The sequence below is a fragment of the Lepidochelys kempii genome, chromosome 10, assembly GCF_965140265.1.
Source record: "Lepidochelys kempii isolate rLepKem1 chromosome 10, rLepKem1.hap2, whole genome shotgun sequence".
In the NCBI taxonomy this organism is placed as follows: domain Eukaryota; kingdom Metazoa; phylum Chordata; order Testudines; family Cheloniidae; genus Lepidochelys; species Lepidochelys kempii.
In genome coordinates this window covers 52,208,736-52,777,871 of record NC_133265.1, presented here as the reverse complement: position 1 = coordinate 52,777,871, position 569,136 = coordinate 52,208,736, and the positions used below count along the sequence as shown (strand labels likewise).

The 569,136-nt window shown below is 42.5% G+C and overlaps 2 protein-coding genes and 1 long non-coding RNA gene across 5 annotated transcripts; 1 reads left to right on the top strand and 2 right to left on the bottom strand.

The window, feature by feature from the left end:
• Positions 1 to 37,133: 37,133 nt before the first annotated feature.
• LOC140917941 (C2 calcium-dependent domain-containing protein 4C-like) lies at positions 37,134 to 38,984 on the bottom strand. The gene is made up of 2 exons (XM_073361469.1): positions 38,881 to 38,984; positions 37,134 to 38,551 (listed from the first exon to the last, which is right to left on the bottom strand). The coding sequence occupies exon 2, from the start codon at positions 38,495 to 38,497 to the stop codon at positions 37,196 to 37,198; it is 1,302 nt and encodes a 433-aa protein (XP_073217570.1). The 5' UTR covers positions 38,498 to 38,551; positions 38,881 to 38,984; the 3' UTR covers positions 37,134 to 37,195.
• Positions 38,985 to 107,747: 68,763 nt separating this feature from the next.
• Positions 107,748 to 453,917, top strand: TLN2 (talin 2). 3 transcript variants are annotated; one of them, XM_073303617.1, is made up of 59 exons: positions 107,748 to 107,847; positions 166,881 to 166,979; positions 230,950 to 231,037; positions 273,080 to 273,251; positions 278,016 to 278,113; positions 279,082 to 279,211; positions 280,737 to 280,889; positions 282,555 to 282,697; positions 285,486 to 285,613; positions 290,413 to 290,476; positions 292,934 to 293,038; positions 296,254 to 296,409; positions 297,879 to 297,980; positions 305,951 to 306,027; positions 313,191 to 313,371; positions 315,692 to 315,805; positions 316,737 to 316,845; positions 317,535 to 317,743; positions 319,107 to 319,205; positions 320,344 to 320,511; positions 322,712 to 323,006; positions 327,839 to 328,005; positions 328,894 to 329,022; positions 331,851 to 331,964; positions 335,071 to 335,184; positions 337,186 to 337,320; positions 337,735 to 337,863; positions 338,826 to 338,928; positions 341,779 to 341,987; positions 343,154 to 343,273; positions 344,773 to 344,970; positions 347,051 to 347,190; positions 350,825 to 350,918; positions 355,985 to 356,074; positions 357,118 to 357,240; positions 358,827 to 358,970; positions 359,180 to 359,341; positions 361,663 to 361,803; positions 363,669 to 363,850; positions 365,614 to 365,746; positions 369,808 to 369,909; positions 377,013 to 377,183; positions 385,510 to 385,656; positions 389,324 to 389,425; positions 391,597 to 391,716; positions 394,851 to 394,997; positions 396,587 to 396,753; positions 401,595 to 401,778; positions 404,047 to 404,172; positions 406,564 to 406,680; positions 413,674 to 413,859; positions 421,340 to 421,447; positions 425,359 to 425,464; positions 428,624 to 428,748; positions 437,736 to 437,861; positions 441,439 to 441,501; positions 441,583 to 441,765; positions 446,050 to 446,175; positions 448,673 to 453,917. In XM_073303617.1, the coding sequence occupies exons 4-59, from the start codon at positions 273,116 to 273,118 to the stop codon at positions 448,799 to 448,801; spliced, it is 7,629 nt and encodes a 2,542-aa protein (XP_073159718.1). In that variant the 5' UTR covers positions 107,748 to 107,847; positions 166,881 to 166,979; positions 230,950 to 231,037; positions 273,080 to 273,115; the 3' UTR covers positions 448,802 to 453,917. The 3 variants fall into 3 exon arrangements, with proteins under 3 accessions (XP_073159718.1, XP_073159719.1, XP_073159720.1); XM_073303618.1 differs by lacking the exon at positions 230,950 to 231,037; XM_073303619.1 differs by lacking the exon at positions 391,597 to 391,716.
• A 79,281-nt stretch (positions 453,918 to 533,198) lies between these two features.
• Positions 533,199 to 553,136, bottom strand: LOC140917940 (uncharacterized). The gene is made up of 3 exons (XR_012161042.1): positions 552,886 to 553,136; positions 552,211 to 552,316; positions 533,199 to 533,335 (listed from the first exon to the last, which is right to left on the bottom strand). It is a non-coding gene; the product is annotated as an uncharacterized lncRNA (long non-coding RNA).
• Positions 553,137 to 569,136: the final 16,000 nt, after the last annotated feature.

Genomic DNA, 569,136 nt, shown 5'->3' with positions numbered 1-569,136 from the left:
TCAGCCGTCACCATTGCAGTAAACATGCTAGCGGCATATAGAATGGAGAGGCTTCAAGATGCCAGTAGCAGCTGTCCCTTTGTTACTGTAGTGAGGCAGAGTGGCCTCCCTCTGGACTCAAGAGCGAGGGATCACAACACTCACCCTGACGGGCAGAGCCACACCCACACCATCCCCCCGGCCAGAAGTACCGGGGCGGGGCAGGAAGTATAAAGGGAGGGCTTTGCAGCTCATCTTTCACCACTCTCAAGCTACTTGTTTAGCTTCTGTTCAAATCCTGAGCTCTGAACTAAGACAACAATCAGCCTATCATCAGCTGTTTAACCTGGAGCTCTTAGCAGTACGAACACTTTGGGCCAGGTTTCTAAATCCAGATATATAGAGCCAGCACCACTTACTTTAAGATGCATAACTTTTCATGCATAGGCATTTTTTTCTTTGTTTCTATGTTGCATGGGACCATGCGCCATTTGGCTCGAGCTGTCCAGGAAACCAAATTTTAGTTCCACAGATATTTAGTTTTCAAAAACATTTTTCATCCCAAATCAGGACAAACCCCAAAACCTCAAGATTCTTTGCAGAATTGAAACCCCACAGTATTCTGTTTTAGAAACTCCAAGACAAGGGCTGGAGGAGGAATTAAGAAGCCCTGGGAGTGCTGGCTCCAGGACGCTTGGCTCAGTCAGGTTTCCTGGCTCCCTTTCAGCCCACTGGGTGAGCTGAAGGGGAGCCAATCCTGGGGTCTTTTGGGGTAGCAGTAACACCACCATAGTTTGCAGCAAGCCTTTGATATTTAACAGCGGGAAACCCCCCTAGCTATAAAAGTGCTTATGCTCTTTTTCCCATGAAATGCCTTTGCGATTTAACCTCGTGATAAAGGGTTGAAACCTAACTATTTCCCCTCTCAATTGGGTTGCTCAGAAAATTTTTGGCAGCCTGCCAAAATCACTGAATATTATGAAGAGCCCCTTCCATGCTTCCACCAAAGCAACAACGGCGGCCGCTCTGGGAATACCTAGGAGAAGCCACAGTAGCTGTAACTGGAGGGGGCGAGGAGAAAAATCTTTTGTGTTTCCCTTTGACAACCCCTGCACCTGAACTAGCACAAGGCCTCAGCATCCCATATTCCCCCCCCACACACACGCTGGGACATGACATGGGGCAAGAGCACATCCCATTGCTGGAAGGGAGAGCGAGCACTGGGCTCCCCACAGCCATCCCCAGGCCCCAGCACAGAGTGGCAGTAGTCCCAACTCCCTCCTGCTGCCAGGTAACGTCATTAGTATTTTAGCTCAAATGGTAGACATTTGTGCTCCTGAAGGCTCAGCATTCAAACCCTGTGAATGATACATGATGGGGAGATTTCTGGAACATTTTTACAGAATAGCTTATTTTTGTCCTTCAGAATCCTAGGAAATGATATACATAAGCCATGTTTAAAGGCAGGCACTCAACAGTTAGGAAATGCCAGACCTGCTGTTGCTGGAACCATCTTAATTTCACCTCCTTGTGATTTCTAATTACATGATCACATACTTCCTTTCCCTGCCCCCTTCTGTCTACAGGTTGGATGCACAAGGGAGCCGAATGAAGGTGGCATGGCCAACTGTAAATCTGGCATTTCCTACCTTTTCAGTGCTTGACTTGAGAATGTTAGTTAGCTTACTTACAATTTTTCCTGTGTAATTTCTAAATATTACTAAGTTAAGCTAATAGTGACAATGTCTGGGCACCTAATGTTGATTCAATAGTAAGTGACATGAATTGTTAATAGGATGGCCAAGGACCCAGTGGGTGTTTGCTTACCGCTCTGCTGTATGTTTCCACTCACGTGCGCTAAGGAGATTTTTGTGTTGTTTATCAAGATCTAATATGCAGGATGACATTTACTGATGCTTGTAAACAAGAAGGTTCAGCAATTGTGGAAAACACCATATGCTTCATTAAGTCCGGGTTACCAACTCAGGAAGTAAGTCACATTTCCTCACCCACTAGTTTAGGTTGCGGCGATGAGACCGTCTCTTTATTAGAGCCTATCTAGCACTCTCTTGGATTCGCGTGCAGTATTTGTGCCATGGACAGACTCTACCTCTTATTTTCTAAGCCTTGTTAGTAAGCTTGTTTGTTCCAGAAAGGTACCATATCTCTAATGAGGAAATCAAAAACAGGGAGCCATGGGTTATTTTTAAAACGCAGCTGCTATGACAGAGAACGACAAGCTGGAAAGTGAGACACAGGGTTTAGGATGTTTTACAGTTTTGTGTGACCAAAAGCTTCACATCTTTTGGGTGGGAGAAGGTTTAGGGCAGATATTGGCAAGTCTAAAGGGTCAGTGCTGCCCTCAGAAGGGGTGGGCGTCTGGGCAGCAATTCCAACACTCAGAGGGTGATGCCAGATGGAAGGTCTGTCCTCTGAGAGCGCGCCTGGGGAATTCCTGAGATTGGAGCAGGGGCTGGACTCTCTCCAGATTCCAGGAGTCTGAACTCACCCCTGTCCCAGAACTCCACCCCAACAGGTGTGAAGCTTCTGGTTTACAGTTTAACTCTCTCAGGGGCATGCAGCAGGTTGTGAAGCAGTCCACACCCCTTGCACAGTCTAACATCATTATGCTTTTTTGTATATTTAATCATGTAAAGCACAACAGTACAGATGATACAGAACAATAAAACTCAAAAACAACGTCCCTCACTTCCTAGCTCACCATTTTCTTGAGTCCTGGGTAAACCATCTGGTCCACCTCATGCAGGCTGTTCCATGCTAACTGGTCTCCCACCCTCCACATAAACTGGAGAAAATGACCCTCTCAAAACCTTCAGCCCATCTGTGTCAGGTGACACCTTGCCAACTTCCTCACATGATCACAAATCCCAGCTGGGTGGTTTTGTTGCCAAGGTGACTTCCCCTGCTAAATCAGTTCTTCCGGACAGGGACCAGTCTTTTGTCCAGACTAATTAGATTTCCAGTGATTCGCTACTGAAGAGTCATCTACCCTCTATTGTTATTCTTTTGCCACCAGCCTTTAGAATAGACAATAGAAAAGGGAAAAGGGTACATATTCGGAATGGAGTTTGCAGCCTAACACAGACATGTAGGGTTCATAATCTTGCACATAATTCACATGTCATACAGACATATTCCCAGTTCGTCATACCAAGTGATAATTCAGTGGTTTCCATGTATTCTGACACACTTAGCATTAACACTGATGAATCCTGGCTCTTCCATTAAGAGATTTCTCTTGTTAGAAAAGAGTCTTTTCCAGCTAGTGACAAGTCACTGGCTGATTTATAATCTTGTTTCCAAGCATTTTATCTCCTCCCACCCCCTTTGTAATCCCATCTACACCTAAGAAGTTAAAGCCTCCTATTAAAGGTGATTGTTTATGGTATTTGAACGATTTCACAGTCTACTTCTTCCTGGTCAGGAGGCCTAGTTTAGTTTAATTCTGAGACTTCAGCTGTCTCATCCATGAGAACTTTTCCTCGTTAACATTATCTCAGATGTCTCATCATTGGGCTAACTCCTTGGATGGAATAATTACTCCCCTCACCCCACCCTCATTAACTCAACTGGGAGCATTGACTTAAGTAAATATGTATCTTACAAGGGTGGTCCTACAAGTCAATTCAAGACTAGTGCAGTTCTAGGCCTGTTTAGCTCATTTGTCAGCTCTCAATGATATATTTCCCAATTTTTCTTCTGTAGTCTCAGTGCATGGCAAGAGTCACTTTCCAGTCTTCACTTGTGCTACATGGTAGTACAGACGTATATACAGGAAGCTGTTTTCCACTGAGGTTTCTCAGAATCTCCTTTGTATACAAGTTTTTGAGATACTCTTAATCTCCTTTTGAACGGCTATCATTTTGGGTTTTGCAGTGGAATAGTTGAAGGCAGGAGCTGAGTCCGGCCAAGTGCTGAAGAAAAGCAAACCTTTTCCCTCTCTCCTCCTGGGACTTAATTACAGCCATCTCAAAAATTGTAGCCACTTGACAGGTTTTACTCCAGGTCCAAGAGAAACTCTAGATCAAAAGGAGATTGTTTTTGAAGCGTCATTTCTCCAGGCATTACTTCAGATTCTAAGTGACAGGCAGGTGCATAAACAGAACCATCAGCACAAAGAAACTTGCCACCCTAATGCAACAGCAATCAAGAAGGTAAACAAGAGAAAATGAAAACAAGGACATGCAGTACAATTTTAGTCATTGTTTTAACCATTGTTCCAGTCAGTTAAAAAAATAAAATATTTCCTGTTATGCACACGTCAGCATTTTATATCCTCTCTTGTTAGGACACCCATTATATCCTGTTTAGACAGTAAAGGTTACTAAGTGCAGACACTACATGAATTATTTATTGATGCATCCTGCCTTAATAGAGAAATGTTTTTATCAGACACTGTAGCTCTTTTGCTGGTCTTTGAACCCTGCAGATTCAGGCGGACAGAGCTATTACTGTTCATCTAAACCTGGTGAACGAAGCTAAACCCCACATTATGCACAGCTAGTTAAACATTATGTCAAGAAATGATGTGAACAGCTTATATTTAAGTTTCTTGCCTCTCCAAAATATTTTGCTTATCATACCTTGACTGGCGAGATTCAGATATTCAAAGCAGCAGTGTCAACATGAGAGAAAGCTGTTAACAGACAGCTGTGTGAATCCTAGGAAAGGGATTGCAAGCAGATATAGAAAAAGCAGTTTTGATAAAAAAATCATATTACTTCATCTGCATATGAAGCTATTTCCTGATGTGTTCCTGCAAGTTTTATCCCTGTGATAGATTTATTGTTCCTATCCTCCCTGCACAAGGCTCCATGGCAAATGCAAAAAGTGAATGAGACAACGGACATCCCTGTCTAGCCCCTCTGGGTAATTCAAACAGAGGGCACTTAATTCCATTAACTAACACACTTGCTTTTGGACTGGTGCAGAGAACAGTTACCCGTTTAAGGAACTGGGCTCAAGTGATGGGGACTATCAGGCCTTCTCTGTCCCCTGCAGGAGGTTTCAGCACCCTGACTCCCCTCTGCTCAAGGACAAACCACTCAGTCCAGGCTACCAGCAAGACTTAGTCTGTCAGAGGTCTAGAAGACACTGACCAATCAAAAGCCAGCAGATCTGGTTAAGAAGGCTTGCCCTCTTCTTATGGGCAGTGTGGGGTGAGTCTGGGACAGAGGAGGAGCTCCTTAGTGCTAGACCAGAAACCCAAGGTCAGGTCAGGGTCTTGCCCTCAAGCACTGCAACTAAGCTCTTGCCTGTGAGCTTTATTTGTTTAAAGGTGCAGACAGCCAAATTCTGAGTTTTGTTATCCTTAGTTAGCTGCTTAGAGGCTGATGTTGCCAAACTTACAGCATGGACCACTCTGCTCTGAGTCAGCAGCCACATCTTGTGTCCAAGGGCAGGGAGTGCTTTCAGCACCATGCTTGGCCCTGGAGAGAGTGCTGGAGAGCAGGCCAACCTGTGAAAGGGCCACTGCCCATATGGGACAGGACATGAAATGGAAAGTTCCACTCTAGTCTATCAAAACCTCTCTCTGCACCAAGGGAAAACAAGAAATTGACGGGTTTTTTTGATCTGGCATTTTGGATGATTCCAACTAGACTTCAAATATTATCTGACCTTTGTCTATCCTTAATTAATCCAGTTTGAGTAACATTGAGATCATGGACTCCAATCAGCTAGCTAGTATTTGTGCTAAAATATTCATGTCACGATTCAGAGATATGGGCATAGACCTTACCTTATGCAGCTTTTCTTCTCCACTCTCCCATGGTACTAGTACTTTCAATTTAGGCCGTATGTTTCCCAGCTTTCTAGAAAAGCTGTTTTATACAGATAGCTAATGGTAATAGAAGTGACAGCATCTGGTCAATTAGGAACAAAAAATAACTAGTTTATAAAATTCTTTGCAGACAACTTTCCTAACAAAAGAATGTCCATATATGATCTGCTAGGAACAAGACCTAGATAGACCTCAGAGGAATGGGGTTTGATCAGGAAAAGAGGACCAATGGCCTTGGTCGGTAGCACAATAAAAGACAATTTCTTTAAGATACTATTTCAGTGGTACCTGACACGAGTCAGGTTAAAAATATAGGGCGATTGAATGGGGGTAAATGTTAGAAAACCTGTGATGACAGAAGATTTTAGGTCCATATGGTAGACATGTCCAGTCACTCAAGAGTATTGGGATGCAATTTGTAACCAAGTATCACAAGTTATTGGATATTACCAAATGTTGCTTTCAAAATCCACCTGGGGCTTCCTAACTGAAACAATCACACAAAAGGAAAAGAAGAATTAAACTCTTCTTATCTACTAAGCTACTGATAGCCTCGTTGGAAAAAATATATCGTCCAAGTCTAGAGGAATGGATCAGAAATTATGGGAGGTGGTTGTTAAGGAAAAATTAACCCACCAATTATGTACCCACAAAATAGAAAGAGGACAGAGATATTTAGACATTTAGCAACCATTTATTCAATATGCAGACAAAGTACCATCCCCTGCAAAAAACAGTACACCTGTCCAATTTTTTCCCCCCAACGTTAACTTTAGTAGACACATGGTTTTTCAAATGAAATATATCACTAATAAAATCACTAGAAATGACATATGGGTAGCGTAAACATGCTCATTCTGTAACATCCTAATCCTGTTAAATAGACAGATCTGATTATTATATTACTACATAATAGTTCTCTAAACAAAAGCTCAGTTGCATGGATTGTTTTGTATTGTCTCTGATACTGACAGGATTTGTAAGCCTGTTAGAATTAACTTCCTAAATAAAGACAGTTTAAAAAAAAAAGAAAAAGAAAATGCAGTTTCAAGAACAGAAGGTAAAGTCAGCTGCAGGTAGACACAAACTGAAGCTTTCTCTAGTGTATGATGTGATTATGAGAAGTCATTTCTCTTTTAAGTATCATGAAGCATGAATTAAAGAGCTTAGATATTTTGTACAGGTGACTGAAAGGCTATTAGCAAAGGACTTCAGCATTTAGATTGGCTGGGGGAAAGCTAAGTTTCAAAACTGAGCAGGTTCTCCAGAGTTTCCAAAGCAGTATGCAGGGATTTTGCCTGCAACTACCATTAACACCAGTAGGTAACTCAAGCCAGACTACACAATGCTTTCAAATTTAGGTTTATGAATTGAGTACAGTGTGGGTTGCCAGTGTCCGGCATAAAAAAAGCCTTACAATGTTTAAACACTAAAATGGCTAAAAAGTCATTCAAATGACTAAGTTATTTCCCTAACTTGGCCAAACATCCCATTTATTATGTTCACCACAACCTCCAGATTGAGTTCCTTGTATGACCGAGCTCCATATCAGACAAATACTACCTTTAATGACAATTAAGGTTCTAACAGAACATATCCCATCTCCCCAAAAAACTTGGAAGAAGGGAAATATGAGCTTAAGGGGAAAGACTTGTGTTTCGTTTTATACCTTCATATTGTCTTCAACACTGTCAATAACTCACTCCAACACTATGAAGCTTTTACTTCCATCTCTGACCGATGTCCAAAAGCAGCGTGTACCCCAGCTTGCACTCATGCACCTCAGTGACCTCATACTCATATCAATTGTATTAAAAGCTAATCACACTTCACTATTACACATTCCATGCATTTGGGAAGTTACTTTACCTTAAACACTGCTGAGGTCTCTTAAGATTTTTTAGTACAAATGTCATCTTCAGTTTCATAGATCACAAGATGTGTAGGGCAATATCAAAAGCTTTGACTAAGTTAACCTTGTCCAAGTACTCATTTAAAATAAACATGAGCTGATAATTAATTCAGCTGTTCCTCCCTCACCTCCACACTTTCCCTTTAAATGTGATCAGCTCTTCTTATTTTATAGAAACAGTGTATAATTTACACATCTGAAAGCATTTTTGCCAATGTTTAAGATTTGATCAAAACACTCAAATGTTCTCGTCAGTGAATGGAAGAGATTTTAGCTTTGATGATGGAAACGTTTTTATGACCCTTTCCCTTGCATGTTCTGTTTCTGTAGTGAGTGATCCATCCAATAATTAATTATAGAAACCCTTGTTCCCCTTTCAAAGCCATCTCCTCGGTAAGAATTATATGGTATCCAAGAAAATAAAACAGAAGCTAGAGTTAACTGGCACCTCATTTTATGGACCAACATTGCCCATCATCTTGTTAATTTAGATGTAAATAAAGCAGCAGGTTGGATGCTAGGTATCCAAACTTATTATTCACTGTTTAAGTACTTTGAGTAAAACTTTAAAAGCACCCATTATTAGATGGGATGGCCTCCTAGAAAGCTCGGTAGAGATTTGTCACCACTGCTCTGTGCTGCAGTACCTAAACTGCACAACACCAATTACTCTATATATTTCAGAATAATCTTAACAACTCACTGGCATGCCACATGAGCACATACTCTAAAACGGCTTCATATCATCGGTCCAGGAAGTAGAATGTTTGCAAACATGTTGCTAGCCCTACTTGAACACCCACCAATCATTTGATATTGTCATGTTATACTACACTCTAATGATCATTCTCCAACAGCAGTATTTCAGGCCAAAACCCAACAATGAGAACCTGCTGATAACCTTAAATGAGAAAAGCAAACCGACAGCTTTTTAATTTATCTTTTAGACACTTACTGGCTTAATTCATACCAAAAAGTTAGTGGTGCAGGCAGAGATGAAAGTAAGCCGTTACGGTCTGGTCCGGTGTACTGGCAAGAGCCAGTATGCCGTGCCGGACCAGACCGGCTTCCCCAGGCTGGTGCTTTAAAGGGCCCAGGGCTCCCCGCAGTGGCTGAACCCCCGGGCCCTTTAAAGCGCCGCCAGAGCCCTGCCTCCACTACCTCAGGGGCTCCAGCAGCAGGCCCTTTAAAGATCTGCCCGAGCCCCGCTGCTGGCTTTCCACAGCAGCTGGAGCCCTGGGCCCTTTAAAACACCCCTGAGCCCCGCTGCCGGAGCCCAGGGTAGTGGTGGCTGTGCTCTGGTTTCTAAAGGGCCCAGAGCTCCATGCGGTAGTGGTGGCCGGAGCCCTGGGGCCTTTAAATCTTGATTTAAAGGGCCCAGGTATTTAAAGGTCACGCCCCCCCTGCTCAGGACTCCAGAGTACCAGTAAGTTCTTTAAGTTACTTTCACCCCTGAGTGCGGGCTAACTTTGCTGGGGTGTGAAGTGGTGTCTCTGCCCTTTCCCCTTTTCTTTAACAACAGAGGATGTAGCCTCAATACCTAATGCCTTCTTTCCTAGGTGCCAAAACCAGAATCACCTACCATCACCAAAAACGTAACTGTCCATTACCCAGCTTCCTCAGACAACTTTTAGAATCCCAGTCAGTTCAAACAGTATGCTGAACTTCCAAAATTAAGGGTCAGATTCAAACAAATTCAACTGCATGTCAAAAAAGCAATCCTAGAAGATGCTGGACTGACTGACCTGGGCATGGTAGACACCAATATCTGGCATGTGAGGTGTAGTTATTAGCACTAAATTTTATGTGCTACACCAAACTGCATGCTCACTTGTTTTAACATATAACAGCATAAAGCCCTGTGTAGTCACTGATCAAGTGCCACAGGGTTCACTCATGATTGATATAATAGGCAACACAGAAACTTGGTGGAATGAGGATAATCAATGGGACACAGTAATATGTCAGAAGGACAGAACAGGTTGTGCTGGTGCGGGAGTGGTACTATATGTGAAAGAAAGTGTAGAATCAAATGAAGTAAAAATCTTAAATGAACCAAACTGTACCATAGAATCTCCATGGATAGTAATTCAATGCTTGAATAATAAGAATATAGCAGTAGGGATATATTATCTGACCAGGATGGATATAGTGACTGAAATGCTCAGGGAGATTAGAGAGGTTACTAAAATAAAAAACTCAGTAATAAAGGGGGATTTCAACTATCCCCATATTGACTGGATACATGTCACCTCAGGAAGGGATGCAGAGGAAGTTTCTTGACACCTTAAATGACTGCTTCTTCGAGCAGCTAGTCCTGGAATCCACAAGAGGAGAGGCAACTCCTGATTTAGTCCTAAGTAAAGCACAGAATCAGGTCCAAGAGCTGAATACAGCTGGACCGCTTGGTAGTAGTGACCATAATATAATTAAATTTAACATCCCTGTGGCAAGGAAAACACCATAGCGGCCCAACACTGTAGCATTTAATTTCAGAAGGGGAACTACACAAAAATGAGGAGGTTAATTAAACAGAAATTAAAAAGTACAGTACCAAAAGTAAAATCCCCACAAGCTACATGGAAACTTTTTAAAGACACCATAATAGAGGCTCAACTTAAATGTACACCCCAAATTAAAAAACATAGCAAAAGAACCAAAAAAGAGCCACCGTGGCTAAATAACAAAGTAAAAGAAGCAGTAACAGGCAAAAAGGCATCCTCTAAAAAGTGGAAGTTAAATCCTAACGAGGAAAATAGAAAGGAGCATAAACTCTGGCAAATGAAGTGTAAAAATATAATTAGGAAGGCCAAAAAAGAATGTGAAGAACAGCTAGCCAAAGACTCAAAAAGTAATAGCAATTTTTTTAAAAAAAATATAAGAAACAGGAAGCCTGCTGAACAGCCAGTGGGTGCTAAAGGAGCAGTCAAGGACGGTAAGACCATTGTGGAGAAACTAAATGAATGCTTTCTATCAGTGTTCACAGCGAGGATGTGAGGGAGATTTGTAAACCTGAGCCATTCTTTTTAGGTAACAAATCTGAGGAACTGTCCCAGATTGAGGTATCATTAGAGGAGGTTTTGGAACAAATTGAGAAACTAAACAGTAATAAGTCACCACGACCAGATGGTATTCACCCAAGAGTTCTGAAGGAAATAAAATGTGAAACTGCAGGACTACTAACTGTTGTCTGTAACCTATCATTTAAATCAGCTTCTGTACCAAATGACTGGAGGATAGCTAATGTGATGCCATTTTTTTAAAAAAGCTCCAGAGAAGATCCTGGCAATTACAGGCTGGTAAATCTGACTTCAGTACTGGGCAAACTGGTTGAAACTATAGTAAGGAACAAAATTGTCAGACACATAGATGAACATAATTTGTTGGGGAATAGTCAACATGTTTTTTGTAAAGGGAAATCATGCCTCACCAATCTACTAGAATTCTTTGAGTGGGTCAAAAAGCATGTGGACAAGGAGGATTCAGTGAATAGAGTGTATTTAGATTTTCAGAAAGCCTTTGACAAGTCCCTCACCAAAGGCTCTTAAGCAAAGTAAGCAGTCATGGGATAAGAGGAAAGATTCTCTCATGGATTGGTAACTGGTTACAAGATAGGAAACAAAGGGTAGGAATAAATGGTCAGTTTTCAGAATGGAGAGAGGTAAATAGTGGTTTTCCCCAGGGGTCTGTACTGGGCCCAGTCCCATTTAACACATTCATAAATGATCTGGAAAAAGGGGTAAACAGTGAGGCGGCAAAATTTGCAGAGGATACAAAACTACTCAAGATAATTAAGTCCTAGGCAGACTGCAAAGAGCTACAAAAGGATGTCTCAAAACTGGGTGACTGGGCAACAAAATGGCAGATTAAATTCAAAGTTGATAAATGCAAAGTAATGCACATTGGAAAACATAATCCCAACTATACATATAAAATGATGGGGCCTAAATTAGCTGTTACCACTCAAGAAAGATCTTGGAGTCATTGTGGATAGCTCTCTGAAAACATCCACTCAATGTGCAGCGGCAGTCAAAAAAGCAAACAGAATGTTGGGAATCATTAAGAAAGGGACAGATAATAAGACAGAAAATATCCTATTGCCTCTATATAAATCCATGGTACACCACATGTTGAATACTGCATGCACATCGTGAATACTGCACGCAGATGTGGCCGCCCCATCTCAAAAAAAAGATATATTGGACTTGGAAAAGGTTCAGAAAAGGGCAACAAAAATTATTACGGGTATTGAACGGCTGCTGTATGAGGACAGATTAATAAGACTGGGAAGACTTTTCAGCTTGGAAAAGAGACAACTAAGGGGGGGGATATGATTGAGGTCTATAAAATGATGACTCGTGTGGAGAAAGTAAATAAGGAAGTGTTATTTACTCCTTCTCACTGTAGTAAGCTGAGGCCCTGAAACTTAAACCCTTGGTATTAGAGGCCTGGTATGAGGCCTGAACCAAAGGAATGGTCAAGACTTTGCTAACATAAAAGCAAAGTTAAGCTGTGAGCCAGAGGCAGGCCCTGCTCACAAAGCTTGGCAAGAAGACTGCTAATTGGATGTATACACATATCTAAAGGGTATCAAGCACTAATACAATAAACATGGGCCAGGATGACACCAGAACAGTCCGGTACAAACACATTCTACAGAGATAATGAGGAATGGGCTGACACATCCTAAAAGACATGGTCAAAAGGATAATATGATGGATAGACTTGTTCGTTCGCACCAACATGTACCAGGAGAGATGCAGCACCCCAACACACAGAGGGGTTGTACCTCGATACTTCAGGAGTGATGTGTAACTTGTTTGAAGTTGGGTATAAGAATACATCCCTGACTGGATGTCTTTGTCCAGCCTAGGGGGCAGTGGAGACTGAGCTGCATCTGACTGAGCTGCATCCATTGTCAGAGGGCACATATTCGTAGTATGTCCTATAGAGTCTGCTGGAAACTATTACTGTGCTTTGTTTGACAATAAACCTGGCCAGATGCCTTCATACCTTATCAGAGCCTGTGGTCATTGGGGGTTCTCTCGGGGCCTGCTGTGTCAGCGATCTGCAGAGCCGGGGCAGCACACAGAGGGAACGCACTCAGCCGACTTATCATCATTGAACAGAGCACCACACCGGTGTCATCTGACGACATTGGTGACCCCGACCGCTGATGACATCTGACAACACTAATAACACAAGAACTAGGGGTCACCAAATGAAATTGAGAGGCAGCAGGTTTAAAACAAACAAAAGAAAGTATTTTTCACAATGCACAGTCAACCTGTGGAACTCTTTGCCAGAGGATGTTGTGAAGGCCAAGACTATCACAGGGTTCAAAAAAGAACTTGATAAATTCATGGAGGATAGGTCCATCAATGGCTATTGGCCAGGATGGGCAGGGATGGTGTCCCTAGCCTCTGTTTGCCAGAAGCAGGGAATGGGCAACAGGGAATGGATCACTTGATTACCTGTTCTGTTCATTTCCTCTGGGGCACCTGGCAATCATCATATTCTGTCTTCTGAAAGTATACTGGGCTAGATGGACTTTTAGTCTGACCCATTATGGCTTTTCTTATGTTGGTGCCTCCTCCTGGATACTCTGGGGATTAGCTCCTTGCAGGTCCAACATCCCATTCCCTCATTCCACACACTTCCTCTTCATGGCTTAGCCTTCCGTCCGGGTCACTATGTGTTTTCCTCTTTCACAATATCAAAGTCCCCCAGGATAAACAATCCCAGGCGTTCTTCAGACCTACTACCCTGACTGTGCCACCTCCCCAGCAGCTGGTGGGAGAATCCAGGCCCACCCTCAACTCTGGGTTCTAGCCCAGGGACTGTTTAATCAGTGATCCAAGCTTTGCAACATTCCACCTTTCTGCCATTTTCCTGAGCCTTTTCCTAGACTGTATTTCTCAGGCTTCTGCTCCACCACGCCTTTTGATAAACCCTTCCTTCTGGACCTGAATCCCCAGACTTTCTGCTTTCTCTCTCTAATGTCCAGAGAGTGATTGTAGGTTTCTTTTTCAGCTGCAAATATCCTGACTTTATACCATCCCCCATGTGTCTTCTCAGCTGGACTCCATCATCAACTAGGGAACGCCTATCAAGCCTAACTCTCCCTCAGGTGTGGCTTATCAGGTTACTTAACATGGCTCAGAGAGGGGTTAATACTTTCCAGGCTGGTGTGGGCTTAACACCCCATCACATCAAAGCAGAACATGTAATTCCAAAGCAAATGTTTGTCCATCGTTCATTAGTTTTCTCTGCCTCTTTCAGACAACTTCCTGTCCTTTAAGGCTAACTCTCCTGTCTGCTTGCCTTCTTGTCACTGGCTTGCAGTAACAGAGTGCCTGCAAGCTTAAGGTATTCACAAAACAATGTGAATTTCAGCAGGTCAACTATTGAAAGTCAAGGTGTCACATAAGAACAAGAAGCGAACCTATTTCAGAAACTAACCCATTTCCAGGGGCAAGGAGATATGTACTTATTACCAAGAAACTGAAGCTCATAAGAACAAGTCAGATTTAAGGATAGGCTATACCAACCATAACTCTTTTTGTACAATATACTGGAACTGAATCTCAGCCCTCACTACAGACCTTTTATGCTGCTCCACAATGTCAAGGGAATGTAAAGTTGTCTTGCCAGGGTAACAGGAAGTTTCCCTTAACTGGAGAAATACTCAGGTGGGTGTAAAGTTAGCGTAATGAGTTGAACTCAAAATTAAAGCAGTAAAATCAGAATTGTCAGGGAGAGGGGACATTTGGAAGTGCCCAGCACTTGCAGTTAGGTGGTTAGTGATATGGCTAAGACTTTTGCTTTACTTAGATACTGTCATTAAAGGCACTGTTATTAACCACAGAAACATACCTTTGCTGCTCCCTTAAAACAAACAGGTGTTCTGGTTGCTTCAAGATCTTCAACTTTAAAGTAGTCCCTTGAAAGGCATTATGTCTGTATGTGAGCTCTAAAGCAATTTTGGTTTTAATCCCAAGGCAACCTTTAATATCAAATTTTGCACTGGCTTACATCCTTCACAGTCTTCTGGAAATCAGGATTGACATTACCCTTGAATTATTTTCTGTTCTACTTCAATAGTTTCTGGTTATTTTAAAGGAAGTAATTTAATTCATTCATTAATCCAGTGCAAGCAAGCCTGCCCATTAACACTTCAATAAGCATTTGCACCTGAGTTTGTCAAATTACATTGTGAAGAAGGAGGACAATTGCCACTGTCTGACCTATTGCCTGAATTATGTAACTAACGTACTCACCTCACTTTCTTCCAAGGTTCAGCACCCTGGCTAGCAGTCCCTTAGTAAATCTCATGAAGAGCTCAGAAAGCTCTTAGGAAGAGACTGCTTCATTTATCCTTGTTTTCTGCTCACAGCTACTCTGAACAGACACTTCAAATTTGATCACAGGAGTTTACGAGATTGTTATTTGAACACATTTCAGCCTTTAGATTGCCCACAAACTCTTTGCAGTGAGTATTCCTTCATATTTGTGCTCACATTTCTGAATTTGAACTGAGATTGGACGTATGTTTGTGGTCAGGTTTCCAGTGCTAATATATTATGGGTTCCAGATTCACTAGCCATGAAAACCACATCATCAATTTGTGTCCTCCCACCTCATCAACTCACATGTCACTGGCTTTATGGGCTAAAATAACCAGGACAATTAATAAATTCCCATCAATTAATTTATAGTCTCAACCATTAGGAGGAAGTTTTGTTATATTAGCCTACATCATTCAGTGACAGATTAGCATCATTAATCAGAATTGCAAGAGGCAGATTGAAGTTCATCTGTCAATATTTCAGCATTTTGCAGTGGTGCAGAGTGAAATGTACTAAAATAAATCAGCGGGCACTGCTGGAAAAGAAGGGAACTGTCAAGTGGATGGTGAAACAAGCAGTCAAAAATCCGAAAGGATGTCTTAAAATGGAATAGCCTTCTCATAACTAAAAGTTATATGTAAGTCATGCTTGATAGTTCTCAAACACTGCCAGAATACTGAGTGCTATAAAAACCACTTGGGTTGTGTAGGGGGTTGGTCACCCTGCTCCGGCCCTGATGGGTTAAAACAGTCCTGAGAGAGGGCTGCCCTGGGGAGCCAATAGTAAAAGCAGCCCTGGAGAGGGCTGTGGCTGGGAAAAGGAGTAAAAGCACCTGAGTAGCTGACCACAGGTGTGACCAGCTCAGTTAGGGCTCAGCTGGCCCTGATAAGAGGGCTCGGGCTAGAAGCTGTAGGAGTCTCACTCTAGTCCTAGAGTGGGAAGGTCTAGCTGCCTGGGAGCAAGGTACCTGAAGCAGAGCAGAGCAGAGCAGAGCAGAGGAGCTCCAGCTTGGTAAACCCCCAGGCTGCAGGCCTTGTTGAAGGCCTACAAAAGGTACTGGGGTTGCAGAGGGGCAGCCCATAGATAGGCAAAGGCAGCAGGTCCTAACCTGTTGCCAATGATGAGTGGCTATTACAGACTGCAGTCTGCCCTCGTGAGCAGGGACTAGATGATGACTGGCAGTAGTCACTGAGGCAAGGTTGGTTTATAGGGTGGGGGGGTTCCCCTGGGAAGAGAGACCCAGATCATGGGGGTACTGCTGGGGCAAAACCCTGAGGTAAAGGACACTGGGGTCTGGGAGGGACACGGAGCTAGCAGTAGGCAAGCTACTGACCTGCAGAGGGTGCTCTGGAGCTTGTGAAGAGCTAATTCCCAAGATGACCAGCAGGAGGTGCTGCACCGGTGAGTCATTGCCTTGCTACAGGTTGAGAAAAGGCTTGTTGATTGGATATACTGACATCTAGTTTAGACTGAGGAGGAAATATGAAGGGATTAAAGGTATATAAACATAGGTGTTGTAGTTACTTTATTTTAAGGGTGGCTACTCCTTTCTCACTAGCTAGAGAATAGGGAAATCTAAGAAGCAGGGAGGAAGAAAGACAGACTTTACACATATTTTAGTAGGCCGCTATGAAGGCTCCATTTGACACCCTAACAACATCTTGGTCTAAAAGTACCATCTAATTACCATCTTACTGTATTATACGGGTGATCAGAAGGAGGGGGTTGATTTCATAATTTGCAGACATGCCGGATTAATGACACCAACTCACCTATTTTAAAGGCATCAGGATTTGAGAAGGTAGAACTAGCTCATGTCTTGTTATTCCTCCTCTTAATTTCAGATTCAGCCTTTGGTACCTTGCTCATGAGGTGGACACTTGCCCATCTGTATCTAGATTGCACACTGTCCAAATATTTACCACTAGCATCTGACGCGAGTGATTTACAGAGTAAGGTATGCGCTATCGTTTAGGAAGAATTCATTATTTAATGCCTGGTGTTTGAAGTCCTTCAACAAGCAAAATAGAATACTTGAATATAGCTGAAAGAGTACTTCACCTGCCTGCATCTGCTTTGAATCTGTTGAGGAATTTTGTTTTTCATTTACTTGCTCTTAGCAGTGGAGGTTGGCAATGTCTGATAGCAGCTAGTACAAGTAGAGATATGGGCAAAGGTGCCCTCAGGTTTACAGGAGCAGGGGTAGAGCACGATTATTTGATACCAGACACTTACCTTAGAATAACCTCCACTGTTGAAACTCTTTGCATGCTCTGAGTTTTGAAATAAAGCTCAGTGCTATATTGGCTCACTTGTGTTCATCATGTCTACCATCTGTATGAAATATGGAACATGTTTTCAAGTTATTCAAAAATGCATTTCAACGTAAAGTTTTAACTGTCAGGGGAATGCCCTATTATCTTTGACTAAAACCATGATTCTGTTTGGGGCCTCATGTTGGGATGTGATCTAATTTACCTATAAGTGTATTACAAAGATTTCATGCAGCACTATCACCAACATGACCGTTTCCTGGGGCTGCCCCAGAATAAAGCATTTTGTGCAGATGCCCCTTCTGTTTGATTTTTGGGAATGTGCCAAGACTGAGGAGAATCGTTGTACCACACTTTGTATTTTAACAATGGCTTAATAACCAGTGACACCATTTGTTTACCTTGAATCAGATTATATCCTTTTGTCTGTGTCTAACTGGGAGCTAATTGAGGGACAAATGTCTGCAGGCTACAGCACTGGAGCAAAACACACACATAAATTTCTTCAAGTGCTTCTGCATCAGGTGATTATATGCAATGTAGATGCTATTTGCTCAAATGATTCCCCTTAATTTAAGTTCTCTGCATGCCAGTTTTATCTGATTTTTATTACAGGCACTGCCAAAAGTAGGCCACCTACCTTATATTGTTAGTATCCACTTCCCCTGTTGCTAGACACACATTAGGCTCCTGGTTGCACAACATTTGTATTGGTGCCTAAAACAGGTTCTATGTTCTCGTATCTGTAGAAAGACCACTCCATGCAGTGTGTGTCTCTGTCTGTCTCTCTCAAGCAACAAACTTTTTTCCTCTACAATCTAAAAGAAAATTGGAGACACATCCTGTTCTCTTGTGAACGCTGGCAAGATTTGGCCTGAACTATGACCTGTCTTAAGCTCACTGCACAACAGTGTAAGAAGTTTTTCCCATGAAAGCTCTGATTTGCTTCCAATACAAGAAGGTTGGTCCACTATGTTAAACTTTATAATCATCGCTGATAGCAAGCATAGGCTGAATTATTGCTATTGGTTTAAGAATCTACATCCCGCCCTCAATCCTCAACTACTTGAACCTTTTATTGGTCGTGGGAAACTGCTTTTGAAGCCTTCTAAAGAATCCAATCGTTTCTGTACACCCGCTGGAAATGTAATAGGTTATGACAACTTGCATAGATATGCTGAAGCCTGGGAATTTCTTTTAATGAAACCTTTGTGTCGAATAGGCATTTTAGTTAGGTTTTTTTTTTTTGCATTATTTTATCCTGTGCCCTGAGTTTGGTAGGCATATTTTAAAATACTCATCTCTGCACAAACCACTTTCAGTTCTACTAGGCCAAATCTTTGCTGCTAATTTTCCTGTTTGACATGCAGTCAATTCAGAGTGTTTATGAATGTAGTTTAATATGTTTATACTTTGTCATCTCTAGACCATAGCACACAGACGTACTTTTTCTGTAGTGTAATACCTCCAGACATCGGCCTCTGTATTCTTTCTGCTCTTAGTCAAAATGAGGCAATTTCATTACAATCTTATTAGACAAACCATTTTTAATCTTCAGTTTCAGTTGTAAAAAATCAAAAGCTGCAGTATTGGTGCACCAACTACACAGGAGCAAGTTACCAAATTTCCCTGGCTTAATAAGATTAGGAGAAATATTGACTGAGATTTAAGTGGGTAGGGAAATTTATATTTTTTTTCCAAATATTAACTGCCTCATGTTTGCACTTAGCAATATATCATGTGCTTGAATATACAATTAAATTTCTACTTAACAGTTCTGACCTTATTCTTCTTAGACTGCAATTACATTTAAACAGGAGGAGGATCAGATCCTAAATATACTTGTAGCAATTTTTAGGAAGCCAAGAGTGTTTTACCATAATTACAATCAGACTTCCTCAAAATATTGTAGGCAACGTGTTTTGTGAGCAAAACACCCCCCAGAGTCCTTTTCTGTGTTTGGAAGGTGAAAATTAATAAAAGGAAACAAGATAAGTAGATGAAAATCAATAGTAAAGGAAAATAGCTGTTACATGCTACAATTTAACCTGCTAATAGCATTTGGCTCGAATACTCTCATCAAGGGCAATGAGTACTAAACTCACCTGAAGCATGTGTTGAGTAGTAGTCGGTCTTAAAATAATATTTGTTTATAATATGAACATTGAGCGGAAATATCAATAACTTAATCAGATTAGCCATGGCTGATGCCCTTAATTCTCCATTATTCGTTTTCTCCTTTCTCAGCTTTGACCTTCTTTGGACTACGTTCCTTAGAATGATTAGTGTTTAGTTTTTTGTTTTTATTTTGATAAAAATATCTAGAACAAGTCTTAGCTTCATTTTGTAGTCAACTTTTCAGACAGCCTCATGTAATGGCCAAGGCTCTGAGTAGGACAGAAACAGCTTTTTCCTTTTCATTAAATGTTTTTATGGTATTCCTCCAGATACCGGCTGGTCATGTACACATAGAAAAATAGCATCCTAGCCATAGAACTGATCTAATACTTAGTAGTGTTCTGTCCAAATCATGATTACCTTGGGAACTTGAAATGTAACTCTGCAGATCCATTTAGTGACTGAAGTTCTCAGCAAGAGTCAAGGGAGATCCTGATAATTCCCCCTTTAACTGGGAGATCAAACTTATTTCCCTGCGCCTGATGGATTTTGCCCCCTCTCACAGTACTGCTAAGGTATCCCTGCCAGAGAGGGCTTCTCCAGACTCCATAAAAGTATCTCTCAATCACCAAGTTGTACCTACTTGAGACAGTCCCAAGTACAGAAGTCCCTGTACCCTACAAGCCCACCACATTAAAAGCTAAACTGTTAGACACTGCTGTACAAGGTGCAGCATTCTTTTCAGGAATTAAATGTGAATGTGGCCAATGAATGCACTTCACTTAACCAAGGAAGGACTCACCCCATTTCACTTACTTAAGTTAAGTACTTTGCTTTCTCATTTGAACAAAGGATTATCCACTGCCTCACTACTTTTCTAAGTACACAGAGCCCGGTTACCACAAGCTAAGGAGGGAGCATGAGGAAGGAGTTAGAGAGGTTTACCAGGATGTGGCCACGGAATCAGGAGGCATGATCTGCAATTCTTTGTACATGGCCCCTCTCCCAGTAGTTTCCCACTGCATAGCTCCTCAACAGTTAATTTCATCTTCTCAATGAGCTTTCCCCTACAGAAAGCAAATTTTGGCCCATTATTTCATTGGGTTCAGAAACTCAAGATTCTTTAGTTCATATACAGTTACAGCAAGGTGTACCACTTTTATATGTACGTTCAACACGGAAGTTAGGCAAACTTACTGCATCAGTCTGTTATAGGTACTTTAGATGAAAATCATATTTAGCTTTAACCTTGACTTTCCTAGAACAAGTTAGATAGTTCTTATACTGGAAATAACACGTAGTGCCAACACCCGTGGTCCTGGAAAAAAGCCAGCTGCCAATGCTGCATTCCCCAGGCAGCTGGGGAAGGAAGGCGCCTTCCTCTCCCTATGATGGGGTAAGCCATGTGATGGATGGTTTTACAGATATCCCCAAACTCTAGACTCAAGAAAAATTGGGTGCCAGCCACTTGCAGCCCCAAAATAAGCCATCACTCACAGAAGTATGCTGATATTCATCCTACAGTAGTTTCCTTTCTTATATGCTTTGATCAGCTGTGAGGTATTTAACATTGATTTGTAGAATCCAATCACTGGAGATTTGAGTTTACACCCAACTGAGATGAATGGGCACTTTACACCTCAGAGTTAATTTCATGTTTTCTGCACGTTCAGTCACAGCATGCCTGTATCAGTGACTCTGCTCGCTTTGAGGGCTAGCAACTCACTTAAAAGAAGCGGAGATCTGAGAACAAGACAACAGCCTCAAAGTAAGAGCTGAGTCATTGACCTGGCTTAATTCGAACCCTGTTTAGTGATTGAGTCTTTTTAAATATTTGAATTGTAGTTTTGTTTTGAAAGTTAATATGTGCTTCCTTTTTGTTTTTTTTCTGAGTCCTACGACTTACCTATGTCCTGCTTGTGAGTTCAACATAGCAGCAGCATTGCGTGTTGCACCTCATATGAGACAAAGTGTTTTGCATGTGTATTTTGTCCTTAACCAAGCTGAAGAATATCTGAAGAAATCCAAATATGCTTTGGTGCAATTTTTCAAATTAAAGTGTTCTGTAGAGGTTTGACTCATGCCCACTGACACCAAACTAATTGACCTGAATTCTGCATATCTTAATTTAATTGTCAGTTTGGATCACCTTCAAACTTGTTGAATGAAGCAAGTTTAATCTTTAGTCAGGTCAGAGGCATCATATAAGTAAATGATCGGAGCCATGCTTTGCCACAATCACTCTTTCAACAAGTAGTGTTAAGAAAGCATCCCTTAAACATCAGTGGCTTTCATTTTGCTAATGTTGAAAGTGAACTAGAGTTGGCCTGAGGTTGGGTTTGTATTTTTGTGTGTGTGGGAAGGGAGGAGGGTTGGTTTTTTTAAAGAGGCTTCACCATGCTTGGGCTTCACAGTGCCCCATGTGCTGAAGTCAGCTGCTCAATCTTGTTTTTGGTTTGGTACACTAACTTGTGTATGTTGTACAATATTTTAGCATTTTATCTGCCTGTAACTGAAAGGCTTGATGACTAGAGCTGTATAAAATTCATCTGGGAGGAACATAGATTTAGCAAAATATAGCATTTCATAAATGTGTGCAAGTTTCACTGAATTGTTTCAGCCAAAAAGCCCTGTAAGAATTCTGAAAAATGTGATGTGTGTTGTTTGACATTGTTGAAACATTTCATTTAGTTTTTGTTTTGTTTGTGTTTTTTTTCCTTTGGTTCCAAACAACTTTTTCCTTCAAAGTTTCCTTTAATAAAATTAAAGGATCAAAAACTAAAAATGGTCAAAATCAAAATGAAACATGTTATCTAATCTAAGTGTTTCATTCTACCCCAAAACAAAGTTCTCTTGGCTATTTGATTCACCAAAAATTTGGAAACTTCTTTTTTTGGTTCAAAATTTCTGCTCCACACACTTCAGAATTGCCAGTGAACCAAAAAAATCCATTACTTGCACAGCTCAATTTGTGACATCCTAATGGTGATTCATCTGGTAAGATTGTGTTGAAATTTAGTTAGCTAAAACTGCTAGCAGCTAGGCAGAGGCCATCTGCATTTTAAAACAGCTATACATTTTGGCGGGACTAGTAATCTCTGAAGTAGCCTTGCAGTGGAATACAACGTGCAGCAAGGTAGGACTGATTGGGTATTTTGAGCCAGTGCTAAAACAGTGAAATTTATTTTAAGCTTAAGTCAACTAGAATTGGGGGAAGAGGGGAAATGTGTTCAGTATAATACCTGCAGCTTCTTCAAGTTCACATTACATGAAATACCTGGATAGGCTACTCCCCACCACTTCCAGGTGACACATAGTGTGTGACTCTTCACATCACTGCGGTTACCATAGTTCATTATACTATGGATAATATGAATGGCCTTAAAATAAGCTAATAACCTTCCTGACTGTTGTACATTAGCACCAATGTAACTCTCCTCCCTTATCAAAAGGTCGTGCCTGGCTCCTGGTCAGCACCATAATGTTGTACCTTTCTATGATTTCATTACAGTAAGTGGAAACAAAGAATTACATTTGATGATCTGACTCATTTCCTGTTATACAATTTGTATACAACACACATGCATGAGCTACAGATTTTTCTATCCACGGCTGTCCTCTGTGCAATTCTCCTTTTGTTTAGACTATTTATTTAATGACTCCCTTCATATTTAATATAAAACTTATCAATTGACAGACAAATGCTTCACTTCCTCTTATAGCAACCTGGGTATTGATCCAGCTGACAAGAAAATGGGTCTCCATGGCTAGCTGAGGTCCCTTTGCACACATGCTAGGTACTTGCCTGACTTGACACATAGCCAGGAAGGAGCACCGAGCAGGTGCCACTGGGACACAGTATTTTCCCCTCAGCATGCCATAGGTTTGGTCTGGCAAGACAGCTGACATAAGTAGCTGGCTCAGCCCTTCCCTCCTATCCCCACCAGATTTTAAGGTGCTTGGAAGGAAAGGACCAACATCTCTGGCCATGCGTCTGAATGCATGATGTCAGCTAGATGTTGGGGTGAGCCAAAGTTGAAGGCTGGGACTGCAACTCTGTCATGATGGCAACGACCTTGGAGGCAGCAGATGTGACCTGACAAGCTTTGATTGCCCAGGAAGCCACAGAGGCTCAGGAGAGGAAGCAGCACTTCAGGAAGCAGGAAGGACTGATGATCTATGGCATGAGGCCTGCTGCTAGGGCAAGAGGCAGCTGGAGGGCAGACGTTTGAGTTACTCTCCCAGGCAGCCTAGCCTGGCTGAAAGTCATAGCAGTAGAGGATGGACACAAAGTACTTGTTGACCTAGTAGTGTCCACCTAGTGGGCCCATCCACACTCTCCCCTCCCCCAAGCATCTGTGATTCCATTCAGCTGAGGGGAGGCTTTCTCTGCACCAGTGGGCGTTTGTCCTTTCTGTGGATCTGTTGGAGAAGCAGCCCTGCAACAGCAGCAGAAAGTGCCAGGCTGGGGTGATTAGTGGGTACCCTGGGAAGAAGCATCCATCACCCAAGAGTGAAGCAGAATCAGGATCTTTAGCCAGCTGCAAGTGGATAGGAGCACAGATGCCTAGCAGCACCCGTGCATACTGCTATAGCCTCCATCCCTGGATTAGGGACTGACAGAGTGACCCCCAAAGGGGTGAGACTGACATCCAGGGGATGGGTGGTGGTGTGGATAGGAGACATCTGTATGTTGGGTTCTCTCATCCTGTCTGTGTCTATTTATTAAAAAGCACCAGGGAAAAGTCTGGAAAGGAGACAGTTCATTGTTTCAGGAGAAATACAGAGTAAGGCTAAGGAAAGGGATAAATCCTAGAAGCCCATGATCTTTAATCACTTGACAACTAGAGTGATGATTTTCTCATAGGCACGTGGGAGTAGCACCAAATGTTGTTTTCCTGTTTGATTATCTGCCTATTGTTTGTACACAGAAACCACATTGGTGTGGGGACAGGGTTTAGCTTCAACCAAGAATGCCAGTTTAGGGCTGCTGAAAAACTGATTACATTCTGGGATTGGACCTTAGAGTGCAACGCATCATCCTACACCAGCTACTCTGACTAGAGCACATAGCCAGTGGGAACAGCCAATGCCCAAGGCGTGAGGCCCAAGTGCAGATCTGCTTTGTGTGTAAGAAGGGCAGCTGTGAACTCAACTACAAACAAATGCGCACACACCTGCCCAGGAAGCAAGGTCAAAGCCAGACCCAATGACAGTAGTCTCCCTCCTGTAACTTCAGTCCCATGGCAGGCACTAGAGAAAGCTGCCTCACAACTGAGGTAGAAGGTCTGAATACTTTGTTACCGATTCTCCTAATACAGTCGAAAGGATGTATCAGTGGGTAAGTTTATCATTAGTATTTCTTATTCCTTGGCAGCATAAAAGCAGGTATTTGTGGGCAGTAACCTTACACCGATTGTTTGTTGAGAGCAAATGCCACAACTTTTCTGGAGCTGCTGTTACCACATTGACAGTGTAGCCACTGGGCATAGCGCCAAAAGGAATGCAGGCTGAGAGCAAGCAGGAGCCTGGTGAAACTGTCAGGGCATATGCGTATGACCTCCAGGAGAGAATGAGCGAAGTGGAGCAGGGAGACCCTTGACGTGTTCCAGACCCAGATACAGTTCTGAAAGAGCAGTTGGCTGGGACTCCAGGATGATTCCCTCCACTGTGAAATGAAAAGGAGGTTTAAGGAAGAGCCTGGTAAGAAGTTTCATAAATGCATGCAGGCTGTCATTATGTGCTCAGAAGAAGAGGAGGTTCCTGTGGAAGAGATGACCAAGCCTAACCCCCATACATGAAGTGGGGGCCTAATGAATGCAACTGCTGGGGAAAAGACCCTGCCTCAAACACACTTAACACTGGAAAGTTTAAGTGAGGCTGTCCGAAAACCGGTGCTCCAACAGGAGCAGATGCTGAAAGTGATGACTGAGCTGATGAAAGAAAAAAATCCCATTAGTATGCCAAAGTATCCAAGGGCACAGGATCCCAAAGATCCCTTCTGAAGGATGAGCTGGGAAGGTACATTTGTTACACATGTGAAAGGCCAGGGCATACTAGCTGAGAATGTCCACTGAGAAGAACAGAGTCCCAGACACGGGAAACCAATGGGGCACCAGGAGAGAGTGGTCCATCTACTGTAGAAGGCCAAGCAGTGGCTGAAGGATTCTTAGGCCTCTCCTTGCGGAAAATCATTCTGCATACCATGTGGAAAGGAACGTTGTCAGTGTCAGCATATCTAGCGACTTCTGCAAGCGAGCATTTGAAGATTGTCTAACTGCTGAAGTATGTATAGCAGGGGTGAAGACCAGATGTTTGTTAGATACTGGCTCAGAAGCCACCACCATTACTAAGTCACATTTTCAAAAATATTTGAAAGACAAGGAGCTGACCATGCACAGCACACTGTTTGTTTGTACGTCTAACAGCAGTAATGGACTGGCAATCCCCGTAGTGGGATGCCTTGAAGCAGACACAGACTACGTGGGTCAGACACTGCCAGGGAAATGCATCTTCATCCTGAAAGACACAGTCTCTGAAAGGAGACATATGGGAGACGGAGTCCCAAGGATTCTAGGGATGACCATCAATAGTGAGCTGAAAGGAGCTACTATTGCCAGCAGAAGGAACCAGGGGGATGAACCATCATGGGCGCTCTAAGAAGAATGCTGTTCTGAATAGAGTACTGGCTCGGGTGGAGAGACCAATCCATTCACTGGGCCCTGCAGGGCATACTGGAAATGTTTAAGTAGGTAGAAACAGAAGACTGTTGTTCCTCCTTGGAGAGGGAAGATTCTTGATGAACACTGCTGGGTACCAGGAAATACCAATAGATATCGAGCTCCTGTAGAGCCTACACCTGGGGTAAATCTACCTAATGGGCTCCAGCCAGCCAATGTACCAACTCATGCCATCATCAACAGCTGAGAAATGAGCCAGAACATCTCCTTTGCTACTTGTCTCTCCAGCACCCATGCTGCTCAGCAAGGCCAAGTTTTCATCTCTTCATGTGGAAGAGCTAGCTTTGAAGTGTTTACATTTATGCTCCTGATAACAAAGGACTCATATCACTGGCCAGAGTCATCTGTAGTGGAGGCATGTGTTACCCTCCACCAAGCTCTGACACCCAGGTTTCATTCCTGACCTGCCGTTCCTCTGCTCTTCATCTCTTGGACTCTAGGTAGTAGTCACAGTTCAGGGCAACTGCACCTGTATTCCCCTCCATGGTCCAGCAAGCATACCTTTTCTAGGCTCCTCAGCTGTCACCTCTCTTGTGTGGAGACGTGCATCTCTTACCCTCCTGGCCAAGGTTTTTTCAGGCTGCACAGATCCCTGCCTACATTGTGAATTTCTGAGCAAAGTACAGCTGGCTGCCTAAGGAGGCCTGCTTTAATTTTGCCCTCAAACAGAAAGCATAATGACCACAGTTAAGTTACCACATAGTTCTTGCTAAGCAATCCCCTATTAGAAACAATACAAGAACCTACACAAATGCTAACAAGCTTGTGGGCTCTGCCTTGTGAACAGTCCTTCAAACCCTACCCAGAGGTTTTCCTGTGGCTACAAATTCATAATCTCCTTTTGCTCAGAAGAAGCATACTCTTGAATCAGTGAGTTACTCTTTTTTTTTTTTTATGCCAATTGGGCCTCTTGATCCTGGGAATAGATAACTCCTCCCCAGTATTAGTAGGTTTGCCATTAAATTCTAACAATTCATCTTAGCCCATTGTTTTAAAAAACTCCTTTTGACGTTCATAATCCTTCCCAAGGTTTACATTAGTCATGTCTCCTAGACAAATATCATCACACAATGAAACAAACATTTGCACTTTAATACAATGAGCTCCTAAACTAAACCTTCTTGAATTACGTATCTTAACTCAGTGATGTTTGTCCAGGACATTGCAATACCCATCACACTGGTATTCCAGTGGCATAGTCTAGTGCCCCAATTCCCCAATTTGTAAGGGTTTGTTGAGGTATGTGTTCAGATGACCAGAGACTTGTGAGGATATGGATGGAATTTTACTTCAGTCTTTATATAGAAGAGCCTTCTTACTCACTGGCCATTAGGGCTGTACTGCAATTCAGCTCCTATCAGATAAGTGGTTCCTGATTTATGTTTGTGATTATGTATACATGGGCCAAAGTTTTTCATCTGCTCAGTCTGGATATCCTCTAGGCCTGCTGCTTTCCCTGTTTGCAGGGCGTTGATGCTTGCATCCAATTCCTACATGGAGAAAGGCACTGTAAAATCTAGGTTTCAGAGTAACAGCCGTTTTAGTCTGTATTCGCAAAAAGAAAATGAGTACTTGTGGCACCTTAGAGCCTAACCAATTTATCTGAGCATAAGCTTTCGTGAGCTACAGCTCACTTCAGCGGTCCACTGAAGTGAGCTGTAGCTCACGAAAGCTTATGCTCAGATAAATTGGTTAGGCTCTAAGGTGCCACAAGTACTCATTTTCTTTTTGTAAAATCTAGATTGCTGGATGCATCTGGGGCTATTTGCTAAAATAATGACTAGTTGGCAGTGGTCCACTTAACCATCCCACTGAATAGCACTTGGTGGCAAATGGTGCCAATGGTGAAAACAGAAGAATGGCCTCCCACAACGTAGTGTCTTAGCACCTATATTTATTCAATATCAACATAAACAACCAGCCAAGCTATGCTGGCATAGGGTAATTTAAGCATACAATCGGGGTGTAGCCCAAGGTCCATTGGGCTTCAGCAGCAGCTGTGGGAACTGCAGGTTGTGGACTACACACTGCTTGTGCATTGGGAAAACTTCCTAGTTCCTGCCAGGAAGTACCCTCCGTCTTCCCCACCCACCCAGCAGGAACTTTCAGCCCTGACTGGGAGCAGGATGCAAGCAAGCAGAGAGGAGGCTGCTGGACTGTAATCCTGTTCTCTGTTTCCTTACAGAATAAAACTTTGTTCCTGGTCGCTTGTCTCATTGAGTCTGTTCTGAGGTGAATACACACTGGCAGACAATGCAGAGTACATGCGGCCTGAGGTTCATCGCTTGGCACAAAAAGCCACAAGACAGATTTACTTTATCTTTCACAACCTCATAGTGAGACAGCAAACAGGAGGGGAGTTACATGTGCGTCACCACACAGCACAAACACTCTGGCATATTAGGGACTCTGTTGAATGCACTTAACAACCTAGACAAGTACTGCTCAGCCAACCAGCTACATGCAAACCCAGAAAAGATAAATCTGTGTGCTCCACCTCAAAAACCAAGAGCCCCAATGTCAGCTCACTATCAGCTGGCATAGGACAAAACTTACTCAATCCATAAATCCCATATACCTCAGCATTATTCTCAACTGCACATGCTCCTTTAGAGCCCATATCGAAAAACCTAAAGCCAAGGTTAGCATATGAAATAACATTCTCAGCAAGCTCGTTGCATCAAAGTGGGGTGCAGTCCACTCTGCAATCACCAGCGCTGGCCCTTTGCTACTCTCTGCTGAATTGGCCTGGGCCGTGTGAGCATGATCCTCCCACGCAAAGAAGCTAGCTCCTCCACTCAACATCACCTGCTGCTGTATTACAGGATGCTTTAAGCCTACCCCGGGCAGCAGCCTTTACATCCCCACAAGCATTGCTCCTCCTGATATAAACCAGGAAGGTGCTAGTACTGTAGAGCACACAAGGCAATTCACAGATCCAAGACATCTACTGTACCAGGGGTCTCAAACACACGGCCCGCAGGGTTATTGTCTGTGGCCCGTCAGCTCCCTGCATTTACCTAGAATGGCTCCAGCCCGGCACGCACCAGGGACCGGGCAGGCTCCCTGGCTGCCTGCCTTGCCCCCAGGCCGCTCTGGGAAGCAGCCAGGACCTGGTAGAGGGGGGGGCACAGGAGTCTGTGTGTTGCCCTGGCCGCGCCTCCAGGTACCTCCCCCGAAGCTCCCATTGGCCGCGGTTCCCCATTCCCAGCCCATGGGAGATGCAGGGGGTTGTGCCTAGAGGTGCAGCCAAGGCAACACACAGACCCCTGTGCCCGCCTCCCCTCCCCACCCGTCCCCCAAGTCCCGGCTGCTTCCCGGAGCAGCTCGGGAGTAGGGCAGGCAGGTGGAGAGCCTGCCCTGCCCCTGGTACGTGCCAGGCTGGACCTGCCCCCAAACCCTTCTGCAGCCGAACCCCCTGCCCTGAGCCCCCTGCGGCACCCCACACCCTGACCTCCTGCCCTGAGCCCCCAGCCACACCCTGCACCTCTCCTGCACCCCAACCCCCTGCCCTGAGGCCCCTGCTGCATCCTGCACCCTCTAGGGGCAGGGAGGGGGCAGAGTTGGGGTGAAGATTTCAGGGAAGGGGTTGGAATGGGGGCAGGAAAGGGGTGGGAAGAGGTGGGGCAGGGATGGGACCTCATAAAAGGGGTGGAGTGGGGGCAGGGCCGGGGCAGCGGGGAGGGGGTCAGTGATGATTGGCCCTTGGGCCAATGTACTAGTCCTCATGTGGCCCTCATGGTCATTTGAGTTTGAGACCCCTGTACTATACAATACCAATGCTGAGTCAACTGAAGTCGGGCCAGATTTTTCTTGTCACCATTAAACCCCTAACATTGTCACCAAACAGACAAGGATCCAGTTATGGCAAACAAGAGTAGAAAATGTCCCTGTAGCCTATACACTCTGGCTCCTGCTAGTTGAGTGGCTACCACCCAGAGCAGATCAATGCTGGACTATATGGTGTTGCCTTAAATCGACTCTGCACTGGAGCTGGTTGGTGTAAAGACATGATGATCACATGGGGCTACACCATTGGCCCCCCAATTCCTGTGACTGCCGCAGAAAAGCCTCAAAATATGAAGCATTTCCTGTGATGCCAACTGCATGAATGCTCTTTCAAAGACTTGGTGGAGTGCAATGTTTGGGCAATCGCATGTGCACGCATCTGGCAGGAAGCAGTTTGAGGATACAAGAACACAGCCAGATTTCTCATAAATAGCTTCAGATCACTCATTTCTCCAAATAGCTACTCAAAGTTTGCATTAAGAGGCGCTGCTCCCTCCTTACATCATCTGTGGATGACTGGCTCTGCGCCCTGTTGTGGCCAGTTCTGCCAGTGACCCAGTATGGCACGTAGGTAAGGGGCTTTGTGGACTCACACCTTGTCACTTCCTGTAACACCAGACCCCTTCCCCCACTTTGTTACAGATACTCCATCTTACTGTTGGTTCCCATCCTCTTCAGTTGGACAAGTGAACCAAGGAGATTTACACTGTGGGACCCTATACCACTTCTAGCAGATTAAAGGGGAGGTAAATTTGGATACCGGGGATTTACCTTTGTGTATAAGGTTTTCCTGGGTTGTGTAAAGCTAACAAAACAGCTTTGCATAAGCTCCTACCAACCACACAACATCCCCACTGAGGCGGGATGGGAGGAAGATGGGTGTTCTCTTCTGCCTCAGTGCACTCCAGGAAGATATTATAGCCAAGTCTACATCAGCCTCTCAGCTCTTCTAGTCCTGCACTGGTCCCAAGCCAGGCCCATAATTTGAGGGCCATGAAGGAGCTATACAGCAACCTGCCCCCTCCTTCTGACCTCTGCAGAGCTTGGAATTGCAGGCACAGGGTCTAGAGCAGCTATTATCCCATACCTATAATCAGATCTATATTTTACAGCACCTTGCCACTGCCCAGTTTACTTTAAAAGGCTCTCTACTTGACCAGCATGTAGAGTTCCTTTCCGTAACTTCGATATGTGAGCAGAATGTTCAGCTCAGCTTATTAGTCATTATATGAAATGTTTCAGAGTCTATTTCAATCAGATGGTTATTAATTTGGGGGTTGTACTGAAACCTTAACACAGTTGTTTAATTCTACAGATGCATTTTGTGTGCAATGTTTTGTTCATAATGCGTGGTAATAGGAAGTAAATAATATCTAATTATGAAGCTCATTTCAGGAACACAAGACCACTGTTATTTGTTTTAATCAAACATCCTGCTGCAATAAACCACCAGAAAATGTGACTCACTGCTCTAGCTATTATTTGGCTTTAGGCAGACACCATTCTTTGTTATTTAGCCAGCTATTATAGTTACAACATTTTGGCCTGAACGTCAGGAAAGCTGAGCAATTATAAACCCTACTGCAATCTGTGGATGCTGTGGGGGCTCAGCATGTCTGAAGATCAGGCCCTTGGCACACACCTAGTTCTACATGGTGTACATTGTTCTTCTGCATAATTAGTATAATTAGCATTGAAAATGACAAGTGTAGACATGAGTTTTCATCTTTGCATCCTGTTTTCTGTGCCTCCCGCAAGGTTTTGCTAACTCAGATATTATCCTAGCAACCGCCCAGATTGACTTTTACACAGGAGCATGCATTTGACTACTTGTCCTTTCCTAGTTATTTAGGAAGGGTAACAAGAGTTCAGCACTGCAGCGAGTAACAGCAAGAATGAGAAACAAGTTTTCTACTTCTCGGTACATTCACTTACTTGTTCTACAAGAAACAGGAAAAGCTAGGAGAAGAGGGAGAAAAAAAAATCGGTCTTTCCAATGAACAGTCCATCCTATCACAACATGCATTTTAAGACTGAGTAATTCAAAAGCCAACAGCTGCTTGCATCATGCCCTTTTCAGCATGGGAGCTTTTGGACAGTTGCTTTTGAAAACAAAGCTAGCTTAATGAAAACAAGTGACATACTGAACTGAGCTTGAGATTGTCTTCAGGTCCACCATCACTACGGAAGCAGCCGTTTGGTTCCACATACCAATCTCAGCTATGTTAAGTTGATTTTCTTCACCTGTGAAAGTCAACTTTGGGCTGGTGTGCACCAATGAAATGCTTCATACTCAGCACTTCTGGAGTATCTTTTCCAAAGCACTTGAAAATTTAATGCACTGATAGTCTCAACAGTGCTTTAAGTTACACAGTTTTCAGTGCTCTCTTAGGGATAGGAAATTGAGCCAGAATTAGCAATGTGCCTATCAACACTGCGAAAATCAGTATTAGAGTCAGGATTAGAACAGACGTGTTCCTGGCTCCCAGTTTCACACTCATACCACACCTCTCAAAGCCGTGATTGTGAATTACTGGGACCCATTCCTACAATATGGCATCTGAACTCTGGCCTGCTAGAGACTTTGCATTCAGAGATTCTAACCTAAGGGAAATGCGGCAGGGATATCATGCCCACCCTCCTGTTTTCAGATGAGACGGCATCCGTGAGGCTGAAAAGCTTTAGTGTACTGTTGTAACACCACATCCTGGTTGCCAAGGAGCTGGATGGGCAAGCTGGCAGGAAAGCAGGCAACGTTCGAACATCATCAAAGTCTCTGTGGACTATATAGATTTTCACAAATTAGCAAATTTCAATGAAATAGTATTTCATCTGAGTTTTTCTGACCAGCTCTAGCACTCATCTGCAGCAAAAAATTATGGAATGCAGTTGGATAGTAAAGCAGCCCATTACTGGTGGGTTGACACAGGCAATGGAGCCAAAATAGGAACTGACTTTAATTACAGACATGAGGAATTTATGCACCTGGTTCACATGTGAACCCAGTCATTGTGTCACATTTAGAGTTAGAAAGTACAAGTACATTGGACATACGGTAGTGTCACCCTTCCTTCCTACCTCCAACTTCCCATCGCCTAGGGATAGACTCCCATTTGTACTCTCTATATTTCTGTCCAGTCTGCTCCATCCTCAGAATTTGCATCCCTGTCTCTCCAGTGTTCTGGCAGCTGCCTTTCTCATGAGTCCTGACATCCAAGTCCCACTCAACCTTGTCTTCCCATCCTCATTTCTTTCTCTCCAGCTCTCCTTTGTTCATCCTCCTCCACAACTGCTTCCATTTCCTTTTACTGCTGCTTTCCACCCTATTCTGTCCTACTTCAGTCCACTCCCTTTTTCCTTTCTTCAACCATATCATTCTGGAACTAGCTCATTGCTCCCCTGGCAGCTCAGACTGGAGTCTATGTTGAAAGAACATGGACAGCCTATGAACCCATCTAGAACACTCAGTTTATTGCCCTGTAAGGAACAGAAGCTCAATCTGTTTCTTTTATATCTGGACAGGTCCATAGCATACGAAGGCCAGATTTCTTTTGCACAACCACTGTAAGTAGCTGTTGGTCTCAAATTGAGCAGTCTCTGTTTGCCTGGGAACAGATCATGCTCTTTTTGTGTAGCAGAAGTTTTGTATTTGCCTCTCGAATCAGTTTAACTGTTGATCTGTGCCCCAGGGATCTCTGCTTACGTCTAGGGGCGCCTGCTCCTGGCAGTTCTGGGGATTAGGTCTGTCAGCCGGACTCCCTCGCCTTGCAGGGCCCCAGCCCCGAGTCTCACTCTCTTGCCCCTCAGGAGCTGTAGCACCTCATTTTCTGGACTTAACCCTCTAGCTAAGTCACAAGAGGCCTCCCCTTCTGGTATGCGATTACAGTCTTCCACGCCTCCCAGGCCAGCCTGGGACCCCACTGTCCTGACTGAGCTACTCCCTCAGGGGCTAGAGCAAATGGGCCTGGACAGTCTTCACGTTCACTACCCAGATGGTGCCTCTCATTCAGTGAGTGGTAGGGGGACCCAGGCCTACCCTCTACTCTGCATTCCAGTCCTGGGTCTTACCTCCAGCAGCAAAGGTCTGGGCAACCATAAACCTTTCTGCCATGCCTTTAGACTACTTCCAACCTTGTCTAGCCCAGGCTCCCATTTTCCACCCTTTTAACCAAAACCCCTTTGCTCTGGGTCTGCTCGACAAATCCCTCCTTTTGGGTCCAAATCCCTTTCTGTCCCTTGCTCTAGGAAAAAGGGACTGCAGCCCTTTTTCTACAACCAGCTCCCTGGCTTTATAGAGGCCTCAACTATTTCTGCACCTCTGAGCTTCCCCTTATTAAGGCTTTCCTCTCAGCCTGAATGTCCCCAAGTTTGCAGCCTAATTGGCCCATAGGACCTCTGTTAATCCCTTCAGGGTCAGTATGGTGGGGTCACACCCAATGTTCCCTCTAATTTTTGACAGGCCATGTGCACAAAAAATTTCTTCTGTGCAAATTGTTGTGCTTCTGTGCAATGTGTGTGCACATGGTTTAGGATCTGTGTGCGCCTGCACAGCTTAGAGGGAAGTGGTCACACCCCCTCACAATCAGTCATGGCCGATCTTTGTATTCCCATGCATACTTGATTTATAAGCAAACCCCCTCAAATTCAAAAAAGTTGCATACATTGAGCCTGAAGAGGGCGCTTTGAGCTTTTCTTTGGGAAAACTCTTCAGGGTGAAGAGGTAGTGTAACAAAGCTATGATGGGTTTCAGAGTTAACAGCCGTCTTAGTCTGTATTCGCAAAAAGAAAAGGAGTACTTATGGCACCTTAGAGACTAACCAATTTATTTGAGCATAAGCTTTCGTGAGCTACAGCTCACTTCATCGGATGCATACTGTGGAAACTGCAGAAGACATTATATACACAGAGACCGTGAAACAATACCTCCTCCCACCCCACTCTCCTGCTGGTAATAGCTTATCTAAAGTGATCACTCTCTTTACAATGTGTATGATAATCAAGGTGGGCCATTTCCAGCACAAATCCAGGTTTTCTCACACACCCCCCCTTTTCCAAAAACTACACACACAAGAAACAGCTAGTTTGTAAGCAAAATTGATTATGCAGGCAACATTACAGAAATTACTTCTTTTCTTCACACCTAGCCTGCATCTTTTTCATTCTGTTTTGTCCACTCCTCCCTGGTAGTGTTTTCCCCTCTACTTTTTGTTAATATGACAAAAGTTTCTTTGCCTCAGCTCTGGTAAGCCCTAGTTTGTTTAAACACAAAGGGATCATGATTATGTTTAATCTGCTTCTGTGCATGAACTCAGCATTTTCTCTCCTCAAGCTTCTTTCCTACCCAATCCATTTTCACCAGGGCCCCGTGTTTTGGATCATAGCAGTATCCATGTGAATGACAGACCTTCTGTTACACCAGTCAGTTTTAGCTTTCATCAATAGCCCATGCAAGTGAGAAAGGTGCAGTTAAGACCGTTTGGGCGGCATAAAGATCTAGCAACATAGTTTCATTGGAAGAACCAGCCCTTCTCTAGCCCCACCCTCAAATAGGACTGCAAATTGCAGTCAGTTGTAGTTCTCAAATGTGAGAATGTTGCTAGACTCAACTTCAGAGGGCGAGGAAGGGGAAAAGCTGCTTCTGTTAGAAGTCTGACACCTTTTTGAAAGACTTCAGGCAATATTCTACACAAACAGCAATCTACATCTCTACATCTGCAATCCTGATTTTATTGTGTTCACAGTACATAGGAAAAGGCCCTCATTTTTCAGTCCCTGCATCACTGTTCACTGTTTTCCTCCCTCATGCATTACAAGTATGAAATCTTATCTATATTTTACAGACTGAGCATCTGACTGAACCAAGGTCATATAGCAAGTCAGCAGCAGACCTGGGAGTCCAATGCCTAGTTCCTGGACCCACTCCCATGCTCCGTTCACAAAGCTCTGTTTTCAGATAAACCAACTGTACTAACTGGTCACTGCCATCTGCTCCCCTCAGTTCAATGAGCATAGGGTAGCAATTGGCCAGCAACTGGTGCTGCCTCCTGTCACTTTACTGAGCATCTCAGGAACACTGACTGAATTTATACTCTACTCCACTGTGTGGTAGGGAAGTATTAGCCCCATTTCACAGTTAGGTAACTGAAACAGATGCACTGTTTCATTCAAGGTCACAAGTCAACAGCAGAACCAGGAATTCAGCCCACATGTTGTGACCTAACCCCAGATCCTGAACCCATTCGTCTCATGCTTTGCCCCTCAGACACCACTATTAAAGGCTGGTGGGGGGGGGGGAACAGGCTGCAATAGTTGCATCTTTCCAGTATCAATAACTGTGAGCCCCCTTGGTTATTTCCTCGCACGATAATGATTACCAGCCAGCACTGCTGCTTGCAACATCTCCTTGTGTGCTGCCCAACCCAACCCAGGCCAACCCCTTGCAGTATGTGTATGGAAGAGCAACATGCAGTCATCATTAGTGGTCCCAGGGTGTAGCAGAGACAGGCCCCAAGGTCAGGGTCTTGGGTCTTCATTGAAGCCCCTTTCCCTGAAGGTCTGAAGGGCTTCCCCCACTGAAGGTCTGGTAGCCCTTAGCCCTGCCTGCTCCAAAAGGAGCTAAATTTATTACCCTCTCAAGTTTAGTATGTTAAGTTCCTAGCCTCTGCTTTGTGTTTTACTCTTTCCCTCCCATTCCTGAATAAGGAACCAGCTGGCCTCATAGCAAAGTAGAATTGGTTGTCAAGCATGTCATGTCAAGGGCCCCCAGCACAAGCTAACTGGCAGTGTTTTCCTTCTGTAGATCAGAACAGTGTAAATGTTATTACCTTTCAAAAGCAGTGTTCTGTTTTTATTTATTTTACTGTAGCATTTGTAAGCCCCAACCCAGATCAGGAAACCGTTGTGCTAGACATTTCACACCTACCCTTGGTTTTAAAAACAATACTCTCCTTTAGAAAGGAAATCTCTGCAGAATGTTTTTATCTCCATAAGCCAGTAAGAAAGGATGTAACTACCCACTAGTATCCCATGTAGCCATGGAAATTACCACCACCACACAAACGTAAAGTTTTGCTCTACGAATGATCAACTTACAATTGACGTTGTCAGTGGAAGAGCAGGTGACTTACCAGACAAAACCAAATGAAGGCTTTTTAAAAAGTGTGTGTTAAATCATTTATTTAAAAAACACTTTAAAAATACAAAAATAAATATCCACTTGCTTGCCTGGCATTTTAGAGGGATAAAATATTCACTAAACTCTGTTCACTTTCCCCTAACACACTGTCTCTTTTCAAGCTACACCCTTTATTCGTAGCTTTCATCCTCACGGAAAAGCTGTACAAATCCTCTTCTGCAATGCCATCAAAGAAAAAATCCTCATTAAAGATGGGGTTTCTGCTCTGTTTTATAACCGTGCTTCTCTGCTTCTGAACTTTCCCTGGCACAAGGGAGAAGGTGATGCAGCAGTTTATGCTTTTAGGCTCCACAGACGCATCATATAAACCCTCTGCACTGATCAGACGGAGTCTCAGCCTTCTGGTTTCTGAACAATACTCAGCTGACAGTCTCAACAACCCTCCTCTGCCCAGTAGCACTGTGCTCTCCCCAACAAGCCTCTCTCGGCCACAGGTAAGGTCCAGGGGGAAAATAGCGGAATGTGACAGGTTAAAGCTCCGTGTACGGAAGGACTCAACTAGCCCCTCTGAAGACCTCCTGGTGGCATTGGGGCTGTTATCATTGGAGCTGCTTTCATCTGTCGATAAGGAGTTGTTCCTTATCGTGCTGGACTTGTTCCTTGCTCTCAGTGCCCTGCCAAGCAGCCCCTCTTGGCTCCGAGCTTTGAACAATGGGCAGGATCTGGGAGGAGATCTACTCAGCAGTGGGGAGCTGAAAGGAGTCGAGTCAGTGGAAGAGGTAGTATCACTGTCCACTGCAGCTTGCCTGTGCAGGAGTGGATGCTTAGAAGGCACTCTGGCAGAGACAGAGCTAATGGCAATGGGGCTGGAAGCTGCCCCTGTGCCACCACAGGTATTGGCTCTGGATCTAGGCACCATCAAGCTGGATAGAGAGCTGCTGTGTGAGTCATTGTGGAAGATGGACTCCTTCCTCCTGGTGTGGGGACTCTCCAGCAAGGTGCAAAAGCCATAGGAGGTCTGGGCTTTGGGGAAGTGGGGCAGGGACAGTGCTGCCTGGGACTGCGGGTCCAAGTTGGAGCAGTCCTCCTCCAGGGCTGGAATCTCCTCAACACTTTCTATCTGGATGAGATGTGGCAAGAATGGGCTGGGGCCAAAATCAGCAATGCCAGGAGGATGCAGACTGGCCTCTGCCAGGCAGCGGTCATGCGGAGAGGAAATGGTCAGTCTGGGTGGGATGCAGAACTCTGGGATCCTGTCTGGGGTTAAAACGTTGGGAAAACCAGCTGCCCCTACTCGGGCTTTCTCTGACACCATCTGACCAGGCTGCAGCCCCAGGAAGGAAGGACTCCGTAGGTTGCTGTTTCCAGGTGATGCTTTCATCTTCTCCATGAACCACATCACTGCAGCTGGATACAGAGAGGGAAAGGTCCCTGCAGCGGAGCTCAAGTTCACCTGCAAACAGAAGCAGAAGCACATGAACATCTTCCGACCGGCAGCAGCCGAGCAAAGCCCCGCCTGCACGCAGAGTCCCTTTCTGGCCTGCTACACCACTAACAACCTAGTAGGATAAGATAAAGTTCACTTCTCATAGCAACATCTCCCACCCAGCCTCTTATGGCAAAGGATAAAATGAACAGGTTACAACAGAATTTGAACAGTGTCCTAAAGAAGTTAATCTAAGAACTGATAGCATTTAACTAAGATTCAAATCCGTGCTCTATAGAAGTTTTCCTCTCCATTACATTCCATAAGGCTTCTCCATAAATCAAGCTCACCCATACCTTTGCACGTTTAAGCCACTTGTTATTTCAGACAATTCGCTAACAGCCTGTTCATCAGTGTCCGTTTAGCCCAGCCTCTTCTTCCTGCTACTGCTGCTCTGGAGGGCTCACTTCAATAGTGGGTAGAAAAAGAGCCAGGCTCCGCTTTTATAAGCAAGCCCGGCAGCCTCATGTCCAATCATACACTGAAGGGAGGTGGGGGGAGAAGGGGAGATGCAACCAGCTCCTCCCTTTGGCTAATTTCCAAGCTGCTAAGAGGCTCCACGCAGTCCAAGCTGAGCTCCCAGCAGCCAGCAACGCTCATGCTGTCTTCCGGCTCATTTTCCCTGGTTCTCAAGTGCCAACAGCTGCTGCTGGGGGCGGGTGCACCTGAATCAAAGAAAAGGAAGGAGACATCCTACACTCCTCACCCCCCAGATTGCCAGGGCTGGTGGAAAAACTGGTACACACACACTTTTCAAATTCACTCAGAAACCAGATACTCTCTGCACCAAGTACACAGATCTAATGCATGATGCAGGAGGCATGTGCATTCAGGAGAAGGGGCCAAATTCATCCCTGGGGTAAAAAACATCCATTGGCATCAGTGATGTGGTTTGTTGTACCACAGGGGAAGACAGCTGTGTGTGAGATGGTTCTTACCAGCTGGGAAGAGCTGAACTTTCGTCACATTTTAGTGCATCAAGCTATGTCAATCCCAGTAGGTTCCCTTCACCCCGGGCATCACGCAGCCATTGTCCTGGGTTGGGTCCATTCATACTATTTCACAGCGAAGGGAGTTTGAATTCACCTAAATGCTCAGAACAAAGCTTAACCCAGAACCCCTGCATTTTGCAGCTGAATCCATAAGCTGCATAAACCTATATTCCTCCCCATTATCCCCCTGCTCCAATTACCACTTGTTTTATTGTAATGTCTATTTACACCATAAGCTGTTTCCAAATAAAGTATCCAAAACCAAACAGAAACAAGTCACCTCCATGCTTCTGTTTATCTAGAAACTTTGGCACCTTTCCTGGATTTGAGCAGCAGAGAACATGGATGTTTATTTCCTTGTCACTGATAATTTAGAGTAACTTCAGATGGTTAACCCTTGCATTTCTGTATAAGTCAATGCATATACTTATATATTACCACTACCCCTCTTATCTTTATCTACAGAGAAAGACAGATGCGCGTGTATTCTAGAGAAAGATATAAGCAGAAAGTGTTGGTATCAGACCTGTACTATGGATGCAAGTGAATACAGGTACAGGGATACAAAGCAAGTGAAATCTTAGAGGAAGTGATTTTTATTCAGATTCTGGGTTTGTGACGCTTAGGAAGAGGTTAGGCCAGGGACAGACACCACATGGGCTAACCCTGACCTAGCCCCAACTGGTCTTCAAGTACAGACCCAGGTTAACCTCTTACCTTTGGTTAGCAGGTAGAGTTCACTGCTTAACTCCCTGCTAGGGTGAGCCTCAGTCAGCTTAATTCAGGTGAAAACAGCTCACCTGGGCCTTTGCTGGGAAGACTCTGGGGTTAACTAACGCCAACCTTTTTTCTTAGATCTACTCTTTTTTTTAAAATAAATAAATAAATAAATAGATAAATAAAGGATTCAGCAGCCCGGAACTAAAGAAGTCGGGGCTGCAAAAAGTCCTTAACACCCTTTCGTTCCAGAAGACGACACTTGACATTCCTGATACAGCTTAGGGAAAATGAGTTTTAAGGGAGGGAGTGGGAGGCAGTTCTCATGATTTTTAAACACATCATAAAACAGCAAGATATCATTAAATTAATTCATTCTGTTTTGGTAGTAAGCTTTAAACAAGACACGTTCTGTGACCCTTAAAGCATCTGGATAGATGACCCTTTTCAGACACTGTATTGAGTTACGTGGCACTATGATAGCCACATGCATTCCTGCAAGATTTCCTATAGCAATATCTCTTGTGATGAAAGACAATAGAAACTGGGGAGGTTGCCAGGAAACTAGCCAAATACTTGATTAAATCTGTAAGCCACCAATTAGAGGGATATAAGAAAATAGCTGGTCTTACATTTTGTTTTATCCTCTGACAAACAAACTTCCTCTTCGCTTAGGCCCAGATCCACAAAACTTATTTCAGCTCCAAACTTTCATAAGTGAAATAAATGGATCTAATCCCTGTATCTAGATTAGAGCTTAACATGCTTAGAGAAACAAGTCAAATCAGTGCCCATGGGAAAAAATATTTTCAACCTAATGAGAGGTTCAGCCACAGATGCCCCAAAACACACAAATACTGAGAGTGATGCTCCACCATTTATGCCTGTTTTTACACTAGTTTACCTTTATGTCTTAAATGGAGTTATACAGGAATTACCACGGAGAAAGCAAGAGGAAAATGAGGCCTGGTTGAGCACAGCATTTCAGTTATTTGTGGTTGAGGGGGATGCTAATGCAAGCATCCACAGAAAGATTTTGATTAAGGCATGTCCTTGACAAGTCTTGGCTTATGGACATTCATTTTAGAATCCCTGAAAAGGGACCACCACAAGTTGGGAGCACCCCTTTATCTCAGCTCCAAGACAAAGAGGATAAGGTTTGAGTTGCCTTTTTCCTGGGACAAAAAAACACTTCCTTTTCCTAATCTAAAAGGAGAGGAAAAAAAACTTTTGTTCTTTAATTTTTTTTTAACTTCTTATTGTTTCTTCTTGGCCAGAAAAAAAAAAAAAGGGTGAAGTCCCACAGACACTGATTGGTGCTAGTTAACTGTTAAGAACTAATTTAAGACAAGTTCCTTCAGACTGGGTAGGTGTACCAAAAGAATGAGATTGTATAGCTTTTAATTGAGATAGCCCTGTGGAAAGAAATATAGGAGGACAAAACAGTGCAAAACATGCCAAAACTTTCTGAAAATCAGTTGTTTTTCTTTTGGCAAACTCACCTGCTTGACCCTGACCTACTACTTGAGAAAGCTGAAATTAAAAATGGACCCTTAGAAAAAGGTGTAGTTTGACTCTTCCCTTATAAAGAGACACAATCAACACAGGTGGGGCAGATTTGCTCAAAGCCTGTAAGACACTTTAAGAATTCAGAGCTGCTTAGGATACCCTGCTAGACTATTCACACAGGTTTGTCATTTTTAGCTAGGGATGGGGAAGAATTTAGTTAAAATTGTACAGCTGAGAGGTTAGATTAGTATCATAGACAAGAACAATGACCCCACAGCTGCTCTTTAGGGCTTGTGCTCCTGATAATCAACACCCTTATGCACATTTCTCTAATGTTTTGTCTAAGCAACGTTCTTAGTAGCCTTTCAGAACTACCATTTTAAAAACACTTAATTCCATTCTGTCGTCACAGATAAAGAAAATGCTCCTTATTCTGCAGACAGATGCAGGTAGACCTCTGCCCACAGTTAGCCCCACTGATAGTAGTGCCTGTACACAGCTCTTTGCAGGATCCGGTGCTTAACATGCAAATCCTATACAGTCCTCCATCAAGAAACCATAATGTTGTTTAGACTTGACTTTTCATGCTTGTTGCCAATTCATTTTATTTGTGTCATACAGTTGTGACTTCATTTAGCATTTAACATTTCATGTTATCTCACATTAAAAGCACCTAGCTCAGTCTCATTTTCAGCTTCTCACTGAAATTTCCTGGTAGAGGATACCTAAAGTTATGCCTGAATTCATTACCATAAATTGACAAAGGGCACCACCTATTGGAAACTGTTTGAAGATCATCACGAATTATCACATCTGTTCCATGTTGCTCATCCCTTTCCATTTTTTTATACAACTACTTGTAGAAAGAATGACTTTCCCCCCACATAAAGTATTTCAACTTAACAGTTAAATACTAGACAAAATATATTAAAGCATACTAATGCAATTACAGTGTGGATATTAAAACATATAGACACTGTCTTAATATTTTCAAAATAAAATTAGCTGTATTTTTCCAAAAACTATCTGGTTGATTTGTGTACTTTTTTGGATTTGGATATATGAAAATTTTCCATTCTTGTGCAGCTGAACTGGTTTATCTTTTAAGATTTGACTTTTGCTATGCAAGCAACTTCATGTCTCCTGCAAAACATATTTTGAGCTTCTCTATCACAAAAGTTGTATGGCATTAACTAGACCAGTAAAGGTAAAGTGGTACAACCCCACCATGCCCTGTTTGGATTCAGTTATATTGGTGTCAATTTGCTTAAACTAGTATCGCTTGTTCCTGTAAGGGAGGGGGGAAAACTATGCCAAAATAAACCACCTAATATAACGGCATCCATCTAGAGGTTGTACTAGTATAACTATTTTGGTTAAAAAAAATCATACCCCCAACCAAAATAGTTATACTGGTACCAAAACTGGGTGTAGACCAGGCCTTTATCCAGGGTACTGGTTGGCTCAAGGGACACTGTGGCCAAAAGAGCTAATGTGATCTTTAAATGCATAAAAAGGAGAATCTTGAGTAGGAGTAAACAGGTTGTTTTGCCCCTGTATTTAGCACTGCTGCAATTGTGTGTCCAGTTTTGGTGTCCACAACTCAAGAAGGACGTTGATAGATTGGAGAGGGATCAGAGAAGAGCCACAAGAATGATTAAAGAATTAGAAAATATGCCTTAGGCTACATCTACACTACAGCTGGGATCCACGCTCTGATCGATCCACTGGCTAGGGGTCAAGTGAAGCCCCCATCAAATCGACAGCAAATCGCTCTACAGTCGACCCCTGTACTCTACCGCCCGACAAGAAGAGTAAAGTAGTCAACAGGAGAGTTTCTCCCGTCGACCCCCCACAGTGTAGACACCGTGGTAACTCAGCCTAAGGTACGTCGACTCCAGCTACGTTATTCACGCAGCTGTAGTTGTGTAGCGTAGGTCAACTTACCACGGTAGTGTAGACATCACCTTATAGAGATAGACTTAAGGAGCGCAGTCTATTTAGCTTAACAAAGAGATGGTTAAGGGGTGACTTTATCACTATAAGTACCTACATGGGGGACAAATATTTAATAATGGGCTCTTCAATCTAGCTGAGAAAGGTATAACATGATTCAATGGCTGGAAGGTGAAGCTAGATAAATTCAGACTGGAAATAAGGTGTAAATGTTTAAGAGAAAAGGTAATTAATCACTGGAACAATTTATCAAGGATTGTGGTGGATTCTCCATCACTGGCAATTTTAAAATTAAGATTGGATATTTTTCGAAAGAATATGCGCTAAGAATTATTTTGTAGAAGTTTTATGACCCGTGTTATAAAGTGGGTCAGATGAGATGATCACAATGGTCCCTTCTGGCAGGGTCTATCTGAACCAATTAATACGTAGTGTTAGTGCACCTCTTGTGTGTATTGTTGCTCCACGTGGATAAGCCTTAAGTATGTCATTGTTACAGTGGCAAAAATGGTTTACTGCATAAAGCTTTTTGCTAATAATATGTATATAATTTAATTCCCACAGAATCTATAATAAAAAAAATAACCCCAGCAGTTTGATTTTTGATGATGGGACAACAGCGAGCCAATTGTGGTATCAGAAGTTTTTAAAAAAATTTTACTAGCCAAAACCTTAGCACACTGAATTAGTGATGACTTTGAGAAAGGCACCCATATTTAGTTAAAAGAAAAGGAGGACTTGTGGCACCTTAGAGACTAACAAATTTATTTGAGCATAAGCTTTTGTGAGCTACAGCTCACTTCATCGGATGCATTCAGCCACTGTAGCTCACGAAAGCTTATGCTCAAATAAATTTGTTAGTCTCTAAGGTGCCACAAGTACTCCTTTTCTTTTTGCGAATACAGACTAACACGGCTGCTACTCTGAAACCTGTCGTATTTAGTTAGTGATTCTCTGCTAGGGTGACCAGATGTCCCAATTTTATAGGGACAGTCCTGAGATTTGGGGCTTTTTCTTATATGGGCGCCTATTACCCCCTACCCCCGTCTTGATTTTTCACACTTTCTATCTGGTCACCCTATTCTCTGCTGACCAATTACAGCCCAAAACTGATCATTCTGACCTGCCCAAGCAGTACAAAGTGGCCGGATGTACCAGAGAATAAATCTCAACTATACATATAAAGTGATGGGGTCTAAAGTAGCTGTTACCATTCAAGAAATAGATCTTGAAGTGTCTCTGAAAACATTTGCTCAATGTTGCTGTCAAAAAAGCTAACAGAATATTAGGACTCATTAGGAAAGGGATAGGTAATAAGCCAGTAAATATCACAGTGCCACCACATACATCTATGGTAACCCACACCTTGAATATTGTGTGCAGTTCTGGTCACCCCATGGCAAAAAAGATATATTAGAAATGGAAAAGGTACAGAAAAGGGCAACAGAAATGATGAGGGGTATGGAACAGCTTCCATATGAGGGGAGATTAAAAAGACTGAGACTGTTCAGCTTGGGAAAGAGACGACTAAAGGGGGATATGACAGAGGTCTATAAAATCGTGACTGGTGTGGAGAAAGTTAATGAAATAGTGTTATTTACTCCTTCACATAACACAGGAATCAGGGATCACCTAATGAAATTAATAGGCAGTGGGTTTAAAACAAACAAAAAGAAGTACTTCTTCACACAACACACAGTCAACCTGTGGAACTTGTTGCCAGGGGCTGTCGTGAAGGCCAAAAGTATAACTGCGTTCAAAAAAAGAATTAGATAAGTTTATGGAGGATAGATCCATCAATAGCTATTAGCCAAGATGGTCAGTGATTCAACCCCATGCTCTGGGTTTCCTTAAGCCTCTGACTGCCAGAAGCTGGGAATGGACCACTGGGAATGGATCACTCAATAATTGCCCTGTTCTGTTCATTCCCTTTGTAGCATCTGCCATTGGCCACTGTCAGAAGACAAGATACTGGGCAAGATAGACCATTGGTTTGACCCATTATGGCCATTCTTATGTTCAAAAAATTCAATACAGACTTCTGTCATTTCATATTCTGCATTATAGTTGATTTTATATCTTACCAATTCAAAGTATGCCAGGAATTTCTTGTAGCTTTACTGGAAGACTTCATGCTAGGGTTAATGAGTGAGTGAATGCTGTCACGTGGTTAGAGCACTGCAGTGAGAGCTGAAACTCTTGGGTTCTGTTTTTAGCATTGCCTTTAGCTCATTATAGGACTTTCAGCAAATTACCTAACCTCCCTGTAACGGGGTCAGCTGCCTCTCAAGCATCCCCTTGTGGCCAGGGGTGGTTCTGTGGTGCCCTGCCTCAGTTCCCCCTCCTCAGCGTTCTTTGATAAACTCCACACACAGGCTTCTCTCTGTTCCAACCCCCCTCTTAGGGCCTAGGTTTATTAACATCGAAGTTCAGAACAAAACTTCAAGCCCCAAAAGGAAGTCTGCAAAGTTTGATTCAATTCCTGCTTTTAGTACACATTCCCTGAGCTTCCCAGCTGGAATGTCTTTCTTTGAGTCTGGTCTTGCTGGCCCTCAACCTTCTGGCTCTGTTTTCTGGGCCTGACCTCTTCTCCCAGTTAAGGGTCTCCAACAGTAGTGCCAGCTGGGGGCAGAGGTGGCGGGCCACACTGCAACCACTTTTAAGCAGTCATCCCATACTAGACCATTAAATCTTCACACAGATGGAGGGGCAGCCAGGTCAAATTTCAGAGTGACATTGCAACCTGGCATAAGGGGTCACAACAACACTCAAATTTGGCCCAGATGCTCCTTCATCCTACGGGAAGGGCAGGTGCACCAAATGGTGTTGCAGCCTGGTGCATGGGAAGCCAGTTCCTGTTTGGCAGTGTGCAGGGAAGTCCACCGAGAATTCAACTCCTAGTAGCACCAGCTCACGCACTGTGCAGGTAAGAGAGAGCAAAGACTTCCCACTCAAGGTAGACCCAGGTCCCTGCAGGAGGCGACAAGCTGGAACCAGAATAGGGTCCTGCTGGGCAGAGTGGATCTGAATTTGCCCCCACCACTAGTCTCCTGCAGGAGTACTCTGCTCTCTACAGCTCTTCTGCAGCCACTGCCATTGTTTCCTCTCTCTGTTTATAGGGATCAGCTCTTCACAGAGACCAATCACCCTCTACCAGGCCCCATTGTGAGGCCAATTTCCTCTGAAAGAGCCCAGTCCTCCCTGTGACATTCCCCATGCCTCAATTTCCCCATCTGTAAAATTTACCTATCTGGAAGGGAATTGATGAGGATTAATGTTTGTAGTGCACCTCAAGGTTCTTTAATGAGAGGCTGTGTAGAAATGTTGTTTCTTGTACAAATAGGCTCATGCTGATGTTTGTCATGTAAAATGTAGAATGGTTACGTTGGTCCTAATCCTCCGCGCATTGAAGTCAGTGGGAAAATGTGCACTGGCTTCCGTGGACTGGGTTTTTTGAGAGGCATCAACTAGATCTTGTTTCAAATGTTATCTTTATAGCTTAAAAATGTACACAGATCTTTAATGTTTATTTTAAACTTTAAAATACAACTGCATATTTTTGTATTTTATGTTGTATATTCTCAGTGTATCTATAATACTCTGCAGAGTTTAGGACCCTGTAAAGCAAGTTCCAGATTCTTGCTCGCCAGCTGCTTCTGATGGAGTTCTGAGTCCTCTGCCAAACGATCTCGGATGTTACTCATGGAGAAGCCAGGCTGTACTCAAAGTCTGGCATTTTAGCTGATAAAAAAACAAGTTTTGTCTTGAATATCAAAAATCTTCAAAATTTGGTTCTGATCCAAAGAAAAAAGATCACTTTTCCTGAAATAGGAGCTTTTCCATATTGCCTGGGTTCTCCCCAACTCAAAGTCTTTTCAAACCAGCATCTGGCAAAGGGGCTGATCCAAAACCCATGAAAGCCAATGCAAAGACTCCCATTTACTTCCATAGGCTTTGGATCAAGCTTGTAATATACACAGCTCATTTTGACGTGGCTGGTATGTTGCAAGCAGCTATGTGGTGCTAGACATTTTTAAGGGGAACTCACATGGGATACGAGCTGTTCTTTAATGAGCTCCCCTTGGATTATAAAGAGATTTAAGACCTTTAATGCCTCATTCTCATCACCATATGAGCTGCAGTATTAGGGCCAGATTCTAATTTACACTAAAGCCACTTTACACTTATCTAGCAAAGTAAAGGAGTCTTAAAGGAGGTCAAAACACAAGTAAAGTGGAGGGCAGTGAAGAGTGGCTTTGATGTCAATAAGAATCAGGCCTTTATTATATTTTCTATGTTTAGGTAAGCACCAGCAATCAGAAATGTCTTGTCTAAAAATCACGGGTCTTTTTTATCTTAAACAGCATCAAGTGGGGAATTGTTTGTCCATTGCTCCAGAGTCACAGAATTGCCACTTCCAGCATGCACATGTATACATTTAGACAGCTGTCAGCTAATGAGATAGATTCCTAATTAAGCTAACTCTTGCTTTCCTGTCCATGCCAGCTGTATAATTATGTTACCACGAGCACATGTTGAGAAAACATAGTATTGATTTCATAAAAGATAAATGAAAAGCAAAAACAAAACAAACCCCAAGGTCTGCATATTTCAGTTGCTGACAGTTATGATTCTAGATGTTTATCAGAAATGTTTTGTCCAGATACCTTTTTTACATGGGAAACAAATGTCTTGGTATGGAAGTCACCCGATGAAACAAGGGACTCCAGACATATAATAAGTCTACCAAGAGAAGAAGGCTGGAATAAAGAAAAAGAGCAGACTGCCAATTTTAATCACATTTACTGAATACCCAAAGGGAAGTTACCTGAATAAAAAATCAGACTCTTACCTAACTCATTAGGAAAGATTTACAATCACACATCTAATTTAATATAATGTCAACAGTTAAAATGAAAGCCTCTGTAGCCCACAAAACACTGGGTAAGAGTTTTAAGGGTAAGTAGATTTGAATACGTTGAATATCTACAAATCCAGGCTCTGCCAGAACAATGGCAAAAGCAAATTCCAGTCATGAGTCCTCCATTGAGTATGCCCTGCTATCAGACATGTAAATCTTGCAATTCTCAGGTCTAGTATCTCAGCTGATCTTAGGTTTGGATAGAAAGAGAGAGGTGATCTCTGGAATATACAGGACCTAACCCACAAAGGGTTTTATAGATATAAACTGTCCTTGTGAACTTCACTTAGGGAACCCAGAGCCATCTGTGAAAAACTCAATAATGTGTAATGGAATAATGTGCTCATGATTACACCGGAATATGAGACCTTGCCATAAGTCTTCTGCCAACGAAACTAAAGATTGTTATGTACTAGGTAAAGTTGTGTGAAATGTTCCCAGTGAAAGCTGGAACCATCCTAATTTCCAATGGAAAATGGACACTCAGGCCAGGTTCACAAACATGGCAGACCAAAAACCAGAGACTTTCCCACAGCCTGAGACATTTTGGGATTTGGAACTACAGACATGGATACCAATGGGCTCTATATAATGTCCTGGGTCCAGATTAATCTTTGTTGTTCAGTTGCTTGAGTTGTAAGTGTATTGATTTATTAAAGAATAAGAGAGGTATGCCTTGTGACAGACTGACAATTGTCTGAAATATCCTGAATGAACTTTATTGAATTAAGTTAAACCTTATTAAGTTAGTTTTAACCGCATTGTACAAGTGTGTATTGTGGAATTGTTTGTATTTCCAAGGGAAGGGTAAATAGACGAACAGCAGGGGGTGATTAGGCAAATTTACTCAGATCGAAGCATCTCCAGACAGGCCACCCCCCTGGAAAGGTGTGTGCATATACTAGTTTCAACTAAATTCTCCAGGGACTGACAACCAAAGAAAGGGTTTTTGGATACGTAGCCTGGTTTAAAACCAGCTCATGACCGCCTTCTTGATCCAGCAAACAGACAGGACCCCTGGTCCACAAAGGGCTCCAGTCTTTAGTGTAGATTTGGAAGGACTGGGCCTGCCAGAATCCATAGGGATGGGGTTAAATCTGGTCAATTTAGTAGCATATGTGTAGGTTCTTTTATTGTTTAAAGATGTTTTCTCTGCCATGCTTGTTACCTTAAGAATAGGCTTGTTTAGGCAATGCAACCTATAACTGTTGACAGTCATTCTGTTATCAGTCTCTGAAGAGAAAGCAAGCAGTATCCATAGGCAATCTGACTGTGCTGAGAAATACACGGTGAAGGCAGGGAACCATGCAGCCTGGATTACCCCAGTCAGAAGGGAGAGAGACACAGGTCTTCACCCAAAAGGCAATGGCTGGGGAGCTGGAAGCCAAGAGTGAGTGCCCATGCTGAACCACTGAGAGTAAATAAAGATGCAGTTGCCCTGAACTGTGACATGTCTAATATATTATTTGTTTTATTATTATCATATCTAGTTACATTTTTTCCAAGAGCCTTTCTTTTCTTCCTGGATTTTATTGATGTTCACAGTTCAGCCTTCATTATCATGTTCTATGTTTTACATGTTTACTGATAAGCTGCCACTTATACAGCAGGGCCTAGAGTACTAACATTACTAAACATGCACTAAAATGATCACTGTGGACCTTAATAGGAAAACTGCTGCATCTTTCCTGAAGGGGGTCACAAAAGAAATTCAAGTCTGTCAATAACCTTGTCAGGAAGACTCATAACACTGTGCGGGGGGCGGGGGGGGTACCCTGGGAAGAACACTTTAAAAGCTGTCAGAATCATGGAATTATATCACAAAACAGATAGCTCACCATCTGCACCTCTCAAATATACAGAGTAACTAGGTTCTTAATTCAGCTAAATCATCTTAATATCAATCATCTTGATATCAAGATGAGCAGGAAAGCAAATCAATACAACTGGGCCCAATGCTTATTACACTACACTACTGACATATTATCATGCACATTGTGTAGTGTATTACTGTTGTCATTCCATTTAGGAGTTAAAGGTGTTTTGAACTGAAAGGGTATTTCACAAACCTCTTTCCTATCTGTCTGCAGACTCAGTCAGACAACCCTACATCAGGTCACCGTCAGGTTAGCTTTGCAACCAATGGGACTAGAAATTCAATTTCTTTTAAATGAAAGCTTTACACCCCACAGATTACATTTCAAATACCTTTAATCTGCATTATAGCCCTGGAATATGTAGCATGTATTTCCACAGGCCCTTCCCTTCCCCTACATTGTGTCTTTATTCTCCCAAGTTATTCTGGCAAGACAAAAATCTTCTCTGGGAGGGCTAGGGTAAAAATAAAATTAAAATAAAACATGCACATATTTCATATGTATAGAGGGACCTTCCAGGCCAGGACCTCAAAGTGTTTCCACGCAGTAATTCAGCCTCACAACAGCCCAGTGGGGAATGTACCATATACTATCTGTTTTATGCTGAAAATATACTACAGGGTTTTTTTTATTGACAACTGCAAAGTCGTAAAGTACAGGTCAAATAATCGGTTGCTGCTATCTGTTGCTTTAAATTAATTGTGCTAAATTGCCTTGCATACACCAGATTTAAAAAAACAAAGTATCTTAAATGCTCCTCCTGTGATGCAGCCTTTAAAATGCATGAAATAGACTTTGCGGGAGAAACAAATAAGGCAGCAGTCTTTGTGATGTACAATATTAATAGCAAACTGCTACAGAACTGGAAAAGGAGATGATGGTGGTCTGACAACAACCAAAAGTACTTGTGAAAGTGACCACTTCTCTTTGGCCAGTTTTGAGCGCCTTGCCTGGCTGTGGTTTGGAAGGCAGGCACAATGTGTATATCCTCATTGATATAGGCACTGGAATGCAGGTGTTGAAGAGGAAAGGAGGTAGTGTACACGATTCATGGCATTGAAGGTTTCCTTACATGGGCTGGCTGATATACCAGTTTGGGGAATGCTATGGTTAGCACTGAGGACTTTGACAAAAATCCTTCCAAACCTTCAAGAGATTTGGAACCAGACCTAGATATTTTTCAGTGCTTCACAGTCAAACTACACAAAAAGCCACCAGTATCAGTTGCAGCACATTGGCAACAGGCATGAACACTGAACTTTTAGCTCCCAAGCTCAAAAAACAGACACCACAAAGACACTGGGACCTGAGAGAACACATTCCATATTAGCCATATTTTGCCTTGGAAATGGAAAAAAATTCAAATCAGCTGTAATATTTTTAAAAATAAATTATTTTCCCCAAAATACAACATTTCCAGCTAGAATTAGAGGACAAGTATATCTGAAGGGTGGAAGAATATCTCGTTAAAATTTGGCTACAAAATGTCTGGAATACAAATTCAAGGGGGCTGTTATACAAACTTTCCATGACAGTGTGGAAATGTTGCGTGCACATTTCATAGGCAGAGTAAAGAACATGGCCAAATCCCTGACAACTCCCAAGGATTCTCATCACTGTTATAGCCAGTGGGCATCGACCTGAAAAGGGATCCAATCAGAACCATCTGGACAGCATGAAAGTGCTCTGGGGCAGTGGTATTAACCAATGGAGGAAATGTAACGAAAGTAGATGCTGCTCCCATTGGAGTGAATGGCAGAAAACTTCATTGACTTAAGTGACAAACGGATTGATGTTCCCCCCCCCCCCACACACACACAATGGACTCTATGAAACAACAGCTTGAATCGCAGCACTATTGAATCCTTTATACAAGATGGGTGTCATGCAGTTTACTACATGGATTTTGGGGGGAAAGGGGGACTCCACTGCATTCTTTATAAGAGTAGGAATTTTCCTCCATTGACTTTAGCCAAAGTGACCATGCTCAGTGCTGTTGCACACTGTGATGTGGACTGCTAACCTTCACCCCTAAAATGGCTGGATTGCAGTGATGCTGCATGTCTATGCCATAGCTGTGAAGTGATCTGAAAGACTAGGAAATCAACAGCAATAACAATAAGTAATAATGATCCTGTCTAAAAATCTACCATTGCAGAGCTGACGCAAAGAACATTAAATTTGGAATCAGCAAGTGGAATAAAGTGGTCATGATAGGGTTAACTAGATTATCCAGAGTATTATGAGATGGAGCCAGTCTCCACCCCTCCCTTACTTTCTTGCTTTGTAAATGGGAATTCACTCTTTCCCTCCCCTACCCCACCAACACACAGGCTGTGGTGTGACACAGTTGAATAAAGCAGCAATATCCCAGCCTGCAGTCCTGTGAGCAGAGAGTTTGGTTTTGCTGAACTGAATGGTCCCTTTATAAAACAAGGCTTTGCATGTGATAAAGGATGATCCTAAAATAATGTGGACAATGCATCAGATTTCATACTGATATCATTATTGAGAGGGAAGTTCAAGATAATCCTCAGTATTTGCTTGTCAGCTCTGAGAGGTTAATAATTAGAGCCTGAATAGTCTGTTTATTTGTTTACTGACACCTGTATGTTACATGGCTGCACTAAATAATAAAACTAATATTATGCTAAACAAGTACCATAGTAAGTAAAGTAGGGATCAACTTATAGAGAAGTCACTTGGCTTGTTAACTCTTTGGCAATGAAATGTAGGAGGCTGTGCGGGAAGTAGTCAATAGGAGAAAGGTGGCGAGGAGCAGCCAATCAGGGCCCAACTGGCTCACATAAAAATGGCTGCATGGCCAGACGTAATCAGTCACTGCCTGGGGCTCAAGGAGGGAGGACTGGATTCCTAGCAGGTGAATAGAAGTTAGCACCATGGACAGAGCAGTTGCTGGCAGGAACTGGGGAAATGAGAAAGAGTTCCTGGCTGGCTGCTAGGCCTCACATGCTGAGGCCTTGAGATAAGGGTAAAGAAGATGCTGGAACTGCAGGGAAATGGTCTAGAGAAATGTACTGAGAAGTTGGAGGGGATGCAGCATGTGGTGGCCATCTATGGGGTCCCTGAGCTGGGACCCTGCAGCAGTGGGTGGGCCTGGGTTCCCCCACACTTGCCCCTGGGGAAGTGGTTGGGCAGTTGGAAGGCTGTACTAGACCCCCGGAAGGGGGGAACATAGATGGCGACATGGCCAGAGGACTGTGTCACGAAGGGAACGCTGCAGTCCCTGGAGTGACATGGGTCAGAGAGCAGATGTGACAGTGGATGAGGCACCATTGAGGGAGGGTGTACTGACGTTGGGTTGCTAATCCCCAAGGGGGCTAACAGGAAGCACCAGCATGGTGAGTGGAGCCTCATCAAAGGGGTTAATCAAGGCCAACCCTTTTCAAAATATCTGTTTCTTGTGAGTGCTTCACTTTTTGGTGCCCAGTTATGGGTCTGACTTTGGAGATGAATAGCAGCAATAGCTCCCATAACTTCACTTGGTGCTGTAGGTACAAAACCCATGCACCACTACAGGCTGGGGACTGACTGCCTAAACAGCTGTTCTGCAGAAAAGGACCTGGGGATTACAGTGGACGAGAAGCTGGATATGAGTCAGCGGTGTGCCCTGGTTGCCAAGAAGGCCAATAGTATGTTGGGCTGTATTAGTAGGAGCATTGCCAGCAGATCGAGGGAAGTGATTATTCCCCTCTATTTGGCACTGGTAAGGCCACACCTGTAGTACTGCGTCCAGTTTTGGTTCCCCCCACTACAGAAGGGATGTAGACAAATTGCAGATAGTCCAGCAGAGGGCAACGAAAATTATTAATTGGGTTCAGTCACATGACTTATGAGGAGAGGCTGAGGGAACTGGGGTTATTTAGTCTGCAGAAGAGAAGAGTGAGGAGGGATTTGATAGCAGTCTTCAGTTACCTGAAGGGGGCTTCCAAAGAGGCTGGAGCTAGGCTGTTCTCAGTGGTGGCAGATGACAGAACAAGAAGCAATGGTCTCAAGTTGCAGTGGGGGAAGACTAGGCTGGATATTTGGAAACACTATTTCACTAGGAGGGTGGTGAAGCACTGGAATGGGTTACCTAGGGAGGTGGTGGAATCTCCATCCTTATAGGTTTTTTAAGGCCCGGCTTGACAAAGCCTTGGCCGGGATGATTTAGATGGTGTTGGTCCCGCTTTGAGCAGCGGATTGGACTTGATGACCTCCTGAGGTCTCTTCCAAACCTAATATTCTATGATTCTATGAAAACACTATGGAAAACCAGGCTCAGGCTGCCTTGAGGTAGACCCCCCAAAAACAGTGGGCATTTTTGAAACTGCAGTGACTTGCTCAAGATCACTTAGGAAGTTAAGAAAAAAACCAGGAGTGCTGACTCCTACTTCTGTGTTCTAACTACTTGGATACAATCCATCTGCAAGAAAGAAAAAAACTGAATGCCCAGACTCCCACCACTACAAAAATATTTTGAACAAAATGCACCTGGAATATGACAGCTAATGTTCAAGCTCTGTTTCCTCTCATACCTGCATCCTTCAAAAACAGCTAAATTCCAGCCCATGACTCAGCTGAGGGATTCAAGTCCTGGGTAATGAAATTTAAAAGTAAATTATTTTAAAGTCTTAGTAATAAAGTAAATGATCAGACCACTAATTTGGAAACTGATATTTGGGGGGTTATAGTACTGTGAGGATTAGTATAGCAGTTCCCTTCTGGCAGCAGCTCCCAACCGTATTTGGTTGGAGCCTTCCTTGTGCTATTACTGGCACCTCTGCTGTGTCTTTAGTTTTTTCTCTCCTTTTCTTTTCTGGTTATTTCTCCCCCCTTTGTTTTTTCACTCCTTTTTACTTTCTGCCTTGATTGATTTGTATTTGAGTGTCCGGCACCCCTCTCCTAGTTGTTTTCTTGCTGAAGCCCTCATGCACCGGAGACTACTTGTTCTTCAGAGTGAGGGGCTTCCAGGAGAGGCTCTGTGGAGCCGGACAAACATTGGACACTTCCACAACAGGAAGGTGAGTTTCAAGGAGCTGGCCACTGCTTCATCCAGTGAGCAACCTTTGGGGTGGGGAGTCACAGTGGATTCAGGATCAAGGAGGTTCCTCCTTGCCCCGGGCCCCACAGTGCTCCTTTCTCTGCCCTGCATCCCTGCAAGCAGTCTGGCTTCCACCCCAGGGGCCTTACCCTCCAGAATTGGAAGCATTGCTTTACGGGTGATGTTTGAAGGGTCTAGAACTGGATTATTACCAAACTGTATAATAGATCTCCATGGCTTCCCTTCAGCAGATGTATACGGGGGCTCTCCTGTGTTGTGGAAGGCTATGAATTTCATCTCTCCTATGGCTGGACTTTCTAGCGGCAAAAATCAACGAGGCTGCATTAATGAGAAATGAAAGTTTCATGAGTCTCAGGCACAGAAAGTGGAGAAGGGAGGGAGAGCTCATATTAATGAGATGTTGGTCTCCATTCTACCACCAATCAGGGCATTTTGCCAGACTCCTTAGGAAACCATCCCATTACCAGATGGGCATCTACAAATTCTGTAGGAGAATTTTCCTGACTGAAGCGAAGGTTCCCTGCCTTGCATAACCAATTACTTTAATTTTGGTTGCATGCCCATCTTCCTCTGCTCTCACAGGATATATGGGCTGTGGTCATATCTAGCCTGGTCTCCTTGTGCTGTCTCCCTTCATTTGACTAGTTAAATTACTCTAATCTAAGAATTTCCTATTTAAAATCCTCTCCAACCGATTGGCACGCCTTGTGTAGGAAATCAGGCATGGAGAGCAGTAATTGCTATAGTCCTTCACATGGCTCAGCATAGCTACTACACTCTGGCTTATAGCAATATGTGCCATAGTTAATGAAATTTGAAAGTTACATCTTGTGTTTTCCTCTAGGGTGGAAAAAAAATAGGGCAGCACAACTTTATCTACAAAGAATTGTTCATTTCTGCTTCAGTGTCTAAGGAGTGAAGCACACACCATGTATGCATATTATGCAAGCATCGTGGTCCCACTAGCATCAATGAAAGAGCATTTTCTGAACCTGAGTCCCTAGCTGTATTAAGAAGTATATTTCATAGTAACTTGTTGTGTGTCCTATTATAAGAAAGCCTTCACATACAAGGGGTATGCTTACACATGTAAAGTAAATCAGACGTGTATACTTATTAGACAACATATTCCCACCCTCTATATACCAATCATTCTATGTGCAAATGCCTCCTAATGGTATATTGTATTATAAACAACAAATTTAAAGGACCAAATTAAACCAAAATGTAGACTAAGTCTGCAAATAAGTTTCCACAAAACCGAAGACCAATAGAGATCTTATTTTTCAATAAGACTTGGAAAAAAAATCTAAAGGAAGCAGTTTTATGATGAATAAGCATAATCTAAACATTGAGGCATTGTGCTTGCACACGAGAGCCTGAAAGTGAGAAGGAGTGAAAACTGCTTGGAGAATACATTGGACATCTATTTGAAAGAAAGAGAAGTATTGCAGTAAATTGACATTGTTTGCAAGTCCTCAAAGGGTATGTGACTTATATGGTAATTTATTCTAATGTTATTAATTCTGTTCCATTAAAAGGGGTGTGACAGGGTCCAGAAGATCTTGTTGGTTTTCCAGCAAGTAAGGAATTAACTCCCTTATTAATTAATCTAGGCAGCTGTGAACCACAGAACTGGTCTGTCTCTGGAGAATATACTCTTGCTTTTATAATTTCTTTTTCTTCATTTAGAATACCATGCTGAAACTAACTGGTCCAATAAAATCCACAGCCACATCAAGCCTTGCAACAATAGTTGTTTTAATAAGAAGCGTTTCCCCCCAGGACCTTCAATTATAGAACGAAGATGTGCTGCACTACAAAACAAGCACAAAACCTACACCAGGGGATCTTTGATTCCCCACAGATCAGAGCTGGTTGGATTATTCATGGCAAAACTTCTAGCCAACAAATGATGGCGTTTTCCATCAAATAAATTAGTTGTCAATAATTTTTGTCTTTGTTTGACCAGCTTTCCCACAAAGAGAGCAGATCGGAAACAGCCTTAAACTAAAAATAGAGTGAAGGTTAGCTCTCTGAGAACACGTGCTTCAGCTACCTTAGCGTTTCTAGTCCTGATGCATAATGTCCTGCTGGTACAGGATGTATGAAGCATAAAAACATAGAAAAGTGCTCTCTGTCTCAAAGCCAACCTGCTCGTACCAATACACAAGCCTCATTAGAATGAACGAAGCATCAAGCCAAGGACATCTGACAAGAGAAAGTTTACTTGTAATAAAAATAACATTTTAAATCAAAGCTTAATATGTTTTAACTCTTTATTAGCACATCTGCTTGCAGTTAGAACCTTGGTTTATTAGCTATGTCACCAGGTAAAAAGAGTGAGAGCTCACTGTAACTGGGGATGGAAAAATGTCAGCAAGTTCCTAGGTTCATTTCTAATTATCATCTCAAAGTAGTTACCTGGAGGGCTGGTCTAACTTACACATCTGCAATGGCTCCTAAGGAGCCATTGATCAGCCTTTTTTCAGTTGGCAGTGCAGAGGTGCTTGGCCACTCTCCCCCTTCCCTGGCCACACCATCAAAATGTTCCTACCTTGCCACCTACCAAATGGGGTGGCAAAGAACTGTTCCTCCACTTTTATCTGAGGATTCCTGGTTATGGAAGTTACATATCAGAAACACTGGTATGTAGATATGTATTACAAAGAGAGCCATAATGGGCACATAAGAACATGTAACATTCGTAAGTTTGTAGGACCAATCAAGTTACTGTTGTGCACTGCAAAAGACTTCTGTGTGACACAGTTGAATTAATTATCAGAGAAGTAGCCGTCTTAGTCTGGATCTGTAAAAGTGGCAAAGAGTCCTGTGGCACCTTATCGACTAACAGACGTATAGGAGCATAAGCTTTCGTGGGTGAAAGCATTTGAAGAAGTGGGTATTCACCCACGAAAGCTTGTGCTCCTATACATCTGTTAGTCTATAAGGTGCCACAGGACTCTTTGCTGCTTTTACAGTTGTTAATAAATCCCATTGCATCAGCGAGTATATCTCGGTAGCCAGCTCAGCCAAGATAAAGAGAGAATCAGTGCTGTTTAGGGCTATTGTTTTGCCTGTCAAATAAGATATGTTACAAGCTGCAGCAGACTCCCTTCACTTCAGAGTTGCGTATTTGGGCCTGATTCTCTTTGCACTTGTACCAGTTTTATACCAAAGTACTACTGACTTCAGTTGACATTCCCTTCAGTGCGAGAGGAGACTCCGTCCCTTTGAGAATATAACAGCTTGGAGATTTTCACCTAGACCAGCATAACATATATAAAAATGTAATTAATCACCGAACAGTGCCCTTCACATTGGTAAAGGCTTGTTTGGTAGTTCTTTCTATATAAAGAACACAGCACAGCTATGGAAATGGCCTGAATATCTTGATGGGGAGGAAATGTAATCAGGAGAGTGACATCTTGAAATGGAATAAATTTCGAAGTGGTATCACTAATCAGCAGTGTCTAATTAAGATAAACAGATGTTGCTTTTGATAAGCTGTAACAGTTTACTTTAGAAACCATTTTTAAAGAAGGCAACCATCTGTAGCTTAGGAAAATGCTATGCTACCAAGATTTCTTTTTTTTTTTCTTTTAATAATTCCAAGCCCGATTGACCTCTCCCATGGGAAAATCTGTAGGGGTGGTATGGGGGAGGTTAACTTTTGAGATGTTCTTTAGGGCATGTCTACATGGGAAGTTAGTACAAAGTAAGCTAGGGTGTGAATTACAGCATGCTAGCTACTCCACAGTAACTCCTTATGTGGATATTCTTAATGCTCACTAAAAGTGCCTTTGTGTATGTTAGCTTTATACACTTTAAAGTATACTCAGCTAAACCACCTGAAGGCACTTTGAGTGCACATTGACCTTGGCACCAAAAGTAGGAGTGTGCTAGTGAAATTTGCTGATGATACCAAATTGGGAGGCATCATCCATACAAAGGAGGATCGGAATATTATACAGGCAGAACTGGATGACCTTGAAGACTAGAGTTACAGAAATGCGATGAAATTTTATAGTACTAAGTGCAAGGTCAGGCACTGTGGATCTAGTAAGAATTTATGCTATAAGCTGGAGGCTCAACAGTTGGAAATGACAGGAGGAGAGAGACTGGTGTGTGTTGGTCAATCACTGGATGACTATGAGCCACCAATGTGATGTGGTTTGAAAAAGGCAAATGTGATCCTAGGGTGTATCAGGTGAGGCATTTCCAGGAGAGACAGAAGTATTGATGGCATTGTACAAGGCACTGGTAATACCTTGTACAATTTGGGTCACCCATGCTCAAGAAAGATGAGTTCAAACTAGAACTGGTTCAGACGAGCTATGAGGATGATCAGGGCAATGGAGGGCCTATCTTATGAGAGGAGACTGGAAGAGCTTGGCTTGTTTAGTCTAGCAAAATGAAGGCTGGGAGGGAATATGATTACTCTCTATACATACATCAGGAGGATAAACACCAGGAGAGTGAAGAACTATTTGACCTAAAGGACAATGTAGCCATGGAGTGGGGCAGATTGGCTGCCCACAGACCCAGGGGGGAGGAGCCACTCCCCCCATCAGACTACCAGCCACAAAAACAAATAGATATAAACTGTCCAGGAACACATTCAGGCTGGAAATTAGAAGGTTTCTAATCAACAGAGGGCTGAAACTGTTTCCCAACTGGAATTGTGGAGGGAAACTACCTCATTAGTTTTAAGAGAGATGGACAGATTCATGGGAAGGATAATATGCTTGTGATGATTGCCAAGCCCTGCCCTCTCCCTGAGGTGCCATTCTGTTTTTTGTCTGATGTTCCAAAAATCTTGTGTGTTAGGCATCAGGAATAGATTTCCTCTCCCACCCTTGAAATGGCCAGTCAGCCTCACCTCAGTCCCTGGAAAAATCATGGAGCAGGTCCTCAAAGAATCAATCCTGAAGCCCTTGCATGAGAGGAAAGTGATCAGGAACAGCCAGCATGGATTCACCAAGGGAAGGTCATGCCTGACTAATCTAATCGCCTTTTATGATGAGATTACTGGTTCTGTGGATGAAGGGAAAGCAGTGGATGTATTGTTTCTTGACTTTAGCAAAGCTTTTGACATGGTCTCCCACAGTATTCTTGTCAGCAAGTTAAGGAAGTATGGGCTGGATGAATGCACTATAAGGTGGGTAGAAAGCTGGCTAGATTGTCGGGCTCAACGGGTAGTGATCAATGGCTCCATGTCTAGTTGGCAGCCGGTGTCAAGTGGAGTGCCCCAGGGGTCGGTCCTGAGGCCGGTTTTGTTCAATATCTTCATAAATGATCTGGAGGATGGTGTGGATTGCACTCTCAGCAAATTTGCGGATGATACTAAACTGGGAGGAGTGGTAGATACACTGGAGGGGAGGGATAGGATACAGAAGGACCTAGACAAATTGGAGGATTGGGCCAAAAGAAATCTGATGAGGTTCAATAAGGATAAGTGCAGGGTCCTGCACTTAGGACGGAAGAATCCAATGCACCGCTACAGACTAGGGGCCGAATGGCTAGGCAGCAGTTCTGCGGAAAAGGACCTAGGGGTGACAGTGGATGAGAAGCTGGATATGAGTCAGCAGTGTGCCCTTGTTGCCAAGAAGGCCAATGGCATTTTGGGATGTATAAGTAGGGGTATAGCGAGCAGATCGAGGGACGTGATCGTTCCCCTCTATTCGACATTGGTGAGGCCTCATCTGGAGTACTGTGTCCAGTTTTGGGCCCCACACTACAAGAAGGATGTGGAAAAATTGGAGAGAGTCCAGCGAAGGGCAACAAAAATGATTAGGGGTCTAGAACACATGAGTTATGAGGAGAGGCTGAGGGAGCTGGGATTGTTTAGCCTGCAGAAGAGAAGAATGAGGGGGGATTTGATAGCTGCTTTCAACTACCTGAAAGGGGGTTCCAAAGAGGATGGCTCTAGACTGTTCTCAATGGTAGCAGATGACAGAACAAGGAGTAATGGTCTCAAGTTGCAGGGGGGGAGGTTTAGATTGGATATTAGGAAAAACTTTTTCACTATGAGGGTGGTGAAACACTGGAATGCGTTACCTAGGGAGGTGGTAGAATCTCCTTCCTTAGAGGTTTTTAAGGTCAGGCTTGACAAAGCCCTGGCTGGGATGATTTAACTGGGAATTGGTCCTGCTTCGAGCAGGGGGTTGGACTAGATGACCTTCTGGGGTCCCTTCCAACCCTGATATTCTACGATTCTATGATTCTATGAAATGTATTGTGTTTTTTGTCTCCTTGTGAATCATCAGAGATAGAGATGGACGTGGTGGGCCTGGGCTCTGAGGTGGCCTTGAGCGTTGTCTCTCCTTGGTGTCAGAGTAGCAGCCATGTTAATCTGTATTCACAAAAAGAAAAGGAGTACTTGTGGCACCTTAGAGACTAACACATTTATTTGAGCATAAGCTTTCGTGAGCTACAGCTCGCTTCATCGAATGCATCCAATGAAGTGAGCTGTAGCTCACGAAAGCTTATGCTCAAATAAATTTGTTAGTCTCTAAGGTGCCACAAGTATTCCTTTTCTTTCTCCTAGATATGTGGCTGACTGGTTCTTGCTCACATGCCAAGGGTCTAACTGATCACCATATTGAGAGTGGATAAGGTCAGATTGGCAGAGAACTTGGGGAGAGGGAGTCACCTTCTTCTGCAGTGTGTGGGAGTGGGTCACATGCCAGGATTATCTCGGTCTATCTCATTTAATCGTTTCCATGACATTGCAGAGGCCTTGGGCACTGGGGCACATTAGTCCCTCTTATACTCTGCCTGGGGCATATAATAGTTTAGTCTCGAGGGCTGTAATACCTTCGTGTAACTTCAGTTGTTTAGTTTAGTGTGCTGGTGCTGGGTGCTGTTGGTGGCCTGTGATATGCAGGAAGTCAGAGATGATCTGGTGATCCCTTCTAGCCTTAAACTGTATGACTCGATTAAGAGTGTTCACACAGGGAGTTAGTGCAGAATAGCTAGTGTGCTGTAAATTCACACTCTAGCTTACACTAACTTCCCATATGGACAAGCCGTAAGGAGAATTCTTTCCAAATGGGTTGACAACTCTGTGGAACAAGTGGTATGGCCAGCTCCTAAAACCTATAGATCCCCAGGGATCAGAGGGAGGCCAGAGCCATCCATGTGTTGACTCCATTTTTCCATGCTAGCTCTGTGTCCAAAGCAGTCCCCTGCTTGATGGCAGCATGGTTGTCCCGAAGATCTTGTCCCCCTCCCTAAAGGGGGATCTCAAGCACAGAGGGGGAGCAGAAAGGTAACACAGCCTTGTATTATCTTTCCATGACCATGAGGAACTACCTGGGTTTGGTGCAGGGACAACAATAAACCTGATCAGAAGTAATTTTACTGGTGATGGTGTCTGTGACATTCTATACCTTGGGGGAGTGTACTGTAACCGCCATATTCCTCATTTTCATATAATTGTGGTCTCACATATAAAGCATGCCTTGTAAGGTATCAGGGGAAAGGTTATGATCTGCTGAAAGTCATTTCTCTATCCATATATGTGTATCATTATTGTGACAAAGTTCCTCCTCTACCTTGATGGGTCTTGTGCTTATTGGCGAATTTGCTCGCCTTGGAGCATCACAGCAGCCCTCAGTTTGGCCGTTTTTATGAACCCACAGTCCAGGTCAACTCCTCCTGTGTCTGACCAGGAGTTGGGAGGTTTGGGGGAAACCCAGGCCCACGCTCTACTCCTCTACTCCTGGGTTCCAGCCCAGGGCCCTGTGGAATGCAGCTGTCTAGAGTGCCTCCTAGAACAGCTGTGCAACAACTACAACTCCTTGGGCTACTTCCCCATGGCCTCCTCCCAACACCTTTGTTATCCTCACCATAGGACCTTCCTCCTGGTGTCTGATAATGCTTGTACTCCTCAGTTCTCCAATAGTATGCATTCTCACTCCTAGCACCTCTTGCTCCCAGCTCCTTACACGCACACCACAAACTGAAGTGAGATCCTTTTTAAACCCAGGTGCCCCGATTAGCCTGCCTTAATTGATTCTAGCAGCTTCTTGATTCACTGCATGTTCTAATCAGCCTGTCTTAATTGTCTCCAGAAGGTTCCTGATTGTTCTGGAACCTTCTCTGTTACCTTACCCAGGGAAAAGGGACTTACTTAACCTGGGGCTAACATATCTGCCTTCTATTACTCTCCTGTAGCCATCTGGTCTGACCCTGTCACAATATGAAGTTATGAGAAATACATGATGTCCAGATAACACCAGAGGGGAATGACACAGTGTTATGTTGCAAAAAATCGTTTGTCCCTGCTGCAGAACAAACCTAAAATGCTGGGGAAGAGGGGATGTAAACAAATGTAATTTTTTTTTAAATAATCTGTCACATGCCTAGAAATGTGGTTTCTCTCTCTCACACACACACTCTCTCTCTCGGTGCAGCATTCAGCGTGGGGAGTCAAAAATGGCTGTGTGATGTTGCAATCCATAATGTTTTATGGAAATTTGCTTATGAGTGAATATAATGTAACTGGAATATGCTTTACGCAAAAGGTCTCTTGTAAAGTATCATTACAAAGCTTATAAACTACTGAGTGTGTTCATCCTATTTGTATGAATGTATCATTCTTGTATCTGAAAGCTAGGAATATGAAGTATAACTCTGAGGTACTACTGTAAGTATGCAAAGTGTGGGCCATTAATGGTGGTTTGGAAGCTTGATGGCTCCAATTGACTAGGACAATTGATTGTAAATGGTCTGGCTACTTGCAAACCTAACTGAGTTGGTGCAGGTCAGCCCTGGAAGAATGGAGGCTGGGGTCTCACAGGACATGTGAACATGTCACCTGATACTGGAATCCATCTTAAACCTGGTGCTTCTCCATTTAGAAGGAAGGATGGGGACCCAGAGAGACAAAAGATTCCCGCCTTGTGCCAAAGCTACAAAAGGGGGTGGAAGAGAACAAAGGAGGTGGCCAGTCAGGAGAAAACCCCTAGTTTCCACCTAAGATGTCTGCTGAAACTAACAAGGACTGTACCGGGAAAAGTGTTGGGGCCCAGACTAGAAAGGAGTCTAGTTTGTGAAAGAAGCTTATTGGAACATCTCTGAGCCCTGGTCTACACTACGAGTTTAGGTCGAATTTAGCAGCGTTAGGTTGATTTAACCCTGCACCCGTCCACATGACGAAGCTATTTTTGTCGACTTAAAGGGCTCTTAAAATCGATTTTGGTACTCCTCCCCAACAAGGGGATTAGCACTAAAATCGACTTCACTGGGTCGAATTTGGGGTAGTGTGGACACAATTCAACTGTATTGGCCTCCGGGAGCTATCCCAGAGTGCTCCATTGTGACCACTCTGGACAGCACTTTCAACTCAGATGCACTAGTCAGGTACGCAGGAGCTTTTGAATTTCATTTCCTGTTTGGCCAGCATGGCGAGCTCATCAGCACAGGTGATCATGCAGTCCCCCGAAAGCGGGGGGAACTGGATCTGATCGCTATATGGGGAGATGAATCCGTGCTACCAGAATTCCATTCCAAAAGATGTAATGCCAATATATATGCCAAAATCTCCAAGAGCAAATGTGAGGTGTTTACAATGCTCACAACTGCAGCGGTGAGTGGAGCGGGCTCCCACTTGCAGTGCTATGGCTTATGCGTGGGCAATCCAGGAAAAAGGGCGAGAAATGATTATCTGCCATTGCTTTCACGGAGGGAGGGAGCGACGGAATGGTCACTGATGACACGTACCCAAAACCACTGGCGGTTTCCTTGTCTGTTATCTCAATTTTTTTTAATTAATAAAGAATGCATGGTTTCAAAACAATAGTTACTTGATTTTGAAGGGGGGAGGGTGTTTGGCTTACAGGGAATTAAAATCAACAAAGGGGGCAGGTTTCCATCAAGGAAAAACACGCACAACTGTCACACCGTAGTCTGGCCAGTCATGAAACTAGTTTTCAAAGTCTCTTGTGATATGCAGCGTGCCTTGCTGTGCTCTTCTAATCAGTGTCTGGCTGCTCAAAATCGGGTGCCAGGCAATTTGCCTCAACCTCCCACCCCGCCATAAATGTCCCCCCCTTACTCTCACAGATATTATGGAGCACACAGCAAGCAGCTATAACAATGGGAATGTTGGTTGCGCTGGGGTCTGACCAACAACGCCAGCGAGCTTTTAAATGTCCAAAGGCACATTCTACCACCATTCTGCACTTGCTCAGCCTATAGCTGAACTGCTCCTTACTACTGTCCAGGCTTCATGAGCCATGGGAGCAAGGGGTAGGCTGGGGTAAGTGAAACTGCATGGTGCTGCCGGCTGGGAGAGCAGCCTGAGGCAGAAGCCTCTAGCTCGCAGGAGATCAGGATAACAGAGTTGCAGCGGAAGTGGTGGAGCGAGCAAAACACCATTGATGAGGACAGTTAGCAGTCCTACTGCACCATCTGCTGCAGAGTTGCAGCGGAAGCAGTGGAGCCATTCACCATTGATGCAAAGATACCCAGGAGCTGCTGCTGTGTGGCCAAAACAAAAGAGCAGGAGCCCTGGAGCTGTTTCATGTGGGATGTGCGCCTGCAAGACTTCTTCACCAGTGACAAAGGACAGGAATATGATGCAACTAAAATCTAAAAAGGCCTGCACATTTCCCAGAGTCACTACCCTTGATAACAGAATGTCAATGATTGCATTGGCTACTTGGATCACAGCAGCCCTCACAGTATACTTGCCCACAACAGCAGTGGTGACGGTGAGCTGAGTGGGCTCCCACTTGCAGTGCTATGGCGTCTGTGCGGTTAACCCAGGAAAAAAGATGCGAAACGATTGTCTGCCATTGCTTTCATGAAGGGAGGGAGAGAGAGAGGGGCGACTGACAACATGTACCCAAAACCACCCGCGACAATGTTTTTGCCCCATCAGGCATTGGCAGCCCAACCCAGAATCCAATGGGCAATGGAGACTGCAGGAACTGTGAGATAGGTACCCACAGTGCACCACTCCGAAAGTCTACACTAGCCACGGTACTGTGGATGTACTCCACCAACTTAATGCACTTAGTGGGGACGCACGCAATTGACTGTATAAAACCGCTTCCAAAAAATCGACTTCTATAAAATCGACCTAATTTCATAGTGTAGACATACCCTTAGGGTGAGATTTTACCTGTAATCAGTTTCTTAATGTATTAGGCTTAAACTTGCATGTTTTTGCTTTATTTTGCTTGGCGACTTACTTTGTTCTGTCTGTTATTACTTGAACTTAAATCCTACTTTTTATTCTTAATAAAATCACTTTTGTTTCTTATTGAACCCAGAGTAAGTGATTAATACCTGGGGAAGCAAACAGCTGTGCATATCTCTCTATCAGTGATAGAGAGGGTGAACAATTTATGAGTTTAACTGTGTAGCAGGGTGGTCACCCGCTCCTGGCCCAAAGGGGTTAAAAGCCAGCCCTTGGAGAGGGCCGGGGCTGGGAGCTTCAGGCTGGGCTGATTGGGAGGCAGCCTCAGCTGTGGCCATGCCCCAAGCAGACTCAGCTGACCCTATAAAGGGGCTGCTGGACTAAAGCTCAAGAGATTCTCTCTAGCTTCTGAGAGGGAGGGACCTCGCTGCAGGGACCTAAGCAGGGCACCTAGATTGGAGCAGGGCTGGGGAAGGGCCTGAGGAGCTGGGGGAGCTCCAGCCAGGAAAGCCCCAGGCTGTGGCCTAGTATTAGGCCCAACAGGTACTGGGGTTGCAGGGGACAGCCCAAGGTTAGACAGAGGCAGCAGGTCCAAACCCAACCTTGCCTGTGATGAGTGGCTTATACTGCAGTCTGCCCCAGAGCATGGGGGCTAGCTGGTGACTGGTAGTAGCCTATGACTGAGGGGAGGTAGGGATAGATGGTGTGGGTTCCCTGGGGAGGGGAGACGCTGCAAGTGAGGGATTACTGCCAGGGGGCAGCACCCTGGTGTACAAGGGCACCAGGTCCAGGAGGGACATGGGGGCCCGGCGTAAGTGGGACACCGGCCTGCAGAGGGTGCTCCAAGGCTGGAAGTAGAGCTAATTCCCAGGACACCAGCAGAAGGCACCACAGGGGTGAGTCCCACACGCTTACACCCTGTATAAGCTTTATACAGAGTAAAATGGATTTATTTGGGTTTTGGATCCCTTTGGGAGCTGGGTGTCTAGGTGCTGGAGATAGGTGACCTGCTGAGCAGTTTTTGGTTAAAGTCTGCAGCTTTGGGGACATGGACCAGACCTGGGACTGTATTGCAGCAGGCTAGCATGTCTGGCTCAACAAGGCAGGATTCTGGGAGTCCCAAGCTGGCAGGGAAAAGGGGCTCAGAGGTAACTTCATCATGTCAGGTGACCGTCCCAAGGGGGTCTCTGTGACCGAACCCATCACAGGCTGTATGCCAGGACTTGAGCCCTCCCCACCACTACCTTTTCTCCATGGCACTGCACAAGTTAGAACTGCAGCTGTGCTCTTACTGCCTCTTGGCGCTCTCTGCGCCCCAGTCATGCCCAACTGGCAGGAGTATTCCCTAACTGGAGCAGCACAAAGCCCGCAGAATAGAGGACAGGATCTGGCCCTGTATGTTCTTAGCTGAGAATGAGGAGTGAAAATGAACACAAAGCAGATATGATCCTTTTGCGCTCTAGCAGCACAAGTCTCCTTCCACCAGGGAAATAATCCCTTTTGTACAACGCAGCTCTCACTTTTTTTGCAAGGAAAATTATTTTGAAAGTCCTTATTAGTAAGAAGCCTACCATCTAAATCATTTAAGCATTTGCCCCACAGGTGTACATTAAATATGCTCAAAATGTTGTACCTTAGATGAGTAAAGGTCTGGAAAGCAATCAAGCCATAAGTACTTATATCAGCAAGCAGCTGCCAAAAGTGACAAGGTATTTAATCAACTTTAAAAGTGTTAAGAATTTTTCAGTAGGTTTTTGACATGTACTTAAGGGCCTCTTCAAAGATCTCTTGCTTTCCTGGGGTTTGCATATGATCAAAATGAAAAGCAGGAATTCAAGTTGCATTTGTGTTTTATTTTTAAAGTGACCAGTTGAAGCTGGTAAGGTTAAACATTTGATCTGCCTTTCCCCTCTGTTCACATTGTTCTGCTGAGCCAGTGTATTTATGCCAAGGTGCTTTTTAAAGAGCAATGATTTGGCGGGCAGAGGTCGTTTGCGGTGGGGGGGGAATTCTAGTAAAACATCAGTGCTAACTGCAGCGAAACATGGCTGGGTCCTTCAGACACTTTCACGTAGCTGTAACTTTGCAGAAGTCCCCCTGAGTTCAACTGAACTACGCATGTGTATAAGGGTATGCCTACACGGCCACGTGACTCCAGGGTTAGTAGAACTCAAGTTAGCAGATCCTGAATTTGTTAACCTCGGGCTTGAGTATCTGAACAAAGTTGTACCCCCAGGTTAAGAATTGTTGAACCCTGGCTCCCAATCTGGGGGTTCAGTGTCTATGCTTCAGGCCAGAGTCCAACCACCCACATCCCAGACTTTCTAGCACCCTCCCAAAATGTGGCCACTCTAGCCCTTTGTTCGTGGTACAATGTGGAGAAAACCTGAGTGTCCAAACTTGACTGTCTAGAGGAGAAAGAAAGTCTGCCTGTGGAATTGTGGAATACTTTTGGTGGACTTCCAGAGCACAAGTCCAGTGGGACTGCATCTATGATGCAAAGCAATAGGGCTTGAACCCTGCGTCCTGGCTTGACTCAGGTTCATACTCTCCACCCCATGGGATGCTGGGACCCTCTGTCCAAGACCTGGATTAGTGCGATTTGTGTGTAGACAGAGGGTAGCTTAGATTTGAGCCCGAGCTTGAACCCTGGGCTCACATTGTAGTGTAGACATGCCCCAAGTGTTTGCAGATTCAAGGCTAATGTGTATGTGGGTGATGGAGAAAGACAATTCAGTAAGGGAACACATTTCATCTGCCAAAGGGTTGACTCGAATCCCATTTAATGCAACACAAAGACTCCTATTGACCTTGATGGGATTTGGATTAGGCCTGAAGTCCTCTGGGGCAAGGACACACCACCAGGACTGTGGCAAGCTGTTTGTCATGGCAAAAAATGGGAGAGCACAATGGCTTTGTCATAAAAACAAACAAACGAATCACTACAAGGGTCATGATTTTAGTTCAAAAGGAAAAGTCACAGCACACAATGCTGTAATGATTATTCATGTTCTTTTCTCCAAGAGTTAAATAGTTGCCACTAATGATTTATAAGCATAAAATATAGCAAAAAAGCCAAATGTATGAATGTGTATAGAAAAGCCTTGCTCAGTAGTGAGCAGGGAGGGTGTGAGAATGGCCACAACTTTTTATGCAAAACTCTTAAGTTAGTTGGTTAGGGAAACCAAAGCCACGATCAACATACAGCCTCACCATGAGAGCTGAGTAGAGAGAGTTTAAACATTATGCTAAATAAGAATAACAATGTGAAATGTACCCTCTTACTGCCATCACACACAAATACCCACTGGGAAAAGAGCATATAAGCTCACATGACCATAATGTATGCACCCTGGCACTTTTTAAAAGCTGTCATGAGGTGTTCAAGTAATTGAACATGCCTATGAAAAACTTCATTTGCCAGCTAGCAGTTGTAGCTCATGTTTTCCTTAAGTTGGTTTCGTGCTTAAATCTACTTTTCCCTCACAGCATGGAACGTGAAATGGGGAACACATGGTCCCGTGTGCTGAGAATCTTCTCTGCCAAAAGATAAAGTAAAAACAGGCTGCACTTTGCTTGCGTTTCCCTTGAGGCCACTCACTATCCAAAAGCGTGGTAGAACCAAACATTTCAGCTGTCTGAACCTATCCTCTGGCCTTGTACACATGGGGAGCTAGAGCAAAAGATGCTTCCCTCAGCAAGAGACTGAGAACTTGCCAAGAAGGCATGCTTGTTCTTGTTCCCTTTGGTTTACTTTTGAGATACTCACGCTATGGCCAATACTTTGGGGTTATATGATACTGTTTTCATTCCCCCCACCCTTAATTAAAACAGCCGGAGCTGGAAGGTGATAGTCACATCTCAACCACTGGAAAGAGCTGGTTGGAGATAATGTGCTGGTCAAGGATTATTGGTGCCATTGGGTACTTTTTACCCAACAGAGACCATCATGGAGGAGCATCCCTCTCCTGTTACCACCAGCTGCTTTTTCTTCAGAGGTAGGTAGGCTTGGCAAATTTAATGTTAAAAATAAGCATCAATATTTGTGTGGGGGAGGAATTTTTTTCAATTTGTATTGATATAAATTTTCAGTTGCATGAAATTATAAAGGTTCAGACAAATCTACTTAATGACAGTAAATGCTGAGATTCAAAAAGTTAAAGCTTTATAACCATTGAAACACAAACTGTCAACATCACATGCCAAAATATACAAAATAAATAGCCTTAAATCAAACTCCAAGTTCTCAAGCAGCATTTTTCTTTATCTGCAAGTTTCTGTTATTGATGGAAATAGTTTTTGTCGATTTGTGTGTACATGGTGAAATCGACGTTTGTCAGCACTTACAGATAAACTTCTCATCCCTTCCAAGACTAGAGACACGGGGAAATAAATGTGTGGCTCAACAGGCTTCTTGCTTTCCATCCCCAACCTTGCCCTAACCAACAGAAACAAAACTGTCTGCTAGGAAGATTCTTCTATCTCTAGTCGATATGACCCCTGGCTGATTTAATACTCAGACCCACTGTCAACCTAGGACAGTACCCAGTTCACATTAGGACACTGGGAACATATTGAGGTCAATTAGTTGGACACCCTGATTGCCAGACTACAGCCCATGACCCTTCAGAGAAATAGCCCCTATTGAGCGGTTGTTTCTGAGCAAACTGATTAAGCTCTTTCTCCTCCAGGCTGGAAAAGCGGGGAGGGAGAGAGACGTTTTGTTTTATTTTTTTAGTACTTTTTGAGAAGTGTTCTCATACTCTGGTGATGAGAGTGATAGCTAAATAGAAGGGAGAGGAACATTGTTGGATCAGTGCACACCCCAGGAAAGCTGTGGAATATCAAAGGGTCAGTTCCCCCAGAGGTTCACTACAGCTGGATAGACCCAGGAAGCAGGGATTTCAACTCTCCATATTTCTCGCTTTACTCTTGGGCGGTAGCTACTGTCACTTGCCACAGAGAAAAATCCCATGTCAGGCCTCAAGGGCAGCCATTATTTTTCATTTCTGTGAAAGATGAATATACTTGCATGATCAGCACTTTTTTAGAACAGTGCAATCAAGATCAGAAAGTCATTGACTTGTTCCTGCTGCTTTTAATTAAAAAGAATATATCAGTGCAGAAGGTTAAACCAATGGCACAGACACTAATGAGCTTGACACTATAACAGCCCTAGCTTATGATATTTCTAATATCAGCTTACACAGTAATAAAATCTCCACTTATCCATGTAACCTACTAAAAGAAATTATTAAGCATGGTTAGTTGAAGATATGGCAATTTCTTGCAATATCCTTGAAAAACCTTATTGAATTAAGTCTAAGTATCTTTGGAGTCTATTGTATTAAATGCAAAGGTTTTCTGTTATTGTGGGCCAGGATTGTAGATAAATGCTTTAGGGGGGAGATGTGATGTGAACCCTGGGAAGTGTAATGAACATCAAAGGACTGTATTGAACAATGTGACAGACAAGAATGCACTTTTGGGACAAACAGTGTCAAGTCGTTTGCTTGGGGAATCAGTAGGGGGAGGTGAATGCAAATTTCCCATCTCTAGTTATGCAAAAACACCTTGCCTTGTTAAGCTATACCCTGAGGAGAGGACCACTGTCTGCTGATTATCTGTTCCTGGAGTCTCAAGATCAAAGGCCCAAGCTGAGTAAAAGAGAGACTAATCCTATTAATGAGGGCGCTAGTTAGGCACCAGAACTGTTATGAACTGGGGTGGGGGTGGGGTGGGGTGGGGGAGGATCAGACCTTTTTTTGTGGGGTTTCAAGGCCTGACTCCTACCAGAGCCCTGAGGATTTCAAGTGGGGAGGTGATTTCTTGTAAGCTTCTGAGCATGCATGTAGGTTCTTCTATTGTGTTTGAAACATTTTCTCTTTCATGAAGAATAATAAGAATAACTAAGATTGCTTATAAAGAGCTGGGTGGTAACTCATAACAACTGGCCATTACTTGTTTATAGCCTTTGAAGAGAAAGCAAAGCTCAGGAATTAGTCTTTTTGGCCATATGGCTTGCTGGGAATATCAGTGTAGGCAGGAAACTGCAGTCTGGAAAAACCCTGCTCCGGCGAGAGAGGCACAGGTGTCTACCCAAGAGGGTGATGGCTGAGGAGCCGGGAGCCTAGAGTGGGTGCCCTTGCTGGGCCATGAGAGGGAAATACAGGTGCAGTTACCTTTACACCATCAATTTTAAGAAAGTATAATAGCTGACTGCTGCAAAATCCTACATCAACGCCTCAAAGTGGCACAGCAGTGACCCTGGCTTGTCTGACAGCGAGGATAGCGGAGTGTATTCTTCAGTAGGTTCAACCATGCTATTAAGGTGTCAGACTACCAACCCGCAGGGAGGACAGCTGTCCTCCTTCTGGAGGTTGGGTGCTAGCTAAGTTGAGGAGGTAAACGCGCCACTGACAGCACAGCCAGTGGGTGGATGAAGAAATGGCTAAAACAACACAGATAAACGGGCCCTAACTCCTTGTGCGCTCCTCAGTCTGTTCTATGATGGTGGTGGGGAGTTGAGTTGACGAGAGGCTATTAAGAATCTCAGGGGCCAGAAAAAGGACTGCCCTTCTAATGTGTATCTATAACTGCAGGACAATGATGAGAGACAATTCAATCAACCATCTAATGGAGGAGAAGGCAAAGATGGCCTGCGACATCCTTGATCTCTGCGAAACACGCCGAAGAAAGGACATGGAAGTGAAGTGTAGAGACCAAAGTACCATCATGTTGGGAAAAGGAGAAGGCGCGAGAACTGTTGGAGGAATCAGTTTCATCATCAACAAGGAATGGTCTTCAAAAATCATCTCCTGCAAGTTTCAGTCATCGTGCATCAGGAGCGCTACACCTCCAACTGAACAAGAACAGCACCCTCAAGATCATTCAGAACTATACTCCCACAAGCACAAGCAAAGATGACAATGTGGAAGAATTCTATCAGGAGCTTGAGGAAACCCTCACTAAAAAAATCCACATATACGATCGTGATGTGAGATTTCAATGCTAAGATTGGAAGAGGGAAAGAAGGTGAAAAGTTCATTGGTAGGTATGTCATCAGTGAACGCAATCCACGAGGAGAGCAATTTGCAACTCTCACAGAGATGAAAGAAATATTCATTGGTAACACCTGGTTTAAGAAGAAGGCCAAGAGGAGGTGGACACGCATCATGCTCAATGTGAAGAACACGAACAAGATTGACTATATTCTGATTGATAAGTGGAGCATTGTACAAGACAACTCAGTAGTACCATCATTTAACACCGGTAGTGACCATCACTTGCTCAGAGCACAGCTCAACTTCCACAAAAAGGTGAAGAAGAAAGCGCTACAGATGGTAAATCAGAGACAGTGGCCAAAAATATTTGACAAGGCAATCTTGAAAGTGAACATATCCAAGGAAGACTGGAGTCCTATAGATAACTGCAATGAAGATAATAAGAACTTCACCGATAAGTTGAAGCAATGTGTGAAATTAGCTGAGAAAGAAAGACCAAAAAGAGTGAAGGGAAGAATCTTGGAGGAAACGTGGAACTTGCTAGAGAAGCAGAGGAATATGAAGCAAAATGAGGGTGACAAACTTGAGTACTCCCTCCTCTGCAAGTTGATAAGAAGAAGACTAAAGGAGGACTTCGAGAAGTACTGAAATAAAAGACTCTTAAAGATGGCTGAAGATCGCAGAAGCCTCAAAAAATGCAAAAGGGAATTGACACTGTACATGTCAACAATAATGGCGCTGAAGAACAGGGATGGAAAACCAGTAATTGACAGAACAGGGATGGAAGCAGTCTGCAAAGATTTCTACACCAACTCGTTCGCGTCTCAGATAAATTTCCCAGTACCAACACTTCAACAGACCAACGAGCATGTATTCCCAGTCCTTGTCAGCGAAGTTCAACATGCAGTTCACCAAATGAAGGAAGGAAAAGCCCCAGGTAAAGATGGACTGACAATCGAAATGATAAGAGCTGGAGGTCAAGACCTCTGGTAAACCCTTGCTCAGAGGTTTAGCCGTTACTTGGAAATGTGGAAGATACCATCTATCTGGAGGAAGTCCAATATCATTCTGCTGTACAATAAGGGCGATCATGAAAATCTAAGTAACTAGTGTCCAATTGCTTGCTCTCACATGTCTACAAGCTGTTCACCAAAATAATAACAAACCGACTCTCATAGAGTCTGGACGAGCAGCAGCCAAGAGAGCAGGCAGGCTTTTGAAGGAATTTCTGGACAATGGACCATATTTTCACTATAAACCAGCTATTGGAACGCTCTAGGAAATACAAATTCCTTTTATATATTGCCTTTGTTGACTATGAAAAAGCGTTCCACGGTGTAGAGATCAATGCAGTGTTGAAAGCTCTTGTAAAGCAGGGCATTGACACAAACTATATCAAACTATTAAAGGAAGCAAATTCTGACTGCACTACAGATATAACTTTATTTGATACTCCCCTTCACATCCCAGTTAAGAAAGGTGTGAAACAAGGAGACACGGTTTCACCAAAACTCTTCACAGCCTGCCTCAAAATGGTAATGAGGCGGATGAATTGGAAGGGTGGAATCAATATCAATGGAGAGCAGTTAAACCATTTCAGATTCACGGACGATATTGTGTTGCTCGCCAAAAATTCTATCAAACTACAGAAAATGCAGCAAGAACTCAACACAAAAAGCAACAAAGTGAGACTGAAAAATTAATGGTTCCAAAACAAAATGTATGTGGTCTGATACCTTACCAAAAGTCCAAATAACAGTCAAGGGAGAACAAATAGAAGAAGTTGAGCAAAATGTCTATTTGGGCCAAGAAATTAAAATGCGATTAGGAAGGTGAACTCTTGCAAAGAAAGAGAGCAGGTTGGTGCACCTTCAATTCTATCAAGGATGTCCTCCAAGGAAAAATCAACAAGGCAACATGTGCTAGCCTTTTCAACTCAACAGTTCTGCTAGCAATGTTGTACGGCAGCAAAACATGGGCGCTGACAAAGATAGGGGAGCAGGAAATGTCTGTCATGGAGAGGAGGATGGAAAGAAGTATTCTGGGAATTTCAGTCCGTGGCCAAGTCCTCAGTGAAGTGATCAGACAGCAGAGTGGAGTGCAGGAGTTGTTGAGAGCGGGCATAGTAAAATGCGATGGGCCAGGCATATAGTGAGGCTCACTGACAATTGATGGACTGCAGCTGTCGCCGAGCGGTACTCACGGGAACTGAAACAACCACTCAGCTGACCTCCAAAGAGATAGGAAGATTTTATAGTGAAAACACATGGCCACACATGGAAAAGGAAGGCCAGGATATGAGAAAAATGGAAGAAGTGTTGCGTTCAGTGCAATCTATACGAGGGCTGAAGGACTGATTGATTCAAGTGATGATAATAGCTAAATTCACAGTTTTCTCTGTCAGCATCAACTCGCCACTTTCCTAAAATGTCTTAAGATATTCCAGGATAAATCACAAATAATATAATAACAGTAATAGTCTCAGACTTCTCTCCCAGATACTTGACCCATGTCTTCATTCAGAGATCACATATCTGATGCAGTCTGAAACCATTAATGGCTGCCCCAGTCTAGTCGACAAGGGTTCAAATTTTTTGATTTGTCACAAATTTAATAGGCTTAGGTTCTTGTTAGGCGCTGGGACAGTGATTCAAATCCTCCTCTATTTTCTAAGGCAGGCCGTGGAATCAGTGGCAAGACTCCACACTGACATCAACTGGTTTCGGATTAGTCTTCGAAAGGAGACCTACAAATCTATAGGTCACCATCTCCTGCCTGTTTGATTATCACATTAAAATAGCCAAAGCTGAACTCCTTGGGCCAGACCCATTGATTTCCATGGAGGTATACAGGCATAAAACTGGTGCAACAGAGAATTTTTTAAAAAATTCATTAATCCTCAAAATAGGGCTTATGTGGGATTTGAATGGCACAGAAATCTTGCACAGACTATCTAAACAGAGGTGAATTCCATCCAATATTAATATGGTGGGGAAGGGGAGACAGTGATGAAATCAGGATAGGTTGTGCTGTCGGAATGAATGCTACCCTATGTTATAAATAGTTTTGAAAAGTGTCTGACTTTAGTATGCTGCCTAGTAAAACTATGAAAAATGGTTTCATAAATCAATTTAAATGAACGAGTCATATCCTCCAGGCATACAAATGTTAGTTTGGGTCATTTATGTGATAAGGCTCTATTTAAAAAAAATTAACTGAGAACTGGTGTCACTGAGTGATTGAAAATAAGATGAAAGACAGATTTGATCAGCAGAAGAAATGCAAACAAATTGTCACTGACCTCCTAAACTATAATCTAGGCAGAAACTGACAGTTTATTTGATTAAAATGAATTGCTATCAGAACCTTGAGACTGTGAGCGGATTTAAGGGTATGTCTACATTGCAATAAAACAACTCAGCTGACTCAGGTTTGCTGGGTTTGAGCTCTGGGGCTATAAACCTGCAGTGTAGCTATCCCAGGCTCTGGGACCCTGCACAGGGGGAGAGCCCCAAAGTGTGGGCTCCAGCCTGAGCCCAAAAATGTACATGGCAATTTTATAGCCCCATAGCCTGAGCCCCAGTCAGCTGACAGGGGCCAGCCACAGGTGTTTGATTGCAGTATAGACATACCCTAACAGCCTGCTTTTCCTCTTACTCCTGTTACCTGTATCCTAGTGTTATTCCATTTACTTCAGTGGAATTACTTCTGATTTGCATCAAGTGAGAGGAAGATCGGGCCATTAACGTATGTGACGTTCTAGATCTGATGAAAATTCACAACCATATATCAAGTGTAGAGATACTTGTATTAAATAACCTAGATGCATCATTCCTTTACTTGTCATGGGTGTGTTTGAGTTTATGGTCAATGAATGAAATCTTAAAGAAAGGGGTTCCTCCATGCCAGCATATAAGAGGGCAGCCCATCGTTTTTTTTCAAAGAAACATTAAAGTACATTAAATTGTCATCCAGCAGGCAGACTCATCCACTGGGAAAGTAAAGTCCCAAACTATAGTTCAGATCAAGTCCCGTTCCTCAGGGGTAGCTTTATTAACACAAAGATTAGAACAACAGGACTAAAGCAACTTGGAACACTTAGTAGCAGCCACTTGTCTTGCCATCTTTCAGCAGCCTGGAAGGAGAGAGCACACACCCTTCCCCCTAGGTAGCTATCACTGCAGGAATTTCTTGGCTCTCCCAGAGCCACACCCCGATCAATCCCTGTGATAGGCAAGAACGCTGGGCATCCGATGAAGTGAGCTGTAGCTCACGAAAGCTTATGCTCAAATATATTTGTTCGTCTCTAAGGTGCCACAAGTACTCCTTTTCTTTTTGCGAAAACAGACTAACACGGCTGCTACTCTGAAACCTGTCATTATGCAAGGCACTGAATTTAGCCGTATGGAGTGGAAATCTATCAACTTCATGAAAAAACTCATACAGATACGGACAGACAACATTCCTTTCCAAATGCAAACAAATGGACATCATACCAAAAGGACTGAAGGTAAAAAATCCATTACAATCTACATACCACACAGACTATGCTGACAGCTTGTGCCACACGCTCTCAAAGAAACTGCGGAATCATCCTCTACAGCAAACAGGGAAAGATTAAGAATGAGCTCTAAAACTGGATACTCTTATAAAAAATCCAACCTTCCACACAAACTTCCTCGTGGCTGGACTTTACAAAAACTAGACAAGCCATTTACAACACACACTTTGCTTCTCTACAAAAGAAAAAGGACACTAAACTATCTAAACTACTACATGCCACAAGAGGCCACAACAGTGGTTCCCTTAACCCACCCAGCAATATTGTTATCTATCCAACTCTGCTCTTAGCCCAGCAGAAGAATCTGTCCTATCTCAGGGCCTCTCCTTCTGCCCCTCCACCCCCACGGACACGATACAGTTCTGTGGTGACCTAGAATCCTATTTTCGACGTCTCCGACTAAGGAATATTTCCAACACACCTCTGAACAACATACTAACCCACAGAGACCTTCCTACCAATACTACAAAAAGAAAGATTCTGGGTGGACTCCTCCTGAAGGTTGAAACAACAGACTGGACTTCTACATAGAGTGCTTCCGCTGACATGCACAGGCTGAAATTGTGGAAAAGCAGCATCACTTGCCCCATAACCTCAGTCGTGCAGAACACAATGCCATCCACAGCCTCAGAAACAACTGACATCATAATCAAAAAGGCTGACAAAGGAGGTGCTGTCGTCATCGTGAATAGGTCAGAATATAAACAAGAGGCTGCTAGGCAGCTCTCCAACACCACCTTCTACAAGTCATTACCCTCTGATCCCACTGAGAGTTACCGAAAGAAACTACACCATTTGCTCAAGAAACTCCCTGAAAAAGCACAAGAACAAATCCACACAGACACACCCCTGGAACCCCGACCTGGGGTATTCGGTCTGCTACCCAAGATCCAAAAACCTGGAATCCTGGACGCCCCATCATCTCAGGCACTGGCACCCTGACAGCAGGATTGTCTGGCTATGTAGACTCCCTCCTCGGGCCCTACGCTACCAGCACTACCAGCTATCTTCGAGACACCACTTACTTCCTGAAGAAACTACAATCCATCGGTGATCTTCCTGAAAACACCATCCTGGCCACTATGGATGTAGAAGCCCTCTACATCAACATTCCACACAAAGATAGACTACAAGCTGTCAGGAACAGTATCCCCGATAATGTCACGGCAAACCTGGTGTCTGAACTTTGTGACTTTGTCCTCACCCATAACTATTTCACATTTGGGGACAATGTATACCTTCAAATCAGCGGCACTGCTATGGGTATCCCCATGGCCCCACAGTATGCCAACATTTTTATGGCTGACTTAGAACAATGTTTCCTCAGCTCTCGTCCCCAAATGCCCCTACTCTACTTGCGCTACATTGATGACATCTTCATCATCTAGACCCATGGAAAAGAAGCCCTTGAGGAATTCCACCATGATTTCAACAATTTCCATCCCACCTATCAACCTCAGCCTGGACCAGTCCACACAAGAGATCCACTTCCTGGACACTATGATGCTAATAAGCAATGGTCACATAAACACTACCCTATACCGGAAACCTACTGGCGGCTATACTTACCAACGTGCCTCCAGCTTTCATCCAGACCACATCACACGATCCATTGTCTACAGCCAAGCTCTGAGATACAACTGCATTTGCTCCAATCCCTCAGACAGAGACAAAAACCTACAAGATCTCTATCAAGCGTTCTTACAACTACAATACCCATCTGCCGAAGTGAAGAAACAGATTGACAGAGCCAGAAGAGTACCCAGAAGTCACCTACTACAGGACAGGCCCAACAAAGAAAATGACAGAACGCTACTAGCCGTCACCTTCAGCCCCCAACTAAAACCTCTCCAACACATCATCAAGGATCTACAACCTATCCTGAAGGACGACCCATCACTCTCACAGATCTTGGGAGACAGGCCAATCCTTGCTTACATACAGCCCCCAAACCTGAAGCAAATACTCACCAGCAACCACACAACAGAACCACTAACCCAGGAACCTATCCTTGCAACAAAGCCCGTTGCCAACTGTGTCCTCATATCTATTCAGGGGACACCATCACAGGGCCTAATCACATCAGCCACACTATCAGAGGCTTGTTCACCTGCACATCTACCAATGTGATATATGCCATCATGTGCCAGCAATGCCCCTCTGCCATGTACATTGGTCAAACTGGACAGTCTCTACATAAAAGAATAAATGGACACAAATCAGACGTCAAGAATTATAACATTCAAAAACCAGTCGGAGAACACTTCAATCTCTCTGGTCACTCGATTACAGACCTAAAAGTGGCAATTCTTCAACAAAAAAACTTCAAAAACAGACTCCATTGAGAGACTACTGAATTGGAATTAATTTGCAAACTGGATACAATTAACTTAGGGTATGTCTACACTACGGAATAAGGTCGAATTTATAGAAGTCGGTTTTTTAGAAATCGCTTTTATATATTCAAGTGTGTGTGTCCCCACAGAAAATGCTCTAAGTGCATTAAGTGCATTAACTCGGCGGAGTGCTTCCACAGTACCGAGGCAAGCGTCGACTTCCGGAGTGTTGCACTGTGGGTAGCTATCCCACAGTTCCTGCAGTCTCCGCTGCCCATTGGAATTCTGGGTTGAGATCCCAATGCCTGATGGGGCTAAAACATTGTCGCGGGTGGTTCTGGGTACATATCCCCGTTCCCTCCCTCCCTCCGTGAAAGCAAGGGAAGACAATCGTTTTGCGCCTTTTTTCTTGAGTTACCTGTGTAGATGCCATACCACTGCAAGCATGGAGCCCGCTCAGGTAACCGTCACCGTATGTCTCCTGGGTGCTGGCAGACGCGGTACTGCATTGCTACACAGTAGCAGCAACCCATTGCCTTCTGGCAGCAGACGGTGCAATATGACTGGTAGCCGTCATCGTCATGTCCGAGGTGCTCCTAGCCACATCGGCCAGGAGTGCCTGGGCAGACATGGGCGCAGGGACTAAATTTGGAGTGACTTGACCAGGTCATTCTCTTTAGTCCTGCAGTCAGTCCTATTGAACCATCTTATAGTGAGCAGGCAGGCAATATGGATTGCTAGCAGTCGTACTGTACCATCTTCTGCCGGGCAGGCAAGAGATGAGGATGGCTAGCAGTCGTATTGCAAAGCGATACCGGGCGAGGAGGCGACGTCAGCGCGGTCACGTGAGTGATCAGGACATGGACACAGATTTCTCTGAAAGCATGGGCCCTGCCAATGCATGCATCATGGTGCTAATGGGGCAGGTTCATGCTGTGGAACGCCGATTCTGGGCTCGGGAAACAAGCACAGACTGGTGGGACCGCATAGTGTTGCAGGTCTGGGACGATTCCCAGTGGCTGCGAAACTTTCGCATGCGTAAGGGCACTTTCATGGAACTTTGTGACTTGCTTTCCCCTGCCCTGAAGCGCATGAATACCAAGATGAGAGCAGCCCTCACAGTTGAGAAGCGAGTGGCGATAGCCCTGTGGAAGCTTGCAACGCCAGACAGCTACCGGTCAGTTGGGAATCAATTTGGAGTGGGCAAATCTACTGTTGGGGCTGCTGTGATGCAAGTAGCCCACGCAATCAAAGATCTGCTGATATCAAGGGTAGTGACCCTGGGAAATGTGCAGGTCATAGTGGATGGCTTTGCTGCAATGGGATTCCCTAACTGTGGTGGGGCCATAGACGGAACCCATATCCCTATCTTGGCACCGGAGCACCAAGCCGGCGAGTACGTAAACCGCAAGGGGTACTTTTCAATAGTGCTGCAAGCTCTGGTGGATCACAAGGGACGTTTCACCAACATCAACGTGGGATGGCCGGGAAAAGTACATAACGCTCGCATCTTCAGGAACTCTGGTCTGTTTCAAAAGCTGCAGGAAGGGACTTTATTCCCAGACCAGAAAACAACTGTTGGGGACATTGAAATGCCTCTATGTATCCTTGGGGACCCAGCCTACCCCTAATGCCATGGCTCATGAAGCCGTACACAGGCAGCCTGGACAGTAGCCAGGAGCTGTTCAACTACAGGCTGAGCAAGTGCAGAATGGTGGTAGAATGTGCATTTGGACGTTTAAAGGTGCGCTGGCGCAGTTTACTGACTCGCTTAGACCTCAGCGAAACCAATATTCCCACTGTTATTACTGCTTGCTGTGTGCTCCACAATATCTGTGAGAGTAAGGGGGAGACGTTTATGGCGGGGTGGGAGGTTGAGGCAAATCACCTGGCTGCTGGTTACGTGCAGCCAGACACCAGGGCGGTTAGAAGAGCACAGGAGGGCGCGGTACGCATCAGAGAAGCTTTGAAAACCAGTTTCATGACTGGCCAGGCTACGGTGTGAAAGTTCTGTTCGTTTCTCCTTGATGAAACCCCCCGCCCCTTGGTTCACTCTACTTCCCTGCAAGCTAACCACCCTCCCCTTCTCCCTTTAATCATTGCTTGCAGAGGCAATAAAGTCATTGTTGCTTCACATTCATGCATTCTTTATTCATTCATCACACAAATAGGGGGATGACTACCAAGGTAGCCCAGGAGGGGTGGTGGAGGAGGGAAGGAAAATGCCACACAGCACTTTAAAAGTTTACAACTTTAAAATTTATTGAATGCCAGCCTTCTTTTTTTTGGGCGATCCTCTGTGGCAGAGTGGCTGGTTGGCCGGTGCCCCCCCCCCACCGCGTTCTTGGGCGTCTGGGTGTGGAGGCTATGGAACTTGGGGAGGAGGGCGGTTGGTTACACAGGGGCTGTAGTGGCAGTCTGTGCTCCAGCTGCCTTTGCTGCAGCTCAGCCATACACTGGGGCATACTGGTTTGGTCCTCCAGCAGCCTCAGCATTGAATCCTGCCTCCTCTCATCACGCTGCCGCCACATTTGAGCTTCAGCCCTGTCTTCAGCCCGCCACTTACTCTCTTCAGCCCGCCACCTCTCCTCCCGGTCATTTTGTACTTTCCTGCACTCTGACATTATTTGCCTCCACGTATTCGTCTGAACTCTGTCAGTGTGGGAGGACAGCATGAGCTCAGAACATTTCATCACGAGTGCGTTTTTTTTTTCTTTCTAATCTTCACTAGCCTCTGGGAAGGAGAAGATCCTGTGATCATTGAAACACATGCAGCTGGTGGAGAAAAAAAAAGGGACAGCGGTATTTAAAAAGACACATTTTATAAAACAGTGGCTACAGTCTTTCAGGGTAAACCTTGCTGTTAACATTAGATACATAGCACATGTGCTTTCGTTACAAGGTCGCATTTTGCCTCCCCCCACCGCGTGGCTACCCCCTCAACCCTCCCCATGGCTAACAGTGGGGAACATTTCTGTTCAGCCGCAGGCAAACAGCCCAGCAGGAACGGGCTCCTCTGAATATCCCCTGAAGAAAAGCACCCTATTTCAACCAGGAGACCATGAATGATATCTTTCTCTCCTGAGGATAACAGAGAGATAAAGAACGGATGTTGTTTGAACGCCAGCAAACATACACTGCAATGCTTTGTTGTACAATGATTCCCGAGTACGTGTTACTGGCCTGGAGTGGTAAAGTGTCCTACCATGAAGGATGCAATAAGGCTGCCCTCCCCAGAAACCTTTTGCAAAGGCTTTGGGAGTACATCCAGGAGAGCCGCAAATGCCAGGGCAAATTAATCCTTTCACATGCTTGCTTTTAAACCATGTATAGTATTTTAAAAGGTACACTCACCGGAGGTCCCTTCTCCGCCTGCCGGGTCCAGGAGGCAGCCTTGGATGGGTTCAAGGGGTACTGGCTCCAGGTCCAGGGTGAGAAACAGTTCCTGGCTGTTGGGAAAACCGGTTTCTCCGCTTGCTTGCTGTGAGCTATCTACAACCTCATCATCATCTTCTTCGTCCCCAAAACCTGCTTCCGTGTTGCCTCCATCTCCATTGAAGGAGTCAAACAACACGGCTGGGGTAGTGGTGGCTGAACCCCCTAAAATGGCATGCAGCTTATCCTAGAAGCGGCATGTTTGGGGCTCTGACCCGGAGCGGCTGTTCGCCCCTCTGGTTTTCTGGTAGGCTTGCCTCAGCTCCTTAAGTTTCACGTGATACTGCTTCGGATCCCTGTTACGGCCTCTGTCCTTCATGCCCTGGGAGATTTTGACAAAGGTTTTGGCATTTCGAAAACTGGAACAGAGTTCTGATAGCATGGATTCCTCTCCCCATACAGCGATCAGATCCCGTACCTCCCGTTCAGTCCATGCTGGAGCTCTTTTGTGATTCTGGGACTCCATCATGGTCACCTGTGCTGATGAGCTCTGCATGGTAACCTGCAGCTTGCCACGCTGGCCAAACAGGAAATGAGATTCAAAAGTTTGCAGTTTTTCCTGTCTACCTGGCCAGTGCATCTGAGTTGAGAGAGCTGTCCAGAGCGGTCACAATGGAGCACTCTGGGATAGCTCCCGGAGGCCAATACCATCGAATTGTGTCCACAGTACCCCAAATTCGAGCCGGCAAGGCCGATTTAAGCGCTAATCCACTTGTCAGGGGTGGAGTACGGAAATCGATTTTAAGAGCCCTTTAAGTCGAAATAAAGGGCTTCATCGTGTGGACGGGTGCAGGTTTACATCGATTTAACGCTGCTAAATTCGACCTAAAGTCCTAGTGTAGACCAGGGCTTAGGCTTGAATAGAGACTGGGAGTGGATGGGTCATTACACAAAGTAAAACTATTTCCCCATGTTTATTTTCCCCCCCCCCCACTGTTCCTCAGACGTTCTTGTCAACTGCTGGAAATGGCCCACCTTGATTATCACTACAAAAGGTTTTCTTCCCCCTCCTCCCCCTCCTGCTGGTAATAGCTCATCTTAAGTGATCACTCTCATTACAGTGTGTATGGTAACACCCATTGTTTCATGTTCTCTATGTATATAAATCTCCCCACTGTATTTTCCACTGAATGCATCCGATGAAATGAGCTGTAGCTCACCCGAGCTTATGCTCAAATAAATTTTAGTCTCTAAGGTGCCACATGTACTCCTTTTCTTTTTGGGCTCTCTATGTAATTCCTTACTGGCTGTGATTTGTACTCTTCCATCCGTGTTTACAAGCGTGAGTGAAGGTAATGAAGCCTTCCTCTAACTGCCCTGCTCTTCCTGAGCACGTTTGTGTTAGGGAAGACAAGCCTGGTGGGTCCCTTCTGTTCTTTGGTTGAACGCTGGGGAAGTGGCTCAGGGTGGCTGAGCCAAAATTGTACTTTAGTGTTTTTTGATAAATGTTTGGCTGCATGTGGGTTCTCTTTGCCAGACAGAAAAGCTGAGTTTTCTCAAATGGCCTCTAATGCTGGGTGCCTGGGGCCTGACTTTCAGAGATGCTGAGGAGTCCCAACTGGCTTCAGATGAAGTTGTGAGTCCTGCAAAATCAGTGCCCCAAGATGAATGGGCACTTCTGAAAATTTAGGCTAAAGTCTGTGGCAGGGACAGAAGCAAAATCCAGTTGTTGTGGTTTAAGAGGGATTATCTTGTAAGAAGGGAAGCAAATCCCGTGAGTCTGTGGGGTGAAAAGCTTCATGAAAGTGATGCCTTGTGAGTACTCCTTTCAGCCTCGCTGTAAAAAGAGATCCAGGGAATAGAGCCGTAATGAGTTTTATCAGGCAGATCACCTCCTTGCTGGTCCCCAGATGTGACTTCTGTAATATTCTAAAGCTCTGAATTTTTACAAATTTCAATTATGTTGCTTATTTGGAAAGTGAGAAAAGATGTTGATGCAATCAAGGTTCACTGAAAAGGATCAGGGACAAGTTAAAGGAGTATGTGGCCTCAGGCCTAAAGAACATTTGCAGCTCTGAAATATAGAACAGTGTCTGATATTTGACTGGCTGCTACTCCTGGAAGCCTGTGGGAGCCTGAGACCTTTTCAGGAGCAGTGGTGCCCCCTGCTCCTGAAGAACAGCCAAAGGTTCAGAGAAGTTTTATCAAAACATCAGCGAAAGTCTGCTGTAATTGCCTCCTTCCCTCCTCCCTAATTGGCAAAGACCAAGACCAACAGCTGTTCCAGAGCGAACAAGAAATAAAGAACACGCAGGAGGTGGTACCTCTAATTCCAGCCCCACAATCTGCTATCCAGTTACAGAAGGGTGGAGAATGTGATTGTGAATCAGTCAGGGGAGTGGGAATGTGAAAGCAGCAGGGTTGGCTCAAGAAATTAGCCATATTAGAGAGGTGGATTATTTTTATTCTTACTTGTGGCATTAGGACAGACTGTTCTTTCCCTCTTTATCCTCCCCTTCTCCTGAGCGATTCCATCTTCTCAAAAACCTGGCTGTGAGCTAGCTATCTGCCATGTACGACATTCAAATGGCTGTGTAAGATAGGGTCAGTTACATTGTGCCCTTACTGATCTAACTGATGAACATGCTGCATTCGTGGCAAGGTGGCTTTTTTGGGGACCGAGCCTCCTCACACTGGTGTAAAACAACTGTGAGTGAAAGACCATTCACTTAATGGAGTCTCCCCTGATTTATACTAGTCTATATGAGAGGAAAATCAATTCACTGGAGTACTTAGTGTGATAGGGACTCTACAGTATGGACACAATTCACTGGGTCTTGCTTTGAGCAGAGACAGGGAAAGCTACAACTTAGTCACCATTGGTGATGCTGCTTTGTGGTGGTTTTCATAATGGTGTTGAAGTCAGCGAATGGCTATGTTAGTTAGTCATACTGACTCAACATCGTAGGGTCTTGTCAGGAGCCAGGACATCGGGCAACCATGATTATACTGTTGCTGTCTCAGACTCCATTCAGAGACAGTGTGGGTTTAAGGGTGAACTTCACTGCACTGCATACCACACTTGCTGTCTTTGGGTGGGATGGAAATACTCTGGGGGTTGGTGGGGGGGGAAGTCCACAGCACAGTTAAGAAGCCTTTGTTTACTCAGTTCTTCTCTTAATCTCTCCTCCTGTTTATCATCTGGTGACTTCCCCCTCACCCTGTCTTTCTTCCCATTTTGAAAGGGGGCACAGAGCTGACAGGATATTGCTCTCAGCACAGGCTGTCATTTTGGGGTAATAAATGTGGATCCATCCCTGAAACTGAACACACAATAGTTGCCACAACTCTTGTGTTAATCACCAATAGCCAAGTATGAATTTAATATTCACTCATCTCTAGTTCAGAGGGAATATCACTGTGGTACAGCCTTATTTGTAGACACTTTAGTTGCTGGCCTCGACTTGAGGGGACCACCAGTGCTTAACAGACATGGCTAGGTTACATTACTTGCATATGCAAATAAGATGTACATTTTAAAAATGTTTTAAACATACTGTGTGTGTGTGTGTGTGTGAGTGGCATGGCTGCAGAGTGGCCTCAGATAAGACATCTGGACCCAGCTGAGAAAATATATCGCAACAGCAGCACACGTTCAAGGTTTGTGTGTGACAAGAGAAGTGACTAGGGATCTTTGCATCAGCCATAGAAAACCAAAGCTAGATTCTTCTGGAGGAAGTGGTTCAATAGTCAGAATGGGATTGAGAGCCCTGCGTAGAGACATAAGAACGAATTGGATAAATCAGGAGAAGCTGAATTTGGAAGCGGCAGCGATGTGACAGGCACTTCACTCCTAAGAGTGAAAGAAAATGGAATCATAGACTCACTAGAATATAATCTACAGAGATGAAGTAAAGGACAAGAAAAACGAAATTAGATTTGGCATCAGGCAATGACGTGTGCTGAATTGTTTAGTAACGTTTTATGAAATGAAGGGTCTAACTCTAGCAGATTCAATTTTCTTTGCTCAACATTTAATATTGTTTCAGTTGCCTTGGAATAGGAACTTCAAGAACTCTGATACATGTTGTGGTACATTTGTTTACTTGACAAGTTAAAATGCTGTGTCTGAGTTGCCCCACCCCATGCGAATGGTCAGCATTTCCAGGATCGTTCTCTTCCTGCCCTCATTTCTCTGTGTCCAATATCTTTGCCATTTCTGAACAGTATCCATTTTATTCCTAGCACTTCTGTGTCTGTGCTGACCTATGGGTGGGCAAGTAGGGAGGTCATGACAGTACCATTTCCATTGTGCTTCTTTTAAAAGTGTGATCTAAGTGAGCTAGATCAAATTCTACTCCAAGTAGTACATATGGAACTACCCTGACTCCAGTGGGGTTGCCTGGTTGTAACTGAGGGCACAGTTTCTGAGGCCCAGACAAACTAAAGGCTGAGCAGGATATTTGTTGTTATGGTGACTTGCTTGGATTTATGCTAATTACCTTGTTGAAAACTGCTTACTAATAATTGTTTATTTCTGTTGAGTCATCAGACCATCTTACCCAAATGTATTGATGAGTAAACTGAATGCAAAGAAGTGAAGCTTCTTAGGCCAAGTTTACATAGATACGTAGGTGCCTAAAAATGCAGATGGGTGGCTAGAAAGAACCACAAATGCGTCTAAGCAACTTGGGCACCTAACTCCCCTGAGTTAAGTGTAGTAATAAATCCTACTAAGTGCCCATATGCATCTTTAGGCACCTAAATACCTTTATAAACCTGGCCCCTTACTCCTATACCACCTGATCTGGCTCCCACTAAAATCAGTAACAAAATATTCATTGAATTCATTGATATATCAGGCTCACTGAATCAGTTGCACAGTTCCCCCAGAACCTTGACTCCCTGTCCCTTCCTCCAACCCCAAGGCCATGATGTACCTCAAGCAAATGTAATATTCTCTGTGCAATTATTAATACTGTTATTAACACTTTCTTTTTCAGTTACAAAAAGTTACTTTCAGTTATTTGGATATTTAAGCAATAACAGGTGTATTCTTTTTTGGAAGAAATAAATATATATTTCCATACTTATTTTATCTAACTCTAGATATCGATATGTATTTAATAACATGAATAGTAGCAGCACAGTTGACAACAGTGGGGAGAGTCTTTTATTTTTTTTTCTTCAAAGAAGGCTTGTTTAGTAAGTGTCATTAAAAGTTAAAAAGCAAGCCAAGTGGGAAGACTGTACACACTGTTCCTTACTGTATACAAATTACATAGAATGTTCGGTCATACCATCGATTTTATTCGTTGATGATGAGTTTGATAAAAAGAGTCCATCCATATTTCAAGGTTTGAACACAGAGGGCAGCTTTTCCTGATTTTTTTTTTTGAGTGGTTGGTTTCTCAATGTTTATATATGGTTACCACACTAGAATTTTAAATAAATCAAACAGATTGTACAAAACACTGTTTTTTTTTTAATTTTGTTCCTTTAATATAAACTGGATCCTATAATGCTTTACAGAGTTAAAAAATGCCATCACTGAATTAAAAAATAAAGACTAGCAAAGCAATTGAGAAGTTACACAGTGCCACCAAAGGAGAAAACCTCCATATTGGTCAGACATTTGAGAACAGATGGAGAACTGATGAGCTGGAAGAATGCAGGAAGGCTGTTGCAGATGTCAGCAGCTGCAGAGGAGAAGCCACTCACATCAGCTGTGGGGAGACTGTGTGAAGGGACCTATAAAAGACCAACTCAGGATGGGGAGGAAGGCAGATATGAAGAAAAGCTATGAATAATCCCATTGATAAAGGATTGCTTTTCTTTTTCCACAGTATAGTCCAGAAAGGGTTGTTACAATGCGTCCAATTGTTGTAGAATCTGATTAAGTTTTTCCTGTGGCATGCATCCAGCCAAATCTTACTGCTGGGCTTTAAGTGATAGAATGCTCTTCCCTTGGCCACAGAAGCGTGATCTTTTTTTTCGACCACCAAATTAGCAATAGATCTGAATTTCTGCACAGGAATCCAGACTGCAGATTCTTCCAGGTGTCTACGTCACAATAGACCATCACACATCCATTTTATTTGCACAGTTTTATATGCAATTGCCTCTGAGACTAATATTGATGGATATGTCTGGAATATTGCTATGGGAGGGGGAGGGGGGAATGAAGCCTTCTTCGCTCCTGCATTTTAATGTATGAAACCGAAATCCCTTCGTATGATAGCATTTTTTTCTGGCTATTGGGAACTAAGCCATGCGATTAAATTTATAGTGAATTGATTGACATGTTTCATTGGTAAAACATATATTTTACAAACAGTAAAACATTAACTGTATTCTTCCCCAAGGTTCATTTTCTATCAGCATCCTCAGCTCCTTGTCCCATTTGTCACATATTCTGCATAGCTTCCTTCAAACACTCAGCCTAAGCACTGTACACATCAGCAAATCTTTTCTTACATCCAGATCTACCCTTGAACATCAATTCCAAAGTTGGCAATTTAGGTTAGGCATAATCGGGATTGAAGTCCTTATGAATGACTCTAGCATCATAATGAAAAAAATTAGATTTAGGCAGGCTTAGGTTTTGAAGTTGTTTCTTGCCCAAGGCCCCAATTCAGCAAAGCACTTAGGGCTAGATTTGTAATGGTATATAAGTGCCTAAAGAGACAAATGGTGCCACCCAATATTATCATATAAATTACGCACAGATCTTGGTCATGTTGTTTTTTTCCTAAATGTGAATTCAAATTATATGGATTTATCCAGCCTGCCTAATTGGAGTTTGCAAAATTATTATTTTATACTTGTGCCGTTAAAACTGCTGAATGTTTTTGTATTTAACTGGGAGAAGCCAATGAAGACTGTTCTTCCCCTTTAGCCTGAAGATTCACCTAAGGCTTTGTCACAACCCTTAGTAGATGGTCCAGGAGCTTTATCTAACATATGCTTTCCAACTGCAGCAGCAGCACCTGCCTTCACAAGCTGGAGTGAAAGCTGTGAGAACATGTGAATTTTTTCTTAATATATGCAACTTTATATTGTCATGTGTGATGTGGACTATTGTTGGAGGGGAGCAGCTAGGTATTTTCCCACAGGCATTTAGGGTTCCTTATTGGGGCTGCTGGTTTACTGCACGTGTTTTACTGTGGTTTTGAATCCTGTATAGCCTTAGTGGAGTTGTGACTTCATTATTATTTACTCTCCCTCATGAGTATCGGAGTTGGGGGGAGAGCACTTACTATTGGCATCCATTATAGGATTTAGGATCTTCAGAAGTAGTTGCTTTGATGTCATACAGTATGGATTGATTACAATTATGCTATATGGTATGGTTTGATACAACACACACACTGTAGATTTAACAACACAGGCTTAACTTATAAGGAAGAGGGATGATTATGATTTTGCATTTAAGCTCCTTTTTCTCTGGGTTTGGTGGGGCTATTATTGACTGGAGAGGATTTGCCAAGTAAGGCCAGTAGAGTTCCTTATTAACCCTTTGATATTTGATCTACTGACCAGTCACAGAAGCAGGAGGAACAAGGTGATTTGACAATTTCGCTTTTTAGTCTACAATTCAGCAAGGTAGTTAAGGATATGTTTATCTTTAAGCACATGAGTAGACCCTCAGAACTCAATATTTACAATATGAAATCATTTCATACCTCACGTTTACAGCTGTCCTTTCTTCACATGCACTGCACTTCTGCAATGCTGATTTTTATTTGCTCAGTTGAACGCTGTCTGAAGCTGACATGCCAAACAGTTGTGAAATGACCTCTAAGTATCACAGACATGATAACTTAACTAATAAGGGAAAAGTTAAGACACACTGCTAATCTGTGACACAAAAGACAGAGCATGCTGCATTGTCACAGTGCCATTGTGTCTAGGCACTGCTGCCTGTATGGGGCATGACTTCATACCACTGGAAGCAATTTTGCTGTTGGCTTCATTGGGAGCAGGATTGGGCACATGGTCCTGAGCAACCCCTGGAATATCAGCACTTCAAAGTGACAGAAACTATCTGTTCTGTGGGGCTACATCTGACATACTACACCTCTTGGGAGCAAGCAAGAACCATTCCACCTGCCTGCCATTGTAAAGGTGGGTGGCTAGCCTCACCATGGCCACCTTAAAGGCCATCTGGCCATTCTCTCAGTGTTTATGAAGTTGGGCTGACCATCAACCCTCTTATGAAGGCTTATTTTCCAATCATCATATAGAAATAGATGAAGCCTGACCTTTGCAATTGAAGAACCCAAGGCTGACTGTCTTTTTAAAGTACCTGGCCATTGTTTGTCCAAAGAGAAGAAAATGCCTGTCAGTAATAAATGAAAAAAGGAAGACAATCGCAAAGGGGAAAATAAGGAAGGAGAGTTCTGAAATGAGCTGCAGGTACCTGAAGAGAATCAGGATTCCTTTGAATCTCAAAGAGAAATCATGTGCTATTATCTGGACTAATATTAATGGGGAAATTGGATGCAGTTTTGTTGCGCACCATTATAATTAATCCAAATTGAAATGATAAACATAAATCATGTAGATTTGATCAATAGGATAATTTGTTGTTCCACCCAAAAGTTCAATTTTAGCTCTCAACTGGGTGATGATCCATGTTAATAATTGGTTTTCCCTGCTGGATTTCAAAAGCATAACTCATAATTTCAGTGGCAGAGCTGTTGCTTTCACAAAGTCGCTCACTCTTAATATCTCCCCTGACCTCACTGTGCTGTATGCATCCAAACTCACATCTTTTCCACGAGCACTTGAAAACCAATAAAAGGTCTGGGGAGACAAGGAAGAAAAGTAGTATTTGTTGTGGGGTGTGGTGGTAATGAGATACATCCTTAGCTCACTGGATGGAAGGTCTCAGGTCAGCAGGGACTAAAAGCTGCCCAGTGGTATCTCTTGGTGGTCTTCCTCTACTTCCTTAAGGATTGACAGCAACATCACAAAGATCAGAGAGCTGGATGATGCCCTCATGGAGTTTCCTGTGATACACCTGGGTATTACCACACAGGCAAGTGCTATGGTCTACAAATGCAACAGACACCAAGCAGTGACTGCAAAAGAAAACTGAAGCATTCTGTTAGTCCCTAAGTAGTACAGCCTCAGCAACTTACTGACAGGATAATGCGGGAAAGATTCGCCTACCACATGTGAAGGGATGCTGTCTCTATGGCTGTTAGTGTGAAGACAGTGTCAGACTAGAGCTATGGAGGAAGACTGTCTCTAGGGCTCTCAGGCGCCACAGGTTTCAAACCTGACTTGTGGGCTTACTGAGGGAACACCTCATCAGCTATGCCACCATACCCCAAAGTCAGATGAGGGAACTGCAAACAGGAACCGTACTCATTGATGCAGTGGGAACAGCTGTATGCTAGCAGCACTGCTGATTGGGCCCCTCTTACCATAAAGCTCCCTGTTCCTGCCACACACCCTGGCTTTGAGCAAACTCTCAGGGCCCATAACATGGGCAGTGTGACCTAGTGGCTGGAGCCCAGATTAGCATCAGAGTCAAGAGCCATTCCAATGGTCAGAGGCAGAAGCCATGCCAAGGACTAAACCAGAGTCACAAGCCACACCAAGGGTTAAAACGGAGTTTGAGACAGAAACCATGCCAAGGTTTGAACTGGAGCTGGAAGTCACACCAAGGCTCAAAGCCAGAGTCCGGAACTGGAGTTAGGGCAAGGAAGCAGTGGCCAGGAACAAGGAACAGAGAGCAGTAACAGGAAAAAGGAGCAGGAACCAGGCAGAGAGCTCTCAAGGGTCTGGTCAGCAGCAGCCCTAGTGACTGACCCTTGGTTCCTGCTCCTTGTTTCTGTTACCGTGCCCTGGCCCTGGTCCCTGCTTCCTCTCCCTAGCTCCAGTTACTGACTCCAGCTTGCCCCTGGGCAGGATTTCTAATTCTGGCTGCGAATTCTTGGCATGGCTTCTGACCCCAATGTTACTCCAGGCTCCGACCACTCGGTCAGATCACTCACATTATAGGCCCTGACAAGGAACATGTAAAACAAAAAATGTTAAAGACTGATCTAGATACCACAGAACACAGAATGGTGCCTAAGGGCCTGATCCTAACCTCCCCTCATAGGCATAGACCCCACTGAAATCCACGTCCCAGTGAAGCTCAGGATCTTGCTCCACGGGTCAGATTCACTTCATTGTAAAGGCCTTGCACTCCACTTAAGTCCCACAGTTAGAACTTAAGGGGAGGTTGAGTGAAGTCTAATATTTTATGCTTATCCTCTTCCCTGGGGTGTGTTTCACCCCAAGTGAGTAAACATCAAATGAATGATTCATATGCATAAGGAACAGATTCCTGGAAGGACATGAACCAGCGCTTTCTCCATACTAAGGTATCAGGGTTACCACTGGTGCTATGCTGGTATTCCCCGTTCTGCAAGATGCATTAAGCTCCATTATGAGGAGGAGTATATAATAAATGGAGACCTACCAGCTCTGCTAGTGAGGTAAAACTTCTAATTTTACTCTTGGGGTGAAGAAGAAAGTGTTTCCTTTGCTGAAATTCATGGCAGTTGTGGAAAAACTAGGAATCACAGGTCTCTTCTCAACAACGGAAACAAGTCAGGTCCAGGTTTATGAAGTGCCTGTTCAGCTCTGGCAGAGGAGGTGTAGCTTGGCAGAAATAGTAAAGCTGATTAAGGAACAAAGAGAGAGTGCCAAATCCACGAAGTCCTGATTACAATTAATAGGTTTAATAGACTCTGCTGGTATGAGAGCTTTGAAAACCTAGTCTTAGCCCACCAGACCCCAAATACATCAGGCTCGGTTCTCTGTGGAAAATTGATTCCTTCACTTTGTGCTGCTGGCATAAAGGGAGCAGAAGCAGCCCCTCCAAAGAATACCCCTACATAAGGGGGTCCCCTAGATGACAGAGTGGCTCTGTGCTGTTTCCCATTTGCCCTTCCCCTGGACTTGGGGCCACGTTCGAAGCTGGGAGAGGGAACAAGGCCAGAGTACAGTGTGTACCAACTATTTGTCCCATGGCCCCACAGGAAACCAGAGTCAAAGTTAGAGGAGCCCTAAGATCTAACTTACATGATGGCCCTGGCTGCCCTGAAAATATGGGAAGCACAGAGGTGGCTTAAAGCTAAGCACTATGGTATGTCTACACTGCAAAAAACAAACAAAAAAAAAACAACAACCCTGCAGCAGCAAGTCTCAGAGCCCGTGTGTGGCGTTATCTGATTACGATATAACCATATAGATCATTCTTGCAACCACTGTTATATATTTCCAGCAAATATTGTACAAAGGTTGTCGAGTGAGGGGTCTATGAAAAGGTTATGATTTGATGGTTATGATTATGCTATCTGTACACATGTATCATTTTTGTATGTGAAGTTATAAGTATTGGCTCTATACTTGGATTTCAAATGTTTGCTCCTGGGGTAATGCTCACAAGGTAACACCCAGGACATCTTGGAGGGACTGTTCAAATTAAGTGGCTCCTCAAGAAATCCTTGGTTGACAATGGACCATGGGAGACGTCCATCTACACTGGGTGGACTGTCATGTAAATGTGCTGTCTGGAGTGTAGGTAATGGCTTTCTGCCATGACTGAGGGATATTGGGCATGAACATGTGACTTGCCCATGTGACTCCAAACTCCATCTTGTTGCTGTGGGATGCCCTCCACATGGAAAAAGCTATAAAATGCTGGAAACACCTCCATTTTGTCTTCAATTCTGCTTCTTACCTCTGGAGGTACTTTGCTACAAACTGAAGCTCTGAACAATCGACTGAATGACCCATCCAAGCTGTGGATGTACTCCAGAGACTTGACTTAGGCCAGCAGTTTATTCATCACTGCTACAAGCCTGAACCAAGAACTTTGCCATTACTGTATGTGATGGATTCCTTTTAACCAATTTTAACTCTCACCTTTCTTTTGTTTTATGAATAAACCTTTAGAATTTAGATACTAAAGGATTGGCATCAGTGTGATTTTTGGGTAAGATCTAAGTTCTATATTGACCTGGGTGTGTGGCTGGTCCTTTGGGATCAGAAGAACCTATTATTTGATGAGACTGGGTGTAAAGCACCACTCATCTCTGAATCCAGTATTTTTGGAGGTGATATAAGAACTGGAATGCCTGAGGAAACTGCCTTTACGTTTTCTTGTTAGCCAATATGGTGAAACAGGAGTTTACTTCTGTGGCTTGTTTGGTATATCTTATAAAAGAATAACCACCAGTTTGCCCTATTTCTCAGCAATCTGTCTTGAATTTGGCATCCTCAGTTGTGACCTACTAAGGCACAGTTACACTGGGGCTAAAAATAGCAATGTAGATGTTAAGGATTGGGCTGGACAGAGCCCGGCGTCTGATACCTAGCAAGTGGGGTGGCTCTCAGAACAGGAGACCGAGCCCAAAAGGCTATGCTGCTATTTTTAGCCCTGTAGCATGAGCCCCAACGAGCCCAAGTCAGTTGGCCCAGGCTCTGAAACTTGCTGCAGCACCTGCCGGTCTTTTTTTGCAGCGCAGACATATCCAGAGCCAGGGGTACATACTGCCTTTCTCTACTAATCCAGACTTCCGGCATCCAACCCTAATTACAGATCTGTTACATAAAAAAACCCTATTAACATATTTCCTTATCTCAGTGATGATTTCACAGGATAACACAGCAGATCTATGAGATTACAGAAAACACAGCTTAAATCTGAAGATGCAGCATAAGGAAAAGAGCCATGAGAAGGTTTTAAAAATCCTTTTTTCCAAAATTATTCAAATTTGATTTATCTGTCCATAAAAATCGTGTGCTGTAAATCACATCTGAAGAGTGTGATTTTTTTCATTTTGCTGTGGGTAGATTTAGTTAGTTATCCCCATTGGTGATAAACTGAAGAGTATAAATCTGATGTTCAGCAAAAAATATGAGGCTTGAGAACGTGGCTGGGGATATATAAGCAAGCAGGAGGAGGTGCTCAGCTGGGGGCTGGAGGAGAGACAGTCAGCAGAAAGGGCTGCACCACCACAACTCTGTATAATGAACAACTCAGAAGATCTGAATGTCTTCTAAAAAGTTAAGTATGGTACCTATATTGGCCTGGGCCATTCTGGTTTCCATGCCCAACATGCGTGCAGAGGACCACCTAAGCTGCTCCCTTGGCAATGTTAGAGAATGAATCATCTTGCACGATTACCCTTCTCTTACACAATTTTTGAGAAATCATCCATAAATATGCTGTGGCTGTTTTATTTTCCCTCCTGTACTATTCTTATGAAAATAGGTCTATTATAGACAATATTCATAATAGCGCTTTCTTCACCAATTCGAGGAGGGTTGGATTAGCTGACTTCAGACATCATTGCAGGAATTAGACTAGATGGATCACTGATTTTTCTAGTAAAATGACTCCTTTGTTCCTTTAAGTAACTGATTAGTCTTCTTCTATGCAATTGCTTTGTTTATGGAGTGAAACTGAGCATCCACAGCTTGCATTTCTCAGATAGTTCCTCGGTGTATTCAGTCTTGGCACTATCAATGGGGAATAACTTTCTTAACTTCTGAGCCCACTGGTTTTACCAATACTGGATAAATACTGTTTGTCAACAAGAGAAGAATCAGTAGAAGATGATCCTGGTGAGAGAGTTCTCTGGTAAAAACAACAACAAAATTCCTATATTTTTCTGGAGCACTGTGCAGTGATGAAAGATATCCCTCCATCCACAGAACTTAATACCTTTTTTATAGAGTGTCTTTTATCTTCAAAGTGATTTATTAACTGATTTTTAAATATTATGTATTTGTTGCAGTAGCTTTCCTCAGAGGAGTGTTGTGAGAATTAGATTGTAATAGAATATTATTGTAGAGATGGCGAAACAGATGCAAACCAGTTAAGGTCACAGTCACAAAGAGCTATGGGTGTTCAGCATGTGTGGAGGCTGTTTGGGGACTCCCAGAAATGGAGGCATCCAAAGTTAATAAAATCTTTTGATAACATAGAGAGGAAGTATTAATGCTGGAAGCACATGGTGTGCAGCATGGGGCTCAAACCACAAGGCTAGACCTCCGTAGTATTGTTTATTCTGTGGCTGGGAGCAAGACTTCCAGCATGGGCAGAGAGACATGCGCTACTGGGTGTCAAGCTAATACACTAAAAACAGCAGTATGGACATTGTGGCTCGGGCTCTCAAGCCCACCCGTCCCCCTAACCTTGAGAACCTGAGCTGCAGGGTCCACACTTCTATTTTTAGCATGCTAGCTTGAGCCCTACTTATGTGAGTCTCCCTGCCTGGGCTGGGAGGCTTGCTCCCAGCTGCGGTGTAGACATAACTTGTAACTCCATGTGTGTGCAAACAGATTGCCTAGGGTGCTGCCTGAATCTGAGGCTTCTCCTCCCTGTGAGGGGGCAGGCCTTTTTTTCATGAGCTCTAGGATTTTAAATCAGGGCTGTCCTCCCCTTTTTTTTTTGGTCATTCAAAGGAGACCAAAGGAGACTGAGCTGCACATTGGCTCAAGATCCGTTTTGGCAAATTCTGGCTGGGTGTTGGGAATTCAGTGTTGCAGTGTGGGATTGCTTCCTCCTGAAGAGTGTACAGAAAACAAATGTACCCAAAAGAAAAATGGTGAGAGCCAAAGTCCTAAGATGTATTTATGGATTGATTTATGTAAAATGGAACATGGTAGCCAATTTGAAATCCTAGAGCTCAGAGGGGAGACCATGGGGGAGGAAGGAAAGGCCTGCCCCATCAAAGGGAGGAGGGGCTACAGAGTCAGGAAGCAACTGATCAAGAGGAACAACAAATGATAACAAAGAAAGGGGAACGCAGGTCATCAGTTGAGAACAAAGGGAACAGATGGGGACACAGAGCAGAGAACCTTGGACTGCAGCCACTGCTCTGCGATGGAGTTGGTGGGTGCTGCCCAGAGGAACTTTGTCTAAGTATGTGAAACAAGCAGGGACCGAAAGTAGGCCCCACAGTTGTAGAGAACTCCCCACCGAGCTTCCTCCTCCTGGACAAATCTATAGTCATTTTACCCAGTGCCACAAGGAGGTTGACAGGGTGGTGCCATGGCTTTGCTGGGTAGTGGACAAGGAGTGCATAAAGGAAAAGATGAAGGGAAAAGTGCAGCCAGAATCCAAGCAGGAGGAGGAGCTAGAAGAGGGGTTGCAGCCTAGTGATCTGGAGGTAAAGGCAACAGAAGGAGCTGGCATCGGGGACATCCGTGAACCACACCGGCCATATGTCCATGCTCACAGCTCCATGCAGGAGCCACCCATGAATACCCCCAGCAGGCCAAGGGATCAGAGTTTTGAAGGCAGCAGCCTGAGAGCCATGAAACTCAAATCTTCTGTCGTGCAGGACAGGCAGGAGCTATATGTGCCTCCCACACACCAACCAGCCATTCACACTTACCCCACAGGGACTGACCATTCCTATAAGCAGCTTCCCTGCCCAGTGATTATTTGGCTCCCCGGTCATTTACAGATCTGATTATTGTCATGCACAGACCCAATCACTAGGATGCTGAACTGAGACCACCAGCTAATTTCACAGAGGCCAGAGGCCAGCCACGGGATGGCAGTTACGGCCAGGAGGGAGCCCAGGAGGAGGGAATCTCTGAGAGGATCCCTTTTGGGAGTTCCTTCCCAATCTTTCCACTGAGAGAAGGGGTTCACCTTCCATGGAAGAAGTCATGGGGATATCTGGTATATCCCAGTGGATCCTTGGAAGCCAGGACCATACCAGCTCTGAGCCTCAGCATGGAACAGCATGAAACCCCAGCCCCCTTCCACAAGGGAAATCTGTGAGCAGAGAGTCCTCTCTGTGCACAGATCTTGAGTTGTAGGGGGTGATAATCTTTGGTAATTACCAGCCTGGACAGGATTCAAGGTGTGACCTAGAGGTGAAAGGCTTCATATCCCATTACTAACTCCCTGAGCCATCCAGATCCTCAGAGGCATAACACCGTCCTTCAACGAAGCTCTCAGCATATATAGGAGGCTTGATCTGATCTCAGATATTTGCAGTTAATGAACACACCCTTAGAATGGCTTGTACTACTGATTTTAAAGCTACTGTATATGCTCAATGTACACCACTATCATACTGAGGGTGAAATTCACCTCCATGCATGTGTAACTTAGGGTTTAAGTGAGACTGAAGTGCTTTGTACTACATAAAAGAAGGTTTGTTTTCGCGTCTGAGTGCAAAAGTGTGCAAATATTGCTTTTGAAGGAAATTATATAGTTTATGCACAAACAGCTTACAGCATGGACTTAGTCTTGCTAATATCATAAGCAGATGTTGGTGCTTTGTTAAACTTACAAATAAGATGAGAATCACAATAATGAGCATTACTAGTGTAGCCAATTTTTCTTTGGCAGACCTCCAGCAGGAAATATTCTTGTGTCAACTTCAATTCTTTCCTTTGGTATTACACAGACTCAGACAATGCATTTGTTTGATTCATTTACATATGCCCAAATCTCTATTTCATTGTTTCAGAGCATAAAACAATTGTTCTGTTATAAATCATAACAAACAATCTATAAATCTGAACAGTAAAACGGATGTAGCTAAGTACTGAAGGAGACTGTAACACAGAAAGGAAACTGAGTTATGTATAATATAGAGCTTATTATTCAAATGATTTGTATGAAGACGAGGTGCTAACAATGCCTCGTATTTTAAAAGTGAAGAGTTTTCTATCACACTGAATTGATGTAATTTAAAAAAAAAAAAGCAAACATTTTCCTTTATAACGGCAACAAAGCTAATGTGTGGTAACATAGCGGGGCACTAAGGGCCAGGAAAACAACAATTTTATTTCCTAAAAGGAATGGCATTGTTCCAATACTTTATCAGCATCCTTGGGAGGAGTGGCAACTGAAAAACTCTGCTGCTGTAGCACAACATGGATTTCACCATTCAGGTGGTAAGGTTGACACTGTTTCCCAGATAAAATTTTCCAAATCGCTTAAGTGACTTTGGAGCCTACATCCCCTTTTCAAAAGTGCAATATTTTAAGTGGATTTTTTGTGCATACTGTTTTTGAAAATGGGCAAGATATTCGATTAAAAGACTCTATAACTTACTGTTCATCTTGTGAGTCACCACTTTGTTACATACAAGTGATGTGGAGAGCATCCCTCCTGTGTATTCTGTGAGTCCTGTCACATGTTTCAAAACCCTGCAAAATGTTTTGTGGCTCAGGTCCAAACACTAATTTTAAGGTATGTTTGGAAACCACAATTGGAAACCCAACCCATATTGGATATTATGACAGTCTGAATCCAAGCCTTTAACTCAGACATTTTCATTAACCTTGTTTTTCATAATCAACTTAAGCAAAATAAGTTTCCTTCTGAGTAACATGGTAATGCCATGGGAAACTCTGCTTTTTAGATATTAAAATGTTTTGATGTTGCTAATACTGAGTATGAGGAGAGCTGGAATAAGCAATTGTGAAATCAACCTATGGCCCTAACTGCTATTATTACTATTAGGTGTTGTGCCTCTAAAAGTGACCTGTGGTTCTTAGTCTCCAGGCCTTATACATTACTGAATCTGTGTCCCAAATATGACCCACAATCCTATTCTTCCACCCTCTGAAATCACCATTTCCCTTTAAATTAGGCATTGGTTCACATGCGCCTGAGTTTCTGCCCTCCAGAGGTACTTGTGTCTCTTTGTTTGTGTTTTTTTACCTAGCATATTAATTCTGTAAAGTCATTCTGTAGTTAATTTAAAATTGGTTGAGTGACTTTCTGCAGATGCAGCAACTATCATATAAGGGAAAATATAATTTCTCTACAAGGCTATATTTAGACTGTAATGTAACTATGGAGCTAAGAGAAGTTGATAAGATCAGCTGCTCCTGCATAGACACAAATCATTCAATACTCTGGAACTCTGTTTTTTGTCACTCGTGACTACAGACTTCAGAGTTGGGGAAGGAGAAGTGGTGAGGTCACAGGATGATTACCACAGTTCCAATCTTGATTTTAAACAGTAAAATGCTGATAATGTAATAGGGAGGGAGGGAGGAAAGGGAAGGTGACCCCTTAGGCAATTTCATTTTACTATTAAAGGATTTAAGTCCTTAAAAAGACATTTTTCTAATGGATGAATCTCTTCCAGAAACTCCCATGCAAAGCTAAGTAGTAAGAGTCAATGGTGCCACAACCCTTTTTGGAATAACTTCTATTGTGTCCAGCAAGAGGTAATCACATTAAGTGGGACTGAAAATAATTTTACAGCAAGAATTGGGGGCTTCCATTATTATCAGAATGAACAATCTGAGTCACAATGAAGAAACTGATGTAACAGAGTAACACAGACAGGTGAGATTTTCTTTGTGTATTGTTCTTTGTAGTGCTGGGGTGTGGAAGAGACAAAGGAAGGCAACTGAGCAGAAACACAGCAGTGGTGCTTTGATAAGACTATGCAAAAAGTAAACAATATGAAGACTTAGGCCTGGTCTACACTGGGGGCGGGGGCGGGGAATTGATCTAAGTTACACAACTTCAGCTACGTGAATAATGTAGCTGAAGCTGATGTACTTAGACCTGCTCACCATGGTGTCTTCACTACCGTGCGTCGACGGCTGCTGCTCCCCCATTGACTCTGCCTGCAGCTCTTGCGGTGCTGGAGTACAGGAGTCGATGGGAGAGCGCTCAGAGCTTGATTTATTGTGTCTAGACTAGACGTGATAAATTGACCCCCCGCTGGATCGATTGCTGCCCGCCGATCTGGCCGGTAATGTAGACATACCCTTAGGCCCAAATTTGACCTTCCGTTACACAAACGTGATCCTTCCTTGCATTCAGAGAGAGAAAAATATGGCTTTTAATGTCTGAGAGACAGTGTGTGACTGAAATGGGTGTGAGTAATGAGGAAGTGTGCCCAAAGAGCCTTCCCCTTACACATAATGCCAGGGCTACTCACAATTGGAGCCCCAGTGCTCAAGGAAGTGTTGGGACATCACCCCAGAAGGGCAGAGAGTGTGGGGTTGGGGGGTGATATGGCTGATAAAGCCTAACAGCTCTGTATCCACAGGCTACTTTCAGAGGTTGGACTATCAGGGACAGCAGGCTGTACCAAACTATGTTAATGTTCCAAGGTACTTAGGAGCCCTAATTAAATACAAAATTAGGAACTAGAATTTTTTTAATTATTCTGAGTGGTGACTTTTTAATTCAGTGTTACTTCACCACCTGTTCTTTTGTTCAACAATTGCTAAATCAGAATCTAACACCACATCTGGTTGCTTTAAGCTACTTAACCAACTATTTTCTTAACTATACTTTCCAAAAACAGGGTATATATGCCAGAGGAAGATGGTCTAGTGGTCAGAGCACAAGACCATGAGCTAGATACTCTGGGCTTATTCCTAGCTTTGTGACTGTCACAGATTCACTGTGTATTCTGTGCAAGTCACATAACCTCTCTAGTTTTGACCCACTAGGGCTCCTGCGTTTGACTTTTCCAAACCTTCTTACATAGGGTATAAAAATAATCTGTCACATTTTAGCCAAAACATGTTCCTCTACTAGCTTTTAATAAGTCCATTTACCTTGCTGGAGTCATGTTTCCTGAGCTTTGTAAGTGTTCTCCTTCCCATCCAAAGCCTTTGCAGGATCTTAGTAACTGGCATTGCATTCCTGTTTTAATGTATAAGGTGGTAGAAGATTATTATTTTCTCACTTGTCAGTTTTCTAAAGATGCCCAATCCTAATGGAATATCTATATGCACTTATTTTTACTATCTCATTTGCATACCTAGATTTGATTTATGCTGCATTTAAATGGACCCATTCTGAGCCATTGATTTTTTTTTTCTTGATTTAAAGTGCATTTGCACTGTCGGATTAGAAAACTGTTTATAGCATGTACCTGACCTGACATCTGACACTGTAAGCAAAAATGTGAGAAGGGTTTCGCTAGAAATGCTGTCACCTGAAGGTGTGCACCCATGATATGGTTTAGGTATCGAAGTTCTGTTATTTTCAATACAAAGATTAACCCAGAGCCATGAACAAGTGGGACAGCATTTATGGGCAGTTTGTGTCGAAGTTTTATTATTCTGTGGGCATCTCCTGACATTTGCCTCTCAAGTTTAAAAAAGGAGGTCCCCATCTCTACTAACACACCTGGTGAGCAACTGAAAACTGGTCTCCCATTCCTGATGGTATATGTCAGCTCCACTTTGTTTCATGGAAACGTATGATCGTTGTACTTCTTGATCTGCCAAAGTGCATTTGCTTTTGAGCCTCTGAAGGTCTGGTAATGAGGAAGATGCAGAGAGATGAGGTAAAACTGCTGGGATGGAGGGAAAGTAAAGCCAGATGCCTGAAATAGAATGTCTCAATTTTTAAGCTTTGTCTGGATGGAAACAAAGCCTAGAAATGTGATTTTCTTCCAAGCAGTCATAATTTTTCCCCTCGTTCATAACGAACCATAAACGTGTCAGCTCACTTGTCACAGCTGGTAATTGTGGCTAGAGTCTGATTTGATTGTGAGAGATTATTATGTCATGCAGGTCGTCAGACAAATCTCAAACTCAGCAGTTACTACTACTAACTAAACCAGTTTAATGATACTCCAAGAGACAAGTGAGAGACTAATAGGAAAGAGGTGAAGGGCCAAAGTTGTCTTCACAATGAAACGGAAGGGAAAGTTGGATAATTTCAGAACTGTGATGTAAGCAACTTTTTGGTTCATCTCAATTATTCTGAGTCTTTTTTCATCAGAAATATTTCCATCTGCAAATGTTAATAAAGTGAACTAATGTAAATTCATCACTAGACAGAATGTTCCAGCTGTTGTAGAGGACCAACAACAGGCTACTCACAAAACTAGCCTCTAAGATGGAAAAGATTTCTGATTATCCTTGTCTCTGTGGAATCAGGAGATTTATCTGAGTAGACTGGAATCAGAATTGGGAAAAAGTAGAGTACGACTTGCTGATTCCTGCAGGCTGTGAAGCTTACGTGAAACCCAAAAGTGTCTCACTTTTACACATTGACATTATCTAGGAAATATCATCTCAGTTTGGAATAAAGCTTTGGATTTTGTTACCTCATTATTTATGTATCCTTGCTGAGTTGTGTATAAAACTTGAACTGTAAGCTCTTTGAGGCAGGGACTCTGTCTTTTATTTACCTGTACAGCACCTAGCATGCATAAGTAAACACGATGAAAAATAAATAATTCCCATTTTTGGAAAGCTCAGACTCACCATTATGCCATCAACATCTAATGTTTTGGGCTTAAGTTATCAGCTCTGCTGCACAGGCCTTGGAGGTGGGTGGAGAAAGTTGATTTTGTTACCTTTTCACAGTCCTGTTTTGGCACTAGTCAGCCTTCTTGGGCCTGGCAAAATTTAAAGCATCCTCTGGGCTCCTCTAAATTACAGTTGGCTGCTTATGGTCTTTCCGATAGTTGAGAATAGGTGAAATGCAGTCAATCTGTGGCCATGCCCTTACTTATCCCTGGCTATCCCCCAAGGTGTCTCCTGTACTGGGAGCTGTGAAGGCATGTGAACAAGGCCTCAGAACTTTTATTTAGGTATGTATATCTTTAAACCTATAAAAAAGCAAATACACCTCCAAACAAAGTATTCTAATGCAATAAAGCAAATTAAGCACACCTTCTAGTGCGATTTGCAAGATGCTTTTTGTCCAAACTGCAAGTGGTCTAAGTAGCTCAGAATGACTGTTACAGTTGTTAATACTGAGATGCCTTAATCATGCAGCTTAGGTGTACAAGGTAACTGCTGTTGGGTATAGTAACTTTGAGACCATCTTCAACAAGCTCACCAGGGAATGAATTGCTGTAGAAATCCTGAATGGGTTTCAGGACTTCCTTGTTCTACAGTCCAATTGCATGTTGGCCTAGTGGCTTAATGCTCACTTGACTGCTCAAAATTACTGTTGACTGGGAGAATCGCTGAAGGATGACGCAACTGAGAAAACTTTCTCCTGTTTACAAACAATGCTGAAGAACAGTTGATCATTTAGGCCCCTACAATTTTTGTACTGGCAAAATTATTTTGATTCTGGCTATAATTTGTTTACTAGAAGAGTTATAGTGATATAAACTGTACAGAGAATGCAAGGGGTTCAAGCCAGTGTAAGGGGTTCAAACCAGTGTAGCTTATTCTCCACCCTGTATGGGTATCACTATACTGATATAAAGTACCTTTATATTGGTACAACTCTGCCTGCACGAACGGGCCTATACCTGTAGAGTTAATGCAGAACAAACCCTTAGTTTTGCTTGTTACAACAAGTTTCCAGATAGTACTACGTGTAAAAGCTTAATATGACCAAATATAAATGGCTGTTTTGCCTTGAATGAGTTGATATTTTTAGTCACGTTGAAATAATCCAGTGCACAGAATTTTGTTTGGCCCATAAGCTCCTGTCTAAGATGGTGATGAATAAACAGGAGGCGTGACCTACCTCCAGTGTAGGTACAGGGGTGCCTAAGTTGGCATTTTTTAGATTTTTGATGAACAAAATGTAAATTAAACCAATGTAGGGTGCAGGTCAACGAGGCTCTGTAAGGGAGAGAATCTGCCCTTGTGGGTCTCTTTGCAAAATTCAAGATTAGGTTCACTTGCTCTTTAGCCCTTTGGGTTGGTTTCAGAATAAAATATAGTTACCTCAGTGCCAGGGCAGGGAAGGAAGTTTAAAGGGACCTATTAATTTAATTCAGCTCTGTAGAAACATTGCCTCAATTTTTGAGAATTCCTGCAACCTCTGTCTTGGGTCTCCCACATGCCTGTTGCTCTCGTATCTAAGTATGTAGCACAATCTCAGCCATTTAACCCCACTTTGTAAGAGTTTGCAGTGTTAGAAAAGTAATTTAACTTAGACTAAAAGTCTGGTACTCACTACCTGGGTTTACATACAGTATTGTTGTATAGATACAAGTAAAGGTGAGGGCAAGTGTCTAGCCAACATGGAGAACCCTGCATTTTCTCTAACAGTAAATGAAATTGCTCCACAAATCGATTTCCCTACTTAAAGAATACTTTATTTTCCCCTGCTTTCCGCATCCCTGAAACGAAGCCATGCCCTGACCTACTTCCCTCCTGAAAACTATCCCAGGGCCACTGGCAGCTGTGACTGAAGAGGGGCACATCTTCAACGGGGGCAGAGCTCCTAGTGCCAGCTGCCCTGCCCAGAGGAGGGACAGAGGGCAGCCTGTTCTTAGGGGGAGAGAGGTTCATACTGCAGCTGGGAGCACGGACCTCCCCCTTCCCACCACCCAGCAGGATCAATGGCTTTTTTTCGTCTGGGTCCCCTTTGCTCACCTCTCAGCTGGGTGGAGTGGGATGGGGGGGGGGGTCGCTGTAGCAGCTGCCCCCATATCCTCACTCGCAGATAAGAGAGGGCGATAGGGGACCTTGCTGCCTAAATCCACTGAACGAGGGGGGGGGGAGAGGTGATGTCTCTGTGGCAGCTGCCCGTGCAGGAGAAGCTGCTGCTGCGCTCGGGAGGTGCCAGGGTGGGGTGCGGGTGTGTGCGTGTGCGGGGGGTCCCTGCTCCAGCTAGGGGGAGGAGGAGGCGGCAGCATGGTCGGGAGGAGGAAGGCAGACCAGTCCCAGAGTGATGACGCGTTTCCTGCTCTCCCTGGGTAGGGGGCTCCGAGCCTGGAGTGAGCAGCAGCTGCAAGCGGCTGAGGAGGAGCAGAGCGCAGGAGCAGGCGGCACTGGCAGGCAAGGAAGCGGGGAAGGAAGCGAACTGCAGGGGTTAGGCGCTTTGCAATGCAACAGTAACGCCTGTCCCGGTAGGAGCCTCTGAGGAACCTTTCCCCTCTCCTGCTATTGCACGTTGCATGGAATTTCTCGTGTTTCTTTTTTTAACCAAGGGGATAATCCTTGTACGCACGGGCTGAGTAGTGGGAATGCAGAAAGCCAGTGCGAAGCCTGGCGGTGCAAAGGGAGCGCTGGATCTGCAGGGGAATGAACCTCCACCTGTCTTTTGCGTGTAGCTATTGCATTGCACTCAGCCTCGCAAGGAGACGGGTGAATTTTCTTGAACCTGGTAGAGGAATCTTGTCTGGAAGCTCAAGGCTGGCTCGGCTCAGCTTTCGCCCCTGATCCCTTTTCCGGTGATTGGGCTTTTGCAAAAGACAGACCAGATGCATGGAGTGACCCTTCCAGATCCCAGCTGCTGGAACTGGAGCGTGTTAACGCTTGTTGATAGCTAGCTTCATTCCAGCACAATCTAATCCACACCGAAACGCTGCCCTGCTCACTGGAGCCTAGCTGCAGAATGGAGGAGACCCAGGGAGCTGTAATAAAAGCAGTTTTATACCTGGAGTAAGGCTCTTTCCCTGCCCCGCTTACATTTCCCCACCACACCCCCCTACACCGGAGCAGGCTGCTGTACGCGAAAGCAGTGCAGACCAGCACGAGAGGAGACTGGGGAAAAGATGCAAGAGGGGCTGCTGTGCTTATTTACCTCCTGCATCAGCCGGAGCGAGCTTGGCATGGAGCAATCCTCTGCGTCTCGTAATTTAAATCGGGGGCCCCGGGTCTGGTTGGAGGGCTGGGGGCTGGGAGCCGGTGGAACAGGCTGAGGGGAGGCATCGGGGAGGGAGCCATATTTTTGTGACTCTGAGATTTGATTAGACCAGCCCACGTTGCATGCATTGAGCAGCAGTAAAGGGGGTGGTGGGCGGGGGAGAGGCGACCACTATACCTCGCCTCCGGTTCGTGTGTCCAGAAGGGCCAACTTCGGATGTATGGGGGAGGTGAGGGGACTGGGAGGCGGGCGGTGGCTGATGCAGGATTTGCCTGGCTTGGCTGATGTGCAGAGAGGGTGAGAGATTGCACTGAAGATCAGAGCTGTCCATGCCCGTTACAAGGCAGCGAGCGCCGACCTCTCAAGGACAATCATTTCTCTCTCCCTCCTTTTATTGCTGAGATGGGCTGGGGTTCGGCAGCGGGGCTAGTTTGCAGGTTGTGGGATAGACGCAGGCTCGGCCCGCAGGGCGAGGGATGGACCGTGCGCTCGGGTGGGGAGAGCTGCGGGCTCTCCCAACTCTCTTCCTCTGGCAGGAAGGCAGGGCAGCTTCAAGGGGAAGGGGGCGTGGGAGGCTGGCGGAGCCTGGGGGATGGGCTGGCAGCGTGTGAAAAGACGAGCGGCTTTTTCCATCGGGCTCGCGGAAAGGCTGCTGGTGGCTCCGGGGACTGTTCTGCCCCAGGGGGCGAGCATCTGTCTGCACAAGGTGTGAAGAACTAGGTCTCCCAGCGTGGGTCGAGTGCATCGATTGTACTTGTGTTGCTGCTGAGGTGGGATTATTTACACCTTCCGTGGGGCTAGGGTTTCCCGTGCCTTTCTTTCCTTTGAAATGATCCTAAAAGGTGCATCTGTTGGCTTGCTGCATATTCATGCCTATGTTGTGATTGCAAGACGCCAGTAGTAAGTACAACGTAGGGTAGTTTCGTAGCAGCAAATTGACCCCTGCAAGCAGTTGGTGTAAAAGGATATTTGCAATTTTAACAATAAACACTGGTGATTGTTTTTATTATCTTATGGAAAATCTCATTTTCCGGTTTTTTTTTTGCTCTTCGTTAACTCTAGACGAGTCACATTCATTTGTTTATTGCCTCTTTCGCTTAGGGTATGTCTACTCTACGAAATTAGGTCGAATTTATAGAAATCGTTTTTTTAGAAATCTGTTTTATAAATTCGAGTGTGTGTCCCCCCCATAGAAAATCAGCCTATCAGAGGCTTGTTCACCTGCACATCTACCAATGTGATATATGCCATCATGTGCAAGCAATGCCCCTCTGCCATGTACATTGGCCAAACCGGACAGTCTCTATGTAAAAGAATAAATGGACACAAATCAGACGTCAAGAATTATAACATTCAAAAACCAGTCGGAGAACACTTCAATCTCTCTGGTCACTCGATTACAGGCCTAAAAGTGGCAATTCTTCAACAAAAAAACTTCAAAAACAGACTCCATCGAGAGATTACTGAATTGGAATTAATTTGCAAACTGGATACAATTAACTTAGGGTGTGTCTACACTACAGAATAAGGTCGAATTTATAGAAGTCGTTTTTTTAGAAATCGGTTTTATATATTCGAGTGTGTGTGTCCCCACAGAAAATGCTCTAAGTGCATTAAGTGCATTAACTCGGCGGAGTGCTTCCACAGTACCGAGGCAAGCGTCGACTTCCGGAGTGTTGCACTGTGGGTAGCTATCCCACAGTTCCCGCAGTCTCCGCCGCCCGTTGGACTTCTGGGTTGAGATCCCAATGCCTGATGGGGCTAAAACATAGTCGCGGGTGGTTCTGGGTACATGTCGTCAGGCCCCCCCTTCCCTCTCTCCGTGAAAGAAATGGCAGACAATTGTTTTGCGCCTTTTTTCCTGAGTTACCCGTGCAGACGCCATACCACGGCAAGCATGGAGCCCGCTCCGCTCACCGTCACCGTATGTCTCCTGGGTTCTGGCAGACGTGGTACTGCATTGCTACACAGCAGCAGCAACCCATTGCCTTATGGCAGCAGATGGTACAGTAGGACTGGTAGCCGTCATCATCATGTACGGGGTGCTCCTGGTCGCCTCTGTCAGTTCGATCAGGAGCGCCTGGACAGACATGGGCGCAGGGACTAAATTTGGAGTGACTTGACCAGGTCATTCTCTTTAGTCCTGCAGTCAGTCCTATTGAACCATCTTATGGTGAGCAGGCAAGCGATACGGATTGCTAGCAGTCCTCTTGTACCATCTTCTGCCGTGCAGGCAAGAGATGAGGATGGCTAGCAGTCCTATTGTACCGTCTTCTGCCGGACAGCCATGAGATGTGGATGGCATGCAGTCCTTCTGCATCATCTGCTGCCAGCGAAAGATATAAAAGATAGATGGAGTGTATCAAAACAAGAAATAGACCAGATTTGTTTTGTACTCATTTGCAACCCCCCCCCCACCCCCGTCTAGGGGACTCATTCCTCTAGGTCACACTGCAGTCACTCACAGAGAAGGTGCAAGGTAAATCTACAGCCAGGTACAGCAAGGTAAATCTAGCCATGTATCAATCAGAGGCCAGACCAACCTGCTTGTTCCAATAAGAACAATAACTTAGGTGCACCATTTCTTATTGGAACCCTCCGTGAAGTCCTGCCTGAAATACTCCTTGATGTACAGGCACACCCTTTGTTGATTTTAACTCCCTGTAAGCCAACCCTGTAAGCCATGTCGTCAGTCGCCCCTCCCTGCGTTAGAGCAACGGCAGACAATCGTGCATCTGAGTTGAGAGTGCTGTCCAGAGCAGTCACAATGGAGCACTCTGGGATAGTTCCCGGAGGCCAATACCATCGAATTGTGTCCACAGTACCCCAAATTTGACCCGGCAAGGCCGATTTAAGCGCTAATCCACTTGTCAGGGGTGGAGTAAGGAAATCGATTTTAAGAGCCCTTTAAGTCGAAATAAAGGGCTTCATCGTGTGGACGGGTGCAGGTTTACATCGATTTAACGCTGCTAAATTCGACCTAAAGTCCTAGTGTAGACTAGGGCAAAGTCTTTCCCATTAAACCAATTCTGCAATGCATGTCTTTAAATAACAAGATAACCGTTCACTGATTTAAAAAAAATCCAATAAATTAAACAATTGCTCACTTCCTTTCCAAGTCTTATAAAACTGTACTTTGTCAAACTTACTTTGGGAGCCAAGTTTCATCCATGTTCCTTTCATGCCAGAGACTGTGGTCTAAGTTTGAACGTATGCTTCTAACAAACATTAGTCCATGCTGTGTAAGAGGTTCTGCATGAGCAGGGAAAGAAAACCTTAGTGTGCATGGTGGGACTCTTCCAAAAACTTTCTCATACTGGGGAAAAAAAATCTCAGCTTGTTTGCAGGTACAATGTGAAATGCCACATCTCCTGCATGCTAATTTATTCTCATTTGTAGGGAAGTGTATTGTATGCCAACACTGATGAAAACTGCCAGTATTAGTCATAATATCGTATCTAAATCTAGTACATGGAAAATTTCCACATATTGATTCTGTCTGATATAACAAATAACTGCTGTGTAGACTCATTTATGCTAACTAACTTTTAACTCCAGCAAATGAAAGTTAAGTATAGACAAGTTGGTTTGTTTAAAAAACAAATTAGATAAACTGTATGAAAATAGCTGGATAAATATTATTACTCCTGTGATCTACATCCTACATGAATTCAGTGCTGTGATATTTTTGACATTTTACACACTAGTTGCTGCAAAGCTACAGGATTAAGTTGGGTTCTCTTGTTGCCTCTGCATCAGCAGCAGAATTGTGGAATTTAAATCAGATTATAATATATTTGTATCCTGGATCCAAATTGAATGCTGTTTGACTTCTACTCCCTGGGCTGAGTTTGCAGGGTTGGCAGAGACAAACTAGCTCAGTTTACAAGTTTTGTATCTCAAACTTTACAACAAATATGGAACCTCACAATAGCACTTCTAGTGACTTTACAGTATTAACTGTAAGTTTGCATATTGCTGAATAGCAGACCTGCATACTGTTAAAATAACATCATCTGTTACATGATATCATTTAACAGAATGTGGTAAACTCTAACTTGAATCTATTTGAAATGTTTCCATAACACCGTAATAGTGACTAAAGATTTTTTGCAGTGGTGGTTAAACTAGAGGGGATCATAAGATAATAGAGGTGGGGGTAGAAATGAATTTACCTTCTGGAGTGATCACTGTAAGCTGCCAAGGATTAAGTAGTTAAACTCTGAGCTCATTTGTTATGCAGTTTGATTTCTTTTATCAGTTGCCAGCTAATCAAACTGCTGAATTCTACTTAAATTAGAAAAATCACCTGCAGTTAAAATACAGCTGTGATAGCACATCTCTGCTTATATTCTATACAAGTCTCAAGGTTTTTATGGCTTGAAAGATCTCCAGCTATTGTTGAAATCGTGTGATGTAGCTTGAACAGGATAAGCTTTATGGTGACTTAAAAACTCTGCTTGTGAAAGCTCTTTCCTCCCCTGTTAGGTACCAAGTCTGGAGGGGTCCTGACACATGGAAGCAAGGGCGGTCATGGCTTTCAGAACTGGATTTATATAATGTATGTTTTTTTGTTTTTTTTTTACTGTACAAATGTGAGGGCTGGGCCTGGGCAGGTTCCAAAGCTGCCGGTGGTGAATTAGTCGTTAGAGCTAGACAGCAGTGTCGGCATCCAGCTCCATTCATTTCCATGGCATTCTGCTACTAGTGCATTATTCCAACCTGTATTGTCAGCATTATATAACTTAATGCAGTATCCAAAGTAATGCCTACATATTAGTGATAGGCCATCCTCAGAAATTTCAATTAAACATCCAGGTTTTTTGGCATCTTGAGTTTGTAAAACTGGCCTAGGTATCTGGCTAGAAAAGGCTTTGGCTTTCAGATGCTGCTGCTCCACCTAGTCATAACTAGGAAAGGTAGAGACAAGAAAGTGTGTGTAAACACTATACCCAACTTGAGAACATCAAAGGCTTGCTTCAGGTCACTGTCAGAGGTTTGGTTTGCATATTTACTAGTAAGTCCTTCCTTACTATTTGCAGACAATTGGATGCTGATAACGTAGAAAATAGCAAACAATGGATGAGTGGTTATGAAGGTCCTGGGAGTTGCCTGTAATACTTTGTGCATATTACATCTTCAAACTGTTTGATTTTTGTGGTGGCATTTGCTGTAGAATTACAAAGGGTTAAATCAAGTAGGCGTTACCTGCACACAGCAGGAAAAGGAACAATAGCATCAGATAGCCCCATTGACCCATAATTAAAGGACAATGCAGGTGTCACTGGGCGGTTGAAGATTTACTTCTGACTGTGCTGATTTCAACAGTCTGGCTTGTAAACATTGGAGTAGGAATCCATGTGAAGAAAAGAACCAAGAATTTAGGAGTGTATAAAACGTCCCTGGAGATGACGGGGAAGAGGGAAGCAGACACTATGGGGAAGTCCGCAAAAGTTGGGGTGTCTGGGGTGAGCTAAGCCTATGTAAACCTTTATGTAAGATTGACATACGTAGGTTTTTTTATTGTATTTAAATCCCCTTTCTCTCATGCTTTGTTCCCACTGTTGATATTAAATAAAACTATGTTTTTATTTGTGAAAAGGGCAGGTCACTGAATAAACCACTAATCACAGCTCCTGAAGGGAAGACTTGCAGGTAGCTTAACCCAGTCAGATCTGCTGGGTTAGCATGGTTGATACATATGTTAAAATGACCCTGGGCCCAGACTAAATGTCGGGAATTGTGAGACGCCACCCCAGGACAGGTGAAGGAAACAAGCCTATCATCTGAGGAGGTGGATTCAGAGACCAGAAGAGTGGACCGGGTTGCAGCTAGCTCTAAACCGTGACTGGTAACCCACAATACTTGATGCTGAAGTGTGACTATTGAATTTTTAGTTTTCAGAGTATTCAGTAAAGCTGTGCCATGCTGGGAATCTTGCTCCATGATGGTGTCAGGAAACCATTTTCCTGGGCTTGGTGTACACATGCTTATTTTAGAATTGATCTTGAATTAATCTGAGTACTCAAGGGAAAGCTGGTAAATTCTCATTGTTTTCCAGCCAAACCCATAAATTGGGATTCCATCTCTAGAGATCCACCCCCTCAGTTCTCAAAATTTTACCAAAGCATCCTGATAAAACTAAAAAAATCGAGTGCCTGAATTTGCTGCGTGATGGTTAATGTACAATATAGTCATCTTAAAATACATTTGCAATACCGTGGTGCAACAGCCTTGTTTCTGCCGAGCTGAGGTCACGTTGGTACTTGAAATTAAACAACCTACACTCTCTTTTGTATTTAAAGCCATTATCTTTCTGTACATGTGCACTGGGAAAGAAGTGTCAGAACTTAGGACACAAGGACAAAGAGTATCGTGCTTTAATATCTGATAGCTTTTGCATGGATGACACTTGCTCTTTCTTTTAAAAAGATGACTTTTCACCTTTGGGAAAAGGGGGAAGAAAAATCTTCATGCTACTAAATCATCTTGAATAACAATTAAAGAAATAAACGATGAGTGGTACTATCTGGGCACTTCACTTCTTGGCCAATGCAAGGATAACTTATATCGTTGTCAGTTGTGGAGTAGGCACTAGTTCCAACTGTATATTGTTAGCATTTAGTGATTTGTTAACAGGGCTGGAGTAATGGGATTAGCACTTTACATGGTAGAATTGTCTCCCACTGCAAAAAGGCCTCACTGATACTTCTACTTGAAAATTGCTTACATGACACCTTTATAAAATATATAAAAATAAATCTTTTCTTCCCCCCCCCCCCATTTCCCTTGGCTCTTAGTTTGGCCTGGCTATATTTATTGTGCATATCTTATATAAAGATGGTTATAAAAGCCTGCTGTTTCTCAAAACAGTCGGTCTTTCTGGACTCAAAGGCATTTCACTATTCTGGAATTTAACTGTCTCACATAACATTTGAGTGTTGTGTGAGCATAAAATAAATTTGAAAACTTAAGCCTTTTTTAGCATCAATCTGTATGGATGAGAACTTTAACTAGTCTTCAGGTTATTGATGGCAGGACTGGCTACTGGAAATTCTGTTCTAACTGACCTAATGCATCGATGAAGTGAGTTGTAGCTCACGAAAGCTTATGCTCAAATAAATGTGTTAGTCTCTAATTGCCACAAGTACTCCTTTTCTTTTTAATAAATAGTTAGTTTAGTTATAGGAATAGTTGACCTAGCATGGTATCAGTGGACGTAAGAAATGAGTCTGCATCAGAGTTGATCCTGGGGTGAGGAAAAAGAAAAAAAATAAAATAAAATAAAGCGTGATACAGTCTAGTTGGTGAGTGAAAGGGCAAGACAAATAAGACTTTTTGCAGGAATAATAAATGAAATGCTGGAAGACCTATTCAACATGTTGCACTATTGTGATCCCAGACAGAATCAACCTGCAGCTAAGCAGGTGTTTTTATATAAATCCAAGAAGCAGAAGGAAGAAAATCAATTTAAGTTACTGCCCTGAAGTGTGGCACACATGTAATTTTTGGAATAAGACTTCCCAGTCAGCCAGGATTGTTTGTGAGATACATTCGAACCTAAGGAAATAATAGCCTTGATTTTTTCCGGGGCAGAGAAATGTCTCCCTTACAAACTGGAGACTTGAACTGCTCAAGGAAAGGATCAAAAGAAGCAGCCGCTAGGGACGAACAAGAACATGGGATCAGGTTAAAGGAATCTATCAGGAAGGACAGATCAACAGAAAATGCTGACATCCTGACCCACTGTGTATTGTGGAAAGCCAACACTAAAGGCAGGAGGAAAATGCACAACCCATGCATAAAGGTGTGGGAAATGATTGCTTCGTATCCATGCTGAAGCTACCCCAAGAGAGAGAATACATACAATGGCAAAGGATGTGGTAACCTCAGAAGACAAGCTAAGAACTCTCAACATACATATAGCCGATTTAACTGCTGTATTTGCAACTTCATTTATAAGGCCAAAAACCAACTTGATTCCAGCTGGATTGCACAGCCAACTGCAAAGTAATCCAGCAAGGTTTAAAACCAGCAGTAGTGAACTGGAGAAATAGAACCAAGTGCTGGCTAAGTACAATAAAATCACTCACGCTAGTGGCCCAGTGCAAGTGGACTAAAACCCATGCAAAGAGGTAACTGTTTGGACTTTGGTGCCCAGTTGGTGAGACAGGGCAATGTTCTTCTTTGTTAGACAGGACAAATTATGGCTTTCATTACCCTACAGTACCAAGAGAGCAAACAAGTTGGAGTGCGCAACATGGGCTTTGTCCAGTATTGCCACAGAATACAGTGGAAGTACATACTTGAGAACAGACACCTAGAGGGCAAGCTCAGGTTAGAGATGATCACAAGGTATTGCCCATGAGAGGTTCAAATGTTGAGTTTTGTCTGTCCTGGTGGAGCCGCTGATGCAAGTAACAAGCTTGATGAGTGGTGGGTTTCTTACAGATGTGAGAATTACAAGTGGTGAGTGGGTCAGCTGTCAAGCTAGCCGTCAGTTAATATACACTGGTGCAAAAATGCTGAATGGAACACCGAAAAGAAGTTGAGGACATGCTACCTGAGATACCAGCGCACAAGCGTTCACTCTTAAATGTTAATGGGTTCTGGAAGAACAAAGTAGGGGAATTTTGTCATCCCTTCTGACAAATGATGTTGGGTATGTGGGCCTGTGGAAACTGACTTAGGCTGAAGTGTTTAAAGATAAACTGAATCAGATGCAAGAGGCATTTTCAGGCATCAAGATTGTGGCCAGCAAGGACATGATTGCAAGAGAAGGGGGATGTTTTGTGATCAGGACCATGATTGCAAGCTGCATCTCCTGGACTGGAATAGAAGGCTGGATGTAGAAGAGCTAAAGGCATAGTTTTAGCAACTGTTGGCCCTAACAAATAATCAAACATACTCAGTTTTTGGATAAAATGTAGCAACCTGTGTGGAACTTGGAGGGACGAGCACTGGTTGCAGCATCTGGAAGAGGCCATAGATAGTCTCTATCTATGGAGAGCAAGGACTGGCTAGCTGCAGTCAAAGCCTGTCTGTAAATTAGTAGAGGAAAAACTACTTTTTGTAGTGACCCAGCCACTCCCAGTCTTTATTCAGGCCTAATTTGAAGGTGTCAAGTTTGCAAATTAATTCTGCAATTTCTCCTTGAAGTCTGTGTTTTTGAAGGTTTTTTTTTTTTTTGTTGAAGAATGGCCACTTTTGTAATTTTCCCTCTGATATTCACACCTTCTTGTCAACTGTTGGGAATGGGCCACATCCACTCTGATTGAATTGGCCTCGTTAGCACTGATCCCCCCCTCACTTGGTAAGGCAAGTCCCATCTTTTCATGTGCTCTATATTTATACCTGCCTACTGTATTTTTCAGTTCATGCATCTGATGAAGTGGGTTATAACCCGTGAAAGCTTATGCCCAAATCAATTTGTTAGTCTCTGAAGTGCCACAAGGACTCCTCGTTGTTTTTGTCTTTCTTTGTGTCACTGACTTCTGGATGTACTCCTTTAGCCAGACTTAAATAGGCAGGTCCACTACTATCTTCTGCTGTGGAAGAGAGGATAAACTAAAGAAGTAAACATACTTATGCTGAAACCACTACAAGTCATCATCAAACATGTATAGTCTACTGAGGACTGGTTGCACCAGTCCGAGTGTCCACAGTTAAAGGCATCACACCAGGCATTGTGTAGTGATGTTCCCAGATCTGGCTCAGTCCTGCAAATTCATGAATTGTTAGTGTGACCCTGCAGGCGGTGCCAGGTAGGGTCAGGCTGTGCACTGCTTTGCTTGTTGATGGAGAGCGTGGCGTGCTGAGGTATCTTTTGTCCATCCTGGTGACATGACTGAAAAAGGTACAATGCCACTTGTTAAGATAATGAGCAATTAAAGGAAGACCAGGTCTTTGAGGTTATGATTTTTCTCACAAAGTCAAACTGGTCAAACAATGGAGCTGACTCAATAAAGGCTGCAAATATCTATACAGGAAAAATGCATTCCGACTTAATGCTGCTGTTGGTTCCCTTCTGAAATGGAGAATCAGAGTTCAAGTGGCTGAAGATGCCATCCAAATATGAGAGGGAGCTCTGGCACTTGAGGCTGATAACAAGAATAAAATGAAAGATGCAATCAAAACTAATTTCTCACATACAGGTGTCCAGCACGCTTTCTACAATCCTAAATCATGCTATAGAAGTTACAATTTCTCAGAAAACCATAACCCTCATGATCAGCTGAAGAGGGAGAATGGCTGCCCCAGCTTAACAGTGATATACTGTGCCACTCCTGAAGACTGTCTTCTATATGAGTCCAGTTACCATAATAGTTGAAATGCTGCCTGAACACGAAGTTGACTTCGTTCTCAAAATGGTTCTCATATTGTACAGCTGGGGACTTTGTAGAGTGATGCTAAATGGAAAAAGGTGTTTAAGGAAGTTTCAGAGACTTCATAGGCTACAGGTTTGATACCGTTAGAGTAAAAAGGAAACTTGACTAGCTAGAACTAGAATGGCACAAGATCAGTAAAAATTAGAAGCTATGGAACCTTTCAGTGAAACAGCCAACATGACTTAACACAATTACAAGGATGATTGAGTTCAAAAGATGAAAACGCAACCTTAAATTCCATTCTTCCTTTCCACCATTCAACACTGAAGACCTGGATTTCTGTGTCATTTGTGTTGGTGAAATAGGCTGTTGGCTTATTGAATCAAAATCATGGAGAACAAAGTGGGGGAAAAAGACAAGACAGTGGAATTGAGAATTATTTACCCTTTTAAAAGACCTGCGTTGTTATGAAACCAACTCGGTACTAACTGGATATTTGGCTCACATAGATAGGCTGAGTGTTTACAGCAAAAAAATTTGGTGGGACCTGTTTCAGGAGACAGGTAAGAGAGGTTCGTGTGGATGTAGTGATTATTTTGTCTTAACTAAGCAATGCAAATTCTTCACTTTAGACAGTACATGTCTCTTTCTGTGTTTTGAGGATTGACTCTACTTAGTGTCTTGCTACATTTAATTGAACTTCATGGTTCAGTTTGCTTTTTCCCAGACTAGTATTTCAGTTCAGGTGGCGCCAGTAACAAGAAAAAAGGTCAGGTTTCTGCCTCTTGATGAAATCTAATCATCTCATTTGAATTTCACCTGATAAGACTATGCTACATACTGAGGTATTCAGAACTGTGCATTCGGTAAGTGGGTTCTCCATAGCAAGCATAGCTCTAGTGAAAAAATGGAGTGCTACCTGACACAGTACTTGGTTTGCATACAGTGAGAGGTTATCTTCAAATTGCTTGCTGACTAATCCATCCTATGTCTGTGAGGCAGTAAATAAGTATGGCCTTTTGTTGAAGCTAACTCCAGTTAGAAACTTTTCAACTCTGGCTTTTAAGAGCTCTTTTACATAGAAGAGTGCATGCTTGAAATGTCAGCTGGGAACGTACTACTCAGGATGTTAAGTGCAGCTGTGTAGTGTATGTACTAGGGTGTAGCTTTTAAGGTCTGGCAGTATTGCATTCTTGTTTAAGGCTTCTAGTAAACTGCTTTCTAGGACCCTGAGAAGGTAACTGGTTCCAAATTCTTCTCTGCACTAGAGTGCTTAAATATTGCAGCTTTGAGTGTCCTTCCGCAGTTCTAGTACTCACAAGAGCTTGTCGTGGTGCACAAGCATTCCGATCTGTCGTAGGCTCCCCTGTCCTTTCCCATCACTATCTGACAAGCACTAGTGCAGCAGCTGTACGACTGCTTTTGGTCTTTCCAGTGCAATACCAAGTGTTCCTCGCCACCGTTAACTAACAGACCTGTCTTCTCAGATGATGGACCCGCTGCCCAAATCACTTGCAGACAGTTGGTAGGCAGGCTTGACCATCCAGGCAATACTTTTCTGGTCTTGGCTTCACAGTTTGGCAGTGACTCGGAAAAAGACATGGGGTTGCGGTGGATAACCAGCTGAACGTGCACTTCCAGTGCAGTGCTGTGGCCAGAAGGGCTGATGTGATCCTTGGATGCATAAACAGAGGAATCTTCAGTAAGAGTAGAGAATTACTTCAGTAAGAGTAGAGAATTTACCTCTGTATTTGGCACTAGTGCATCTGCTGCTGGAATGTGGTGTCTGAGTCTGGTGTCCACAATTCAAGGATAATGAAAAATAGGAGAGGGTTCACAGGAGAGCCACAAGAATGGTTAATGGATTGGAAAACGTGCATTATGATGATAGACTCAAGGACCTCAATCTATCTATTTTAACAAAGAGAAGACTAAGCAGTGACTTGATTACAGTCTGTAAGTACCTACCTAGGGAACAAATATTGGATAATGGGCTCTTCGGACCAGTAGAGAAAGGTATAACATGATCCAATGGCTGGAAGTTGAAACTAGATAAATTCAGACTGTGAACAATGTGTAAATGTTTAAGAGTGAGGGTAATTAACCACTGGAGCAATTTACCAAGGGTGGTGGTAGATTCTCCATCACTTACAATTTATAAATCAAGATGGGATTTTTTTTCTAAAGGTTATGCTGTAAGGATTTTTTTGGGGAAGTTCTATGGCCTGGGTTATACTGGAGTTTAGACTAGATCAGGGGTCTCAAACACGCAGCCCTTTTATGAAGATACTTTAAAAAGTTATAGGGGTGTCACCTGAATAACAGAAAATTCAGCAACTGTTGCATGCCTGGGCACACAGGTTAATGTGATTATTTGCTCAAGTCCGTTCATTGCCAAAGTAGCATCTCCTTCTCACACTGGGGTATGTTTCACTGCACCCCATAGTGTTGGATGCGTGAAGGGGGACAAAGGAATATTGTCTTGCTTTTAGAGCTGGACCCCCAGATCACTCTGATCTTACACCTAGAGAGAGGTGTGCCAAGAGAGTGAACTGTTAGAGCCGCTACAAAACAGCAAAAACAACCAAATAAAGCTCCTTACCTCCTTTTATCACTGCCACCAGAATGAGTGTTGGTCTTTGTAGTATATGCTCTGTTTCTAGGCCCAGGGTAGATTTGCTAGCAGGCACTGTTGACGCTTTGCTTTAACGTGTGCAAGTAAATGATGGCATAACTCTGCCTTTTTCACATCATGTGGCTGGATCTATCAACACGGTGAATGCAGTCAAAACAGCACAATTATTGTGGATGCCTTGCGTTACACTGTTGTTGCACTGGTGTAAGTTGCACTAATACAGTTGTTTTACAGAGTAAGATGGTAGGATTCCTTTCTCCCACATTAAAGGCTCAGATCCTGAATGGTAGGCTATACTTGCTGCCAATATGGTGAAGTTAGGGATGGCTTTAACTTGATGTCTTTTTGTCTTCGCATCTGTCATGAACCTACTTTGCTTCTCCTCACTACTAGTCCCTTCTTCAGAAGCAAAATAGTTTTTGTAGTTTAGGTTAATCAAAGGCAGCTTTCAAATACACAGCATAAAGTGGATGATGGGTTCTTTCAGCACAAGGCATAGCTTACGTGAGCATTTAGGGTAAAGTAGCATAGTCCTGTGGTCTCAGACTGGTGAGACCTAGTTTCTATTTCTGGCTCTGCAGAGTAAAAAAAATCACTTGACTTGTTCCCCTCCCATCCTTAGTCTGTTTTTTGTCTATTCAGACAGCTTGCAAAATTCTTTCTAACCCCAGCAAAAGGAACTCTTTCTGTGTTTGTACAGCCCCTGGCACAATAGGATCCTGATCTTGGTTAGTTCTTTTGTTATCTTGGTGACTGCTGAGTCCGGAAAAGGAAAGTTAAGCTTGTTTCCATTCCTTGTTCCAGATAAATGAATTGGTGACTAAAAATTAAACTCTTGGGACAGTGAGTGAAATAGAAACAGTGGCTGAGAACTATAGATGGGCAGATCTCAGGTCATCTGTATAAAGGTACAGTATTCAGAGTAACAGCCGTGTTAGTCTGTATTCGCAAAAAGAAAAGGAGTACTTGTGGCACCTTAGAGACTAACCAATTTATTTGAGCATGAGCTTTCGTGAGCTACAGCATCCGATGAAGTGAGCTGTAGCTCACGAAAGCTCATGCTCAAATAAATTGGTTAGTCTCTAAGGTGCCACAAGTACTCCTTTTCTTTTTGCGAATGGTACAGTAGTTTATTTGCAAGTAAACGTGAAGGTTGGCTCTGAAGTCTAAAGCACACAGTGCAGCATGTTGAATGGAGGAGTGCCATACTTAAACACTGGAATTTAAAGGTGAACTAAAAGGCCTTTGTTTGCTCATAGCTGAGAGTTCAAGATCCTAGCTATTGACGTAACACCACTGCAACCTAGACAAATGCTAAGTGAGCTGTGGTCTTGTGAGGTAACTAATGCTTAACTTAAGTGTAAGGTCACATTCAAGTAAAGGTCAAAAATCTGTCATCGAGTCTGTACGTATGGCTGTTTTTTTAAGACTTACCTAGAAGTTCTTAACGATTACCTCTTTCGGCAAAATCACCAATACAGTGGATCGTAAGTGATTTGTTTCATATTCCCTCTGTTTGCACCTTGCCTGCCACTCCCGTGCTTCAGGACATTGTATTTAGTTACATAACACCTGTACATCCTGACAGCATGCTGATTTTAATGAGCATGTCTGACAAAGTGTGGCCCTAGGTCTTGGATGTTGAAGCTCTAAAGATAAGCTTTCTTAAATGATTTAAGATTGTTGTCTGTGACTCCTAAGGGAAAGCAACCATTGTCATTCAGTTTGTAGGGCAGCCAGCACAACGCAGCCCTGGTTTTGATTGAGGCCGCGAGCTACCATCTTAAAACAGATACAGTCCTTGGACTGGTATATGAAACATGTACCTGCTACACAGGTGCCGCAGGGCACTTATTGTGTCCTGCTACCTGCCTGCTGAGGGACCAGCCATCCTTTCTTGTGCTGCTCAGCTTTCTGTAGCTCCCATTCATGAGCCATGAGTAGTAAAGTAAACCTCCAGCCTGCTAGGCGGAGGGAGGAACATGGAGGACTGCAGACAGCACAGGGTGGAAAGTTACTCCAAGCTGTTCGGGAGAGTTTCCCCAAACCAAAGAGGAGAGAGACGTGGATCAAAGGGCAAGTGACAAAATCTCATGCAGTGGTGACACCCAACCCCACCCCCCCGAACTCTAGCAAAGGCCTTACAGCTTTGTAAAACTGAAGATCTGCAGTATTGCTACTTGATGGACTTCAGTTTTTTTAAACCTACATACTAGTCTAAAATTCAGAAATTACAAGAAGGCTGGATCACTGGTTAAGGTACTAACTCAAGCCTTGAAACACCCAGGTTCAAATCTCTGATCAGACACACTTCCTCTGTGACCTTGGATACGTGCTTTGTTTCTCAGTTCCCCGTCATTAAAATGGGGATAATAGTAGTTCACTAGCTCACAGTGGTGTTGTAAGGCTAAATACATTAAAGATTTAGGTGCTCAAATACTCAGTAATAATGGCCAGATAAGTAGCATAGCTAGAAGTTGAATGCTACTACAAACTCAGATAAAAGTAAAACTAATTGGAAAGTAAAATCAAGGCAAGCTTGTTAAGAGTTGGCCTTCAGTTTTTTGTATTTGATTTGGCATCAAATAATAATTAAGTGGACTCCAAACTTAACTTAAGGCTCCTGTCAACCGCTATCTTGCCACTGTTCAAGAACCTAACAATGTTCAGAAAGCTTAGTGAGATACCACTTGGAGATTTACCTAAAATGTAATTGATTCAGTTGATATAATACATGGTAATGCTCAGGGACCAGTGTCCTGCTGCATTAGTGGAGCCCTCTTACTGGTAGAGTTAAAGCTTTAAAAAATCAAAATAAGGTAACTTTTGGGACACTGGTATTTAGATAGTTCTGCATTTGTTCTGTGGGAACTAAGGGTATGTCTACACTACAGCTTATGTCGGCATAACTTAAGTTGCTCAGGGGTGGGAATAAATCACCCCACTCGGTGACATAAGTTACACTGACATAAGCACCAGTGTGGACAGCACTATGTTTGCAGGAGAGCTCCTGCCACTCTCTGGGGCTGGAGTAGTTAAACCAAGGGAAGAGCTCTCTCCCATCTGCTTAGACTGGCTACGTTAGAGAGCTTACAGCTGGAACTGTGCCCAAAGTGACTTTTAGAAGGGATATGAATAGCAGGAAGTTGACAGTGGATGTTACTTTACATGACAGAAGAAAACAAGGATATTTGAGATTGCTGTGCAAGTGAGGGGTTTGTTTGGTTTTTTTTGCTGGTTCAAGAGAGGACAGTAAATTAGTTGGGTCTTCCTTGTGAATTAGCAGATGTTAACAGTCTTTTGAGCTTGTGATAATTGATTAGCTCAAGTACACTTATATGCAACTGAATTTCAAAATTATGATTCATATTTCAGACTTAACAAAGTAACTTCTAAACAGTAAAAATAGTAACTTCATTTGCTGATCAACAGCAATGTTGAGGAAAACAGTATGAATGAAATTTCTTTATAAATACTTGAGAGACAAGGTGGGTGAGGCACACAGCACTTCTTCAGGTGATCTAAGTAAGCTCGAAAGTTTGTATCTTTCACCAACAGAAGTTGGTCCAATAAAAGATATTACCTCACCCACCTTGTCTCTCTAGTACCCTGGGTCCAACGCGGCTATAATACTGCAAATTATAAATACCGGTCTATGAAGAATGAGATTATTTGCTTAGCTGCCTGCTGTATAGTAACACACTAATGGAATTCTGTATCAGTTGGCTTTTGGCGAAAGAGCTGATATTTTGGTCTAGATTGGAGTGGACATATCAATTGCCACTAGATAGTGAAGTACACTTGATGACTGCCTAGGAGCGAATAGCATGGAGGCTATTTGCTTTCATCGTTAAAATTATTCCTTGAAGTTCTGGGTTATGGAGTGCCAACGGCATGTGTGGGCATGTTTGTACTGGATGCTCTCAATAAAGGAGGTAATTCTTGAGAGTGTTCAGTGATGCTTAAATGGTGCCAGATTAAAGTAGTCTTACAAGTGTTAACTGAGGTTAATGCTTTAAAAATGTTGACATTCAAAACTGGTTTGGATTTAAAAAAACAGGTGAATGTGGGTTACTGTTAGTCATGACGAACAGTAAATAAATTAAGTAGGTCATTTGGAGCAGAACTTTGAAGGGAAAACAATGTGCACTTCCAGAAGTGTCTTTTGTTAAATAGCCAGCCTTGCAGTGAAATCCAGTTATTGCTCAAGACACCAGCCACAATTGCTGAATTTAAGAGCCTACTTTTTTTTTATCATGGCCATACTGACTGGATTAACGAGTAACTGGTTCCTATTCAGATTAGTCATGTTAAGGGAGAACATCAGACTGGCCGTAGGTTGCAAATAGGTTACATTTCATGAAAATAACTAGAACTAGCTTTTTGTACTATGTAAAGCCTTAACTACTTATTCAGTGTTTGAACTGGCAGACTGTGACTGTAGCTGCCTGCTGCACTGAACGGTAATTTACGGTGCGTAAACCTGATAATCTGATTCATTTAAGTATTAAATGTTGGGGAAACTTTGGTGTTAAATTCCTTACCATTGTCAGCTCTCTTCCTGGATGCTATATTAAAATGTACATTGAGGCAATGCCATCTCTCCTTTGCAGAGTGGTGGTAGAAATAAAAAAAAATTAAACCAATTAAAACAAATGCCTGTTTCAAAAGTTAAGGAATCTACTTCTGAACTGGAAAAACAAGTACCTGATGAATGTCAGATCCTGTTTCTGCTGTAGTCCTCAAAATGAGGATTCATGGTACATAAAGTGCTGTACTAGAACCTATCCTATTGTGCACTAAACAACACTGAAAGTCTGGGTCAGACTGTCAGCTAGTGTTTTTTCCAGGCCTCTGTTCTTGACTTGTTTTGTGGCAACTCTTGTTACAATCAGAGTGAGTCTCAGGTTATAAGTGAGTGAAGTAACAAAAGCGAAGAATTTTAATGTCAGGAAGACATGAAAATAACTGCATCACAATGCCCACCAGCTGCTGTACAGCAGAAGTTTCTCTGCTATGTGGCTTTGAATTGCCTGGATTAGGAGAAGTCTCTTTGGCTTCCTTTGCTCCCTCTTTGTGAAGTACGCAAGTGAAAATAACATTACCTTAGTCCTGCCTAAAATAAACTGCAGTCAGGAGCAAGTTTGACCCTTTCTGTAAGTCTGTTTGAGCCGTGTGTGAATGTTGACATTTTGAAGTATCCTCATTGACTTCTCAGTTAACCACAGAAGTGAATGGGGCGGTTAGCTGTCTTCAGAGCTATTGGTTCAGGTTCTTGGCCTACTCATGTTGACATAGCTGCTTTAGTGACAATTACTTAATATTTTTCGAATGCTTCCTTCACAAACAGATCAGCTAGAGATTCATTTAAATGAAGATTGAGACTCTGTATCACTACTCAGAGGTCTGTTAGTGCCTCCCAACTGAAAGACATCAATGAGAGCTATTCGGGTGCTCACAACTGAGGAAAAATATGGCTGGCTTCTTAGGGATCTCGGTGTGTTTTGAGGACTCTAGCTTTAGGCGCACTGCTTTCAAAAATTGCATCCTCATTTTATCTGGTGTATGAAATACACTACCTGGCTTGAAATGGACTACCATAATTACAATGGAAGTGAAGAGACAAACTTTGAAGTAAAGAAGGGGTGTATAGGGGGGATATGAGGGAGACTGGTCCTGCCTTACAAGTGGATTTAAAATCATTTTGCCCACAAAACTTAAACCCATCCCAGCAAGGTGTCAAAAGCTTAAGTACCACAACTGGTACACTTTAGGGCCAATTCACAAGTGAGCATCTAAAAGTGTAGCTTGAGAGGTCTGTCTTCTAAAGTCTTACCCTTTTCATGATGTATGCTTGATACCTCCTAGTTAAATGAACACAAATAATCTCTAACAAGAAGGGGCTAGATTGAGAGACCTTAAAGTAGAGGAGGAATTTTTTTTATTAAAAAACAAATACCAAAAAACCAAACAAACTGCCACTTGGTTCTGCCTGGTAGCTGAGGGACAGATATGTTTGGGTGGCTAGAAGGAATTGACTGCTTATGTTACCATTTTCTGTAAGTTATTTAGAATCTTGCTACACAATTTATTAATTAAATTAACATCAATACTCAGGGGAACTAAACTGTGCACATTTTTAAGACTACACATAAGTCTAATGTTAAGATTCACTTGACTCCTTGAGAGTTGAGGATAAACAGAAGTGCTCATGAATAAAATGAGTAGTGGGCTGTATGTAAGGATGATGTTTACTGTGAGTTAGAGACGAGTTATTGTTTCCATTAAAGCTGCCCAAGTATCTCCCATTAATCGTATGCTAAAATTATTCTTTTGCATTAAATTCTCATGCAAACTGTTAATTTTGTCACACACACACACCCCTTTTTTTTTTAACCAGCATCCTTTCTCCATTGCCACCAGGAAAACATATGCGGGCCTGGAAGTTGAATGCCATGTTCTCTTGTCATTTGATACTGTTTTCTCTTCACACAGCATGTAGCCAGGCTATGGAATTCACCACTTCAGGAGGTCAGACATGCTAAAGCTGGGTATATTTATGAGCAGGATTGAGGTAGTTATGCATGCTATAATAAGGTCTTTAACTGCTTGCATCAAACTTTGAGAGCCTTAGGAGACAGTTTTTTCTGCCCATAGCATATGGTACAATTGGCTGAGTGCACGATCACGATTTTAATCTTCCTCTGAAGCTACGGACACAGATTGGCGCTGTAAAAGGCAGGACAGGAGGCTGGAATAAAAAAGTAACAATTGTCATAACAAATGGATTACCTGAGTCCAAACATCAAGTTTGGATTTGAGCAATTCACTTTTCAGGCATGTTTGTATCTGTGGTGTGAGCTTGAAGCTTTATTCAGCTCATACCCCCCAAAACTAACATACCAAATAAGTGGAAGTAGGACTTAACATGAAGAAAACAACACATCAGAAGTGCTGGCTGATCTGTCTACGTAACTGAGACATACAAGGCAGTTTCTATACATCAGCATAAGTAGCGGAAGAGAATTTGCTCTGAATTTGCAAATGCTTGGTCTGAATCAAGAAACCAATATATTTAAATAAAACTTTCCCAAGAGGAATGGCCACTTGGAACATGGTGGTGGCAATCCCCAGATACTCTGCCTGAAGAGCATACTGTAATTATAAGGCATTCTACAAATGGCATTCTAATTTGAATAGGGATTTTGATTCTTGTACTACAATCTTAAACCCAGCTATTGTAATATGTACATGACTTCAGTGAACTGCCTTAAAAATACTATTTACCCAGAATACTGCTGTAGCACTATTTGATCTTTTAAGATATTATCAGTTGCATATAGGAAAACTTAATAAACAGTGCTTTTTTACAAGACAGTTGCATTGACTCCTGGTGTTTTAGTGACAGAACATATTGTGTAATGTGTCCATGTGCTGTAGAAGTGGATGCCGAAAAGTTGGGTCAGAGTAATAGGCTGGAGAGAACTTACGACTCAACTTTTAGTTTTTATATGTTTTACTGAAACATGAGTATTGTGTTAAGCGCAGGTGGTGGAGTGAATTGCTCGTGGTGCTAACTGCTCTGATCCTTGATGAGTGAGCTGACACAAATGTTCGGCAACAAAACGTTGTGATCCACTACAGTTGGGACAGTTAAACAGTAGACCCAGTTTTGGGACTTCAGGCATATTATCCCAACACAACTGTGAATTTAGGAAAGATTAAAACCGTCTTTGGTCCCTTTCCCTAGCCCCAGTGAGAAAAATTGGGACTTCTCCTTTAGTACATGATATAACTGGCCCTGCCTTGTATCTCTGTGTAGTTTCCTATAGTTATTGCCCTAAACAGTCCTCACTACCCCACCCCAAAGACTTTATTTGTAAAAAACAATGTCTTTTTGAAGTACCTGTACTCCAGCTTAATGAGGGCAAAGAGTATTCAGGGAAGATTTCGCATCTGTCTTGCTTTCCATTGGTACTCCATTTATGATTATCTGTGTGCCAAACTTAATTACCACATAAAGTAAGATAGACGCTTTAGGATGTGCTTCTGCGTTTGTTCTAATTTCAACGTAAAGCTATGGGGGTTATAGCTTTATAATCTGTCTTGCAGTTAAAAACAGTGGAGCCCATCAGTCTATTTAACAGTTTAATGGTAAGTTTGTAGACTAAGTAGCTGAACAACTCTTCAGTTAACTACTTCAGTAGATACATAGGGTTATGGCTTTCACATGTTTTTCAGAATGTTTCTTGTAAAATGTCTAGTGGTGCCTTCCTATATGAAGGAAATTCTGACCAGTGAAATGACAGAGATTGGTAAACACTGAAGTGAGCTGTGCTGGTGTTCAGGGATTGTACAGGCGAAAGTCTGTCAGTGACATATTAGAAGGATAAAATTGGAATTAACAATCTCTCACCCTGACTGATGATACAAGCAGGCTTGCAGATTCTCCAGGCGCAAACTGCATTTGCTTTGTAGCTTGGGTTTCTCCGGTTTCTATACACAGGCTAGAAGTCCCTTTAGTCTGGGACCAGCGCTTCGCCCAGTTCAGTCTTTGTTCCTCAGGTGTTTCTGGGAGCTCTCTCGTGTGGGGAGTGAAGAACAACCGATGATGTCATTCCCTGCCTTATATAGCTTCGGCATCCCCTTTGTTTCAAACTTGGTTCCCAGACCAGTTTGTGGAAAAAATACAGACACCCTAAATTGGAGTCCAGAATCATGTGGCCTGGTCACGTGCTCGTGCAGAGTCATAGGAGCCATTACTTATAGGCTGGACAAAATGTCCACAGGAAGGTTAAGCTATTTCACAGCCGGTTGTCTTCGTTGATGAAGCATTAGCACTGTTTGGCTTCTTCTTCTTTGTACCTGAAAGGCTGGCTGCTGGGGTTTTCCAGAGTAAGCCCATTTGAAATACAGATCCATAGTCAATATTTATAACTTCTGATACAAAAATGATAAATATATACAAATAGGATAAATCATATTCAGCAAATCGTAACTTTTTCCATGATTTTTCCAAGGGTCCTCACATGACTCTTCTTGTACAAAATGTATCATAATTATGTCATAATCATATCATCATAATATCACTATGAAGAATATGGAGTGTAGTGTCACATGTGTATTCCACATAACATAAACCTGAGGATGAGTGTATGCTACAGGGACTGTACAAGCATAGCTACTGCACTGTAGCCATGCTGGCATAACTCTGTACCATAGATGCAGACTACAGTGACGGAAGGGGTTTTTCCATTGATAGGTTCTCCACCTCCCTGAGTGACAGTAACTAGTCTGCAGAAGCATTCTTTGTCATCCTAGCTGTGACTACACGAGGGGTTAGGTCAACATAGTTATGGCACTCGCGGGTGTAGATTTTTCATGCCCCTGACTGCCGTAACTGTGTCAATGAAAGTTTTAGGTAGAGACCAGGTCTTAGTCTGTTAAGTTTGGTTTTTGTTGCACAACAGCTACTCTCTTTTTATTATTAACTAGTGCATCATGCTTGTGAGCAGTCCTGTTCAAGCATTTAACTGGCATTTTATTTCATTGTCTATCTAATTGAAGTTGTTCGGTCACATAGGACCTTTGATAGATTTTTTTTTGTTTTAAATAATTGTATATCTCAGTGCAACCTTAGAAGGAATGTGTATCCAGAAATTGATGATCTGGACCTAAATAATACAGTTGTCAAATATCAGACTTCATTACACAGTGTAGCCAAAAAGGGTTTTAGAATATAAATGCAATCTGCATGGCTGTAGGTAGTGTAGAAAACTTCAAAATGAAACACCTTCCAGAAAACTTGATACTGGGAAAGAGTGTGGTAGTTCAACAGAGCTTGGTTACAAAGAGGTAAAAATAGAAACATAGAAATGTAGGGCTTGAAGAGATGTTGGGAGGTCATCTCGTCCAGCCCCTGTGCTGAGGCAGGACCAAGTAAACCTAGGCCATCCCTGACAAGTGTTTGTCCAACCTGGTCTTAAAAGCCTCCAGTGATGGGGATTCCGCTGCCTCCGTTGGAGGCGTGTTCCAGAGTTTAACTAGCCTTTCGTGTTTAGAATGTTATTCCGAATATCTCAGCTAAATCTCCCTTTCTCCAGAGGTAGCCAGTTAGTTTTTGTCCTTCCTTCAGTGGACAGGGAGAACAATTGATTGCCATCCATTTTGTAATAGCTCTTAACATATTTGAAGACTGTTATCAGGTCCCTCTCCCTCAGTCTTCTTTTCTCAAGACTAAGCATGCCCATTATTTTAATCTTTCCTCATCGGTCACATTTTTTTACCCTTTTATCATTTTTGTTGCTCTCCTCTGGATTCTGTCCAATTTATCTACATCCTTCTGAAAGCCTGGTGTCCTGATTTGGACATGGTATGCAAACTGAGGCCTAACTCATGCCAAGTGGAGCAGGACAGATACCCCCTCTGTCTTACATACAAGACTCCTGTTTATACATCCAGAATATTAGCCTTTTTTTTTCAACTGAATCACATGGTTGACTCATATTCAATTTGTGATCCACCACAACCTGAGATCCTTTTCAGCAGTGCTACCACCTAGCTAATTATTTCCCATTTTGTAGTTGTGCATTTGATTTTGCCTTCCTAAGTGTAGTACTTTGAACTTGTTTTTACTGAATTTCATCTTGTTGATTTCAAACTAATTCTCCATTTTTTCAAGGTCACTTTGAATTCTAATCCTGTTCTCCAAAGTGCTTGAAACCTTCCCAGCTTGGTTTCATCTGCATGTTATATACATACTCTCCACTCCATTATCCAAGTCACTAATGAAAATATTGAATAGGGGTGGACTCAGGACAGATCCCTGAAGGACTGCACTAGACATGCATTCCCAGTTTGACAGAGAACCAGTGATAACTACTCTTTGAGTATGGTCTTTCAACCAGTTGTGTACCCACCATATAGTAATTCCATCTAGACCACATTTCCCTAGTTTGCTTATGAGACTCGTGTGGGACTGCATCCAGAGCCTTGCTAAAGTCAAGATCTATCCCATCTGCTGCTTCTGCACTATCCACTAGGCCAGTAACCCTGTCAAAGAAGAAAATTAGGTTGGTTTAGCACCATTTGTTCTTGAAAAATCCATGCTGGGTATTCCTTATAATCCTATTTTCCACCAGGTGCTTACAAATTGATTGTTTAGTAATTTGTTCCAATATCTTTCCAGGTATTGAAGTTAGGCTGACTGGTCTAAAACTCCCTGGATCCTGTTTGTTTTCTTTCTTAAAGATAGGTACCTCTCCAGTCCTCTGGAACCTCACTCATCCTTCATGAGTTCTCAAAGATATTGTTAATGGTTCTGAGATTGCTTCAGCTAGTTTCTATGTACTTAGGACGAATTTCATCAGGCCATGCATAAATATATCTGATTTATCTAAATATTATTTAATCTGTTCTTTCCCTATTGTGGCTTATGTTCCTTCCCCTTTGTTGGTAATGTTAATGGTTTTAAGTATCTGGTCACAATTTCCTGTTTAGTGAAGACTGGAACAAAATAGGCCGTAAACACCTCAGCCTTCTTCATGTTGTCCATTATTAGCTCCTTCCCCTCTGAGTAGACTTATATTCAATCCATACTGTGTTGCCTTGTCTATTACCACTGTCACCAGTGCAGCTTCACTGTGATGCAGAAGTGCTGAGAAGTCTTAGTGTTCAGGGTTGGCATCTTTGGAGTAAGCAAAGAGTACCTGGCTTTCTCTGTTCCCTGCCTCGCCTGCCTCCTGAGGCCATTTGTACACTGAAGTGACGAGGTGCATGAGCTGAGCTAATATGTTAACTAATCTTGTAAAATGCACCTTTTTTCTGAGCGAAGACATGGTCTTAGAGCCTCCAACCAAGGTAGGAGGTGGTTGTGGCTGGTGTTCTTTAACTTCATAAATCTTGGTTCTGAATTGCACTCCCTGGGAACTGGGTGCTTTTTGGTTAGCCAAAGGTAGTTTCCCCCATCCTGTGCAAGGAGTCAAATATGTACCCCTCTGTTAACCCATACTGTCTTCACAGACACATAGGGATTATTATTATTTTTTTACCGAAAGATAACTGAAGTGCGTTTGTTCTCACTGTAAAATTCTAGTTGAGACAAGGCACCTGTACATTTTACTTAGGGACCTAGGCGAGGTCAGTTGTGTACTCCCCAGCTTGTCGTTTACCTAGCAGTAAAATGTCGGTGCCTTGTCTCCACTGTGTGATAGTGAATGTGTATTATCTTGTGGAAAAACACACTTTTTTGTCAGAGAAGATGTAGTCTAAAATGTTCATGACTCTCAGCCTTGCCACAGAGGGTAGTGGCTTAGCGTGCTGAGCCATTGTGTCTGCGTTAAGAGAAGTTTTAATCTTTGAGTTCAAATAGAGGTTTTCAAACGGAATGCTTTGAGAATACCTTGATAGAAACAAGATAACATGTCAGTGTGCACTGCCAAGTTTTACTCTAGCCTTGTTGCAGATTTGACTGGCTCAAGTCTACTAATATCTGGCTTTGTCTAAACCAGGATTTAAAGAGGTAGCATGTGTTGAGTGACTTTTTTTGAATGTGCTGGTGGAAAGATGTTGGTGTATATGGGGCAGTGGATATGTTTAGAACAGGGGTTCTCAAAACTTTTTTTGCTGGGACCCCCTTTGAAAATATTTAAGGCGATGACCACCTTGGCTCCTTATTTCTGCGCTTCTGCTGGCGGCAGTGCTGCCTTCAGAGCTGGGTGCTCGGACAACAGCTGCCGCTCTCTGGCCACCCAGCTCTGAAGAAAGTGCAGAAGTAAGGGTGGCAACACCATGACCCCCCCACAACAGGCTTTGATCCTTTTTGCATCAGGACCCCCAGTTTGAGAAACGCTCTTCTAGACTGTTAACTTACAGTTTCTAATGCAGAACCCTAGTCTAAACAAAGCCTCTGGTTACCCATACGTAACACTGAGCATCTATCTCACAGACTAGCTGAAATGTAATTACTGAAGTACTTTGAAATCCTCATGCACAGGTGCTGACCAGATGCTAAGTATTGATTAAAAATCTGTGATCTGTTGTCCAAAACTTCTTAATGGAGTCACTTGAGAGAGCTGCCTCTTCCAAGTGAAAGAGTGGATGGGATTGGGCTCATCTGAAATTTTAACTCTCTCAGAATGTCCGAGTTCAAAAGCAGTTGACAAGCAGGATTCTGGCACTAAGAACTGTAAAAAATGTACAGAAGACACGAACAGGAAAATTTGACTTTCCTGTGACAATCCTTCAACAATACTAAGAAGTTAGGTGCAGAAATTGCTTGTTATCATCTCTGCCTATCTGTTTAAAACTGGTTTAAACTCTGTTAAATGTGAAATTGTCCAAGTTGTAATGCAGCGCACTGTGCATGCAGTACAATTATTCTTATAATGATCTAAACGCTGTTGCAGCCTGTCGGTGACCTTTTCTCTTCCTCTCCTTCCTTTATGTCTGCCAGCCTTCCGACTGACACATGGCCTACCACAGACTTTTGTAGATGCATTAGTGTGCAGCCCTAGCTGCTGTAGGAACTGATATTGCTGACAGGTATAAGGTATTGCCTGTAACTTCGTTTACTATAATATAAGCTTTCATTAAACAATGCTCCTGCATGGAGTCTTCCTAAGGGGGAGTATCTTGCATGTTTAAAACATAAATCAGTATCTTTCAGTGGGGTTCATTAACCTGTTTAAATATTGGGAGCCTGATCCAACAAGTAAGCTAAGATGTGCTGTAAAGTTGGGAAATTAAACCCAATTTTAGGGTCTGTGTGTTTTGCTAAATGATCTTTCCTTTTTTTTTTTTTTTTTTTATCTGGGTGAATTTACTTTGTTCCACTTCTCTTCACTACTAGCTCCCGAACGGCTCTACTGCTTTTTCTAAGCAGGGCTGGTGTTATTGTGAGGTTGCCTAATAATTAAATGAAAGAGTCCAGCTATAGCTGCTTATAATGTGGCCCAACTTTCAACTATTTGATGTGAATTTCCTTGCCAGTTGTCTCCTTCTAGCTGAATTACCTTGCTAACTTTTGGCTAAAAGAGTCTATCGGTTTCAGAGAACAAGTTTAGGAAAATGGCTACATCTTTTTCATTAAGAAGCTCTAGTGTATCTATGGTTTGAAGTAGAGGCATCATTGGGCAGAAGGGGTTGTGATTTAGAGCTGATGGGGAATTTTTAGACAAAACGGCTTTTGTTGGAAAACGATGATTTACCAGAACTGAAACATGACTAAAACTGTAAACTTCTGCTGAAACACAGGCAGGCTTTTGTTGGAAACCTGCTTGTTTTTTTGCAAGTTTGCCGAGAGGGCTGCTAGAGACCCCGAGCCATCCAGGTCCATAGCTCGATGGCAGCCCTGCCTTGCAGACTGTCCTGGGGTGGGGACTCCAGGGCTTCCATGGTCCCTGCTATGCAACTGGGAGCCTGGAAGCCCCATGTTGAGCCATGTGTCTCATGGGTTGAGGTTTCCCGCTTTGTGGTGGGGGAGCTTCTTTGGGCTGTTCCATTTTGGAAAAATAAAATGAGAACATTTTTGGGGTTTCCTTTCCATGGGAAAGTTTGAAATTTCAAACTTTTGTACCCATTTGGAGCAAACACAGTTTAGAAACATTGGAATTTCCTGTGGTATATAAATTCTGAATTTCTACAAGTCTAGTTGCCAGTCTGTCCCTTAGTTCCCATTAGTAAAATGGAGAGAGCACCACCTTACCTCCGTTTGTGAAGACAAATTCATTGTGCTGTGAAGCACGAAGATAACTGTAGAGAAGTCCCTGAGGAAATTAGTAACCATGGTCTGAATGTGGTAATTGAGGCGTGGACAATGAGGATGAAGATATTGAGTTGTTATGCACATAGTGAACGCCGTCTCTCCTGTGTACTGAATGAAAACCAGTGGCAAAGATGGTATTGAAATCTGAAGCAAAATATGTTGCTGATTCACTGGACACAAGCTTTAGAGTCTCATTTGGCTATTTCCGACTTTGCTTCTTAAAAGTCGAATTAGCTCAAGTGGGAGCCTCAGAAAAGGGCATTTCCGTTCACTTACTTGTACTGATATGATTGAAACGTCGTACTACTGCAACTCTGAATTGTGACTGAGGGGTCAGTGGGAGAGAACAGTGTTCTAAAAAAAAATAAAATAACTGCTTAGGAGTGATGCATATTGTTTAGAGAGGTCCTCTGTCAAGGAGTAGAGGCCCAAAACACACCCTTCATTCACGGCAGGGGGCCAGTGAGAACGGAGGTGGGCCCCTGGAATTTTGGCCAAGTAGCTGCTAGTTGACCAAGCACATTGGAACAGCATATCCTGAACAGAAGAACTTCAAGGCGACTGTCCTGGTAGCAGCAAAGAGGCAGTGAGGTATCTTCTCACCTACCCCAGGCACCAGCTCTTCCCTTCCTAAGAAGAAGCTTTGTTCATGAGTATTGCCAGTTCTCTAGGCCTTAATCAGCCTATATGAAACAAGGCCATGAGAGCCCAAACTATTCCTGGACTTTTGGAACAAAACCCATTGAATACGCCCAAAGAATACCACTGAGCCTTGTAGTAGGATTTCTGTAACGCACACATTCCAAGCTCTCCTCTCGAAAGGAGAGTTGATGGTTAAATGAAAGGGATGGTACTTCAGCATGTCCTCTTTGGTCCTTCCCCGAACCACCACCTTCTTAAAGGGGGGTGGGGGTGGGGGTTGTAGGTATCCCAGGTGTCAGGACTTATACCACAGATGCTGCTGTATGCTAGATGGCAGCACACATCAGGTAAACCTTGTAGGAAATGCATGCCATTAGCAGGAGTTCCCTCAGCAGAGATGTACACCATGTGGATGCAAGTGGTCGTTGTTGCTGCTGTCCTTCAGGGTCTAACCAGCTGCTGCATAAGCAAAGGATCTCATGAACTGATTGAGGTGCCTGTGCACATCTCTTCACTGATTTGCCAGTCTCTTAACCCTTCCTGACTTGTAACTGTAGGATAATCTAAATTAGCTTTCGCTGTGGATAGCATGGTCCTTGTGATAAATATAATTGTAATAGTTTCTCAGCTTCCTAGTAGAAATGTAGCTATTTCTCTGCACCTCATTATGGCTCACTTTTATAGAGGCAAGATGTGGGGAAAAGATGATATCTGTAAATACACTGCTTACAAAAAACTTACGCTTAAAATACGCTGACCCTGAAATACCAACTCCTGTGTTCGCATTGGTGCTTAAAGGGGTGTATATCATTGTGATCCCATGGTACGAATACATTTTTTTTTCTGTAACAGATAAAACAAATTCTGGTTGTTCTACTAAAGGTAATCAACCCATCCATATTCAGTACGCCATGTAAATCATTGCCCACCTGTGGAATTCCCATGTCTGTTTTAGCATTGAACCTTGAAGAAAATCATTGTTTATTATTTCACTTATGTTAATAGTTGTGATTTAGACATACAAACATCCTGTGTTATAATGTTAGAGTTGCAGAGTAACAAGTGAGGAATAGAATGGAAGTTAACATTGCTATAGAATCTTAAGTTTGTATGCATTAACTTAATCCAGATGGTGAAAACACACCAGCTACCCAGAATACAGAATTATAAATGACTGTCTTAGTTCTCATATATATTACCTTGCAACTTTTTGAAAAACTGATGACTCAGCAAGCTAAGCAAAGCGAAGGATATTGACACAATTAGTGTAATTCTTCACGGTGATGTGAACCTAAAACATAAATTCTATTTGTAAAAAATACCGTGTTTTGAAACTAATCCTACAGATACATTGCACAGCTGCAAAGGCACTTTTCTCTAAAGGGCCACTTTTTTCATGTCTTCTCCCCAACTCGGGGTAAAACACCGTAATTTTCTGTTAAGGGGTGATCGTACCACTTGTAGGTGCTGCTGGCAGGAAAACAAGAAAGTTTCCGTATGAAACTCTGAATAGCAGAATTTTATCTTGTATTTTGTACCACACAGATTGGTAAACATGATGCTAGAGCACATCTCCATTTTATTCTCCAAATGAACAAGGATAATGCATTGTGTCTGTAAGACACTCTGCTGATTATTATGGACATGAATAATTCATGGCCCATCCAACAGTGCAACAAATGGATTTACAGTCTCTTGAGCTCAGGAGGATCTGCAACTAGCTCCCTAATATGATTAGCTACGGTACTGGCTGCCATTCAACATTTTTTCTAAAGAAGTAGTCGCATAACTGGAATCTAGAGAAACGCTTCCCGGTGCAGATACGGTAGCAACATATTTGAACAATGAGTCACCAGTAAGTTTAGTGTCCTTCCAGTATGCTTAACCGGTGGGATTGTGGCTTTTTTCCCCCAAGACAAAAGCATGTGGTGGGAATTCTTGTCCCTTCAAGTGTAGGCATTTTAAGGTAGGAACGGTCCGTTTTGTCTGTACGGTGCTTGTCAAGCTGGTTGGAGTGCCTCATGACTGTGAATGCCAACCTCAGAGCAAGCTGTTATAGACCAGGACAAAAACTGGTTGTGAGTTCTGTAATTAGATTTCTCCCTCTACATATCAAGTATGAACTCCTCAAGCACTATATCCTTGTTAATATGGAGTCCCAGACAGTCTCTTGGGGCACTCCGGTCTATCTTGCCATCCAAGTAAGCGTGTCTTTGTGATAGATGGTCCCATACACCAAAAATCACAATAATATTCAGGTTACTCACCGTCCCAAAGGACCAGTCACTTACTTCAGGTTACCCTAGGTCTCTCACTAAACGCAACGCTTGTAGCCAGTCCTGTAATAAACTGACAAAATGTCTATTAACTAGGAAGAAGAAATAAGAATTATTTACAAGGTTAAAGCAGGTAAACCTATATACATACAAATGAGTTTTACAGTCTTAGTTTTCAAAAGGTGAAAGACGTTGCTGTGATATGCACGCTTCCTATGCCCTTTAGGGGTAACCCAAACTAATCAGCTTGGGGATCCCTTGCTTATGCTTAGAAATGTTGCCCTCTCCAAATTCCAAGCAGTATAGTGATCATTTCTACTTAACAAATATTTTTATTCCCCTCCTCCAGCCCCCATCTAGCTGTCACAGGACACAGGCTTATGCACGTATCCTTTTCATTGGTGTCAGGAAAGCAGTCAAGTCTTTTGTCCACTGATGTTCCATAATGGTTTGTCTGGAGTCGCTAGACCTATTTTGTTGGAGAGAATATGACCCCTCTTGTGGTAAACTACTATTTCACACTTGTTAAAGCTTTTTTCCTGACTGGAGGAGGGAGAGTTTACAGTCTTAGCAAACATTTTTATAGTTACAGAGCAAACACATATTTCCTTATAACCTGGGATATAGATATTATAAGATTAATACATGCAGCATTCTACAAGAATTTCCTAAAGTCTTAACACATTCTTATAACTGTAATATCTATTTTAATACTAACACACAGGTGAGCCAGATTGGTTCCCAGCTGTGATCTGTCAGTGTTCAATGAGGACTGGGGACCTTGGTATGAGCTGGCACCTCGTCTGGCAGCATCATAGTGCCATAATTCGGGCTCCCAGGTGGCACTGTCATACAACGAAGACTATTCCATTAGCTCCTAGCAATGGGAGCCTCAAAATTCCAGGTCTTAAAAGATTTGGGTGTGTTTTTTAAAGTGGCATGTGTAATGAGCAAAATGTTAGTTACAAGTAAGCCAAAGCAATAAAATAGCCACCCTGTTTGTTGTAGCATAAACTGATGATAAACTTGGTTGTTGTGTTCCGTGCCAAATACTTTAAGGTTTGCTGTCTTTTGTACACTTCTTCTTGCTTGTCTGTGAAGCCTTCCACTTGTCGGCTCAGAGGTTTTGTATGAAATACTGGAGTCTTCATTCCTTTTCCCCTTCCTAAAGGAAATGTTGCCTTAAGAATTGAGTCTTCCCTTCAAAGTGACCTTACTTGCCTCAAGCTATAAATCAAGAGAAGGAGGGAGGGGAATTCCCCTGATTACCCATGCCCATTTCATGGTTTTCTATTTCTGGTAGTCCTGTATGCAGTAGTATCCACTGACTTCCATCCTTGCATGGATTTTGTTGCTACTCAACATGCTGTGACAGTTAAATTGTTGCTCATTGGTTAAGTTGGGACAGTTAAACGATCAGCTTATGCATAGGTCAGGTAACTGTGGTGCAAGACAGTTACTTAGTCTAGCGATGCTAGAGGTGGCATGAGACCTTGTTAAAACCAGTTCCATTTGGTGTTCACGGCAGCACGCTTGGAAAGGAAAGCATCAGTCTTGGCAGTTGGACTGTTCTGTAAATGGAGATAGTTATGTGAGCTATAAAACTGTCATGCAACATAGTTCTAAAATACACTTGTATACAAAACTGAGAGTCTTCCACAGTGGGGAAGAACAGTACGTTTTCCCCTCACATGTTGTGGATGGCCTGCTTCTACATTCTACTCAAACACTTCTTGTATTCTAGTTATTTTGGGACTGCTACTTCCAAAGTGGGCTAAACTAAATAAGAACAAGGCACTCCTTATTCTGGAATAAGAGGGTCCATTCATGGAGTGTATCAGCAAGAACCCTATGTAGACAAGCCCTAACGAATAAAATTTTCAGTGGTGCCAAAGACACTTATGTGCTTTTGAAAATATTAGCCAGTGATTGCTTAGCTTCAGCTGGGGGAGAGGGCAGTGATGGCGTGGTTAGTATAGAAGTTGAGTTTGGCCTCTAGACGTCTTGACTTTGCCTTCAAAGCCCTCCACAATTTAGTCCTATCCTACTATCATTAAGTCAACTTTTGCATTGCCAGTGATGCTAGCCTGTACCTCCAACTGGTTTGCTTCTCCCCGAAGTACATTGGTGGTCACTTTGCACACTGTCCCCTACTTGTGGGAGGGACAACATCCAGTCAAACCTCATGCAGTCGTTGCCTTTATCCTCTGTTTCTGTTTCTGTCCCTTCTCCCCCCACTAGTGTGTCGTCGACCTGTTTCTTTGCCTTTTTAGATGGTAAGCTCTTTAAGGCAGGGACTGTCATACACATTTGGGCAGTGTCTAATGCAGTGCAGCCCTAAAGGGTTTGAGGTTTCTGAAGGCTGCTACAATATATATGCTCATGAGGTAACAGCATAAGAATCTTAGCTTTTTATCTTTCTGCGCTAATTAATGAGCAGACAGTTACCCTGATGATCAGGTGACCTCCTATTAACTTGGCTATTGGTTGAGTTCCATCTTCTGAGTGGAAAGCCTATGAATGTGCATGGAAAAGCTAACTGTCCTGGTGTGTTGTTTCCTGGTAACTTTTCCAACCAAGTATCTTTTGGGGAGTTAGGTGGAGAGCTTCACTGCAAGCTCTGCTGTGCTGGTAAATGTTAAGTTAGCGAAACTAGATATGTGGGGAGAGGCATCTTAATGGAGTAGTTGTGAATAGCAAGAGACTGAATTTTCCATAGCCCAGGTTTTTGGACTTTACTCCAAACATATGCTGTGCTTGTTAATTACTCTTGTCTCACGTAAGCAGCTCTTTGACCAATAGTGATGCGCCTTAAAAGACTGAAGGATGAACGAAAGCTTGCAACATGTTGTTGCTTTAAAGAGGAGGAAGTTGCAGCCTGCTTGGCCACTAATGGAAGCATTTGGACTACACTTTTTGAGTGTGGACCTGAGTAAGATGGTGTCTCCATTTAGGACCTGAACAGACTTGTCCATAGCCCATGCAAAGCTTTAAGTTTAGGAGATTCCTCTGGAGGCACTGTTATAATCTATCAGACTTTGCACCATTCAGTCCCTTAGCTGATATGACTGACTTGCTATCATTTTTACTTTGGGAGGGATCTGTTGTTAAGAAGTCTTGCTGTCACCTGTGGTTGCCTAATGGATAAACACCAAGGTCTGGCTTGTATTTAAATGAGGATCTGTAGACCCAGTTGTGTGGTTGCAGTCTAAGATCTATGAATTTACCCCCATCATTCACCAGCTGAGCTGTACAGCAGAGAACTGAATCTGTGCTGGTGGCAAGCTGGTGGGTTTTCACTCTAGAAGGGGGGCAGGGACAATATTGTTAGAAACACAATTAAGCCCTTGGTCTACTGTTGGGCCAATTGAACTGGCGCTGCCGCTGAGCACAGGGCTTGTGGTAGAAGCCCAATCCACAGTTTGGAGCTTTGACCTCTCAGTAGTTTTGATTTCAGGTATCGAGAGCCATCTCCCAAGAAATAGATTCTGCCCTTTGGTCATTACATACTCTGCCGTCCAACTGGTTGTACCTCTCTGTGACAGCTCGCTGCAGACTGCCTGCTTGTTCCTTAGACTTTTGCCATCTCTCACAGTACTTCTCTTTCTGTCCCTGCTGTATGTTGACCTAAACCTCTCATCTCGTGACTCCTCTTGGTTTCTCCCTCCCCACATTTGTCACTGCTTTCTCCCACATTGCTCTCTAAACCTCTTCCCTTCCCACTTGGGCTACCCCCTTGAATCTTGATTCTCAGTTTGCTGTCACCACTGACACCTACTTTGACTCCTAATCTTTGCCTAAGGTAGCACCATAAACTTACATGGTACTTGAGTCACAGTATGTTAACTTAGTCTAAAGAGCCAGTTTCATTTAAATCTTGGATTCCACAGCTGTTGAGGATATGCAGAGCATTAGTTGCAGAGCATTATATCAACTATCCTGACATCATCTTGGGAGTCTGAGAATGCAGAGAGATAGAAACCAGGGGAAAGAGCAGGTGGATTGTTTGTGAAACTAACCTTATTCTTTCACAGGAGTTGACTAGATCATTTACTTGGCCAAGGTCTTAGTATTAATGTACAGCCTTCAAGTTTAGTGTAACAGCAATCACTAGCCATTCTTTCTAGAGATCAACTAGGCGGGAGGTGAAGGGGCCTGGGAGCACATCATTCTTGGACTTTCAGGCGTGCAGAGATTGGCAGCCTGAACTTTTAAATAAACAACTTGAAGTTGCTGTAGAGGCCCATATCCTGAAGGGAAAGATGATCCTCAAACCAGTGGTATTCCAGCCAGTGGGGCTAGCCACCTTAACCTCAGCGTTGCCACCAGCCTCAATTTTAAGAGAATTTAGAAAGTATTTTCCCCCTTTCATGCCTCACCACCCGTACTGAACCAAATGCACTATTCTCTTATGGTTATCGTGGCCACCATACAGACAAGCTTGTCAGTACTTGCTACCCACTCAGGTGCACAGGACGGGGAGTTGGGCCTTGCAGAGACTGCTGTCCCCACTAGGCTGAAACATGTATCACATGTTTCAGTCTGAGCTGGGGAAACTACATGGTACTAAGGAACAAAGGCTGGAGCTAGTCTTAAGTTAGACAGCATACACCATCTGCTCCCACTCTGATGAGCAGGAGTTGCATTAGTCACTTTAGGTTCCCCTCTCTGAGGATTTTTGCCACCATGGGGGTAAACATAAAATGAAATTGCTTTAAAAGGTAGGTGGAGAAGTGATGGAGTCATGTTGCCCTAGCCTGGGATGCAAATGCTAATGAACAAGTAGATTGTTGCCTTGGTCATCAGCTTACTCTATACCCTTTCTGGTCTCTTTGGCTTTCAACCTGCTTATGCTAGCTTTTTCCTCCCCCTTGGAAGGAAGGACTAGTCTTTCATAAACAGAATATGGATGCAGTAGGTCTTGAGTCAAAACTTTGATGTCCTAAACTGTTTGGGTGAAAAAAAATGGGTAATGGGCATTGACCTGTCTGTAGTTAAAAACATTATTTGGTTGTATCAAAGAGATTTAAGCTTACTCCTTTCAGAAAGCAATCGGTATTCCTGATTACTGTCCTGTAATGGTGAGTCCTCAGTATTGCACTTAAGAGTGCATTCTTGATATCTAATGGATGGAGCTGGTGTCATTTGGAAAGAACGCTACCTAGCACTCTGGCACTGAAGTTTACCCTTCAGGAGGACCTGCTTGGCTCTGAGATGGAGACCTGATGATATTTCAGAGTGCTTAAATCTATGCTCCTCAGAGAGGAACAAGTTTTATATTAGTTGTATATGCAATTTTGAAACAGCTAGAGGAACTAAGCTACACAAACCTGTAAATCTCCAGGTGCATCTGGAGTTACAATGAGGAACAGATGAACATACAGCTTTTGAGTACTCAAGAACTTGCATTGAGATGTAAATGCATTGAGACCAGGTCATGAATAATTACTGACCACTGGGACAAAGAAACCCAACTGAGATGTGCCACTGGAACCAAAGTTTGATGGTATTCATGCACTTTGCTAAGGCAGATGTTTGCTGAGGTGCTAGCCATGGTCTGATGGTAGCTCACTTTGAAAAGCTCTTTGTAAAAGCTCAGTTCATGCTGAAAGAGGGTGTAAGCTACTAATACATGATGATCTTCATTCTTTTGCGTTCCAGTTAGCTTGCACAAGTGTGTGTGGGATTGGCTTTCCCTGCTCAAAATTTGTAATGTTAAATTAATCAACAAAGCCTCTATTTGTTTCGAATGAATGCCGGCTAAATAAAGTAGGCTGTAATTATTGGGTGCGTGGCATTTATTAGGAGCAAAGGCTTACAAGAAAAATGGAGTGAGGACAAAGCTCCCTATCATTCCAGTGCAAGTGTAACTTGCAAAACCCCTTCCTAGTTAAATAGTGGGCTAGGTGGTGTCCCTGCTCTTGCATAAACCTGTGTTGCATAACATTAATGGGCGTGCTGCAAATGTGACTGTGACAAAGAATTTGAAAGTGACTAACAACTGCATTAGTGAAAATCCTGTGTGCATATTGTCGAAGAACTTGCAGAAGCACTTTCAAAGCTCCTTACGCTTTGGAAAAGCATCTTTTTTGGTTTTTTTTAAACGGAAACATTAAATTTAGTTTATAACAAAACCTGATTTCTGTAAAATGGCTAATATCAGACAGCCTTCTGTAAATTGTAAACCCTTGCTTAGAGTTAAACCTTCAATGGTTGCTGAGTAAAGGCAGTTTCCAGCCTTCTTTTCTAACAGCAGCTTTACAAACTACCAAGAAGGAAAATGTTTTTTCTGGTCTGCTGTTCGTAGCTAAGGAATAAGCACCAGTTTCCCAGAGCTATTAAAATTCCTGTTGTATTAAGATGCAAGCATGAAAGTACAGCTGATTGACTTCACCTTATTATTAATAAAGCACCCACCTTTGATACCACACATGTCTGCTTGCACTGCAGTGCGATTTCTGACTATTGCATAAACCAAGAGCTTCATGTTAAAAATTTCAGACAGATATATAGGGAAATGGCTTATTCTGTGGAAAAGGTGAAACCAAGGAAACTGATTTTTAAAAGTTGAGGGGATGTTGGAGGCAACCAAGCATTAGAATGTCTTACTGTTTTGGAAATGGTGCCATCTCCCATCACTGAACTCCCTGTCTGTGCTATCCTTAACCTGAAATGTGCATGTAAGATTTGTCTGGAATTTTTTAGCAGTTAAATGTTTTTTAACCATGGATGTCCTGCTCATAAACTCGTTGTTGATGAATCTCCTTTACGGGGGTGGTTTGTGCAATTCTTTGCCTAGTGAAAATTTGTTCCTGTTGAGCTTAAGAGTGGTGAGGTTTTCTCACGTATGAGAAAGAGGAGGCACGGGAGAGTTGGCCTTTTTGGAATGCAGTGGGGAAAAAGCAGAAGGACTGTCCAACTTTGAACTCTTTAGTTGGTGGCATGTTTGAGCAATTACTGGAACTGACAGTGATCCATTTTAAGCAATTGGTGTTGCTGCAGGAGCTTCTGCAGGTGGTTATTTCCCCCCTAGTAATAGGATATAAAAAGACTAAGTTAACAGTTCTGGGCTTCAGGAGTACCTTTACCCTTAAACTTGAAATTATTTTACCCCCTCCCCCAGCAACTAAAACTGAAGGGAATTCAGCTCTTTGATTCCTAAAAATTTGCTTCAGACTTTTAAAAACAAAAAACAAAAAAACAAAACGGAAGCGACAGAACTTCGAGGGGTGAAATGACAGGTGCATTTGCTTGGTTGGTGCAGATAGGATGAAATGCAAAACATTCCTCTAGTTTTTGTGATAAATGTAAGCTGTTTAAAAGTACTGTTTTGATTAATGCATCCTCATGACGCACTGGTCAGTGTTGACCCCTAAACTAATCCTTAGAATAGAATTAGTTCCTGATGGACAGCAACTTCTTTGATCATACTGACATTGTGATTCACAACTACTTGCTTTTCCTTGATCGCACTCAGTTCCATTGTACAGGAAATGGTTGAGGAGTGTGCAGTATGATTACATTGCCCTGATGCTACTGCTTATTTCAGTCTTTCAGCTGTCCTCAAATGAGGTTTTCTTTGACAGTACTTCAAAACTAAAATCTGTTTATGCATGTGGATTTTGGAGTACTCAAAAATATCTGCTCTTAAACCAGAAGCATTGCTCCCTGAGCAGAACTTCCTAAAGGGGTCCTTGCTGCATGCTGCTAGAGAGCAACAAACGTCCACAAAACATACTCTCAGAAAGCTGCCAAAAACTTCCATTACATGGGTGCTGCTCTGGTTCAGTGGCCACCGCATGTCACATTGAGCCACCCATTTACTGTGACTAAAGACTAAGACCACCTGCAAAAAATCTGGTTTGCTAATAGAGCCCCCGTCCTGCTGCAGATGCATAAATGACTCTCTCTGGCTCATCAGGTTGACTCAAGTCATGTTGTAGACTAACTTTGTATGCTGAGTAACTTCAGAAGTGTTGCTTCCCCAGAGGGATGCTGGACCTTAGCAGAGATCCACCCTGAGTGGGTGGTAACTATTTGGGGAGAGTTAGAGCCGTAATCTGAGGCCCTGACTTAAAAATTCAATCAACAATTTTATGATCTTTTTTTTTTTTGAGGGGGAAAAGGCTGCATCTCAAAAACTCTTTGCTCAGACAATGTTAAATGTGGACTACTAACCCTGTTCTGGATCCCCACGAGTCTCAGCTATTTTTATGATAATGAGAGTAAGTGGTGTAAAGCACTTAGAAACTTTAAAACACTTGGCATGTAGAAAAACCAGCTGTTAAATTGTAAGCCGGTCTCAACTACAGTGGAACGACTCCCTCCCACTACAAGACATGAATCTAAGCCCTGTTAGGGACTTATTCCTTCACCTGCTTATTTCCCTGGTCCTTCTCGCATGAACAGAGAGCAACGATACTCTAAATCCAAAGGTGCAAACGATTCAATGTTTATTGGGGTGAACTTCCAGCAAGCATGATTCCAGTTTCCTTCCTTAGTGTTTCCCTTCTCAGCTCTGACACCACAGAGCCTTACCTGTGTCCCTATTCCCATTCTCCCCCCTTCGCAAAACATGATTCCAATTTCCCCACCTCCATTCCCTGTTCCCATTCTCCCCCTCCCTTACTTCCTGAGTGACTGCAGACTATATAGGTTTCAGAGTAGCAGCCGTGTTAGTCTATATTCACAAACAGAAAAGGAGTACTAGTGGCACCTTAGAGACTGACCAATTTATTTGAGCATAAGCTTTCGTGAGCTATAGCTCACTCTCAGTAAAACTTGAGTTCTGCTTAGCTATACCTTAACCAATCATTTTCCTGAAATTTAACTAACCAATCCTAACATATTGTAACGTGATTATGTAGCCAATTATATCCCACCACCTTAATTAGTTTACACCCAGCAAAATTAATTATAGCGCAGACAGAAACAATGACAGAACCAGACAGAGATTATACAACAAAACAATAGGGAAATGGGGACTACAATGACAGAACAAACACAGAAATGAGGATTTTACATCCCAGCTATTGATAAGTGAGTTCTTTCCAGACAGGATGCTATCCAACTAAGTTTCCTTTTACATTTGCTAGGCACTTCCCTTTCTCTGGAGGTGATTGGCACTATCAGGACAGGATTGTATTCCTAACAGCCCAATAGCACCTTATTTCAATGTGACTAGCATTTGCTTCCCAGCTTATGGCTGCCTCTGCTGTTTAGCCAAAGGCCTTAGCCTAAGAACTGGGCCTCAGACTGTCACAGTGAGAAAAGGCCTTATACAGTCAGACAGTGATTTTGATTCTCTCTTTTGTACCTCTATAACTAGCTAAGTGATAAGAATACACCTAAATTCTTAGAGTATAGGCCTTAACAGACAGGCCTGAATATCTATATCCTAACAAGCCCTGTCAGAGAGACCTGAGGAAGAGCTCTCTGTAGTTAGAAAGCTTGTCTCTCTCACCAAAAGAAGTTGGTCCAATGAAAGATATTATCTCCCCCACTTTGTCTCTCTCATATCCTGGGACAGACATGGCTACAACAACACTACATAAGCCCTATTAGTCTCTCTTAGGTAATGGACTTGCCAGTTAGCACATTGTTTCTTTATCATAGTAATCATCTTGATTAAACAGTCTTCTAGCCAGGCAGAAATAATTTAGGGATTGAATTGTTGTTGTAAGTAATGTATGCAGAAGACATTCCTGCACAAGGATTCCAGTTTGTTTGGAGAACTGGTGTAGGTATTAACCCTCACAGTGCCTTTTTTGTTGCCATCCGTAGCGAATAACAGTTCCCTTGTGCTTTAATGTTGTGTGCCGAACATTGTGTGCCTTTTAGGGAGTACTAACTGCTCTTTGAATCAGATGATTGCTGCTTGAGCTGAATTTAACACCTGCCAAACAGTGGACGCTTCTGGGGCCAATATTGAGACCCAAGGAAGGCCTTGGCCTTGCTATCCTTTCAGGTAGGAGGAGGGGGAGGAGTTGTGGAGAAATCCATGCAGATGGGTTTTGTGAAATTTGTCTACATGCTAAAAGTTCCCCTCTCAATGGCTAATGTGCTGTGTCAGATGAAGCTCTTCTCTCTTCCAGAAAATGATCTGGGGGCTCATCTACATTTGAAATGCTACAGTGGCACAGGTGGAACTGCTCCACTATAGTGCTTAAGTGTAGACACTCCCTAGGCCAACAGCAGGGATTTTCTGTAGTTCTCTGTACTCCAAGAGGCGGTAGCTAGGTCGATAGAAGAATTCTTTTCACATCCCCTGAGCGAAGTAGTTACGCTGACCTAATTTTCTAGTGTAGACCAGGCCAGGGTCTTCATTTGGTAACACCTGGTTTGAAGAAGTAATGACACTTTCTGGCATATGTATGAACATAATTGTGCTATTAACCTGGTTGTGTCAGTAGAAACTCGGCAGTTGACTCAAAGACAGCAGCACTGACCTCTCTTGTGCATCATCTTACACCTGTCAAGTCCATCAACAAGATTTGCCAGGTCTGCCAGAAAGGCTGGAAGAACAAAGGAAGTAATGAGAACTGGTCTAAAAGTTATGATTTAACCCTCCTCTCTTCCTGTTAGTTTTCTCTTCTAGTCTTTTTCTTTTTTACCCTTATGCAGGTGCTTGTTCTCTGCCTGCTTTGCATTCTCCCTTGGAAGGAAAAAGCTTCCAGTTCTTACACCTACACGCCAGATCAGCCTTCTGTGCTCTGCCCCTTCTCTGTTTCCTTGGTTGCTTACCCCCACTATTTCCAGCAATTATTCCCCATGCCTCCTGAGCTACTTTTATGCTCTGATGACTACAGTACCAAAGAACAGAAACAAGGGCGAGCGGCAGAACAGGGCGGATGGCAAGAGTTCAGGAGAACAAGGGGCAGAACGGTTAGGAAAATGTAGTTGTCATCTAATAGGGATGAGACCTATAGGAGCCGGAAATCTATAAACTTGTACGGTAACGGTTAATAACAGAATAACTAACAATGTTCTATTGAAGTCTACAGAACTAGCCCCTAAAGGCAGCAAGGAACAATGTATCAGTAGCAACAGTATCTTTAAATTTGGGAACAGTGTCTGAAGCTGAGTGTTCAGTGAATTTACACTTTGGACAAAGGCTACCTGCTCTAAAAGTACTTGTTTTAGGGCACTTTATTGATGGAGATTATGAGCCCTGAAACATATGGTGGCTTTGACATGCTGAATAGCTTCCCTGTTCTCTGACCTTAGGTTTGTAGTGTATAACCTGAAGTACTGTCACTGGTAGCTGGCAAAGATGCCAATTGATTGTTTACATTTAGTCTTGGGTGACTCATGTAGATGCACAAGGCTGTGTTGAGTTGTAAAGCTTATCAGAACTTTGGCCTCTGCTTTGGGCTGCGGTGAAAGTGATGGTTTCAGGAAAAACAATGAGGTTTCAATACCAGTTAAATAGTCTGATATCTTTGCATTTAGGCAAGTCAACAGTTGATACCGAGTATATCACTAACTGATAGTGCATATTTTTGCAATTGGCAGCATGCATCACAATTTCAGAATGGCTGATAATTTGTCAATGCAATTGAAGTTCCAGACAATTAGCACTTATTACTGAGGCCAGAAATTGTTTTGAGGTTTGTTACGGGAAATGGAGTTCATTTTTGGGAATGGTTTTCTACCTAATTTAACCTTCAAGTAGCATGTTTTCCTAAGAGCCAGTTAGGTGTTTAATAACTTGATTAGCTGTAATTAGTGTGCAGCATATTTCAATACACCAGGGTATGCAAATAGAGATTAATTTTTGTTCTGTTCAGATTGCTTGGAAAAAGGCAGTGTACTAATTAACTTTTCTCAATTTGGTTTCACTAAGCATTGTTTTCTGCATTTCAGCTTTCCGACCTTGGGTATGAGTTCATGGAATGGTTTGCTTTGACATTATCCTTTTTTTATTTTATACAACAATGTAGCCTTTTAGGGCATCATCAAAAAACAGATAATTAGATATCGATCATTGTAAGGATCCCTCACTAACTACTTCAGCACACCTGGTCCACCTACAGTAGGGGAGGAAAAAAAGCCCATACTCAAATCCTCTCAAGGTAGCTCAAGTAGAACTGTCTGAGTGCCCCTTCTTGGAGTAATTGTTAATGGTCCTCCATCTATTGACTTACTGCTTGTCAAGGGCAGCCCACTGGTGTGCAAACGAGTCATTTAGGGCTGTAAAATGTGACACATCTCTTTTTTCTGAGATGTTGTGCATCCAGCTGAGCTGTGGGGAGCGATGTAAGCATTTTGGTGCAGTTGTACCTTCTGGCTTTTAGAATTGGCTGTGACTGCCTGCCCAGCAGGCGTTTCCTTCCCCTGCTGGATCAGGGAGAAAAATAAGTCAGTGGGCTAGGGCTGCAGCAGAAGGTGAGGAGCCCTGTACTAGTCTGTCTTGCTGCCTGCCCCAGGTCTACCCCTGCCACTAATTGCATATAAAATATCACATTGAGCAAGACAAAAATGAGAGATTAGGGCATTTGCATCAGTAGCGCAGCTACACGTCGTCATTTAGAGGTGCAGCCCTTCCCTCTCCTTTCCTGCACCTTAGAACTGAAGGCATAAATATGGAGGCAAGCACAGCTCTGGTGCCTTATGCTCCTGTCCTCCTCTGTGACAAGGAGAGGGAGAGACTAGGGTCATCTAGGGTACATCTACACTGCAGCTGTGAGGGAGCCTTCCAGCCTGGGTAGATAGACTTGCACGAGTGGGATTCGAGCGAGCAAGCCAAACAATATCTATGTGGGTGTTGCGGCACTGGTGGAGGCTCGGGCTAGCAGCCTGAGCCCAGCCCTGGGGGCTGGAGGGGTCTAAACTCAGGTGCCTAAGCTGAGTCTCTGCTGGGGCAGCAGTGTCCACACTGCTGCTTTTAGTGCGTTAACTCATAAGAACGTAAGAACGGCCATATTGGGTCCGACCAAAGGTCCGTCTACCCCAGTATCCTGTTTTCCGACAGTGGCCAATGCCAGGTGCCCCAGAGGGAATGAACAGAACAGGTAATCGTCAAGTGATCCATCCACTGTCGCCTGTGTTCAGCTTCTGGCAAACAGAGGCTAGGGACACCATCCCTGCCCATCTTGGCTAATAGCCATTGATGGACCTATTCTCCATGAATTTATCTAGTTCTTTCTTGAACCCTGTTATAATCTTGGCCTTCACAACATCCTGTGGCAAGGAGTTCCACAAGTTGCATCAAGCCTCCCTTGTGCAAGTCTGTGTACCTGGGCTGGGAGGCTCACTCCCAGCTGCAGTGTAGACATGCCCTTACGGGCCTGGTCCTGTGGCTTGATAGTGGAGATTTCCAGCAACCGTCCTGCCCCCCAAGGTCCTAAGGAAAAGGTCTTTCACCTCTCGTCTCAACCACATGAAACAGACGGTAGGCTGAGAACTGTAAGGGCCAGACCAGGCATGGAGTAAAAGAGGTAAGGAAGAGTAGCCTTAAGCCATTTCAGCCCAACAGATGTGCCCAGGACATGTGAAGCATTAGTACTTTGTTCAGGGAGAAATTGGAGCATCTCACCTACTTGAGTTGCAGGCATGTCATCTTCCTACTCCCTAATGACTAGGTTAGGACCAGAAGGTTCAGCTCTTCAGATGTTGAATGGGCAGGATGGTGCTGCTAAGTCACATCCACCTATGGAAATTGGAATCCATCTGTCAATATTGTGTGCCCTTTGGGGTAGAGCCCATTGTTATGTTTGTACAGGGCCTTGAACAATGCAGCCCTGGTGCAAGGCAAAGGCTTCTAGGTGCTGTGTTAACACAGATAACTAATAGCATTCTCTTCCCTGTCACATCTTCCAGAGGCTTGTTTGGCATAACTGTCACAATGCCTAGGGAAAGGCATGATTCTGCTGTGTCAGATTGATCACTGGAGGCCTCCAGATGAATGACAATTCAAAAGGAAAAAAGTAGGTGAAAGATGAATAGCTTGTTCGGAAAGACAGTATTTGTTCAAAGGAGTGAATAATTAGTCTGCCAATTTACTGGCCTAGCATTATGACCTCAGTGGGCGTATATACTAGTAAACACTTTTAGGATTCCATTACCTCACTGAATGGCTTACAGCCCTGAAAATGAGCCACTGAAATACTAGTTAAACTGTCTTTGTATGCTCAGGCTGCTGGCTGAGCTTTAGATTCTGGGTCGGATGGAACAGGGATGATCTAGCGCTTCACAAGCAGTACATCCATTCTTAACAACTGAAATGTAAAGATCTTGATGGTTTCCATGGTAGCAGGAATGAATCTGACTTTGAGGTGAAGTAAGGGGAATAAAAGAAAACCAGGAAGAACTGCCTTGATTTGTCATAAGCCTCCCTCTTAAATACTCCAAACCAGAGCCTCCTAGCGTGACCCGGGACCATGTCCAGCCCAGTATATTCCTTGGTCGTCAGCCATTCCATGTCCATGGTTCTGTGCAGCCTATTACGTGGCACAGCCATTGATGCTTTCATGAGAGCTTTCGCCTCCATGACAATCTGGTTGTCTTCTGTAAAGAGTTCTGGAACCCTGCAGGGACCTCCAGCCTGAACTCAAATGTCTAAACAGCCATTTTAGCCCCTCGGCCTGAGCCCTTTGAGCCCAAGTCAGCTGATTCAGGCCAGTTGTGGGTTTTTTTTATCCCTGTGTGCACATACCCATTGTGTTTTCAACTGTCATGAGTCACTGACCAACCTCCGAGACACATTAAGCAAACCTGTTAAGTGATCTGCTTGTTGCCAAAATGGTCTCTGTGCAACAGGAATCCTAGGCTATTGCTCCACTGAATATTGTGGCCAAGTACTTGTCTGCATTGTGCTCAAGGGCAAGTTGAAATGCTGAGCTGGGTGGGTTACACTGAACAAGGCACGCAAGTGAAACACTTCAGGGAATGGCTTGCATGAGGTTGCTAAATTATAGAGCCCTCACTAAGGTATCTTTAATGGTATCTCCAGAACTCAGACTTAATTATGATTAATCTGAGTTCATTGAGTTGTAGAGGCACCAATGGGCAGAGGCTGCTATAACTTGTGTAATGGTTTTATTATCTGACAAGGTGCTGTTAATTTGAAATGTAGCAGACCACCAAAATATTCTCTACTCTTATTAATCTTAACAGATTGTGAAATGTGACTAAAGTCATATTGCTCCTTTTGGACAGGCTCAGTTAAGGATATAACTATTTGTATATAACCATCAGCAATTTGACTCGATGTTTTCAAGCAATAAGTCATCCATGTTCTGTTCATGGGCAATTTTTCTCACTCTAACTATAAAACATTACTTTTCAAAAGCTGCCTAGGGTGATTGATTGCCAGTTTTTGTTTAAAACTACTGGCAGTTGGTCATCCACACCCTAAAGCATCGTTGAAAATCTCAGTCCAACTGTCCTAAATGGGAAAGCTTAAACTGTGCTTGAGATTTAACCATTTACAAAAGTGCTAATTCTTTGATACAAAAGAACAATTGTCCACTTCCAAACCTTCCCCTACCCTCAAATGTGCATTATGGATCCAGTGGTAAACCTCCCAGATCTATGTACACTTTCATACTCAATGCCCATAGTATAATCTTACAGGGGGTACAACTTTCTGTTTTGGAGAACAGTGAGGAAAGCAGCCCAAGAAAGCTGGTGATTTATATGAATGCTGCTAATGGGCACCTGTCTAGCATTAGAGCAGTAAATAGTAGTAACTTCTGCATAGGAAGGTCCACAGATCCTAAACAGTGAATCACTGGTGATTCCCTGCTGCTTGTGAGGTGAATCAGACCTCAGTCCTATACAGCAGTGGGACGCCACGTTCTCGTTGCACGGGCAGGTCAATTACATTTGGCAGAGTGACTCATAAAGTATTGACAAAACAATGTGGTGGTGTTTCTACGAACACAACTTCTAAGGCAACTGTCTCACTTGGGTTGAAATTTAAGTTCAGTTTGGCTAATCAGCTCTTCAGTGCTATAGTGATCTCCCTGTAATGCTAGCTCATGGAAATGACACACCATTTCCAAAGGCTCCCAGGCAGAAAACGATGGTGGACCAATAAGCTTCAGAGTTGGTCTGACTAGGTCTTTGCAGCTTTGGAAGTTCTTGCTGGTGAGCTCATCAGGAAGTGAAAGGCGCCTGTCTGTTTTGAATTTGCATGTCTGAGCTGCAGAGGGGAGGCAGAAAAACCCCTGTTTGTGTCTCTATACTAAGTAGATTCTTTTCTGGTAGAAGTGCCAGTAGGCTGAGCTTCTCAACGTGCATTATAACACATGAATTTGTCTGCACTGTAGGTCAGATAAACATGAAGTCATGTGATTTATGCTAGTCCTGGTATATAAAAGAAGCTTATTTTCCAGGCTTGAAATAACCCTGTCCTTCATGACATAGAAGATGACAAGTTTTTGTAGGGTTAATGAGTATCTGGTCTCTCTAAAAGTGCAGCAAAAAGTTGCGTGTAACAAGCTTACTTCGCTGCCCTGTTAAGTGCATAGTCCCTCGTTAAATCACACTTAAATTAAAATGTTCACCTGCCTTGAAATTCAAATGTTAGCTAGAAAGACCATCTAAATATAGAACAGATGCAGAAATGCATTTGAGCATGAATTAATTATGTGCATGAATGAATGTGTAGGCAGCTGTGACAAAGTGATGACAAAACTCAGAGAATGTGAGAGTGGGTAGTTTTTGGGTTTTTTTCGTTGGCGTGGGGGAGGAACATAAATAGATGTGTGGAACTGGCATAACAGTATATAACTTCATGTCCACGCTGACAAAGCATCAGGGCAGGAAAATGTGGTAGGTAGACGGTGGAAATATTAAACCTAACATTTGTATTTTTCTCTGCTCTTGTCAGTGGGTTAGCCTAGTTATTGAGGTACTTTGTAAAACATCTAACTTCACAGAAAACTAGATGACAGTGCAGCATGAAAACAATTATATAATGAATCCATCACTCTGGGCATATTTGATCAGCTTAACTTCACAGCCCAAGCTGGTGCTCACACTTAGCAATAATATAACAACCCAAGAGATTTTTCTGAGGTCAGTTGAGACAAGAGCTGTCGAAGGCCAATTTTTCCATCATTGCAGATTGTGGCCGTGACCTTAGACTCAGTGCTGTGAACTCAATTGAATAGGCATGATCTCATAAATCAGCTACCCATGGCATTAAACAATATGCCTGGTCATGCCCACAGTAAGGGTCCTTAATTTGGCCCCAAATGCGCTGCTTTATTTAGTGTTTCCAAAAGGAAACTGGCTGAGGCTTCAGTAGTGTTTGCCCCAGGTGTTGTGGGATTGACAGTATCAGGTAAAGGGTCCAAGACTTCTATTTTGACTATGGGTACTTAATATAAAATACATTGTCATCTGTTTGCCAAGGAAATAGGATAAAAGTGGATGGTGCTGAAAGTGGAGGAGCTGGGGTTTCTTAAATCGTAAAGAAAAGATAAATCTCAGGTTCTGATGGTACTCAAACCAGATGTGCTCCTGCTACATCAGACTAAGGAAAAACTGACTTTAGTACAGTTAATCCCGGTGTCTGACTAAAAGTATGTACTATATAGAAATGAATTTTCAGATTGAAATGGAAGGCAGTTGCTTAAATTGAGTCCCCTCTATATTGGGATTTCCAGTTCATATTGGAGGAGTCAGTGTTGCTTTATCTGTCTGGCACACCTGCAAAAAGAGGATAATTGTAAATAAAACCAGTCTTAAATCAACCTCTGTCAGACATTGGGCAGTGTTAATTGTAACATTTACTTCATAGATGGAGGTTTCTGATGTGCCATAACAGAGGTAATCTGTCTTCGTGGAAGCTGGGCTGTCTCTCTTTCCAATTGTCCAGGAAATACTTTCAGTATTTGTTTGAAGCAAGCTTCTAAAAGTTTTGAGTAGGATCAGCTGCTGTCGTAGTGGACTATAAGCATTTTAGCAGGAGAGGAGCACTTTCTGTACTGATGCTGGCTCATGAGAACAATCCCATGACAAAAGAAGCCATTAACTTTCTAATGGCATCTGCGTGTAATATTCAAGAACAAAGTCTGACTTAACTTAATATTTTGTAAACTTGCTATGTGTAACCTGATTTCTCTCATTGATTAGTTTTATCAAAATGGTGCCTTATCTAATTGACAGTGAGCTGCGAGGAACATTTCTTCACCCTGGTACCCATTTCTCCCAGTGCTACTTGAAAGTTCGAGGCATTGGCCAACTTGTAGTGAACTGTGACAAACTCAACCTTGGCCAAAGCAGTGTCCCATTTAACTTGGTGGGAGTTTCCTTCATTTAAATTAGAGCTGAATTTCACTTTTAGGCCATGGACACTTGAATGGATCACAGGGTGTTATTAAATGACTGTGCACTTGAGCTGGCATTACATGCCAAAAACAACCAAACTAACGTTGCAGATAATTATTAGTGTTCTTGACATTTAACCTATTACATGTTCTAAAAATGTAGTTTTGCTTTTCCCTGCACTCCTAATCTTTTATGTCACTGCCTTGCAATGAAGCCCTGAGCAGAAACAATTCACAGCCATAACATAGCACAAATCCAGAACATCAAATATGTTTCTGTTTAGACAGGAGTATCTGACTAGTCAGATTTCTATGGCAGTGGTCCTTCATGTCAGGCTAGTAATGATACTGGTAACTGAATCCTACAGAGAGTCATCTGTGATTGTGACAATCTGCACCACTCACTAGGCTTTGCTCAAAGATTCATTACATGCCTAATTATACACTTGTACATTTAGAATTCAGTGAATGGGAGGAGTAGACCCTACACTGGTACAATTCTGGTGAAAGCTTCAATTACTCATAAGCTATAAATGAACGTAATTTTGAGTAACATTTTAGAACACTTTAAAATTGTAATTACATATTGGTCTTATCTCAAATATAAACTAGCATTATAAGAGGAAACCCTATGGTGTTTTTTATAATTTAAAAAACTTGGTTTCTGGCCTTAACTAATCTACAGAGTTTACTAAGTCCAGCCACTAAAAATCTACCGAGGCCAGGGCTATAACGTACTTTCCTAACAAGGTTCTAACACAGCTTGATCCCATTCACTCAGGCAAGAGTGAACCTTTTTTTAATAAAGAATAAATATTCTTGAGTAGATGGGGCCCTTGGCTGTTTGACTTTTATCATAAAGTATTGTAGTAGTACGTGGAAGCAATGTAGTCCATTGAAATGAGTTACTAGTGTTGGAAGACTTTAAAACCATACATATTTCTGGTTCGCGCTTGACACTAATGGGATTGATAATCTATTAAAAAGTTTTACTGTTCCAACCATTTTTCAGGCAAGTTCTGTAAGTAGCCTCACTTCTAGTCTGCATTGGCAACGGATTCTAAAATCAGTTCTTGTTCACCTTGATTTAACAAGTAAGTTTTCTCTTAGGAACAGACTTCTGTACTTTCAAGTGATCATGACCATAATTTTAGAAACAGTTACATTCTGCACCGACTATGACTGCTGGAAACCAGTTTCATGTACCAGTCCATGCTGACTTAGATGTTGGACTGCAGAACCACACCACTTGAAATTATAGAAACTACAGATAGAAAGTGCCAACTGGGTTGCCTCTTACCTTCTACTGGTAGAGCATAACAGTGGACTTAATTACACTTCCTAGTGCATTGATGAGCCTCATCTCAAATGTTCTGACCGATGCTACTTCCATTACTTAAATTAGGAGGCTTAGGTTGTGCAATACAACTCACCACAAGTTTTCCCTAATAGTTGGCCTAAAACTTCCTCTTTTAATGCTACTCCACCATTCTAACCAAACTCCTCTCACGTATGTGGGGCCAGAGGGTGTATTGCTTCTCAGGTATGTGATGTATCTTGGGATAATGAAGCTTGACATCACATTGTCCTCCTATGCTGCTAAGTTGCTAAATCCATTAGCACAGCTGAATAATAGTAATAATAATGCCGGGCTCTTACATAGCGCTTTTCATCCATAGATTCCAAAACACTTGACAAAGAGGTTAGTACCATCCCCCTTTAATGTAAGGGGAAACTGAGGCAAAGGGAGGGAAGCCACTTTCCCAAGGTCTGCGAGTAAGGTGTCGGTAGAGCCAGGAATAGAGTTCAGATCTCCTTTTTTTGGTTTTAGTCACTTATTTCCGTACTGACTTTTGGGTGACCGGTTTGTGCTTCGGCAACAGTAGTCTCGTTTGGGCTATTATGGGGCTTTGAAGGAAACTGATTTTTTAATTTTTTTTTAATTGTATTAGTGCCCAATTGTGATTGAGGCCCGCTGTGAGAAGCACTGCTTACAAATACCGAACTCACTGGTAATAATGCCGCATGCTGACCAGATGACTTCTCCAAATTTACTTTCCAGCTAGTTTCTGAAAACCTGGGCATTGCTGTGGTCTGTGAACCCATTGCTGAAAGCTGGGTAACACAAAAAGGTAACAGTTACAAGTTTCCCTGTTCTAGCCGTTGCTTATTGATGGGAAGAAGTAAATTCAGGGTGGCTCCTCTCCCTGTTTGGGCTTTGAGGCATGTGGCCATCTAAGGCTATTTTTTGCATAACCTGGGTGCCTTTTGATTGAATTTTCAGAGTAACAGCCGTGTTAGTCTGTATTCGCAAAAAGAAAAGGAGTACTTGTGGCACCTTAGAGACTAACCAATTTATTTGAACATGAGCTTTCGTGAGCTACAGCTCACTTCATCGGATGCATGCCGTGGAAACTGCAGCAGACTTTATTTATACACAGAGAATATGAAAAAATACCTCCTCCCACCCCACTGTCCTGCTGGTAATAGCTTATCTAAAGTGATCATCAGGTGGGCCATTTCCAGCACAAATCCAGGTTTTCTCACCCTCCACCCCCCCACACAAATTCACTCTCCTGCTGGTGATAGCCCATCCAAAGTGACAATTCTTTACACAATGTGCATGATAATAAAGTTGGGCCATTTCCTGCACAAATCCAGGTTCTCTCACCCCCTCACCCCCCTCCCAAAAACCACACACACAAACTCTCTATCCTGCTGGTAATAGCTCATCCAAAGTGACCATTCTCCCTACAATGTGCATAATTAAGGTGGGCCATTTCCAGCACAAATCCAGGTTTTCTCACATCCCCCCCACCCCCATACACACACAAACTTACTCTCCTGCTGGTAATAGCTCATCCAAACTGACCACTCTCCAAGTTTAAATCCAAGCCCAGATGTTCTGGTTTAACTTGGATTTAAACTTGGAGAGTGGTCAGTTTGGATGAGCTATTACCAGCAGGAGAGTAAGTTTGTGTGTGTATGGGGGTGGGGGGGATGTGAGAAAACCTGGATTTGTGCTGGAAATGGCCCAACTTTATTATCGTGCACATTGTGTAAAGAATTGTCACTTTGGATGGGCTATCACCAGCAGGAGAGTGAATTTGTGTGGGGGGGTGGAGGGTGAGAAAACCTGGATTTGTGCTGGAAATGGCCCATCTGATGATCACTTTAGATAAGCTATTACCAGCAGGACAGTGGGGTGGGAGGAGGTATTTTTTCATATTCTCTGTGTATAAATAAAGTCTGCTGCAGTTTCCACGGCATGCATCCGATGAAGTGAGCTGTAGCTCACGAAAGCTCATGTTCAAATAAATTGGTTAGTCTCTAAGGTGCCACAAGTACTCCTTTTCTTTTTGATTGAATTTGTTACCCAGCAATTGACTTGACACTAAGTTCCCTAGCCAAGGTTTTCCAAATGTGTCTAGTGATGGAAGGCCTCAATTTTTGGACGCCCAGCATGAGATGCTTTAAAGAGATCTGACTCATCAACATGTTGATCGCCTGCACTCAGAAAATCGGGTTCTGTAAAATGTCAAATATCCAAAGACTGAATGGTCACTAGTCACGTTAGGGAAATTTTGGTTTCCTATGTGAAAGGTCTCCATTGTGGAAGGCATCATGTAGTTTCAAGAGTTCAGTTCTGGAAATCTTCATTCCAGCTTGTTAGTGACAGATGCTCGCAGTAGCTTTTGACTCTATCCAAGCACTTGGGCTGGCTGAAAAAATATTTGACTAAGCCTGCTTCACTGGCTTCACTTAAATAGCAAGTCAGGTGCATAAGTGCAAGCAACAACTTATACTAGACATAATTTCAATGTTTGGCTTGTACAGATCCTATTAAATCCTGAAATCATCATACACCATCCATCGGGTGGTGAAACAAATTTTATAGTGGGGGTGCTGAGAGCCATTGAATCAAACTATAAACCCTGTATATAATGGAACCCACTTCAAGCCAGGGGGTGCGGCAGCACCCCCCCCCCACCTCTTGTTCCAGCATCTAGCCATCTGTTGTTCACTTGGGTGACATTTCACCTGTGAAACATCTGTTTTAGGGCAACACCCTCCTTTAGTTCAGTGTTACACTTCTTATTACAAAATGTATTTTCTGTCTCCTGCGTTGTGCTGGTTATTTCTGTAATGTCAGCACTCACCTCATAAAGCATTTCGTAGTTATGTTGTTTCTTCTTTGAGTGGTGTCTCTATGAGTGTTCCACTGTAGGTGTGCTTGCGTCTCTGTGCTGCTGATTGGAGAATTTCAGTAGCAGTGTCTGTTAGGCCTGCACATGCGTTCTCTCCCCGTGCTGTGTCACAAGGCAAGTCAGTGAACATGGGCTAACAGCACTGCCCCACCGCCCCCCGCTGTTCCTTCTCAACCGCCCCGGCTAGAGACGGAGCTATTAGTAGTCTGTTAATGACTATTACCTTACTTTTGTAACGTAGAGCTTAGTTTTTAGTAGTAGTTATTGTAGTGTCTCTTATCTTCTCCCCCCCAAAAAAAAGAAAAAAAAAAGATTTTATTTGTTTTTTGTTCCCTCCCTTTCTTGTTGGGGGCAATAGGAGAAATAGCGGTTCTGTGGGCACATTTCTCCCCCCGCCCCCTGGATATTCTTTTGGGACAAGGTTATGTTCAGACGACATCCAAAATTGATTCCGAAGATAATCACCACATTTCATATGAACTAATTGATTCATTGTTTTTTCTATCCCAAGCCACAGGGAGGTTCTATTACACTTTCTAGATGTAAGGAGAGCTGGAGCCTTCTATCTGGGCAGGATGAACACCTTCAGGAAGGCCCCAGGCTTTTCCATTGCAGAAAGATCCAAGGGCTCAGCAATGTCAGCCCGAAGATTTTTCTAAGGGTGTCTTGAATTGTATCAGACATTGTTACCAAGTTCACTATATGACTTCTCCAGATACTATTAGTACATACTCCACAAGGTTGATCTCCTCATCCGTTGCCGCCTTCAAGAAGGCTACTATCTCAGATCTGTAGAGTGATGACATGGGTGTCAGTCCACACCTTTGCAGAACATAATGTGATCACTGGGGACTCCGCCTCCGATGCCACCTTTGCCTGCCCAGTGCTGTCATCTGTAACTGATCCGACTCCAAAGCCCTAGCCCTCCAATAGGGGTACTGCTCGGGAGTCACCTACGTTGGCGCACCTATAGGGACACTACTCAAAGAAGTTAGTTACCTTGTGCAATAACAATGGTTCTTAGAGATGTGTCCCTCTATGGGTCCACAACCCATCCTCCTCCCCTCTACTTTGGAGTTCTTGTCAATGACTCTATGGTAGAGAAGGAACTGAGTGGGGTTGGCACACTGATTGGCACACAATCAGTGCACACTGATTGGCCTAGTGGTGCATCATGAGGAGGGACAGCGCATGTGTGGGCCTAATGGGTTTATGAGGCATGTTAATGTTGCCTTTTTACACATGGCACAGAATTTCAGTCACTTGCCCAAGTTCACGAACTAAGTGGCAGATGGCTTGTACCTTGATCTTAGTGGGGACAACTCTTGGCAGCACAACAGCAGATGTGACAACTGTTTAGCCCAAATCCATAGGGCAACCAACGTCTGGCTGTTGCTCTGCAGCTACTATAGGACTGATATTACAACTTGTGACTACTGAGCAAAAAAAAGTGCTGTCATTTGCAACTTAGCTAGAGTAATCTGCTCATTGGATTTCCGGACACGGTTACTTTTGTGAGACCATTTAAAAACAATGATTTTAGTGTCTTGGAATGGAAAAGAGAATGGGCCATTGTTAGTGTTTTCATAAAATATGTGTTACACAAGTTGGGTCTCTTCTGTTGGCATATCATAGATTGCTAGTGATAAAATGAATGGCATTGCTTGTAAGGAAAGACTACTTCTTCTAGCAATGAGAAATTGAGGTGGTATGGCAGGAAGGAAAGATATAGAGCACAAACTGAATATTTGTATTACGCTGAATCCAGTTGCATCCAAGAATCCAGACTGTCTTAATCATGAATGCTGGAAAGGGTACAGAACATCTCTTTGATAACGAGCAAGCGAACATCTGATATTGTAGGAATTGATGGAAACTTGAGCTCAAGCTGATCCTTTTATGGCAGGTCACTGTGTATTGCCTTGGTTTATAATTGCAAACATTTGTTCAGTGTCTTGATAAATCATGTTTCAGGATTGATGATGGGTTACTTTTACTTGGCCGTCTGGCTCAAGCTTTCAGTCTCTTTCATGGTCTTAAATATAAAAGGATAGTACAAGGGAGCAACTTAGAGGGGAGGAAGGAGCAGCATCCGCCCTGAGTTGTGGGGCTCTTTGGTTACCCCTTCCCTCCTTGAGAATGGTGTCTGCTAAGGCAGAGAGCTTTACCTGCTTCCTACAGAAACCATGAAAGGCTGCTCTTTCCCAGGAGAGGGCAGTCAGAGAGAGTTCCCTCAGGCAGTGCTGAAATTTACAAGAGAGCTAGTGCTTCTTGTGTCGTCATGGGATGACTCTAACTCTGGCCAAACTTTCAAGACTCACAATAAAACTGCAAGTTGACAACACTGTAATTCCCTCCACCTGGTCTGAATGTGATACCTAAACTTATACAGGCTTAAAACCGAAGGTTAAACTATTAACGCTGTTCCTTGTTCTAAAAGCAATGGAAAACAAATGAACATAACAAACGTAAATCACTGTCTTAGTTTTGTGAACTGCTCTGATGTTGGATTAGCTTTGCAATACTAGGCCAAGTTATTTTACTGTGTCAGAGGGCAAGCATTCATGATGTGAATGATTGCACATCTAATCAAACAGCAGCCTTACTACACAGATGAGCTACAGTGCTAAAAATGAACAATAATGGTGGCTGCTATAGTTTCACAACAAATAAATGACTTCATGTCATATATATAATTTTTTTTTTTGGTGAAATTTTGTAAAACAGACTCAAAACAGAATATTGTACAAGTGTGTTCATTGTAGCTATTGGGAGGAAAATCAATCAGCAGTGAGCAGAAGAAGAAACACTATATATACCCCTGCAGACCATATCAGAAATTGGAATACTAGGCTGGTTTTGCTGCTTCAGTCAGGCATTCCAAGTTAGTTTGTTTATTTTTGGGAATCTTGCTTTGAAGACTGGCTGCTGTGTACATCAATTCTTTGTGTGGTTTTACTACCCTGTATCCTCGCTATGCTGTGCTTTGTAAAGACTTCCTGTTAATCAGCATGGTTCTTTATGGTTTCCTCTCTCCTCCCGCTTCCTACTCTGCAGTTTAAGCTCATATTTGTCCCCGCACCAAGGCCCTCATTTAACAGCATGAGATGTCCCCTCTGTGCTTCCTTCAGTAACTGTAATTCCTTCTACACAGCAAGCAATCCTAAGTTGTCTTAAAGTTGCGATGACTCCTAGATATATCACACAACACATTTCAGGTTCCAGAAGTAAAACGTGCTAGAGCTGGACTTTAACAGTTTGAGACCATGAAGTTTAATGTTATAGGGCTAACAGAAATGTGATGGAATAGTAGTTATGACTGGAATACAGGTATTGAGGGTATGGGCTGGATAGGAAAGCCAGAAGTAAAGATAAAGGTGATGGAATAGCATTCATAGAATCAAAGACTTTAAGGTCAGAAGGGACCATTATGATCATCTAGTCTGACCTCCTGCACAACGCAGGCCACAGAATCTCACTCACCCACTCCTGTAACAAACCTCTAACCTATGTCTGAGCTATTGAAGTCCTCAAATTGTGGTTTAAATACTTCGAGGTGCAGAGGCTCCTCCATTGTATATTACTGATGAGGTAGAATGTAAGGAAATTAGAAGTGATGGAATGGATAAAACAGAATCTGTTTGGGTCAAAATCACTTTGGGGAAGAAAGATAACAGAGGTTCCACTGGAATAGTGCTTGAAGTCTGATACAGACTCCCAGGATCTAAGTTGGATATGGATAGACATCTCGTTAATATTTTTAATGAAATAAATACTTCTGGGAATTTTGTGATTATGGGAGACTTCAATTTCCCAGATATAGTTTGGAGGACAAGTGGTAGGGCCCAAATATTCTTGGATGTGATATCTGTCAGATTTCTTCACCAAATAGTCACCGAACAAGAGGTGATGCTATTTCAGCTAAGTGTTGATAAGTAACGAGGACTTCATAGAACAACTGGTTGTAGAGGGCAACCTTGGATTGAATGATTATGAGCTAATTCAGTTTAAACTAAATGGAAGGATAAACAAAAATAGGTCAGCAACTAGGATCCTTGATTTCAAGAGTGATCAGGTAAGGTGAGCTATAATCAAGTGGGCCATTTCCAGCAGTTGACAAGAACGTGTGAGGAACATTGGGTGGGGGGGGGGAATAAACATGGGGAAATAGTTTTACTTTGTGTAATGACACATCCACTCCCAGTCTTTATTCAAGCCTAAGTGAATTGTATCCAGTTTGCAAATTAATTCCAATTCAGCAGTCTCTCCTTAGAGTCTGTTTTTGAAGTTTTTTTGTTGAAGAATCGCCACTTTTAGGTCTGTAATCGAGTGACCAAAGAGATTAAAGTGTTCTCCGACTGGTTTCTGAATGTTATAATTCTTGACATCTGATTTGTGTCCATTTATTCTTTTACGTAGAGACTGTCCAGTTTGGCCAATGTACATGGCAGGGGGCATTGCTGGCACATAATGGCATATATCACATTGGTGGATGTGCAGGTGAACGAGCCTCTGATAGTGTGGCTGATGTTATTAGGCCCTGTGATGGTGTCTCCTGAATAGATATATTTGGGCACAGCTGGCAATGGGCTTTGTTGCAAGGATAGGTTCCTGGGTTAGTGGTTCTGTTGTGTGTTGTGTGGTTGCTGGTGAGTATTTGCTTCAGGTTGGGGGGCTTAATTTGCAAACTGGATACAGTTAACTTAGGCTTGAATAAAGACGGGGAGTGGATGGGTCATTACAGAAAGTAAAACTATTTCCCCATGTTTATTCTGCCCCCCTCCCCTCCTCAAATATTCTTGTCAGCTGCTGGAAATGGCCCACCTTGATTATCATTACAAAAGGTTCCCCGCCCCCCCACTTTCCTGCTGGTAATAGCTCACCTTACCTGATCTCTCTTGTTACAGTGTGTATGGTAACACCCATTGTTTCATGTTCTCTGTGTATGTAAATCTCCCCACTGTATTTTCCACTGAATGCATCTGATGAAATGAGTGAGCTCACGAAAGCTTATGCTCAAATAAATTTGTTAGTCTCTAAGGTGCCACAAGTACTCCTTTTCTTTTTGCGGATACAGACTAACACAGTTGCTACTCTGAAACCAGTTACTAAACTGTGTGTCTTTAAATGGAATCCTTACTGTGTTTTTATTTCACCAGTGCTCTGCTGTGGGATAACATCCAGATCTTGTTTGCCCCTGGACTGCATTGCTGGTCTGTTCCACTCCATTAAATGCCCAGATCAGTTTGAAGGAATCCGTAAGTACAATGGTATATCTCTTGAAGTGTATGCATAATTATCTTCAAAGGCGAATGTGTAGGTCTTAAAGGCTAAAGAAGGAGCTAGTTAGATGTGGTGATGTGCTTCTAGTGAGTGGGTATGAGAGCAAATGATATAACACAAGCCATAGGTGACAGAATGAGTTACTTACACTGCTTAGTGCTTACACAACAGTGGTGTACTTGAGCTTTAAGAATGCTGATAGCATAAATTATATTAACTCTTCAAATTGCATTTTATTATATCTTCATGGCTTAAAGAAATAAGTTAACAGAAAACTCTACCACTTAACATTTAAAATCTGGATATTTCTCATACTGTAATCTCCTTTTGCTAAATGATCTTGACTTGAAAAAGAACTTGACTTCCTAACCCATTAAAATTTGTAGTAGAAGGGGAATATAGCATGATAATAGATAAGTTAATTTTAGAATTACTAGTATGATACAACTGAGTCTGATAATCCAGAGTTCGTTACTGGGTATCTCCATCACTGACTGGAAGTGTTCCTTAATAAATGTATATGTTATGGTATTGGTGCTTTTAATACAGAAAATGTCCAGGCTTCGGAGCTACATACGTGTAGTCAGGTGGCTTTGCTGTCAACAAATACAAAACAAAATGTGATCTGTAAATGCCAGATGGTTTGAAATTCTTAAGTGCTTTAAATTTCTGACAGCTAATTGACTCTGCAGTGTTCCAAATTGCTTGAATGATTGTGTCTTTTCTAGGTTAGCATAGTATGTTTGTCCCTAACTTGATTCCTGGAAACTCCGTGTGTAAACCAACTGCAGCATTCATTAGTACATCAGAACATTACAACATTCTGAAGTTATGATTTTAAGTAGAATCTATTCTGCGTCTGAAAACGATTGCTACGCAGATTGTGTAAACATGCCTAGTTGCGGACTGTGGGTGGCTAACTCCAAAGTCTATGGGTTTTATAAACTGAGTCAGTCATGGCTTTATAGTCACCACAAGCCATGATTGGGGCAGATAAACTGTTGGTTTTGGTTACACTAGATATGACACTTGGATAATAGTGTCCTGGACTATCTTAGCTCTGCTCATTCCACTACTAACTGTTCATCAGTTCCATTGACAGCTATTGCTTCCCCATGCTGTCAGTTACTCCCCACTATTTCCTCTTTGTGGGTATCTTTAAATTGTTTCCCTTACCCATCTCCAGTCCACTTTCTTTCATGGAGATGGTTGAATTGGTGGACCTCAGTTTTAAAGCATGGCGGATTAAATAGTCCTGTTGCTCTAATAGCCTATCTACTCTGCAGTATACTGATTGAAAAACAGGCTGAATTTTTCTCTTTTGTCCATTGTGTTGAGAAATTGGTATGGTACCAGTAGCTTGTAAAAAGATCCCATATCATTGTTCTTTTAACTGAATCCCTTTCCGACTAGTCTGTCTCCCAGTTGGGTGTTTTTTGTTTTGTTTTGTTTTTTGCCTTGATAGCAATTTTTGTAACAGGCTGAGCTGCACCTTTGTTACCCGAAGTAACTTATAATACAGGCATTTGCTGAACAATTGCTCAGGGATGCACTTGGGCTTCATTCTGCAATCTGTGTTGTGTTGCTGTAGAATAGTTGGAAAGAGTAGGCATGCTACATGGGAATGAATACTCCTTGGAGAAGTGGCAGCAGGTACAGAAAAAAGGAGTGGTATGAAACCGATGTTTCAAACAAATACTTAAATTAAAAAAAAAAAAAAGACTGTAGGACTGTCTCCAAAGAGCAGTCAATCAAATGGCAGTTGTGGTGTATGTGATACTTAGGATTTACCTGCTTGGGATATTCACAGGGAAATTAGTGCAGAATAGCTAGGTTGTGAATTTAAAGTGGAATAGCTATTTTTGCACAAGCTCTCTGTATGGACACTCTTACTCTGCAGATTAAGACAATATTATGTCAAAGACATGATGTCCAAACTGTGGCTCAAGTGATTGGGAGCTGAGATGTCGGGTTGTATTATTGGCACTTCCAAAGTGTCATGTCGCCTTGGGAAAGTTATCAATGTTTCTGTGCCAGTTTGCCTTACTTGAAACTGGGATTACTTTCCTACTTCATTGGATTTGGATTTTTTTTTAAGCTTTAATGTGAGCTGCACAGATACAGACATTTCTGGCATTAAATGCATTAAGTGATTTTTTTTTTTTTTTTTTGGCCTGGTTTGTTTGAGACTATCTATGGAGATAAGAATTATCAGGTAGCCATAAAATCAGCATGGTTTCAGTTACTAACTCTTCTGCAGCACCTATTGCTGTGGCTTTCCTGCAGGGTGGATTTGATTTAAACCATGATTTAAATCACTAGTCAGGAAGACTCGATTTAATCATGGTTTTCTACATAAAATCATGGTTTTCTTGTTGGTTTTCAATCATGGTTTTCTTGTTGGTTGTTACAACCTTAATACATGTTCTTCACCACTCAGAGATAGATGTAGGTTTCATTTTTAGAAGGTACACACTATACATTTTTAAACAGTGATTTATTTTGACAACTTTTCAGATTAGTTTTACAGCTATATCAGAAAATGAATGATTGGTTATTTCATTTACCAAAGGTAATTGAAGCAGATATTTATGAAGTCATTGGGAGGTGAACTATCTCCAATTCAACAGGTTAATCATTAATATTTGGAGGATTTTGTTGCCATGCTGTATTAGGAGGAGAACATCACCAGACAGACATTTAAATTGTTTTATTTAACTAAAACAACAATGTTAAGTATTCTGGATTTTTTTTCTTCAACAGCAAACATAATATTTTAACAAAACAAGCATATGCCCCTCGCTTCTCACATTTATCTCCAGACTTCTTCTCCTTGTCCAGATAGATTCTGCCCCCAATGATCTTCTATTCATTGAACTTTTTGAAACTTTGCGCTTTTAGAAAGAGGTAAGGGATTGACTCTGTGTACACAGATTTGCAGAGGGACAAATAGGTTTGTGGTCTGTTATTTTTCACCTCTACATATTGTTTATGTATTTAAAAACATTTTTGCTGTTAACAAGCATGTTACCTCTGGAGACACAAATCCACAGTTTGAGAACTGCAAAACTAAGCATCTCTGATAGTGCTCAGTCTAGAAGATACCGAGTCTCATTGGGTAGATAGAAAGATTAACCTAAATAAACTATACAGAAGCCTGTGGAACCCCGTAAGATTGGGTCCCTAATCCATGAACTATTGGAACTCATTTACAAAACTTTTTTTAGAAAACATTACATGGATATAGTGTCTCATACTATAGAATTAGAATTTATAATCCCTATTCCATGATGAGATATCTTTGAGCTATAATGTATCTTAATTAAAATGATCTTTGGATAAGTTGTTTTTTCCTCAAAAAGCATTTTATCCTGCCCCCCCAAAAATCCTATTTAAATTAAAAAATCAGATTTAAAAAAAAAAATTTAAAAAATCATTGATTTTTATCCACCCTGCTTTCCTGCATCACTTCAGAATTTGGTGCTTGAAGACTGGTGATTTGAAACATGAACACCCAAAAACTCACCTGGGTAAAAAATTTCCTTAAGACTACTTTTCTTGAGCCAGGGTTAAGTATTCCTTGCCATACTGGTATTTTATGTTCTCAGCATGACCGTTTATATTGACTTTACCTGCCAGTGCCAAGGAAAAAAATTAACAAATTTCAGGTTGTCTTTTTTCAATTTTTTTTCTTCAGTTTTGTGGTATAAGGAAGGACAGTTCCAGCATCTTTCTGCTGACGTCACATGGAAATCAAGTATTTGTTTGAAACGCTGATTAAATTGTATAGTAAAAGAGATTACATGAATACCCTAAGTCTTGGCTGTGGATTTCACTTGTGGATAGAATCCATAGTTGCCATGCTATCCGCTATCTCCAGTGAGTACAGGAAGACACCTCTTGTAACTGATCTAGGAGTCTTTCATTTGGGATCTGTAGACCTGCAATTGTATGCCTGGAATCTCCATAGCAACATGAGTACAGATTTAATGAATCATTGATTTGATTCAGACTACTCATGAATTCAGTTGGGAACTGGACATTATATTGTATACAGTTATCCTTACTTGCTGTGTGAATAGGAAGCAACTTATACATCCTGAACCTTAAAATAAGTTTCTTGTGTATCATAGTTTAAACCATAAACTAAAGACTGAGACTTAAGGGAACTCTGGAAATTTCCCAGTCTGAAAAGACAACCTTCACTTCAGGAAAGTGAAAAATCAGACCAGTTTTGAATTTGCCAGCATAGAAGTTGACTTTTTTTCTCTTCCGAGTGCATACATAGATTAAACTAAAACCAGGTGTCTAAAAGAGTTCCTTAAATAGAATCTACTTGGCTTCAAGAATTGTTTAACCTTTCCCTTGAGTTAAGTTTGCTATTAATATAATGAATAAAAATTTAAGAGAGAGGAGGGTAGTATCAAACAAACAAACAAAAAACCAAACCAAACCCCACACATATCTATACTGAATTGGTGAAGGAAACTTACCTTGAATACTCCACCCAAATTGGCTACAGACTAACGTTTAATGTCCAACAGTGCCCTTGTGTTACTTGGCTTTTTGGCTTCCAGGGGCACACTCTGGACTAACTTTGAGATTGTACATAAAATTTTCATTGTCCTGTTGAAGCTTTTGCTATATCACTAATTCCCCAAGGGTGACTAACTGACCTTGATTTCTGTTTAAATGGAGTTCTAGGAAGCTTGCCAGTAGAATGGAGTCTTGCTTCTTGAAAGATGCACGGCAGTCTGGGGTTGTGTGTTTGTGAACTGCTAGCAAGTACTATTCTTTGCTGTAAGTTTAGTATGGCAATTGACTGCATGTTTAAAGCTGACTAAAAATACTTAACCCTGGAGTTAGTAATAATACCTTGTGTCGAATATCCTAGAAATTAAAATAACCCCGGTTTAAAAAAAGGCTCACTAGGTGTTTATAACCCCAAAAGGGTGAAACATTTAAGACGCTTTGTCAGGCCTTCTGATATAGTTGAGTCCCTGGCCACCCCGAGCATGCTCAGTAATCCGGTGGGGCTCATGGTGACATCAGGATAGTGCATGCTGGGACAGCCCTTGGAGGAGATGGGACTAAAAAAGTGCTTTTACTGAACTATACTGTAAAAACTTGTTTATCAAAAGAAAAACTTCAGTAGTATTACAGTAATATGCAGTGCTACTAATTTATATGCAAACAAGTTTCTATTCCCCCAAACTGCTTAACTTTCTACAGTTCCAAGAAAGAGGACCTAAAACTTCTCTCATAGCTGTCCAATTCTAAATAGAGTGCTTATTGTTACCTATCACTACTTCCTTTCTTCTCCTTTTTATTTTTTAAACTGGCTTTTTCTAGACAGTTGATGGTCAATTTCCTTTCACTTGACTATGTAGGGAACATAGACCAGAATTGAGTTTGGGCCTGGGTAATTTTATTTGGTCAAATGCTCAATGAAGTGTAGTATTAATCAGGAATGCTAAAGCAGCTTGGGTTTTAGGTGAAAGGACACTGAAATAGGCGCACAGCCTGCGCTGCTTCCCACAGCTCCCATTGGCCGGGAACGGTGAACCGCGGCCACTGGGAGCTGTGGGATGGGGGCTGTGCCTACAGATGGTCAATGTAAACAAAATGTCTCGCAGCCTGCCAGTGGATTAACCTAATGGACCGTGTGCCAAAGGTTGCCAAGTCCTGGTCTAGGTATACTTGGTCTTGCCTCAGTGCTGGGGGGGATGGACTAGCTGACCTCTTCAGGTCCATTCCAGCCATACATTTCTCTGGCTCTGTGATTCTCTTTTGTTACACTGCCGCATACATACTTCTTGAGCTGCTCAAAGACTACTCAGAGTTGGAAGTGCTACTGAACATGTTTGGAAATCACTTATAAGTTAGGTAACAGTGGAAGTCAAAGCCCAGTCAGTAGCTGGACTCCCTGTTGCTCATCTGAAATACTCTTCATATCTTAGTCAAGACAGTAGACCACAAGCGATGAAGAAAAATGTGCATCAAATGAGAGCAGTGCTCTGCCAAAATATCATCCCTCCAGCTATGTTAATGAAAAGCTTTCAAATAGATGTTGATACGTTAGCTGGTGTTCATTCTCATGGAAAAACTTGGTGACAAGCAATAGGGCAGGTAAGGGTTGTGCAAGCCTTTCGACGTTGGTCAGCCAGGCAGTTACATCCTGACCTGCATCAAATCCTTACTACTTACCTGGCTCTCTGGTGCCAGATTATTAATATTAGATATAAATGGAATTAGATAGGTAACTACTAAACTCTGGACGAGAGAGAGACAGACAGACAGACCAGCCTCTCAGAATAAAACCACCAGTTATTGTTATGTACATAACATTCCTCTCTGTTGCACCCATTCCCAAACCCTGAGCAGAAGCAGCTCTTGATGACAGTTGTTACTTTATAGGTAATCATCTTCTACCCTTCAGCTCATTTGTCCTTCCATTGCATTGCCAGGCCAGGCCTGCTGCTCATGTTTTAGGGAGACAAAGCTTCTTTTTCTTTGACCTTTATTTTTACCAGAAGGTCAAGGGAGTCCTTCACTTGAGCAGAAAAGCCAATAACATTTCTGTTGTAGCTATAAACACCATAGAGCTCTTTCAGGGCTAAGTACTGAAGGCCTTGTTCAGCTCTTACTTGAACAAAACTTCCATTGATGTGGATGGAGTCTGCTTGCACAAGGGGAGTGAAGACACACACATCACGAGTTGGCCTAATGCATTCTTCCAACAGATTGATGCTCAATTAAGAGATACTTTGTCATTTGAATGACAAGGAGAGAGGTTGAAGTAGACACAGTCTTACTTTCTGAGCTACTTAAGCCAGTTTGGTAGTACTCTATGAACTTGGCTGTTACGTTTTAACCTTCTGTATTTTTCCGATCTCAGTACACTCAACTCATCCATCTCTTGTATTCTGTCAAATTTAACTTCTTTGACAATCTGACTTGACTTCCTGACACTCTACCCATAGATATAAGGATCTCTGAGGAACAATTTCTTAGAAGCTTAGTTTGCTTCCTGCTGTTACTGCTCTGTGCTCCTTGTTGTTAACCCAAAATACTTGTTTGCTTCTCTTTTCCTTTCTATAGTCTCTCAAGCTTCTTTTCTAAGGCTCAAAGTATGTTTGCTGATTGAGATGTAGGGCCTGATAATGTTCCTTGTAGATGGTATTGGTTGAACATGTTCATGTTCTTACTGTGCATGTGTATCCGTTCCAGTATCCACTGGGTACACCTGCAACTAGAATTTGCTAATACTGTTAACTTGGTATTAGTCTGTGTACTTAAATTAGGGAATGCTTCTCCCCCTACACACTGAAATAAACTTAGTTCAGCCCAGAGTTTGATTTTTCAAAGCTCTGGGCCAGAACTCCACTCAGTGTAGTGGGTTGGCTTCATGCAAGGCAGCTATTTCAGTAGCCATGGACAGTGCTTTCTTAAGTAGTGTAGTGGCTTGTTTAAACTGTTGGGTTACTGTCCACAAGCAGCCAGGATGGTGCTACCATGCTCTTGAATGGCTTGAGTGCTGGAGACTGTACGCCTTAAAGAGATATTGTGAAAAAGGTGCTCCTGGCTTTTCCCCCTTCAGGCTGCTATTTACTAGCTCCACTGTGTGGCCCTCAGGCTAAGTGTTCCTTTGTGGCCATCTGAAGGGCTGAATATTTAGTAAGGCTTTTAATTAATGGAAAGGCTATCACTTATGACATTCCCTGCCCACAAGACAGGTACGACAGACATTTTCTAGAGTTACCAGTAATTATTTTGGTGCCCCACTGAAGGTGAATTAGAGGGGCTAATTTTCAGAGTGAGTGCTCAGCATTTTTATACATCAGGCCATGTGAGGTTTTTCAGGTTAGGCGTCCAGAATCGTTACTCAGTTCCGATATTGTTGTTCGTATGCTCTGTATTGACTTTCTGTCCTTTAATGGTCAAGGGCCTTAAATGAAAACTGAGATGAGTCTATTTGTTGAGATTCTGGCATAATTTCATCTACTTCAGTGGTCCCCAAATGTGGGGCACGTCCCCCAATGGGGAAGCAGAGCAACATTTCGGGGCATGCGGTGGCCTGGACAAGCCCCCATAGGGGGCGGGGAGGGAGCACCACCCAGCTCCAGTCTGCCCCCAGGTTTGCTCCCGTCCTGCTCCCAGCTGCAGTCCCGGCCTCGGCCCCTGACCAAGCTCCCAGTCCTGGCCTTGGCCTTAGGCTCCCGGCCCCAGCTGTGGCTCTGCTCTTGGATCCGGCTCCTGACTGCCGTCTAGCCCCACTCCTGGCTGTCACTCTGAGAGTGATGGGGGGGGGGGGGCGTGGACAGGTTCCATTACAGGAAAAAGTTGGGGGACCACTGATCTGCCTAGTCCAGTTCCAAAAAGGCTGTATCCCCACGACAAGAGAATGGGATCTAGATCTTTTAGTAGGTGTAACCTTCTGATCTTAATGAACATTTATGTAACATATGTATTGACCTTTTGCCATTAAAGGAGACCATATAAGATATTGGAGTGCTCTCACACCAGTGTCTAAGTTATATAGTGGCCATGGATTAATTTAGGCCATGTGACCTTTACCTAAGAACTTGCATGTTTAATATAACTGCTTTCATTAACACATGTATTGCTTTTTGGACATAAATAGTAGTGCAACCTGAGAAGAGGGCTGTGGTACAGCAGCTAAATTGATCCCTGTAGCACAGCAGACAAGCCAGCATTGAGAACCTAATTTTGCAAAGCGAGTGGAAAGTCATTGAGACAGGATATTAATCTTTCTACAAATATACCAAGAAAGCAGGAAGTTTGTTTTTTGGCAGTGGGTTCGTTTTATTAGCATGATTGGCTGAGTCACTATTAGATTTACTGGTGTCAAATTTTAAGTGAATAGTTTTTAGTAGACAACAGGATTAGCATCAGGCTGAATGTGAATTAAGTCAACACAGGCGAAGTGATGTTGCTCAATTTGGGGACGAGATTAAACTGCTTATTCAAGAATGTGCCAAAGTGAATTTAGTTACCTGATAGATGGTTGAAATATTTTTAAAGTGATGCCTCCAAATACAATGGATTTTCCCATAGTAGAAATGCCTGGAAAGTTCTCTTGGAGTTGCACTAGTGGGATGTGTTAATTGAATGTTAATTTGGAATTAACATGGTCAATGTGAACTACTGGATAATTGCTGCTTTAAGTGTTAGATGCTAATTAAGCAATTGAGTTCCTTCTAGCTGCTGTGTGCACAAGAATGTAGCACAATAAACTAATCAATCTTTTAAGAAAGCTCCCGTTGGCTCCCGTTGTTCTGATGGCATTTCATAGGGTTTTATAGGAGAATGCCATAAAGAGGCTTTTCAGTCCTAGAGTCGACTGAAATCTAAACTTTCTCTTCTATGCAAGTGGTGAGCTGGTGTCACATTCCAGCATAAAGGTGAAATCCATTCTACTTTCCAATGTCCAGAATTGTGTTTTTTTTGGTTTTGTTTTTAAGAAGGTGCGTTTGTATTGAGTAACTTGTTGCTGTAGACATGCATGCTATATGGTGCACTGAGATGCAGTGCAGTATAAGTACTGTTCGGTGCAGAATTGCAAACCTGTGGATTTTGCATGTGAAACCAGAAGTAGTATAAAGAACAGGAGTACTTGTGAAACCTCAGAGACTCACAAATTTATTAGAGCATAAGCTTTTGTGGGCTACACACACATGCATGAGCGCGCACACACACACACAGAGAAGGTGGAAGTTTCCATACAAACTGTAAGAGGCTAATTAATTAAGATGAGCTATTATCAGCAGGAGAAAAAAACTTCTGTAGTGATGATCAAGATGGCCCATTTAGACAGTTGACAAGAAGGTGTGAGGATACTTAACTTAGGGAAATAGATTCAATATGTGTAATGACCCAGCCACTTCCAGTCTCTATTCAAACCCAAGTTAACGGTATCTAGTTTGCATATTAATTCAAGCTCAGCAGTTTCTCGCTAGAGTCTGTTTTTGAAGCTTTTCTGTTGCAAAATTGCCACCTTTAAGTCTGTTACTGAGTGGCCAGAGAGGTTGAAGTGTTCTCCTACCGGTTTTTGAACGTTATGATTCCTGATGTCAGATTTGTGTCCATGTATTCTTTTGCGTAGAGACTGTCTGGTTTGGCCAATGTACATGGCAGAGGGGCATTGCTGGCACATGATGGCATATATCACATTAGTAGATGTGCAGGTGAACGAGCCCCTGATGGCGTGGCTAATGTGATTTGGTCCTATGATGGTGTCACTTGAATAAATATGTGGACATATTATTAGCTTATTAGCCACGCCATCAGGGGCTCGTTCACAGTTTGTATGGCAACTTCCACCTTCTCTGTATGTGTGTGTGTGTGTGTATATATATATATATATATATATATCTTCTTACTATATGTTCCATTCTATGCATCCGATGAAGTGGGCTGTAGCCCACGAAAGCTTAGTCTCTAAGGTGCCACAAGCACTCCTGTTCTTTTTGCGGATACAGACTAGCACGGCTGGTACTCAGAAGTAGTATGTCACTACTATGAATGTGCATGCAAACAACCTTTTAGATGGTTGGGCTAGCCATTTGTACAGTTTATTGCATTTGTGTGCTCAACTGCATATATGCATTTGTGTGTCGATCCCAAGCCTCGTTGTCCACAAAGCTGGCCTGAATATCAGCCCTTATTTTACAGAACTGTAGCCAAGTTGATGCTGATTATGTTAGTTAGTGGTTCAGTGTGAGGCTGTCTATAGAGGATTACGTTATCTCTTTGAAGAACTGCACAGATGGAGAATACATAACCAGCTTCCTGAATCTCTGCTTATGTAAGCTGTCTTACACCCCTCCAGTTAGGAAAGAATATATAAAACCATTTTCAGTTGGAGTTAAGCAAGGCATGTGGTTATCTGATGGCTGTCAAATTACTCTCAGTGACACAGAGTAATTATAGCTGATCGTTATTTTAATGAGTCTTTATGCAATTTGATGAGCAAATCCTCTCCTTCCTTGAAGTTAGTTTATAAGGGAGCTCTTGGCATCTACCAGGGAAATGATCCATGATAGAGGAAAAAGAGATCCTTCCTGATGTCTTGTAACAACACTGTCTCGCTTCTCCAGGTTTCCATTAGCAAGTTACTGTTGGTGGCGGTCTGAGCCAGGCTCTGGAAACACGACACCTTTTGCTTCATTATCTCCTTCTACTGTCGATGGTGAGGGTGAAAGTTATGACGGTTACAGTGTGATCTTGTGAACTGTCAGTTTCTTGTGCATCTAGTGGCTGAAGCTTTTCCAGGAACCGCAATGGGTAGAACCATTTTCCAGGAGTAGGGTGCTAATGTTTGTTCTCAGTCTGGTCCAAATATAAGAATTTTTCAGCAGTCTCCTCCTACTTATACATCTGCTGTGCAACTAACTTTATTTAGCCGCACACCAAAAGTTTTTCCTCCCATTGCCTGGAAGCCACTGTACGTCTCTCTGGTATTAATGCTACACACTAATAAAGCACAGGAGTGTGTGGGAGGATCGGGGGCGGAGTTGGGGAACCAGCTACAATATGGCCAGACTGAGCACTATTTGTGTTTTTATGCCAGTTAGTTTACCAAAAAAAATCCCTCAAACAAGTCCCAGTCTCCTGTTGCGGAACCGAGCCTTGTCTAAATACTAAGTGGCATCATGCTAACTAAACCTAGAAGGAAGCCTGGTCTCTAATTCAGCCAGGTTAGCACATATTCAATAACAAGTGCTTTGTCTTTGCTGGAGTTTTGCATTTTAGATGAGTTAGTTAAACTACGCTAGCAACTGGATCACACTTGTTAAATCCTAGTCTAGACAAAGCTGTAGTTAGACTAGTACAGCTTTGTGTATGGATATTCTTCAACTGGTTTGAGTGCCCATGCTTGAGGGGGGCTGTTAAATCAATGCACAGACTGTACAGATAAAGTTGAAGTAAAGATTGGGTGATAAAGTTGCACTGGTAATACCAGTATATTTTGATCTGACTCTTGAATTGTCCCTGATATACTTCCATTGGCTCAAACTCTGCTTACCTGTTAAAGTCTGCCTTCCCTTGCTGGACTCCGTGGTCTCCGCTTATCACTTTTCTTGGTAGGGTTTTGGTTCCTTCTTGTATAAGTTAGAAGGAGAGAAACCAAAGATGAAGGTGTTCTTCTAACCACAGTGAAGTTCCCAGTCTAGCACCTGGTACCTGGACTAATTGTTCATTTGGGCTTGATCTACTTGGTGTCACAGCAACATGCTTCACAGCCACCATGGTAAACTAGAAAGTGGACGTAGTGACTGGTGTGATCTAACTTCCAATTTGTGTCTCCGTGAAGGAGAGCTGGCTGTATTTTAAAGAATCCTTATTGAGGTTACAGGGACAAACCATCCCAATGTGTAGAAAGAATAGTAAATATGGCAGGCGACCAGCTTAGCTTAACAGTGAAATCCTTGCTGCTCTTAAATACAAAAAAGAAGCTTACAAGAAGTGGAAGATTGGACAAATGACCAGGGATGAGTATAAAAATATTGCTCGGGCTTGCAGGAGTGAAATCAGGAAGGCCAAATCACACCTGGAGTTGCAGCTAACGAGATGTTAAGAGTAAAAAGAAGAGTTTCTTCAGGTATGTTAGCAACAAGAAGAAAGTCAAGGAAAGTGTGGGCCCCTTACTGAATGAGGGAGGCAACCTAGTGACAGAGGATGTGGAAAAAGCTAATGTACTCGATGCTTTTTTTTGCGTCTGTCTTCACGAACAAGGTCAGCTCCCAGACTACTGCACTGGGCAGAACAGCATGAGGAGGAGGTGACCAGCCCTCTGTGGAGAAAGAAGTAGTTCGGGACTATTTAGAAAAGCTGGACGAGCACAAGTCCATGGGGCCGGATGCGTTGCATCCAAGAGTGCTAAAGGAGTTGGCGGATGTGATTGCAGAGCCATTGGCCATTATCTTTGAAAACTCATGGCGATCGGGGGAGGTCCCAGATGACTGGAAAAAGGCTAATGTAGTGCCCATCTTTAAAAAAGGGAAGAAGGAGGATCCTGGGAACTACAGGCCAGTCAGCCTCACCTCAGTCCCTGGAAAAATCATGGAGCAGGTCCTCAAGGAATCAATTCTGAAGCACTTAGAGGAGAGGAAAGTGATCAGGAACAGTCAGCATGGATTCACCAAGGGCAAGTCATGCTTGACTAATCTAATTGCCTTCTATGATAACTGGCTCTGTGGATGAGGGGAAAGCAGTGGACGTGTTGTTCCTTGACTTTAGCAAAGATTTTGACACGTTCTCCCACAGTATTCTTGTCAGCAAGTTAAAGAAGTATGGGCTGGATGAATGGACTATAAGGTGGATAGAAAGTTGGCTAGATTGTCGGGCTCAACGGGTAGTGATCAATGGCTCCATGTCTAGTTGGCAGCCGGTATCAAGTGGAGTGCCCCAGGGGTCGGTCCTGGGGCCGGTTTTGTTCAATATCTTCATAAATGATCTGGAGGATGGTGTGGATTGCACCCTCAGCAAGTTTGCAGATGACACTAAACTGGGAGGAGTGGTAGATACGCTGGAGGGTAGGGATAGGATACAGAGGGACCTAGACAAATTGGAGGATTGGGCCAAAAGAAATCTGATGAGGTTCAACAAGGACAAGTGCAGAGTCCCGCACTTAGGACGGAAGAATCCCATGCACCGCTACAGACTAGGGACTGAATGGCTCGGCAGCAGTTCTGCAGAAAAGGACCTAGGGGTTACAGTGGACGAGAAGTTGGATATGAGTCAACAGTGTGCCCTTGTTGCCAAGAAGGCCAATGGCATTTTGGGATGTATAAGTAGGGGCACTGTTAGCAGATGGAGGGACGTGATCGTTCCCCTCTATTCGACATTAGTGAGGCCTCATCTGGAGTACTGTGTCCAGTTGTGGGCTCCACACTACAAGAAGGATGTGGAAAAATTGGAAAGAGTCCAGTGGAGGGCAACAAAAATGATTAGGGGACTGGAACACATGACTTATGAGGAGAGGCTGAGGGAACTGGGAATGTTTAGTCTTCAGAAGAGAAGAATGAGGGGGGATTTGATAGCTGCTTTCAACTACCTGAAAGAGGGTTCCAAAGAGGCTGGATCTAGACTGTTCTCAGTGGTAGCAGATGACAGAACAAGGAGTAATGGTCTCAATTTGCAGTGGGGGAGGTTTAGGTTGGATATTAGGAAAAACTTTTTCATTATGAGGGTGGTGAAACACTGGAATGCGTTACCAAGGGTGGTGGTGGAATCTCCTTCCCTAGAAGTTCTTAAGGTCAGGCTTGACAAAGCCCTGGCTGGGATGATTTAACTGGGAATTGGTCCTGCTTTGAGCAGGGGGTTGGACTAGATGACCTCCTCAGGTCCCTGATATTCTATGATTCTATGAATGCAAAACAATTCTTGGGCTTGCTTCAAGGATGGCTTCTCTGTGAAAATGTGTGGTTAGGTGGAAGTGATTTTAACTTGCCTGCGGCCAAACCTGGATCAGATCTTAGCTATTCTGACTCAGACCCTTCTGCTCTTCCCACTAGACAGGTTTCCTGTCTAGCCATTACTCTGCTCCATCCAAGCCTTCTTTTAGGTTAAAGCTAGAAGAGACCATAGTAATGATCTAATCTGACTTCCTGCTTGATGCAAGCCATAGAATTTATCTTGCAATTTGTGCATTACATAGTTTGAATCTTATGATATGTAAAACAGTGGTACCTGACTTTGATTAAATACAAAAACTTTCTAGAGTATAGAGGATTTATTTAAATCCTTGTTTTTGAAGGTCAAGTTAAAAACTAACAGAATAATGGTGCACCCAGAAAACAAGTACATAGCACAGAAAATGGAGAAATGATACTATCCTTTGCAGAGCTGGTCAGAAGAAGACTTTTTATTTTTCCCTACAGAAAACTTTCAACTTTTCAGCCCCAAACTTTCCATTGAAAGCAGTAACCTTCATTTAGAAAATACTGTCAAGGTACCTCATGGGAGTTGTAATTTGAGTGCCTCATGCTCCCAGTGTTCTCTATGGGCCAGGCTTCCTAGCTGGATTATAAATGCCTGTGAGACACTGCAGTAGGCATTTCTGAAACTAAGGGTTACGTCTACTCTGCACAGTAAACCTGTGTCCATGTGGCCTATGACTGCAGACCTGATCTTTCCTAGCTCAGGTTCAAGCATCCGTGCTGAGTGCTATGCAAGCCTCATACCCCTGTCAGTGCATCCATATTGTGCTCTGCAGACACAAGTCAGACATTATGGCTTCTGAGGATGTATTTCAGGGTTCTTAGTATCCTCACTAGCTGTAGATAGTCTGGGGCTTAGTTCATGTGTATTGTGGGAGAAGTTGTCTATCCATCCCATGGCACTTCACCAGAAATGCCCTTAGCCCATGAACACATCCTTCTGAGTCATTTTACACATTCCCTGGAACCGGAGCCAGCAATATGGAGCCAGCACTGGTGGAAGAACTTCTCTTGCTCATACTTTCACTCCTATTTTGGGAGAGCATCTCTGAGCTGCTGCTGGACATTTCAGCACTGATATATGTCTTATTGAAGGCAACTCTCATAGGGGTACAGACATGGTAGCTGCAGCCCGGCTGAGGCTGCTCATGCCTGTTGCAATGACCGCAGATTCCCTATATGTAGACTGCTGTTTCTGGAGCCAAGCCATGAGCACAGACCAGTGGCATTATGTGGACCGGGAATCACCTGCAGTGACTCTGGAACTTTTGCATGGAAAAAAACAGACATATTGTAGTTATCACATGCTTAAATTGTGCCACAATCTTCCTACAATTTCTGGGACTGGGGTAGCTCAGGAATGTTATTTAATTAAATGTTTGGCATTTTTAGGAACTAGTTGTGTACTTCAACCCCAGCTTATGGAATACCGTAATGAAGTTCCATGGTAATAAATTGAATAAATCCCACTTACGTAGTTGTGTCTGCAAATTGAACACTTTATTGTAAAGCATGCATGTAAAGAATGTAAAAACCTGGTAGGCAGATTGGATGCCATCAAGTAAAGAACAGTACCCAATACCAGGATAAATTAGGAAATCAAGTGAACAAAAGTGCAATACAGTCAAACTACGTACGCTGTCGCCATACCAGTTTCAGTGTTTCTGGAACAGTCTCTTTCCCTTGTTCTGTTTGGCCCTTCTGGTGCGTTTTGCATACATGGGCCACGATTGAACCAGGTGTGGAGGAATGTGTGACACTGCACCCCATATTCTTCATAGTGTTATAATTATATATGATATGATAGACATGATTAAGCTGCATCTGGTACAAAATGTGTCTGGTGAGGTGTCTGTGGAAAAGTTATGATTTGCTGAATATGATTATCCTATTTTGTGTGCCAGTATCATTTTTGTATCTGAAGTTATGAATACTGACTATCTGTATTTCAATTGTGCTTACTCTGGGCGGCACCCATAAGTAGCTTTCAGATACTACAGTGAAGAAGCTAAAGCTAGACTGTGTTGATGGCCCATTGGCAAAGACAGTAGAACATGGAAGAGCTTAGCCTTCCAGTGAACCTTTCAGCCAGCCCATGACTAATGGCTGCTGTGACCAGACCACATGACACTGAACTCCATTTGGTACCTTTACTTTTCCACAAACTGAACTGGGAACTTAGCTTGGAACAGAGGGTTCTTGCCATATGGAAAAGCTATATAAGGTGGGGTATGACATCATTTCTTGGCCTCACTCTGCCTACAAAAGAACTTCTGGAAACATCTGAGGAACAGACTGAACTGGGAGGAAGTGCCAGTCCCAGGCTAAAAGGGATTTCTAGCCTTTGTATGGAAACTTGGTAGATTGCTTGTATCATCAGTCAGGATTTGAATTAACAATTTCTCACCCTATCTATCTAGTATGTTCGGCTTAGTTTGCAATTTTTTGGTCTATTTGCTAGGTAATCTGCTTTGATCTGTTTGCTATAACTTACAATCACTTAAAATCTATCTTTCTGTAGTTAATAAACTTGTTTTATGTTTTATCTAAACCCCAGTGTGCCTTTAAGTGAAGTGTCTGTGGAAAATCTTAGCTCTGTGAGCAAAGGCTGTTGCATATCTTTCCCACATCGAGGGGAAGGTGAACTTTATTAATGAGCTTATGTTGTACAAATCTGTGCAATGCAAGACTGTATAATTTTAGGTTTATACTCCAGCAAGATGCACATACCAAAAGCAACGAAAATCATTTATAAATCCCCCACAGTATTTTCATGGGGGTGGAGGGGTTCTTAAGAAAAGGATTCCTTTCACTAGCAATGGTTTTATAATCCTTTCAGGCAGGGAAAGCTCTGGAGGACCTTGTGCTGCTGGAGGTGTCTGAGTGGAAGTGTGCTTATCTCTTCCAGGCCAACAGAGGAGAGACATCCATCTGTACTAAAGAGATTTTTCCACATCTGGTGACTGGCCATCACACCTGCGAATGGAGGAGGCTCGTGAGCTATAGAGGCTGCCCTAATCACTATGCCTTGCCCTAGAATTGAACTAACCTTCTTGAGTTCCTATTCCATGAGAAGTTTGCATGCGTCACCATCAAGCAATGGGTGAAATTTATGGCACAGTCAATAAGGTGCTGATTTTTAGGATGGAAACACATTATGGCCTTCTTTAAAGCATCCTACATTCGTGCACAAACCTGACGGGCAGCCCTAGACTAAATACATCCCCCGCTACCGTTTGGACTGACAGTACAAGCAACCCAAGACACTTCAGCTGTGGGTAGTCTGAGTGGCTCATTTCTAAGCTGTGCTGTACTTGCAGGAAGGAGACTGTAAGGTTCATACGTCTAATACCCCAATTCATCTTTCTAACAATAAGTTGTAAAAAAATCTAATGCTTTTGAACTGTGTGTTTTTTCCCCCCCATTTCTCAATATCCATTTTGTATCCCATGTGGTGGCAGAGGTGCTAGGGAAGTGCCGTGGCTTCCGCCCTCAACAGATGTGCACTACGACCTCCTGTTTGGAATAATAATTTAATTGGCTATAACCCAGAAACCCTTCCCATTCTTATTAACAGCAAAAAATTATAGGGGCCAAAACATACAAGGCTCTGGCTGTGGTGCTGCTTCTGCTGCCTCTTCAGCTCTGGGCTGCTCCCCTGCATCATCCCCAAAGAGGTCCTCTGAGTATGGACCGTAGTGCCAGCACCTGGGTTATTTTGAGTGCTAGATCTGGCAGCTGCAAGCTCTTCTCAGAAGGTGCCTCTGATTGTAGGGTTATAAGTGTGCCACCCCTGGATACAGCATTGTGGGCTCTGTTTTTGGTACAGTTCCCAGCACCTGATTGAATTCCTCCTGTAATAGACAGGGAGTTCGCTGAGGTGCAGTTCTCATTCCTGGTTTTGTCGTAGTGGGTCTTGAGATGGTTAATGAGCTCCTGGAATTGGTCAATGGTCTGGCAATGCCACCAGCCTCTCCCTGGTACTTTTGTACACATGCTCAAAGGATTTCTTGTGCTTTTGCTGAAGTCATGGGTCTTGTTCTCCTTATACCATAGTTTTACTAGAATTCAGCTGTGTTCCTCTAGCCAGCTAGCCACACTTGCTGTAGGGCTTCTTCTTAGTGCTGGCCATAGCTAATGCATGATAAATTAACTGGTTTACAGGTGAACAATATATGTGGAAAGGCATGGTTAAATGCTGAGCAGCTGTATTTGAAGCAGGAGATTGCTTCTGGTTCCTGGGAATAGAGTGGGAAGTTTGGGATAGAAGGGTTAGGACACACAGGCCTACAGGACTGTGGAGTAGCATTAGCTGATTCTTCAAACATGAGCACAAGCCCAGGTTTCTGCTATGTCCACACTGCAAAATGAGTGGGCTTGGACCCATGCTATGGTGGGAATTGGGCTGAGACTCATACCTCTTGGGCAAGGCTGCAGGACCAAGTCTTTAAGAGTTTCTGGCATGCATCAGAAGGTTTCGTGTGTGCATGGCAGAAGGTTTGGGCTTAAACCTGTGTGAACCCAATGTGCAGTGCAGACGTACTCTAAGTTTTTCAGTTGTCAGTAAAAAGTTACTCAACAAAAAGTAGACGCTATTGGGGGCGGGGGAGTTTCACTTTTAATCAAAATGAAACCTGTAGAAAGATTTGGTGGAAAACTTTTGATCACCCCAAGTCTTCACTTTACGTAGTGGAAGCCTGGATTCCCAGGCTTGAGTATGGAGAGTCTGCTAATAATATATCACAGTCCCCTAGGCCTGTGTGTTCCTAAATAAAATGAAATCAAGGACCACAGACTTATAATTAACATGAAATATTCTTCGTGAAGTTAGCAAAAATGCAAGGAACCAAGGTAAGTAAAAGGAAACAGACATACTGCTACCTTAATAGAGATCAAATGACGTACTTAAATAGTTAACCAAATACAATGACTAAATTTTATATCATTTTTTTATTATTAAAAGTTGAATTTAATTTACTTGCTTAAGTCCATACTGACCCTGAGCACTTATTGTAACTACAGAAATTCAGGAATAGCAGACAAAAACTATGCAGAGAAACAGTAAGATTTAACTTTTGTGTGGGAGGATTTCCTTTTGGAACTGGTCATGTAGCTGTTAAAAAGCTTCATTATGGTTCATTATAAAAGAATTCATCTCTTCATCCTACACAGTATTGTGTTTGGCACAAGAAATTCTGAAAACAGTTTGATTCTAGAGTTAGTGTCCACTGAAGTCTGGTTTTTTTCTGTACATGTGGGCCAAATTCAGCCTTTGTGTAAGCACATGCAACTCACACCGAACTTGGAGTTAGCTCAGTTTATCTAGTTGAAATGTGTCCCATGTTAATCTGTTCTCAGCTAGTCTGTCTTGAGGGCTTTGGATTATCTTGATTTCCAAAAGGGTAAGATCAGTTAAATTAGCAATGCTTTAATTTCACCATAGTTGCAGGGAATAGTTTAACTGTAAGAGACCTTTCTGGAAAATTTTTTACTGGTGTCACTTCATTACTCTCTAGAATCCATGCTCAACCTGAAGTTCATAAATTTCATTGCCAGAAGGGACCATAGTCATCATCTGGTCTGACCTCCTGTATAACAGGTTATAGAACTTCTCCAAAATGATTCATAGAGCATACATTTAAAAAAAAAATAGCCATCTTGATTTTAAAATGACCAGTGAGGAGAATCTACCAGAAAACATGGCAAATTGTTCCTTGGTTAATTACCCTCACTGTTAAAAGTTTACACTTTATCTCTGGCCTGAATTTACCTACCTTCAACTTCTAGCCATTGGGTCATGTTATACCTTTGTCTGCTAAGCTGAGGAACCCGTTATCAAATACTTGTTCCCCATGTAGTTATTTATGGTGGTGGTCAGTGATCTTTCAGTGTTCGAGGATGATTGTCTTTCATAAAATGAATAACCATTTATCGCTGGTAGATCTTCAGATGGTTAATGAGATGGTTCTGGGACCCACAGATCTTGTCAGAGTTGGGGCAGACATTTCCCAGTGGAAGGGGTGGATCTGGATTGTTGAGTCAAGCTGCAATGCTTTTTTTCCCTGTTTTTCCATTTCCTATTGTTTCCATTAGATCTCAAAATATTAGGATCCTTGCCACAAGGTCTTTTTCCATTTTGATTGGTTGAGGGTTTGGGTTTCCCGTGAATTTGACTGTCCCATGAATGGATGTCCTTGAAATGCTTTTTTTTTTTGCCTGCCCCTTGTCTATTGGCCATGGCTTAGTTGTGAGAACATGATCTGCTTTGGGAGTTGATTGAATATGGAAGATGTCTGTGTGTAAATTCTTTTAATGTGGAGACAACATTGCATACCGATATCCACACGGTGCTTGACAGCATGAGGATCATAATTCAATGGCAAGGAGACAAAAACGATTTGGAGATCTTTATACTGCTGCAGCTTTCACCTGCCTGATATGTCGTTGAGGACTTTGATGGGAGGGGGGATTGGATTGCTGTTCCTCTGGAACCTCACCTTCGACATTGCTGCCTTGGGTGACCTTGCCAGGAGTGCGAGACTCTCAGGATCATGGGGGCACTCAAGCCGCTCCACCACTTCAGGGTCATAGTCCACTGGGGTGGAGTTACTTATAGACTGTGATTAAGTCATGCCTTAACCTTCTCTTTGTTAAGCTAAGTAGATTGAGCTCCTTAAGTCTATCGCTATATGGTATGTTTTCTAATCCTTTAATCGTTCTTGTGGCTCCTCTGTGAACCCTTATCAACGTCCTTTTTGATCCTGTTCTCGCAGAATATTGTGACCTTTCTAAGGGCTGACCTGTGCCAACAGATCCCTTGTGCAAGGGCTGACTATCTAGTAACTGTAGTTCCTAAGGGGTGATGTGACTGCTGGCTGGAAGCAGTACCTGCTAGGGAAAAGGGACCAGGCTACCAAAACAGTGCTCTATGACTCAGAACAGTGAGAAAGCTGAGTGTGCCTGCAAGTCTCTGTGGAGAGCCAAGGAGCAGCCTGAGATGGGCTGTCTGAAAGGAGGCTGGGAGAAGAAAAGTAGAGCTTTAGAATGGAGTGGAGGCCACTTGTACAGTATGGGCCTCTGGGCTGGATTTGAGAGATAAGGGAGGTTTCAGAGTAGCAGCCGTGTTAGCCTGTATCCATAAAAAGAAAAGGAGTACTTGTGGCACCTTAGAGACTAACAAATTTATTAGAGCATAAGCTTTCATCATGCATCCGATGAAGTGAGCTATAGCTCACGAAAGCTTATGCTCTAATAAATTTGCTCATCACTAAGGTGCCACAAGTACTCCTTTTCTTTTTTTAGAGATGAGGGAGAGTCTGTGCTTTATCGCGCTCATTAGAAGTATGAAATGCATACACCCAGGGGGCCGGACATAGATCAGTAGTCAGAGCAGGATGAAAGGGCAGTTGGAGCTGTTGAGAAGCAGCCTGTGCACCAAGTGGGAAGGATTTAGCAGTCTCATTACCTCAAGGACAGTAACTGAAGCAGTGGAAGGGTAGTAGCTTCTTTGACTTAAAATGGGGTTGTCTAAACTACAAAATATATTTGACCTAATGTCAGCATACAGCCACCACAGCAGTTACATCGCTTGTGCGTGTGTACACTTTGCTTCTTGTGTCGGTGATGCCTGACCTCACCAGAGGTGCTTCCACCAGTAGAACTGTCCATGTGGGGCACTGTGGGATGGCTTCTGAAAGCCAGCAACAGTACATGTAAGCAACTGCATTGACCTGCATTGACACTGCATTGACTTAACTACACTGACATTGACTCTACGCCTCTTGTGGAGGTGGAGTTATTAAGTCGGTGTAGCGGGTGAATTATGTCGGCGGGAGTGAAATTCTAGTGTAGACACTTACAGAGTTAGGACGGCGTAAGTTGCTTTTTTCTTTGTAGTATAGACCTGGGCAATGAAAGAGCCTTACATCTTTAGAGTCATTTTTTTCTCTCTCCTGACGCTTTTGCAGGCCAGTCTATCACAGGCCAGACTTGCCTCCATCCAGGAGACTGTTGAAATAGTTCCCTGCTGTTGTGAACGCTGAGGCTGACAACAATGAGAGCTGTAGAGTAGCAGCTGGCTGGCATCGTGTCACCTAACTCTACTGGCAGCTGAATCTGTGGTGAAAGGCATTGGCAGCTGCTGACCCATCAACAACTAAAGCTGTCACTGTTCCTGACACTAGTTCAACTGAACTGATGTTACCAGTGGTGTAAAACACTTCAGAACCATCCCCAGCACAGATTCAGCCATTAATTTTAGGTGTAGTAAATCATTCTACCTTGCCTCACCTGACTTAAAACCCTAGTCATAATTGTGGAACAGAAGCAACACTGTAGTGTAGGATGTACAGAGCTGTTCCCTATAACTTCATGGTTTATTTAATGTGTCTGTGTTATATTGACACAATGATCACAGGCATCTTCAGTCTGCTGTATTGTCTATGTCCCAAATACATTAGCATTGTGTCTATTGCTCTGCATGGCTTCGTTAGTTTCTTCTGCCACATTCTTATAAGTTTTCATTGTATGTAATTCCTTTCTGGATTGTTTGGTCCATGTGTGCTGCCCTAGTGACTGTGCTAGGCATGGTAACTGGCTTGGCTGGAGGCTTGAAGCTGACGCTAGCTGTCTACTTTTAAAGGTGTCTGGTTTATATTATTCATTAATATTTATTCTGCTCAGTGTTAATCCTGGACAGGAACGGATTTGTCAAATTAATGGAGATTAAGACCTTTCATAAAAGCTTTTGTTAATTTCAGCAAACAGTACAATTCAAAAGGAGTCGTTGAAAGCAACTGAAATACTCTCGTTCACTCTAACGCTACACAAGTCAGTGCTGTTTTACTTGTTTCTGCTCCATCTCCCTGCCCTCATTTTGTGTGACCTCTTTGATGCCTCTTATGTTTCCTTTGTTACCCTTTTGTTTTCACCCTCCAAAAATCCTGCCCCTGAGCTTACAGCTGAGTTGAGTTTTTATCATGGCCCAAACTAACACTGGGCATTTCCTCTCTGTGCAGAGCAAGAGCAAAGTAGTATAGACTCTATTCATATTAGTTTTGCTTTGGTGCTGCTGTTACATAGACAAGAAAAAGTTATACATCAGCAACCCTGTGTAAAACATAAAGCCCTATCATAACAAAGAATATTGTGCCATACAGTGTTAGCAACAGTCAGTTATTCATAGAACTACAGACTCAGGATCCAGAGGCGAGCAACGAAGATGGAATGCAAGCCATATGAGCAAAGGCTGAAGGAACTGGGTATGTTTAGTTTGAGGAAAAAAGGAGATTAAGAGGGAACATGATAGCGGTCTTCAAATACTTGAAAGGCTGCCATAAAAAAGATGGAGAAAAATTATTCTCTCTTGCCACAGAAGGCAGGAAGAGAGGCAGTGAGTGCAAACTACTGCATAGCAGATTTTGATTAAATCTCAGGACAAGCTTCCTAACTGTAAGAACAGTAGACCAATGGAACAAACTGCCTAGGGAAGTCATGGCATCTCCTTCACTGGAAGTTTTCAAAAAGAGGCTGGATAGCCATCTATTTTGGGTGGTTTAGACAACAAAGTCTGCACCTTGGCAGGGGGTTAGATTAGATGACCTTTGTGGTCTGTTCTAACTTTATGGTTCTATGATCGTAGAGATGTATGTCTGGAAGGGATTTCAAGAGGTCGTCTAGTCCATCCCCGTGCTGAGAGAGGAGCCAGTATACCTAGCCATCTCTAACAGGTGTTTTGTCAAACCTATTCTTAAAAACTTAAAATGATGGGGATCCCACAACCTCCCTTGAAAGCCTGTTCCAGAACTTAACTGTCCTTGTGTTTGAAAGTCCTGTGTCCCGTCCCCCCCAATATCTAACCTAAATCTTCCTTTCTGCAGATTACATCCATTACGTCTTATCCTACCGTCAGTGGACATGGAGAACCAAATTGATCACCATCCTATTTCGAATAGCCCTCAACTTATTTGAAGACAGCTATCAGGCCCTTCCCCATTTTCTTTTCTCAAGACTAAACATGCCCAGTTTTTTAACCTTGCTTCATAGGACGTATCTTCTAAACTGTTTCACATTTGAGGCCCCCCCCCGGAATCTCCAGTTTGTCCACATCTCAAAATGCAACACCCAAAACTGGACACAGTACTGTAGCTGAGGCTTTATCAGTGCTAAGTAGAGCGGAACAATTACTCATGTGTCTTACATGGAACATTTCTTTTATTACATTGCAGAATATTTGCCTTTGTTGCAATTCCATCACATTGTTCGCATATATTCAGTTTGTGATCCCCTATGACCTCTAGATCCTATCACACGTTAGAACGAAGGCTACAACAGCCACATGGCACAGACAGCAGTTTGTCCAGAAGGTTCAGTTAGGCTGGCTCAGTTGCAGTTGAAAGTTGTCAAAACTCTAAAGGTAACAGGACTTGATTTTGGCTTTTCATCATTCAGATAGAGGTACTTGTAGCTTCAATCAGAATTAAGACGTAAAAAGTAAACAACTGGATTTGACTGCTTAGTGCCAGAGATCTAGATTTCCTTGTGGGTCTACCCTTCTGCAAAATGCATCAGTATTTAAAGCAGAAACTCGAGAATGGCTTGGCATACAGGAATGAACTGAAAATAAATGGCATAAGGCAGGTGGTGCATCCTGTCGTCGCTTGTAGAATAATTTTAAAAGGCTGTGTTAAAGCTGAAATGGACTTCTTAAGTGTTCTTGTTGACTATTCTGTAGGATTTAGTTGGAGCAGGGGATTAAGGTCAGAAAATGCATGATAAAAAGCCATAGTGAAACTGTGATATATGTGTAATAGCAATTGGACAACAAAATTCCCCTGGTAGATCACTTCAGACCACTTCCGAGGTCTGACTTGGTTATCAAAAGGATAATTATTTTTGATATGGTATAATCACTCTGGAAATGGTTTTTTGTTTTATGAAAATTATATTCACATCCAAGACATTGTAGATGTTACGTAGACTTGAATTATATCTGGAGAGTGTAAAATTGGACATGTTTCCTAACTTTGTTAGATTCAGAGGAGGGGGTGTAATTATCTTTGCTGATTGTGTGCGTGTGTAAATTTCTGTCATAATTAACTAGCTTAAATTGTTTCAGGTCAGATGTAATTTCCCATTTAACAGTATGCTTAAAAAGAGTTTGTTTTAAAGGCATTACCCCCAATTATTACAGAATGACCGTCCAGAATAATGAGTTAGCATCACAGAGCTAAACTGGATTAAACCCTTCGGATGATGGTGCTGTTTTTTGTGGGGGTCAGATGCAGGCCTTTCACAAAGCCCCTAACATCTTTTCAGTTGGTTGCTTTGGGTGAGTTGTGAGCACTCTGTCATGCAGTCCTATGCTTTTAAACCTGAAAAACTAAAGAAGTGGCTATTTTTTCTCCAGCAGACTATTGTGAGCAATGGTTTGCTCCTGTAGCCTGAAGTGCTGTTAAATACTTGATATTAGGGAAACTCAAAACAAAAAGTACATGGCATCAACATTTGCTAAATCAGAAATAACGGTTAAAGTATTTTTATGTGATTGATAACCCAATATAGCGTCCAGTTTATTTTCTTTGACTAGATTGATAGCGTATGCTCCTGGTGGGAGATGGACAGTGTTTTGTGTGTCTTCGGAATCAAGTGCATAGGAGGGTTCTGACTGACGGCATATCCCCCTCCTCAGTGAGAGTCGCAGTTATAGGGTTAGCTGCACGTCTGTGGGTCCTCCCTTCCTCTTCTCCCCCACGTTAGGCCTCTACACCCATACTTGTCTCTGGGTGGAATTTCTCCATGCTTCCACTGTTAGACCATACACTACCCATGTGTATCAACCACTTATTACCGTGCAAGCCTGTCTGTGTTTGGGCCCCTGCTTCATCCTCCCTTGGAAACCTCTGACCAGTGATATTGACGAACAGCAGCTTTCTTAAAACCAAGTGTTTTTAGTTAGATTTTGGAGCAAAGCATTAGAGAAAACGGAAAACAGCCGAACAACATTTAGTCTCCACAGCAACCTACCCATCTTTAGGGTGGCCAGAGGTCCCGTTTTTAAAGGGACAGTCCCGGATTTAAGCTCTCCCACAGGTGTCCCAATTTTTTTTTTAAAGGGGCAAATTGTCCCTTATTTTCTCTCTCCTTCCCATCAATACTGGCAGGTCCTGCTTCAGGCCGGATCCCTGCTCGCCAGCTGCCTTCCCACCAGTGGTGAGTGATGGTGGTGGGTCCAGTGACCAATGATAGGGGTGGGTGTGCAATGCTGATGCAGGGTGAAGCTGCAGCGCACGGGGCCAGCTGCTTCCCCTGCTGGTCCATCAGCGCAGTCCGTGCTGCATGCCGGCTCTCGGCCAGGAGGGCCCTGCTCCCTGTCCCGTTTCTGGCCCCCACTGGCTGCGCGCTGTGAGCTGCAGTGATTGATGAGTGCAGGCAGGCGCCAGGCAACAGCCGGTTATGTGTCGCCTCTGCTCCCACCCATCAGCCCTTTATGTGCTTCTCCTCTTGCTGTCCCCTCCCTGCTTTGCCCCTTCGCCCCACAGCCCCTCTGCTCCTCTATATCCCCCATGGCAGGGCGCATCCTGCTCCCAGACCTGGGTGGAGAAGCAGTCTCTGGTCAGAGCACTGAGCTTACCAATACCCTGGCTGGCAGGCTCCTTCCTTCCCTTCATTGCCTCTGGCTGAGCTGGTACCCTGGGAAAGCCCAAGACCCTCCGGCCGAGGTGCTGGCTAGGAGGAGCCGAGCCCTGCATATCGCTGGCATGGGGAAGCTGCTAAGCTCTGGACTGGGGTGGGAAGCGATTTCCAGCCTATTCCCATCCCGAACTTGCAGGATCCACTCCCCGCCACCCCCCACAGGGGGCTTAGCACCCTCTTTGCCCTCCTCTCCCCCTGCTCTGGGCCCAGCCCCCAGGGAGCATGGGGCTGCTCTGTCCCCTGGGTACCCTCCCCTGCCGAGCTGCCCCTCTGGCCAGGTTTGTGGAAGCCTCTGCACTTAGGTTTCCTGTGCCCTGGTGCACAATGAGTCCTTAAAGCGTAACCCCTTCCTGTCTGTGCTGTAGCTGGGGAGTGGGACAGGAGGTGGCTGGGTTATGCCAGCAGCAGCCTGGAGGTGTTAGCTGCCTTTCGACACTGTGCAGGCAGGAAGGGACAAGCTGCTTCCAGCCACGGAGGACTCGGGTGGAGGGAAGAGACGAGCTCTGCAAAGACAAGGGCCAGGTCATCCCTTCCCCCCACGCAGAAATCTGGGGCGGGACATGTGACCCTGCATGCCCCCCCAGTCACATGTTGCCTTGGGAAGATGCGGCGGCAGCTACCAGGAGAGACTGGCAGGGAGCGGGTCGGGTCGGTCAGTTGGTCCCCCCCTCGCTCCTCCATGTGAGAGAGGTATATGGGAGTGTTTGTGTCACCTCTCCCCGTGTGTGTGTGGGGGGGGGGTCGGGGGTATGTGTCACCCCTCCCTTTGTGAACCCAAAAGACTTAAAGATGAGAAGATAAATAAAAATAATCCAACTATGCAGTATTGCTTTTTTACGGAGCTCAGTCAACTTGATGTTAGTTTGAACATTTGTACTGCATAGTTCTGATTGCTATTGAACTCACCTGAATATGAGTAATTTTACCAGGTGTCCTGTATTCAGCATAGGGAAATATGATCACCCTACCCATATTTCATCTCCACTAATCTAACACTACAGTAAAATGTAAGTTAGATGTACAGGCTTTCCTCTTAGATTACAAGAAAGCAACTGAGACAGCTCATACTTTCTTAAAAACCAGAGGTGGTCCTGTGATCCATCCTGGTCTTAGTTGGCAGCTCACCTATTCTTTTAGCTCACTTGCATTGGCTATCTTGTATATGAGTCTCCCTTGTGGAAGAGACCCTGGTCTTGCATCTTGCAGAGGGAATTTGTTTGTTTGTTTCAGGGCCCATGTGTGTTGTTTCCCAGTGCCACAGGAGGGTTTCTCCTGGCAGACCCTGCTGGCTGCATGGGTCATCAGAGGATGATACCTTGATGCTTGCTCCATTTGACTGGCTGGATCAATGTGGTCTTAGTGCCAGGCAGCCAGCCAGTAATTTCAGTCCATTGTCTCCTCGTAGATGGGGGGTTATCTGTCAAGGAAGGGTGGGACTTGTCAGTCTAGCACAGTCTTAAGAATGAAGCACATAAATAGCATTTTGGATACAGATAAAAAATGTTATGAATAGAGATACATGTTATGTATTGTCACAATGAATATTCTCATTTGTCCTTTTCTCTTCTATTCTTCTGTCTCCTTCCCTGAAGCAGGCACTCTGTATCACAACAATGTAGCATTCCTGGCCCTTCTCAGGTGCAAGGGGAGATAAGCAAAGCAGACACCAGTCCAGGACAGTAGCTGTCATAAGGTAATAGTGTAGCTAAGCTGCCTGTAGGCTCAGCACTGCAGCCAGTCAGTGTTTGACTGCTTGTTAAATTAGATGTTGTGTGACGAGGAAAGCTGGCCTGAGGAGTTGAGACAGCATGCAGGTCATGAGAAATTGTTGTAGGACGTGGGAGGAGGTGTCCACATGTGACAGGCCTAATGGAGCGTGGTCCTTCAGATGCAGATGTGCTTAGGCAATCCACTGTCAATTTTACTGGCTTAGTTGGCTATAACCTGCTTCAGGTGACCCAAGTCTGTGGAGCTTAAAAAAATATATATATACTCAGTTTTGTACAATGGACAGGAACAGACCTTGATCAAGGGGACATGTTTTTCAAGAAGACATGATTCATATGTTTATCTTGATTTTTATCAGTGACCCTCAGCTTAAAGGAAGAGTTTTACGATTAACATCTGAGTTCACATTGCTGCGGCTGATCAAGAACTCCCCAGTTAGGGCCCAGTTTTCCTTCCCTTTACACTGAACAGTCCATTACTTGGTGAGTAGTTGCACTGAAATCCGTGGGGCTAATTAAGCAAGCTGACATTAAACGTCATTAGGGTGGCAGAAACAAACCTTGAAGATGGAGCATAGGAGCAAGTACCTCCTTGTCTTCCTGGCTCAAAGACTTGACAGTCTATCATGTTGATGTAGTTTTAGTGCTTTGGGATCCACTAAAGGAGCTAAACAAATGGGAAGTTAGTTATTACTATTGCGGTTTTTTCCTTTCACCTTTTGAAGTGTACTCAGAGTAACAGACTTTGTGCACAGCAGCGTAACATTTCAAGGAAAAATGTTCATTAGTAGGTAATCCATTTATGTCCTTCTACCATTTTGTATAGGACTTGATTTTTGACCTGTGAAGCACCAGCATACTTATATCTGTACAGAAGTATCGCACTGAAGAGAATAAGGTTTATAGAGCTTAATTATTTAAGATTTTACTTTTGAAGCATTCAAGTGGGTTATTCCTTGTTAGGGTCCAATGTACTGCCACTGTGTTTTCTTAATGCTATCGCCATCTAATGCTATTCTTTTAACTAACTTTGTAGAAGCTGTTAGCTTTGAGGAGCTAAACCAGCAGGGACTTACAATAATTCCTCAGATATGGGCCACTGAATCTTTTAACAAAGACGTAAATATTTTAACTGCCGAAATGCCATGTTGTGGAATGAAATGTAATGGTCTGTTTTGTATTGTATTGTTAGCTCTTTAATTGAATCACAAAATGTTCAGATTTGTTCAGTGTTCTTTTTGTGTTAACTATGGCTGCACTGCAGAGCTTACAGCGGGGCAGCTGTACCATTGCTCCTGTAGCGTGCTCTAAGCCAATAGGGGAGAGAGCTCTCCCGTTGACTTAATTACTCCAGCCTCTGCGGGCAGCAGTAGTTGTGTCGGCGGGAGAAGCTCTCCTGACAACATAGCATTGTCCACACTAGCAGTGTGGGTGTAACTTACTCCTCTCAGGGGAATGGCTTATTCACACCCCCGAGCAACGTAACTTATACAGATGTAAGCTGTAGTGTGTACATAGCCTTAGAAGCAGGGGAAACAGACAAAAAGTGTAGTGATGGAAACCTGAATTGGTTTACTGCACTTTGCACGTGGTGGCTCTAATTTGAAATATACACCTAGCCTCGAGTAAGCTGCTTACAGGACAATGTGTGGGAAAAGCTCACTGGAATTTGAGTTGCTGGCTTCCTGCTATGGATATTAGGTGTGAGCAAATGCAGTACCATGACATTTTTGACTGTACTGGCTTTTGGAAATGAGAGTTCAACTAGAAGGGCAGAACCTATGATGATGGTGATAAAGTAATTGTTGGTAGTTTCTGGATTTTGGTATCTTAAAGTAGTGCATCTCTACGCTTTCTGCAAGAGGCATCAAAAGAACAGATTACTTGTGATGTATCACTCTGATAAAAACAAGTGGATATTCTTATGGAGTCTGCTAGTGTTCGGCCTGTAGTTCAATCACTTTCCTGTTTTAGAAGTCAAAAATGCCCCTTCTCGGGGACTAAGTCTATGAAGATAAAATAAACTTCAAAATTCCACAACAAAATCCATTCCTAACTTCATACAACACCAGGTTTCTCTTCCTCCTTCCTTGCCTGGAGAGCTTTGCAGTCTCTCCCCTTTTTGGTCAGGGTCTCTCCCTGGCTGCGACTGCTTACCTGGTCTCATGGTCTTCCCTGCAGGTGCCTTTCCTCTGCATGCTCTGCCAAAGCTTTCTGAGCTTCCCCCCTTCACTGCAGTCACCTGCCCTTACAGGAAACCATCTGATAAAACTCAGGTATACCTCATTCTGTATGCAGGGTTGGATAGGCCCAGCCTTGAAGGGGAAAGCCACCCTGTTACATTGTTCTGTGTGTGTCTTGTAGGGCTGTGTTAGACTAAGGCAAGAAACTAGTGATGTAGAGTAGAATCTTCGGTGGACTATTATAATAAATTGTCTATAGCTATGGGACTATTGATTGAATATGGAAAAGAGTATCTCAAAGGGGAGGGTCATTTTTTGGCTCCAAAATGTATTAAAGCGCCCAGTGTAAGCTTACCTGCAAGAATCCCTATAAGTTCCACTGTGTGTTTGTAGCACCGTGTTACTAAAGATGCCTCTAGCTGTGAAGCTAACCAGTTACTGCCAACAGTGTGTTTTATCATGCCTGTTTCTGTATGTGCCGTATGTTAGTTCCCCAAGCATTCCTTTGGTTCTTGAAACTTGCTGCATCCAATTTACACAGCATCAGTTTCAAGCCAATACTGGGTTCATTGGTATTCTGTAATCCCCCTGCATGCTCAAATGCTTTGATGCATTAGCTAAAACAAGTGCAGTTTCATGGTTTGAATTTATGGTGAGAATCAAGACAGCTGCTTAAATGAGACCGTTGTATTGACAAATTTTAAATGGCCCTTCATTCCTTTTGATCAATTTCTAGTACTAAAAAAGCAGTGCACTGTTAACTTACTGGAAACCTCGAGCCTCTACACAGATGTTAAAATAATCTTAAAGCCTTACTGTAATACCTATAATTCAGGTGACTCTTTGCTTCACTCATGGTAAGGGTTAAATATAATGGACAGTGTACATTTATCAATTGAAATGTGAAGTAAAGGAGCCAGTGTCCTGAGACTTCAGTTCCTTCTCTTTCTACTACAGAAGACCGAGAAAATTTTAATCCAGTTTGAATTGGAGGTGGTGAATTGTTCCCTGTGAGAAAGTTCAGGTGTAGTTTCAAGAATACGAAACCCAGTTTTATAGGTGCAGACTGTGAGTTTTCTTCTGCCCACTGTAATAAGTCTTGGGATTTGTTATGCAATATTGGTGGGATGAGTAGAGAATTGGCTTAATTTGTTGACTGCTGAATACAGAGTTGCTACACTTAAAGCCATTGTGAATAATCTTTTTATCCTTGCAATATTTTTAATCTATAAGAAATCCTATGTCTGCAAGGACAGTGCATCCTATTTCTTCGAATACAGTGCTACTGCAACAAGTTCAAGTGAATCAGGGTTCTCTCCTATAATCTGAGAGTTCGGACCTCAGCAATGTTTGAAGGAAAAGGCTACAAGGCTTTGGGCAGGGCACACAAATAGGGGAGTAATAAATTGAATTAGTTGGGAACAGTGGAGGAAGAGGTAGATATAACACTGAAACAAACCTGCACATACCCTGGATTGGCAGTGGTTATCAGTGAAGGGGAAAGCTCTGCTCATCTAACCACTTACATACATGTTGTTGTGTCCAGTGACGTTCAGAGTGGAATATGGGTGCAGGAACCAAGTAATCTTGGCACTGGGGTTCCTGAAGTGGCCTTACTATATATGAGTTTCTACCATTAGTCACTCATTAGTGAAATGTGTAACTTGGCATTCTTGATGGAGATTTTTGACCTTGTTAAAACTGCTTGGTATCTTGGTTCTGTGTCTGCTCTACCTTCATTTTAAATGCACTCAGCAACAAAGTGTCATCGTTCCTTTTCAGAGAAATGGGTATGTTTTGTCCTACCATATTTAATACCCTGTGAACATAGTTAACAGCTTGATTTTTGTAGTAGGTTGTGACTAATTTCATTCACTACCTAAAAAGGTGTAAGTCAGCTACTGTAGAATTATCTTTCTGTTCAGTCATTTCTTTCTTAGCTGGCTTTGTTTGGCTGCATCTGCTCTACCATTATTTGGGCCTTAATTTAATTGCCCAAGTGTAGGGTGAGAATGTGATACACATGCCTGGTACGTGGCCTTCTATTTGGTACACAATGTTGCAATCTCAGCAGTTGTCTGCTGTAAGCTAGCAACTGTGGCCCAAGGTAAAAATTCAGCTATGTTCATGCTCTTTCCGAGCAGATAGAATTGAAGCAAAATACCCATGAAAAACTGGTTGCTAAAGAGCTCCTGAACCACCGTGTCCATATGCTCTGTGCTGATAACGAGCTTTCAGGATGTGTCTGTAAATCTCCCATGTGAAACAATTTACTGGCAGCCTGACTACTTGGAATATCCATATTCTAGAATCTGGACTCTTCCCCCAGCCCCAGGTTGTTCTGAGCCATGGAAGGATCATTCAGAGGCTTGAGTACCTGCATCCAGTAATATGCAGCAACTTTGAGGGGAACATAGCTTATGAAACAGTTCTCGGACCATGTCCTCTTCAGAAAGTGGACTTTTAACTATGTGTGGTGTATGATATCGGGGTACTCTTTAAGCCTCTGTCTTATAGGAATAAGATCTGTTTTCTAAACTACCCACTGAATGGTTTTATTTACCACCTATGGTGATAGTTCTTCCTGCACCTGTAAATGCCACATCTTTAAAAAAAAAAAAAAAAAAAAAGGCAAAATCAGACACCTTCAGTAAAAAGTCTTGGTAGTGGTGCTGCAATCTGATCATAAGAAGCAGATTCTATTTTATTTTAGTTTAATTAACTGGAAGAAAAATGGAATGTGGACGAAAAGCAAATTCTATTAACTGGGGAGGGGAAAAGACCTTGGCGGTGCATAATTTCTGCTGTCTATATGGAAAAAAAAGTAGTCCCTAACTGCCATAGCACAGTTCCATCTAATCAAGACTTCTGTGTTCATTCACTGTACCTTATTTAAATAACTGTACAAGCAAAACTTGGTTGTGTGCTTACCTGAATAACTGCCTCACTAACTAAGTTTTCAAATATGTCAATGTTGCTGACCCTGAAAAATGTGTTTCTAAACAATAGAGGTAGCAGAGGAAGTGGATCGAAGTAATTACTAAAAATATGCAGTATTTCTATTCACCAGGAAATGAATGACATATTAAATGGGTTTAAAATACTTCAGCTGAAGGAGCAAATCTCATAAACTTTTGATGTATTACACTTCCTCGTCCAGCTTCCCTGAGAAAAAGAACTCTGAGACACTTCAAATTTGCAGTTGAGTTAAAGCATACAAGTTTTCCTGCTTCCCCTTCAATGCAAATTCAAGTTACTTATGGTATTAAATATGTTCCAGCTGAAGTTCTGCACAGCTGTACATCACTGAATATGCTTTAAGTGCGATGTTTAGCCTTAACTAACAGTTAAGCTGGGGAGGGGAGAGGAAGGATAATACTGAACATTTCTTCTCTTTTGCAAATTCTGCCACCCTAGAGAGAGCATGGTATTTATCACTAACTTAGTGGTTCAAGTCCAGACTAAAAATTACTCAAAGTATTCACTGTGTAACATACTCTATCTGAAACTACTATAATCCATTTTGCCTTCATTGGAAGTCATATAGCAACATCTAATGAGTCATTAACCCATGCTTCTGTACAAGGGATTGATGTATTTTTTCCAGTTCATCACAGTTACCTTTTGCAGCACTCAAAAGCCAACGTGTCAGGCCAGACAAAGAAATAGTATTATCCCAAAGAAGGACATACAGATGTTTCCATAGAATTGGAGCAACGATGGCCTTTCTTATATCTGCATGGTGACATCCAATATCGAGTGGTATGGAGAAAAATAAAGGGCAAGCTCTCACAGTATATATAACAGTAACTTTATACTCCCCTACATCCCAGTGTTTGGCATGTGATGTCGCAGGAATTTGATGCAGTCAAATGGGGTTTTGTAAACTGAACTAATTTCTGCTAGGTTGTCCTCATCCCATAATCCATGGAACCTTTCCGTAAATCATAGTAGGTAGTGGCAAGCCAACTTGCATGCTTGTAATAAATTATAGCCAGCTCCATTGAAAAAGGGACCACGTGACCTGTACCTCTTCATGTGAATTAGATTTAAATGGTCTATTTAGAAGAATGGACTCTATTCTGACTGGCTGTTTGCAATATTTCACAACAGATTTGAATCTCCATTGATGTTTCCTTGGAAACCTCCTGCAAAGACTTAGTTCATTTGGAGGAAGACAGGAGAGGGAAGGATATGCCTGTTAAGTATGTTCTTGTTAAAAGACTAATGAAATGGATCCTGAGAGGTGCATGAACAAGGTCAGTTTAGTTTTTACAGTAGAGTAGTTCTCCTGAATAATCACTGTAGTGTTACCTGAGGCCTTTTGTTAGAAGAAGTAAAAGCCCTTTACAAGTATTTTAGGGCTCCTGTGAAGTTTCCACTCTTACTTTTCCCTGTCTGCACGAGCTGAAGCTTATTTGGCACCTGCTAGCCTGAGGATTAAGCTTACTAGCCAGGGCAAATAAAACTGGTGCTACTGGTCATGTCCCAGCAATTTAAAGGAACAAAACAGTTGTGCGCTGGTTTTCATTGTGACTTAGTCAGCTTCTGTTGAATTACTATTACTGAAAGCTGGCTGAACAGAAATTTGTGCTCTGTGTATTTGACAAAAGCCTTTGGTATTCATGGTTGCTGAAGACTGATTAGCTGTAGAATTGGTAGAACACCACAAATATTAATACAGAGTTAGATGAATGCAGGCAAAATTAGTTAAATAAACTAATTGTTTAGTGTTGCCACTAACACTACTTACTATAATCCTGGCTTTTGTTATTTTCTTTCCCTTCCTGTCTTCCTCCTCCTCGTACTACTTCCCCCTCAGACTGCAACTTCTTGATTATACATCATTGCTGTAACCAATTTCATCAAGTGCTTCCAGTCAACCGTGCACACCTGCAAAACTTAAAACGTCTTTTCTACCCTCTTCTTAGCCTTCTGGCTGCTCTAAGGGAAGAGTTTTTGGCTTCTCTAATTATTTTAACCTTTTTATTTATTTATTTATTTTTAAATCATTTACCCGGTGCCTGGCTCAGCAACAGAATGAAACCATTCTGTCGCCTCCTAGTTTTGCTGTTATCCACTGAACCAGTGTGTGCTGAGTAGTGGTCAGCTTTCACTCTGCGTCAGCTTATGGACGTTTCTGAGCAGCAGCAGCAGCAGCACTGGAGCGCTCTGCAAATTTAAAATTTTGGCATCTATTTGGCATCTGGATTCAACAAGAAAATCGAAAAACTCCTACATATTTCAAAGGAAGTTGAAATTCTAAAGATGCTTCCACTCACCTGAAAAAGCTTTGGTTTCCCTCATGAGCCCGTTGTATTTCATTGAGCTACACTGAAGTCATATTCCATTTAGTCTCAAGTTTAATCGCCCAGATGCGTCTCAGAAATCTAAGATTTGATTTGGGCTGTGCTCTCAAGCTGACTGTGATCTTCCTCCTGTCCTTTGTCACTTAGAAGTTCAGTTGCTTCCCTTAAATATTTGCAGTTTTATTTAGGTACAACCTCAGGGAAATTTGCCAAGATAAAAATGTGCTTGCCAGAAATATGGTTTTCCCCACTTATGCCAGTGCAGGAATGTTTGGCCTGATGTTCTGGGCCTGAATGGTTTTAAATGGTTATGGACTATCTGCAAAGCCAGTTGTCATCCCTATAGCAACTAACACACGCTTGCATGAGGACTTGCATGTCATTCATTCATGAAAGTAGTTGGGATATAAGTCACTCCAGTAGGTAGGTCTGAATTAACTCTAACCATTTGGTCATAAGACCATTTTGAACTTACCCATTTCTGGAGTCTGGGCTGACCAACAGCTGATTTTTGGGAACATTTCCACGTGTCTCAGCTAAGGTTAGTTAATTGTGGATAATGTACAAGTTGTTTTTAGTGGTAGTCTTGTTCTTTTGGGGTAGTGCGCAAGGATTGGCTACCTAATACTGGCACAGTAAGTGGTGGTGGGAGAATGGGTTAAACTGTGTAAAAATCTATTAAATTTCCCTACGTATGCTGACCAAGAAAAGATAACTGGGAAATAGGATGAATTGTTGGTTTGGATGTGCCATGTTTTTGATAAATAAAATTGAATGAGGTGACGACTCAAGAGTGCAAGTCTGCTGGGAACACGTCTGTAGGCCATTAAGTACCATTTAAATAGATTGGTAGAACTTGCATTCCAGCTGTGGCCTGGTGTACACTACGAATGCTTTGCTGGTGTAGCTATTCTGGCAGAGCCCCCTAGTGTAAGTGCAGCTGATGCTGACAGATTTCTTTCAGTGAAGTAATGCCACCTTCCCGAATGACATTAGCTGTGTTGACAGAAGCACTCATCTGGGGCAGGGGTTGCTACCACAGCCATGTCGGCAAGGGGTATGGTTTTTTCACGCCCTTGATTGACATAGCTATGCCAACAAAACTTTGTAGTGTAGATCAAGTCTCACTGAATACCTAGAATAAACTCTCCAATGTGCATGTAATGCACAATTGTTAGATAACACATTTCTCACTTGCACGCACACAGCCTAGGTTCTGCTGCTTTGGGAGCTCTTCAGTGCACAAGACATCAGTTCACCAGTGCAGACTTGGACAGTGTTACTCGGCTAGTTAACCTTGGCCATCTCCTGTTGGGTAAACCCTGTCTAACCAAGTACTACTACTTAACAAGTGGCCAATTTTCATAGGTAGATCCATTCTCTGTCTTCCTCTGTCAGTCTACAACAGGCTTCACACAGCCTATGACAGTGTAATCAGTCAGTTAATTTTGGTTTTTCAGTTTCTGTGCTCTCTGATCCAAGTTCATGACCATAAACGGATTTGTAGACCCACCACACAAGCAAATTAGTCTGATTTTCTTCATCGACTTTTACATTTGGAGAGTGAGCTGTAAGATCAGTAATATTAAGAAGCTTCTGTGGGCACTAAGTGGTGGGACAAGTGTTTGTCTCAGATTTTGGACTTTGCTCACAATCAGTTGTTAATAGTGTCCCTTCTGCAGGTGTTTAAATGCAAATTCCTTTTCCTAGCAATTCTGATAGTAGAGACATTGTTTCTAGAATTGATAATCCAAACATCTTCATTTATCATCTACTTGGTAAAATTGATTTGTAATTCTTTCCTGCAATCTCAGTATTTGTTCTTGCACCTGGGAGAAGGATGTCAGTTTTGTCTCTGTACGCTAAATAGGTCCTGTGAAACTGTCCAGTGGCAGTATCAGATTTAAGTCCTGTGGGTCAAATTTAGTTTTTACTGCAGATTCACAATATGCTACTTGTGTTTCACTGGCAGGAGGATTTTATCTTACAGAGATTTTTGGATGTGGTTTTCTTAAGAGTTTCAAACAGGAGGAAATATGAATAGTCCCTCTTCTGCAGTAATCTTCACGATTAGAGAGGATTTTGCCTAAAACTTAAGTATGAGCTTTTCAAAAGAGCTGGCTGAAGATGTAGGAAAAGTGTTCACAGTGAGGGCTAGTCTACACAGGCAACACTAAAGCAGTGTCGCGGCAGCGCTTTGACATGCCTTGGGTGGTCGTGGCGCAGCGCTGGGAAAGAGCTCCCCCAGCGCTCTAAAAAACCCACCCCCCCGAGGGGCGTAGCTCCCAGCATTGAGAGCGCAGCTACGCTGGTGCACTGTTTACACTGGCGCTTCACAGCACCGAAACTTGCTGCGCTGGGGGGGGCGGGGGGGCGTGTTTTTTCACCCTCCTGAGCAAGAAAGTTGCAGTGCTGTAAATTGCCAGCGTAGGCAAGCCCTGAGACTGGGCTAAAACCAGCGAGGCTTTAGCAGAAGTATTAAAACAACCAGGCTGAGTCTTGACAGCCGTTTCTCCTTTGAAAGTTCGGAAGGTGGCAAATGTGTCAAATTATGGTCTGTAACGTAGTGGGAATTGCAGGCCAATCGTTCCAGCCTCAGGTTTGTGTGAAATCTTAGGAGTTAATTTCAGGGATCAACTGAACAATTCCTGGAAATAACAGCTTTCCTAGGCCATCTGATTTTGGTAAAGGAAGTAATGATTCATTTCAGAGACACTCTCAAGAGTTTCTGCTATATGGATACAATGGTGTCATACTGGTCTATTTACAAAAAGATGGGATGAGTAGGAAAAATGCCTCTTTATTTAGATCAAGAGCTAGCTCAGAGGATGGAAAGTCAATATATTATATTTTTTGCAGAATCTTTGATTCCTAACGTTTCTAGAATTTTCACAAGCCAAACAAATTACAACATACAACCACTGCATCGCTTACTGCTGAAATGTTGCGCTCCCTGGTGTGGAATACATTAGCTATACCAGGGGGTATAGCGATACTACGGTTTTCTACAGGAAGCGAAGAATAAAACACCTAGTTGCAGTGGAACGGGGACTTCATCTTTCCTACTGCGTAGTGTCACCACGCTGCTGCAGCCAGTCCTTCAAAGTGACTGAGATCCAGTGAGCTGTAGCTCACGAAAGCTTATGCTCAAATAAATTGGTTAGTCTCTAAGGTGCCACAAGTACTCCTTTTCTTTTTGAGATCCCTGAGTAGATCTGCACATCTTTAAAGGGAAAGACACAAACTGAGCCTTTTGTTGTGCCTCCTGGATGGTGTCTTGATATGGTAGGAGGAGGAGAGTTGTCACCATCCTTTCTCAGAATGGAGCAGTAGCTGGGGCTGGCATGGAGGAGGAACCTGCTACCGGTGCTGACTTGAAATACTGGCTATTATTAGGCAGGAGCTGTGAGGAAGGGAGGCTGAAACAGCCACTTTTACAGAGAGCACAGGAGAGCCTGAAAGAGTAGGAGCTGGTGTTGAAGTGCTTTTCCTGGGAGTGTGGGGCTGGAGAACAGATTCAGCCTAGGTTGTAAGCGACGGGCCAGTAGGCCCCAGAGGTGGTCAGGTGACAAGAAAGAGTGCTAACAGCCTGTGCAGGTGAAGGAATTACTTGAGTCCCGTGCTCCCTTATCTTTCTGAACAAAGAGAGGTGGCATGTAAGAACATAAGTCTGAGGCCCCCTATTTAGGGGAAGGTGGGAGTGAGGAGGTCATAACAGGGGCTGTCAAAACTATATGGGGACAGGCTCTGAGTCAGACCAGAAACCACAGCCACATTAGGAAGCTCAGACAGGTATCAGAGGGCACTTCTTCTCGAGTCCTTCCACTGAAGAAAATGCTTCTGGTTGGTTAATCTTGAACTACATTGAAGAGTGTAAGCAGAATTTTAGTTGCCTTTGTTTTTGTATATTTTTTTTGCTATTAAATAAAGTTATTCCAGACACTGCTCTCTCCTGGGACGGCATGAGTGCTTTTCAACATACAGATGAATGCTGAACAACATCATCTTTGTTCTTTGGGGCCATGAAGTAAAGCAATTACAATGACAGCGAAGTGTCTGGGCCTGAAAGATTAATGTCCATAGGAAGACATAATGGAATTAAAAACATGTTCTAATTGGAAAGGTTTGATATGGAAGTCATGTGATTACAGTGACAGATTTGTAAATGCAGCAGTTTCTTCTCTGACAAGTTCTTTTAAAATGTCATTTGAGTTGAGAAACTCAGTTAGAGGTTGAAAATTCCCCCCCCCTCCAACTCCCCAAAAGAAAAATGAACTTTTGGAGGTAGTTTTATGTTCAAAAAGTAGCAAACTAGGTGCAGGAAACTGAGAAGCAATGATAACCATTAAATTAATCTACACTTGCGTATCCCTTTGAAAGTGAAGATCTCAGAGTACAAGAAACCACCACATCTTAGAAGCTTGCACAATATAAAATCTTCTGTACATCTATCTTATTTCTTCCTTTCTAAACATCTATTCCCAGAGAGGCACCAAGCTTTTACTAATTTTCACCATTGGGACAGCAGGTCCAGAAATACACCTTGGCAAGACTAGGAAGGTACATTGACACAATTTTCAATTGGGAAACAATTCATAATTTAGGCTACTGACAACTTAGTAACCAGTATTTCAACTTTGTAACCTGTTACTTATTAGAGCTTCTTAGTAAATTAGCATCCAGTAGTTCTACAAAATGAACTTGCTAATTTTTCCCTGTGCATTATGATGAATACACATCAAGTTAATTTTCTCTGTCAAGAATGTCTGTTTGACAATAAGTTAAAACATCAGTAAAACCTACCTATCTTCATGTCCCAGCAAACCTTTATTTGAAAAAGTCTTGGCAGCCTTCATAGTGCAAATGGCTGGGATTGTTTAAGATGTAGCAATTTACTTACTTTCTATTAAAAACTCTGTTTTGGCACCCTGTATCTCCAGACTGCCTCATGCTCCATGTGTGGTCTGCCAGGAGATAATTTTTATTTGTACTGCTGAAGGGCCAATTGCATAAACATTTTGGATATAGCTTGACAAATGAGAATAAATATCAAACTTTTTTTTTGGATACTTTGTCAAGCCATTTAATCAGGAGACTAAACCAGTTTGTGTTCATTTATTTTCTCCAAGGAATAGTTTCTTTGAATAGCTATATGGAGATTGAGAATTGGGTGGAGGATATATCAATTATGGTATTCCTGATGGAATACTTGAACATTTATGGAGCTTTATAAACAACTTACCAAAACTTGGGAAGTGATACATTTAAACAATGCACACCCAAATCCAGAGCTGGTGAACCCTTTAACTGCACATACTTTCCTTATTCACCACTGTGTTCTGTAGCTTAGATACCATTTTTCTGCATTTACAGATGCTTTTTCTGAAATTTAAGCAGAAGCTGTAGCATAAGGTACCAATTGTACATATCCATACACAGTATTAATGTGTGAATATTAGGTATTACAGATGTATTTTTGTGGAACCTTAACATTGAATTTTCTGGACTTGAAATGTTTAAGTACAGTATTCTAATGAGGAAGAGCTAAAGCTGTAAATTATGTATTTGTGTTCCATATCACCTAGATACCCCAGCGAAGATCACAGTCCCATTGTGCCAGACACTGTACAAAAGCATAGTAAAATGGTCAGTGCCCTTAAATCTGTCTTGTCTGTTTATATTGTGAGCTGGGAGAAGTTAGAAGTGCAGAAAGGTGAAGGAATTTGCATATGGTCACTTGGCAGCTCAGTGGCCAAGATAATTTTTCAGCTTTAGATTAATGTAAAATACCAAAATGGAACAATTAATCTATTGCAGTACTTAAACAGAAGAACTAAATTATTTTGTACCAGTGGATCAAAATTTTAATGCAGCTGTGTGGCTCGCTTTTGAAAAGTTAAAAATTTTGATGAACATCACATGCACTGGGAAAGCCAAAGTATTGCATGAAAACTAATCAGTTAAACTTGCTAGCATTTCAAAAATACAAAAAGGTGAAAAGGCATATCAGGAGCAGCAAGCGGAGTTGCACAGTTAGGTGCTGGATGAAAAGGGCTGCTAAAAATTGCTGGCTAAATGTACCTATATAAACTTGGTAGTTATCTGAAATAGATTTAATCATAATACTTTTAAAAATGAGACTTGTAAATATAAGCTTAGCTTGTTACAAAGGCTCCTGCTTTCCAGCCTATCAAAAAGTCCTTGACTTTAAAACAATTCAGCTGTGCAGTTGCTGGCCTATGTCATAGCATTTCACTGGTCCACTCTCGCCCACCCCTTCTTCAGGACAGATAAACCCCACTTAGTGTCTTGACTTGAGTCAGACTGTTAGCTCTTCAGGATATGAACTGTGTATTTCGAGCAGCACCTAACACCGTGGCGCCCAGATTCTTACTCGGGTCTGTAGCTGCCACTGTAATATAGAAATAAAAGTAAAATATTCCATTAAATATCTGTTTTAGACACGTTTCAATGGTTTTACCTTTATTTATCCAAAATTATATGGAATTTTTATCATTCTCGAGCAAGAGTCAGAAGTACTCTTCCCTTTCAAGTATATGTAAGAAATACATAGGGACTACTGGAAAATTTTAACTAAGTGACTTAGGCACTCAAGTGTCCAAAGGACATAGACTTTTAGCATCTGGAGTCACTTGACATTCACTGTGGCTTAGGATTCTAGGTCACTTAGGCACTGTTGAAGATCTTATTCTAGTGCTTGGAAAAGTGAAGTGTTGAGAACGGAGCTGAGTGTGTGGCTTCAGGTGGAAAATATGCAAACCTGTAGGCTCTTGTATTCAGCTTCCAAATAACAGAGGGTTTGGCCAATCTCTTAGATTTTTGGGTTAAGGTAAATAACCTTGAATGTAAGCAGAGAACTAGAAGGAAACACAAGTTGCTTGGTGTGTTCTGGATAGTTTAGCCTCTTGAGAGATGGAGATAAGAATGAGTAAGTGGTTTTACTAGCAGCATGATCATTTGAATTGAATGAGTCTAACCCAGCATATGACATAACTGCCCCCCCACCCCCCCAAGCCACATCTGGCTTTAGATACTCCACTGTGAGCAAGAAGTATGGTTTCTGCTAGCATTATGCACTCTTCTCCCATTAGTAGAGTACTTGTATATCAAGGTGGGACTCTATGGGAAACATACCTAGAGCCTATTTTTTTTTTTAATTTTGTTGTTGTTGTTGTTCATTACATTTTCCTTGCCCTTCATGGAAGACTATTTTAGCAGTCTTTAGTTCCTTCTAACTGCTGACTGGTCTGAACAAAGAGGCTTACTTCAGTCACAGTGAAATTGGAGCTGTTGGAAATCTGCAGGCTTTCCCGTGTAGAAAATATCCTTACATTGTTATATCTGAAAGGAATTGCATAAGGGTTAGAGTTCTGTTTTTTTAGGTAAGTTCCAGTTAAAATATTTGCCAAATTGATGTATTAATTTTTAAAAAAAGTTTTCTAACAACACAATTTGAGCTGCAGTTTACTTTGGTGTTGGGAAGAAAATTAGCTACATTCTCAATTTGTAAAAATACTATTTCATGTGATCTACAGCTTGATTTTTTTTCTTTACTAAACTTACTTCGGGGAGAGGGCTAGTAGCAGTCTTGGTACTGTAACTTATATTCTCACTTGGTTGCTGGTACAAGCACTTCTCAGTCCTGAAGCATTTTTATTGTATCTGGTATGGTGAGTTGCCATTATATTGAACAGCTGTTTAGAATCTGTGGCTAAATTTTTGATACTTCAGCATCTGAAACAGCTACCCTAATAGTGTTTACTGCTAGGTAATAGGGAATCAAAAATTTGAGTAAGGGTTATGGTCCAGAACTCAACCTCTTCCCTTACCTACGAGGTTTGTGACCTTTATAACGATCCTATGATTGAAGATAAAACTCATGTGGGTTCCGTAGGACCTCTTTCATAAAGAGCTTGACGTTCCAGTTCAGGTCCATCTCTACTGAACAACGTGGGCAGTATATCAATATTGTGGGTTGAAGAGGCAAACTTCTAAATTAGGCTGACCAGTTTCAAACATGTTGTTTTAGATTTCCTTAAACATTAGACTTACCATATGAAAAGTCTAGAACCTGTGCCAAATGTTTAAAAGTCTCCTTTCTGCATGTAGAACTGTGCAAAGATTCTTTAATGAAACCAGATGACTCTGAATCAGGTTTGCCAATATGTTAGTGAAGACTATGACATAAGCTTGGGCAGAGCTTTTGTGTGTATCTGTGCCAATATGCTCTGGGTGGAAACCAAGCTATTTTTTAACCCAAACAGGATAAAGTTAATAGTTTCATGATGATCTGTGCAATGAATATTTAGGTTACCAGTGTATCGTGTCTTATGAGTATTTTTCTTACCATCGTATTGATCAGTATATTTAATACATTAAATACTCAACCGTTAGATCTGAAAATTATCAAACTATATAAACCACTATCCCCAAGGGAGAAACCCCTGAATCAAATATTTATATTGAAAACTTAAACCAAAAGTCAGTCTATCTCCAAGGTGGATGGCTGGCATTGTATATGATTTGTTTGCTTGAAGCACTGCTATACTAGCCCCCTAGATACCTATGTAATAGCAGCCTCGCTTTCGAAGAACATGTTTGGAAAGCTGGCAGACCTCCACTTTGTCATGCCAAAAAGAAAATTGTATGTTTCCTCCCTAACAGTATAAATGGACTGTGGCTCTGTAAGGGGGCAAACTTAGCAGGCATATTTTATGTTAAGTTTAGGCAGTTTGAGAGCAGTTAAACTCACCAGGTAGTTATAATTGTAAGTAATATTCTTCAATAACATACTGGGAAGAAAAATATAGAGGGAAAACTGTCTGCTTTATCTGTTTTCCTGTTTAGCTAACTGTTGCAAATTTAGACCTCCCTATTTTCTCCCCACCTGTTCTGCTTCAACCTCACAAATTAATTCCCTCTTCTTCAAACAGGTTCGTATACTGCAAGTAAGATTCTTACTTTGTTGTCGGCCAAGTTTTCATATGAGGGATTCCAGCTGCAATTGCTATTGGGCATGAGTGTTCTGACTTCATCTTAGCTGTACAGTGTTCATTGTACAGTGTTTGGTCTATGGACAACCTCACTGCTTAATTCTAATCTCATAACATCTCTTTGCAAAGCACAATAATTGCTTACATGACAGTAATATTAGGAAAGCAATAGATTTCCATGTGTCCTCATCTTTTTTGCGGGGGGGAGCAGGTTAAATGGGAATATTGTAGGTTGGACAAATGTATGTGATAGGCTAGACTTGTCACTAGCTTCCTATTTGTCCAACTGGTATCACTGCATTTAGCATTAATGCAAAATTTAGGCCCATAATATTGAAGGATCAAAGTATAATGGATCTTATAACACTTAGATAGGCTTCTCAATGTTGCCTTTCTCAAAGAGAAACTTGTTTCATGTGCTCTGTATAATGTAGGTTCCTGGACGATGGTGAAAAGAACTAAATAGGTAGTCGGAGGACATGAGTAAATGACACTCACTGTGGCTGCCGTTAAGTTGTTGTACGTACTCCGCAAGGGGTGGCCAACCTGAGCCTGAGAAGGAGCCAGAATTTACCAATGTACATTGCCAAAGAGCCACAGTAATACGTCATCAGCCCCCCCATCAGTTTCCACCCTGCTCCCAGCAGCTCCCACCCACCGGCAGCCCTGCCGATCAGTGCCTCCCTCTCTCTCCCCCACCTCCCGATCAGCTGTTTCATGGCATGCAGGGGCCTTGGGGGTGGGAGGAGGAGCGCGAGCACGGCAAACTCAGGGAAGGGGGCAGGAAGTGGTGGAGTGGGGGCAGGGCCTGTGACAGAGCCAGGGGTTGAGCAGTGAGCACGCCCCCTGGCACATTGGAAAGTTGACACCTGTAGCCCCAGCCCCAGAGTCAGTGCCTATACAAGGAGCCGCATGTGGCTCCGGAGCCACAGGTTGGCCACCCCATTCTCCGCTATTACACAGCAATGCTTACTTAACGGACACTTGCTTGTAAGGGTTGTAATCTTCCTCTGGTAGAAATTTGAGATTCAATGGAAGACTAAAAATACTCTTAATCTCCCTTGTTGAAAGTGTTCAGGTTAAGGTTTCAGTGCAAGAGCTTGTTAACTGTCTTAATTTAAGTTTGTTACAAAGTAACAAAGGTAGGAAATGAGATCCAAAGTTGAAAATAACTCATGTTAACTTACTGTAGTGTGAATCTATAAGCCATGATATTCAATGGAGCATATACTAGAGTACTGTATAAATAGTATTATTTCTGCTTAATATTACTGTTTTTTCAATTAATCAAATCAAAATATCATTTAAAGTCTATTTCTGTAGAAGTCTTCAAATACATTTGATATAGGTGACAAGTGAAAATGAATTCAAGCCAAATTTTTGCAACTTAACCCCTAAGAGGACTTTTTTATGTGTTTAATTTTAAGGCACCTAAATTTGAATGTTGGCTTAAGTGAGATCAGCACGGTCAGTAGCTGTTAGACTTTCCCAATATTTACTTTACTTTTTGCCACAAATTAACTTAATTCAGCAGATGATCAGTACTGGCCTATCCAGGGGCACTGATTGATAATTGCTGAGACCGGTCCATTAACTAGTTCATCTTATGGCACTGAAGAGTACTGTGAAAAACCTAACATTCTGTTCTTGTATTTTTACCAGGGAATAATTTAACATGTGAAAGCATTTGGCACAGTAAAGAACAAAACAAGACATCTCCTTCAGTCATTTTTATTGGAGGTTGCTACATGTTTTCCCTTAATACATTATGGAGGCAGGTCTGTTGCAGTTAAATGTGTCTTGGGGATTTTTAGTATTGCCTTTTTCATGCAGGTAGAAATAAGACTGACTTGAGAAATGAATGTGTTAGCAGTAGGGTCACACCGGAGACCTTATAAAATGGGTCAATAACTGTTGCTGGCTGCATACTCGGTTCCTGAGTCTTCACAGAGTTTCTGTAATTTGACATGGTTGCTCTGCATCGGATGTTTAACTCATGCAATATATACATAAGCCTTGATAAGTAGTCAATGGGGAGTCTTATTAGCAGAGGAAATGTATTTGTTAAGCTGTGGAAGAAACAAAATAGTAGCACTGAGTGTTTCTGATGCTTCTGCTTCTCTTAAGTATGTTGCAGAGCAGAGTGAGAATGTTCAAGTGTACGGAGACTCATTCTCAATTAATTTTAAGCAAACAAAAAGCAAGGACAATGCATTGCAAAATACGGTGTTCATTTGACTAGTGTACAGTAGTTGACTTTAAATTATTTATACTTTATAGAACCATATCAATGCTTTGTATTTAAATTAGCTCAGTTGGTCTTGTTAGGGCTTTGGCGTAGCTTCAGTTGACACTGGGATTGCAAGGGTGAAGCCAAATCAACCTCTGGGTTTGGTTTTCAGGTTCCCTGACTAAAAGTCTGAGGTATTTTATGCCTGAACACTTGCTTCTTCTATATGTGATAGCCTAAATTAATTAATAATGATTCAGTGTCAGCAGTGCTTTCTTAAATGTTTGTTCTTGTCTAAGTGTAGTCCTAAAGCTAAACTGATATTACTGTGGTCTGTTTTTTGTTTCTGGGGCTTCTAATTTCATTTTAAGAACTATCATTAAAACTCTAATTGTGTTCATATTGATTGTGGAATCTTATCAACTTTGGACAGGTGAAAATGTCTTTAAATATGACCCACAAAAATGTTCCCTGCAGTTTTAAAAGGTCACTTGAGTCCCACTCTGTTTTAAGCGTCTTTAAAGTGCATGCACACTCATAGAAAATATAACCTGTGCTGAATAAGCTGAGGACCAAGGAAGGAAGTTTATGGCACTACCTTAATCATTTTTAATGCTTGGAATTTGTGGAGGCTGACAAAATATAAAATGAAAAACAGCTCTAGTTTGTATTAACTGGAATAATAAGAATAATAAAAAAAACCTGCCACACAGGAAAACACACCCAGGATTTTACTAACTTTTGTTCAGATGAAAATCCCAATAGTGTTGTTCAGTACTTCTTCCTTCTTATTTTTTTCTGGCTGTACAATAAATCAAGTGAACTTGTGCAACTAAAACTTACCTTGTTATGGTGTAATACCAACTTACTACTTGTTTTGATTGACTAACTTTGTTCAGTGGAAAAGGTGAATGTGAACTGTTGGAAGGTATCATGGAAAAGAGTGGAATGTTACAAACTGTCAAGAAGTGTTTGAATCAAGTGATGATGGCTAGAGATTTATAGATAACTTTCACACCTTGAGATATCATGTTAGTTTAATAACAAATAAACTGCTCCTTTCTCAACATGCAGCTCAATGAAACATACTTCACAATGGTTGGGAATAAAGCAAACGTGCTGTGAAGAGATAATGCCATTTGCTTTTATGCCCAGTACAGCTATGTAGCCAGTACAAATCATGTTTATTACACGGTCCAGGGGTAGTTACAAGTAGCTGGTATCCAGTAACACAGCTCGTCCAGATACGTTCACTCTACAGATTACTAGAGATAGAAGCATGTGTGCCTGTGTCCGTGGCTGCTAACATTACTACATATTGTTTGTAGTTGGGAGGAGATGGTTAGTGGTACAGTGATAGCTTTTCTTTGTTGGAAAAAGTAGCTCACTCAGTGAGAGCATGAAATGTAATAAACTGGAACTGAAGAAACTCCTCAAAACTCTGTCTTGCCTTTCAGCACTGAACCTCAAAATTAGAAGGGCTCTAGGACTCTAAGTCTGTCCTCTAAGTTTGTCTTACTGGCCTGTGAATTGACCCGTCCAATAACAGGTGTGAGTAACTGGCCTGTGAGTTGACCCGTCCAATAATCCCCAGAAATCTGCAGACCAAGAAACAGAGTGCTAGTGTGCAGAACAAGTAGGTAAAGCTTTTCAGAATCCATGTGTTAGAATTAAGATGAATCCAGTTTGACAATGCAGTGCTTGACAGCAAGCAGTGTAACAGTGTCTGAAACTAGACTAACCGAGTAGCCCTGATTCCCATGCTACTTAATTGTGAAAGAGAAGTTCTACTCTGACGGCTGTTCTGCTTCGAGTTTTATAACCACTGAGTTTATGTGTACCATATTATGCATGTGCAGTGTCAGACCTTTAACAGGGCTTCACCTTTTGATTTAGCCAAAAACTTAAGGGAAAGTATTTCAGTGTTGCTTGTCCCACCATTAATCCTTGTTCTCTTAACTGGTTACCACTGGTGGTGATCGTAGCATCTTGGACGCTTGGTTAGTCTTCCATGTTATTATGAAATAAGCCTGCAATACTAACTGTAAAGCTCTATAGAGTAAGGATATTAATGTATTCAATTTTTCTGCCAGCTTGAGTCCAGTAAATGCTCGTTCTAGTTCCTAAACTCAAGCATCTTGGAAGGTATTTCTCAAATTACATGGATTTATATGAACATCGGGGATGAAACGCCTCCAGCAAGTGTTCAAATGTATAAGCTTTCAAATGACTACATAATCTGAATTGGCTAAAGTCAGCATACAAGAATAGTGCATGGATTGACATGAGTTTTGATGTGTACAGTGCTTTTTTCAGCAGTTTTTATCTAGCCACAGAAAGGTGGCAATAGTTTAAAGCGTTTACTCTTCAGAACATAAACATTGCTAGGCTTTTGCTTGGAAACATGACAACTATTACTTGAATGCTAAACTCAGTTGCAGAAGTAATTTGTGCTCTCGATCTCCTTCTGTATGTTTCAATGCTTTCCTGCCACTAGAATCATGGAAAGAAACAATCTTGCCATGTAAACTCCCTCAGCACTGTGTAAAGCCATAAATTCTCACACAGTGGTACTGTTTCCAAACTTATTCAAACATAGTTCCATGTAGATCTAAGTGAACTACTAGTTTGAAACCACTTATCCAGTGAATCTATTTCTGGTTAGAATTGTCTGCAAACACTTCGATATTTAATGATTTGTTTTCTAGAAATCTGACAGTAATTCATGAAGACGTATTTCATCCTATGGGTTGTTTATAAATATGTGACTGACATTACTTTGTATATTTGTGCTGTTATTGCTCACTGACGTGCATGTGCATATTTATCAAACCTGGAAACAACTTTCAAGATAGCTTCAAGCAGGAATACGCCTGAAAATACAAATTTATCAGTGTGTTTGTGGTACTGTCCTCCTGGCAAACAGTCCCACAAACAACTTTCCTAACCTAACTTCATACTCTGCCTTTTGAATTCTGACCAAAAATCCTGGTGTGTTTTAGTATACCAGATGTTGGTCTGGTGAGAGCTTAATTTCTATCTGGAGCTGAGTCAACCATGCTATTAGTCAAACAGTTTGGTTTGTTTTGGTCATAGTAAATTTTGTTCCTTGCAGATTAAGGAAAGATATGGGATATACCTTTAGGGTATATATCTTAAGGAAAGGTATGGGATAGCCAGAAAGCTGGCTAGATTGTCGGGCTCAACGGGTAGTGATCAATGGCTCCATGTCTAGTTGGCAGCCGGTATCAAGTGGAGTACCCCAAGGGTCGGTCCTGGGGCCGGTTTTGTTCAATATCTTCATAAATGATCTGGAGGATGGTGTGGATTGCACTCTCAGCAAATTTGCGGATGATACTAAACTGGGAGGAGTGGTAGATACGCTGGAGGAGAGGGATAGGATACAGAAGGATCTAGACAAATTGGAGGATTGGGCCAAAAGAAATCTGATGAGGTTCAACAAGGATAAGTGCAGGGTCCTGCACTTAGGACGGAAGAACCCAATGCACAGCTACAGACTAGGGACCGAATGGCTAGGCAGCAGTTCTGCGGAAAGGGACCTAGGGGTGACAGTGGACGAGAAGCTGGATATGAGTCAGCAGTGTGCCCTTGTTGCCAAGAAGGCCAATGGCATTTTGGGATGTATAAGTAGGGGAATAGCGAGCAGATGGAGGGACGTGATCGTTCCCCTCTATTCGACATTGGTGAGGCCTCATCTGGAGTACTGTGTCCAGTTTTGGGCCCCACACTTCAAGAAGGATGTGGATAAATTGGAGAGAGTCCAGCGAAGGGCAACAAAAATGATTAGGGGTCTAGAACACATGACTTATGAGGAGAGGCTGAGGGAGCTGGGATTGTTTAGCCTGCAGAAGAGAAGAATAAGGGGGGATTTGATAGCTGCTTTCAACTACCTGAAAGGGGGTTCCAAAGAGGATGGCTCTAGACTGTTCTCAATGGTAGCAGATGACAGAACAAGGAGTAATGGTCTCAAGTTGCAGTGGGGGAGGTTTAGATTGGATATTAGGAAAAACTTTTTCACTAAGAGGGTGGTGAAACACTGGAATGCGTTACCTAGGGAGGTGGTAGAATCTCCTTCCTTAGAGGTTTTTAAGGTCAGGCTTGACAAAGCCCTGGCTGGGATGATTTAACTGGGAATTGGTCCTGCTTCGAGCAGAGGGTTGGACTAGATGACCTTCTGGGGTCCCTTCCAACCCTGATATTCTATGATTCTATATGACAACCACTAATTGTGTGGTATTGCAGTAGTTGTAATTGTCTAGGGTGCCCGAGGGAGCAGCCCACTCAAGTTAACGAAGTCTTCCATGACTATAGCAATTGATTTTCCTTTGGCCAAAAAGAGCTCAGGTACTGACCTTTAGGGCACACAAAGGTGAACTTGTTCTCTGGCTTTCCTTGAGGGAATTGATTGAATGGGATATGGGAATAAGGGACAGTTTTATCTGTGGTAGATGTGGATACTCTTTTTCAGATACTAACACACATCCTTTTAAAAAGGATTAAGTGTCTACATTGCTGGGGGCTCAATGAACCTCAAGGTTTATGTAGCTTCCTTATTACAGCTACGCACTATTTGGGTAGGATGTTCAGGGCAGGGGGGAGAAGCTCATCGCTGTTAATAGTAATGAGAAGATAGAAGCTCCTGTATTTAACTTATTGACTACACTGGCGCAAGATATCTGCATTAAACAGAACCTTGTAGAGAAAGAGGGAGTTCTTTGTAGTATTTCATATAAATACCTTTCCCCTCAGGTTAGCTGTTTGATATTAACCTGCCTGAAAGCCAGGAGTTTAAATAAAAAAAAATGGAAAATAGCAAAGATAAGGCTCCTTGATGTAGTGGTGTGAGGGGAGCTATCAGCTGGGTAATACCCCCTGTCTAGGTCCATCTAGGTTAGAATGGCGTACTCTTCCCAAAACTGAGCCTGGGATCAAAGCAGATACTGAACCTCAAAGATGCTTGAAAGAGGAGGGAGGGTTTGAGTGTGGGGCCAGAGGCTACCAAGCGTGTCAATGAAAGCTGACTGACTGAGACAGGGAGCCTTCTGCAGCAGGACAAGCAGCTTCTCCCTGCCAGAGATGGAGTTCGCTGGGCTGAGGAGAATTTATAAATTCTGTCAAGGATAATTTGAGGTGTCAGGCAGACCCTTGGACCAGTGGACTTTCTGTTGGTTATCCTCTACTCTACGTGCTTTGCATTTTGGCGGAATGAATAAATAATGCTTTGTTTTGAAGATGCTTATACTGTCACAAGCTCCTGAGGGGAGCCTGTTACAATTACCAAAATCAAGTCTTGTGTTAGTAACATGGTTGGGAATCTAGGCGGCGTTTGTGTCTGGAACACACAGTTCTATCCAGAGTGAGGTGCAGGAAGCCGGATCTGTCACCTAACAGATGCACTTGAAAACTAAAGAGGTCTGTGTTGCCCTTTGTCCGGTGGCCATGACAGTATTCAAAGTATGACTTGCAGGCCTATGACTGTAAGTGCTGGGAGCCACCTTTTGGGTCATGTTGGAAATCAGACTTCACTCACAGTTTTAAGGACTGTAGTAGTCAAGAGAGCAATAGTCAATGCAGTGCTTAGTGAAAAATCTCAAGGTATGTTTAGAGCTGTTAAGATCTTGCTATACCTCCGTGTGTTTTGTTTCCTTTAATATTGCTTTGGAAATGCTCCAAGCTGACGCAAGCAGGCACTGTAAACTTAAAAACTGAGCCTAATTTACTCTCTAAAGACCTTGCTGAGACTGGGTGTTCTGCATAGAATCCAGGGCTGGGTCATCCATCCCTTAAGCATATTCGGGAAAAGTTACCAGCTAGCTGATTGGCTCCATATCATATGTCATCATAAAGGGTTAATGAACCTGATTAATCTTGACACAAGTCTGACTACTTGCTTGAGTCTGTGGTGCTGTTGAGTTGCAAGGGATTTGACTTGAGAGTGGGAGATCAGTTCTTTGCAGCACAAGTGTCCTGCTTAGTGTTTAGGGGTTATGCCTTCAGTAGAGAAGTACTGAAACTATTCAAAGGAAAGTTCCTCTGCCCTTCCACTCCCAGGAAAACTATGTTCAATACCTTATTTGTGTTTTTTTAAACTGCTTCCAGATAGTTTCCAAATCAGGCGCAGACAGATTATTGTTTATGCATATGGCACTCTGATATGGAAACTGTGTTATTTCACTCCAGTGTTACCTGGCTTTTGTTGTACTACCATGCATGTTAGTGAAAATTACGCTTTTAAAACCAAAATATAAATATATATGTCCTGTGCTTAAATTTAGAGCCACTATACATTCATTAAATGAAGAACAATTGATGATGATTGGACTGTAGTTAACTCCTTGTATTAGAGATGGCAAGTCCAACACAGTTAACGATGGCTAGTACTTTGCCCTCGCTGGATTCTTTCTATCTGTAGCAGTCTTCAGAGAGTCCATAGCATTCGCATAGTGACAGAGCAGTAGATGGATTTGACACTTGGCACTTCCCAGTGCCTGCCTGGCTTATCAGAAGGGCAGTAAAGCATGACTACATTCTACTTCAGATCACTCCTTTGAATCCGTCAGACTTACTTTGTGTCATCAAAGGAAAGGCATTCATTTTGATGCCAAAATGACATACCGTTCAGGACAAATGTGTTTCAAAGAACTTGCCAGGAGAGACTGTACAGGAATATTTGCAGCAACCACAGCCTTAATAAATTATTTAAAATAAGGCTGGCTGAAATTCTAGTAAATCTTTTTTTTTTTTTAATTGACTGAACTCTACATGAAACATGATTCTGTATTTCTTCCGGACAAAACCAGAACCAGTTTTCAATATGTCCATGTACTGTGCAGTTTGAAGTTAATATGGGAGTCCTGATGGGAGTTAGAAAGCCAACCTCTGCTTTATTCAGAAACTTAATTCCAGTACTTGAGCAGTCCAAGAGCGGGAGAATATTTGTGTTCTAGGATTCCCCCATAAAAGTTTCTCCAGAATAAATTATGAAAAAATGGAAAGACAAGACAGACACTTAATATCAAAGTAAATTCAATACTTAACAAGTGATCTTAAGGTCAGCATATCTCTTGTACTGACTAGGGAGGGCTGATTAAGACTAATGTAGGTATCAAATCACACACATTCCTTTGAAAATATAGTGGAATGAGCAGTTCTAGTGTCCTTGTTGATTCTATACTGTGAAATACATATCACTTTCTCACATCTTTGGAGTGCAGATGTGGAAATTTCAGACTCAACCTATTGACATACAGCCTCTTGGAGAATATTTTACTCTTTCCTTGTGAAATTCCTGTCGTATGGTTTTAAAAATACATTAATTTATGTCAGTTATTGCATTATTTCCTTCCCTGGGGACTGCATCTTGGCACAGTGGGAAGGCTTATGTGCTCCAATGACCCTCAAAGCTGTGCCCAGGGGAGTTTTAGCTTCTGGTAGGGCTGCCCAGGCCAAAGGGTAGGTACTAGACGAAAAGTAGCACACTGGTCCCCCCAGGTTGGGGCTTGAGCGATAGGCCAACAACCTATTGATTTCAAAACATGTAAGTTATAGAAACAGAACAAGGTAGCCATTCTGCCGAAAGGATAGTAGAGCCTTGTTTGGGCCTGAGTGGTGTCTGAAGTCATGGGAAGGCTTCAGATTTGGAGAGTTGCATTTTTTGGAGCAAGGGACTGAATAAAAGCTACAAAACTTGGTCTAGTTGCTGTTGCTATGAAGAAACCAGGCCAGTTAAACACACTGGCACGGTCACGTGGACCAGATGCGGCTGTTGGTTTTTTGCTTGCTTTGGCCATATTTTGTAGCTGGACATACTGCTCTTAAGCAGAGAAGCGGAGGTGAAGCCACTCTTGTTCCTGCTCGGAGAATAGATAGGCTCCATTTTCGGCTCCTGTCTCATCACAAGATGCAGTTTGGAATGGGTGGGGTTGTCCCAGAGCGAAGGCAGAAAATATGGAGTAATTAAAATTGAAAGTGGACCGAGGGTGATTGATGTGTGCTAGGGGAGGCACCACTGTGCATGCATTGAGAGTGAAAGACTAAAATAGGGCTGGGGGGGTAGTGTTCCCTGTTTACGGGAAGCCCAGGGAATTCTTAAGAGGACAGACCACCACATGGCCTGCATGTCAGACCTTTTAATGTACTGTGGCAAACAGTTGACTTGGGAAAGGTTGATCTGGCAACTAGGTCCTAATTTAAAATATGTCCAAAAACCTGGAAAATAAGGCTTTAGTGCTCAGAAGGAAGATCCAAACAGACTTGCAGAGCATTCATTCCATCTGATTGGTCCTCCTTTCATAAGCAACAAATAATAGAGGTAGCTATGGAAATTCATAAAGCAGCCACCTAGGTACCCATGCTCAACTTCATCAAATTCTGTTATGCCCATCAAAGGTTGTTGCCAACTCGAAGGATTCTACCACTGAACTCATACTTGGTATTTTCCTTAAAGCGTCAGCTCCTGCAGTCATGTGAATACATGAAAATATTCATTTTCATTTATACTTTTTTTAATCGTCTTCATGGTTGTGGAGAAAAGCTTGAAATTGTGACATGAATATATCTGTAAGGTTCCAAGAACCAGAAGGCAAATAAAAAACCCAAAATGTGATTTATTTTTTTAGGGGTGGGGAGGGGAACGGTTCATGCTCTTTAAACACTTTGGGATTGGTAATACTGCAGGTATCACTGCATGCATTGACTCTCAGATGCTGCAGCTAGTTGTTGGACACTAAGCCCTGGTCTACACTGGGGGGCGGGATCGATCTAAGTTACGCAGCTTCAGCTACGTGACTAATGTAGCTGAATTCGATGTACTTAGATCTACTTACCGTGGTGTCTTCACCGCGGTGAGTTGACTGCTGCTGCTCCCCTGTCGACTCCATCTGCACCTCTCACGGTGGAGTACAGGAGTTGCTCAGGGATCGATTTATTGTGTCTAGACTACACGCGATAAATCGATCCCCACTGGATCCATTGCTGCCAGGTGATCCAGCGGGTAGTGTAGACATACCCTTTAGTTCCAAAATGCTGGATTTTTAGAGCATTGGGAGTTCATAAGCATTTGGACTGAGAAGAAACTGAAGAGGGAAGTTGTTGATTTCTCTTGAGGTCTTCTATACCTTTCCAGACCACTTCCCTGAAATGGTTGGTGCAATGTCCTTGAGCAATGGCTCATTTGGTTTTGTAGATATTAAAGCTTGCTTTCGCTATTACTGATCTTGAAATTCCAGATTTCTTTGAGCTGTGAACTCTTCATCCCTTACATGTGCCATTGAGACAAAAAGATTGTCTTCATCTGCTGATAGAAAAAGGAAGATGAAGAAAAGAAAATAATTAAGAAAACATCCCCCTCCCCGCCTTCTGTAATGAAAGCAACTGAAAAATTATACGTTGCAATATGAATGACTAATCTAAGATCAGGCTAAATATGCAAATCTTATAATCTTGTTCACAGATTGAACCTCACTGTTCACCCAAGAAAATGTATCTCTCAGTAACAGTTTAATGCCCAGTTCATGGTCTAATATTGTTCAGGATGTGCAACAGAACTGGGTAGCAGGTTGTCCAAGGTCTTTGGGGGAATCTAAATTGAAATGATAAAAGCAGCTTCCTCATAGCACAAGTAAAGGTAGTAGATGGGACAAGGGGAAGCAGGTGGTAGGCCCATGTACAGTCAGTCACTGATACACAGTGTTGCTGATTCGTTCTGTTTTCTGAACTGGATTTTGCTCAATGAAATGAGCTTTCTGCTCATGCATAGCAGACAAGCCCTACAATACCTTGCAGAGTGGCATTTCAAATGAATTCAAGGTGATTAAGGAAGCACTAAGCTTTAGTTTTCAAAGGAACATATGCATCATTTCAACTTGGTTGCAAGAAGATGAATTGCGTTTAGCATCTATGGATTGTCCGATATTTGGGAGAAAATCTTCCTTCTCTCTCCCTGTCCATACATCCCACAACATCCTTCCTGGACGATATAGTAAGAAAAATGCTATTTTGGTCCCAAACAAGCAAAATGCCAAAACATTTGGGTCTTGGGGTGCTGCATGTGACAGAGTTAAATTAGAATTTGCCATTTTTGTTTTTTTCACAGTATTATTTTATTCAACTCCTGTAACTAGAACATCTTACTGGTTTCAGAGCACAGTACAACACCTAATACTGCTCTTCCTCCCCCCCCCCCCAATCACTGTAATTGAAATGTAGCTTCAGGCATAAATGAGGTTGGACTCTCATAACTTAATCAGTGTTTTGCCTATTAAGCAAGAGTAGTGCAGTAAGTGTTTTGGTGTGATTGCTTGATGTTTCATGCTAAGTGTTGTTATAGCACCTTAGAGGAACATTTATATAAAATATTTAAAGCTTTATCTTAATGGCTTTTGGCAACGAACCGTTATCCAAATGAAAACCATTTGGAAACTCTTAGGATTTAAGTCTCTTCAAGATAGTGGCATGCTAAGGTTTGTGACAACTATTTGTGAGATGTGAACAATTCTGGTTTCTGAATAAGTCTATATAAGTGTCTTTTCTCATCCAGATGTGAGTGCTGAAGTTCTGGAATGTTCTTCTGGTAAGGAGTTGATGTCGATGTCAGGAGAGCTGCATCATTACATGCCACTGACTCCCAGCTATGCCAGTGTAATGTACACTGGTTTAGCAGATTTGCTCTGAAGGAAGGGAGAAGCAATTAGATGTATTTGCAGTGCTCCTTCACTTACACACCAGTGCAAATCAGAAGTTAACTCAGAAGTAAACAGTGTGGATTTACACTGGTGTGAGTAAAATCAGAATCTGGCCCAAGTTTCAAAGCTGATAGCTCTAGTTTATCCTCTTATACAAGGAGGCATACCTGCTGGTTTGGGAAGCCATTTTTATCCAACTCTGTTATAGAGACAAGTCATTATTTTAATTAGAGTATTGGTTCTGAGGGAGTTCCATATGATAAATACTAGTGAATTTTTGCTGTATGAAAAGTTCATATTTTGATCCCCTTACAGAAAAAGGCTACTCAAATCATTTTATTTACTTCTGTGTTTAATAAGTAAAAGTTTGCATGTCTTTCGCGATGTGTGCATACTTCCAGTAACCATTCAGGTTTTTTTGTTTCCTTTTGTTTTAAAAAGCACTCAACTAAGGGACAGCTAGCTGCAGCTTGCACACATTCTCTTTCGCCATTTTCTGACACACTATTTCTTCATTTGTTTTACTTGCCGCTTCGTGGTGGTGTGACCCGCTAACAAGTCCCATCTGCATTTTCAGATAACCATCTCAACTAACTTAAGTTTCTAATAAAATAGTATTTCTTTATATGGAACATGTTATCAAAGGGTCTCAAATGCTTAACAAACCTTAAATTACCTCCCTCCCTTCTATAAAAATGGGAGAACTGAGGTAGAGGCTAAGTAATTTGCTCAGTTTTAAAATATTTTTCTGTGATTCATTTGTACATCTTTATCTAAACTTCTGTTGAGATGGAATTTCCTTCTTTCCTGACACAGATATAAAGCACTAAACCAAAAAGGAAATTTCTTATGTGGTAGTTAGATTTTAACAGTTACCGTTGTCTATACTCATGCTGCTCTTAATTGCTTTCAGTACCGGCTTGCTCCATGGCTATTGCTTCCATGCAATTGCTGTTTAGAAAGGTCAGTAGCTCCTTTTCTTGGTTATATGTAGATGCTTATTGTCACCACTTTGCCTGCCGTTCAACCTGTTGCATGCTTGGCCACACTGGTAGGTACGGTTCTTAATTATGGGTGATATCATTCCTCTTGCCTTGCAAAGCTGGTAAGATCATTAATGGCCCATTGTACATCAGACCTAAATATGTGTTAAGCCTCCCCACACCAATTGATGCAGAAGAATGTAATGGAATTACAGTACATCATTGCTGTAATAAACCCCTGGGAATCTAAGCTATTTGTTTGTTATAGTCGGGTTCATTATAATGAACGAGCCCTGAACGGGGCAGGGGAAGCGGCTGACACCTCAAGCCCTGCAGTGCGAGCTGACAGCTTCCCCAGCTCCTCCGCACCCAGGGCGGACAGCTCTTCTGTCCCTGGGGCTGGGGGAGCTCTAGGGCCCCTCTACACCAACAGGGCTTGAGGTGGGATCCAGGGACCGGGTTTTCTATAGCCCAAGGTTCATAATTGTGAAGGGCTTTTTAACTAGGGTGTTGTTTATGCAGTGTTCTGAGAACGTTGTATGATCAAAAGCATCAAATATAAATAATCAAATGAAATGAGGGGGCAGGGGCATTGTGGAAAGAGATGAACTGTCTTAGAGCAGGAGGAGCCTGGTGCATTATGTAGCTACCACCTAAGTCCAAAGCCATAAAGGGACATGGTTCCTTTGTTGCAGGGCTAAGGAGCTGAGCAGTTGGGAAAAATCCCAAACGCGATGAAAGTGGAGCTCTGCTCTTGCATTTAGTACACCCTTGGGCTTGGCAGCCACTTTCTCCAGCATCCCAAGATTTGCGTGTGGGCCACTTGTGACCCTCATGCTGCTGCATGCCCTGAATTCCCTCACACATAGTTAGTTACGTAGCCTACTCTCCTGCAGTGCTTTTCAAGAGGCAGGCTGAGGCGCAAACAGTCATCTCAGTTTGTATGACATCTTGTTGACCATTAATACAGCCATTTGAGTGGCTGCAGAGCCTTATGTACATAGCCCTGTTGCTAAGGAAACTAAACAATTCTGAAGTCCTGATAGCTAACTAAACTTCACAGTACTCTGTGTAAGTGGGGAAGTATTATTCCCATTTCATAGCGTGGGAAAGCTGAGATACAGATTTAGTGACATAGGTAAGACCATACGGCAAACTGGTGGCACAGGCAGGACTAAAATTTAGGAACATCTGAATTGCAGTTCATGTTTGGTTAGCTAGACCATCCTGCTTTTCCACAGCATCATATAAATAGGAAAAATGTCCATGAACTCAAGGGAAATAGTTTGGCAGAATAATCTTCCAAAATTCAAAAACATAGTGTAAGTGAGAGAGAGAATCTGTCCATGTAATCTCAGTAAACCTGCAGTCATAATTTCCTTGAGACTATTACAGTTAGCCACCTTGCTTTTGAGACTCATGATGTGAAATCACTGGGAAATGGTTTTGTAACCACAGATGAGTCATCCACCTGGAGTGTACAATATGTCTTGTATAGACTTCTGCAAGGGTATTGACCCAGGAATATCAGATAACTTAACTTTTTACTGCAGAGGGTGTTTCTCTTTTCATTGGACTCAGATCACCAATACTCAGATTAATAATTTTGTACGATCAGATATTGCAGTGATCAAACTACAGTTTAGCTAAAAATAAGTGTCGGTGTAAAAGTCAGTCAGAAGGTCCTGTTACACGTTGTAGGTGAATCTGGATTTATGTAGTGTGTGCTCATTTTTTTTCCAATAAAAAGAGGTTAGACTTTACGTAGGTTCACATTGTAGACCGTTCAAGGATTCAGAGCAGATAATTTGCTGAGCAAGCTTTAGGCAGTTCAGTTTCCTCTTCTGGCTGCGTTTCAGGAAATGAGGACAAAAGAATGAACAAACAATAATTATACATTTTTAGACTCTAGTTAGCTCTAATTATCACTTTGAGAAGAAGTGAAAAGTAAATGCTATCACAGTGGCAACAAATCTTGTCGAAAAATAAACACACAAAGGTCTTTCCACAGCTGCCTAATATTCAGATGAATATTAAAATATAACATTGGTGAAAGCCATTAAAATATAACATTGGTGAAAGCAAAAGAAAACCCCCAAAACCCAAACACAAAACTTGTACAGTGTGTACTAAATCTCAGTTTCCTAGACTGTAAATGTTCTATGTTACCTAATACAAGTTCAAGTAATTCCTAGTTTCAGCAGCATGTAGCTGCTTAAGACAGGCTTAAAATAAATCCCAAATTGTTTTCTGCAATGCTCTTTACTAATTTCTTCATATTTAGCATGTGCAACAAATACATCCTCACATTGTGAAAGGAACAACAAACTTTCCCATATGTCTGGATAAAGTTTGTCTGAGTAGATAAGCCTCTCAAAGTGATCTGAAGGCCAACACGCTGGCTTTGTCAGAGGAAGTTTAAGTTAGGAACTTCTCACTGAACATTACGCCACCATGTTCTCACTAGTTACATCAGGATTTTTAGATAGTGCCAGAGTTGCCTTTGCTTGAGCATCACGGACATTGAGGGGTTATCTCCAAGGTGACCAGTTTCCAAACCACTTGGGTCAAAACCAGCATCTTACACTGAACTAGGAAAATGCTTGGTGGATATGGATATCCAGTGTCATAGACTACTAGCAAGAAGCAACACCGGGTGGGGGGCTGCCACCCTGTGCAGTAGCTGAGGTTTCAGTGGTCTCCAAATATAATTCACTCTTCATGCAAGTAGTTTTCTATGTAGATGTGGCAAAGACCGGGCTTACAGTAACTAAGTCGCCAACTTAAGGTGAAAACACTCTTGATTATTGCATGATAATCTAAGAAGTTGGAGATCCAACAGGGCCCAAAGACTATGCCCCTTACTAACAAAGAATTTAAAATGATGGTATCAGTGAACATGAAATAGTGTTGGTGTAGTGAGATGCAGGTGACCGTAAAACTGTAACTGGACACTAATATTTAAAGTCAAGTAACTGACACCTTTTAGAAATTTTCAGTTTTGTACAAATTGTAACACTTAATGCTACCTCAGATAGCTGATCAGTTATATCTAAAATAGAAGATTTGTGACATTTGAATGCAGTTTGATGCAGTTGGGAGCGCTAACACCTTTACTCTTGAATAGTATCAGTTAACTTCTACAAATATAATTGTAAAAAGTCGACGGTGAGCTCTTGAAAGTAGGGACGTAGCACAGTCGGGCCCTATACTGACTGGGCTTTTGGGTGGTGTTGTAATATGAATACATGTTTAGAATAACACCTATGCAATTTCTGTGTCCAACTAAATTCTTTGTACGCAAACCTCCTAAGGGAATGTATTATGTATACAAAATTATGCGTGTTAAAGATGACTTTATCTTTAGAAAGAAATTGAATTTAAGCGAGCAGTCCATAGGGCACAGGATGGCTGCTTTTATTTGACTCTGTTTAGTTGAATATTCTAGTTGCTTTACCATAGGCCTGATCTGCACTTGAAAGTTGCACTGGTCTAATTATGTTCGTTAGGAATGGGATTTTTTTTTTACTGATACAGTTAAATTTATACTGGTACTGTCCTTAATGTGGGTGCAGTTAGGCTGGCATAAAGGTGTCTTATACTGTTATAGTTTATTTCCCTTCCCATACAGGAAGAGCTATACTGGTACTGATCACTTTCTTAACCAACATAAATTAGTTCAATCCCCCTAAAATAAATGCAGTTAGCTTTACTAGTATGACAAAAGGGGTACAACTTTCTAGTGTAGACAAGGCCATAAACGTCATTCTCTTTCTAAAAAGAAATGTAGACCAAACTGAAACGTAGATGGTCAAAATATGGAACAGAGTGCAGTAACGTGACTTTGTATATATTTCAGTTGCTGTAAAGTGCCAAGAACTTGGGATGGATACTAAAGAAAAAGATCAAGAAACATACATATTTTAAAAAATACACTCCGCCCACATTGAATGTCTGAGGAATGTATGCAGCAGTACAATTCAGGCTTGCTTCTGCTTGTCCTTTCATATTGCTATGCTTGGAGAGGTTACCACAGCAAAGAACACCAAGCTGTAATTTTTGCTAGTGTTCAAAGAAAAAGTACTGCTCTTCTCACGGCTCTTCAAAGAAAAGATATTTAAGTTTAAACTTATAACTCACGCTTAGGCTCAGTGACGTATTTTTTGTCCTGTGCAAATGAGATTGAAATCTGTATGTTATGGGGGTTTTTTTGTTAAAATTAGAAACAGAGGTTATTCAATTCACTTTTTCAGTCTTTTTTAAAGGCTTTGTCTTATGTTTCAAACCATTATATTAATATTGTATTAATATTAAAAAACAATATTGTTTGAAACCAATATTAATAAGTTGTAGCAAGGTACTGAGCTGCACTCGGGTCATGTCTCTTTGAACACCAGCTTTTAAATGTCAGTCTGAATGTGTGATGTAGAGACCTACATTTAATTTCATTCTCTTAAAATTGTATCTGAGCAACTCTATCCTTATTGGCACTGCAAATTTCTGACTCTCATGGAGAAAAAGGAAACTCATACTTTCCTGAGTTATTTCCTTCCCAGTGTGCTGCAATGAGGCACTGGAAGACTAGATGTGAATGGATAGTGAATAAGAAAGTAATTTGTTTATTTCCTGATGTTACAGATCTGGTGACTGGAAATGTTCCCTATGGTCAAGCAACACTTTCAGCCAACCTTGGTTTTTTTTTAATTAAATGAACTTAAATTTTGAGGTAAGATTTCTCTTTACTTTTACTTGTAAATTTGAATGGCTAATGGTGGTTTAACTTCAGTGGGCGCTCTAGTGATATAAAACTTACTTTAATACTTCTAAAGAATCTTTTCTATTTATCTTCGGCCCAGATGCTTTAATCACCATAGTACTTTCTTTAGAAAAGCGTATGAACTGCTCAACGTTCCGGATATGTTGTAAAAGAAAAATCAAGCTGAAGAGCAAGTGTAGTGTCTGAGCTTTGAGGGCTTCAAATAAACATTAAGTGAATAGAAGCCAGAGGAGTCTAATTAGTGAAGGCTACACTGGCCATGCAAGTCCCTCGCTATTTTTAACTGTCTCCAAAAGGAGCATTCGGGTATAAACATCCAGCAAATAGTTTCTCCAAGCAGTGGGATGAAGGACCAGATCTTTACTTGCATGGGAACAAATGTGTTTAATGTTTACTCGCTTAACGTGTAGTTATGTTCCTGAAAAATGCTACTTTAAGTGAAACGATTTTAAGTGAATCCAATTTCCCTGTAAGAATTAATGTAAATGCGGGGGGTTAGGTTCCAGGAAAAATTTTTTCACCAGACAAAAGACTATACCTACACACACAGAGTATAAGTTTTAAACAAACAATTTGGTACTGTACACAGCAATGATGATTGTGAAGCTTCGTTGAGGTGGTGGAGTCAGAGGGTGGGATATTTCCCAGGGAACGTGTTACTACCAAATGATTAACTAGCACTCGGCTAAGCCCTCAAGGGTTAACACGTTGTTAATGGAACCTCACACTCTACAAGGCAGCACAAATGAAGGGAGGAGACACAGCATGGCAGTGGCTGCAAGCATTCCCTGTGGAAACAGAACGTGATGATGAACCCATGCTATCCCACTGGAGCGCACCACTCCTTCCACTTTCCAAAGTGCCCGGGGCGGGGGAGGGGGGTGCGTGTGTGTGAGCCAGACACACACACCATGTGTGAGTGAGAGAGACAGAGTGTGTGTGTGTGAGAGAGAGAGAGAGAGAGAGAGAGAGAGAGAGAGAGGACGCGCATTGCTCCTTTAAGTATGTTGACTCCACTCTAAGTACACTGCCTTTTTAAGTAGATCAGCAAGTTGAGACAGCAGCTGCTGCCAGCAAGCTCCCTCCCTCCTGAGCCCTTCCCCCCCCGCCCCGACCCCCGCTCTGTGAAGATAGGGTACAGGAGCGAGGGGGAGGGGGACACCCTGATATTAGCAACCCTCTTTCCCCCACCCTGCACAGCAAGCAGGAGGCTCCCGGGAGCAGCTCCAAGGCAGAGGGCAGGAGCAGCACAGGGCGGTGTGGGGAGGGACAGCTGAGCTGCTGGGCGGCTGCTGCACAGGGAACTTAGGGGAGCTGATGCGGGCTGCCAGCCCACCCTGGTTCCAAGCCCCCCACCAGCTAGCTCCAGTGGGCTGCTCTTCCTGCAAGCAGTGGACGAAGCAGGCGGCTGCCAAACAATGTTATAAGGGAGCATTGCGCAACTTTTAACGAGCATGTACTGTAACTGATCAGCAACGTAACAACGTTAACTGGGACACGTTAAGTGAGGAGTTACTGTAAGTCCGAAGGTGACTAGGTGGGGTCCATATTAGTAGACTTTGGAAGAAAAGTGACAAAAGGACTAGGGAAAATCATGAGCAGACAAACTTCATCTGGTGGAAAAGGCTGTTTGAATCCAGAGACTTTTGAGGCCTGGTGTACACTCGTGACTCTCTCACTTTGGCCTGCTCAAAACAATCTTTCTGTTTTTTTAATGGCAGCCATGTGTGTAAAATGACATGTTCCTACGCGTAAAGGACACAAATGACTACAGCTGTACTTGTCACTTCAGTTCACTTTGTCATTCTCTGAAGTGGTCAGGCAACTTGGGAGTTGAAACAACTTTAAGATTTTTGCTGGGAGGTGAGAGGGCTGGGTGCACATCCTGCTTTGAATCCACAGTTTACGTGCTAATCATGTGTGCTTTGGATTCTTGTGTATTCAGGAATAAGATGAGACTTTGGATCACTAAATGAAGACAGCACCACCACATGATCTTACTCTGTCCTTCCTTGGCACCTTTCAATTGTTTGCTTCTTCCCACATATATGATACTTAGATTCTAAACTGTAAGCTCCTCAGGGCTGTCTTGGGCTGCTTGTTTTGTGAAGTTCCTGATACACATTTGGTATAAAACATTCCTTTTATGAATTGTACAATTTTTGAAGCTTTCTAAAAACAAGTGTTGATCCTCAATTAAAAATATGTACATGGTAGAGGAGGGTCTGTAGCTATGGAGCCCATGAGTCTAAAGGTATACCACAAAGTTATGTGGCCAACTGAAGTCTTCAATTGACAAAAATACTTGTATATGTTCATATTGCGTGATGCCTTGAATGGTAGCCATATACTGATTAGGAAATGTAAATGCATCCAAGCTCATAAAATTCTCTCTAAAAGGTCCCTTAATTGAGCGTACACTGCCATGCTTGGAGCCATTGCTCCTCATAGTCTAATACAGACTGGGGGGGTTGTGAGGTTATTACATGGGGGGGGGGGTCGCAAGCGGTCAGCCTCCACCCCCGAACCCTGCTTCGCCTCCAGCATTTATAATGGTGTTAAATATATATATTCAAAAAGTGTTTTTAATATATGGGGGGGGGGTCACACTCATAGGCTTGCTGTATGAAAGGGGTCACCAATACAAAAGTTTGAGAACCACTGGTCTCGTCTGTTAACAATCTTTGTTTTTCCCTGCCATCCATCACTGTAGTATCTGAGCACCTTTTCTGTAAAATTGATAGCCGTGGCCAAGTTTCTGGTGGATGTCATGAAGTCTCAGGGACTTCTCCCAGAGTGGGATAAAAGCGGGAGCTTTTTAAAATTGTAGTAACTTTATTTAATATTGATTTTGTTTGAGGATTGTTTGGTTGGTGCTTTTGCCAGTGGAAAGGGAGCATAGTCTAGTGAAAGTCTTTGTGAAAAGGCCTGCTGGAAATGCAAGATTTTGCAGTATTTCCAGCAGACTTTCAGTCTCTGCATTTCACCTAATGTGTTGCCTTATTTTCAGTGCTACATATTTCTACCCCTTTCCTTTATTTACAACACTTGCTCTTGCTTTTTCTGATGCACACTGCCGAACAGAACAGATGAGCCTGACAAGGTTTGGCAGAATAAGAATGCAAGTTACTTGTTAAATCAAGCAGAATAGGGGTACTAAAGTTGCTAGTGCTTATTATTGACAGCAGAAAAGGTCCCCTAAAGTGGAATTACAGATGAGGTACTCAAATGTTGAGTTGAGACTCAGGTCTCTCATGAACGTAGGAGCAGCTGTGTCAATATCTGTACACCTCCAGCCATTATTTAATTTATTGTTGGTAACTGATATTTCCACTGGCTTGTGAAAAAAAGGTAGAAATGTGAGTATGTAACTCAGATGAATATAAAGCTAACACTATCTGTTCTAGAGCATCCTTATTATCTGTGCTAAGCCTGCTAGAAAATAGCCTTATAATAATTCTTAAATAGTTGAGGACCATTTTCTGGTCCCATTATTCTATGGATCCTTTAACTTAAAAATATCAAATAACATGGTTAAAAATCTAGTCCATTTTCATTTTAGAAGTTGATGAAATCATCTCTTAATTTAGATGTATTTAGTCTGGCTATACAACTGGCTGAGCTGGATTGGTAACTACTGTAGCAATCAGTCAGAACAGGTGCTGTTACGGGAGTATTCTTGGCTTAACCATAAGAAAATCCTCCAGGAAATATTTGTAGTTTGTTCTTGTTTATCTGATTTATAAGTGAATCACTCAAAGTACACACAGATTTCTCTTTTCTGACCGTAACAGCTAGAGCTGCTGGCTGTATGTATAAGTGAACTGTAGAGTAAGTAGAAAAGGAGTACTTGTGGCACCTTAGAGACTAACACATTTATTTGTAAATTTGTTCATCTCTAGGGTGCCACAAGTACTCCTTTTCTTTTTGCGAATACAGACTAACATGGCTGCTACTCTGAAACCTGTAGAGTAAGTGATACTCAGAATAAAATCAGTGGAGTATTTTGATTTCCTGTTTTGCTCTTCTAGTTTAGGAAAAAATGGATCCAAGAGGACCAGGAAAACGGTTGCATTTTAAGCTTAGGCTCCACATCCCAAACTTGTTTTTCAATGTTCAGGTGTATTCTATGATGTAGAGCAGGGCTTCTCAACCTTTTTCTTTTTGAGGCTCTCCCAGCATGCTATAAAAACGGAAAGGCCCAGTGGGGGCCTAGATGCTCACCTTCCTCCCCTGCTCCCCAAATTGGATGTATGCAATATTGAAGCATTTGCGTAAATAATGTTACATTTGATGGCTGAAGCCATATTCATCTAGTCATTTATTCAAGTCATCCATCTGAACTGTCAGAAGAGAGATGGAATAAGGTTAATCTTTTTTTTTTTTTTCCCTTCTGTGGGTGGAAGCAGGAAGTACTGCGTTAGGAAGGATGGTAATTTATCACTTGAGTGATGCTGCATAAGATATGAATAAAATGATGACTTCAGGTAGAAACTTGGTTCGCTGACCATTCCCAGCATTAAGTTTGAATGTAATGATTGGTCTGGTGTGTGAAATAAAATACGTTTTTTAAAGCTCCAGTTGGAGGGCTGATCACGGCAGATATTAGTCTGAATAGGGGACTTTTTTGAATTATTTTTGCTTCCAGATATATGGATGCTGTTAAACTGAAAGAATAAACTTTATCAAAAAATGAGCCTGAATGGTTCTATCGGTGCAATGAGATAACAGTATGTGCTAGTAATAGCAGAGAAATCACCATTATGTCCCATTTGAAGTAATAGATGGAGATTAGAGATTTCTTCCTGAGTTCCATTGAGTGAAACCATGATCACTGAAAACTATTCATGTGTTGTAGAAAGGTAAATCTCGAAGCCCTTCGGTTGCACAGGCAGTCTGCAAGGAAAGCGGAATCTGAAACTGCGAAGAATTCAGCTGGTTTGGTTGAAAGTAAATAAGAATTCTACAAATGGATCACACAACGTAGTCATTCTGAGTATTAGTGTCACCAGGGTTCGTGCTGGAAGTGCTGTTACAAATATGGCCAAGCAAACTGCTCCATGCCTTCCCACCAGTACCCAGTCACCTTTCTCTGTCATCCCTGGATTGGTAACTACAGTAGCAATCAGACAGAACAGGTGCTGTTGTGGGAGTGTTCTTAACTTAACCATAAGAAACTCCCCCGTCTCCATTCAAGGGATGAAGACAGGCAGTGTGTGGGTCATTATATAGTTTACGTATACCATCATAGGTCCTTTGTGGTGTCAGAAATAATTCAGCTGTCGGACTGAAAGGCTGTCTTTGGAAGTAACAAGCCTTGCTGAACTCAAAAGCTGATTTGTCATCTTGTCTTTTAAGGGTTGGACTGTCTGTCAGTGGAATGACTATCTTTAAAATAAAGTTCCTGAAAACTCATGAACTTAGCTACCAGTCAAGAGAGTATCACTTTGGGAATCATACAACAGAACAGGAAACACACTTAGTACTGATACGAGCAAGGCAGTACCTGAAAAAGAAGGGGGATTAGGTTGTTAAATTTAAAATATCACCATTCTTGGGTCGTAATCAACATGCCTAAATGGCTTAAATCTGGAGGTGTCCCTTCATTTATCCATTCCACATCACAAAGCATCAGTTCGAAGGACAAATGAGTTCTTTAAAAAGATTAACCCATTAAAATATGACCTATTTTTTAAAATGAAGCCTTTAAATGCAATCACATTTTACTAATTTGGGTCCAAATCTGAGCCATTACATCTGTCATTTGTAAGCTTTGTTTAATCAATGAATGTCCTCCTCCTAGTGGAAACGATATTCTGTGTGGTGATAAGAAAAGGAGTACTTGTGGCACCTTACAGGTACTCCTTTTCTTTTTGCGAATACAGACTAACACGGCTGCTACTCTGAAACATGTGTGGTGATAGTTTCATTACAGAACCAGTACCTGTGCTGTCATGCCTGAAATTTTTATGCATAGTTCCCCTGAGTTTACTTCAAAAGCAAATACTGTGCTCAAACATGAAATCCTTTTTCAGCTGCCACTATTACACTCAGGTGGAGTTTTGCATCAGTAAAGAGTTAAGAACTGGCACTTTTATTTCACAGAATCCTGATGTTGCTTCCTTATTTTTTGTTTCTACATTCAACCTCCCTCAAAAGTTCAAGTAGGATATTTTATTTTTATTTTTTTTGGTCATTGACTCATACCGATCTTTGTACAACTAAGTTCTTTTCCCTAATGACTAATGGTTTTAAAGCCTTGCTTGCTTGCTGAATGGATAAGAGGCAGTACCGTGTATTGCAAGTGTTGAACCTGCAGTGGGGTCACTTCAAGATGGATAACTTTATCTTGCCTGTTTATTTTCTATTCCCTGGAATGAAACCCTCAGATGGGAGGCAAGTATAAAAATCTGCTGACGTGTACTATTGTACTGAAAGAGACAGGAGGGCAAAACAGGGAAGTAGGGAGGTGGCTGTTGAATGGTTGCTTTCTGAATTGCTAAATCAGCTTTGGAAGAAGCTGTTCAGGTGAGAGGCTAATGAATGGGTTTTCCCTTAAGATAGATGACTCTGAAATATGCCCTGGTTTGCTTCAGGGTAATATACACCAGCCTGTTGGGACAGCTTGACATGCCCCCTGTTCAGGGGAAATAAATAAACTGGTAAAATAATATTTTCCAGATCATTTGAGAGGCAACTATAAAATCTCGTCGATATCCCTGACTTGTCTTCTGTACCACTGTTAACAGCACAACTGAATTTTCATGAGACTTTTCCATCCAAGAGTTCTACTCTTTGAATAAGTTACCATTTTTTACATTTTTGGGATGCAGCAAAATGCAGCCCGATGGTTGTGTGATTTTTTTGGCATTATTAATTTAATACAGTAGTGCCTAGACACACTCAACAGAGATGAGGGGCTCCCTGTGAAAAGCAGTGTACAAATGCACAGAGATGGTCAGCTCTGGGGGGAATAGGGCTATCTAAATAGACAAATCAGGCAGAGGGTGGGATGGGAAACTGAGTCTGAGAGGTGAATTGTCTAACCCATGGTCGCACAGCGGATCCGTGGCATAACACATGTCTCTTGAGTCTCAGTTCGGTATCCTATCCTAGACGTCTGTGTGGGCCTAATTTTTAGGTCCGTGGGGTCAACAGGACAGCTGTGTGCACTTGCACGCCTGAACTGCTTCTTCCAGCCGTTGCTCCCTGCTGTGCGGTGTGTGCACTGCGGCATGAGGGGCTGAACTCCTCCGCACATTCGCTACGCAGCACGCACAGCAAAGCAAGGTGGCGGCATCTGGCAGGAGCGGGACATGCAGCCACACTGACCCCACGGACAGGGAGAGAGGATAACTGGCCCAAGCCTGAGACGTCCAGTTGTTTTCTCCTCCTGGATCCGACACTTGTCATCAGGTCATGAGCATACTTCCCTCTCAGGCCTCCTAGTCTCTACTGACTTAGGGAGTAAGAAATTGGACCTGAGAATAAAACCTCTCCCATGACATCAGTGAGCACTAACTAGAAGGGCCCCCGAGTGGCCTGCTACATTTTTTGTAAACCTCAGATAATCCAGAACTGGTGCAAATAACAAAGATTTTTTTAAAACAGCGGTTCTCAAACTGTGGGTCCGAGTTTCTTTAAACGGGGTTGCCAGGGCTGATATTAGACTCCTTGCTGCCGGGGGCAGAAGCAGAAGCTGAAGCCCAAGCCCTGCTGCTCAGGGCTGAAGCCAACACATGAGCAACTTAGCTTCACTCAGCCCCCTGTGGAATGGGGCCACGGGTGATTGCGCGGCTTACCGCCCCCTAACGCCAGCCCTGATTCTAGACTCTAGAATCTAGAGTAGTACGGGACATTGGGGTCATGTTGTGATTTTCGTTGTCAGAAGTGGGTCGCAGTGCAATGAAGTTTGAGAACCCCTGTTTTAAAAGATACTTCAAAATGTGTATGAATTGATACAGGAGCCACTAATGTGGAGACTAAAGCCCTTGTGGTTACATCTGTGTACTATGCAGGTCTTGTCAGGTTGAGTTGGGTTGGGTTGCAGGGCCCTAGCCTCTCTGTTGTACCCACTGTATTAAGTCCAGAGATACAACTTCCAACCTTGGTTAACATCTCACGACTGATAGTTGCAGCAGCTGCTATGACTTGAAATAAGACCCTGAAAGTGACACATCTCATAACAAGTGGGGAACCAGAATGAATCGAGATTTCTGCTAGCAGTGGACACTTTATCATTTGTAACAGCTTGTTTGTTCTTTCTGTGCTGCCTGGTTTTAATTTTTTTAATCTCATTTTCGAGTCAAGTGCATATCCTACATCATTAAGGTGTGATGTCAATTCATTTTGAAACCCTGAGGACGTCTACTTGGCATTTTTTAGAGTAAAATACGAATGAGTAGGATATAGTGGTTATTAGCTAGACTTAAGAGGGATAAAAAGTTATAAGAAAACATAATTTGACTTTCTTTTGGCCTTGAGCAGTGGCTATAAGGTAAATCTTTGGGAAATGATGAGAGTTTGTATAAGCAAATAAAGCAAAATGGCATAAGAGAAAATGCATTTTTCATATGATGGAATGTTTTTGTAGGAACTTCTAAATGTCATTGCAGATTATTGTGGACAGGGACACAAAAGTCTTTAAAAAGTGGGTCAAGTGATCTCATATTTATGTATAAGAATTCTAGCATCAGCTTAGGTTGTGTAATGTCAAATGAATACAGTTCTTCAATATTCATATGCCTAGGATTGCATTTAGCACAATATTTAATAATAAATTAAATAAATACACTCCTTTTATTAATTGCATTAGTAAAAGGTAGAGGGAGATTTTTGCAATATCACCAGTTGTAATTAATTTTTGTCCACGGGTAAGGTTAAGATTTTGTCCCTGTTATTTTTAGTAAAAGTCACAGACGGGTTGCGGGCAATAAACAAAAATTCATGGAAACCTGTGACCTGTCTGTGACGTCTACTAAAAATAACCGGTGGCAGGGAGACTAATCTTGGGGTGGGGGGTGGGGGGCTGAAGCCTGAGCAGGGGGGACTGACAGCCTGATCCCCACTGTTGGAAGGGCTGACAGCTCCAGCCCTTGCTATCTCCGAGTAGAGACCCAGAAAGTGCTGCAGCTGCTTTGGTGGCAAAGCCTCCTTGGGAACCAGTGTGAGCACAGGTCACTTTGTCTGCCTGTTCCGGCACTTGCTGGCTCCCCTCTATTCCTGTCCTGGATTCAGGGGTGGAAGGTCGCTCTCCTGGCTCACCAGGCTGTCATGAAGTGCTGTTGGCTCTGTGCTCAGCGCAGTACTCAGCTCCCAGTCAAACTCCTCATAAAACGGGCAGGAAGATGGCGAGTACCCAGATGTGCAGGTCTCATCCCTGGCTTTCCAGTAGTCGATCCTGAGCCTCCTAATCCACTCCCTGCACTGGTTACCGGTCCGGTGAATCCCTGGCACTGCCAGCTTCTTTGCTATTAGCTGGTATGCCTGGTCGTTCCTGGAACTCTTGCTCAAGTTGAATCGTTTGCTCACCTTGCACCAGAAATTAACTAAAATCAGGGTGTGCTCCTTTGACTAACTCATGGAGAACTTGGCCAAGGACTTCATGTTGGTGGCCATTACAAATGCAGGAGAAAGTTCGTTCTGCTTGCAGTCCAGTGATCAAGACAGAATGGAAGGGTTAAATGCCGAGGAGCTCTACATGATCTAAGAGGTTTCTTCCATTTCCTGGAAGTTGATTGGCCATTCTTGGGATAGAAAGGTCAAAGGATGATGTCCCATGGCACTGAGAAATAGTGTTGGCAGACTCTCAGAGCCCAAGTGTTGGGGGGCTGGGGTCCAAGCATCCACGGGATTCAGGCTTGAACCCTCCACTCCTGAGGGGTCCCTGGAGACAGGGCCCTGGCCTACGTTAGAACTTTTCTATAGACATATAGGGGTTTGATCTTGAGTCTGAGTCTGGGCTTACCTCCTGCCCCTGTGTAGGTTCCTTGGGCCCAGCACACTATAGGGGTCACTCTCAAGGGACTGGAGCATAGACCAGACCCTGTGGATCTGTGACGCATGGAAATGAGCTTTGCTAAGGAAAAGAAATGGACCCAGGCATCAACAGAAGGGTGGGTTAATGTTTGCTGAAGCTTCTCAGGACTGTTGCTGCTGGAGTCTCCCTGTGAGCGCATTCGATGAAGTGATAGATTTGACCTCCTGTTAGCAGGCAGGAAGTGTCAATGCACTAGATTAATTATCTAATTGAACTGTAGCACAACAAAACAAGTGTGTGTAATTAACACTTCTCTCTTTACCATAATGGTAGCAGTCCCTATTTAACATCCATTGTGGTTTCTGCAGTGCTGTTGAATCCGGTTTTCAACCTGTGTTTAGTGAAACCCCACTCCCAAACAGACTTCATGGGGACCACAACCATCTGACTTGTGCTATCTCTGGTTTTTCTCCTGGTCTTTCTAGCTGCAAGTCCTCTTGTTCTTTATTATCTCTTGCAATCTTCTGCAAGTCATCCTATATCCTCCTGGGCTCTGAACTCTGGGTATCTCCATTGGCTCTTCCCTTCTTCTTCCAGGACTAGCCACTCTTCTCTTCTTCCTTGCCCTCCCTCATTCAGTTACAGCCTGGTGTGCCCCTTCTTCATTTTCCAACTTAACACACCTGTTCCTGAGCTGAGCTCTTTCTCCTTCACTAGCTGGTCTTTTCCTCTGCCTGGATTTTGTAGTCACATGCTTCCACTGGGCATTTTCCTCACCTAGCTGTCTCCCTTACGAGTTCTTTAGTCCAGCTTGCATCTGCAAGTCTTGACTTTTCCCTTCATCTTCAAGAGAGCCTCTTGCATGCCAAAGTGTGTTGGCTTGCTCATGGCCAAATTCTGAATCGAGTGCTTGAGCTCAGAAGAGGCAGTGGTTTTCCTTGTGATGCTGCCTTTGCAGAGTGCCTCCCCCAACGGCACGGTTTTGCTCTGCATGCTTCTCTCCAGAGGCGGAATACGTTCTGGGTCAGAATATGACACGAGGGGTTGATTTGGGGACTGCAAACTCATGTTGGTTTTAACCACCCTGCTCTTCTCATAATTCTAAATGGGAGGAGATGGAGGAGATTTTGGGGGCAGTCCCAGTATTGAAGAGGTTGAGAACCACTCCTCTAAATACTTCACTTTTGTATTGTACTGATGGAGTCTCCATTTAATGGGCATGATCACTTGCAAAGATGCTCAGCCTTTGTGAAATATAAAATTACTAAATCCAGAGTCTAACTTTTGTGTACCATGTGTAGTTCTTGCATTTGACAATTAAAATTTGTATGTTATATAAATACGTGATAGAAGTTGATTAGCATAACACCCTTAATTAAGGTCTTATAAAGTTATTAACCCCAAGTGTTTGTGGTGTGTTGGTTTTGGGTTTTTTTGTTTTTTTTGTAGGAGGCCTTTTATTGTTGCTGTGTACTAAAGAGAGGAGCTCTTGACACATCCTGTGAAGCTATTTAAATCTGCACAAGGGGGAGTGTTCTCGTCTCTGCATTTGCCACTCTAATGGAAGTACTTGTATCTTAAATGATGTATGTGGAAGGGTTGTATTTATTTAAAATTTGGAAGAACTGTAACACCCAACACAACTAATTCATCCTCCATAAACTGCACTGAAAAGTTGACTCAACTGTGCACCCAGTGACTGATCTACACAGTCATCCAGCTGCTGAAGTTTCCTACTTCCCTCGGTACCCTAACTGTTGCCAATTACTGAACACTCCAGCATCCACAAGTGCCCCTTCACCCCATGAAGTTTCCCAGTCTGAATTTTTCGCCAGTTCATGAATCTGCAGCCCCACCTTCCTCATCCCATCCTCATAATCCTAGCTAACAATTTCCTACTATCCCCTTTCCAAACACGGATTTCTTTAGAGAAGCTAAATATTCTTTAAAAAAGAACAGGAGTACTTGTGGCACCTTAGAGACTAACAAATTTATTTGAGCATAAAATAAATGTGTTGGTCTCTAAGGTGCCACAAGTACTCCTGTTCTTTTTGCGGATACAGACTAACACGGTTGCTTTCTGAAACCTAAATATTCCTAGTAATTAGAATGCACATACTGTTTCATGGCTGGGAATGGAGAATCCTGAGAATTAAAATCATGACAATACCTTCCATTTAGTCTCTAAATTCCTGTTTGAGAGTGTATTAAATGGTTAAAGAATATAATCCCCCATGCAGCTGCTAACATGGTTATGTGAAAGGAGCATACATTGAACTTGATTAAGCTTGCTGCAGCACCATGTGAAAATCTATTGGCATTCTAGGTATTGCATGCAGTGATCAGCAGCTGCATTCATGGTACATCTTAAACAGCTGGTACTGCTTTCAGACAGAAAAACATTTTTTTGGCAACTATTCAAATTTGCATTGTGTTTTTGTGTGATCTTTTCCCATTAGAGACTAATGAGGACACTTTTGTGAATGCATATTTTAGTCAGCTGCTGTTTGTTACCTACTGGGAGCCATGGTTGAATACATTGTTGTGTATATTACTATTTTGCCTGCCACAACAGAAGAAGAGCTCTGTGTAGCTCGCAAGCTTGTCTCTTTCACCAACAGAAGTTAGTCCAATAAAATATTATTTCCCCCAACTTGTGTCTCTCTAATATCCTGGGAACAACATGGCTACAACAACACAATACAAACATCTTAGAGCTCCCTGAACACCTTGTAGACAAGGGGTGCATGTTGTAGGTCTAGATTATAACTTGAGTCTGAATCACCAAAGATATTTGGGGTAGGTTTATTATTGTGGTCTCCATGAACATGCAAGTACTTCCTCAGGTGTGTTATGTTGTTCCTAAAGTTAATACAGTGATATGGGAACTACTACAGAAGGTGTGTGTGTGTGAGAGAGAGAGAGAGAGAGAGAGAGAGAGAGAGAGATGGGTTTCACTATTTACTGCTAGGGTCGTTGCCTGCTGATTGCTCTGGGATTAGCCCTTTCAGCCTGACATCCTCTTCTTGCAGTTCCTCTGCCCATCATCTTGCTTTGTGGCCCCTCTCTTGCACCTCGAAGCTGCAGTGCCTCGTCTTCCTGACTTAACCCTCTGGCCGAATCACAATAGTTCTCCTCCGCGGTTCTATCAAAGTCCTCCACAGCAAATGGGCAGGCTTTAAGTCCACTGCCCTGGGTTAGTCACTCCCTAACCCAGAACGGTCCCAGACATACTTCAGGGTCACTCCACAGCTTGTGCCACTCATTCAGTGGCTGGTAGGGGAACCCAGGCCTGCCCTCTACTCTGGGTTCCAGTCCAGGAGCCAGTCAAAGTCTGGCAGCCAAAGTTTGTACTACCCCAAACCTTCCTGCCTTTCGCCAGGACTATTTCCGACCTTACTTATCCCAGGCTAGCATCCTCCACCTTATCTAAACCCCTGTCTCCTGAGTCTGCTAGACAAACCCTTCCTCTTTGGTCCCTTTCTCTCCCTTATTCTAGGGGGAGTGATGGCAGCTCTCCTCCCTGCAGCCCCCTTTCTGCTCCCAGCTCCCTGGTTTTATAGAAGCCCCTCCTGTTTCTCCACTGGTGAGCTTCCGTTAATTAGGGATCTCCTCTCAGTGTAAATATCCCCCAGCCTGCAGCCTAATAGGTTAATTGGCCCATCTGACCTAAGTTAATTCCTACATGGTAAGTGTGGGGAAGCACACCTGGCACAGTGTGTTATGTATTGTAGTGGTAATTTGGGTCGAGACTAGAGCATTCCAGAGGTAGAGCAGAAGCGGGGGGGGGGGGGGGGATGGAAGTATGAATGAAATAATTATAAGTTTGGCTAAAGAGGGAACTGGTTGCATTTGAAGCTATATTCTCACTAAAGAATTAAAATGGTTTAGTACACTTCAGTTGTGTAAGTTACACCCCTAAACCATCCCCAAACAAGTTGTCTTCTTTTTCTCCCTTTCAAGAATGAATCTAGGTGTTTCTTTACCATTCACATCTTCTGAACAAAGGCCTGTGTAGACATAGCTATTAGAATCCTCCTATAGCAATCATTTTAGGGACCACTGTTTTCCCTCTGAGAGAGATCCTATTTATCCTTTTCCCAAAAAGTCTTCTCTCTTGAGTCTACTTCTGCTTGGGAAGTCTGTAGTGGTCATGTTTTTAATAGGTCTAAAATATATGCCTTTACAAATTCAGTATTGAATGCAGTATGCTCAGCTCTGTGTAGGGTAAACATAAAGGGTTTATCCAACAGCAGAAAGGTATTGTGGCAGGATCGGGCCAGATGGCTACAGGAGAGTGATAGAAGGCAGATATATTAGCCCCAGGTTAAGCAGGTCCCTTTTCCCTGGGTAAGGTAACAGGGACAGTTCCAGAACAATCAGGAACTTGCTGGAACCAATTAAGGCAGACAGGCTAATTAGGACACCTGGAGCCAATTAAGAACTTTCTAGAATCAATTATGGCAGGCAGGCTAATCAGGGCAGCTGGTTTAAAAAGGACCTCACTTCACTCAGTGAGGGGCACGCAAGGAGTTGAGAGTGAGAGGGTGTGCTGCTGGAGGACTGAGGAGTACAAACACTATCTGGCATTAGGAGGAAGGTCCTGTGGTGAGGATACAGAAGGTGTTGGGAGGAGGCCATGGGGAAGTAGCCCAGGGAGTTGTAGCTGTCACACAGGTGTTACATGAAACACTGTAGACAGCTGTGATCCACAGGGCCCTGGGCTGGAACCCAGAGTACAGGGCGGGCCCGGGTTCCCCCACAATCCCCCAACTCCCTATTGGATACAGGAGGAGTTGACCTGGACTGTGGGTCCCACCAGAGGGAATGTCCCTGTCCTGTCCCCTGACCCATTAGGTGGACCAGCAGAGATTGCGGGGATTGTTCTCCTTCCTTTTCCCCATGCTGGCCAGTGATGAGGTTAGCTGAGTGAACAGCAGGTTTGAGCCACTAGCAAAAGTGGCCAAACTGAGGGCTGCTGTGAATCTCTGAGGTGAGCAAATCCTCCAATAAGCACAGGACCCACCAAGGCAGAGGAGGAACTGTGTCACAGTATGTTAACACAGAGGTAAGATTAGTTGGTGGTATATCATTGCCTTGCAGAATGATTATTTGAGCAGAACTCAAACTTCTGAAAACTAGAAATGCACAGTTAAGGATGCCCAGGCAACTTTAACTTACCCTTGTTCAGCAGTGCCCCAGTATAGCCCATCAACACACATCTTTACTCTGCCAGCCCCTTTAGATGGTCACTGGCTCCCCAGATCCTAGCATACTCATTGTGTGCAGTGAGAGGGGCTCCGACAATTATAGAGGGACAAGGTCCTCCATATCCCAGCTCATATAAGGCAGGCAAAGAGAGAGGCTCAGACCTCCTAGTGGGTCAAGAGCCCCTCAAATCTGGGCATACACAGGAGAGGAGAATATGGGGCTAATGTGCCCTTGCCCCATTTTTCCTCCATTCACCCTGCCACCCACCTCTCATCCCCATTCCCACTGTCCCACTCCTACTCCCCTACTTCCAAACCTGCCTCACCTGATCCCCCAACCCTCTCTTACCTCCCCTGCCACCCATATAATGACACCTTAACTGTTAGTGGATGTCTTCATGGGTGTCCAGACAACAAAAATCATAGATCTTTGTGTGTTCCGAATACTGCAGATACTGATATGATACAGGAAAGCTAAATGCTTCGTTGGGTTTGTCTTGATGCTGAAACTGAATGCAGCACTTCAGAAGTGAGACCCACTTATTTTGACACTTCAGGGGTCTCGTCAAAATATGCAGTTGGATAATCTTTATTAGTAGAGCCACTGCATACAATGAACTGAGTTTCAGAATCCATAGATAAAAAGTAATGCTGGAAAGTGAACCTGCGAGCAGACAAATTTATTTTCAATTGGATGTGAACATATTTTTAAATGATAAAGTGGATAGGTGTGTGCTTTGTAAAAATAAAGCTTTGTTCCAAATTCTGTTCTTACACTGGTGCAGCCTCAGTGGGGTTGCATTAACATAACTGAGCCAAGACTTGCTCCTGTGCTCCCTATGCTTTTAGTGTGGAGTGTGTCACTGGCTTCAGTTCCAGAAATGTGTGTGCTGTAAATTTGTAGTGAGAGGTCATAATTCCTGTATTACAGCTCTCACTAGATTCAAATTGTTCGATGATTTAAAAGTGCAAGCTGAGATGCGAGACCAGAATCTCTGGAAAAGTATATTGGGCTTCTGTAGGTTCAGATATTACCTTTATTGTCATATGTTTCATTTTGTGTTCAGTGGATTGAAACACCTACTGCCATTTTTTTGGGTAAGTCTGTAGTTTTATTGGTCATAAAGAAATGCAATATCCTCATGACATAAAGTGAGTCATTTAATCACTTTGTATAAATGTATAATTTAAACTATCTTGATACTCCCCCACCAGCATAAGAATTAAGCCTGTTTTTATCAAATTATGATTAAAAATAGCTCCACTTTGATGCCATTCAGCTGCTTTAGCAGGGAAGATGTGAATTGTTCTCGAAATTGACTTAAATTGTGTAGAAGAGTATAGACTTCCTCGGAAGTATGTAGGTTGGTGCTTCCACTTTGGAAATGCGCCATGAACTGAACTATAGTGGTAATGGCTGAGCTCTTTCAAGCTAGTATAGAGGATTTAGCTACTTATTGTGCATTTAAAAACCAGTGGGAGATGTTTGGCTAAATGGCATACATTGCTTAGAAAATTTCACCTATTAGACTGGAAGTGATGTGGTCTGGAATTTAGTCTCCAAAACTATTTGATTTTTATTTTTTTTACTTGCACTGCATACAATAGTCACCATTAAAATTTGTATAATTTCCCTTTTGATGAGTCTGTGATACAGGAAATCACTCTCATATCTCTGTAATACTGAGTATTTGGAAAGACTTTTGTAAGGCTTTAAGTGACTTTTTTTTAACTTAGGTATGTGTGTAACATTTAGCAAAATTTTATGGATTTCTTCCCTAGTCCCAAAGCAAATGTACGCAGTGGATGTTGCATGACTGGAACCTATTGGAGCCATTCTCCAAAAATGTGAAACAGGTCGTATTAGTCCAGTAACGTATCAGAGGGGTAGCTGTGTTAGTCTGGATCTGTAAAAGTGGCAAAGAGTCCTGTGGTACCTTATAGACTAAGAGACATATTGGCGCATAAGCTTTCATGGGTAAATACCCGCTTCGTCGGATGCATGAAGTGGAAAAGGTGCCACAGGACTCTTTGCTGCTTAGTCCAGTAAGATGCTGTTCTCGAAAAAGATTGAGTCTTTTCTCTCTGAGCACCTACTGGGTAATGCACCTACTAGCCATGGTGTGAAGCAGAATCTGGCTCTTATGCACAGCTTGTCCTTGAGATGCGTTTTATTTTTCTTAACCAATTGCTTCACCGACTGACAGTTTTCATAGGGATATATCTTGGAAAACCCCCAAACCCTTCTGACCCAATTTTCAACATCAACACTGCAGCAAATATTGGTTATACTGGCGTGGCTGGCCATTGGGTACAATTGGGGTTAAACCCTGTCAGTAATCTCATAGCTGTATAATGTGGCTGATGTACTGCACTTCCAGTACCACCTGTAGCTACCGGGGGACTCCTGGGTGGGCGAGAACTACATACAGACTTCACTGCATTGGGTTGCCACCAAGAATTTCTGATCTTGCAGCACAGAAGACAGCAGGCAACAGCACAAAGCAGGGAATACAGGGTTTTGTTGGGTTGTTGCAGCCGTCAGCCCCACCCTTGGCTCTGAGCTTCAGGTCTTGGTTGTGGAGGAAAGAAACAGGAATTCTGTTTTGAACTGCCAAGGAATCATTTTACAAAATTGGGGTGTTAAAAATATAATGCGAAGTATCTAAAAATCTTTCCTTTTCCTCTGAAAACTCTAGTTTTGCAGTGCAAGTGCCCTGGCTTCTTGATAATTGCAGAAGTCATTCTGTTTGGTTTATTATTCTTGGTGGAAAAAGTGCTCTTACAACCTCATTTTTAATACATTTTACAAGTAACAGTGTGTTTCTGGGTTGTTTGTGTACTTTAGCCATCCCTGACAGGGAGAAGTCTCCTGAGGACTCGGTGGGAAAAATGACTTTTTAGGCTTTTAGCTGTATCTTGGCATGTCAACATAACATGTAGCAAATAACACTGGCAAGCAGCACAAAGCCAGTTGCAGTAACTGTAACTAAAAATAGGTGAAAATGTAAGTATACATATTTAATATAGTTGGTTAGACATGCTGGATGCATTATCTTGGACTACCTCAAGTTGCAAATACTTACATTGTAACATCTGCATGGTTGCCTTGGGTTTGTCTCCAAATTTGTCCCCAAATGTCATCTGACGCTTTCGATTAGTCATGCACTACACTGTCCCTTTCTGAATCTTGTGGCAGCTGAATCTCTACCTAATGAGAGAAGTTGGCAGTGCGGCAAATTGCTGGCACTACTTTGATGGGTCTCGCGCTTTCTCTTCTTGGGGAGGGTTCAGGGCGCCGTTTCTCACCCCTGAACTGGGGTATTAACTGCCCAACTAGTGTCCTAGAGGAGGGGAGTGGAGAGGGAAGGACCCGGGCCCGCCTTCTACTCCGGGTCCCAGCCCAGGGGCCCTAGGGATAGCGGTAAACCGCTTGAACCAGCGGTTCCTTTCCCTGGGCTACTTCCCTCTCCTGCCCTACAGCTTGTGGGGCTTCCTGCCCTTCCTCTGCACAAACCAGGTGTCCCTTTACCTAAGGTCTTGGTCATCTTAGCCAACCCCAGCACTTCTCTAAACTCTCCTCTGTTTTCCTCCAAACTGCTCTCTGCTCCAGCACCAATCCACTCTGCTTTAACTCCTTCCTTTGTCTGATTGAAGCAGGGGAGTTTTATCAGGTGACTGGCTTCAGGTACTTTAATTGGCTTCAGGTGCTTTAATTAATCTATAGCAAACTTTCTTCCCTCTACAGGGAATAAGGCTCCCTTCTAACAGTCTCCTGCTGCCCTCTGGCCATGCTGTATCACAGTAGTTAAGGCTTAATTTCACAATAGCAAATGTAAGGCTAGAGGTATTGGCCAGAGTTATTCCTCTTTGGGTCTGTATCGAAGGCTCTGTCATCTCCCTTCATCAGTCTTGAAACGCAGGAGAGTTATAAAGACATAACTAGATGGGTTAAGGAACGGGTTTTGAGTTGCATGGGTGCATTGCTGATTTTGGGTTGAGTGCCTTTTTCTTGTTTTGTCACAAGTCAGTAAGCAATCTACTTTCTCCTTAAAGGAGCATGCCCTGCTTCTGAGGCCATTGCGACCTTGATTCCATTAATCAAAAGAATAGGATAGGGTTATTGCTGGCTTCAACTTCAAAAAATGAAGTAATATACCAGATAGTAGCTGGTATCCAGAACTTCAATACCAGCAGCACTACAACTGCCTGCTGTGTAAAAATGATTCAAAGACCAGTTCAGGAAGGCATTTTTTCCACAGGACATATCCAAGCTTTTAACTTAGAATAGGAACTTTCATTAGGGGGGAAGTGGATAGACTGGGACTTGGGAGACCTGGATTCAAGTCCTTGCTGCACTACAGGTTTCCTGTGTAACTCTGGACAAATTATTTAGTGTGTCTGTGCTTCATTTCCCCATCAAATAGTCTACTTCTGATTGATGGAGGATGGGGGGACAGAACAGATATGGGGCAGAATTGATTGGGCAGGGCTGAAGGAGACATGCATATATGATGTTGCTTTCATTTCTGTAGGAAATGATAGACTCCACCCTCATTTTTTCAGACTACTGTAAGCACTGCATTTATTCTGTAGCAGACCAGAGATGAGTCAGTTTCTGAAAAGTCTGACCCAGCTGAGTCAAAGATGGCTGTGCTTGTCTATCTTGCTATCCTAAAAAAATGGCTGATACAATTATGCACCAGACCATCCATTAGAGAATCATGGCAGTCCAATAAATCTAATTTTTTTTTTTAGTCTTCTTTAGTCTTGATTTTTGCTTAGGTCATTCAAAATATAATATGTTTTCAAGACTTCTGTTGGAAGTGCCTCCTTGGGTAAACTATTTCCACTACAGTGAGGTGTGGTGCTTTTCTAAATACTCCTTGTCATGACTCATCTCTGAGGCCTCGTCACTATGGTCTGCATAAGTGGAATAACTAAATGGCATCGCGGTGAGTCAGCGTGATCATAGTTTTCCTCTGAAATGTTTTTTCAAGTGGTCAGTGCACACTAGATTCTAACAGTGCAGAAACAATATGTGTCTGGTACTTTACCAAAATTATGTCCCAGATTTTCTCAAAAACAAGTTGAGACATGGGGAGCATTTAAGATGACTATAGTTTCCACCCCACTCAAATAAACATGTTTGGGGGGTTCATAATAAGAATCCAATAGTAAAGTCTCTTTTTTCCAACGAATTCCATTAAAGAAGCGTTGCTAACTTGGCCATTAGTTTAAGGATGACTAATCTGGTCGTTCTTCCAGTGCTTGCTCATGGCCATTCTATATTAGGTGTTTGTGCTCGCCACATGCGCCAGTGACAGAAGTTTTTCTTAGCAGTATCCATAGGGGACTGGCTCTGGCCCCCTCTGGAGTGGCGCCCGCATGACGCGGTATAAGGGGCGCCTCCGGCTCCCCCACCCCTTAGTTCCTTCTTGCCATCAGTGACGGTGCTGGAACTTCTACTGCTTTGGCTAACGTTCACTTAGTTCAGTGTGTCTCACGAATGTTTTGTTGTAAAATGATCGTAGATAGTTTAGTATTTACTCTTAGTTGAGTTCTAGTTAGTTGGTCCTGGCCAGGACTCAGTCTAGGGATGGGGCATGTCCCGGTCCGCAGGCTTTAAACCATGCGATCGTTGTAAGCTGCCCATGCCCGTCAGAGACCCACACCTTAGCTATTTAAGGTATCTAGAAGAAGGACACACAAACGACAAGTGTCGCATCTGTAAGTCGTTCAAAGCCAGAACAAAGAAGGAGAGAGACGTGCATCTCCGGGCACTCCTGGTGGAGTCGGCGCGGACCCTGGCACTGGAGCAGAGGTCTGACTCAGCCCCGAGCACCTCAACTTCAGAATGGAGCGCCACACCGGTGCTCTTTACGAGCTGGCACCGATCCCTCTCCCCAACCCCGGCTAAGAAGACGAAGAGGCCCACGCGGGGACGATCTCCCACTTCCTGAGAGCGAATGGAGAGGGCCGGAGGAGAGCCAAGACCCGTGCTGGATGGCTCAACATCTCCATCAAGGAGTTGGACCCCAGTGAATGTTGAGCCCCTCCTGTGCTATGCCTGCCACACTGGACAGTGATGAGGGCCTCCGTCAATTCCAAGTCCTGTCTATGCCTGAGGCCTGCAGGCGATCCTTATGCTACTGGTGCCGTCTGCACCGGCCCTGGTGGTACCCAAGCCCGCGGTAAATCTGCCTTGGGACTGTTCCGAGTGTCCCTGCCTCAGCAGTGCCGCTCCCCGTTGCGGGGGACATCCTGCGAGCGCTCGTCCGCTCGGAGCCGTCATGCCTCGGACTTTGGGAGGCAGGGTCAGAGAAGCCCTCTTCGATGTCTGGACCGTAGGCACCGACAGCGGAATTCGAGGTGCGGCTCGCCGGTAACCTGGTGCAGACCTGTGGAGGCGCCCACCCTCCCCCTCCGCACCATGAGCATTGAAACCGACCCATTGGGTCTCCAGCGTTTCAGCACTGGTCCTGCGACCCAACGGGGTCATGGGTCACCCACTCAACTGCACCCATTGCCGAGATGCAAATCCCCTTGGTTGGGGAGATTCTATTGATGACCGACTCGCTTCAACTCCCGGTACAGGTCAAGCAGCGTGAGGCGTAGATCGCCAGTCTGCCGACACAGATCTGCCGAACGCCAAAAATCCCTGGGGTCCCGCAGGAGGCACTTGTCCCATTTGGACAGGACGGCGTCAAGGTACAACAGGTGGCACTGCGGTGAGGAGAGTTGCCAAGCCAGCCGGTCATGGTCACTCCGCAGCATCTGTTCCGCTTATGACTCCAGTGCTGATCAGGAGTCCCTGGTAGCAGGACAGGCCCCGGCATCAGTGGTACCGTCAACCTCATTGGCACTGCAACTGACTCTGTAGCCTCCAGACCAATGACTGGCCGTGTGGTACCCCTGGAATCCATGGGGGTTTACCCAGGCTTCCCAGGTTGCCTGATTTGGTGGCAGGGGCCTCAGATAGGCCATCGGCCGCAGCATCCTGCCCTCCTCCAGAGGTGGAGGCCCTACAGGGGAAGACCCCACCCCCCCAGGCCCAGGCGGACATACGGGAGCAGCCAGCTGGACCACCAAGTGATGTAGTGGATCCCTTGGCGCTGGCTTTATTCTCCTCATCGCTGGATGAAACGATTACAGGTCCCCCTCACCCAGTTCCGCAAGATAATGCCAAGGCTCATCAGGAGCTTTTGAAGAGGGTCTCTTCAAAAAATGGGCACTGGTGCATGTGGCAAGCACGTGCACACACACAAATCATATAACATTTGAAAGCTTATTTTATGTACATTTAGATGAAGTATTATGTAGAACTATCAAGTGGTGCCGTAAGCCTGTAGGCGAGATGAAACAATGGTACCCATAATGAGAGAGTGTCATTTTTTGCACAGTTCCAGGAACACTGCAATATGACTGACTACAGTTTTTACTGTTAATTTCAACACCTTTAATGTGGTGTTTATAGGTCAAAGCTACCAAACAACAATGTATAAAAGATTTTTATTGCCTTTGCATTAGCAAGTGTTTTTGGGGATTTTTTGTTTTCAGAAATAATGAAGCTGTTTAGTAGGTGTCAAAAATGGTGAATGTCAGCATTTTGCAATATATTAACATGAAATGTTTTCACATCACTTTTTCTTATTTGTCAAAGCATCTTACAAGTGATTAGCATAGTTTTTTTTTTTAATAATTTCAGTTAAAATTTGCTGACCAGCTCAGTCTCTCATTGAAGGTTGTGTATCAGTAGCAGGAGATTGTGTGCCTGGAGTTTGTACTGCGTAGCACAGTGTAGATATACATGTACATGAATTCCTAGTGTAATGGCTTCTCCATTTGTAAGACTTTGTACATACATTGTAGCGTCTAGTCTGCCTCTTTGAAGGTTTTGATTTGTAATTGCCTGTGCACGCAGTACTAGCCTTTGAAATATTCTAGAAACTAGTTTTTTAATTCAGTAACAACACTTAAGCGCAGATCGGTATTAGCGTTAAAGATGAATGTGCAATGAATATAAATATGCAAAAGTTATGAGAGGAAAAAGTGGCCTAACAAGAAGTAGTGAAGACAAAGTCCACAAACAAGCCCTTGCCTCTGCACTGAAGAGGTATGAAGAGCATGTTACAGCTGTTACCAGCTATGTCAACCCCATTTGACCCTGAATCCCATCCAGAGGTGCTCATCAACAGATCTACTGAACTGTATGTAACATCAGATGTACAAGAATCTCTACTGGAAATAGCAGGTTTCGAAAGAGAACAAATGGAGAGATTTCTGAGGTGTGCTCTTATTCTAATGGGACACATAGCTTCTTCAGGCCATTCAAGACATCTGGTATCAGTACTTTTGCTGACATGGCCAAGAAGACCAAATTTCACTGTGGCAAGGGAGGGACAGTCATAGCAGCTATCAGTCCAGAAATTGTTTTCCTCCTTGCCCTGTCCTGCAAGATGCAGAGATGATGTTTCAATGGCAAATGTCTTTAATCACCGAATTGGACCTGTGCCTATGTCCCTCTTCCATGCTGATGGAACAATGAGAAGAACAGATGAAGCTGAGTTAGTGCATCAGCATGAAGCCCAAGCTGAAGGAATCCCTAAGCTAAGAGCATGTAACAAAGGAACCCTAGTGTCCATCAGAGATCCCATGACTGTCATACAAATGATGGCTGGAGAAAAATTCTGCACAGGCTGTGAATTGGCTGCTCAGTACTTGAGGCAGGTCCTAAAAGGATTTGACAAAACTAAGTCTGCAATGGGAATCTTTGACAACAGTAACTCTGTGAAAACTGCAGAAAGATAGTGCCAAACAGGTCTAAGGTTGGACATAAGAAATCTGAGGTGATTGGTAGACACCCTGTGTCTCTGTGGAAAAAGTTTCTAAGTTTGATATCCAACAAGCAGTCACTTTAAAATTCTCCATGACTATATGGTTAAAAATGCACCTGATAGTGTAGGATCTGGAAAAAGGGGTAAACAGGTAGCAAAATCTGCAGACAATACAAAATTGCTCAAGATAGTTAAGTCCAAAGCAGACCGTGAAGAGTTACAAAGGGATCTCACAAAACTGGGTGACTGGGTAATAAAATGGCAGATGACATTCAGTCTGGTTACATGTACATTGGAAAGCACAATCCCAACTATAATACAAAATAATGGGATCTAAATTAGTTGTTACCACTCAAGCAAAGATCTTGGAGTCATTGTGTATTGTTCTATGAAAACATCCACTCAATGTGCAGCAGCAGTTGAAAAAGCTAACAATGTTAGGAACCACTGGGAAAGGAATAGATGATAAAACAGAAAATATCATAATGCCACTATGTAAATCCACACTACACCCACACCGTGAATTCTGTATGCAGTTCTGGTTGCCCCATATCAAAAAAGTCGTATGAGAATTGGGAAAAGTACAGAGAAGAGGAACAAAAATGAATAAGGGTATGGAACAGCTTCTGTATTAGGAAAGATTTTAAAAGACTGGGACTGTTCAGCTTGGAAAAGGTCTATAAAATGAAGAATGGAGTGGAGAAAGTGAATAAGGAAGTGTTATTTACCCTTTCTCATAACACAAGAACCAGGGGTCACTCAATGAAATTAATAGGCAGTAGGTTTAGAACAAATAGAGGGAAATACTTCTTCACATAATGCACAGTCACCTGTGGAACTCATTGCCAGAGGATGTTGTGAAGGCCAAAATTATATCGGGATCCAAAAAGAATTAGATAAGTTCATGGAGGATAGGTCCATGAATGGTTATTAGCCAAGATGGTCAGGGATGCAACTCCATGCTCTTGGTGTCGGTAGCCTCTTATTGCCAGAAGTTGGGAGTGGATGACAGGGGATGGATCCCTCGATGATTGCTTGTTCTGTTCATTCCTTTTGAAGTGTCTGGCATTGGCCGCTGTTGGAAGACAGGAGACTGGGGGTAGATGGACCTTTTGGTCTGAGCCAATATGGTCATTCTTATGTTGTTAATATCATCATGCTTCAAAACACCTACAATATGACCTAATGGGTTCATTCAATGCATTCCAAGTATTCTTAAATGTTTTCCTTCCTACTTAAAATGATTATATATATCCCCAGTGTATTCTGAAGTCCTACTTTATGCTGTTATGTCCTCTGCCTATTCAGAGCCATATCAGGGTATCTTAGCCCTGGTCTACACTGGGGTGGGGGTGATCGATCTAAGTTACTCAACTTCAGCTACGTGAATAATGTAGCTGAAGTCGAAGTACTTAGATCAACTTACTGTGGTGTCTGCACCGCGGTGAATCAACTGCTGCTGCTCCCCCTGTCGACTCTGCCTGCGCCTCTCGCGGAGATGGAGTACCAGGAGTTGACGGGAGAGTGCTTGGGGATCGATAGACACGATAAATCGATTCCCACTGGATTGATCACTGCCCGCCGATCCCGCGGGTAGTGTAAACATACCCTTAGTCTTCAGATGCAGTGACAGCACAGTTATGTTTATAGTATAAATGCTTAGATTAATTCCAGTATGAATTTCTTGCATACGACTAAGATTTGCCTTTAACATTCTTTGAAAATATTAATCTTAATATGCAATATTGATTGATACCATCAACAGGTTTTCTTCTTCTTCTCTTTTCTAGACCATGTGTAATTGCATAGCAGTAACTTGTATGCACACTATTCATATCCACCAACTCTGATATTGAACCAACTAATGACTTCTCTGGGTTTCCTATATGTAAAGTTTTATCAACAGCTGCTTTATTCACTACGGAAGTTCAACTATCATCCCATATGGATATTAAGTAAAACAAAATCCACGAGATACTGAAATCACAGAATAGAGGCAGTATTGATCATTATCATCAGCACTGTCATCCAGAATTAGATGTGGCCACCAGGTATTCAGAGCCAGTCAGTTTTACATAGTGCAAGACAACTCATGAGGTCTCAAGCAATACTCTGTTCAGCCTACACCATGATATGTTGCATTTGGAGTATGTATCAGTTTTCATTGATCTGAAAATGAATACATAGCCACCCCTAGGCTAACACAAAAAGGTTTAAACAGCCTATCTCAGCAATTATTACACAGTTAACTGAAGGTTTCAGAGTAACAGCCATGTTAGTCTGTATTCACAAAAAGAAAAGGAGTACTTGTGAAGTGAGCTGTAGCTCACGAAAGCTCATGCTCAAATAAATTGGTTAGTCTCTAAGGTGCCACAAGTACTCCTTTTCTTTTTACAGTTAACTGAAGTAATCCCTTACACCCAGTAGAAAGAGTACTCCAGAGTGGAAGCTACAGTGTACTTGTCCGATGGACTAGAGCAGGAGTTTTCAAACTGGGGATCGGGACCCCGCAGGGGGTCGTGAGGTTATTACATGGGGAGGTCACAAGCTGTCAGCCTCCATTCCAAACCCCGCTTTGCATCCAGCATTTACAATGGGGTTCAATATATAAAAAAGTGTTTTTCAATTATAAGGGGGGGTCGCACTCAGAGACTTGCTATGTGAAAGGAGTCACCGGTACAAAAGTTTGAAAATCACTGCACTAGAGTCTTTGTGTGAATCTCGACCGCTTATCCAGAAATTTCACACACTGCAGATTAAAGCAAAGGGACTTTCCTGACTTGGAAAGTCATTTCATCCAGGTCCATCTGTACCGGAGGACACTTGGTAAAATGTGCCTGATTACTTTATGCTAATTAAACAGCACAGCTTTAGCCTATCTTCTACGGATTTATGCTTCCCATATCGATTGAGCATAACAAATGAAAGCAAAATCAGTGTCAGGAAAAATATTAATGCCCATTAGCGTAACAGGTCATTTTGTCTTAAAACACAACTTCCATTTTTGCTTCAACAATGGGTAGTAACAGGGCTGTCTTTCTTCCTATGAGTCCGAGCCAGGACCTGGCTCTCCAGGTATTGGTCAAAAAACCCTCAGGGTCATTGAGCACCTGTAACTCCCAATGTCCTCAGGATTTAGTTCACTGTACTTACACTGCTCACTTGACAAGAAGCCGTGCTATACAATGCGGACTTCCATACTTTCCAGTGTTAGTACAAAATAGTGCACAGCACTACTTCCAGAAGAGAAAGCACAGTGTTTATCCCTGCAACAATGTTATACATAATTATTAGAGCTTTGGGGTCTCCTTTCCAGATCTCTCTGGAGAAGCCTAGGTGAAAGGAGCTGGAGGAGAGGAAGCATTGCTGAATCCTGAAGAAAGGGTGAAGCTAGGAAAAGGGGACCGCGGGGAAGTGGCCCAGGGAATCAACCCAGCGTCAGTGGTGAAGGGAAAAACCGCCAACAGCTGCTACCATTAGGGTCCCTGGGCTGGAATCCAGAGTAGAGGGTCAGTCCAGGTTCCCCACTTCCCCCCATACTCTACAGAGATCCCCTTGAGAGGGGAAGCAGACTTTGGTCCAGGCAAGAGGCCAAAGTGCGCCTACTGAGTTTGAGGAGCAACAGAGACTGTGGGTATTCCACCTTCCCACCTCCCATAGTGGCCTGTGATGAAAGTAGCTCAATAAGCTGTGACCTTTGCCGTTATACTGAGAAAAGGAGGTCATATTGAGGGCCTTGGCGAGCTTCTGAGGCCACTGAATCCGCCTGGAAGCGCGGGACCCACCAATACAGGCTCGGAGGTTTGTCACAACACTCACACATCATTTTCAAAGCTTAGTATGTCGACTTTAAGATGAGGTATGATGTACAGCTGTCAAGTAGTGCTGTTACCATAAAACCAGGGATAAACAATGACACCATCAACACTTTGAAATATTTGTATTCGTTTCTGTTAATTTAATTACTATGTGTTATTTCGAGACATAAAATTGGAGTTCTCTGTGACCTTAAAGCACCACAACAACAATTTAAAGGGTCAAATAAAGTCTATAATAAATTGTAGAGGCATCATTTAAATGTAGTAACTGTGGTACATTTCTAGTCAACATAGTCATCTCTTGTTCTTCATTATGATCTCTGTCAAAAGTAGGTGGGTAACAACAGTCTTCAGTGCCTTGGCATGCACACAGCTCTGTGCAGGGAATATTGTTCTGACTACAGACAGTTAGTTGTGCAGCACTAATAAGGTCTTGTGGAAACTCAGATGTCATTGGGGCCCTTGAACTATTTCCTGTATTCATCATCATCCACATTTTTCCTTCCCTGTTGCAATGGTAATCCAATATGTAACTTACCTTTGTGCGAAGACATCCAAATCTTTGTTTGCCAAGATGCTCTTTTGACCTGCTCTTTAAAAGTCTCCTCACATGGTGGGAGTTTGGCCAGTGACTTGTCCTTTTTGATGGCTAGATGGAGGCATGACTAATTCAGGCTCTGTGGGACTCCTTTTCTTTCTTCCTCTGGTATTACAGCATTGGTACCAACTTCCTTGCTATCGAAATTAAGGAACTCTTCCCCCAGTTTGGCAAGATCACTGAAGTGGTAAGCTCCCTTTGTTTTGACAATATTAAACATAGGGTTTTTTTTTCCCCCAATACCAAATAGGGATGACACAGAGTCACGTCCTGCTAAAGTGTGCACAGCAGGAAGTATGTTGCCGAAAACAAGAGTGAGTGCCTCACAGACTGTATGCACAAGTATGAAGTGATGCTTATCAGTTGTGCTGGTAATGGTGCTTGTTTCAATTCACACGTTATCTGTGTGTTTCATTTTTGAAATTAGTGAACAGCAAGGACCAAAATGTATGTATCCGGTAATGTAATTATTATGGTTTCTTTGACACCATGGGAACCAAAAGCCATATTGACACATCCCAAAGCAGCCTTGTGTCTGCTTCCTCTTGACTACTGTACAAATCTTGGGCTTCACAGGGTAGAGCTTGAATAGATTATATGTGTATAAAATATATAAATCTAATTTTTCCAGAGGAACAGTTTCATAGCATTTTGGTTGCTTCATGGAGAAGAACGTGTTTGTTATTTATTTGACCTATTTAATTTACGTGTCTACTCTTAAGTTAACTCAAATCAGAAATAGATCTCTGAAAGACTACATTGCAGCAGTCTGTCCTAAGTCAGTTGCAGAACTTGCACTAGCGATTCCTTATCCTCTCAAGCAGACTTCTGTTTTCAATCCCTCCCCGCCCCTCAAACGCTCCGCCTTTGTTCTCAGGTACTGCATAATGAAATCCTTCGCATTGTCAGTATCTTCATTAAGTTCCTCTTAAAAGGGTTTTTCTGCATCTTGAAACTATTGAGTTGGAATAACTTGGCAAGAAGATGTTCAGTGGTCTCCCATGAATACAGTGATTCTTGATTTCCAGACTCTGCTTTCAGTTGTTCCATAATAATTGGCCCCCTCATGACAAATGAAGCCTGCTTAACCAGGAGTTCTTTCAGAGAACTGTGGTAGAACTCGTTCCTCTGGAATTTGTATGAACTTCCACAGCTGAATATATCTTTAAGTCACATTGTACATTTGCAGTATAACTATTGCTGAGTTACTAGTAAACTGCATGTCCTAAAAACCACTCTAGGTATCAAGTAATAGTTCCTCAACTAGACTTGCTCATTGTCTCCTTTTGTACAGTTGAGTTTGAGGATACTTTCTCCCTGAATATCATAGCTAATAAAATGGAAGTTGTTTTACAAAGACTAGAATATGTGTATCAATAGCCGTGTATTTATTTGGTGGAGGATAAGTGTAACAGTAGCACTTCTAAATGAAGGTTGACTTGACATTTCCAATCCAAATTTTGTTTTTCAGAATTTTTTACTGCTTGCTTCAAATTTGTTTTATCTAAAACTGTGTACTTTACCATATAAATACAGTGAATTATTTGTTCCATTTCCTGAAGATTTGAAATCTAATTTTGTTTACCGGGTCTTGGAATATACATGCACACACATGAGATTGCTTGGCAAGTGCCACTCATTAATATTCATAAACTCGGACTTTCATGGAGATAATCCAGCCTTTAAGATGGCTGCGGGCAACTTCCAAACACAGAAGTGACATGAACTGGTGCTGTGTTGTCTTCCTAAGTCTGTAGGCAGACAGTTGATGTCAGTGTTGTTCATTGCTTGAGTAAATTGTACCAGAGTGAAGACTCAAAGGCCTGGCAGCTCTTGATGCTGCTGTTTAGATCACAGTGGGCAGCACCAGTACAGAAAAGAAATAGCTCAGTGCCTAGGCAAAAGGTAGTGTCAGAAGGCGTAAAACTCTCTTCTGTGTTTGTAAGTTAAACTTTCTAAGGATGATTAAGTAGTTTAATGTATATTTAAATGGAATCTGCAGCTTCCCATGGTTGTATTCTAAATTTCAGAGGACTGAGGCATAGGGTATGTATTATTTATTATTATTATTAGTTGTTCTTGTGCCTTGTGAGACAAGAAGCCACCCTGTCTTTTCACCTCTGTCTAATGCCACATTTCTTGCTTCATTGTAGTCTGTTTCTGACAGTGACATCTTTCTCGATGGTTTTCTTTTACATCACTTGTTGTCCTCCTTTTCTCTGTCTTCTGTGAAGTGGTATCCAGTCAAAGGCTTGTTCTAGGAATACAGGTTGTTTGTTTGTTTGTTTGTTTTCGTTGGCATCCCTACAACGTGTCCAAAACACTTTAGCCTTCTTTCTCGAATCATTGTCTCTATAGTCTGTAAGGAGTGTTGGTTGCTTTATCCCACCAGCAGACACCAAGTATTTTTCTCAAGCATCTCTGCTGGAATGCATTTTTCCTGTTGGGGGTTTCTAGCATTTAGCAAGTTTCAGAAACGTAGAGCATCAAAATGGCAATGTATTACTTTTTGTTTTGGCTCTTGTGTGAGTCTCCTTATTTTTTCCAGTCATTTGTTAATCTCAAAAAGGCTCTACTTGCCTTCCCAGTTCTTGTTTATCCTTACGAAGTTGACCATGAGCACTAATTGTGCTTCCAAGATATACAAATTTGTTAACCATGCCTTATTCTTCACTCTCAGTTACATATGCACCATCCTTGCTGACTCCTCTTTCAATGATCATAACTTTCATTTCCTTTTGGCTGATTAAACTTACTTGGGCAGCCTCACATTTGACATTGATCATGGTCTTTTTCATAGCATCATTGTGTGCCAGCAGAACAATGTCATCAGCAAAATCAAGACCCCAAAGTGTTTCTCTGCTCCACATAATTCATGTATCTTCCTTTGATTTTGCTTTTCGCATCACATAATCACAATGCAGAAGAGGAGATGTGATGAGATGCGTCTCTGTTGCACTCCAGTGATGATATCAAACCAGTCAGTCTTTCCACTTTTTGAACCTTCATTCAGCATATTAGTCAGTGAAAACTATCTTTTTAGGAAGCCCATATTTTTGTAAGATTTTCCGTAGTGACTTGCCGTCAATGCAGTCAGAAGTTTTGGTGAACTCTGCACAATTCAGGACTAATCTCTGGTGAACAAGCCTTTTTTCAATCAGTTGTCCCAGGGTAAAGATGTGCTTTACACACTTTTTTTGTTCCAAAGCCTCCTTTCTCAGTACACAGATTTTCATCTATAATCCGTTTGATTCTGTTCAAAATGTAGCTTGTGATACTGACAGGTTCTTTTGTTCATTTGCTTAAGGGAATGTTCTGAGGCACCAGTCTGGGAGCAAATCTTCAAGATGTTGCAACAGAATTAAGTTTTTGTCTCCCACGAACAGCAATGAATGTCATGTGCCCTGTTTTGCAGGTGCCCTGTGCTTAAATATTAGAGGAATGCAGAACTCTTGACCAATTGGATCTTGTTACAAAGTTAATCTAGTATGAAAGTATTTTGCTTTTGACCATACTGGCATGCATGCAGACTTCTAGACTGTGGCAGTCTCATGACCGACATTTGTGTTGACTGATACTTAGATGAACCAGTTAGGAAATATCTCCTGGGAGGAGACCCTGCTAAATCATAAAAGAACTTTACATTAAAACAAGATGGCGTTAGTCGCTACTGTACTTCCACTGGATATGTTTTTAGTCCTGATTTGATAGAGCACTGACTATTATAAATGTGCCTAGATTAGAAGTTCAGTTACATCAGATTACATATTCACTTCAAAATATTAAATTGATGGGGATGTAAAATGGAAGGTGGGGATGTAAAATGGAAGGTGAGGCAATGTTCCTAACCAAATATTACCAAGAAAAGACAGCTTCTAAAATGCTCATATTTTCTGTTAACTTAGTGTTGAAATTGTAATAACAATTGCCCTGCAACATAAAACATCTGGATCAAACCCAGTACAACAGCTCTCCAGAGCACGGGACAAACATGATAGGCTGAGCACAGCCTTGGAGTTCTTTAATGGAGTCACTATAAGAGATGGTTTTGGCCCAGTTCTAATTCTGATTTATTTTGTCAGTTTGTGCTATTTCAGAAACACATTTATTGGGGAGCGAAGCCCTTTAGTATTTGCTTCTCTAGTGAACTTGTCTCAGTATGGCTGGTCAGGCTTGTAAGCTGCCATTTTTGGTAAGCGTCCATTGGCTGTACCAGTAACTACTGTGTGGGGTCTCCATGTAGACAGTTGGAAGCAGGCTATCTAAGGAAGTATGCATTGTGTGTGTGCTTACGGAAGGCTTAGTTGAAACATGGAAAGGGCAGTACACATCTGTTCCATATTCTATTAATAAAGCAAAGTTATATGGAACAGAATTGCATTCTAGCAAGTAATATTTGAGCAGAGGAGAAAGATCATTTACTCTCGTGCTCAGATGTCTGCAGGACATGTCTATTCCAATGCAAAAAAGTGACCCAAAAGATGATGATAGGGAAAATCTGTGATTTACCATATTGGATGGATAAATGGTTTGACTGCAGCACTGTTAAAAGCTAATTTTCTGAAGTAGGTTAGTGGCACTTGAGGCTGCAGTTGACTTGGCTGGTGTTTCCATTAACTCAGTTTTCACATTGGTAAACTAATTGGCAACCAGGCCGTTTTAAAAATTGTGTTGTCAGTTGCCCTTTTGCTGTGTTTTGACCAAATTGGAACAGCTAATAGCTAAAAGTGCAGAGGTTAGTTAAGTAACACAAGCTTGAGAAACATATTTGAAGATGGATAATTTAACCCTGTGAAATATCTTACGTCATGCCAGCCTGCCTGTTTTAAAAGGAGTTCACGAACGTTCTCTGAAGATGCTATATTGGGTTGATTGCTCCAATATATTGACTGCCAGGGCACCTGAACAACTATGCAGATATCCACAATTACTGCGGAGATAACAATGTGAACTTGAAATGGTAGTTTGATATACATAGTATCTTCTGTGAATACTGTAGAGAGTGTATGAGACTTGCCAGGGCTTGTAAATATTAAGTAGTTAAATGCTTTTTCTACAGACACATGGAAAGAAGTGAGGAGAGAATGTAGTCTCTCTGGACTGTGCACTCTTTGCACAGGTTCATTTTTTTGGGTGTGGTGGTGACCGAATAGGAACCTAAAAATTGCATTTTGCCCTTGATATATAATTTGTAGGCAGTTGTTCTGGGGCGGGGTCACATTATGACTGTCCCAGTAGAAAGCATTTCAGCTATGCAGGATTTTTATAAACTTGAATTGTTGTAAAAGTGATGGTCACAGGCACTCTGTCAGATGACATGTTCGACATTTAAGCTATAGTGTGCTGTAATGCATTAATACCAGTTCTGACACAATTCTGAGTATGGGTATATTGCGTTTCTCTGGAATCTAAACTTGTTTTAGTCAAGTATAGTCTCTAGGTTGTGCAGTGCCCAGCACAATGAAGCTGTGGCCTGTAGATGCCACGACAATACAAATGCTAAATAGTATAATTCATGGTATGTTCCACGTGCCATTACGAATCACCTGTAACGCTTTACTGTACTGCGGATGGGATGAATCACTTTTGGGGGTTTATCCCAAAGTTAGGGTTCCTCCCAAATGTTTGACCCTAATTATTTCCAAGTCCCTTTAGCAGGAGGGTGCTAATTATTGTGGAAGAAGAAAGGCATTGAAAGCCCTACAATGCATTACTTGCTTATCACTGCTGCAGCACAGGGAATTTGGGACAGCGATCACTGGGAGACATGGTAGAAGATGTGTAGGAGCATATGAAGGCATTACTCAGTGCTGGGATTATGTAGGATTTTAGCTGATTCTGGAGCTGCTTCACATCCATAAGTACCAAGAGGGAAAGCAACCATCCATAAGTACCAAGAGGGAAAGCAATTTTAACTGAGTCTTCCATAGAAATAGAGGACTGGCTTGCATTGACACTGGATTTCTTCCTTTTGCTCTGGGCATGCATCTCAAGGTGATTTTATGAATATGTTTGGTTCTGTGTTTATTTGATTTATGATCCTATGGCTGGCCTTCTGGTTACCTTTATGCTTTTTCCTGGCTTGTTATGTGTCACAAAAGTAAATCAATAAAAGTGTTGAAAAACCTTCTTACATTTCAGGGAAAATGAAATAACACTATCTGTATTTGTATTAATCTGTTACATTTGACATTCGGAGTAGTTCACTGAAAAACTCACTTTAAAGAGTTGAAAAGAAATGTAAATGTTTTTCTCAAGGAATTTCAGTACAACTTTTTGATGAAGAAAAAGTGTTGAAGAGCTTCAAATCTTTCCTTGAAGATATGTGTTATTCTAAACACTGGCCAATCGTAACTTTATCAGTAACAGAGTTATGGCTGTTGGTGATGCAGAAAGAAGACTATCGTAGTAATGATTGTAAGAATTGTTTCATAATGTAAACAAATACTTCTTTTCCTTGTCCTTTCTGGGGTGCAAGAATGATATGGAGGGAGCTAAGTAGTATTCTGATTTTGCATCATGTTGCTTTTTTGTGGTCCATTGTTGTTGTCTGTTCCCAGTTGGGGAAAAAAATTCTGTATATAGAATAAAAAAGTCTAAATTTTCTACTGACTAATTAGCTCTCTTCTGTTCACCTAACCTCAGATTAAACAAACTCTTACCATGGGGAATTTTGGAATAGCCTTCCAAGGGAAGCAGTGGGGGCAAAAGATCTATCTGGCTTTAAGATTAAACTCAATAAGTTTATGGAGGAGATGGTATGATGGGATAACATGGTTTTGGTAATTAAATATTCATGGTAAATAGGCCCAAAGGCTTGTGATTGGCTATTAGATAGGGTGAGATCCGAGTTACCCAGGAAAGAATTTTCTGTAGTATCTGGCTGATGAATCTTGCCCATATGCTTAGGGTTTAGCTGATCGCCATATTTGGGGTCAGGAAGGAATTTTCCTCCAGGGGAGATTGGAAGAGGCCCTGGAGGTTTTTCGCGTTCCTCTGTAGCATGGGGCACGGGTCACTTGCTGGAGGATTCTCTGCTCCTTGAAGTCTTTAAACTACGATTTGAGGACTTCAATAGCACAGATATAGGTGTGAGGTTTTTTTGTAGGAGTGGTGGGTGAAATTCTGTGGCCTGCGTTGTGCAGGAGGTCAGACTAGATGATCATAATGGTCCCTTCTGACCTAAATATCTATGAATCTATGAGATAACATGTAGAAATTGTAGGGTTTTTTTAATCCATTGGGCCTTACCTTAGTGTTGAAGGGTGTTTTGGGAAGAGAACAACATGACTCCTAAGAAATCTAAATGAACCCTTCACTAAAGTATATGCAGAACACTGAAATTGCAACAATAAAAAAAATTCCAGAGTTTACACAGGAGAGAAATAGAGAGGTTAATTTATTCATGAAGGTGTTGAAACAAATTTTTAAAAAAGCAAAAAGAGTTCTGTGTAATTGGTGTAAATTTCACTTAAATGGTGTTATGAAGTAAGGCTTCTACAAATGTGTAGATAATAAATGAGGATAGTACTGCTATTTCAACACCTTGGAGGGCAAATATAACTCCCGGTAATCCGAGTGTGACTGAACAGCACTAGCTGCACCTTGGGTTCAGTTGATTTGTATATATTTCCTAATACAAAAATAAACTTTCATGTTATCCTGGTCACCTGAAGTGAAAAGCTATAACATTTAGAGACTGTTGAAGCAAATAATATATGGGTGTTTCCAGTGTTTTATGATTTTATCTGTTTGAAAATCATTTCTATTGTTTAATTTTAATATAAAATGGCATTTTAAAAAGAGCCCCAAACTAAGGAAATAAAATTACACTAAACCTGGCCGGGAACAGATGTTTGGAGAGTCCCTTACACAGAATCTGAGACAGGTCTGATGAAAGATAAGCTCACGTACAGTGAGTGGCTAAACATTTTCAAAAAGAAAAGTAGTACTTGTGGCACCTTAGAGACTAACCAATTTATTTGAGCATAAGCTTTCGTGAGCTACAGCTCACTTCATCTTTTTGCAAATACAGACTAACATGGCTGTTACTCTGAAACCTAAACATTTTCAGTAGTTGCTCCCCAGCTGAATGATGTAATGACTCAGCAGAGGAGGTCAATACTGAATCAGTCCCTGTTCCCATTGGTGACTAAGAGTATGTCTACAGTGTGGTTGGAAGGTGTGAATTTCAGCTCAAGGAGACATCCTGCACTAGTTCTGATTGAACTAGTATGCTAAAATACAAGTGTAGCAGCAGCGGCGTAAGCAAAAGGAGGGGCTGTCCCTCTCCCCATTCTCCAAGTACGATCTTGTCTGAGACTGTATATGGACTCATGGCTGCTAACCCCTCCCACCGCTCATGTTGCCATGGCTAAACTTCTCCTTCAAAAGACTTTCTTCTGTAGTGGCATCTTCCTAGAAACAACAGCTAACTGGTGAGAAAGTAAGAGGTAAAGCAGAGGAACAGTTATTGTCTTTTCTCACCAGAAAGTTGCTCACTGGGAACAAGGGACGCTAAAAGATTTTGCTATCTAGTATTCTTAGTGCTGCATTTAATTGATGCACAGTGCTTCAACACCACTGTGATGGATTTAGGTTTCTAATTTGCTTCACGTTAGTAACTTTCTGAAGCGAGAGGATGATAGTTCTTCATACACACACCTTGGTATTTAAGCTCCATTTTCCAAGTCACTACTGGCTGATTTGCGAGTTACAGACATAAAAATGGCTATACAAAGTCAGACTGATGGTCCAGCTAGCCCTCTAACCTATCTTCAGACACTGGCCAATGCCAGATGCTTCAGAGGGAATGAAAAGAACCGGGACAGTTATCAACTTATCCATCCCCTGTCATCCAGTCCCATCATCTGGCAGTCAGAGGCTTAAGGACACCGAAAGCATGCGGTTGCTCCTCTGACCATCTTGCCTTAACAGCCATTGATGGACTGATCCTCCATGAACGTACCTACTTCTTTTTTGAACCCAGTTGTACTTTTGGCCTTCACAACATCATCTAGTAATGAGTTCCACAGGTTGACTCTGTGTTATGTGAAGAAGTACTTCCTTTTTGTTTGTTTTAAACTTGCTGTCTACTAACATAATTCTTGCGTTGTATGAAGGGGTAAATAACACTTCCTTATTCACTTTCTCCACACCATTCATGATTTTATAGACCTCTATCATATCTCTTCTTAGTTGTGTCTATTCCAAGCTGAATCTTTTTAATCTCGCATCATATGGAAGCTGTTCCATACCCCTAATCATTTTTGTTGCCCTTCTGTGGACCTTTTCCAGTTCTAATATATCTTTTTTGTGGGTTACAACCCACAATGAACGTGCTTTCAGTGAAGCTGAATGTGGGGAAAGGAAATGGAGAAATAAGTGAGAGGCTGCATAATAGCTCAGCAGAATAAATCAGAATAAACCAGAACTGGACATAGTATTCAAGGTATGGGTGTACTATTGCTTTCTATAGTGAGATTATGATATTTTCTGATTTATTATTGATCCCTTTCCTAATGGTTGCTAACGTTATTAACTTTTTTGACTGCCACTGCATATTAAGCGGTTTACTGAGAACTACCAATGATGACTCCAAGATCTCTTTCTTGAGTGGTAACAGCTAATTTAGACCCCATCATTTTGTATGTATAGTTGGGATTATGTTTTCCAATGTGCATTATTTTACATTTATCAACATTGAGTTTCATCTGCCATTTTGTTACCCAAGCATGACAAATGACTATGGTTATTTGTAGAATTGTAGCCCTCAAAAGGATCAAATATAGTTTGGGGCCCCATTGTGCTAGGTGCTATACAGACAGAGGCCCTTCCCTGAAGAGCTTGCAGTTGGAAAAGAAATATTTAAACATTGTTGAAGTATGTTTTGTGTCTTGCTCAGACCTTCAACACTAACTTTACGATAGTAGGCATAATTCTTGCATTCTGATGTTGCTTTAACCATATCAAAATTAACATTTCTTTCTTGAACAGGAGCTTTCCCCTATGTAACGAAGTGAACAATTCATGAGATTGAGTTGGATTTCTGTGTGCTCTTATTAAGGAATTTATTCAACATTCTCCACTACAGAAAGAGGTGTCACCAGAGACTCAGCTTCATGCAAAACTGTTGTGTCTGGATAAAGATTATACGTTAGCTGTAATGAGTTGTCTTTCTTATAGAAGGTCTGTTTGAAAATTGTCATATGGCCCAAACATGGAGCATGAGGTAGTGAAAAGCAACGAGTATTAATCTTGAACTAAATCCCTGAGCTGGAACTTCTGTTGCCTTGTTTAATACAGCTGGTGGTTAACATCTGTGTTACAGACCAAGCATTTCTAGTATTTCCTCTTACCCATTGACAATACCAAGCAATATTTCTGGAGGAATTTAGTGAAGCTGAATGGTGGTTTTACTCTGATACACCAATGTTAAAGCAGGTTAAATAACACTTAGATATTAATTTTCTCTGTCAAGTCTACTGGATCCTAGTGATTAACTTGAAATCAGAACTCAGAATGTTCATTGCTACAGGCTTTCCATTTTAAACTACAGATAGAAATTTCCTCTTGGTCTCATAAAATAAAGGTGTTGCGTATCAAGCATTTGTAAAAGGAATTGTGTAAAGGCTTGTTCCTGCACTAAACTTTGGCAAGCAGTTCAAACTTTCTGTTTCTCTTGCATCTCACAATGGTCCCTTCTGCCCTTATGGTCTATGAGAATCTTTGTGGAGAAACTTTTCAGAATAGTAAAAACCAAATGGTGTCCCTCATTCCTAATTTCTAGGAATTTGCTTTCAGCCTTGATTTGTAGATTTTTTTCATTATAAAATGTATAGAATTAGGGCTGTCCAACAATTAAAAAAATTAATTGTGATTAATCGCACTGTTAATAATAGAATGCCATTTATTTAAATATTTTTGGATATTTTCTACATTTTCAAATATATTGATTTCAATTACAACAGAATACAGTGTACAGAGCTCACTTTGTTATTTTTATTACAAATATTTGCACTGTAAAAAAAGAAATATTTTTCAATTCACCTCATGCAAGTACTGTAGTGCAATCTTTTTATTGTGAAAGTGCAACTTACAAATTTAGAATTTGTTTTACATAACTGCACTCAAAACCAAAACAAAGTAAAACTTTAGAACCTACAAGTCCACTCAGTCCTACTTCCTGTTCAGCCAATTGCTAAGACCACCAAGTTTGTTTACATTTCTGGGAGATAATGCTGCCCACTTCTTATTTACAGTGTAGCCTGAAAGTGAGAACAGGCGTTCACATGGTACTGTTGTAGCTCGTACTGCAAGGTATTTATGTGCCAGATATGCTAAACATTTGTATGCCCCTTCATGCTTCGACCACTAAGCCACAGGACATGCTTTCATTCTTAGATCTATTTTTTTCAGATTTTATTAGTCTGATCTAGTATTGGGCTGAAGTTTGTACTTCTGAAAGTTTCAGAGAAACTTATAAAGGGAATTGTTCTGTATTAAAACCAGTACTAACTTTTTGCACCTTCAGTATCTTATGTTTATCAGAAAGCACTCTCAGTTGAGTATTTTTGACTCTTAATATTGAAGAGCGATGGTTAAACTTCCCCCATCATATTCCCCCTCCCTTACAAACAAAAACTGTTCTCCAAATCAGGGACTGCATTTGGAAGTTCCTTAAAAGCTGATTCACCAGTCCTGTTCAGCTTACTGAGAGTGTTCCGTCTGGAAAGGTTATTTTAAAAAAATCAGATAGTTCAGTTCTTGTGTTTACATGGACCCTAATTTTAGGGCTGAGCCTTCATTTTCTGAAACTAGATAAAAGGATGCAGATCTGAGAAGTAAGTGAGTTACAGCAATGAGCCTTAAAGTGGGGCCCAAATGTGGTGGCATTCATGATGTGATAACTGCAGGGTGTCAAACTTTCTGAAGATACATGCTCATTTGAACTTTCTCTTTGTTTAGTATATAAATCTTTCGCCTTTTACTCAAGATTTCCTTTGCAAGAGGAGGTTGTCTTTGTTTTGTATTCCTCTTTGCAAGAGGAGTTTGTGAAGGCCACAACTATAACAGGGTTTAAAAAAGAACTAGATAAATTCATGGATAGGTCCATCAATGGCTATTAGCCAAGATGGGCAGGGATGGTGTCCCTAGCCTCTATTTGCCAGAAGCTGGGAATGGGCAACAGGGCATGGATCCACTTGATGATTACCTATTCTGTTCATTCCCTTTGGGGCACCTGGCATTGGCCACTGTTGGAAGACAGGATACTGGGCAAGGTGGACCTTTGGTGTGACCCAGTGTGGCCGTTCTTATGTTCTTAAGGTGGTTCACCCCTTTAGGGTAGAAGAACCAGGCCAGTCAGCCCTGTTGAGAGGTCTGGCTCATCAAAATCCAGGTATGCTGGGAAATGTAGTTACTTGACCGAACTAGGGATCTGTGGTGTTAAGTGGCAGTCACATGACCAGCCACAGCAGAAAATCCTGTAACTAACTGAATCTGTGGCTGAAGGAGTACAGGGTAGAGTTCTCCAGAAATCCCAGGTAGCTCTCTGGGAGAGGAGAACTGCAGAGACTGTCTCAGTTTAGAGATTGTCTAGCCCAGGGGCCGGGGGACTATACAGATGCTGGAGCCTATTACAAACTGTTAGTAATTGAGCCCAGGGAAGAGGGCTATAAGGTTTTGAGAGTTAATTTTTATAAGCCAGAGCCAGCTACTGTGAAAACAGCACACGTGGAAGCTGAAACTAGAGGAATTAAGAAAATAAATAAGGTGAAAAATTTTAACAGTGAGCATGTTTAGTTCTTCAACCAGTAGAAGAACTAAACAAGGGGTTCTGGTGGATTCTCCATCACCAGAAATATTAAAATCAAGATTGGATGCTTTTCTAGAAGATATTTGCTTTAGTTCAGCCACAGCTACTGGACCTGAAGCAGAAATTAATTACGGGAAGCCCTATGGCCAATGTTATAGAAAAAGTCAAACTAGATGATCTGAGTGGTCTCTTCTGGCCTTAAAATCTATGAGTGTGTGAAAATAATTAAGAACTTTACTTTGAATCCATATGTAGCTTTGAGAAGAGAACATGTTAATATTTGTTTTGATATAAGCATGCATTGTTCCTTAAAGTAGGGCTTTTAATATGAATGTATAGTATTGAAGAGTTCAAAACTAATGAAGTAATTCAGTTAAAATCATGAAACCACTATTCAGTCAGTACTAAAGGATGTGCTGTTGGATGGATGCCCAAGGAAGAGGTATTGTCAGCTGGTGTGGTATTTGACATGCCTCAGACAATATGTTAGATCTGTAAAATTATGTACATACTTGTCTTAAAGTGACTTTAAAACATGCCAACAAAAATCTCTCTTCTGAATATCTCCTAGATGTGATATGTTAGTGAGAGTTTCTACAGAATTGATACTTGAATATGTTTAATTTGTATGCACTTCATTTCAATATTCCTTTTAAATTAATTGAAAGATGGAAGTGTGAAAACATTAATTACAAAATGCAGAGAATGTAAATTCTATTACTACTTTTTCAGGTATTTTTAGCGGGTTCCCACAAGTGATCTGGCACCATGGTGGCCCTGTCCTTGAAGATCTGCGTTCGCCACTGCAATGTGGTGAAGACGATGCAATTTGAACCATCCACAGCAGTGTATGATGCATGTAGAGTTATTCGTGAGCGAGTGCCTGAGGCTCAAACAGGGCAAGGTGAGTCTGTAAATCTATATCCCCCACCCCCAGGTTTGTTTAAAGAAAAAAAATGCACTTCAGCAATTTGTTCTACTTGAAAGGTGTTCCATTCTCTCTGCACTTAATGTTCTTGGTTGAATACCAATGGTTTTAAAAATCCCATTGTTTCAAGGTTTAATATGCGCTAAAACCACAAGTGTAAATCTATAACTGGTTACAATTAGAGTGGGTCAACTGTCTCATTTACTTTTTTAATGAAAAATGGGTTTGAACAAACAACTCTTTTTTGTGAAACTTTCAGATTTTCATAAAATGAACTTTTTTTTGGCTGCCAAAAACCAGAAGGCTCAGTTTTTAGGTTTTTGATGAAAATTTTCATCAGCAAAACTTTCACTTCCCGACCAGCTCTCTCAGATGCAGGTTGTGTCCACAGAGCAGCTTTCCCTGTCATGTTTGCACAGCCACATCTACCATGTTGTCAAGCTATGCTGGTAACAGGGCTGTCTGGGGAAATATGGGCAGCTGTTCCCCAGTACCGCAGTGAGTGGAGACTGCCTGGAGCATGTGCAGTCAGTGACTTTAGCAGGAAACGGGACACTATGCACTCAGAGCTGAGGAGGAGACTGGGCCAAACAGACTACACAAGCATGATTGGAGGGCGCTGTGCACAGCAAAGGAAAGTGCTGAAATGGTTACAAAAAAGGCAACTATGTGCCAGCCTAGGCCTCCAATGGGCAAAACAATGTTGGCTCCCATAGTTACTAACCTAGGTTAAACATGCCATGTGAAGATACAAATTGTGTTGAGTGAAACCATGCTGCTCTCTGGTTACAAACTCAGTTGAGAACTGTGGTGTGGACACAGAAAGGACTTTAGCCAGCCATGTTGTAAGAGCTATTTAGAAGTAATGCACAGGTATTGTACCTGTAACACAAGGACCTCCAGGCCTGAGGCCTGTATGACATTTAACTTAGCATAACCAAGCCCTAGATAATTTGATATAAAATGGCAGTAATGATGTAGGTGGTTATTAGGTACATTGTAATTAACTGATAGTTTGACTTTGTGTCACAAGATAAGTATTAAAATAAATAAGAGTAGTACGTGCTGGGAACAGGTGACGTAAGATGCCTCAGAAGTATAGTTTAGTAATTTTAGGGAAAGTTTAAAAGGATGCTGAATTTGACCAAAACATACATGAATTAACCGCAGGTGTATCATGGCAACAAATTGACGTAAATGCTAATGAGTATAACATAAGTGACTAACTGACCTATTGAAGGTAGGGACCCTAAGTATAGAGGTGTGAAGGTACGTATAAGGAAAGGAGGTTGAAACCATTGTTAATATATATGAGACGTGGTTGGCGCTAGCATAACCCACCATAAAAGCTAAGACCCTGTCTGATGACAGTAGGAAATGTTGGAATGTGCTGCCCTGATGACAATATGTTGATCGCCTCACCAGTTCCGGGATTCCTCACTATGGATATGCGAGTGCTGGCCATTTTGTATTGGCACTATTTCCTTTGCTATATTACAGCGTTTGTGATCTTGTTTGTTTTGCTAATAAAATGTATAACATTATTAGAGAATATGTAACGGATAGTTTCTCGTTTGCTCCTCAAGGTCCTCATTCTGCTGACAACTTTTCTACTGTGCCTGATTCAGCAGTAGAACCCTTTCAAGCTACTGCGTAATACATAAATTCACTCTTATCAGGCTACACAAAGTATTTGCTGAACCAATTCAGGTTTATCACGACCCTCTAGCTTTGTGCTGTTTATATTGTCTCTCTAGAATGTAAGCCCTTACAATCAGGAATGGGGTCCTGGCCTGTCACTAAGGTCCCTAAGTGTGACAATAATACAAATAAAAAAAATAATGAAGCTGTTGATGACATATACCTCTCCTACTTTAGAGCTATTATTTCTGTTATACATTTTGAAGCAGTTGTTACTAAAATACTGTTATTTCTCTAGGTAGTCTAATTATCACAAGAATAGTGGTATGTTTTCAGTACAGAAATATTTTCTCCCTTGAAGAGGACTGTTTTAGCATGTCAGGGCCTTAGTATATGGATATAAGAAAAGGCATTTTATTAGTCCAGTCTTATATGGTGCTGAATGCACTCAACTTCTGTTGAAAACAATAGATATTTAGGGCTGCATATCTTTTAAAGGTCAGGTGCAAGAGGAAGGGAACTCATCTAACTACAGTTTTTCTCTTGTTTAGGTTTTTTAAAACATACAACTGCATTGCAATAAGTGTGTGAATGACACTGCTAAGTAGAAATATAATTACTGAGCTACTGTATAATACTTCTTTTGCTGATGAAGCTAACTGACAAGTTTGACATTCCCCAGGGTACAATCCGGATCATAGGAGAGCTGTGCCCCATTAATTCTCCAGTGTGGTGTATGCTATGCACTCCTTTGTTGTGTGAGCTTCACCTCTGCCCACTCTTGAAGTACATGTCAAGCAACACCTGCATATCCCTAGTACCAGCCTTGCACCCCAGAAATGTACCACCTTATACTGCTCAGTTACTTACTGAGCAATACAAGTGCATAAGGTCCATCATTTTAACAAAGAAAATTATTATGCCTCCAGCCTTTGTTACCTGAGTAGCCCCAAGCCCTTCTGCCAAAAGCACACTGGATTAGATAAAACATTAAAATAAGTTTATTAACTACAAATAGATTTTAAGTGATTATAAGTGATGTAGACATAGAAGATCAGAATTGGTTACAAAAAGAAATTAAAGATAAAAACCGTAAGCTGTTTCCTGAACTTTACCAAGACTAAATTTGAAACAAACAGCTTTTCTCACCACTCGCAATGTTGCACGCAGTTCACAGTTCTTAGTACACAGGCTGGGGTCCCTTCCCAGGCTGAGACTAATTTTTCCCAGTTCCAAGTCCTTCAAGCAATCTTGTTTCTGTAGAGGTGCAGGAGAAGAGAGTTGGCCGGGCCCTTTTTATATCCTGACCCTTTTTTACTGATAAAGTCCTTGCTGTTTCATGGGGTCCGGATGCCCCATTGCTAGAGCCGTGCAAATCTGTGGATATCTGCAGCTCATTTTTGCAAATCACGGATTGGATGAGGATACAAAATTTATATCTAAAGCCCTGCGGGTATCTGCAGATAATTTGGGGACTGCAGATTTGATGCAGATAAAAAATTTAGTATCTGCGTAGAGCTCTATCCATTACCTATATGAGCTGCACTCGGTCCTTCATATGAATTGGAAATCCTTGCTTGCACCTTCTGTATACCTGCAGCTTGAGGTGTTTCTGGGGATGATATGCCAGTCCTTTGTTATTTCTCAAGAGCGAGTCTGTGGGCGTTCCCCAGACTCACAGCATGTTTCAGTAACAAACATGTGGCAAATCTCATAACTCCATATACAGTGCTGATGCACACATTTTAAACAGGGCAGTCATATTCAGCAGACTATGACTTCTCCAAGGATACCTCGCAAGACATACTTTGTACAAGATTTATCATAATTTTGTAAAAGTGGTGAGCATTATAGTGTAGACTGTCATGACAGATTAGTTTGGGATACTACAAAATTACACCAAGTGACACAGACTGATTGGCTTGTCACTGTCACACCAGTACCAGAATGCAATAAACACAATATGCTGATTTTTCTGTACAATAAATATGTTCTGTGCAAAGGTCATTGCTTGTCCATGATTGAACTGAGAGGAATGAACATTTGGAGCTATATTAGATGCACAATTTGTGGAATGATTTGATGTAATTGACTGTATGCTGAATTTATGTTTCCAAATCATCACTGTGTGTATGGGTTTGCTTTCCAGTGATTAGCTTCCTAAATTAATGTATGTAAGGAACTTTCTGGTGTGTTTTTTACTGTCAGGGGCTTTGGGAAAGATTTCTTCATTAAAACTCCATATTTTTAGGCTAAATTCCTCTGAGAAGCTTATTTCTTCATAAATTGTATATTTGAGACAGGTTACACAGCATCTATTAAAAACGCAAGCAGTATTTTTCTTTGAAAGCTGGCTCAAAGCAGTTTGTATAAAAATTCACTATCTTTAGGTGTTCAACCATTTTATTAAACAAGAAGATAAACCTCCTTAGGCTTTATTGGCAGAAACTATGGTCTTTATTTTGTTGCACTTCTAATGGCTGGTAGTCTGTACAGACCTGACTCTACACTATTGCTTTTAACATGTGTCATTAAAGAGATTGTGAAGTGTTTAGTCTAAAGTATGTGCAGCATACTCACAGACACTGTTATGACAGATACAAAAGAGGAATAACTTCACACAGTTGAAATTGCCAGGAAAGTACTATCAATTGAATTAGATGTTTTCGAGGATTCTTAGTTTATTCAGTGAAACACTTCCATCAAGTAAACGCTGCATGTTTTAAAGCTGAACTGTTGGTTCATAGTATGAAGTGACTGAAAACTCTGTTAGCCTTAAATCTGAACTCTTCTGCATTTTTGATGGTTATAAAAGTATCTTATTCAAGTATAGTTAATTATAACTATGTATTACACATGCAGGATGAGGTTTGCTTGATGAGCCATCCACTTCAGTCTAGAGTAAAGCCTATCTTTAAAATCCTGCCCTCTGTAGTCTAAGCTACATTTTCTTTAACTGGAGTAACTATACTTCTGCCAAACACTCATTAAGAGTGGACGGTAAATTGACAGAAGCTTGAACTTGAATTCTGGTCAACATACTGTTTTTCTTTGTTTGTTTTACCACAGTAATAGTGCCTTTTCTGTTTTGTTCCTCAGCCTCTGACTATGGACTGTTCTTGTCAGATGAAGATCCTCGGAAAGGTATTTGGTTGGAAGCTGGAAGAACACTGGATTATTATATGCTGCGAAGCGGGGTAAGGCAAAATTCTGTCATCTTTTTTTCACCAACAGATTTAGAGACAGTCATACAGTACAAAGAACTTTAGTCCTTGAAAAACATTTGGATGCAAGGACAAACCATTTGTTATCCTACAAGTGTCAGATTTGGCAACCACAGTAGAACAGAATACCCAGCTCAAAGAATGAAAAATACCCACTGATTTTCCGAGCAAGACACAAATGTTGGTCATTTTGCATCCAAGCGTATAGATTGGTACGGTACCAAGAGGTGGTTCAGCGTTTTCATTCCAAAGAAGGCATTCTCCTTACTTTGTTAGGGGTGAGTGTGAAGCAGAAATGGGCTGATATTTTTAATAGGATTTGAACTCCTGGGTGAGAGTCTGTGCCGAGCCTTTGAGAGGTGCAGAACTAGCACCTTTAAGCCACCTTTCTGCCTGCCCAATCATGGGCTGCTCTAGGGGCCATAGAGACCACAGGTGTAACTTGGACAACCTTTGGGGCCTAAGTAACAGCTGGCCAGAACTTCTGCAGTGCTGCAGCCCTACTCCTGACACACCCTTCCTGACCCTAGCTCCACCTCTACATGTACTGTATGCCAGGGCTTGTGAGGGCTCCTCAGCACCATTATGGCTGGTTTTTCACAGTACCTTGACTGGACAAATCCTCTGGGAGCAGCCAGGGCTTTTAGATCCCCTTCATGCCGCTCTGGCATGAAGACTCTGCAGCAGGTTATCGAAGGCCTGAAGAATAGGGTTTAGTAGAGTCACTTATGCAGTTTTTAAACTAAAGCAATGTTGACTGTCAATACTAGAACTAGCCCCTGGTTCAGGCAACAAACTTTTAAAGTTTGTCTAAATAGTTCTTAAAAAATAATATTTTTGTATTTGTCAAATTAAAACTTCAGTTTGCTTCAGATTTCAGTGGCTTTCTGGCTTGGAATGGTTCTGAAGCTGTGTAATTCTTCGTGTGGTTTATTCCCTAGGATATTTTGGAGTACAAAAAGAAACAGAGACCTCAGAAAATACGAATGCTGGATGGGGCAGTGAAAACAGTTATGGTGGATGATTCTAAAACTGTTGGTGAATTGCTGGTTACCATTTGCAGCAGGATAGGTGAGATTTCTTGGTCTGAATCTCTAAGAGAATATGATTTTTTTCCCCGATGTTTTTTACTTTGGGTTTCAGGATTCTGTGCATGTTATATACAGCGATTTATCAACATCAGGCTTGTTATGCCTGTTTGAAAATAGGTAGTGTTCAGCATCAGTTACACTGTATTACAATACTCAGAATGGCTTTTTTCCCATTCTATAAAGCGGTTGCATCTGCCCTCCTGTCCTGTGTGACTCAGTAGGGATTTACACCTTAAATGTTTTGCTACCAGATAGCACTTACCCGTCAGAGGCGCTTATGTTTTTTGGCACCTAATGTTCTAAATATTTCAGTATTTATTTCTTCCACATACAGTTCCCTTCTGTGAGGTGGTGAAATAAAACTAGCTTTGTGTCTAACTAATGTTTAAGCAGAGATAGAAATTACTCTTCTATCTTATTGAGTGGCTAAGGCTTCTATTTATGTTAATGTGATCACTAAAGACATACAGGACTGGTTTATGCTAGTGCTGGTTTAATGCTGGTTTGAATTGAGTACTAAGTTTAAATATGAATTGCACATTGAAAAACTGCTACCATGTAGTGGTCAGTGAAGAGGTAGGTCATTTCTCCAGGTGATGTAAAGCAATAGTTTGGTGACCAGGAATGCCTTCTTGCATTTTCACCTGCTCATTTCGCAAACATGCCTAGCCATGAGGTCCCATATTGTTGTCACTTCTAGACTTCACTGTAATATTGTGTTCTGTCTGGAGTTGACCATGGAAGCCACTCAGAGCAGCTGGTGTACAGTATGGCTCCTTAGTCATCTTAGACTCTCTTTCTGTCCTAAATAGCACAACTCACGTTGTCAGTGCTTAACAAATACTGGAAACACAAGCAAGACAAAGAAATGAGAGCAACTTAAACATGTGCTAAGTGCTCTACACAGGCTCTCGGCACCGTTTCATGTGAAATTTATAGTGAGGATTAACATCTGTAAAGCCCTAAATTGCCTAGAATCCCGATGTTTCAGAGACTTTCTTTCCCAGTGCTCTGCCACATTTTCTCTGCCCGTACTTAAGGAAGAAATTGCAGGAGTCTATGACCCAGAATTCTCCATCACATGGCCTCAAGTTCAGCAACTTTATTCTGCTCAAAATCTGCTAGAGCTTGACCTGGCTATCTTTCTCAGGAGATTTAAAATTTAAGAAAGCAACTTTCTTGAGACTGATAAAAGATAAATCTGAATCAACTCTACATACACAGAGTGTATGGTTTTTTGAAGGATAATTTTCTGAGCCTGATAGAGGGATGTTGTGCTTTTAGTGCCAATTTTTGTTGGAAAGATTGACTAGGTACCATACTCAATAAATTCATATAATAATACATTTTAGCACCTGGTCTGGAGTGTGTTTGGATATTAACTTCAAATATACTTCATTTTAATCAATATTTAGAATAAATCTTTTCCTGCTGTCCTAGTATACGTTACATTTTCATATTTTGGCTGCTGGAGTTGCATGCTTATCCTGTGTTCACACTTGTAGGAATAACCAATTATGAAGAGTACTCCGTAATCCAGGAGAGCATTGAGGAGAAAAAGGAGGAGAGCACAGGTACACTTAAGAAAGACAGGACATTGTTACGAGATGAAAGAAAAATGGAGAAGTTGAAGGCGAAGCTTCATACAGATGATGATTGTGAGTACTGTAACCCGAGAGGCTGTTTGACTAGTTGGGTGTGTTTCTGGAGAACCATCATGTGGGGGGAAAGAGAATAACCCAGAAGGTAGATATTGGTTTTGGGACATTTCTCATGAGATTATCTGCTGCACTTAACCTTCCATTTACAAATCCAGGAAAACGTTATACGACTAGGTGGAGTATCATGTACTGTATGTGCCTGTGGTGTCTTATTGCTGCAGTGTTTTTTTTAATCCAGTTGAAAAGCTGTTAGCCACAGGAGGACAGTTGTTATTATGTATGTTGAAAACGAGTTCTAGATCCAGTAGTAGTGATTTCTGTGTAGTTGGTGGAGGGATTTCAGTCCGACAGTGGTCTCACTACATTCTACTGAGGAAGGTTATTTGTTCAACTGCTCATGCCATCTCATTCGTCTGATCCGTTGCCCTTGCGCTGAAGGTCAATGAAATGTTGTTTTGCCTCTATCTGTATGTCAAATATAAAGGGTACATTCCAGGAAAGCAAAACATTGCTTGCCTTGTTACATGCCTTTGAATAGTCATCAGTGTAGAATGCTCACAATACAGCAAAACAAAACAGCTTTTAAGTGGCACACTATCTGCATTCCATCTTGTGTAAAGGCTCTTCCTTTTAGTTCCTCATTTTTGGCATGTGTTTTGCCCCTGTTGTTTGCATCACAGGCCAATGTTTTAAAACAATATGAAATTAAGAATAAGAAGCTCTGGGGACAAAATGTATTTGTATGTCCATAGTTGATTCAGTTTTATCCCACTGCTTGGAAGACAAGTGAAACTCATGTGTAAGCTACAACTGTCTTTGCATTGGCTTCCAGTAATTTTAATAAATTATGCTACAACAAATTCCTGCTGAATTCTAACTAAAATTCACATTATTCATTTGCTGATATTTTGGACTGTAATATCAATTGCAACCTCCATAGCATCAGCTGAGAAGTGGAGCAGATTCATTCATACGATGGGCGCTCATTCCGGATGCCCCATCTGTTTAGCGATGGGCGCTCATCTGTTTAGCTTGAAAGAAAATTTACAAAACCTCACAGTATCTTGTCACTTTAACACTGTGCACATTTCGTCTAGCTAACTTTTGTTTCTGTAACATGCATTACTGTAGTTTCACGTGCAAATATTGTCTCAGATAGGCAGATCACACATGAATGTCAACGTATGTAAATGTGTACGTAGAGCACACTTTGCATCGTGGTTTAAGGCAGTGGCTCTCAACCAGAGGCCTGGGGCCTCCTGGGGGCCACGAGCAGGTTTTAGGGGGTCCGACAAGCAGGACCAGTGTTAGACTCACACTGGGGCACAGGTCAGAAAGCTGAAGCCCCTCTGCATAGGGCTGAAACCTGGGACCCTGAGCCCTGCCACCTGGGGCTAAAACAGAAGCCTGAGCAACTTAGCTTTGCGGAGCCCCCTATGACGTGGGGCCCTAGGCAGTTGCCTGACTTACTACCCCTTAACACTGGCCCTGGCTTTTGTATGCCGAAAACCGGTTGTGGCATAGGTGGGCCATGGAGTTTTTATAGCGCATTGCGGGGGAGGCCTCAGAAAGAAAAAGGTTGAGAACCCGTGGTTTAGGGTAATTTTTGCAAGATAAAATATAAATTTGCGATATTATAAGGGGGTTGTGTTTCTGTTCCAGTAAACTGGCTAGATCATAGTCGAACATTCAGAGAACAAGGAGTTGATGAAAATGAAACACTGCTGCTGAGGCGAAAATTCTTTTATTCAGACCAGAATGTAGATTCAAGAGATCCTGTTCAGCTGAACTTGCTTTATGTTCAGGTATAGTACGTATAGCAGAGAAACTTCTTCTATCCTACTGAGGAATTCTGTGTGGTATTGTTATAACTAATACTGTAATTGCTTGTGTGTTTAGCTGTCACATGCTCTTATTTCTTTACCATCCCACCCCTGTATTTGAATTGGAACTTAGCAAAGTTCTGTATCTCTTTCATGAGCCTCATTTCTGGAGTTGGGAGTAGGTTTTGATGTCTGGCTTGCAGGACCAAATTTTTTTCTCGCTTACCTTTTGCAGCCCCACCCCCAATTGTGTGAAGAGGGGGGTTGCAGCATTTGAAGACTATGGGTTTGTCTGTTAACTGAGGGCAGTCTGCCTCAGGAAAAATATTAATGATGGGATAATTCTGAAAAAATGCTGCTTGACTTTTCCAGACTGGTTGAGTTGTTGGCAGCTGAAAAAATGATTTACTGTTAAAATAAGCAAATTGGATGTGTAGGCCATCGTAAAAATGGCATTTGGAGTTACTTTGTGTCTTGGTGTGCATTTTCATGCTAGAACCACGCTTCTCATTTTCAATGGCCTTGTTTATAATGACTCAACTGACCATATTGAGGTGGGAAATGCATTTATGTATTGTTTGGGAAAGAGACCAGAGCACCTGCTCTCATTATAAAAGTGGGTTTCCATTTTTTGCCCTTAATTTTCATGATCATTGAAGTTCTCTTAACTGCCATGTCTTAAAGCTGAACTCTCTTTGGCTTTCACAGGGGCATTGGGGCTACCAGAAAAAGGCAAAAAATATATGAGCCAGATGGGTAAACTCTGCAGAGGGAATAGTTAGCTAAATTCTTAAAGCACCCCTGCTTTTAAATTCTACTCGTTTTACTGCTAACATATAAAAATCTTGTCTAAAATCGACAAGTTGGTTCTAACAAAACATATTGTTGTAATGCATCAGTAGTACGAACACAATGGTTTAACACTGCTGTTCAAGTACAAGTTTTTTCCAAACATCCTAAATGTGCACCTTAAGCAAATGTGTAAAAAATCACTTCCTAGGAATTAATTATGTGGTATGGAGATTAAGTAATAGGTCAGTCCTCCTGAATCTGGTCCAGGTCCATGATTACTGAAAGTTTGTCATCAGATGACTGTTCAGGCTGAGAGAGAGAAGAGTTCTTCTTCAATGGTTGGTCCCTGTCTGTATTCCATTTTGGGGATACACATGCTGTCCATGCCCCTGGAGTTGGAGAATTTTGGTCCGTGCATGTGCCTCCAACCAAGGAGAGAAAAGGCGGAGCAGGCCAACTGTCTCTCTAGTTATTTCTTACCACCTCATGGCCTGGGTTGGAACCTCCAGTGTTCGGAGCTCTCCTTCGGGTTCTTCGTTCTTTAAATATTAAACATTGCCTTCATGCTTTTTGCATATAGTTATTTCCACAGTTTGCAGTTTTAATAGTTATATCTTTTAGGAAATTTCTTATAGTTAGATAGAATCTCCACCTGGTGGACTCCTCCCCCACCCAGATACTCCATTAGAGTTTTCAGATTACACCAGGAACTCTTGGCTTCAAGGTTTGTGTGTCCTGCCTCCATTCCTCCTTGGTCACCGACAACCATATGCAGTGCCTGTAATGTTTTGGTAAGATGCATATCACGGCTAGGTGTAATATCTGCTGCTCTTTCCCTAGCTGTACCCATGAAGCATGGGAACTTCGGCTTAGAAAATGCCTCATAGAGAAGGCCATGAGGCCACAGTTGACTTAGGACAGGGGGCACCTGTTGTACATCAACCTAAATCTACACGGAGTACACCTCCCATCACGAGGTCCTACGCTGCTACTGTGGAGTCTGTACCCACAGACCCCTTATTGGGGTCTCATCGGGAAGGCAGAGAACACTCATAAAACAAAAGAATAGGTCTCCTCCTAAGTCATCTATGAAATCGTCAATCCTTAGAGGTTGAACAGACCTACGCTGTCAACCTCTAAGGACTTGGGACATGCAAAGTCCCAGGGCCAGGAGTCTAACATCCATAAAGGAAGGGCTTCTTTGGTACCAGACCCTGTTTCAGTGACACCCATTCCACAGTACAATCGAAGTCTCTGGGTCCGTCAGTTCCAGTGCAATCAAAGCTGGCACCACCAATGGTAGCAACACGAAGTCTCCCTCTTCTGACCAGTTCAGTACAAGTGGCTCAGATCCCTCACACTCCAAGGAAGTCAGAGACTTACACTGCACCAGAGAATGTCTTTGCTCTTTCCCCATCATCAGAACCTTCCCTAGTGAGAGAGATGGTGATTCCACCAGTTGATGTTACCTTAGACTAGTGGTTTTCAACCTGTGGTCCGTGTAGACAGACTATATCTAAGCGGTCGGAGAAACAGTCTTGGTGTTCCAGTACCTTTTGCAACCACTAAATTTACACACATGACAAGAAAGGAAAATTCAGGTGGCCATCATCCATCACTGTTCATACATTTGCAATCAGTATTTTCCATGTTAATTATATAGATAACTTTCCTTTCTATTACAGCATGGTAAATTGTATATGAATCATATGAAATATTTAGGCAAGAGGTTCAGTTTTGCAAACTGGGGCAGCTCTCTTGGCCTCAGTGGAACTGTGCAGATTTACACCAGAGGAGGACCTGGCCCTTTGCTTATTTTGTTAGTTATAAACATATCCACAATGGAATAACAGATGCATTCCGACAGGATTTCCTTGCTTGCTGCTTGATTCTTGGCTTGTGTTCTGACTGTTCAGGAATTTCAAAGACACTGTAACTGCTTCTGATGTGCCTGATATGTCTCTACTTACCTTTATAGGCTCGAGATGACATTCTGAATGGCTCCCATCCGGTCTCCTTCGAGAAGGCTTGCGAGTTTGGAGGCTTTCAAGCACAAATCCAGTTTGGACCTCATGTAGAGCACAAACACAAGCCTGGATTTTTAGAGTAAACCATTTTTGCTAATTTCTAAATCTGTGTGTCATTCTGTCCATGCAGCAATGCATAAAACAGTGGGTGTGTTCTGTGTTTCTGTCCTCTTAGACTGATCCTTGATGATCAGTCAGTGCCGTTTCTTAAATCGTGACCTTATTGAGCTTTATATTTAATTTAAGGTATTCAAGAGAATCTCTTAAAAATGATGGTGTGCTTTGGAACATACAATGCTTCAACTTTGATTGACAAGAACTCTTAATTATTGCAACGGTTCCCTAAAGCAACTGTTCCATGATGCTCAGTTATGCAGACAAATCACAGAAGCAAATATCCTTCAGTTCCAATTAATCTGAGTAATCAGACTTCCTGTGTACCATCTGTATTTAGTCTCACTACTGATTGGTCGATGACCTTTTACTTAAAGAGCTACTGATGTCTCAGAAAACACTATATGTAATAGACTGAATTTATTCCTGGTCCTCATTAGTTTTTACTGAGACTGGTTACGTAACAATTACATAACAGCATCTTGATTTCTTCAGGGTTTGACCATTGTCTGTGTATTCCCCTCCTGATGTGATATAGTGGGATGCTGTAGAAGCGCTAAGATAATACTAAACGAAGCTTATGACACCTGGATCTAGTGTTCACAGCAGTTGTTCCTTTTTAAAGGCATTATTCCTTTTTTTTTTAATTATTATTTTAAGAAATTAGTTTTCCCATCACAGCAGGATTTCCCATATTAGAGCTCATTTAACTTCTCTCACACTGCTGTGCTATGTCAACAGAGTTCAGCTGCTGATAACCTTTTCAGGTTTAGTCTTTCCTGGTTAATTCCAAAGAATAAAATAATTGTCATACCCAGCAGCTCTCTGTGTGTCGGACATAAACTGCAGAATGTAGATTTCCACTGTGTGGGCTGTGGCAGACATATGTAACTCACTATACTACAAAATCCATTGCAGTATAAGGACTAGGTTTACTTGGTCCTGCCTCAGCACAGTGGGCTGAACTTGATGACCTCTCGAGGTCCCTGCACCAACCCTGTGTTTCTAGGATTGTATGATTCTATCTTTGACAAACAATATATAAATAATTGAATTTCGTATCTTAGGAGAGAGAGGAGAGTTTTCCTCTAGTGAAGTACACATACAGCTCAACTTAAAAAGAGCCTGTTGTCTCTAGGGTTTTTTCTTAGAAATTATTTTATTTTAATTAGCCATAATTCAGTCAGACTAGTGAGACATTTTATGTGACGCTGATACCAACAGTATATATCCATTGTGCAGGCGCATGCCAATTCTTGCATGTACCTTTCATTAGCCTTTTTGTAAAATTCATTTAATGTTCCTTGATCAGCTTTTCCAGATGTTCTTATTTTTTCTGTTGAAATATATTGATATGTTTAATCTAAGTCTGAAAGAGTTTCAGTTGCATGTAAGTTGCACATTACAACTCAACTGAAATACGGTTGAGCAGTGTTCATTGACTAAACAATGTGACCTCAATACAGAACGGGCTTCTATAAGAGATTCCATCTGCTTATACAAAAACAAATAAAGCAAATAAGGTTGATTACTTTTCAGCATTTTTCCAAAACAGATTGCTTTAGTTTACCATATTTACAGTATGTTTATAGGGAAAGCTCCTTGATATTATCCTTTTTTGTCATTGATAAATGATTCTTGGCAAATAAAGATTATTGCCTGCATTTTGTTAACACTTAGATACTGGTTGTTGGAATTTCCTTACAGAACATGCCAAAATAAATATCCATTAGTATTAACTGTGAAAGTTCCTGGTTGATCAAATCTTAAATAGCTGGATGAAGAAATATTTAAGTTTTGCATGGCACCTACTCGGGCAGGCTGTGCTTTTAGATTGAGAAAATTGCTATTCGAGAGGTCTTAAAGAAGCCTTTTTTCATTGGTATGCAAATAAGAGAGGAGTATTAAGTAGCTAAACTGCCCACGCAGATTTCTGGTCTCCAAGCAAGACCAGTAACCAATCACATAGCTCCTTTAATCCAAGCTATTTTGTAACAAGCAATAACTACCCCTTTGTGATGTTTTCTTTCTTAATGAACATTAGAAAAATGTTCTGGATTCTCATGACAAATATCAAACTTTGGCAGCATGTGTTTAAGATTTTAAGCAAGTGACAGAGCAAACTTGTAGAGGACTAAATTACTTAAACGCTGCTTGCTGTATGTTGGACTGAATGAATAGTTCAACAGACGAGCAATTAAAGAGATTTCACCGTACTAGGGGTGTGATATTTAGGTGGTTTTGTGAGCACAATTAAACGAACTGCTAAGTAAGATTCAATTATAGTGTCACAGCATAGATGAACAAATACGTATTTTCTTCAGAAGTAGGATTAAAATAATTTTAAACAGTGAGTATATCTATACTGCAGTGTAAGCCCAGAGTTAGTAGAACTCAAGTCAGTAGACCCTGGGTTTGTTAATTTAGGGCGTGAGCCCCTTCGCTCATTTGTAACCCTGGGTTAAGAATTGTTGAAATCTGAGGCCCAACTTGCAGCTCCAGCATCTACACTGCATTATGCATTGGTCCCACCACCAATATGCCAGACTTAGAATCATAGAATATTAGGGTTGGAAAAGACCTCGGGAGGCCATCTAGTCCAACCCACTGCTCAACGCGGGACCAACCCCAACTAAATCATCCCAGACAGGGCTTTGTCAAGTGGGGTCTTAAAAACCTCTAAGGATGGAGATTCCACCACCTCCCTAGGTAACCCATTCCTTTGCTTCACTACCCTCCTAGTGAAACAGTGTTTCCTAATATCCAACTTAGACCTTTCCCACTGCAACTGGAGACCATCTGCCACCACTAAAAACAGCCTAGCTCCATCCTCTTTGGAATCCCCTTTAGGTAGTTGAAGACTGCTATCAAATCCCCCCTCACTCGTCTCTTCTGCAGACTAAATAAGCCCAGTTCCCTCAGCCTCTCCTCATAAGTCATGTGCCCCAGCCCCCTAATCATTTTCATTGCCCTCTGCTGGACTCTCTCCAATTTGTCCAAATCCTTTCTGTCCTGGGGGGCCAAAACTGGGCGCAGTACTCCAGATGTGGCCTCACCAGTGCCGAATAGTGGGGAATAATCACATTCCTTGATCTGTTGGCAATGCTCCTACTAATGCAGCCCAATATGCCGTTAGCCTTCTTGGCAACGAGGGCACACTGTTGACTCATATCCAGCTTCTCGTCCCTTGTAATTCCCAGGTCCTTTTCTGCAGAACTGCCACTTAACCAGTCGGACCCCAGCCTGTAGCAGTGCATGGGATTCTTCCGTCCTAAGTGCAGGACTCTGCACTTGTCCTTGTTGAACTTCATCAGATTTCTTTTGGCCCAATCGTCCAATTTGTCTAGGTCACTCTGGACCCTATCCCTACCCTCCAGTGTATCTACCTCCCCCCCCCCGCCCACACACACAGCTTACTGTCATCCGTGAGCTTGCTGAGGGTGCAATCCATCCCATCATCCAGACCATTAATGACTTCCTAAAATGAGTCCACTCTAGCCCTTTGTGATGCAGTGTAGGAAAATTTGACTTTCCACCAAAGTTGACTGTCCAGAGGACAAAGAAAGTCAGCCCATGGCATTGTGGGATACATTTGGCAGACTCCCAGAGCACGAGTACAATGGGGCTATGTCTACACTGCAAAGCACTATGGCTTGAACACTGGGTCCCAGCTTGACTCAGGTTCAGACCCTCAATCCCTTTGGGGTCTTGGTATTCTGGGTCCGAGTCCTGGTTAGCATAATTTGTGTGTAGATGGAAGGTGGGGTTTGGCTGGAGCCTGCGTTTGAACCCTGGACTTACTTGCAGTGTAGACATAGCTAGTATTACAATAAGTCCTTCTTTCCATCCATGATATCACTACTTGTGTAGTGCACTATAAATACAAAGCCCTACAAGATAATGATTCCAAAGACTAATTTAAATGACTGGTAGCAATTAATAATAATTGCTTGGCGCTTACTGGGTGACTTGCCACTTCACTTTCTTGTGTGTAACTGAGACCCTGGAGTGAGAATGGGAAGAGGAGTGCGTAAGAGGAAGGAGATACCTCTGAAGAATCATGGTCAGTGGCTGCCCTTAGACTGACATCTGCTCCAAAGTGGGCTGAGATTTTTGTGATTTGAGAGCCTTTTAAAGCTAAATTACACCTTGGGGACTGAACACATTTAATTCACTTCATGTTTCGAGACCTTAAGTGCCACAGAAATTAAAACTGGTTATTTGTTACTTTGTTTTCGGGATACTACTGATATTAAGCATCCACTGAACTGCTTTTGTGGATAACATTTTATTCTTCCAACACTTGGAAAGACGGGGAGAAATAGGTATTAGTGCACACATTAATAAATTGTAGTGCTACTAGAAAGCAGAGGTAGTGACTGAACTGCAGATGTATAGTTGGCTTGTGCTTTGATTTCTTTCCCTAAAGTAAAATAAAGTCAGTGTTTAACATCTGTATATGAACCCTTTTGAGCAATATTTCAAAATGTTGAAATGTATCAGAAGGTTTAGTGAAGGAAAGAATCCCAGTTATTTACTTTGTCAGCCAGAAAAATATGAATTATCATCACATAAGGATGTAGCTGAAATGGCTATTTTTAATGCCAGTTCATATCCTTAATCTCACCTCTGATATTTAGTTAGTCATGGTCTTCTTTCATCATATGGTATTTTATGCCTGTTTTAGGAGCCAAAGGGGCTTACTGTTGGCAAAGAGGTAACGGGAAGCAAAGCCATTGTTTAACTATAGTATTTTTTTTCCAGTCTGAAAGAATTCCTGCCTAAAGAATACATCAAACAAAGAGGAGCTGAAAAGAAAATATTTCAGGTAATTATGAAACTGAAAAACGTAATAGTTTCTTGTCTTTGTAAGTGTAATAAGAGTTTGGTTTCCCAGCTCTGTAGTCTGTGCATGTCCTCTGCTTACGTAATAAATTCTCACTAACTCAAGTGTAAAGATGCTGACAACCTCTCTTTTCTTCCATTGGAAGATTTATTATCCTTTTGTTGTTGTTCTTGAAGGTTATTCTCTTTTCAGTGCATGTTCAAAGTTCCTTAGACCTTTTTCTCAATTATGTGGAACCATGAAGATGTGCATTAGCACTGAAATAGAAGCACACTTAAGGAGGTCAGTTTAATTTTATCCCTAGAACTTCTCATGCCTTCATAGCTCAAGCGTGAGCTTCAGGCATTGTGTACGACAGAGTTCTGTTGGCAAATGCTTGAATTCAGAGAGGTGGCTGGGAAGGATCAAATTGGAAATGACTGAAATGATCAAATACACAACATGCTAAAACTGCGGGAAATGTTTTATAGGATCTTGCACTGATGTGTCAGCAATTTTATCTAGTTTGGAAAATTCTGAAGTTAGCGGCTGATGTATGGTTATTCACATCAAGAAAGAAAATGGCAGTGACATATGATCTCAGCATGGAACATAATTTTAATTATGCACTGCTAGAATTTGTCAAGTGCTATCCTCTTTATCCCTCGCACTCCCAGTCAAAGAATTCTTTAACTCATGAATTTGTTATAGGTGGAATTACTACTGCCACCTATAGTTGTGGTTGCCCAACCCTTTTCCAGGCTGGATGTCAGCCACAGACTGAATTTTTTTGCAATATTTCAGCAAAAATGGCTCAGCCATTTCTGAGGATGAGATTAGGGGGAAATATGTTGTTTTGTCCATGTTGAAAAGAATTGTTACAACAGATTTGTTGAGACGCTGTAGCACCTACATACTTAGGAAGACGGACTTGAAATTTGGCAGGGGGTTTTCTTGTTGTTAGGGTTGTGTCATTTGCCATCACTGTGACAAGCAGTCCCAATTTGGCCAAGTTATAGGCTTCAGAAGAATTTCTTTTTGAATGTTTTCAAGAGGCTTGTTGGAGTGAGTTTGGCAGCTAAATTATCCAAATATTCCATCTGCACTGAGTGTGCTCCAGCCTCTGAGAGTTCCTGTGTGTGCCAACTGGTCTATACATACACAGTCCCAACAATGCCAACTGACAATGCTCCATCTTGGGGATACAGTGGCTTCTTCCAGCTACCACAGGCCATTGTGATGCTGGTCACCAGATCAGAGAACAGGGAGGCAGTTCCCTATGTTCCTGATTCTCCCTCTGGTGGCACCCAGTCAGAATAGAAGAGGACAAAGAAGAGAAAGAAACAGACTCATGGAAATGCAGAAGGAGATAACAGAAGGTGTGGGCAAGGCACAAAGGGAATATATTAAGTTAAGGGAAGGCAGAGGCTGGGAGCAGGGGATGGATTGCGAGACGGGCTAGGGTGAGGAGCTGAAAGGGAGAGGGCCAAGAGAAAGAGGAGTGTGGGAGATTAGGATTGGGTGAGCAAAGGGACTGGGCCAAGAAGCTCTCGAGGAGTAACAGTGACTCCTCGGGGTACTACTAGGGTAGTAATAGACCAGTAAGCCTTCCTTCAGTGTCAGGTAACTTGGTTTAAATGATAGTTTAAAAAAGAGTTCAAAACCTAGATGAACATGATATCAGTGGGATGAACCAGTTTGGCTTCTGTATGGAACTCAATATTGGAACTCCTTGAGCATGTCAACAAAGTATTGGATAAAGCGGAACCAGCTAACATTAAAGTTGTATTCATCTCCAATGGCAATATCTCAAAAAGGATACAACTGAGAGAGAGGGGTTCAGAGGCAAATATCAAAATGATTATGGAGGTGGAAAAACCCTGTAAAGAGAGAAATGATTGGGCCTCTTTACCTTAGGAAGGAGTGGGGAAAAAAAAAAAAAGATATACAAAATAATGGATAGTATAGTGAAGGTAAATCAATGAAAATGAGAGGTGTCAAATTTATAACTAATAGAAGGAATTGCTGTGTTGCACAGCTATCATGTGGCTTTGAATTTCACAGCCTATCATGGGCTAAGCGTAGCAAGATTTTTCAAAGATTGGTCATTTGTGTGGATGCTGGGAATCTCCAGAATAGCTTTATGTAAGGTCTGAAAAATTTTTGAAGGGATATTAAACTCCCATGATTTGAGGGATAAACATAACTGATGATGATTAGGCAGAAACTTGCCCTTTGGGCAGCTTGTTCCATAATTCTTTGTGTCAGAAAATTTGAATATATAACCTTGCTAACATTTCTGCCCAGCAATATTTTGATTTAATTAGTTTCACAATTAAAAAGCAGCCCCGATCAGTTAAAAGCTGGCACACATCACTTTCAGTTCCTTTCATAGTTTCCAGTGGGCATCATTTCTATTCAGTTTAAGTTATACAAAGTAAAACTGAGCTCTTGTTCTAGGAACACAAGAATTGTGGAGAGATGACTGAAATTGAAGCCAAAGTGAAGTATGTTAAGCTAGCACGCTCCCTCAGGACATATGGAGTGTCCTTCTTTCTTGTTAAGGTAAGTTCAGATTATGCTGGCAACAGATGTGCTTGATTATGTATTACCCCAGACCACTTTCTGAAAGCAGAGTTTGCATATCCAAGGTTTAAGCCTGCAGGACAGCCTTTTCCACTAAAAAGAGTGCTCACTGAATTGTATTGTGGTAGCATCAGGGCCCCATTATGCTAGATTCAATTGGCCCCATTATGCTAGATTCAGTTGGCAGGGTCAAAGGCAGCCTTTCTCAGGCTTGACTTGTTTTAATTGACCTACCAAAATATTTTCTCATCAAAACATTTAGAAAAACACCACAAGTCTGCTTTTCCCAGCTTGGGGGTTTACCTGAATGTGCATATTGAAATCTCTGCATTTTACAAGAACCATGTTCTCAATTGTGCAGTTATTTTATCTTACACTTCATACAGCTATCAGCTTAAGGACTTGAATTTTCTGCATTTAAAGTCACAATAATATTATAATTGGGAGAAGATGACTAAATCATGACTTGGCAGATATAGAATTGTTTTGCTGCTGCTAAACAAGACTTGAATCATTGCTTGATCAGTGTTCTCACAATAAGGTGGTCCAGGTAAGAAGAGAACTGCAGTCTAGATTTTCCATCCTTCCTTCCCAAATTAGGATCCTAAATCCATCAAGTGGCCTGATTTTCTGAAGTGCTGAGCACCCACAAATTCCACTGAAGTTGATGGAACATTCGGGTGCTCTGCCGAAAGTATAATGGATGATGACTTTCTAAAAGCGTGACATCATTAATTAGCTTTTGCTCCTTTAAGTAGAAGTGACACTGTCGTATTAGGCACCTTTTTATGGAGACCTATTAAAGTAGAATCTCATATCTGAGGCTGTTGTTTTCAGACATCATAAGCCAGTATTAATTTTATCCACTGGAGAGAATATATGGTGTGCATTTGGCATCTTCCCAGGGATACCTATTACATGCTTATTTGATTTTGCTCTCTATATGTATTTATTCCATTTTCATAAATTTGTTTTCTTTTCTTGCAAAAACCTAAATACTTCATTACTGTTCAGTGCATTAAATTATTTTGCAAGTGACTTAAGTGGCTTCCAATATAGTGATTTATGAATGAAGAACTAAATGCTTCTTCACGATCGTAAGTAATGAAATTTAATTTGGGCATAAATTTTAAAAGAAAAAAATGCTGGAATTATTTAGAAAGCACAATAAGCTAGTGGTGGTTTCACACTGGTTTCATCAGCTGATCATGGAGTTGTATGTTAGAAGCTATCATGAAAATATCTGCAATTTTCAGTAACTGAAATATTAAAACTGTACAAACATGCACATTTACAACAAGCAATCAAGTTGAGAATTCAGTCCGATTTTTCAGCGATGACTAACTGGATCATTGGGCTGAAGATAGAAATACTTACCCTTGCATTTTCGTGGATGCATGTTTGACTCCATGATTTTACTTGTAGCTTGAAGCAAATAGTGACTGAATCATTCTGTAACTATGGCATAGAACTTCAGTCTGAAAGAAGTGTGTGAGAAGACGGTGGAATAATTTGAAGTCCAGGTCTGATACCGAACAAAGGACGTGGGACATAAATAGGAGCTGATTCTCTGTAGCCCACGACATAAAATAAATTCAGGGGGAGCAGAACATATGGACTCATTTGCATTTCATGATAGAGTTTTTTTGTTGCACGGTAAATTGGTTTCTGGTCCTTGCTCTATGGACTTGAAGTGCTGGAGAGGTGTATACTCAGCCCTTGAGAGATAGCACCTGTCAGCTTAGAGAGCCCCCCTCATAGCGATGCTGACATGGGTGAAGTTGTTTAAATGGTTAGTAAAACAAACGTTTTAGAGCTATGATGTATAATAAATGGAGCTGACTTTGCCTCCTGTAAACCTCAGAATCCTTAATCTGTGTTGCTCCCTGCTAAATCTTCATTCTCTTCATAAAACACTACCAGAAATTCTGCCGAGAGAAGGCTTTGGAGGCTAATTTACAGTCTATTGCCTAACATGCTGCTTAGTTTATCTGGGTGGGAGTTGGCCATTGAACCAAGTATCAGGGGGCAGCCGGTTTAGTCTGCATCCTCAAAAACAATGAGGAGTCCGGTGGCACCTTAAAGACTAACCGATTTATTTGGGCATAAGCTTTCATGGGTAAAAAGCCCATTTCTTCAGATGCAACTGAAGAAGTGGATTTTCTACGAACAAAAGCTTATGCCCAAATAAATTGGTTAGTCTTTAAGGTGCCACCTGTCATTGAACTGTGATGTGAGCTGTTTTCAATGTAATTTTTAAATTGAAAAGCTAGTTTACAAAAATACTACCACCAGGGTAGTTGAAAACAACTTTCAAAGACTTGGACTGTAACATGCCTTTTTTATTTGAAGGAAGGTTTCTTCTCCCCATCACAAGCGGTTACTTGTACTGAATTGCACAGTGAAGGTCAGTTGCAGTTTAATGTCTTCAAGCTGTACCAGATTAAGGGTGAAGACAGATTCTCAAGACCGGAGTAAAGCTTTGAACATGAGTAGAATTTTGGTATGAAATCTGTTGGCTCACATCTCTTTCCAAGTTATGCTAAGTGCAGTATCTGCATCCAAGAAGCAAAGTAGGATAGATGTGGACCACCTAGAAGGAAGTTGTAATGAAAAATCAAGCAATAGCTGTAGAATGTGATGTTCCATTGTTCTGTAGCTTGGATAGTCACTTCAATCAGTAAAAATGGCTGTAAGTTGCTACCAAACCACAGTGGCTGTGATAGTCACATCACACCAGTGTAAATGACTACACAAGGTGTGGGGCATTGGAGAATGAAACCATAGTCTAAAAGTCACTGGAGCTGTGTATCCTACCACTTAATTCTGGTGTGTGTTCAGAGTCGTGTGCCTTTAAGAGGATAACTCTGGACTGAGTCCCTCTGTACATTTAATTTAACCATGTTCTAGGTAAGATGAAAAAAAGACTGAACGATTGAGGCTTTGAATACAACACAGTGTTTTGAAAATGAATGAAAAAACACTTCTAGCAGTGTGTCAACATTAAATTATTCTGTGCACTTGCCATGTCCAGAGAAACTAAGTTTGGGCCTGTGAATTGTTCTCTGCAGTGCATCTAGTTTTTACTTTATGTAAGTGTAACCAGTCACGGTCATTCCCACTCTACTTCTCCTTTCCCCTCTGACATAGGCCAGTTGGTAAATGAAAACTAATCCTTGATACTTCCGCTACAGGAAAAAATGAAGGGCAAAAACAAGCTGGTTCCTCGTTTGCTAGGCATCACCAAAGACTCAGTGATGCGTGTGGATGAAAAGACCAAGGAGGTGTTGCAGGAATGGCCACTGACAACTGTGAAGCGCTGGGCTGCCTCTCCAAAAAGTTTCACTCTGGTACTCTTTCTGTATGTTGTTACACAGAGGGAGGGTTGTGTCTGTCATGGGGAAAGGAGCGTGGACTGATGCACTAAATTGATTGGCCCTATTGGGTTTAGTTTAGTTTAATTTAGTCCTGAAGAAACAACTGGGCCAATTTTCTTATGGCCAACAAACTGTCTCATGTACATAACCCGACCCTGATTATCCAAAGCACTGTTTTAAAGAGCCATCTATCTGCCTGACATCTGCTAATTTTGGTTGTGAATAATCAAGGTTTTCAGAGTGCAGTATAAAGTGACAGACAGGCTGTGAAACTAAATAGGACTGAAGAAAATGCCTTACAGTGAGAGACTTAAAGAGCTCAATTTGTTTAGCTTATCAAAAAGATGATTGAGAAATAACTTGATAATGGTGTGTAAGTACCTTCCTGGAGAGAAGATGCTGGCGCTCTTCAGTTAGTGCAGGGATTCTTAACCTTTTTCTTTCTGATTCCCCCGACATGCTATTAAAAACTCTCCAGCCCGCCTGTGCCACAACAACTGGTTTTCTGAATATAAAAGCCAGGGCTGCCATTAGGGGGTAGCAAGCAGGGCAATTGCTTGGGGCCCCATGTCACAAGGGGCCCCATGAAGATACATTGCTCAGGCTTCAGCTTCCACCCCAGTTGGCGGGGCACAGAGCCTCGAGCTTCAGCCCCATGCAGTGTGGCTTTGACTTTCTGCTCTGTGCCCCAGGCAGAAAGCCGAAGCCCCACCGCATGGCCCTGCTTGGTGGACCCCTTGAAACCTGCTCACGCACCCCACACCTCCCCCCAGGGGACCCCAGACCCTGTTTGATAACCACTGGTCTAGTGGAGAAAGACGTATTGAGACCCAATGGCTGGAAGTTGATTCAGACAAGATTAAATTAGAAATAAGACACACATTTTTAAGTAAGGGTAAGAAACCATTGGACCAAACTGCCAAGGAATGTGGTAGATTTTCTGTCTCTTGAAGTCTTCAGATCAAGACTGGATGCCTTTCTGGAAGAAAAGGTTTAGTCACATACAAGTTAATAGGTATAGTGCAAGTATAGGGTGAAATTCTGTGGCCTGTGTTACACGTAGGAGGTCAGAGTGTGTGATTTAATGATCCATTCTGGCCTTAAAATCAATAAATGTATGAAATGGATCCAATCGAAAGAGCCTTTTTTCCCTCACATAGTATTTTGTGGAGCCTTGGAATGGTTTTATCTGCTGTTCCAGCCATTAGCTATAATAAGGCATCAAAGGTAAAGGGAAATTTCAGCTGCTTTCATTTGGTTTTGGCTTTGGTGTAGACCCTGATCCTTATGTGGTAAATATGAGCTTGTTAGATTAAAAGCAAAAGAAAGTTAGAAATGTATTTCCTTATATCTCTGATTTTGGTCATCTGAATACAGCTGATGTTTATTTATTTAAATTCGTTCCCAAGGGTGAACTGCTTGTTGTACCTTTTTTTCCTCAGGATTTTGGTGAATATCAAGAAAGTTACTACTCAGTACAAACCACTGAAGGAGAACAGATTTCTCAGCTAATTGCAGGTTACATTGATATCATATTGAAGAAGGTAAAACTTTAGGATGTCAATAAAAGTACAGTAAAATTAGTAAATGCAATGTCTCGCTCACAAAAGATAGGTTACCTGATAGCAGTAGTTCACTTTCTTTTGTGACGCTAACTAGGTATAATTTTTCTTTGCTGTGACTCGCTTGTAGCAAGAACTCCTAGAAAATAGTTCCGTTTAATTACTATAAAGAAGTGTTTATGGAAGTAATACTGAAACTATTAGCCGTATTGAGGGAATGGGTTACAAGACTTAACTCAGCATGCCTGGCATTTAAATGGATACTCTTCTGGAAAGCAGCTACATGTCATATTCTCTATATCAAGAGAATAATGGCCTAAAGCTTTCTCCTTAACTGTAGAGAATAAACTATATAATTATAGTAGTTACCAAAGTTAACATTTGCCAACAAATGCCACATGATTACTAGTTGTGTTCTAAGCACTTTCTGTGGGAAACCTGTGGCATTTTAAATACTTTACTGTGTGCTTGCTGTTGACAAATTTTATTAGGATTAGACCAAACTACAACATAATCCATTATAAATATATGTTCATGCCAGAGAAATGACAGACAATTGGAAATTTCAGGAGGATTGAGGATTTTTGTTTAGGGGAACTCCAGGCCTAGAATATCAGGGGTGTTTCAATTTGGGGCTGGGGTGGATTGCCAGTATTCGTCACAACTCTTTTTCTAAGACTGGCGCAAGCCAGCATCCAGCATCATCAGTTCCAAATTTAATGAGCACTAAATATGTTCAAATTTTAGTTTAAGTAGAAACTTGCATTCTTCTTCGAGTGATTGCTCATGTCCATTCAACTTAAGTATGTGTGCTTGCCATATGCACTGGTGCCAGAGGTCTTTCCCTCAGCAGTATCCGTAGGAGACTGGCTCTGGCGCCCCCTGGAGTGGGGTGCATATGCCACAGCCCCCTTCACCCTCAGTTCCTTCTTGCCACCAGTGATGGTGCATGGAACTGTTGCTGCTTCAGCTAGCACTGTTGCTTCTTGTTCGTTCAAACTCATTTACCTCTTGTATATGATTGTATATAGTTTCCCTCTGGTTTTAGTTTCCGTATTTGTTAGTTTGAGACTTAGTAGGTCCCAAATGGGACTTCGCCTCAGGATGGGGCATGCCCCAGTCCCCAGGCTTTAAGCCCTGTTATCGTTGTAAAAGGCCCATGCCCATTAGCAATCCACATAACTGTTGTTTACGGTGCTTCGGCAAAGAACATATCAGTAATAAGTGAAGAATCTGCAAGTCCTTCAAGCCCAGGATGAAGGAGGAGTGTGACATACACTTGAGAGCACTCGTCATGGAGTCTATCCTTACCCCAGTGCCGGAGCAGTGCTCTGATTTGGCACCGAGCACCGTGACCTCGGAGTGCAGCACCCTGCCAGTACCGTCTGTGATCCGGCATCAGTCCCCTTCCATAGCTCCAGCCAAGAAGCCCAGCAAGACTGGGAGAGGAAAGTCTCCAGCTTCCCACAAAGGACAAGTCTGGGGTGGACCAAAGCCCTGTCTTGGGCACCTCTTCACCCCCTTTGGGGTCTCGGGCCACAGGTCAGGTCGAGCAGTGTAGCCGAGCCTGCTCCCCATCAGCTACCCCGGATAGCGGCAGAGGTCCTCATCAGTTCCGGGTGCTGTCCATGCCGGAGGCCCTGCAAGCTGCGCAAGACATTTTGTCCCTTCCAGTGCTGCCCACTCCGTTTCCTGCCACGGGGTAAACATGTGTTTGGACCACCACAGTCTTCACCTCTACGGCACCAGTCCCCGTCATGGGGGACATCCCGCTAGTGGTCGCCCTCTCGCAGCTGAAACGCTTCTGACCATGATAGGCAGAAGTTTTGCAGCCTCATCCAGTCTCCAGACCTTGGACAAGGGCAGAGAGGCTTGAGGCACGGCTCGCTGGTCACTGGGCGCAGATCTCTGGATGCACGCACCCCCTGGCAAGAGTTTTGGAGTCGGTACCAGGAATCTCCACGGTACCGGTACCGCTGCAGGGACAGGTTGAGGGACCGATGGTACTGTTCTCCAGACCATCACTGATTCCCCCAAGGCAGTGTCACCACCTGCGGCTACGTTTTCACGACACCAAACCCACTCTGGTTCCGAGTCCCACTCATCAAGGCGTAGATAGCCAGTCAAGGCCCGCCAGATCCAACTCCAGGAGCGACCAGTACTGATCGGGACAGAGCCACCACTCAGCCCTGCCTTGGTCGCAGGGGAGCAACTGCTCAGGCTCTAGCTCGGGTTCAGAGTGAAGTTCCCTAGCTGTGGGACAAGCTCCAATACCTACGGTGCAGATTACATCGATGGCACCACAGCCAGCCCCATGGCCTCAAACTCCATGGCCAGCACAGTGGTACCCATGGGGGTTCATTCAGCCCTCCCAGGCAGCCTGCTCAGTATTTGGACCTTTGGAGAGAGCGGCTACAGCCCCCCTCCAGTTAAAGAGGCCTCGGATGCAGGCACCCTGCAAGCACAGGAGGAAGTGGGTGAGCAAGCTACTGGACCACCTCTGGTTGCAGAGGACCCATTGGTACCGGCTTCTTCCTCGTCATCGCCAGACGAGGCTATAGTGGGGCCCCCTCCACCAGTTCTTCAGGATGATGCGAAGGCGCATCAGGAACTGTTAAAGAGGGTTGCCGCCAATCTGGGCTTCCAGGCAGAGGAGTTAGAGGAGCCCACAGATTCTCTTTGATGTTCTCTGTCCCAAAGCCCCGGCCAGGGTAGCTTTGCCCCTATATGAGGGGGGTCACAAAAATTACAAATGCCCTCTGGCAAACCCCCTCCTCACCTCCTATCTCCAAGGGGGCGGAGTGCAAGTACTTTGTGGCATCCAAGGGTCACGAGTATCTTTATACCCACCATACTCCCAATTCCATAGTGGTAGAGTCGATCAACCACAGGGAGAGACAGGGTCAACTGGGGCTACCCGTAAGAATAAAGACTCAAGGAGACTAGACTTGTTCGGGTGTAAAGTTTATTCATTGTACAATTGCAGGTGGCCAACCATCAGGTCCTGCTAGGCCGCTATGATTTTAATATGTGGCAGGCCATGACCAAGTTCAAGAGCACCCTTCCTGAGGCCTTGAGGAGGGAGTTCCAGGCGATCCTGGATGAGGGCTTGACTGCAGCCAGAGCAACTCTCCAGGCAGCAACGGACACCACTGCCCATATCATGGCATCGGCCATTTCGTTGCATAGGGCTTCTTGGCTACTCCTCTCTGGTCTTTCCCCGGCGGCTCAGCAGTCAATACAAGACCTCCCTTTCGACGAGCATGCCCTGTTCGCAGAACAGATGGACAATAAACTCCATGGCCTAAAAGATTCCCGCTCGACCCTACAAACACGGCATGTATGTCCCCAGCCCTTCCTGCAAGCGATTTAAGTCTCAGAGCCAGGGGAACTGCCCTTGCCAGGAGCCTCCCCATACAAAAATCCAGAGGCTACAAGAGGCAGCCTGGCCACCAATCCCCATATACATCCCAGTCGGGGTCGACCCATGGTAAGCAGATGGGCAAGCGCCCGTTTTGGGGGTATGCCCGAGGGCGACCTACCAGACTGTTTCCTGGATCCTTCCTCCCCTCTGTTTGCCAACTGCCTTTCTTCCTTCCTCCCTGCATGGGCATCGATAACATTGGACTGATGGGTCCTAAATACAGTGGTGCAGGGTTACACCCTTCAGTTACTTTCTACCCTTCTTATCCCTCTTCATGGACCCTTATCACGAGAGTCTTCTCGCACAAGAGGTAGAGGGTCTACTGCAGCTGGGTGTGGTGGAGGTAGTTCCTGTGGAGTAAGAGGTTCTATTCCTGATATTTTTTAATCCCCAAGGCCACCGGCGGTCTGTGGCCCATACTAGACCTGCGAGGCTTGAACCACTACTTAATGAAACTGAAGTTCCACATGGTCTCCCTGGCCTCCTCCATCCCTTCCCTGGATCTGGGAGACTAGTACACTGCCCTCAATCTGAAAGATGCGTACTTCCACATCACCATCTTTGAGGGGCACAGATGCTTCCTCCGGTTCACGGTAGGTCCCGACCACTATTAGTTCATGGTCCTTCTCTTTGGCCTAGTGACAGCACCATGGGTATTTACCAAGTGCACATCTGTGGTGGCGGCTTACCTCAGATGTCAAGGTATCCAGATTTACCTGTACCTCGATGACTGGCTTGTCAAGGGCAACTTCGGGTCCAAGGTTGACGTCGCGGTGCTGCTGGCCACATGCAGTTGCCTCGGCCTGTTGGTGAACAACAGAAAATCCATGTTAGTTCCGGTACAGAGGATAGAGTTCATCAGAGCGGTGCTCGACTCAACCTCCGCCAGGGTGTTCCTGCTGCTGGAGTGGTTCAGGGCATTGATGGACCTCATCGCAGAAGTCTCTGCATTTCCCATGACCACAGCCAGGGTTTGCCTGCGCCTCCTAGGTCACATGGCAGTGTGCACGTATGTTATGCACCATGCCAGGCTCCGGATGCAACCCCTGCAGCAATGGCTGGTGATGGTCTACTCCGAGTCCAGGGACCACCTGGAAAAGGTTGTCACCATTCCCACAACAATACTCACCTCGCTCCGATGGTGGTCCGACCATGGGAATATCCTGGAAGGAGTCCCCTTCGACAGCACTCCCCACTCAGTCGAGTTGGTCTTGGACACCTCAGATCTCAGTTGGGGGGTGCACCTCAGTGATCTCCAGACCCAGAGTACATGGTCTCTGGAAGAGATGACGTTACACATAAACGTCAAAGAGCTCCGGGCGTGCGTGATCTTCCTTCCCCACCTGTCGCGCAGAATGGTCAGAGTCTTGACAGACAACATAGCCTCGATGCTCCATATCAACAGATGGAAGAGCTTAATCCTTGGCCCTATGCCAAGAGGCACTCGAGCTTGGCAGCAGTATCCCTGTGGTCCCTGCCAGACCAACTAGACCTGCTGTCACAGGGCCATGGTCGCCTCTTGCACCCAAACCTCACGTCTCTCCATCTCACGGCATGGATGCTGCATGGCTGAACCCTGAAGAACGGACCTGTTTGGAGGGGGTCTAGCAGGTCCTCCTGGGGAGTAGAATACCCTCGACTAGACAGACCTACCTGGCAGAGTTGATGAGGTTTTCCTACTGGGCGGCTGAATGGGGCATCTCCCCTTCGCATACTTCGGTGCAGTCAATCTTAGACTACCTGCTTCATTTGAGAAACCAGTGCCTGGCACACTCCTCTATCAAGGTGCATCAGGCGGCCATTTCTGCCTTTCATCTGCCCGTCCAGGGGCAGACAGTGTTCTCCTATGACATGAAGGTCAGGTTCCTCAAAGGTCTTGAGAGACTTTTTCCTCAAGTTCAGTCCCCAGATCCTCAGTGGGATCTCAGCTTGGTTCTGTCCAGGCTCACGGGCCCACCCTTTGAGCCTTTGACCTCGTACTCCCTATCTTACCTATCACGGAAGGTAGCTTTCCTGGTGGCAGTGACATCAACAAGGCAAGTTTCTGAGCTGCGTGCCCTGGCCTCAGAATCGCCATACACGCTCTTCTGTAAGGACAGGGTACAGCTCCAGCCCCAGCCGGCCTTCCTTCTCAGGGTGGTGTCTACTTTCCACATGTGCCAGGACATCTTCCTTCGGTCTTCTGCCCGAAATCCCATGAGACTAGTGAAGAGAGGTGCCTCCATCCTTTGGCTGTAAGAAGGGCCCTGACTTTCTACCTAGATTGGACAAAGCCTTTCTTTAGGTTGACTCAGCTTTTCATCTCTACAGCTGATAGGATGAAGGTCCTCCCAGTGTCCACGCAGAGAATTTCTAACTGGATTACCTCTTGCATAAGGACTTGTTACTAGCTGGTGGTTGCTCCATCGCCACCGATCGTCAGAGCCCACTCCACTAAAGCGCAGGCATCTTCAGAGGCCTTCCTGGCACAAGTTCCGATCCAGGATATCTGTAAAGCCGCAACATGGTCCTCAATACACACGTTCACGGCCCACTATGCGATCACGCTGCAGGCCAAGTGTGATGCTGGGTTCAGTAGAGCTGTGTTGCAATCTACAGGTCCATGAACTCCTTACCCGCCTCCACGGGTACTGCTTGGAGTCACCTAAGTTGAATGAACACGAGCAATCACTCGAAGAAGAAAAAACAGTTACCTTTTTCCATAACGTGTTCTTCGAGATGTGTTGCTCATGTCCATTTGACGACCTGCCCTCCTTCCCCACTGTCGGAGTTTCTGGCAAGAAAGAACTGAGGGTAGAGGGGGCCAATGGCGCCCTATATACTGCGGCATGTGTGCGCCACTCCAGGGGGTGCTGGAGCGGTCCCCTACAGATACTGCTGAGGGAAAAACTTCTGGCACTGGTACATGTAGCGAACGCACACACCTAAGTTGAATGGACATGAGCAACACACTTCGAAGAACACCACTTACGGAAAGAGGTAACTGTCTTTTCGAACTGCTCTAAGTTTTACAAGTAGAATTCCAAGCTAGGGCAGTTCTCTGTATATACGGAGAGTGTACAGATGTGTAGATTTCCACTCCCAAACCAATCCTTTGATTTCGTCTTTAAAATCTGCTCACACAACCAGTTTTTAAATGAGTGAAATGGGAATAGGTTAGCAAACTAACTCCCATTCTGTATCATGACTTGAATGAGAAACATGCAGTTTTCAGTTGTCAAGCCTGAGTTCTCTCTCTGCCACATCTGTTCCTCACCTACAGTCATATAGAAATCTTGTAATGTCAATAGTCAGGGCATCTTTAATGACCTATTTTGCTGTAGATTTTCTTCCACAACTTCCCCTTGTTATAGCATATCCCTGAGTCTGATGTCACAGTGAGGGCCTGAAAAGAAATTTTGTCCCTGCAACTTGTCAATGGTAGATGATTGGAAACCCAGCAACTTGAGGTGCTCCTATTTTTTTCCCCCTGTCCCTTACACTAATAGCAAAGTAAGAACGTTGCAGTTTCAAAGAGTCTTGGCTCTAAAAATGAATGGCCTGTTTCAGCCCACACCTAAACTCAAACTGAAATGAAACAGGGTTCCCATTAAACTACCTCCAGAGACATAGCTATCTCTTTTCTTTGCCTCAGTATAATGACTGTTACAAGGCTAAGAATGTTATAGCAATCTATTTCTGACACAGCATTTCTTCCACAACGTATCACGCCTCTCTGTGGTCACTTGCTTATGAGGAATATCTCAATTCACACCCTAATTTAACTCCACTGTGCACATTTACCTCCCTTACGTTATTGTAAATAATTTACATCAGAAATGAACATTTCTGAAACTAAGTTTCTAGAAAATAACCATAAAGAAATGAATCTGGCACCATGTAACACTTGTGATGTTACTTTTCTTGTGGCAGTCATTTGTGTGCATTAATCATATATTGGTTCACATATGGGCGCTTTTTGGATACAAGATACCTTGTAGCAGAGTTGTATGCACCAATTCCTGTGAGCTATCTGTATTGTTGAGGCTTCCCATTTACTGCTGCATGGAGGGAGTTGGTAGGAGGCACCACTGTCCATCTGAGCTTGGTGGTATTAAGCCTCTATGAAACATACTATATAGCAAGTGGTGCTGATTTCTGGGAGGGGCAAGTGCTTCGTCTTATTCAGAAACAAGACCTGCTAGTACTACTATCCATGTTCGTCTTCTCCCCTTATGCACCTTAAGTCCACCAGTGCTGGCACCCAGATTGTTTTGCCCTATCCAAGTGCTCTGGATGCTGAAGTTCCCTGTGATCTTTCTCCTCTCTGTTGCATCCAGGACGTGGAGGTGTAACCTATCGAAGAGTGCCCGCTCACATATGAGTACCAAAACATCATGGTGCAGCACTAGAGAGAGTGCGAGAGAGAGAGCATGCAGATGACTTGACACAATATGTGTAAACTAGTGACAAAATAAAGGTAGATGAGTTCAAGAAATGAAATGAAATAGAAATGCCATATAAGTATTTATGTTTGCTTTTTTTTCAGAAACAAAGTAAAGATAGATTTGGGCTTGAAGGTGATGAGGAATCAACAATGTTGGAAGAATCTGTGTCGCCTAAGAAGTGAGTTTGTGCCATGGGAAAAATGGCTTTCCGTAAGAGTGAAAGATTTAGTAAGCAGTGGGTAGTTTTCTTTAATCCCAAATATGGTTTAAAATATTTCTGTCCTTCGAAAATTACTTAACTGCAGGGTAATTTAACAGAAAACAGCTCTGTCTCATTCCCCTTCTGCAGAGTTAAGCTTTTGTTGTGAAGTCTGCTGTTTTGTCCAAAGACTATTATTTGGTGTGAAGTATGCACAGTTGTGGTGATTTGAACCATAAACTACGGAACTGAGACTAACTGAGTAGCAATCTGTATGCAGAGTTATAAAAATTGAATTAGTGGAAGGTTGTGTGTTCGGTTTGTGAATATTTACTTGCTTTTGATAGCTTACATTTGCTAAATGGATGGCTTTAATTAGGGTTTGCATGCAGTGTTGTTCTGTAACTGTCATTAGCAGAGTTTTATGTAATATGGAAAAAAATAATTAATCTTTCAGATGCTGCTAAAGACAAGGTGGGGGGCTTTGGCTCACAGTGCAACACAAATTAAGTGGGGTCTGGGATTTCATTGTGTGGGGAGAGTGGATTATACTGGGTGACTGAAAAGAGTCAAGTGCAGGGTCCTGGCGCTGTATGTTCACTTGAAAAGGAATATTCAGTTGGCTCTTTACTGTTAATTAACAGAAACAGTTATACTTTGAGCCATACTGAGGCCTAACTTAAGCCTCTTCTTTGCACTCCAAGGGACAGGAGGGTAGTGTCTGTGCAATGTGTGAAGGTCTGACTGTGATTTATGTTACACACGTGGCTTACAGGAAATGAATTGGTGAGATCTTTTATGTGGCCTTACGTGAATTTTTAGCTTTCGCATAGTGCACATGTTTTTACGTGCTTCCTTTTTACACTTCCTGTTCCAAATGGCTTCCAGAATGTATCCTATCCATGTCAATGCTGTATTTAGAAGCTCAAAACTTGTAACAAATGGATATGCATGGACAATGTTCATCTGTAACTGAAATTACACCAATTTTTTTCCAAGCACGTCGTTGCTCTTTAAATCAAAAATTATGCCAATGCCTCCAACTGTTGGAGCTTAGACTATACTTAATATGAGCAGTAACATCTGGCAAAGTGATCATGCCCATAGTTAATGATAACGTATTGTAGTCTTGGTCTTATCCCATTATTTGATAGACTGCTAAATTACTATCGGGGCAGAATGTAAATACATACAGTTTGGAAGAAGGGGTACACATTTTATTCCAACTCTAAGGAGTGCTTGGAAAATGTATCTCCAGAAATGTATAGTTGTTAGTCCTACTTTGGCATAGTTGAAGCAAAACTGTGAGATCCTTCTTTCAGTGACACAGCCCCCAGTCTCCGCTTTTGTCCTTTGTGAGATGAGGTGAGGTCATAACAATAAATACAGCCAGGTCACACATTCCATTCTTCCTTCACCGCCTGTTCAGGTAGTAGCATTACTGATAACTTGTTTGTCAGACACTGAAGATGTAGCAAACTTATACTTTAAGCACCTGGCACAATGGGGTTCTGCTGTATGACTATGTCTTTGGTAATACAAATACTTTCTAAAATGGTTGGATGAAAGAATACATTGACTAGAATTTAAGCAGTTCACCCAATTTAAACACCCTTGCTTAGAAACTGAAAGGGAAGAATGCAGCCAGGAATTAGTTTACAGGAGCTCATGAAGTCACAGAATTTAAGGCCAGAAGGGACCACTGAATCATCTCATCTGGCCTTGTGTATATCACTGACCATCAACCCCACACGCTAAACCCAACAATGGAAATGAGACCAAAGTAAATGAGACCCATGGGATATTAGACTATCACGTGCCCACAGGCAGAGAATAGGCGGGACCAAGGGGCATCAGTGCTCAAGGTCTCTGCAGTGGCAGGAAAATTATTACACGAGATACACCCAGATAATCCCAGTAAGTGACTCCACTCACCCACTGCAGAGAGAGGCAAACCCAACCCCCAACCCCCCCCGCCAAGGTCACTACTAATCTGAGCTAGGGAAAATTCCTTCCCAGCCTTACTTATGGATATTAGTTAAATCCTGAGCACGTGAACAAGAACCAGCCAGATTAACACCTAAGAGAGAGAATCCTCGGTGCCACCTAAGAGCCCTGGCCTCTGTACCGTCTCGAGCTATGGCCATCTCTGGTGCATCAGAGGTAGGAAATGGAGGGGCGGGGCGTAACCCATCCAAAATACATTGAGGGGGATATGCTTTCTTGACCTCATGCCGGTGACAGCTGAAACCCTGAAGCATGAGTTTTAGGAACATAAGACATATCGGAAGTCACAAGCAACCCCATCATACAACTGCGCTCATAAGTTTGTCCAGCTAATTCAGTTGTTTGACCCACAACTCCTATTGAGAGGCTGTTCCAGAACCTCACATTTCTGATGGTTAGAAACATTCTTCTAATTTCCAGGTTGAATTTGTTTATGGCCAGTTAATATCCATTTGTTCTTGTGCCAACTTTCTCCTTTTGCTTACATAGCTCTTCACCCTTCCTGGTATTTACCCCCAATATGTTTACAGAGAGTATTCACGTCCATTCTCAGCCTTCTTTTTGCGAGACTAAGCAGGCCCAGCTCTTCCAATTTCCAAGAGGCCCTCATTCCCTGATCATCCTAGTATCTCTTCTCTGCACCTGTTCCAGTTTAAATTCATCTTTCTTGAACATGGGTGACCAGAATTGTACACAATATTCCAGATGAGGTCTTACCAGTGCCTTGTATAACTGCATTGGTACTTTTCTCCCTGTACTGGAAATGCGTTGCATAATACATCGTAAGAGCACATTTGTCTCTTTCACAACCGCATCACATTGGTGGCTAGTGGTCATCCTGTGACTGATCCACACACACAGGTCTCTCTCCTCCTCTGTCGTGCCAATTGATGAGCCTCCAGCTTGAAGCAAAAATTCTTCTTCTTAGACCTAGGAGCATTACCTTACCCTTTATACTGTTGAATTTTCCCCTGTTTCTGTTGCTCTAGTCTTCGGGTCATCCAAATCTTCCTGTATAATATTCCGATCCTCCTCTATATAGATGATGCCTCCCAACTTGGTATCATGAGCCCATTTCATTAGCACACTCCTACTTTTTGTGCAAAGGTCATTAATAAAAATATTGAATAAGATTTGTCCCAAGACTGATCCTTGAGGAACCACAGAAGTTACCACTCTACAGTTTGATCATTCACCTTTCAGCACAATGCATTGCCTTCTCTTTAGCCAATTCCTTACCCACCTTACATGCTAGCACTGATCCATATCGTCCCTAATATAACTAATAATTTCCCATGGGGTACTATGTCCAGTGCTTTACTGAAGTCCAAGTATATTAGATCTTCTGCACTTCCCTTATCTAAAAATAAGTTATTGTACTGCCTTTATGCACATGTTTCATATTATCATTGTTTTGAAAACTGAAGCAAAGTATTCATTTAATTTTTGGGCCATACTGAGATTAAAGATAATCTCCACTGCATAGCAGCCCAACCTCATTCTTCCTTATTCTCTTGTTATTTGTCACCTTGATCGATTGGTCCTTCAACCCTCATATAGATTGCACTGATCACAACACTTCTTCCATTTGTTATTTATATAACTAAAAAAATCTTTATTTTAATTTCCTTGGCAAGAGCTATTTCAGCTTGACTTTTAGCAGTTCTCCCTTTACTCCTATATTTTCTAACTTTCATGATGTAGCTTTCTTTGCTAATTAACCCTTTTTTCCATTCCTTATAGCAGTGGTGGGCAACCTGTGGCCCCTGGGCCACACGTGTCCCGTCAGGGTAATCTGCTGGCGGGCTGAGAAACATTTTGTTTACATTAACTGTCCAGAGGCTGCCTGCAGCTCCGAGTGGCCGCGGTTCGCCTGTCCCGTCCAATGGGAGCTGAGGGCAGCCGTGCCTGCGGACTGTCAATGTAAACAAACTGTTTCGCGGCCCACCAGCGGATTACCCTGGTGGACAGCGTGCAGCCCAGGTTGCCCACCGCTGCCCAATAAACTCTCTGCTTACTCCTAAAAACCTTTGTGAGGTGGTTATTCTTCCAGCTGGGTCTGGAGCTTTTCTCTACAAGTTTTTTCCCTTTCTTGGGATGTGAATTTCAGATAGGTTTTGTATAGTTGATTTGAAGAATTTCCAAGTCATCTCTCCATGTAAGTCCTTGAGCTCTTCAGTCCAGCTGACTTATTTACCATATATACTTGTTCATTGGCCCGTTCCTTTATAAGCTGACCCGCACCCCCTCCCCCCCCTCAAAAGATGGATAGGTAAAAATAGCAAAAACTGTATGACCCTTTCATCAGCCAACCCTATATTTCAAGGGTTGGCAAACTTTGGCTCCTGGCCCATTAGGGTAAGCCACTAGCGGGCCTGGATGTTTTGTTCACCTGGAGCGTTCACAGGCATGGAGCCCCTGAACTCCCAGTGGCCGTGGGTTTGCCATTCCCAGCCAATGGGTGCGGCAGGAAGTGGCGCGCAGCTCCCATTGTCTGGGAACAGTGAACCGCAGCCACAGGGAGCTGAGGGGCTCCATGCCTGCAGACGCTCCAGGTAAACAAGACAACAGTGTATTTGATACTCAATTCAATGATTCCATAGAGTTTTAAATAGTCAAATTTTGGTGTAGACCCGTTTATAAGCCGACCCCCGCTCTTTGATGCATCACTTTTTTACCAAAAATATTCAGCTTATGAACGAGTAAAAATGGTAACTAATTCCCTAATATCACAAAGTCTGTCCTTTAGAAATCAAAAGCCATGGTTAATTACCTGATTTGGATTGTCCTTTCATTTAATGTAAACAGAATCAACTTGTGATCATTCAATCCAAGGTTATTTCTTATGACCAGCTTTTTTGTGATGTCCTCACTACTTACTAAAACAAAATCTAAAATTACATCACCTCATGTTAAGTATCAGGGCGCACCCGTGTTAGTCTGTATCCACAAAAACAAGGAGTCCGATGGCACCTTAAAGACGAACAGATTTATTTGGGCATAAGCTTTCGTGGATAAAACACCACTTATTCAGATCACTTCTTGTTGGTTCAATGATGATTTGACGAAGAACCAACTGAAAATAACTGGGCCCTAGCAGTAGAAGTAGCATTTATTCTCCAATCTGTATCTGGAAAGTTAGCCTCACATTATGACCCAACTCCCAAAAGTATTTATCTCTGTAATAATATTAGAGATCACTATCCATATCCTAGTCTGACCCTGGGAGTCTATAACACTTAACACTACCTCAGCAGAACCTCTTTTACAATCCTTCCCCAAAGTGGTTTTGACCCAAAGAAATGCTGTGTTGTCCATAATATCACTTCATATTTCTTTACAATTTACTGTTTCAATTATCTATGCTATCCCCAACTTTACCTTTCTTTTTCTCTCTCTTAAACAATATATACCCTACAATACCTGTATGTGAATGTGAATCCATGCTGGCTGTTCCTGATCACTTTCCTCTCATGCAAGTGCTTCAGGATTGATTCTTTGAGGACCTGCTCCATGATTTTTCCAGGGACTGAGGTGAGGCTGACTGGCCTGTAGTTCCCAGGATCCTCCTCCTTCCCTTTTTTAAAGATTGGCACTACATTAGCCTTTTTCCAGTCATCCGGGACTTCCCCGGTTCGCCACGAGGTTTCAAAGATAATGGCCAATGGCTCTGCAATCACAGCCGCCAATTCCTTCAGCACTCTCGGATGCAACTCGTCCGGCCCCATGGACTTGTGCACGTCCAGCTTTTCTAAATAGTCCCTAACCACCTCTATCTCCACAGAGGGCTGGCCATCTCTTCCCCATTTTGTGATGCCCAGCGCAGCAGTCTGGGAGCTGACCTTGTTAGTGAAAACAGAGGCAAAAAAAGCATTGAGTACATTAGCTTTTTCCACATCCTCTGTCACTAGGTTGCCTCCCTCATTCAGTAAGGGGCCCACACTTTCCTTGGCTTTCTTCTTGTTGCCAACATACCTGAAAAAACCCTTCTTGTTACTCTTGACATCTCTCGCTAGCTGCAGCTCCAGGTGCGATTTGGCCCTCCTAATTTCATTCCTACATGCCCGAGCAATATTTTTATACTCTTCCCTGGTCATATGTCCAACCTTCCACTTCTTGTAAGCTTCTTTTTTATGTTTAAGATCCGCTAGGATTTCACCATTAAGCCAAGCTGGTCGCCGGCCATATTTACTATTCTTTCGACTCATTGGGATGGTTTGTCCCTGTAACCTCAACAGGGATTCCTTGAAATACAGCCAGCTCTCCTGGACTCCTTTCCCCTTCAAGTTAGTCCCCCAGGGGATCCTGGCCATCCGTTCCCTGAGGGAGTCGAAGTCTGCTTTCCTGAAGTCCAGGGTCCGTATCCTGCTGCTTACCTTTCTTCCCTGCATCAGGATCCTGAATTCAACCAATTCATGGTCACTGCCTCCCAGATTCCCATCCACTTTTGCTTCCCCCACTAATTCTACCCGGTTTGTGAGCAGCAAGTCAAGAAAAGCGCCCCGCCTAGTTGGCTCCTCTAGCACTTGACCAGGAAATTGTCCCCTACGCTTTCCAAAAACTTCCTGGATTGTCTATGCACCGCTGTATTGCTCTCCCAGCAGATATCAGGAAAATTAAAGTCACCCATGAGAATCAGGGCATGCGATCTGGTAGCTTCCGTGAGTTGTTTCCATTGGATACCCCCTCAAAGATTATGCGCATCAGCAGCTTCTGCATCCCACCATCTTCTTTCTCTCCTCTCCTCCTCGGGTCGCTTCTCATGCTGTCTCAGTAGCCATCATTGCTTTATTTTCTTAGACCCTATTCCTAGGGGGAAAAAAAGAAATTGGAGGACCCTCCCCGTAGCTCCCTCCCACGGAGGCTGCTGCTAGCTGTTTGCTGCTCCAGTGTTCACTAGGGACTAGCTTTTTAACCTAGCCAAACTATGTCAGCACCAGCCCCTTGTTAAGGGATATCAGCAAGCACTGAATCAAGCCACATACCTAGAACAAATCACTCCGGTAGTGATTTTTTGCTCTGTTCTGAACAGAACACAAAATCACCATTCTTCTCTCAGGCCAAACTCCCACAGAAACTCTGCTGTTAACTGCTCGCTGTTTGCTGTCATGTTCTAATGTGCATTCCCTTTTCAGATCTACCATCTTGCAGCAGCAGTTCAACCGAACCGGGAAGGTAGAACATGGCTCAGTGGCATTGCCTGCTGTGATGCGTTCAGGCTCCAGTGGCCCAGAGACTTTCAATATTGGCAGCATGCCTTCCCCCCAGCAACAAGTCATGATTGGGCAAATGCACAGAGGCCACATGCCTCCCCTGGTGAGCAACCTGTTTGTTTTATAATGTCCTTGGAAACCAGCCCGTGTAGCCTGTGCTGTGAGTGGTCTGAAATAAGTATGTGTGCACACCCTGTTATTAGATAAGGGCTGTGAGCTGTCTGTGTTGTTTTACTGCACTGTTTGGCTGACTCTCCCGTTAAACTGCACACTTTCAATTTCCTTGAAACACCCAAAGTAACATAGTCATAGTCCACCTTTTTACTCCCCCCTCTTTGTCTTAAAACTTTTCTTAAAGTAGTTATAAACATGTTTGACATGGGCTGGGAAAGAGGGTAGAAAGGCTAAATATTGTTGATAAGGGCAAGCGGTATTGTATGAAAAATACAATATGTATCTGTTTACAGTGTTCTGAAAAAATCATTTATCTAGGCATCGCTTTCTGCTTTGTGTATTCCTATGAAGTCTGTTGCTAGGTCCGAGTATATACTGTTGATTTTTTAGTGTGCTGCCACTGGACTTGAATATTAAGCTCACTTTATTAAACAGTCATTTTAATATAATTTTAATTTCTCTGTACAAGTGTAACTGTAAAAGTTACCCTTTGTGTCTACCACTTTTTAAATGTATATTGACTAAGACCATTTGTTTAATTTTAAAGACTCTATTAACGAAGGCCTATACATATGCTCTAGATACCCTAAATATTGGGCAGTTTTTCGTAATATCATAGTAGCATAATTCAGAAGAATATTAATTTACTCATCAGTAGGTAATGCATATAACAATACATACTCATCCCACACCACTTCAAAGCCTTCAGCTCTGCAGCAGCCATATCACGTAGATGTCAGTTTGATTTTAGAATGACTCCTGATGAAGCTAATGGAGTATCAAATTCCAGGAAACTGATGATGCTATCCTTGAAGTAAATTCAAAACTCATGTTCACATTCATAGAACTCATGACAAGAAGACAGTGGTACTTTTTTACATGAATAGTGGACATGCTGATTGTGAAAAATCCGTTTTTTTTACAATACGTATAACTGAGAATAGTAAAATATTTTAAACAGCCTTGAGACTGAATCAGAGAAATGTCTGAGTGATCATTTTGCATTGTTAGATAATAAAAATCTTAAAACATGATATTCAGCTGTTTCTGCCAGTCCTGGCGGGACTAGGAAGATAAATTCAGACTCAGACTAAAACCATAGCAATGGAAATCAATGAGGACGCACCCCTGGTTAAACCTGTATTACCCCTGTTGGCTCAAATGTTACTGGTCAGCATGCTCCAGTTTTTATGTTTGCTTGTAAGTTTCTTCTCTGCCCTTTGTGTTCTAATATTTGCTTCCCCTTAGCTCTGTTTATGAAAGATTTATGGAAATTAACACAGTAATGGCAAAAACTATCCCCTCTGTCTGAAAGTAGAGAAGTCCCTGAGTTGCTCTGTCAAAATGTGGCATGGAGCATGAATGCCTTTTCTAATAATAGTTTTATGTACAATGTGGAAAGCACATAAATTGTTCCAGAAACCAGGTGCACTGTAGACAGGTCAGTCCTATCAGCAAAAACTTTGTCTTCCGATGTGAAGTTTCTAGGATTTTGCAGCTCCCGTGACACTGTTGCAGTTTGGGGGGAGTTCGTGTTCTCAATTAATAGCAAAGAGTTACTGTACTGAAAAGCTTCCTCCTGCTTAAAGTTCATCTGGTTTTCATCTCCTGCATGGGAGCTGATCAAGTTTCTCAAAGTTGTACAAGTTTGAAATAGGTCAGACAAGTACCTTGGGAGGCTGCCTGGATTTGGCTGTCGCTTACTTTCCCATCTTTTCTCAGGGTTCCTCTTCCAGGTTTGGGCCCGAAGATGTGCATCTGGGAGCCAGGTGCTCCTAACATGGTCCATTAATGCTGGAAATTTCTGAGCTGCCATGGGTTACCCACTAAGGGACCATGAAACTGTATGTATTAAGTAAAGAAGGGAATCAAAGGCAGTGAGGAGATAGGGAGCTAGTTAATAAGTGCTGTCTTGGATCTGGCAATTGGACCTGTTAACATTAACAGTGATGTGTATCAGTTGCATTTTTTACTGTCCTATCTAGAGCGCTAGTGTGATGCTTAGAAACCAACCTGCCCATTCAAGATCTCTGGCAAACCCATACCATTCAGACCCACACAAGCGTTCTTTCTGTATGACCTAGGAGGAGACTGTGGCTAGAAACAGAACAATCAAAATAAAATTCACCATTTACACAAGTCTAATGATTTAATCTCATTTACTTAGTGTATAGCACAAAACATTTCAGATCCACCTAAATCATGATTTGCAGCTTGGCAGACACTAATTTTCCTTGTCTATTTCACAGACCTCAGCACAGCAGGCCTTGATGGGGACTATTAATACGAGTATGCACGCTGTTCAGCAGGCACAGTCCGACCTCAATGAAGTTGATAACCTACCACCTCTAGGACAAGATATGGTGAGTTAATTCATGTGATCCCTATAAGGATTCAGCTAAACAGCTTGAGTTATTTATTTCAGAGCTTATTCATTGTCCCTGGGTGTAGATAGATATCTCAACAGCTTTATAAATAAGATGAAAATCCTTGTTTACTTAAAGGAATCTGTAAGAATATCTTGTTCTGTTTAACTCACATTAACCTTCTGAGGCTATACACCGTGGACCCAGTTGTCCCTTCCTGTACACCTTTGCAGTCACATTTACTTTAATGGGTCTACACGTGTGTGACTGTGGAAAACTTGAGTCAGTAAATCAGGGGGAAACTGCCACTTGGACTGTTGTAGTAAGTAGCTCCTGAGGGGAGAAATTGAAGGAGTGGCTGTAAAGCAAAACCAACTAAGATACTGAAGAAGGCACAGCTTGTATACAGATAGCTCATGACCCTAAAGAAGGATGGGTGTAATCCTGTCAGATACATCTCAAGTTTCCTCACCTATTTTTGGCTCTAGGAATTTTTGGCTCAAGCCTGTCTGTGTAAATATTCTTACGTGGCTTCTTAGCTATAATTGTTAATGGGATATGGAGCCTGTCAGCTCTGGAACACCACTTTGGATCCAATTTTGGGGTGGAGTAGAGCCAATAAGATTGGTGAGTCCCCATGATGAACCAGATGATGTTCTGTGATCCTCCACTGTGCACCATTTTGACACCATATTTATGGCATTCACACAGAAATCAGAGCTGTCAACCTATGATCTAGCAGTTACTGTAAGGAAGAATTTACAGTTATTTCAGCCTAATAGCGTAGCTGATGCCATCTGCTTCATTTAAAAGGCTTCTGAAAGAATCAAGGGCCTGTAAAGAACTTTACTCATTACTTTATCTTGAGTTTATTTCACTTGCAGCATGGCATTGCAGTCCTTAATACTCTGATGATGTTTCTTTCTAGGCATCGAGGGTATGGGTTCAGAACAAAGTTGATGAATCAAAACATGAAATTCACTCTCAGGTTGATGCTATCACTGCAGGAACTGCCTCTGTTGTTAACCTCACAGCAGGTAAATTACAGGGATTGGACTTTGCCAGGCTGCTGTTGTGTATGTACCAACCTCTTTTCAACAAGATGGAGGCTGCCCGGGAGACATTCAGGAATATACTTTCCTCCAAATACACAAATGGCCTTTATGACTGAAACAGACCTTATTGTCTTTTTTTTTTTTTTTTTAACCAGTGTTTGCACAGAATCTATTAATGCTTCCCTGATAAAGATAAAACCTAATATTTTGCTGGCTTCATGTAATTGAGAGTAATATTTTTGTATGGGTTTTCTGAAGTATCATTTATTGGCCACTCCTAGAGTCAGGATATTTGGTTGTGTGGACAAATGGCTTGCTCTGGTCTGTCTGGTCCTGTGTCTTACATCGTTTTTCAGTTTTTCTCTGAATTGCAAGTTAGGTATAAGATGTGTAAAGGCAACTAGTGTTCAATACTGCATTTCTTTGGGTCCCTCCATATAGTGAATATGGGAGAGATCATGGAAATTGTGGTTGTTTTGCTTACCTGGACAGTCATGAAGAGAAAAAATTCCATGAGAATGTACATATGTTATATATATGGGCAGGAAAAGTCTGAATTATCTAGCCAAGTCTTCTTTATCCCCTTCAATTTTACTTCTAATTATCTGACCAGAAACCAGCTTGTGCTGTACTCCTTGCTTCTGCACTTATCATTCCCTTCACTTATACAGGTGACCCAGTTGACACGGATTACACGGCTGTGGGATGTGCAATTACAACCATCTCTTCTAACCTGACTGAGATGTCCAAGGGTGTGAAACTGCTTGCTGCCCTAATGGACGATGAAGTTGGAAGTGGGGAGGATCTCCTGAAAGCTGCTCGGACTCTGGCAGGTGCTGTTTCGGACCTGCTGAAAGCGGTGGAGCCCACCTCAGGAGAGGTGAGAATACGGACACAAGCAGTGAGCTTTCACAGGCTCTCCTTCGCTGAAATGCATTACTCTCAATTAAAGTGTTTGGGTATAAAGCATTTATCCAATTAACCAGAATGGCTCTTTCCAGGCCCCAGGTTGTGTCTTCCCAACCCTCTCCTGCCACTGTTTCCCCTATGATCCCCAAGCACTTCTCCTGACCGCTTTCTTTGTGTCCTCCACATACCTCTGACTTCATGCCTTTAAGTGCGGTACCTTGATCCTAGAACAGCCTCCCGGTTAATATTCACCCATTTCCTCTTTCATTTATCAGCCAGCTGTTTCACTGTATTGTATCCACACTGTTGTATCCAGTCATGCCCTTATATTGTAAATTTTCACAAGTTGTTTGCAAAGTCTTCAGGTGGCTACTGACGGCTCACTGCTATCTGGCTAGTATTGAAAAATCAAGGCGCTGGCTTTGATTCTGCACTGTGGCACGGTGCCAACAGCAAACAGCCCCATTAAGATGCTAGCCAGTCATGAGGGACATATTTGAGTGGTTGGGGGGCTAACTTGGTATTGTGAGCTCTAGGAGCAGAGATGGGGAAATTGATTCAACCCTAAAAATCTTTATCTGTATATTCTTTATTTGACAGAAGCCTGCTGCCACCTCCTCGATTCATTCCTTATTTGTGGGAGGATTTTTTTTTTTGGTGGGGGTTTTGATTTTTTACTTTTCAAATTGAGGCAATCTGAATACACAGTAATATTCCATTCTGTATTTTTATTGGAAATGTTGAAAAAAGTGTTACCATTTTTTTTCTCTAAATGCTGTGAAAACTCAATTACAAGTTACTAGGGAAGTAAGTGGGGCTGGTACCTGATTTTTTTTTGTCTTTAATATCAGGGTCGCATGTAGCAACAGGTAACAGGTGAATGAAACGACAGTCTCCATCAAAATTTACGGAAATGGGAAATTGTACTGAGCAAGACAGAATTTAATATTGCAGACACTCTGGCCTGAGTTTATGGCTGCTATCCGTTTGCCCTGGATCTTTGCAGTTTTAAGGCAAAACCAGAAATCTGTGACCACTTCCAAGCAGGTTGCAATAAAAGCTGTCCAACACATACCTTTCCTTCAGCTGCTATGATGTGTATTAAAGCTGATCAGATTTCTTCTCACACTCAGCAACATATGGAGACGTGTCATTAAGATGCTGCAGGATAAATTAAATAGGAATACGGAAAAGTAAGAATATTCTAAGAGGTATCTTGAGTAGAGAGTTCAGTGGCGTTACCCTGTATACGGTAATGGGGCTAACAAAGGTGTCTTGAGAGAATTATGAAGTTAAAGAAAAACGTTTATGCTTTTCATTAACCTGTTTTGTAGCCTCGCCAAACAGTTTTAACTGCAGCTGGAAGCATTGGGCAAGCCAGTGGGGAGCTCCTGAGACAGATAGGAGAGAATGAAACTGATGAAAGATTTCAGGTAAGATCATATGAGTTGCTCACTGCCAGAATCATGCAATTCCACGGTGGAGCTTGCTGCTGCATGTAAGGTTCACAGTAGTGTTATCCTACGTCTGTATGCAAGTCTTTTGTATTTCACTTTGATTAGGTGAAAAGATGTCTCTAATTTTGTCTAAAATTTGAACTGGTACAAATCTTTAATAGGTTTAAAAATTTAGTTTTGTTTTATTTCTCTCAACACTTTCTTCTTTCATCCAGCTTAAGAAGATGAATATTATCAATTAGCATTATGGTTATTTTGGAGGGTCTCAGTCTGGCTCTGTTGTATCAAAAATAATTGAAGCACATTGGAAGCAGAATTTTAAATGAGGTTGTATATTTGAATAATAGCAATACAAGCATTAAACCACTTATACAGCTTCAAACAACCAAATGCATTTGTCTTCAAGAAGAAAATATCTTCTGGAGCTGGGGCCTCTGAGGAGTTACAGCTTGAGCCATTATTTTATAGTGTAAAAGAAAACTGTACTAGCAAATGGATAGCCCCCAGACACACTGTTTGCACCTGTTTATAAATTAAGGTTGCAGTGCCATTTTCTTTTGCTTTTCTATACAGTGCATACTGTTTATTGAATATGCAGTGTCAGATACCCGTTAGTTATCATTTTGAGATCTGAAATCTTCAACTTGACCTTAGGTAAAACATATGGCTGTAGATCACCAATTACCCAGTGAGATCAACTCAGGTTTTGAGTGTGCATATCTAGTAACTAACGTCACATGTTCTTACAGTGATTAGTCCCACATGTCTACTCTGAGATTACAGCTCTAAATTGTACTCCCATATCTTGCATTTGGCTATCACAAATCCGAAGTGTGTAGTTCTGCCCCTTCCCAAAAGGTGATTGATTCACTCAGCTTACTAACCTGTTTGCACAAAGCATTTCAACCCTGTAAGCAGGCCATGTGTAACAAAGAACATTTCTGGATAATACATAGCAATGTTTCACTGGGAATCTACCATAACTTCCCCTTTGTAGATGCTTTGAGTCTTCTTAAAATCGGAATATCCTAGTTTAATTTTAAGGAATCCAAAATATTGACGCTAGTGAGTATTTCTGACAGCTTAGGTCAAGTTTTGTCCTTTGTTTTGCCAGGATGTACTGATGAGTCTTGCCAAAGCTGTTGCAAATGCTGCTGCCATGTTGGTGTTGAAGGCTAAGAATGTGGCTCAAGTTGCTGAGGATATGGTCCTGCAGAACAGGGTTATTGCTGCTGCTACGCAATGTGCACTATCCACCTCTCAGCTTGTGGCATGTGCCAAGGTAAGGCTCATGATGTTCGTGAAGGGGGCAGTGCGTTGTTTCAGTATGTTACACACTCATTCACAGTCTTCCCTGGGTGTATTGTTGATATGGTTTAATCAGTTAACCTTGAATATCCTGGAGTTAGAGCTCCTACAAAAACATAAAACTATGCAAAGATATTTAGGGTTCTATCCCCAAGACACGTTGGATAGAGCCTTGTTTCTCAGTTGCCCGCTCCAGCCGGTGTCGATTGCTGCTGCTGTGAGCATTTCACAACTTGGCCGTCCGGGGTAGTGGTTATTTAATGAAGCATGTCCTTCCTTCTTTTGGCACCTTAGAGACTAACCAGTTTATTTGAGCATAAGCTTTTGTGAGCTACAGCTCACTTCATCCGATGAAGCGAGCTGTAGCTCACAAAAGCTTATGCTCAAATAAATTGGTTAGTCTCTAAGGTGCCACAAGTCCTCCTTTTCTTTTTGCAAATACAGACTAACACGGCTCCTATTTTGAAACCTTCCTTCTTTTGTTTCCCCTTTGGGCCAGCCCAGACTAAACAGTTTCTCTAGTCTATCATTATTAAACAACTGCTAATGAAAGTGTTTATGGTTTGGCTTCTTGTTAGATTACAACAAGAACATCAAAGGGCAGCCTTTAGCATATGAAGTGCTGCCATACTATTCCAGAGAAAGGGCCATAGATAACTGATATGGCCTGCTGTATTGCTAATATTGATAAAAATACTGAAAATATTACTCTGAGAAACACAGCTTGCTGTGGAGTTGTGTGACATGTTTAACAAAACCTATAAGCAGCACACATTCAATTGCGTTATTTTCATCATAACTGAAATTCAAGCCAAGTTTGCTGAAAGGTTTGTGTTCAGATTTATGTGCTTCTGCATCATTTCACAGTTTCTGATGGGAACAAAGAGAGACGCATCAGTTTTGCCTGAGTATTGAGAGTTGGCCTAAGAAAAATACAAAGGAGCTCCCATCCACATAGAGCAAAATCTCAAATAGAATCACTGTGTTCCATGTGGCTCTGTTTGGAGAAATGTTACCATTTTCATTTTTCAGAGTAGCAGCCGCGTTAGTCTGTATTCGCAAAAAGAAAAGGAGTACTCGTGGCACCTTAGAGACTTCATTGGATGCAAAGTGAGCTATAGCTCATGAAAGCTTATGCTCAAATAAATTTGTTAGTCTCTAAGGTGCAACAAGTCCTCTTTTTCTGTTTTCATTTTGAAACTTTAAAGCTTTAGCATGTGAAAATACGAAATATTTGTGATCTGCAGGTATGGCTTTCTTAGGGTTAATTGCTGTTGGAAAATGAGCGTTTAAATATTGTAGAACACCCAAGAGGATTATAATTAAATTAATAGCCAATTTGCGGTATTCAATTTTCAGTATTTTCTACTTCATTGCTGTGGCTGCCGGGCTTTGTATAATGAATATGTAAGATCATTAACTGGAGGTGATGTTCTGACTGCTTTTAAATTTCCACAGGATGGCACAAGGCAGTCAGTGTCATTTTTTTCTTTTGTGGAAAAACACCCATCTGACTTCTTTCCTTTGCCTGTAACTGACTTGACATACCTGAATGATATGGACTGAATCTATTGTATCATTAGAGCACATTCATGGTTTGCTCAGCTTGGTAGTTCGTACTTTCAGACACGCAATTTTCCTTATCTGTTTTTCCCGGAGTTATTTTTGGCTTTAGCAAAATATTGGCTGATAGTGGAAGACTTTGCAATACCAACTTTAATTAAACTTCAGTAAAGGATCACAGTCCCTACGATAAGCTTTCTTCAAGTGAAGTTCTAGGATACAGAGCTGTGTGAAATGACTGCAGCTATCTTGCCAGAATCTGCCCCATACCTGCCATTCAGAACCAACTTCATGTATTTCTCCATTTGTTCAGTAATCCAGAAAAGTCTTAACTTAAAAGGGCAAGGACATTTTTAACACTTTGACTTTGATAGCCTCCAGTGGTAATCATTTACCAACTGTTACTGTGCTGTTGTATGATGTACATTACTAATCTCTTTTCTTATAGTAGTAGATAACTGCAGTACTTCATGCTTTGGTATGGCAACTGTTAGTAGGTGAATAAGCTGTTTTCTGAACGCTAAGGAGACAGATGTGTTACCTGTTACAGTAGGCTGATAACTTCTGGCCTATTAGATCTTTTCTTAACACCGCGTTTTCTCTCAATGTAGGTTGTGAGCCCCACTATCAGCTCTCCCGTATGCCAGGAACAGCTGATCGAGGCTGGAAAACTGGTGGATCGTTCAGTGGAGAATTGTGTCAGAGCCTGTCAGGCTGCCACAGATGACTCTGAGCTGCTGAAGCAGGTCAGTGCAGCAGCCAGTGTAGTCAGCCAGGCCCTGAATGACCTCTTGCAGCACGTCCGTCAGTTTGCAAGCAGGGGAGAGCCCATTGGACGCTATGACCAGGCAACGGATACCATTATGTGTGTCACTGAAAGTATCTTCAGTTCGATGGGGGATGCTGGTGAGCTGCTTTATCTTCATACTCTCTGTAATGGGGATATTACTTTAGTCTGACTCAAATTCCCTCCGACATATACCCATTTCAAGTAACGCAAGTCAGAAATCCTTAATGCTTTAGGTGCCCATAGGCTTGTGCTCCTGTGAGCAGTCATTCTAACCACAATATTATGTCATTAAAGCACCTGTAAGTGCGCAGTGGGCAGGTGAGGTTGAGTCTTTTAAATTGTATAATGGATGCTTATGGAGCTCTGCTAACACAACTGATATTGTGCCTGGAAAATCAGGGATGCCATATATATGATGTCTCATATCTTGCTGTTTGTGTTGCACTGCTTCACGTCATGGGAATGTTATAGCAGTTTTGTATCTTTAAATGTGAAGACTGCCTGTTAAAGTGCTCAATCAGCTATTTTATTCTTTGCCAGTAATTAGATCCCTAAAGATTTATTTACCTGACTAGACTTAGCAGGCAAGAATTTTGTTTCCATTATGGGCTTGGCTTTTATAGTGTAGCTTTTAAACCTTTAAGTTCTTTGTTTTAAAGAACATGGCTGTTGGAGCCCAACCAATCAGGGGCCTAATGTTTGATGAGCTTGCTGTACAATTCCATTATAGAAATGTGAAATGTTGAGACCAAACTATTCTAACTAATGAGCATTATGAATTGTTATGATGTAATTATAGGGACACCATCTACTTGAGGTCTAGTCAATTAACTGAAACTCCTTGAAATATTTATTTTTTTAAAAACTCCTCTGGTATCCCCTTCCAATGATTGTGGGTTCATTGTTACATTATCCTGTTTTTAAATGTTTTACTCCTTGTACTATATATCCACCCAAACACAGGAAACTCACTCTAATAGGTTAACACGGAAATGAAATATACTCGGAGCTTTTACCTGTGCAGTGTGGAACAACTCCCCATTATAGTCATCTTTGTATGAGTAAATATAGGAGAGGAAATTTGTCAGATGTTTGAGCTTTAAATTGACTCTCTTTTCAATTGTGCTATGTTTGGGCTAGGACATAAGGAGATGATACAGGTTTGGCAAATTCTCTGTGGTATTTTTAGCACTAAGATGATGTTTTTGGTGAGAAATTGCTGCAGAGTAAGGTATTGCCAAGCAGATACAGAGCAAATTAAAAATATAATTAATTAACCCATCCCTCACCCTCAAAATGGAAACTGTAGTACAGTATCCTAAACCTTTTACTCAGTGACGTTAAGAGACTAAGACACACACAATTATGGCTTAACTAGTGTGCTGTCCTGCCTGTGTATATGTTGTGTGAACTATCTGTGTGCCACATATAAACCATATATTATCTGATGTCTTGACTCCTAGCAAAGAAGATTACAGAAACCTTGGATAAGGTTACTTTGGATAGTGTCTATATACAGTTCACAGCCATACATGTATGAGGGGCTGTGAGGAGCTGTGTCACCACCTGCCCTGCAACCTAGGTGCCTCATGATGCTTTACTGTTGTCACTCCCAGTCTGGGCCATTCACAAACAGCCAAACTGCACACAGGTCACACCCTGAGTGTCTGCGTATAACTGCAGTCGTGGTCCAACAGCTCTGACCCCAGCAGCCTGTCAGTAACACTCCAGTCACACCCTGGCTTCTACCAGCCTGGGTTACTGGTTGTAGGGTGTCCCCAACACACTTCTGGTTCTGAATTTTCCCCAATACATGTGTTCTGCACTGTCTAGCCCTATCCTAGGCACTTCAGATATTATAGGTCTGTTGCCTCTGTAAAGGATCAATATTCAGCAGTTTGCTACTTCTACTGAGTTACCCAAACACTTCAGTTTAAACACAACACTGGGTTAGTTTTTTATTTAAAAAAAAAAAAAAGTTTATTTTACTACTAAGAGAGAGATTGAAGAGAGTACAAGTATAACGCATTGAAGTCCGAAATGGTTAAAAGAGAAATAAACATAAAACACTTTCTAGTAACTAACTAAACTTAAGGTAGATTTGGTTCAGGGTAAAATCGTTTCCTCAGGTTCCCAGCAGCACTGCTGACCAAATTCTCAGGTCAGGACCTCCCTGAAAGTCAAAGGGCTGGTTTCTTTGTCATCTTAGGTAAAAAGAAAGAGAGAGGTAGGGAGAGAGAGAAAGAAAGGTAACACCTGTGGTGTTTTTGCCCCTCACTTTCATTGTCCAATCACCCTTTGAAATGCATTTTCCTGAGGGTCATTCCGAAGTAAAGTTCCCTCCAGCTGCTGAGGAAACAGACATTCTCATAGTGAAAGTGGTTCCCTAAAATGCAGATCGATCTGTTCCTGCCCCCCTTCATTGTCAAAGAACGGCCACTTGACAGGTGATTTGCCAATTAACCTTGATGACAGCTGGCTAGAGGCTTGTCCTTCGTCTTTGAGGAACTGATTTACCCTCTTTTGCTGTCCCAAGGACCCTGTTTACTACATATTGTGATACAGCTTGGCCAGAGGGCAGCAGGAGGGTGGTCAAGGGAGATATGTAAGCCCCAGGATGATGAGCCTTATTCCCTGTGGAGGGAAGAGAGGCTGCTATAGATTAATTAGAGCACCTGAAGCCAGGCACCTGATAAAAACCCCCTGCTTCAATCAGACAGTTGAAGGAGCTGAAGCAGAGTGGTTTGATGTTGGAGCAGAGAGCAGTTTGAAGGAGAACAGTTTGGAGGGAAGCAGAGGAGAGTTTGGAGAAGTGCTATGGCGGGCCAGAAGACCAAGACCCTAGCTAAAGGGAAACTCGGCTTGTGCAGAGCAGAGGGACTCCATAGACACAAGGGGTTGGGAGAAACCTGGCCCAAGCAGAGAGAGGGCAGGAAGCCCCACAAGCTGAAAGGCCAGAGAGGGAAGTACCCCAGGGGAAGGAATTGCTAGTTCAAGTGGTTTGCCACTATCCTTAGGGCCCCAGGGTGGGCCCGGATCCCTCCCTCTCCACTCCCCTTCTCTGGGATGCTAGTGGGACGGTTAATACCCCAGATCAGGGTATTATAGAACTCCCCATAATAATTCCTAGAGCCATGTCTTTTACTTTAATTTAAATATTGTCTATGATGGAGAATCTACCACCACCCTTGTTACATTGTTCCAGTGGTTAATTAGTCTCAACATTAAACATTTACGCTTTATTTCCATTTTGAATTTGTCTGTCTTCAACTTTCAGCCTTTGGATTGTGTTATAGCTTTCTCTGTTAGATTTAAGAACCCATTACTAAATATTTGTTCTCCATGTATGTACTGTAATGAAGTTACCCTTTAACCTTCTCTGTGTTAAGATAAATAGATTGGGCTCTTTGAATCTATCATTTTACGCATGTTTTCTAATCCTTTAATCATTCTTGTGGATCTTCTCTGAGCCCTCTTCTTGAATTGTGGGCACTAGAGCTGCACACAGTATTCCAATAGCAGTTGCGCTGGTGCCAAATATAGAGGTAAAATAACCATTCTGGTCCTACCTGAGATTCCCCTGTTTATGCATCCTAGGATCACATTAGCTACTTTGGCCACAGTGTCACACTGGGAACTCATGTTAGCTGATTATCATCCACAACCCGAAATCTTTTTCAGAGTCACTGGTTCCCAGGATAGAGTCCCCCATCCTGTAAGAATGGCCTATGCTCTCTGTTCCTAGATGTTTACATTTACGTTTAGCAATATTAAAATGCTTGTTGTTTGCTTGCACCTTGTTTACCAAGAAATCCCGATTGTTCTAAATGTGTGAGCTGTCCTCTTGCTGGGTTACCCTTTATTCCTGGGTTACCCTTTATTCCTGGTAACTATGGGGCTTTAAGTGCAAAAATTACATGTCAGAAGATAGCTGTAAAGGTGCAGTGAAATCTGTTACTTTTATTCATATTCTGTTCTGGACTGGAGGAGTGTGCTAAGAAGGCACTTCCTTATAAACACCATTGTTAACTTCCTACAGTATTTGAAAAATCCCCATGGCAGTATGGGAAGCTTTGGAATTTTTTTTGCTTGTCAAAACTACTTTGGAACATATACTGTGGAGACTTCTTAAACACAACAGTAGGCTTTTGAGCTAAGCATCTGCTGCCTTTGGTTAACCTTTGGGAAAAGAAGGGAGCCAAAGAGTTAATCCAGAAGCTTCAATGGATTCACTTTGCTTTTGAGTTTGGTGTAGTACCAGTTATATTAATAAAGCAAGCATGTTCTAAAAATGATCTGCATCCACTTCAGAAACAAACATCTCCATTCGACCTCTGTGCTTGACCATGAGTGATGCGTAAACTCATTGTGGTAACATCACTTTAATGCCTATTTTAAAGTTAAAAACCCTAAAATGATCCTGATGAATTGGTACTGAGTCACTTCTGCCAGAAGTGTTTAATTATTCTGTACAGTTCAGTAAAATCGGCTTCTTGAGATGCATGTGAGGAACAAACAAGAAGAGGGAACCTATGGTTTCTCATCTATGAGAAAACACATCAGTAGTATTGTAGTGAAGGGGTGAAATACTCACCCTATTGAAGTCAATGGCAAAACTTCCATTGACTTCTATGGGGCCAAGACTTCACCTAAGGCATGTAGGTAGATTTAGGTGTATAATTAGTGTTAAGCATAGTGCTATGCATGTTCATCCTACTGCATTTCTTGTAAGTCAAATGTTACCAGTTTCCCATGATCAGTTGTGATGTCATCTACCTCCAAAACTTTGTGTTTAAAGCTTTTGAGCAATGAAGTATCTACTTGTAATTTTAATTCAAACGAGGATTTCAGAAAATCTAATTTTATTTAAGTCTTAGGTAGGGGCTTTTTGAAACGGAAATTTAGATAAAGGTGAAGAAATTCAAAACTTAACTTGTTAATATTGTAGGTGAAATGGTGCGGCAGGCCAGGGTACTTGCTCAAGCTACTTCGGATCTTGTCAATGCTATGAGGTCAGACGCTGAGGCTGAAATTGACATGGACAACTCTAAAAAGCTTCTAGCTGCGGCTAAACTTTTGGCAGATTCTACAGCCCGCATGGTTGAAGCGGCAAAGGTACCTACCAGGAAACAGTGAACTGAAGAACCTGAAAGGCACTGAATATTAACTTAATTCTTCATAACTGTGCACAAACATGAGACATTATGTGCAGTTACTAGGTTGTAAATAGGAATTGTTATAAAGCAGAAACAATTGGTTAGCCTATGAATGTTTGGGTTGCATTTGACAGCTTCCATTGGGAACTTTAACTAAAAGTCCAGTAGAAGTATGCATATTAGTTGATCCATTCTTTTGGATTCCAAAACCCTTTCCATATTCTTTTGGTGACTTTATTGACCTGATAGATATGTATGTCCTTGACTTGTTAGTACTTTTTCAGGCCTTAAAAAGGGGAAAACTAACATGTCAGACTTGAGTCCTAATTCAACCTTCTGATGACAAGATTATAACTACCAAAAATCTTGTTAAATTGGGAATTAAAAATTGAACTTTAAATACTGTGATTATATAAATACTGGACATTGTTAGAGCACAGATAATACACCATTTACAGAATAGTAGTTTCCTACTATATGTGGAGTTTTAACATGTAGTTGCCCAGTATAAGTAAATACTGCACAGAAGAACAATGTTTTATATTGACACTGTGTGAGGAGTAATGGAGGTATGTGGTGTAATACGCTGGACTGTGTACTGAAAGTCTGACTGCCTTCTTCACCATATTTAACATGTTAAGCAGTAACCTGCACCTACAATTGATTTCTACCTGAAATCATGATGATCGTTGAAACTTTCTTCTCTAATTCATCTTAGAGTGACGTTAATCCATAGAAAACAGGTTGATCAGAGAGAGGATAATGGGATTTAAATTCCTCTTATATTTTAATATGTAGACATGGAAATTTTTTGAAGATTTGTATTTTACTCGCAACTCCTGTGCAGGGGGCTGCAGCAAATCCTGAAAATGAAGACCAGCAGCAGAGACTGAGAGAAGCAGCAGAGGGACTACGGGTTGCCACAAATGCAGCTGCTCAGAATGCCATCAAGAAGAAAATTGTCAACAGATTAGAGGTTTGAAACCAAACTCTCTTGTTTCTATTATTTTACACTTCTTTTAATTATGCAAACCCGTATCTGTGTAGCACATTCCAACAATTATAAATGCAGACTTTAGACAAAAAATGTCAAGTTCCCCCAAAGTAATGGACCTAAACACAGCTAACAAGGGGCACTTTCATTTGAAAGTTGCATTCCAGACTGATTTCAGAGTAGCAGCCGTGTTAGTCTGTATCCAGACTGAGTGTAGTGTGAATTAACTAGTTTGCATATTAAATGTTTTATTAACTTGCAATAGTTTAGTTGTCAGTAACAAACAGACTGAAGGGATTTTTGTTATTATGAAACTGCTATATTCATTCAGTCATTTTATTCAACGGAACTTTGGTGGTATGATCTTCAGAGTAAATACAGTAGAGTGCTCACTGTTTCATTTCCATTTAAATAATAGTCTGTAGTCCTGTGATTTGTGTTTTTTACCAAATATTATTTGAGATTTGTAACAAGAATGTGCAAAAGCGCTTCGCTTAAACTGCCCCCAAAACACGTGATTGCATCACAACTAAACTCTAAAGCCACCCAAAGAAGCAAAGGAGCAGAAACAAAGTTGGAAGCAAAACATAATAGCCAGAGGTGCAGCAAAGGGAAAAAGGCAATTTGTTGTACTGTGGAGAAGAAATTCAGCCTACTTTAATCTTCTGTAGAAGTCTGACCTTCACAATTGCAAATTAAATATACAAAAGACTGGGGAGGGGGCTGGGGAAACCGTCTTAGTTACTGGTTTTCAACTGTGATTTTACAATAGTCTGAAAATGATTCGAGCGGATTAAGACAAGACCAACAAGCAGATCTGAGTAGATAATCTTCATCTGGATGTGTATTGTATTAAAACTACTATGTCAATGTAAAACAAGATAATCTTGAGTAATTTAAGCAGTGATGCATTACAGTGAACTTTTTAGCTACATTATAAGAAACCTTGTAGAAAATAAGGGGTTTTTTTGCTGTAGAAATATCTTATTACTTTCCCCTATATGAGTAATCTGTGCCAGTAATAGTTTAGATGAACTAACAAGCTCATGTTCAAGGATGGATGTATTTATTTGGTGGGTTAATTAGGGAATGGTGTTAAGAATAATGTTCATATTGGAATGTATTTGGCAAGAGGTGGAATTTTATTTTTTGATAGATAGGTGTGTAAAGAGAGACCAGTAATAAGATTTCTTAGTATTTGAGTTCAGGTTCTCCCTCTATATTTTTAGACCCAAGCAAACTCGTCCCTTCATGTCTTCCACATATGATCACCTTAGTGTCTTACCTTTTTGGCTTTGAGCAGTCCCAAGTAGAACTGGTCCTTTGCTCCCATGAGGAATGCTTTTCAAGATGCAGCCATGATTCTGCTCTTTGGACTGCTAATGTCGCAATGTGGACTGCTCTATTTACCCTCCTCTCCATCGATTAACCCGTATATCCCTAGAGCTAAAACTCTGCAAGTTGTTCCACTCCATAGGCATGGTCTCTTCCGTGGTGGTGCAATTCATTATTGCCAAGCGACTATAGCATTTAGCAGAGTATTGAGCAATCAAGATGTCAGTGACACAACACTTTAGGTTAAACTCGAGAGCTAGTTTGCAAACGTGTCTACATTGTTTTTAAACTTGGTGCCAAGTTCTTCTTTGGAATATAAATCCAGTTTCTATTACTAGTTTCCTTGATGTGTTTTGCATATTGCAGTTCCATGATAGTTGAATTCAAAACCCTTGCAGTTGACTTTCTGCACATAACAGACGAAACTCTTACTACTTCAACCTGCATCTTAATTAAAATGCTACGGATGAGGGGAGAGGCTCCTTCGAAAGAATTTCTGAATCCACATAAACAACTGTACTTTATTCCTAATGCTTTAGATCAGTGGTTCTCAACCAATGGTCTGGGGGCCCCTAGTAGGCCACAAGAAGGTTTCAAGCAGAACCAGCATTAGATTTGCTGGGACCCAGGGCAGAAAGCCAAAGCCCCACAGCATGGGGCTGAAAGCCGGGTCCCCAAGCCCCACCATCCAGGGCTGTAACCAAAGCCTGAGCAACTTAGCTTTGCGGGCGCCCCCGTGCAATGAGGCCCATGCCAATTGCCCTGCTTACTACCACCTAACACTGACCCTTGCTTTTATATGGAGAAAAACAGCTATGGCACAGGTGGGCCATGGAGGTTTTTTTAGCATGTTGTGGGGGCCTCAGAAAGAAAAAGGTTGAGAACCCCTGCTTTAGATGGCTGTGGGTCTTCACATCTCATTCAGCAGCCTGTCGTCATCCTGTAGGCTATTTTAACAATAGCTCTTCAGTATTCCTAACAAGTTTTTGCGATGAAAGACTAACAGTGTGAAGAAGAAAAGGAGTACTTGTGGCACCTTAGAGACTAACCAATTTATTTGAGCATAAGCTTTCGTGAGCTACAGCTCACTTCATCGGTTGAGCTCACGAAAGCTTATGCTCAAATAAATTGGTTAGTCTCTAAGGTGCCAGAGGTACTCCTTTTCTTTTTGCAAATACAGACTAACATGGCTGTTACTCTGAAAAGTGTGAAGAAGGATGCTCTTAGAATGTTTGTGGTGCCAGGTGTTTTTTCCCTTTGTTAGAAATTTAAGGATTGGTAACAATGATCAGTTCATTTTTCATCTGGAGTGGAAAGTGACAGAGTTCTTTATGGTAAATTAAGTCCAGGGTCGGTAATGACTTCATAGGTTCCAGTTGCGAAATGCAATAATACATATTTTGACTGTTGTGTTCTCTACATTACCCAAGCTTATACCAGTTCAGCCTTTTAACTGTTTTTCCCCCACTTTAAAGTTTGCAGCTAAACAGGCAGCAGCTGCTGCCACTCAGACAATTGCAGCCTCTCAGAATGCGGCCGTTTCCAACAAGAACACAGTAGCCCACCAGCAACTCGTCCAGAGCTGCAAGGTAAGATTTCCTAATAGAGGAAGCAGTCACTTGGCAGATGATCTGTAGTATGTGTCCCTTTTAACACAGGTAACTTCTTTGGAAACTGAAATTCACCTCCCTTGATTTAATCACTTTGTGCCTGTGGACAGGAATTCTTAAGTTGCCTGTGTCAATCTGACTCCAAAGCATTTGATTCTTGTTCTGTCGCTGTACCAAATATAACACTGCATATACTTCTAAGAACGCTTTTTTCCTGTTTTGTTGTCCACAGTGAGTTATCTGTTAAAATCAGGGAAATGTTTTAGAACGTGTGCAAGGCAGCCGTGTGCCTTGTCTAAGGTAGATGCCTTTTACAAATGTTTAGGCAGTACCGATTACAGAGGATGGGCAGATGTGAATATTTTTGTAAGTATCTCCAAAATGCAAACCTGCTGCAAATGTGGCATATTTCTTGGGGTGTATGCTGCAGATAAATCAGCAATACCGTACATGTAGAGTACTTCAGGCAGAGAGATGTTAGATTTGATTATAAACTGGATTACTTAGTGGTTGCCTTGCAATTAGTGCACTGAAAGAGTAGTGAAGTGACAGGAAGCCTTCACAGCCAGTTCACTGTGTAGGAAGCCCCCATGGTGAATCGCCTTCAGAGTCTGTATGCTTTTCCAGAGCTGTCTAAGGAGCATTGCTTTGAAGTAGTGTAGTACTCAGGGGACAGATACAAAGCCTACTGCAACATAATTAGGCCTTACCTCTTTTTTGTTTAAGGTCTTAATTGATCCTGACTGGAGAAATAGGAGACATTGTCCCTTTGGTGGTGACCAGTGGAATTAGGTGTAACACTCATGTTCAGTGGCTGGTGTTTGTTAGCTATGCCCCCAGCATCACTTGACACAGCAGAAGTAAAGATCTTCTACCCTATTAGTAATTGGTATCTGTGTCATGCTTCTTGAACTGAGTGTGGCTGCTAATCACAATACCTGTACATCGCCTCCCTTAAGGCTGTTCAAAGAGAGGTTTGTGTGTGTACTGTGGGGTGGAAATTCTTATACCGATCTCATGAATATGAGGAATTATTACTTGTGGCTGTCAACTTGTGTTTTTCTGTTGTGCATTACAAGAGATTTAACTTCATGCCATATAAGTGGTTGCATGGTGTCATGTAGGCCAACTGGCAGGCTGCTCTTTATGGTCAGAGGTGGTATCCAGTGACCATTGTACAGGTGGGGAAAGGAATGTATGTGTCTGTGCTCCAGGGGTGCTCCACTACAGGTAAGGAGGTCGTGTCGCAGTGCAGAGTGCAGCTGCCCATGAGCAGTACTTTCCTTCCTATTTATTTTTACTGTTTCCTTCCCTTTCCTTGGTCCATGGACCTGACTTGTCTAATTTAGATGGTAATCAACTTGAGCAGGGATTGACCTTCTACACATGTGTAAAACACCTCGTTCACCAGAGATGATATGGAAATGATGAATAGTAATAAAACTGGACTGGGGTGACTTACTACTAGTGAAATATTTGAGTGCTCTACTTTAACACACTATAAAGCAAGGCTAGTGGCTTGTGGTGTAATGACATTAAATCCTTCCCTAGTATACCAAGACAACATGGATAGCAGCTTGATACTGTGACCCAGGTTCACTTGGTCAACCTACATGTACAGGTTTCAGAGTAACAGCCGTGTTAGTCTGTATTTGCAAAAAGAAAAGGAGTACTTGTGGCACCTTAGAGACGAACCAATTTATTTGAGCATAAGCTTTCGTGAGCTACAGCATCTGATGAAGTGAGCTGTAGCTCACGAAAGCTTATGCTCAAATAAATTGGTTAGTCTCTAAGGTGCCACAAGTACTCCTTTTCTTTTAACCTACATGTAGTCTCTGCCCTTACATTCCCTTTCCCTTTCCAAACCAAATTGTAATTAGACCATAGTGTTGGGTTATGGGGTTCCAGCTTCAGTGACAAGTAGGTTGCTGAGAGCACAGAGCTGAGACATGCCAGAGGTAAGTGCATGGAGACATCCTCACATTTTCCTGATTGTAAGCCAGAGCACAGAGTAAATCACTTGACAAGAGACTGTTCTTTTGTGGTTTAGCTACAGCTGGCAGACTAATTTGTGCTTGTGAATAATGTTGCTTCAAGGTCTCTAGAGAAATAAGAAATAAAGTGGAGTGCAAAAGAGCCTATTCTTCCACAGAGAGAAGCTATGCAGAAGTCAGGAACACAGCCACTATAATAGACGACACCTTTTCAAGCCAAAGATCCCAGAAAAAAGACATTAACACTTACCAATTGGCTGTTAAGTATGTTACCTTCCACGTTACAGTATTTGAAAATTTGGTAAATAAAAGAAGTAGCTTGAATAAGTCTCAAAGGGCGGGGCATATGAAAGTTGTCTGGGAGGTAGCTGATATCTTTTTCAATGGAAATGCAAAAGGCAGTTTGTCCTATGTGTTGACTGCTGTTCATTCAAGTTGAGCTTTGACATTGATCTATTATACAGCAGATGAAATCCTCTCTTGAAGTTTCTTCCTGATGTAGAGTACTTAAACTTTAGGAAAACATTTTTGGAGACTGTATTGGGGATAAATCATGTGAACATGAGTTGACATTTGAATAGGGGTGAGAATACATTTTTAACAATATACATTTTCAGAACATTACAACCATACTATAAACATCTTATTGGAAGTTAGATAAAAGTAAGCTGAGTACCAAAGGAGAGAGTTAAAGTTTTCTTGAAGCAAGAGGGGTGCTTTAAAGATCTACACACCTAAGCAATTTAGAGTGTAAAACAGTAGTTTTAATGTCCAAAATAAAATATTTCTAAGTCAGTGAAAATATCTCTGCTAAACCATTTTTTATTACAGAAAAGTCTTAACCTTCCTTTATAAACTAACTTATAGAATTCTGTAGGAAGAGTCAAGTTCTCCAAATACTGTAGGAACTCTCCTAAACCGTCAATCTCCGATTTATTAAGTTCTGTGGAACCCTAACTGTTGTCTACAGAATCATATTGGTATCATCCCTGTTAAATTCTAGGTCCCTTCCATAGGTTGTGAGGCTTTGTTTAGTACTGAATGAGTTTTTTAAATTTAACAATTAAAACTTTCTGCTTTGTTGCCAACAGAAGGTTGCTGACCACATTCCTCAGCTGGTGCAGGGTGTGAGGGGAAGCCAGGCTCAGGCAGAAGACCTCAGTGCTCAGCTTGCTCTGATAAATTCCAGCCAGAACTTCCTTCAGGTAAACTGAATCAAAGAATTATGGAATCATAGACTATCAGGGTTGGAAGGGACCTCAGGAGGTCATCTAGTCCAACCCGCTGCTCAAAGCAGGACCAATCTGCAATTTTTGCCCCAGATCCTTAAATGGCCCCCTCAAGGATTGAACTCACAACCCTGGGTTTAACAGGCCAATGCTCAAAGCACTGAAATAGAGTAGATTTTTTTTCCCTCAAGAGCACCTTGTGGGTCTTGAATTGTCGTCTTCACTTTGTGGAGTGAGAAAATTGCATGTTACATTGAGAGCTGTATGTTAAGTCATTGATTGTGGTGAGGAGAACTTAGTTTGTCACTGGGGCAGTCGGTGATGCCACAACTGCCCCGAGTTTGAGCCACAGAAAGCACATTTCAGCTTTGTGAAAATGTGATACACTTTGCGCTGGGACTGGCTCCTGAAAAGGAGGCTCAGTTGGACAGGCAGTGAAAATGCCATGAGTGTCTGGAACCTCGCCTAAACTAGAGCTATTATACATTCTGCTGGAGCTGGAAGTACCATCATTGTACAGTTCCTTAGTTTAGATTCAGCCACTGTGTTTCATCTGGAGTTCTCAAGCCCTTTGGGGGGGGAGGGGGGAAGTATCTCCCCTGCTTTTCAGATGGCTTTCTGAGACACAAAGGTGATCTAACTTGACCACGATTTTGAGGAGAACCCAGGTGATAAGCAATAGTCCATGCTTCTTTCCAAACATGGAACAAAAGAACAGCCAGCTGTTGCTTCAAGATAAATGTTGGAACTATTATTGGCAGTTAAAATAAAATCAGAAAGCTCTGTATACTGAAATGCTAGCATTAATGTGCACTATACATTTTTCAGATTTGCCAGGCATTCCTTTCTGTCTTATGGGGAAGAAGTGAATCTTGTCAGTGGTCACTACTATACCACTTGGTGGGGTATTAAAAGTGAAATAAGGCATTGAATCTAATTCTACGCATGTTGCTGTCACAGGACTGTCTCGAGCTGTGGTCTGGCTTGAATAAAAGCAAAAATCACAGGTGCTTTTCTCTTTTGAGAGATACACATTTTATTTTTCCTCCCTGAAGACATTCCAAAGCCCAAAACGACAAGTCGAGTCCACCAGCTTCCTGTGTTTAAAACTGCCTCCACTCAAGCTCAGGAGCTGTTTTTCTCTGTGCTTGGCCTGATTAGCGCCAGACCAAATCAGCCTCACCTGACCTGCCATGATTTAATTAGGGCAATTATCCCCTTTCTGTTCTGCCTAATTTGTCATTAACGTACTCCGTGCAGCATTGGAGTATCCTGTCAGGGTTGCTCACCCATGTGGTCCCATTGAAGTCACTAGGACTACTCACCTTGTCTGTTTAAGTACTTGGGGACCATGGAGATGACATAGTACAGTATTGGAAGGTAAGCAAGATGTGTTTTCCGCAGATCCTGTGCTCGATTATTACTTGACTGGATTATTACTGATCTTGTTTTCTGTTTACTAATATTGAGAAGAAAAACATTAAATCTTCAGAAATGTTCCAAGAAATTACAAATGTACCATGTATATTGTTCATGCATGTCTGTGTAAACACACACAAAATGGTAAACTGTTCTGTTTAAATATTTAAATTCCCTTTTATTTATTTATTTATATTACAGGAGCCACTTAGAGGCTCCAGTCAGACAGTGAGCTAGGCACTGTACAAATAAGTAAAGCAAAAACAGTGTCTGCTGCAGAGATCCCACTGCTCAGGATAATGACAAGGCACAGCATGTGAATACACAAATCAAGATTGGATAGGGACAAAGCGTAGATAAAATTGGATGCATTTGCAGTGGTCCTGTTAGCGAGTGGTCCTGATTAGGTGGCTGCCAGCCTAAACAGTGGTAATGGCAAAACGTAGTGACCTAACTGTTTTGTCAGTTCTAGACCTAGTTTCATAGTTGAAGCATTTATACAAGGTTATAGGCATGAGCGGATGAATCACAACACATTCTTCTCTAATCTTTAAATAGCCTGGAAGTAAGATGGTGGCGTCAGCCAAAGCTGCAGTACCTACTGTAAGTGACCAAGCGGCAGCAATGCAGCTAAGTCAGTGTGCCAAGAACCTTGCAACGAGCTTAGCTGAGCTAAGAACTGCCTCCCAAAAGGTGGGTCTATATCCTTTTTGAGCAGTTAGAGGTTAACTGTGGCTTACAACACCTGATTTTGTAAAAGCTTGTGTGCAGTGGGAAATGTCATTTGGAAGTCTGTATTCATTGCTTTTCTTTTAGCTCTATTGATCGTGAGTTAATCACGTAAAATGAAATTGAACGGTGCTAAATATGCATCACTTCCCTTTGTGGCTCTGGACAATCAATTTCTTTGCTGGCAAGCTAAGTATGTTGTGCAGTAGTTTTGTATCCAAGATATGCAACATGCCAAGATGACCTTTTGTGTCTGCATAGTCTCTTCAGAAACAGATAATCTTCCAAGACATGATCAGTGATGAATCTTCCCATTTTTGGTGGTAGAACAGTTGCTTAATGATACTAACCATTTCTGTTTGTCTATTTTCTGGATAGGCTCATGAAGCTTGTGGCCCTATGGAAATTGACTCTGCTTTGAACACAGTCCAAACACTCAGAAATGAACTGCAAGATGCAAAGATGGCCTCTGTAGATGGACAGTTAAAACCACTCCCAGGAGAAACGGTAAATGGTGGGGCAGAAGAGGCTTAGCATGGTCCTCATTTAGGAATTCTGTCCCATAACTTGAGAGAGCTGTTGTTAAAATTCAGTTTTAAGGTGTCATTGGTAAAAGGAGTCACATGTTTGGCTGATGCTCATTCCAATGGCATTTTACACAGATATTCTTCCAAAATCCATCCCCAACTAGGGTGACCAGATGTCCTGATTTTATAGGGACAGTCCTGATTTTTGGGTCTTTTTCTCACATAGGCACCTATTACCCCCCACCTCTTATCCCGATTTTTGACACTTGCTGTCTGGTCAGCCTATCCTCAACACGTGCTGGGAGTGCTGCTGCGGCCCTTGGCTTGAAGTTGTTTCCATCATATACAGTTTAGTTTGGTTCAGTGGCTCTGAGCACCCCCACTATACAAACTGTTCCAGCACCTCTGACACCATGAAACATCTTTATGCCAATAAGAAGCCTATTCTCTGACTGAAATAACTATTGGAGGCAGGGCCTTCTTCTCTAGAGTACTGAGGAAAAAATTCAGCTTTTAAGGATGCTATAAGAAAGATTTTTAAGGTCTTTCTTTCCTTTGTTTAGCCAGCATATTGTAATGAAAAATACATGAGAGCTCATTTCTTGTTTTTAAGTTGGTTTGGTTTTTTTTACCTTGGGCTTAGAGACCAAAATATGTTCTTAAGAAAACAAATGTCAATACTTATATTGCTAATGATCAGAACTAAATTTTAAAATTTCCTTCTCATTGTGCATGCTATTTGCTACCTTCATTTCATTCAACTTGTACAATGAAAATATGCTCGTCAGGGTCTGAGACTCACTAATGCAGGGCAGCAAGGTGTAGCTGAGGTGGATGCTAGTTGGGAGGGAGTGGATAGGAAATCTTTCCATTGCTCTTGAAAGGAGAATTTATTTTAATTCAGTTTAAACAAAGACTGTTACCTCTTGAATATTTTCACAGCTGGAAAAATGTGCGCAGGACCTTGGCAGTACCTCCAAAGCTGTTGGTTCATCAATGGCCCAGCTGTTGACTTGCGCTGCTCAAGGCAATGAGCACTACACAGGTACTGTTACTGGAAATGGCAAACGAAAATAAGACACTTTGTAAAAGAAGATACCAGGTTGCAGAGGCTGCTGTCTATCTGTGTATATTCAATATAGGTTGGGGCGTCTGTTAATTAAAAAAATGCAATCCAAACCTTTTTTGTGGAGGAGATAGCTCTTCAATGTACAATTAAACACCAAGTGTTTTAAAGGTTAGTGTTGTGAAAACCCAGTTAAGCTGAAAATGTTGCCGTTTGTGTATTGAATAGTTGAAAGCACTTGGGTTTTTTATGTTCTGTGGTCCAAAACACACGCAAGATGTGTTGGTTAAAATGGTGCACCCCTTACTGCATGTTCTGAATTTACGTGTATCATGCAGTTAGCATCTCTAATTCATGCATCAGATTTTCATAGTAAGGGATGAAGCCAGTGGACGACATGGACGCACAATCTTTCCGTATGAGGTTTTCCACAGTTACTCCAGCTCACGTTTTGTGTGCATTATTTTAGGGACTGAAAGGTTTGTTTATAAAAAGTATTAACATCTCTGTTTTGGAAAACATTTAAATGGATGTGAAATATTAGTCCTTAAAATTCTCTAAGTAGATGTTAATGCTGCAGTAGGATATTTTTAAATTTTACTGATAAGCATTATGGCATTTACTGTTTCATTTGATGTAAGTGGATCAAGACTACACAGATGTCAGTTGCTTTCATTTGAACCGGATATAATTGGATTAAGAGGACACAAATTTTTATTACATAGTCATACAGTAGTCAGTGTCAGATGTCCAGTGAAAATTCAAAAGTCTTGACACTTGAAGCTGAAATCTAGTAGCTCTTTTAAAATCAAGCAATGAGATAGCTGTTAGGTTAGAAAATCCTTGTCCGGTAATGCATTCCTATGGAGCTAAAAGACCCTCTTCAGTATCTGTTTCTGTACTTTCTATCTCATGCCAGCTTCAGTAATATGAGGATCTTTTTGTGCTTGAACAAATGCAGAGGTGTTTGGTGGTAGTATATGGGTGTTTTGTTGTTTACTGCACAGCACGTGGGTACTGTTAAACCTAATTTTATGTTCCACGGGTGGCACAGCCACTGCAGTTCATATTTGTCCTTCAGTTCATTTGCAAGTTTCCCTTGTTTTGTTTGACTGAAACTCACTGCCCCCAAATGAAAGACTGAACAATCAGGCATTTTTTTTATTGTTTGCTTCATGGTACGTGAAGATGACCCCCCTTTTAGCAATCTGCATGGCTGTTATATTAGACATTTCAGGGACTGACTTGCCTCCTGGAGGACTTGGGCATGATCTTTAAAGGCCCAGGTTGGAGCCATAAATATTAAAACTCATCTTCCTCATTCTGCCTTTTATTTGGACTGACAGTAGCTGCATCTTAGGCTCAGCAGTGATCAGGACCTTATTGATCTGTGTGCTGTGAGAGTCCCTGCCCTGAGGAGGTCAAAGGTTAAATAAACAAATCAGAATAATTATGGGAAGGGGAATGGTGAAAGGACCATAGAAAGGTGAAGTGACTTGCAGGTGGTCATAAAACAGGTGGGTGGATAATCTGGGATTAGAAGGCAGGGCTCCTGACTCCCATTCCAGTCCGAAGTAAACAGTGAAAGAAAAAAGAATTCAGAACCTGATGCTTCTAATTTAGAAAAAAGAGGATTTTTCTGGGAAGAGTTGAGGAGTTATTTGTGGCTCATAAGTAAGGAATAGGCAAAGGCAAAATTTGTAGTGCAGGTCACTGAAGAGAGGGATAGAAACTAGAAACAGTAGCAAACCCTATCACTGCATAGAATTAACCCTGCTTTACTTCTGCGGTTGTTGTACTGAGCACGTTAACGTTAATACACTTTTAAGTGGTAGCCATGTAATTTGTATTCATTAGGTTGTAAAACTACATCCCAGCTGTGTAACTGTCTAAATATTTATAGATTGGAAAGCAAGTGATGTAACAAAGCAGGCTGGTGCAGTGAGTGGGAACCTTTATGTAGTATTTTTGTTGTAGGAATGACAGTTAACCTCTGTGCTGTAACTGAAAAAGACACCTACATAAATGGAGCACGTTGTTATGCAGTTCATTGCTGGGTAGACAATGATTTTACCTCCATTACTCTGGGGGTTAATAAAGATCATTTAAGACTTCAGGGTACTGTGTAGCATTTCGATAAGGGCTGACTTAAACACGAGATAGTTACATTCTTCCACTCCTTACAGGGTCACTGGTCTTGGCAACATGGCTGTGAACATATGGAGAGTCTAGGTCAGACAGGCTACACAAGCCAGTTTTCATAGGTCTGCTATATGACCGTCTGCATGATGAAACTAAGTTATGCTACTGTGCTGCTTACTCCTCGTAAGCCTCTATATAGCTTTTATACTTGAATTTCAGCTTGTGCCCTGTTCAGCGTTGGTGAAAATTTCAAAAGCCAAAGTCCCATTTTCCACAGAGACTTAGACTCTCAGGGCCCTAAGTCTCCTTGAAAGCCAATAGGATTTAGACTCCTCAGTCATTTCGTCTTTTTTGAACTTCTCGCTGGTAGCTAAGACTTGTACTTTTTCACTAGCTAAATTGGAAGTAACTTGAAACGGTTAAATTTTTCTTCTTCTCGCTCCATAAAAAAAGATATTTGGTGATTTAGAACCACCCTGAAATGTGCTCTTGTGGGTATAATATTGATTTTATGGCTTTTCTGTGGGCATTTCTCAAACATGTTCACATCTGAAACACTCTAATTTTAAAATGTTTGCCGTGTTCTTGTAGAAAGGGGGTCATTACCTTGCAATTCAGCTGCCGTAAAAGAATACAGATTGCGCCTTAGAGGATACTAACCGAGTATTTCATGAAATCTGAATTTAGGGGTTGCTGCCAGGGAGACGGCTCAAGCTCTGAAGACTTTGGCTCAGGCAGCACGAGGCGTTTCAGCATCCACCACTGACCCAATGGCAGCACATGCGATGTTAGATTCTGCAAGGGACGTCATGGAAGGCTCTGCTATGCTTATTCAGGAAGCAAAACAGGCTCTGGTTGCACCTGGGGATGCAGAAAGTCAGCAGAGGTTAGCTCAGGTAAGTTACAAAAAGTGCAGAGTGACTTGAGAATGTTTAGCTTAGGGCACTAATAATGCAGCCAGTGCTGGAATGTAATTTCTAGGCACCTTTGGGAGATAGGCAGTTAATGTAATTCTCTTTACAAAGGCTTCTTTTTAAGAGACTCAGTCATGTGCCTGCTGTACCTTACTGCATGTGAATAAGGCCTTTAACCCAGGCCTTATTTGGGCAGTATACTTTTGGTTGTGAACTAGAAAAAGTAATTAAATTTGATGTTAGCAAATGAAGGGTCCTGAGTCTACTTTCAGTGTTTGTAACAAATCTGTTTTTCTAAACAAGTGGTGTTTCTGGATCCAGCATTACTGGATCTCATCACTGTGTTATCGGAACAAAAGGTCCTTTTTCTGTTGATTGAGGGAGTATGACTATTTTTAAATCAAAATTTGAGAGACATGGTTTAAGTAATAGTGCCTTGAGGCCAGGGCTGCACAGAGGTTTCTGGGAATCTGGGGAAATATCTGAAAGTGAGGCCCTCCACCCTTCCGAAATATTACCACTGCAGGGTGGCAAGGGATGGGTGGGTGGAGAGTGATCCTGCACCATTCTCACCCCACTGCAGCAGCTTGACTCCTGTCCCACGGTGCTGGCCTCGGCTCCACACCACCTCAGGTGTTATGACCTGTCATGAAGGGTCGTAAATCCACTTAGGTTTGGCCCAGCAGCACCGCCATCGGGGCGGGGGGTGGGATTTCAGTGAGTGGTGTTGCAACTCAGTATGTGGGATCTCAGTGTCTCCGAGGCTAAACCTGAGTGGCACTGTGACCCTGCACACCAGGTTGCAATGCCGTTTGGTTTGGGGCACTCTGAAAAAGGGTGCCCAGGGCAAACTGCCCCATTTGCTCCTTTCCTCACAGGCGACCTTGCTGCAGGCCTGTGTGAACAATAATACTTAAAGCTTTTCTGTAACTAACACCCGATTAGTTGGCTAGTTTCCCCTGTAGATGGGGAAACTGAAAAAGAGGGGTTATGACTCGCCTTAGAGGAGGAGTCATTGTTAAACCAGGATTAGGATTTAGACATTCCAAAACACACTGCCTTTTAGCTAGATTTTATTGTGATATGGGACCTTATTCCTCATTGGGATTTCTTGTTTGTTTTGCCTGTGCCTGTATGTATATTTCCAGGTGGCCAAAGCAGTGTCTCACTCACTAAATAACTGCGTGAATTGTCTGCCTGGACAAAAGGATGTTGATGTGGCCTTGAAGAGCATTGGAGAATCCAGCAAGAAACTGCTTGTTGATTCGGTGAGAAATCTTAGATGTTAAATGGTGTTTCAGAAGTAAAAATCTGACTTGGGTTCCTCACATTTTAAATTCTTTAAATTCTTGAATAGCCAGTTCATTCTAGATTACAAGTCAGTCTTTTATAGTAGCCATTTTTTATCCTGAACTGCTTTTCTGTTGATTTTGGGGATGTCTCCATGTTGTAAAGATTGTTAACCCTGCCTAGGTTAACATTCGCTCCTTTGTTTTAGTCTCAGCAGAGGGACCAATGTTTGAATGGATGTGGACACTTGAAACATGCAATCTGTTTTCTTCCTAGAAGTGATCCTTTTGAGTCAGTGTAAGGACCATGATCCCTGCCACCTGGGGATATTCCCTTCTGATGCTTTGTATCAGAATGTCACTATTTTTCTGTCGCATCCCTTCTAAAAATCTGTGGTGAATCTGTTTAAATGAAATGACAAGTCATGTCCCTGTTTCCCTCCCTGAATGTCATTAATAGCTGACAAAAGTTGTAACTTGCCCGGGGCATATGGGTGTTGTGTAGTTTGGTCAAGTTTACTCTTCCACTGCTAGTTCCACAGATTAATGGAGGATTGCGCTTTCAGGTACAATCAGTCAAGTACTTCCATGAATGCAATAGTCAATTCAGGCCTCACACACAATTAGGATCAATTTAATACTAACACAGTTACTGTAATTTTCAGTGTTGTAGCCGTGTTGGTCCCAGGATATTACAGCGATAAGGTGGGAGAGGTAATATCTTTTATTGGACCAACTTCTGTTGGTGAAAGAGAGAAGCTTCTAAGCTTCCACAGAGCTCTTCTTCAGTACAGTTACTGTAAATTCATTCTGTGAAGCTTATTTTGGGGACTGGATAATGCCTTGGAATACTGGAGCCTCCAAAGTTTGTGCCTAGTTTACAGCTGCTAGTATTTTAGAATGAAAGGACAAATGAGAGTATTTCCATGTTGCCTCTGAGATGGGGATCAATTACTTGACCCTAACCTGCCAATATCTAAAGCAGAAATGGATTTGATCCCCCCAAAATCAGAACAATATTGAACAATCCTGAAGTTTTAGGGGCTGCTGGATCTGGGAGTAACACTGACCGAGGGTCTGTTCCCTTGTGTAACTGAGCCTGAAGATAGCTGCTTTTCCTCCTGGCTAATGGACTGCCTATTTTGAGCTCAACTGGTAGAGTTCTGCACTTTGGAGCAAGATGTTTAGAGTTTAGTACCTGCAGTCAGCCCAGCCAGCAGAATGGTTGTTACACAGGATTATGGTTCGGGCCTATCTCTGAAATAAAAGAAATCCTAACAATTCAGGTACTGGATGTCAAACTGGATGGTCACAGTGGTCCCTTGTGGCCATGGAATCTATGCAGAGTATTATTGTCAGGTTCAAAGTCACACTTCTGTTACTTTAACGTTTTGAATTGTGTTGAACTGCACAATTAAGGTCTAGTCTGAATGACTGATCTCTGTGGTCACTAAGACACATCTCTTCTTCTCTTGAAGCTGCCTCCAAGTTCTAAATCTTTCCAAGAAGCCCAAAGTGAACTAAACCAGGCTGCAGCTGACCTGAACCAATCGGCAGGGGAAGTGGTTCATGCTACCCGGGGCCAAAGCGGAGAGTTGGCTGCAGCTTCCGGAAAGTTCAGTGATGACTTCGATGAGTTCCTTGATGCTGGTATTGAAATGGCTGGTCAAGCACAAGTGAGTTTTGGTGACTGTAGTGGGTAGCTGTATTACCCTAGGCATGTAGGGATGTTAAAGTGTCTAGTCTAAACATATATGGAGGCAGAGGATGTTACAGAAGAGTCAGGTGTCATTCAGAAGTGACAAGAGCATGGTGGGGTTTGCATATTGTGCAAGATAGATGGGTGTATCTGTTCCTGGTGCTTGTTGAAACTATGATTTCATGCTCATCCATGTAGCGTGAGCCTTGTTGTAATTGATTTGTGATCTGTATAGCTGAAGATAGAGTAATCCATTGCCTTTTCTAATGGTCAGTAGCTTTGTAAAGGACCACTTTCTATTGTGGTGTAATTACCCAGGAGTGTAATAGGAGTTTAAGATAGTTAAACTTAAGCAGCTCTAGAGCTTGAGTGTCCAATGCCCCCAAAGAATCGGAGTATGAAGGGGACTCAGCACACAGTAAATCCCCTATAATCTGAATTTGGCATCTCACATTCAATGTGACACCAGAGCATACACTTTACATCACATCCATGGATCTGCTGAAGACTGGAGCCAGCCTCTGGAGAAGGTTGGTAAAGTGCAATGTGTGTGACAGCATTGTGTAGTTTTGCAAGGTGAAAGCCCAGGGACTGAATGGACATGGAAACAAAGGAATTCTTTCACCCCTGTTCCTCCAGACCAAAAATATAGTTTAAGGGACACTAGGTCTGCACAATACCCGAAGTGTGACTTTAATAAATTTAGTAGGGTATAGAATGAGTTGGGTGTAGAATGAGTCAACTTGCCCCGCTACCACCTTGGTTTTTACCTCTTCTGCAGCTACCTGGTTGATTTGCAGGCTCCACGGCTACAAATCTGTGCTCTTCAACATCACTATATTTATTAAAGTCACACTTCAGGTCTTGTGCTGACGTAGTGTCCCTTAAACCTAATGCTCTGTGGCTAGAGCTGGGCTAATATAGCAAAAAGCAGCCCTGAATATTCTTGCAAACAAAATCCATCAATTTGTGCCATGCTGATGCTGGTCAGCTCTTAATCACTTACTCACAAACGCTAGTGTGAGAGGCCTTTAGTCACAAGGCTGTTCACTGAAGTTAAAAATGTAAATTTTAGTGCAAATGCCTATTTGCAAGAGATTTTCTACCAGCAGTGATCTTGTGGCCCTTTAGAAAGGTTTGTCTCGATCACAATATCCATAAATAACTGATTGTTTTCATCTAATGTATGAACAAAACAGGATGCTTTCTGTCTGTAAATAGTCGTTCAGTCGGAACAGAAACAGTATCATATGACTTGGTGACCTGTGAAAGCAGTTCACGTATATAGACTCAAACCCGGTTCACATAAACCAAGTAAAATACAACCAGTTTGCAAATATTTCTAACACAGAAAGGCTAATTTTATTGCATAGATAGTTAACAAGAAATCTAACCACTGCTGTTTGTCGCATACTGTTATCCTGTATTTTCTAACTTCACGTGTGTAAAATTATTTCTTCGTCATTCCCTGAAAGTGATGTCATGTGATGTCAAATTCAAACTGCTTATCAAATGAAGCTACATGGTAGATTTAGTTTTCCAGAAACTGTTGCTTCTTCATATAGAGCACCCTTACAATTAAATGTTTGTGAAGGTCTCTTTGCAAAATTTCTGTTTGCTTAAGCCATTAATCCAGTAAAGGTGTAAGTAAGAGTGCTTGTAAATGACACAGAAGGTGCTGGAATATAGTCGGTACCCATTGACTGAACAATGTGGGTCAGTTGTGCCAGGCAGAGACATACAAGAGACTTGACAACAAAAGCATTGTTCAGCAAGTAGTTAAATTTCCTTCCACTTCTCTGTGAATGCTCTTACTGTTGGAAATCAAGCTCCTTGTATACGGGTTTCTTTTTCTGCTGTATGAAAGGAGTGAGAGGCACCGATCTGGGCAAGCAGAGGCGATGCTTAGTGGCCCTATCTGGAATGTCGTCCCATGCATGTCATTGGTTTTAGATGGATAATTCAATTGAATTCCAAAATGTATTGCTTAAAGTTTTACCTGTCTCTCTGGCTGATGCAAACTGTGTGTGTAATGTTATGCTGCTGTGGTTTTCCAGACTAAAGAGGACCAGATTCAAGTAATAGGGAACCTCAAGAACATCTCTATGGCTTCCAGCAAGCTACTGTTGGCTGCCAAGTCTCTCTCAGTTGATCCTGGAGCTCCCAATGCCAAGAACCTCCTAGCTGCAGCTGCAAGGTACAGGCATATCACCTGCTTTCGTTTTCCTAAAATGGTGTTTAACTGTTTTCCTTTACCATATGTATTATTTGTTAGCTTATCCTTCTGGTACTCTTGGTTAACCATATAGAATGTTCCATGCTGCAGCTTAAGTGAAACTGAAATCAGAGGAAGCTTGCTTACACTGGATTCGTATAAATTAGTATAGCTCTATTGAACTCAGAGCCACGCTGACTTACATCAGATGAAGATCTGGTCTGTTTTTTTAAGAAGACTATTTCTAATGCTTGTTCTTTGTCCGTCCTGTCTACCTCCTTCCCTGCTCTCACACATGCAGATGCTGAGGATGTTGCTATATGCCTGCTGCTGGCAAGGCTTTCAAAGAAAACTCTTACTAAGCAATGTCCTTGCATATGTTGTGGTTATAAATGGCTCAGTGGGTTCAGGGAGAGATCTTGCTTTTATTTTTTGGCTAAGCCCCAGGTTTTTATTTTTACCGTTTTCATCTCATTTGGGCATTGCTGTTGATCCTGTCTTTTAAATGTCCACTCCCACTCCCCAGTCAAGGAGATGGAATGTATAGACCTTTTGCAAACCTGCTGTCAGAGCTGCCCAAAAATCTGGTTAATGGTCTGCTGCAGTACCACTACTGGGTGCTCTCACCATGTTATCTTCTTTTCCCAAGTTGCTTTTATCAAATGAAGTACACACAATACAATTAGGTGACTTAACTTACCCTGGATGTCTCTACGTGGTCAGTGGGAGAGCACTATTCTATAACCCTTGCCTACAAGGAAATCAAGAGGAGGGGAAAATACCTGGCACTGTAATTTCATCGAGCAGAAGTTGGTGACTTTGTTGCAACTCACAGCATAATGAGAAGAATTCTGTAAAAATTATGTGGAATGTAAATCCTTTTCACTGCCACTGGTATCTCTGCATTTATCTTCATGCCATTACATAGGAGTTTGGTTCCCTGAATTTAAGTTGCACAGGAACTCTGCAGAAATCAAGAATTTAATAGACTGTATAGTCTGTTCAAAGTGAAATCTCTGCCCTCTCCTTACCATTCATGTTTTGATCAGAGAACACAAGTATTAGTAGTTGTACAGCTGGCTGTCTTTCACTTTCTTAAATCATTTTCATAGGGGTTTTGTTGTTTTGTTTTTTAAGTCGTTTGAAAAATTTCCAGACCTGGATAAGTTATGTACACTTTGGATTGCTGAAAGTGGGGGGTGGGGAGATTAAACTAGTCTTCAGAAGGGGAATATTAAGGGATTGGGAAGAAACTGGCATTTTGAAACCTAGACATTAAATAAAAGTGATTTCCAAGGTGAAGCTTGGACTCCCTTTGTGAGTATCATGTTCCATTCACACCAGAAAAGAATGTATTGGGAAACAAGTGAAAAAGTGTCCATAGACGAACAGAGTCCAAGCCCAAGAGCTATTTTTGTAGGTCATAGGTGAAAATTGCTCAGCCTCGAGATGAATGTGATGCATTAGCTGGTGCTTTCGTCACAGTGCCCAAGTTCCATAGGCTGCCACTTTTGACATGCAGCCCGTGTGTAATAAGAAGGGGGTGAGAATGATCAGCAATTCCAATTGTCGGATTGGACCTGTTCTGTAGTGCTAATATACATACAGTACTTTGTGCTATGCTTTGCTCACCAGACTGACAATACTCTTGGTGCAATGCCAATCATTGGTTCTCAACTTGTGATCTGTGTACTGCGGGTGGCACAGGAAAACCGGGCTCATAAGGTGGTCCAGGATCTCCTCCTTGGACCAAAATTGCTAAGCTGCTTTAAAACAATTTCCTCTCATTATCCATTTAAGCAATTGCTGCAGTTTCCACTGGGCTGTTGTACGATTTTGGCTAAGAGTGCAGCATTGTACATGTCGCACTGTCTATGACAACGTGGTCCTCAGTATTAAATTAAGTTACTGCTACCCATCTCTGAGCACTGAATTTAAGAAAAACCTCATTAAAGGATTACACATGTCACTTGTGTTGCAGCAGATCGTCAAATGGCAGCCATTGTATTTTTCCACATAGTGTTAAGCATCACCAATATTGTAGAAATCTTTGCTGTGTATAGCTACTGTACAAAACAAAGGGTTGCTCCTCTGAATGGTGTGGGCCATGTTGTGAAATCTGGTCAAGGGCTGATGACACCTTCACTAGTTCCTATACTGAGCGTCAAACTCAAGACCAAACAAAACTGGAAAAATGCAAAATACACATGACTGTCAGATTCGGGATTGCTCTAAAACATAAAATTCCTTAGCTTACAATTGTACTAACCTCTCTCTCTCTTTCTCTCGCTCTCACTCTCTCTGATATTCACAAAGCCATTCTTTAGTCTGTCTCTACTAGTTTTCCTCTACAGTTTTGTTAGTTGTGCACAGGTATCATGTCATATCTGAGTGCCAGAAGAAAGCAATGGAGAGACACGTACATATCTCTGTCTCACACACACAAACTGTGTTAAATGAATATTCAAGTTGGAAAAAAAAATAGTATGGAACAAACCATGGCATTTGCTGACATATTTTTCATTCTGCTTCTGTCTTAGACCCTCCCACTCTCCCCACCCACTGCCCCTGTATCTGCAGAATCTTTTCAGTTGAATTTTCATATTCCATAGAAGATTAACTTTGAAGGCACGAGGCAGTGCTTATCAGTGAGATGTAGGATAGGTTCGTATGATTTAAAATACTTTTAATTGCATCTGATGTAGTCTGCGTGATCAGGTATCGTTAGCAACATTCTTGATCTTTAATAAAAAAGATGGTTTTCAAAACACACATTTTTATTAGTGTCTATAATGCTGAGAGTCTGATCATCAAGCAGCCAAACACAACATACTCTAAAGTACACTCTGTCTAAACCAGGGCTTGTATAGTATTTGAAATGGTTGAAAAATTTAGTTCCACCCTCATTTGGTTATACAGAGTGGTAGTCAGGTTGAGGGCCCATGCCATCGACTTCCCCATGGGGTTTCTGGCCAACACAGTTGCTACCGTTCTGTTTTTTATTCGGGGAGAGATGTTGGGTGGTTGTTTTTTTAATAATTTTTATTGTACTCTGAGCACAACAGTGCTACAGCCGGGCTTGCTAGGAAGTGGGTTTTAGGTGCTGCTGTTTCCTTACATTTCCAAGCATAGTGGTTGTGTGGCCAGGCTTAATTTTGAATTTGCACCATAACATTAGATCCAGAATAAAATAAACTGTCAAATAATTTACATTTATTATGCATCAGATTTCCTTTATGAACCAAAACTGTGCAAATGTCCTAGAAACTTGCCATCATGACAGGAAGATCCCACCTATAGCTTATGTGCTAAGTGACAAATGATTTGGACAGGGGGCTTATGTTTGAGGTGAGGATTACTGTTGACCAGTTTCACTTGGAGTCTCTTTCACTATGTTTTTCTCAGCAGGGGTTAGTATTGTATTAGTGTTAGTATTCTCCCCACCAAATATGATATTGCTCACTCACTCCGAAAGCACCAGCGGTGAGAGAAGTGGAAGAATATTTTGGGCTTGAAACTGCTTTTCATAGTGTACGGATGAATAAGACAAAATTGGAAATAATGGAAGTTAGTCAGTTTTCAAAATCTTTTTTTTTCTTTTTTCCCCCCTCCTTAGAGCGGTGACGGAGAGTATTAACCAGCTCATCACTCTGTGTACCCAACAGGCTCCTGGGCAGAAGGAGTGTGACAATGCTCTCAGAGAACTGGAGGTATGCTCAAGCTTGTGGTCTCATGGGGTGAACCTTCCTGTGCTGAAGATGTCGGTCAGGCTTTACATTTTCGTTTCCCTGTCTGAATAGCCGCTGTGTCATAGTCTCCCCCACTTGATATCTGTGGCAGAATTTTTTTCCCTCTAATTGTATATGAGATATGCAAAGAGCTTTCTAGTGGAGACAAACATAGCACAACTTCTACTGAGTTGGCGAAAGGGAGTTTACATTTTACCCCGCATGACAGAGCAGCCGTATATAGGACTATAAAGATACCAGTCTCCACTGCAGCAGTTTGGAGGGTGCACACACAAGAGTCACTTTCAGAGGACATGGGGAGAAGGGTTTACACTAAGAAATCTTTCACTAAGATGGCTGATAGTACCCTGAAGGAAGCCGTGACATCTTAGCTTTTCTGCTGTGGCTCTGTGTAATTGGAAATCGATGATTCTGAAAGTCACATCTCAGAAAAGTAGATCACGAAATTACTCCATGATTTTTATATTCCTCTAGACTTCTAATTCCTCATGTTTTCTTTATCTCAGTCTAGCTGATTGTCTTTCAACATTGTGTGGTCTAGTACACACACTCTATTGTGTTCTGCTACATGAGTGTTTTGACAATACCTCTGTAAATTGTAGTTAGTTTGCTCTTGCTGAAAGGCCAGGTGCGTACGTTAATATCAAACCAATCAGCACCTGCTCCAAAATGCTAGGCAATAGTGTGTGAAGCTAAGCTAAATTGGTGTTAAGTTACTTAGGCAGTTTATGTCAGCCTAAGTATGTCAGTGTCTACACTACGTCCTTGCTCCCGCTGCTGTAAGTGCCCAACTACACTGACATAATAACTCCACCTGCACAAGAGGTGTAGGGCTTCTGTCAGTGTAGTCAGGGTGACACAGTGTGTGTAGTTCTGAGGGAGGATGTTAATATTGTGGAGTTTGTGGAAAAAATCAGGTGTGTGCGGAAGGAAGCTGGCCCTTTGTGTGGTGAATGGTTTGAGGATGGTTTCTATGAATCCCAATATTCCTTGAGTAAAAGTGCCATGGGCAGATATGATTGGTCTGCCAGGGTTTTCTTCTTTGTGTATCTTGGGACACATGTGGAAGGTCCCTGGGATGAGTTTGTGGGGGATGAGTTTGTAGAGTTTCTCTTGGAGTTGTTTGGGGAAGGATTTGATGATGTCTTTAAGTTCATAGTTAAGTTGTGGTTTGGAGTGGGGGGATCTTTGAGTTCTGTATAGTAGGTGGTCTAGGAGAGTTGTCAGTTGGCCTTGTTAACTTAGTCATCACAGTCCAATAAAAGATAATACTTCACCCACCTGGTCTATAATATCCTGAGACCAACAAGGCTGAAACCACACTGCATATTACATTGTTCCTACACATGCACACGCTATTTTTGTCGTGATTCAAGACAAAAAATGAAAGGGCCGTGGGAAGTGTGTTTTCTTGGTACTTTAAGAATTCCCTCAGCATGACATTGGCTCCTCTTGTGCAGAGCTGATGTGATCAGCAGTGTGATGTGGCTTTCTGGCTGTGTTTGTAATGCTGATTACTGCCTTTCCATGCTGAGGCTTTCACTTTATGCCTACATTTTTTCCATCATTCCTTCTTCAGGCTAAAAGGAACAGATAAATTAATTAGATGCCTTAGATGCCACCAGTTCTGTTAGAAGCAAGGGCTTCTTAAATGATTGTAGAAGAGGTCATGATCCCTAAAGCCAAATGGTTTAGGATCTTGTAAGGAAAGGAGTGGGGTGGTACTAACACTCAAAACCAAATTTGGCCCTAATAAAAGTGGGTACAACACAGTGTAGTCTCATTTGACTCTCAGTTTGTTACAGTGTACTTGTAGAAATTGTTTCAAGCTACAGCATATGACTTTGCCACAGTTCAGAGCTGCTGCCAGGAGAGATCCTCAGTTTTCATCTGTGGATGTGCCTTGTTCAGTGGAGCAAAGAGAATGAGTCTCTAAATCAGAAATGTTACGGTGCTGTGCTTTGTTTCTTCTCTTTATTAATTATATTATTTAGAAAAGGCATATTAACAGAGTTATTGGGAAATCTCAAATCCCGTGATTTTGTGTATTTTGGGTTGGCAACAAGCATCAAAATGCTTTGATTTTTGTTGGGAAGAGCGGGGAGGGAGGGAGAAGGATGTCACGATGATGAATTCAAGCTGAAATGCAACCAGTGCTAAGTGTGCTATAGTAGGTGTGGGAGTGGAGATATGGAGCTGTCACACTTTTAATAACAGTAACAGTTTCAGTGAATATTTGTAAGAACTCTCAGCAGTAAAAGTCCAAGGACGTTGCCCTGGCATTTTTACCACTAAATAAAACACTTTTTTCTTTTGCTTTTAAATTTCAAATCACCTGTGTACAGTACAGTTGTGCTTAAAGTCAATTTTTCTCCTTGATTTACTGCATGACCAGCAGGCGAGTGGTGTGGGAGGAGTTATTGTTTCATGGTCTCTGTGTATATAATGTCTTCTACAGTTTCCACAGTAGGCATCCGATGAAGTGAGCTGTAGCTCACGAAAGCTTATGCTCAAATAAATTGGTTAGTCTCTAAGGTGCCACAAGTACTCCTTTTCTTTTTGCGAATACAGACTAACACGGCTGTTACTCTGAAACCTGATGCATGACCAGTGTCTGGAAATATCAGTGAAGAGTGATATTTTTAATAACACAGACCAAGGAGAAAGTCAATGGAAAAACTTATAGGCTGATTACACAGCTCTTCCTTGATTCTTTGATCCCAAAGGAGGAGTGGCGAGAGATAGGATTTAACTGGAGGAAAAAGCGATAGTAGAGCAGAAAGGAATTAAGCACTGAGTGAACAAATGAGGTCTCAGACCTGCTAGCACCCAGGTTGATGTGACTGGCAAGCTCTGATCAGAGTCCCTGGACACAAATAGCAAATATTAGCAGAGCTTTGGATGAAAATTTGAACAGTGCTTGCTCTCTTGCTGTCCCTGTCTTTGTTCATTACTGTTAATTGTCCATTTCTGTGAGATTTGCCCATATTAATATAAAAGTCAAACTAGAAATGAGACTGACTGCCTGTAGCTTCTTCCATGTAAAATGGAACCATGTTGAGAAGACAGGTGACACCTCTCCAGAGACCTGTAAGGAGCAGGAGCCTGCTGGGAGGGAATCCTCAGCGAGCAGAGTTGCCAAGGTCTGTGGGCCTGGTGGGAGAGCTATAAGCAAGGGGAAGCTCTGATAAGTGCTGCAAAGACTTGAGCCTATGGGAAAATCTAGGTGGATGCTGAAGCCAGTTACCTACTGAAATGACTAATTTTGTCTGAGGAAGGCTAGGTGGAAGATTTGTGGTGTTTTGAACTTGGTTAATAACCCAGACTCTTGAAAAGAGACTGTTAGTGGGAAAACCCCTGCAGTGTGAAGTCCAGATGAACTAGGGCAGAAGGGGAAACAGAGGCAGCAGCAGGGTCTGAAGCCAGACCTAGGTAAACCTATAAGAAGCTTATAGGAGTGCCCATCAACATCAATAGGTGCTCCCCATTTCATTTTTATTATGGTTAAGCTATACGGGTGTTTCCCCATCCCCTGCCTTTTTCTCTACCTCATTCACCCATTTCTCCTACTTGCCTCCTGAGGCTCCCTACAATAACTGGGAAGTATAGTGTTAGTAGAACTCAAGTGTTTCATCAGTGACTTAGGTATAGTGTCCACATACCATGGGGCCTGCCCTGTGGATCAGATCAAGCAAAGCTGCACAGACTTTGTGCTTTCCCAGGAGTGTGGAGACCTTGTTTAACTCTCCCTAGGCAGATGGATGTGGCAAGTCACTCCTAGCACTTCAGGATAAGGAACAGACGAGAGGGTTTTTAGCAGCAGCAGTTGCATTTTAACTGTCAATCTACTGTTCTGTTTTTTCACTCCTTCCTGTCATCTGTCCAGGGAGTCTTACAGCTCCTGTCTCTGGAGCAGTGAATATGTGGATAGAACATGATTTGCTCACTGCTACTCAGTAAATTGCTACGGAGGGGTGGAGCAGGGTATTTAAGTAGTCTAGGGGATAGAGAAAGAGGGGAGCAGGAAGCAACAGCAGAACAGTTGGCTGAAGAGATCTCTTGTTAACGCTGCCTTTTTCATACAGTAAAATAACTGACAGTAAAGTACTTAAAGGAAATGATCTTGACCGTAATTTTTAGGCTGTTACAAGACAGCAGACAAAGCATGGCTCAACTTCAGAAAAATGCTTTAGAGTTAGAAGTTAAGGTCTGATAAAAGATCTAACATTTAAATTCTTGCTCAGATTTCCTTTGCTGAAGAAAATCATGCAGCAAATCTTTCAGCTGTAGCCCCTTACTAACTTCCTATACTTCCTGATTTCACTCATGTTGGAAAGTGTGTTATACAGCTCATTGGGCTGTTATTCAGCTTCCGTTCTTGACTGTAAGCACGAAAATCAGCTTAAAAAAAACAATTTAAGCAAAAGAGGAGACTTGCCCTTTGGATATTTTTTTTTTATGTTGTGAGAATAGTTTTGTCCAAATATATTGATTCCTGTTTACAATATATGAAGTAGCTTCTCCCTTGGATAACTCTGTGCAGTACTCTCAAGGTCTGGGTTCACCCCAGGAGAAGGGCAATTCTTACTTAATTCTACTTGTCACATCAGTATTTTCCGATAGTATTTGACAGAGGGAACGGTGCTGGGAGGTTCTTTTGGCAGGGGAAAACAATGCAAGCAGATGGTGCACTTACATTTAGCCAGGTGACTCTTTGTGTCTCCACACAGCAGGTAACAAGAGGTGGCAGCTTCTTGAATCAATGTTTTTATTCCCAGGAAGGCTCTGAGTTCAAAAGGGGGTTTGCCAGTTTGTTATATGGTAACACAGAGGAAAGTTTACAAATAGTCGGTTACTAAAATATCTACATACTGCAGTGTCTGGGAATCATATTTCTTTGCCTGGAGATAAAGAAACTAGGATGTGCAGATGTGTCCACTGGTTTAATTATTGTGGTGGTGTATTTGTCTGGCTCAGATCCGTGTTATAGCTACTGTAGTAACTGAAGCTGCTCTCCTTTCTTTCAGACAGTTAAGGGAATGCTGGATAACCCCAATGAACCTGTAAGCGACCTCTCATATTTTGATTGTATTGAAGGTGTTATGGAAAACTCCAAGGTAATTCTGTTACTCTACTTCCGTGTGTATGTGTTAAACAATTTCTAATCAATGGAGGGGTTTGCATGCTAATAAAATACATTGGAAAAAGAAGGTCTGCTTCTAGGAAAAATTCTTGTGCTCTAACTTTATGAAATTCTCTGGTAAAACTCCATTTGAGACTCTTGTGAGCAATCTTTATGCTGCTGTTTGGCTTGTTTGTTCATCTGAAGACCTACTGTGCTGATAGCATTGAGTGTCATGTGATTGCCTTGTAATATTGTCTGAGACCTAACTCACTAGCAATCCAAATACTTCAGCATACCAGCAAGTACTGTAAAATGTGGATTAATTTTAGCTATTTTATGTCCTGTGTTTAAACTAGAAAAAAATCATAATCTATGGGAAACAACTTTTTTAGTTTTAAAACTTCATTTCCCCCCACCAGCCCCGCCAAAAAAGCTTGTGTTTATTGAGTAGCTTTGCCTATTGGAATAAACCTTTGTTCCAACTGTGATTCAAACTGAAATTAGTTTTTCACTGTGTCTACTCCATGGCGGTTAATCAATTCTGTAAGTGTTAAAAGTTACCACTATATCACCGCAAAAGTATTTTACAGTGAAAATCTTACCACACTCTGGAAATCCTCCCCTGAAAGTTTTAGTGCATCTTCATTTTGACCTTTTCAGTGTGTGATGCATTGGAATAATCCCAAAATCTTCATAATCTAAAAGAAAAGGAGGATGCCTAATGCACTGGAACATGGAATTTGTTTGCTTTGCTGCTATACCAGAGACATTGCAAGCTAAAAAAAACCAAGCAAGATAGGCTTTGGTGGGACAAACACTAAAATGTTACAGGCATTCCAATGTTGGGACGTTTCCTGTATGCCAAGCTGCAAGTACTTTTTCCACTAAGTTTCAGCAAGTGTTTTGGGTCAGGCAAAGAGGCTGTGCTGAGTAGTTGCTTCTGCTCCTGTGTGCAGTCCAGGAAAGCTTGGAAAACACTGCCGTGTAGAGTGAAGTATACTGGGGGAATAATTTACCCTATTTTCAATTGTTAAGGTCCTTGGAGAGTCAATGGCAGGCATTTCCCAGAATGCCAAGACTGGGGATTTGCTGGTCTTTGGAGAATGTGTTGGAGTTGCTTCCAAGGCTCTTTGTGGTCTCACAGAGGCTGCAGCCCAGGTAACCACTTGTTCATGAAGCCTGTAAAACAAATATGAATCTGTTTGTTTCTGTATTGCTGTATCTTGTGTGTGTGAATATTTGAGCTTTCATTCGTGTTGGCCAAAGAATCAAAATATTTGCATTGTTCAGTGTTTTTCATCTTGGAAGAGTGGAACAGACATTAAGTAATACAGCATCACAGCACACTTGTGAGGTGAGGGAAGCAATATTATGCCTGTTTTGTATGGAGGGAGAATGAGGCAGGGAGGTTAAATGAGTTTCCCAAGTTTATAGAGGAAGTAAGTGTCAGAGCCATGCCATGAATTTGTGTGTTTGTACCTCCCAGTTCTATGCACAGTCCCCAAGATCTTGCCCCCTCAGAACTAATTTAGTAGAAGGAAGCACAGGCAAGCCTGAGTTACTTGGAAGCTGGGTAACTTGAGCTTTGTACCTTAAGCTAATCACAAAAAAATGCATTCTGGGGGTCATTTCTAATAATCAGCCCATGTCTTCAAACTATACATAATCGCATTCCCTTTTAGCAAAGGAAAAGAGATTATGGTAAATGTATGTTTTAGACCCATTACGACTGTCTGGATATTTTCTCAGTATCTAAGAAGCTTAAAATGTTGCAACATTCAGAGGTGTATTAATGTTGTTGGATCAGTCTGCCAAAATTGCATACTTCAAACCAGCCTGAGTCCCAAGTTATTGAGCTGCTCCCCCTGATGACCAAAAGCTATATTGCCTTCTCAGTGGAGGAGCCAACACTGAGGGACCATCCTATGCAGCTGCAAATTGCTCTGCTGTCCTCTTCCCCCTCCACTCCCCACACACAAAAATATAATTAATCTGTGACTGTGGGCTTCCTGGGCCCCACAGTTAGTCCTATCTGTAAAGGAAATCAGAAAGAAACCTCCGAATACAGCTTTGACTATATAAATAAATCCTGATCTCTGTGGTGAGAAGTGTAGAATCATTGTTTAAATAAAAACTGAAATTATCACTGACCATTGTGTCCTTACCTGGGGTGTAGCCTGCAGCTGGATGGGCCCTACAGTCAGCTCTAGAAACAAAGCATCTCTTTTGTGCTGTGACTAACACATGTAACTTTATGCTTCATTGTACATTGAAGAGCATAGTTTTTTCATCATGGCGTGAAAAGGTGATGTGTGGGCAACTGTAGTCTTTAGTTTTCTATTCATAGCTGACTAAAATACTGGGCCCCTCAAAATCTGGCTGCTCTGGATGGATGAAAGTTACCTTGAACAGTCAGCATCAGAGTTCTTACCTGGCTACCCTAGGGATAAATCAGTTCTCCTTCGATGCTTATTGGATAATGAAGTATCTTTACCCTTTGGATTTTGCTGAGTAGTTTTGTTCAGGCTAATGAGATTTCACAAATCATATTACAGACACGCCAGCTTTTACATCCTACTACAGACTTGTTGCTAGGCATTTATTAATAGCAGCTTTGCTATATGACTTCTAACTACAGCCTGATCACCCTGGTCAATAAACATTTGGCTGGCTCATTAAACAGTTGGAATGGGTTTAGCATAATCTTCACATTTGCTTTTAATTTAATCTTGCTCCCTTTCTAGGCCGCTTACCTAGTTGGCATCTCAGATCCCAACAGTCAGGCTGGTCACCAGGGGCTTGTCGACCCTATCCAGTTTGCCAGGGCCAATCAGGCAATCCAGATGGCATGTCAGAATCTGGTGGATCCAGCAAGTAGCCCATCACAGGTAACTCTTTCCAGAGGATTGTAATGAGACCTTTTCTGAGTTTCATTAGGAGCCATCTGTTTGCTTTATATGGATGGTTGGTGAGGAGAAATACTCAGTTTGTGAACATAGAAAGGGTTTGAATCGCTGTTTGTTCAGAATTAGAATGTCATTACTACCTCGTTCCTTTGCCTGGTTCTTCACCTCTTTTGTGCCATCTGTTTTTTCAGGTTTTATCAGCTGCCACAATAGTGGCCAAGCATACTTCTGCTTTGTGTAATGCTTGTCGTATTGCTTCATCGAAGACAGCCAACCCCGTTGCCAAGAGACATTTTGTGCAATCTGCTAAGGAGGTCGCAAACAGCACTGCCAACCTGGTGAAAACTATCAAGGTACATGTTCTCTTTCGTTATGCTTTCATTTCTCTTCTGCTCTGCTGAAACAGAAGATCTGGTTAACAGTAACTTCTTTCTCTTTGCAGTATGCTTTTTAAAATACTGTCATTCATTAGGAGCTCCCATCATAGACCAGAACCCCATTATGCTAGGTACTGTACAGACACACCTTGTGTAACCTGGAAAGCTGTAACACTTTAACTGTTCTGGTATAGTTAAAGTGGCAAAGCCTCCTTAGTGTGGATGCAGTTATAAAGAAACTGTATAAAGAGTTATGAATCGCGCTACTGGCATAAAGGGGCTTTATAACATAGAGCTGTTCCCATATGGGAAGGGATATAAGCTAAACTGCTATTACACACACACACACACACACACTCACACACACACACACACACAGAGTTAAAAAGATTACAGTTGCAAAGTCAAGCACTCAAAATGCAAACTGTGAAACCTTAATTTGACCCCTTGTGCATATGCATTGTGATACAGTCTTTAATTACATGATCACATACCATTTTTTCCACAGGACTCCTGCCTCATTGAGTACATAGAATGAATGGTGCTCACTTAATGAGCAGCTGTTCAATATTGTTTTATCCTCCCCATTCAATGTGTGGCCCATACCTTATTTACTGTACATTATTAAACCACTGCTTTGAAGATAGAATTATTAATGTGTTCAGGGGCTTTTCTGCAGTGCTCATCACTATATTATCTGTGTGTTTCACACTCAGATGACATTAATTTATCTTCACAACACCCAGCAAATAAAGCAGGGGTCCTACAGACAGCATTTTCCTTTGCTACACAGCTGTGATAGATCCTCAGAGCAGGTCTATCCTGTGCACAGGAAAGAGACAAGAAAAAATTGTATGTGATTGTGGAATTAAAGACTGTATCATGGTGTTATAAGCACATGGGAGACTAATTAAGATTGCACAGGCAACCTTTATCCTTGCAGCTCTTAACCTTTGAGTGCTTGCCTTCATAACCTTAACAAAATGTTCTTTTAACATAGTTTTGTATGTGTAATTCCCTAGTTATTTGGTATTTTTTACATGAAAGAACAGGATGGACCTGCTACAAGGATGGAAAGTTTCATCCCAAACAGTTAAAGTTTGGCAAAGTTATAAGCAACTAAAATCAGGGTCTTATAATGGGAAGTGTTGGGCAACCTTAATAAGAGGAGAGACTAGATTAATAGATTTTAAGGCCAGAAAGGACCTTTGTGATCATTTGGTTTGACATCCAGTATAGAGCAGGCCATAGAACTTCCCCCAAAATAATTCCTAGACCATATCAGCTATGCTTATTATAGGCACATGTATACTTGCGCTTGTACTTGTATATCAGTAAAACATCATACCCCAAGTGGCATAGTAATACTGGTACAACTTTCAAGTGTAGACCAGGCCTAAATGCTTTTGCTGCATATGAAACAGGTGACCTCTGCAATTCTCGCTATTAGTTGTCTGGAATCCAGGGTTTGAGGTTGGTGACACCCTCTCAGGGACTCCACTTGTGTATCGGAAATAACACTCAAAATTGAGAGAGACTAGCTTGTTTCAGAGTTGAAATATACAAGCTAAAAATAAGATTTAGCTTTTGTTAAATGTCAACCTTTTTTTTTTTTCTAAATACCTCCCAGAGTTCCGGTAGGAAGCGGTTTCTCTTCTTGTGAGAAGGAATGAAGCTTGTGAGAAACCTCGAAATCATGAATCTGAATCTTTCAGTAAGCCATTAGTTGGCCTGCTGCTAAAATTCTTGTAAAACAACTAGATTCAGAGGACTTGATTTTGTTATGATTCTCCACTGAAGCTGCTTTCATGTTGAGCTGTTTCCTGCGAGATTATGAAGGAGATGAGTTCACTTATGTGGGAATGAGTCAATAACAGCTATGAAGACAAATGTCTGGTTTAGAGGTTTTAGTTTCTAAGAAAAGGATCAACTTGTTAGCAACTTCCACCTCTGTGGACTTGAGGTATTAAAACATGATTTATGGGAAGTCATCAGAGTGCAATTATTTTAAGCTTTTTTCCTGTTCTTCGTAGCAGCACAGCTGCTTTGGGTTTGGGGTCAATAATCATATGAATAAGTGAAGAAACATACTGTGTTAAATTTTACTTCTTTTTTCTAAAGTGTTAAGATCAGTCTTGTGTCTGGAGGAACTTTCAAATCTCTTTGCAAATCTCAAATGTTATAAATGTTTTGAAAGTTACAGTGAATTAAACCATCTTCCTTCAGTATATGACCCTGCTGAGCCTTTACAAATGGGCTCTTGCATGCCAGAGACTAATTGCCATGTTCTTTGCCAGGCCCTGGACGGTGATTTCTCTGAAGATAACCGCAATAAGTGTAGAATTGCGACTGCACCTTTGATTGAAGCTGTAGAAAATCTGACAGCATTTGCTTCCAATCCAGAGTTTGTCAGTATACCAGCCCAGATCAGCATGGAGGTAGATAGTTTTATTTGTATCACAAAGTAACCATGTGAGGTGCTCTCCTGCCCTCAAGTTAGCTTTATTATCAAAGTTAAAATGTAGAGTTAAACTTTTGTAACCAGGAAAACCTTTGAAGAACTTGATCCTACATTGAGTTCCATGTGGGCAAGCAGAACTCATTGCAGGATCAGGACATATGATCCCAAATCAGGAACAAAATTTATGTGGATTTAAAACTGGGGGTCGGGACCCCTCAGGGGGTTGCGAGGTTATTTCATGGGGCGGGGTCGTGAGCTGTCAGCCGCCAACCCAAGCCCCGCTTTGCATCCAGCATTTCTAATGGTGTTAAATATATTAAGTGTTTTTAATTTATAAGAGGGGGTCACACTCAGAGCCTTGCTATGTGAAAGGGGTCACCAGTACAAAAGTTTGAGAACCACTGATTTAAAGTAACAAGTGATACACTGTCAACCAAAGGAGTGAATAATCCTTTATTTTTCTTACTTGGCCAGTCCTGTATTCAAGATTCCTTCTTTTCCCTTAAGAATTGCTTACAGCAGAGATACGTGAAACATAGTTTTTCCCACCTTCCCTGTACGACTGATACCCTGCGACAAAAGCTCATTCCTGGTTGAAACCTCTGCCCTCACTGAAGGGCTGATCTCATCTGCCAGGCTGCATTCCTTGAGTTCCTTCGTATGGACCTCTTGCAGGCAGTGCTCTCTTTCAGTTAATCACTGACCTTGAATTTGTACAAGCATGACAAGCCTTGTGATGCTGCGATAACAACTTTTATCTCTTGTTGCTAGCATGTGGTACAATGTGGTACTAATGACTTGCACGTTGTGTCAGATACTTCTCACCATCTGGGGAAGTCATAAATCTGCCAGGTTTCAAAGCCAGCATTACAATTTAAAATGAAATTATCACTTAGGATGCACTGAATGGCTTACGTGACAGTCCCGCGTCTGGATCAAGTGGTGGGAATTTGTGCTGACAAGAAGTAGTTTTTTGTGGGGAGTTATGTTTCACAAAACAAAACCATTTAACATTTTGGGAGACTAAAGCTCGTTCAAAACTATGTAAAATCCCATTGTAACAGAGCTTATATAGCATTGCAGACATGTTCAGAGTTGATTTGCAAACTGTTTCCTGCTTTCAGTGGCCTCATCCCAAACTGGAGACAGCAGAAGCAGAGGATTCAGTAATTATGTCTGTCCAGATCCACATGTTGTGGGACTTAATGTAGACTTGGGGCCTGCCCCCTCCAGGCCTGTTGTAGTTGGTGTTTCTAGCTTGCTGGCATCCAATCAGGATATTAGGTACAAATATTGTAACCCAGTTACAATATTATAGGCCATATTCAACTAATCCTCTGAGAAGGCATGTTTGCCTATATCTCATAATGGTTACAACTGGCTATCATGCTGCTAAATTATACCCACCAGTTCTCCATTTGGCAGGAGTCATGGGCTTCTCTTTTCACTTGAATGTATCCTCTTTGCTAATCTGAAAGTGATCTCCTTAATTACAGCAAACAGAAAATTAGCCAGATTTTTTTGCTTTCTACAGTGAATTTACTGCAGTGACTTCTCCCCGTCTAATATTACGTGATGGTGCAGATCTTGATGATCTACGCATGCCCTAAATAGAACCAGTTCTTCAGGAGCAAAATAAATTGACAAGTTCCAAGGGTGACTTACAAATGTTCTGCATTTCCTGTTAGTGCGGGAGAGATGAATAGTTCAGTGTTACGTTCAGTCCTCCCTCAATACATGTCTTTGTTAGAATGCAGGCAAGTCCAAGCATTTGCCACTCGTTTTGAAGAAGATTCTAATTCTGTTCCTTGTGCATGTGTCTTGCTGCTCTTTTGATCACAGGGATCTCGAGCACAGGAGCCAATTCTGATTTCCGCCAAGACGATGTTGGAGAGCTCAGCTTTATTGATCAAAACTGCTCGTTCGCTGGCCATCAATCCAAAAGATCCACCTACCTGGTCTATACTTGCTGGGCATTCACACACGGTTTCAGATTCAATTAAGAGTCTGATCACTTCCATTAGGTGTGTTTTCTGTCATAACTTTTTTTTTAATCTTCCACTTTCATGCCGTAATGCCCCAGCACCTTATCCAGTATGTAGAATAAAATGGTGGTACCTAATGGCCCATGCTGCCATTGTCATTTTATCGATGAAAGTCATGTAAAGGGACTTGAACATCATTTGCTTTCCATAGAGCAAAAGTTTCTTATCCTATATAGCTGAAGAGTAAGTCATGGATAGTTGAAGGGTCAGAGGGAGCTGTGGTAAGAGAGTTATTTTTTCTCTATTGCCCTCCATTGTTTTATTCATTCTTCAAAGCTTGAAAATGAAATTTAATTCCTTAGCAGCTTGTACCTTTGTCTGTTTGACAAATATTGATTGCATTCTATGGAGCACAAGGTCTCTCTGTTTATACTTTGTGTGCAATCATCATTGATGATTGCACTGCTCTGGAAAGTGGGGGTTTTGCCAAGTTCCTCCTTTTATTGAGTTTAAAGCAAATAGAGCAGAAAATATGGTAGGGCCTATGTAAATTGTAACATATTTAAAACACACTTAGCAGTATTCAGAACATGGAAAACATTCCCTACAAATTGACAATAATTTTGAGGCAAATCAAATGGGATGTCTAGGGATCTGATTCAGCAAAGCACATTCTGAAATGCTTAGCTATATCAGGACCAAAGTAACTTAAATGTTGTTAAAGCGGCAAAGAGTCCTGTGGCACCTTATAGACTAACAGACATATTGGAGCATAAGCTTTTCGTAGGTCGCATGCATCCGACAAAGTGGGTATTCACTCAGGAAAGCTTATTCTTCAATACGTCTGTTAGTCTATAGGGTGCCACAGGACTCTTTGCTGCTTTTACAGATCCAGACTAACACAGCTACCCCTCTGATATTTGAATGTTGTTCTCTACTACGGTTTTTTTTCCTGTTTACTTTATAAGATTGTTCTTGCATGTGTGCGCGCACGCGTGCCTTAATTTTAGAAGAAGCACTAAATCTCCTTTGTATACAAACTTAAACACACTTGAAAAGAGGGATTACATTATGTATTCTAACTCTTAATGGAACTGGGTACTGAATGAATAAACTGTATGTTGGTGGCTGTGTATTAGCATCTAAGTTAATATTGTCCTTTCATGATTTTAACCAGAAACTGCCAGTCTAGATTAAAGTCCCCACAGATTAATTTCCATTAAAATGTATTTGCATTTGAGAGTAAAAAAAGTAAAACTTGAGAGTAAAGAAGGAGTTCTTCATGAAGCTATTGGCTGATTTCTCCCCTGCATTCAACAGAAGGTGAGAGGCTTTGTTCATCTGTCTCAGTTGCTCCTTAAGTCCTGCTTATTCAAGTCCTCTGCCATGGCCACCTTAGGAGGGCTCTTTTCTGAGGTGGCTAGTGCAGCTACTTATTCACCTGGGAGAGTATCCTGGTTCTGCTTCATAAAAAGCTCCCTTTTCTTGCCAAAACCCCGAGGGCTTACATGCCACAAAACATCCAGAATATCTCAGCTATTTATGACAGGTTTCAGAGTAGCAGCCGTGTTAGTCTGTATCCGCAAAAGGAATAGGAATACTTGTCTCTGAGGTGCCACAAGTACTCCTCTTCTTTCAGCTATTTATGTATATCAAACCCTTATTGGTACAACAAACCTAGTTCTCTTCCTTGCTGCTCCACTTGCCTCATATATTGTCTATTAATGAAATGCGTTTGTGTGTGAATTCATGAATGAGGACCTTCTTCAACCTTGAATTACCCTATCTTCTTTTTGTTTCAGGGACAAAGCCCCGGGCCAGAGAGAATGTGATTACTCCATTGATGGAATCAATAGATGTATTAGAGATATTGAGCAGGCTTCCCTTGCAGCAGTCAGTCAGAACTTGGCCACAAGGGATGACATCTCAGTTGAGGTAAGGCAGACTGCACTGTAACTGAGTAAAATTAAGCACTCCTACTTGTCTTTTGCTTTCCTTCATATCAGAAGGAAAACATTGGAACTAGGAACTGTGTAGAGGCAGCACAGACTGCCCTCAGGGTAGAAATTTTCCCATTAGAAGGCTCTTATGGCAAATTCACAGATTTGTTCATGGGGAGACTGATTTCTGGCCTAATCTGGGGTGTTTAATGGTGGTGTTAATAGGGCTTTATGATAGGGAAGGTAGTGAGGCAAAATAAAATTTGGGATGACATTGATGTTTACCTACTGGGGAATGGAGCTTGCTTAAATTGTGTATAAGATTATAAGATGGGGAAAAAGCAAAGGAATAAGAAATGCAGATGAAATGAGTGTTTTGTTAAGGGTGGATGGCTAGATGCGATTTAGCAGCTCATCAGAGTAGGCCTCAGGGACATCATTTTTGCATATTTGCTTTTGTGCCTTAATACTAAGATATCATACATTGATCAACTGCTTCAGTAAATTGGACAGCAGACAGCACAGTCCCAAGCTAAGCATTCCACATTGCAAGTGTTCAATATATTCATGAGAGAAAAGCTACTAACAATTACTCATAGCATGTAGTGAGCACTCTGAGTGATAAACTTCATATTTTAAGTAAAGTTTCCTCATTAATAGTAAATGTTATCATTGTCCCTGTCTCCTACGCAAAACAGCTTTTCATTTTCTTCCAATTTTAATGAAATTGGTATGAAATCCTTCTCTCTCAAATTTGCCCTCTTGCATTTGCAAGAGTGGTTGTGTATTTTCAAGCTAAGCAGCAATGCTAGATACACCACTTAAACTTTCATCTTACTGGAGTGACTCATAAGAAATAAAAGTGTATAAAGTTACCACAAAAGTGGGGTTTTTTTAAAAACAACTTAATTCCTCTTTCCTCTTGTTAAAAATGTCCATCCTGTTTTGCTAATAGTGCTTATTCAAACTCCTAACACTATCAAGCTACCAAGTCTTATTTAAAGCAATATGTAAATAAAGCAAATCATAAAGATGGTGTTTGCAAAAAGAAAAGGAGTACTTGTGGCACCTTAGAGACTAACCAATTTATTTGAGCGTAAACTTTCGTGAGCCACAGCTCACTTCGTCGGATGCATACTGTGGAAAGTGTAGAAGATCTTTTTATACACACAAAGCATGAAAAAATATCTCCCCCCACCCCACTCTCCTGCTGGTAACAGCTTATCTAAAGTGATCACTCTCCTTACAATGTGTATGATAATCAAGTTGGGCCATTTCCAGCACAAATCCAGGTTTTCCCTCTCCCTCCCCCCCCCCACCACACACACACATACACAGACCCACTCTCCTGTTGGTAATAGCTTATCTAAAGTGACCACTCTCCTTACAATGTGTATGATAATCAAGGTGGGCCATTTCCAGCACAAATCCAAGGTCTGAGGAGGCGGGGAGGAAAAAACAAGGGGAAATAGGTTACCTTGCATAATGACTTAGCCACTCCCAGTCTCTATTCAAGCCAAAGTTAATTGTATCCAAGTTGCAAATGAATTCCAATTCAGCAGTCTCTCGCTGGAGTCTGGATTTGAAGTTTTTTTGTTGTAATATTGCAACTTTCATGTCTGTAATCGCGTGACCAGAGAGATTGAAGTGTTCTCCGGCTGGTTTATGAATGTTATAATTCTTAACATCTGATTTGTGTCCATTTATTCTTTTACATAGAGACTGTCCAGTTTGACCAATGTACATGGCAGAGGGACATTGCTGGCACATGATGGCATATATCACATTGGTGGATGTGCAGGTGAACGAGCCTCTGATAGTGTGGCTGATGTTATTAGGCCCTGTGATGGTGTCTCCTGAATAGATATATTTGGGCACAGCTGGCAACGGGCTTTGTTGCAAGGATAGGTTCCTGGGTTAGTGGTTCTGTTGTGTGGTGTGTGGTTGCTGGTGAGTATTTGCTTCAGGTTGGGGGGCTGTCTGTAGGCAAGGACTGGCCTGTCTCCCAAGATTTGTGAGAGTGATGGGTCGTCCTTCAGGATAGGTTGTAGATCCTTAATAATGCATTGGAGGGGTTTTAGTTGGGGGCTGAAGGTGACGGCTAGTGGCGTTCTGTTATTTTCTTTGTTGGGCCTGTCCTCTAGTAGGTGACTTCTGGGAACTCTTCTGGCTCTATCAATCTGTTTCTTCACTTCAGCAGGTGGGTATTGTAGTTGTAAGAATGCTTGATAGAGACCTTGTAGGTGTTTGTCTCTGTCTGAGGGGTTGGAGCAAATGCGATTGTATCGCAGAGCTTGGCTGTAGACAATGGATCATGTGGTGTGGTCAGGGTGAAAGCTGGAGGCATGTAGGTAGGAATAGCGGTCAGTAGATTTCCGGTATAGGGTGGTGTTTATGTGACCATCGTTTATTAGCACTGTAGTGTCCAGGAAGTGGATCTCTTGTGTGGACTGGACCAGGCTGAGGTTGATGGTGGGATGGAAACTGTTGAAATCATGGTGGAATTCCTCAAGGGCTTCTTTTCCACGGGTCCAGATGATGAAGATGTCATCAATATAGCACAAGTAGAGTAGGGGCGTTGGAACAACGCTTCCTCAGCTCTCGTCCCCTAAGTCAGCCATAAAAATGTTGGCATACTGTGGGGCCATGCGGGGAACCCATAGCAGTGCCGCTGATTTGAAGGTATACATTGTCCCCAAATGTAAAATAGTTATGGGTAAGGACAAAGTCACAAAGTTCAGCCACCAGGTTAGCCGTGACATTGTCATGGATAGTGTTCTTGATGGCTTGTAGTCCATCTTTGTGCGGAATGTTGGTGTAGAGGACTTCTACATCCATAGTGTCCAGGATGGTGTTATCAGGAAGATCACCGATGGATTGTAGTTTCCTCAGGAAGTCAGTGGTGTCTCGAAGGTAGCTGGGAGTGTTGGTAGCTGGAAGTGCTTGTTAAACTCTGGATTTGTGCTGGAAATGGCCCACCTTGATTATCATACACATTGTAAGGAGAGTGGTCACTTTAGATAAGCTATTACCAACAGGAGAGTGGGTTTGTGTATATGTGGGGGGGCGGGGAGGGGAGAGGTAGAGAGAAAACCTGGATTTGTGCTGGAAATGGCCCAACTTGATTATCATACACATTGTAAGGAGAGTGATCACTTTAGATAAGCTATTACCAGCAGGAGAGTGGGGTGGGAGGAGGTATTTTTTCATGCTTTGCGTGTGTATAAAAAGATCTTCTACTCCATCGGATGCATACTGTGGAAGAAGTGAGCTGTAGCTCACGATAGCTTATGCTCAAATAAATTGGTTAGTCTCTAAGGTGCCACAAGTACTCCTTTTCTTTTTGCGAATACAGACTAACACGGCTGTTACTCTGAAAGATGGTGTTTTATTTCTTGTTTTTTTGCAGGATGAGCTAAATCCTGGCTACAAAGGCATTAACTGCCTTTGAACTAGAGGGAAATAGTTCGAGTATTGGCATTTCTAATACCTGCCCTTCTTTATCCTTATGTCTCCACTACCGTATTTTGGAGATCAGTCCATATTTCCTACTTGGAGATTACTTATTTTTCCGTTCCCTTTCATATCAGTGTATATGGAGTCCACAATTAAAACTTTCCTCTTTGTGGTGCACTGTTGCCTTGAAAGTGCTGATTCATGTTTAGCTCAGCAGTCCTGGTGATTTTTCTGAGCAGTCTAATGTCATTAAATCAGAGGCAACAATAGCATCACTTGTCATGTTACCACTGGAGCTAGAAGCGAATGGAGGAACAGGCATTGCAAGCCAGAGCTGGAAGGAGCCTTTTTTCCGCCGTGCCTCATGTTTACGTGCAGCAAACAGCCTCTGTCAGGGCACCGTGCAAGAGGAGAAGATAAATGTGGAGAAATGGACAAGCATGTAAATAAAACTTACTAGTTTGCATCTGCTCTTTATACCGTTGAATGTGGTTTGACAGAGTTCTTTGCAGTTCAGCTGGCATGAGGGTATCTTGTGAGATGGTGTGGTTCAGTGAATGAATTGCTGTGGAAAGAACTGACAATGCCTCTTTTTGTTAGGCTTTACAGGAGCAGTTGACATCAGTTGTTCAGGAAATTGGGCACCTTATTGATCCCATAGCAACAGCAGCTCGGGGAGAGGCAGCTCAGCTGGGACACAAGGTACTTGGTCCTGTATTTATTATAATTTCTAAAGTCCTGATTCCTTAGAGTATATGGAATTGTCTGTGTGTCAGTAATGAGACAATGGTAGATGCTTCAGTGTGTGGCAATCTTATTCACGTTACACTAAAAATATACATGGAAATGTGGGGTGGGGAAAGATCTTGGATTCCTGAAGGCAGAATATTTAAATCAGAGGCAAAAATTGTTTGAACCTATTTGCCTAATTATTGCAAAGTACAGGACATGCAAGATTGCTCACTGTCCTCGGGCTACTTCGATACAGGACCATGATAGCTTCAATTTCTGGCCACATGAGGGTGAATTGAGGACTGATCTTTGGAGTTAATTCTGAATTTTTAGGGTTTTTATAAGTTTAAGTGCTTTTTTTTTTTAAGTAACTTTCATAAACAAATGTCCATTGCCACCTTTTCATCTTGGATTTTATTGATGCTTTTTAAAATGTCTGCTTCTTTATATCCCTAACACTGTGGGTATTGAGTGCTTTTCCTGTTTAGCATATAACTAGGTGTTTTAGGACTTATTATAAATGTCTAATTACATGTTGAAGACCTCAGTCTATTGCATTAATGCTTGCTTAATTGCAAAAATGTTTATTTTTAGATTAATGTATGAAATCTGCAGCTCCTTGGCAGGTACTTGGCTGGTGGAATCATTAAAAGGTGGTATGTCAATCCACAGTGAGGGGAGGAGGAGTTAAATGGGTCTAGTAAATAACTAGTAAAAGCTCAACAGTGCTAATCAGTGTTAAAATATCAGTACAGATGTACGTTAGAAAAAACCTAAGATGTAAAAAGAACATGTTGTGCAGCTGATTTTCAAGCCTCAGTAGTTTACCCCTTTTAAATTCCTGGTGGCCTGCCAAATTTTCCTTTAGAAGTCTAGTCATGGGTGAGTTACTGAAAGACCAATACAACTTGTATCAATTTAAAAATTGCCAAATGTATTTAACTGTAAAAGAAGCATGGCTCAGGCCTGCAATTCGAGTGAAGATTTGCTATTGAATGTTGTCTTCGGAACAGAAAGATTATGGAGAGGCTAGGACCAGGGATTTCCCTACACCCCTCCTGAATTTCCCCAACACCCCCCTCCCTGTTTTGTGAACTGGTTACATACAGTGTTGCTAATGTAGTGATTGTTTGGAAATTTGAATTGAAATTGAAACATTAATACACACTTTAAAAGCATATAAAGGGTATGATAAAATGCGCGTATCTGAAAAAGTATAATACATTTGAAAAGTATGAACATAGACTAGCTTTCTTATACAGCTGTTGTTTTTTATGACCATGTCAGTGCATTCATTTCGGTAATGTTGGCCAACCTAATAATTTCAAATTATGATTTGTAAGCAAAGTCTAAATGAGCTCTCCCTGACAGCTAGTGATGGGCTGGGGGAAAAGGCTTCAGGACCAGATGGTATTTACATTCATACCTAATCTACCTAGGTATCCAGCAAACAGAGCTGTGTTGCCCAAGTGATAGATTTTGGCTGGGGTTGGGTTACAAATCACTTGAATGCGGGGGTGGGGTGTGTGTGAAATGTTGTTGTTCTTATTGTATGAGTAAAGGGCAGTAGAACTGTACTTAGCCTGTGCTGACTGAGGGCATCGAGAGAGGGTGGGGACAGATGTTTTGCTTGTTGGTCTGCCTGAGTCACAAGTATTATTTGACCTGCCTCTCTCCGCTGTTTAAAGACAGAGCTGATTAGGCTCCATAGATAGTCTTTTGTTAAGTGACCACAACAGTTGAAATCACTGATAATCAGGTCTAAGTGCTTAGACCTGCTGTGGGACAGTGTTTCTGTGAAAGAGACGGCCCCGTCTGCACTAGCAGCGAGGTTCCTCCACTGAGAGCTCAGCTGAAATCACAGAGTTGGGTGGAACCTCAAGAGACCAACTTGCAGAGGTCACAGTGGCAGGTGACAGCAGAAGGTGATGGCTCAGGGCCATTGGCAACAGAGCGATGGAGTGAACAGTGGCACAACGAACAACAGTGGCTACAGCGAACAGTGAGCAGCTGGAGGAACAAGCAAGGTGCCTTCTTGTCCCCCACCTGGGAGGTGAACTCATGTGAAAGCACCTCTGAACTCTGAGTCTCCGCTGACCAAGGACAACACCGGTGAGTGTTAATGAGGCTGTTAAGAATGCTGGAGACACAACACAGTTCATGCGAACAAACATGGCCGTGGCATCGTACTTTCTATTTAAGCAAGAGATACCACACACTACAAACTGGAGGCCAATGTTAAGTGCATTGTCACTTGTTCATCCTGAAGTTGAACACTGGTTCCAAACTAGACCAGCAAATGCTCACTATCTTTCTGCAAGAAACTCAACTGACTGGCTAGACGCATGTAGTGCAACAGAGAAAGACTCAACAGTTGAAAAAGTGAAGAACTCTCTCACCCCATTCAAAACATTTGCATACATGGCTGATGAATGCACCGATGCAAATGGGCATCAAGTATTAAGTCACTGTGTATGTTATCTTGATGTCCGTGGTAGGCCAGTAGATGCATTTCTAGATGTTCAAGTTACAGAAGACACATCAGCTGCATCTATGACAACCCACATCTTAGAAGAGTTAAATGCTTGTCATTTGGACCCCAAACAGATGGCTGCTTGTGCATTTGATGGAGCTGCAGACTTCTCTGGAAGACATGGTGGAGTACAAATTTTGCTCAGAGAAAAGTGTAACCCCAATCTCTCCTATGCACACTACAGAGGCCATAGACTCCAACTAGCGCTAATACGAGCTGCAGACTCTCAAAAGACATTTAAAAAGCTACAAATTTAATGTCTTCATTATATTCTTTTTTCAGCAAGAGTCCAAAAAGACTGAATATCTTGGAAAATAGAGAAGATACACTGGGACTGAGGTTCAAATTAGTCCAACCTGGGAAAACCCTCTGGCTTTCTCTTGGCTGTTGTCTTAAAATTACTCCAGCCATTATTACTGGCTTTGGAAAGTATCTACCAAGATGGGATGGATCTAAATAATGAGGCTGGTGGATTACTTTTGCTACTACGTTCAGAGAAGACTATTGCCATTCTTTCTCTTGTAAGTCTACTGTTGAAACCACTTGGGTCATTAAACAATGCCATCCAGGCATCTGCTACAACAGTAGTAGATCTTTGTCCAGCAATAGAAATCCATTGAATCCATTGAAAAAGTACTGGAAGAAGCAAAGACTTCAATCCAGAAGTTGACTAATGAAGGCATTTATATTGAATCCTTAAGTGAAGAGGACAAGAAGTGTTTGTTAAGACAACTGAAAAAGTACACAGACTTGATTTTTAAAAATCTACAACAGTGACTTCTAGAATCTACTCAACCTCTACGGAGCTTTTATAGATCCCTGTTCTATAAACACCGACAGTTGAGTGGAGTGAGGCACTACCAGCAATAGGGCTGCCATGTGATCAGGACAGAGTAGAGAATTTGAACACAGAGTGGACTGTCATATGACGAATGAATGAATTTGACTTCAACTTCTTTTTTATCATCACGAGTGGCTCGACCCAATCTTTGTGCTATCTTTCCTGGGATGAAAGAAGTAGCAATTCATCTCTTGCTACTCCCAGTCACAACAGCTACAGTTGAGTGTTCTTTTTCATCATTGAATAGAAATTTGTGTTTTGAAAGAAGTTGCCTTCTGCCTGATCATGTGAATGAACTAATGAGTGTATCAACTGAAGGAATGGAAGTACCGGGCACACGAGAAGCCACCAAAGATGAACGCATTGCATTCAAGAAGTTCATTAACAGAGTTGTGCAAAATTATAACAAGAAACCAAGAAGGCTGTAGATGTAGTGCTTCATAGAAGGCTTGAGCAGCCAACTTTAATTTGTGTGATGATTTTAAAACATAAGTCAAATATAATAAAATGGTAGTGAAACATTTTTCAGTTTTTACTATGGTGCCATACAGCCCACGTTCACCCTCACGGTCTCACCCCTCATCGGCCGTCACCCTCCCCCCCCCCCGTAAGTTCAAACACCCCCTCCCCCATTTAAATTCCTGGGGAAAACACTGGCTCAGACACAGTGCTATACCTACTACAATAGATGTGCGTTGTAGTGTACAAACATTTGTTCCTCTTGGGGCTTTAGTTTAGCATATTAAATATAAAAAACCCACCATTGCCACCTAATAAAGTTATATGTATTGGGTTTTAACAGTTTCTCAGAAATTATTTATTACCATATTCTGAAATACTTTTACTTTTGAGAACAATAAATGTGATCTTTCTATGTCAACACATTTAACATGTGAAAGACAGAAGCAAAGAATTATTTCTTCTATTTTTGTCTACACGTGCTAGATTTTCTGAACACTTGATGTCTATTGGTGTCTATTTAGTTTTGGATAATCATCAAATAACTGAAGCATTTGATATTGCCTTGGTTTCTAGCAACTTTGTGTACTGTGCTTAGATCAGTGTTGTCTTTGGCTCATAGTATCTCAAACTCTAAATCAGTGATGCTCAGACCTAAGTGGTTCAGGAGCTAAAGGAGCAATCAGCATTATCCAAAAAAGCCGCAACAGAGTAAATTCATTGTTTCATTTACTACAGTACTATATATTCATATTTAAACAGTCTGACCAGGGAAATATTTAGGTTTTTAGAGATATATAAAGCAAAACGACTGACCAAGTATTATTATTTTATCAACTGCAGTTGGTTAATAAGATAGTAAAAGCATCCTGATTGGTTAATAACTTTGACTGGTTAATAATTAAATCACAGCATTTTGATATCATGTTCTCCAAAGAGTCTCGGGAGACACATTAGAGAGCCACAGTCTGAGCATCACTGCTCTAGATGGAAAAGATGTGTGATATTAAATAGTCATCTCCATCCTCTTGCCCATGCATGGTGGTTCTTTATATACCAAATAAACCTGCTATTCTCTTTATGGGAATGTCCACTGTTTTAAATGAATTAAGTGATATGGTTTCTACTGTTTCCTTTGGAAGACTTTAATAGACCTTTAATAGACCACCATTTAATAGACCTCACATTTAGAAAGTCTCTCTTGATATTCGGCCTACCTTTCCTTAGTGTCATCCTGTTTCTTGTTTATGTTTTTGTAACCAAAATAAGGAAGAGGAATTACTTGGATGTTTCCAGGCTTCAAATATTAGTTGTCCATTATCCATTTAGTCAATGTTTTTCTGAATTAGACATAAACATCTTTTTAGCTACATTATATTTTTAGGTACTACTGATTTTTCCTCCTAAGCCAGTCAGTGCAGAAAATTAAGCATTTTTATAGATTTTCAGAGAAGTTCTTTCACTTTTAATGTCTTTCCATTTCTGTGCTATGCAGAACTGTGCGCTATATTCTACATGCTATTTCATGCTATGCTACTCTGAAACCGGAATATTCTACATGCTGTTTCAGCAGTGCGCGATGGATTGCTATTTATCTGTTGTGATATCTTACCTTGAAGTAAGCAGGTCCAAAGTCGTACTGGCTTCCTTGCCAACAGCTGTGATAGATTCTCCATAAGAGGCAATTTTTAAATCAAGATAGGATATTTTTCTAAAAGATAGATTCTATCTCAATGGGATTTAATTTAGGGAAGTCCTATAACCTCTGTTACAGAGAAGGACAGTCTGGCCTCAGAATATTTTAATCTTTTAGGAGATTTAAAGCCTGCTCCTTCTTGGTTACTTCTAGAGTGGAACCAAGACCTTTCATGTTGTATTGGTTCTTAAACTTTTGCATTGGTGATCTCTTTCACACAGCAAGCCTCTGAGTGCGACCCCCTTATACATTTAAAACACTTTTTTAAAATATTTAACACTATTATAAATCCTGGAGGCAAAGCAGCATTTGGGGGTGGAGACTGACAATTTGTGACCCCCCACATAATAACCTCATGACCCCTTAAGGGTCATGACCCCCAGTTTAAGAACCCCTAGATGATCCACAAAATGAGAGGTGCACTGTCAAATTTTCATTTTATGTTGTAGATTTTACATAGTAAAATCTCATTTGCTTTGGTGAGTTGTGTCTCAGCCGGTAGTGGAAGGTCTTCAGCAACACAACAGTGAATTAGTTGAGTAATTTGGGGAAAGGATGAGACTACATGAGGTTTTGAAGAACCTCTCAGTACAGGAAAAAAGTCAAACCAGAATAAACTAGCTCAGTATAAATCACCAGTGGAATTGGTCTTGAAGTACTGCAGTGAAATATATACAATGTATTGATTCCATTTAACCCCTATTGGACAACTTCTGTCAAACTGTTTTTGATAGTCAATTGAGAAACTGTTTATTCTTCCATTTAAATGTTGTTTATAAGAACCAGTTCTGTTTCTATACTTATTATGTGCTTGAATCTATTGACGCTCACTTATCTTAAGAGTATAAGCGTGTGATATGGCCACTTCACTCCCTTACAGACCTGCTTATTCATGATAGAATAGCAGACTATATCCTGAAGCAATATTAGCCCTTCAGCAAAATATAGGATCTTAAAAAATGTTTCTGAATCATTCAGGTCTTTCTTTTCTGGGATAAGACTTAAATGAGGCTTTCAGAGAAATTTGTTTGTTCCTTCATAGAGCCAGTAACTGTCTGAAAGGTTCAAAAATACAGACTGTCTATCTGAGATCAAATAAATCTCTTCTGATATTCCAGGTGCAATACCATTCTACTCTGTTTTCTGTTGTCTGCAACCAAAGATGAGAGATTCCAGCGTTTAATTACAGATCCTTCCCCATGTGGTGGAGGAGACTGTCTTGGTTTATGCCCTTAAGTACTGTCTGACTTCCATGTCAGTTTTGAAAACAATTGGATCTGATGTCAGAGTCTCACACACAAAGTTGAGAACATCTGAGAGGGAAGCATTGCTATATTGCAGCGTTCACAGCTGAAGAAGAGATAGAATAGCTTAGGAGACATTGGAATGAACTATATTTCATGCAAATCTGAAGGATTATGAAGTTGTGCTATTCAGATTATGCTCAAAAAACAGCTAAAGATCTCCTTGATGTTAATTAGAGAGGGATGTTGTGTCCTCTCAGAAACTGGATTACAAGCTTTTCATCATCTCTGTTGTCTTAGGTTACGCAACTGGCGAGTTACTTTGAACCCCTGATTTTAGCTGCAGTTGGTGTGGCATCCAAGATGCTAGATCATCAGCAACAGATGACTGTCCTGGACCAGACAAAGACACTAGCAGAATCTGCCCTCCAGATGCTGTATGCAGCCAAAGAAGGAGGAGGAAATCCCAAGGTATAGTACATGTGTGTAATGAAATGGGAGCGGTCATTAGAAATAGTCATCTGAAATGAATCCTGCAGTGTTAGAGTGGAATCTGGAAAGTAACAGTGGACAATAGGATTGTATGTTAATTATCAGATATTTTATTTTCTCATAATGGTGACTCACAGATAAGCCCTTCTGCAAGTTTGTTGTTTTCCTAAGGATTTAAGTCTTTGTTGTTTTCCTTTCAATTGTGAAAAATAGCAGCAAGCTAAGATCACTCGGGGCAAACTATATTCTGACTGCTGTGTGAAGTATTATGAATAATATTCTAAGCATGCACACAGAGTTTTAGTTGCATATGATATAGAAAAATGCATGTATATACATTAAGCATTCATCTTTAGTGTATACTAGCCTGCTTTAACTTTTTCATTAATTTATTTAATTACCGCCATAATTGTCATGGTAAAGGACAGGAAAATAGAATTTTGTGCTTGGTTTCCAAGTATTTGACAGTTTTGCAAAGCTGTTGTAAGTTAACAGTATATTAAGACCTCCAGAAAAATGTATAGGAAATAAGTCTTTCACACATTAGATGTTAGGTGAACTGATGAATAACTTAAAGATTTTGCCTCATTTATGCTTTTGGTAGAAGAAAAGGAATAACTTGATTTATAAAATGGCTCCCCAAGTATCTGGAAAAAACCCTAAGTACTTTTTTAAGGATCAGGAAATAAAGAATACATAGTAACAGAGCCAAATATAATGTCCATTTTATTTAGAGGTGATTAGAATATGACAGTGCTTGCTCAATATATGAACTAAAAAATGCCTCCAGTTTTCCAGTGTTGGAGTTACTAATGGTACAGCATGTCACTACTGATTTACAGCAGATAACAAACAGGATGGACACAAATTATCACTGTGTACTCCCCCCACCCACCCCCAATATATATATTTGGTTGAAAATATAATTTTAAAAATCTTATTGCTTAACAAGATCCCTGAACAAAACAGTCCATGCATGCTGTGTGAAGGTGCTTCTGTGGTTAACAGGGCAGAGAGAAGGGATGGCTTGGAGATACAAGCATCAGGTTTGGAACACTTAATCAAATCTTCGAATCCTGACAGGGTCAATTCAGCCCATCCTTTTGAATAGTCAGTAAAATACTCTTTACTGTACAGGCAGTCCTCAGACTTACGACACAATTGGTTCCTGAAAATTACGTCGTAACTTGGAACTGCAGTCCACTCCATTGTGGGACCAATTGTCGTAAGTCAAATCAGGGTGTCAATTCAGAAGCGTCGTAAGTGCTGTTCGTCGTAAGTCGAACGTCGTAAAGTTGAGGACTGCCTGTAGTTTATGCTTGGGGATGTGTGAGGGCATGGGGCATTGGTATGCTCAAGACCTTAAAAGCCAGTCTGGTTAGTTTTGAAATTCCTGGGTACTAATTGCAAGAGCATGTCCTTGGCCAGAATAACTTGTATTTTTACCTTCTGCCTCTGCTGTTCTTTGGGTTGTGTCCTGCCTTCTTTGGCTAGCTGCTTCTTTCCAGCCTCATGAAGGGTTTGCATTTCCATGGTGTGTTCTGCATGTGGTTTAGGAAGAATCCCATGCCTAACTGGTGCATGTAAATTGTTTTTGAACTCCGAGGCTTTCAAATGGTGATAGGGCTGAGGGATTTAGAACAATGTATTATAAAATTGTATCTCATTTAGAAAGCAGTTGGGTAACTAAAACTACTTTACACATAGGCTAACACACTAATACCCATTTAGAGATGGTCAGGTGCAAAAAGGTTTCCTTTGTATCTGAGCCAAAGCTCATTGAAATCAACAGAAGGATTCTGTTTGATTTCAGTGAATTCTGGTTCAGGTTCCTTATCTGGAGTGATGACGGTCAATAAACACAACTGAAGTTGGTAGGATTTTTTGAGCTTTCCAAGTGCGAGAAACTTGTTTTGGAGTGTTTTTTTTCCACTGTCCATATTCTGGAGAGGAATTCGTACACCACAAGAGTTTTGTCCTTGCATGGGTTCCTCTACTGCCCATACTTACTCCTGGGGGAATTCTGCGCGAGTGCGCATGCATAGAAATGGTCTCCCGCAAGTTTCTTTGTTTCCCCGCAGAAAAAATGACTTTCTGATGGGGAAGCAAAGGGAACCCACGAGCAGTCATGTGACCCTCCCCAGCAGTAAGTTTCGGGTGCCCAGAGCAGCCAGCAGAGAGGTAAATCACTGTGTGGCAGGGAGCATGACTGGGGAAGATCCGGCTGGTGGCTCCTATCCTGCGCTGTTCTCAGCTGTTAGTCCCGGCTGGGCTGGGGAGGACGGAACTTTCTCTTCCCCTGCACGGCATCCAGGGCTGTGTCAGACCCACCCCCAGATTTCTCCCCCAGTTGTAGGAAGCTCTGCAAACTCCCTTCCTCCCTCCCCCCGAGCCCGCGCTTCCTGCATCCATTGCTTCTCAGCTGGAGGGGGAGGGATCACTGTACAGGGAGCTACTTCCCCATCTACACAATCCCCATGCATCCAGTCCCCTCATACCCAGACCCTCCCGGTGAGCCTCACTGCCCCGCACCCAGAACACCCCCCGCAACGAGCCCCACTCCCCCTGTACCTGGACCACCCCAACGAGCCACCTGGATCCCCACCCTAGTGAGTCCCAACCAGCTGCACTTGGATCTCCACCCCAATGACCCCCATTCCCCCAGCATCTGGAGCCCCTCCACTGAACCCCCCCACACCCAGACCTACTTGCTGAGTTCTACCCCTCCACACCCAGAACACACCCCCTCCCAGCCCCAACCACCTTCACTTGGATGGACCCCCCTCGCAGAGTCACATTACCGGTGCACCCAGAACCCTCCAACAAGCCCCTATGCATCCAGATCCCCCCTGCACCTGGATCCCTCACTGAGCCTCCCAGACCCAGATTGCCCCACAAAGAACCCTCTCAACCCACACCTGGATCCCCCAGCACTTGGATCCTGGCTTACTGAGCCTGCCTACCCACACCTGGTGCACCTGTCATGGAGGGGCAGGGCCCTGGGATGTTTCTGGGGCAGGTCCGGTCCTTGCATTGTGTCATGGTTGAGTGAAGCCTCACCACTGAGTCCGTGTCCTGGAGGGGGAGCTCTGCACAGTGATCTCCTACCTCTGTGCAGCCAGTGGCCTGTGCTCCCAACGCCATGCTGGAGCCTCCACGTTTATTTGACAAACAAAATTTGCAGAATTTTTTTTTTTTTTGGCGCAGAATGCCCTCAGGAGTACCATACTTCAGGAAGAAGTCTCAGATGACATGGGACCAATGTTACTTCATGGTGGGCACTAGCCTCCAGAGATACTTGCCTTTTGGGCTGAGCAATAGTGTGGGGAGTTTTCCTCCAGTGTAGTGCAGAATAGGATGGGCCTTAGGTTTGCTAATACCCATTGTCTGTTGGAGGCAATGGCACCTACCCTTGTCTGTCAGGTGACCCTTTCTGGATGAATCCACAAAATGGGATTGCCACCTGCAGAATGATTTAATGGAGGCATCTAAATATCTCTTGAATGTTAACTTCTGGCCATTTCCAATCTGAGCTGGATTCTGAACAAAGGCATTGAGGTGAAAGCTGCTTATTGCGTTCCCATTCCATGGAGCCATTCTGTCCATATGTAAGTCGTCTTTCCTTGCACTGTTGAGCTGCCTGCTCTTGAGCACTCCCTTTAAGAATGTTTTCTCAGTGAGACTTCAGAAGTTGATTGAGTCCAGTTGGTGTCCTCAGGTTTGTCTGCTACCAGCTCTTCTTTCCGAGCAACTGCAGTTGCACAGTTTAATCCTAACACTTTTGTCCCATCTGTACTCACTCACACATTCATGCAGTCTGAATTGTTCATAGTACTTCAAAAAAAAAAAAAAGTGCAACACCGCTATGGTATTTAAATAAATCGGATAGTGATTGTATGTTTCAACTTATATTATCTAAATCCCACAGTGTGTTTTAAAAAGTGGTAGCGAGCATGTTTGGCTGTTGGCTTGTTTCTTCTTCAGGGTTTGCTCTGATTGCCTATTGCCTCATCTTGTTCAGTAAACACTGACTTCCTTCATTCCCCTCCTCCACTTCTTCTTGATTAATGAATTAGGCATTATGATTGACATAGAATAATGCAGTATCACAGACCTAGGATATAGGGCAGAGATGATAGGCAAATACAAACGCTGTATCCTCAATTGTTGGCAATATCAAAGAACATCAGGGCTGATATTTAATGACTCCTGCAAGAGTTAATTTAGAACTTAATGCTTAAAAAAATACTGCATTAGCTTGAGTATGTCCAATGGCAGTGCCACCAGGTGAGCCAATACTTGCATACATAAGCTTTTATACTTCACTTTGCCACATGCACGCAAGTCTATTGTGTAGCCTGGAAAAGACTTCTGATCAATGCAGCCATTGTTTACCTTTTCTGCTGCTTGCGCTTGGCTGCTCAGTTTACATTTGTATAGTAGAGTGAACAAAGATGGTTCCATCTGTTCTGAAGATGCCTGACAAGGAAACCTTTTCTGAAGCTTGTTGCGTCACTGAAATGAAATACAGAGGAGGAACAAATGTAATAAATAAAGAACTGCTGCTTGATAATTCATTCAAACCAAGCAGAGCTTTCAGCTTTAAATTTTATATATTTTTAATTGTTTTGTTTCCCTACAAGATACTTAATCTCTTCAGTGTGCACAATACCTAGATGTTGTATCTGTCACTGAAGGTTTGCCTAAAAATAACTGAAGCACAGGAAGGAAGATGATACCAGCAAAAATGCAAAGGGAAATGATGGAGGATGAAGGCTGAACTACATATGCATGAAGCTCCTCACTGGACTTAACTAAATCATCTGAGCTATGTTGCTTGTGTTCAGAAATCAAACTTTGTCACCTTATTCCCTTTATGTAAAAGAAATTTCTTCATTATCTTTGGGCTGTTTGGGGGAAAGGGGTGGGGGGGGGCTATATTTTCCCTTGAAACATTTTTACCAGTGCCATTAGCTTTCCCAGGAGTATGCATGCATGAAGAGGAGATGAGAGCACAATTCATTTATGCGTGCTTTGTAAGGAGGTATTGATATTTCTGCCAGCTTCAGCTCGTGTGTTTGGGCTGGGGTAATAGCCTATGGAGAGTTGAAAATTCAAGGTGTACAGGTCTCTCTGGAAAATATCTCAAACTGAAGAAAAAAATTAATGTGGATTCAGCTGAAAGAATTGCAGGGCCAAGAAAGACTAGCTCATTCCCTTTGGTCCCTGTGTTAGCAGTAGATCAACAGGCATATTGCTATGCCTCATCACAAGCATATACATTAAGCTGTTTATAATAGCAATGGGTTGTGTGAATTACTCATCTGATATACTATATTAAGTGGAGCTGGTCAAAGTAGGTGATCACGGAAATGTAGTCCCTTTTTTGTACTTCAAATTTTGAGTCTTTTTTAAGTTCTAACAATAATCTGGTCCAAAGCACATTCAACCCAGTTAATACTGTTTCTGAAACATGCCTAACTGTTATAACATACTCTTCTTAAACCTAATAGTAAATTGCTCTCATTTTCTTAATTTGTCAGTAAAATTTGTCAAAGCAGTTGATGATCCAACAGTGTTGAAGAATGAGGTTAGTAAGGAGTTTTTCTGAAATGTTTCTTTTGGACGAGAAAGCTGCCTGTCCTGCCCTGACTATTACCTATGGTGTTTTGAACCAAGATAATTTAAAGTGTATTGAGTCCTGTTCATCAACTCTACTTGACCTCAGTGTGGCCAATACTATAAACCTTGGGTACCTTGAGCAAGGAATCATTTTTGTCCCCTTCCCTCCCTCTCTTCGTTTGAAACCTCCCCTTTTAACTGCTCGTCTTTCACCTTTGGTTGAAGCTTTACAACTTCCATAGATTGTGGGGCGTGCTCCAGGCCTTATCCCCAGCTCTCTTCCATATTTCTTTTATCCCTCTAGGTCACCTTGTTGTTAGCTTAAAGGCTTAGCCTTATCTTGGCTGTCTTCACTCTATCAGCTCCTGGCTATAACTTAAACTCACACTGAACTTCTCCTTGGTAAAAAATTTTGTGTGTGTTGCGCTTGCTCTTTCTTTCTCTCTGACCCGGAGTCACTTCCGTTGTTTAAATCTTGCCTTAAAACTTCCTGTTCTCTTCAATTTATAAGTGACTGAAAAGCATGTTGTGACGGGTTGGATCACAGAAATCCCCTGGGGAGCTGCCACCTGATGTGCCAAGGCTATTTCTGCCCCTGCTTTCCTGCCCTGTCAGCTTAGGACTTCAGTGCTCTGCCTGGTTTGAGCCAGACCCGCTAGCCTGCTGCAAACCCAGACCCAGGTCTGAACCACGTCCCCTAACAGCTGTGGGCTTAACTGAAAGCAGCTTACAGAAGTGTTCCTGTCTTCAACACTCAGATGCCCAACTCCCAATGGGGTCCAAACCCTAAATAAATCTGTTTTACCCTGTATATTGTTCACCTTCTATAACACTGATAGAGAGAGATGCACAGCTGTTTTGCCCCCCCCCCCCCAAGTATTAATACATACACTGGGTTAATTTATAAGTAAAAAGTGATTTTATTAAATACAGAAAGTAGGATTTAAGTGGTTCCAAGTAGTAACAGACAGAACAAAGTGAATTACCAAGCAAAATAGAATAGAACACGCAAGTCTATATCTAATCAAACTGAATACAGATAAAATCTCACCCTCAGATGTTTCAATAATTTTCTTTCACAGACTAGTCACCTTCCTAGTCGGGGCACAATCCTTTCCCTGGTACAGCCCTTATTCCAGCTCAGGTGGTAGCTAGGGGATTTCTCATGATGGCTCCTCCTTTGTTCTGTTCCACCCCCTTATCTGGCTTTGGCACAAGGTGGGAATCCTTTGTCTCTCTGGGTCGGTCCCCCCCCCACACTCCCTCCCTGCCCCCGGCTGTCCCTGTCCCCAGTGGAAAAGCACCAGGTTTAAGATGGATTTCAGTACCAGGTGACATGGTCACATTTCCTGTGAGACTCCAAGCCTTCATTCCTCCCAGCCTGACTCACAGGAGGGCCTGCCTGAAAACAGCCATCCACAGTCAATTGTCCTGGCTGATGGGAGCCATCAAGATTCCCAACCACCATTAATGGCCCACGCTTTGCATAATTACAGTAGGCCCTCAGAGTTATATTTCATATTTCTAGTTTCAGATACAAGAGTGATATATTTATACAAATAGGATGACCACACTCAGTATATTATAAGCTTTGTAATGATACCATACAAAAGACCTTTTGCATGAAGCATATTCCAGTTATATTATATTCACACTCATTAGCATATTTTTATAAAATCATATAGAGTGCGTCACACATGTAATCCTGTTCTGGGCAGGAGATGCTATAGAAAAATGAAATTTAGAAATGCCCACATTAAAGGAAAGCGTGTTCTCCTCTCCATATTTTCTCTTGTTTTCTTAAGTTCTTTGTGTAAAAACAAAAGTGTGGTTTCTACCTGGATTTTCAGTTTTCACTGATTATATGGTTCAATTGAATAGCAAACAAGCTTGTTGATGTAGACCCTAATCATATGAGATGAGGGTTTTTGATTATAGAACTCTGGATTAATTACCTGTGTCAAGAAAGATGGCTATGGAAGAATCTCTCAAGAGTCTTAATTCCTACCTAGTGCTTTGTTAATTGCACATGTGTGGGATGCGTTCCAAACCCAGTATGTGCAAAATGTTCTTCCTTTCTGCTTATGCATTAATCTAATTTTCAGGTCGTGTGGCATAAACAGACTATATTGAAAGACTAGGTGCCCTACTGCCTTTCTGGCAGGGACCTTAGCAATGCAGTTTTCAATGTCCTAAATGTTGTTTAAAATTATCCCTGCTAAGTGGCTTCCATTGCTTTCGTCAGGTATATAATCGGTAAAGATTAAGCACATTTGACCCATACAGCTACCATTTATGACAAGGCCTTTTCTGAACCAGTTTAAAACTGGAATGATCTGTTGCCTTTCTTTAGCTTCATTTCCACTGCATTTACATGGTGATCATTTTCCTTAATCTGTTGTCAGGGAAAAGGGCTTGCTCTGTTTTAAACTACTCTGAATTTAGGGTATATTGAGTGAGTGAGGCATGGTCTTGTTTAAAGAGGCATTCTCATTCATATGAGATTGATATGTATCATGAATCAGTCTCTTTCCTGTTTAGCTTGAAATGAGATTTTCAAAGAGATGTGGTTAAAATCGCCACGAGGTGTTGCCATAATAAGCATTGCTTGCAGAACAAATGACTACTCCTGCAGAGATGAGTCCTTAATATTATCTCTCTTCTCTTACTGTCCCCTGTACAGGCATCTCACACTCATGATGCAATCACAGAGGCTGCTCAGCTGATGAAGGAGGCAGTGGATGATATAATGGTTACATTGAATGAAGCTGCCAGTGAAGTGGGCATGGTTGGAGGTATGGTAGACTCAATAGCTGAGGCCATGAGCAAGGTGAGTACTGGGTACGTAGCAACCCCAGATTACATGGAAGGAAAGTAATGGTTATTCTAGATGATACTGGCAACAATTGCTTCACATTTAATATACGTTCCATTGTACCACTGAAGTAGTTCAGAGAGCTGAATGCTAAATGTTCCTTAAATGGCCAGTGCTAAGTCAGTTCAGCTTTCTGTGCTGATGGAACCTGTTGTGTTGATATTGATCATAAAGGCCTGAAGAGTTTCTAAACTCTTTCACTATCCTGCATTAAAGTAAGAGGTGGGTTGGGCATGGTTTTTAAACAAAGTCCTTGCTTTTACTCAGTTACTTGGCAAACACTCAAAAAGCATTCATTCAAATTGAAAGTTTATTGATTAAACACCAGAAAGAACAAGAAATGAAAACAAGCATTTGTATTGAAACTGTGCTTGAGTGATTATGGAAACAAACTTAATCAGACCTTATCAAAGCCTCTCTCTCCTTTTGCAGTCAAAATATCAGTGTCTCTTATTTTCCGAGATGAAAAGGAAAAGATTCTTTGATGAAAAGGAAAAGGTTAATTTTATCCTCAGTCCTGATCTGAAGAGCAATCACTTGTCCTGTTCTTAACAAACAGACAGACACAAGGTGAAGGAGTGACAGGATAAAAAAGATGGGTGAAATAGGCTTTGGCTGATGTTTCTGGAACACTGTTTAGTTACGAGTGGATGCTTTTGCCGGCAAGTGAACCATGACACCTACGGCTTGGACACTGGTTAGTTACAGTCTGGTCAGGGCCATCATTTGGTTGCAGCCTTTCTCTTTAGACAAGACAGGTTTGTTTGAATGTAATAAGATTGACTTCAGGATTTGATGCAAAGCCAGGAGAATGAGATAGGATAGGAGGAACAAAATAGTGGGACAGAAGATAACAAGGGAATGCAATACAGGATCCTACGTGGCTTTGCAGTGCTGGTAAATAGATATTCCCCCCAGGTGGGCTGAGGACGGGATGTCCTAGTAATATGATGACTTTCAGCACTCACAGGTGAAAACAAAGTTACTTAAACAAGAGCAAGGCCAGCTGGCTTTCCTTGTGGAAGAAAGTCTGTCAGTCTGGTTTGTTCCTTCTGTCTGGGAAACAGGGAAGATGTGATGAGACAAGATGAGCTGAGATGCGGATGAGAGAGAAGGTGTTTTTTTGTTTTGTTTTTTTTTCAGTCTCTTTTTAATAACCCAAAAAGGGGAAAAGTGGGCAGCATAGTTCATTCACCTCATTATTTTGTCCACCAATTAGGCCTAATGTCTGTCTCACTCGTTTTGTTACATTAACTTCCAGCTCCACATCATCTGTTTTTAACGGGTATAATTTCAGCAGTCGTTGGATTATAGCGACATGGCCTTTTTTGTTTAGACTGACCCAGTTTCTCTGTTTCATTCTCTTGCACCTGTTTAAAACATTCAGTATTGTAAACAACATGATCAGTTTTTCATGGTTGTTGTAACACATTACAGACTTTCAAATGCTTTTTACAGTTGAGGTTAGGGTGACTTTGTAGGTCCAGCAATCACAACAAACCCTACTGTATGAAACCATAAAACTAGGAGATTATTAGCATTAATTGCAAAATAGCACCGATGCACATGATGGAACTTGCACTTTCAGTAGACACAAAATCATTCCCTTTTGATCGCACTGGTTGGGTAGGGTTATTTTGGAGACCTATTCCATTGAGTGGTGTGCCAGTATTTAAGAAAACAGTCAAAAATTAGACCTTTCAATTTTTTGGTCTTGCAAATGGTTTAAACTGCCTTGAAAATGAACACTGGAGTAATATTGGGTTAGCATTACAACATAGGTTTTTTTCCTCATGAAGTGACTCTCCTTTCTTAGACTTAGACTGGGTCTTGTTTTCTCTTATTTGATAAAGATAACAATATACATAACAAGTTTCTGAAATGACAGGTGATAGAAACATTTCTGAGATTCAAATTAAAAAGAAAGCGTGCTCTAAAGAGGAAATAACTGTTTTCAGATATCTCTGCGTACTGGTTGATGGCATGGTATCCCAGTGCTTCAGTTGGCTGGAGACATAGTGCTGGGCTGCTTGATTTAATCGCATACAGAAGAGTCATTTTAGATGGCATCTGCTTTAAATGACGTTTGCAGCCTGTAATTTTCAGTTTTTGCTTTGACCATTTTTATCTCTATGTGCTAAGAATTTCCTTTCTATCTGCCAGGGTTTGTAGCAAGTCTTCTCTCATGAACATTGTCCCTTACCCCCCACCCATCCCAAACTTAATATGTTTTTCTCCTATTGGAAGACTCTTCACAATTAGGATTCAGTTCTGAGGTCAGGTTGAATGTGGTAAACATTGTTGGTACAAAACTCTGCCATTTCAGAATTTTGAGATTAGGAGTAATTTCCCTCGGAACTTTATCAATGATTAACGCTTCGTTCAGATTCCTCATTCGCTTCTTCATTTTGAACCAACCTCAAAGAATTGAAGCTTACCCTTGAATGAAATACATGAAGGTCAAAGAGAAAACAAAACTTAACTAATATATCAGTGGTCATTCGCTATGGGGAAAAATGGACAGTTATTTTCCTTCCCCTCAGCCAGGCTTTTCATCAGTCTGTGTCCTCCATTATGTTTTTCACTTCTTGCATGCTCACTCACACACATTCAACTTTTCAGGATATAACATCCCATATAATGTTCTTTATGCTAAAACATCTCCCTCTCCCTGCCCCCAGGTTTTCTTAAATGACACTCTGGTTGCATATCCATATGTAGAGGAGTTTGCCAATTTTAACACAAAATAACAAGTTGAAAGCTGTTGCATAGCAACCAAGTATGTGGGTCTTTCTAGGAAGAGAAATCAGAAGGATGGGTTAGCAATTATCTTCCCTTAAAGGGGAGTGTCTCAAAACTGTAATCTTTATTTTCTTGTCTGGGGAAGTACCTTTTGTGGCAGAAATGCATATAGTAGTCCTATAAATTCTGGATGCTATTTTCTGTCATGTTGTCTTCTAAAACGAGTTAGTCTGGTTTTACTTCATGGCGGGGAAAATGAGATGAACTTGAGGAACACAGTGGAGGAAGCCACGTCTGAAGAGTCTTTACCTAAGATAATTAGCAAGTCTTTATGAGAAAAACATAACTAGTAAGTTGGGAGTATGCTAGTCTCAAAAGGAAGGTATGGAGAAGTTTAATCTATTAAGCAAGTATGTTTTCCATCATCTCTTGCTAACAAAAAAAAATTTAAACAATTTATTTATGCAGGGTTTCTTGTTTAATTTTACTCAGTCTCTGGCATTTTGGTAGCTGATATGCGGAATGGAAAGTTTCATGGCATGGCCTAAAGGAATGTTATAGAGACTATTCAGGTGAAAGATCTGTCTTGTGATCATTGTACAATCATTTTTAGATCTAATGGGCTGCGGGTTAGGGAAACTAAAAGAAAAAGTGAACTTGGGAAGAAAGTCAGGACTTGTTGACTATGTGGGCACTATACTGCATATTCTATACAAATGACTTGAAATTAGTGATATAAGCTACGAAGCTTTACTGTACATCTGAACTCATTTTGTATTTAACTCTGTGTTGTACAATTGCAGTACTAGACTGAAAAGTTTAGTAATATGCATGTCCTGCATGCCTGTCATTGCTTTCATGTTTTCCCCTCTCTCCACAGCTGGATGAGGGCACACCTTCAGATCCAAAGGGAACATTTGTTGATTATCAAACTACTGTAGTGAAATATTCTAAAGCCATTGCTGTAACAGCACAGGAAATGGTAAGAGAAACTAGCAAGAGTTCTATAAAATAGCTGGGTAACAACTGCTGAGTATGTGTAAGAAATTCAAACTGCTGTAGGGTTAATCTGAACCAATTCCAACTGGAGCCGCTTCTTTGTGACATTGACTTCCAGTTGATCTGTTTTGTGGGTAGGCAAAATAGGGGTGTTGACACCATTTCCTGGACTTCTTCATTGGAACCTGATTGCATGATGGACAGGAGTGTACTACCAGCAGAGTCATTCTGTTGGATCTCTCTCTAGTTAACTCAAAGTATGGGGCTTTAAAGAGTATATGCTATTCTCTGTACCTTGCTGCCCAAAAAAACAAGCTATGAAAACAGGAGAGAACACCTTAGGAGGCCTGTGCTAGAACTTGACAGTAACCAAAAGAAATGCCTCCATGATGAAGAGGGTGGAGGGAATGGGGTAGAAATATAGCATTCAGGAACAAATGAAGTGAAGCAAAAAGAAAGTTATGCTGATTACTGGGGAGAGAATAAAGTTAGGAATAGCAGTAATGCAAAACTCTGTCCACCGTGTCATTATTGATCTGTTTTGGGCCTAACTGATTTAGACTGTTGTAGATGTTGATATGATTTATACCCCCATCAAGAGAATAATACTTGAGCTGGTCTGTTACTTGAGCCTGTCTTGAAACAATGGTTTGACTGTGCCAGAACATTTTACAGCTGAGGATTTCTTTCCACTAAAGACTGAACTAAGACCAACCAATTAATTTAGTTAATTTGCTCGTGAAGCAGTCTGTTAACACTCCCCAGCTGGTTTTAAATAGACCTTTTCTAGCCAGTTTTACAATTTAAAAGAGGCTATATTCCTCCTCCTGTAATGAGAAAAGCCATCGAATTTGGAAGTCTGTGTTAACAGTGGTTCTTTGGCATGAGATGTATATATTAGTGGAATGTGATTTCAAGTACTTCTCATGAGGCTTACTTTATATGAGAAACAAATGAAGGTACGTGTTGAAAGAGCTTTAATCAACCCTTCAAATCATTGGAATCTTGTCCTATCATAAGTTTCTTGGTGACCTACATTAGCCCTTTGGGGTGTGATGCTTAATTATTCTTTAACTTTATCCCTTAATTAAAATCAAACCTTGTAAGACAATTGTTAAATTCATGAAATGAGCAATGGTCAAATTCTTGTTTTCTCTCACAGAATTCTTGATGCTGTGATTCAGTTGGACATAAAATGAAGTGGGGAGGGACCTTTGGCTAAGTAGGTCCTTCCTTGATTCTGAAGAGTCGTAGTAATGGTTAATATAATAAACAGTGTTCATCCATTAGTAAATAATACGCTACCTTTTTTAAATATAAGGATAATATTATTGCACACTACCCTACCTTGCTGTGCAAAAAAAAATTGGTTTTGCCAAAAAAAAAAAGAGAGAGAGAATCTTTGCAGGTACTGTAGTAAGTTGTCGTTTCAACAGAAAGCAGTTAGCTCTTCTCTGTGCACATTAGGAATTTGTCTAAGGCCAGTTTGTGGTTTTATCCCAAGGCTGGAATATCACTCCTTTCACCTGTTTTCACTATCAGAAATGGAACAATGTCACCTTCACAGAGTTGGCAGATATTCCAGGGATAGTTTCACTTTTTGTGCTCCCAAATCAGAAACTCTTCATTTTGTACATTTCCAGCCATTTCCATCTTGCCCCAGAGGTCTTTCACGTTCTGTGAGTCTTAGGATCCACTTAAGATCCTTCCACTCCACATCATGGTGACCATCAGTGGGCTGAGGAGGGTCTAGAAGAGAGTGGGTTACTTAGCCCATCAGCCAAATGGAGAGGCTGCTGTTATGCAGTGTGAAGCACTCTTCGCCCCTGTCTACCCCTCCCCAGATTCACCTACTAAGCTGAGAGTAGAGTACTTCTGCAGTCATTTACTGTACTGAGGAGTATATTTCCATTTCTAACTGCTCCTCAGTTACTTTGTGTTCTGTGGGTGTCTAGTTACTGTGGTTCTAATAAAGCATGTTTGCTTGTCTTTTCCGCTCATAGAATTCTAGCTGGAAACTGAATTGCTAAAACAGCAGGAGGTACCCTATCACTGGTGCTGCAAAAACATACTTGTGTGCTTCTAGGCAGTGTGGAGTATTAACAAGCTGGTTTTATGCCTGTCATTGTTTTATTGCTTGTTTTCTTTTTTCAGATGACTAAGTCGGTTACTAACCCGGAGGAGTTGGGAGGACTTGCATCACAAATGACCAATGACTATGGGCATTTGGCTCTCCAGGGCCGAATGGCAGCAGCCACAGCTGAACCAGAGGAGGTCTGCAGTTTTTAGACCTCTAAACTCTGAATGCACAGTGGTGTCAACATTAAGTATTCTCTTGCACTTTAATATGGGGGGGAGGGGGAGGTACGGTAACCAAAGACAGTAGTCCACCCAGTTGCTATAATGCAGCTGCAGTTATCCCCAAGTCTGAGTCTTCTCTTGTGCAGTCAAATAGAAAATAGGGCTACAACCTTCTGGTAGTAGGGGTGTTTTCTCTGAAACATTTCTGAGATCATTTAAAAGAAATACAGTAAATATTTTCCCAGACAGGAAAATTCTGTTTACTGTACTTCAGTCTTGTCAACCATCTGTTTGTCCAACATGTAGGAAGATACAGTCTCTGTCCCATTGACACTGGAAATATTGGGTAGTAAGACACATGGGATTTTCAGAAGGATTCCACATGGGTCTAACATTGCATTATAGGCCCCGTTCTGTGGTTTGGATCAGAACCAAAGGTGCAGTTTCAGATCTGGAGATTTGTACTCAAACCTCTCTCTTCCATCAGATTTCAGGTTTGGGCCTATCTGTTTTAGCACTCTATCAGTACCTTTTAAAAAGAGTCAATTCAAGCATACAGCACACACAACCAGATAAAAGCTTTAATGCTATTATTTTCTCTGAAGGGAAGGGGAACTAGTAGAAAATGTTTACATTCCGTCGTGTTGGCATAAAGTCCAAAATATTGTCATCTTCGTTTTCATCACAGTTGAATCATAAGTCAGCTACTGTTTGCCATTACCCATTTTGCACCACTTTCACGACTGTGGCATATGGCCACCTGTGGAAAACATCTGTAGTTAGATATTTATTTACAATACAGACACATCCTGGAACAATACAGTATACATATATATACATGTAGGCTCTAACGTGCATTCTGTTGCAACATTGCTCATCCAAAGTGTATGTGAATAAGAGCTGCGGAATACAGCAAAACATTTTCTACTAATATTTAAGTTTTTAAACGAGTTCGTTTCTACTGTTCTTATCCCTTTTTATCTCACTTTTTGTGAAATATCTTGGGCACTAGTTTTCTCTTAGGAATGTTACAAATTAGCAAATGTTAGAGGCCAAAGAAAGTAAGCTTTTAATTTCTAAAAGTGTGTGTGTTCACACCACAAGCCAAATTATAGGAGTTACTCACCAGGTCAGAGGACAGAAACATCCAATCAAGCATGAACAGCAACTCAACGTCGATCATCAAGTTTTTGAAACAAATTGCTTGCAACACTCCACAGACAAGAACTGTTCTCCAGAATAACTGGAAAGTTTCCAACTGCTTGCAGGCAACCTGGAACAGAAAATTGGAGACATTTCTCTAGTTATTCACTACAGATCATTTCCCCCAGTCTCATGATTTGATGAATCACATAAACATACTTTTTTCTCCTCTCCTCAAACCGTTTCACATATACCAGGGGTTCTCAAACTTCATTGCACTGCGACCCATTTTCTGACAACAAAAGTTACTACAGGACCCCAGGAGGGAGGACCGAAGCCTGAGCCCCACCACCCTTGGTGGGGAGGCCAAAGCCCGAGTCCCATCGTCCCAAGCGGGGGGACCAAAGCGCAAGGGCTTCAGCTGCAGGCAGGGGGCTGTAACCTGAACCCTTCCACCCAGAGCTGAAGCTCTCTGACTTTGTCTTTGGGTCCCAACCCACCATTTGAGAACTGCTGACATATACCATACTGCACTGAGAGGGAGATTCAGAGAGATAATAAAAGGAAGGGAATGGTCGTTGTCCTCTTTCTCCATCATGTGTATGGTACTCAGGGCATGATTAAAAATCTTTGAATCATAGAATCATAGAATATCAGGGTTGGAAGGGACCCCAGAAGGTCATCTAGTCCAACCCCCTGCTCAAAGCAGGACCAATTCCCAGTTAAATCATCCCAGCCAGGGCTTTGTCAAGCCTGACCTTAAAAACCTCTAAGGAAGGAGATTCTACCACCTCCCTAGGTAACGCATTCCAGTGTTTCACCACCCTCTTAGTGAAAAAGTTTTTCCTAATATCCAATCTAAACCTCCCCCACTGCAACTTGAAGATCAGTGAAGATGACTGCTTTTTCCCTATTGATTCTTAGGCTGTTGGTGTTTAGCTCCATTGACCAGTAACAGTATCAGATTATCGAGACGAAATACCTTCAAACAGCTTTTGACTTATTTTATTACACTTCTCCACCGACAGTTCACTTGAGTTTTTTTAAATATTCTTGGTGCTGAATATCAAAATCAATGGCTTATATTCATCAAGTGTATTGTTAGACATAATGAACATTTGTTTATTAAAAGTGTACATTAACTTCAGCTTTAAGTAGAAATAATTCCATTATTGAAACTAATAGCTGCAATTCCTACTTACGTATTAACCAGAATACACACACAATTATATGTAAACATGTGTAGCAGTACTAAAACTAGCATTGGTTCATGTTTCTCAGACCACACTGCTATACTCCATTTCAAGATTAATAGTAAATCTGAAATCGTGATGCATTTAGAGGTAAGTATAGGTTTGGCTATTTTATAGGGTTGTGCTAAGTATTGGAGAATAAATGAATAGCCAAGAACTTGTGCTAGATTCATCTGTGACTGAAACTGAGATACTCAGAAGTAAACTTACATACTCCTCAACCTAGTTTGATCAGAGTTGAGGAGAAGCCTGTATGCCTTGAGGTCAGCTCACACTGAGAACAAGCAGTTCATTTTTGCTTTATATTTTGGGCAAAGAAATATTGCAACACGGAGGCGTACACATTTTTGTGATGTTTCTACTATCTTTTAGAAATGGCTACATTAGATCTGGGTAAATTCCCTATGCTAATTGCATAAGACATGGCCAGATTTTGATCCCCTAGCTCAGATCAAATAGTATTCCTCCTCCATGAGTAGTCCCATTGAAGTCGAGGGGACCACTTGTGGATTAAGATGCTACTTAGCGTGAATAAGGGATGTCAGAATCTGGCCCTTATTTCTGATCTTTGCAGGAACGGTACTGGTGGGCAAATATTTGCAACAAAAATTGTGCGAGTTTTACAATGTTTCCATTTATTCAAAGCCTCAACATTCTAAGCACCTTCTTTGTCTCCTATTTCCCCTTCCCCACAATTTGTTGCCTATCTAGATAGGATTCCAGATCAGGACTCGGGTACAGGATCTTGGTCATGGATGTATCTTTCTAGTACAGAAAGCTGGAGCTCTACAGATTTGCCCTACGGACAGCTACACCAAGAGGGAGTTGATAGAATGTGCTCGTGCTGTCACTGAAAAGGTAAGATGTCCCTTGTTGTCTCATAGATTCAGAAGGGATCATTGTGATCATCTAGTCTGAGCTCTTGCATATCAGAAGTCATAGAACTTCCCCAAAATAATTCCTAGAGCAGATCTTGTAAAAAAAAAAAAAAAATCCAGTCTTGATTTAACAGTTGTCAGTGATGGAGAATCCTCCATGACCCTTGGTTAAATTGTTCCAATGGTTAATTACGCTCACCGTTAAAAATTTATGCCTGATTTCTAGTCTGAATTTGTCTAGCTTCGATTTCCAGCTACTGGATCGTGTTATATTTTATACTTTACTTAAATTATGATGGGGTTTTCTCAGATTTCATAATTTTGAGGCAGGTACACTGTGAACACTGTGTAGCTAGCAGTGGGTGGCTCTTAGCAGAGTGTTAAAATTCAAGAGCCAGTGACGCTTCCCATGAGATGCTGTTTGCCCTATAGCTCTTGGCCAAGGTTCATCCCCTCCCCCGCCATCTTTCTCCTGTTAGTGTGTGTCACTTGTTCACCTGGCTGTGGCTTCCCTTCCCAACAGTAGCTTAATTTCAGTGGATCTGATACATAGATATTCCCAAACAAGTCATTTGGGATAAAGGGTGGTATTGCAGCACTTACATATCCACTCTTGGGAGCCCAAATTCCCAGTGTCTGCCATGTTGCTAGGCCAGAATAGCTAACAGAAGTTACAAACTGTTCCTCTCTATTTGCAAGACACACTGTAGTTTGACATAAAATATCAAGGTGATGTTGTGATCTGTTTTGAGAGGGTGGCTGCAGTACTGCTATTAAATGAATACCCCCTAAGGGAAAATGGAGCAACTACTGCACCTCTTAACTTCTTGGCATAGTCTCCCAATATGGACTTGTTCATTGTGCCAGCATTTAGGGTTGGGTTCTTTATTCTGAATCAGGGATGGGGAGATCACTATATCACTGACGCGGAAGAGTGGGAAGAGCTGTGTAGTGTGTGACAGCAGAGATTTGTCTTTTAAACAAGCTGTGTGACAAAGTTGAGTTGCCAAGCGCTTCAGTCATCGGTTGCATCAGTCATCCTTGTGATCATGTTACTGGGCAGCACCGTAGATTGCTGAAAAGTAATTGTGACACTGAAATAAATGCACCAAGCTCCTTTATTGACTGTGCAGAGTACTGTAGGATAATTGGAATTCTTATTTATTGTAGCTGGGGAAAGCTTTTCCTTTCATTTAGATATTATGGAAGATGAGTGCTTACACTATTGATTGCAGAGTGTCATTATTTATATGCAGAGCAGATGCAGTTAAGGCCTCCGTGATCTGCTCATTTATTGTGTATCCTGCTTGATCAGGAGACAGCCTTTTCCTACGGTGAAAGACAAATGCCAATAGCAGGCTTCCTTCTGTGGAAAAACTAATCAAACCTGCTAATGTGCAGATAGAGCAGACAGGGGAAGGGAAAGGGAGAGGTTTTTTGTAGATTGTGAAATGAGATCACAAAATGAATTGCACCTGTTGATTTTCATCACAGGAGTTCGTTTAACTCAGAAATCAGTTCATTATGCTTTGTTTTAGTGTGACCCTCTTTTTTATTTTCCTGTTCCAGGTTTCCTTAGTTCTGTCTGCCCTTCAAGCAGGAAACAAAGGTACTCAGGCTTGTATCACTGCAGCTAGTGCTGTGTCGGGGATAATTGCAGATCTGGACACAACTATCATGTTTGCTACAGCTGGAACCCTTAATGCTGAGAACAATGAATCATTTGCGGATCACAGGTCAGTGATACCGAAAAAGCTGGTGGAGGGAGCTGGCTGCAACAAGGGGGCGGGGGCAATAGATAAATGTCCTGCTAATGGCAAACAAGAGGGGGTGGAGATGCAGTTTTTCCTGCCTTTTCAAACCCCTAATAATGAAGCCAGATGAGCAGAGGGGTGAGAGAGAAATAGGAAAGGGTTGGGGTCAGCGCTTCAAAAGCTAGATAAAGTAGCCTGTATAGTAAAAGCAAATTTCACTTTGCCCATTTATGTGGGAGAGGAAATTTTAAGAAACAGCTGGATCATTCTCAACTGTTTCAAAAGAAAACCTCAAAGATCAGTTTTATCGAATTTTTTAATAAATCCATTTCTATATTTCATTCTTACTGATTATGTTACACTGTGATCCTAGTTTGAATAATTAACTGTCCATGAATTCAAAGAGAAATAGTTTTCCGATGTTTTTTGCGAGACTTGTTTTTTACTTCATGGCTTTTTCTTCCTGGGTTACTAAATGCACTTGCCCACTGCTGATGTTGGAGATTATTAATGGAAGAGATGCTGGAGTGTCAATCATGTTGTCATTTGGTGATAGGGTGACCAAATGTCCCGATTTTATAGGGACAGTCCTGATATTCGGGGCTTTGTTTTATATTGGCGCCTACTACCCCCCACCCCAGTCCCGATTTTTCACACTTGCTGTCTGGTCACCCTATTTGGTGAGATGATGACACAGGTTTCCTTCTGATAACGTCTGATATAGAATGAGAGATTTGGAGCATCCAGGCCATTATTCCCCTCATATTAAAAACCTGGTTCTAGTGGTCAAGACAGTGAGCTGTTGCTTAACAGCACAATTGGCCTATACTGCCAGCATTTAACTCAGTGCTGTGCCAGTGGCTTTGGGAGTATGAAAAGTGCAATGCAGCCCAAATTATTGCAGCTTTATACACTAAGAGTTATGATTCATTTTTATCATCAAATAGTAAGTGTGTTAAATGCTGTGTGACAAGTGTGAAGACAAGGTCCTGCTTCAAAGAGCTGAACGTTGGAATGCAAAAATAGACAAAAAGGCTGAGCAGTGATGATTAGCAGTAATTTCGTTCCACATTCCTTATTTTGTTACCGAGCCGATCACTTCTCTGAAGGGACGTCTAGAGGTTACTTGCTAAGGGAAGGGAAAGCCTTTATGCAGAGGCTTAAATGGAGTATGCAAAGTGTGTATGTATAAACACAGGTTGGGGTGCCCCCTACCCACAAAGCAACAGTGTGGTGTCCATGTACAGTTGTTGAACAGTTTCTCCTCCTTACAATAAATCTTAATATTGTACCTCAAAACTTACTTTTGCTGTTAAAAATAGCAATCTTGTTTGAGAAGGAGAGAGATAAGCAAAGAGCTCAAACAGGGTCCAGAGATTTAAAAACTCAGTACATTTTGTCAGGTTTCAGAGTAGCAGCCGTGTTAGTCTGTATCCGCAAAAAGAAAAGGAGTACTTGTGGCACCTTAGAGACTAACCAATTTATTTGAGCATAAGCTTTCGTGAGCTACAGCTCACTTCATCGGATGCATACCGTGGAAACTGCAGTAGACATTATATACACACAGAGACCATGAAACAATACCCCCTCCCACCCCACTGTCCTGCTGGTAATAGCTTATCTAAAGTGATCATCAAGTTGGGCCATTTCCAGCACAAATCTGGGTTTTCTCACTCTCCGCCCCCCCCCACACAAACTCACTCTCCTGCTGGTAATAGCCCATCCAAAGTGACCACTCTCTTCACAGCTCACCTCATCGGATGCATTCAGTGGAAAATACAGTGGGGAGATTTATATACACAGAGAACATGAAACAATGGGTGTTATCATACACACTGTAAGGAGAGTGATTACTAGAGACTGGGAGTGGCTAAGTCATTATGCAAGGTAGCCTATTTCCCCTTGCTTTTTCCTACTAGAGACTGGGAGTGGCTAAGTCATTCTGCAAGGTAGCCTATTTCCCCTTGCTTTTTCCTACACAGGCCAGTCCTTGCCTACAGACAGCCCCGCAACCTGAAGCAAATACTCACCAACAACCACATACCACACAACAGAACCACTAGCGCAGGAACCTATCCTTGCAACAAAGCCCGTTGCCAACTGTGCCCACATATCTATTCAGGGGACACCATCACAGGGCCTAATAACATCAGCCACACTATCAGAGGCTCGTTCACCTGCACATCCACCAATGTGATATATGCCATCATGTGCCAGCAATGCCCCTCTGCCATTTACATTGGTCAAACTGGACAGTCTCTACGTAAAAGAATAAATGGACACAAATCAGATGTCAAGAATTATAATATTCATAAAGAAGTCGGAGAACACTTCAATCTCTCTGGTCACGCAATCACCGACATGAAGGTCACTATCTTACAACAAAAAAACTTCAATACCAGACTCCAGCGAGAAACTGCTGAATTGGAATTCATTTGCAAATTGGATACTATTAATTTAGGCTTAAATAGAGACTGGGAGTGGCTAAGTCATTATGCAAAGTAGCCTATTTCCCCTTGCTTTTTCCTACCCCCCCCCCCCCCAGACGTTCTGGTTAAACTTGGATTTAAACTTGGAGAGTGGTCAGTTTGGATGAGCTATTGCCAGCAGGAGAGTGAGTTCGTGTGTGTGTGTGTTCCCGGGGGGCGGGGGGGGTGAGAGAGCCTGGATCTGTGCTGGAAATGACCCACCTTGATTACCATGCACATTGTAGGGAGAGTGGTCACTTTGGATGAGCTATTACCAGCAGGAGAGTGAGTTTGTGTGTGTATGGGGATGGGGGGGTGAGAAAACCTGGATTTGTGCTGGAAATGGCCCACCTTGATTATCATGCACATTGTAGGGAGAGTGGTCACTTTGGATAAGCTATTACCAGCAGGAGATTGAGTTTGTGTGTGTGGTTTTTGGAGGGGGGTGAGGGGGTGAGAGAACCTGGATTTGTGCAGGAAATGGCCCACCTTGATTATCATACACATTGTGAAGAGAGTGGTCACTTTGGATGGGCTATTACCAGCAGGAGAGTGAGTTTGTGTGGGGGGGGCGGAGGGTGAGAAAACCTGGATTTGTGCTGGAAATGGCCCAACTTGATGATCACTTTAGATAAGCTATTACCAGCAGGACAGTGGGGTGGGAGGGGGTATTGTTTCATGGTCTCTGTGTGTATATAATGTCTACTGCAGTTTCCACGGTATGCATCCAATGAAGTGAGCTGTAGCTCACGAAAGCTCATGCTCAAATAAATTGGTTAGTCTCTAAGGTGCCACAAGTACTCCTTTTCTTTGATCACTTAAGATGAGCTAATACCAGCAGGAGAGCAGCGGGGGAATGGGGGGGGAGAAAACCTTTTGTAATGATAATCAAGGTGGGCCATTTCCAGCAGTTGACAAGAAAGTCTGAGGAACAGTGGGCGGGGGGGGGGAATAAACATGGAGAAATAGTTTTACTTTGTGTAATGATCCATCCACTCCCAGTATGTTTTGGATATTGCATTATAAAACATAATTCAATTCTAATTAAAACTTTCTTTAAAGCAAACAAACAAATTGCTGTCTGCTGTCTCTTTGAATTCAAAAGGTATTACCTGCTTTTTGCATTGTATCTGTGTTTTCTAATCTTTAATTGCTGTGGGAAGTGCAGAAATTGACCTTTTTTCAGTAAAGCTGGATAATCATTTTGATTTCCTTTTCCCTAAATGAGTAATTGGAGTAAGAGAGTATGCATGAAACAGCTGCTATGTAAGAGCAGATTTTTCCAAACTCTGAATATATGGATTTAATACTGTGCACTTCCAACATAATTGAAGATTGCCCCATTTCTATAAAAAGAAACGTACTTTCCAACTCATATGCTCTCATGAGTTATCTTACCACAGGCCTTGTTTAAACTAGAGTTTAAAGGTATGATGTTAGCATGTGTTTGCCTTGAATATATGTTAAACTGGTCAAGATAAGTCCTAGAAGAGCACCTGTACTTAAACTCAACCAGTTGTGCATTGCAGTGTGCCTTGTCTAGACCAGATTTTTAATGTGTGTTACCATACATTGCTAATGTGCTAACATCACACTTTTAAATCCTTGTTTAAAGAAGTTACACGTTTTTCCTTCCACTATATCTAGCAATCCTGAGAATTCCAGTTGCTGGGTTTTGTGCACATTTTGTTTATTTCTAGGCTTACTCTTTTTAAGTTCAGTAAAGCATAAGGGCTGTGGGCCTGGCAGCTCTCAACCCTTCACTTTTGTTTTCTAACCTTTTTTATGAAGTTCAGTACTCACAATAGTTGATTGGATTGACTTTCCCCAGAATATGGGGGCAGGGGGTTGAAATGTTTTAGATTTGTCTGCCTAAAGAGTTTATGTGAAGAAGGAAAAAAAAAAGATATGAATCAGTCCTGTTTCCTGCAGCTTCTCCCTTTCTCATCCTCCCCCACAAATCCTTATTTTCTTTTCCACAGAACATGCTGGTGGAGGTTTGACAACTGGTAGTTACACCATGGCTCGGCTTAATCTCTCCACATTAGGACCCAGTGCTCCCTCCCTCTCCCTATTCCCATATCTCATTTCCTTTCAAGAGGAAGTCATTTCATTGAGTCATCCTGAGTCTGGTGTGTTGACAACCTGAAACGTAGTGCATCTGTTCTAAGTGGGAATTGCAACCTGACTTTGGCGTTGTAGCTAGGATTATCACTAGTAGACACTGGTATGCTGACCTACATAGAGCCCTTTGTCTACGTAGCACTTTCTCTGTTAGTCAGGACAATGTTGAATAGCTGTGTGGTTTTTTTTCTCTTCTCTCTTTCCCCTCTCCTGCTTCCCTTTTTTCCCCAGGGAAAATATCCTGAAAACAGCAAAAGCTTTAGTTGAAGATACAAAATTGCTCGTGTCTGGGGCTGCCTCAAGTCAGGATAAACTAGCCCAAGCAGCTCAGTCATCGGCTACCACCATCACACAACTGGCAGAGGTGGTAAAACTGGGAGCAGCCAGTTTGGGATCAGATGACCCTGAAACTCAGGTAGGAGGGGCTGCAGGAGCAGAAAATAGACCAATGTTTTTAGTGTTTAAAGACATGGAGAATATCACAGAAGTGAGAAGTCTGGAGGTACAGTGTAATTTTTTTTAAAGTTTCTTTCCGTGGAACTGAGGCTTCCAAATCAGTTAGGCACTTATGAAAATTTTACCCACAAATAGCACAAACCTTGCACTGCCTCTCTTGAATGATTTGCGGTTTAATCAGGCACCTCCCTTCTTCGAAAAATAATGCTGCAAAAATGGACAAGACTTGGTATAGGATGTCTAGTCCCTCCCCCACCAGTTTTGGAATTTTTTTTTTTTTTGCAAGAATATTCTCCAATGCCTTGTTTTTAAATGGCTCATCATGGGGCTTCCTTTAGGAGACTATCCCATAGTTTAATTGATTTCACTGCGAGAAAGCTTTTCACTGAGTTTAAGACCAAGGTAAACACCTGTTGTTGGTATGGTATGAACAGTATGCCAGAACTTCACAGATATGCCTGGATTATTTTACTCTTTTAAGTCATTTAATTCTTCAAAGTCGATTCAATTAAACATTTAATTGTTTGAATCCTAGTGAAATGTGCGCGGGTGTGTGCACTGTAGATGTGTCTGTGTTAGTAAATTAATTTGAAAATGTCTGATTGTTTGAGGCACTGGAAAAAATGCGTATGGCAGTCTCCTCTTTGACCTCACATATGATCTTTGTTCCAGTGTCAACTTCCAGAGCATTCTTCTGTGGGGGAATATTTTTGAAACTGAAAATGTTTGCTTCAGGAGCCATTTTTTGATAACTTCATATTTCCAACTAGCAACACTGAGGAATTTTAAGTATTTATTACATTTTCTGACTTTGTCATCAAGTAAAGGCTGACAATACCGGTTTGCCAGTAAAAACCACACCGCACAAGCAATTATTTATTTGTACAACTTGTATATGTGGTGTGATAATCCATAGTGGGGGTGGAGGAAGGAGTTCAAATTCTAGTTTTAAGTGTAGTGTGTGTCTTAAGGTACAGACATTTTCAATAACTTCTGCACAAGGTGTGAAAATACAAAATGTAACTTTTCCATATAAGTTAAAAGCTCATTTTACTCAGGCTGCTGAAGCCACAGAAGCATGAAAAGTGTGTGTGTGTGTGTGTGTTGCCACTGTTCTGTAACAAAGCCAGATAAAGAAGCGAGAGCTGCACCAATCTACATTAGGTCTTTAGGGTCTTGTCTTTTCCTCGTTGCTGATCAAAGAGGTTCTGAGTTACCAAAGCTTGAATAAGTTTTTACAAGAAAGCAAAGATTCTAACTTGGCCATAGATTGTAATAAACTGCAAACAGGCTGAACCAAGGCAGTGCTAAACTTTTTATTTCCTATCCATTACTGAGAAGTAATAGATCCATATATCTTTTTTTTTTTTCTTTCGGCGCTATCCCATTTTCCATGCATGTTTTCGCTTTGAAAAAGGGTACAATTGTGCTGATATCACTAAACCAAAGCAAAAGGTTGAAGGTATCTGACCACTCAGCAGATGAGAAGAGAGTGGGGGAAAAGATGCTGGGGGAGAGAGTTATTCTGATGTTTCTTGGAAATAATTAGTGTGCTCATGGAGAGGGGCATAATAGACTTTTTTTCCCCAGTACTTGGTTTGGGAGGCAATTTACTTCAATTTGACTGCTGCTGACTCTAACCTCAGGCAAGTCATTCATCATTTAGTTCCTTGGGGGCTCTTAGGAGATTAGGCTACATAAAACTTCCTTTTCCCTGAAATGGACTGTTTCCCTTATGTCCAGGGTATACTAAGTATGATTGATCTGCTTACGTCTGTCAGAATAGTAGCTGATGTCACAGTAAATGGGGTCATCCTCTAAGGGAGGATCAAGCTGTAAGTTCGTACCCTGTTTAAACTGCTCCCATTCTATTCCCATGCTGAACAGAACACAGAGGTGAATAAGCCCTTCTTTGGGAACACGATGGGAAAGAGAGAAATCCTCCTTCGAGAACCATTTAATTACAGGAGACAGTAGCTGAATCGGATTCTGAACATAGTATAAAATACTGTACAGATGAACACAGCTTTATTTTATGCAGGAAACTACATGTTGCTTTTTTAGCATTTGTGCATACAGTATCTTTTTCTCTCTTAACATTGTGTACCAACATTTGCCCTGTGCTTAGCAGACTCCTTCAGTGTACAGCCTGCCCAAATCTTCCATCTATGGGCTGAGGTGAGTTGTGATTGCACTAACCTCGCATCCAAATTTCTCATTCTCGTAGGTTGTACTGATCAATGCTATTAAGGATGTTGCTAAGGCCCTTTCTGATCTCATTGGTGCTACAAAAGGAGCTGCTAGCAAACCAGCAGATGATCCATCAATGTACCAGCTCAAAGGTGCAGCTAAGGTAGGTAGTGCGATATCTCTCCCTTTTAGAGAAGTTTAGAGGTTATCTCAGCTTCTGTTATGAAAGTTGAAAACATTCCTTTGCTTATTCCCTGCTGTTTGCTTTGATGTTTATTTAAAGAAACAGCTAGCATCACTTTGTTGCTAGAATCCTAAAGACTGGTGGCAGTGAATTCTGGTTCACTTCAGTCTCTTATTTTCCTTCTGTTTCATCTGTATCCTACTAACTTAAACTAGATGATTGATGGAAAGCTGGATAGTATCATTCATCTCAGTGCCTGTAAACATAATACCAGTTTTCTTAGTCATCTCACCACAGCTAGTTAAAGAGTTATATTCCTTCTGTCAGGTACCTCTGTCGCTCTGCAAGCATATGTGTCTGGAGGGAGGATGGAAGTCCCTGGTATATTCAGGCTACGAAACAAAAGTTTACCTTATAAAAATGTGTACTTGAATCCTATAGCAAGGGTAATGAACAAGTAATGAGAAGTCCACACTATAAGCGTCCAGCTGTTAAGATGCTAACTTGGACCTTTCAGCTTTTAGAAAGTGGCCTGGAGATCTCAAACAGGCTTTCTTTAAAATGTAGTGTACTTTGATTGCATTTCTCCCAGGCTGTGCTTCTAAGTGGAAGTGTCTATTGGTCAGAGCACAGGATTTGGACAGCTTCTGCCACTGTTTTATTGTGTCACCTCTTTGTGCTTCAGTTTTCCCACATCTGAGATCTCTGTGAAACTTGCTTCACAGGGTTCTTGGGGCTTAATGTTTGTAAAGTGCTTTGAGATGCTGAAATTTGGGCAGTATTGGATCTACTTCCAGATGATCGGGTCGTCAAAGTGACTTTTACGCATTTGCTTGGCAAAGAGATTTTGCCCTTTCCCATCAAATCAGTGCCTCAGATTGGATTACTGCGATGCACTCTGTGAGGGGGCACTCATCAAAGACCATGCAAAGTTCACCTACTACAAAACAGTGTCTGCTTCCTTAGCTGGTTCCCTTTGCTTTACAGAGCTCAATGTGATTTGAATCCTGGTTATCTGAAAGCTCCTTGTGTTCCATCCGAAGATCTGAGATGGGCTTAGGTGCTGTCACGAGAGCATTTGTACATCTACAGGCTGGAGGGAAGATATGCCCTTCCTTACTTGCTTACTTTGTATTTTGGAACCAGTATTTGACCATCAGGGCATAAGGCAAGGCTAGCTACAGTATTGACTCAGCCTTTTCCTGAGGGGGAAGTTGTTAAATCAAGGTTTGGGTTGATTTCCTGGGAGCTGGTTGACTTCTTTTCAATTGATGATGGCAGTTGTGTGTTTAATTGTGGTTTTACAAACTGTGCCAAGAGAACGTAATAGTGGCATTTCACAAATTAGTAAATAATGAGCCTGGTCTCTGACAAGGTTTTTTGAGGTTATAGTCTTGCGTGTGTGTGGTAATGGAGGCAAAGAAGAGGGCACTAGTTTCTATATGTTAGAAACCTATTGACTTTTCATCTTTCTGTAGACAATTCATACCAGATGTGGAGAAGGGACTCTGTTAATTTGAAATTATATGAGAGGTAATGTTATAGCGTAAGTGCTGTTAAGCAAAATTGCAGGATGAGGTATGTTATTGCATAAAGACATGCCGAGGAGTGCCCAGAGACACAGACGCTAGGACTCCTGGAGAGGCGTTCCACCCAGACTGCCTGTTTGGAATTTTGGAGGATTGAATCTAACAAGTGATCACTTTGGTCCTGAGGAGAGAGGGAACAGGATCCCGGGAGAGAGGGGTTGGGAACTAGACTAGGGTTAGGAAGGGAAGCACCGCTGGGTCCTTGTAAGATCATGCTTTCCCTGTGGGAGCACAAAGTAGAGGGGTACTGAATGCTATTGGGACGTTTGTTTTGTTTACTTTGGTTAAGTGAAGTTTAGTGGTTTTTCAAACCCAGAAATCAGCAGCAGAGTCAATTGGTCAGTTTGCAAGAGATCTGCAGGGCCCTCGAAATAGTTCGGAAAAGCATCCAGGTTCACCTGATACTCACAGACTAGTGTTCTGAGAGGAAGCTTAGAGGGATAAAAGGGCTGTACTAGCAACCCAGAGACACTGGGGTTGAAAAAGTTTTATGCCGAGGCCCGGGCAAGTTGTGACCCCGTGCACTCATGTTTAGGAAAGCCCCACTACTCAGTGAATCTGGCTGTATCAATCTAAGTTCAGTAGGGATCATTCAAAAATAAAAGCCTGTCTATAGAGTTCACTCTTAGCTGTTTAACCCATATTGTATTTAAAGCTTGTTGTTCCCTGAAAGGATTAATAATGGCTTCATAGCTTAATGTTCCTTGAATCATGTGGGTGTGTCTCCTAAATGTGGGAGAAGCAAATGATGTATTTTCATCTCTCCATCTCCCCGTTTCAGGTGATGGTAACCAACGTCACATCACTTCTGAAGACTGTTAAAGCAGTTGAAGATGAAGCCACTCGAGGCACAAGAGCTCTCGAGGCCACGATTGAGTGCATCAAACAGGAACTCACGGTAAAGAACAGAATAATTGCACATGGCAACTTTCTAAAGTACACTCTTAAAATCAAATCAGACTTCACTGGAGGGATGTTTTGGCTGCTCTGTTGTGAGTTAGAGGCAGAATGGTCCCTACCCACAGCTCTCAACACACAACTGCATGTCACTTCAACCTATCGACTTCCACACATCACCAGTCTCCCCGTTAGGCTGTATTTCTCAGGTGTGAGATGCTACTATTATGAAATACGCTTGGAGAAACTGGTTCTTCATTCCTCCAGACAAGAAACTTTCACTGTAAAATGTTATTTTCTGAGTCAAATGTTCACTTTTCATTGTCCTTGGTTTGTAAATGTTTCTCTAGTGTCAAAGAGCAGCACTGTTGGCACTTGCGGTTTGAAACTCGTCTCCATTTTTTCTTTTTTTCATAAATAAATAACCTGATAACTGATATTTCATCTGAGCAGAAATTACATGTAGCACTGAATTAGATCTTAAACCAAAAGGGTTGTTTCCTCCCCCCTTCACAATACAGTTTTCTGACCCCCCGAGCTGCTACTTTCAGACACTCCTTTTGTAAACCACTGGTGAGTGATGTAAATTAATACCTTTGTATGTTTGCGGAGGCTAAAATATCCTACCTTTCTTAGTAAAATAACGACCGCACATATGGAGAGAGACTGTACTGGAGAATACATATTATATAATTTGTGGACTTAGTGTTCAGTAGCTCTGTTGACACAACCTTGTCTTCTTGAACATTCCCATTGTGGCAGTTCCGAAGGGCTCACTCTGTTCTGGCTTGTTTTTCACTGAACATAAGAACGGCCATACTAGGTCAGATCACTGGTTCATCTAGCCCAATATCCTGTCTTCTGAGAGAGGCCAATGCCAGATGCTTCAGAGGGAATGAAACAACAAAGAAATTATTGAGTGATCCATTCCCTGTCATCCACTCCCAGCTTCTGTCAGTTAAAAGCTTCGGACATCCAGAGCATGGGGTTGCATCCCTGATCATCTTGGCTAATAGACATTAATGGACCTATTCTCCCTCAACTTATCGAATTATTTTTGAACCTCATTATAGTTTTGGCTTTGACAACATCCCTTGGTAGTGAGTTCCACAGGTTGACTGTGCATTGTGTGAAGTAGTACTTCCTTTTGTTTGTTTTAAACCTGCTGCCTATTAATTTCATGGGTGACCCCTGGTTCTTGTGCTATGTGAAGGGGTAAATACTACTACCTTATTCACTTTCTCCACATGATTTATGAGTTTATAGACTTCTATTCTAATATAGCATTTTTGAGGTGGTGGCGACCAGAACTGTGAACGTAGCATGGATTTATTTTATGACATTTTCTGTCTTATTATCTATCCCTTTCCTAATGGTACCTAACATTCTGTTTGCTTTTTTTGACAGCTGCTGCACATTGAGTGCATTTTTTCAGAGAGCTATCCACAATGACTCCAAGATCTTTTTCTTGAGTGGTAACAGCTAATTTAGACCCCATCATTTTGTATGTTTTCCAGTGTGCATTACTTTGCATTTATCAACATTGAATTTCATCTCCCATTTTGTTGCCCAGTCACCCAGTTTTGTGAGATCCCTTTGTAACTGTTCGCAGTCTGCTTTGGACTTAATTATCTTGAATAATTTTGTTCATCTGCCAATTTTTCCACCTCACTGTTTACCCCTTTTTCCAGCTCATTTATGAACATGTTGAACAGCACTGGTCCCAGTACAGACCCCTAGGGGACACCACTATTTACCTCTTTCCTTTCTGAAAACTGACCATTTATTGCTACCCTTTGTTTCTTGTATTTAACCAGTTACTGATCCACAAAAGGACCTTCCCTCTTACCCTATGACGGCTTACTTTCCTTAAGAGCCTTTGATGAGGGACTTTGTCAAAGATGTTTTGAAAGTCAAAGTACACTATATCCACGGATCACCCTTGTCCACATGTTTGTTTGACCCCCTCAAGAATTATAATAGATTGATGAGGCATGATTTCTGTTTACAAAAGCCATGTTGACTCTTCCCCAACAAATTCTGTTCCTTTACATGTCTGGTAATTCTTTTCTTTACTATAGTCTCAGCCAATTTGCCTGGTACTGAAGTTAGGCTTGCTGGCCTGAAATTGGCAGGATTGCCTGTGGAATCTTTTTTAAAAATTGGAGTCACATTAGCTATCCTTCTGTCGTCTGGTATGTAAGCTGATTTAGGTGATAGGTTACGTACCACAATTTCATATTTAAGTTCCTTCAGAACTCTTGGGTGAATACCATTTGGTCCTGGTGACTTAGTACTGTTTAATTTACCAATTTGTTCCAAAACTTCCTCTATTGACACCTCAATCTGGGACACCTCCTCAGATTTATCACCTAAAATGAATGGCTCAGGTGTAGGAATCTCCCTCTCATCCTCTACAGTGAAGACCAATGCAAAGAATTCATTTAGCTTCTCCGCAATGGCCTTGTCTTCTTCAAGTGTTTCGATTGATTGTTTGGCTGGCTTCCTCCTTTTGATTTATTTAATTTTTTATTTTATTTTATTTTATTTTGCTGTTAGTTTTTGTGTCCTTTGCTCGTTGCTCTTCAAATTCTTTTTTGGCCTGCCTAATTATACTTTCACACTTGACTTGCCAGATTTTATGTTCCTTTCTATTTTTCTCAGTAGGATTTGACTTCCAATTTTTAAAGGATGCCTTTTTGCCTCAAACCGCTTTTTCTACTCTGTTGTTTAACCCTGGTGGAACATTTTTTGGTCCTCTTACTATGTTTTTTTTTTTTTTAAATGGGGATATACATTTAATTTGAGCCTCTATGATGGTATTTTTAAAAAGTTTCTGCAGCTTGCAGGTATTTCACTCTTGTGACTGCACCCTTTAATTTCTGTTTAACTGGCTTCCTTATTTTTATGTGAAAAATGCAGACCCTGACAAAGGAAGAATAATTACAGAATATATATTTTTTTAAAAATTAAATCCCCACATAAGCTGTGGCACAGTAAATGAAACATCAAAATCCTTTGGGTGAACTCTGCAATCTAAAACTTTCCAGATACTTACCAGTGTCAGAGTAGCAGCTGTGTTAGTCTGTATTCGCAAAAAGAAAAGGAGTACTTGTGGCACCTTAGAGACTAACCAGTTTATTTGAGCATAAGCTTTCGTGAGCTACAGCTCACTTCATTGGATGCATGCAGTGGAAAATACAGTGGGGAGATTTATATCCACAGAGAACATGGAACAATGGGTGTTACCATACACACTGTAACCAGAGTGATCAGGTAAGGTGAGCTATTACCAGCAGGAGAGGGAAAAACCTTTTGTAGTAATAATCAAGGTGGGCCATTTCCAGCAGTTGACAAGAACGTCTGAGGAACAGTAGTGGGCGGGGGGGAGTAAACATGGGGAAATAGTTTTACTTTGTGTAATGACACATCCACTCCCAGTCTTTATTCAAGCCTAAGTTCATTGTATCCAGTTTGCAAATTAATTCCAATTCAGCAGTCTCTCCTTGGAGTCTGTTTTTGAAGTTTTTTGTTGAAGAATTGCCACTTTTAGGTCTGTAATCGAGTGACCCAAGAGATTGAAGTGTTCTCCGACTGGTTTTTGAATGTTATAATTCTTGATATCCGGTTTGTGTCCATTTATTCGTTTACGTAGAGACTGTCCAGTTTGACCAACGTATATGGCAGAGGGGCATTGCTGGCACATGATGGCATATATCACATTGGTAGATGTGCAGGTGAACAAGCCTCTAATAGTGTGGCTGATGTGATTAGGCCCTTTGATGGTGTCCCCTGAATAGATATGTGGACACAGTTGGCAATGGGCTTTGTTGCAAGGATAGGTTCCTGGGTTAGTGGTTTTGTTGTGTGGTGTGCGGTTGCTGGTGAGTATTTGCTTCAGGTTGTGGGGGCTGTCTGTAAGCAAGGACTGGCCTATCTCCCAAGCTTTGTGAGAGTGATGGGTCGTCCTTCAAGATGGATTGTAGATCCTTGATGATGCGTTGGAGAGGTTTTAGTTGGGGGCTGAAGGTGATGGCTCGTGGCGTTCTGTTATTTTCTTTGTTGGGTCTGTCCTGTAGTCGGTGACTTCTGGGTAGTCTTCTGGCTCTGTCAATCTGTTTCTTTACTTCAGCAGGTGAGTATTGTAGTTGTAAGAACACTTGATAGAGATCTTGTAGGTGTTCGTCTCTGTCTGAGGGGTTGGAGCAAATGCGGTTGTATCGTAGAGCTTGGCTGTAGACAATGGATCGTGTGGTGTCATCTGGATGAAAGCTGGAGGCATGTAGGTAGGCATAGCGGTCAGTAGGTTTCCGGTATAGGGTGGTGTTTATGTGATCATCGCTTATTAGCACCGTAGTGCCCAGGAAGTGGATCTCTTGTGCGGACTGGTCCAGGCTGAGGTTGATGGTGGGATGGAAATTGTTGAAATCATGGTGGAATTCTTCAAGGGCTTCTTTTCCGTGGGTCCAGATGATGAAGATGTCGTCAATGTAGCGCAAGCAGAGCAGGGGCATTAGGGGATGAGAGTTGGGGAAGCGTTGTTCTAAGTCAGCCATAAAAATGTTGGCATACTGTGGGGCCATGTGGGTACCCATAGCAGTGCCGCTGATTTGAAGGTATACATTGTCCCCAAATGTGAAATAGTTATGGGTGAGGACAAAGTCTCAAAGTTCAGCCACCAGGTTTGCCATGACATTATCAGGGATACAGTTCCTGATGGCTTGTAGTCCTTCTTTTAGTTGATTGCTTGAGGCAGTCTCAGGTGTGTCTGTATATTTATTAAAAATAAGATTAAATCCTGACCCCAATGAAATCAATGGAGAAACTTCATCCGGGATTTTACTCAGTATGGGAATATTGTATATACGTGTGCACTGCTTTAACTGGCTTGAGACAGGTTGAATTTGAGTACTATTAAGAGATGTGTCTGTAACAGTTGGCAAGGGCTTGTTCCTCAGTTTCTCCCACACACGGTGAGGGGGTGAAAGCCAAATAATGATACCCTGGATAAAAGGAGTGGCCCTTCCAAATGTGCGTCCAGGCATTTAGACACTACAGCAATGGGCACACTAGAAAACTTTAATGAGGAGTAGATAATGCTGTCAGAGCAGCATTGCATAATAGGTGTGACTGGTAACATTCATCCAGTTACTCCTTGGGGAATTCTGCGCATGCACAGATTTCCTTGCTTCTCTGGAGAAAAATGAATTTCTGAACTGGAAGCAAAGGGAAGCTGCAAAAGCGGTCATGCACTACTCTCCAGCAGCGCGGGTGCATTGTTTTGGGCACCCGGAGTAGCCAGTAGAGTAGTAAATCACTGAGGGTGGGGGGGCTGGGGATGTCCCAGCCAGTTGCTCCTACCCTGTGCCTCACCCTAGTCTTGGCTGGGCTGGGGAGGACGGGACTTCCTCTTCTCCTGCAAGGAGCATCCAGGACTGTGTCAGACCCACTGCCGGAAGCCTCTCCGGCTGCAAGAAGCACTGCACATGCCCCCTTCCTGCCCCCATCACTACTCAGTCATGGGGGAGCGGGGTCACTGTACAGGGAGCTGCTCCCCCATTCGCCAACCCCTGTGCTTCTGGACCCATCTCATACCCAGATTGCCCTGCCAACTCTCACCCTGTGCATCCAGAACCCACACCCTGACATGCCTCACCTTCTGCACCTGGAGCCCCCTTGCACCCAGACCTCCCTGCTGCCGAACATCACCTCCCTGCACTCAGACCCCACCCCCACCCCACCCCCGCAATTAAACCTCCCCCCCAAGCCTCTGTTCATCTCCGTCTCCCTCGCACCTGCACCCCCCCACCAAGCTGCCTGTACCCAGATTGCCCCACACAGAATCCTATTGCCCCACACCTGGATCTCCCTACACTTAGCCCCTCCATACTTGGATACTGCTGGGCTGAGCCTGCCTACCTACATCTAGTGTGCTTGGCAAAGAGGGGCAGGGCCCTGGGGTGTTTCTGGGAAAGTCCTGGTCCTTGTGCTGTGTGAGGGTCGGGTGCAACTTTTCCGTCAGTCCATGTCCAGAGGAGGGGAGGCGCAGGGTGATCTCCTATCTCTGTGCAATCAGTGGCCTGTGCTCCCCATTGTTATGGTGGAGCCTCCACATTTATTTATTGAGAAATAAAATTTGCAGAACTTTAAAATATTATGTGCAGAATTTTAAATTTTGGGGGGCAGAATTTTAAATGTTTTGGTGCAGAATACCCTCAGGAGTAACCCAGTGCAGTACCTGGAATGTTCTGTAAGGCTTAAGAATGGTAAGCTAATAAGGAATAAAGCTAGAAAAGGAGGCAAGTAGGAGCCAGAATAAGCTCTAACTGACTAATGTTAGCTTCAATGTTTTAATACAGTTAATTACTTTCAACATTCATAGGAATGAGGTTTGTGGGGTCAGGTAATTCAATGTCTTCCTCTTGATATGAGTTCCTCTACACAATTGTATAGTTAGGTTTGTAACAGAGGACTGTCCCTCCCCCTTTCAACCCTTTACAGAAAAGATTTTTGATCATTTTATTAATATATCCAGTTCAGTCCTTCTCTCTGCTGCTTCTGGCTGAGGGGACACATTAGAGCATGGCCTATATGGGAGGAGGATCTCTGCATGCCTGTCCAATAGTCAGGATAGAAGAATATATGGATAGGATGAGTAGCTAGCTATATGCTGTAACTATTGGTTTCTCGCTATCCTATAACACAGATAGTTTAAATGACAAATGTTGGGTGTCAGCCATTTCAAGTGAATGGGTTAACCTTTTGTGCACATTTCCCACAGCTTAGTGTTTCTCTCTGCTATGTGTAGATGTGCAAGTCCTATCGGAGCCAGACTCCTGACGAGCAGGAGTGATATTGCAGTACAGTACTCAAATTCAGTTTCTGATTTCCTGCCATTTGAAGGCTGCTTTCAATTGCCGTTTCTGTTTCAAGCTCTGTGTTGTGGTCTGACTCTGAAAGGGCAACCAGATCTCCCTTCTGCTTTAACTTCCAGGTGTTTCAGTCGAAGGAGATTCCAGAAAAGACATCATCACCTGAAGAATCGATCCGGATGACGAAAGGAATCACCATGGCAACTGCCAAAGCTGTTGCAGCTGGGAACTCATGCAGACAGGAGGATGTGATTGCTACAGCGAATCTGAGCCGCAAAGCAGTGGCTGATATGCTAACAGCTTGTAAGGTAAAGATTAATTTCCTCTCCTAATTTTTTAGGTTTCTATGTCCTTAAATTTAGTTTGTGTTTGTCTTTATCTGAGAAGTTAATGATTGTGAAAATTATGAAGTCTGACTAACATCCTATACCAGAAGGAGGGGGTTTCTATGCTATGTAAAAGAAATATGGATTAATACACACTGGTTTCTTTTTGGAGAAAGAGGATGGGGTTTTTTGATAGACACGAAACCTGCTTGAGTTCTTGTTTCTTTTAAACTGCAAGACAGACTCCGTACAAACAGTAGAGCATAAAAATAATGTAATGGTGACCTGATTTTAATATAGTTAGGAATTCTCTAATGGAAAAAATGTGCACATGTATTGTCAATATTCCTTTGCTTTCTAAACAAACTCATTGGTCTGCTGAATTCTTACTGTGCTTTTAAAGAGTATGTGTGCCTTTTGTCTTGTACTAAATATAATGCTCCTGTGAGCTGAACTTTTGGAATCTTTGAGACAGACAACTTTAAAGAAATAGGTCTGTAAAACTGTTTGCATGCATGGTACAGGGAGTAATGCAAAATATACTCATGGCTCACTTCCCTTCATGCTGAGGTAGGGAGGGATTATTCGTAATTAACAGGGGCAGGACCAGAAAGGGGTTTTACAAAGTTAATTCTTTGAGTTTTGAGCAGTGAAATTAGACAGCTCTTATTCGTAATCATCATTTAGGCATCTTTGCTCTTCAAGGTACAAATGACTATGAGAGAAGAATTAAGGCTTGGGCAGTTTGGCGGGTGTGGAGTTCAAAATTTAGTCAAATCTTTCCCTGCGTAGGTCCCCAGATCACTTTTTAGCTCCATTATGACTGGATGTAAGAATAGGACAGAGTTTAATTTTGTTTTTAAAATAATGATTCTGTACTTAAGGATGATGCAATGTGATTTTGAACATGATTTATGTATATATTGTCAATTGAAATCCTTATGTCATTTTGACCTTGATGGTTCTTGTATGTATTTAGCAGAGTACATCTGTTCCTGAACACTCTGCTTGCTTCAAGCTTTGATCCCCCACCCCAAAACACAGATAGTTGAAAGTATAGCTATAGTTCTGCACTGGAACCCAGAAGTCACCACATCTTGTATCATTCGGTCTCATATCATGCTTCTGTCGAAGTCCAGTACATGATGCTTCAAGGGAAGGTGAAAACACTCTCAGGTGCAGTTGTGGAATGATATAGGATCAATTAACACTGTGAACCATATTAGTTAAATATCCTTTGTAACTTTATGACCTGGCTAGTGTAGGTGCATATTCATATGGAGAAAAAACTGCATTTCACTCTGCAGATTCTCTGGATTACAGTTCTTCATATTTAAATTATATTTTTCAGCCTAATATTCTGCATTTTAGGTGTATGTTTTTGTATACTTTCAAATTAATGTTTCCTTTTTGTTTTCACTTTCACTCCTATTATTGCTATAATTTAACTTGGTGCTTCTCCTGCTCTGGTTCACAGATGGCCACAGGCCTGCAGAATAAACCATTTAGAGACCAAGCAGTGGGGAACTGGGATGTTGATAAGGGGCTGAGTATCCATGAGAGAATTGCCTTTACAAAACAATCTAAAGAATAAAAATAGCTGAGAATGATTTTACTTATCTAAAAGGACAGACTGAAAAGCAGTCTACCTGAGAGCTTGTTGGGTATGGTAGTCATTCTTTGGGCTAGGGCCTACCAGGTTAACATGGTAAGTGTGGCAAATCGTTATCACTTGAGTAGCAAGTTCTGATCCTTGAAGTCACCATTGTTATTGCTTGCAGATGACATTATTAATCTCTAGCCAGAAAGTTGGCTATGTGCCACAGAGCACCACCTTGAAAGCAGCAGAGTAGGAATAACAGCTGGAAGGCAGCCTGAAGCTGAAATCAGAAATAGTATGGTTCAGAACAGTGAGGATAAAAGCTTGCCCTCTAGTTAGCCCAGTGGATTTGGTTTTGGCCTCCTTACGTCCTTGGCGCTGGAAAAAATCATTAGGCAAGGAGAAACAAGTCTCTGAAAACACTGGAGAGAGGTGGAAAGTCTAGAAGACTAATCATAGGCATTATTTAAAACATGTGACCCAAAATTTGTCAAAACATCTGTCAGTCTTAAGTGTGACAAGGTTGGTGAGGTAATATCGTCTAACGGACAGTCAAGGGCCACTCTACCTTGAATGGTCCCTTAGAATATGTGCTAACTACTTATGCTAAACAATCTATTCCACCTTTCATTTAGCTGTGACTCTAGGAGTATCTTTCCCAGACCTAAAGAAGAACTCTGTGTGGCTTGAAAGCTTCTCTTGTTCACGGCTACAACTATACTGCATAGTCTTAAGTTTAAGTAACTTAATTATGTGTACCACATCCCCTTAGCCAGAGCTATATCAGTTAATGTTAGACAGCAATTTAAAATGGTTGGTAGAGAAGCTAGCCCTTCTACTTTTTGCACTTATGCTAGTGTGTTTTTATCCACTCATATACTTACTTTGGTAATAGATGAACTCAAGCTGTAGGAAGGAGTATCAGATCTCTTGTACAAAGTCATCTTATCTCTTTTTGAACATAAGAACAGCCATACTGGGTCAGATCAAAGGTCCATCTAGCCCAGTATCCTGTCTTCCCACAGTGGTCAATGCCAGGTGCTCCAGGGGGAATGAATAGGACAGGTAATCATCAAGTGATCCATCCCCTGTCACCCATTCCCACCTTCTGGCAAACAGAGGCTAGGGACACCATCCTTGCCCATCATGATTAATAGCCATTCATGGACCTATCCTCCATGAATTTATCTAGTTCTTTTTTTGAACCTTGTTATAGTCTTGGCCTTCACAGCATCCTCTGACAAGGAGTTCCACAGGTTGACTGTGCGTTGTGTGAAAAAATACTTTCTTTTGTTTGTTTTAAACCAGTTGCCTATTAATTTCATTTGGTGACCCCTCGTCCTTATGTTATGAGAAGGAGTAAATAACACTTTCTTATTCACTTTCGCCTCACCAGTCATGATTTTATAGACCTCTATCACATCCCCCCTTAGTCATCCTTTTTCCAAGCTGAACTGTCCCAGTCTTATTAATCACGCCTCATCTGGAAGCCGTTCCATACCCCTACTTATTTTTGTTGCCCCTTTTCTGAATCTTTTGCATTTCCAATATGTCTTCTTTTAGATGGGGCAACCACATCTGCACGCCGTATTCAAGATGTGGGCGTACCATGGATTTATATAGAGGCAATAGGATGTTTTCTGGGGTATTAAAAAAATTCCATGATAAATCTGAATAGCCACTTCTCTTGTACTCTAAGATGGTGAATAGGGAGCACCTGACTTTCTTTGCTATACCATCAAGGCAGCATGACACCTCCACAACTTGATCTTGTTGTGATATTTGACAAAATAGGGGTTTCTCATCGAATACGCAGCAATCCAATCTTCTGAATGTTTTGATAGGACTAATATTGTCAAATAATAAGCTAATAATGACACACATTATGTACCACTGCATGGAATGAAACCCACCAAAATGCATGTGTGTGAATAAAATATAGCATGAATTGTTATGTACAGTACACTTTGTGCTTCTCTAATGTCAAGGATATAAATGTACATTAAATTTCACTGCAACTTCCCTGAAGCAGAGGGGTTCAGCTCTGGGATATTTAAACAAGTCTATAGTAATTGTGCAATATGTAAATAATACACTGTCACTGGGGTTCTGTGGCCTGCAACATGCAGAAGGTTAGACTAGATCATGATGGTTCATTGTGGCTTCAAAGTCTGAGAGTCTGTAAGTGGGCATTTATCAATAGTTACCATTTGGAAAAAAAAAATATTGATTACAGTGCAATCTCAGGATCTCATCCTGTGGGTCCTATTAAACTTGGTGGAGACGCTTAACCGAAAGTACTCAAGGTTGGATCAGACCCAAAGATAAAAACAGATTTTGTCTTTATACCATGTGTGTAAAGTAATAACTCTGCATTAACTACTGGGAAATATTGATTTTTTTACTTTCTTACTGGTGACTCTTGTAGCAAAAATAGAAGGATATGAGAACTATCTAGGGCAGAGAGATGGTCATCTTAGTTATACAGTTGCAGTTAAAGATTGCACATCTTCTATCATATGGGGGTATGTCAGTACTTAGAATGTTAGCATTGTACACATACTGCTAACCCATAATGCTAGAAGCACTTGAACAGAGAATGGGGCATGATAGCAAAGAGGAACTGAGTGTGAAGAGGACAGGTACAACTGAAGTATCAAAAACAGGAGAGAAAAGAGGTGAAAGAGCAGAGATGGGCTCGTGGAATGGCAAGCAAGATGCCTGCCTGGATCTTGGGTTCAGTTTGCAGGTGCAAAGCAGAATTCCTTTATCACCTTGGGAAAGTACATATTTCTGTGCTACAGTTCCTCACCTGCACAACAAGGATAATAATGATCCCTTCTCCCATCCATTGTCTTGTTTGTGTAGATTCTTAGCTCTGTGAGACAGAAGATGGATGTGCGAGAGAGATGCCTTGTGGCTGTGGTCTCAATCTCACTTGGGAAATCCTAGACACTTCTGTGATATAAAAATAATTAATAATAATGAAACACAGTGTTGCCAATTGCAGCAGGAAAAATTGACCATAGAAATTCACAGGAGCAATAGAGGATAACTAAATCATTTGACCTGAGGAGAAAAAACAGAGTTGGGATACAGTATTTTTGAAGCTTTGTCCCTTATTGTTTGTCATTACTTTAGCATTCCCCCAGGTGTCTGAGACAATCTTGCTAATCAGAGTTGGGAATGCAAGAGAACATCAAACCATAGGCAGAAGGTTTGGGAAAAATCCTTTAAAAACTAACCTAAGCCACTTCCTCCACTTAAAGCAGAAAGAAATCCGTCCTTCCAGACTATTCTACAAGATGAGCAGTGTGTCTTGGTATAATACAATATGTCACACAGGAAGTAACTAAAACAAATTTCTGAGTTAACAATATTTCACAGATGAGGATATGAATTTATATAATATATATGCATTCTGTCCAAGAGACTTTCTGAGGAAATTCAATTTAATTTATATTGCAGGAAAACATTCTGATGTAAATGAACGAATAGGCTCTTTGTTAGTTTGCTGCTGGTTGAAGAACCTTTTGAATATGTATTCTTGATATAAGAACTAGGGCCTGATTCTGTTCCCAGGGCAGTAAATAGTTTTTTCATGGACTTCAGTGGGAGGCAGAATAGGCCTTAAAGATATTTTGATATGTTCAGTGTTTCTTCCAGAAATATTGTATTGTCTCAGTCAATTGTGTACCCTAAGGTTAATAGGAATACTTGGGCTTATCTTTGGTAGAAGTTTGAAGAAATTCTTGGTATCTAAGGGGTTTTGTAGCATCCGTCACCATAGTATTGAAGTATGTACAAAGTAAATTAAATGTGTGCAGAAACGTCACTGTTGGACTTCAAGGAGTTTCTGGACCTTTCTAAATTTGTTAATTCTCTCCAGTAGAATAGTCACCCAGCCTTAAATATGCCAAAAAAAAGCCCCAAAACAAACTCCAAAAAACTACTGTTCTGTTTACAAAGTAGGGAGCCGACGGTGTCTTTAGTGTAGGTTGTAGTGGTTGATGCTCAGCTGCTTTTCAACTAACCAGTAGGGGGAGCCCATTAACCAACTGAGTCTAATGTGACATCATCAGTTATGATGATAAGGAAAGAAAGAACTGATCAAAATGTACAAACAACCAAATTAATTTTAGTCCCAATTGCAAATGCCAGAAGACAAAAAGAAATTGGTAGAGGCATATTAGCAAAAGTGGGCAGGTGAGTTCAATAAAACTGCCCGAAAATAAGCATTTTAAGGCCTATTTTTAAAAATTAATACCAAGTTTAAACATGCTCCCAGTTGTAGTTTCCATTTTAGTAGTGGTGAATCTATGATGCAGGACTACTTCTGAATTTTTTTATTTTGCCCTCTAAATGATTCTACCGGTAGAAGATGCTTTTTTACTGCTTGTCATACATATTTAACCACATGAAATCTAATACTACGTATGACAGGTAGTTGTTGCTTTTAATCTCTATATCAAGCTCATGTCATTAATCAGCCCTTTGCTGCAGTATGTTTAAAAGACAGGCATGTTTCTTTGTAATCTTCCGTTTTCCCGTATACAGAATAATATTGGCCCTCAAAGCACTTTACAAAGAAGATCACCCTCATTATCTCCATTTTACAGAATGGGAAAGTTTTATGCACAGATGTAACCTGCCCAAGGTCACCCAGCAGGCCAGTAGCAGAGCTGAGAATAGACCCTGGATCTCTTAAGCCAGGGGTTCTCAAACTGTGGGTCAGGACCCCGAAGTGAGTCACAACCCTGTTTTAATGGGGTTGCCAGAGCTGGAGTTAAACTTGCCTGGGCCAGTGTTAGACTTGATGGGGCTGAAGCCTGAGCCCCATCGCCCAAGGACGAAGCCCAAGCCCCACCATCCAGGGTTGAAGCTGGAGCCCGAGGGCTAAAGCCTAAAGCTTTAGCCCTGGGTGGCAGAGCTCAGGTTACAGGCCTCCTGCCTGGGGCTGAAGCCCTTGGGCTTAGGCTTTGGCCCCCTGCCTGAGTGGCGGGGCTTAGGCTTCAGTCCCTGCCCCGTGGGGTTGTGTAGTAATTTTAGTGGTCAGAAGGGTGTGGCAGTGCAACGAAGTTTGAGAACCGCTGTCCTAAGCCCAAGTACAGTGATCTATCCACTAGGCTTCACTGTCTCTGATGTGGAGCCATACATTGTGTTCACTTTTGGGGGCTGCACAGAACACTCACATTTTAGATGGAAGGTCTGAAGGTTTGCGAGGGGGCAAGTTTTAAGGGGGATTTAAGGGTTCTAAAATCTGTAACGCTGTATGTATTTGTGGATGGAGAAACTATTGCTCAGACTTCTTTCATTTTCTTTCCTCTTTCTGTGTGTCAGTAGGAATATAGAGACGCCATCTTCCTTCTTATTAGCATCACTGCTTGTACGAAACTGCAGTACACGTCCCCCACAAGCTACTAGCTCAGTCCATTCCCAGAATCTGTTACAGTTACACCTAAAAAAACAACCAACTTGCTGCCTTTCTCCTTTGGACCTTTGCTGAGGCAGCTGTTTTGTTTGGGCTGATGGCAGGATGTGTACCTGATGCTGACCATGTCCAATGAAGAACGTTAAGAAAGAGTGAGCTGTTGCATCCTCAGAGTGAAGAATATGGTAACAGAAGGAAACTTCTTCGTAAATCCATTTTCACAGTTGAGGCTCTGCTGCTTTGGCAGGCCAGTTAAGCTACACCTTTACAACAGTGGTGACTTACTGGCTTGGATGTTATTTACAAATGATGGGAAATTGCTTTTTTCTGGCCTTTTTATGCCATTTATATCGTCTCCATCCATATGTCTGCTCCTCCCCACAATCTCTGCTTTGTAGTTTTTGAGTGTTAATATTGCTTTGTCTCCTTAGCAAGCTTCCTATCACCCAGACGTGAGTGAAGATGTTAGAGCGAGAGCGCTGCGATTTGGAACAGAATGTACCCTGGGATACTTGGAACTCCTAGAACATGTCCTCCTGGTAAGAAGGAGCCTATAGGCATGTATTGAAGCTTTGCCAAGAACAAATAATCCCACTGAGCCCTTTTCATAATCATTGCCAAGGTTAACTTTTTATTTGCTTGCTGCAAGCTCCTGAACAAATGGTTAACAATTTCTTAAAAAAGAGAGAAGGGAATCTGGAAGTGTTTGCATAGAGTTCTCTTCTGGAGTTTACTTTATCATGAGTCAGTGAAAGCATCACCGCATCTAAAAATGGGCCCCTTTAAAATCATACGTTGGTGTTCTCCAGTGGGTCTCTCTCTTAACCTCATGTAGTAGAACACACACCAATCACCGAAAACACCAATGTTGTGAAAATCACTGTGGGAGCACTACATTCACATGCTTGCCTGATCCTATCCTGAGGTAAGCAAAGGAAATGGCTATCCGAGGCCATCGCCAAGCCCCACCTAAAAGCTCCCCAATTCTATCAGTTTTTTCACTTAAAGTCTTGTGACTAACTTGCTGCACTCTGAAGCCGTGAATACTGAACTTTGTATGCTTTTCAGGAATCTGAACACTTATCTGGTAATATTGTAGCATTGTTTCAACATGGGCATTCCACACACATTGAAGCATGGGGTGTGTAAGAACAAAGGTTTAATAAAATATCCAACTTTCTCAAGTTGACTTGCAGCTGCAGTCATCATGTGCGCTTCCTCTGAGAAGCTACTTTTTAGTGGCTGGTGTGGGACATAGGCCTCCTGGGTAGAAATACATTGCAAGGCAGAGATTTTAGTGTGTCTAGTTAAATTAAATTAATGACTGTGTGCAGGAATACAGATAAAGTAAAAAAAATAGAGGCCCGATTATATTAACACTTGTCCACTAGCAAGGAAGATAATGTAAGAAAAATTAAATTTGTTAAATCTCATTACTGGAACTTGCCCAGCAGGGAATAATTTGCATTTAGAAGTCTTGTGTATTTTTAGTACAGTTGTACTTGGGGAAATTTGTCATGTTTTATCCAGTCTATTGAACATTGCAGTATCTGACTCAACATTATGCATCTTAACAGAACAAAAAGAAAAGGAGTACTTGTGGCACCTTAGAGACAGCTTATGCTCAAATAAATTGGTTAGTCTGTAAGGTGCCACAATTGCTCCTTTTCTTTTTGCGGATACAGACTAACACGGCTGCTACTCTGAAACCTGTCATTTAACAGAGCAAAAGACTAATCAGATTTTGCTTGATCCTACTCCTTCATCTTTTGCCTTTCACTTCTCCCATCTATTCCATTTTCTTAGCAGAGCAGCCTTTCTTACTTCTAGCAGCTTCACTTACAAGGCCTGAGTCCACTGGGGAAATTTACCCAAAAATGCCAACTGACTCGAGCCATGTGTAGACTGGGTTTAGGTTTCAAGCCCATGCACACAAAGCCAAAATTAGTGAGCATAAAGTCTGTGTAGAAATGAAGATGGATAAGATGATGTCACCATTTTAACTGCTTCCAGGAAGCTGGATAGAAATGGCTACTTAAGTTCACAGTGTATTCCTTGTTAAAAAGTTGGTTGCACCCCAGAACTGTAAATAGAATTGTGCTGGATGTTGTTTAGTAGCAAGTACAGAAGGACTGTCATTTTCCAGTGAGGATGGCCAACTTTGCTCTACCCAGGACATTAACCTCTACCTTGGGGCAGTTTCCCCAAAATTCTAACTGGTTGGAGCTGTAGCATAGAATCGGCTTACGCAGCCCGTGCAGGTTTGTTTAATCAAATAATTTCCTTGACACAGGATGATAGTTAGCAAGTTTGGACACGGTTATTCAGAAGGTGATGGCAAGGCAACTTTCAAGCCAGCGAGAGTCCATACACTTCTTAATCTCTCTGTCTGGTTTAGTATGCTGAGCTGGTGCATTAGTTTATGATCTCATAGCAACAGGACTGGTTGGCATCAGACCTTTCAGCTCATTCGTCTTATTGACAGCTGTTGATATGAGTGCTAACAATGTCTTGTTGAGCCTGATGGCTGTGGACAAGATTGCTTGAGTGAGTCTGTTGACATTGAGAGAGATCAGAGAGCATGATGTTTGGCAGTCAGAGCCCTTGAAAATACCATCCTCTAAAGGTTTACGGTTTAGTGAGCATAATAACCAGGAATCCACATGCCAAAAACTCACTCTGTGCTGGGACTATGAAGTGTAAAGTGCATGTTACTGACTTGAGGGCTCATGTGCAAGCAATACGGCTGTGACATTCTTGTGGATTATCAAATTATCTAGGGGATAAACACTCAATCTTGTAATCAAAAGTGTTGTTAGGTGACCTGTGTGAAGTGGTCTGTGTGATCGTACCCCATTTCCCAATGGACATGTGCACATTTGAGTATGAGTCAGTGTCCAGAGAGGCGCACTCAGGAAGAGGGTAAAAGATGGAACTATCCTCTCCTACCTTCAGAAAGCTCCTGTAGATCAGGGTTGAGACGCACTGGCAGATCAGCGTGTGAGACGCTTTTGCTCTATGTCCATTCTGTATCTCTGCTTTGGGTAAATACAGGACTTCAGTCACCAGCACCTGTCACGAGTTCTAAATACACTTACAGAAAGGTAATTGGAAAACCTTAGAGTTTGTGCACTTATACCCACTCATTTAATTGCCACTTTGTTGCCATTGTCAAGGGTAGTACTGATGTTACAGACTGTTTCCGCAGAAGAAAACGTGGTGCTTTGCTGCGGTCATGATCACACTGTATGTGTTTTTGGAAATTTCAGCTGTGTGGGAAGGTTAGCTCTGAAAGGCACAATAGTACTGTCTGCTGGGTTGAAGGAGTCTCAGACAGGGCCCTGATTACAGCCCTCATTGTTCCAAAAGGTATTCATTTTGTTAATATGGCAGCAGATTGCTTGGCTATTGAGGATTCAGGTACTTATATTTACTATGGAAACGGGGCTCTTCAGCCTTCGGCTCTGTGAAACTCAGGGATTCATGTGACTGTTAAAAACCTAGCACCTAGGTTTCTTTAGCATCTTCTGGCACAGTAATGAATGAGGAAATGCGCCATCAATTTCTACATTTGTGTGTCGGTCCTTTTACTGCAGAGCTCACCAGCACTAGAGGAACGATGAGCTTGGAAGGAAAGCCAAATTCTTCTAGAATTATTGAAAACTATATTTGAAATTTCTGATATATTTTGGCACTGAGAGCCAGGGAAGAATTGCTCTGTCAAACTTCACTAGTGCTTGTGAATGACACTAAGTTTTAAAACGACTCCATCTACATGGGGATGCCCAAAATTAAAGCCACATAATTCTTACTGTCTTGGGACCACTCCTCATCTCCCTCAAAAATTAACTTGATTGCAACACCCAAAAGTGTACTAGGCACTCTACAGATGATAAAGAAAACATGGTCTTTGCCCCCAAAGTACTTAAAATCTGTTGACAGATATTTTATTGTGGGGAATAAATCTTAATTTGTAATAAGGATAGTTGGAAGAAACAGTGACAATGCTGGTAGTGTAAAACATATAGTTTTGTACCCTGTTTATCCATGTAGTTTACATTTCTCCCTAAAATGAAAATGCAACACGAAGCACTTGGCTTGCATTTTAATTTGGTTAAATGTTCTTCATTAATAGATTGACATATGAGATCGTGTGTCAAATATTGAGTACTTCCAGAAACAGCTCTGTGGAATACTTTCACAATGATAGGCAGCTTTGCTTTCCTAGCATGGGCTAGATGCCTTACACAATCTCTCAGCCAGTCTGCTTGGGGGTCTTTATTTTAGTTTTGCTTCTGAATTGTGGGCATTTTTCTGTAGACTCAGATTGTTTTTGTTTTTTTTCCCTAGCGTAGCATTAGGACTTCATCTAATTTATTGGGAACTTGCGGTGTGTATGTTCTGTGAAACCTTAGCCTCTAATTCCTAATTAATTTTTATCTTTTTATAGATTCTTCAGAAGCCAACCCCAGAATTGAAGCATCCGTTGGCTGCCTTGTCAAAGCGGATTGCTGGTGCTGTGACAGAGCTTATCCAGACAGCAGAAGCAATGAAAGGTAGGTCTGACAACCCACTTAGTTAATACACAGAGTTGTTCACGTTCCAGAAATGACAAGGGACATTAAATATTTACCTGGATGTTATTTTCATAGTTAGTTTTTGATATTTAAAAACTTCATGATTCCCTTGCCCACCTCCACTTGCTCTGGTACAACTTAATTGCACAAAAATGTTGTTATTGGCTGCTCTCCCCCAGCAATGGATTTGAGATGGGTCACCAGCCTCATTCTCCACAGCAAGAGAACCTGCACAATAGTTTTTAAGTATAGTTTGCACTAGGGCTGTTGATTAATCACAGTTAACTCACGCGATTAACTCAAAAAAAGAATTGATTAAAAAAATTAATCGCGATGAATTGCACTGTTAAACAATAGAATACCAATTGAAATTTATTAAATATTTTGGAAGTTTTTCTACATTTTCAAATATATTGATTTCTATTACAATACAGAATACAAAGTGTACAGTGCCCATTTTATATTATTTTTATTATTAATATTTGCACTGTAAAAATGATAAACAAAAGAAATAGTATCTTTCAATTCACCTCATACAAGTACTGTAGTGCAATCTCTTTATTGCGAAAGTGTAACTTACAAATGCAGATTTGGGGGGGAGTACATAACTGCATTCAAAAAGAAATCAGTGTAAAACTTTAGAGCCTACAGGTCCACTCAGTCCTACTTCTTGTTCAGCCAATCGCTAAGACAGAAAAGTTTGTTTACATTTATGGGAGATACTACTGCCTGCTTCTTATTTACAATGTTACCTGAAAGTGAGAACAGCATTCACTGTGAGACTCTATTCCTGTAACCAAGCTCAGGCTGCTGGGATTAACAAAGGTGTAGAATGCCCAGAATAGTTCCACGGTGCGTGACCCCACCAGTACAGCTCTACAGGTGAAATCTTTGTTTCTCTATGACAGGTAGTCTTCCCCTTTGAGGGTACTAGTGCATAATGGTCAGCCAATCCCATCATGTGGTGTGGCCCTTTAAGGTTTTTAAAATCCAGTGTATATATTGATGTGTACACAAAAAGCCTAGGAGATATTGACAGAAAGGATCTGCTCCCACCCAACCAGTTGGGGATGAGCTGAAAGACAGGGACCAGAATAAATGCTGCCTCCTTCCTTATAGTTGGGCACACACTAGCAGGAGATCACTGAACCCTCTGAGCCTGAGGACTAATTGGGGTGTGGGAAAGGGCCAGTGGAGGCAGAAGCTGGCTAAGGTCCTACAGCTGGCTAAAGTACACCTTGCTCCAGGAGAGCTCGGGACTCCTGGCTGAAGGAGGGAGGTAACAGCTACCTGAATTACCCAACTCCAGGGGGAGGGCTGGACTCCTGCCTCATGACGAGATGGTGACTGATGTATATGCTGCTGCAGAAGGAGGGCTGGGGACTTCTGGCTGAAGGAGGAGGTAATAACCGTCTGACTTGCCCGGCTCCAGGGAAGCAGTTCTGGGACCAGTGTTCCACAAGAGGAACAGGAAACTGAAGAGGAGCCCAGGGAGGGGTGAAAGACCTCTTGTTTACCTTAACTTGGGACTGTTGTGGAAGGTGGTCGTTGTTTTGAGACTTTGAGTACCCCAGAAGGGGATCAGATTTTCAAGTGACCTGACCATGAAGCTAAGCCAGAGAACATCCAGATGGAGGTGATTAACAGGAGGAGGCAAACAAGGGGATGGCCCAGCAGCCACACACACAGCCATACAGGCTGGTGAAGTGATTCTGTGGATGTGGGTTTGACTTGGGGCTGGGCCCCATGATACTCCCATACAGCTACAGCATATGGTCTTCAAAAATCTGTCACAATTTTGTTGTGTCTGATATGTCTTCCACGACATTCTAGCCTCCTCTTTCATATACTTTGTCACAGTCATCTGTAAACCATTGAGAATGAAGCCATCACACAGGTGCATTCAGGAGCCCTAAGAGCAGAGGACAAAATGTAATTGAAGTCCCACAAAATTATCAGTAGAATGGCAACTGGATGAACAGTGCTTTTCCTCCTGCCGGCCTGGAGGCCTGTGGTTCTACCAGTCCTCAAGGGCAGACAAATAGGTCCGTTGCCCTTCTGGGGTCATTGTGTCCCAACTTCAAATCAAGTCAGCTCATTACAAAGTTACATCCAACCTCCAGTGCTGATGCAAACACCTCAGTCCAGACTCCAGAGTGCATCCAACCTAAAGTGTACAGGATGTTCTGGAAGCATTGTTCAATGAGCACATTTACATGACCAGCAAATAGACACATAAATTCTTTAATATTACAGGCAATGTAACATGAAAATCATTTCAGTGCTACTTATTCTTATTTTAGAAAAAGGATATCTAGTAAAACTACATTTGTTTGCTTTTCCTGTCATAAGTTTGGCATATAATTGTCCTGATTTGAGCTGTAATGTAATATCAGTCTCACCAGAGGGTTAAAAATAATTCTCTTCTATGTGAGTTTTCTACACCATTCCCGGTAAGTTGCAGAACTTTGAAGTGAGCTGCCTCTGAGCATTTGTTTTGTGAGGTCTCCAAAAGTGTAAGATCTTTCCTCTCCAAAAAGATGTTCAGCCTTGTATTTGTAGGAGAAACTTGCTTATTGGCCTTATTGGCACTGGGATTAAAACAGCACTGTTCACTCTCGTGTTTTCTGTGGATGGGCGCTAACCGTGTCTCCCTAGCCGCTGTAGATGGGGACTTTACTGAGAACTGTTAGTCAGACCATGACCTCCTGGGTAGTCTAATGCATCCTCTGTGCTCTTTTTGTCACAGTTCTCAAACAGTGCATCTGTCTGCCTTGGTCAAGGAAAGCACACTAGAATCTTTCTGAGTAACAACTATGATTAAAGCTGGTTGGATGATAAATTGTTCAGCACCCAGTGTAGACATGGCCTTTCAAGGAGCAATTTAGAGTTACTTTTCTTACAAGCCACTTCCATAATAGAACGTAATGGCTAAGTGCTCTTTCCATTCTGACTTGTGTTTTGCAGTCACTGGCTTAAATTATAGTATTTTATGCCATTAATGGTATTAAAGTGAGGTCTCCATATACACACACTGTATATTTTGCACATAGTTTTGAGGTGTGACAGGGCATCAGCTTGGTCAAAAGGCACTAACAATGCTATTGAAGTTATTGTCTTCCCCTCTATTAATTTCAGGCACGGAGTGGGTGGATCCAGAGGACCCAACAGTCATTGCTGAGACAGAGCTACTGGGGGCTGCAGCTTCAATTGAAGCTGCAGCAAAGAAGTTAGAGCAGTTGAAACCACGAGCCAAGCCAAAGGTGAGTGTCCATCTTCCATGTTCTTTTTAAAGTTAATGCCGCAGAAATGCAAATAACTGGTATTGTGAGGAGCTGAGTGCTATAGATCAAGGTGATGGTTGGAATAATCAATCCCTACATTGTCCTCAGCTGGTGCCAGTAGAAGCTACACTTTTCAGACAAGCTAGGTGTGACTTACCACAAAGGCACAAGATATTTGGTGGCTCTTTCAAGTGGTGGGCATGCGAGTAATAGATTTGGATATGGAGGGGAAGGAAAGGAAATTCTTAGGAAAAGCTTTTTCAAGTTACAAGATAGTTATTGTTTGTTCATTCACTTTTCTCTGTCCAAAAAATCTTTTCTGATGTGAAAGATCATTCTTGTTCCTCAGTTTCAGAGACTTTTGGGTCCCGCTCACTCAATCTTCTGTGTGTGTGCATTTACTATGGTAGGTTGTGGCCAAAAGATCTTATCAGATCAACACACAGTATTTGACTTGTAGCAAACAGGTGTCTCCTTTTCAACTCTTTGTTTAAAATATAAACTGATTCTTCTGTGCTTATTTTCTCTTAATTCTATAAAAGGGAAATGTATAAATGAAGGTGCCATATGAATGCTTATGTAGTCTCATATTTTTGTGTGTTTCAGATATGTCCATGAGAATATTTTTAAGTAAAATGGAATTAACTGCTTGCACATGGGTCAGAGGAATTATGGGGCAATTATTATAACCTGAAGTAGTTAGTGTACCTGCACAGTTCAGGGAGTGGGGGCATGACACAGAATCACTTCACTCCACAGTGTAGACCCCCTGGCAAGTTTTGAAATAAATCTCCATGAGACATAGAACTGGGCCTCTTTTAATAAAAATAAGGCCTGCCATTAACTTCAGAAAGCAATGCCATGGTCATGTCCTTTTCTCAGCAGCTTCAGAGTTACCCGACTTTGTTCTAAGCAGATGAGGGAGGAGTCTTTCCAAGCAAGCAGGTTCTAAAGGTCATTCAGTGTCAGACCATTGTTGTCAGGGGATTGTGGTATTTTCTGTCATTCAGGAGCATAAGATTAAGACGGTTTTTAATAGCCTCACAAGATGGGCTGTGGTGATGCCCACTGCTTGAGGAATTTTTCTTTCAGTGCGGAGAATGAAGTCCACGAAAGAGCAATGCTTTTTTTTGTTCTATGGGTTTTGTAATTGGTACATTCATTTTTTGTGAAGAAAGAAAGTTGCTTGTAATGAGATTATATAAAGCAGAGGATTGAGACTGGAAAAGTCCTTTAACACCTTTTCTACACAACCACTACACAACAGAATATCTGAGTTGCCCAGTAACCTTAAAACCATTCTCCTACTAACATCTAAACCATTCCAGTGGCCACTGTCATTTAAAAATGAATACAAATTCTACACCTGCTCCTCATTTAACATGTTAATTTGAGCATTCAGTCTGCTGGTGCTTTATTGGGCTCTTTCTTTGTCATTTTGTGGAAAACACATTCATATCTCTGGATTTATATTTCATTTTGCAATAAAACTTTCTTTCCATTGCTCGTAATTCAATTTATCTTTCACAAACATTTACTGTAATGCAAGTGAAAGGTACTGGAATGACCCCACTTTATATTTCAAGCCCTCTGTTTATCCACAGAGCAGAGAACAGCATCAAAGTGTGCTTCCTATCTCTGGCCCATCAATGTGTTTCAACACAGATCAGGAGATACTGCCTGTAGGGGGAAGAATGTTTTCGGTAGCTCACTCTTAGATGTTTCAATCTTAAACTTCTGTATCAACAAGGCATCTCTGTCACTCAAATCTAAATTTGTAATTAGTAATCTCAAATCTAAATTAGTAATTAGACAACAACTGTTCTCTTATACACAGTCCACCAAATACAGAAACATAAAAACTGCTATATTGGATCAGACCAATGGTCCATCTAGCCCAGTATCCTGCGTCTGGCGGTAGCCATTAGCTTCAGAAAAAAGTTGCTGGAGAGCCTGTAATAGGCCCCGGCCTGCAGGGAAAGTTTCTTCCTCACCCCTCTTAATTAGAGGTGGATTTACACTCTGAAGTCTGAGGGTCTGGATCCCTTCCAAAATTCTTGGGGTTTTGTGGGGTTTTTTGCTTGTTTGTTTTAATCCTTATTATTTGATCTCTGTCTATGTTCCAGTTTATTAATATAATAGAAATGAAACAATAAAGCTAACACTTGTTCTAATTTTGTAATTGAGCTGCACTAGTTTTGTTCCATCTCTGTATTTTATTCCATTTCCCTTATCTTTTTGTTGTGCCCCCACCCCATTGCATCTCTGCACCACATACCTCCCATTGCTGTCTTAATAAAATTAAGACGTCTAGAGTGGGGCAGCAACTTTCCACTGCAGGAGGATCATTCCTTTCTCAAAAAGAAAAGGAGGACTTGTGGCACCTTAGAGACTAACAAATTCTGTTAAGGAACTCCTGTCCATGTTTTATTGCACAATGTACGTTCTTTCTGAATTAAACACAACAGCCTGGCTACCGAGCAGATACAGTCTCTCACCGTTCAAAAGCTTAAATGCTCTGACTACTAGTACAACGTCCAGTTGATGTTTTAGAACTTGTCTTGTTTCTGAGATTGTGTATCTAAAGGTATTTTGAGGAAGACCTTCCTTATCTGTTCCTCCTTCAGGTGTAATGCAAACTGTCTTGGATTTTAATTGTGGTGTTCAATGGGGAAAATGGTCTGCTGAGCTGTACAAACTTTTCTGTTCGTTTTATAAAACAGGTTATAGTAGGTGGTATGTCCTTTACAACACAGTTATGGATTTACACTGATTGTGGTGTCTTTTTTGGTGGGTTGAATATCTTCTGCTTTGGGGCCTTATATTGCCTGTTCTAATATAATATGGTCCTTGATCTGTAAAGATACCACCTGGTACAAAATAACTACCCAAAAGAGCAAGTTAAAAAAAGGAAAAGAAAAAGTGGTCTCTGTACTTATTTTATGGAATTAAAAATGACATGTTTCATTAACTCTTACAATGGAAGAAATAGTTATAGGAAAACAATGTTGTGGCTTAGGTACATCACCAGAGACCATTGCTGTATGTGCATTATGTTCCTGTTGGTGCACTCTTCATGCCTCCATGCAGGCTTATGCCTTCAAACACAAGGCAAGGGGTTGCGTCTTTAGCAGTCGATAACAGTTCCCTGCTGTTAGCCTTCAGCAGTGTGTCTTTCCCCCGCCCCCCAAGATGAATCAAACCTGGATGCCTTTTCTGCGGGGCTCTGTGTGATATGTTTGATATATTAGGTTGTTATTTAATCCAACTATATATCAAACATATTCCTATAGTGTCCTGCCCTGTCTCCGGGGGTTTATAAAGTAGTATAAGGCAATATGAAGGAATACTTTAAATCACAAGCAGATTTAGAAGACTTTCCTGCAGACTCTCATTCTAATCTGATTTTTTTAAAAACATATACTATGAAGTGCTCTTTTTAATAGGGTTGTTCTTGGGGAGATGTGTAAGTTGCATAGGTTCATTTATAATGGGCAGCAGCCATGCAAGTACTGAATCTCATAGAAGTTGTCTCTTGTGTTTACCTGGCTGTGTGCAGTAACTTACCCTTGTTGCTGTCTCTTTATTAAATTGAAGCTGAGAGGCACTTCAGAAGAAACGTGGTTTGTCTTTCATGACTGTTGGCAACAAGTTAATGGTGGTTCACTCATTTTTCTACTGATCCTGAACCTATTCATGCTGTCCATTACATTGGAAGGACGTGTAGGAAACTGGTTAAAAGTAAGGAAATACAAAAATATCTGTATCTAACTCCTTAAAAAATAACAGCATGGTATTTTTGTCACCGTTTTGTGACAATGTTTTATCCTAAACCATTTTGTAGTCGGCCCAGTAATTTGTATGTATTTTTTGTGATCTCATGTGGCAGACTCTCTCTCCCTTCACCTACCTGCAGATCACAGAATCATCAAAGCATAGGATGACTCTTATTAGCCTAAGTTTGTGCAAATAGATGTTGACTTCGATTTTTTTAAAACATTATTAAGTCTCGTGAGCTTGGTTTTTAAAGTGACCCAAATTGCCATCTCAAGGGACTAAAGATATAAACAGTGGAATTTTGTGTCACATATGTCAGGAAGTCTGGTTTCATGTTCATGCATTCTGAGAACTGCATAATTTGAGAGCAGTATTGATGAAAATGAACAAAAACAATTTGTGACACAAAAAGATTAGCCAAATGACATTGGACAGTGACTCCTCCTGTAGGACTTGTTGCGCTGCTCAGTCTTGGATTGTATATGTAGTGAAAAGTTTGGACCTCTCATTTTGAGGTATACCCTTCAAACCACACTGCTAAGGTGTAGGTGAAAACAAGTATGGACCTTTTGTTGTGCCCAGCAGGATGTGCAAGCTAGTTGTGCTCCAAGACCAGCATGAGGGGTGGGTAAGCATGCCCACAAGCATGACTAAGCAGTAGTTGTCCTCTGCACTGAGCGGTGTCTCAAGCCCTCTGTGTGTCCACTTTTTACTTGTGTGTCCAGGACAAAAATAATGGGAAGGAATGGACAGAGTGGACCTGTTGAAGAAAATAGCAGAGTAAGATCAGTTCCCCCTCTGGTTATGTGGAGGTGCTGCATAGGACTGGTCAAAAGTTTCCATTGAGAGTGGTTTTCGAAAAACCAAATTTACCCTGGCAAGCATCTGCTTTCCACAGAAAATGTTTGACTTCTAGCTGGAAAACAGAAAACTGGCAAGTATTCAGATAACTGAAAAATTTGCGGTTTAGTTTTTTGAAAAAGTCAAGATTTTCTGCTGAAAACGTGAGTAAAAACCAGAAAATTTGTTTTCGTAGAAACTTTCTGCAGAGGGAAAAACCTGTTTTCCAGGCAGCTCTAGTGCTCAGCTATCCATTCCCATGATAGGTCTTATGCCTGCCCCTAGTATCAGCACCTTAGTAGCTGCACCATAGCTTTCTCAGTGATGCGAGATGTGATTTCCCTGCAATTCTTTTTCAACTAGTCATTTTTACATTGTGTTTATATGTACAACACTGAGCACATCATGCTATGCTGAATGAATCCCATGCGGGTACTTTTCTTCCCCATCTGGGGTTGGTTCTCTGGAAACTTGTAGAATATTTTGAGAAGGTGTTTCATGTTGTAGAGGTATTTCTAATTCAGTAGTTAAGGGCTAATTGAAAAGCTTTCTAGCCCTGATCTAGATATCCATATAGTAAAGCCATGGCAGTGAACATTTTATTAGGCTGTGTGAATAAATAAAATCCATCATAAAAATAGTTGCTGAATTGTTCGCTGATTCAGTAGATAAATTAGAGTTAACTTCCTTACAGCACGGCCATTTAAAGAATAGTGCAGATACTACTATTGATATAAAGAAGTAAAATAGCTCTCAGCTCATGGACGCTTCCACAGGTTTGGATACAGGCTCCATAATTCCAGCTCAAGACAGTATTTTTCTTAAAAATCAGTGAATGAAAACTGTACTGTGACACATCAGAGAGGCAAAAGCAAAAGGTAGATGGAGCTGTGTACTAACCTTCCTTTACTTGGGACTTGAATTCGGATTTCAGCTGTAATCAAGATGGAATTGCTGGTCTTTACTTTCTCTACAGTGGACTTTGGCCCTTGTCCCCAAACCAGGAGATATTTGGGTGAAGTTGGCACTGCATTCTCTGTAGAGGCCCACAACTGGAAAGAGCAGCGTTGCAGTGCAGTGGCAGAAATATGTGCTGCAACTTGTCCACTGTCCGCTTCCATGAAGCTTGGGCGGTTTTTTTGTGTGCTAATAGATTTTCACTTCAAGAGAGCCAAATTTACCTAAGTGTGTTTTCAAAAAATGATACCAACTGAGCTAAATATAGTCCCTCTGGGCTACAAATTGTGCCCTTGTGTTAGTGGTCAAAGTAAGAGATTAACATTTGAGGCCTGTTGCATAAATCATAGGCCACGTTAGTGTTTAGATACTATAGTTGTGGTGGTGTTGCATTACAAACACAGCCAAAAATCCGTCTGCTGAGATGACTTGTTTCATTAACATGGTAATTCCTTATCATAACCCTTTTGTACAGATATACACGTGTGCTGTTCCTAATTAGCAGAGGCAAATATTCTGCATTTAGTAGGCAGCTCTTGTTCTTTTATCTCGTCCTTTAAGGTGCCCTCCAACATTATCATTACACGGCAAAAGTTGATGCTAAATAGTTTTTATTTAGGATGCCATATTTCTTCACCGGTGCCTTGACTTCCATGGATGCTGGACTTTGTGACTTTCTGTTTTATTCACATGGTAGAAGTTATATGAAATGTTGTAGAATCAAGCACCCTATGGCTTGTTTTTTAAACTGTGAGACATGAATTAATGCCCATGAAAGTAACAGGAGAATACAATTGGCTTTTGATTGAGGATTAAACGGGCAGGGGATGTGCATGCTTCTGTATACCAGCTTCCCAAGATATTTCTTATTGTATGTGCAGTGCTCCCGTTACTTCACTTCTGAGCCCCTTGTGGCTCCTAATTCCCCCGGAATATGTCTGGTGGTTTTGTAGTGTCCCACAGAGAACTAGAATGAGAGCACCTCACAAAAGTGACTTTTGTTTGTGATTTTCACCAGTACATCAAATTAGGTCTTTATAGATGAGCTAGAGCATGAAAATCACTGCACTTTGTAGCCCCTTGAGTTAGAAACATTTATAGAAACAAGGGGCTGATATTAAAAATACCTTTTCCTTCTGTAAAGGCAAATTGGGAGAAATGCAGGAATGGCCATATTTTCAGAAAGACTCTGCCCTCATTTAGACCCTTCAATGAAGTGCTCAGTATTTCAAATGGATGCAGCACCCAGGAGCTGGTGGCTGCTGTGCCCATTTGAAAATCTGCCCCCAATTTTGGATGCTGAACACTTTTGAAAATTTGAATAAACTCTCCACATCATGGCTTTCAGCTCTGTGCAGCTTTCAAGTGGGATTTGGCACACGGTAATTAAAATGGTCAACAAATTTTAAATGTTTAGGCACTGCAATTTAGGAATATTTTGGGTTTTTTCATATTCACATATGAATATGTGCTACTTTCTTTGAAGGAAAGATCTCCAGATTAATCCTGAAAGTGCTGTATGGCTGATATCCTCCACCCAAAAACAAACCACCTGAAGGCCACCAAGTATTAAGCTGTTCTGAATGGTGGAGTAAAATGTGATAATAAGGGTAGTGTTCAGTCTTTGGTACCAGAGCTGTATGTGGTGCTTTTCAAACACTTAGGAAGACAGGGTCCCTACAACAAATATTTTTAAATCTCAATTCAATACAACATAAGAGAGGTTCAGCCACAAGAGTGGAGTTGGTACCACCAGAAATAAGATTCACTGAGGAAGATGTTAACCTTTTGACAGGAGATGTCATTTCTTGTCATAAAAACCAGTGCTAGCGACAGATGCCTTTAGCTGTTATGGCCATTGATCTAATCATACATTACAGACCAAGCTCATGTGGAAAGTTCTGTTTCGTCAGATGTTAACTCACTTTGTTATTTGAATAGTCAAGTCGCATCAGTGTATGTAAAGGACAAGTAATAAGCATGTCCATTGTTTTGCTTACTTTCCCACACCCTACTAAGGTACCAAAAATATGAGAAGAATCTGAACATTATGCATTTTATCTCAAAACACTGCTTAGTCTCAGTTAGAAGAGTTTGTGGTTGTGGTATGAGAAAGCTGTACTTGCGTGAATTGTGGGAAAAGACCCATCTCTCTTAAGGAGTCCTGTTAGGGAATGCATCATATTTATGCCCTAATGCCTCGCTGATCTTTCTGCTTTTGGTGCCATTTAATATATCATTTGTTCATGGTCACAGTCAAAGTAAAAATCAAAGCAAACCAACAAATAACACACGCACACTTATAACCATGCTTGTAATTGTTCTGAAAGTAATAAACATACCTAAGCTAGGAGTAGATGGGGGAGGTTGACACATGGGCAAAGCAGCTTCTCCATATTAACCTGCCCAGGCTATTGCAGCCACATTACATGCAACAGACACACTCCATCCTTGCTGGCAGCATAGACACAACACAGGAGGAGATAGATATAACGTTCCTGTGCAGATTTAAATGACTTAAAGCTTTTTGTTTGTTTTACTTTATTCATGTTAAGCCCAGGTTTAGGAAACTGACATTTGCAGATCAATAGTTTCTTTCATCTCGTGAAAAATATTATTAGGAGCCGTTAATCTTCCTGTTCAGTACATGCTTGTTATAATGTTGGTTTAGGTGTTTGAATGGTTTCAAACAGACCCTCAACATGTTGTAACTCCAAGAGGACTGGACTGGACTGCTTTGCAGTACTTGCTTTCAGTGAAGTGATGCAGCTTACAAAAAGCAATTTAATTAATGGGCTTACTTGATAATTATGTTGTGCTTTTCATTACAGATGAACAAAGAAACATAATGATAACATTAGAGTTGTAGTTTATTTTAATGCTTTTATGCATTCTCTTTATTATATTTACTAAGTAACTATGTGCTTTGTTTAACAAACTCTAATAATCTCAGCAAACAAACCACGTTAGAATACTACGAAGATAATATTGCGTGGGAAAACAAGAATTCCATTTCAGACTACTACTTTACCTGTATTTTTTTAAAAGAGTTTTTAATGATTCTGGTGGAAACCAAAAACTCAGTGGCATGCACTGAAATATCTTGTGTGTGGTATTTAAATAAAATCTGTCACTTTAAATTTTGCACAAGGTTGGCCACAAGGGGAACATTACTTTCAAGTTAATATTTATGTTTGTATCCAATAGTTAATACTGTTGTCTCTTAATTTAGGCCCCAGGAAAGTGCTTTGTAGAATGCGAATAAGCCATTGTAGATTCTTTTGTCTCTGTGTAGAGCTGGATTACAGAATCCAAAGAAAATATGTCCTGGAAACTGAAGAGAAACCATTCTGTTCTGAACTGTGTGTGACAGTGTTCTGTTTTGGTTATAGCAAGCCGATGAGACTCTGGATTTTGAAGAACAGATCCTGGAAGCAGCTAAATCCATTGCAGCTGCTACCAGTGCCCTAGTCAAGTCAGCGTCGGCAGCCCAGAGAGAGCTGGTGGCACAGGGAAAGGTGGGTGAACAGGACATTCAACACAGCGGAATTATTTTAAATTATAAAGCATGTCGCTTCTTAATTTTTCTATGTATGGAAGGCACTCTGGATTGACTAATAAAAATGTAAATCTATCGGATTGCATGCCCTGGCCGGGGTTGGTTGAAAAGTCTGTTTAAACATAGCAAATGTAATTAGATATTTGGCTTTCAAATGTCTCAGCTGTTTCTTGTTCATGAAGGGCAATGATCCATGCTCATGATGTATGGTCCCATAGTACTTTTTGGGATTTAAAAAGAAACGTAGTAGTAAACAATAACATTCTGGTCCAGATTAGCAGAGGCATCACTAATTGTGCCTTCAGTGTGTTGAATGATTCAGTTAGGGCCCCTGTATGAACACAAATTAGGCAAGTGCAAATGGATGCACTTACAGCTATTGCTAGGACAACTAAAGTGCTTACAAAATGGCCCTACGTCCATTTGCCTTGTTAGCATTGAGTGCTTTTTATTCCATTTCACTTCCATTTCTTCTTCTTTTGTCTTATTCAGCTGGGCTTCCTAGGGAACTTGTGTTTGGTTCCACCGTGATCACAAAGCAGTTGTTCTGGAACTGTCATGTTGTAACTGTTCGAAAAGATCTCCTATAGAACTTATTTAAAATGCTTATTATTATTGAAAACTGGCAGCAAGAATAGTCAAGCAAATGAGAATTTAGACCCCTGCCTTATTGCTCCACTTACCCCTGGTCTACACTGGGGTGGTGGGGAGGGGGAGATCAACCTAGGATACGCAACTTCAGCTACGAGAATAGCGTAGCTGAAGTCGACGTATCTTAGGTCGATTTACCTCGCGTCCTCACGGCTCCGGGTCAACTGCTGCCGCTCCCCCGTCGACTCCACTTCCGCCTCTCACCGCAGTAGAGTACAGGAGACAACGGTAGAGCAATTGGGGATCGATTTATTGTGTCTACACTAGACGCGATAAATCAATCCCCGATAGATCGATCACTACCACTGATCAGGCGGGTAGTGTAGACGTACCCTTAGATTATTGCATTGTTTGCCTTTGTGACAGAACTTGTTCAAATTTAGTTACATTACGATGTAGAGCATCCTTTGCTTTACCCACCACCCCGGAAGAGAAAGAGAATAAATATATCCTGGTATAAGTCCTAAATATCTGTCAATTTAGACTTCTTGTCAGAGGGAACAGTTACATCTTTCTCCTCATGTCTTTTTGAGATGGAAGCAAGCAGTACTTGTGCCTTGTTCCAGCAAAGCTCAGAGAAATTGCTAAAAACACTTTCATTCCTTCACTCCAGGAAAACCATAGCTTGTCATTCTGATGTGAGCACATTAGTCAAATGTAGTGCCATATTAGCAAACCTGTTCTTCCAGCTTTGATGGAAGACTTCTTAGTCCCGGCTCTCCCATGCTAACACACTAATTCTTTAAGACTAAGAATTTTCAGTCAGTGCCTTTTATCAACAGTGGGTTGCCTGCTGGCATGAGCACTGCCTTCTCCAGCTCAACTAATCCAGCAAGTAGTGCGGTGCCACTTAAGGGCAGAGCCGAACCTAAACTCTCGCTCTGAACACCCACATACTTTGGAAGAGCTTCAGGAAGGATCCAAACTTTGCTGCTCAGTCTCAACTGGAGTCAACTTGGAGTGGTTTAAAACAGATCCTTTCATTAGGCAGAGAACCATTCACAAGTAAATGAACAATAATAAAGATTCCTCTGAGATAATGAATTCAAGACACACACCTGGTACCTGTTTCCTAATTATCAATCTTCAGTTAATTGGTACCGTGGGTGTCTTCCAATTCCTGTCTACAGCAGACACTTGCTAGCCAGATTTACAGCATAATGGCCTTTGAAATGAGCAGACAGAATGCTTCCCATATCTCCCCTGTCTGCACATAGAGGATGCAGTCTGATATCATTTCCTTAAGCAGTACAGCATACTTTCCACCCTTTTACACGTGTCAGAAGAGATGGCTTATGCCTGGTGAGAGGGCCATGGTTCAATCTACTACCCGCCTATCACCTCAATGACAAGCAGCAAATAGCTCCCTTGGTAACAGCTAACAGGCCATTCCCCTCACTGGCTGTGTGGGGGAAGAGAAGAAGGTAACAGGGAGTTCCTACCCCTTCATTCAACCATGTGGACCAGACACAATATTGTCCTATATAAATTCCCAGCAGCAGTCAGTCAAGGCTGTAAAAATGTTTGGCAGGAAAAGTCAATGAAATGTTTCAGCAAAAAGGTTTGTTAAACTTCCTTCTTTCCAGTTTGTTCTGCCTTCTCATATGAAATTGTTGTAGTGGCATTAGTTTGACATTAAGCAGCTATTTCAGGTTTTGGAATAAAGGTAATGTTTTATGAAGTCAGATCTGATCTACTTTACTTTTTCTTGTTCCCCAGGCACTAGTGTCCAGACTGGTAGATCTCTGCTGAACTTTAGATGCTTTTGCTAGGGAAGGTGATGCAAGAAAACTTTGAAACCTGAAAAACCCATAGGTCTCAAGCATTTTATTGTAAAACTGAATTTTTCTCTTACAGCAACATTATTAATGTTTTGCTATTACCCTAAAAAACCCCACTCGGGATGTTCCAGCTGTATCAAAAGTCTTGCAAATTTTTGTGTTTTTCTTTAACCCCCACCTCGGAAGTCAGGCAATTATATGAGAATTTTGGCTTTCATTTTTTAAAGAAATTCAACAATTTTGCAACCTTCATGGTTGAGGAGAAAAGCTGGAAAATGTAAACCCTAACAGCTCAAAAACCAGAATACAATTGAAAAGACACCAAACTTTTTTTTTCTTTAATCTCACAATTTTGGGGGGCCCTGACTCATTATTTCTGAATACATGGGGTTGGGAATACTGGGATCAGAAGACAATAGTACTAAGTGCTGTATGAACACATAGAAAAAGGTATTTGCTACCTTGACTTGGTAATCAAACATCAGGCAGGAGTGTGGGAATTCGAAGGAACTTTGTTTTTCTATGCAGTGGCAGCTTGAACATACTGAAGAAATATAGCATAACTCTACTGTTCAGTAGCCTTGAACAATGGCGTGAATGTCAGGAATGAGCGTTATAGACAGGAACAAATCCTTTCAACTTACTAGAATTTCCCAGCCTCTTCTGGCAAGCCTTGACCAGGCAAATCCTCAGCTGTACCCTTTATTGGTTTCTCTAAACTTACAGCAAGACTGGAGCAGCTCAAGTAACAATGTAGGTTAAAGTGTCCCTGAATGAACAAGAGACAGGTAATGGCAGGGATCAACAGCCATAAAAGGCACATTTTTATGGTGGGAGCAGGAGCACCTAGAGTCCTAGTCAGAAAGCCTTGGCTAGTACAGAGATACATGCCAGAGTCTGGGAACCACTGACTTATATTAGCATAGGAATGTAAGTCAGAAATTTTCTTCTGTCATCATTAGATAGTGTGCACTGAGATGAATTGGGGGAAAGGGGGAGGTGTACATAAAGTTTCCTTTTCAGATGGTTATGGTCTTTGAATGCAAATCAAGGCAATTGCATTTTATATTTCACTCTAAGCAAGTGTCTGAACGGTTCTTCCAGGTTGGAGCTATCCTTGCAAATGCAGTGGATGATGGACAGTGGTCTCAGGGACTTATTTCCGCTGTGAGTAATTTCAATTTTTTCTTTCTCTTGAAAGTCTCTGAGAAACAAGAATGCTGAGTAACTTTAGTTATTGACTCCTAGGCCCGAATGGTGGCAGCTGCAACCAGCAATCTCTGTGAGGCAGCTAATGCCTCGGTACAAGGTCATGCTAGCGAGGAGAAACTCATCTCATCTGCCAAACAAGTTGCGGCTTCTACAGCACAGTTACTTGTGGCTTGCAAAGTGAAGGCTGATCAAGACTCTGAGGCCATGAGAAGATTACAGGTAACAGCGTTCATAAACAATGTAAAAATCCATCTCAGAGCTATGTAACAGTCACCGTCATGCCTTTTCAACAAATCCAGAATTCAGCCAATAGCTTCAGGAAATTGCCTGAACCAAATCATGGCTGGGTTTTATCTTCTCCGGTAGTGAAATACGTTGTGTTAAGTTCAAGGCTGCCATGCTGCATGTTGCCATTGTTAATCAGCATCTGGAGTTCATTCTGTGATCATTGTAGCCATTACCTTCGAGATGGTTGAACTTTTAGAAAGATAGAAATGTGAAGTAATCTGTACCTCGCACCAGCTGAGGGAGAATATAGTGATCAGAGGGAACTCTACTAATGCTAACGGTCTCAGAATCAAAAACAGAGTGAGTGCCACCCTGCCTGTTAGTAATGCATCCAAAATGAAACTGCTGTTAGAAAACATTGTACTTGTTGAAGTCAGAAGTAACACTTCAGTTTACTATAACTGAAAGGTATTGGGGGAAATGATCTTTTCAGTGTGTTTACTGGGTGTTCCTTGACATCGCTTTGCGTCTAGTTGGCTTTTCTGTTTTCAGTGTATGTTCAGTTGCAAACACTCATGCACGTGCTTACCAGATTTCTGAGAGACTACGTAAACTAAGTACATCACTAAGGCCGTAGCTACACTACAAACTTTGGTTGACACACATTACGTCAGCATCAAGCCACTGCAATGAGTATTTCACTTGTCCATGTGTATACTTGGCTCTTTGCACCAGTTCTGGGCATACTCACCAGGAGTGCTTGTGCCAATGCACAGCACCAAGCACCTTGGGTAGGAATTCCACTGTATAACCTGGCACCACCCAGCACACTGTCTTTTGGGAGGTTTTGACGATACTTGGTGGGACAGAATCAAGTCGTACAGGGTTACTGGGAGCAAGGGGTCAACTTCTAAGCATGCAACTGTCTCATTCCATAACGTCATCTATATCCTATAATTTTCACACCTCTTAAATGTCCCGCAAGCCTGTGCAGCTCTCCTGGCCGTCTGCCATCTCTGACGGAAGCATGGAGCCTGCGCAGCTCTTCGCTGTTGCAGTAAGTGTTGCAAGCTCAGGACACGTGAACCTCTGGTATTTGCAAAGCCGTAAGAAGAACCAAATCAGCATGGAACATGACAGGTTCTTGGAGGACAGATTGTTGTGGGATGTAGTGAGACCCCATTTCAGGGTGGTTGGTGGTGGTCATGGAACTGCTGCAGAAGGGGGAGCGCCACTGCGGGGCCCTAGAAACGATTAGCAACTGGTGGGATCACATCATAATGCAGGCTTGGGATGACGAGCAGTGGCTGCAAAGCTTCCAGATGCAGAAGGCCATGTTCCTGGGTCTGTGTGCCGAGCACGCCCCAGCCCTCCAGTGCACTGATACCAGAATAAGAGCTTCACTGACAGTGGAGAAGCGAGTGGTGATCGCACGATGGAAACTTGAAATGCCAGATTGCTGCTGGTCAGTGGGAAATCATTTTGAAGTTGGAAAATCCACTGTGAGGGGCATTGTCATGCAAGTGTTCAGGGTCATTAATTGTCATGAATACTGCCATGTGGATCTAACAGACAGCAACAGAGGAGAGAACATTTTAAAATAAGAACATTGTTGTAAGACCACAAACATTGACAGAGAAACAACAGATTCTGGATTAGGAGCAGAACTGGCCATTCATTTTTTGTAAAAACTGATTCGAGTTCATGTAGAGTGTCTCTTTTGGAGCAGAGTTTATCTGAAAGGTGGCTGTGTTAATACCGTACTCTGGGTATTAAGCTTGTTGTCTCAAGGATTTACAATTGCAATGTGCTTAGTTTAGAAATGACTGCAGCTTTTACTGTATGCAGTGGTGTGGTAACTGTGTCAGTCCCAGCATATTAGAAAGACAAGGCAGGGAGGTAATGTCTTTTATTGGACCAACTTCTGTTGGTGAGAGAGAGAGAAGCTTTTGAGCTTACACAGAGCTCTTCTTCCAATCTGGGAAACTTATTCAGAGTCGCAGCTAAATACAAGGTGGAACAGATTGTTTAGCACAAGTAGTTAACACCCATTTCAAGGGACCGTTCAGTATGAACTTGGATTTTACTGCAGCTTTTACTGACTTCTAGCCATGTAGTCTCAGTCTGTGTTCTAACAGCTGGGTTCTGGTTCTAAGTTTTGTGGGAATAAAAACCAATACACTTATTTGTTACTAAAATCAGCAATTATGACTGAGTACAGATATCTGAGCAAGAGGAGTCTATTTTCAGTCATTTTTCAAAATAGAACTGTGATTTTAATTATGGTCAAACCTTGAGGCAAATTTAGGGTTCTGTGGTGGTTTAAATAGAAAACAATGGTTTTGTAATATTATCCCTGGCAGGAGGCAGGTAAAACAGAGGTAGTTTTGGCAGTTGATGAGGGACACCTGTTGGATGGGTTTGTCACACTAGTGGTCATATGTTAGTAACTGGAGAACCGTTCTCTTTCTAATGTGTCCACACATTAGTATCTGAGTGCCAAGATGGGGCTGGAGGAACTCTAAATGCAGAATAATGGCGAAAAAAGGGGACCGAACGCTAGTATTATGTTCTTCCTGCCCATCCAGGAAGATCAGGACATTGGGTTACCCTAAGCAAATTTTATTAAATGGACATAGAATACAGTTAAGTGCGAGGCTCAAGGAGGCAGGCCCAAGAGCTATGGAAAGGTGTTTCTTTTTAAGTATTCAGACACAGGCTTTGAATAGTTTCTCCACCAAGCTGTGGAGGAGGTTTGAAGGTGGGAACAGCACTTTCCACTTGGAAGTAATGCCCTTTACTGTAGCAGAACTGTTGGGTTTGTGCACATCACATATTTTGTGTTGGTGCGTTTGGCAAGCACCTGGGTTCCTCTGCTGGCTCTGCCAATAGCATCCATGTTTCCATGGAGCCTTCATCAATAGGGTGGATATGGGAGTTGGAATGTCCTGGTTTCCTCTTTGACACTCACACAGACAGACAAGCTTGTGGAGAAGTTGTTTAACCTACCTTCCATGTGAACGCTGTTTTGGAAGGAGCTGTAGTTGGAGTCTGGGGAAATGAAAATGCATGTGAATCATCTAATTCTTCTTTGAATGATTGTACACATGAATTCCTCTCTTGATGCACATGTGCCCCGTGCATGCTAGATTGGATTATTTTTGGCTAGCAGTGTCCGTTGGAGCCACGCGTGCACCCAAGATGAGGGCATACCGTCTGAAGCAGGTCCAACAGTCCCTCCATTCCTTCTTATCACGCTGGGCAGCAAGATGGAACCCCTGCAGTGACTGTCTGATTCTCTGCACGCTATGCTAGCATTAGTGTGCATTAGTTATTGGTATTATTAATTAGTAGCTAGTGTCTTTATGCCAGTTGGCACAAACAAAAAAACCTGCTTTAGTCAGATATTTAGTGTACAGCCAGACCCTCAACCATGTACAGGGGCTCTACCAATATGGCAAAATTGAAATCCCCAGGGTTCAAAACCTGCCCCTCATGGGAGGCTTCAGTGCCACTTAACAATAGGTACTCCAGGTGCAACTCTTGTTTCGGAGAGGGAAACATTCCTGAGTAGCGATCCATATGTTGCTCCTTGCCTAAGCTGACTCAGAAAGCTAGAGAGGCCCTTGGCCCCCCTAAAATTGTTCCCATGGGGCACTCAATGCAAGCCTCCGTGAACGCTGAAAGAAAGGCTGTGGCTAGACCTCCATCTTCTGGTCACTCCCTCTCCGTGAGCTCCCCAGCAAGTTGAGATTCCACCCCGAGCTCTCTCGCTACCTTGACCAAGAGGCCCCAGTCATCTGCCTCCATCCTGCCATCGATGTTCTCAGAGGGTTAGGAAGAAGTACCACTCCAGAGACAAGATGAGCCATAGGCCACCATCTCCAGTGCCTGCCAAGTCAAGTCATTAGGCACCAGGTGTTTGACTTGTCTGGGGCTCAGCATTGCGGTCTGGGTGGCACTTGACACCAGCCGTTGTAGCAAATGGTTGACTCCACATCCATGGAGGCATTCAGTGATACAACATTTTCATAAAATCAACTGCAATTCATAAGTTGTACATAGAGCCCCAAATTGGGTCAGAGACCTACAGAATTATCCAAGTTCATGTTCACCTTATAAGCACTGATGGTAAAAGCACGTTTGGTGAGGAAAACAAGTGTCCTGCCTCTGGAGTTCAGTGGAGCACACTCTCCTGCCCAGAAGGAGCCCACATTACATATACAGTGTGCGGTCATGTTTTTTGCTGCTAAATTCCTTTTATCTCCTCTCTAGGCTGCGGGGAATGCTGTTAAACGAGCATCTGACAATCTTGTCAGGGCAGCCCAGAAAGCAGCATTTAGGAAAGCGGATGACGACGATGTGGTGGTCAAAACCAAGTTTGTGGGCGGCATCGCTCAGGTTGGTGTGAACATCCAGAGCAACAGTAGGAAAAATTTGTGTCCCAAAAATATTGCCTTATGTAACACAGTAATAGATTCATGCAGTACTGTGTGAAACTTCATTGTAAATAACTTGCCTCAGTATATTTCTGTTATGGACAAATAGACAAATAATGCATACAGAGAATAGGCAATACTCTGTGTTTGTCTTACACAGTGTGTTAGATAGTTGTCATGGTAGTTGTTTCCACTGTATAATATCTTTATGTATCCCTCCCTGTTGTTGTTAAAGTGAAGATTTCCTGCTACTTATATTAATGGTTCTTTCCCGATGCTCCTAGACCTGCTTTAAATCTTCTGAAATCTCAATTACATGACCGTTTGTGTGCAGATAATCTTGTAATAAGGCTGTGGTGGGGAGAATTACTTTTACTTCATTATTATGGCTTTAACAAATACACAGGACTAAAATAACTTTAAAAACCTATTTCAATCAATTTCTAGAATTGCCACTTATTAAAAAATAATGAAAAGCTGCTTCTACAGTGGCTGCTATTAAAAATATGGGAACTTGCCATTCCTGAGTATTTTACAGCACAGTAATATCTCCTGTGTTACTCCTAGGTATAGGAAACTCTTGCAGGTACGTGGGACTGTGATTGTTCAGTTATTAATGTTGCTCAGTGTATTACATTATGAAGTGTTTGCAGGATAAGTTCAAGGTCAGTGTCCCCTTTGTTACTGTGGATCCAACAGACACCAAAAGAGGAGAAAAGATTTTAAAATAGGGAAAGGTACAATATGTTAGTAAATAGTAAAGTTAGTTAGTTAGTAAAATAGAAACAGCCCAGATTGATTTCTCCAACTCGCCTCATCCTGTTTCCACCTACCACTGTTTTACAGCTAGTTTATTCTGAGATGCGTCTGATTGGTGGGCCTGTATAGTGGTCCAATAGATGGTGGAATATGCTGACAGCCTCTTTTCCTGCACTCTGGGATCACTGAGGAGGAGGGATGGGAGCTAACAATGCATTTTAGTGGCTTGATCCTGCAAGGGACTGGGCATGCTGGCCTGGACTAGCAAAGCACTTAAGAACATAAGAACAACCATACTGGGTCAGGATACTGGGTAGATGGAACTTTGGACCTTCTTCCAACAGTGGTCAATGCCATGTGCTTCAGAGGGAATGAACAGGACAGGTAATCATCAAATGATCCATCCCCGTCACCCATTCCCAGCTTCTGACAAACATAGGCTAGGGGCACCATCCCTGCCCATCCTGGCTAATAGTCATTGATGGACCTATCCTCCATGAATTTATCCAGTTCTTTTTTGAATGCTGTTATACTTTTGGCCATCACAGTATCCTCTGGCAAAGAAGTCCACAGGTTGACTGTGTGTTATGTGAAGAAATACTTCCTTTTGTTTTTTTTTAACCTGCTGCCTATTAATTTAATGTAGTGCCCTTTAGTTCTTGTGTTATGAGAAGGAGTAAATAACACTTCCTTATTTACTTTCTCCACATCTGTCATGATTTTATAGCACTCTTATCATATCCCCCTCCTTAGTTGTCTCTTTTCCAAGCTAAAAAGTCTTATTAATCTCTCTCCTCATATAGAAGCTGTTCCATACCCTTAATCATTTTTGTTGCCCTTTTCTGTACCTTTTGCAATTCCAATATATTTTTTTTAGATGGAGTGACCACATCTGCACGCAGTATTCAAGATGTGGGTGTACCATGGATTTATATAGAGGCAATAGGATATTTTCTGTCTTATTATCTATCCCTTTCCTAATGATACCCAACATTCTGTTTGCTTTTTTGACTGCCGCTGCACACTGAGTGGATGTTTTCAGAGAACTATCCACACTGACTCCAAGATCTCTTTCATGAGTGGTAACAGCTAATTTAGACCCCATCATTTTATATGTGCTTTACTTTGTGTCTGTCAGCATTGAATTTCATCTGCCATTTTGTTGCCCAGTCACCCAGTTTTGTGAGATCCCTTTGTAACTCTTTGCAGTCTGCTTTGGACTTAACTATCTTGAGTAGTTTTGTATCATCTGCAAACTTTGCCACTTCACTGTTTACCCCTTTTTCTAAATCATTTATGAATATGTTGAAAAGCACTGGTCCCAGTACAGACCTCTGGGGACACCACTATTCACTTCTCTCCATTCTGAAAACTAACCATTTATTCCTACCCTTTGTTTTCTATCTTTTAACCAATTACTGATCCATGAGAGGACCGTCCCTCTTATCCCATGACAGCTTACTTTGCTTAAGCACTTCAGCTCACAAGTCCTGTTGAAATCAATGGGATTCTTCACATGCTTAAATGCTTTCCTGGATTGGGGACAGTGTGTTCAGCGCTCTGCAGGAATACACCTTAGAACTGTTGTGCACTGATCACGAATCCCCTTGTGAAAGGGACAAAGATCCTCGCCTTTTTTTTTTTTTTCTCCCTCTTTAATCTTCTTCTCCATTATCACAGTCCTTTCTCTTTTTCTCTAGATCATTGCGGCCCAGGAGGAAATGCTGAAGAAGGAAAGAGAGCTGGAAGAGGCAAGGAAAAAACTGGCTCAGATCCGCCAGCAGCAGTATAAATTTCTCCCCACAGAACTGAGAGAAGATGAGGGCTAAACTGCTGAGATGGTTTTTTTTTAATGAAATGAGCTCAAGGGGGACAGTGCAGAGAGAACTAACCTGACAGCATTCTGATATGCAAGCACTTACCTAAACAAATTGCCTGTAATAGCTTTAGGTGAGCAGAGGGCAATAAACATTTGTTCTTTCTCATCTGTTCAGCTAAGGTGCGTGCTCATCAAACAGATGGTACAGTGTTAAGTCCACCATTCCTGTTCCTTCCTTCCCTGACTCACTGTATCTCAGGAGAGAATGCCTCACTTTTTCCAGAAGGTTATAAAATCAGTATTACGTCATTACCTTAAGCTTGATCTATTTATTGTTCCTTGACCTGTTGTAAGACTCTGTTAATATTAATAGGAAAACCGTTTATCATAGCTATCTATCACTATGGAACCAGTGGATTTTTTTTCCTCCAACAAGAAGACCAAGATTGAGGTGAATATTTATTTGAGAGGAAAAGACACCTGAGCGTGGGTTCTAGAGATTTTGTCCTCTTTCAGTGAAGCTGGTTCACCCCAGGATTGGAGGGATCTTCTTTGTACCTGTTTGCACTAGTTTTATTAGTTCCTGTACCAGCTTCTACTTGTACAGTATTTAGATTCACAGTTCCCAGGCCTGCAAAACATGGTAGTATCCATTCTTTTCATTGTTCAAATAAACCAAGAAATGGAAATCTTGTCACGGTCTTAGTACCAGGTTATGAAGGAAAATGTTTTTCAATTATATACCTCTCAATATGCGACTACTTTTACAATAGGAAACATCCACAAAATTTCAATTAACATTGGACTGAATAGTTCCTTTCGAAGTATCTTACCTGGCTCAAACTGTGGGATTTCTGCTAGAATGTATGCTAGCTGAAGTAGAGACATTCTTAGTACTTCAAAAGACTACCAGAACTCTTGCTATTCTCATAAGGATTTTATTTCTAATTGTTTTGTTTTGAAATGTAGATGGGTTGTTTTTTGGTTGTTTTTTGTGTGTGTTTGGTTTTTTTGAAGAAACTTATAGCTGTTTTAGAAAGGGCCCTTTTCCGAAATATAAAAGAACATCGGCAAGTCTGAAGTATGGACGCTTGGAAGTTGATATTTTCCTAATTTGCATTGATCAAAATACCCTCTCTAAGGAACTACATTGCGGAGAAAGGATAGAAGAAATTGTACTTATGTCTTGAGTTTCAAAAGGTACTGTAATTTTCTCAATCTCTGATGTGGCATAAACCCACAGTGTGGACTACAGATATAACATGACACGTTTCCGAGATGGGTAGAGTCAATGGTGCATTTTATAATGTCTGATTAAAAACAATGCAGAAACCAGAACTAGCAAAAGCCACCTATTAGACCAGCTACAGAAACAAGGTCTTTCTTAACCGTGGTTCTCCAGCATATGCCCATCCCTGCACACGCCCTCTGAGCAAATAATGTCAAGTCCATTTGGGTCAAAGAATGTTGTTGCTCCACTTCTTCTGAAAGCCATGCTGCCATTTTAGATACCTACCACTACTTCCAACTGAGTCAGTTGTGTTAGATACCTACCCACTTAATTGCCCTTGTTGCAGAAGTACTTGTCACATAGACTCAGAAGTAACCCTCTTGTGTTAGGTTACCAATTTAGATATTGATAACTTCTCATTTAAGTTACTTGCATGTATTATACCTATCGGAAATTTTGTCACACTAGTATAAATATATCTCAAAAATCCATAGAAAATAAATATTAAAATGTACAAATTTTTTTAGTGTCTCTTCTCTGATGCTGAAGTATTTCAGACTCAGCGGAATTGTGGATTCTCAGTAAATGATGAGAGAGCAGTTGGCAAGCCCTGAGCAGAATCCTTTTGATAGGAGCAAATATGGATTTGCATAAGTGTGTCCAAAATGAGCCTCTGCCCTGACTGCGTAGACCAGGTAAAATGAGACTGAAAGCAGTATGTAGCCTCTCTGTACGCAACTGCCACCAGAGAGAGATTCCAGTCTAGGCTTTACAATCCCCGCAGTAGCTGTATTGGTTAGATTCTCACCATGAGTTTGTGCAGTGAGTCCAGTGAGCAGTGGCACAAAACATCTCTATAAAAAATTATTTAGAAAAAACAAATCCTTCATTTAAGATTTTTAAGTAATCTGGAAGGCTGAAACACAGCTTGTTTTTGTAGGATCTAAATACACATGGTCTTAAACGAGCTTTCTGCTGCTTTTGCTTACTCAGTATATCAGGCTTTCAGTTTGTAGTGTTTTCTTTTGCTTACCTGGATAGTATCAACATTCCTGTCACTTCTTTAAAGATTTTGGGGCGGGGCGGGGGGTTGGGTCAATGTCTTGCAGATTTTTTCTGATACTACATATTGCTTTTATTTCACGTACTGTAATTTAAAGTACTCCAAGTAACGTGACGTTTTCACTAATGTACCAGTGCTTCATTGTGATCACTGTAGTACAATAACACAGCATTTTAATTATGCAGACAGTGTGAATGGTATTTCCCTGTCTTAGGAAAAGAATAAGCCAAAACCCCAGTAAAATTAAATTGTATACAGAAATTGTACTGCTAGGATTTTTTCAAGCTAATAGTAATTTTTATGTTCAAATCATCCTCTTGTCAAAGTTGCGAGGGAAGTTAATTTCAGTACTTATACTTGACGGATGTTGCTTCCTCAGGCAATTGCCCTGCTTGCAAGCCCTGGCTTTTATATGCAGAAAACCAGCTGTTGTGGCACAGATGGGCCATGGAGTTTTTATAGCATGTTGGGGGGCGGCTCAAAGAAAAAGGTTGAGAACCCCGACCTACACAGAAGGTTACTGGGCAGCAAGCCAAGGTGTGAACCTAGAGCACAATAGCTTGCGGCACAGTAACATCGCCTTTGGATACTGCTAGAGTGCACTCTGGGACATTCAAACATTATTGTACTGCAAGCTAGTGCACTGTAGATGCACGCTGGCTTGCCATTCAGTAACTTTCCATGTTGACAAACTTGGGATATCCAGCAGACTAGCTGCAGTGTTTTTCAGCTTGATTTTTGGATTTCTATCTGGGAGACCGCTAGATTCCACAAACTCATTTGAAGTCCATTTCACTTTCTTCTTATCTGTGGGACTTGTAGTAACACTGAAATCAAAGTTAGAACATCTGTGGTGATTGTAATTAATGCAGTGCAGTTATTTGGCATGGAGAGTTGCAACAGAAAATGTCAGGCAGGAATGAGGACTGGGTAGTAATTAGTCCTATTTTCTTCCTTACCTATTCTTCTGGATTTTAAGTTTTGAAATAACAAACAAGTTATGTAGTATCTTGCCCATCTTCGTGATGTGGAACTGGCTTTAAGAAATGTCTGGAAATTAAAAGCAAAATGTCTCAAAGTTCTGAATGTACAAATATTCTAGGGAGGCTTTACACGAAGGTCCAAAAGATAAGTTGGAATTGGAGGGAACACTTTTATAGTTTGTCTAAACTTTTCTTTTTTATAGGCCAGCAACCGCAAAGTGAGGGATGGGGAAGAGTTTTTTAAAACCAAAAGTTGAAGACTGAGCTCTTGCTTTCTTTTGTCCAATTGCCTTTGATCTCCTGCATCTTCAGACTAGTTTCTATGACAGAATCTATCAGAATTACAGCATAAATGGTCTTTTAAATTTACCTAGGAAATAGAGGTTTTTCTAGCCTCACATTACTAAAAAACACTCAGACCAGGCCCCAGAACATGCTGATGACAAGGCCATCAAGGAATACATCTTATGTTTTGTGCCATGGCTAATCCATTCTTCTTTTGATCATTACTCCTGGAGCTTTTTGTGCCTTATTATGTATATTAAAAGCTCCTGCCCTATCTTATACTTAAAGTTGGGGAAAGTTAAACTTTATGTACTGTTGGTTTCTTTGAGCTTGTATAGAAATTTGGAAGATTTCAGTGGACTCGGCTCATCATCCCGAGTCGATATTAATCCTGGAACTCGCTTTTCTGTATTTGCAGTTATATAAAGAGAAATACACTGCTCAAAAGGGTGTGTGTTTGTTAGTGCCTGTTACCAGCAATTTTACGACATTGCTGGTAACACGACACAATTCCGATAGTCAACACTCCCATAGAACTTACATAGCATCTACAAAGTTAATACCTTTTTTTTTAGGTAATCTATGTTACCAGTCTGCTACTGATTACTGTAAGGTAACCATTTATGCTGGACTTACCATATTAACTAATGCTGCAGTGAAATCCGACCGGTTAGGTGCTAACGTTGTTGATACAATATTCTACATTAAGCAAAATCTCAAAAGAGATGAAGCTAGTGGACTGCTGAACTTCACTATACCTAGCAGAGATGTGGAATGGTAGCACGGTGGCTAGAGTAGATTTTTCTCTACCGTCCATCTTTAATACTAACCAGAGCAAGAATACAACTGGTAATAAATGGGGAAAAGCAGCATAGGAAAACTTTGCTACAATTTTTCTGAAACAGAGAAATTTAAGTGGATCTCTGTCTTTAAACAACAACAAAATAATTCTAAACTGGGCATGGGCCAACAGGATAACATGTCCTATCCACCTATAGCAGAGAGCTGACAAACTTTACCATGCATGTCTTAAAAGCCTAATACCTCCATGGCATAGTTCTGTTCTAACTTGCCTTGTAAGGCAACCAAGAATCTTTTAGTATAAAAATGACAAGGATGTAAACATGATACTTTTTCATGTCCTTTATTTCATTTTCATGTGGCAACATGGTATATGAAAGATAATTACTTTGCCTAGAGAGAATTCCTGTCCATCAATAGAGTAATATATTGAGTTGTAAGTAATTAGGGCTGTCTTTGTTGCTTTAAAAAATCAAACCACTATGGATTTTTTTCTTACTGAAATTTACTAACTTTATTAATATGATTGCAGCTGAAGAACCTTCTGAGTGAGACAGTTTTATAGTGGTATGTTTGCAAGTCGTGCTGGAGTTTGGGGTGTGAGCTCATGTTCTGTAGCTCAACTTTCTCCTAGAGCTTTAACCACAAAGAAAAGCATGAAGGGGGTTAGCCATGCTGTTACACTGTATGTATGCTGTTTATCTGGCCACAAAAAGTATTTTTTTGTATTCACCAAAAATAAACTTTTGAAGGAATGACCACCTTTCTTTTGCATGCTTGCGTGTTTGTGTAGCTTGACCTACTTCACATCCCTTCCCACGGATTTGGCATGGAAAGGTTCATATTGCCCTGAATCCAAGCTACGTGACATCCTTATCGGTTTGTGAAAGATGTGGGGGAAGGGAAGTAGCTTATTTAAAGCTATGCTGGATCCACTCAGACACTAATGAGCCTTCAGCACCCTTTTGAAGGAAGCAAGTGTTATCTGTGTACAGCTGTGGTACACAACAGAATCATCTGCCAATAGTCGGAGCATGTTTGGGGGTCTTAATTTTTTGGTTCTTATCGATAATGCTGCTTCCATTTCACCCGGACTTTTCTAGGTCAAATTTTATATGGAAATGGTACCACCACATCCTGGATGCAACTCTGCATGCAAAGTGTGTAGCTGTAAACAGTGGAACTGTTTCTAGTAACGACTCTTCCTACGCTAAATGCAAGCTTGCTGTTTTCCTTGGCTGTGACCATCTTTACACTGGTGTCCTTGACATCAGTACTGAAGTTGTCATGGCTGCAGATACTAGCAGTAAGCTCTGGTTATCATGATGGTCTGTCACCACATGTGCCCATAGTACCAGTGCTAGTAGGTAATCTCTCTTCCTTCCCTGTTCGCTCCACTGAGGGAGAAGGGTTTAGGAAATGCATCTTTTAGCGGTTGGTCAGATCAGTGTTACATAGAGGGGTGGGAAGCACGGGCCATGCTGTAGGCAAACTTACTTTTAACATGTGTTTTAAAAAAATGACTCAAAAGTATCTTGGTGTTCACTGTCTCTTCCTGATAATCCCCGTTAAAACGGCTTTGATTTAAATGTAAAAAAAAGCACATTTCCAAATGCCAACCCTGCTAACTCAGCCTGGTCTTAGAGTCAAGAAAGGCTCATTCCTTAAGCTTCATCACCTGTAACTAAAGGTTCCGAAGGCTGTGAAACTGTGTCCTTAGTCATGCTTCTACTACTCTGTTGACTTAAATTTGTTTCATTACTTTTGTTTGCTTGCTTTTTCCTCCTCTTACTTCTTCACAGCTATGGGAGAGGGACAGAAGCAGCACCAGCCTCTTCTCAGCAGGGATCCTGAGGTGGGTTAGACAGATAAGTGGGGGGAGGGGCTACACTATACATCTTATAGGCACACATACTTATTAGTTTTTTCAACAATACGCACTTAAATGCTTACTTCTCCACTGCTGCTGGCAGCAACGCTGCCTTCAGAGCTGGAGAGAACTGCAGAAGTAAGGTGGCAATGCCAGACCGTGCCACCCTTACTTTCATGCTGCAGCTGGTGGCAGGGCTGTCTTTAAAGCTGGGTGCCTGGCCAGCAGCCACCACTCTGTGGCTGCCCAGCTCTGAAAGCAGCACCCCACCAGCAGCAGCGGAGAAGTAAGGGTGGCGATACCATACCGTGCCATCCTTACTTCTGCATAACATTTGACCTTTGCTCTGGGAGGGGTGGCTACGAGCGGGTTAAGGCAAATTTTGGAGTGGCTATAGCCCCTGCAAGCCTTCCCTGCCCCCCAGCACCATCCCTGGAGAGGGAGCTGGATTCTGTTCATCCTTAGGCATCCTCAGCTAAATTGTTCACTAAATCTTAAACTTGTGCAAGCCCTTTCAAAACACTGGGTTATTTTAAAATTTGTCACTTTTGGCTTAGTGACTGCTGAGCATGCTACTCATCCACATGTGTGAAAACTGAAGTTCATCCCAATAAAAAAGGGATTATTTTAGGACTTTACCCATCCCTTATGTTGCTTCTGAGTCAGAATCCCTTGATTTAAAACACTGTATGCAACATGCAGCCAACAAAAAGCCCAGCACCTGGAAGAGATGAAGATTCTTTCGTGTTCGCTCACCACAGTACAGTGTGTTATCTTAACTTTAGTAGTAATATGATTTGGCATTTCAAAGCACGAGAAAAACCATTAATATTGCTTTAGTACAGTGAGAAAGCTCTTCCGTATTGTTAGGTTAATTGTTAATTCTTGATCTCCAACCCAAGTGCTGGCTTTGATGATGTTGGCTGAAAGTTACATTTCCAGCTCAGATGCAACATCCAGTGGTCCTAAAGCATTAATATAATCCTTTTATTTTGAAATGATTACCAGGATTTACTTCACTTTCTAGAAACATGGATTAGCAGGGTCCTGAAGTCCTTATGCCCACTGTTGGTATTCAGTAAGGTGTCATTGACTAATTAAAATATGAATCAGCTAAACGTATATTCCATCTTTAAATTTCATTATTAATGATATTTCGCTTGTAATTGCCTTGGAGATGTATGTTGCACTTTATTGGTCTAAATATTTATTTGTGTAAATTGAAATATTAATGACCCAATTTAAGCCATGAAGAGAGTGCCCAGGTTCCATGGTGGTGGACATATGAATGCATGCAGTAATATATTCATATTTGATGATCTTGTATTTTACATTAAACTTGCTAACAATTGAGTGTCAGTTAATACCATTACTAGCACTACTTATGAAATATAAAATGTTTTTAGGCCCCGATTCAGCAAAGAACTTCTGCGCATGCTTAAGTCTATTAACTTCAGTAGGATTTAACCACATGCTTAAAGGTTAGCACATGCTTAAGTGATTTGTCAAACAGGCTAATAGGAGAGGAACAGAGTGCTGGCATTTATGAATGTTGTGCACCCCAATTTCTGTTAATTGGGTGTTTCAGGTATTCAAGGAATGTAAAGTCAGGCCCAGAGCATTCTTCTTTTTATCATGCTTGTCAAGGTAACCTTTTCCATTGAATAAATATCCTCTAGATCACCTTAGTGTGCTCAAGTATTAAAAATGATACCTGGCTCTTACATAGCACGTTTCAGCCACTGATGTCAAAGGACTTTACAAGGGAGATATAAGTACAATATCAGTATTCCCATTTTACAGGTGGAGAAGGCAGAAAGAGAGAGAGAGAAAGTGACTTGTCCAAGGTCACTGAGCAGGGGTTCTTAGAAGTCAATGTTTACTGTTGCTCCTACACTGTGGGAACTAAATAGATTGCCAATGGTAATGGAATATCCAGTGGATACTTAATATCTATAATACTATTTAGTTCACTCACTCGTCTGCTTCACTCAATGTTACATAATGTTTCCGTCCTCTATGTCAGATACACAGAAATCAAATGCACTCTTTCCCTGTAACTTATATAGCAAAGGACTTAAACAGTGATTGAGATCAGTGCCAAGAATAACTCCATCTTTCACTGCAAACTTTAAACAAACATCCTGTCTTCCAGAATTGATTTTAATCTGCAAGAATCTGTCTCTTGCTCGCTGTCTTGGTTTTGCCTTGTTTCATGCGAAGTCCTGCTAAGTCACTGGATTCAGGCCTCACTTTCAGCTTTCACAATAGATACCAACTATGCATTTTTCTTAGACTCCAAGTCTGCTGCAAGGGAAGTGGCTACTTTAATCCTTTTTGAGAAAGCTCTTGCAGCTTATTTTGATCAGCCTCTGACTTTACCAAGGCAGTATTCAAAACTTAATTTCAAGAATTCTGAGGCACTGAGCCCTTTGGCACGACAATTTTAACCACAATACCAGTTTTAAAGTTTATCCACAAATGCCTTTAATCTTCAGTAGCTATGTGAGATTTAGACATTTACTGCCAACCTAGAGACTCATGCTGTCTGCCTGCTCTGATTCATTTTTTCCTTGCGGCTATATAAGAATGCACATTTTGCCTGGTTTCAGTGTTTCTCTTTACAGTTTTTAGAAAGTAATGGAGTTGCCATGATATAAGTTTTGTAAAAGATGCTGGGACAGTTTCTCTGTGGCTAATCAAAGGGTTTGTTTTGGCCTTTTTCATTCTCTGCATAGGTTGTGAGTTGTATGAAATAGGTGGCATTTAGTCATCTCATCCCAACTCTGACCTGTCGGTATAATGCTTGAGTGGATACTAAATGTTTAACCTTCAGCCAAACCCTTCAGCCCTTATTGCAGAAACGTAGTATCTAAATAACAACTGAGGACTGCAGGATTTGGCATTCAGTGTGTCCAGGAAATCCAGTCTTTGTGGGAACATTCAAGGTATGACCTAAGGCAGAGAAGCATTGGAAACAAGCTGGGCTTAAAAAAAGAAATCACTTCAAGCCCAAGGGTGAACATTTGCCTTGTGTGGGTTTTGGAAGTTCAGCTCAGTGTTTAGTATCATTTATTTATGTTTTTGGTGGAACCTCCATTTCTCTGGGTTTATCTGCCTTTGGTCAGCTTTCTTCCTTTGAAAGTGGGTATGTGTTTGGACGGCTTTCGAGCTACTGATAGACGTTCAGGTGCAGGGATCCAAAAATGTCCGTGTGTCTGTGGGAGAGAGGAGAAGCAGCAGATTTTATGTTTACATTTTATCCACGAACGCAGGAACTGCATCTGTTACAAATTGCAGTCAAATCCTGATCACTGCACTGGAAATCAATGAACTCAGTGGAAGCAGGGTCAGCCCCATGTCCTGCTCACTTTACTCATGCTATCTTCCCATTGGGAGCATAATTTGGCCCTCCTGTGTGTATGGTAAGTAAATAGAACTATTCCTGTCACTGAATAGTCACATATCTTAAACCTTTTCCTCATTAACATACTCAGTATATTGAGGTCTGCTTAAACTAATCTCAGCAACCTGTGAAATAGGTCTCAAACACATGAATTAGAAGAGCCTTTGCTTTTAATCACAGCACAAATGTTTTCCCAAAACTTCTTTGAATCTGTGTTTCTTTTTGTCTTGGAGGAGATTTAGTTAAATTAAAAAAGTTTCTGTGCCCATTTTGACCAGCTGGAGCAGTGACATATCTCATTGCCTCTTGTATTGCAGAGGATATATTTTTGTATAGGAAAAACATGGACAAAAATCTTCATAATGCCAAGATAGGAAGATCTGACCCAGGAAACCAGGTATCCAGCTCTGCTGGCTTTCTTAAGGTACTGCTTGTCCTTTGGCTTAGGAGCCAACTCTCAAAAGTCTCCAGTGATCGCACAATGGTATCAATACTCCTTAGGGCAGTAGTCTATTCTAACCAGGTATCAGAAGTATCTTCGCTACCTCGAACTCTCACATCCCATCTATTTGAACCATAAAGAAAGCTGCTTGGTCTCTCTTTCCTCCTTGTTTTGAAATGGTCTCTGGTATCTTTCAGAAGGTGCAAATCTTACTGCATATTCCATGAGGGTATGTTGATAGTTCTTACTATGGAGTCACTCGTTACCAAGGCTAATTTTTTATTCTCATATGTCACAGGAGATCACTCTTCATTTGGTTTGGCTAAATCCTCACCACCTGAAAAGAAGGTGGTACAGGCTAGATGCAAAGAGGAGCTCTTAAGTTTTACCTTAGTAGAAATAGCCAGTGCAGGACACCATTTTTATTCTGCTTCTAGGTCTGAAAACATCTATTTCTGCCATAGCAAGGTACAACAAGTGCTGTATCACTGGAAACACACTCAGATGCCAGTAGACTGATTCCAGAAGGGATTGGAGCCCATTCAGCTTGCTACTTATGTGTTATACCCTGTCCTCCAATCTGTGTCTGCCTTGTTTGTTTAGATTGTAAATAGATTGAACCCAGTGCTGTGGCTTGGATTCCCATATAGCCAGCAAATTCTAGAACAAGCCACAATCCAAAGGAATTTCAGGCTACTTATTAACTGCCTAAAAATTTCTTAACATATAAAGAAGATTAAATAGTGCCAGCTAGCTAAACATGCAAAGTTACAGATGCATTTCAGGACTTTACTTCCAAGAAAGAACTGGGCAGTGGTCTATCAGAATCAAACAGTGAGTATGTACAATGTAAACATTTGCAACTGAGCAGAATGCTTGAGTAACATAGGAGCCTCATGGTCTGGTCTTGTATCATAAGTCCATGGGTGTTGCAGTGGGAACTTGGGGCTAAAATGACATAAAAGTGGTGGTGAAGGAGGAGTTAGGTTGCTGAATTATAGAGAAAGGGGTTATGTTTCAAATGAGATAAGCTCTCATTGCACAAGGCCTTTGATCTTACAGACAAGTGGGTAAAGGTTGTGGAGACTTTCTCATTTTTCATATACACAAGGCCACCTTTAGAGAGCAAAGAGAAACACGTGGTAACCAAAGTGTGTTGAAAGCCATGACTTCATTCCTTAGAACTTTCACAGCTGAATAACTCAGGAGAAATAACTCATTCCTGGCTGGTCTCTGCAATAACAGACATCCAAAAAATGTCTGGTATTTGTTTGGTTCACTACATGGGAGCAAATTTCTTAAATGTTTCCTCTGGTTTTAGAATCTGCTATTCTTAAAGTTTCAGCAATGACAGAGGGACGGGAATTTTCATCCAATGTAAGCACAGTTAACGTGAATTCACTTGAGAGGATTGTAAATCAACATGACTGTAAATCAGCTGTTGCGGAGGTAGATGTGAACACATGGTGATTCTGTCCCTGAAGTAGTCTGCTTTAGACTACTGAGTTTCAAAAAACACATTTAATCACAAACCCAGTTATTCAGCATCCTCAGCCAACCCTTATTCCTAAGGCTCGTGCTAAAAAGCAATGAGATTCTAGTACTGCTGTACTACACAGCCGCAGGATTGTCAGGCAGCATGTACTGCTTTTGCCCCAATGTCTAAAGTGAAGAGGAGGAGAGGAACAAGAGCTGTGTAATGAATGGAAACTAAAAGTATGTCTACACGGCAAGCAGGAACCCGCAGCAGAGAGTCCCAGAACCCAGGTCCACAGACTCAGGCTTGCAGGGCTCATGATTGGACTCAAAATAGCTGCATCGACGTTTGGGCTCAGGGTATGAAGCCCACCTCCTCCCTGGGCTTCAGAGCTGGCATGAGTATAAATAGCAGTATCGCCAAAGTTGCACAGGTAGAAGCAGCAGAGCACAGCCGTGCCACATACATACCCACTCTCTTCAGGCAGGTCTGTGCTGAGCACAGCCAAACTGTGCATCCATTGCTCCTACCCATGATACCGCAGCCACGCAGCTATCTAGCCTCTCACAAGCTCCCATCGAGCTGTGTACGTAAGCAGGGAGAAATCACATCCTTCGCTCGTAGGGTATGCCTATACTGCAAGCGGAGGTGTGGTTATGGGTAGGGCACGCTCCCGTTAGCTTTAATCTACCTGGTATGGGTAACGATAGTAATGCAGACACAGTAACATGGGCTTCAGCCTGAGCGATCTGCCGCATTACGACCTGCAAGCAGCACGTGATTGAGAGGGAGTGGTGGTTCTCTAATGCTGAATCGCCCCAATGCTTCTAATTCCTTGTGGTTCTTCCAGCTAGAGAAGTATGAGCTGCTGCGGAGCACTCCCTCAAACAGCAGTGCCAAAGATCACTCGTCCTTAGGTGTAAGGAAAGTTCCACAAAGAGCGAGAATTTAAAGGGGTCATTCTGGTTTTGAAATTTTAGTCTTCATCGACAAAGAAACTAAATGCTGACTCCAGGTTTTATCAGTTCAGATGAAGCTCTGCTCAACTCCCTGTACTTCCTGCAGGTGAATCAGCTGTTGCATTGTCTTTACACACAAACATCCTTCATCCAATGACTACTTTTATAAACTCTTCAGTGAAGTGCTTCCCAAGGGCATAGGCCAACGCCTAGGCTTATATTCAGTTTAGTCGGGAAAATGAAGCCACAGGCTGAGAGTTCTTCAAGATGTTCAGAAGATCTGTTGTTTGAATGAGTTAGCAGCAGACCCCTCCATAGATGTCAGTGGAAGAGTTCCGTGTGGAGAGACTCGTTGAAGAGAAGAAGCTGAGACACAGTAGGCCCTTGCTATAACGCCCTTCGCAATAGCAAACCTTTTGCTATAGTGAATGTGGTCCCTGGATCCCACTTCTATACCCACCCACTGTGGTGGGGGGCTGAGAGCCTCTCCAGCCTCAGGGCTGCACAGGGGGGTTGAAAACTCTTCCGGCACCAGGGCTGCATGGGAGGGGGCCAGGGCTGAGAACTCCTCTAGCTCCGGGATTGCCACTGGGGCAAAGTGCTCCTCTGGCCCCAGGGCTGGAGGAGTGCACTGTAAGCTCCTGCCGCGGGGCTGGGGCTGGGGGAGCTCTCTCTCCCTGCTGCTGCCCTGGAGCCAGAGGATCACTTTCTGCTGCCAGTGGTGGTCCCAGGGCTGGAGGAGCTGTCCCCTTGTCTCTCTCACTGTAACGAACCCCTAGCCATTCTGAACAAATAGCTTGGATCCCCAGGGGTTCATTATAGCAAGGGTGTATTGTAGTCACTAGGTGACCACTTGGTTGTCGCTGAACATCTCTTAGCTGACAAGGTCATGCTAAGATGTAAAGCAGCTGTTGGCAGGACTTCACTGTGGATTCTCAAGTCCCATCTCGTTCCCCTGGAACATTTCAGGCAAACTATGTAACCTGGTCACACAGGGAACCCCTTTAAAGTGTAGGCTGGGCTTCTGTAACACTTGTGTGAACTAGAGAGCCACATTCAGCTTCCCACTTCCGATACCCCAGCTGATCCTTCTCTTGCTGTAGGGTGACTGCCATTTAACTCTTTGCAAACAATCCACCCTACCACACTATGATTCTTGTGCAGTAATTTTCATTGGGCAAAATGTAAAACTGGAAATACTTGCCTGGTGACTGCAGTACTATATAGAAACCTGGTACCATAGAGACAGAGAGAATTCATTTACATGATTCTGAAAATGCTTATGAAATAATTTCTGTTTAAAATGTCCATTGTTCTGATGGGTTGCATATGAGAACAAAACACCTGAGGGTGCACGGGTTTAAAAATGTAGCTTAATATAAAATAATATATTGCATATTGGGGATTTTTGTTGTTGTTTTGTTTTTTTTACAAGTGTTGCTTAAAGAAATCTAAACTTCTAAATAAATCATGGAAAGTGGGAAGAATTCAGCAAATGCTGGGAAATAAAACTACAAAGACCTGAGTAGAATTTATGGCCCTGACTTTGTATGCCAAAAAACCTTATATTCATTGTCACTTGTGCTAAGCAGAAAGTGTCCCTGTGCTTGCATCCTACAAAATTTCAAGTAAGAATGGAAGCCTTCACTTAGGGCTTGTCTACAGGGGGAAGCTACTGCAAAATAAGCTAGGGTGTGAATTTAAAGCACAATTATTGTGTACTAGCTCCCCAGTGAACGCGCCTTCTTGGCACTAAAAGTGCCTTTATGTGGTTTAGCTACAGTGTGACAGCTAAATAGTCAATTTCACTGCCTGGTTCTTGGAAAGTGGATTAAGCTAAACCACATAAAGGCACTACCAGGAAGGAGCGTTCACTGGGGAGCCGTCGACACTGGAAGAAAAGACCTGTGGCATGGCTCTGGAACTCTGCCCCCTCCAGGGAACAAGAACCCAGGCTCCAGCACAAGCCCAGACCTCTACACTGCAGTTACACAGCCCCATAGCTCAAGCCCCACAAGCTCAAGTCAGTTGATATGGGCAGCTGTGGGTGTTTAACTGCAATGTAGCTATACCTTCTGAGTACTTTTGCCAGACCTGAAGAAGAGCTCGGAAGCTTGTCTCTGTCACCAACAGAAGTTGGTCCAATAAAAGACGTGACCTCACCCACCTTGCCTCTCTAAAACTGAGTACAAACAAAAGCAAAGCTGACCAATGTGCTTTTCATAGTTGAAGCAAGGTGAAGCACAGAATTAAACAGCATTAATGGTAAAAAGTAAACAAAATTGTAATCTTTCTGTCAGCTTTATTAGTCCAAGGAGTTGGCTGTAACCACAGCCAAGGGAATTTCTCTTTTTAATATATTTTAATTTTAACATGTCCTTTAACTAGTTGCTCACAGAGTAATTTACCTACACAGGTAATCAACAATGAACAAGCATTGTGTGTGTTAGAAGGAGCATCATCTAGTGGTTAAAGAACAGGATTAGGAGTCAGGATTCCTGGAATCTGTCACAGGCTCACACGTAGTCTTGCTATGTGACTGAAATCTACTCCTCGCTCCATCATTTTCCCAGGGAAGTGAGTGTCTCTGAGGATGAGTTAACTTATCTTTAGCACCTAGAAGACAGGGGCGGCAGGTTTGTATAATTTTGGTGATGCACAGAACAGGTCCAAGTCTTGACCCTCCCCCTCCAGACCCCCCCACCTTGTAAGCCAATATAGATTTTTTTAAAATAATGTTAAAATGTGAGGGCTCTGGGGTGGGGCTGTGATGAGGGGTTTGGGGTGTGGGAGGGACTCAGGCAGAGGGTTGGGGTGCAGGGGTGAGGGCTGTGGGGTGTGCCTGGTGATGGGGGGTTCACAATGCAGGAGGGGGCTCAGGGCTAGGGCAGAGGGTTGGGGTGCAGGGGGGTGCGGGCTCTGAGGTGAGGCAGGGCTGGGGATGAGGAGTTTGGGGTGCCGGCAGGCTGCCCAGGGACTGCGGCCAGAGAGGACTCCTCCCCCAGCCCTCCCCCAGCTGGCAGCAGCAAGCTCCGGGGGAGGGGCCCCCCGCTCCCTACAGCAGCACACTCACCTCGCACCACTGCCACTGCACGTGCTCTAGGGTCCCTCTCAGGTCCAGGAAGCCCCCTCGTCTCCCCTATGGTGGGTGCTGGGGGCAGGGCTGTGCGCCTCCTGTTCACATGTGCGCCTCCTCCCCTGCTGCTGCCCCTCACGGGGGGTGAGGTTTGGGCTGCCCCTTGCCCAGCGGTGACTGCAGGCGGGGGGGGGCTCTGTGCTGGTGGAGAGTCCCGCTGGAAAAGGGAAGGGTCTGAGGTGGAAGGGCAGGGGCAGTGTCAGCCTGCCCTGGCACTAGTGGATGGGGGGGTAGTAGGACCCTGCGGCGGCAGTTGATGCCAGGGCGGAGCGCAGGGCGGAGCTGCAGGCAGGGATGCTCTGGGGTCCGGGGGAGGTGTGCGGGGGCAGCAGGTGGGGCTGGGGGACACTCGGGGGTAGCAGGGGGACTGAGGGAGAGACCCGGCCCCAAACATTGGTGGAGCCAGGCCACCAGGCCCTGAATATTGCTGGAGCCCGGGAACTACGGGCCCATATAACTCACCGCCCCTGCTAGAAGACAGAATGCTCAGGGGACAAATCTGCTTGAGATAATGGTCATAGATATCCTAGTGCCATTAGTTTACTTGAGCTCTACTTACAAGACCATTGCAGAACAGTTAATTAAAAATGAGCCTTCACCAAAACCCTAGTGTCACCAATGAAATTGAGGCTTGAGCCTATTTCTAGTGCTGTTTCTCTGTTAAAACGTTGCCATTTGCTGAGGCCAGGTCTTCTGTGGTGTAATTACATTGGTTAGTGGTGTGATCTTACTATTATTAACAACTTTTCTACGCTGACAGTAGCCCTAGAGTAGATTGTTATGCTGGCAACAACAAAAAAAGTGCTTTTGCCAGCATAACAACATAACATTTTGCCAGTGTATCTCACTCCATTCAGGGAAAACTGGTTTAAGCTCTATCAGCAAAAGCACACTTACGCCAGTAAAAGCTGTTTCTTTCCAAGGAGGATTTGCAGCTATTGCTATCCCAGCGAGCTTTTCCAGTGCAGGCTAGCCCTTAGTCTAGGCGTGCTACTTCCTAATGCTGCACTTTGTTATAAGTTCAGAGAGTCCATTCTTCACATATGACACACTAAGCTCATAGAGGATTAGAAGACCAGGACGTAACACACTTGGAATCTGTGCAGAGAAAGCAGTTAAACCTAAATTTTCACTTGAACCACACTGGGGAGCTTCAGAAATCAGTTTGCTCCCTCAATCCAGTTTACTCTCTAGAAATGGGAAAAAATAAGGGCTGTGTAATTTTTAGGAGAAAAACATACCACTTTCAGATCCAGAGAGAAATCTACCACTATTTTTTTGTTGCTGAACATTAGACAGTGCTGTGTGGGATCAGACCAGTGGTCTATACAGTCCAATATCTTATCTCCAGCAGTAGCCATTAAACAGATGCTTGGAGAGGAAAGTGCAAGAAGCTCTGTAATGGACAAATGAGGAAGAATTTCCGCTATGCAAAGGATTTTCCAAACCCTCATCAGTTAGCGGTTGGCTTCTGAGCTGAAGCCTGAGGGTTTATATCCCTTGTGATTTGTTCACCTCCTATGGAATGTCACTTTGAATGTTTTCTTTATCCACACACAAGTTAAACCTCTTCCTTTTGCTAAGCTATTGGCCTCTCTGTCGTTTACTAAACCAGGTAAATTATACATGCTGTAAAGCATTTCCTTTTATCAGTTAATATGTACTAACCATTCCACTTTCTTGAATGTTTCCTTGTTCTTTGACCTGAGAGATGGCAACAAGTATTTGATTTATCTCCTCTACACCATTCCTATTTCTGTATTTTTTCATGTCTCCCCTTGGCTACCTCCTCTCCCGCCAGTCTCAGTTGTTGGTCTCCCTTCATACAAAAGTTTCACCATGCTTGTAGTCATTCTTGTTGCCCTTCTCTGAACTCCCTCTTTCTGCTCTACCTCATGGCTTAACCTAGGTAGATTGACATTTTTCATTCCCCTTTTACTTTTTGCATTTGTGCGTAGGTATAGTACGTGTGCGTAGTGTTGCTTTTCAGAGACATCCAAGATCATCTGTCTTGCCTGTTGCTACTTGGCAAGAGCTGTAATACTGCAATTCTAAAGCAGAAACTACAGCCTTTCTTATGCTTGGTCTCCTGAGCAAACAAGATCCTGCATATTCCATCTGGCTTCGCTTATCCTGTTTTCTCAGAGACTTCCCTCTTTCAGCACTTTCCAGATCCCTCTGTGGTTGACCAGCCGGGACACCCTTGCACTGGTTGAGAAGTGGCTGTTGCTGCAGTCATAGATACAGAATAGGTTAACAGAAGGGTCACAGATCCAAACTCCTAGGTACCGTGAACCACGCTTTATACATTTCTATTTGGCTAAAGGGTATTTTACCTTTTTTTTCAGAAATAACCTTTCCTGAGTTCTTTTCATTGTCCATCACCATGATGAAGGTCAGTAAATACACGTTAGGCCTAAGATGGTAAATTTTTTGTGCCAGTTTTGCAAGTTTGAGAAATGAAATTCATTTTTGATATTTTTTTTTACCCTTGTATAGGTTAGTCATGTAGACTGAGTTCACAATCAATAATCTCCTCTATTCTCTTCTTCACTTTTTATACCATAGTTTTTCCTTAAGTAGAACACCTTCTCTAACACGTCCATAGACTCAGATGGGTAACCTTTCACGGTGCTTTCTGACATAGGACTTTCTACAGCCATTTGATCATCGGTCTGACACCTTTTAAGTCATTCTGAGTCACTTCAGTACAAATAGAGCCCACTTACTAATTTTGTATTGAAAATTCAGAGTGATCAGCTGGATGTAAAAGATTCTCTATTGTAATCTGCATAGCGAGCACAATGCTGAAAACTTGCATTACGCTGGCAGCATATATCATCCAAGACACTCTGGTTCCCTAAGCAGTACCTTATTAGGTTATTTCTCTTCATAGTCTCTGTCTGGTTGCAGAGGAGGTATTTTGCATCATGGTAACATTCCAGAGCTGCTGCTAAATTTACATTAGGGAGCTCTGTTTTCAGTCTTCAGAGATGTCAGACAGCTTTAAAGAGATGAGGACTGTTTGAAAAGGAAACAGAAAAAGGCCTTCAGAAGAACATATATGAGTTCTGTGAAATTCACACCCACTCATGTAATAAGTGTGTTCCCTTGATATTTAGCTTAAAACTTGTTGTTTCACATTTGCTGGCAACTAATGTAACTCTTTTTAAAGCTTGCTGCAAACAATGGCACGTTTTCATCTCTGAATGATCAGAGGCCCTGGATTGCTTTGCAGTTTTTGTAGTGAAAGTTGTCATCATTCATCCTCTCATTAACCCTGGTGTCCAGAGTCCCTTCATCAGTAAATCTCCACATTGTGAAATCTTGTGTGTTAAGAAAGGAGAGTTCCTCCAAGAGGAGCAATCTGCCTGATAGAACGGTATACACTCTTGTATGCAGTGTTGTCGTATCCATGTTGGTCCCAGGATATTAGAGAGAGAGAGGGTGGGTGAGGTAATATCTTTTATTGGACCAGCTTCTGTTGGTGAGAGAGACTAGCTTTCAAGCCACGTGGAGTTATTCTGGTACCTTTCCAAGCCCTGAAGAAGAGCTCTGTATAGCTTGAAAGCTTCTCTCTCTCACCAGCAGAAATTGGTCCAATAAAAGATATTCCCTCTCCACCTTGTCTCTCAAAAGGCATACAGTAATACATCATTCCAAATGGCTCCTAGAAGGTGCTTTTGGCAGTTCAAGGGTTCAGAGGGTTTCTGAGGAAATTAAAGATGATAAATGTTGGAAAACTGAAAGTGTGAGTACAAGAGCTACATGATGGGGGAGGCAGTTCACAATGTTTTTTCAAAAACTTTCCTTTTTTGGAATATGGAACTATGATATTTGAAAACTTTTGGTCAGTTCTGACATTTAAAAAAATGTAAAGCCAGCTGGTGGTAACATACATGAAAAAATTGCCATATTTTGTCTGACTTCCTACTGATTTTTGAGATTTTGTTGAAATTTGAAAAAGTTTGACCAGCTCCACTGGGTAGGAATGGAAGGTAAAATGAAATCAGACTGGATATGCTTTCTTACTATCCAGCTATTGCAATTACAAATTAGACATACACATGGTAATATGTATGTGTAGATCATAAGCACAGCACACAACTTGCTGTTACTTTATAATCTAATGTGGTGAGCTCACTCGTGCACATGTTTCTTTATATAATTTTTTCTGTGGTTCTTTAAGGCATGCTGGAGTGAGTGTTTTATACAAAAAAGACATATAGATGACTGCTGGAGAGGGTGCAGGGAAAAGCAGATCCCAAATATATCTGCTGGGTCTGCTCCGTAACAAACTCTTTGGGGGAAAAATAAGGTGGGAGACACAGAAAAGCTCCCAGAGTCTTGGCTCCTAACTGATCCCTTAGTTATTTCATTGTGTTTCTGTAAAAGGGATGCTTAGTTTAAAAATAAATGGATATTTGGTTTACTAATAGCAGCCAGATGTTCTGTAGCTGTTTATTGTTTACTACTTATATGATGGCAGTTCCCCACGGATCCCTATTAGCATTACAGAGAATATCCCTTCTCTGTATTATTGGTGTGAACGAGTATTGGTATGAAGATTTTTGATCAGGGAGGTCCATGATTGTTCTCCCACCAGAGCAGGGGGAAGGGCTATGAGGCCCCCACATGAGGTTCTGACTGGGAAACTCATACTCAATGCACCTGTGAGGATGAGGTTCATGGGGAGCATGTCCTAACTTTACTGGAGGTTTGTTCCCAATCCCACAGGTTCTGAGGCCCCCACCCTAGCAATGCATCTGGGAGACATACTGCTATTGGTTGCCTCCTAAGATATGAATGCCAGGCTGGATCAGATCCAAGGCCCATCCCTGACTCTCACAGTGGCCAGGTCCTTCGGAAGAAGGAGGAAGAAACCCCTCAGTGGGTTTCCTCCATGGACTGAGTGGCATTAGGTGAGTATTCTTTGGCTCCATTCCCTCCTTACACTGCTTTTGGGACTGTTCAACCACATTTCAGCACTTCAGGATGAAAGGGTGTGGGAAACTAATGTAGTTTCCTTCCTTGGGGGCAGTACTATCTCTGAGTGAGCAGAGGGTTTCTGTAACCTCCGTGTCAGAGTGTGGTTCTTTGTCCCTCTCTAACAGCCAGTCAGCGTAAGAGGTTAATGAGTTTCCTTGCCCTTTCTGTTCTGCAGGAAGCAGGTGTTTCCTGCCCCTCAGAACACGCTGACCAAACTGGGGAGGCACTCACCACAGATCCCCCTCCCGGCTAGCCAATGGTGGGGAGTGGCCAGCTGGGTCTCCATGGAGATTCTGGGCCCCAGAACACAGCTGGAGAGGAGCTTTCAGGCTGTTGGAGCTTCCTCCGTAAGATAAAGATGGTTTCTCCAGACCCTGGGGAATACGTAGGCGTGGGAGTGGAAGGTGCCTGAGGAGAAGTCAAGCATCCCAGATGAAGGTCTGGGTTGGCACATTGAAAACTCTTACAATTGGACCCAATGGTACCCAGTTTGTGTCATCTCCAGGAACCAAATTCTCCTGGGTCCATTTAGCTCCACTAATGAATCACCAACAAGGCTCATCCATATTGCTTTACCTGAGTTCAGCACAGCAGTGACCACTGGAATGTATTAATACCTCTTCCTATACCGAGTTACCTGACAGTCCCCCATCACCCAGAAGGGATCCACGGATTGCCTGCCTACAGTTTTTTTAACCTGTCAACTGAGACATACACTTACATGCAGTGGGGAGTCTGATGGGCATTTGCTGTAATGCTTTGTGCTGTGATTTTTTTAAGGCCTCTGACTGGTTCAGCCTTGATGCAAATCTGACGGGGAACAAAAAGAGTGATGGGAAATTCCCAGTGCCAGCCTTGCACCAGCACAGAAATCTCAGATACCATCCAGGCAGCTCCCAAGCCAAGGGCAATGCACAGCCACCTGGATGATAAACAGCAATAAACAGTCTGGGATAGCAGTCTCCCCAGAACATGCTGCCTCACTCTGTGCAGCAGCTGTACAGCTCAGCATGGTCACGTGCAGGGCTTTCACACACATGTGGAGGGCATCTGCAGTGGTGGATGTGCTTGATAGCTGAAGGGGCAGGAATGGCTCTTTACTATCTCTGGAGAAGAAAGGAGGATGCCTCTGCCTGTGTCACTTCAGTCAGACCATGCAAATTACAATAGCAGGGTCCCATCCACAGGAAAACACTCATTCCCACCCAAGTCTCCTTTCCGGCTTGCAAATGCAATGCTTAGCTGGCAGCTACTGGCAAGAGAGGGAGAGGCAAAAGCAACAGGCAGTAAATAATAGTTACAGCATGAATTCAGAAGTGTATCACCCCAGTGATTCAGCAGGTGGCACTGCTCAAGGTACAGTGATTTCCAGCTGTGGCCATGCTGCATAGATGCTCTCCAAAGAGAAGGCAGAAGGTCATGTCCCAAAAAGCTCGCGAAGGGGGAAAATGGTGCCATCACAGTGTTGGAGGTGTTCACTCTTTGGATGACGCATAAAATTGAGATCCTGCCCACTTGTAGTAACTACAGCAATCATGGTACTCTCTTTTGCAAGGATGGGTGTCGGCCTCAGTCTGGTAGCCAAACTCCACTCTGAGTAATTACATTATAAATTCCCACAGCCATTTCAACTGGAGGTGGCAGTCTTCACTTCCTTTCCTAAACTACTGGGTAGTGTTGCTTCTTCACCCATTTTTGACACACAGCCACTTGAAGTAGTTCTTCTCTCTCATAAACACTGGTTTGTGAAGCATGTTAGCATGAATGGAAGGCACTGATGAAGCATAAATTATTGTTTTATTAATCGGGATTGTATAATGTGTTCTCTGTCAAGAATGTTCACCCCAAGTGGTTTCAAGGCCCCCTGGTTGGAAGAGAAAGATTGCATTCTTTAGATCTTCCCAGCCTGGAGAGCCTGTTCTGAATAACATCCTATCGAAGTACTGTACATGACCTCAATACAGCAATAAATCCTCCCATGCAATTCCTGTCATTCTTTCACTGTGTGTGTGCATGCATGCATTTGGCATGGTGCCGGAGAATATTTAGAATCACCAAAACAAAAAAATATATCCACTTTCTAGCACTGATTTCTGGGAACACTGAAGACTTTTCTTGCCTTCTCTCAGAGACTTGTGGTGTTGCAGTTGAAGTCAGTGTCAAAATTCTCACTGTTTTGAATGGTGATAGAATTGGGGTCCTTATAGCAAGGATGGGTCAATGGTTAGTATGCGCACTTGGGATTTGGGAGACCCAGGTTCAATTCCCTGCTCTGCCACAGACTTCCTGTGTGACCTTGGGCAAATTGCTAAGTCTCATGCCTCAGTTCCCCTCTGTAAAATGGAATGTAGTGCTTCCCTACCTCACGGAGCAGTTTGGGATAAACACATGAAAGATTGTAAGGCACTCAGATAATCCAGCAATGGGACCCATCCATGCCCCTTAGACTGATAGCTTTGCAGAGGTGCTGTACAAATCAAATCTGTTATTACTTCATATGTAATGTTCCACAGTGGAGGAACCTGAGTGAAACATGGCCCCTGAAGGGTGGTAGCATGTCCTTCTGTTTAACAAGTTGACCCTTGCTTTCTGAAGGACCTCAGCTCAGCCTCCAGTTTGGTGCCTATGTTTTTACACCCAGAGGTAACGGCAAGTACATATTAGGAGCATTTGAATAATGCTTTGGTGTGTAACCACCTGATGTGAGGGCACAATCAGGGGCATAGTACTTGAATGACTATTAAATGGACCAAACATCATTCAGGAGCGCCATTATTTGCACACACAAAAACAGACACAAAATTTGAAGTTTGGGTCCATTATATTCCTGATAAGGTTATTGAACTCTTCCTTACAAAGACCATCCTAGCTGTTGTAGTGGGAAGATACACTAGCAGGATGATGATAAAAATAACAAGGTATTTAAACCTAATCTCTTGCTAAGCTCTCTAGAGTCCTTATGCAACTTGGGCTGAAGGTTAAAAAGTTAATTGGATGGAGAATGCAATGGGGTAAGTTGAGGCAGCTGTTGTTGTTGGAGGCACGATGACCATCCAGAGATCAGCAACACGCTTTGTCTGGCATTAGCTGGTGTCAAATACTTCTTGTTTGTTACTGTGGAGGCCAGCCACCTGATCCACTTGGTGTAAATATAGCGGACAATTGTTTGGTTGTATTCATGCTTCCTCTTTGAATACAGCATGTGCAGTACTCCCCAGCTTTGGGGATTTGGATAACAGAGGACCAGCTTCCAGGCCAAACCACTCCTCCTCTCCAGCTCTGGAAAATCTATTCTGGACCATTACACTGAAGAAAAAATATGGAGGAGAATGGGTTAGGTTCTTCCGAGTGTGCGTGCTGGGGATGGTAAGTTCTGGGACATAGCCTGTGTGGACACTTGGTTGGGGTTTTCATACCAATGCCAATAATTTGTGGAGAATATAACTTTCCAAATCAGACCAATGGCCTTTGTGTTAAAGGGATTTGGGCAGCTCCCCAGCTGGTATAAATGCATGCAGTTCCATTGAAAGCAAATTGACTTGAATGGAGTTATGCCAGTTTACATCAGTTGAAGATCTGGCCCACTGTATTGATCCTTGGGTCTCGTCAGCAATTGGTTTGGAAACGTAAAGGGGAATTTTAAGTGGGGAAATAAAAACTGCTCGAGATCCTAGTTCAATAACAAGGTTCACATGAAGACTTCAGTGCTACAGGCCAAATTCTGGTCCTTGGATGTGCACAGATAATTTCTGTTTGCCTCAGATGGAGATGCATGTGTCTACATACATGCAGAATGTGGCTCTACAAATGCACTGGGTAGCACCGCATCTGAAGAACAGTCCCTCCCTTGCTTACTTAAAGTCTGAATCTCTTCTCCCCTGCAAGAGCTGAATGCTCTGGAAGTGCTTAGGAGGGAAGTTCTTTGCCAGGCACCCAGTGTGCTATGACCAGCGCTTATTACAAAAGTCACTGTTGCCTTGTGCTCCCCCTGTCTGCCTGTGTCGTGTCCTATACCTAGATTGTAAGTTCTTACAGTGCCGAGCACAATGGGGCCGTGTCACGGAGTCCCTGGGCGATGCTCTGGAACTGCTTCCTACAAAGCCAGGCAGGACTCTGGTGAAGTCTTCTCTCTGTGAGCAGATTGTCTTCAGGGCAAGAAGCTCACATGGCTTCCACCTTCCTGGGTCTAACCTTGGAGCATTCAGCATCTCCTGCCCCACTGTGCACTTCCCACAGTGAGTCCGCCCAGGCGGGGTCCTGGGGAAGCCAGAGGGTCCTGCACCCCAACTCCGCAGTCAGACATGACTCTTAGCCAGACAGTAAAACAGAGGTTTATTAGATGACAGGAACACAGTCTAAAACAGAGCTTGTAGGTATAGAGAACAGGACCCCTCAGCTGGCTCCATTTTGGGGGGCAGTGAGCCAGACAACCACGTCTGCACTTCACTCCTCGTCCCCAGCCAGCCCCCAACTGACTCCCCCTCCAGCCCCTCCTCCTCTGGGCTTTGTCCCTTTCCCGGGCCAGGAGGTCACCTGATTCCTTTGTTCTCCAACCCTTTAGCTATCACCTTGCAGGGGGAAGGACCCAGGCCATCAGTTGCCAGGAGACAGAGTGTTGCCATTTATGTACACTGGCCCTTTGCTCTGCAACAATTACACCCCCTTATCCACCACCTAGAGACTTAAGAAATGCCGAGGAGAAACTGAGGCACCCCTACAGTATTCAGAGGAAACATTAAGAACAGTCCCACTTCATCACAGGCCGAATTTCTGATTGGAGAATCTAGGGCAGGGGGTGGGCAAACTTTTTGGCCTAAGGGCCACATCTGGGAATAGAAATTGTATGGTGGGCCATGAATGGTCATGAAATTGGGGTTGGGGTGCAGTAGGGAGTGAGGACTCTAGTTGGAAGTGTGGGCTCTGAGGTGGGGCCAGAAATGAGGAGTTCAAGGTGTGGGAGGAGGCTCTGGGCTGTGGTGGAGGAGTGGGGGGTTGAGGGCTCTGGGGTGGGGCTGGGGATGAGGAGTTTGGGGTGTAGGAGGATGCTCCCGGCTGGGACCAAGGGATTCAGAGGGCGAGAGGATGATCGGCTGGGGCAGGGGATTGGGGCGCGGGGAGAGACTCAAGGGTGTAGGCTATGGGTGGCACTTAACTCAAGCGGCTCCCAGAAGCAGCAGCCACATCTCCCCTCCAGCTCCTACACTGAGCCGCGGCCTTGCGCAATGCCCTGTCTGCAAGCGCCACCCCTGCAGCTCCCATTGGCCACGGTTCTTGTCCAGTGGGAGCTGTGGGGGTGGTGCTTGGGTTGGGGGCAGCGTGCAAGTGGAGCCCCCTGGCTGCCCCTCTGCGTAGGAGCCGGAGCAGGGCCATGTCACTGCTTCCGGTAGCTGCATTGAGCAGCCCATGACCCTGCTCCCTGGCTGGAGCACCTGAGCTCAAGGGCTGGATTAAAACGGCAGGCAGGCCAGATGTGGCCCGTGGGCCGTAGTTTGCCCACCCCGATCTAGGAGCTACAACAAGATCAGTGTTCAATAGGCATTTGGGATGTCAGCTTGGGAGTAAATAACAGAAGAATTAACTTTCAAATAACCTGCTAAAATGGAATTGTGTTTGGTTGAAGTCTACGCATGTCTGGGCACAGTCTGAGCTGCTGAATGTAGAGCTTGTGTCCAGTCTGACTGTGCACTGACCTGGGATATGGTTAGAGTTCAGACAACATGTGCTGGCTTTGACTGGTCGTTACTCGCAGGCTTGAACGGACATGCATTGAAGTCAATTACAGAAAGTCCATCCATCAGTAATGATAGGTTTGGGCCAATACTGGGTTACTGATTTGGGAGTGTAAATATACTTAACATTTCTCAGCTCACCTTTAACAGGAGAGTCTCTAAGATTTTTAGGTTAAAAAATGTGGCCTGCATATCTTAAAATTGTGTTTTTGATTACTAGATCCTTCAATGTTCTAGGATATGTTGGTGTTTTACAATTCACGTAACCCTTATTGATAAGTTAAATAAGAAATACACAGAGAGGAATTATTTTTAGTACTTCTGCACCCAGAACTTTGTGTGGTCTCTCCATTAGCTTTGCAGTAGAAGTTATCCAGTGATCATTTTCTATGTAATTTTGCAGGCACCCTTACTGCAGGGTAGGTAGGGTGTGTTGAAATGATAAGGCATAAGGCAGTGGTTCTCAACCGGCGCTATGCAGACCTCTGGGGGTACGCAGAAGTCTTCCAGGGGGTACGTCAACTCATCTCGATATTTGCCTAGCTTCACAACAGGCTACATAAAAAGCCCTAGCAGAAGCAGTACAAACTAAAATGTCATACAGACAAGGACTTGTTTATACTGCTCTATATACTATACACTGAAATGTAAGTACAATATATTCCAATTGATTTATTTTATAATTATACGTAAAATGAGAAAGTAAGCAATTTTTCAGTAATAGTGTGCTGGGACCCTTTTGTGTCTGGTTTTGTAGGTACATAGTTTTTAAGTGAGGTGAAACGAGTTGCATCCGAGAGTGCTGAAGGAATGGGCGGCTGTGATTGTAGAGCCATTGGCCATTATCTTTGAAAACTCGTGGCGAACGGGGGAAGTCCCGGATGACTGGAAAAAGGCTAATGTAGTGCCAATCTTTAAAAAAGGGAAGAAGGAAGATCCTGGGAACTACAGGCCAGTCAGCCTCACCTCGGTCCCTGGAAAAATCATGGAGCAGGTCCTCAAAGAATCAATCCTGAAGCACTTGCATGAGAGGAGAGTGATCAGGAACAGCCAGCATGGATTCACCAAGGGAAGGTCATGCCTGACTAATCTAATCGCCTTTTATGATGAGATTACTGGTTCTGTGGATGAAGGGAAAGCAGTGGATGTATTGTTTCTAGACTTTAGCAAAGCTTTTGACACGGTCTCCCACAGTATTCTTGTCAGCAAGTTAAAGAAGTACGGGCTGGATGAATGCACTATAAGGTGGGTAGAAAGCTGGCTAGATTGTCGGGCTCAACGGGTAGTGATCAATGGCTCCATGTCTAGTTGGCAGCCGGTATCAAGTGGAGTGCCCCAAGGGTCGGTCCTGGGACCGGTTTTATTCAATATCTTCATAAATGATCTGGAGGATGGTGTGGATTGCACTCTCAGCAAATTTGCGGATGATACTAAACTGGGAGGAGTGGTAGATACGCTGGAGGGGAGGGATAGGATACAGAAGGACCTAGACCAATTGGAAGATTGGGCCAAAAGGAATCTGATGAGGTTCAATAAGGATAAGTGCAGGGTCCTGCACTTAGGACGGAAGAACCCAATGCACAGCTACAGACTAGGGACCGAATGGCTAGGCAGCAGTTCTGCGGAAAAGGACCTAGGGATGACAGTGGACGAGAAGCTGGATATGAGTCAGCAGTGTGCCCTTGTTGCCAAGAAGGCCAATGGCATTTTGGGATGTATAAGTAGGGGCATAGCGAGCAGATCGAGGGACGTGATCGTTCCCCTCTATTCGACATTGGTGAGGCCTCATCTGGAGTACTGTGTCCAGTTTTGGGCCCCACACTTCAAGAAGGATGTGGATAAATTGGAGAGAGTCCAGCGAAGGGCAACAAAAATGATTAGGGGACTGGAACACATGAGTTATGAGGAGAGGCTGAGGGAGCTGGGATTGTTTAGCCTGCAGAAGAGAAGAATGAGGGGGGATTTGATAGCTGCTTTCAACTACCTGAAAGGGGGTTCCAAAGAGGATGGCTCTAAACTGTTCTCAATGGTAGCAGATGACAGAACGAGGAGTAATGGTGTCAAGTTGCAGTGGGGGAGGTTTAGATTGGATATTAGGAAAAACTTTTTCACTAAGAGGGTGGTGAAACACTGGAATGCGTTACCTAGGGAGGTGGTAGAATCTCCTTCCTTAGAGGTTTTTAAGGTCAGGCTTGACAAAGCCCTGGCTGGGATGATTTAACTGGGAATTGGTCCTGCTTTGAGCAGGGGGTTGGACTAGATGACCTTCTGGGGTCCCTTCCAACCCTGATATTCTATGATTCTATGAAACTGGGGATACGTGATACAAATCAGACTCCTGAAAAGGGGTACAGTAGTCTGGAAAGGTTGAGGCACACTGGCATAGGGTATAGGGCTGTTGCCTGGTGAGCTGCTGAGTCAAACCTGATGCAACTTTACAATAACCCCAGACTAATGGCTTCTGTTTAATCACTAACTCCAAGGTGCACTGAGAAGTACTCAAAGAAATGTGCCAACTCACTGTCAGCCAGATCCTGTTTCCTGTTGCCACTTACCCTCCTGACTGGCCAAACCTCAATTCTCTTGGGCAGTAGGCTGTGGCGACCCCAAAGACTGCGTGGACAGCTGGAAAAATATTTGAAAGTAAAGTTACTTGCATCTCCTTGGATCTCTTGTCCATGGGCTCAAAAATTCAGGCAGCTCAAGGGATTGGCAACATTTATATTGGTTTCAGAATAGCAGCAGTATTAGTCTGTATTCGCAAAAAGAAAAGGAGTACTTGTGGCACCTTAGAGACTAACCAATTTATTTGAGCATAAGCTTTATATTGTATGTGATAAAGTGGAAACGGTTAAACTAAAACCACAGCTTCAACTTCATCTACATCTAAAACACAGTGGCGATAGGAGGCAAGAAAAGGAGGGGTTGCCAGTTGGCTCTATTGGGTAAAACCTATAGATGGGGAAAGTTCATTCCAAGCTTTTAAGAGTCTATTACAACTAATACAGAGGGGAAAAGTGCTTCTCAACCCAAAGGCAATTGAAAAGCCAGTTATCTTGGATCTTTAGATATGAGTGTTCCAGGGAATTATGATTTATTACACTAACGGTGGGTTTCTCTCTCTATCTGGAGTAGAGTCTTTTGTGTCCAGTTGGTCTGAGTAAAGGCTCATGCCAGCAGCCAACACTCACCACTGAATGTTGCGCTTGCTACTGCGAGCAATCCCCCTGAGATTCGCTACTCGTAGTCAGCATGATGCCTGGTAGTGAATGTTGGCAGGATTGAGCCTTTAGCAGTGTGGAGCAGGTACCCAGCCATGTATATAATACAGCATGTTGTGCACCCTCACTTGTGGGGCTGTGTAAATAACCAGAAATGGTTGACTGTCTCACAGTCCTGATCCAGATCCAAACATTCACAAAGCTCAGGCAGTTTTTGGATCTAAGATTGTAGTTGCTGTATTATAGAGAGTTGGGCCATCCCCATAGACCAGTATTTCCCCCAAAAAAACTTCTGGGCACATTCATGTCTGGTGTTCTGGTTCAGACGTGTCTGAAAATAATAAATATTCACCTGTAGGCTGTCTTGGGTGGGTGGCAGAGCCTCTGCATTTAATATCACTGTGTTCTTTCACGGTGGGTCCCTCTATGGTAGCCCTCTTGTAATGGAAAAATCTCTCCTAGTACAGTACTTAAAATGCTGTGGCTGTTTTTTGTTGGTTTTTTGTTATGAAATTTAATTGAGGTGGTGATTCCACAGGCTCATAAATGCTGAGTATGTCATGAAGCTTTGGCAGGGGCAGATTATATGACTCTGGCACAGAGAGGTGTGCGTCTATAAAAGGCAAGCTCTAGCCTTTGTTTATTCCTTAGTAAATCTGTGCACTGTGTCATGGTATTTTAACCTCAACTTATCATATTTTATTTTCCCTGCTAATCTACAGGTCAATGAAAAACAGAGGCTGACCGAGGAGTATTACTGAGTCAGAGGCTATTCATAAAAAAGGTCTGGTAAGGAAATAGTGTAGCTCAGCTATCGAGATGCTGGTCAGTACAGCACACTCAGGGCATGGTTATTGCAAACGTCAGGTGGTGCCATCAAGCAAGAAGTCACGGCTCAAGTGACTTAAAAACACCCAAGCAGGCAATAAACGTGAAATGGCTTTTGTGCACAAAGGCGAAGTCTGTGCACAAAAGTTGATATGGCTGCAATAGCATTGCCATCTAACAGCTATGAGTGTTCCTCTACAACTTCACAACAGAAGAATAGCACTGAAACGTCGTACTCATCAATATATTTTGCATCTACCACATTTTCAGTGTGTTGGGTCAGATCCCCAGCTGGAGTAAATCATTGTACTTCCACTGAAGACAAACGAGCTGTGCCAATTGACACCAATGGAGAATGTGGCCCAAAGTGGCATTACTCGGGGATTGTGGTACCAGAAATAGGCAACTTAAAATTTTTCTGCAGTATCTGGTTACATTGAGAATGTTTTGTATCCTTTAAAAGGGAAGTTAACATGAAAAGGAAATGTGGGCATATTTTAACTTGCGATATTTTTTTTTTTTTTTAAATCAAGAGAATACAGAATGTGTGCTCAGAGGTTTCCCAAAACAGCGCCCGTAATGGTGACTGCTTAACATCGGATGTAACCTGTTCAACTAACTTTTGTAACTAGCTACAGCACTTAAAAAAAAATTGTTAATCAGAAACAACTTGAGATATTTTATAGTCACCTCTTTTAGGCCGGGAAGAAAATATGACTTTTAATTTAAATTTCAAGTAGATTTGAGTTCAAGATGCAAATATAAGATCTAGATCTTCATTGCCTTCCTATCCCCCAACTCTTCCCAAGCACACTCCAGAGTTTTTCTCCACAGTTTTGGTTTGACCCACCTGAGTCCGGGATGATATTTCAAATGCTCCCGATGTAAGAAGGGCAGTGCGAGACAACCATTTTCCTATTCTCCATAAGGGGAAGTGAGGACCTCAGTCAAATGAGAAATCCCAAGTATGGCAGTGAAATTTATAATGCCGTGGCTTCTCTTTAGAAGCTGCCTGCCAAGTCCTATCACTACTTCTAAAAGCTAGCCAGGGGGTTTTGTGACTCTTGGCTGTTTCATTAAGAGTGAATTCCATCAAAAAATGCTGTTGTCCTTTGGGTGCCTGTTTGCTGTTTGCTCCCTTTGATTACTGTATAATTTGTCTTTTGTGGTAGCCATTTCATTTCTGCTAAAATAAACCCTGTGTTATGTATGCAGCTTTCAGTGTAGGCATGCCGCTTTTAACGTTCAAAGGGCAGAGAATGCATGGGTAGAATGAACCACAGCTGCTTGCAGTCTCTTTTCCTCCACCATAGCAATTATTTCTAAGTGGGCAAGGTCCCAAGGGATGCTCTGGCTTCTACACATGCCAGTGCTGATTATAAGAAACATGTATCATTCAGAGGACTGGAGAAGCGTGAAGTTGTAGACAACCTGGGCCTGATTCAAATGTCATTCACCTCAGTATAAATTACAAGTAACTCTGCTGAAGTCTGTGTAGTGACCCTGGTGTAAAATGGCTTGTGAGATCAGAATCGAGCCTCCCCAGTTGTCATTAAGGTATTAATAAGTGGCGTCTTATCTGATCAGTAGGGCAATTGTAACCCTTCTGCCCGTCAGAGTTGGCAGCAACAAGGGCCGGGTTCAATATCTAGGGGTTCCATTCCAATAACACAATGCAAACCGGCTCGAGCCCCCACCCAGTGACCTGGGACAAATATATACCACCCCGCTGGGTGCCTCCAAGAGGCAATACTTCCCCTCTCGCAAGCACATAGTCTGAGTGTAGCAAAAGTCTTTTAATAACAGAGAGAAACAATGTGGCATTATGTTGGGGAAACACCACCAACAGGATTCATAACACAACCCATGAGCAAAAACAACCCCACCCCAGGCAAATTGGGGCATGCCCTTTTCCCTTTGGTTCTTGAGTCCAGCAACCCCAAATCACCCAAAGTCCCAAAAGTCCAATGCCCCAAAAGTCTCTGTCCCTGGTCAGGGCAGCCCCAGAGTTCAAAAGTTTATCGGCGGAGCTTTACCTCCCAACCTGGGTGGAAATGGGATGGGGGTAAGAGGCCCCTTACGTGATCTGAAGCTGACCGCCCCATAGCTCCATAGCGGCACTCCGCTCCGCCAGCCGCCCCACGAACTCCTTCGCTCAGCTGCGCTCCGCTCCGTCAGCCGCCCCACGAACTCCTTCGCTCAGCTGCGCTCCGCTCCGCCAGCCGCCCCACGAACTCCTTCGCTCAGCTCCACGGCCCACAAGCAGCTCCTGCCATCCACACACTGCTCCGCGTCGAACTGCTTCACCAGCCATCCCGCAAACTGCTCCACAATATATCTTCAGGCTCCCCCACTACTTAACACAACACTCAGTGATTTCAGCTCTTAGGTGAATTCAGCTTATAGTAGGGGAGCCCCAGTGCTGGTGCACTGTCAGCCCAAAGTGAGCTCAGCAGCCTATAACTAGACTTCTAATGAAATCAAAATTAGCTCTGATATTCCACAGTGGAGAGAGGAGGAAGTGCAATCAGCATGTAAGGCCCTCACCAAGGGGCCCATGCCACCAAGTATTAATACTTGTTCCCAGCCTCTCTCCATTCACACAGTTTTGGAACCCATGACCCTTGCCTAGCGAGTGCTACTTAGTTGATGGTGAATCCCTCCATCATAACAAAAGGCCACGTACAGTTCCAAGCACAGTTCCCATAATCAGGGTAATAACAATTTATTCTTCCTGCCCCAATAACAGAGACACTGGGGATCCCACAGCAGCCAAAGTGACCATTTGGGCAGCTATGGTCTCATTCTAGGCGTGGTGGGTGTGCCTATGCAAATGAGATCAGCCCCTGAAGTTCTTTTCCACAACTTGCCACACCTCACCACCAGACGTCAGGGTGGAGCTCATCCTGACACTGCTTACACAATGAAAGAAAAATGAGGACAAAACTCTGCTTGTAGCAAACTTCCTGATAGATTTTGGTTTTCTCTGCCACAGGCATAGGCAAGTATATATCAGGTGCACTGTCATACGCATTTCTGGGCACAACATTTCTTGCAACTGGCAGAGATTTTTTTTTTTTTAATCCTTCATTAGGTCTTTCCTTAACGTGCTGTTAGATCCGTCTAACCTCTGTGTTAGTGATCATAAAATGTGCAATAGCACATCTGTCTTGGGTGGGAGGAGAGGTATAGTGCAAATATAGGGCAACCTATTGTGTTTCAGATTCCAAACGGCTAGCTAGACAACTAGTCTCTACTACACATTCTGGTGACTCCATCAGTTCATTGCAGGCAGAGAGCCAAATTCTAGCAGGCATGGGATGTAAGATCCCACTAGAAAATGTGTGGCCTGAAGATCTTTACCCTGTTCCGCCTCTCGATAAGTGTATCTTCCATTAAGTGAACCCTGTAGTGGGTATTTTCGAATGGCTTCTAAAGATCCAGGACCATCATCTGCAAGTTTGTGCTCCCTCTGACTAGATAATGGCCCCCACCTACAGCTGGAGGAAACTGCATTTAGTTAGCATATAGATACGTACTGTCCCTATTCTTGCAAACGTGTGTCTACACACATTTTGTGTATCGTGCTCCCTACGTGTGCTGGAATTTGAACCTCAGAGGATTTTTTGCTGTATTGCAGCAACTCTCCTGTGACCTTAGATGCCACTTTCCTGGGACTGAAACGTAGTTCCTCAGCAGTGACTAGCAAACTCATCATAAAGCAGTCCTCTATGGTAATGGTGCAGCCAGCTGCACTGTGCAGGATGGTTGCTTTGGCATCCCAGCAGAAATATTTATTATAAAACTGAGACAATTAGAGCTTAATCCTTTTAATAATATAAGGGAGAGGTGGGGGGAAGAGGGTAACTTGGTTTAATTCCCTTCCAAATGCCCTCTGATGGTAGCTCACGGTGGCGTTATTGTGTGAGAAATTACTAAGATTGGGGTAGGAGGTAGGGTGAACAGTCTGTCTTGTAAGCACTTCCCCACCTAGATCCTGTGAGGGAAAATTGACTACGGGTGGCCTAAATCCTGTGCTAAGATACATACATCCTAAGATTACATGGATCAGCTAAAAATGTGGGGCCTGCCATCTATTTGTGTGGTCTGGGCTGCTCCTACTGAACTGCAGCCCTCTTGGAAGCAGACTCTGCTGTTGGAGGTTGCCTGCCTGGTTCACCCTGAGCCCACCTTGTCTCCTCTGCCCCACCCCATTTCCACTGCATTATAACACCTGGTTGCCAGTACCTCTTAGCTGTCCCACTCCTGGCTTGCCGCAGTGCTGTCCACCTCAGCCTCCACTTTCCTCTGCTTCCTACTGACCTGTCCACTTCCACCCTCCATTGCCTTCTAATCTGTCTGTCTCTATGCCCATCCCATTGGTCTAGATCCCACAGCACACACTTCTGGCTTCACCTGGCCCTTCCCTATGGTCCTATAGCATTCTCCATCCAACCCCTCCTCATATGCCACCTGTCTCTCCAGCCTGACTCCCCAAGACACATTCTTCACTTGACTCTCCTCAGCTCATGCTTGCTGCCCCAGGACTCCATCCTTGAGCCCCAGTGCTCCCCACCATTTCCAGGCTGTTTGTGCAGACCCCCGCCCCCTTTCCTGGCTTTTGCTTTACCTCTCCTCAGCTAGCCTCTTCTCATACACCAACTACCTCCCTCACTCCAAAGTGAAACGAGATGGAAATTTAGTGAAGAGTGGAGAGCTCATGGGGATAGAAGCAGCCACTGCCAAACCAGGTGTTAAATCAGGGTGGGGGGGTCTCCATTCCAGTCTTCCAATACAGAAGTTGCCAAATAAAATTCCTGTTAGAACTGCAATAGCTCCTAACGGCCCCAGTAGGAATTGGGGCCTTATTGTTCTAGGTGCTATACAAACACATAGTGAGAGACTGGTCTGCCCTGAAGACCTCAGTCAAAATAGACAAGACAGACAAAGGGTGGGAGGGGGAATGGAGGCTGCGACATGACCTGCCCAGTCACACAGCATGTCCATGGTAGTGCCAGGAATAGAAGCTAGATCTGCTGACTCCCAGTCCAGTGCCTGATCTGCTAGACCAGATTTAATTTTAGACGTTAGTCTCAGTGCAGTGTTTTATTCATTTTAATTGTCTTCAATGTCTCTTTCCTTAATCAGGACAGCTGCTTAATTAGGATGAGAAGCCTAGGGTGTCCCAACTGCAGTCATGCAAGCAAACTGACAGAATTAAGACGTTCACCATTTGCGCATGAAATTTGTGGAAATAAGCAATGAACTGTTGTTGTAGGCTGACATCACAATGAGCTTAAAGGCAAAGCTGCTCCATACACAGAGAACTTAGCTCTCTTGTTTTCTTAGTGAGGAATAGAACAGTAGAAAACTGTCAGCTTTATAATTGTCTTATTTTTGTAGGTTTAAAAAAATTCTCTGAAAGGGCGTAGTGTGTTTAACACAATTTCAACACTTCTCAGGACAAAAAAATCAATCTGTCGTGTTGCTTGTATGCTAAGCTTGCAATAGACACCATTGAAAATATTTGAGTTATTCATTCTCTGCATAATTAGATTTATAGTGGAAATTGCATCTGACCCTTCTAAACAGCTTCAGGAACAAGCCACACTCAGTGTGAAGGCACTCACAGAGACAGTGGAAGCTACAGAAGTGCTGTTTAATTTCTCTCTGTAACTTACTCAACCTCTGTGGATTCAATACCCTGGACTTTTGCCCAGCCCTGAGAATTAAATTTGAAGTCTTACAAGGAGAGCTCTGGAAAATGTTTTCAGCATTTACAGACTCCTTTCTTACCTATCCATATTAGACCAAAGAAACCCAAGCAAGAAGCATAATTCAAGCATGCTAAAGACTCCAGTGTGTAAGAAATACTGGATCTGTGCAACTCAGTTATGGTGCAAAAGGAAAATGGTAGTTCCCTAGAATCTAGATTTTAATCACTAGAAAGAAGTTTCTGTGAGCAAATTGAGAGGCTAACTCCAGTAATTTGGGAATGACAGGACTCACTCCATAGGTAAAGTTGCAACTGAGTTTCCTTTGGAAGCCTAAATTTAGGACTTCCTCTAAAATCCACTGATGATGTATCCTCCTCAAAGGTGGCATTTCAGATCTGGGGCTGAAGGAGAATTTTTCAGTAAACTTAAAGAGAATTGAACAAGCTACCCTTGATTTTCCCTCCCAAAGGAAGAATTGTTCACCTAAGTTAAATAAAAGGAGGACTTGTGGCACCTTAGAGACTAACCAATTTATTTGAGCATAAGCTTTCATGAGCTACAGCTCACTTCATCGGATGCATTCATGAAGTGGGCTGTAGCTCACGAAAGTTTATGCTCAAATAAATTGGTTAGTCTCTATGGTGCCACAAGTACTCCTTTTCTTTTTGCGGATACAGACTAACACAGCTGCTACTCTGAAACCTAAGTTAAATAGTTTTCCAACTTTATTCACCTATTTGTAGCAAAGAGCAGAAAGTGCAGGGGAGAGAGACAACTTGATTTCCCGAACTCCTCTACTTGGGCTCTAGAGTACAGCACCTATTTTTGATTGACTGGAGACCTCAATTTTCAAGTCTCCAGCCCTTTTCTTTATTCTCTGAGCCCTGTCTCCACAACCTGACTGCTGGGGACAGGGCTCATCAAAGGCAAGAAAATAATTTCTCCATCACAAAGCTTGGGTCTGGAGGTCGTCTCTTGGCCTGCTCTGGTGACTCTGCTCTTCTGTAGACAGGAAGGGTAGATTTCCTTTTTCCTCACTCCCATCATCTCCACCAAGCCTATTGGTCACGCATTGCCCTCCTCCTCATACTTTAGGGGCCCCTGGCTTACAACAGCAGGACTTTGCTTTAATGAACCAAGGGAGATATGCCAGGTGGAGAAGGCAAGGAAGCATCAGCATTCATCGGGGAGCCTCTGATCCAGGCAGCCTGTATGTCTCCAGCTCGATGCCCACCCCTGTGTTCTCACCCTCCCTCCCCCAGCCTCTTTCTGCTATTTCCCTTCACAGAACTGCTCTGCCCATACCCTCCGAATAGGAAGTGATTGTTTGGGGGGCACGCACGAGCTGCTCAGGGGCACAGGAGGACACGGTGGGCGGTGGAACCCTAGCATTTCTCTCATTGCTGCACCAGCAAGCCACCTGTCAGAGGGGAATTCCACCGGTGTGAATTGCAAGAGGTTCAGCTGTAGCAGAAGGCAGGGAGGGACTGGTTTCCCCCCAGTCATCTCCTGTAGCTTTGCACTGCTTAAGCTGCCCGCCAGCCTTCTCTGCTCTTTGCAACCCCTTCCCCAACCAATGTCCCCTATAACTGCATTCCCCTAAGTAATCACCCAAGTTCCTAGGACTTGCAGAGGACCCACAAGCCTGAGGCAGGGGAGAGGGATTGGGGGCACCAATAAGCTTCCTAAATCTTGTAGGGATTGTGGGGTCCCTGACAAGCCTCACAAGACTCACCAGCAGTCTGATGCATTTACCCATGTGGAGCCCTACTCCTGTACACCCCATAGGGTCCACAGGAAACTGGCTCCTCTCCTAAGGATAGGAGTGGTACAATTAGCTGAGGAAACTGCCTCACAAAAAAACCTTCTTTAAGGTCACAGGCTCAGATCGGGGTCTGAGTGTCTTTTAAGAACGTTCATTTAAATAAAAAACCAAACATCAGTCAGTCAGGCAGTGCAGAGTTAAAGTTGCACCTTTCAAACAAAGCCTCAGACCTCACCTCTGAAAAATTCTTCACTGACCTTCATTGTGGGCCTGATCTCGTGACACACACAGTGTGTTAATTGTGGCACATAAGAAGCACTTAGCAAAGCACAGCAAAAAATGGTACTGGGCCTACAAAGTCCAAGACCAATCCTGCATAGTCTTGAGAGTCATCTGCTGTCACTTTATCTATTAACTTTTCAGGTGTATGCAGATATTTCTATAGAGCAGTCTCGGAATATTCAACATCTCACAAAATTGGACCCCGTGGTTCTGTATGGCATCCAGTTGCCCAAGTACTGTTAGAAATAGAGCTAGTATGCCTCCATATGCATACCTCATATATAGAGCCCTGCAAATCTGCAGATATCTGTTTTATATCCAGACTGTGTTTGCAGATTGTGGATGGACATGGATACAAATTTTGTATCTGCACAGGGCTCCTATTGCTATATCTTAGTTCAGGCTGTTGGAGTTCTGACACGAAAAGGTCGTGTGATGCCAAAGCCTTATGCTGTAGTACTGGAGTCATGTCTTTATGGAGCAGATTATTAAACTGCTGTTCTTTCAGTACTCCGCTGGTAAAATAGAGAAAAGGTAGGCTGGCATTTCTAGGGGGGGGAATTAAGATAATTTGTACGCCTTTCTTGAGAAATACACCATTAACACTTCATTACCTGGGTTTCTAATGTCTGAATTTGTTACTCTAACATTTTTAAAAGGTTTTATATACACTCACATTACTGATATGGGCCTGCAACCTTAACAAAGGGGGTGGGGGTGGGGGGAGTTCACTCTGGTTTCATCAAATTGTTCATAAAACATCATATACAAAGGAAAAATACTATATGCAGGTGCTGAAACTTTATGCTTAACCTGCGTTTGCAGGAGAATATCTGTTGTGTAATTGCATAGCTGCAAGAGAGAGATTTTCTTCTGTAGAGGTTGTGGGGACGGGGGTTAAACTTTTTTCTTTGTTTGTCCAGACCCAAGGCAAAACTCTGCTCCAATCTGTGCTGTGGGCAAAGAAGGAGAACTTTGCCCTCTGTTTCCATGGTAGTTCCATTATACAAACCTATACAGTGCAGGGCTTTTTGGGCTCGCACAGTAGCTTAATACCAAGCTTGATGCATCTGTTTAAACAAACTAATGTGCATAAGGGAGGGGTTCCTCCCTAAGAGTGCTTCTAGACAGATTAACATGGGCACACCTAGAGCTATTATGGATAATCGTTGTTTTTTGTAGTTAAAAAGCATACAATTATTACAATTGTGCTCTGGACTAGAGTATTCGTTTACCCTCCCCAGGTAATTTATGGACCTGTCTGTGGCCTGCAAAATATACTCTGTCATGGGGCCATTGCAGCAACCCAGCAAGGTACCTTTGGCCATGTTATATAACATGTCTGGGTCTGACCTAATTACATTATAACCAGGCTTACCTTTCTGGGCATCTCAGAATTGTTGCTCAAGTCTTATCCAGAAAGTTTATAACAACTCACTTGTCTAATTGATTTTATTGTATAGCCAAGCCCTGCAGCATGGTTCTCAGAAGTCCACTCTGGTCAGGGAAACCATATGAAATCTATGATAGCAACAAACCCGTTCAGTATGAGCTAGCCTGGCCATACCTAATATCCTATAACAGCACCATGCAATGCTAATACATTCGCCATGATCTCCCAGGGAACAAAGAATTTAAATAATGTGTGTTCTAAGTATACGGCAAGTTTCACAATCTCTCTGCCTCAGTTCTCCTAGCTGTACGCTGGGGATAATTCTGTGTCCTGTCGACTTAAATTGGAAAGTTTTGTAGCCACGACAGTCTTGCCCAGTGGAGCCCTGAGCTGCACTGAGACGTTTAGGCACCTTTCTCTCCAGATATTTGATGGCTCCCATCACCCTGGCATTTGAGCACCTCAAATATCTTAATGAATTGATCCTCTTAGTAGCCTCCATTACGCGCTAAGATTGTACGGTCTTTGCAGCTGCGAGGGACAGGGAGAGTTTGTGTGCGCGCGTGAAGACGAGCTCTGTGTAAGCGCGAAAGCACGTCTCTCTCACCAACAGAAGTTGGGCCAATAAAAGATATTACCTCCCCCACCTTGTCTCGCTGTTGATGCTGGGAGTGAGCTGTGGTGGCAGCGTTGCATTTCTTGTCTCATTTATATCTGTAATCAGGTGTATCTGACACCTCTCTTTCCCCTGCTTTTTGTGACCTGTGCTGCCTGTGTTTCCCTATGGTACCTCACACTCCCGGTGGCTTTTTAATCAGGGCTTGGTTTAGTCAAGTGTGTTTTCCCTAATCAAAAAAAGAAAGTCGAGAGAGAGGTGGTGCTAACTTGCTTTGTCCCACCAGAGGGTGCTGTTCTGTACAGTAATCCATATGTGTGCTCTGTAGATGAGTCCGAAATTTACATTAGAGAGAAAACCAGCAGGATCCTAATAACCAGATGTGAGAATGCTAAGCCTGGCTCACCCCTGGATGTCTAGCTGAGGCTGGCACCTCACTTCCATTCCACTGTTTTTGTCTCTTTAAAGTAGTTAAGTATATGTATAGCCTTTTGGAGAGAAGCTGGGCTGGCAGCCCTGGAAGATCTTCTATATTTTCATTAGCAAAAAAGGTGACAGTGCAGACTTCCCCCATGCTACCCCACCAATGCAGCTAACCCTTCTCTGGAGTCAGTTCCTTTGTGGTTGAGCAGATAGTTCAGTCTTCCTGCTCCTTCACTCCTGATGTGTTGTTATCTGGGTGGCTGTTCATTAGGAAACGGAGAGATCCCAATTCATTTCAATTATCCCCTGAATGGATATCAAATGGTCAATGCCATCCTGGGGTGGATTGGAACCAGTGACCTAGGAGAGAAATATGGGATGGTCCATTACAAGGCCCTAACCCCCTGAGCCACCCAGACCCCACATAAGTTGGTGATCAGTAAATTATTGCTCCAGGTTTTTCTATGTGGCAACAGCAGCTTTCAAAATGTTTAAAGACTCTCCCCAAACTGGTCTGTATTGCTTCGAAATCTCCTAACAGAGCTCCTTGTTACGCTTGTATTTCTCCTGAGGAAGCCCAGCCCTGCTCTGGGAAGCCTTCCCTGCAGGGCCTCCTGGTACAGAGTGAATTTGAGGTTACCAAAAAATTGTCCTCTAAACAAATGTAATAATTTACATTTGTAACTTGATGTAACTTGTCAGGAGAAAAGTGTGGAGAAACAATTAGTCCCACAGTGCATGGCTCTGGGACGCCACACAGAATGCTGCAGTTGTGATCCAGCTGAGCTGAAAGCTGATGCCCGCCCTGCACTCTGATGTTTAAATACAACAGCGGGTGCCAGGCCTGTTATCAAGATGAAGTGTGTGGCCCTTATTAGTAAGCATGCTGGGAGCCAATTGGTGAGAGAATGTAGGGAGTTGGGAAAGGGAGCAGAGTCCGAATGCAGCTCCTCCCTTCTCAGATTTCACAGCTGTTCTCCTCTGCTCTGTTAACAATGCAAGGGTGACGACATGGGATGGGTTTTTATGAAACCATCTTACCCCACATGCCATCCCCAGTGCACAGCCTGAGCAGCTAAACAGCGTCCTTGGGATTGCTGTGGGGGATCCTTCCCCACCCCCCACAGGCTGCCTTGCGGTTGGAGTCATTTCTGCGTTAGTTGCACCCCACACATGTACATCTGGCTGGTAGATTGCATTGTAGCAGATACCCCGGCCTACTTCCAGTACAAACTCCCAATGCACCGTGGCATCCCAGGAGCTGCTGTGGAAATGCATGACCACTGTATGGATGCCCCAGATCTTCCCCACTCCTTATGCAATAAAACCTCCCTTGGTTTCACTTCAAGCAAGGCGCTCTTCAACTGAGGAGACAGAGTAGGATTTGTCCTATATGCAGAGCTTCTCACATGCTATTCCTTCATGGCATTCCCCGATGCAAATATATTATGTTGTAACAGGGCAACAGTGTCTACTTGAGATATTATACCCTGTTAACAGGTGTTGATCTTGCTGAGGAAGGATTAAGTGTATTTTGTTGACTCACTGAGGCTAGATGGTTCATTAGTCATGTATAAGGGAAATGGGAGCGGCTCTCCAGAAGTAGATGATCTAGGGTGTGGGCTGAGTAGTCCTAAAGGAGGAGACCTAGGAGCAACAGAGCCTGGGAGAACATCTGAGCTAACTTTTGTTCTCTTCTTATTGTTTTCCTTTGTTACTAAAGCCAAATTCCTGGGAGGAGGGTAAGTTTGGACTTTGCACAATGTGCAGACTTATGTTTACAGAGCAGGTTGGGGAAAGTGGTTGCTCACACATATTACAAACTGTAGGTATCCATTGTGTGCTGCATGTGAAACACGTGTTCTTTCCCTGCTGCAATAAAGAGACCTAAATTTGGATCTGTGCTCATCTAATGCTTCTCTCCAATAAGGAAATCAGGTAATTAAAATATGAGACAACTTACCAAATGTCATACATCAGATAAAACAAAGCTGAGTGTGTGTGAGAGAGAGAGAAACCAACCTCAGCAGGGACATCATGCCAAGCCAATGAATGGGTCTGATTTGGATTCTGAGCGACTGCATGCTCTTGGCAGATTAGTCAGGTGGGAGTCCCCATTCTGACTATCTAAATATCGCAGCTGAACTATACTTAGTCATCTTAATGTTTCACTTCACTGTAATTTTATCAAAAATGTTACCCTCAGTTTGATTCTTCAAGGTACATTTCTTGCAACAGAACAGCACTGAAACGAGAGCTTCATCTAAATTAAGCCCAGGTCCAAATACCATCCCTCATTCCCTCGGAATTCCAGTTGGCAATGGAGATGTTCTTCTGGAGCCATATTTTGCAGCTTCCTTACCTCTCTCATGACCCAATCAAAAACTTGAAATCCAAAACACCTTCCAAACATTGAGGGTTCAAGGGCTGTATCTGAACTTTGCAGCTCAATGTCCTCTCCTGTTATAATACAGGAATTTATAATACTAGGTGCATTGGGAAGTTTCAGAATATTGGAGAGAAATGTATCCACGTGGGTTACATTCCTGATGGGCCTAATCCAAAACCAATTTAAATCACTGGAAACACTGCTATTGACTTCAGTTGGGCATTGGATCGGTCCCTATAAGCGTACAGTATAGAATTAATATATAGGGGGATTAATTTAGCTCTGTGGCCAAATTTCAACTTGGGTAATTTATATTCTCCCTACAAAAACTCCTCCACAATTTCAGCTAGATACAGTATTATTCTTTACTTCCCTGTTTCCTCTGATTTTATGCAATGTTATAGAACGCCTATTAGTATATCAGCTTCCACAGTGCTTTGGGATGATGGTGACGATGCAGATAAATGAGTGTGTTGTACAGACAGCATGTGGTGATCATTATGCACAGAGTATGTTGCTAGATCTATCTCTTACATTTATTCTTTATCAACTGATATAACTTGAGCTATGCTCAGGCCCTTCCAGTTTTGCACTGTATGATGCAGTACCTTCTTGCTTAGTGTGTCTCAGCTTATCTTTGAAATGTAACGGAGAGGAAGAACTATTTCGGAGTCAGCACTAAGTGCCTTTCTAAACTGGGTCTCAGCTCCTTACCCAGGATTTATTTTGGGAGGGCCTTGAAGCTCGATAGGATTTGATTTCTTCAGCTACAGGATTTTGCCAGTATGAATGGCCAGAGGCCTCCAACGAAATATGAACCATAGTCCTAAAACCCTGTAACTAGAGATGGACCTGAGCAAAAACCCTGGATCTCAAATGTTGGGAAACTTAGGCCCTGTCCACACTGGCAAGTTTCCGTGCAGTAAAGCAGCTTTCTGTACTATAACTCCTGAGATGTACACACTGCCAAGCCACTTAGTGGGCAGAAACTATGCAGATGCAGTGCTGTAAAAAAAAAAAAACACCCTGACGAGAGGCATACAGCTTTCTGTGTTGGGGCTACAGTGCCACTGTGCCAGTGTAGACACCGTGGCAATTACAGCGCTACGGTTGGCCTCCGGGAGGTGTCCCACAATGCCTGTTCTCGCCTCTCTAGTCATCCGTTTGAACTCTACTGCCCTGCCCTCATGTGACCAACCATCAGCCCCAGCCTGTACATGCCTTTGCAAATTTGAAAGTCCCCTTCCGAAAGTCCTCTCGGTGATGCGTGCAGTGATCTAAGCACATCTTTCCAGGTGGCCAGACCTGCTCCATGCACCAGGCAATTCCCCACTTGGAGCAATGCTGAGCTGCTGGACTTCGTCAGCGTTTGGGGAGAGGAGGCTGTCCTGTCCTAGCTGCGCTCCATCTGTAGAAATTATGATACCTACAGACAGATTTCATGATGCATGACAGAAAGGGGCCATGACCAGGACACACTGCAGTGCAGGGTCAAAGTGAAGGAGCTGCGGAATGCCTACCACAAGGCACAGGAGGCAAACCGCTGCTCCGGTGCAGCTCCCACAAGCTGCCGGTTCTACAAAGAGCTGGACGTGATACTTGGTGGCGACCCCACCTCCACTGCGAAGTTCCCTGTGGATATTTCGTTGGTTTAGTTGCCAGTCGAGAGTGCACCAAGCCAGGAGGAGGAAATCTTCGACAGGGATGGGGGGTGGACCCAGAGGCAGAGGATGACTCAGAGCCCAGAGATGCATGCAGCCAGGAGCTCTTTTCTACCCCAGAGGAGCCTAGCCAGTGTGACATTCCCCTCTGGTGTTGTCTGGACCAGTGATCTGCTAGGCCACTCCAATCCTTGACTCTGGGAGCCAGCCTTACCCTGCTCTGCTGTGAGAACCCCCACTCCTGGGCTGTTCACACACAGCCTCTGGCATGCAAGCTGCTCCCAGCTACTTGCAAGCGAATGATTCTAGCCAATATCTCTGGTCCCAGAAACAACCCTGGGAACCTCCATCCTGGAGTGTCCAGTTATGCCCACTGGATGCTGCAAGCTTGTATAAATTTTTCAGTTTAACAAAGAAATTGATATGTACCAGGCTTGTTCTCCCAAGGGGAGTCTCTGACACTGCAAACCAAATGCACTGCTTCAGGTAGAATAAACAAACAGATTTATTAACTATAAAGGTAGATTTAAGTGATTATAAGTCAAAGCATAACGAGTAAGATTTGGTCAAATGAAATAAAAGCAAAACGCATTCTAAGCTGATCTTAACACTTTCAATGTCCTTACAAAAAGAGCTGACGCTAGCTACTCTGGGGCCCTACGCAGCCCCCCCACAGGGGGGGCTCCAGGCCTCCGTGGGGGGGGGGGCAGGGCTGGCTTGTGGAACAGGGGGAACCACCCCACAGCACTCACTGGCGGCACAGCTGCACTTCCTGCCACCAGTGAATGCAGGCCCGGCCCTGCTCCACTCCACTCGTGTGTTTGTTGGGGGGGCAGTGTGAGAGCCTGAGTGAGTGTCTGATTGGCTGCTAGCCTGCAGGGGGCGGGCAGTAGGGTGTCTGTTTGTTTGCGACAGGGAAGCCTGGCTGTTTAAAAATAGCCAGAGCTTCGCGAACCAGCTGAGCAGCGGGGACAGCAGAGCAGCTCACAGCAGGAGTTTGCCTGGGAGTTCGCCTGGAGTGAGCCCAGTGAGGCTTACGTCTTGCAAACTGCTCTGAGGAAGCTCGTAGTAGGAAGGTGATATGGAACGGGGGGGTTCAGCTGTTGTGACCTGCACTGGATGTGCCATGTTTGTCTTTCTTCCACAGGACAGAAGCGACTTTGTCTGTACAAAGTGCAAGCTGGTCTCCATATTGGAAGAGAAGATTGAAGGTCTGGAGCAACAGATAACGACCCTGCGTTGCATACGAGAAACTGAGGATTTTCTGGACAAAACTCAGGATAGGCTTCTAGGGGCACAAAGCTCTACAGATATAGAGCAGGTTGCACAGAGGAGCCAAGAGGCCAGTGAAGAAGCTTGGCAACATGTGACCTCCAGAAGAGGTAAGCGGAATGTCCGGGTTCCAGTAACACAGACACAGGTAACTAACCGCTTTCATGTTCTCTCCACAGGTATCGTTGCGGAGAGTGGACCAGATGATATGTCTGGGGCGAGAAAGCAGAAGGAGACTCCGCTGGTTGGAAGGCATGAGATGCTATGTCCTGAGGTTGGGGGTTCCACGACCACCACTCCCAAGAGGAGAAGGCGGGTGGTGGTGGTCGGGGACTCTCTCCTCCGGGGGACTGAGTCATCTATCTGCTGCCCTGACTGGGAAAACCGAGAAGTCTGCTGCTTGCCAGGGGCTAAGATTCGCGATGTGACGGAGAGACTGCCGAGACTCATCAAGCCCTCGGATCGCTACCCCTTCCTGCTTCTCCACGTGGGCACCAATGATACTGCCAAGAATGACCTTGAGCGGATCACTGCGGACTATGTGGCTCTAGGAAGAAGGATAAAGGAGTTGGAGGCGCAAGTGGTGTTCTCGTCCATCCTCCCCGTGGAAGGAAAAGGCCTAGGTAGGGACCGTCGAATCGTGGAAGTCAACGAATGGCTACGCAGGTGGTGTCGGAGAGAAGGCTTTGGTTTCTTTGACCATGGGATGGTGTTCCATGAAGGAGGAGTGCTGGGCAGAGACGGGCTCCATCTTACGAAGAGAGGGAAGAGCATCTTTGCCAGCAGGCTGGCTAACCTAGTGAGGAGGGCTTTAAACTAGGTTCACCGGGGGAAGGAGACCAAAGCCCTGAGGTAAGTGGGAAAGCGGGATACCGGGAGGAAGCACAGGCAGGAATGTCTGTGAGGGGAGGGCTTCTGCCTCATACTGGGAATGAGGGGTGATCAACAGGTTATCTCAAGTGCTTATATACAAATGCACAAAGCCTTGGAAACAAGCAGGGAGAACTGGAGGTCCTGGTGATGTCAAGGAACTATGACGTGATCGGAATAACAGAGACTTGGTGGGATAACTCACATGACTGGAGTACTGTCATGGATGGTTATAAACTGTTCAGGAAGGACAGGCAGGGCAGAAAAGGTGGGGGAGTAGCACTGTATGTAAGGGAGCAGTATGACTGCTCAGAGCTCCGGTACGAAACTGCAGAAAAACCTGAGTGTCTCTGGATTAAGTTTAGAAGTGTGTGCAACAAGAGTGATGTAGTGGTAGGAGTCTGCTATAGACCACCGGACCAGGGGGATGAGGTAGATGAGGCTTTCTTCCGGCAGCTCACGGAAGCTACTAGATCGCATGCCCTGATTCTCATGGGTGACTTTAATTTTCCTGATATCTGCTGGGAGAGCAATACGCGGTGCATAGACAATCCAGGAAGTTTTTGGAAAGCGTAGGGGACAATTTCCTGGTGCAAGTGCTAGAGGAGCCAACTAGGGGGGGGCGCTTTTCTTGACCTGCTGCTCACAAACCAGGTAGAATTAGTGGGGGAAGCAAAAGTGGATGGGAATCTGGGAGGCAGTGACCATGAGTTGGTTGAGTTCAGGATCCTGACGCAGGGAAGAAAGGTAAGCAGCAGGATACGGACCCTGGACTTCAGGAAAGCAGACTTCGACTCCCTCAGGGAACGGATGGCCAGGATCCCCTGGGGGACTAACATGAAGGGGAAAGGAGTCCAGGAGAGCTGGCTGTATTTCAAGGAATCCCTGTTGAGGTTACAGGGACAAACCATCCCGATGAGTCGAAAGAATAGTAAATATGGCAGGTGACCAGCTTGGCTTAATGGTGAAATCCTAGCGGATGTTAAACATAAAAAAGAAGCTTACAAGAAGTGGAAGGTTGGACTTATGACCAGGGAAGAGTATAAAAATATTGCTCAGGCATGTAGGAATGATATCAGGAGGGCCAAATCGCACCTGGAGCTGCAGCTAGCCAGAGATGTCAAGAATAACAAGAAGGGTTTCTTCAGGTATGTTGGCAACAAGAAGAAAGCCAAGGAATGTGTGGGCCCCTTACTGAATGAGGGAGGCAACCTAGTGACAGAGGATGTGGAAAAAGCTAATGTACTCAATGCTTTTTTTGCCTCTGTTTTCACTAACAAGGTCAGCTCCCAGACTCCTGCGCTGGGCATCACAAAATGGGGAAGAGATGGCCAGCCCTCTGTGGAGATAGAGGTGGTTAGGGACTATTTAGAAAAGCTGGACGTGCACAAGTCCATGGGGCCGGACGAGTTGCATCCGAGAGTGCTGAAGGAATTGGCGGCTGTGATTGCAGAGCCATTGGCCATTATCTTTGAAAACTCGTGGCGAACCGGGGAAGTCCCGGATGACTGGAAAAAGGCTAATGTAGTGCCAATCTTTAAAAAAGGGAAGGAGGAGGATCCTGGGAACTACAGGCCAGTCAGCCTCACCTCAGTCCCTGGAAAAATCATGGAGCAGGTCCTCAAAGAATCAATCCTGAAGCACTTGCATGAGAGGAAAGTGATCAGGAACAGCCAGCATGGATTCACCAAGGGAAGGTCATGCCTGACTAATCTAATCGCCTTTTATGATGAGATTACTGGTTCTGTGGATGAAGGGAAAGCAATGGATGTATTGTTTCTAGACTTTAGCAAAGCTTTTGACACGGTTTCCCACAGTATTCTTGTCAGCAAGTTAAGGAAGTATGGGCTGGATGAATGCACTATAAGGTGGGTAGAAAGCTGGCTAGATTGTCGGGCTCAACGGGTAGTGATCAATGGCTCCATGTCTAGTTGGCAGCCGGTGTCAAGTGGAGTGCCCCAGGGGTCGGTCCTGGGGCCGGTTTTGTTCAATATCTTCATAAATGATCTGGAGGATGGTGTGGATTGCACTCTCAGCAAATTTGCGGATGATACTAAACTGGAAGGAGTGGTAGATACGCTGGAGGGGAGGGATAGGATACAGAAGGACCTAGACAAATTGGAGGATTGGGCCAAAAGAAATCTGATGAGGTTCAACAAGGATAAGTGCAGGGTCCTGCACTTAGGACGGAAGAACCCAATGCACAGCTACAGACTAGGGACCGAATGGCTAGGCAGCAGTTCTGCAGAAAAGGACCTAGGGGTGACAGTGGATGAGAAGCTGGATATGAGTCAGCAGTGTGCCCTTGTTGCCAAGAAGGCCAATGGCATTTTGGGATGTATAAGTAGGGGCATAGCGAGCAGATCGAGGGACGTGATCGTTCCCCTCTATTCGACATTGGTGAGGCCTCATCTGGAGTACTGTGTCCAGTTTTGGGCCCCACACTTCAAGAAGGATGTGGATAAATTGGAGAGAGTCCAGCGAAGGGCAACAAAAATGATTAGGGGACTGGAACACATGAGTTATGAGGAGAAGCTGAGGGAGCTGGGATTGTTTAGCCTGCAGAAGAGAAGAATGAGGGGGGATTTGATAGCTGCTTTCAACTACCTGAAAGGGGGTTCCAAAGAGGATGGCTCTAGACTGTTCTCAATGGTAGCAGATGACAGAACGAGGAGTAATGGTCTCAAGTTGCAGTGGGGGAGGTTTAGGTTGGATATTAGGAAAAACTCTTTCACTAAGAGGGTGGTGAAACACTGGAATGCGTTACCTAGGGAGGTGGTAGAATCTCCTTCCTTAGAGGTTTTTAAGGTCAGGCTTGACAAAGCCCTGGCTGGGATGATTTAACTGGGAATTGGTCCTGCTTCGAGCAGGGGGTTGGACTAGATGACCTTCTGGGGTCCCTTCCAACCCTGATATTCTATGATTCTATGATTCGACAGGAGAGTGGGGGCAGGGTGGGGCTGGGGCAGAGCAGGGCCAGGAAGAGGCAGGGAAGGGGCTGGGTGAGGGTGGAGCAGAAAGGGGCAGAGCAGGGGCGGGGGCTTTGGGGAAGGGGTGGAGCAGGGGCGGGAAGAGGCGGAGCAGGGGCTGGAACAGCACGCAGCTGTGCAGGGCACCAGGAAATTTGGGGCACCAAATTTCCTGGTGCCCTATGCAGCTGCGTACTTTGCATATGGATAAGGACAGCCCTGCTTACAAACTTAGATGATTCTTACCACAGGCTGGCTGCTCTTCAGCCAGGCTCTCCCCTTTGATCAGCGCTTCAGTCGCTTGGTGGTGGTGGTGTCTGCAGATGTAGAAGGAAGAGAGAGAGCATGGCAAAAGGTCTCTCCCTTTTATCATGTCCTTTCTTTCCTCTTTACTTTATCTCCAGAGTCAGGTGAGCATTACCTCATCCCAGTTTCAAACTAACCAAAGGAAGGGGGTAACTGCCTCAAGAGTCTAACAAATTCTTTTGTTGCTGCATGAGCCAGTGTCCATTGTTCCTGTGAGGCTGGGCTGCATTTGTCCCATTCATGCCCTGACAACGTGTAAACTGCCTCTCTGTTCTCTCTGTAATGTCACTATATCATGCTCAGTGCATCATGACCCTTCCGAAGACACCCAACTTGACAAACTTTGCATTGGATACCACACAATCATTTTATAAAGATGAACATGGGGGTGTAGGGTGTTTCCTCGAGGTACAGAGCGTCACTAGTCACAGCAGTCGGATCTTGATGAAGTGCAAAGAGGAGAGGAGGCCCCTAGTAAGTGTATCTGATTTTAGGAATTGCTGAAGTGAGGAGCTGGGGGAAGGAGGGTTGCAGAAAACCGGCTTGTCTCCCCCCGCATGTCTAGTCTGAGCGGCAGATCAGGCTGTTGATAGACTCCCTCACTTCACGGGAATGTCCCTCAGAGATCTCCAGGAAACTCTTGTGGAGATACTGTGTAATCCGCTGCCACAGGTTCCTCGGCAGAGCTGCTTTGTTTCTTGCCCCATTAATGTTAACTTTCCCATGCCACTGTGCTGTCACGTGGGGGGGGGACCATTGCTGCACATAGGCGAGCTGCATAGGGGCCAGGGTGGAAGCCGCATGCTTGGAGAAGACCCTCCCTTGATTCCCTGCTCATCCTCAGCAGCGAGATATCTTCCACAATGATCACTGCCTGTGGAAAGTGTGGGGACAGGAATGATTATCAGTCCCCCTCTCCCCCCTCCAGTGCTGGCTCTCCCCAGGAGCCACGTGCCCAGTGTACAGCAGGGTCCGTGAAGAGTGATTTTCCCATGCCCCTGTGGTCACTCACCATTTTGGGGGTCTTGTGGCTCATGTGTGATTGCCTGGGTCAGCCAGTCACAGGTGTGTGAGTACTTGCTGTGTTTTAAAGCACTTAATCGGTGTTGACTGTATTGAAAACAATACTGCTTCTGTAAAAATGTTGCATTTAAACTTCACAGAGATGACCTTGGGAGCACAGCCTCCCTCTTTGTTATCGTCGGCAGAACGGCTGCGCAGAATTAGAAAGTGGCCAAGAAGTACTAAGGAGAACTTTCTCTGTGAGGTTATGATGCACTCTGCCGCCGAGAAACAGGAATTGAAGGAGTGGCGGGACAGCGAGAAGAGGGACCAAAAGGAGAATGTGGCACACCAGAAAGACGTCATGGAGCAGCTGTTAAACATTATGGCACACCAAGTGGACACGCTCCAGGTGATACTAATTCTTCAAACCAAGCAGCTCCGCACCCACCCTCCCCTGCAGTCGCTGTCACAAAACTCTTTCCCATGTGCCCCTCCACACACACACACACACACACACACGCACTGCCAACACACTCTTATCAACCTCCTGGCTCAACTCTCTACCCGCAGCATTCCACTCCTCCCTCCTCACAGTCCAGCAGTGTGGACTCCCACTATCCACTGCACTCAACACGCATCCCTCTGCAGTTTGGCCCTGCTGAAATACAGCACCTGCTGCACTGAACTCCAAAGGAGAAGTTGGGGATGATCCCTGGACATACACAAATCTGTAGCCATTCCAGGACCCCTCTTCCTCTTGAGACCCTCCCATCCCCATTCCTGCTGATGAATTTTTTCCTTTGACTCTCTCCTCCAGTTGTTGCTTTTTAATAAAAGAATTGTGTTGGTCTGAAAGCAATCTTTATTCTATTAAGTGAAATCAAAAAGAGCGCTGCAAAGCAACATACAATTATGTTAAGCCCCTTTCTTGCATCATGTGCACCAATCACCTCCTAGCATTACAAGCACTGCAATCCCGAGCATAGCAAAAAATATTAGTGGCTTTCAGCTTCAAATTGCTGACTCAAGGCATCCCTGAATCTTATGGCCTCACGCTGTGCCCCTCTAATAACTCTGGTCTCAGGCTGTTCAAACTCAGCCTCTAGGCGCTGAGCCTCTGCCGTCCAGCCCTGAGTGAAGTGTTCATCCTTCCGTTCACAAATATTATGGAGCGTACAGCACGCAGCTATAAGCATAGGAATATTGTCTTCGGCCATGTCCAGTTTCCCATACAGGCATCACCAGTGGGCTTTTAAACGGCCAAATGCACACTCAACAGTCATTCTGCACTTGCTCAACCTGTTGTTGAACTGCTCCTTGCTGCTATCAAGTTGCCCCATGTATGGCTTCATAAGCCACAGCATTAAGGGGTAGGCAGGGTCTTCCAGAATCACAATGGGCATTTTGACCTCCCTTACGGTGATTTTCTGATCCAGGAAGAAAGTCCCTGGTTGCAGCTTCTTGAACAGGCCAGTGTTCTGAAAGACGCGTGCGTTAATGTTTGTGAAACGCCCACGATGATCCACAAGTGCCTGGAGAGCCATTGAGAAATACCCCTTGCAATTAATGTACTTCGTGTCTAGGTGGTCTGGTGCCAGAATTGGAATGTGCGTGCCATATGTTGCCCCTCTGCAGTTAGGGAAGCCCATTTGTGCAAAGCCATCCACAATGTCGCACACATTGCCCAGAGTCACGGTCTTTTGGAGCAGGATACAATTAACGGCCCTCAACACTTGCATCAACACGACTCCAGCTGTCGACTTTCTCACTCCGAATTGGTTAGTGACCGATCGGTAGCAGTCTGGAGTAGCCAGCTTCCACAGTGCAATCGCCACGCACTTCTCCAGTGACAGGGCAGCTCTCGTTCTTGTGTCCTTGTGCCACAGGACTGGGGTGAGCTCATCACACAGTCCCATTGATGTGACTTTCCTCATCCAAAAGTTCTGCAGCCACTGCTCCTCATCCCAGACGTGCATCATGATGTGATCCCACCACTCAGTGCTTGTTTCCCGAGCCCCAGAGCGGTGTTCCATTGTGATCAGCACCTCCATGAATGCCACAAGCGATCTTGTGTCATGGCTACTACGTGTGGCAAGTGTGAATAACTCCACTGCCACTCGCGACGTGTTGGTCAGAGCGAGAAGCATACTGGTCAGCTATTCGGGATCCATTCCTGCAGCCCGAAAGAGGCAGAGTGCGCAGTACACAAACCATTGAAAGATGGCGCCAAATGTGGAATGAAGCACAGGGATTGCTGGGATGTGAAGCAATGGGTCATTGGGACCCTCTGCCTTCCCACAAGTCTTAGTGGCAAAAGAGCAAGAGCTGCTCGCTGGGATAGCTGCCCGGAGTGCAGCACTCTGAATAGCGCTGCAAGTGTGAACACGCTATTGCACAGGCAGCTGTCGGTGTGAACACACAACAGCGGTTTCCCTTCAGTGCTCTCTGAGCGGTGCAGTAACTGCTGGCGCTGTTATTTTGCCAGTGTAGACGTGCCCTTAGATCTGAATATGAACCATCTCCCTTTGACCCACCTTTGGCTTGAACAGCCTTTCTAGATCAAATTACCTGCATGGGGGTAAAATTTTCCGGGGTAAAATTTTCCAGGGTAAAACCAGTTGAAGCACTTTCTCCTCCCCCAAAGCAACTAAAAGCTTTAAGGAACACCGTATCTTAAACAATGTGTCCAGCCTGCGTAGACTTTTTGGTAAGGTGGCCTCAGGCTTGCCAAGCTGTATACATTTTTCTTTGTTGCAATTGCTGCATGATGCTGAAAAGCAGGGAATAGCTTTTGTGAAGCTGAAAAGGAGATTTTTCAATTTGCAGGAATGAGCGTGTGAGGAAGGGGAAAAAAGGGTGCAGGGGGGCAGTAGGTGAATGGTTTTGTAATGAGGTATAAACCTTCTTCCCCTGACTCACTTTGCTTTAAGAAATTCTGACTGCTGATTGCACATACTCATCCTTTGGCAGAGATGTGCAGGGCAATACGTCTCTTGTTCTGGAAGTTGAACACTTTACACTGAGCTAACTGCCCTTCCCTCCTACTCCGTCCTTCCTTATTCATAAAGGAGCTTTTCATTTGGTAATCAAAGACTAAGTTTTCATAGCTGTAGTCTGTTCGAGGATGGACAACTATGTTATGGTTACAAAGCACTATCTTCAGTAGATCAGGTATTTAGTTTTAAGTAGGGTTTATCTCTGATGTACTCTGAAAGTAAAGCTGGAACTGTTCTAACTGTGCACAAGATTATTTGAACATTTCAAAGTCTGGAAGCTCATTTTTTTAGCTACAAAAGCTACCTGTGATCTACAAAGTTTTGGTTTGGGGCCAAAATTATGCTGTCAGAGTCTCTGATGAGTAAACATTACATTTTGTGCACAGATAGAACTTTCCCAACTTCATGTTCATCGTACATCGGAGGTGAAATTTCTTAAAACTTAGTATCAGTCTGTTGACGATCAGGCATTTTAGCAGAACTGATTGTGCAGTTGGTTTCCTAGTGAAATTCCCCTAATGAGTAGCGTCATTTATCTCACTGTTGCTCTGAGTTTCAATGTGCAGGAAGTCCTCATGCTCCATAAACCCCTTGAGAAGAAACCTATTTCCTGGTGTCATGGCATGAATGCTTTTGAGATCCAGTTTGCCTCTCTTTTAATACATGAAGAACTTAGGCTGTGAAACATCATTCTAATTTCTGCACAAACCCTTGAATAAACTCTCAGACCACTTTGTCTTCGTATTTCAAACTACACTTTATTTTTCATTTTAAAAACAAAAATGCTGAGAAAAAAATAGCTGGTAGACTAAATTCCCCCTTCGTTGTCATGCATGCGGTAACAGAACAGACTGTAGTGTCACCTTCAAAACCCAGCATTTCTTACACAGCCTCTGGCTTCTTCCCACTATCACTTAAAGTACCACTGGCTAGAGCTGGGAAGGTGCAATGCTTCACTGCATTCTTCATGAACTGTAAAATACCATAGCAGGCAGCATAACGGTTTGAGGTCAGCTTACTGAAGACAAGCTGGGGATTTGATACTGTGTGAGGGTGTGCAGACAGAGAGTGTGGGTGGGACATGTCTGATTTTACAAATTACCAAATTAAAAGAACAAGGGTCCTGTGGCCTGAATGAACAGCCATCCCCCTACTTCACTCCGACCTCCCACTACTTGACATCTATTGATACTTCTACTGTGTTCAGAGGATCTAGACCTGTTTTATTTTTTTCCTCTTTAAAAACTGCATAGAGTTGTTTTATGTAACTCGCCCAAGCTGTGACTATACACTTCATACCATTGCTCTTTGGTCATTTTCATTCACTTGTGCAACAATTCTTTACGTACCCCCATGATGAAAGAGGAAAAATCAGCTGACAACTAAGTCCCTATTCTCTCTAGCGTATGAGGGTGTCACAGCCCATGGTGCGATGCACTGGGAATGCTGGAGGCATTCTGTCACTGAATAGATGCAACAACTTCATTGTGAATATGTTGCATGCACTGTTGTATTCAATATCACTGTTAGGGTGGGAGTCTTTTTCCGAGGAAGAGCATTATGGTGCCAGCACCATAGCCAATTTACTTCTAGGGATGTCCCTATTTTCTTTAAATGAGGAGACTTGGTGTGTACTACGTTTCTGTAAAGTGACCAAAGTCCCATTTTTTTCAACGGGTGGTTGTGGGAATTTGGAGCTAAAGATGAGACCCTTGTTTTACTTTCGGTGGCTCCTTTCAGTAACCCACAGCAGGGGCTATTGCTGCAGGCCCTGAGAAGCAATTCTCTCAAACCTCTAGGTAGAGCAGCAACACTGTGATACAGTGGCTGGGGACAGTGCCAAGGGGCCACATCACTGTAGCCCTGTGGGTAGCATCATGGAGCCAGCCTAAGGAAGGCCTTAGTATCAGAGAGGACCCAGCCAGCAACGGCACTAACCCAGGGGGCAAGGAAAGAGGAGTAATAACAGGGAACAGGCTATCCACTGGATGGGGAATGACAGATGTCCTGTTTCCTTAGTGTGATCATCATTACAGTGCCATCTCCAGGGCTCTAAACTCAAGACTAGTCTTATTTAATGCCAAAGTGGGAAACTTAGACTTCCCCTGCAACTGTCTAATATGTCCAAAAAGTGAGACAAAGTTAGATGCATCTGCATTCAACCTTTCCAAAATTACCCTGCTTGTAACTGCTGCATTTGGACTGGCTCCCGGTTGAGTCAGGGCCTGAGCCAATTTATAGGCCAAATACAAGTTATAAGTAACTTGCAAAAAGGGTACGAGGGAGGAAAAGAAGCATGCATCCCTTATCACAATAGTGCCTTTAATTTCTAACAGGCATAGGCTTGTGTTTTCTCTGTCCATACCACAACTAGCTCAGTTAGACCAAGCACAGCTCAAAATACAAAGGAAACAGTTGGACAAATCAAAAGAGCAGTTACTCTGCTTAAAATTACAAGATGCTGTTAAAATATAATAAGCAAAATATGCTCCACATCAAAGAGAACTTTAAAATACAATCTAAAAGGCTACAACCTAAACTCAAACCATGTCAATACTGCATTGCAGAGCTCATTGAGGACAAATGAAAAACCCAAACTGTGCCAAACAACTCCAAATGCTGACATGGTTACAGATGATACGGTCTGTGTGTTCAGGTCCAGTGGCACATGAAATGAATTTCAACTGTCAAGTGTTGGGGTTAAATCCCATAAAGCAGAATATGGCTCCATTCCACAGGACCCAAATACCACATTTCCTTAAACCACTTCCAAAGTGGACTAAACTAAAACAGAAAAAAATCTTATTCTGGAATTAGCGTGTCCACATGGGGAATTATTGCAGACAAGCCCTAACTTCCATACTCCTGGAAAGCCTCCCATTGAGAGATCATCTGCTGTGAAGGACCATTTCTTCCTGGACCCTGAGGATGTTGCAAGAGTCATTTGTAGCCATCTTGACTTGCAAAAGTAAAAGGAACAAGTTGATAGAGAATCCTGGCTTTTTTGTTTATTTTTTTGTATAATCATGTTATGAATCCACCTGGGGACCATAAAACTAGGACTAAAACAGCTGGAAATCCTAGTTGTGTCATAGTTAATGAGTGATTCCCAGCAAGAGCAGGCTTTTCTTAAGGTGTGCCACTATTAACTTACTTGTTTCTGCATGCAGGTAGCCCATAACGTATATCTATTAGCATAACCTTTAATCCTCTATGACGTAGCCTCATTCTAAGCCTATCACCAAGTGGATAACACGTATATCTTCTTTTGATGAGGAAGTATGCAATTATTCATAGTATGACAAGAGTCTGGCAAATTAAACCTGAAGTTGCAGAGGCAAGTCTGTTCTCTTTGTTTAGTAGGGCCCTGAGTTGTTGCTAAAGCCATTAACTTTGGGGGTTCTTTTTTGTTTGTTTGTTTGTTTGTTTGAGAGTTTGTTTGTTTGATTATTTGTATTGGAGCCATGGACTCGGACCTCATTATCTTAGATCAGTGGTCCCCAAATTGTGGGGCATGGGGTATGGAGGAAAGTTTGAGGGGCGCAGCAGGGCCCAGGCCAGTCCCCAGGCAGGGAGGGTAGTGGGAGAGTACTACTCAGTCCCACTCCATCCCCAGCTCCACCCCCAGCTTTGACTCCCAGCTCCAACCACAGCGTAGCCCCTGGCTGTGGCTCTGGCCTTGGCTGCAGCTCCAGTCAGAGCTCTGGCCCCCTGCTCCCGGCCCCGAGGGCACAGACTGATTACATGAGGAGGGGGCCATGATGTAAAATTTTTGGGGACCCCTGCCCTAGATGCTGTATAAACAGAACAAAAAAGACAGCCCCTGCCCCAAAGAGCTTACAATCAAAGTATGAGACAAGAAACAACAACAGGAAAGAGACAGACAGCTGGGGAAGCACAAGGACACAACGAGGCACTATTACTTTAACAATTTTACTTTGTTCATCATGCCCAAGAGCATATACCATTAGCCAGTGGGATAGAGCATATGCCATTAGCCAGTGGGATAGAGCATATGCCATTAGCCGGTAGGATAGGGCTGGGAAGGGAAGCTGCAGTGTGATATTGTACATGATGTGTACAATAGGGGATAGGGGATGTGCAACAGGAGATTGTGTAATTTACAGTGGAATTAAAAGTCCCTGGAAGGGTGTTGGTTCTGCTGCTTTTGAGGCCCATGTGCTAGTGTAATGCTGGATGGGGTAATGTGGTACAGAGGTGGCCATTTTACAGTTAAAGCGTTATGTGTATCTTGTCGTATAATCACATCTGAATCATGAAGTCTAATACACCAGATATCCTTTTGTATGGCACAATTCCTCCAAGATGGAGCCAACCAGTCTCTCCCCTGAGTCTCTTTTCAATTTGCTATGCTTTCCATTTCCAGATTAGCAGCTTTGAAAGAATCTGCTCCCAGCTCTTGCAGCTGCTGAAATCACAGATAGCTACTTCTCATTTGGGGAAGAGGCAGGCAAAATACCCCTGAAGGAAGGGCTGGGCTGGGCACACCACAGAGGTATTCCAGCCACCATGGGCAGCATGTGAACTGCCGGCTGGAGGAGGCTAGCTCCCAGCCCCGCCCCCTCCGTGCTGCCCCCCACTGGAGCCCAGACCCTCCCCGCACCGCAGCTGCCAGTCCCCACCACAAGCTAGCACCCCCAGCACCGGGAGGGCAGGCAGTGGAGCCACGGCCCCAGAGCGCTGGAAAGGTGGGTGGCACAGCCCCAGCCACGGAGCGCCAGGAGGGCAGGCAGCTCGGCCACAGCCCCGGAGTGCCAGGTGGGCATCGTGATCCCAGCGCCAGCCCTAGCCGGGGCCATGGCACAGGGACAGGGGAACTGGCAGGACAGGGCCAGTGAGTAGAGTGTGAGTGGGGCTATGCCTGACTGTTTGGGGAAGCACAGCCTCCCCCAGCCTATGATACCCGCTGCCCATTCCTGTCACCACAACATCTAGCCATTTTGATTTGTTCTGCCTTGCCAAGTGTTGCTGAGAGTGGTTCTCGGATGCTTGAGTCTGTTTCTAAATGGGGGACAAAGTCAGAGAGAGCACTTGTCCCGCTATGCCAAACCTTAGTTGATTTGCAGCGCTTCTCTCAAATAAAAGCACTAGTATCCGTAACCTTTATATCTCTCTCAGATTTTGCTCTCAGTAGAAAATGTTCTCTTATGAAACTATGATCTCCCCGCTTGCCTTTCAGATAGCTAGGACTTTTACAGATTAAAAGTAATTACCCTGACATTTTATTTCCTGAGAAGACTCATTCATTTCCTTTCAGTACCTTTTTAGGATTTCGTTATTCAATTTTTTGGGGTTAAACAACCCAATGTGATCTGGGTTGAATAATCAGTAAATTGGAGCATGGTGTAGGGTGGTGGTCCTCTCAAAGATTCTGCGTTACTGTTTAAATTATTAGAGCAACTGGGATTTTTTTCAGTGCTGTGTCACAGGACAAACTAATTCTTTCATTCCAGTTGTAATTAAACATTGCTTTTTCCCGTCTTCGCTTGTTCCCTCAGGCGACTTTGATTTCTTACAAATGCATTATTTAATGTAAGATGTTAATTAAGTAGATGGAGTGTTGTCTAGTGGTTATAACAAAGGATTTGGAATCAGGTCTCTGAGTTTTCTTCCCAACTCTGGTAGCGACTTCCTTTGGAACTTTGGGCAATCCACTTAAATGCCCTAGAAGTACCAGTCTATAATATGCATAATTGCATAGATCATACCAGACTTGATTATTCAACATTTCTAAAGTGCTCTTTGACCTTCATGTGAGAAATGCAAAGTATGATTGTTATGATTCACACAGACTAAATCAATCCTTGCTGCTTTTTCATGGAACGTCACTGATCTCTCATAGACACTTCCTGCCCTGGAAAATCCTTCACTATGGAAAAGGTTTGTAGATTAGTTTTCAGGTGTTTCCTAACTTTATGTGGATTATTTCTTTTCTTTTCAAAGCTTCGTCTTGACCCACAAGAAATTCCTTCTAAAAACAAAAAAGCCTGCATTAAGTGCAATGCTGGTGTCAGAACACTCATTTTGCTTGAGTCTCTGTATGGGAAATGTTTCCAGATATGTGTTCAGTGAAGATACAGTACCAAGTCTTTTGTTTCTCTTCGCAACAAATTAGATTTTCCCTTGGGGATGCTGTCTCCAAGTAGCTGAGCTAAGGCATGCTACATTTCTATAATGCATTGTGTCCCATTTCCAGAACTAAGGAAAGATTGTGCCTTTGTGTTGTTGTTAATCATGCCAATTTTGTTTCCTTACTTTTTTCTTAAAGCTTGGCTGTGTTTAGGCGATTCAAATTTATACAACTTCAGACCCATTCTTACAGATATCTATCCTTCTCCGGTCAATGCAATTTTTGCCATTGGCTTTCTCTGATCAGGAGAAGGCCCACAAAACTACTTTCTCCTGTCTTGTTTAAATACCTTTAGGGGAGTAGTTATTTCATTCTCTGCTACATTTAAGGCTTGGGTTTAGGGTCCCTAATTTGATACTTGGACATTGATTTATAAAAAGTTGAGCCAGCCCCTTTGCGTTTTCTCTTCTGGATTTTTTTTTTTAAACAGTTTCTAATTTTCTGCAAAAATCACGTATGTAGTCTTCAGCCAATCAGAAATTAAGCCATGTTTGTCATTCACCAGTTGCTGGAAATGGGCCAAAACTAGATGGTTTTTATCTGAGCCCCTCCCCCCCACTTCGGTGCTCCAGGTAAAACAGAACCTAGATCGGAAACTAGGCTGATTTAGAATTTTGTATAACCGTGCATTCAATTCCTTCAGCCCATCTCAACTGGCTATGTCTTACAAAGGGATCTTCCATCTTTTCCTTCCATGTGTTCTGTCTGTTACTAAGCTACTTGCTTTTGCTATTTTAAAGAAAAAGGTAAAGTGCTGACTGGGTGCTGTTTAAGCTTCCCTCACATTATTTCCATTCCACAGTATTCCTGCCTGGTAAACACCTTTACTTTTCCCATTCTCGATCTCCAGCAGGCAGGGCTTGCTGCTTGTATTTTGGGGTGGGAGTGGTTCTGTGATATGATGAAGACTATTAGGGGCTAAATTGAGATCATCGTGATCATTTCATTGCACCTGATCTGGATTTGAGCCTAGGCCTTTACAGATGACAGCCTCTATATGCCTTATATATGACCTCTATACCATACTGTGACAAGGTTTATAAAAGGTGTTTTGGCATGTGAAGGGTTACCTGTGCCTGCCTATCACATCTAGGCAGGGTGAGAAAAGGAAAGGGAGAGCTGACACAAAGAGAGCTAGCAAAGGAAGGGTGTGTCCAGCCTCTTCCTAGCTGGCTGTCACTCAGTAGCTTGAGTTGATTTGGTCTGGTTTGAATTTTGTGTTTGGAAACAAAGCAAGCCCCAGGAAAGGACTAGGAAGTGACTTGTAGTTCGGACTTTCCTTTTTCCTTCCCCAGCGGGTGAGTCTGCACACTGGCTTACACTCAGTTATAACTCCTCTGGATTGTTCCTTTTGTTAGTTAACAAGATTGGATGTGGAAGAAAAGGATGTTTCCTTGGGTTTCCTCCCTGAGTTTGCAGCTAAAAATACATTCTGCTTGCAAATAAAGCTCAGGTAACTGTGAGTCCTTGAGAGACAGGAACCTTGGAGCCTCACAATTAGAGCTTATTTGATTCGTGGCCAAGCTCAAAAACTTGAAACAAAAATTCATTTCAGGTTGACCCGAACAGAAAAGTTGAAAAAAAAAAAAGTTTGGGGTCAAACTTAATATTCTGTTCAACCTGGAACAGAAAGTTTCATTTGGTTTTCAAGTTTTTAATCTTTTTTTAAAAAATAAAATAGAAGTAAAATTTGAAACAAGAAGGTGTTTCCAATTGAAAAAATCAAAATAGTACATTTTGAAAATATCCAAGTGAAATGTTCTGAGGGTTTTTTCAGAACTTTTTTTTGGGGGGGGGGGCAGCATTTTTTGGACTGAAATATTTAATCAGATTAAATGAATTCACAAAATGTTTCGGTCACCTGAGTCTGCAATTTTGGGGGGCGGGGGTTAATTTGAAAATTTTTGCCCAGCTCTATTCTCAATCCCATTTCCACAGTCACTTTGGAGAGTAGAAATACTCTTCTGGGTTTTAGAACTAAATCTGCAGCCAGATGAACCTCACCTGCTATTGTTTTATGTTACTGAAGAGTCACATTGTTCTGCTCTGTCTCCCCCCTGTAACGGGAGTTTGTGGCATAGCTCAAAGGTTGAGGATGTCAGGTAAGCAAAGAGATATTGTAAAGGGCTCTCTGGATAAATCTCAGTTTTGGCCATCCCTCTTTGCAATGATCTCTCTCTGTATTGCAACAAAATATCACTTCTGACCCCTTGGCCCGTTACAGCATAGATCATCAGAAAGAACAATGTATAGCTTACTTATCAGCACAAAGAGCATCAAGACACTGCCCTCTATAATAGATAGACTGAAAACAATGATGGGAAAGGAAATGCTGGGAAGCAGCATGGGATATTTAAATAAGAGAAAAGGAGGACTTGTGGCACCTTAGAGACTAACCAATTTATTAGAGCATAAGCTTTCGTGAAAGCTTATGCTCTAATAAATTGGTTAGTCTCTAAGGTGCCACAAGTCCTCCTTTTCTTTTTGCGAATACAGACTAACACGGCTGTTACTCTGAAACCTTAAATAAGAGATAATGTTCTATAAGGTTTCCTGGAGCTTCCTAGTGGCTCAAGTGAAATATGATTGAAAATGTCCATTTTACAATTTTGGGTGTACCTTTAAAACTCTGGGTTTGGAAATGTTTAACATGGCCTCACAGAATTCTTTAAATGCCTCCGCCCCTGCTCATGGCTCCTTCTTTCAGTTGCTTGGTGCCCATGCTACCATCATTTTCCACATTTCCAAGTTCAGTTCTAATTGGTCTGCCCAGGGCTAGGAAGAGCAGAAAGCTTTAAAAGCTCTTAGGGAACTCATTGTTTCAAGGTTTGCTGTGACAAACACAAATCAGGATCAGATCAATGGGGATGTATTTTGCTTGACAACCTTTCCACAGATATCCAGGATGTTGTAAAATCTAAATTACAAAGTCATGTAATTACTTGCCAGCCAGCTGGGGTGATTTCCTACAATCCAAGTTCTGGGATAGAAATTTGACATGTTAAGACTGTCTCTAAGGCTATCTTTTGAACATATAGCTAGTCATGCTGATTTCTCTGTCTGTAAGATTTATTGCCGTACTGTCAGAACAATGCACAGTGTAGGAGATAATCTGGTTTTGTCCTGGGAGCAATCAATAAATTTCTGTTTTATTTTTGCTCAAGATTTTACTTTTTAAAAGCTGGTCGTTATGTGCTTCCCAATGTACTATGCAGGCAATGCAATCTGACATCTTAACTCTATTTTAATCTTTTCTTTTAATAAGTGATCTTTTGGGGGACAGATTTCTGAGAGGCAACTATGGAACATGCATGATTAGTTTATTTTTACTGATGCTAAGAGTTATAAAATCAGAAGAGAGAAACACGCAAAAAAAAAAAAAAAGAATGGAAAAACAATCCTGAGATTCTTCTGAATAAATGTGGCTGTACTGAGACCTTTGGTTTAGGTTTGCTTGAAGGACATAGGAAACATAATAAATATTAGCTATTTATCTTCTGTTCCTAGAAACTGTATCCGCTGGTAGGTCTGTCTGCACCCTGCCTGGAGAAATAGTTGTATCATGGGAAGTTCAGAAAGTTAAACAATAATATATACCATGCATTTATTCTGCAGATGGTTAATTCGTTACTTTTTGTGATGATACTATGCACATCAAACTAAAACATCACTTTTTATTCTAAGCAATTTGTTGCTACATACAGCACATTAGCATTATTGTTGAATATTTTGGATGCAATGTTTATTTGCAAAAGCTCTTAAGGTATTTAGTACTAAGAAGTAGGGTTTGTACAAAGTGCTATAAAAACTTCTACAAACACTCTCAGGTCTCTCAGAACCTTTTAGCAAGTTGGGCCAAATTCATCCCTGGTCAAAGTACAGTGGTGTTAGAACACGGATGACTTTGGCCCACTGAGGTTATTGTGAGAACGGGGAATGAGGCCAATGTACAACTTCATATGGTCATTTGGTGAAGACTAATTTTTAAGGTTGCCTTATGTTCCCCCCACCCCACTCTCCCTCTTCCTCTCCCTCTCCAAAAAAGGCAACCCCATAATGCAGCAGATCTACTCTTCCAGGAATTAGGATGTCTGAAGGATGCAGGGTGTGAGAGAAGGAAAGAGTACTTTTGGCTGAAGTAAGTGACTTTAGGCAGAGAAGCAGTGCATGCTAGAGGCCTAAGGTGGGAATCTACTCCTCCAGGGGCCCTGAGGTTGGAGTTTCTTGTACATGCTGAGTGGAAGTGCCCCTTCAGCTCTCCCTCTCATCCTCAGGATGGGAGTTCATTAGCTACTTCACCACAGAAGCTGGTCTCAGTATGACTGAAGACTGGGCCAGGGTTTGTTTATTTGTACGTTTTTGTTTTGGCACTTGTTAGCTGAGGTGAAACTTAATTTAGCAGAAGAGCTAAACCAACTAATAAACAGGGGAAACTGAAGCAGAGTTTCAAGACAGGAAGCAACCCAGTATTATCCCAAAGCAGCATCTCTGCCAGGAGAGTGACTAGGAGCCATGTTCAAATTGCTTTGGCAAGAAATCATTGTTTGTGTCACTCACATTTTTTGCCTATTCAGGAGCTTCAGGTGAGAACCTGTGCTACCCTCATAACTAGCTGTCATCGAACAACTGGTGGACAGACATCAGTAGGACCCACAGGAGTCTCAAAAAAGCCAAACTGAAGCAGACACTTCGTGCAGTCCCACCTGCAGTTTTGTGCTCTCTCACAATGCCTTGTAGGAGAACTCCTGCTGTTTTCTAGAGAAGATTGTGAACCCAGGAGAGGTGTCGAATAAGGAAATGTGAACAAGCTCAGTCTGTGGTACTGGAGACTAGCAGTAGCATTCCCTGTCAGGGTTGGTGAGGAAATCTACACTGAGACTCTGGTGGAGTGGATGGGAGTCTACAGAAACCTATAGGAAGGAGAGAGTTTGTCAGTGTTCAAGATTGGAGCACAGTAACATCTGAAGACTGGAGGGAAAAATTAAGGCATCTTAAGAGAATCTGGGAGCCTGGTAAGCACGGATGGGTGAACTGGTTTGGATTCCTTCCAGAGGTGGAAACTTACTGTTCTCCAAAGAATACCCAGTGGTCGTAGAGCTGGAATAGCTGGCCCTATGTCCATCCCCTCCAGACTTTTTGAGCCTGGGGGATTATAGGGTGAAGAGGTGGGAAGGGAAGGGGATGTGGCTAAAGCTCACTGCAGTCTGTTATTCCCAGTTGACTGATGCTCTTTGGGAGCCACTGCCAGCTGAGGCAGTTTAAATTCTCTTGGGGCTGGTGTCAAACTGGCCCCAGGATCAGGGAAATGTCATTGGCTCCCTGATGCCATCACCATCACCTTCCACCTCAGTACACCAGGCTGAGACTGGGCACAGCAGAAGATGCAGGCCTGACAGATTAGCAACAGCCACACTAAACTGGATTTCCATTTCTTGGACTTCTGAAGTTGAAATGGTTAAACTGAATGTCCCTTGCAATACGTGTGAGCAGTATGACTACCTCAGGCAGCACTGTCTGTCTTCTTCATTTACCTTGACCTTACCATATGCTTCTCCAAATCCTTCCTTCAGACTCATTTCTGCTGCAACACTTGTTGATAGCTAGGTAGAAGGAAAGCCATTGTCTAGTGCATGCTAGTCTATTCAAAAACATACACCTATTACCATTACCTCATCCATCCACCCCTTCACCCACACCTGTTTTTGTTTCTTCCACTTGTTGCACCTTTTGATTAACCAAGACAGGAAGCTCTTTGGGGCAGGAACTGTCTCTGCTACACTCTGGTACAGTGCCTAGTGCAGAGCTGGGCAAACTACGGCTCGCAGGCCACATCTGGTCCGTGGGTCTGTCCTGCCCAGCCTCTGAGCTCCCGGCCGGGGAGGCTAGCCCCCAGCCCCCTCCCCCGCTGTCCCTCCTCCTCTGTAGTTATGCTGCCGTGCGGGTAGCACGGCTTCCGCCCGCCCGCCCGCCCTCCAGGCTTTCCAATGAGCCGGTCCTGCCGCTCTGAGTGACATGGTAAGGGGCAGGAGATCCCAGGGGCAGTCAGGGGACGGGGGGTGGTTGGATGGGGTGGAGGTTCAGGGGGCAGTCAGGAGACAGGACCAGGGGGGTTGGATATGGGGTGGGTCCTGGGGGAGCAGTTAGGGATGGGGGTCCTGTGAGGGGGTGGTCTGGGATCAAGGAGTGGGGGGGTTGGAGGTCCCTGGGGGCCTGGCAGGGTGTGGATGGGGGCGGGGCAGTCAGGGGACAAGGAATGGGGGGGGGTTGGATGGGGGAGGTCCTGGAGGGCCAGTTAGGGGTGGGGGTCCCAGGAGGAGGTGGTGAGGGGACAAGGAGCAGGGGTGGGGTTGGATGGGTAGGAGTTCTGAGGGGGGCAGTCAGGCAGCGGGAAGTGGGAGGGGGTGGATAGGGGGTGGGGGCCAAGCTGTAACCCTTCCCTACCTGGCCCTCCATACCGTTCCACAGCCCCATGTGGCCCTCGGGCCAAAAAGTTTGCCTACCTCGGGCCTAGTGCAATGGAGCCTGGATCCCTGGTGGGAACATCTAAGCAATGCTATAATGCTAAGAATGAGGAACACACTGAAATATGAACCTTTGCCCAAAACCTCAAACCCTTTGTGAGAGTCAGAAACATTCTGTTAACTTCCTCTTCCAGTGGTTTTCACTTTCATGCACTTCCAGGTTCTGAGTGGAAGCACATGAGCCACAATTCTTGGGGTTTCTGGTCTGAAGGGAAACAGGAAATAGAGGAAATCTGAGGAAGGCGCTTGAGCTCTCAAGGCTGCCATCTCAGAATTACAGTGCCTGAACCTGTACACCAAGCCTTTGGGGTTTGCGTGTGAGTGATTGTACAACCAGCATTTAAAGAAGAAGGCAAAAATTGAACACGTGGAGCGTAGACTTTTCTTTTTCTTCTGGGATAAGTGCATTGGGAAAATCAAAGCAAAGGGAGTATTTGTTTTGTGGTTTATATCACTGGTGAAATGGCACTCAAAAGAGGAGACAGTCATAAACCTCCATTCATTTGCAAATTGGACACTATTAATTTAGGCTTAAATAGAGACTTGGAGTGGCTAAGTCATTATGCAAGGTAGCCTGTTTCCTCTTGTTTTTTCCTACCCCCCCCCCCCCCCGATGTTCTGGTTTAACTTGGATTTAAACTTGAAGAGTGGTCAGTTTGGATGAGCTATTACCAGCAGGAGAGTGAGTTTGTGTGTGTATGGGGGTGGGGGGGATGTGAGAAAACCTGGATTTGTGCAGGAAATAGCCCAACTTGATTGTCATGCACATTGTGTAAAGAGTTGTCACTTTGGATGGGCTATCACCAGCAGGAGAGTGAATTTGTGTGGGGGGGTGGAGGGTGAGAAAACCTGGATTTGTGCTGGAAATGGCCCACCTGATGATCACTTTAGATAAGCTATTACCAGCAGGACAGTGGGGTGGGAGGAGGTATTGGTTCATATTCTCTGTGTATATATAAAGTCTGCTGCAGTTTCCACGATATGCATCTGATGAAGTGAGCTGTAGCTCACGAAAGCTTATGCTCTAATAAATTGGTTAGTCTCTAAGGTGCCACAAGTACTCCTTTTCTTTTTATAAACCTCCATAGTTATCAAAGCATGACCAGGATTTTCCTTTCTGTCAGCTCACTGAGATTTGAGCCAGTGATGTAAGAGCTCTGGGAATCCAGACAGAATTGTTGATCTTACCTCACTGTAAGAAGCAGCTTCTCCTTACAAGACATTGTCCTGCCTTTCTTACACGAAGGATTCCTGTTCAACTTAGTCAGATGAGGGATTCACATTTCACTTGGGCTAATTATGCTGCCTCCCTCTCTTCCCATTGGCTGTCATAAATTAATATCACCATGCATGGGTCTATCCATTCTGGAAATAGCTATTGCTATGGCTATTTATATCTGCTTAGTGTATATGTAAAACAGGCAGATGTACCCACAAGGAACTTTCCAACTTTTCATAGGTCCTGCAGCAGTTAAGTCAAAGAGGGGTGAACTGCCAAGTCTGTATAGTCATTGCTTGTTGTATTCTGAAATGTTCTCCACTTCAACACTTTTGTCTGTGGAAAATGATGCAGAAACTAAAAATGTTGGTGGATTTCTGTGCACTACAATGGCACCCAGATTTCTGCCAGAATGTGCACTTGATAGTTTGCATCTTTATGTATGTAAACTTACTTGTAAGAGGAATTTGTCAAGCCACCCTCCATTTAACACATTGTCAGTGTTCAGCAACTAATAGCTTCATATCTGAGTATGCATTCAGGAACGTAGTTAATTCTGGCCTAATAACTTCCTCTACCCAAAAGTGATACATTCTGGAGCAAATGTTCCTGAGTAGTTGTTGCAATAGCATCCATCTAGGGACCTTGATCAAGGATCAACTAAGAAGGCAATCCATGCTCCAAGCGAGCTCACAATCTGGGTGGCAGGCAGGGCACAACACATGGAAAAAGCAGAGGATGGAGTGGTTAACAGACAAACATGGTGTTGGTAAGGAAGGTAACAAAACTAACAGTATTGAGTAGAGAAGCAGCACCATGTTCCTCCTCCTGGTAGCATGGAGTTCAGCTGGTGCTTTCAGTTTTTGTATGTTTGTAGCCATATATTTTTAGAGGCTTTTCCCAACACAGCAGCTGTCAATGGGACAGTCCATCCAGTTATGGTGTTCCCCACAGTGCTTTAGGATCTAGTAATGTGTTGTTTTAAAAACGTATTTATTTTGTAACTTAGTCTGCACATGCTGTATTCTTGGCATAGGATCTTTAAACATATCTCAGGAATATTTTAAGTGTTTCAGTTGACTACCCCACATTTGTGCTATAAGTCTCCGTAGCTGAGGTGATATTTTATGTACAGTACGCAGGTACCATTTTTGGTAATGGCTGCCTTACATGTTAATTATCGAAGTTGTACTTCAGAGATTTTAGAGCTTGGCAAATCATTGTATCCTGCTCAAGTGCATGGAAACCCCCAAATTCAGTATACAGTCTTCAAATGCCAATACAAAGGCAGAGAAATATAACATAAACCCAGATCAGAGGTGTTGAGCACTCACAGTTCCCGGGTGCTTCTGTAGGGGTTTGGGAAGCTTTATAGAGCTCTGCAACGGATGGAAGTTCTGTTTTGTGAAGGATTTTGAAATTTGGCTTTGTTCTAAATGGGAATGAAAACCAAAAATTTCAAAAATCTCCACAAAGGAAAACTCCCCCCAAAATTCTGATGGAAAATGGTTCTGCCAGAGCTGCTTCATCTAGCTCTAGCACTCAGCACCTCCACAGACCAACCCTTTGCTGAATCATATGAATGCAGCCAATCTGTGTTTTGACCAATCTATGTAAACTGAGCCCAGGGCTGAAGAGGCAGGAGAGAGACTGAGGGCATCGCCCAGGCTCCCACCAGAGTTGGAGCAGAGATGGCAGCAGCCGCTCTCATGGACTCATACACTCTGCCCAGCTCCCTTGGGATAAGGGATAGAGTGGCAGGAGCAGAAGACCACAGAGGCATTCACCTTTGCAACCCTTATTAACCTAATGTCCTGTGAATTTCTGTTTGCTTGTTTTTTGAACTCTAGGAACACATGTTAATTATGGGTTGGGACAAAGAGGGATTGACATGGATTGGAAGGCAAAGAAACAGCTCTTGGTTATTCTGTGACTCTTGGAGAAATGGTGCAATTCTGGGCTGCTGCAGCCTCAGTAATCATGGGAAATGGGCCGCTTCTCAGTGTGGTGGAGGAGGAGGATGGAGCTGTTGGTTATGAAATAGAATAGTTGCAGGTTTCAACAATTAAAGACGAACACAACTATGAAGTAATTCAAGCTGGGTTTTGTGGTGGGTGCAAACAGCTTGCTGACCATCTAAAGATATTGGTGAGTAGGGTTCTGAGCTGCCCGACTATAATTAGAAGCAAACACTAATAGCACGGAAGGGTCTCATGAAAGCACAGGCAAAGGAATGTGGGTTTAGATGTGGGTTAGATTCCAGACAGAAAACAAGGGTCAAGTATAGGGTAGGCGTAGGGTCAGATTTGATAATGGCAAAATCTCAGGAGTTGTTTGAGTGGCTTCCACCCAAAATATGAAATCAGCTGCTGTGAAAATGAAATATGAAAATTGTGAAATTTCTGCCATTTCCCTGTGAGAGGCAGTTCTCGTGAGATTTTTGGCTTCAGAGAAAGCAAAACCAAAGAAAAGTGCTTTTCATTCTGGAACCAAAACCACAGAGGATCCAGGGATTGTGTGGATGTGAACCTCCCACTCTCAGTCCCCGGGGGGGAAAAGTGCGGGAGGGGTTTGAAGTCTAGTTTCTGATTTCACCCCAGTGTGATAGGAGGAAATGTCTATGCTGCTTATGCAATATTTGGTATTTCCATATTGCGTTCTATGTTTAAACAGCAACAACAAAACTAATCAACCCCCCACCCCCCAAAAAACCCCATCAGCTCTATACAGGAAGTTAAGAATGTCAAAATATTTGTTAGGACAGATGCTCCCCATTTACAGTATGTGTGAAATGAAAATCTGTCTGGTCTCACTTCTGAAATACTGACAGTTTCTGTAAACTATCTGTCATGCAGTGGGTGAAACCCTGCTGAGAATAATGAACCCCAATAAATATTCACCTCCAAATGCTCCCTTAGCATTTAGAAGGGAAACCGTTAATTTAGAATCAAGTTAGAGCTACTAATATTGTCAAAGGCTCTGTGAAGCAGCAAAGTTGTGTGATGACTTGAACACACCTGAGTTATAAAAGCTAATGATGCCTTGTGAGAAACTTCAATTGAATCTGTTCTGAAATTATTCTGCTGCCTTTCTCAGTTCTCCATCCCGACAGGTACACAGGGGACTGGGGTGTGGGGGGAGCCTGGCTCTTCCCTTCAACCCCTGCTTTCTCAGGAGAATTGGGCGTAAAGGTTGTGCAGTACCTCCTCTTCCCATTGTGTTCTCCACTGCAATCTGGATTGTCTCAGTACAACTGCACAAGGCAGTCCTTGTGTAACCCACTGGTGAGTGTATGTAACACCTCATCCACTATCCACAGCAGCAGTCGGATATGAGTTGTTCCAGCCCCCAGCTAGGGAGGGCTGGCTTTTTTTAGCTCAAGCTGTAGCAGCTCCTGCTTTTAGCTCTGGAGCTTCCTGTGTCGATCCTTGGTGTATGTGCCCAGTTGGTTGCTGTCACCCTTCCACTGTCCTTCAGGGGAGAGGATAAGAGAGAACAAACTACATATGACAGTTGTTAGTCTTGTCGCTCAATGTGGTCCTGGAAGGGGCTTAGAACCCCTTCAGTTGTTTAAGTGCCCATATCAGACCCTATATAGAATAGATGAGCACTCCCTTGTGCAGCTGCTTTAGACTGACAGTTTGGCTCTATATTATGATTGCATTCTTATATTAAAAATCTTCCTTGGTTAGGGGTTGTCAGGGTTGCTTCCCCACTCTGAACTCTAGGGTACAGATGTGGGGCCCTGCATGAAAGACCCCTTAAGCTTATTCTTACCAGCTTAGGTTAAAAACTTCCTCAAGGTACAAACTTTGCCTTGTCCCTGAACCCTATGCTACCACCCACCAAGCGTGTTAAACAAAGAACAGGGAAAGAGCCCACTTGCAGACGTCTTCCCCCCAAGCCCTACACCCCCTTTCCTGGGGAAGGCTTGATAAAAATCCTCACCAATTTGTACAGGTGAACACAGACCCAAACCTTTGGATCTTAAGAACAATGAAAAAACAATCAGGTTCTTAAAAGAAGAATTTTAATTAAAGAAAAGGTAAAAGAATCACCTCTGTAAAATCAGGATGGTAAATACCTTACAGGGTAATCAGATTCAAAACATAGAGAATCCCTCTAGGCAAAACCTTAAGTTACAAAAAGACACAAAAACAGGAATACAGATTCCATTCAGCACAGCTATTTTACCAGCCATTAAACAAAAGAAATCTAATGCATTTCTAGTAGATTACTTACTAACTTTTTACAGGAGTTGTGAGCTGCATTCCTGATCTGTTCCCAGCAAAAGCATCATACAGACTGACAGACCCTTTGTGTCCCCCACCCCCCCTCCAGCTTTGAAAGTATCTTAGAATATCAGGGTTAGAAGGGAACTCAGGAGATCATCTAGTCCAACCCCCTGCTCAAAGCAGGACCAATCCCCAATTTTTGCGGCAGATTTCTAAATGGCTCCCTCAAGGATTGAACTCACAACCCTGGGTTTAGCAGGCCAATGCTCAAACCACTGAGCTATATCTTGTCTCCTCATTGGTCATTTTGGTCAGGTGCCAGTGAGGTTATCTTAGCTTCTTAACCCTTTACAGGTGAAAGGGTTTTGCCTCTGGCCAGGAGGGATTTTATAGCACTGTGGACAGAAAGGTGGTTACCCTTCTCTTTATATTTATGACAGGTGTGTAGACCAATTTATTAATTAATTTGATGGGGTGTGTTAGTTGCTCTAAACAGCAGGGTCAGTTCTTGCTGCTGCTATTTTTATTATTATTTATTATAATTACCTTTGGGCCCTGTCCTGGAATGTGCTGAGCATCCCCATCCCTTGTTAAGTTGAGTGGGAGTTGGAGGGGCTCAGTACCTTGTAGGTGGCACTCAGCCCCTCATAAGATCAGCCCCTAAGTACTTGAGGTGCTGCTTAGTGTGACCAAGAGTGACAAAATATCCCCCCTTAGGGCAGAATCTAGCCCGACGTAGTGGTGGTGGGGGGGAGAGCCCCTGATTCCCCTACAGCTCGTCTATTCCGAGTCCCTCTAGTATCAGATTTGAGACACCCATTCAGGAAGCTCTTCCTCTAAATTCTATTGAGAAGGTTGTGTTTGGTGGTGACTTGTGTATTTATTTGTCTTCCAGCAGAGGCCCTGTCAGAGGGGGCATCGCCACAGTGCTATTTATGCCGATATGTACTCAGTGAGTCTCTACCCTGCAGAGCTCACAGTCTGAAAGGGGGAAAACCACAGAACTTACCGTGGCAGCTTCTGCAGCTGAATGACGGCGATGATTAGTGCGTCCCAGCTTTTTATTAATAATGGCCAAATGGGATGTGTAGCTCTGTGATATGCTCCGAGGCCATAACTATTTCAAATAGCAGAAATTAAAAGTGACTCAGCCACTCGAATGAAAGTTGAACGTTTGTTGCTTCAAAGGCTGTAGTTATGAAAATAGCAGACAGTGGCTGACCTGAGCAATTAGTTAACCCTGACCAACTCCACAGCTAATAGTGCAAAGCATGTGGAAAATGTACTTCCAATGCATATAGCAGCCTGGGGGGCATTGTTGGGAAATGCAGATAAACCCACATTGCACATGACATCAGGTTAATGTAAGGGTCTATGGATCTGTTGGGTAAACTAGACCTTAGCGCAAATTTGGGGGTGTTTATATTGCTGTGGATGGGGGTTGGTGCTTATGAAAGTGAGAGACTCATGACAGAGTCAAACATCAAACTGAGGTGGGGAGGTGCAAGCTTCATGTACCTCTTTCCACAGCTGCGTCAAGGCCTGCCACTCCCAAACAGAAATTGTTAATCGTGCCAAACTGTGTGCTGGCCTCTGGATAAAATTGAAACCACCACATTTATTTTCATATGTGATCTGAGATAAGAGCTTAGTCCACAAATGCACTGTCCCAGCTACCACAAAATACTGCCCCCCCCAGCCCTTTTTTAGAGCCCAGCTACACTGTTTATCTCTTTTACAGGGATTTACACAGGGTGAGCATATGCTGCATGAAGGATTATGGTTCTTATTATTTAAAAGAAACTTGAATAAGAACTGAAAATAATAATGGAACACATACACATATAGGTCTATCCAAGATAGGTCTATTCTGGTATTTCACTTGGAATGTTAATGAACAAGTGGTTTTTCTTACTAACTCATGTTTGAAGAGAGCAATAAGAACAGCAATTCATAGTCCTATGGCTGAAGCATCTTTCCATTACTCCTTAGGATCTGGCCCAGTTTAGTATCCATCATGCCTACAAAGCCAAAAAGAGGAGAATTTACAGTGATGCAAACTTCCCAGACAATGCAGGAAATGAGTGAGGCCCTGAGCAGAGAACTCCCATGGTGCAAACGTATCAGAGGACCCCTTTGTGGAAATCTGTGATCTATTTGCTTTTGGAGATGCTGATTTATGCCTCTAGATTCCATTTCCTAATCGGTGGAAACAATAATATGGCCCACCTATTTTTGTACATTGCTATGAATCTCTCAGTAAGTGTATTGCTGCAACTGATCGGACACAAGCACAGCTGACAAACAGACTATTTTCCCAGACTGTATCTTTGCAGTGTTGCCACCTCTCACAATTTCATCTTGGGTACTTGGTGATACTTGGTGGTTTTCATAAAGCCCCAGTTTCTGGAATTGTGTGCACATGTAGGACTCTCGTATTTTGTTAAAAAACAAGTTTCTAACACTCATGTTGTGGAACAAAGATTAAGCACGTGACCTAAGTGTACCCCCAAAGCTTCAAAAATCAGGAGACAAAACCCCACCCCACCCAAATGTACTGCTTTACCAAATCTCATGGATTTTGTGGCCACTCTCATTTTGGATGGCCTGACTCCTGATTTTTTGATGCCTGGGGTTGTCAATGCTGCCTTTGCCAGCTACCTTATGTGTTTAAGTGTGCGAGTTATACACTCTCTCTTCACTTCTATAGAGACCGTAGCGCATATGTGCTTGGCTGAATCACTTCAAATAGTTCCAAATGGGAGGAGAGGGAGAAATAGGCCAACACACTTTTTTAAAAGTAAGCTAGTCTGCTGCTTTCTCTGCAATTACCAGCTCATGATAACAATCAGCCCTTGGGGTTTTCTTTCAGAAGCTTTCTCAGGCCTTGGTTAGGGAAGTTATTATTAACAGAGACTAGGGACCCATTGTGTTTGGGGCTGCACAAACACATAGACAGTACCTGAGCTGAAAAGCTTGCCCTGTAAATCAGGAAAACAGACAAAGGGAGGGAGAGGAAATGGGCACAACACATAGGAAGCAACTTGCCCAAGATCACAAGCTGGCCATGGGCCAAGCTGGGAATAGAGACCAGGTCTTCAGAGACCCAGTCCAATGTCCTGTACAATAGACCAGGCATTCTACATTATTGTTCTTCATTGTTTGTGGGTGTTTTGAACACACTGGCAAATCCTAACTAACTTTATCACAAATACATATTTGTGCAAAAATATGTCCCCGAGTACATTGATGTTCTCCGTTTGTTGGTTTCTGTGTGACACACTTTTTAAACCTATCTGGGAGCAAACAAATACCATGTCACTGAGGTGAAAATTACACACTGCCAACAATATATGAACAACACGCGGGCATAAATGGAAAACCTTTTGTAAAGGGACCGCTCAATGCACAAGAACCACACTCTACTTACAGTGGACTGGGAACATGCTGCTTTATTCAAATACATAAACAAAGTAGTTAACTAAACAGGGAGTAAGGGAGGAATGGAGCATGGCTCCAACCCATGATACTCTGAGTAACCCAGTTAACCCCTTGACGATCATTTTACTACAGAACCATTTGGGAATAACAAATGTATTAGCAGAAAACAGGATCAAATTATCAAATCAAATTATGTGCACAGAAAAGGAGCTACATTTTCATTTATTTTTTTGCAATGAATATTTCCGCCATGTGCAGTGAGTAACAAAATCACTAGGGATAAAATCTCTGCAGCAAACTGAGTGACTTAGGAGCCTAAATCCTACTGTCTTTCAGTGGGGTTTAGAAGCCTATGTCACTTAAGCTTTTTTGAAAATTTTACCTTACGTTAGACCATTCCACTGTAGAAATAACTTATTGTACCTTAAAACTGTGATTTCAGATGCTTAGCTAAGCCAGGTAGTATGTTGTTGTTTCCATCCATAGCCTTTCTAAGGAACACAGGATATTCCTGGCATGTTGCAACCTAGCTATCAAGCGTGGATTATATGTGGGTGGAGAGAATGACAGCCCTAGCAGAAAGATGATTGACAGATACTGAAGAACACTGTGCTTCCAATAAAAGGTTTCAGAGTAGCAGCTGTGTTAGTCTGCATCCATAAAAAGAGAAGGAGTACTTGTGGCACCTTAGAGACTAACAAATTTATTAGAGCATAAGCTTTCGTGAGCTATAGCTCACTTCATCGGATGTTCTTTCTTCCAATAAAAATGAGTTAAAAAAATTTGACTTGGCAAGTGAAATGATTCCCTTACAATTTCTGTGAGCACAACTGCATGTATGCATGATGTATGTATTTTAATTCTGGCATTTTTGTGTGTCAGTTCGGCCTTGACTTTAACTCTCTGCAGCCTGCACTCTCCACATCAGTTGGGTTACTGTGGGATCCTCCTTGATTTTAAGAGCCACATTCTTTCCAGCTGGGTTATGTATTTAGTTATGATGAAAGCAAGTAGCTCACTGCATTGGTATGAGCCAGGTGTAATGTAAACAGGAACTATGTGAACTTCCCCAAACTGCCAAGTCAAATTACTTCTGACTAATCCCAGGCCTCCTTTAATCACAGACTGACAATCATGGGGAATGCATTTCTCTACAAGCTGCTCCTGCATCCATGGCCGTGGCATCTGGAGACTTGCCAGCAAAATGTATCAGTTATCCCAATGGGTGACCCATTAAAATCACTGCCCCTCTACTTACACAGAAACCTTGATGGTAAACAGTTAATCAACACATGATTAAAAACTAAAAAAATGTTGCCTTGTGCTGAGAAGCTCACTCAATGTGAAGTCTGGAAAACGAGAGAGCAGCTTCCAAATGGCGGGTGCCCTTTGACCAGTCCTGGAGTTGTCAGATGGTTTGGGAGGTGCACTAGTGGCACCAGAACTAAAATGAGAACTAAAATGGCACCAGCCAATTAATTTGTGACCCAGGGAGGATTGGAACTGAGCTAGCCTGTTAAGTCCATGTACCATCTAGCTGTGAGCACGTTCCAAACATGTTGGGATAGATACAGGGAAGTGCTTGTGTGAATAAATGACACCCCCCAGCAGAGAGACATGCTTTAGCTTTAGCTTCTGCCTCCTTTCCTTCTGACCACAACACTAACCTATCCCATTCCTAGTGCCAGGATTTGTAGAATCCCTTAAGTCTGTAGTAAAAGAAGACATAGCGTGCTGTAAGGGGAGGATTACTTATATTTGCAAAGGGACATACTTATATTTGTATTCTGTAGACTGAACATCCATTGTACTGATAAATATATTTACTTAGGGTCACTAATCTCAAACATTTAATTAGCACTGCCTCAACAACTCAAAGCTTTAAGGCACAGTCAGACATTCCCCAGCACTGAAACAGAATCATCATTCCTAAAACTCCTAACGGATCAAAATTTAGTTCTAAACATATATCTCAAGGTGCTTATTAAAATAAGCACTTGTAGCAGGGGAACAGCTGTAAATGCAAATTCTATCTTTTAGTTAAATGGTAATATCAAATACCATTATCCTTTGTGCTATGTAATTTTAGGTGTTAGTTGTTTCTCTGTTTTTTTACAGTGAATCTTCATTACGCAATTCTATTTCCTTACATTCTCACTCTAGATATAGATAATTACATATACATGTGTATCTCTAGCATGCTTACTTTAAAAGCAATGCATTTCTAATGCAACCATCAGTGTAGGATCCAGAAATATTTAGCTAAACCAGCCCCTGTTCTCATTTACTAAACTACAGTTCCTCATCGTTGAATGCTGTTGGAATTTCCTGGAAGCAGAGCAATATTGTACCCTAGAGCAAACCTTCCACATGTTCTATATTAGGTGGCCCTGTTAAATACCAAATTTCCACCTGTTGCCTAGGAAAAAACACTCCCACTTGGCATGGGAAAACAGAGACTGGGCCCCCAGTTTATATTTCTTATAAAAATAGAATTTACATACTGCGTGCAAACCATTTTTCTGAATTCCTATGTTTGTTGATTTCTTATGAGTTTCACATTGTAACTGCTGGCACTCACTGTTTGAGTGATGAAAGACTGAGAAGTATATAAAGGTGTGATAGAGACAGGCGGTGAAAGCCTACCAAAGTCACTGGCAACCTGCAGCTCATGCTGTTAAAAAACCAATAGTCTTATTTTGCTACTTGCTACAGTATTTCTGTTACAACTGCCCCACGCACATAAGGCCCAGACCTGTTCCCAGGGTCTCATCCTGCTCTCACTCTTACCGTTAGAGTCTGTAGACTCCTTATCCAGAACGTGAGGGGCAGTGACATATAACTGTAAAAACTGGTAATCAGCACATATAGCAAGATGTTCAGGCTGCCTACAGATTGGTATTAATTCTCCTATATAGATAATACTATCAAATACTGCTGTTATACTTCTTACCACCACCGTTTGTGGCAACAGGATTGAGCTCTTAAGAGCACAAGGAATGTGGTTAGACTCTGCTCAAAAACGTGTGGAGAGACCGTTTTACAGCCCTGTGGAGACGTAGTCTCAGAAGAGAATATCATTCTACTGTTAGAAGTGGACCCATCATGACAGTGCTTATTTGAAGAGAAACAACAAAGCGAGAAATAAAATGGATTGCCTTAAAAATTCATTGACTTGCCAAGAAATCATTGTTTTCTTTCTCAAGCCTGTACACACGCAAACAGATGTGGGCACACCATTGTAACCAGATTGGGCCATGTATCGCTATTCTATTTAATCTAACTATATTATCAGTTTAACAAGTGACTTGATTCCATCTCAGTAAATACAGAGGTGGGGCCCGGATGAGTTCTTTTTTGTTTTTTGTTTATGGAAATTCAAAATCCCTCTTGGACTTTTTTGTAATAATTGTTTTAGATTTTTTTTTTTTTTGTAAACCTGGAGAGCGAACATCTAATAGAATACTGTACATATCATTTCACACAAGTGTTCCGGCACAAATCGTCTAAGAAGCATGTGTAAAGTGTGTGTGGGCAGGGGAGAGGAGCTGGAGGGCGGGGAGAGGGGTAATGAAATGGTACCAGAGGAGGAACAGTTCATTCTATCCTTAATGGGAAATATGCTATAGAAATTTATCATCGCTGATAAAGTTTGTCGATGACACAAATATCATTACTGATCAAATTTGCGGATAACCCAAAAATTGGGGGACTGGTAAACAGTGAAGAGATCAGGTGACTGATTCAGAGCTTGGCTAATGCAAGCAAACAATATGCCTTTTAATATGGCTAAGTGTAGATGTGTACATCTAGGAACAAAGAATGTAGGCTGTACTTAGAGGATAGGCACTCTATCCTGGGAAGCAATGATGCTGAAAAAGATTTGTGGTGGCTAATCAGCTGAACGTGAGTGCCTGTTGTAACCAAAGTAGCTAATGCAATCCTGGGAATCGTAGACAGGGGACTCTTGAGTAGGAGTAGAGAAGTTATTTTATCTCTGTATTTTGCATTGGTGTGACCACTGCTGGAATCATGTGCCCAGTTCTGAGACCCACAATTCAAGAAGGATGTTGATAGATTGGAGAGGGTTCAGAGAAGAGCCATGAGAATGATTAGAAAACATGTCTTATAGTGATAGACTGAAAGAGCTCAACCTTTTTAGCTTAACAAGGAGAAGGTTCGGGGTGACTTGATTACAGGTCTGTAAGTATCTACATGGGAAACAAATATTTAATAATGGGCTCTTCAAGCTAGTAGAGGAAGGTGTAACATGCTCCAATGGCTGTAAGTTGAAACTAGACACGTTCAGACTGTAAGTAAGGTGTAAATTTTTTACAGTGACAGTAATTATCCATTGGAATAATGCACTGAGGGTTATGGTGGATTTTCCATCATTGAGCATTTTTAAATAAAGATTAGACTTTGTTTTCCTAAAAGATATCCTCGAGGAATTATTTTGGAGAAGTTCTAAGGCCTGTGTTATTCAGGGGGTCAGATTAGATGGCCACAATGGTTCCTTCTGACCTTGGAATCTATGAATCTATTAATCTTAATAAGAAAGATATCAAAGTCCTTTTCCTGAATTTGTGTGGACCTTCATGGGTAGATCAGATTGCAGGATCAGGACTCAGTAGCATGCTGTAGACATTACTCTAAAATCCATAGAATATAGTGGTGTGATAACCTTTCTATAGTTTTTTTTGTAATTATTCTATAGAATTTTGTAGCATTAAATTCTATAAAAATCTATGATGTTCTGCTATATTCTATAAGACTTTCCATAAGGATAAGACATTACACAATGCAAAAGAATAATATTCTGACACTGGAGACCTTGGTCAGGAAACCGAGAGACGTGGGTCTCATTTTGTTCTATTTCCCAGCAATAAGGTTGGTGCTATTGTTTGTTATTATTGCATTTAAACTTTCTTTGGGGAATACGGCTGAAGTAGTAAATGAGTCTGTTAATATTGGCATGTCCCCCGCCCCCACAGCGAAAGGCAGGGTCAGGGGGGAAGCAGGTCAGCCTTGAATGGTTGCTTCAGATGCAGTAGCACTGAGCCTAGGAATCTTTGCCTTTTGCCTCATTAGCAGAGAACTATTTCCTCTTGATTTTCTTCAAGTAGCTCAGAGCATTCTGAAATTGCAGTAACATGGATGACTGTTCAGATTTGTTTTTAAACCAGCTTCTGGATGCAGTCAGTCCCCTTTGTTCTCTTCAGGTTCTCACACCAAGTTCATCATGCAGCTTCTAGGGGTGAAAGAAATAGGCCCTGACTCAGAAAAGCACTTAAGTACATTGTTTAACTCTGAGCAAACAAAAAGGGGTGTGAGCATGATTGAATTACAGAGCAAGAGAATTTGTGAAAATGTCTCCAAATTTCTCATGCTCTTTGCCTAGTTGTATATATGATATTATTATGGAAGAAGCAGGGTGGATGTGTAGGTGGTAGCTAAGCAAAGAGAGCAGGGGATGGAATTGCCTTCACTGGCTTTGTCTCCCAATCTATTTAGAAGTTGCCCTCCCAATTTTCTAGCCTTTCTCTCTGGTCACACATCCACTGCTTTTCTCTTGTCTTCCCCTCTGTCTCCTCCCTGAAACACTCCATGACTTGAGTGTGAAGTTGGAGGTTGTTCTTTTATTGTGTAGTGGCCCAGCCTGTCTGAAATCCTCTCCCTCTAGCCAATGACTTCATCCCTTTACATTAGAAACCTTCCTTTTTCTCTTTAGCCTAAGACTGTCTCTCTGTGATGCATTTTAAGAGACTTAATTAAGCACATGGAATAAAAATGTAAAAGTACTGATACTGCCATAATGGCTGTTCACATCAGTGCCTTTTATTTTTTAAATCAGAAGGTTTCCTTGGTGTAGTTCTAGCATAGGTACAAAGACCTCCCTTTCGTCTGTAACAGCCAATACCATCTCCCTCTCTCTCTTTTCCTTTTCCTGTTCTGTTCTATTTTACAATGTTGGCACATTACAGTCTGGCTCTTTAAGTTCTTTAATTATGTATGCCACTGGTTACATTCCTCTGTGACAGTAGTGGGCAACCTTTGGCCCATCAGGGTAATCCGCTGGCAGGCCATGAGATAGTTTGTTTACATTGATTGCGGGCCACAGGGACGTGCTGGCCGCCGCTTCCCACAGCTCCCATTGGCCAGGAACAGCAAACCGCGGCCACTGGGAGCTGTGGGCAGCTGTGCCTGGGGACAGGCAATGTAAACAAATTGTCTCACTGCCTGCCAATGGATTACCCTGAAGGGCTGCATGCGGCCCATGGGACACAGGTTGCCCACCACTGTTCTGTGACCTTGGACATAAAGGTGCAAAGACATTTCCTCCTTTCAGGTCAACAGGGTGTCAGTATATGAAGGCAAGTAAAGCTTGTACAATGGATGCGAGAGTGGCTTATGCTAAAGTATTTGCTGTGACTGAACAGGAATACAAAAGGGCCTTTTCTTGAGAATTACAGCTCATACTTAGCATTTTTCCTGCAATATAATTATGATTGGATTAACTTTATTACCAGTTGCATCAAGCTTTTCTCTGCACTTCACATCTTCCAGTCCTCTTATTGTGTACAAAATAATAAATTTTACTGTGGTCTCTAAATTTTTCCTTATATAATGATCCAGCAGAGTTGTCTATTTTTGGTTTTCTGTAAGCTGTGGATCACATGAGGACCCGGATGCAGTAAATCAGAAAAAGCTGCTTTGTCAATCTACCTGACTTCCAGTTTCTCACATAGTTTTACTGTTCTCATTTTTCTACCTGACTTCCAGTTTCTCACATAGTTTTACTGTTCTCATTTTTAGAGATGGTGTCCATACTGCAAAGGCAAGGATGGATTGCATGCATCTATCTGACATTTCCTTTCCACTTGCCCATATGAACTATTGTTCAGGGAATTTAAAGAAGTCTACTAAACAATAACATTGTAGAACTAACAGACACTGTTGGAGAGGAAGAAACCTTTTACACACATGGTCTTGCCCTGTTCATGTATGCATCTGTGGTCATAGGATCACAGGGCACATAAGTTATCAACAGGATATCTGAGCAAATATGCGCCTTCCTACCTCAACATTGTTCTTTACAATACCTATCTTTCATATAATCTCCATCAGGTTATGATTCTTCTTTTAGGCAAATATATGCTTCTAGATTGATAATGCTGGAGGGCCAAAGGCAAAATAAGCATGAGTCAGCAATATATATACATATTAATTAGTCACTAGGGCATTGTTTTTATTGCTAGAGTCTAATAATTTCCTGCAGCTGTAAATTATTTATTTAGCGCACAAATTGTTATGTGATCAGTATGTCCATTCTGTGGCTCATAATCATGCTTGACAGAATTTTCAGTGGCAGTTATGGCCAAACATATAAGATGGTATATAGCTCAGCTCAGCGCACTTGCATATAGCCAGTGGTTCTATGATTCTAAGTATGATTGTTTCACATGCCTGCCTTCTTTCTCCACCTGTTGTGTGTCCTATTAAATCAATATATTGTAAGCCTTATGGGGAATGGGCTATGTCACAATTACAGAGTTAGCCTCACCTTTGACCCCTCTTCTGTCTCCTGAGCGCACCAGTTCAAGGGACAGGCCCTGTGCCTTCGTTCCTTTCAGGATGGAACTCTATAATTCTCCCATTCACAGACCAGGACTCCAGGCTACAGCACCCCTGTTTACTAGCCATGTTTCCTCAGCAGGTGCAACTGGGTTTGCACCTTCAAAAGACTTCCCTTCAGGAGCTGTGAACAGTGGGTAAATCCATTGATTCAGAGCAACTTCTTCAAAACCAAGTATTCCTGATTTTTCCATAGGAACATAGTAATCCGAGAGAAAAGGGTTAACACAAGAAAAGGCCTACACATATATTAGTCTTACCTAACACTTACCAATTCTCTCACAGTTTAGGTAGGCCCAACCAGCCCCAGGTACTGGGTTTTAGTCTGCATCCTTCAGCCACTGTTTCTCCCCCTCTAATCTTTAAAAGCTGTCCTTTTAATAGTTCCAGTATTCTTTGTTCTGAGTTTTCACACCTGAAGGCCCCCTCCCTGTCCCAAGTTGGGAGGGGTGACCTGTTTGGACAGAGAAAACTTCAAAGGCCTTGACCCCCCCCTGTATTGTAAGTACCAGTGATTGAGTTATCTAAAGCCACTGTCTGTCTCCTTGGGACATGCACTGAGCTCCAAGAGGAATTAAACCTTTGAACCCAGCTAGCAAACAAAATAATCAAATAAACAGATTGTGACCCGGGTCTTAGTGGGGAGCCAGCTGTGGTCACTCAATTAGGGTGAACTGCAAAGAATGGGGCAGACAATCCTCATAAAGCTGATGGATATTCCAATGCTTAGATTTACCAAGCCAGCATAAAACAGCCTCTTTATTACCTTTATTACCTTTATTACTGGTTACTCAGAAGTCCAAACAACACAGTTCCCTTAAACTGATACAGCCTCAGGCCTCCATCCAGGTACCCATGTCAAATATGATGAAAATTTCTGTAAATCTTATTTCATCATATAAAAGAAAAGGTTCTACCAATCCCAAAGGACCGGACACATTACCTCCCAGGTTAGTGAATGTTTCGGATCTTACCCAAATACACGCTACAGCCAATTCTTATTAACTAAATTAAAATTTATTAAAAAACAAAAGAGAGAGAGTATGGTTAAAAGATCAATACACATACAGATATGAGTTCGATTCATTGAGATGCAGATTCCTAGCAGAGATGGTGAGCTTTGTAGTTGCAATGAGTTCCTTTAGAATTCAGTTCATAGGTCATTGTCCAATGTCCAAATCTCATAATCAGAGCAAACCAGCATAACGGGGACCTCAGTCTTGCGACTCAAACTTCCACTGATGAAGTCTAAGCAAATCTGAAATGACAGAATCAGGACCCAAGGATCTTTTATACAATTTCATATCCTCTTTGACAAGTTGGGATTTCCTTGGGGGACAAAAGATAACTAGGATGACTTTGAAGGAGGTCCCTCACCGGGACTTAGCTATATCAATTAATATAAGGCCATTTGCTTGCTCCTGCACCATTCACAGTACATTTCAAAGAGAGATGAATATCAAGATATTCCATGTTTACAATTCATTTAAATGATAGGATCTTCTTTTGACCTCTGAATTATCAGAATACGGCATAGACAGGGACCATTGATTACATTGTTGACCGCTACTCATACATGTGTAAATACACAAAAACACAAACATTATCTCCCCATGTGTCTTTTGAGGGTTATTTATTTTGCAGGATGTTTAACTCTTTCTAGCTATGTGTCACACAGGTGCACATAATATTCATAAAAATAATGCAGATATCTCCCATGCACTTCAAATTGTCTTCATCACATGCATGTCAAATGCCTAGTATAATGGGGCTCTGAACCATAATTGGGGTTTCTGGGTGCTAACAAAATACAGATAATTAAAGATCATTTTAAAATTGTTCTGAGACCATTTTAGAACCCTGTCTCTGCAGTGGACTATAGCAAATATTCTGCTAGCCCATTTAAAAAAATATCCCCTTCCACACTGGACAGTAAAACCATCTTAAACTGGCTGGCCACACACATATTCTAAAAAGATTATCAAGCAGAGCCATATGACAGAATAATGTCAGCCTTGTTCTTGCAGAGTTTCTGCTTTGACAATTGGCTATCTTAAAATACAACTCAAGCTAGCATGGTGGTTATCCTAGTGTGGCCAGGATCCTAGTTTTTTAGGTCTTTCAGTGCTGATGATATGCTTGCATGCTTTTTCCAGGCCAGAGACACTTACAGAACTGGATTCAAAAAAAGTCAGGCAGGCTAAATATTCTACCTAATCTTTAGTTACAGGATGTGTTTGTGAAATGTTTCAAGCCTGTTCTTTTACTTTCTTATTTGTTTTTGTTTGTTTGTTGTTGGGTTTTTTTTGAAGCAACAACTGTACAAAGCAAAGAAGATGACGCCCCTCTAGTCCAAGGGTGGGCAAACTATGGCCTGCTGGCCACATCTGGCCAGCCAGCCGATTTAATCCAGCCCTCGAGCTACCGCTGGGGAGCAGGGTCTGGGGCTTTTTCCGCTCCCGCGCTCCATCCAGGGAGTGAGGGCGGGGGCCACGCTACACACTGCAGCTCTTGGAAGCAGTGGCATGTCCCCCCTCAGGCTCCTATGTTTAGGGGCAGCCAGGGGGCTCTGCGCACTGCCCCATCTGCAGGCACCATCCCTGCAGCTTCCATTGGCTGCAGTTCCCAGCCAATGGGAGCTGCAGGGGCAGTGCCTGCGGACAGGGCAGTGCGCAGAGCTGCCTGGCTGTGTCGGAGCCAGAGGGGGGACATGCCGCTGCTTCCAGTAAGCGCTGCCCAGAGCCTGCACCCCTGACCCCCTCCCATGCCCCAACCCCTTGTCCCAGCCCTGATCCCTCTCCGGTCCTTCGAACCCCTCAGTCCCAGCCCAGAGCACCCTCTTGCAGCCCAAACCCCTCATCCCCAGACCCACCCCAGAACCTGTACTCCCAGCTGGAGCCCTCACCACCACCCCCACACACGCCAACCCTCTGCCCCCTCCCAAAGCCCCCTCCTGCACCTTGAACTCCTCTTTTCTGGCCCCACCCCAGAGGTCTCACCCGCTCCTGAACCCCAACCCCAATTTCATGAGCATTCATGGCCCGCCATACAATTTCCATACCCAGATGTGGCCCTCAGGCCAAAAGTTTGCCCACCCCTGCTCTAGTCCTCTACAATCTCGGTGCCGAACTAACAAATTATAGAAATATGGGAACTCTTTCTCCAGAATGGCAGGGGGTGCGGGAAGACAAGAGATGACTCTTATTTCTGAAAGACCAAAGACCTGGGTTAAGCCTCAGCTGATATTGCATAAGTGATGCAGGTTTGAAAGTAAACAAGTTTGTCATCCCAAGTCTTTTTACAGAAGGTCACAGGAGGGATCAGAACACCCCATACACACACACCCTGCAGTTCAATGATCAGATGCCAAGGTGGGGCTTCAGAAATCAGGAAACCAATTATTCGCTGTCCTGAGAAGTGCAGTGCCTCAGCAAGCCCTGCATTTCTAGGAGTCTAAGGTTTTTTGAGTAAAAAATGAGGCAAATTTGCATAAACAAACCCCACATGGTTTACAGTGGTTCTCATCTTCCCGTATAGTCTATTGCTCTTAGAGTTACAGCCCTGTGAAGAGTATTGCAGGTGTCACTTCATGGGTCATATCCACGAATGTGCTTCTGGAGCAGAGGCTGTAATATGTTAAATGCTGCCTGAAGCAATCCATTGCATGTCCCTGTGACAAGAGACCACTGAAATCTGCCAACCGTTTCTTCCACTGCACTCTCAGCTAAGTTTTTAATGAAAGACTAAGGGCATTTCTATGCTTAGTACCCTATTGCAGCACAACTGGGCTGCTGCAGCTGCATCACCGTGGCGCTTCAGTGTAGACATGATTTATATCGATGGGCGGGATTCTCCCACCAGTGTCATTAGTCCATCTCCCCAAGAGGCAGCAGTTAGGTCAATGGAAGAATTCTTCTGCTGACGTTGCGCTGTCTACACAGGTACTTTGGTCAGCTTAACGACAGCACTCGGGTGTAGATTTTTCACACCCCTCAGCAACATAGTTATGCTGACCCCGGCCCCCTCATTCCAGCACCCCAGCTTGGGAGTGAAATAAACTATACTGATAATAGCACTGGTATAGGCTGTGTCCACGCTAGTAGTGTTTTGCTAGTCTAGTGTCCCACTATTCATAGACCAAAGAAGTGTTTCTACTGTAGACATGGCCTATCACTGCCAAGTGTTAAAAACTAGGAACAGGGCCTTTGAGAAGGCAGTTTAATGAGCTCTCTCCCTCCCCACCACAAGGGGAGTTTCGCTGCTTGGAATTCAAAGCACAAAACACCCAAACCAGCCAGTACGGAAAGTGCAGGTGGGTTTAACCGGCCATATGTCAAGCAGGTTTTGTGAAAAGTTTAATCTAATGACAAATCTTAGAGCAAGGGATGTTAAGCCAAGATCTTGGGATCTATTCTGGGCCAGATATAGCCCGGGAACCAAAGGCCCAATTCTCCTCTCATTCGCACAAGTGCAGCTGCTATTGCATCAGTGGGAGTTGCACCCGTGTAACAGAAGCAAGAAGTGGGTTCCCAGAGGGAGAGGTTTTGAGGGAGGAAAATGCATGGAATCCAAGTATATTCTGGACAGCTCAGTATTTTGGTGGCCATAACCCAGCACTCTTTACAATATACAAATCAGTTCTATTCTTTTTTCTACTATGGACAAGCCCTTCCCCTCTGGCAGAGAAAAGTGGGGGGAAGAATATAAAAAAACAGATTTCCTGTACATATTATTCCAAGTTGTGGTGTCAGGCCACTGTGGTGTCTGTATGATATCTTGAGGCAAGCAACAAAGCAGTGAGGTTAAGCATGTATTTCTTCACTGATTACAGCATTCAGAATACTGCAGACAGCCCCACCAAAGGCCAAAACCCAGCATATTTTTCACAAGGGAGTAGACTTTTGAAAGCTGCAGTCCAATTCTTAGGAACAGAAGAATTTCCACCCCAGAATACACCTAAGGTCCAGCTAGTCGGCTTTTTTGTCTCCAACAGTAGCCATTACTGCATGTTATAGAGGAAGGCAAAAAACACAAACAAATTTTTAAAACCCCCACAAATGCATCCAATTATGCATTATTATCCTGAGCAGGGATGGGATTTCTTCTTTGTAAATGTGACACAGCCCTTGAAAATGCTGGAGAGCAGCAGCACCGTGCAGATGTCTCTTTAACCAGCTTTGTATGCTTTCAATGAAAGAAATCAAAGAACCTATGACTCCCCATAGCAAACCACAGGTCCTACTTATCAGGAGTTACTGGTTGTTCCGTAACCTCCCATGCAGCTCCAGTTTCAGTCTGGCAGCTCCCACTGAAATTACCTCAGCTGTATTGCCCTCACAGACACCTACTCGCATTCGAAACTGTCTGAATGGATATGGATTTTATTGAAACAAAATGCATGAAAATCCCAGAATCCGCAACTCCTGCAACAGCCAGGACAAAATGCAGGCAGAATACTTTGTACTTGTTCTATGTGGCTCTTTCTAGGTGCTTTACAAAGTCCTTTAGTTAAGATTGTTCAAGTTGGAATTCATTTGGCACTAGTGACAATAAAATTTGTCTCTGGTGTAGCTCTCTTACCTTCAATAGAGTTGCACCAGGGATTAATTTGATCCATTGTTTCCCCAGTATTTTGGGACAGACGTTTGAATTGCTGCCCAGAATAAAAAGGGAAGGGTGTCATCTTGCGCCCCCCAGCCCCACCCCCCATTGCCAGGGCTTGCTTTGAGTTAAATTTACCCTGCCCCATGATCTGAAGTACTTTTCTATAAGGTGCAAGACTGTGGTTGAAAATTACCAAAAACTCATAACATTTTTAATGGACCTTTTTATCTTCAGAGGCATTAAATATAACTCTCCGGATAACTGATGGGAAGGGAGCAATTGTTTGATAAAGAGCTGTGTGTTATATAATAAACTGACACCAGCATTTGTGCAGTGCAAGATGGATTCGTTTGAAGGAAACAAATTTCACTTTTCAGTCTTTCCTTTTCTCGTAGTAGAGAGATTTATGTATCTATCTGCTGCTATAGCTGCAAAGGGAAAAGCAGATCAGAGTGAGCTATCACATCGCAGAAAATTAGTGTTCTGGATACAATTACTCCAGCAAGCAGGCAGCACCTTGGGAAGTAGTCAAGCCAAGCTTTGCTTCTCACCCAGATGGGATATGTGCCTGTTGAAGTAACACATGTCTATGCCAGTCTGCAACACACAGTCTTGGCTATTAATCCTCAGGATTTGACTTCCACACATTAAACAAATGCCATCCATGACTATAAAATATATTTAGGAATGTTTTGCTCAGGAACATTTTGGGGATATCATGCAATCTGCTGGGTTTTATGATAATCAAGTCTGATAACAATGGGTGCTATCTATTACTGGACTTCAGTCTCAGGTCAGGTGAATCCTGGACACCTGTCCTGTAATGATTGGTGGAAGGAATTGCTTTGTTCTCATGTGGGTTTGCACTCATCTCCTGAAATGTTGTTAATTTCTTTTTGGAAAAGGCTACACATGCAGCTTGATATTCTTGCTAGCCATTTGGTTTAAATAAATATTTGTATTGATTTACAGGGCTGCTGGGCCTCACTCCAATTGTTCCTTCATGCTGCCATTAAGAGTTCAAAAGGATTCCTGACACAATGTGCCCTTGACTTAGCCAGTATCTTGTCTGCTGCATTCTAACTCGCTCTGTTACATTCTGCATGTGAAAGCCACCAATGAGGGTAAGTCTGTTTGGTGTGAAAGCTGAAAGTGGGTAGTCAGCCTGCTCATGGCGTGGTTCTTTTCAGCCTGAACCCACATGTTTCCCAATCCCTCTGTGATTTCCAACATATTCTCCTAAAGTATTCTAAGCATGATTCCATCCCTGCTATTTATTTTTTAAAAGAAAGCCCTTAGAAAACGCCCTACTGTGAAATGTCTCTCACAGGAGACTAGAATAAAGCAAAAAGAAAAGGAGTACTTGTGGCACCTTAGAGATTAACAAATTTATTTGAGCATAAGCTTTCGTGAGCTCACGAAAGCTTATGCTCAAATAAATTTATTAGTCTCTAATTTGCCACAAGTACTCCTTTTCTTTTTGCGAATACAGACTAACATGGCAGCTACTCTGAAACCTAGAATAAAGCAGAAAATTTCATACGGCTAAGTTAAGGGCCAGAGGTGACAGCTTCCCTCATCCAGCATCTCTAACAAGAGCTGAAACCTCCCACCAAGAAGTCTGAGCCTTCCTCATGCCATGACCCCCAAACTTAGCCTCCAACAGCTACGAGGTACCACACAATTTTTCGTATTGGTGTGGATTGTGCTGCCAGGGAGGCCCCTGGTCCTGCAGTGCTTCAAACATGACATCACAGGAGCTGGCTAAGTGATTTATGGGGCATCCCAGCATGTAAGAAGGACCTGGATGAGTGTAGGCATGCGCAGCACATTTCATTAGGGTGTGCACCCAGGGAATTTTTTTTTTAATTTATTTTTTAAAGGTGAACATTTATTGAATACTCAATCATAAAGGACATTATTTTTATTCATCAAACAAGCTAAAGAAACTAAAACTTAACTAAACTTAATTTTTTTTAAATTAACAACTAAACTTTACTTAAAAAATACAAACTTAAAAAATGAGACACAAAATACGAAATTTTTGCTGTAGTGATAACCAGGCGTATACAAAGATACAGTCAATTTTCATGATCTTTATCTTTAACCAGATAACGAGCTAACCCAAATTGACCAAAAGAGATTAAGGTTTCTTCGTCTTCCTGTCCTGGAGAATGAGACGTCGCTCACCAGGTGTTATGGACTTAAATTCCTCAATCACATCATTGTAATTAACTGACAAAGCCAATTCTTGTACAATGTACAAAATGGGGAGTGAGTCGAGGCGCTGTTGGTACATTGTACTTCTTAGTTAGTTTGTTTTTTACATGTGCTAGTTTCGAAAAGGCTCTTTCACATGAACAGCTTGTAACAAGTAAGACTGCAAAGCATTGAACATAGAAGACCGATCCGATTCCTTTAGCCAATCAAGCCACTCTCTGGTGGTGTTCATAGTGCTACCTTTAGGAACAGATCCTTCATGACCCCGACGCAATCCGACTTCAGCTTCCAGCTCATCCAAGGACACTTTAAATTTGTTGGCAGTGATTCTCATATCGTCCCTGCCAATGTCTAAGCTCAGCAGTTTTCCCATTGCAGCCACCATTTTACAAGTCTCCTGTTCAAATCGCTGGGCAATGCCGGTAAACACTGAGTCTAGGAGTGAGTAAAATGAAGTTATTCTCTCCTGCTCCTCTTTTGTATCAAAGTGATGCTGGGACTCAAACGCGTCATCAATACGAGTGGATGTTTTTCTCTTCTTAACTGGCGGAATCGATATGTCATTCCCTACACACATTTTCACACTGTCATTGAAAATAAATTGAAAATATTCTGGGTCACTTCTCATCGCAGCCAAAGAGTTACACAAGCTTTTCACCTCTGTCCATTGCAGTAAGTAAGTTGAGATCTGGAGCTTGAAGAGCCTTACTCACTTTTACCACCATCTGGAGAATAGGGTGCATCATGTGAAGGGCAAAGATGAACTTGAATGAATTTAGTTCATCGATAAGGCCCCTGGCTTTTATTTTAGCATCAGCAAGGTGAGTTGTTTCGATAATCTCTTGTAAATCTTGTAAAATCATGGAGTAGTTTTATTTTACAGCAGCCACTGCTTCTGCTCTGCGTGCCCATCTTGTGTTTGATAGTGACTTCAAAGTCTTCAACTGGGATCCTACTTCTTGTGAAATCTTCTCCATTACTGCATGTCGCACAGGACTCCCCTCCATGAAGACATAAAGAGTCTGAATAACACCAAAAAAACAAAGACAGTTTTGTTTTGTTTTCTTGCAGTGCATGCATCTACTAGGACAAGGTTCAAACAATGCGCATAGCAGTGAACATAGAGTATTTCACTGTTTCTTTCTTTACATTTCGTTTGAACTTCCGCAGTACATCCAGACACAGTAGATGTGCCATCAAAACAGACCGACATCACCGATGACCAGTCAATTTTAAGAATGCCAAGGACGTCATTTAACTGGTGAAAAATAGCCTGAGCATCAACTGTTAATAGTCTCTGAACAGACACAAAATGTTCAACTGGACTATGTTTTTCATTGTCAAAATACCGCACCACAATGGACATCTGTTCATGGTGTCCACAGTCAGTAGTGTTGTCGGCAATTATGGAGACCATTTTTCCATTGAGTGAAGACACAATCTTTTGTTGCACAACGTTGTGCAAGGCCACAATTAAATCATTTTGGATGCGATTACTCAGGTAGCGTTTCGAGGAGATTGTTGCACATGCTTTGCCATTACGGGATCATATTTCTGGAGCATACTGACAAGATTTAGAAATAAACCTCTCTCAACACTGTCAGCTTTTTCATTGTGACCCCTGAATGGTCTCCCACCTTTCGCCAAACAAACACAGAACAATGTCAATCGGTCGATCCATTACACTTCGGTTATGGCACCGTTCTTCTTCTCGTTTAGACAGATAAGCCTGCCCTCATCCAACAATACATCCATAGGTTTCCCTTCATTAAAACTTGACCATGAAGAACAGCTCAACACATGAGATTTTGACAGTTGGTGGCTTTTAAAACATTCGTTAGCCCTATGCCAGTTTCTGAATCCCTTATCAATAAATGCTGGATCAGTGTGACCTTTGTTTGCTGCATCATTAGAGGAGGAGAAATGGCAGTAAAAGCAAAATGCTGCGTCCTTTGATGGGCTATATTCTAACCACCTATACTTTTCATACCAATCGGACTGAAAACTTCTTTGTTTATTCCCTATTTTACTTTTAGGAAACATGCTCAATCTAGGCTGGTAAGGACCTCTAGATAATCGAGACCAGCGTTCTAATCTATTTTTTGGAATATCACAGACCAGGTCATCAGATGGAATGTTTGATGGCTTTGAAGAGGAACTACACTGACCTGAACTAAGAGACAAAGTCTGTTTCTGTTGGTCATTACTCAGTTTATTGCACGCACTGGAACTGGTGGTGGCATTATCTTCATGTAAGTTCTTAACCGAGGAGTCCAAGGTATTTGCACTACCATCAGCACATTCATTATAATTCAGTTTGTCTGCTCCTTTTCTTATCTTAATAACGAACCGATCCATATTTTAAAATTAAAAGGGGTATCATCCAATTGAATTAAAACGTAAAGCCACAGCCTTGTTATGCTATTTCAGTAGAGTACACGCAACAAAGATTACAAACACTGTAGACACTGCGCTGGGCACGCCTGACACGGCTGCTTATATAGGTCAAAGAATTTTCTAGCATAGTAGTCGGAGGCGGAGGGGAGGACCAATGGTAATGCGGCGCTGCAGTAATGGGGATGCATGCTGCGAGCGATGGCAGGCTTTCTATACATTTCTACAACATCGATAATATGCAAGTTGGCTCTTATTGCATAATACAACAATCCATACTTTAAAACTAAAAGAGCATATCATGCAATTAAATTAAAATGCAAAGCCACGTTTTTTTTTGAGACATTAGGGCAGGGGTCTCAAACTCAAATGACCACGAGGGCCACATGAGAACTAGTGCATTGGCCCGAGGGCTGCATCACTGACACCCCCGCCTCGCTGCCCCCAACCCCACCCACACTCCACCCCTTCCATGAGACCCCTTCCCTGCCCCCTATTCCAACCCCTTCCCCGAAGTCCCCACCCCAACTCTGCTCCCTCCCTGCCCTTAGGGGCTACAGAAGGGGGGTGGGGTGTAGTGGGGGCTCAGGGCAGGGAGTTGAGGTGCAGGAGGTGTGCAGGGTGCGGCAGGAGGGGGTTTGTTACTATTATCTTGCTGTGGTTGAGATTGGAAAGAAATTTAATCAATGGGTAATTAATCAAGCAGTTTTCTTTGCAGTCTTCCTAAGAGAAGGGTTGAACTTTTTAGCTTCAAGAAATCAGAATTAAGCTGGGACTTAAACTAGAGAAATTTTAATTAGATTCATAGAACTGTCCGAATCCCTCCTCCCACTTGGAATATTATGTTTAACTTAGGCAGGAAGAGGAAAGCATGGATGTTCTGAGTGTGAAACAATCTTCTGCCCTTTGTGTTCTAGATAATCTGTCAGGGCAACAAAAATGATTAGGGGACTGGAACACATGACTTATGAGGAGAAGCTGAGGGAACTGGGATTGTTTAGTCTGCGGAAGAGAAAAATGAGGGGGGATTTGATAGCTGCTTTCAACTACCTGAAAGGGGGTTCCAAAGAGGATGGATCTAGACTGTTCTCAGTGGTAGCAGATGACAGAACAAGGAGTAATGGTCTCAAGTTGCAGTGGGGGAGGTTTAGGTTAGATATTAGGAAAAAAATTTTCACTATGAGGGTGGTGAAACACTGGAATGCGTTACCTAGGGAGGTGGTGGAATCTCCTTCCTTAGATATTTTTAAGGTCAGGCTTGACAGAGCCCTGGCTGGGATGATTTAGTTGGGGATTGGTCCTGCTTTGAGCAGGGGGTTGGACTAGATGACCCCCTGAGGTCCCTTCCAACCCTGATATTCTATGATTTCAAAGATTTAAAAATAAAAACAAGCCCAAAGAGGTAGGTGGCAATACCTCTTATCGGATTACCTGGAAAGGGATGAACATGTAAGTGCGAGAGTTTATAACTTGTTAGACATGTTTTATTTTTTTATTGACTGAATGAATGTTATTTCTGCCTCAACACCCTCTGTAAAATTCCCAAACTGTAACAATGTTAGAAAGAGTTGGGAGTTTTGGAGTTTTTTTGGTCAATGGAAATTATTTGTCAAATAGGGAAGGAAGTGTTGTCTGCTGATAAAAGCCACTTAATAGGATTGCAAACCCATTGGGTTCTCTTCATTACTCTGCCACTGAACAACTGCGTCCATGTTTCATCAGCCAATCCAAGCAGTTCTGAAACATGGGAGGGCCAAGTGTCCAACTCAGGATCTCAATTTGCAGATGCACCTCTGGTGATTGGGATTCCTCTCTCTTCCCCATAGGCCTTACCTTGATATGCTGGGTAGATGCTGTGGGGTACATAGCACTTCCCTTGTTTAGTGCTTTTTTGATCACATCTTTTCAATGTGCTCTGTTAGCAGGGGGTGGAGCCGTAGGAAAATAATGGCTGGGGTTCTCTGTTAAACAGGAGGTTGCCACCTCTACCAGAGCCTAGCTAAAGGGGAGATTCCTTTGAGGCCTCAAGCTCGAGGGATAATATCACGCAGATAATATCACATGAGCCCACTCCTCTGTGTGGGGTTGATATGAGGGGTCAGCCTGCCTGTACTGCACTGTGGAGACTCCAGAAAGGTGCGAGGAGGAAGCCAGCCAAGCAAAGGAGAAAGGGAGAAGATTCACATCATGAATATGACACATTAATCTTCCTACCTGACTTCATGTCCTGTATGTTCATGGCAATATCTGCATAAGAATAATGTTGTATCTCATTAAAAATAATCATGCAATCTGGAAATGTTCCAGGAAGTGGCCAAGCTGCAAGAAGTTCAGCAGCCCCCCCTCTCTCTTCAAAAGTTAATTATTTGAGATTTGTCCTGGGAACTAGGGATCGGATCAAGCCACAGAATTTTGGTCCATGTCCGTATTCTGAATACCACAAATTCTAGTGGTGATTCAGGCCGCTGTTAAGACAGGAGACATTGACAAGCGTCAGATCTGGGTTCAGAGTATGAACACCTGCAAATGTTCAGGGGATTGGATCTATGTGTTCCTTTTCTCAGGCCCCATTCTGTTCAGAGCCACCATTTTTTATCTAAATTGCTTGGGCCGAATTCCCTCAAATAAGGGTTCAAAAATGGCCTGGTTTTCAAAGGTCCTGAGCCCTCCCCATTCCCTTTGTCTTAAATGGGATTTCTCAGCCCTTCTAGAAATCAGGCCACTTTGATTTATTATAATTATTTATTTGTGTCTTTGTTGTAGGGTGCAGGAGGCCCAGGTATGGACCAAGACCCCATGATGCTAGATCCTGTACAAGGGCAGAATATAGCTGCCTAAATATGGATTTAGAAGCCTAACATTTTAAATTCCTTGGTTTGAAAAAATTGGCCTTTATCCATGATTGTGTAAATTAAGCTGCCTTCTTTTTTGCATGCATGTCTAACGTTAAATAACAGATCTCATGAGAAAATTGACCAATGGTCTCTGTGTACCTGTGGTAAACATATCTGAAGTGGCTTTGTTGTTTATCAGGTATAAGATGTATCCCTTAGGAGAGCAACGGCACATAGGAAGTTGATCGACACTTCTGACGCTTGACTGGGCATTACTGGAACAAGCTGAGGTCACTCTAGAGTGTGTGTTTTGATCCTGTCTTCCCTTAGGTCGGCGCTGAGTGAAGGGGATTAAGGGATTGTCTTTAGCACTGTGAAAGAGGTTCATTGCCGGGTATAGCCATGAAAAGAATGTCTGTCATTCCTATTGCCTGGTGTGGAAAATTCATAGGCTCTCTGCATCAACGGCTTTGATTTCCAGATAGTCATAAAGTCAGAAGGAGCCTCAGAGGAAATGTATCTTCCCCATCTGGCTGTGGCATCTCCCTGAGAGCTGCTGCTTTACAGCATTGACTGCAGATATGTAATTCACAGAGATGTGAATGCAAGTTTAAGATTTATTTTCTTATTTTTTTCCTACCACTTACTTTTTAGATAATATGAATTTTATTTGTTAAGTGTTTTGCCCCAGAGGTCCTTTCTCTGCATTCTTCCTGCCTATGTGAAAACTCACACAAGGCCTTCTAGACCAGTGGTTTCCAAAGTGGGGTGCGCCAGAGGATCCCAGGGGGTGCGCGGCAGGAGGAGCACCACTGGACAGCACTCCGCCATTTTTTTTCTTCAGCGGCAGTTCTGCGCGCCTGCAGCAGGTCTTCCCCTCCGGTGGCACGCCTGCAACAGGTCTTCCCTTCTTCTTTCTTCAGCGGCACACCTGCGGCAAGTCTTCCCGCCATCTTTCTTTGGCAGCACGCCTGCGGTAAGTCTTCCCCTCTCCTTTCTTTAGCGGCACCGTGGGGGTGCATGATCCAAAAACTTTGGAGACCACTGATCTAGACAACAGTATTTGGAGAAAGAGGAAGGCTGCCTGCAAAGCAGCAAAAACTGGAATAATCATTCAGAGCGAATACTAACCTGGCACAAGTCCTCCAGCACGTGTTGTATTTTACCTGGGGGAAGAAATTGCTCAAGAAAGAGTGAGAGTGAGAAAGCCACTCCTTTGGAGAGGTAGGTTAGGGCCTGGTCTAAGACATAGCAGACCTAGATTCAAATCCCTGCTTTGCTACACACTTCCTGGGTAACCTTTAGCCTCTCTTAGTGGATGACCGTTTCTAATAGTTCCTCATCTGTAAAATGGGTACAATAGCAAGTCCCTACCTTGCAGGAGTGTTGTGAGGAAAAATACATTAAAGATTGCTCAGATGCTATGGTAATAGGGGGCATATAAGTACCTAAAATAGATAGATTTGTCTTTATGTAGTCTTTTTTGCAGGAAGAGGTTTGGAAATACAGCCTTCCCTGTACGCTTTATCTTCAGTATAAATGTTCAGTACCTGTTTCCAGCGAGTACTGAGAGACCCTTTGATTTGGTGGGCTATATTGCTTTTGAGACTTGATTACAGTGCCCAGCAGTCCTGTTGTATTAATTTAGGTGGACTAAATGGGCCAAAGTTGTTACCATAACTCACTCACTGTCTAACATTAGGCAGTGTTAGCCAAGGTCCAGTGTTTGGTGTATGGAGACCATAACTTGCTTAGTACCATGGCAAACACACATTTAAAATACTTTTAACCTTTTATTGAAAATAAAGAAAAAGAAGGAAAAACAGTTAAAGCATTTGAAATGTAAAATATTAAGTGAGGCTTTCATTTTAACAACATGCCTTTACCTGGAGAGAGTTTTTAGAAGGAACCCCACTCTCCCCACCCTTGGCTGACGGTCTCTTAGGTGGCATAGAAATGGTAATAACTGTCCTTCTGGGGAAAAGAAGAAGTTAGTTGAGATGGGCTGTAACTGTTGCTGCTGCTGCTGTTAAAGTCAAATCCTGTTTCATCCCAGGTGGCATTTGGGATCAAGCTAGAGGTGGCAATATCGTCTGGATCCCAATCTCTGGCCTGGTCTGGTTAGGACGTCTCTCAGGATCAGGATGATGAAGGCCTGGAGTCCCAGGAGATGGTGAGGGTGGCCATCATGTTGGTGAAGCTTTATCCAGTATTCAAATTTTCTCCCCAAAGCCTCTTTCTTTAAGGACCCACAAAGGGAGTGGTGGGCAAAATAGCCCATCCCCTCATAATTTTGTTCATCAGTTAGGCCTAGTTTCGGATTCATTTTTTCCTAGTTTTTGATTTACTGATTTTTGGTTCCACTTTTTTTGTTGACCAGGCATGATCTTAAAACAGGCCTTGAATTATATTAATAGGCCTTTTTGTTTGGACTAATATAGTCTTTCTATCTCCATTTCATACCTTTTCTTATTAACGTTTGTTGTTGCAGGTTATTGTGACATTTTAAAAACCTTCATTTACTTTTTACAGTTGAGTTCACAATGTAAATTTGTAGGCCCAATTATGACAACAGATACAAATGTTCATTGCCTGTTTCCTGCATGTTCTGAGAGACCCTCTATTTGGGGGAGCTATATCGATACTCAGACTTGATTACAGTGCCAGCAGGCCTAATAACTTCGTATACTGAGTTTTGATTAGTATTATTTTAATAAAATAAAAGATCCTTCTGTTGCCAAGTCCTTCAAGAAGAACTGTTTAAACTTTTCCCAGTGAGAATATTAAGTAAACATTAACCATAACTACCTGAACAGAAGTCATTTTACTTAATCTGCTCAAAACCAGCTTTTAAAAAATAAGATCAACCTTTTGTTTATTTTCTCAGTAGCTTAACAAGAAGAAGGAAATTCTCGGTGTGACTACCTCTGAGTACAGGCTCTTGTTGTGTTCCTTCAATATTGCCTGTGGGTACGCTTCTAGCAACTCACCTCTCTCTCTCTCTCTTATATTATCAACTGGTTTGATTCCAAGGCTATGTCTACACTTCACTTTTGTCATTAAAACTTTTGTCAGTCAAGTGTGTGTGGGGGAAAAACCAAACCAACAAAAGTTTTAATGACAAAAAGCACTGGTGTGGACAGTGTAGCCTCTCCTGCCAATAAAGCTACTGCCCCTCATTGGGGGGTGGTTTTGGGGACTGGCAAAGAGTGGCTATGTTGTGCCGCTGTAAGGTATGCAGTGTAGATATAGCCTAAGTGTCACTCTAAGTCCCTATGGCTCAAACCATATGTATTTTGATAGTTGGGTTCTAACTTTTAATGCAGTTCCCATGGCTGCTATTTTAAACAACAATATCTTATATTTTATGCAGGGACTTTTATCCCTGAGGATCTCAAAGTGCTTTCAGACTCCAGGCAAAATCTTTCTGATCCATAGTGCACTACATTGCAGATCTCCACTGTGTTTTCCTTCTATCTATCTTAACTATTACCTGCTCCAGCAGCATGTCACGTCATGGACAGTGTAGACTTTGAGAGTGGGGACTGTCTTTACTTACAATATGGTATATCTATGGGTCTCTGTACAACAATATTGAATATTCCAAACTAATTTTTCTTGCTGAAAGTTTGCTACATTCAGTGATTATGGCAGCACGTGGATACAACAGTGATCCACCCTAGAAATATCTGAGAGAGAGATAGGCAACCAAGAGCAGAATCTTGCCCTACAAAAGCCTTGAAAATGGTGATGAAATGAATGTTCTTGTTAGCCCTTTCGCACATTGTGGCATCACAATTCCACTTCTCATATTGTCCATGGTGTTGATTACTAGCGATTATTTGTTTGGCAACAAATCCCACTAATGCTTGAAGAATCTAATTATATCACTGGGTTCCATCCCTAATGCAGCTAAAAGGAAACATCTGTAAATTGGAAAGAGAAATTCAACTGCACCATCCCAGCTCCCAGATGCTGGTAATCCTTCCCCTCCTTCCGTTGTTAGTCATTTTACAGAACTGGTTTGTCACAGTAGGAACTCATCATGGGATAATCTGATTGTGGATAATCTCATCTGCAAGACTTGTCTTTCTCTGGGGATAATCTTATTAAAGTCTCAAAAATTTATCACCTTGAATTTCTTCTATAACTGGCTCCTAGTTCTGTTACTATCTTTCCTATAATTGCTGATTGTATCAGTTTGTTGTTTGAACACCTCAAGTCATCATCCATCTGTGCAGCCTTCCCAAAAGAGAAAACAGTGTGAAGATCTATAAGTGAACTGTAGGTCACGAAAGCTTATGCTCAAATAAATTTGTTAGTCTCTAAGGTGCCACAAATATTCCTTTTCTTTTTGCGGATACAGAATAACACAGCTGCTACTCTGAAACCTGTCATTATTTATTCTGATTCTTTCTAGAATGCCCTGAATAAGAGTGTGACAGGAACAGTGGCTCGAAGGAGTTATATAAAAGGGATACAAGTTGCTATTTTAAAATAAACCTGTGGGATCTGTATTAGAGTTTTATGCTGCTGCCTGTCATCATAGTATCTGAGCACCCTGCAGGTAACATAGATTAGCCACAGCAAAGCTTCCAGCAGACTTCATGGAGTCTCTCTGTCCCCCTGTTCACAATACAATTCTTAATTGTTCTGTTTAGGTAATCAGAAACAGGCAAATATTTACTATTGAAAGTCATTGTTCAATGAAGAAAGTAAATCAATGACACTTGAAGGGACTATTATCCAGAGGTGGTGAGTCTGTATTGATTTTTTGTTTGTTTGTTTTAACTTTTCATGGGAAATGTTCTGGATACAGATGGATCATTTTCTGCTCTCAGTCAATACATGATGTAATCAGGGCCAGTTCCAGGCACCAGAGAAGGAAGTAGGTGCCTGGGGCGGCCAATAGAAAGGGGCAGCACTCTGTCTGTCATCGGGGCTGTACGTCCAGGTCTTCGGCGGCAGTTCGGCAGCGGGCCCTGCAGTCCTTCTCTTCCTCTTCAGCGGCACTTCGGCAGCAGCTCAACCAGGCTTTCCCCCTCCCTTGCCGCTTGGGGCAGCAAAAAAGCTGGAGCCGGCCCTGGATGTAATGATAGGCTCAGCTTAACTTCTGTAGTTGAACAATTAATGTATGGAGCCCTTGTTTAAAAGCCAGCGTACAGCATCTCAAAAAAATGGACATCAAACAGGAATACGCCTCCATAATACAAGAATATGTCTTCCACTAAGCTGCCGCTTTGTAATTTCTAATGCACAAGTGGCAGAGTACAGCAATCCTTACTACTGTGAGTTGTTCCATGGACTCTCACTTTGCAGGAGTTAAGAGCTACTTGCATGTGGTATTTTAGCTAGGATCAGGCCCTAGAACAATGTGGATCAGTAGAGGCCCTTGCATCTCATGGGAACTAAGGGCAATACTCCACAGAGTGACCTTTCTCCTCCCCTCCTTCTTTTATTATTGTAACAGTGGCAACAGTGTAATCTACTGTTAAGTATCTATTGACTGACCGGAACTGGCAAATGCTAGTGGCAGAGAAATGAGCCAGGCATGATAGGGCAGGGGACTTCTGGAAATATCTCACAGTCTGATCTTGCTGGGGGAGATAGGGAACTACATTAACATATGTACATACATACGTGTATGTGGCTTTTTAAAGGAAACCACAGCTCACAAATATACTGTAGGAGCAGATGGCACCATAATTGGACTCCAAAGGAAAAAATTTAAAGACGCCAGTAAAAATACCCTTTTAAAAAGTAATAACTTGGAAACCAAGGGGGTTGATTTTTCCCCTTATTAATAAAGTTGCTTTTACGCCTACCTAATAGAAGAGATTTTTTTCAGTGAGAGTCTTTTGCCTCCTACACGTGCCTTTACAACATTATTAAAAGGTTTCAGCAGGAGTGTCCTGACCAAAACAGCCCCCATCCCCCTTTGTAGATCAATGCAATATAACCCTCTTCCACATACCAGCAATTGCATTTCTAGTTCACTTACAGCACCACTGTAAGCTAGTTTGTTTCTTAGGCCTTGCACACACCAAGCTTTACAGCTAAAAATAATTCTCACAATCGCTCCCATCCATTCTACTCTCAGTGGTGCCAATGGTGGGAGCGCTAGTGTAGCTCGGACTGACTTGGCTGCCAGCGTTTTTACCATTGTATTGTCTAACCTACTCAGAGCAGGGGCATTGTCCACTCTAGCACTCCTACCATAGCTACCAGTGGCAAAGGACAATCAGTAATAGCAGTAGGTGGGAAATGGAATGGAGATGACAAGGAGCTGAAATGGAGGAGCTGATATTGGGGGAGGGAAGTAGAAATTCTTGGCCAAAAATCAAACAATATTCCTGCAGCTGTCACATGGGTAAGGGAGTAGTGAAAGCAAGAAGAGGAATGACAGAGCAGTGATCAAGAGGAAGGATGGTCCAGTGATTGAGGCATGTGTAGAGGACTTGAGAGACCTGGGTTCAACTCCACCTTAGTCTTACTGCATGCCCTTGAGCAAGTCACTTAGGCTTCCTCTGCCTCAGTATCTTATCTGTAAAATGGGGCTGTTAGCACTGTCCTACTGCACCTGGATGTTGTGAGACTAAATACATCAAGGCTGTGAGATGCTCTTAAACTATGGTAATGGGGGCTGTTTTAGTACCCAAGATAGAAGTGCACTAGCAATGCCAAGCTTTTAAAGCCAGCCACCTGCCCGTTTTCACTCCTCCTTTATTTTCTATTAAACTGGCTGCCAACATTGCTCCTTCACTCCCCTTTCACTCTTGCAGTGGGGGAGCGTGTTGGGATGGTGACCACTTCCCTGGAACACTGGGCTCATGCAGTGCTTGATCTAAACACAGAAGTAGCAACAGTTTAACCAAGGGTGTGATGTTAAACCGATTTAGCTATCTTGTGTGTGGACATTCATTCATCGGTTTAAACCTGATTTACAACAATTAAGTTTGCCCTGCTAGGTCACAGGAATCGCAGCCTACATCTGTCTGTAAAAGTCCCCAAAACCCTCAACTGTTAAAGTTCCACAAACCTGGATTTATTTACAACAGATTTTAAACACGTTGAAACATACCTTGATCAGTGCTCCAAACCAGGGCTTTTCTTCTCGAAAAGAGTGTCACAGGCTTCTCTTTCTCACAGTTCTTCTGTTCCCATGGAAGGAAGGAAGCCTCTGGGGACTGTAAATGTTACCATTTTTATTGCTAAACACAAGGGGTATTTTTTTAAGCCAATTCCATTGGTTTGTGAGCACGCTTCCGAAAAGATCCTGGAGTCCTTCATTACCATACTGCACTAAATAATGGCCAGCGTAAGGGACATTCCTGACTCTGGGTCAAGTCCTGCTCACCTCACCCACGCAAGCGGTGCCAGCTCCCTGGCCCAGAATCTCACTGTTACCAAGCCTCTCAGAACAGGAGAGTGGGGTTGAGGAGTTCCGGGCGCGGGTGATGACTCTCTGATTCTCATTGGACATTTGCACTGGCCCAGCGCACTGACATCAGGTAAAGCCGCTTAGAAGCTTCTCTATAGTCTGCATGGGACCACTTGCTAGTTGGGAATTGGTGTACTACAGGTGCATCCCCCTGATTCCTGTCCCTTATCACTGTGTGTACAGAGATATTTGGTGTCGGACCAGGCTATGCCACTTTACTCCTTCTCTAAGAACTCCCCTACGCTAGGAAGGTGAATTCTCAGTTGGCCAATTAGGGCAAGAACAGGAGGAGAGAATCTGGGACAGTAGGGTTACCTGGGATAATAAGGCAAACGTGATTCATCCCCTTGTCCCTGTTGATCCAGGGGGGTGGTTTCCTTTCATAGGACTGCAGACGGAGTTAGTTGAATTATTTTGGCGGTAGTTTTTTAATGTGCTTCCCCCACAAAAAATGTTGAGCATTTTCATGTGTTCATGCAGCAGGGGAGGGATGCCAGCCTGAGATTCAAGCAGGAAGGGAACAGTTCACAAAGTTCAAGGCTGACACAACCAAGTATCTTGCTACTGGAAGCAGTTTCTTTCTCTTTCTCTTAAAAACAGAATTGATTAAATCTTCCATATAAAACCAAACATTTAAGTCAATACACTTTGGGGTGGAGTGGAGAAGGAAGAGGGGAACTCCAGTTCCTAAAGGCTGCTTTCAAGTATCAGATGAATTTTGAGACAATATATGAACATTCAGCACTTGTGGTCAGTTTCCCCCGCCCAGAAAGCCAGTGGTTTCTGCAGACATTCCATAAACACAGGAAGCTTTGACTGTGTCTGTAACAGATAGGAAATTTGCAAAGCAAAATACCCACATGTGAAGGCAAATGCTAAATACAGGAAATGCCATACCAGCTGAGAGCACTGATTTGTCTAGTCCAGGATTCTGGCTCTGATGGCCAGTTCCAGCAGTTTCATTGGAAGGCATAGGAAAATCTGTATTGTGCAATTCTGGAATAACTTGCCTTCCATGCACCTGAAGAAGTGAGATTTTTACCCATGAAAGCTTATGCTCAAATAAATCTGTTAGTCTTTAGGGTGCCACCGGACTCCTTGTTATTTTTGTGGATACAGACTAACATGGCTACCCCTCTGATACTTGCCCGCAGGTTAGGTTTCTTCCTGGTGCCTGACTTATACCTTGAGGCATGAGAGTTTGTATCCTGCCTTTTAAAAAAAAGTGTCCTATCTAATGCTGCAGTGGATGTTCTCATTATTTGCATAAATATTCAATCCTAATTAGAAACCTACTAATGCCTTGGCCTGAATGATACCTGGTGGCAATCAGTTCTGCAGGTTAATTGTGTTGTGTAAAAGCATTTCTTTTGATCAGTTTTAAATTTGCTACCTTGCATTTCACTGTGATGTCTCATTTTCCTTGTCATATGAGAGAGGGTATTTAGAAACGCCCAATTTACCTTATCTACACTGTTCATTATATACCTTAACTGTATCCCCTCTTACTAGTCTCCTTTCTAATATAAACAGTTCCAATCTGCTCACTCTCTCTCCAGTCATATGGCCATCTTTCCATTCCTCTAATTGTTTCCATCCCCCATCTCTGAACCTCCTCTAATTCTGCTCTTTGCTATAGCACTTGAGCTGAACGCACAGGTCCCGGTGAGGACATACCTTTGGTTTTATAATGGCACTATAATATTTTCAGTATTTGCTCTCCCATCCAAACATTTACTCTTTTGCCTAGTATGTCACATTGAGCAGACGTTTTAATTGAGCTGCCCCCAATGAACCCAGGTCATTTTCCTGAATGGTTACAGTTAGTTTTTTAGAACTTTTTAAACGTTTCATAAAAATAATGTTGCACCATTTCGTTTTGTTTCAATAATGTCAAAACGTGTCATTTCAATGGCTATATTAAATTAAACAGAAGTGTATTAAAATGAATATTTCAATGTAACAGCCAAAATGAAATGACACAGCATTTTATTTTATCAAAACAAAACATTTCAACTTGTTTCCATCAAAATTTTCATAACAATTGAACCTGTTCTCACAAAACATTTAGGTTTTAAATAAACTGCATTTTCCTACAGAAAATTCTACTGTCAAAAAATTTGGGACCAGCTCTAAACATTACTTTTTGAACCAACTCCTGTATATTACTTAGACAAGTCAGAAGTAGACTGTAGTATTTTGTGCTCTAAAATTAACCGCAATAAGATATTTAAGATGTCAAGGGGTTCTCAAACTTCGTTGCACCGTGACCCCCTTCTGACAACAAAAATTACTACATGACCCCACAATGGGGGACCAAAGCCTGAGCCTGCCCAGATTGGGGGAAAGGGGGCAAAGCCAAAGCCCAAGGTCTTCAGCCCCAGATGGGGGGCCTGTAACCTGAGCCCTGCCACCCAAGGCTGAAGCCTTTGGGCAGTGGGGCTCAGGCTTCAGCTTTGGCCCTGGGCACCAGTAAGTCTAACGCCAGCCCTGGCAACCCCATTAAAATGGAGTGTCAACCCACAGTTTGAGAACGGCTGCTCTAAACCTTGCTTCATTGTGACATTTGACTAGAATATGCAGCTAGAATAAATCACCTATTATTACTGTTTTTTTAGACTAACTTGCATCTTTGATCTCATCTGTACCAGGCACTCAATGGAAGTGTAAAACAAATAAAGGAGTATCTTATTTTACCATACAGTAGATTTACACAGGAACACAGTGGTTAAATTACACATCAGTGCTGCAGATTGTGGATTTCCAAAATAGCCCCAAGCAATGTGTACCAAATCCTAATGCAAAACCACTTGGAAATGGCAACTCTTTAAAACAAAACAAAACAAAAAAACCCTGTAAGTCTGTAAAACTTCCACCGCTGCCCTAATGTCATCCGTTCCTACCAGCTAACATTTGGTTTTAACACTGTAAAATTGCAACATCCCCAAATCTTTTAATGTGTAACTGTTGTTGCTAGCAATATATTTCAACCATGCGCAATGTTTGCCTTGATGAGAATTGTAGCCAACATTTCCAAATATGGAAGCCTAAAGTAAGTCCTAAATGGGAGATTTTCAAAGGCATAAATAGTAGTAAGGTACCTACTACCTCCCATAGGTTGTGTCTACACTGGAGCTAGGGATTTCATTTCCAGCTTAGGTAGCCATACCCCCACTAGCTCTAACTGAGCTAGTGTGCTAAAAATAGAAGTGTAGCTGCAATGGGCAGCACAAGTGGCTATGCTGCCCCGAGTATGAGCCTGTTGAAACCCTAGATACATTGTCAATGGAAGTGAGGTGCTCAGCTAACTTTTGTGCCCGTGAAATCTCCCCCTAGCTCAGTGATACTCAGACTGAGACTCGCAAGCTGCAAGTGACTCTTTAATAGATCTCCTGCGGCTCTGTGCAGCACATGGTATTAAAGCACTGTGTGATTTAATTATTAACCAATCTTAATCAATGAGGATGCTTTTACTATGTTATTAACCGATTGTAGTTGTTAAAATAATACTTGGTCAGTCATTTTGCTATAAATAGTAAATGAAACAATGAATTCACACTACTGTGGCTCTTCTGGGTAGTGTTGATCACTAATTTGGCTCTGAACCACTGAGGTCTGAGTATCCCTGCCCTAGACCCATACTTCGGCACTAAAGTGACCTAATTTTAGAGGTTCTGAGCATCTGCAAGTTCGTAAGAGCTGTGGCCACTCAGTACCTCAAAGTAGCTCACTTATTCAGATACTTAAGTATGAATTTGGCGCAGAGACACCCACAAGAGAAAGTTTTGGCCTGTGTTATTCTATATTACAATGACTGCCTTTGGTGCTACAGACCAGAAGTGATGTTTGAAGCCTCATGCAAGACTAAATGAATGTGTTGGGTGGTTTGTTTGTTTTTTAATTTCAGCATGGTAGTTAGGTTAATGTGATTAAGTCACAGACTTCAGAAAACCTGTGTATGTGAGTATGTGTGTGTGAGAATTTCAGCTATCCACATTTCTATTCTGGTTTTAGGGAGGCGGTTAATAACTCAGCCACAAAAAATTTTTGGGCTGAAACTTGGCATAAAAAAGACAGCTCAGGAATGAATTTTGTTTGCAAGTTTGAATTTAATCTATTTGGCCATTTTAAGTGGGAGAAAACAATGTGTCTCTAAAGCGTCTGATGTGTGGGGAGTTATTCAGGATAGGATTATCAAAAGCACCCGACTGACTGAAAAGCACACATCCCCTTTGACTTTCAGTTGCATTTGTACTCTTACGTCACTTGGGGTGCTTTTGAAAATCCCTCCTTTACTGAATATTCCATTTCAGCAATGACTGTTCTCTCTGCCTATGTTGAATCCAAATGAAATCATCCTGATAGAGGCCTGAAAGTTCCCTACCTCCCTTAGTCATCCTTGATCTCCTGTAGCTGGCATATTGTAGTGCTCTTTTCCTCACTTTCTGAGGGGTGAGTGGCCTTCTATAAAGCCAGTGCCATCTTGAATCAACCAGCAGGAGATGATTCTTGTCACCCTCCTCTTGCTGTCTGGACCCTAACCCTATAGCTATGTCAATGTGTCAATGCCCTCCTAGGCTGGGGAGGAAAAACTTAGCTCCCAAGCATCTGGTTCAAGACAGTCAGAGAACTTTAATAGAGAGAATGAGTTTTGCTCCTGTTTCTCAATAAAGTAAATACTGAATTGCAGGAAAAGGGTACTCAGGAAATGCATCACCCTGAGGTTACTTTGTCTAAAATCCCACAGGAAGTCCATGGCAGAGCTGAGAATTGAAACTAGACCTCCTGCATCCCAGTCTAGTGTCTTAACCATGGGATGAACTTTCCAGTCTAATACCTTCATTAACTTTGTTCATGCAGCACTCCCTGCGGCCAGAACCCACGTGTGGGACTGATCAAGAGCCTTGAGGTCATCCACAGACTTGGATCCCCTTGTTGGTGGCACAGAGTCCTGCTACCGAGGCCAGCCTCAGGCTGGTTTATATTCATTTTCTCAAGCAAGTCTCTGCTCGTTATCAGTCCATGACCAGGCTGAGTTGCTTTGTCCTCTGCCAACTGCAGGATTTCATCCTTTCTGAATATCAGAAGGGCAGGTATGATGCTAACAACCAGACACTCTGAAGCCATTCCACAATTTTTACACTGTCGGGTTGGCTTTGCCATCGCAGATTTAAGGGATGTCCACATCGCAATCCCAGGGGGCGACTGCAGCTCCTGTAGCTTTAGTTTGCCTCGCTCAGGTACCAGTAGCAGTGAAGCTGCTTCAGCACGGGAACACTTTTTATAGTGGGGGTGCTGTGCCCCTCCTTCCACCTCTCTGCATCTCCCTTGCCCCCAAGAGCTGGGCCAGGAGCAGGGATGTGGCTCCAGGAGGGGGAATGTGGACAGGGGTAAGGGGGTTGAGGCTGGGGCCACAGCTGGGAGCGGGTGCGAAACCCCAGGAGCGGGCCGGCAGTCAGGAGCCAAGCCCCAGGCGCCAAGAGTGGAGCTCGGGCACGTGGCTGGCAGCTGGGACCCCAGGTGCGGGTCCCGGAACAGATCCCTGGGTAAAATCTGGGGGTGCAGCAGCACCCCCATACCCCTTCTTCCCATGCCTCTGGTTATACAAGCACACCTGAGACCCTGGGTAATTATGTGGGTGGCTAGCCCATGCTGCTGTGACTTTACTGGTACCCGAGCTGGCGACATTAAAGTTTGCTCAGGTATTTCTACAAGAGCTGCAATCACCGCCTCTGATTGCAGTATAGACACACCCTCTGCCTCTGCAGGTCAGATAGCTGGGCATGTTCTCCTCCTGAAGCTCCTCACGACATGGTTGGGGAAATGCCAATAGTAACAACGTGATGCAATCTTCTAATCAATAAGATGGATCCCTGTGCTATAGAATACCAGAACCCAATAAAAGTATATTTTATTTCTATTTTTAAAAGGTTGGTTTAAAGCCCCAATGAGCTTAATCAGGAAACAGAACTGTTTCTTTGATTGATTGGTGGTATGATGCCCCTATGCCCAGGACACATGCTGTGTCGGCAAATTATATTTACAGATGGGTTACAAAGCCCCATGTGTTACAAATACAGGTAGAAACACTAATAGAGAAAACCTAGGTAACAAATGGCATTTGTTCAGCCTTGCCTGTGGGTAGACAAATAGGGCTAACTTTTTTAAACCGCAAAAAGAAAAGGAGTACTTGTGGCACCTTAGAGACGAATAAATTTATTTGAGCATAAGCTTTCGTGAGCTACAGCTCACTTCATCGGATGCATTCAGTGGCTTTTAGTCTCTAAGGTGCCACAAGTACTCCTTTTCTTTTTGTGAATACAGACTAACATGGCTACTACTCTGAAACCTTTTTAAAACCGGTAAATCCTAATGTGTAGTCATGTTTGTGTAACCTCAGACCAGTGATTCTGTATTGCTGGGGACTTCTAGGAGCATGGTGAGTGCCAGAGCTACTTAGGCCACTGATGTCACAGCAGTGAAATTGAACACTGGCTAGGTCAAAGGAGGAATATGAAATGGGTCCTATCCAGGCAGGCTTCAAAGAAGACAATTCTTGATTGAGATACTAGAGTTTAATGTTGCTCTAAGAGTGGTAGAACTTGAGCATTGCTTCCTTTCAAGGAGGAGAAGGGATATTATTTAAGAGGATATATTTGCTGTCAATTTTTTTGCCAAAAAGTATAAAGAACTGAGGGGGAAATGTAAGGCTTTTTCATTTCCTCTTGTGGGCAGGTATGTGCACAGTACAAAGCATGTGTGGAGCCCAATGAATTAAACTCTTTTCAGTGCTCCTTGTACAGAATATGTGCCGTCCAAGTTGGATCTATGAGAATAACCACCGGCTGACTAAGTATATTTTTACTAACTGAATTATTAGCTTCATAAGAAATGAGCTGTCATTAGGGATTTTTTTTTCCATCCTTAAAGTGGTGCAACATTCTTTTTCTGTTTAAAAACAGCTTTATGGAAGTGGGTATATTTAACTCATTGCACTGCTCATGGTCAGAGGGCATTGGCTATACAATTCCCTATGGGATTATAGAGACAATTACTTAGGTTACTTAATAACACTTCAGTTTCTAAAGACTTTTTAAAAACGTGACTTCCTTTCCTCATGTCAATAGTTTGCTGACCTTTAGTATTTTTCTCTTCCGGGATAATAATGCTACTGGAGTTTGGCCAGCTTTGCTCTGTGGGTGCATATGGATTTCTCCTTCTGGTTTTCATGGACCAGCACATTGTTGTTCTTCTTTGTTTTTAATAGTGCACACTACATGCGAGGAACTTTCCACACACTCAGTAAGGATGGTGCCTGCTCTGAGTTGTTTGCAACTGAGGGTCAGGGCAGTAAACAGAGGTCAGGGAAGGGAAACAACAACAGGCAAGTTATATGTGCATCCAGATGGTTCACTGAAAGCCTGGCGGTCTTTAAAAGGGACTTAATGTTACATAGGTTCTGTTCAAGATTCTGAAGAGAGTTGCTTAAATTCCTTCCGAATGTTTTCTCACTAGATTATTTTCATTTACACAGAAACTCGTTGTCTTAAAAACAAAGAGGCTACTAAATTGTGGGTCTAAACTAAATTGACAGTGTCCTTTAAATCAAGGATACCACTCTCCACATAATGATCAACAATAATGTTTATGAAAAATCTCATTTTTAGTAGATTCAGTATAGGACATTTTTTTAACCAAGTTATGAGTTTTTAATGCACCATCTACACTGTAGCTATAACTGGGGGATGAGCTTAGAATGTTCTTAAGATTTCTTTTCACGTTGTTCAACTTTTTTTTTTACCCAAATAGACTTGTAGCATCGGTTTGCATCAGCATTTTCTGTTGCTGTTCTTGACACTTCACCCAATGGGATGCTCTTAATGTCAAGAGGGGAAAAAACTGCTGTCTTCCTGGAAACAAGGAATGAAGCAACTGAAAAACAACAGTTCCATATCTTGCCAACAGCTGGACTATCTAACAACAAACTTCAACAATGTAAGCAAAGGAGAGCATAACACATGAAGAACTGTGCTTAGATATTATTGACAGATAATAGAATGGACTTCACTTAAGATAAACTTGAGTTAATTCCCCATACACATGCCTCTCTCCGCCAACCCCTGGCAATTAGACTAGCCTCAAAATAATGTGTCTTCCTATAAACCAACTCTTGTTGGTTTGGTTATTGATTTAATTTCTTATGAAAAGTCACATTTTCCAGATCAAGTTCCAATTCCCTGCTTAGCTCTCTAACGATTTTCAGTACTTTTCCTCCTTCTCTGCAACTTCCCAAACGAATAGATTTCACTTGGCAAAACATTATATTAACTTAACATGGGCACAGGGTCAAAAAGATTTGTTAGGCATTGTCCTGGTGAGTCCATCTGAAGCAGTTTTGCACTTAAACTCTGCTTTCTCTCCTCTCCTCTAGCCCTTAAGCCTAGAGTTAGTTTTAACATATGATTCTGAGGACATTTGGTTGCTATTAAAAGGACAATATTTAGAATTCCTATAAAGTCTTAAGTTAAATCATGTGCTTACAGTTAGCTGAAGTGCTGTCCTGAATCACAGACCTAGAATTTTAGGTACCATCATACTCTAACATCCTGAGTAAATATGGAACCGATAAAGTAACTGATCAAGTTATTTCATGTTGACTCCTATTTCCAATGTTTTTTAGTAATGTTTTATGTTGACATTTGGAAATTAAATTTTCCCCAGTTATTAATCTTAAAAGACATTGCACAGACTGCTAGAAATTAATTTCATATATTCAAGTTGACACTTGTAATAGATTACTGTGCTAATGTTTAGTACATGTTACATATATAGTTCATTGCACCTGCAAACGTCAAATTTTACTATACCTCTGTAATTGCCCCAAGATATAGATATCGAAACTGACGCAGAGAGGTGAAGTGACTTGTCAAAGATACCACAGTCAGTGGCCAAGCCTGGGTTAGAACATAGGTGTTCCTTGTTCCCCATCCTAGGTCAGAGCCATAGATTGTGCTGCCTCTCTAATGGTTATAACATCATCCACCAACTATTTAAAATTCATTTCTACTTGTCTCTGCAACATGTTTGATGACATTTTATTTTTAATACAGGAAGTGGTATTAATTATTTAATCCCAAGTCAGCAAAACACTTAAACTTGTCCTTAACTTAAAACCAACATTTAACATTAAGCACAGCATTAAGTGCTTTGATGGATCAAAACTTCATTATATATGAATAAATTACTTTACATTTTTTAAATTGCTGTTTTTTTCCAACCATTTTCTCAGATTCCCTGAGAATCTAAAATGGTTTTAGTTCTTGCATTCACTTTTTCCAACACCACAGGTGTTAGGCAAAGAAATTGTACAGGGAAATCAAATTTAAAATAAGTCACACAGAGTTCAGAAGGAAAGTGAAACTGCTATAAAGAGCTGATTCTCACCTTGGGACACCTACATTAACATATACTATGAATTATTCAGGCTCAGACAAAGGATGAAAAGACCCTGTGGCTTTGAATTCTAAATGTAGGCCTTTTAATTGCAACAAAATGTGCCCAACATCATGTCTGAGACCAGATTTTCCTTTTATTATTTGTTAAGATATGTTTTGAGGCAGGAATTGTCATCCTGAAAGTCCAGTTAGTGTCTAGCACACTGAGTGCTATCAGAAACATACAATGATTAAACAGAAATGGTTTACCTATTACAGGTCGGATTTGGGAATGCCAGACTGATTTCTGCATAACAAGTGTGAGTTAGATTTTTTTGCCAATACATGAATGCTGAGGCCAAATTTTGCTAAATAGTAATATAGAACCTTAAGGCCTCAGTGTTGTGGGGGATTGGTCAAAAGTTCTGTTTTGCCTGCACTTTTCCTATATACTTTAAATGGATAAATAAAGAATCCATTGAGTGAATTCAGTAATGAGTGAACTGAACAGGGCTAAAATTTACAAAAGCAATTAAATCCCATTGACTTTCAATCGAATAATTCTGATAGATTAGAACAGCAGTACTTGTGGCACCTTAGAGATTAACAAATTTATCTGAGCATAAGCTTTCATGGGCTACAGCTCACTTCATCGGATGCATAGAATGGAACATATAGTAAGAAGATATATATATACATACAGAGAACACCAAAAAGTGGAGTAAGAGGCTAATTAATTAAGATGAGCTATTATCAGCAGGAGAAAAAAACTTTTGTAGTGATAATCAAGATGGCCCGTTTAGACAGTTGACAAGAAGTTGTGAGGATACTTAACTTCAGGAAATAGATTCAATATGTGTAATGACCCAGCCACTCCCAGTCTCTATTCAAACCCAGGTTTATGGTATCTAGTTTGCATATTAATTCAAGCTCAGCAGTTTCTCGCTGGAGTCTGTTTTTGAAGCTTTTCTATTGCAAAATTGCCACCTTTAAGTCTGTTACTGAGTGGCCAGAGAGGTTGAAGTGTTCTCCTACCGGTTTTTTGAATGTTATGATTCCTGATGTCAGAGTTGCGTCCATTTATTCTTTTGCATAGAGACTGTCTGGTTTGGCCAATGTATCTGGCAGAGGGGCATTGCTGGCACATGATGGCATATATCACATAGGTAGATGTGCAGGTGAACAAGCCCCTGATGGCGTGACTAACGTGATTAGGTCCTATGATAGTGTCACTTGAATAAATATGTGGACAGAGTTGGCATCGGGCTTTGTTGCAAGGATAGGTTCCTGGGTTATTGTTTTTGTTGTGTGGTGTGTGGTTGCTGGAGAGTATTTGCTTCAGGTTGGGGGGCTGTCTGTAAGCAAGGACTGGTCTGTCTCCCAAGATCTGTGAGAGTGAGGGTTCATTTTTCAGGATAGGTTGTAGATCTTTGATGATGCACTGGAGAGGTTTTAGTTGGGGGCTGAAGGTGACAGCTAGTGGTGTTCTGTTATTTAGTTTGTTGGGCCTGTCCTGTAGTAGGTGACTTCTGGGTACTCTTCTGGCTCTGTCAATCTGTTTTTTCACTTCAGTATTGTAGTTTTAAGAATGCTTGATAGAGATCTTGTAGGTGTTTGTCTCTGTCTGAGGGATTGGAGCAAATGCGGTTGTATCTTAGAGCTTGGCTGTAGACAATGGATCGTTTGGTTTGTCCTGGATGGAAGCTAGAGGCATGTAGGTAAGTATAGCGATCAGTAGGTTTCTGGTATAGAGTGGTGTTTTTGTGACCATCACTTATTAGCACTGTAGTGTCCAGGAAATGGACCACTTGTGTGGATTGGTCTAGGCTGAGGTTGACGGTGGGAGGGAAATTGTTGAAATCACGGTGGAATTCTTCAAGGGCTTCTTTTCCATGGGTCCAGATGATGAAGATGTCATCAATGTAGCTCAAGTAGAGTAGGGGTGTTAGGGGATGAGAGCTAAGGAAGCACTGTTCTAAGTCATCCATAAAAATGTTGGCATACTGTGGGGCCATGGGGGTATCCATAGCAGTGCCGCTGACTTGAAGGTATATATTGTCCCCAAATGTGAAATAGTTGTGGGTGAGGACAAAGTCACAAAGGTCAGCCACCAGGTTTGCTGTGACATTATCAGGGATACTGTTCCTGACAGCTTGTAGTCCATCTTTGTGTGGAATGTTGGTGTAGAGGGCTTCTACATCCATAGTGGCCAGGATGGTGTTTTCTGGAAGATCACCGATGGATTGTAGTTTCCTCAGGAAGTCAGTGGTGTCTCGAAGATAGCTGGGAGTGCTGGTAGCGTAGAGCCTGAGAGAGAGTCCACATAGCCAGACAATCCTGCTGTTGGGGTGCCAATGCCTGAGATGATGGGGCATCCAGGATTTCCAGGTTTATGGATCTTGAGTAGCAGATAGCATACCCCTGGTCGGGGTTCTAGGCATGTGTCTGCACAGATCTGTTCCTGTGCTTTTTCATGGAGTTTCTGGAGCAGATGGTGTAGTTTCTTTTGGTAATCCTCAGAGGGATCAGAGGGTAATGGCTTGTAGAATGTGGAGTTAGAGAGCTGCCTAGCAGCCTCTCGTTCATATTCCAACTTATTCATGATGACGACAGCACCTCCTTTGTCAGCCTTTTTGATTATGATGTCAGAGTTGTTCCTGAGGCTGTGGATGGCATTGTGTTCAGCATGACCGAGGTTATGGGGAAAGTGATGCTGCTTTTCCACAATTTCAGCCCGTGCACGTCGACGGAAGCAATCTATGTGGAAGTCCAGTCTGTTTTTTTGACCTTCAGGAGGAGTCCACGCAGAATCCTTCTTTTTGTAGTGTTGGTAGGAAGGATTCTGTGGGTTAGTATGTTGTTCCGAGGTGTTTTGGAAATATTCTTTGGCTTGTGCTCAAATAAATTTGTTAGTCTCTAAGGTGCCACAAGTACTCCTGTTCTTTTTGCAGATACAGACTAACATGATTGCTACTCTGAAATCTGATTGATTAGGGTTTTTTGAAAAGTTTGCTCCAGCTTAAAGATGAAGCCAGCTGTGGACAGCACTGTCGAACTTGGAGATTCACTGGGCAGTTGAATAGGTGACCATATGTCCCGTTTTGGCTGGGACAGTCCCTTTTTTAAACCCTGTCCCAGCTGTCCTGACTTTTTTGGCAAGAGTGGGCATTTGTCATAAAAGTGGGGTGCAGAAGAACATGCGGGGTGGGGGGGGACAAATGGTGATGCCAGCCCCATGGGGGTGGGGGGGTAGGGCTCCAGTGAGCAGCAATGCATGGTATCCTGTTTTCCCTTTGGGGAATATGGTCACCCTACAGTTGAACCACACGTTGTGTCATCATAAGTGGAATTAGAAGCCTTGCGACCTACATTAGAAACTATCCTTCTTTCTCATAAATGGCTTAAGAGCAATTGTGCTCAACAGAAAAAAACTTCCCCAAAGAGGCCATTGGGGCACTTAGTCCCTTGTTAACCTCACTGCTAGTTCCACAGGAGAAATGTTCAGTTGTTTCTTTGTAAAATGTTAATCTTAGTGATGAACTTTCAAGAGTCACTCTGACGGAAGGCTATAGCAAAAGTCCAATTGTTTACTAAGCTTACTGTCCCTGTGGACCAATGAATGTTAAAATAGCCTCTAACGAAACCTTAGCTTCTGGCTGGCTCCTGGCCTGTTATCCAGCTGTAACAGCTATGCCACTTCAGCGCCAGTTTTCAATTCTACTTGATTAACAATTCACACAGACCATGGGATGGTTGGGATGGATATTAAACATGCTGACACACTGAGGATTAGCTCTGCCTTCATTGTTGGCACCTGGAAGCTGCTATTTTGATACCCATTGTTACTACATCAGTGATCAGATGAGAGACGCGTGGCATGCGACACTAGAAGCGTCTAAAACAACGATCCGCTACGCAGAGTATGTCTCTGCTGCAGTAGCAGTGTGAGACTGAAGCTTGAAAACAGAGCCAAGCTGGCTCAGACCCCAGAACAGTGAAGCTGTGGCAGTCCATGCTTCAAGCACAAGCTCACCCAGAGCCCTGGGAAATTATGGGACTAGGCAGTGCCGAAGCTTGTGCTGCTGCAGCTTCACAGCTCTGGGACTCGCGAGATAGTTAAAGATAGCTCAGGTGTGTCTGCACCAGCTCCACCCACAGCCTGGGATTTCAGTGTAGCCATACCCTCAGAAATATTGATATGGACACTTGAAGTATACAGGTTTCAGAGTAACAGCCGTGTTAGTCTGTATTCGCAAAAAGAAAAGGAGTACTTGTGGCACCTTAGAGACTAACCAATTTATTTGAGCATGAGCTTTCGTGAGCTACAGCTCACTTCATCGGATGCATACTGTGGAAACTGCGGTATGCATCCGACGAAGTGAGCTGTAGCTCACGAAAGCTTATGCTCAAATAAATTGGTTCGTCTCTAAGGTGCCACAAGTCCTCCTTTTCTTTTTTTGAAGTATACAGACCACTTCCTGTTTAGAATGAAAAACAAAAATATCTTAAGAACTCTGTTTTGCTATAAACTATAAATACCCTGGAGCTGTCTCAGCCTCTTGAAACTAAGACAGTTTGAAACTGCAAAACACACATTAAAATACATCAAGCTTAATATAAAAATGTCTTCATGAAAAGCCTGCAAGGGTCGCAGACACTGGTCTAACCCAGGAGCTGGAGTAGCAGGTGCAGAATGGCTGTCCTGCCCTGTGCTCACAGGTTGGGGTAGATTCCATCTCTCTAACCTGCCCTATGTAATTTCTCCAAACAAAGCCTTTCATTCTGGCATCAGGCATAGATGGCTGGGATGAATTTAACCCACAGAAAAGTATTTTTTTAACCCAAAGAACAATTTCACACTAAAGGGAAGTTTCCAATAATTGGTGTTAAAATCCGCATGTTGGATGTAATGACTTAGATCTGTCTTATGCTGGTGTAAATCAGAAGTAACTCCATTGAAGTCTATGAAGCTAGCCCTTGTGTAAAACCAGGTTAAGTTAGAGGAGAATCAGGCCAGGGAGACAACTTGGGTCTTTCTTTTAATTCATTCTAAGCAGGTCCCACTCTAGTGCAGGAACAGAATTAGGTGTTGTAGATTTAAACTTTCACAAAGCTATTCAGAGCCTGTTTATCCTTATGGCTCTTCTATGGCAAAATGGCTTTAGTCCAAAAAAATGGCTTTAGTCCAATGGGAACAAGAAGTAAGCTCTGTACTAGAAAACTATTAACAGCTAAGAAATTAGTAAAAGGATTCAGAGATACAAAGAAAAAACTATCAAAGAAGAAATGCAGGGACAATTTAAAATGGTTGTTTTTCCAGTGGACTGAAGTTATTACATTGGCTAATGCTGAATCTCATTTGTCATTCTTAAATAATTAGTCAAGTAACCAGCTCAAAGATCTCGATAACGTAGGTTGTATCTCTGAAATCAAGGAGAGAAGGAGAAAGCAAGTTAAGCTTATTGAATACGTAGAGAGAGATGTTGGAATGGTAGAGTTACAATTATTGTGCTGTACCTAGTTTACGTGCTATTTCCTGACCTGAGACTAAACACTTTCACAGTTTCTTTGCTTCAGTAGCAGTTTTCATGCTGTGCAAATATAAGGCTTCTATTGCCATGGATAAAGTAGTATCAGTTCAGCTACATGGACAGAGGACAAACTGACATTTGAAAAAGAGGATTGTTTATTTTAAAGCTTAATGTCTTTTTCTTTACTTTATTTCCTTACTGGCCAAAATTCAGAAAAGATCATGACACATCCTGCTGTTGGTTATAACACAGACCTTTCCATTGTTTTCATTGGAAAACTCGATGTACAGATTTCAGAGTGAGGCTTCTGGCCTATAGAGTAAGAACACAAATGTGCAGGGGAACTGGATATGGAGCCTTTTCCCCACTAGGTTGCTGCATCAAGCTCAGGGGTTGTACCGTGTGATTGGAGAATTGCTAACATAGTTCCTATTTTTAAGAAAGGGAAAAAAAGTGATCCGGGTAACTATAGGCCTGTTAGTTTGACATCTGTAGTATGCAAGGTCTTGGAAAAAAATTTGAAGGAGAAGGTAGTTAAGGACATTGAAGTCAATGGTAAATGGGACAAAATACAACATGGTTTTACAAAAGGTAGATCCTGCCAAACCAACCTGATCTCCTTCTTTGAGAAAGTAACAGATTTTTTACACAAAAGAAACACAGTGGCTCTAATTTACCTAGATTTCAGTAAGGCGTTTGATACCGTGCCACATGGGGAATTATTAGTTAAATTGGAAAAGATGGGGATCAATATGAAAATTGAAAGGTGGATAAGGAATTGGTTAAAGGGGAGGCTACAACGGGTCCTACTGAAAGGTGAACTGTCAGGCTGGAGGGAGGTTACCAGTGGAGTTCCTCAAGGATCGGTTTTGGGACCAATCTTATTTAATCCTTTTATTACTGACCTCGGCACAAAAAGTGGGAGTGCGCTAATAAAGTTTGCGGATGATACAAAGCTGGGAGGTATTGCCAATTTAGAGAAGGACAGGGATATCATACAGGAGGATCTGGATGACCTTGTAACCTGGAGTAATAGTAATAGGATGAAATTTAATAGTGAGAAGTGTAAGGTCATGCATTTAGGGATTAATAACAAGAATTTTAGTTATAAACTGGGGACGCATCAATTAGAAGTAACGGAAGAGGAGGAAAACCTTGGAGTATTGGTTGATCATAGGATGACTATGAGCTGCCAATGTGATATGGCCGCGAAAAAAGCTAATGTGGTCTTGGGATGCATGAGGAGAGGTATTTCCAGAAGGGATAAGGAGGTTTTAGTACCGTTATACAAGGCACTGGTGAGACCTCACCTGGAATACTGTGTGCAGTTCTGGTCTCCCATGTTTAAGAAGGATGAATTCAAACTGGAACAGGTACAGAGAAGGGCTACTAGGATGATCCGAGGAATGGAAAACTTGTCTTATGAAAGGAGACTCAAGGAGCTTGGCTTGTTTAGCCTAACTAAAAGAAGGTTGAGGGGAGATATGATTGCTCTCTATAAATATATCAGAGGGATAGGAATTATTTAAGCTCAGTACCAATGTGGACACAAGAACAAATGGATATAAACTGGCCACCAGGAAGTTTAGACTTGAAATTAG

Coding starts and splice junctions, on each gene's coding strand:
- TLN2 (XM_073303618.1), top strand. CDS start 273,116: ATGGTGGCCCTGTCCTTGAAGATCTGCGTTCGCCACTGCAATGTGGTG. Junction 363,851..365,613: donor AGTCTGATCACTTCCATTAG/GTGTGTTTTCTG, acceptor TTTTTGTTTCAG/GGACAAAGCCCCGGGCCAGA. Junction 441,766..446,049: donor AGGCCATGAGAAGATTACAG/GTAACAGCGTTC, acceptor TCTCCTCTCTAG/GCTGCGGGGAATGCTGTTAA.
- LOC140917941 (XM_073361469.1), bottom strand. CDS start 38,497: ATGTGGTTCATGGAGAAGATGAAAGCATCACCTGGAAACAGCAACCTA.